Source organism: Poecile atricapillus, chromosome 31 (genome assembly GCF_030490865.1).
Source record: "Poecile atricapillus isolate bPoeAtr1 chromosome 31, bPoeAtr1.hap1, whole genome shotgun sequence".
Classification (NCBI taxonomy): Eukaryota; Metazoa; Chordata; class Aves; order Passeriformes; family Paridae; genus Poecile; species Poecile atricapillus.
In genome coordinates, this window is record NC_081279.1 from 3679131 (window position 1) to 4142594 (window position 463464).

General features: G+C 55.1%; 23 protein-coding genes and 6 long non-coding RNA genes across 76 annotated transcripts in view; 17 read left to right on the forward strand and 12 right to left on the reverse strand.

Moving 5' to 3' along the window:
- The window catches only part of RYR1 (ryanodine receptor 1), a 159959-nt gene extending 92911 nt beyond the window's left edge, over positions 1-67048 (reverse strand). The window contains 41 exon segments of the mRNA XM_058859886.1: positions 498-641; positions 2249-2360; positions 4399-4599; positions 5373-6381; positions 7858-8084; positions 9525-9611; positions 9704-9869; positions 11718-11878; positions 14590-14716; positions 15698-15905; positions 15908-15970; positions 15973-16050; positions 16053-16077; positions 18943-19151; positions 20359-20533; positions 24076-24287; positions 26193-26340; positions 27843-28002; positions 29431-29514; positions 30326-30429; positions 31907-32011; positions 33704-33923; positions 37295-37487; positions 38440-38681; positions 39845-39978; positions 41133-41251; positions 42322-42417; positions 43164-43299; positions 44638-44824; positions 46344-46465; positions 47913-48077; positions 51079-51235; positions 52625-52702; positions 53734-53827; positions 53923-54016; positions 54906-55018; positions 55683-55761; positions 56843-56917; positions 58758-58862; positions 60923-61042; positions 66569-67048. Of these exon segments, the coding sequence (XP_058715869.1) occupies positions 498-641; positions 2249-2360; positions 4399-4599; positions 5373-6381; positions 7858-8084; positions 9525-9611; positions 9704-9869; positions 11718-11878; positions 14590-14716; positions 15698-15905; positions 15908-15970; positions 15973-16050; positions 16053-16077; positions 18943-19151; positions 20359-20533; positions 24076-24287; positions 26193-26340; positions 27843-28002; positions 29431-29514; positions 30326-30429; positions 31907-32011; positions 33704-33923; positions 37295-37487; positions 38440-38681; positions 39845-39978; positions 41133-41251; positions 42322-42417; positions 43164-43299; positions 44638-44824; positions 46344-46465; positions 47913-48077; positions 51079-51235; positions 52625-52702; positions 53734-53827; positions 53923-54016; positions 54906-55018; positions 55683-55761; positions 56843-56917; positions 58758-58862; positions 60923-61042; positions 66569-66613 (6379 nt within the window). The 5' untranslated portion in view covers positions 66614-67048.
- A 16817-nt stretch (positions 67049-83865) lies between these two features.
- On the reverse strand, positions 83866-104515 carry PLD3 (phospholipase D family member 3). Of its 2 annotated transcripts, XM_058859952.1 has the most exons (11): positions 104371-104464; positions 102001-102039; positions 100072-100110; positions 98390-98523; positions 96243-96420; positions 94855-94975; positions 93056-93183; positions 91474-91674; positions 88751-89056; positions 86970-87069; positions 83866-84077 (listed from the first exon to the last, which is right to left on the reverse strand). In XM_058859952.1, exons 2-11 carry the CDS (start codon positions 102025-102027, stop codon positions 83893-83895), a joined length of 1419 nt encoding a protein of 472 aa, XP_058715935.1. In that variant the 5' UTR covers positions 102028-102039; positions 104371-104464; the 3' UTR covers positions 83866-83892. The 2 variants fall into 2 exon arrangements, with proteins under 2 accessions (XP_058715935.1, XP_058715936.1); XM_058859953.1 differs by lacking the exon at positions 100072-100110 and having other exon boundaries at positions 104371-104515.
- On the forward strand, positions 104473-116230 carry C31H19orf47 (chromosome 31 C19orf47 homolog). Of its 5 annotated transcripts, none has more exons than XM_058859947.1 (9): positions 104473-104557; positions 105632-105679; positions 110189-110276; positions 111811-111928; positions 112022-112274; positions 113290-113442; positions 114528-114598; positions 115387-116000; positions 116037-116230. In XM_058859947.1, exons 2-9 carry the CDS (start codon positions 105676-105678, stop codon positions 116134-116136), a joined length of 1401 nt encoding a protein of 466 aa, XP_058715930.1. In that variant the 5' UTR covers positions 104473-104557; positions 105632-105675; the 3' UTR covers positions 116137-116230. The 5 variants fall into 5 exon arrangements, with proteins under 5 accessions (XP_058715930.1, XP_058715931.1, XP_058715927.1 ...); XM_058859948.1 differs by having other exon boundaries at positions 115387-115954; positions 115997-116230; XM_058859944.1 differs by having other exon boundaries at positions 115387-116230.
- A 2532-nt stretch (positions 116231-118762) lies between these two features.
- AKT2 (AKT serine/threonine kinase 2) lies at positions 118763-146485 on the forward strand. Of its 3 annotated transcripts, XM_058859950.1 has the most exons (15): positions 118764-118960; positions 120573-120620; positions 121468-121549; positions 123557-123685; positions 125355-125466; positions 126453-126579; positions 129466-129597; positions 130893-130958; positions 132351-132419; positions 134031-134153; positions 135884-136012; positions 139774-139988; positions 144734-144821; positions 144902-145004; positions 146349-146485. In XM_058859950.1, the coding sequence occupies exons 3-15, from the start codon at positions 121504-121506 to the stop codon at positions 146426-146428; spliced, it is 1419 nt and encodes a 472-aa protein (XP_058715933.1). In that variant the 5' UTR covers positions 118764-118960; positions 120573-120620; positions 121468-121503; the 3' UTR covers positions 146429-146485. The 3 variants fall into 3 exon arrangements, with proteins under 3 accessions (XP_058715934.1, XP_058715933.1, XP_058715932.1); XM_058859951.1 differs by lacking the exon at positions 120573-120620 and having other exon boundaries at positions 118763-118960; positions 144926-145004; XM_058859949.1 differs by lacking the exon at positions 120573-120620.
- LOC131590079 (putative protein CRIPAK) lies at positions 140104-206595 on the reverse strand. 16 transcript variants are annotated; one of them, XM_058859954.1, is made up of 16 exons: positions 205800-206595; positions 205224-205398; positions 204871-205014; positions 204779-204818; positions 147030-147090; positions 146885-146925; positions 146771-146832; positions 146656-146708; positions 146451-146480; positions 143876-143895; positions 142241-142290; positions 141894-141990; positions 141049-141102; positions 140475-140637; positions 140319-140400; positions 140104-140133 (listed from the first exon to the last, which is right to left on the reverse strand). In XM_058859954.1, exons 2-14 carry the CDS (start codon positions 205332-205334, stop codon positions 140489-140491), a joined length of 912 nt encoding a protein of 303 aa, XP_058715937.1. In that variant the 5' UTR covers positions 205335-205398; positions 205800-206595; the 3' UTR covers positions 140104-140133; positions 140319-140400; positions 140475-140488. The 16 variants fall into 16 exon arrangements, 1 of the variants encoding a protein (XP_058715937.1); XR_009279955.1 differs by lacking the exons at positions 140104-140133; positions 140319-140400; positions 140475-140637; ... (8 more) ...; positions 205224-205398; positions 205800-206595 and adding an exon at positions 146956-146986 and having other exon boundaries at positions 146633-146718; positions 146885-146905; positions 147030-147273; XR_009279961.1 differs by lacking the exons at positions 140104-140133; positions 140319-140400; positions 140475-140637; ... (9 more) ...; positions 205224-205398; positions 205800-206595 and adding an exon at positions 146520-146592 and having other exon boundaries at positions 146885-146915; positions 147071-147273.
- ERCC2 (ERCC excision repair 2, TFIIH core complex helicase subunit) lies at positions 148390-187971 on the forward strand. 2 transcript variants are annotated; one of them, XM_058859937.1, is made up of 24 exons: positions 148390-148431; positions 150472-150571; positions 150670-150747; positions 152141-152203; positions 152303-152416; positions 153461-153571; positions 154654-154770; positions 157094-157217; positions 157328-157424; positions 159319-159452; positions 162246-162414; positions 164406-164524; positions 166540-166609; positions 166965-167034; positions 168819-168920; positions 171293-171356; positions 172962-173083; positions 176528-176620; positions 178136-178208; positions 180054-180124; positions 182338-182481; positions 185934-186077; positions 187291-187383; positions 187437-187968. In XM_058859937.1, the coding sequence occupies exons 1-23, from the start codon at positions 148427-148429 to the stop codon at positions 187381-187383; spliced, it is 2277 nt and encodes a 758-aa protein (XP_058715920.1). In that variant the 5' UTR covers positions 148390-148426; the 3' UTR covers positions 187437-187968. The 2 variants fall into 2 exon arrangements, with proteins under 2 accessions (XP_058715920.1, XP_058715918.1); XM_058859935.1 differs by having other exon boundaries at positions 187291-187971.
- CKM (creatine kinase, M-type) lies at positions 189373-209336 on the forward strand. Of its 6 annotated transcripts, none has more exons than XM_058859940.1 (9): positions 190932-191036; positions 194057-194259; positions 196441-196595; positions 199997-200129; positions 203129-203324; positions 203471-203786; positions 204104-204227; positions 206602-206791; positions 208504-208555. In XM_058859940.1, the coding sequence occupies exons 2-9, from the start codon at positions 194067-194069 to the stop codon at positions 208538-208540; spliced, it is 1344 nt and encodes a 447-aa protein (XP_058715923.1). In that variant the 5' UTR covers positions 190932-191036; positions 194057-194066; the 3' UTR covers positions 208541-208555. The 6 variants fall into 6 exon arrangements, with proteins under 6 accessions (XP_058715925.1, XP_058715923.1, XP_058715922.1 ...); XM_058859939.1 differs by lacking the exon at positions 208504-208555 and adding an exon at positions 207834-207927; XM_058859938.1 differs by lacking the exon at positions 208504-208555 and adding an exon at positions 209080-209336 and having other exon boundaries at positions 190933-191036.
- On the reverse strand, positions 193612-194232 carry LOC131590080 (uncharacterized). Its single transcript, XR_009279963.1, has 3 exons — positions 194133-194232; positions 193662-193779; positions 193612-193629 (listed from the first exon to the last, which is right to left on the reverse strand). It is a non-coding gene; the product is annotated as an uncharacterized LOC131590080 (long non-coding RNA).
- LOC131590081 (uncharacterized) lies at positions 196602-198510 on the reverse strand. Its single transcript, XR_009279964.1, has 3 exons — positions 198068-198510; positions 197452-197524; positions 196602-197411 (listed from the first exon to the last, which is right to left on the reverse strand). It is a non-coding gene; the product is annotated as an uncharacterized LOC131590081 (long non-coding RNA).
- Positions 208165-209073, reverse strand: LOC131590082 (uncharacterized). The gene is made up of 3 exons (XR_009279965.1): positions 208617-209073; positions 208299-208491; positions 208165-208246 (listed from the first exon to the last, which is right to left on the reverse strand). It is a non-coding gene; the product is annotated as an uncharacterized LOC131590082 (long non-coding RNA).
- A 7420-nt stretch (positions 209337-216756) lies between the features above and the next one.
- Positions 216757-230338, reverse strand: LOC131590068 (BPTI/Kunitz domain-containing protein-like). 3 transcript variants are annotated; one of them, XM_058859929.1, is made up of 6 exons: positions 230182-230338; positions 228011-228178; positions 225192-225230; positions 221471-221641; positions 218360-218401; positions 216757-216945 (listed from the first exon to the last, which is right to left on the reverse strand). In XM_058859929.1, exons 1-6 carry the CDS (start codon positions 230276-230278, stop codon positions 216794-216796), a joined length of 669 nt encoding a protein of 222 aa, XP_058715912.1. In that variant the 5' UTR covers positions 230279-230338; the 3' UTR covers positions 216757-216793. The 3 variants fall into 3 exon arrangements, with proteins under 3 accessions (XP_058715912.1, XP_058715913.1, XP_058715914.1); XM_058859931.1 differs by lacking the exon at positions 216757-216945 and adding an exon at positions 217199-217305; XM_058859930.1 differs by lacking the exon at positions 225192-225230.
- A 2926-nt stretch (positions 230339-233264) lies between these two features.
- PPP1R14A (protein phosphatase 1 regulatory inhibitor subunit 14A) lies at positions 233265-240482 on the forward strand. Of its 2 annotated transcripts, none has more exons than XM_058860019.1 (4): positions 233265-233564; positions 237381-237455; positions 238246-238278; positions 240377-240482. In XM_058860019.1, exons 1-4 carry the CDS (start codon positions 233307-233309, stop codon positions 240455-240457), a joined length of 447 nt encoding a protein of 148 aa, XP_058716002.1. In that variant the 5' UTR covers positions 233265-233306; the 3' UTR covers positions 240458-240482. The 2 variants fall into 2 exon arrangements, with proteins under 2 accessions (XP_058716002.1, XP_058716001.1); XM_058860018.1 differs by having other exon boundaries at positions 233277-233564; positions 237375-237455.
- Positions 240483-242258: 1776 nt separating this feature from the next.
- Positions 242259-247330, forward strand: LOC131590115 (uncharacterized). Of its 2 annotated transcripts, XR_009279974.1 has the most exons (4): positions 242259-242710; positions 242755-242820; positions 242865-243043; positions 243089-247330. It is a non-coding gene; the product is annotated as an uncharacterized LOC131590115 (long non-coding RNA). The 2 variants fall into 2 exon arrangements; XR_009279973.1 differs by having other exon boundaries at positions 242266-242710; positions 242865-247330.
- Positions 247331-247402: 72 nt separating this feature from the next.
- Positions 247403-285655, reverse strand: ZC3H4 (zinc finger CCCH-type containing 4). Its single transcript, XM_058859975.1, has 14 exons — positions 285279-285655; positions 276510-276753; positions 274802-274909; positions 272055-272232; positions 271039-271163; positions 269704-269797; positions 267411-267547; positions 266243-266347; positions 264415-264526; positions 262720-262829; positions 259451-259776; positions 258469-258767; positions 250375-250602; positions 247403-248753 (listed from the first exon to the last, which is right to left on the reverse strand). Exons 1-14 carry the CDS (start codon positions 285428-285430, stop codon positions 247414-247416), a joined length of 3558 nt encoding a protein of 1185 aa, XP_058715958.1. The 5' UTR covers positions 285431-285655; the 3' UTR covers positions 247403-247413.
- A 1124-nt stretch (positions 285656-286779) lies between these two features.
- SAE1 (SUMO1 activating enzyme subunit 1) lies at positions 286780-300146 on the forward strand. 2 transcript variants are annotated; one of them, XM_058860002.1, is made up of 9 exons: positions 286780-287092; positions 288657-288768; positions 290398-290571; positions 290936-291078; positions 292076-292175; positions 295198-295303; positions 297315-297459; positions 299518-299587; positions 299997-300146. In XM_058860002.1, exons 1-9 carry the CDS (start codon positions 286992-286994, stop codon positions 300090-300092), a joined length of 1047 nt encoding a protein of 348 aa, XP_058715985.1. In that variant the 5' UTR covers positions 286780-286991; the 3' UTR covers positions 300093-300146. The 2 variants fall into 2 exon arrangements, with proteins under 2 accessions (XP_058715985.1, XP_058715986.1); XM_058860003.1 differs by lacking the exons at positions 297315-297459; positions 299518-299587; positions 299997-300146 and adding an exon at positions 296665-296957.
- Positions 300147-300550: 404 nt separating this feature from the next.
- Positions 300551-310303, reverse strand: LOC131590110 (collagen alpha-1(I) chain-like). Its single transcript, XM_058860017.1, has 4 exons — positions 310161-310303; positions 308043-308274; positions 306560-306720; positions 300551-302016 (listed from the first exon to the last, which is right to left on the reverse strand). Exons 2-4 carry the CDS (start codon positions 308254-308256, stop codon positions 301927-301929), a joined length of 465 nt encoding a protein of 154 aa, XP_058716000.1. The 5' UTR covers positions 308257-308274; positions 310161-310303; the 3' UTR covers positions 300551-301926.
- A 5513-nt stretch (positions 310304-315816) lies between these two features.
- On the forward strand, positions 315817-328165 carry LOC131590016 (coiled-coil domain-containing protein 9-like). The gene is made up of 8 exons (XM_058859808.1): positions 315817-316094; positions 317713-317799; positions 319734-319823; positions 322125-322289; positions 324552-324635; positions 325573-325719; positions 327587-327821; positions 328155-328165. Exons 1-8 carry the CDS (start codon positions 316092-316094, stop codon positions 328163-328165), a joined length of 822 nt encoding a protein of 273 aa, XP_058715791.1. The 5' UTR covers positions 315817-316091.
- A 1376-nt stretch (positions 328166-329541) lies between these two features.
- On the forward strand, positions 329542-340881 carry LOC131590109 (coiled-coil domain-containing protein 9-like). Of its 7 annotated transcripts, none has more exons than XM_058860012.1 (7): positions 329542-329799; positions 331177-331305; positions 332455-332503; positions 334293-334416; positions 335854-335943; positions 338149-338193; positions 340766-340881. In XM_058860012.1, exons 1-7 carry the CDS (start codon positions 329627-329629, stop codon positions 340792-340794), a joined length of 639 nt encoding a protein of 212 aa, XP_058715995.1. In that variant the 5' UTR covers positions 329542-329626; the 3' UTR covers positions 340795-340881. The 7 variants fall into 7 exon arrangements, with proteins under 7 accessions (XP_058715995.1, XP_058715996.1, XP_058715994.1 ...); XM_058860013.1 differs by having other exon boundaries at positions 338152-338193; XM_058860011.1 differs by having other exon boundaries at positions 338152-338183; positions 340766-340877.
- Positions 338201-341767, reverse strand: LOC131590100 (pro-resilin-like). Its single transcript, XM_058859996.1, has 13 exons — positions 341752-341767; positions 341336-341686; positions 341128-341274; positions 340901-341068; positions 340819-340860; positions 340618-340679; positions 340464-340577; positions 340196-340266; positions 340039-340164; positions 339802-339891; positions 339490-339509; positions 339168-339281; positions 338201-339135 (listed from the first exon to the last, which is right to left on the reverse strand). The coding sequence occupies exons 2-13, from the start codon at positions 341457-341459 to the stop codon at positions 339122-339124; spliced, it is 1092 nt and encodes a 363-aa protein (XP_058715979.1). The 5' UTR covers positions 341460-341686; positions 341752-341767; the 3' UTR covers positions 338201-339121.
- A 5774-nt stretch (positions 341768-347541) lies between these two features.
- C5AR1 (complement C5a receptor 1) lies at positions 347542-348970 on the forward strand. Its single transcript, XM_058859809.1, has 2 exons — positions 347542-347568; positions 347865-348970. Exon 2 carries the CDS (start codon positions 347882-347884, stop codon positions 348968-348970), a length of 1089 nt encoding a protein of 362 aa, XP_058715792.1. The 5' UTR covers positions 347542-347568; positions 347865-347881.
- A 3136-nt stretch (positions 348971-352106) lies between these two features.
- LOC131590103 (leucine-rich repeat and fibronectin type III domain-containing protein 1-like protein) lies at positions 352107-362799 on the forward strand. The gene is made up of 2 exons (XM_058860001.1): positions 352107-352318; positions 361377-362799. Exon 2 carries the CDS (start codon positions 361396-361398, stop codon positions 362797-362799), a length of 1404 nt encoding a protein of 467 aa, XP_058715984.1. The 5' UTR covers positions 352107-352318; positions 361377-361395.
- Positions 362800-366173: 3374 nt separating this feature from the next.
- LOC131590018 (leucine-rich repeat and fibronectin type-III domain-containing protein 3-like) lies at positions 366174-367750 on the forward strand. The gene is made up of 2 exons (XM_058859810.1): positions 366174-366295; positions 367055-367750. Exon 2 carries the CDS (start codon positions 367172-367174, stop codon positions 367748-367750), a length of 579 nt encoding a protein of 192 aa, XP_058715793.1. The 5' UTR covers positions 366174-366295; positions 367055-367171.
- A 5196-nt stretch (positions 367751-372946) lies between these two features.
- FKRP (fukutin related protein) lies at positions 372947-377796 on the reverse strand. Of its 9 annotated transcripts, XM_058859981.1 has the most exons (5): positions 377656-377794; positions 375596-376157; positions 375461-375490; positions 375400-375427; positions 372947-375327 (listed from the first exon to the last, which is right to left on the reverse strand). In XM_058859981.1, the coding sequence occupies exons 2-5, from the start codon at positions 375852-375854 to the stop codon at positions 372951-372953; spliced, it is 2694 nt and encodes an 897-aa protein (XP_058715964.1). In that variant the 5' UTR covers positions 375855-376157; positions 377656-377794; the 3' UTR covers positions 372947-372950. The 9 variants fall into 9 exon arrangements, with proteins under 9 accessions (XP_058715964.1, XP_058715963.1, XP_058715968.1 ...); XM_058859980.1 differs by having other exon boundaries at positions 372947-375427; positions 375596-376007; positions 377656-377796; XM_058859985.1 differs by lacking the exon at positions 375400-375427 and having other exon boundaries at positions 372947-375280; positions 375428-375462; positions 375652-376157.
- On the forward strand, positions 377500-397536 carry STRN4 (striatin 4). The gene is made up of 17 exons (XM_058859988.1): positions 377500-377755; positions 379341-379444; positions 380384-380448; positions 381997-382057; positions 382803-383030; positions 383854-383980; positions 385265-385415; positions 386480-386566; positions 387854-387945; positions 389820-389998; positions 390095-390142; positions 390722-390900; positions 392462-392641; positions 393614-393745; positions 394585-394686; positions 395869-395955; positions 397361-397536. Exons 1-17 carry the CDS (start codon positions 377561-377563, stop codon positions 397528-397530), a joined length of 2187 nt encoding a protein of 728 aa, XP_058715971.1. The 5' UTR covers positions 377500-377560; the 3' UTR covers positions 397531-397536.
- A 4786-nt stretch (positions 397537-402322) lies between these two features.
- Positions 402323-412749, reverse strand: LOC131590019 (meiosis initiator protein-like). The gene is made up of 7 exons (XM_058859811.1): positions 412709-412749; positions 411574-411658; positions 410530-410605; positions 406777-406808; positions 405014-405072; positions 403402-403491; positions 402323-402473 (listed from the first exon to the last, which is right to left on the reverse strand). Exons 1-7 carry the CDS (start codon positions 412747-412749, stop codon positions 402323-402325), a joined length of 534 nt encoding a protein of 177 aa, XP_058715794.1.
- Positions 412750-415643: 2894 nt separating this feature from the next.
- SYMPK (symplekin scaffold protein) lies at positions 415644-455543 on the forward strand. Its single transcript, XM_058859974.1, has 31 exons — positions 415644-415700; positions 416836-416923; positions 418413-418478; positions 419110-419163; positions 419285-419358; positions 420773-420899; positions 424344-424593; positions 425718-425888; positions 427467-427706; positions 429425-429579; positions 431482-431632; positions 433193-433403; positions 434856-435006; positions 436570-436799; positions 438771-438852; positions 439745-439858; positions 441310-441457; positions 442727-442887; positions 445747-445855; positions 445937-446037; positions 447610-447700; positions 448418-448519; positions 449671-449944; positions 450146-450246; positions 450779-450975; positions 451945-452016; positions 452213-452368; positions 452452-452628; positions 453341-453418; positions 454150-454363; positions 455464-455543. The coding sequence occupies exons 2-30, from the start codon at positions 416843-416845 to the stop codon at positions 454303-454305; spliced, it is 4080 nt and encodes a 1359-aa protein (XP_058715957.1). The 5' UTR covers positions 415644-415700; positions 416836-416842; the 3' UTR covers positions 454306-454363; positions 455464-455543.
- Positions 440439-441315, forward strand: LOC131590122 (uncharacterized). Its single transcript, XR_009279981.1, has 4 exons — positions 440439-440557; positions 440621-440667; positions 441069-441079; positions 441288-441315. It is a non-coding gene; the product is annotated as an uncharacterized LOC131590122 (long non-coding RNA).
- LOC131590118 (uncharacterized) lies at positions 451158-451678 on the forward strand. The gene is made up of 3 exons (XR_009279976.1): positions 451158-451437; positions 451542-451613; positions 451655-451678. It is a non-coding gene; the product is annotated as an uncharacterized LOC131590118 (long non-coding RNA).
- Positions 455544-457407: 1864 nt separating the features above from the next.
- Positions 457408-463227, forward strand: DMWD (DM1 locus, WD repeat containing). Its single transcript, XM_058859812.1, has 4 exons — positions 457408-457817; positions 459897-460082; positions 461478-462684; positions 463211-463227. Exons 1-4 carry the CDS (start codon positions 457485-457487, stop codon positions 463225-463227), a joined length of 1743 nt encoding a protein of 580 aa, XP_058715795.1. The 5' UTR covers positions 457408-457484.
- The last annotated feature ends 237 nt before the right edge of the window (positions 463228-463464 follow it).

Sequence of the window (463464 nt, forward strand, 5' to 3'; positions counted from 1 at the left end):
TAGCCTTGGGGACATCTGGGTTGTCACCTTGGGGACATCTGGGTTGTCACCCTGGGGACATCTGGGTTGCCACCTTGGGGACATCTCGGTTGTCACCCTGGGGACATCTCGGTTGTCACCCTGGGAACATCTGGGTTGTCACCCTGGGGACACCTGGGTTGTCACCCTGGGGACATCTGGGTTGTCACCTTGGGGACAATTTGTCCAGAGCCTTGGTGACATCTGGGTTGTCACCTTGTGGACATCTGGGTTGTCACCTTGGGGACAATTTGTCCAGGGCCTCGGGGTCAGATCAGCTTGGAGACATCTTGGGGACATCTGGGTTGTCACCCTGGGGACATCCGGGTTGCCACCTTGGGGACAATTTGTCCAGAGCCTTGGGGACATCTGGGTTGTCACTTTGGGGACATCTCGGTTGTCACCCTGGGGACACCCTGGCCACGTCCCGTGCGGAGCTGCGTGTCCCCTGTCCCCCACCCCCGCTGTCCCCTCCTTACTGGGCACGGGGGGCTCCTCGGGGGGGGTCTCCTCCTCCTTGGGGGGGCTGCGGACCCCCAGCACCCTCTGAGCCAGCCCCAGCAGCCGCTGCCGCAGCGACGCCTCCTCCTCCTCCTCCTCTTCCTCCTCTGTCAGCTCGATGCCTGGGGGACACGGGGGGACAATGTGGGGACACGGGGGGACAATGTGGGGACATGGGGGGACATGTGGGGACATGTGGGGACATGGGGGACATGTGGGGGACATGTGGGGACATGTGGGGGACATGAAGGGACATGTGGGGACATGTGGGGACATGTGGGGACATGTGGGGGACACGGGGGGGACATGTGGGGGACACGGGGGGGACATGTGGGGGACATGGGGGACACGTGGGGGACACGGGGGGACATGTGGGGGACGTGGGGGACATGTGGGGACATGTGGGGGACACGGGGGGGACATGTGGGGGACATGTGGGGGACATGTGGGGACATGTGGGGGACATGAAGGGACATGTGGGGACATGGGGGGGACATGTGGGGACATGTGGGGGACACCAGGGGACATGGGGGGACATGTGGGGACATGTGGGGACATGTGGGGGACACGGGGGGACACCAGGGGACATGTGGGGACATGTGGGGACACGGGAGGGACATGTGGGGACAGGTGGGGGACATGTGGGGGACATGTGGGGGACACGGGGGGGGTCACAGCCGTGTCCCCAAGCCCAGGGGGTGTCCCCAAGCCCACGGAGGTGTCCCCAAGCCCAGGGGGTGTCCCCAAGCCCAGGGGGTGTCCCCAAGGCCAGGGGGTGTCCCCAAGCCCAGGGGGGTGTCCCCAAGGCCAGGGGGTGTCCCCAAGGCCAGGAGGTGTCCCCAAGCCCAGGGAGGTGTCCCCAAGGCCAGGGGGGTGTCCCCAAGCCCAGGAGGTGTCCCCAAGCCCAGGGGGTGTCCCCAAGGCCAGGGGGGTGTCCCCAAGCCCAGGGAGGTGTCCCCAAGCCCAGGAGGGTGTCCCCAAGCCCAGGGGCTGTCCCCAAGGCCAGGGAGGTGTCCCCAAACCCAGGGGGGTGTCCCCAAGGCCAGGAGGGTGTCCCCAAGCCCAGGGAGGTGTCCCCAAGGCCAGGGGGGTGTCCCCAAGCCCAGGGGGGTGTCCCCAGGGTCAGGAGGTGTCCCCAAGCCCAGGGGGGTGTCCCCAAGGCCAGGGGGGTGTCCCCAAGGCCAGGGGGGTGTCCCCAAGGCCAGGGAGGTGTCCCCAAGCCCAGGGGGGTGTCCCCAAGCCCAGGGGGTGTCCCCAGGGCCCAGGGGGGTGTCCCCAAGGCCAGGGAGGTGTCCCCAAGCCCAGGGAGGTGTCCCCAGGGTCAGGAGGTGTCCCCAAGGCCAGGGAGGTGTCCCCAAGGCCAGGGGGGTGTCCCCAAGCCCAGGGGGGTGTCCCCAAGCCCAGGGAGGTGTCCCCAAGCCCAGGGGGTGTCCCCAAGCCCAGGGGGTGTCCCCAGGGCCCAGGGGGGTGTCCCCAAGGCCAGGGGGCTGTCCCCAAGGCCAGGGAGGTGTCCCCAAACCCAGGAGGGTGTCCCCAAGCCCAGGAGGGTGTCCCCAAGCCCAGGGAGGTGTCCCCAGGGCCCAGGAGGTGTCCCCAAGCCCAGGGGGGTGTCCCCAAGCCCAGGGAGGTGTCCCCAAGGCCAGGGAGGTGTCCCCAAGCCCAGGGAGGTGTCCCCAAACCCAGGGGTTGTCCCCAGGGCCCAGGGGGGTGTCCCCATGTCCCCTCTCACCACAGTGGGCCAGCAGGTCATTGTGGAAGTCCAGCAGCTCGTCCCGGATGTCCCCGGGCACCGGACACTCCTCATCCTCAGCCCCCGCCTTGTACTGCATCAGCATGTTGATCTGGGGACACGGGGACATGTGGGACATGTGGGGACACGTGGGGACATGTGGGACATGTGGGGACATGTGGGGACATGTGGGGACACGTGGGGACACGTGGGGACATGGGGGGACACTTGGGGACACGTGGGGACACGTGGGGACACTCGGGGACATGGGGGGACACAGGGGGACACAAGGAGTGGCACCACCCCCCAGCCATCACCCCCTGTTTGTCCCTCGTGCGTGTCCCTGTGTGCCCCACGTGTCCCCACACTGTCCCCACACGCTGCTCCCGTGTCCCCATGCTGTCCCCATGCTGTCCCTGTGTCCCCACACTGTCCCCACACGCTGCTCCCGTGTCCCCACACTGTCCCCATGCTGTCCCTGTGTCCCCACACTGTCCCCACACGCTGCTCCCGTGTCCCCATGCTGTCCCCATGCTGTCCCTGTGTCCCCACACTGTCCCCATGTCCCCACACTGTCCCATACTGTCACTGCAGTGTCCCCACACTGTCCCCTGTGTGTCCCCATGCTGTCCCCACCCTGTCCCCTGTGTGTCCCCACCCTGTCCTCCGTGTGTCCTCTCTCTGTCCCCTGTCTCCCTGTCTGTCCCCCGTGTGTCCCCTCTCTGTCCCCTGTGTGTCCCCTCCCTGTCCCCCATATGTCCCCATGCTGTCCCCTGTATGTCCCGTGTCCCCCCGTGTGTCCCCTCTGTGTCCCCCATGCTGTCCCCTGTGTGTCCCCTCTCTGTCCCCTGTCTCCTCTCTGTCCCCGTGTCCCCATCCTGTTCCCTGTGTGTCCCCATGTTGTCCCCATGCTGTCCCCTGTGTGTCCCCTGTGTGTCCCCGTGTGTCCCCTGTGTGTCCCCTGTGTGTCCCCTGTGTGTCCCCTCTCTGTCCCCTCTGTGTCCCCTGTGTGTCCCCATGCTGTCCCCATCCTGTTCCCTGTGTGTCCCCCGTGTGTCCCCCGTGTGTCCCCTGTGTGTCCCCTGTGTGTCCCCTCTCTGTCCCCTGTGTGTCCCCATGCTGTCCCCACCCTGTCCCCTGTGTGTCCCCTGTGTGTCCCCTCTCTGTCCCCTGTGTGTCCCCCGTGTGTCCCCCGTGTGTCCCCTGTGTGTCCCCATGCTGTCCCCACCCTGTCCCCTGTGTGTCCCCCGTGTGTCCCCTGTGTGTCCCCATGCTGTCCCCTGTATGTCCCCTGTGTCCCCCCGTGTGTCCCCTCTGTGTCCCCCATGTGTCCCCCGTGCTGTCCCCTCTCTGTCCCCTCTGTGTCCCCTGTGTGTCCCCTGTGTGTCCCCCGTGTGTCCCCTCTCTGTCCCCCGTGTGTCCCCCATGTGTCCCCTCTGTGTCCCCCCATGTGTCCCCTCTGTGTCCCCTCTCTGTCCCCATGCTGTCCCCCGTGTGTCCCCACCCTGTCCCCTGTGTGTCCCCTGTGTGTCCCCTGTGTGTCCCCTGTGTGTCCCCTGTGTGTCCCCTCTCTGTCCCCTCTCTGTCCCCTGTGTGTCCCCCATGCTGTCCCCTGTATGTCCCCTGTGTCCCCCCGTGTGTCCCCTCTGTGTCCCCCATGTGTCCCCTCTCTGTCCCTGTGTGTCCCCTGTGTGTCCCCCATGTGTCCCCTGTGTGTCCCCCGTGTGTCCCCTGTGTGTCCCCCATGTGTCCCCTCTGTGTCCCCCCATGTGTCCCCTCTGTGTCCCCTCTCTGTCCCCCGTGTGTCCCCTGTGTGTCCCCTGTGTGTCCCCTCTCTGTCCCCTCTCTGTCCCCATGCTGTCCCCCGTGTCTCTCCATGCTATCCCCTGTCTGTCCCCTCTCTGTCCCTGTGTGTCCCCTGTGTGTCCCCTGTGTGTCCCTTGTGTGTCCCCTGTGTGTCCCCTGTGTGTCCCTTGTGTGTCCCCTGTGTGTCCCCCGTGTGTCCCCGTGTGTCCCCCGTGTGTCCCCCGTGTGTCCCCCGTGTGTCCCCGTGTGTCCCCCGTGTGTCCCCCGTGTGTCCCCCGTGTGTCCCCCGTGTGTCCCCTGTGTGTCCCCCGTGTGTCCCCCGTGTGTCCCCCGTGTGTCCCCACCTGTTCCTGGGGCGGTGAGCGGAACTCCCGCGTGCGCCGGGCGGTCTCTGCGGCGGACATGGTGAGTGCCCGCATCAGGCGGCCGTAGCGGCGGCGCTGGTCGCGCTGCAGCCGCTGCACGTGGCGCTCCGAGAAGGCCACGATGGCCTCCACGCGGTGCTGCAGCTCCCGCTCGCACAGGTGCTGCAGCAGGTGGCACATCTGCGGGGACACGGGGGTGTTGGGGACGTTGGGGACAGCGGGGACATCGGGGGAGTTGGGGACATTGGGGGTGTTGGGGACATCAGGGGTGTTGGGGACATTGGGGGCATTGGGGACGTTGGGGATGTTGGGGACATTGGGGGCATTGGGGGGATTGGGGACATTGGGGACATTGGGAGCATTGGGGACATTGGGGCATTGGGGACATTGGGGGTGTTGGGGACATCAGGGGTGTTGGGGACATCAGGGGTGTTGGGGACATCAGGGGTGTTGGGGACATTGGGGTCATTGGGGACATTGGGGTTATCGGGGACATTGGGGGTGTTGGGGACATTGGGGACATCAGGGGCACTGGGGACACTGGGGACATCAGGGACATCAGGGACATTGGGGACATTGAGGGGATTGGGGACATTGAGGACATCGGGGGCATCGGGGGAATTGGGGACATTTGGGACATTGGGGACACCATGGGGATGGGAGATGGGGACAGGGACCCCAGGGAGGGGACACAGGGACCTCAGAGAGGGGACACAGGGACCCCAGGGAGGGGACACAGGGGACAGGGACTCCAGGGAGGAGGGGACACAGGGACCCCAAAGAGGGGACACAGGGACCCCAAGGAGGGGACACCAGAGAGGGGACACAGGGACCCCAAGGAGGGGACACAGGGGACACAGGGACTCCAGGGAGGGGACACAGAGAGGGGACACAGGGACCCCAAGGAGGGGACACAAAGCCCCACCCCGATGTCCCCACAGCCCCTCCCTCACCTGCAGCTTGACCGACTCCGGCAGCTTCATCTGCAGCAGCCCCTCCTCCAGCTCTTCCTCCTCCTCCTCCTCCTCCTCCTGCCCCTCCCCAGCCTCAATGGCCTTCGTCCTCTTGGCCTCCTCCTCATCCTCCTCCTCCTCCTGCAGCTCTCCAGCCTCGATGGCCTTCCTCCTCCGCACCTCCTCCTCCTCCTCTTCCTCCTCCTCCTCCTCACCAGCCTCGATGGCCTTTTTCCTCCTCGCCTCCTCCTCCTCCTCCTCACCAGCCTCGATGGCCTTTGTCATTTCTTCCTCTTCTCCTTCTTCTTCTTCTTCTTCTTCTTCCTCCTCTTGTCCGCGCTGCTGCCGCGTCCCGAAGACGCGCGGCTCGATCATGCGCAGCACCCTGCGCACGTCGCGGTCGCCCAGCGCTCCCACGGCCAGCAGCGCCGACACCAACTTGAGCACCGGCACCAGCTGGAACTCCACGCTCCCCCCGACGGGGTCCCGGGCGTGCGGCCCCCCGCCGGCCACCGCCTCCGCCAGCATCCTCATGGCCTTGGCTCCCAACTCCTCCAGCGGGATAGCCGGGCTGAGCGGCGCCCCGCCGCCGGCACCGGCCACACCGGCACGGATAAAACACGGCTCCGAGAAATGGGGCTGGGGTCTCAAACAAGCGCTGGGCCCCACGCCCGGGGGTCCCGGGCAGCGGGAGCCCTCGGGGAAGAGCGCGATGGCGCGGGTGGCCGGGGTGATGGGCACGATGAACTCGGCGCTCATGGAGGAGCGGGCGCGCTGCGCCGCCTCCAGGTGCATGGCTAGCAGCAGGTCGTAGTAGCCGGCCCGCAGCGGGCCCGGCAGCTCGGGGGTCTCGATGGCGAAGAGGAGCTGGGCCTGGTCCACGTGGCTGCACAGGGCGTGGGCCACGCGGTTGTTGCCCAGGGCGCAGACGGCGCAGTAGAGGCGCAGCGTGTGGCACTGGAACTGCAGCAGCTCCTGACGCTCCCACAGCTCCAGGATGTCGATGCACCTGAGGGGAGGGGTCCAGAGGGTCAGGGGAGGGGGTCAGGGGAGGGGGTCAGGGGTGGGACCCCCTCCTTGGGATGGGAGGGTAAGGGTGTACTGGGGATGGGAACCCCAGGATGGGACCCCTGGGACGGGACCCCTGGGATGGGACCCCGGGATGGGACCCCCAGGATGAGACCCCTGGGATGGGCCCCCTGGGATGGGACCCCGGGATGGGACCCCCAGGATGAGACCCCTGGGATGGGACCCCCGGGATGGGACCCCTGGGGTGGGACCCCCGGGATGGGACCCCAAAGTCTCCTGGGGATGGGACCCCTGGGATGAGACTCCCGGGATGGGACCCCCAGGATGAGACCCCTGGGGTGGGACCCCCGGGATGGGACCCCTGGGATGAAGACCCCTGGGATGGGACCCCAAAGTCTCCTGGGGATGGGACCCCTGGGACAGAGACCCCCGGGATGAGACCCCCCAGGATGGGAGGGTTAGGGTGTGCTGGGGATGGGACCCCCGGGATGGGACCCCCAGGATGGGAGACCTGGGATGGGAGGGTTAGGGTGTCCTGGGGATGAGACCCCCAGGATGGGACCCCAAAGTCTCCTGGGATGGGACCCCCGGGATGAGACCCCCAGGATGAGACCCCTGGGGTGGGACCCCTGGGATGGGACCCCTGGGGTGGGACCCCCGGGATGGGACCCCAAAGTCTCCTGGGGATGGGACCCCCGGGATGAGAGCCCAGGGGACAGGACCCCTTGAGGCTGGGGGTGGTGTCCCTGGGGTCCCTGGGGGTGTCCCTGGCTGTCCCCAGGTATCCCCAGGTGTCCCCAAGTGTCCCCAGGTGTCCCCAGCTGTCCCTGGCTGTGTCCCCAGGTATCCCCAGGTATCCCCAGCTGTCCCCAGCTGTCCCCACCTGTACCCTGGCTGTCCCCAGGTGTCCCTGGCTGTGTCCCCAGCTGTCCCCAGGTGTCTCCAGGTATCCCCAGGTATCCCCAGGTGTCCCCAGGTGTCCCCAGCTGTCCCCAGGTGTCCCCACCTGTCCTCCTCGGGGATGTGCAGGGCCATCATCTGCAGGGGCTCGGAGCACTCCACGGCCCAGCCCTGGCTGTCCCCACCTGTCCCCACCTATCCCCAGGTGTCCCCAGGTGTCCCCAGGCGTCCCTGGCTGTGTCCCCAGGTGTCCCCAGGTATTCCCAGGTGCCCCCAGCTGTCCCCAGGTGTCCCCAGCTGTCCCCACCTATCCCCAGGTATTCCCAGGTGCCCCCAGGTGCCCCCAGGTGTCCCCAGGTGTCCCCACCTGTCCTCCTCGGGGATGTGCAGGGCCATCATCTGCAGGGGCTCGGAGCACTCCACGGCCCAGCCCTGGCTGTCCCCAGGTGCCCCCAGGTGTCCCCAGGTGTCCCCAGCTGTCCCCAGGTGTCCCCAGGTGTCCCCAGGTGTCCCCAGCTGTTTCCAGGTGTCCCCAGGTGTCCCCAGGTGTCCCCACCTGTCCTCCTCGGGGATGTGCAGGGCCATCATCTGCAGGGGCTCGGAGCACTCCACGGCCCAGCCCTGGCGCTCGCCCAGCCGGGCGCTCTCCACGCTCAGGTACTGGGTGGGCATTCGGCTCCAGGTGACCGGGGTCAGGTGCTGGATCAGCAGCCGGGGGGGGCACTGGGGGGCCGGGTTCTGCCTCTCGCTGCTGAACATGGCGGCCGAGATGGGCATGATGTTCTGGGGGGACAGAGAGGGGCTGTCACTGCTGGGGAGACACAGGGAGCCCTGGTTTGGGGACCCTCAGGGACAGGGAACATCCTGGGGGTGGGGGGAGCCCTGGTTTGGGGACCCTCAGGGACAGGGAACACCCTGGGGGTGGGGGGAGCCCTGGTTTGGGGACCCTCAGGGACAGGGAACCCTGGTTTGGGGACCCTCAGGGACAGGGAACCCTGGTTTGGGGACCCTCAGGGACAGGGAACCCTGGTTTGGGGACCCTCAGGGACAGGGAACCCTGGTTTGGGGAGCCTCAGGGACAGGGAACACCCTGGGAGTGGGGGGAGCCCTGGTTTGGGGACCCTCAGGGACAGAGAACTCTGGTTTGGGGACCCTCAGGGACAGGGAACCCTGGTTTGGGGACCCTCAGGGACAGAGAACTCTGGTTTGGGGACCCTCAGGGACAGGGAACCCTGGTTTGGGGACCCTCAGGGACAGAGAACTCTGGTTTGGGGACCCTCAGGGACAGGGAACTCTGGTTTGGGGAGCCTCGGGGACAAGGAACACCCTGGGAGTGGGGGGAGTCCTGGTTTGGGGACCCTCAGGGACAGGAAAGCCCCCAGAGATGGGTGTCACCCTCTTTTAGGGACCCTCAGGGACAAGGAACACCCTGGGAGTGGGGGGAGTCCTGGTTTGGGGACCCTCAGGGACAGAGAACTCTGGTTTGGGGACCCCCAGGGACAGGGAACACCCTGAGGGTGGAGGGAGTCCTGGTTTGGGGACCCTCAGGGACAGGGAACCCTCCAGGGATGGGGGGATCCTGGTTTGGGGAGCTCTGGGGACAGAGAACCCCCAGGGATGGGGGGAGCTTTGGTCTGGGGACCCTCAGGGACAGGGAACACCCCCAGGATGGGTGTCCCCCTCTTTTGGGGACCCTCAGGGACAGGGAACACCCCCAGGACGGGTGTCCCCCTCTTTTGGAGACCCTTGGGGACAAGGAACCCCCCAGGATGGGTGTCCCCCTTTTTTGGAGACCCTTGGGGAAAAGGAACCCCCCAGGATGGGTGTCCCCCTCTTTTGGGGACCCTCGGGGACAGGGAACACCCCCAGGATGGGTGTCCCCCTCTTTTGGGGACCCTCAGAGACAGGGAACACCCCCAGGATGGGTGTCCCCCTCTTTTGGGGACCCTCAGGGACATGGAACACCCTGGGGATGGTGGGAACCCCATTTTTGTGGGATTTTTGGGGATGGGAACAGCCCCAGGATGGGTGTCCCCCTCTTTTGGGGACCCTCAGGGACAAGGAACCCCCCAGGATGGGTGTCCCCCTCTTTTGGGGGCCCCACACACCCCTGGGTCACCCCACAGACCCCCGAGCCCTCCTTATTCCATCTCACCACCCCTCCACCCCCTCCCCAGCGCCCCCAGCACCCCCCCAAAATGTGGGTGGGGGTCCCAAGCTCACCTTCAGCTTCCCCAGCTCGAACTGCAGCACATTTTGGGTGGTGGGCTGCACGAAGACCGCCGGGAACAGTTTGGTGTTGGGCTCCACCTGCGGGACAGCGTCACCCTCAGACCCCCGGGGTGGGCTGGGACCCCCCAAAACCTCCCTGGGGAGGGGTCTGGGGCGGGGGTCCGGCTCACCTGGAAGAAGGTGTTGATCTCTTTGCCGTTGGCCGTGAAGGTCATCAGCCCCGTGGCCAGGTCCACCAGGCAGCCGATGACCAGGTCGGTGTGGGACACCCTGGCCTGCTGGGTGGGGGTCGCAAACTCCCCCCCCCACACCATGTAGCAGTTGCTGCGCTTGATGCTGGGGGGGAAAATGGGGGTGAGACCCCTGGGGACCCCAAAAATGGGACCCCCAGAGCAGGGATCCCATCCCTGTTTAACCCCCAGACCATGGACCCCTCCCCTTTTTAACCCCCAGACCATGGTGCTGGGGGGAAAATGGGGGTGAGACCCCCGGGGACCCCAAAAATGGGACCCCCAGAGCAGGGATCCCATCCCTGTTTAACCCCCAGACCATGGACCCCTCCCCTGTTTGACCCCCAGAGCAGGGACCCCTCCCCTGTTTGACCCCCAGACCATGGTGCTGGGAGGAAAATGGGGGTGAGAGCCCCGGGAACCCCAAAAATGGGACCCCCAGAGCAGGGATCCCATCCCTGTTTAACCCCCAGACCATGGACCCCTCCCCTATTCAACCCCCAGAGCAGGGACCCCTCCCCTATTCAACCCCCAGACCATGGTGCTGGGGGGAAAATGGGGGTGAGAGCCCTGGGGACCCCAAAAATGGGACCCCCAGAGCAGAGACCCCTCCCCTATTCAATTCCCAGACCATGGTGCTGGGGGGAAAAGGGGGGTGAGACCCCCAGTGAGCGTTCAGGATCCCATTTGGGGGTCCCATTTGGGGGTCCCATTTGGGGTCCCATTCAGGTTCCCATTGGGGTTCCCATCTGCGGTCCCATTTGGGGTCCCATTCATGTTACTATTTGGGGTCCTATTTGGGGTCCCCTCTGGGGTCCCATTTGGGGTCTCGTTTGGGGTCTCGTTTGGGGTCTCATTTGGGGTCCCATTCATGTTCCCATTTAGGGTCCCATTCAGGATCCCATTCAGGATCCCATTTAGGGTCCCATTCATGTTCCCATTCATGCTCCCATCCAGGATCCCATTTGGGGTCCCCTCTGGGTTCCCATTCATGTTCCCATTCATGTTCCCATTCATGTTCCCATTTAGGTTCCCATCCAGGATCCCATTTGGGGTCCCCTCTGGGGTTCCATTCAGGTTCCCATTCAGGATCCCATTTAGGGTCCCATTTAGGATCCCATTCATGTTCCCATTCAGGTTCCCATTTGTGGTCCCCTCTGGGTTCCCATTCATGTTCCCATTCATGCTCCCATCCAGGATCCCATTTGGGGTCCCCCTGGGGTCCCATTCATGTTCCCATTCATGTTCCCATCCAGGATCCCATTTGGGGTCCCCTCTGGGGTTCCATTCATGTTCCCATTCATGTTCCCATTCATGTTCCCATTTAGGGTCCCATTTAGGACCCCATTCATGTTCCCATTTAGGTTCCCATCCAGGATCCCATTTGGGGTCCCCCTGGGGTCCCATTTGGGTTCCCATTCATGTTCCCATTCAGGATCCCATTCGGGGTCACCTCTGGTGTCCCATTCATGTTCCCATTTAGGATCCCATTTAGGATCCCATTTGGGGTCCCCCCTGGGGTCCCGTTTGGGGTCCCACTAATATTCTCATTTGGGGTCCCATTTGAGCTCCCATTCAGGATCCCATTCATGATCCCATTCATGTTCCCCTTTAGGATCCCATTTAGGATCCCATTCATGTTCCCGTTCAGGTTCCCATTCAGGTTCCCATTCATGTTCCCATTTGGGGTCCCCTCTGGGTTCCCATTCATGTTCCCATTCAGGATCCCATTTGGGGTCCCCCTGGGGTCCTGTTTGGGTTCCCATCCAGGTTCCCATTTGGGGTCCCCTCTGGTGTCCCATTCAGGATCCCATTCATGTTCCCATTTAGGATCCCATTCATGTTCCCATCCAGGTTCCCATTTGGGGTCCCCCTGGGGTCCTGTTTGGGTTCCCATTCATGTTCCCATCCAGGTTCCCATTCGGGGTCCCCCTGGGGTCCCGTTTGGGGGTACCTGTCGTGGACGTTGCCGCGCTCGTCGCCCATGGTGACGGTGACGCTGCGCACTCGCGCCAGCTCAAAGTCGGGGTCGTGCTGGTGGAAATGGGGGGTGACCCAGCCCACCCAGGCACTGCCCGGCTCCTGCCCCGCAAACAGCCGCACCGAGAAGTAGTACTGGGGGGAAAATGGGGGTGACACCGTCAGGGACACCCTCAGGGACATGGGGACACCATCAGGGACATGAGGACATGATCAGGGACATGGGGACACGGGGGTGACCCAGCCCACCCAGGCACTGCCCGGCTCCTGCCCCGCAAACAGCCGCACCGAGAAGTAGTACTGGGAGGGAAAATGAGGGTGACACCGTCAGGGACACCCTCAGGGACATGGGGACACCGTCAGGGACATGGGGACACCATCAGGGACATGAGGACATGATCAGGGACATGGGGACACGGGGGTGACCCAGCCCACCCAGGCACTGCCCGGCTCCTGCCCCGCAAACAGCCGCACCGAGAAGTAGTACTGGGGGAGAAAATGGGGGTGACACCATCAGGGACACCCTCAGGGACATGGGGACACTGTCAGGGACAGGGTCAGGGACATGGGGACACCATCAGGGACATGGGGACACCCTCAGGGACATGGGGACACCGTCAGGGACATGGGGACACAGAGGTGACCCAGCCCACCCAGGCACTGCCCGGCTCCTGCCCCGCAAACAGCCGCACTGAGAAGTAGTACTGGGGGGAAAATGGGGGTGACACCGTCAGGGACACCCTCAGGGACATGGGGACACCATCAGGGACACCGTCAGGGACATGGGGACACCGTCAGGGACATGGGGACACTGTCAGGGACATGGGGACACAGAGGTGACCCAGCCCACCCAGGCACTGCCCGGCTCCTGCCCCGCAAACAGCCGCACCGAGAAGTAGTACTGGGGGGAAATGGGGGTGACACCGTCAGGGACACCATCAGGGACATGGGGACACTGTCAGGGACATGGGGACACCATCAGGGACAGGGTCAGGGACATGGGGACACCCTCAGGGACATGGGGACACCATCAGGGACACGGGGACACCATCAGGGACACCGTCAGGGACATGGGGACACCGTCAGGGACAGGGTCAGGGACATGGGGACACCGTCAGGGACATGGGGACACTGTCAGGGACATGGGGACACCGTCAGGGACATGGGGACATGATCAGGGACATGGGGACACCGTCAGGGACATGGGGACACTGTCAGGGACATGGGGACACCGTCAGGGACATGGGGACATGATCAGGGACATGGGGACACCGTCAGGGACATGGGGACACCGTCAGGGACAGGGTCAGGGACATGGGGACACCATCAGGGACACAGGGACACCGTCAGGGACATGGGGACACGGGGGTGACCCAGCCCACCCAGGCACTGCCCGGCTCCTGCCCCGCAAACAGCCGCACCGAGAAGTAGTACTGGGGGGAAATGGGGGTGACACCGTCAGGGACACCATCAGGGACATGGGGACACCGTCAGGGACATGGGGACACCATCAGGGACATGGGGACACTGTCAGGGACAGGGTCAGGGACATGGGGACACCGTCAGGGACATGGGACACCCTCAGGGACATGGGGACACTGTCAGGGACATGGGGACATGGGGGTCACAAGAATCTGGGGGACAGGGGACAGGGACAGGGATGGGATGGGGATGGGACAGGGGTTTTGGGGGGTCTTAGGGGTCTCAGGGGTTTGGGTTTGGGGGTCTCAGGGGTTTGGGTTTGGGGTCTCAGGGGTTTGGGGGTCTCAGGGGTCTCAGGGGTTTGGGTTTGGGGTCTCAGGGGTTTGGGTTTGGGTTTGGGGGTCCCAGGGGTTTTTGGGGGTCTCAGGGGTCTCAGGGGTTTGGGTTTGGGGGTCTCAGGGGTTTGGGGGTCTCAGGGGTCTCAGGGGTTTGGGTTTGGGGGTCTCAGGGGTTTGGGGTCTCAGGGGTTTGGGTTTGGGGGTCCCAGGGGTTTTTGGGGGTCTCAGGGGTCTCAGGGGTTTGGGTTTGGGGGTCTCAGGAGTTTTTGGGGGTCTCAGGAGTTTTTGGGGGTCTCAGGGGTTCGGGTTTGGGGTCTCAGGGGTTTGGTTTTGGGGGTCTTCGGGGTCTCAGGGGTTTGGTTTGGGGGTCCCAGGGGTTTTTGGGGGTCTCAGGGGTTTGGTTTTGGGGGTCCCAGGGGTTTTTGGGGGTCCCGTACCGTGGTGGTGTTCATGATGACCTCGGGGTTTGGTGAGTTCAGGTTTGGGGGTCTCAGGGGTCTCAGGGGTTTGGGTTTGGGGGTCTCAGGGGTTTGGGTTTGGGGGTCTCAGGGGTTTGGGGGTCTCAGGGGTTTGGGTTTGGGGGTCCCAGGGGTTTTTGGGGGTCCCGTACCGTGGTGGTGTTCATGATGACCTCGGGGTTTGGTGAGTTCAGGTTTGGGGGTCTCAGGGGTTTGGGGGTCTCAGGGGTCTCAGGGGTTCAGGTTTGGGGGTCCCAGGGGTTTCTGGGGGTCCCATACCGTGGTGGTGTTCATGATGACCTCGGGGTCTCAGGGGTTTGGGTTTGGGGTCTCAGGGGTTTGGGTTTGGGGGTCTCAGGGGTTTTTGGGGGTCTCAGGGGTTTTTGGGGGTCTCAGGGGTCTCAGGGGTGTGGGTTTGGGGGTCTCAGGGGTTTTTGGGGGTCTCAGGGGTTTTTGGGGGTCCCATACCGTGGTGGTGTTCATGATGACCTCGGGGTTTGGTGAGTTCAGGTTTGGGGGTCTCAGGAGTTTTTGGGGTCTCAGGGGTTCGGGTTTGAGGTCTCAGGGGTTTTTGGGGGTCTCAGGGGTTTGGGTTTGGGGGTCCCAGGGGTTTTTGGGGGTCCCATACCGTGGTGGTGTTCATGATGACCTCGGGGTCGTCGCGCTCGTCGGGCACCACGTCCTCCTCCAGCCGGGGCACGGGAGGGGGCGCGGGGGGGGGCGTGAACGGCGTCTTCCGGCCCTTGAACAGGAACCTGGGGGGCACCGGGGGGGTCACCCCGCTTTGGGGACCCCCGGGGAACCCCCCAACACCCAGGGAACCCCCGACACCCCTCAGCTGCCAGCCTGGGGTCACTCAGGGACCCTCAGGGACCCCCAGCGATGGCTGTCACCCCTTTTGGGGGTCCCCAGGTACACCAGCAATGACCACCACCCCTTTGGGGACCCCCAACAATGACCACCACCCCTTTTGGGGGTCCCCAGGTACCCCAGCAATGACCACCACCCCTTTTGGGGACCCCCAACAATGACCACCACCCCTTTTTGGGGACCCCCAGGTACCCCAGCAATGACCACCACCCCCCTTTGGGGACCCCAACAATGACCACCACCCCTTTTGGGGGTCCCCAGGTACCCCAGCAAAGACCACCACCCCCTTTTGGGGACCCTCATGGATTGGGGACCCCCAACAATGACCACCACCCCCTTTTGAGGACCCCCAGGCTCCTCAACAATGACCACCACCCCTTTTGGGGACCCCAACACTGACCACCACCCCTTTCAGCCCCCCAACAATGACCACCACCCCTTTGGGACCCCCACCAATGACCACCACCCCACTTCCAGCCCCCCCAAGCCCCCCATCAATGACCACCACCCCCTTTCAGCCCCCCAACAATGACCACCACCCCCTTTTGGGGACCCCCAGGCCCCCCACCAATGACCACCACCCCTTTTTGGGACCCCACCAATGACCACCACCCCCTTTCAGCCCCCCAACAATGACCACCACCCCCTTTTGGGGACCCCCACCAATGACCACCACCCCCTTTTGGGGACCCCCAGGCCCCCCAACAATGACCACCCCCCCTTCCAGCCCCCCCAAGCCCCCCATCAATGACCACCACCCCCTTTTGAGGACCCCCAACCCCCCACCAATGACCACCACCCCCTTCCAGCCCCCCCAACAATGACCACCCCCCCCCAATCCCCCCCCAAGCCCCCTCCCCACTCACCCCCTCCTCGTCTTCCCCTTCTCGGTGGTCGCGTCCTTCTCGTTCTCCCCCCGGGGGGCTGCGCTGGGTGGGGAGGGGGCTGCACCCCCAGCCCCCCCTTTCTCAGCCCCCTCCTCTCCCTCGGCGCTGCGGGGCCCGGCCGATCGCCGCAGCCGCTCGAACTCGGACAGGGGGTCGGGGGTCCCCTCCTCGGGGGGCTCCGGGGGGGGGCGCCTGGGGCAGGGGGGGGTGGTCCGGGGGTGCAGCGGAAGGTGGGGTGGAATTGCACCGGAGGCTCAGGCGCAGGAAATGCAGCTCGGGGGGCGCGGCGGGGGTGCCGGAGCTGCGGTGGGACAGGCGCAGGCACGGGGGGTGTCCACGGTGCCGTCCACGCGCGTCACCTGGGGACAGCAGGGTGACATTGGTGACACTGGGGTGACATGGTGACATTGGGGTGTCCACGGTGCCGTCCACGCGCGTCACCTGGGAGAATGGGGTGACATTGGTGACACTGGGGACATTGGTGACATTGGGGTGACATTAGGGTGACATCGGGGGGGTGTCCACGGTGCCGTCCACGCGCGTCACCTGGGGACAGGGGACAGCAGGGTGACATTGGTGACATTGGGGGGTCCACACGCGTCACCTGGGGACAGGGGACATTGGTGACATTGGTGACACTGGTGACATTGGGGTGACATCAGGGGGTGTCCACGGTGCCGTCCACACGCGTCACCTGGGGACAGGGGACAATGGTGACATTGGGGGGTCCACACGCGTCACCTGGGGACAGGGGACAGCAGGGTGACATTGGGGGTGACATTGGGGGTGACATTGGTGACATTGGGGGGACATCAGGGGGGTGTCCACGGTGCCATCCACGCGGGTCACCTGGGGACAGGGGACATTGGGGGTGACATTGGGGGGACATTGGTGACATTGGGGTGACATCAGGGGGGACACTGGGGGGACATTGGGGGGTCCACAGTGCCGTCCACGCGCGTCACCTGGGGACAGCAGGGTGACATTGGTGACATTGGGGGGACATCAGGGGGGTGTCCACGGTGCCGTCCACGCGCGTCACCTGGGACAGCAGGGTGACATTGGGGACATTGGGGGGACATCAGGGGGACACTGGGGGTGTCCACGGTGCCGTCCACGCGCGTCACCTGGGGACAGGGGACAATGGGGGTGACATTGGTGACATTGGTGACATTGGGGGACATTGGGGTGACATCAGGGGGGTGTCCACGGTGCCGTCCACACGGGTCACCTGGGGACAGCAGGGTGACATTGGGGACATTGGGGGGACATCAGGGGGGACACTGGGGGTGTCCACGGTGCCGTCCACGCGCGTCACCTGGGGACAGGGGACAATGGGGGTGACATTGGTGACATTGGTGACATTGGGGGGACATTGGGTGACATCAGGGGGGTGTCCACGGTGCCGTCCACACGCGTCACCTGGGGACAGGGGACAGCAGGGTGACATTGGTGACACTGGTGACATTGGGGTGACATCGGGGGGTGTCCACGGTGCCGTCCACACGGGTCACCTGGGGACAATGGGGTGACATTGGGGTGACATTGGGGTGACATTGGGGTGACATTGGGGTGACACTGGGGGTGACATCGGGGGGGTGTCCACGGTGCCGTCCACACGGGTCACCTGGGGACAGGGACAGCAGGGTGACATTGGTGACATTGGGGTGACATTGGGGTGACATCAGGGGGGACATTGGGTTGTCCACGGTACCGTCCACACGGGTCACCTGGGGACAGGGGACAGCAGGGTGACATTGGTGACACTGGGGGGACATTGGGGGGTCCACACGGGTCACCTGGGGACAGGGGACAGCAGGGTGACAATGGGGTGACATTGGGGTGACATTAGGGTGACATCGGGGGGGTGTCCACGGTGCCGTCCACGTGGGTCACCTGGGACAGGGGACATTGGGAGTGACATTGGTGACACTGGGGGGTCCACACAGGTCACCTGGGGACAATGGGGTGACATTGGTGACATTGGTGACATTGGGGGGTCCACACGGGTCACCTGGGGACAATGGGGTGACACTGGGGGAACATTGGGGTGACATTGGGGTGTCCACGGTGCCGTCCACGCGGGTCACCTGGGGACAGGGGACAGCAGGGTGACATTGGTGACATTGGGGTGACACTGGGGGGACATTGGGGTGACATCGGGGGGGTGTCCATGGTGCCGTCCACACGGGTCACCTGGGGACAGGGGACATTGGGGTGACACTGGGGTGACAGTGGGGGGACACTGGGGGGACACGGGGAGTGTCCGCGGTGCCATCCATGCAGGTCACCTGGGGAGAGGGACAATGGGGTGACATTGGGGGACACTGGGGTGACACTGGAGGGACACTGGGGGAACACTGGAGGGGGGACACTGGCAGGGACAACAGGGGTGACACTGGAGGGGATACCGCAGGTGGCACTGGGGGTGGCATCGGGGGCGGGCATGGACTGGGGCAGGCTGTGGCTGAACCAGAGCGCAATGGGGACCCCCCAAACCCCCCCAAATCCCCCCAAATCCCCCCAGAGCCCTCACCTCGAGCTGGGGGTGCTCGGGGGGCACTGGGATGAACTGGGGCAGGCTGTGGCTGAACCAGAGCGCGATGGGGACCCCCCAAACCCCCCCAAATCCCCTCAAACCCCCCCAAATCCCCCCCAAACCCCCCAATCCCCCCCAGACCCCCTCCCCAGACCCCCCCAGACCCCTCACCTCGAGCTGGGGGTGCTCGGGGGGCACTGGGATGAACTGGGGCAGGCTGTGGCTGAACCAGAGGGCGATGGGGACCCCCCAAATCCCCCCCAAATCCCCCCAAATCCCCCCCAGACCCCTCACCTCGAGCTGGGGGTGCTCGGGGGGCACTGGGATGAACTGGGGCAGGCTGTGGCTGAACCAGAGCGCGATGGGGACCCCCCAAACCCCCCCAAATCCCCCCCAAATCCCCCCCAGAGCCCTCACCTCGAGCTGGGGGTGCTCGGGGGGCACTGGGATGAACTGGGGCAGGCTGTGGCTGAACCAGAGGGCGATGGGGACCCCCCAAACCCCCCCAAATCCCCCCCAAATCCCCCCCAGACCCCTCCCCAGACCCCCCCAGAGCCCTCACCTCGAGCTGGGGGTGCTCGGGGGGCACTGGGATGAACTGGGGCAGGCTGTGGCTGAACCAGAGCGCGATGGGGACCCCCCAAACCCCCCCAAATCCCCCCCAAATCCCCCCCAGAGCCCTCACCTCGAGCTGGGGGTGCTCGGGGGGCACTGGGATGAACTGGGGCAGGCTGTGGCTGAACCAGAGCGCGATGGGACGTTTCATGTTGATGGCGAAGGGCTCGTAGCCCTCCTGGAGGCCGCAGATGCCGAAGTAGCGCAGGGTCCCCACGTCCTGGCCCAGGTTCAGGTGCCCCTCCTGGCCCAGCCCCAGGCTGCACACCGGGACAAAGCCTGGGGGAACGGGGAGGGGTCAGCATTGAGACCCCAGACCCATCCCAAACCCAGCCCAGAGCCCCCAGACCCACTCCCAGAGCCCCCAGAGCCACCCCAGAGCCCCCAGCCCCACGTCCTGGCCCAGGTTCAGGTGCCCCTCCTGGCCCAGCCCCAGGCTGCACACCGGGACAAAGCCTGGGGGAATGGGGAGGGGTCAGCACTGAGACCCCAGACCCAGCCCAGAGCCCCCAGACCCACCCCAGAGCCCCCAGACCCATCCCCAGAGCCACCCCAGAGCCCCCAGCCCCACGTCCTGGCCCAGGTTCAGGTGCCCCTCCTGGCCCAGCCCCAGGCTGCACACCGGGACAAAGCCTGGGGAAATGGGGAGGGGTCAGCACTGAGACCCCAGACCCACCCCAAACCCAGCCCAGAGCCCCCAGAGCCACCCCAGAGACCCCAGACCCACTCCCAGAGACCCCAGACCCACCCTCAGAGCCCCCAGCCCCACCCCAGGGTACCCAAACCCATCCCCAGAGACCCCAAACCCATCCCCTGAGCCCCCAGACCCACCCCAAGGAGCACAGGGTGCCCCCAAACCCACCCCCAGAGCCCCCAGACCCACCCCAAGGAGCACAAGGTGCCCCCAAACCCACCCCCAGAGCCCCCAGACCCACCCCAAGGAGCACAAGGTGCCCCCAAACCCATCCTCAGAGCCCCCAGACCCACCCAAGGGTACCCAAACCCACCCCCAGCGCCCCCAAACCCACCCCAGGGTACCCAAACCCACCCCCAGAGCCCCCAAACCCACCCCAGGGTACCCAAACCCACCCCCAGAGCCCCCAAACCCACCCCAGAGCCCCCAGACCCATCCCAGAGCCCCCAAACCCACCCCAGAGCCCCCAGACCCATCCCAGAGCCCCAAAACCCACCCCCAGAGCCCCCAGACCCACCCCCAGAGCCCCCAGACCCACCCCAGAGCCCCCAGCCCCACCCCAGGATACCCAAACCCACCCCCAGAGCCCCCAGACCCACCCCCAGAGCCCCCAGACCCACCCCAGAGCCCCAAAACCACCCCCAGAGCCCCCAGACCCACCCCAGAGCCCCTAAACCCACCCCAGCTTCAATCCCCTCCTGCCCCACCCCACCCCCAGGTGACACCGGGGGGGTGTCACCCCCTCCCCCCTCCCCAGAGACCCCCGGAGCGGGGACCCCTCCCCTCTCTCACCGTCCCCCACGTCGAAGTCCCTGAAGGCCACCTCGGAGCCACCGTCCCCGATCAGCACCTCCCCGTTGAGGGTGAAGCTCATGTGGCACTCGCCGAGGTCGATGAGGCAGCCCACGACGTCCCCGGCCTGCCAGGAGCGGCCAAAGGACTCGCCACCCACGTGCCACCGCTGGGCCTGGGGACATCGGGGACATCGGGGACATTGGGGACATTGGGGACACTCAGGGGTCACAGAGCCCCACGACGTCCCCGGCCTGCCAGGAGCAGCCAAAGGACTCGCCACCCACGTGCCACCGCTGGGCCTGGGGACATCGGGGACATTGGGGACATTGGGGTCACACAGGGACATTGGGGACATTGGGGACATTGGGGTCACACAGGGACATTGGGGACATTGGGGACATCGGGGACACACAGGGACATTGGGGACATTGGGGACATCGGGGACACACAGGGACATTGGGGACATCGGGGACACACAGGGACATTGGGGACATCGGGGACATTGGGGACATCGGGGACACACAGGGACATTGGGGACATTGGGGACATCGGGGACATCGGGGACACACAGGGACATTGGGGACATGGGGGACACACAGGGACATTGGGGACATTGGGGACATCGGGGACACACAGGCACATTGGGGACATTGGGGACATTGGGGACATTGGGGACATTGGGGACATTGGGGTCACACAGGGACATTGGGGACATTGGGGACATTGGGGACACTCAGGGGTCACAGAGCCCCACGACGTCCCCGGCCTGCCAGGAGCGGCCAAAGGACTCGCCACCCACGTGCCACCGCTGGGCCTGGGGACATCGGGGACATTGGGGACATTGGGGACATCGGGGACATTGGGGTCACACAGGGACATTGGGGAAATTGGGGTCACACAGGGACATTGGGGACATTGGGGACACACAGGGATTTTGGGGACATTGGGGACATTGGGGACATTGGGGACACTGGGGACATTGAGGACATTGGGGACATGGGGGTCACACGATGTCCCCCCACTGCCAGGGCTGCCCAAACGTCCCCTGAGTGTCCCTGTGTGTCCCTGTGTGTCCCCCCCATGTCCCCCCATATCCCCTCAGTGTCCCCAATGTCCCCTGTGCTCACCCTGTGGCCGTTGAAGACGAAGGCCATGTCCCCTGAGTGTCCCTGAGTGTCCCCAATGTCCCCTGGGTGTCCCCTCATACTCACCCTGTGCCCATTGAAGACGAAGGCCATGTCGTCGGAGTGTCCCCCCCATGTCCCTGAGTGTCCCCAGTGTCCCCTGAGTGTCCCCAATGTCCCCTGAGTGTCTCCCATGCTCACCCTGTGCCCGTTGAAGACGAAGGCCATGTCCCCTGAGTGTCCCCAATGTCCCTTGGGTGTCCCTGAGTGTCCCCAATGTCCCCAATGTCCCCTGAGTGTCCCCCATGCTCACCCTGTGGCCGTTGAAGACGAAGGCCATGTCCCACCATGTCCCTGAGTGTCCCTGAGTGTCCCCAATGTCCCCTGAGTGTCCCCAGTGTCCCCCATGCTCACCCTGTGGCCATTGAAGACGAAGGCCATGTCCCCTGAGTGTCCCCTGAGTGTCCCCTGAGTGTCCCAGAGTGTCCCCAATGTCCCATGAGTGTCCCCAATGTCCCCAGTGTCCCCTGGGTGTCCCCTGTGCTCACCCTGTGGCCATTGAAGACGAAGGCCATGTCCCCCCATGTCCCCTGAGTGTCCCCAATGTCCCCTGAGTGTCCCCAATGTCCCCTGAGTGTCCCCAGTGTCCCCAATGTCCCCTGAGTGTCCCTGTGCTCACCCTGTGCCCGTTGAAGACGAAGGCCATGTCCCCCCATGTCCCCCCATGTGCCCTGAGTGTCCCCAATGTCCCCTGAGTGTCCCCAATGTCCCCCCGTGCTCACCCTGTGGCCGTTGAAGACGAAGGCCATGTCCCCCCATGTCCCCCCATGTGCCCTGAGTGTCCCCAATGTCCCCTGAGTGTCCCCAATGTCCCCCCGTGCTCACCCTGTGGCCGTTGAAGACGAAGGCCATGTCCCCCCATGTCCCCTGAGTGTCCCCAATGTCCCCTGAGTGTCCCCAATGTCCCCCCGTGCTCACCCTGTGGCCGTTGAAGACGAAGGCCATGTCCCCCCATGTCCCCTGAGTGTCCCCTGAGTGTCCCCCATGTCCCCTGAGTGTCCCCAATGTCCCCACATGCTCACCCTGTGCCCGTTGAAGACGAAGGCCATGTCCCCCCATGTCCCCCCATGTCCCCCATGTCCCCTGAGTGTCCCCAGTGTCCCCTGGGTGTCCCCATGCTCACCCTGTGGCCGTTGAAGACGAAGGCCATGTCCCCCCAGTGTCCCCCCAGTGTCCCCAATGTCCCCTGGGTGTCCCCTGTGCTCACCCTGTGGCCGTTGAAGACGAAGGCCATGTCGTCAGAGTGTCCCCCCATGTCCCCTGAGTGTCCCCAATGTCCCCAATGTCCCCTGAGTGTCCCCAATGTCCCCTGGGTGTCCCCAGTGTCCCCCCATGCTCACCCTGTGGCCGTTGAAGACGAAGGCCATGTCCCCCCATGTCCCCAATGTCCCCTGAGTGTCCCCAATGTCCCCTGGGTGTCCCCAATGTCCCCAGTGTCCCCAATGCTCACCCTGTGCCCGTTGAAGACGAAGGCCATGTCCCCTGAGTGTCCCTGAGTGTCCCCAATGTTCCCTGAGTGTCCCTGAGTGTCCCCAATGTCCCCAATGTCCCCAGTGTCCCCCATGCTCACCCTGTGGCCGTTGAAGACGAAGGCCATGTCGTCAGAGTGTCCCCCCCATGTCCCTGAGTGTCCCCAATGTCCCCTGAGTGTCCCCCGTGCTCACCCTGTGGCCGTTGAAGACGAAGGCCATGTCCCACCATGTCCCTGAGTGTCCCCAATGTCCCCTGAGTGTCCCCTGAGTGTCCCCAATGTCCCCAGTGTCCCCAATGTCCCCTGAGTGTCCCCAATGTCCCCTGTGCTCACCCTGTGCCCGTTAAAGAAGAAGGCCATGTCGTCAGAGTGTCCCCCCCATGTCCCTGAGTGTCCCCCCATGTCCCCTGAGTGTCCCCAATGTCCCCTGAGTGTCCCCTGAGTGTCCCCTGAGTGTCCCCAATGTCCCCTGAGTGTCCCCTGAGTGTCCCCAATGTCCCCTGAGTGTCCCCATTGTCCCCAATGTCCCCTGGGTGTCCCCCCATGCTCACCCTGTGGCCATTGAAGACGAAGGCCATGTCCCCCCATGTCCCCTGAGTGTCCCCAATGTCCCCTGAGTGTCCCCAATGTCCCCTGAGTGTCCCCAGTGTCCCCAATGTCCCCTGAGTGTCCCTGTGCTCACCCTGTGCCCGTTGAAGACGAAGGCCATGTCCCCCCATGTCCCCCCATGTCCCCTGAGTGTCCCCAATGTCCCCTGAGTGTCCCCAGTGTCCCCAATGTCCCCCCGTGCTCACCCTGTGGCCGTTGAAGACGAAGGCCATGTCCCCCCATGTCCCCTGAGTGTCCCCAATGTCCCCTGAGTGTCCCCAGTGTCCCCTGTGCTCACCCTGTGGCCGTTGAAGACGAAGGCCACGTCGTCAGAGTGTCCCCCCCATGTCCCTGAGTGTCCCCAATGTCCCCTGGGTGTCCCCTGTGCTCACCCTGTGGCCGTTGAAGACGAAGGCCATGTCCCCCAATGTCCCCAGTGTCCCCAATGTCCCCAATGTCCCCCGTGCTCACCCTGTGGCCGTTGAAGACGAAGGCCATGTCGTCGGAGCCCAGCTCGGTGTCGGGGCGCAGCCCGGGCCGTGCCCACCCCACGCGCATCTCGCCGGGGGTGACGGCCTGGAACTCGAAATACCAACGGCCACTGCGCACGGCCGAGCTGCGCTCTGCACGGAACAGCCGCGGCCGGGGGGCGCGGGGACCCCCGGGGACACAGCCCTGGGAGGCTGGGGGGGAGATGGGGGGTCAGCACCCCAAAAACTGCACCCAGAGAAACCCAAACTGCACCCAGAGAGCCCAAAAACTGCACCCAGAGAGACCCAGGAGCACCCAGAGCTGCGCTCTGCACGGAACAGCCGCGGCCGGGGGGCGCGGGGACCCCCGGGAACTGACCCCTGCGAGGCTGGGGGGGAGACGGGGGGTCAGCACCCCAAAAACTGCACCCAGGGACCCCAAAAACTGCACCCAGAGAGACCCAGAGAGCACCCAGAGAGCACCCAGAGCTGCGCTCTGCACGGAACAGCCGCGGCCGGGGGGCGCGGGGACCCCCGGGAACTGACCCCTGCGAGGCTGGGGGGGAGATGGGGGGTCAGCACCCCGAAAATGAGACATTGAACCCCAAAAATGGGACATTGAACCCCAAAAACTGCACCCAGAGAGACCCAAAACGTCCCCAGAGCACCCCTGAGCCTCCACTCATGCATCTCCTGCTCAGGGGACCTCCCAAACCCTCCCAGAAGGTCCCCAGATGCCCCCAGATGTCCTCAGAAGGTCCCCAGATGCCTCCAGATGTCCCCAGCTGTCCCCAGGTGTCCCCAGCTGTCCCCAGCTGTCCCCAGATGCCCCCAGCTGTCCCCAGGTGTCCCCAGATGTCCCCAGATGTCCCCAGATGTCCCCAGCTGCCCCCCAGCTGTCCCCAGCTGTCCCCAGCTATCCCCAGGTGTCCTCAGAAGGTCCTCAGAAGGTCCCCAGAAGATCCCCAGATGTCCCCAGCTGTCCCCAGGTGTCCCCAGATGTCCCCAGATGCCCCCACATGTCCCCAGATGCCCCCACATGTCCCCAGGTGTCCCCAGGTGTCCCCAGCTGTCCCCAGAAGATCCCCAGGTGTCCCCAGCTGTCCCCAGCTGTCCCCAGATGATCCCCAGAAGATTCCCAGATGTCCCCAGCTGTCCCCCAGCTGTCCCCAGGTGTCCCCAGCTGTCCCCAGGTGTCCTCAGAAGGTCCCCAGATGATCCCCAGAAGATCCCCAGATATCCCCAGCTGTCCCCAGGTGTCCCCAGATGCCCCCATCTGTCCCCAGCTGTCCCCAGAAGATTCCCAGCTGTCCCCAGCTGTCCCCAGCTGTCCTCAGAAGGTCCCCAGATGATCCCCAGAAGATCCCCAGATGTCCCCAGGTGTCCCCAGCTGTCTCCAGATGCCCCCAGAGATTCCCAGCTGTTCCCAGGTGTCCTCAGAAGGTCCCCAGATGATCCCCAGAAGATCCCCAGATGTCCCCAGGTGTCCCCAGGTGCCCCCAGCTGTCCCCAGGTGTCCCCAGCTGTCCCCAGAAGATCCCCAGCTGTCCCCAGCTATCCCCAGGTGTCCTCAGAAGGTCCTCAGAAGGTCCCCAGAAGATCCCCAGATGTCCCCAGATGTCCCCAGGTGTCCCCAGATGTCCCCAGCTGTCCCCAGGTGTCCCCTGGCCCCCACTCACGTGTCTCCTGGTCAGGGGACCTCCCAAACCCTCCCAGAAGCTCCCCAGATGATCCCCAGCTGTCCCCAGGTGTCCCCAGATGTCCCCAGATGCCCCCCACATGTCCCCAGGTGTCCCCAGCTGTCTCCAGCTGTCCTCAGAAGGTCCCCAGATGATCCCCAGAAGATCCCCAGCTGTCCCCAGGTGTCCCCAGCTGTCCCCAGGTGTCCCCAGCTGTCCCCAGCTGTCCCCAGGTGTCCCCAGCTGTCCCCCAGATGTCCCCAGATGCCCCCAGCTGTCCCCAGGTGTCCCCAGCTGTCCCCAGCTGTCCCCCAGATGTCCCCAGATGCCCCCAGCTGTCCCCAGGTGTCCCCAGCTGTCCTCAGAAGGTCCCCAGAAGATCCCCAGGTGTCCCCACATGTCCCCAGGTGTCCCCAGGTGTCCCCTGGCCCCCACTCACGTGTCTCCTGGTCGGGGGGCTCGATGTTGTAGCCGTAGCCCAGGAGGGTCCTCACGGCCTGGCACAGGCTCTCGCGGTTGGTGGCCTTGGTCCCCTCGTCCAGGAGGTTGTAGGGGACCAGCCGAGGGTTCCGCTTGTTCTTGATGTCCTGGGGACACGGGGACAGCGGGGTCAGGGCCTGGGGACACCCTGGGGACACCCTGGGGGTGTGGGGACACCCTGGGGACACCCTGGGGACACGGGGACAGCGGGGTCAGGGCCTGGGGACACCCTGGGGACACCCTGGGGACACCTGGGGACACCCTGGGGACATCCTGGGGACACGGGGACAGCGGGGTCAGGGCCTGGGGACACCCTGGGGACACCCTGGGGACACCCTGGGGACACCCTGGGGACACCCTGGGGACACGGGGACAGCGGGGTCAGGGCCTGGGGACACCCTGGGGACACCCTGGGGACACCCTGGGGGTGTGGGGACACCCTGGGGACACCCTGGGGACACGGGGACAGCGGGGTCAGGGGGTCAGGGCCTGGGGACACCCTGGGGACAGCGGGGTCAGGGCCTGGGGACACCCTGGGGACACCCTGGGGGTGTGGGGACACCCTGGGGACACCCTGGGGACACGGGGACAGCGGGGTCAGGGCCTGGGGACACCCTGGGGACACCCTGGGGACACCTGGGGACACCCTGGGGACATCCTGGGGACACGGGGACAGCGGGGTCAGGGCCTGGGGACACCCTGGGGACACCCTGGGGACACCCTGGGGACACCCTGGGGACACGGGGACAGCGGGGTCAGGGCCTGGGGACACCCTGGGGACACCCTGGGGACACCCTGGGGGTGTGGGGACACCCTGGGGACACCCTGGGGACACGGGGACAGCGGGGTCAGGGGGTCAGGGCCTGGGGACACCCTGGGGACAGCGGGGTCAGGGCCTGGGGACACCCTGGGGACACCCTGGGGACACCCTGGGGACACCCTGGGGACAGCGGGGTCAGGGCCTGGGGACACCCTGGGGACACCCTGGGGACACCCTGGGGACACCCTGGGGACAGCGGGGTCAGGGCCTGGGGACACCCTGGGGACATGGGGACAGCCCTGGGGGTGTGGGGACACCCTGGGGACACCCTGGGGACACCCTGGGGACAATGGGTGGGTTTGGGGAGGTCAGGGGTGGGTGGGGGTCTCTTAGCGGGGTTTTGGGGACTCTGAGGTGGGTGGGGGTCTCTCAGTGGGGTCTGGGGGTCTCTCAGCGGGGTTTTGGGGTCCCCACCTGGGTGGTGCTGTAGGTCCAGCCCTGCTGGGGACACCCTGGGTGGGTTTGGGTGTCCCTGGGAGGGTTTGGGGGGCTCTGGGGTGGGTGGGGGTCTCTTGGCAGGCTCTGGGGTGGGTGGGGGTCTCTTGGCAGGATTTGGGGGTCTCTCAGCAGGGTCTGGGGTCCCCACCTGGGTGGTGCTGTAGGTCCAGCCCTGCTGGGGACACCCTGGGTGGGTTTGGGTGTCCCTGGGAGGGTTTGGCAGGCTCTGGGGTGGGTGGGGGTCTCTTGGCAGGCTCAGGGGTGGGTGGGGGTCTCTTGGCAGGCTCTGGGGTGGGTGGGGGTCTCTTGGCAGGATTTGGGGGGCTCTCAGCGGGGTTTTGGGGTCCCCACCTGGGTGGTGCTGTAGGTCCAGCCCTGCTGGACCCTGTCCCGAGCCCAGACGTTGTGGCCGTTCTCGGCCAGTCGATCCACCAGCGTCAGCTGGGCCGGGGTCAGCCGGACGTGAGACAGGTCCAGCGGTGCTGGCTTGTACCCGTTGGACATGGTGTACCTGGAGAGGGGGGGACACACCTGTGGGACCCCCCAGGGGCACCCTGAGACCCCCCAGGGGCACCCCGAGACCCCCATGGGGCACCCCAGGACCCCCCACCCACAGGGAACCCATCAAACCCTCCCCAAACCCCTCGATGGTCTCCAAACCAGAACATTCCAACCCAAACTTCACCTGTTGGACAGGTGGGGACACACCTGTGGGACCCCCCAGGGGCACCCAGAGACCCCCACAGGCACCTTGGGACCCCCATGGGGCACCCCAGGACCCCCCACCCACAGGGAACCCATCAAACCCTCCCCAAAGCCCCTCGATGGTCTCCAAACCAGAACGTTCCAACCCAAACTTCACCTGTTGGACAGGTGGGGATGGGGGGGACACACCTGAGGGACCCCCCAGGGGCACCCCGAGACCCCCATGGGGCACCCCAGGACCCCCCACCCACAGGGAACCCATCAAACCCTCCCCAAAGCCCCTCGATGGTCTCCAAACTGGGACATCCCAACCCAAACTGGGACATCCCAACCCAACCCTCACCTGTTGGACAGGTGGGGACACACCCTGAGACCCCCAGGGGCACCCTGAGACTCCCACAGACACCTTGGGACCCCCAGAACTCCCCCCACCCATGGGGGACCCCTGGAAGGACCCCCCAAACCCCTCGATGGTCTCCAAACCAGAACATTCCAACGCAAACTGGGACATCCCAACCCAAACTGGGACATCCCAACCCAACCCTCACCTGTTGGACAGGTGGGGACACACCTGAGGGACCCCCAGGGGCACCCTGAGACCCCCACAGACACCTTGGGACCCCCAGAACTTCCCCCACCCATGGGGACCCCAACAAGGATCCCCCAAACCCTCTCGATGGTCTCCAAACTGGGACATCTCAACCCAAACTGGGACATCCCAACCCAAACTGGGACATCCCAACCCATCCCTCACCTGTTGGACAGGTGGGGACACACCTGAGGGACCCCCAGGGGCACCCTGAGACCCCCACAGACACCCTGGGACCCCCAGAACTCCCCCCACCCATGGGGACCCCAACAAAGATCCCCCAAAGCCCCTCGATGGTCTCCAAACTGGGACATCTCAAACCAAACTGGGACATCCCAAACCAACCCTCACCTGTTGGACAGGTGGGGACACACCTGAGGGACCCCCCCAGGGGCACCCTGAGACCCCCATGGGGCACCCCAAGACCCCCAGAACTCCCCCCACCCACGGGGGACCCCTGGAAGGACCCCCCAGAAGCTCCCCCAGGACACCAAAACTGGGATTTCCCAGACTGGGACCCCCAAACTGGAATGGCCCCTACAGAGACCCCCCCAAACTGGGATCCACCCCCCAAATTGGGATCCCCCCAAACCCCCAGACCCCCCCAGACCCCCCCAGACCCCCCCAGAGCCCCCCCAAACTCACGTTTTGGGCAGTTTGATTTTCTTCAGGTTCTCCTCGGCTTTCTCATCCGCCATCCCCACGTGGCAGCCCAGGGCCAGCAGCGTCCTGGGGACACCCCAAAAATCAGCACCCCCAAATCTCCCACCCCCTCAAAGCCCCCCAAAAATCAGCACCCCCAAATCTCCCACCCCCAAATCTCCCACCCCAAGAGACCCCCAAAAATCAGCACCCCCAAATCAGCACCCCCAAATCTCCCACCCCCAAATCTCCCACCCCTCAAAGCCCCCCAAAAATCAGCACCCCCTAAAGCCCCCCAAAAATCAGCACCCCCAAATCAGTACCCCCAAATCTCCCACCCCCAAGAGACCCCCAAAAATCAGCACCCCCAAATCTCCCCCCCCAAATCTCCCACCCCTCAAAGCCCCCCTTGCCCCCCCAAATCCAGCCCCCCCAACTACAGGGAGGACCCCAAACCTCGCCCATCCCTCCCAGCCTGTTTTGGGGACACGAACCCCAAAATCCCCCCCACCCAAAATCTCCCCACCCCAAAAATCCCCCCCAAATCCCCCATCCCAAAAATCCCCCCACCCCAAAAATCCCCCCCAAATCCCCCACCCCAAAAACCCCCCCCAAAATCCCCCACCCCAAAAATCCCCCCCACCCCAAAAATCCCCCCCCAAATCCCCCACCCCAAAAATCCCCCCCACCCCAAAAATCCCCCCCAAATCCCCCAGCCCAAAAATCCCCCCCCCAAAATCCCCCCCAAATCCCCCACCCCAAAAATCCCCCCCAGGCTCAGAGAGGGAACCCCCAAACCCACTCAATTTTGGGGTGATACCCCAAAAACTCCTCCCCAAACCAGGGACACCCCCAAAGAGGGGGGGGACACCCCCAAATTTGCAGGACCCCCCCTCACTTGAGGGTCTCCCCCGACATCTGGAGGTTGTAGCTGCGCTCGGGGTCGGGGAGGCTGTGGAAGCTCAGCAGGCAGGGGTGCAGGCGCTGCACGTCATCCCGCACCTGGGGCACCCCAAAAACACCTCCTGAGCACCCCAAAAACACCTCCTGAACACGGGGACCCCCTCGAGGGACCCCCACCCAAAAAAGGGACCCCCAAAAATGGACACAAACTTTGGGAACCCCCCCAAAAAATGGACCCAAACTTTGGGAAGCCCCAAAAGGAGCCCCCACTGCAGCCAGGAATCAAAGCCTGGGGCACCCCAAAAACACCTCCTGAGCACCCCAAAAACACCTCCTGAGCACCCCAAAAACACCTCCTGAACACGGGGACCCCCTTGAGGAACCCCTCCCCAAAAAAGGGACCCCCAAAAATGGACCCAAATTTTGGGAACCTCTGAAAGGAGCCCCCACTGAAAGCAGGGATCAAAGGAATCAAAACCTGGGGGACCCCAAAAACACCTCCTGAGCACCCCAAAAACACCTCCTGAGCACCCCAAAAACTCCTCCTGAACACGGGGACCCCCTTGAGGGACCCCCACCCAAAAAAGGGACCCCCAAAAATGGACACAAACTTTGGGAACCCCCCCAAAAATGGACACAAATTTTGGGAACCTCTGAAAGGAGCCCCCACTGAAAGCAGGGATCAATGGAAAACCTGGGGGACCCCAAAAACACCTCCTGAGCACCCCAAAAACACCTCCTGAGCACCCCAAAAACACCCCCTGAACACGGGGACCCCCTCGAGGGACCCCCACCCAAAAAAGGGACCCCCAAAAATGGACACAAATTTTGGGAAGCCCCAAAAGGAGCCCCCACTGCAGCCAAGGATGTCCTGAAAGAAATCAAAACCTGGGGCACCCCAAAAACACCTCCTGAGCACCCCAAAAACACCTCCTGAACACGGGGACCCCCTCAAGGGACCCCCACCCAAAAAAGGGACCCCCAAAAATGGACCCAAACTTTGGGAACCCCCCCAAAAATGGACACAAACTTTGGGAACCCCTGAAAGGAGCCCCCACTGAAACCAGGAATCAAAGCCTGGGGGACCCCAAAAACACCTCCTGAGCACCCCAAAAACACCTTTTGGGGCTCCAGGGTGGATTTTGGGGTTCTTGGGGTGAATTTTGGGGTTCCCCAGGGGGTTTTTGGGGTCCCCCACTCACAGGCCCGTAGGTCCAGCCCTGCTCGATGCGGGTCAGGGCCCAGAGCTCAGGGTGGGTTTTGGGGGTTTGGGGTTCCCAGGGGGATTTTGGGGCTCCAGGGTGGATTTTGGGGTTCTCTGGGGGGATTTTGGGGTTCTTGGGGTGAATTTTGGGGTTCCCCAGGGGGATTTTGGGGTCCCCCACTCACAGGCCCGTAGGTCCAGCCCTGCTCGATGCGGGTCAGGGCCCAGAGCTCAGGGTGGGTTTTGGGGGTTTGGGGTTCCCAGGGGGATTTTGGGGCTCCAGGGTGGATTTTGGGGTTCTCTGGGGGGATTTTGGGGTTCTTGGGGTGAATTTTGGGGTTCCCCAGGGGGATTTTGGGGTCCCCCACTCACAGGCCCGTAGGTCCAGCCCTGCTCGATGCGGGTCAGGGCCCAGAGCTCGTGGATGTTCTCCGCCAGCTTCTCCCGGATGCGCTCCAGGTGTGGGGGCAGCACGATCTGGGGGGGAAAAGGGGGCGTTGGACCCCCAAAACCCCCCAAAAAACCCCCCAATTCCCCCAGTCCCAACCCCAATCCCCCCAAACCCCACCCCAATTCCCCCAAACCCCATCTCAAACCCCCCAAACCTCACCCCAATCCCCCCAAACCCCCGGATCCCAACCCCAATCCCCCCAAACCCCATCCCCAACTCCCCCCAAACCCCACCCCAATCCCCCCAATCCCTCCCCAATCCCCCCAAACCCCACTCCAACCCCCTCAATCCCCCCCAAAACCCCCCAAACCCCTCCCCAATCCCCCCAAACCCCATCTCAAACCCCCCAAACCTCACCCCAATCCCCTCAAACCCCTCCCCAATCCCCCCCAAACCTCACCCCAAACCCCCCAAACCCCCCAAACTCCAATCCCCCTCACTCCAATCCCCCCAGTCCCGACCCCAAACCCCCCAAACCCCTCCCCAATCCCCCCAAACCCCTCAAACCCCTCCCCAATCCCCCCAAACCCCTCCCCAATCCCCCCAAACCCCATCCCCAATCCCCCCCAATCCCCCCAAACCCCACCTCAAACCCCCAAACCTCACCCCAATCCCCCCAAACCCCTCCCCAATCCCCCCAAACCCCACTCCAACCCCCTAAATCCCCCCCCAAATCCCACCCCAATCCCCCCAAACCCCATTCCAACCCCCTAAATCCCCGCCCAAACTCCTCCCCTATCCCCCCAAACCCCATCCCCAACTGCCCCCAAACCCCCCAAACCCCACCTCAAACCACCCAAACCCCTCCCCAATCCCCCCAAACCCCCCAAACCCCTCAAATCCCCCCAAACCCCACTCCAACCCCCTCAATCCCCCCCAAACCCCATCTCAAACCCCCCAAACCCCATCTCAAACCTCCCAAACCCCATCCCCAACACCCCCCAACTCCCCCCAACCCCCCCAAACCCCACCTCAAACCCCCCAAACCCCTCTCCAATCCCCCCAATCCCCCCAAACCCCTCAAACCCCCCCAATCCCCACTCCAACCCCCTCAATCCCCCCCAAACCCCCCAAACCCCATCTCAAACCCCCCAAACCCCATCCCCAACTCCCCCCAACTCCCCCAAACCCCACCCCAATTCCCCCAAACCCCATTCCAACCCCCTAAATCCCCCCCCAACCCCCATTCCAACCCCCTCAATCCCCCCCAAACCCCTCCCCAAACCCCCCCAATCCCCCCAAACCCCACCCCAATCCCCCCAAACCCCATCTCAAACCCCCCAAACCCCACTCCGACCCCCTCAATCCCCCCCCCAAACCCCTCCCCAATCCCCCCCAATCCCCCCCAAACCTCACCACAAACCCCCCAAACCCCATCTCAAACCCCCCAAACCCCTCCCCAAACCCCCCCAATCCCCCCAAACCCCATCTCAAACCCCCCAAACCCCACCCCAATCCCCCCAAACCCCATCTCAAACCCCCCAAACCCCATCTCAAACCCCCCAAACCCCTCCCCAATCCCCCCCAATCCCCCCAAACCCCTCCCCAATCCCCCAAACCCCCCGATCCCAGCCCCAAACCCCCCAAACCCCTCCCCAATCCCCCAATCCCCCCCAAACCTCACCCCAAACCCCACTCTAACCCCCTCAATCCCCCCCAAACCCCCCAAACCCCATCTCAAACCCCTCCCCAATCCCCCCCAGCCCCCCGTTCCTGACCTGCTGGGTGTCCACGGGGCAGGGGGTGAATGCGGTGTGGGGCAGGGCGCGGCTGGGCCCCAGGAGGCTGCGGCTGCCGGGGGGCGCAGAGCCCCTGTAGGACGTCAGCGGCTCCAGCCGCAGCCGCTCGCGGGGCAGCAGCGCCTCGGCACACGGCGCGTAACCGGGAGGGGGCACGAAACGGAACTCGCCGTGACGGCCCCCCAGCAGGAAACGCAGCCTGGGGAGGGTGGGAGCCATGGAGACATCTCAGAGACCCATAGAAACCCCATAGAGACCCCATAGAAACCCTATAGACCCCACAGACCCCATAGAGACCCCACAGACCCCATAGAAATCAATAGAGACCCCACAGACCATCCCCAGCAGGAAACGCAGCCTGGGGGACACCGAGACATCAGAGACCCATAGAAACCCCATAGAGACCCCAGAGAGACCCATAGAGACCCCACAGACCCCATAGAGACCCTACAGACCCCATAGAGACCCATAGAGACCCCACAGACCATCCCCAGCAGGAAACGCAGCCTGGGGGACACCGAGAGCCAGGGAGACATCAGAGACCCATAGAAACCCCATAGAAACCCCACAGAAACCCTATAGACCCCACAGACCCCATAGAGACCCCATAGAGACCCATAGAGACCCATAGAGACCCCACAGACCATCCCCAGCAGGAAACGCAGCCTGGGGGGGGTGGGAGCCATGGAAACATCTCAGAGACCCATAGAAACCCCATAGAGACCCCATAGAGACCCATAGAGACCCACAGAGATCCTACAGACCCCATAGAGACCCCATAGACCCCATAGAGACCCCACAGACCCCATAGAAACCAGTAGAAACCCCACAGACCCCACAGAAACCAATAGAGACCCTACAGACCCTACAGAGACCCTACAGACCCCATAGATACCCATAGAGACCCTACAGAGACCCACAGAGCCCCCACAGACCCCACAGAGACCCATAGAGACCCTACAGACCCCACAGAAACCAATAGAGACCCTACAGACCCCACAGACCCCATAGAGACCAATAGAGACCCTACAGACACTACGGACCCTACAGCTCCATAGAGACTCATAGAGACCCTACACAGACCCCATAGAGACCCCCCAGACCCCATAGAGACCCTACACAGACCCCATAGAGACCCTACACAGACCCCACAGAGACCCCCCAGACCCCATAGAGACCCCCCAGCCCCATTCCCGGGGGGCGCAGAGCCCCTGTAGGACGTCAGCGGCTCCAGCCGCAGCCGCTCGCGGGGCAGCAGCGCCTCGGCACACGGCGCGTAACCGGGAGGGGGCACGAAACGGAACTCGCCGTGACGGCCCCCCAGCAGGAAACGCAGCCTGGGGGACACTGAGACGTCAGAGACCCATAGAAACCCCATAGAGACCCATAGAGACCCCATAGAGACCAACAGAGAGCCTACAGACCCTACAGACCCCATAGAGACCCATAGAGACACCACAGACCATCCCCAGCAGGAAACGCAGCCTGGGGGACACCGAGAGCCAGGGAGACATCAGAGACCCATAGAAACCCCATAGAAACCCCATAGAGACCACACAGACCCCATAGAGACCCCATAGAGACCCCATAGAGACCAACAGAGAGCCTAGAGACCCTACAGACCCCATAGAGACCCCACAGACCATCCCCAGCAGGAAACGCAGCCTGGGGGACACCGAGACATCAGAGACCCATAGAAACCCCATAGAGACCCCATAGACCCCAAAGAGACCCCTACAGACCCCATAGAGACCCCACAGACCATCCCCAGCAGGAAACGCAGCCTGGGGGACACCGAGACATCAGAGACCCATAGAAACCCCATAGAGACCCCAGAGAGACCCCAGAGACCCCACAGACCCCATAGAGACCCCATAGACCCCAAAGAGACCCCACAGACCCCATAGAGACCCCACAGACCATCCCCAGCAGGAAACGCAGCCTGGGGGACACCGAGACGTCAGAGACCCCATAGAAACCCCATAGAGACCCCATAGACCCCAAAGAGACCCCTACAGACCCCATAGAGACCCCACAGACCATCCCCAGCAGGAAACGCAGCCTGGGGGACACCGAGACATCAGAGACCCATAGAAACCCCATAGAAACCCTACAGAAACCCTATAGACCCCACAGACCCCATAGAGACCCCACAGACCCCATAGAGACCAATAGAGACCCCACAGACCCCATAGAAACCAGTAGAAACCCCACAGACCCCATAGAGACCAACAGAGAGCCTACAGACCCTACAGACCCCATAGAGACCCTACAGACCCCGTAGAGACCCCACAGACCCCAGAGAAACCAATAGAGACCCTACAGACCCCACAGACCCCACAGAGACCCTACAGACCCCATAGATACCAATAGAGACCCTACAGAGACCCACAGAGACCCCACAGAGACCAATAGAGACCCTACAGACCCTACAGACCCTATAAAGACCAATAGAGACCCTACAGACACTATGGACCCTACAGATCCATAGAGACTCATAGAGACCCTACACAGACCCCATAGAGACCCTACACAGACCCCATAGAGACCCCCAGACCCCATAGAGACCCCCCAGACCCCATAGAGACCCCCCAGCCCCATTCCCGGGGGGCGCAGAGCCCCTGTAGGACGTCAGCGGCTCCAGCCGCAGCCGCTCGCGGGGCAGCAGCGCCTCGGCACACGGCGCGTAACCGGGAGGGGGCACGAAACGGAACTCGCCGTGACGGCCCCCCAGCAGGAAACGCAGCCTGGGGGACACCGAGACATCAGAGACCCATAGAAACCCTACAGAAACCCTATAGACCCCACAGACCCCATAGAGACCCATAGAGACCCATAGAGACCCCACAGACCATCCCCAGCAGGAAACGCAGCCTGGGGGGGGTATGGGAGCCATGGAGACATCAGAGACCCATAGAAACCCCATAGAGACCCATAGAGACCCCACAGACCCCACAGAGACCCCACAGACACCAACAGAGACCCTACAGACCCCACAGAGACCCCACAGACCCCACAGAGACCAACAGAGACCCTACAGATCCATAGAGACCCATAGAGACCCTACAGACCCCCAAGAGACCCCACAGACCCCATAGAGACCCTACAGACCCCATAGAGACCCTACAGACACCACAGAAACCCCACAGAGACCCCACAGAGACCCCATAGAGACCCCAGAGAAACCCCACAGACACCACAGACCACGCCCCCCCAGCAGGACCCCCTTTCAGGGGTCCCAGCCCCATTTCAGAGCCCCCAGACCCCATTTCACAGCCCCCAGCCCCATTTCACAGCCCCCAGCCCCATTTTAGAGCCCCCAGCCCCCATTTCACAGCCCCCAGACCCCATTTCACAGCCCCCAGACCCCATCTCAGAGCCCCCAGCCCCATTTCACAGCCCCCAGCCCCATTTCACAGCCCCAAGCCCCCATTTCACAGCCCCCAGACCCATCTCAGAGCCCCCAGCCTCCATTTCACAGCCCCCAGCCCCCATTTTAGAGTCCCCCAGCCCCCTCCCCACACCCCCCCACGTGCCCCCCTCCCCAATTTCGGGGTGTCCCCCCCTCACCGGACCCCGGCCGAGAAGCTGGCCACGGGGCTGAAGAGCGTGTCCAGGTTGAAGCCCTCGAGGACGCCCTGGACGGGGGCCCCGTTGAGGCGGAAAGAGGCGCTGGGGACCCCCAAATCCAGGCAGCAGCTGACCACGTCCCCCTCGGCCAGAGCCCGGCGTTGGGGGGACGCCACGGCCTTGGGGACACCCCCTGGGGGGACACAGAGGGGTCAGGGGGTCACAGAGGGGTCAGGGGGGGTCACAGGGGTCAGGGGGACCCCCAAATCCAGGCAGCAGCTGACCACGTCCCCCTCGGCCAGAGCCCGGCGCTGGGGGGACGCCACGGCCTTGGGGACACCCCCTGGGGGGACACAGGGGTCACACAGGGGTCAGGGGGTCACAGAGGGGTCAGGGGGTCACAGAGGGGTCAGGGGGACCCCCAAATCCAGGCAGCAGCTGACCACGTCCCCCTCGGCCAGAGCCCGGCGCTGGGGGGACGCCACGGCCTTGGGGACACCCCCTGGGGGGACACAGAGGGGTCAGGGGGTCACAGAGGGGTCAGGGGGTCACACAGGGGTCAGGGGGGTCAGGGGGACCCCCAAATCCAGGCAGCAGCTGACCACGTCCCCCTCGGCCAGAGCCCGGCCTTGGGGACACCCCCTGGGGGGACACAGGGGTCCCAGTGGGGTCCCAGGGGGGTCAGGGGGTCCCAGGCTGTGTCCCACGGGTGGTCCCAGGGGGCTCAGGGCTGAAGAGGGGGTCCCAGGGGGTCCCAGTGGTGTCAGGGGGTCCCAAGGGGGTCCCAGTGGGCTCAGGGCTGAGGAGGGGGTCCCAGGGTGGCCAGGGGGTCCCAGGCTGTGTCCCACAGGTGGTCCCAGGGTGGTCAGGGGGTCCCAGGGTGGACAGGGGGTCCCAGGCTGTGTCCCACGGGTGGTCCCAGGGTGGTCCCAGTGGTCCCAGGGGGTCCCAGGGGGTCCCAGGGGGTCCCAGGGGGTCCCAATGGGGTCCCAGGGTGTCCCATGCTGTGTCCCACGGGTGGTCCCAGGGGGTCCCAGGGTGGTCAGGGGGTCCCAGGCTGTGTCCCATGGGTGGTCCCAGTGGGTCCCAATGGGGTCCCAGGGTGTCCCATGCTGTGTCCCACAGGTGCTGCTCCCCACCCTCACCTGTCCACAGGTGCAATCCATCGAAGGCGAAGGAGTTGAGGTCGTCTCCGGCGCCGTTGCCCCCCCAGCCCGCGCCCCCGCCCGGGGCGGGCCGGAAGCCCCCCGCAGCCCCCCAGCCCACCCGCAGGTGGGTGGGCACGGCGGTGACGAAGGGCAGCGCCCGCTCCACGGCCACCTCGAAGTACCAGCAGCGGAACTGCGTGGAGCCGGGAGCCGTCCCCACAAACAGGTTGGGACGCACGCTGCGACACGTGGGGTGGGGAAATCACACAGTGAGACACCCCCAAATCTGGCAGTGAGACCCCCCAAAACCTGCACTGAGAACCCCAAAACCTGCACTGAGAACCCCAAAACCCATCCTGACACCCCAAATCTGGCAGTGAGACCCCCAAAACCTGCACTGAGAACCCCCAAATCCCATCCTGATACCCTAAATCCCATCCTGACAACCCCAAATCCCATCCTGATACCCTAAAACCCATCCTGAGACCCCCAAAACCTGCACTGAGACCCCAAATCCCATCCTGATACCCCAAAACCTGCACTGATAACCCCAAATCCCATCCTGAGACCCCAAATCTGGCAGTGAGACCCCCAAAACCTGCACTGAGAACCCCAAATCCCATCCTGAGATCCCCAAAACCCATCCTGAGACCCCCAAACCTGCACTGAGACCCCAAATCCTGCACTGAGACCCCCAAATCTGGCAGTGAGACCCCCCCAAAACCTGCACTGAGAACCCCAAATCCCATCCTGAGAACCCCAAATCCCATCCTGACACCCCAAATCCCCCCCTGATAACCCCAAATCCCATCCTGACAACCCCAAAACCCATCCTGACAACCCCAAAACCCATCCTGACAACCCCAAATCCTGCAGTGAGAGCTCCAAATCCTGCCCTGAGAACCCAAATCCTGCACTGATAACCCCAAATCTGGCAGTGAGACCCCCAAATCCCCCTCTGATAACCCCAAATCCCATCCTGACACCCCAAAACCCATCCTGACACCCCAAATCCCATCCTGATAACCCCAAATCCCATCCTGACACCCCCAAATCCTGCACAGAGAGCCCCAAATCCCACAGTGAGACACCAAATCCTGCACTGAGACCCCAAATCCGGCAAACTCCCCACCCCCGGACCCCCCCCAAATTCTTCAGGGACCCCCCAAATGCCTCAGGGACCCCCGGGACCCCCCCCAAATCCCCCGGGGAGACCCCAGACACCACAAGTTCTTCCAGAAACATCTCAAGAACTTCCAGGAGCACCTCAACACCACCTGAAACCTCCCCGAAACCTCAAAACTCCCAACCCCACGACCCCCCAAATGCCTCAGGGACCCCCCAAATGCCCCAGGGACCCCCAGACCCCCCCAAATTCTTCAGGGACCCCCCCAAATCCCACCTGGTGACGTAGTTGACCATGCCGGTCTGCAGCAGGAGGTCGCGGCGGGGCAGGAGGTTCTCGGTGATGAGGTTCTGGTTGGAGCGCACGGCCACGGCGTTACAGACACACAGCGAGCACAGCACGTCCAGCACCTGGGGACACACCTGAGTGTACCTGGGGACACCTGGGGACAGCTGGGGACACCTGGGGACACACCTGAGTGTACCTGGGGACACCTGGGGACACCTGGGGACAGCTGGGGACAGCTGGGGACAGCTGGGGACACACCTGGGGACAGCTGGGGACACACCTGGGGACACCTGGGGACACCTGGGGACACCTGGGGACACACCTGGGGACACCTGGGGACACACCTGAGTGTACCTGGGGACAGCTGGGGACAGCTGGGGACAGCTGGGGACACACCTGAGTGTACCTGGGGACACCTGGGGACAGCTGGGGACAGCTGGGGACACACCTGAGTGTACCTGGGGACACCTGGGGACAGCTGGGGACACACCTGAGTGTACCTGGGGACACCTGGGGACACCTGGGGACACACCTGAGTGTACCTGGGGACACCTGGGGACAGCTGGGGACACCTGGGGACACACCTGGGGACACCTGGGGACACCTGGGGACACCTGGGGACACACCTGAGTGTACCTGCAGAGACCTGGGGACACCTGAGTGTACCTGGGGACACCTGGGGACAGCTGGGGACACCTGGGGACACACCTGAGTGTAGCTGGGGACACCTGGGGACACCTGGAACCTGTCTAGAACCCAGTCTAGAACCCAGTCTAGAACACTCTAGAACCGAGTCTAGAACGATCTAGAACCTGATCTAGAACACTCTAGAACCGAGTCTAGAACGTTCTAGAACCCGATCTAGAACCTAGTCTAGAACCCAATCTAGAACGATCTAGAACCCAGTCTGGAACACACCTGGAACACACCCGGGGACACCTGGGGACACCTGGGGACACACCTGGGGACACCTGGGGACACCTGGAACACACCTGGGGACACCTGGGGACACCTGGAACACACTCGGGGACACCTGGGGACACCTGGGGACACCTGGGGACACCCCTGGACACACCTGGAACACACCTGGGGACACCTGGGGACACCTGGGGACACACCTGGACACACCTGGGGACACCTGGGGACACCTGGAACACACCTGGACACACCTGGGAACACCTGGGAACACCTGGAACACACCTGGGGACACCTGGGGACACCTGGGGACACCTGGGGACACCTGGACACACCTGGGGACACCTGAGCCCCTCCCCACCTTGTGGTTGCGGCCGTGCTTGTCCAGGAGGGAGATGATGGACTTGATGTGATTCTCCTGGATGATGTTGAGCACCTCGGGGCTCTCGATCAGCACACAGTACAGGACCTCCAGGATCCCTGCCGTGTGGGGCAGCCCCATAGCGAGGGTCAGACCCACGGGAGAGACCCCAGACCCACAGCACAGACCCCAGACCCACAGCACACAGTACAGGACCTCCAGGATCCCTGCGGTGTGGGGCAGCCCCATAGCGAGGGTCAGACCCATAGCGAGGGTCAGCCCCATAGCACAGACCCCAGACCCACAGGAGAGACCCCAGACCCACAGCACAGACCCCAGACCCACAGCACACAGTACAGGACCTCCAGGATCCCTGCGGTGTGGGGCAGCCCCATAGCGAGGGTCAGACCCACAGCACAGACCCCAGACCCACAGCACAGACCCCAGACCCACAGCACACAGTACAGGACCTCCAGGATCCCTGCGGTGTGGGGCAGCCCCATAGCGAGGGTCAGACCCACAGCACAGACCCCAGACCCACAGCACACAGTACAGGACCTCCAGGATCCCTGCGGTGTGGGGCAGCCCCATAGCGCGGCTCAGACCCATAGCGAGGGTCAGACCCACAGCACAGACCCCAGACCCACAGCACAGACCCCAGACCCACAGCACACAGTACAGGACCTCCAGGATCCCTGCCGTGTGGGGCAGCCCCATAGCGAGGGTCAGCCCCATAGCGCGGCTCAGACCCATAGCACAGACCCCAGACCCACAGCACAGGGGTCCAGACCCATAGCACAGATCCCAGACCCACGGGAGAGATCCCAGACCCACAGAGATCCCCCCCAGCCCCACAGGAGGGGTGTCAGCCCCACAGAGATCCCCCCCAGCCCCACAGGAGGGGTCTCAGCCCCACAGAAACCCCCCCCCAGCCCTATAGGACGGGTCTCAGCCCCACAGGAGGGGTCTCAGCCCCACAGAAACCCCCCCCCAGCCCCATAGGAGGGGTCTCAGCCCCACAGAGATCCCCCCCAGCCCCACAGGAGGGGTCTCAGCCCCACAGAAACCCCCCCCCAGCCCTATAGGAGGGGTCTCAGCCCCACAGGAAGGGTCTCAGCCCCATAGGAGGGGTCTCAGCCCCACAGATATCCCCCCAGCCCCACAGCTGCCCCACGGCTGCCCCACTGACCCGAGGAGGCCTCCAGCCTGTCCAGTTTGCTGACCAGCCAGTCCAGGTTGGTGGAGAACAGGGCGCAGTTGGCTCGGTTCCCTCGGATCAGCGAGGCTGGGGGGCACACGGGGGGTCAGCGACCCACGGCTGCCCCATAGCACAGCCCTGCCCCATAGCACAGCTCTGACCCACAGAGAGCCCACAGCCCTGCCCCATAGCACAGCCCTGACCCACAGACAGCCCATAGCCCTGCCCCATAGCACAGCTCTGACCCACAGACAGCTCTGACCCCATACAGCTCATGGCCCTGCCCCATAGCACAGCTCTGACCCAGACAGCTCTGACCCACAGACAGCCCTGACCCACAGCACAGCCCATAGCCCTGCCCCATAGCACAGCTCTGACCCACAGACAGCTCTGACCCCATACAGCTCATGGCCCTGCCCCATAGAACAGCCCTGACCCTGTAACACCTCATAGCACCTCACATCTGCCCCACAGACAGCCAATCCTGCCCCATAACCCCCTGTATCTGCCCCATACACCCCATATCTGCCCCACAGCTCCCCATATCTGCCCCATACACCCCACATCTGCCCCACAACACCCCATATCTGCCCCATAACCCCCCATATCTGCCCCACAGCCCCCCATATTTGCCCCACAGCGCCCCATATCTGCCCCATACACCCCATATCTGCCCCACAGCCCCCCGTATCTGCCCCATACACCCCATATCTGCCCCACAGTGCCCCATATCTGCCCCACAGTGCCCCATATCTGCCCCACAGCGCCCCATATCTGCCCCACAGTGCCCCATATCTGCCCCACAGCGCCCCATATCTGCCCCCCAGGCTCACCCAGCAGCTCGTAGAGCAGGTTGACGATCTCCTTCCAGGCGGCCGCCGCCTCCTCCCCCGCGGCCTCCCCGAACTGCGCCGCGGTGCTGTAGGCGCTCAGGCGGTCGATGCAGCTCAGCACCAGGGTCAGCATCCCCTGCGGGAGACCCCCGGATGGGACCCCCAAACTGGAACCCCTGAACCTCCCTGGGACCCCCAAACTGGGACCCCTGAACCCCCCCAGGACCCCTGAACCTCCCCTGGCACCAGGGTCAGCATCCCCTGCGGGAGCCCCCGGATGGGACCCCCAAACCGGGACCCCTGAACTCCCCCAGGACCCTTGAATCCCCCTGGGACCCCCAAACCAGGACCCCTGAACCCCCCTGGGACCCCTGAACCCCCCCAGGACCTCTGAACCCTCCTGGGACCAGGGTCAGCATCCCCTGCGGGAGACCCCCGGATGGGACCCCCAAACTGGGACCCCTGAACCCTCCTGGGACCCCCAAACTGGGACCCCCAAACTGGGACCCCTGAACTCTCCTGGGACCCCCAAACTGGGACCCCCCAAACCGGGACCCCTGAACCCCCCCGGGACCCCTGAACCCTCCCTGGCACCAGAGTCAGCATCCCCTGGGGGAGACTCCCTGATGGGACCCCCAAACTGGGACCCCTGAAACCCCCTGAGACCCCCAAACTGGGACCCCTGAACCCCCAAACTGGGACCCCTGAACCCCCCCAGGACCCCCAGACCGGGACCCCTGAACCCCCACTGCAACCTCCCAAATCTGGGGAGGGGTCCAGGGTACATTTAACACAATCTGGGAGGGAAATGGGGTGGATCAGAATTGGGGAGGGGTCCCAGGTACATTTAACACAATCTGGGGGTGAAAAAGGGTTGGATCAGAATTGGGGAGGGGTCCCGGGGGTCGCACCTCCTGCTGGAACAGGCTCTGAGCCAGCCATGGGGAGGGGAAATGGGGCGGAACAGAACTGGGGAGGGGTCGGATCAGAATTGGGGAGGGGTCCTGGGGGTCTCACCTCCTGCTGGAACAGGCTCTGGCCCCTGCAGGGCTCTGAGCCGGCCATGGGGAGGTGAAATGGGGTCAGATGAGAATTGGGGAGGGGTCCTGGGGATCGCACCTCCTGCTGGAACAGGCTCTGAGCCAGCCATGGGGAGGGGAAATGGGGTCAGATCAGAATTGGGGAGGGGTCCTGGGGGTCTCACCTCCTGCTGGAACAGGCTCTGGCCCCTGCAGGGCTCTGAGCCGGCCATGGGGAGGGGAAAAGGGGTCAGATCAGAATTGGGGAGGGGTCCTGGGGGTCTCACCTCCTGCTGGAACAGGCTCTGAGCCGGCCGTGGGGAGGGGAAATGGGGCGGATCAGAATTGGGGAGGGGTCGGATCAGAATTGGGGAGGGGTCCCGGGTGCATTTACCACTATTTGGGGGTGTAAAAGGGGTCAGATCAGAATTGGGGAGGGGTCCCGGGGGTCTCACCTCCTGCTGGAACAGGCTCTGGCGGGCCCGCAGGGCTCGCAGCCGGCCCTGGCGCTGCTCGTGCCGCAGATCCTGGGGAGGGGGCTCCAGGTACCCGATGAGGTCCTGCAGGCTCAGGATGACGGCGGCGATGGGAAGGGGCGGCGGGGGAGACCCCCGGGGGCGGCCCCGGAGATTGTCCAGGCTCCTGGGGAGGGGGCACAGGGGGGTCTGGGGTCAGTGATGATGGGAGGGGGCTCCTGGGGAGGGGGCACGGGGGGGTCTGGGGTCAGTGAAACTGCCCTGATGGGAGGGGGCTCCTGGGGAGGGGTCCAGGCTCCTGGGGAGGGGGCACGGGGGGGTCTGGGGTCAGTGATGATGGGAGGGGGCTCCTGGGGAGACCCCCGGGGGGGGCCCTGGAGGGGGTCTGGGCTCCTGGGGAGGGGGCACAGGGGGGTCTGGGGCCAGTGATGATGGGAGGGGGCTCCTGGGGAGGGGGTCCAGGCTCCTGGGGAGGGGGGTCTGGGGTCAGTGAAACTGCCCTGATGGGAGGGGGCTCCTGGGGAGGGGGTCCAGGCTCCTGGGGAGGGAGCACAGGGGGGTCTGGGGTCAGTGATGATGGGAGGGGGCTCCTGGGGAGACCCCCGGGGGGGGCCCTGGAGGGGGCTCAGGCTCCTGGGGAGGGGGCACAGGGGGGTCTGGGGTCAGTGAAACTGCCCTGATGGGAGGGGGCTCCTGGGGAGGGGTCCAGGCTCCTGGGGAGGGGACACTTAAAGCCCCCTGAAAACCCCTCAGGACCCCTCAGAACCCCCCCAGGACCCCTGAGGACCCTCCCAGGACCCCTGAGGACCCCCCCAAAGCCCCCAAGACCCCCCAGGACCCCCCCCAAACCTGATGAAGCTCCCGTAGAGCCCCGTGGTGCTGAAGACCATCCCCAGAACACCCTCAGAACCCCCCAAGAACCCCTCAGAACCCCCTGAAAACCCCTCCAGGACCCCCCAGAACCCCCTCAGGACCCCTGAGGACCTCAAAAAGCCCCTCAGGACCCCCCCAGACCTGATGAAGCTCCTGTAGAGCCCCGTGGTGCTGAAGACCATCCCCAGAACCCCTCAGAACACCCTGAAAACCCCTCAAGACCCCTCAGAACCCCCTGAGGACCCCTGAGGACCCCCCCAAAGCCCCCCAAAACCCCCCAGGACCCCCCCAGACCTGATGAAGCTCCCGTAGAGCCCCGTGGTGCTGAAGACCATCCCCAGAACCCCCTCAGAACCCCCTGAAAACCCCTCAGGGACCCCCCAAGAACCCCTCAGAACCCCCCCAGGACCCCTCAAGACCCCCCCAGGACCCCTGAGGACCCCCCCAAAGCCCCCCAGGACCCCCCCAGACCTGATGAAGCTCCCGTAGAGCCCCGTGGTGCTGAAGACCATCCCCAGAACACCCTCAGAACCCCCCAAGAACCCCTCAGAACCCCCTGAAAACCCCTCAGGACCCCCCCAGGACCCCTGAGGACCCCCCCAAAGCCCCCCAGGACCCCCCCAGACCTGATGAAGCTCCCGTAGAGCCCCGTGGTGCTGAAGACCATCCCCAGAACACCCTCAGAACCCCCCAAGAACCCCCCAAGAACCCCCCAAGAACCCCTCAAAACCCCCCCAGGACCCCTGAGGACCCCCCCAGGACCCCTGAGGACCCCCCAGGACCCCCCAAAGCCCCCCAGGACCCCCCCAGACCTGATGAAGCTCCCGTAGAGCCCCGTGGTGCTGAAGACCATCCGAGCCGCCTGCGACTCCTGGCGCTGGGAGCGCGCCAGGGTCAGCGCGTCGTCCATGTGCCCCTCCTGGTGCAGGATGGCCTGGGGAGGGGGCGAGGGGGGCTCAGAGGGGACCCCTGAACCCCCAGAGACCCCCCCCAAAACCCACAGGGACCCCCAGAACTCTCAAACACCCCAGAGCCTCTCCAGAGCCATCCCAGCGCTGCTGAGAGTCCCCAAATCCCCCACAAAAGCCCCAGAATTTCCCCACACACAGGTTTGGAGGACCCCAAAAGACCCCCCAAGACCCTCCTAAACCCCAAAGCCCCCCTCAAATACCCCAAACACCCCCCCAAACCCACCTCAAATACCCTAATCACCCCCAAAATCCACCTCAAATACTCCAAACACCCCCAAAATCCACCTCAAATACTCCAAACACCCCCAAAATCCACCTCAAATACTCCAAACCACCCCAAAGCCCCCCTCAAACACCCCCAAAACACCCCAAATCGCCCCAAAACCCACCTCAAATACCCCAAACACCCCCAAAACCCATTTCAAATACCCCAAACACCCCTCAAATACCCCAAAAGCCCCCAAAACCACCCCAAGGCCCCCCTCAAACACCCCCAAAACACCCCAAAAACACCCCTCAAATACTCCAAACACCCCCAAAGCCCCCCTCAAACACCCCCAAATCGCCCCAACACCCCCCTCAAATACCCCAAACCACCCCAAAGCCTCCCTCAAATACCCCAAACACCCCCAAAACACCACAAAGCCTCCCAAAACACCCCAAAGCCCCCCTCAAATACCCCAAACACCCCCAAAACCCCCCTCAAATACCCCAAACACCCTAGAACACCCCAAAGCCCCCCTCAAACACCCCCAAAACACCCCAAAGCCCACCTCAAATACTCCAAACACCCCAAAACCCACCTCAAATACCCCAAACACCCCCAAAAACACCCCAAAACCCCCCTCAAATACTCCAAACACCCTCAAATACCCCAAAACACCCCAAAACCCACCTCAAATACTGCAAACACCCCAAAACCCCCCTCAAATACCCCAAAACACCCCCAAAGCCCCCCTTCAAATACCCCAAACACCCCCAAAACCCCCCTCAAATACCCCAAACACCCCCAAAACCCTCCTCAAATACCCCAAACACCCCCAAAACCCATTTCAAATACCCCAAACACCCTTCAAATACCCCAAAAACCCCCAAAACCACCCCAAAGCCCCCCTCAAACACCCCCAAAACACCCCAAAACCACCCCTCAAATACTCCTAACACCCCCAAATCACCCCAAATCGCCCCAAAACCCCCCTCAAATACCCCAAACCACCCCAAAGCCCCCCTCAAATACCCCAAACACCCCCAAAACCCCCCTCAAATACCCCAAACACCCCCCCAAACACCCCCCAAAACCCACCTCGTACCTCTCGTGATCTCCCCAAACCCCCCAAAACTCCACCGACCCCCCCCAAAAAGCCTCCTAGGAGCCCCCCCCGGGTGATTTTGGGGTCCCCCCGAGCCCACCTTCCTCTTGAGCAGCCCGAGGCGCAGGGCTTTGGGGTCGGGGGCGGCGTAGGTGACCCAGAGGCCGCTGCTGCCGTGCTGCAGGAAGCACAAGGACTCCCCGTATTTGATCTCGGGGGGCCCCATGCCCTCGATGTCCCTTTTGGGGGCCGTCTCCAGCTTCTCCTGAGGGGTTTGGGGGGCACGGGAGGGGTGAGCGGGAGTGGGGTGGGGGTTTGGGGGGTCTGGGTGGGGTCTGGGTGGGGTTTGGGTGGGGTTTGGGGGGCACGGGAGGGGTCAGCAGGGTCTGGGTGGGGTCTGGGTGGGGGTTTGGGGGGTTTGGGTGGGGTTTGGGGGGCACGGGAGGGGTCAGCAGGAGAGGGGTGGGGATTTGGGGGGTCTGGGTGGGGTCTGGGTGGGGTTTGGGGGGCACAGGAGGGGTCAGGAGGAGCAGGGTGGGGGTTTGGGTGGGGATTTGGGGGGCACGGGAGGGGTCAGCAGGGTCTGGGTGGGGGTTTGGAGGGCACGGGAGGGGTCAGCAGGGTCTGGGTGGGGTCTGGGTGGGGTTTGGGTGGGGTTTGGGGGGCACGGGAGGGGTCAGGAGGAGCAGGGAAAGCAGGAGGGAGGTCTGGGTGGGGTTTGGGTGGGGTTTGGGGGGTCTGGGTGGGGATTTGGGGGGCATGGGAGGGGATTTGGGGGGCACGGGAGGGGTCAGCAGGAGAGGGGTGGGGTTTGGGGGGTCTGGGTGGGGTCTGGGTGGGGTTTGGGGGGCATGGGAGGGGTCAGCAGGGTCTGGGTGGGGTCTGGGTGGGGTTTGGGGGGCACGGGAGGGGTCAGGAGGAGCAGGGAAAGCAGGAGGGAGGTCTGGGTGGGGTTTGGGTGGGGGTTTGGGTGGTGTCTGGGTGGGGTTTTTGGGGCATGGGAGGGGTCAGCAGGGTCTGGGTGGGGCCTGGGTGGGGTCTGGGGGGCACGGGAGGGGTCAGGAGGAGCAGGGAAAGCAGGAGGGGGGTCTGGGTGGGGTTTGGGGGGCACGGGAGGGGTGAGCGGGAGTGGGGTGGGGGTTTGGGGGGTCTGGGGGGGGGTTTGGGTGGTGTCTGGGTGGGGTTTGGGGGGCATGGGAGGGGTCAGCAGGGTCTGGGTGGGGGTTTGGGGGGCACGGGAGGGGTCAGCAGGAGAGGGGTGGGGATTTGGGGGGTCTGGGTGGGGTCTGGGTGGGGTTTGGGGGGCACGGGAGGGGTCAGCAGGAGCAGACTGGAGACAGCTGGGGACAGTTGGGGACATCAGAAACATGGGAGCAGGAAATGGTGAGGACAGGGACCAGGAGCAGGTTGGGGACAGCTGGGGACAGTTGGGGACAGCTGGGGACATCAGAAACATGGGAGCAGGAAACGGTGGGGACAGGGACACAGAAACAGGGACCAGGACAGGGATGGGGACCAGGACAGGGTTGGGGACAGTTGGGGACATCCTGGGGACATTCCCACCTTGGAGGCCCGGAAGCAGAAGGTGGCCACGCAGGTGTTGGGGACAGGAACCAGGACAGGGACACAGAAACAGGGACCAGGACAGGGATGGGGACAGGGTTGGGGACAGCTGGGGACATCCTGGGGACAGTTGGGGACATCCTGGGGACGTTCCCACCTTGGAGGCCCGGAAGCAGAAGGTGGCCACGCGGGTGTTGGGGACAGGGACACAGAAACAGGGACAGGAACCAGGACAGGGACACAGGAACAGGGACCAGGACAGGGTTGGGGACAGTTGGGGACAGTTGGGGACATCCTGGGGACGTTCCCACCTTGGAGGCCCGGAAGCAGAAGGTGGCCACGCGGGTGTTGGGGACAGGGACATGGAAACAGGGACACAGGAACAGGGACACAGGAACAGGGACCAGGACAGGGATGGGGACAGTTGGGGACAGTTGGGGACATCCTGGGGACATTCCCACCTTGGAGGCCCGGAAGCAGAAGGTGGCCACGCAGGTGTTGGGGACAGGGACCAGGACAGGGACACAGAAACAGGGACCAAGACAGGGATGGGGACCAGGACAGGGATGGGGACAGGGTTGGGGACAGCTGGGGACATCCTGGGGACAGTTGGGGACATCCTGGGGACGTTCCCACCTTGGAGGCCCGGAAGCAGAAGGTGGCCACGCGGGTGTTGGGGACAGGGACACAGAAACAGGGACAGGAACCAGGACAGGGACACAGGAACAGGGACCAGGACAGGGATGGGGACCAGGACAGGGTTGGGGACAGTTGGGGACATCCTGGGGACGTTCCCACCTTGGAGGCCCGGAAGCAGAAGGTGGCCACGCGCGTGTTGGGGACAGGGACCAGGACAGGGACACAGGAACAGGGACCAAGACAGGGATGGGGACAGTTGGGGACAGTTGGGGACATCCTGGGGACGTTCCCACCTTGGAGGCCCGGAAGCAGAAGGTGGCCACGCGGGTGTTGGGGACAGGGACACAGAAACAGGGACAGGAACCAGGACAGGGTTGGGGACAGGGACCAGGACAGGGATGGGGACAGGGTTGGGGACAGTTGGGGACATCCTGGGGACATTCCCACCTTGGAGGCCCGGAAGCAGAAGGTGGCCACGCGTGTGTTGGGGACAGGAACCAGGACAGGGACACAGGAACAGGGACCAGGACAGGCTCAGGATGGGGACCAGGACAGGGACCAGGACAGGGATGGGGACAGTTGGGGACAGTTGGGGACATCCTGGGGACAGTTGGGGACATCCTGGGGACATTCCCACCTTGGAGGCCCGGAAATAGAAGGTGGCCACGCAGGTGTTGGGGACAGGAACCAGGACAGGGACACAGGAACAGGGACCAGGACAGGGTTTGGGGACAGTTGGGGACAGTTGGGGACATCCTGGGGACATTCCCACCTTGGAGGCCCGGAAGCAGAAGGTGGCCACGTGCGTGTTGGGGACAGGAACCAGGACAGGGACACAGAAACAGGGACCAGGACAGGGATGGGGACAGGGTTGGGGACAGTTGGGGACAGTTGGGGACATCCTGGGGACATTCCCACCTTGGAGGCCCGGAAGCAGAAGGTGGCCACGCAGGTGTTGGGGACAGGAACCAGGACAGGGACACAGGAACAGGGACCAGGACAGGGATGGGGACAGGGTTGGGGACAGTTGGGGACAGTTGGGGACATCCTGGGGACATTCCCACCTTGGAGGCCCGGAAGCAGAAGGTGGCCACGCGGGTGTTGGCCGCAGCCGCCTCCACCATGGCCAGCCCGGTGGCCTCGGTCAGCGCCAGGTATCGGCCCGTGGTGACGTGGCGCAGGCGGAAGGGCTGTCCCCAACGCAGGTGGCTCCCGCTCCAGCTGGGGGACACAGGGAGGGGACATCGCTGTCACCAGGGGGGGGTTGGGACGTGGGGGTGGGGATATGGGGACATGGGGACACTGGGATGGGTCACAGGGACATGAGAATGGGGATATGGGAACATGGGGACACTGGGATGGGACATGGGGACACAGGGATGGGTCACAGGGACATGGGGATGGGGATATGGGGACATGGGGACACAGGGATGGGTCATGGGGACACTGGGATGGGTCACAGGGACATGGGGACACACCAGATGGGTCACAGGGACATGAGAATGGGGATATGGGGACATGGGGACACAGGGATGGGTCATGGGGACACTGGGATGGGTCACAGGGACATGGGGACACACCAGATGGGTCACAGGGACATGGGGACACAGGGATGGGTCACAGGGACATGGGGACACACCAGATGGGTCACAGGGACATGGGGACACAGGGATGGGTCACAGGGACATGGGGATGGGGATATGGGGACATGGGACACAGGGGTGGGTCATGGGGACATGGGGGTGGGGATATGGGGACATGGGGACACAGGGGTGGGTCACAGGGACACGGGGATGGGTCACAGGGACATGGGGGTGGGGATATGGGGACATGGGGACACAGGGATGGGTCACAGGGACACGGGGATGGGTCACAGGGACATGGGGACACAGGGGTGGGTCATGGGGACACTGGGATGGGTCACAGGGACATGGGGACACAGGGGTGGGTCATGGGGACATGGGGGTGGGGATATGGGGACATGGGGACACAGGGATGGGTCACAGGGACACAGGGATGGGTCACAGGGACATGGGGACACAGGCTGACGACATCAAGACGTGTCACAGGGGCACAGGGACACAGGGATGGGTCACAGGGACATGAGGATGGGGATATGGGGACATGGGGACACACGGAAGGGTCACAGGGACACACCAGATGGGTCACGGGGACACGGGGACACAGGGATGGGTCACAGGGACATGGAGACACAGGGATGGGTCAAGGGGACACAGGAGAACACAGGGATGGGTCACAGGGACATGGGGACACACCAGATGGGTCAAAGGGACATGGGGACACAGGGATGGATCACAGGGACACACCAGATGGGTCACAGGGACACGGGGACACAGGGATGGGTCACAGGGCCATGGGGACACACGGAAGGGTCACAGGGACACACCAGATGGGTCACAGGGACATGGGGACACATCCTGAGGACATCAAGCCCTGTCACAGCAACACCCACACAAGTGACACCAGCACACCACACAGTGACAGAGTGACACAGCCCCACGTTCCAAGGACCCCCCAGGTTCCAGCCGGTGTCCCCAGCTGCTCAGGTGTCCCCAGGTGACCCCTCAGTCCCCCCTGTGTCCCCGGTACCTGATGCGCAGGGGCTCCAGGCGCCACAGGGACCGGGCGTGGGCGCACACGGCGCCGCCCTCGTAGTTGACGACGCTGCTGGGGGTGATGGGGAGGGGTCAGCGAGTTGGGGACCCCCTCCCCTGGCCGTGTGTCCCCCCAAGTTTGGGACAGCCCCCCCCAGCCGTGTGTCCCCCCCAGGGTTTGGGGACCCCCCCCTGGCCGTGTGTCCCCCCAGGTATGGGGACCCCCCCCGGCCATGTGTCCCCCCCCCCCCAGGTTTGGGGACACCCCCCCGGCCATGTGTCCCCCCTGGGGTTTGGGGACCCCCCCCCTGGCCGTGTGTCCCCCCTGGGGTTTGGGGACCCCCCCAGGTTTGGGGACCCCCCCCGGCCATGTGTCCCCCCTTGGGGTTTGGGGACCCCCCCGGCCGTGTGTCCCCCCAAGTTTGGGGACCCCTCCCCCAGCCATGTGTCCCCCCTGGGGTTTGGGGACCCCCTCCCCTGGCCGTGTGTCCCCCCTGGGGTTTGGGGACCCCCCCCGGCCATGTGTCCCCCCTTGGGGTTTGGGGACCCCTCCCCAGCCGTGTGTCCCCCCCTGGGGTTTGGGGACCCCCCCCCAGGTTTGAGGACCCCCTCGGGGTTTGGGGACCCTCCCCGGCCATGTGTCCCCCTGGGGTTTGGGGACACCCCCCTGGCCGTGTCCCCCCCCCCAGGTTTGGGGACCCCTCCCTGGCTGTGTGTCCCCCTCCGGGGTTTGGGGACCCCCCCCGGGGTTTGGGGACCCCCCCAAGTTTGGGGACCCCTCCCAGGTTTGGGGCCCCCCCCCCCCGAAGTTTGGGGACCCCCCCCGGGGTTTGGGGACCCCCCCCAAGTTTGGGGACCCCCCCCAGGTTTGGGGCAGCCCCCCCCCAAGTTTGGGGACCCCCCAGGTTTGGGGACCCCCTCCCCTGGCCGTGTGTCCCCCCTGGGGTTTGGGGACCCCTCCCCCAGGTTTGGGGACCCCCCCCGGGGTTTGGGCCCCCCCCCCCAAGTTTGGGGACCCCCCCCGGGGTTTGGGGACCCCCCCCAAGTTTGGGGACCCCCCCCGGGGTTTGGGGCCCCCCCCCCCCCAAGTTTGGGGACCCCCACCTGCGCTCCTCGCCCTGCTCGGGGGCCGTGGGGGTCAGGCACTCGTCCATGTGGCCGTGGAACAGGCGCATGACGTGGCCGCCGGTGACATAACCTGGGGACAGGGAGGGGACAGCGGCGTGGGGAGGGGGCTCAGGGGGTGGGGGACACCCCCCCAGTGTCACTTTTGGGGTGTCTGGGGTGTCACACCTTCCTCGCAGCCGGAGCAGATGGGGTTCATGTTCCACAGCGTCTGCATGAAGGACGCGTCCACCTGCAGCTCGCCCGAGGCCGTGGACAGGTGCTGGGACATGGGGAGGGGGACACGGGGGGGTCATGGGGGTCTCCCTGGAGGCCAGGGGGGTGTCCCCAGTGTCCCCCCATGTCCCCCAATGTCCCCCCAATGTCCCCAATGTCCCCCAATGTCCCCAATGTCCCCAAGTGTCCCCACATGTCCCCCCAATGTCCCCAATGTCCCCATGTGTCCCCAGTGTCCCCCCAATGTCCCCAAGTGTCCCCCCAGGTCCCCCCATACCAGGTATCTCTTGGAGGACACGCTGACCAGGATCAGATCGGGGGGGATCCCTGTGTCCCCCCGTGTCCCCAATGTCCCCAAGTGTCCCCAGTGTCCCCCCAAGTGTCCCCAATGTCCCCAATGTCCCCCCAAGCCCCCCCAGTGTCCCCCCATACCAGGTATCTCTCGGAGGACACGCTGACCAGGATCAGAACAGGGGGGATCCCTGTGTCCCCCCGTGTCCCCAATGTCCCCCAATGTCCCCAAGTGTCCCCAATGTCCCCTGTGTCCCCAATGTCCCCCCAATGTCCCCACAATGTTCCCAAGTGTCCCCCCAGGTCCCCCCATACCAGGTATCTCTTGGAGGACACGCTGACCAGGATCAGAACAGGGGGGGATCCCTGTGTCCCCCCGTGTCCCCAATGTCCCCCAATGTCCCCCAATGTCCCCAGTGTCCCCAAGTGTCCCCCCATGTCCCCCCAATGTCCCCAGTGTCCCCCCATGTCCCCAAGTGTCCCCCCAGGTCCCCCCATACCAGGTATCTCTCGGAGGACACGCTGACCAGGATCAGATCGGGGGGGATCCCTGTGTCCCCCCGTGTCCCCAATGTCCCCACGTGTCCCCAAGTGTCCCCAATGTCCCCAATGTCCCCCCAAGCCCCCCAAGTGTCCCCCCATACCAGGTATCTCTCGGAGGACACGCTGACCAGGATCAGGTCGTCGCCCACCCGCACCTTCTCTCCCTCCGAGCGCTGCTTGGACGCCGGGTGCATGGTCCACCAGCAGGCCTCGCCTGGGGACACCCCAAATCAGCCCCCCAAAACCTCGGGGGGACCCCCCAGAACAGCCCAGAACACCCCAAATCAGCCCCCCAAAACCTCAGGGGAGCCCCCCAGAACACCCCAAATCAGCCCCCCAAAACCTCGGGGGAGCCCCCCAGGACACCCCAAATCAGCCCCCCAAAACCTCAGGGGAGCCCCCCAGGACACCCCAAATCAGCCCCACAAAACCTCGGGGGGAGCCCCCCAAGAACAGCCCAGGACCCCCAGGGCTCCCAGCCCCCCAAAACCTCGGGGGGACTTCTCCAAGAACAGCCCAGGACACCCCAAATCAGCCCCCAAAAACCTCGGGGGGACCCCTCAAGAACAGCCCAGGACACCCCAAATCAGCCCCCAAAAACCTCGGGGGGACCCCCCAGAACAGCCCAAATCAGACCCCCAAAACCTCGGGGGGACCCCCCCAGAACACCCCAAATCAGCCCCCCAAAACCTCGGGGGGACCCCCCAGAACACCCCAAATCAGCCCCCCAAAACCTCAGGGGAACCCCCCAAGAACAGCCCAGGACACCCCAAATCAGCCCCCCAAAACCTCGGGGGGACCCCCCAGGACCCCCAGGGCTCCCAGCCCCCCAAAACCTCGGGGGGACCCCCAGGACCCCCCAGGACCCCCCCCTTCACCTGCTGCGTCCTTCTGCAGCCCCACGTCGAAGGCCAGCTTGTCGGTCACCGAGCGCGACGTGGTCAGGCAGCTCAGGTACTGGGGAGGGGGGGGGACACACGGATATTGGGGACCCCCAGAGCCCCCCGAGACCCCCACAAACACCCTGAACACCCTCCAGACCCCCCCAGAGCCCCCCGAGACCCCCCAGAACCCCACAAACACCCTGAACACCCTCCAGACCCCCACAAACCCCCCAAAGCCTCCTCCAGACCCCCAAAACCCCCTGAACCCCCTCCAGACCTCCCAAAATCCCCTCCAGACCCCCAATATCCCCTCCAGACCCCCACAAACCCCCCAAAATCCCCTCCAGACCACCCCAAAGCCCCCCAAAAGCCCCTCCAGATCCCCCCAAAGCCCCCCAAAAGCCCCTCCAGATCCCTCCAAAGCCCCCCCGAAGCTCCCTACAAACCCCCTGAACCCCCTCCAGACCCACCAAAATCCCCTCCAAACCCCCCAAAATCCCCTCCAGACTCCCCCAAACCCCCCAAAATCTCCTCTAGACCCCCACATGCCCCCCAAAGCCCCCCCAAAGCCCCCAAAACCCCCTCCAGACACCCCCAAACCCCCCTCTAGACCCCCACATGACCCCCAAACCCCCCAAACCCCCTCCAGACCACCCCAAACACCCCTGAATCCCCTCCAGACCCCCCCAAATCCCCCAAAATCCCCTCCAGACTCCCCCAAGCCCCCTCCAGACCCCCAAAATCCCCTCCAGACCCCCCAAACCCCCCAAAATCCCCTCCAGACCCCCCCAAATCCCCCAAAATCCCCTCCAGACTCCCCCAAGCCCCCTCTAGACCCCCACATGCCCCCCCAAAGCCCCCCAAAATCCCCTCCAGACCCTCCCAAACCCCCCAAAATCCCCTCCAGACCCCCCCAAATCCCCCAAAACCCCCTCCAGACTCCCCCAAGCCCCCTCTAGACCCCCACATGCCCCCCAAGGCCCCCCAATATCCCCTCCAGACCCCCCCAAACCCCCTCCAGACCCCCACAAACCCCCCCAAAATCCCCTCCAGACACCCCAAAACCCCCCAAAATCCCCTCCAGACCCCCCCAAACCCCCCCAAAATCCCCTCCAGACCCCCCCAAAGCCCCCCCGAAGCCCCCCCAAGCTCACCATGCCGCTGTGTGAGTGTCTCAGCAGGATGGCGTGGCCGTAGAGCAGCGTCCGGTGACCCCCACCCTGAGAGGACTTGGGGGGCACAGGGGGGTCAAGGAGGGCACCCCAAAACCCCCCTGACCCCTCCAAAAAACAACCCTGAACCCCAAAAATCTCCTCCCTCCCATCTCAGCCCCTCCTGTGTGGCTGCCCCCCGGTTTTGGGGTCTCTCCGTGTCGGGGTCTCCTCTGCGTTGCAGCCCCCTCCTCGTTTTGGGGTGCACCGTGCCTTGGAGCCCCCCCCTCGTTTTGGGGTCCCCCTCCTGGTGGAGTCCCCCCCATATCGAGGGTTCCTCTGGTGTTGGGGTCCCCAATTCCAGGGTCCCCCCTCGTGTCGGGGTCACCCCAGGTGGAGATCCCCAATTTCGGGGTCACCCCGTGGATGTTCCTGCAAATTTGGGGGGGTCACGGTTTTGGGGTCCCGTTAATGTTGAGGGTCCCCCAGTTTGGGGCCTCCTCCATATTGAGGTTTCCCCCAAATCGGGATCCCAAATTTCGGGGTCACCCCCATGTCTGGGTCCCCGATTTCGGGGTCTCCCATAGTGGGATCCCCCTTTTTGGGGTCCCCCCCATGTCTGGGTCCCCCCTTTCAGGGTCCCTCCATGTCTGGGTCCCCAATTTCGGGGTCCCTCCATGTCTGGGTCCCAGATTTTGGGGTCTCCCCGTGTCTGGATCCCCAATTTTGGGGTCTCCCATGGTGGGATCTCCTCGTTCGGGGTCCCCCTATGTCTGGATCCCTGATTTTGGGGTCCCCGATGGTGGGATCCCCCTTCTTGGGGTCCCCCCATGTCTGGGTCCCCAATTTCGGGGTCCCTCCATGTCTGGGTCCCAGATTTTGGGGTCTCCCCGTGTCTGGATCCCCAATTTTGGGGTCCCCCATATCTGGATCCCCCTTTTCGGGGTCTCCCATGGGGGGATCCCCCTTTTGGGGTCCCCCATGTCTGGATCCCCAATTTCGGGGTCTCCCATGGGGGGGATCCCCTTTTTGGGGTCTCCCATGGGTGGGGTCCCCCTTTTGGGGTCCCCCATATCTGGATCCCCCTTTTGGGGGTCTCCCATGGGTGGGATCCCCCTTTTGGGGTCCCCCATATCTGGATCCCCCTTTTTGGGGTCCCCCATGGGTGGGATCCCCCTTTTTGGGGTCCCCCATGTGTGGGATCCCCCTTTTGGGGGTCCCCCCATGCTCCTCCCCCCCCACGCTCACACTTTGGGGTCCATGCGGATTTTGGGGGGGCTGTGGATGGATGGGATGGGGGGTGGTGGGGGGAGGGGCACACCCGGACACCTGGGTCCATGCGGGGTGGGGGGATGGGCAGAGCCCCCTCCTCCCCCCCCCCCCAGAATTTGGGGGGGGAGGCGGGTGAGGAAGAGGAGGAAGAGGAGGAGGAGGAGGAGGGGCGTGATGAAGGTGAGGATGAGGATTTGGGGGTTCAGGGGGGGGGTCACTGCACCACAGTGGCACCTACCCACTTATCCAGATCGACCCCCTGGGTGGGCGGGGGGAGAGAAGAGGTGGGGGGGTCACGGGGGGCTGAGACCCCCCCCCAAAACCACCAGGGACCACCCACCCCCCCCCCCCTGAAAAACACCCCCCAAAGGACCCCAAAAACTCCACAAGGAACCCCCAAAATCTTCAGGGCTCTGCAGAGACCCCCCCCCAAAATCCAGCATCCCAAACCCCCCCCCAGGACCCCCTCGGACACCCCCAAAATCCCCCCCAAACCTCCCCCAGCACCCCCAAAACCCCTCCTACACCCCCCAATCCCACTCTGGAACACCCCCAAATCCCTTCAGGAGCACCTCAAACGCCCCCCCAAGCGCCGTGGGACCCCCGGGGGGCTCCCCAAATTGCAGGGGGGAGACCCCAGACCCACCTCGCTGCCGATCTCGGAGCTGTTGGCCAACATCTCCTGCAGCGCCCGCACCGACAGCGACTGCTCCAGCACGAAGCAGCACACGGCCAGGTCGGGGGGGACATTCTGGGGGGACACCGGGGGGCTCAGAGATCACGGGAGACCCCCACTCACCCTTGGGACCCCTCCCCAAAACCCAGGGGAGCCCCCTTGGGCCCCCAAATCTTGATGTCCCAGCCCAAACCCCCCTGGCAGACCCCAAACCTCCGGTTATCACAGCAGCTAAACCCCCCCAAAACTCCCCAAATTCTGGGGGGACACCGGGGGGCTCAGAGATCACGGGAGACCCCCACTCAAATTTGGGACCCCCTCCCCAAAACCCAGGGGAGCCCCCTTGCACCCCAAATCTTGATGTCCCAGCCCAAACCCCCCCGGGAGACCCCAAACCTCCGGCTGTTCCAGCACCTAAACCCCCCCAAAACTCCCCAAATTCTGGGGGGACACCAGGGGGGCTCAGAGATCATGGGAGACCCCCACTCACCCTTGGGACCCCCTCCCCAAAACTCAGGGGAGCCCCCTTGGGCCCCCAAATCTTGATGTCCCAGCCCAAATCCCCCCTGGCAGACCCCAAACCTCCGGCTGTCCCAGCACCTAAACCCCCCAAAACTCCCCAAATCCGGGGGGACACCAGGGGGGCTCAGAGATCACAGGAGACCCCCACTCAAATTTGGAACCCCCTCCCCAAAACCCAGGGGAGCCCCCTTGCACCCCAAATCCGGCTGTCCCAGCCCAAACCCCCCTGGGAGACCCCAAACCTCCAACTGTTCCAACACCTAAACCCCCCAAAACTCCCCAAATTCGGGGGGGACACCAGGGGGGCTCAGAGATCACGGGAGACCCCCACTCACCCTTGGGACCCCCTCCCCAAAACCCAGGGGAGCCCCCTTGCACCCCAAATCCGGCTGTCCCAGCCCAAACCCCCCCGGGAGACCCCAAACCTCCGGCTGTTCCAACACCTAAACCCCCCCAAAACTCCCCAAATTCGGGGGGAACACCGGGGGGCTCAGAGATCATGGGAGACCCCCACTCAAATTTGGGACCCCCTCCCCAAAACCCAGGGGAGCCCCCTTGGACCCCAAATCCGGCTGTCCCAGCTCAAACCCCCCCTGGCAGACCCCAAACCTCCGGTTATCACAGCAGCTAAACCCCCCCAAAACTCCCCAAATTCGGGGGGGACACCAGGGGGGCTCAGAGATCACGGGAGACCCCCACTCAAATTTGGGACCCCCTCCCCAAAATCCAGGGGAGCCCCCTTGCACCCCAAATCTTGATGTCCCAGCCCAAATCCCCCCTGGCAGACCCCAAACCTCCGGTTGTCACAGCACCTAAACCCCCCAAAACTCCCCAAATTCTGGGGGGACACCGGGGGGGCTCAGAGATCACGGGAGACCCCCACTCAAATTTGGGACCCCCTCCCCAAAACCCAGGGAATTCCCCTTGCACCCCAAATCTTGATGTCCCAGCTCAAACCCCCCCTACCAGACCCCAAACCTCCAACTGTTCCAACACCTAAACCCCCCCAAAACTCCCCAAATTCGGGGGGGACACCAGGGGGGCTCAGGGATCACGGGAGACCCCCACTCAAATTTGGGACCCCCTCCCCAAAACCCAGGGGAGCCCCCTTGCACCCCAAATCCGGCTGTCCCAGCTCAAACCCCCCCAAAACTCCCCAAATTCGGGGGTCTCCCCAGCCTCTTGGACCCCTCCCCGGATTTGGGGGGGGTCTCCCCAGCCTCCCGGACCCCTCCCCGAATTTGGGGGGTCTCCCCAGCCTCCAGGACCCCTCCCTGAATTTGGGGGGTCTCCCCAGCCTCCAGGACCCCTCCCTGAATTTGGGGGGGTCTCCCCAGCCTCCAGGACCCCTCCCTGAATTTGGGGGGGGTCTTCCCAGCCTCCAGGACCCCTCCCTGAATTTGGGGGGGTCTCCCCAGCCTCCTGGACCCCTCCCTGAATTTGGGGGGGTCTCCCCAGCCTCCAGGACCCCTCCCCGGATTTGGGGGGGTCTCCCCAGCCTCCTGGACCCCTCCCCGAATTTCAGGGGTTTCCCCAGTCTCCAGGACCCCTCCCCGAATCTGGGGGGTCTCCCCGGCCTCCAGGACCCCTCCCCGGATTTGGGGGGCTCTCACCTGTGCGTTGGAGGTGGGCTCCAGGGAGCAGAGGCGGTTCCCGAAGCCCTCGACCGCCAGGCAGAGCTTGAGCTGCTCCTTCAGCAGCGTGGTGGTGCACTGCAGGACCACCTCGTCATCCTGGGGGGCAAAATCGGGGGGTCAGCACCCCAAAATATCCCTCAGCACCCCAAAATATCCCTCAGCACCCCAAAATATACCCCAGGACCCCGAAATCTGCCCCAAAATACCCCTGGAATGGCCCTATGGCACCCCATGGCCCCCACGCTCAGGCCTGGGGTGCACTGCAGGACCACCTCGTCATCCTGGGGGGCAAAATCGGGGGGTCAGCACCCCAAAATATCCCTCAGCACCCCAAAATACCCCACAGGATCCTGAAATACCCCACAGCACCCCGAAATCTGCCCCAAAATACCCCCAGGTACGGCCCTATGGCACCCCATGGCAAACACCCTCAGGCCTGGGGTGCACTGCAGGACCACCTCGTCATCCTGGGGGGCAAAACCGGGGGGTCAGCACCCCAAAATATCCCTCAGCACCCCAAAATATACCCCAGGACCCCAAAATACCCCACAGGATCCTGAAATACCCCACAGCACCCTGAAATCTGCCCCAAAATAGCCCAGGTACGGCCCTATGGCACCCCATGGCCCCCACTCTCAGGCCTGGGGTGCACTGCAGGACCACCTCGTCATCCTGGGGGGCAAAATCGGGGGGGGCAGCACCCCAAAATATCCCTCAGCACCCCAAAATATCCCTCAGCACCCCAAAATATACACCAGGACCCCAAAATACAGCCCAAAACACCCCCCAAAACACCAAAATAGCCCTGGAATGGCCCTATGGCACCCCATGGCAAACACCCTCAGGCCTGGGGTGCACTGCAGGACCACCTCGTCATCCTGGGGGGCAAAACCGGGGGGTCAGCACCCCAAAATATCCCTCAGCACCCCAAAATATCCCTCAGCACCCCAAAATATACACCAGGACCCCAAAATACCCCACAGGACCCCGAAATCTGCCCCAAAATACCCCTGGAATGGCCCTATGGCACCCCATGGCCCCCACGCTCAGGCCTGGGGTGCACTGCGGGACCACCTCGTCATCCTGGGGGGCAAAATCGGGGGTCAGCACCCCAAAATAACCCTCAGCACCCCAAAATATCCCTCAGCACCCCAAAATACCCTGCAGGACCTCAAAATATCCCTCAGCACCCCAAAATATACCCCAGGACTCCAAAATACACCCGAGGATCCTGAAATACCCCACAGGACTCCAAAATACCCCACAGGACCCCCCCATGAGCCCCCCATGGTACCTCCAGACCCCATTAGGGGGGTCAGGACCCCTGGGTGCCCCCAGACCCTTTTTGGGGGGGTCAGGACCCCTGGGTGCCCCCAGACCCTTTTTGGGGGGGTCAGAACCCCTGGGTGACCCCAGACCCTTTTTGGGGGGGTCAGGACCCCTGGGTGACCCCAGACCCTTTTTGGGGGGGTCAGGACCCCTGGGTGCCCCCAGACCCTTTTTGGGGGGTAGGTCAGGACCCCTGGGTGCCCCCAGACCCTTTTTGGGGGGGTCAGGACCCCTGGGTGCCCCCAGACCCTTTTTGGGGGGGTCAGGACCCCTATGGGGTGAAGGTCAGGACCCCTGGGTGCCCCCAGACCCTTTTGGGGGGGGAAGGTCAGGACCCCTGGGTGCCCCCAGACCCTTTTTGGGGGGGTCAGGACCCCTATGGGGTGAAGGTCAGGACCCCTGGGTGCCCCCAGACCCCATTAGAGGAGGAAGGTCAGGACCCCTGGGTGCCCCAGACCCTTTCGGGGAGGGGGTCAGGACCCCTGGGTGCCCCCAGACCCTTTTTGGGGGGGGTCAGGACCCCTGGGTGCCCCCAGACCCTTTTCGGGGGGGTCAGGACCCCTGGGTGCCCCCAGACCCCATTAGAGGGGGAAGGTCAGGACCCCTGGGTGCCCCCAGACCCTTTTGGGGAGGGGATCAGGACCCCTGGGTGCCCCCAGACCCTTTTGGGGGGTGGTTCAGGACCCCTGGGTGCCCCCAGACCCTTTTGGGAAGGGGGTCAGGACCCCTGGGTGCCCCCAGACCCCATTAGGGGGGTCAGGACCCCTGGGTGCCCCCAGACCCCATTAAGGGGCTCAGGACCCCTGGGTGCCCCCAGACCCTTTTGGGGGGGTCAGGACCCCCATGGGGTGAAGGTCAGGATCCCTGGGTGCCCCCAGACCCTTTTGGGGGGGAAGGTCAGGACCCCTGGGTGCCCCCAGACCCTTTTTGGGGGGGGTCAGGACCCCTGGGTGCCCCCAGACCCTTTTTGGGGGGTCAGGACCCCTGGGTGCCCCCAGACCCTTTTTGGGGGGTCAGGACCCCTGGGTGCCCCCAGACCCTTTTTGGGGGGGTCAGGACCCCTGGGTGCCCCCAGACCCTTTTTGGGGGGGTCAGGACCCCTGGGTGACCCCAGACCCCATTAGGGGGGTCAGGACCCCTGGGTGCCCCCAGACCCTTTTGGGAAGGGGGTCAGGACCCCTGGGTGCCCCCAGACCCTTTCTGGGGGGGTCAGGACCCCTGGGTGCCCCCAGACCCTTTTTGGGGGGGAAGGTCAGGACCCCTGGGTGCCCCCAGACCCTTTTGAGAGGGAAGGTCAGGACCCCTGGGTGCCCCCAGACCCTTTTTGGGGGGGTCAGGACCCCTGGGTGCCCCCAGACCCTTTTTGGGGGGGTCAGGACCCCTGGGTGCCCCCAGACCCTTTTTGGGGGGGTCAGGACCCCTGGGTGCCCCCAGACCCTTTTTGGGGGGGTCAGGACCCCTGGGTGCCCCCAGACCCTTTTTGGGGGGGTCAGGACCCCTGGGTGCCCCCAGACCCTTTTTGGGGGGAAGGTCAGGACCCCTGGGTGCCCCCAGACCCTTTTTGGGGGGAAGGTCAGGACCCCTGGGTGCCCCCAGACCCTTTTTGGGGGGAAGGTCAGGACCCTTGGGTGCCCCCAGACCCTTTTTGGGGGGGTCAGGACCCCTGGGTGCCCCCAGACCCTTTTGGGAAGGGGGTCAGGACCCCTGGGTGGCACCAGACCCTTTTAGGGGGGGTCAGGACCCCTGGGTGCCCCCAGACCCTTTTGGGGGGTGGTTCAGGACCCCTGGGTGCCCCCAGACCCTTTTGGGAAGGGGGTCAGGATCCCTGGGTGCCCCCAGACCCCATTAGAGGGGGAAGATCAGGACCCCTGGGTGCCCCCAGACCCCATCAGAGGGGGAAGATCAGGACCCCTGGGTGCCCCCAGACCCTTTTTGGGGGGGTCAGGACCCCTGGGTGCCCCTGTCCCCCCCCCCCATGAGTGCAGCCCCCCCCTTCCCCTCCCCCCCACCTGCTCCCATCACTCGGGGCCCCCCCGAATTGGGGGTGGGGGAGGGGAGGGGGGGGGCAGATTCCACCCGCGGGCCGGGGATGCCATGGGAGGGGGGAGGGGCTGCTCCGTGACTCAGTTTCCCCTCCCCAAAACCCCCTCCCAAAATCTGCTGAGCTCAGCATTTCCCACAAACCACCCCCCCCCCCCCCAACACGAAGGTGACCCCTTGCCCCCTCCCCCCAATTCCCCCGGCCTCATTTTGAGGCCAAACTGGGAGAAACTGGGACAGAGCAACTGGGACGCCCCTCCCCCCCCCACCCTTCCCCCTGGGGGGGGGATCCGGTGTCGCCCCTCCCCCCCCCAGCAGCTGCTCCCCCCCTCCCCCACCCCTCGTGTTGCTTTTTTGGGAGCCCGGGACAGGTGGGGGGAGGGGAGGGGTGGGGTGACCCCCCCCCCCTTTCCCAGTGCTCCTCCCAGTTCATCCCAGTTCATCCCAGTATCTCCCAGTTTCTCTCCCCAGTACCTTCCAGAACTCCCAGTTCTCCCCAGTTTCTTCTCCCAGTTCCCCCCAGTTTCTTCTCCCAGTTTCCCCAGCTTCTTCTCCCAGTTCCCCCAGTTTATTCTCCCAGTTCCCCCGTTTCTTCTCCCAGTCCCCCCAGTTTCATCTCCCAGTCCCCCCAGTTTCATCTCCCAGTCCCCCCCAGTTTCATCTCCCAGTTCCCCCGTTTCTTCTCCCAGTCCCCCCAGTTTCTTCTCCCAGTTCTTCCCAGTTTCTTCTCCCAGTTCCCCCCAGTTTCTTCTCCCAGTCCCCCCCAGTTTCTTCTCCCAGTTCCCCCCAGTTTCTTCTCCCAGTTCCCCCCAGTTTCTTCTCCCAGTTCCCCCCAGTTCATTCTCCTAGTCCCCTCCAGTTTCTTCTCCCAGTCCCCCCAGTTTCTTCTCCCAGTTCCCCCAGTTTCTTCTCCCAGTTCCCCCAGTTTCTTCTCCCAGTCCCCCCAGTTTCATCTCCCAGTTCCCCCCAGTTTCTTCTCCCCGTTCCCCCAGTTTCATCTCCCAGTTCCCCCAGTTTCTTCTCCCAGTTCCCCCCAGTTTCTTCTCCCAGTCCCCCCAGTTTCTTCTCCCAGTCCTCCCAGTTTCTTCTCCCAGTCCCCCCCAGTTTCTTCTCCCAGTTCCCCCCAGTTTCTTCTCCCAGTTCCCCCAGTTTCTTCTCCCAGTTCCCCCCAGTTTCTTCTCCCAGTCCCCCCCAGTTTCTTCTCCCAGTTCCCCCAGTTTCTTCTCCCAGTTCCCCCCAGTTTCTTCTCCCAGTCCCCCCCAGTTTCATCTCCCAGTCCCCCCAGTTTCTTCTCCCAGTTCCCCCAGTTTCTTCTCCCAGTTCCCCCAGTTTCATCTCCCAGTCCCCCCAGTTTCTTCTCCCAGTATCTCCCAGTTTCCATTCCCAGTCCCTGCACAATCCCCACTTCTGCTCCCCCAAACCCCCCCAGCACCCCCTTCCCAGTACCCCCAGTCCCTCTCTCCCAGTTCCCCCAGTCTCTCCCCCTTCCCCTCCCCACTCCTCCCAGTTTCTCACCCGCTACCTCCCAGTATCCCGTCCCAGTTCTCCCAGTTTCCCTCCTAATTCCTCCAGTTCCCCCCAGTATCCCCTCCCAGTCCTCCCAGTTTCCCCTCCCCATCCTCACATCCCCTCCAGTATCCCCCAGTATCCCCCAGTATCTCCCAGTTTCCCCCAGTATCCCCCAGCATCTCCCCAGTATCCCCCTAAAGTATCCCCCAGTATCTCCCCAGTATCTCCCAGTATCCCCCCAGTAACCCCCAGTATCCTCCCGAGTATCCCCCAGTATCTCCCCCAGTACCTCCCCCCAGTACTCCCAGTATCCCCCAGTATAACCCCCATCACCTTCCCACTTCTCCCAGTTCCCCCCCAGTGCTCCCAGTACCCCCCCAGTGCTCCCAGTTCGCCTCCCAGTGCTCCCAGTCCCCCTCCCAGTACTCCCAGTACCCCACCAGTGCTCCCAGTTCGCCTCCCAGTGCTCCCAGTCCCCCTCCCAGTACTCCCAGTACCCCACCAGTACTCCCAGTACCCCACCAGTGCTCCCAGTTCGCCTCCCAGTGCTCCCAGTTCGCCTCCCAGTACTCCCAGTACCCCACCAGTGCTCCCAGTTCGCCTCCCAGTGCTCCCAGTTCCCCTCCCAGTTCACCTCCCAGTGCTCCCAGTTCCCCACCAGTACTCCCAGTTCCCTCCCAGTGCTCCCAGTTCACCTCCCAGTACTCCCAGTTCCCTCCCAGTGCTCCCAGTCCCCGCACTCACCGTGCGCAGGAACTGCACATCGTCCTCGCCTTCACCCTCGGCCATGGCCGCGGGACCCCCGCCGGGGCTTTTGGGGGGTCCCGGGTGGGGTTTGGGGGGTCCCGGGTCCGGTTTGGGGGGTCCCGGGTGCGGTTTGGGGGGGTCCCGGGTGGGGTTTGGGGGGTCCCGGGTGGGTTTTGGGGGGTCCCGGGTCCGGTTTGGGGGGTCCCGGGTGGGGTTTGGGGGGTCCCGGGTGGGTTTTGGGGGGTCCCGGGTGCGGTTTGGGGGGTCCCGGGTCCGGTTTGGGGGGTCCCGGGTGGGGTTTGGGGGGTCCCGGGTCCGGTTTGGGGGGTCCCGGGTGGGTTCCAGGCAGTCCCGAGGGTGGTCAGGGGGGTCCCCGGCGCGGTTTTGGGGGGTCCCGGGTGAGGTTTTTGGGGTGGGGGGTCCCGTTCCCCTCCCCCCCCTCCTCGGCTGCTCCCCCCGCGGGTGTCACCGATCGTGTCCCCCCCGTGTCGCGACAGCTCCCGGTGACACCTGCGGCCCCTCCCCCCCCCCCCCTCCAGTGACGTGAAGGGGGAGGCTCCGGGGGGAGGGGAGGGGAGGGGAGGGGGGGAAACTGAGGCACGGAACCCTCCCCCCTCAGTGTCAGCCGGAGGGTCCTGGAAGGGGAAACTGAGGCACGGACCCCCCCTCAGCTGTCGGCCGGAGGGGGAAACTGAGGCACGAATCCCTCCCCCCTCAGTGTCAGCCGGAGGGTCCTGGAAGGGGAAACTGAGGCACGTAACTCTCCCCTTGTCATGAGGAGGGGAAACTGAGGCACGTAACCCTCCCCTTGTCATGGTGGGGGGAAACTGAGGCACGGAACCCTCCCCCCTCAGTGTCAGCCGGAGGGTCCTGGAAGGGGGAAACTGAGGCACGGAACCCTCCCCTTGCCGTGAAAGGGGGAAACTGAGGCACGTAACTCTCCCCTTGTCATGAGGAGGGGAAACTGAGGCACGGAACCCTCCCCCCTCAGTGTCAGCCGGAGGGTCCTAGAGGGGGAAACTGAGGCACGGAACCCTCCCCTTGTCATGGTGAGGGGAAACTGAGGCACGGACTCCCCTCAATGTCAGCCGGAGGGTCCTGGAGGGGGAAGCTGAGGCACCGAACCCTGACTTTGTCACCCAGAGGGGGGGAACTGAGGCACGGACCCCCCCCCTCAGTGTCAGCCGGAGGGTCCTGGAAGGGGAAACTGAGGCACGGAACCCTCCCCTTGCCGTGAAAGGGGGAAACTGAGGCATGTAACTCTCCCCTTGTCATGAGGAGGGGAAACTGAGGCACCGAACCCTCCCCTTGTCATCCAGAGGGGGAAACTGAGGCACGGACCCCCCCTCAGTGTCAGCCGGAGGGTCCTGGAAGGGGAAACTGAGGCACGGAACCCTGCCCTTGTCATGGTGCGGGGAAACTGAGGCACGGAACCCTCCCCTTGTCTTGGTGAGGGGAAACTGAGGCACGGACCCCCCCCCCTCAGTGTCAGCCGGAGGGTCCTGGAGGGGGAAGCTGAGGCACAGAACCCTCCCCTTGTCATCCAGAGGGGGAAACTGAGGCACGGAACCCTCCCCTTGTCATCCAGAGGGGGAAACTGAGGCACGGACTCCCCTCAATGTCACCCGGAGGGTCCTGGAGGGGGAAACTGAGGCACGGGCCTTTCCAACCCTCCGCCGGGGTCGTCCCCGACATTGTGGGGTGCGAACCCTGGGGGTGCCTCTGGCTCTTTAAGAGGAGGATTCCCCACAGTTCAACCCAGGACAGCCCGGTTTTTTCGGAGCAGGAGGGATTTTAGGAGCGATGCCACCTCCCAGAGCCTCCCCGGGGTGGAATTTGAGGGCCCCTCAGGCTCACCTTGTGACAATGCAGAGGTTGTGGAGAATCTCAGAGCAGCATCCCCGGAGTTCTCCTCAGGCTCTCCCAGCGCCGCCAAAGCTCCTTGGCATGGAGACCGCAAACCCCTCAGAGCACCCCGAACCTTTCAGAGCACCCCTGAATCCCTCAGCATCCCGAGGCCCCTTAGTGACCCTCCAAAACCCCTCAGCCCTCTCCTTTTCCCCCCTCCTGCCCTTTTTCACCTTTTCTGCCCGTTTTCCCCTCACGTTTTCTGCCGCCTTCCCCCTCCCGTTCCCCTCCCTTTCCCCCTCCCGTTCCCCTCCCTCCCCTCCCCTCACGTTTCCCGCCTTTTTCCCCCCTCACGTTTCTCGCCCTTTTCTCTCTCGATTTAAACAATAAAATAGCAGCATTATGAGGTTCTCTCTGAATTTACAGCTCTAAAAGAGAATCTTCCGTCAACCTAAATCCTAGAAGTAGTGAAATAAGAGGGATTTTCCCTCAATCTTGTCAGCAACTTGTGCCCTCACCTCTCTCGCCGTTTTAACTCCCCTCACGCTTCCCGCCATTTTCTCTTCCCCTCATGTTTTTCCGCCGTTTTCTCCTCCCCTCACGTTTTTCCGCCGTTTACGTTTTTCTTCCATTTTTTTCTCCCCTCACGTTTTTCAATTTTCTTCTCCCCTCACGCTTCCCGCCGTTTTCTCCTCCCCTCACGATTTTCCGCCATTTTCTCCTCCCCTCACCATTTTCCGCCGTTTTCTCCTCCCCTCACACTTCCCGCCGTTTTCTCCTCCCCTCACGTTTTTCCGCCGTTTACGTTTTTCCTCCGTTTATCTTCTCCCCTCACGTTTTTCCATTTTCTTCTCTCCTCACTCATCCCACCATTTTCTTCTCCCCTCACGCTTCCCGCCGTTTTCTCCTCCCCTCACGTTTTTCCGCCGTTTACGTTTTTCTTCCGTTTTCTTCTCCCCTCACGTTTTTCCATTTTCTTCTCCCCTCACTCATCCCACCATTTTCTCTTCCCCTCACGCTTCCCGCCGTTTTCTCCTCCCCTCACGTTTTTCCGCCATTTTCTCCTCCCCTCACGATTTTCCGCCGTTGTCTCCTCCCCTCACGTTTTTCCGCCGTTTACGTTTTTCCCCCGTTTATCTTCTCCCCTCACGTTTTTCCATTTTCTTCTCCCCTCACTCTTCCCGCCGTTTTCTCCTCCCCTCACGTTTTTCCGCCATTTTCTCCTCCCCTCACGTTTTTCCGCCGTTTACGTTTTTCCTCCGTTTTCTTCTCCCCTCACGTTTTCCCGTTTTCTTCTCCCCTCACTCTTCCCACCATTTTCTTCTCCCCTCACTCTTCCCACCATTTTCTTCTCCCCTCACGCTTCCCGCCTGTTTCTTCTCCCCTCATGTTTTTCCGCCATTTTCTCCTCCCCTCACGCTTCCCGCCGTTTTCTCCTCCCCTCACGTTTTTCCGCCATTTTCTCCTCCCCTCACACTTCCCGCCGTTTTCTCTTCCCCTCACGATTTTCCGCCGTTTTCTCTTCCCCTCACGATTTTCCGCCGTTTTCTCTTCCCCTCACGATTTTCCGCCATTTTCTCCTCCCCTCACGTTTTTCCGCCGTTTACGTTTTTCCTCCGTTTATCTTCTCCCCTCACGTTTTTCCATTTTCTTCTCCCTTCACTCATCCCACCATTTTCTCTTCCCCTCACGCTTCCCGCTGTTTTCTCCTCCCCTCACGCTTCCCGCCGGTTTCTCCTCCCCTCACGTTTTTCCGCCATTTTCTCCTCCCCTCACGCTTCCCGCCGTTTTCTCCTCCCCTCACGTTTTTCCGCCGTTTACGTTTTTCCTCCGTTTATCTTCTCCCCTCACGTTTTTCCGTTTTCTTCTCCCCTCACGCTTCCCACCATTTTCTCTTCCCCTCACGCTTCCCGCCGTTTTCTCCTCCCCTCACGTTTTTCCGCCATTTTCTCCTCCCCTCACACTTCCCGCCGTTTTCTCCTCCCCTCACGATTTTCCGCCGTTTTCTCTTCCCCTCACGATTTTCCGCCGTTTTCTCTTCCCCTCACGATTTTCCGCCGTTTTCTCTTCCCCTCACGATTTTCCGCCATTTTCTCCTCCCCTCACGATTTTCCGCCGTTTTCTCCTCCCCTCACGTTTTTCCGCCGTTTACGTTTTTCCTCCGTTTATCTTCTCCCCTCACGTTTTTCCATTTTCTTCTCCCTTCACTCATCCCACCATTTTCTCTTCCCCTCACGCTTCCCGCTGTTTTCTCCTCCCCTCACGCTTCCCGCCGGTTTCTCCTCCCCTCACGTTTTTCCGCCATTTTCTCCTCCCCTCACGCTTCCCGCCGTTTTCTCCTCCCCTCACGTTTTTCCGCCATTTTCTCCTCCCCTCACGATTTTCCGCCATTTTCTTCTCCCCTCACGCTTCCCGCTGTTTTCTCCTCCCCTCACGTTTTTCCGCCGTTTACGTTTTTCTTCCGTTTTCTTCTCCCCTCACGTTTTTCCATTTTCTTCTCCCCTCACTCATCCCACCATTTTCTCTTCCCCTCACGTTTTTCCGCCATTTTCTCCTCCCCTCACGTTTTTCCGCCGTTTTCTCCTCCCCTCACGTTTTTCCACCATTTTCTCCTCCCCTCACGCTTCCCGCCGTTTTCTCCTCCCCTCACGTTTTTCCGCCATTTTCTCCTCCCCTCACGTTTTTCCGCCGTTTACGTTTTTCCTCCGTTTACGTTTTTCCTCCGTTTATCTTCTCCCCTCACGATTTTCCACCATTTTCTCCTCCCCTCACGATTTTCCGCCATTTTCTCCTCCCCTCACGTTTTTCTGCCATTTTCTCCTCCCCTCACGTTTTTCCGCCATTTTCTCCTCCCCTCACGTTTTTCCGCCGTTTACGTTTTTCCTCCGTTTTCTTCTCCCCTCACGTTTTTCCATTTTCTTCTCCCCACTCTTCCCACCATTTTCTCTTCCCCTCACGCTTCCCGCTGTTTTCTCCTTCCCTCACGCTTCCCGCCATTTTCTCCTCCCCTCACGTTTTTCTGCCATTTTCTCCTCCCCTCACGATTTTCCACCATTTTCTCCTCCCCTCACGATTTTCCGCCATTTTCTTCTCCCCTCACGTTTTTCCGCCATTTTCTCCTCCCCTTACGCTTCCCGCCGTTTTCTTCTCCCCTCACGTTTTTCCGCCGTTTACGTTTTTCCTCCGTTTTCTTCTCCCCTCACGTTTTTCCATTTTCTTCTCCCCTCACTCATCCCACCATTTTCTCTTCCCCTCACGCTTCCCGCCGTTTTCTCCTCCCCTCACGATTTTCCGCCATTTTCTCCTCCCCTCACGATTTTCCGCCATTTTCTCCTCCCCTCACGATTTTCCGCCGTTTTCTCTTCCCCTCACGTTTTTCCGCCATTTACGTTTTTCCGCCATTTTCTCCTCCCCTCACGATTTTCCGCCATTTTCTCCTCCCCTCACGATTTTCCACCATTTTCTCCTCCCCTCACGATTTTCCACCATTTTCTCCTCCCCTCACGCTTTTCCGCCGTTTTCTCTTCCCCTCACTCTTCCCGCCGTTTTCTCCTCCCCTCACGTTTTTCCGCCATTTTCTCCTCCCCTCACGTTTTTCCGCCATTTTCTCCTCCCCTCACGATTTTCCGCCATTTTCTTCTCCCCTCACGTTTTTCCGCCATTTTCTCCTCCCCTCACGATTTTCCGCCATTTTCTCCTCCCCTCACGCTTCCCGCCGTTTTCTCCTCCCCTCACGTTTTTCCGCCGTTTACGTTTTTCTTCCGTTTTCTTCTCCCCTCACGTTTTTCCATTTTCTTCTCCCTTCACTCATCCCACCATTTTCTCTTCCCCTCACGCTTCCCGCCGGTTTCTTCCCCCCTCATGTTTTTCCGCCATTTTCTCCTCCCCTCAAGCTTCCCGCCATTTTCTCCTCCCCTCACGCTTCCCGCCGTTTTCTCTTCCCCTCACGTTTTTCCGCCGTTTACATTTTTCCTCCGTTTATCTTCTCCCCTCACGTTTTTCCATTTTCTTCTCCCCTCACTCATCCCACCATTTTCTCTTCCTCTCACGCTTCCCGCCGTTTTCTCCTCCCCTCACGTTTTTCCGCCATTTTCTCCTCCCCTCACGCTTCCCGCCGTTTTCTCCTCCCCTCACGTTTTTCCGCCATTTTCTCCTCCCCTCACTCTTCCCGCCTGTTTCTTCCCCCCTCACGTTTTTCCGCCATTTTCTTCTCCCCTCACGATTTTCCGCCATTTTCTCCTCCCCTCACTCTTCCCACCATTTTCTTCTCCCCTCACGCTTCCCTCCGTTTTCTCCTCCCCTCACGATTTTCCGCCATTTTCTCCCCCCCTCACGTTTTTCCGCCATTTTCTCCTCCCCTCACGATTTTCCGCCATTTTCTCCTCCCCTCACGTTTTTCTGCCGTTTACGTTTTTCCTCCGTTTTCTTCTCCCCTCACGTTTTTCCATTTTCTTCTCCCCTCACTCATCCCACCATTTTCTCCTCCCCTCACGTTTTTCCGCCATTTTCTCCTCCCCTCACGTTTTTCCGCCATTTTCTCCTCCCCTCACGCTTCCCGCCGTTTTCTCCTCCCCTCACGTTTTTCCGCCGTTTACGTTTTTCCTCCGTTTATCTTCTCCCCTCACGTTTTCCCGTTTTCTTCTCCCCTCACTCTTCCCACCATTTTCTCCTCCCCTCACGATTTTCCGCCGTTTTCTCTTCCCCTCACACTTCCCGCCGTTTATGTTTTTCCGCCATTTTCTCCTCCCCTCACGTTTTTCCGCCATTTTCTCCTCCCCTCACGTTTTTCCGCCATTTTCTCCTCCCCTCACGTTTTTCCGCCATTTTCTCCTCCCCTCACGATTTTCCGCCATTTTCTCCTCCCCTCACGTTTTTCCGCCGTTTACGTTTTTCCTCCGTTTATCTTCTCCCCTCACGTTTTTCCATTTTCTTCTCCCCTCACTCATCCCACCATTTTCTCTTCCCCTCACGGATCCCAGGGGTGGTTTAGGGGGTCCCAGAGGTGTTATGGGGGTCCAAGGGGTGGTTTAGGGGATCCCAGGGGTGGTTTAGGGGATCCCAGGGGTGGTTTAGGGGGTCCCAGGGGTGGTTTAGGGGGTCCCAGGGGTGGTTTAGGGGGTCCCAGGGGTGGTTTAGGGGGTCCCAGAGGTGTTATGGGGATCCTAATGAGGAATTTAGGGGGTCCCAGGGGTGGTTTAGGGGGTCTCAGAGATGTTATGGGGGCCTCAGAGATGTTATTGGGGTCCCAGGGGTGGTTTAGGGGGTCCCAGAGGTGTTATGGGGATCCTAATGAGGGATTTAGGGGATCCCAGGGGTGATTTAGGGGATCCCAGGGGTGGTTTAGGGGACCTCTGGAGTGTTATGGGGGTCTCAGATGTTATGGGGGTCCCTGGGATGTTTTTGGGGGTCCCAGGGGTGGTTTAGGGGATCCCAGGGGTGATTTTGGGGATCCCAGGGGTGATTTAGGGGACCTCTGGAGTGTTATGTGGGTCTCAGATGTTATGGGGTTCCCAGGGGTGCTTTAGGGGATCCCAGGGGTGGTTTAGGGGATCCCAGAGGTGATTTAGGGGATCCCAGGGGTGATTTAGGGGATCCCAGAGGTGATTTAGGGGATCCCAGGGGTGGTTTAGGGGCTCCCATGGATGATTTAGGGGATCCCAAGGGTGGTTTAGGAGGTCCCAGGGGTGATTTAGGGGATCCCTGGGGTGGTTTTGGGGATCCCAGGGGTGGTTTAGGGGACCTCTGGAGTGTTATGGGGGTCTCAGAGGTGTTATGAGGGTCCCAGGGGTGATTTAGGGGATCCCAGGGGTGATTTAGGGGATCCCAGGGGTGATTTAGGGGGTCCCAGAGGTGATTTAGGGGACCCCAGAGGTGATTTAGGGGATCCCAGGGGTGGTTTAGGGGATCCCAGGGGTGGTTTAGGGGATCCCAGGGGTGGTTTAGGGGATCTCTGGAGTGTTATGGGGTTCCCAGGGGTGATTTAGGGGCTCCCATGGGTGATTTAGGGTTTTTCTGGAATGTTTTGGGACTCACAGGGGGTATTTGGGGGGTCCCAGTCTCCCCCCAAACCCTTCACCCCCCTCTCCCCCCGTCCTGCCCCTCGGGCCCGGCTCCACGGCCGCATCCCACGGGGGATTTTGTGCTGAATCCCCCAAATTCCCGGAATTCCCCAGGAGCAGCAGGGTTGGGGGTCCCAGGGGTGATTTAGGGGGTCCCAGGGGTGATTTAGGGGATCTCTGGAGTGTTATGGGGGTCCCAGGGGTGATTTAGGGGTCCCAGGGGTGATTTAGGGGATCCCTGGGGTGATTTAGGGGATCCCAGGGGTGGTTTAGGGGATCCCAGGGGTGATTTAGGGGCTCCCATGGGTGGTTTAGGGGATCCCAGGGGTGGTTTTGGGGATCCCAGGGGTGATTTAGGGGACCTCTGGAGTGTTATGGGGGTCTCAGATGTTATGGGGATCCCAGAGGTGATTTAGGGGATCCCAGGGGTGGTTTAGGAGGTCCCAGGGGTGTTTCTGGGGATCCCAGGGGTGATTTAGGGGATCCCAGAGGTGATTTAGGGGATCCCAGGGGTGGTTTAGGAGGTCCCAGGGGTGTTTCTGGGGATCCCAGGGGTGATTTAGGGGATCCCAGGGGTGATTTAGGGGGTCCCAGGGGTGATTTAGGGGCTCCCAGGGGTGGTTTAGGGGTTCCCAGGGGTGATTTAGGGGATCTCTGGAGTGTTATGGGGTTCCCAGGGGTGATTTAGGGGTTCCCAGGGGTGGTTTAGGGGCTCCAATGGCTGATTTAGGGTTTTTCTGGAATGTTTTGGGACTCACAGGGGGTATTTGGGGGGTCCCAGTCTCCCCCCAAACCCTTCACCCCCCTCTCCCCCCGTCCTGCCCCTCGGGCCCGGCTCCACGGCCGCATCCCACGGGGGATTTTGTGCTGAATCCCCCAAATTCCCGGAATTCCCCAGGAGCAGCAGGGTTGGGGGTCCCAGGGGTGATTTAGGGGATCCCAGGGGTGATTTAGGGGATCCCAGGGGTGGTTTAGGAGGTCCCAGGGGTGGTTTAGGGGGTCCCAGGGGTGGTTTAGGAGGTCTCAGAGGTGTTATGGGGGTCCCAGAGGTGATTTAGGGGATCCCAGGGGTGATTTAGGGGATCCCAGGGGTGGTTTAGGGGTTCCCAGGGGTGGTTTAGGGGATCTCTGGAGTGTTATGGGGTTCCCAGGGGTGGTTTGGGGTTCCCAGGGGTGGTTTAGGGGATCCCAGGGGTGGTTTAGGGGTGCCCAGGGGTGATTTAGGGGATCCTAGGGGTGGTTTAGGAGGTCCCAGGGGTGATTTAGGGGATCCTAGGGGTGGTTTAGGAGGTCCCAGGGGTGATTTAGGGGTTCCCAGGGGTGATTTAGGGGATCCCAGGGGTGATTTAGGGGATCCCATGGGTGATTTAGGGGATCCCAGGGGTGATTTAGGGGATCCCTGGGGTGATTTAGGGGATCCCAGAGGTGATTTAGGGGATCCCATGGATGATTTAGGGGATCCCAGGGGTGGTTTGGGGGTCCCAGGGGTGGTTTTGGGGTTCCCAGGGGTGATTTAGGGAATCTCTGCAGTACTACAGGATTCACAGGGGGTGATTTAGGGGATCCCCGAGGTGATTTAGGGGATCCCAGGGGTGGTTTAGGGGTTCCCAGGGGTGGTTTAGGGGATCCCAGAGGTGATTTAGCGGGTCCCAGAGGTGGTTTAGGGGGTCCCATGGGTGATTTAGGGTTTTTCTGGAATGTTTTGGGACTCACAGGGGGTATTTGGGGGGTCCCAGTCTCCCCCCAAACCCTTCACCCCCCTCTCCCCCCGTCCTGCCCCTCGGGCCCGGCTCCACGGCCGCATCCCACGGGGGATTTTGTGCTGAATCCCCCAAATTCCCGGAATTCCCCAGGAGCAGCAGGGTTGGGGGTCCCAGAGGTGATTTAGGGGATCCCAGAGGTGATTTAGGGGGTCCCAGGGGTGATTTAGGGGATCCCAGAGGTGATTTAGGGGATCCCAGAGGTGATTTAGGGGATCCCTGGGGTGGTTTTGGGGATCCCAGAGGTGATTTAGGGGGTCCCAGGGGTGATTTAGGGGATCCCAGGGGTGATTTAGGGGTTCCCAGGGGTGATTTAGGGGATCCCTGGGGTGATTTAGGGGTTCCCAGGGGTGATTTAGGAGGTCCCAGGGGTGATTTAGGGGATCCCAGGGGTGATTTAGGGGATCCCAGAGGTGGTTTAGGGGATCCCAGAGGTGATTTAGGGGCTCCCACGGGTGATTTAGGGGATCTCTGGAATGTTTTGGGACTCACAGGGGGTATTTGGGGGGTCCCAGTCTCCCCCCAAACCCTTCACCCCCCTCTCCCCCCGTCCTGCCCCTCGGGCCCGGCTCCACGGCCGCATCCCACGGGGGATTTTGTGCTGAATCCCCCAAATTCCCGGAATTCCCCAGGAGCAGCAGGGTTGGGGGTCCCAGAGGTGATTTAGGGGATCCCAGGGGTGATTTAGGGGATCCCAGGGGTGGTTTAGGAGGTCCCAGGGGTGATTTAGGGGATCCCAGAGGTGATTTAGGGGATCCCAGGGGTGGTTTTGGGGTTCCCAGGGGTGATTTAGGGAATCTCTGCAGTATTACAGGATTCACAGGGGGTGTTTAGGGGGTCTCAGGGGTGGTTTTGGGGTTCCCAGGGGTGGTTTAGGGGATCTCTGGAGTGTTATGGGGGTCCCAGGGGTGGTTTTGGGGTCCCAGGGGTGGTTTTGGGGTTCCCAGGGGTGATTTAGGGGCTCCCACGGGTGATTTAGGGGATCTCTGGAATGTTTTGGGACTCACAGGGGGTATTTGGGGGGTCCCAGTCTCCCCCCAAACCCTTCACCCCCCTCTCCCCCCGTCCTGCCCCTCGGGCCCGGCTCCACGGCCGCATCCCACGGGGGATTTTGTGCTGAATCCCCCAAATTCCCGGAATTCCCGGGCAGCGTTGGGCGGGGGGGGCAGGACAAGGACCCCCCTTTGTCCCCGGCTGCGTGGGGGGGGGATTCCTAAAGGGGGGGGGGGTCCCCCCGAGCTGCCAGAGCAGCGGAGCAGAGCGAAGGTGAAGGAGGGGAATTGGGGGTGCGGGTTGGAACAGAAAATGGGGGGGTTTGGAGGGGTCTGGGATGGGGTTTGGGGGATTTGGGGGGTCTGGGATGGGGTTTGGGGGATTTGGGGGGTCTGGGATGGGGTTTGGGGGGATTTGGAGGGGTCTGGGATGGGGTTTGGGGGGATTTGGGGGGTCCGGGATGGGGTTTGGGGGGATTTGGGGGGTCTGGGATGGGGTTTGGGGGGTTTGGAGGGGTCTGGGATGGGGTTTGGGGGGTCTGGGATGGGGTTTGGGGGGATTTGGGGGGTCTGGGATGGGGTTTGGGGGGGTTGGAGGGGTCTGGGATGGGGTTTGAGGGGATTTGGGGGGTCTGGGATGGGGTTTGAGGGGTCCCAGGGTGGTTTGGGGGTGCAGAGACAGGATTTATGGCGTGTGAGGGGATTTGGGGGGTCTGGGATGGGGTTTGGGGGGATTTGGGGGGTCTGGGATGGGGTTTGAGGGGTCCCAGGGGTGATTTGGGGGGTGCAGAGACAGGATTTATGGGGTGTGAGGGGATTTGGGGGTCTGGGATGGGGTTTGGGGGGTGCAGAGACAGGATTTGGGGGCTGTGAGGGGATTTGGGGGGTCTGGGATGGGGTTTGGGGGGTTTGGAGGGGTCTGGGATGGGGTTTGGGGGGATTTGGGGGGTCTGGGATGGGGTTTGGGGGGTTTGGAGGGGTCTGGGATGGGGTTTGAGGGGTCCCAGGGGTGGTTTGGGGGTGCAGTGAGAGGATTAATGGGGTGTGAGGGGATTTGGGGGGTCGGGGATGGGATTTGGGGGGTCTGGGATGGGGTTTGAGGGGTCCCAGGGGTGGTTTGGGGGGTGCAGTGAGAGGATTTATGGGGTGTGAGGGGATTTGGGGGAGCTGTGATGGGATTTAGGGGGTGCACTGACAGGATTTTGGGGGTGCACTGACAGGATTTTGGGGCTGTGATGGGGTCTGGGATGGTTTTGGGGGGTTCAGTGACAGGATTTGGGGGGCTGTGATGGGATTTGGGGGGGCTGTGATGGGATTTGGGGGGTTTTGGGGGGTCTGTGATGGGATTTGGGGGGGCTGTGATGGGATTTGGGGGGATTTGGGGGGTCTGTAATGGGATTTGAGGGGTTTTGGGGTGACTGGAATCGAGCTTTCCCATCTCTTCATCCCCTTTTCCAGCACCCACAACCAGCGACCACCCCCCCAAAACCTCTCATCCCCCCCCGAGACCCCCCAAAAGAGGGGACCCCCGGCATGGAGGTGAGGAGGGGTCTGCGGGGGGACACTGGGGGGTCCCCGGGGGAGCCCCCCCGCATTGTCCCCGTGTCCCCCTCCCCACGCAGGAGCTGCTGGAGCTGGGCCCGGGCTCTGAGGTGGCCAGGGGGCTCTCACTGGCCCGCGATGGCCACGGAATCTTCGTGGCACGAGCCCCCAAATCCCTGCGGCTGCGCCAAGGTCAGGACAGGGGACTGGGGGGACTGGGGGGCACTGGGGGGACTGGGGGGGACTGGGGGGACTGGGGGGGACTGGGGGGAGATTGGGGGGACACTGGGGGGACTGGGGGTGGCACTGGGGACACTGGGGAGGGCACTGGGGACATTGGGGGGGACTGGGGGGGACTGGGGGGAGACTGGGGGGGACTGGGGGGGACTGGGGGGACATGGAGGGACACTGGGGGGGACACTGGGGGGGACGGGACACTGGGGACACTGGGGGGGACTGGGGGGACTGGGGGGGACTGGGGGGGACACTGGGGACACTGGGGGGACTGGGGGGACTGGGGGGACTGGGGACACTGGGGGACTGGGGGGACTGGGGACACTGGGGACACTGGGGGGACTGGGGGGGACTGGGGGGACTGGGGGGACTGGGGGGACTGGGGACACTGGGGGGACTGGGGGGACTGGGGGGACTGGGGACACTGGGGACACTGGGGACACTGGGGGGACTGGGGGGGACTGGGGGGACTGGGGGGACTGGGGGGACTGGGGACACTGGGGGGACTGGGGGGACTGGGGACACTGGGGACACTGGGGACACTGGGGGGACTGGGGGGGACTGGGGGGACTGGGGGGACTGGGGGGACTGGGGACACTGGGGGGACTGGGGGGGACTGGGGGGACTGGGGGGACTGGGGACACTGGGGGACTGGGGGGCACTGGGGGGGACTGGGGGGACACTGGGGGGAGATTGGGGGAGACTGGGGGGACACTGGGGGAACACTGGGGGGCACTGGGGGGCACTGGGGACACTCAGGGACACTGGGGGGCACTGGGGGGCACTGGGGGGACACTGGGGGTGACACAGGTGTGACAGGTACCCCTCAAGGTGACACAGGTGTGACACAGGTGCCCCTCAGGGTGCCACAGGTGTGACAGGTGCCCCTCAGGGTGCCACAGGTGCCCCTCAGGGTGACACAGGGGTGACACAGGGGTGACACAGGTGCCCCTCAGGGTGCCACAGGTGTGACAGGTGCCCCTCAAGGTGACACAGGGTGACACGGGGGTGACACAGGTGCCCCTCAAGGTGACACAGGTGTGACAGGTACCCCTCAGGGTGACACAGGGGTGCCACAGGGGTGCCACAGGTGCCCCTCAGGGTGACACAGGGTGACGCAGGGTGACACAGGGTGACACAGGGTGCCACAGGTGCCCCTCAGGGTGCCACAGGTGTGACAGGTGCCCTCCCCGGGGGTGTCCCCAGGTGACCGCCTGTTGGGTGCCCGGGTCTCGTTCGAGGGGGTCTCCCCCGAGGCCGTGGGGCGGCTGCTGGAGGGGGCCGGGGGGTGCCGGGTGTCCCTGTACCTGCGGCGCCCCCCGACCCCCGGGACCCCCGGGACCCCCGGGACCCCCGGGACCCCCGAGCGGGACGGCCCCGCCAGGCTGGTGAGAACCGGGACCCCGGGGTGGGGTCTTTGGGGGTCCCTGGGGGGTGTTTGGGGGTCCCTGGGGGGTGTTTGGGGTCTCTGGGGGTGTTTGGGGGTCCCTGGGGGTGTGGGATGGGGAGTTCGGGGTCCCTGGGGGGTGTGTGGGGGTCCCTGGGGGGTGTTTGGGGGTCCCTGGGGGGTGTTTGGGGGTCTCTGGGGGTGTGTGGGGGTCTCTGGGGGTGTTTGGGGGTCCCTGTGGGTGTGGGATGGGGAGTTCGGGGTCCCTGGGGGGTGTTTGGGGTCTCTGGGGGTCTTTGGGGGTCTCTGGGGGGTGTTTGGGGGTCTCTGGGGGTGTTTGGGGGTCCCTGTGGGTGTGGGATGGGGAGTTCGGGGTCCCTGGGGGGTGTTTGGGGGTCCCTATGGGGTGTTTGGGGGTCTCTGGGGGGTGTTTGGGGGTCCCTGTGGGTGTGGGATGGGGTTTTTGGGGTCCCTGGGGGGTTTTGGGGGGTCTCTGGGGGTGTGGGATGGGGAGTTTGGGGGTCCCTGGGGGTGTGGGATGGGGAGTTCGGGGTCCCTGGGGGGTCTTTGGGGGTCTTTGGGGGGGTGGGATGGGCTGGGGGGTGTTTGGGGGTCCCTGAGGATGTGGGATGGGGAGTTTGGGGTCCCTGGGGGGTATTTGGGGGTCCCCGTGGATGTGGAATGGGGTGTTTGGGGGTCCCTGGGGGTGTTTGGGGGTCCCTGGGGGTGTTTGGGGGTCCCTGAGGATGTGGAATGGGGAGTTTGGGGGTCCCTGGGGGTGTTTGGGGGTCCCTGAGGATGTGGAATGGGGAGTTTGGGGTCCCTGGGGGTGTTTGGGGGTCCCTGGGGGTGTTTGGGGGTCCCTGAGGATGTGGGATGGGGAGTTTGGGGGTCCCTGGGGGGTGTTTGGGGGTCCCTGTGGGTGTGGGATGGGGAGTTCGGGGTCCCTGGGGGGTGTTTGGGGGTCCCTGAGGATGTGGAATGGGGAGTTTGGGGTCCCTGGGGGTGTTTGGGGGTCCCTGGGGGGTATTTGGGGGTCCCTGCGGGTGTGGGATGGGGAGTTTGGGGGTCCCTGGGGGTGTTTGGGGGTCCCTGAGGATGTGGAATGGGGTGTTTGGGGTCCCTGAGGATGTGGAATGGGGTCTTTGGGAGTCCCCTGCAGCTCCCACACCCCCTGTCCCCCCGTCCCTTTCCCTCCAGAGCCCCCCGGTACCCCCAAACCATCCTCCAGCATCGCCGGGCGCCTCTCGGGTCTCCGTGGAGCTCTCCCTCCCCAAAGTCCCCAAAAAACCCCCGGGACCCCCCAGCCCAGCGGCGGAGCCCCCCCGAGCCCGGCTCACCGTGCGGGAAGCGGCCGCAGCCCGCTCGGAGCCCCCGGCCGCCCCCCGAATCCCCCCGGCCGCCCCCCAAATCCCCCCGGCCGCCCCCCAAATCCCCCCGGCCGCCCCCCGCCTCATCCCGGCCGTGGAGGTGGCGCCCCCCAAACCCTCCCTGGGGCTCAGCGCCCCCCAAATCCGCCCGGGGAAGGGGGGAACGGAGAGCGGAGAGGATGAGGAGGGGGCTGCCGGCTCCCGGGGGGGGTTCCCGGCTCTGCGGGTCCCCTCGGTGCCCATCGATGCCCCAAAGCCGCCGTGGAGCTCGGGGGGGCCGGCTCGGAGCCCCCCGCTTTTACCGAGGGGTTCCGCAAGCTCAGCCGCCAGCTGGAGGCTCCGGAGGTGGAAATCGCCCCAAAACCCCCCAAATTCCGCCTCCCCCGCCTGGCCCGGGCTCTGGCCAAGCTCCGGGAGGGCGGCGGGACCCCGCCGGGGTCGCCCCCCGGCATCGCCATTCCCAGCGTGGAATTGGGTCTGGGGGATGCGGGGCTCAAGCTGAAGGTGCCCAAAGTGGCGCTGGCAGCGTTTGGGGACATCCAGGAGGGTCCCGGGGGGGCTCCGGGCTCCCCCCGGCTCCGCTCCCCGCGTTTCGGGATCGGAGCTGCGGCTGCGGCGGCGCTGCCGAAATTTGGGGGGTCCAGCCCCGATCTCCGCCCCGGGGGGGTCCCCAAAGCGCCCCCAAAACGGGGGGGCAGCGCCGAGAGCCTGATCCTGGGCTGGACCTCAGCGGAGCCCCCCGGGACCCCCCGGGCCGGGCCGAAACCTCGGGGGGCTCTGGGCCGGATCCCCCTCCCCAGCGTGGGGTTCGCTCTGCCGGGAGCGGCCCCGGAGCCCCCCGGGGGTCGCGGGGTCCCCGAGCTGAAGGTGCCGGTGCTGGAGTTGGTCCCGCCGGGTTTGGACGGAACCTCGGAACCCCCCGGGCGCCGCTTTGGGGTGAAACTCCCCAAATTCGGGGCTGGCACCTCCGGGAGGATGAGGAGGGGCGGCTCCAAGGGTGAGGAAGGAGGAGCCCCCCGGGATGGGAACCCCCGGCGCCGCCGGTGGGTGCCCAGGGTGGGCTTCACCCACCCCGGGGGGGCCTCTCCGGAGCCCCCCAAAGTGGGGAGGATGCGGCTCCCCGAGGTCGAGCTCTGCCCCGGGGGGGACCCCCAAACCCCCGCCATGGGGGGGATCCCCTCCCGCTGCCATCCTGGGGGGCTCCGGCCCGAGGGGACCCCCAAATTCCAGCTGCCGCAGCTGGTGCTGAGCCCCCAAATCTGCGGCGAGCCTTGAGACCCCCACCCCACCCCCTCCCAGCCCGGGGGGGGCTTTGGGGACCCCCCCAAAGCGGTGACTGAGCTCCCCCAGACCCTCTCTAATTTAATCTCCCCTAAATTCCTAATCCAGCCTTTTTTTGGGGGGTGGGCTTTGAGGCTGTTCCGCCTGGTTTGGGGGTGTTTCTATTAACCAGGGAACGGGGGGGGGGCCCCAAGATTGTGCCCCCCAACCCCGACCCCCCCCATGCTTGTCTTGGCCAGAATAAACGTTAATCCCAAAAATCCGAGTGTGGTGGGGTTTGGGGGTCCTGGGAGGGGATTGGGGGGGTTCAGGGAGGGGTTTGGGGGTCCAGGGAGGGGTTTGGGGTTCAAGGGATGAGTTTGGGGGGGTCCAGGGAGGGGTTTTGGGTTCCAGGGAGGGGTTTGGGGGTCCCGGGAGGGGATTGGGGGGGTCCTGGGATGGGTTTGGGGGTTCAGGGAGGGGTTTGGGGGTCCTGGGAGGGGACTGGGGGGGTCCAGGGAGGGGTTTGAGGTTCCAGGGAGGGGTTTGGGGGTCCCGGGAGGGGATTTAGGGTCCAGGGAGGGGTTTGGAGGATTCAGAGATGAGTTTGAGGTTCCAGGGATGAGTTTGGGGGCCCCAGGGATGGGTTTGGGGTTCCAGGGATGAGTTTGGGGGCCCCAGGGATGAATTTGGGGGGGTCCAGGGACAAATTTGGGGCCCCAGGGATGAATTTGGGGTGTCCTGCGAGTAAATCCAGAGCTCCAGCGAGGGCTTTGCAGCTCCACCTCCCCTCCAAGCACCTCAGCCCCGCCACCACAGCATCCAGAAATCCCAATTTATTCCCTTTTCCCCCCAAAACCCCCGCGGCCCTAGCGGGGCCCGCAGCGGCCGGCCCAGCTCTCGGTGTCCCCGATGTCCACGCTGTAGCCAGAGCTCCAATCCCGCTGGAAAACCTCCTGGAGCCGCTCCCGGAATGTTCCAGAACCCGCCTGGGCCACCACCAGCGCCGAGCCCGCCGTGCGCTCAAAGTAATCCCCGGACCAGTTGGAGGTTCCTGGGGGAGAGATTTGGGGAGGGGGCTGCACCCCGAAATCTCCAAAATCTCCAAAATCCCCCTCCCCAAATCCCCAAAATCTCCAAATCCCCCTCCCCAAATCCCAAAAATCCCCTCCCCAAAATCCCCAAAATCCCCCTCCCCAAAACTCCCAAAACTCCAAAATCTCCAAAATCCCCCTCCCCAAATCCCAAAAATCCCCTCCCCAAAGTCCCCAAAATCCCCAAATCCCCCTCCCCAAATCCCCAAATCCCCCTCCCCAAATCCCCAAAATCTCCAAATCCCCGTCCCCAAAACCCCCAAATCCCCCAAATCCCCCTCCCCAAAAACCCTAAAATCCCCAAATCCCCCTCCCCAAAACCCCAAAATCCCCCTCCCCAAACCCCCTCCCCTTGGCCCTGGGTCACCCCCAATGCTGAGAGACCCCCACAGGAGATTTTGGGGTATTTTTGGGGAGGGGTCTGCACCCCAAAACCCCCTCCCCTGGGTCACCCCCAATGCTGAGAGACCCCCTCAGGAGGTTTTGGGGTATTTTTGGGGAGGGGTCTGCACCCCAAACCCCCTCCCCACAGCCCTGGGTCACCCCCAATGCTGAGAGACCCCCACAGGAGATTTGGGGGTATTTTTGGGGAGGGGTCTGCACCCCAAACCCCCTCCCCTTGGCCCTGGGTCACCACCAGCACCGAGAGACCCCCTCAGGAGGTTTTGGGGTATTTTTGGAGACCCCCTCAGGAGGTTTTGGGGGGATTTTTGGGGAGGGGTCTGCACCCCAAACCCCCTCCCCACAACCCTGGGTCACCCCCAGCACCGAGAGACCCCCTCAGGAGATTTTGGGGAGGGGTCTGCACCCCAAACCCCCTCCCCTGGGTCACCCCCAGCACCGAGAGACCCCCTCAGGAGGTTTTTGGGGAGGGGGCTGCACCCCAAAATCCCCAAAACCCCCTCCCCATGGCTCTGGGTCACCCCCAATGCTGAGAGACCCCCTCAGGAGGTTTTTGGGGTATTTTTGGGGAGGGGTCTGCACCCCAAAATCCCCAAAACCCCCTCCCCAAATCCCCCTCCCCATGGCTCTGGGTCACCACCAGCACTGAGAGATCCCTGGGGGAGATTCTGGGGGTATTTTTGGGGAGGGGGCTGCACCCCAAACCCCCTCCCCTGGGTCACCCCCAATGCTGAGAGACCCCCTCAGGAGGTTTTTGGGGTATTTTTGGGGAGGGGTCTGCACCCCAAGCCCCCTCCCCACAGCCCTGGGTCACCCCCAATGCTGAGAGACCCCCTCAGGAGGTTTTTGGGGTGTTTTTGGGGAGGGGTCTGCACCCCAAACCCCCACAGCCCTGGGTCACCACCAGCACCGAGAGACCCCCTCAGGAGGTTTTGGGGTATTTTTGGGGAGGGGTCTGCACCCCAAACCCCCACAGCCCTGGGTCACCACCAGCACCGAGAGACCCCCTCAGGAGGTTTTGGGGGGATTTTTGGGGAGGGGTCTGCACCCGAAGCCCCCTCCCCTGGGTCATCACCAGCACTGAGAGATCCCTGGGGGAGATTCTGGGGGGATTTTTGGGGAGGGGGCTGCACCCCAAACCCCCTCCCCACAGCCCTGGGTCACCCCCAATGCTGAGAGACCCCCACAGGAGATTTTGGGGTATTTTTGGGGAGGGGGCTGCACCCCAAGCCCCCTCCCCACAGCCCTGGGTCACCCCCAATGCTGAGAGACCCCCACAGGAGATTTTTGGGGTATTTTTGGGGAGGGGGCTGCACCCCAAACCCCTCCCCTGGGTCACCCCCAGTGCTGAGAGACCCCCTCAGGAGGTTTTGGGGGTATTTTTGGGGAGGGGTCTGCACCCCAAACCCCCTCCTGTCACCACCAGCACTGAGAGACCCCCTCAGGAGGTTTTGGGGTATTTTTGGGGAGGGGTCTGCACCCCAAGCCCCCTCCCCAGGGTCACCCCCAGTGCTGAGAGACCCCCACAGGAGGTTTTGGGGGTATTTTTGGGGAGGGGTCTGCACCCCGAACCCCCTCCCCACAGCCCTGGGTCACCCCCAATGCTGAGAGACCCCCTCAGGAGGTTTTGGGGGGATTTTTGGGGAGGGGTCTGCACCCCAAACCCCTCCCCTGGGTCATCCCCAATGCTGAGAGACCCCCTCAGGAGATTTTGGGGTATTTTTGGGGAGGGGTCTGCACCCCAAGCCCCCTCCCCGCAGCCCTGGGTCACCCCCAGCACCGAGAGACCCCCTCAGGAGATTTTGGGGGGATTTTTGGGGAGGGGGCTGCACCCCAAGCCCCCTCCCCTGGGTCACCCCCAATGCTGAGAGACCCCCTCAGGAGGTTTTGGGGGGATTTTTGGGGACCCCCTCAGGAGGTTTTGGGGTATTTTTGGGGACCCCCTCAGGAGGTTTTGGGGTATTTTTGGGGACCCCCTCAGGAGGTTTGGGGGTATTTTTGGGGAGGGGTCTGCACCCCAAGCCCCCTCCCCAGGCTCTGGGTCACCCCCAATGCTGAGAGACCCCCTCAGGAGGTTTTGGGGTATTTTTGGGGACCCCCTCAGGAGGTTTTTGGGGTATTTTTGGGGACCCCCTCAGGAGGTTTTTGGGGTGTTTTTGGGGAGGGGTCTGCAGCCCAAGCCCCCTCCTGTCACCACCAGCACCGAGAGACCCCCTCAGGAGGTTTTTGGGGTATTTTTGGGGACCCCCTCAGGAGGTTTTGGGGGTATTTTTGGGGACCCCCTCAGGAGGTTTTGGGGGGATTTTTGGGGACCCCCTCAGGAGGTTTTGGGGGGATTTTTGGGGACCCCCTCAGGAGGTTTTGGGGGTATTTTTGGGGACCCCCTCAGGAGGTTTTGGGGTATTTTTGGGGAGGGGTCTGCACCCCAAGCCCCCTCCCCAGGCTCTCACCCACGTAGGCCGCCTTGTCGGTCACCATGAATTTGTTGTGGCTGACGCGGGCGAAGGGGATCCGGCTCTGGGCCGCGCTCGCCGGCACCAGGAACAGGCGCTGCGGGTGACGGGGTGGTGTCACCCAGGGGTGACACCCCCGAGCATGTGTCACCCCTCAGAGTGACAATCACACCCTGGGGGTGACACCCCCGAGCATGTGTCACCCCTCAGAGTGACTGTCACATCTTGGGGTGACACCTCTGAGGGGCTGACACCACCCAGAGTGACTGTCACACCGAGGGGTGACACCCCCGAGCATGTGTCACCCCTCAGAGTGACTGTCACACCGCGGGGTGACACCCCCGAGGGGCTGACACCACCCAGAGTGACTGTCACATCTTGGGGTGACACCCCCGAGCATGTGTCACCCCTCAGAGTGACAATCACACCCTGGGGGTGACACCTCTGAGGGGCTGACAACACCCAGAGTGACAATCACACCCTGGGGTGACACCCCCGAGGGGCTGACACCACCCAAAGTGACCGAGGTGACACCCCCGAGGGGCTGACACCACCCAAAGTGACTGTCACATCTTGGGGTGACACCTCTGAGGGGCTGACAACACCCAGAGTGACCGAGGTGACACCCCCGAGGGGCTGACACCCCTCAAAGGGACAATCACACCGAGGGGTGACACCCCAGAGGGGCTGACAACACCCAGAGTGACCAGGGTGACCCCACTGTGTGTCCATCACCCCCAAAATGACCAGAGTGACCCCCCTGAGTGTCCATCACCCCCAAAATGACCAGAGTGACCCCTCTGAGTGTCCATCACCCCCAAAATGACCAGAGTGACCCCCCTGACCCCCCCTGTAGCCGGTACCCACCACCTCCACGCGGAACCGCGCGCGGTCATCGTTGACAGCGGCCAGGGATTTGAGTGACCCCCCCTGAGTGTCCCTCACCCCCAAAATGACCAGAGTCACCCCTCTGACCACCCCTCAAAGTGACCAGAGTGACCCCCCTGAGTGCCCAGCACCCCTAAAATGACCAGAGTGACCCCTCTGACCACCCCACAAAGTGACCACAGTGACCCCCCTGAGCGTCCATCACCCCTAAAACGACCGAGGTGACCCCCCTGACCACCTGACACCCCCAAAATGACCAGGAGGACACCCCTGACCACCCCTCACCCCCCAAAATGACCAGAGTGACCCCTCTGAGTGTCCATCACCCCCAAAATGACCAGGAGGACACCCCTGACCACCCCTCACCCCCCAAAATGACCAAGATGACCCCTCTGACCACCCCTCAAAATGACCAGAGTGACCCCCCTGACCACCTGACACCCCCAAAATGACCAAGATGACCCCTCTGACCACCCCTCAAAGTGACCAGAGTGACCCCCCTGAGTGTCCATCACCCCCAAAATGACCAGGAGGACACCCCTGACCACCCCTGACCCCCCAAAATGACCAAAATGACCCGAGTGACCCCCCTGACCCCCCAAAATCCCGGTACCCACCACCTCCACGCGGAGCCGCGCGCAGTCATCGTTGACGGCAGCCAGGGATTTGAGTGACCCCCCTGAGTGTCCATCACCCCCAAAATGACCAGAGTGACCTCCCTGACCACCCCTCAAAGTGACCAGAGTGACCCCCCTGAGTGTCCATCACCCCCAAAATGACCCGAGTGACCTCCCTGAGTGTCCATCACCCCCAAAATGACCAGAGTGACCCCCCTGACCCCCCAAAACCCCCCAAAACCCCCCCTGACCCCCCAAAATCCCGGTACCCACCACCTCCACGCGGAGCCGCGCGCGGTCATCGTTGACAGCGGCCAGGGATTTGAGGAAGGGGAACATGGCCGGGCGGCTGTGCGGCCAGCAGCCGGCCATCACCCTGACCCTCACGCCGCGCTCGAACGCCGCTCGCCGCAGCCGCTCGTCGATGGCCGGCCAGAAGCGCTCCGGCCGCTGGAACTCGGTGCCGGGCAGGTAACTCATCACCGCCACGTCCACCCAGCGGTCAGCGCCGTCGATCACCGAGAGCAGCGCGGAAAGGTCCGGAGTGCGGCCGGAGGCGCAGAGGGGAGGGGGGGAGCTCTGGGGGGGGAGGGAAAGGGGGAGGAAAGGGGGTGACCACCATGGGGACACCAGAGTGACCAGAGTGACCACCATGAGTGTCCATCACCCCCCCAGAGTGAGCAGAGTGACCACCATGAGGACACCAGAGTGAGCAGAGTGACCATCATGAGGACACCAGAGTGACCACCCTGACCCCCCCTGAGCACCTGACACGCCCCAGAGTGAGCAGAGTGACCACCCTGAGGACCCCAGAGTGACCAGAGTGACCACCCTGAGGACCCCAGAGTGACCAGAGTGACCCCCCCTGACACCCCCCAGAGTGAGCAGAGTGACCACCCTGATGCCCCCTGAGCACCCCAGAGTGAGCAGAGTGACCACCATGGGGACACCAGAGTGACCAGAGTGACCAGAGTGACCATCGTGAGGACACCAGAGTGACCAGAGTGACCACCCCTGAGGACCCCTGAGCACCCCAGAGTGACCACCATGAGGACACCAGAGTGAGCAGAGTGACCCCCCTGACCCCCCCTGAGCACCCCAGAGTGAGCAGTGACCACCATGAGGACACCAGAGTGACCAGAGTGACCACCCCTGAACACCCCAGAGTGAGCAGAGTGACCAGAGTGACCACCATGAGGACACCAGAGTGAGCAGAGTGAGCACCAGGAGGACACCAGAGTGAGCAGAGTGACCCCCCTGAGCACCTGACACCCCCCAGAGTGAGCAGTGACCACCCTGGGGACACCAGAGTGACCAGAGTGACCACCATGGGGACACCAGAGTGACCAGAGTGACCCCCCTGACCCCCCCTGAGCACCCCAGAGTGAGCAGAGTGACCACCATGAGTGTCCATCACCCCCCAGAGTGAGCAGAGTGACCACCCTGAGGACACCAGAGTGACCAGAGTGACCACCATGAGTGTCTCTCACCCGCCCAGAGTGACCAGAGTGACCACCATGAGGACACCAGAGTGAGCAGAGTGACCACCCTGACCCCCCCTGAGCACCCCAGAGTGACCAGAGTGACCACCCTGAGCACCTGACACCCCCCAGAGTGAGCAGAGTGACCACCATGGGGACACCAGAGTGAGCAGAGTGACCATCGTGAGGACACCAGAGTGAGCAGAGTGACCACCCCTGAGGACCCCTGAGCACCCCAGAGTGACCACCATGAGGACACCAGAGTGACCAGAGTGACCACCATGAGGACACCAGAGTGAGCAGAGTGACCACCCTGACCCCCCCTGAGCACCCCAGAGTGACCAGAGTGACCACTGTGAGGACACCAGAGTGACCAGAGTGACCACCCCTGAGTGTCCCTCACCCCCCCAGAGTGAGCAGAGTGACCACCCTGAGCACCCCAGAGTGACCAGAGTGACCACCCTGAGCACCCCAGAGTGACCAGAGTGACCACCATGAGTGTCCATCACCCCCCCAGAGCGAGCAGAGTGACCATCATGGGGACCCCAGAGTGAGCAGAGTGACCACCGTGAGGACACCAGAGTGACCAGAGTGACCACCCCTGAGCACCTGACACCCCCCAGAGTGACCACCAGGAGGACACCAGAGTGACCACCCTGACCCCTCTGAGCACCCCAGAGTGAGCAGAGTGACCACCCTGAGGACCTGACAGCCCCCAGAGTGACCACCCTGGGGACACCAGAGTGAGCAGTGACCACCGTGAGGACCTGACACCCCTCAAAGTGACCAGAGTGACCCCCCTGAGTGTCCCTCACCCCCCAGAGTGAGCAGAGTGACCACCATGAGGACACCAGAGTGAGCAGAGTGACCACCCCTGAGTGTCCATCACCCCCCCAGAGTGAGCAGAGTGACCACCATGAGGACACCAGAGTGACCAGAGTGACCACCATGAGTGTCTCTCACCCGCCCAGAGTGACCAGAGTGACCACCATGAGGACACCAGAGTGAGCAGAGTGACCACCCTGACCCCCCCTGAGCACCCCCAGAGTGAGCAGAGTGACCATCGTGAGGGCACCACAGTGAGCAGAGTGACCCCCCTGAGTGTCCCTCACCCCCCAGAGTGAGCAGAGTGACCACCATGAGGACACCAGAGTGAGCAGAGTGACCCCCCTGAGTGTCCATCACCCCCCCAGAGTGAGCAGAGTGACCACCCTGAGCACCCCAGAGTGACCAGAGTGACCACCCTGAGCACCCCAGAGTGACCAGAGTGACCCCCCTGAGTGTCCCTCACCCCCCCAGAGTGAGCAGAGTGACCCCCCTGACCACCCCTCACCCCCCCAAAATGACCAGGAGGACACCCCTGACCTTCCCTGACCCCCAAAATGACCATGGTGACCCCCCTGACCACTCCTCACCCCCCAGAGTGACCAGAGTGACCCCCCTGGAGTGTCCATCACCCCCAAAATGACCCCGGTGACCCCGCTGACCGCGGCAGCCGCCGGGATCGCCGCGTACCGAGAAATAGACGGCGGCGGCGCTGCCGTTGAGCCGCAGCTGCAGCGGGGTGGCGGCGTTGATGGCGGTGGAGAAATTGTCCGGCCACGGCGCCGGGATGGCGGCGTCCGGCACGCCCAGGGCCCAGTAGGCCTCGAAGATTTTGCCCAAATCCTCGGCCAGGCAGCTGCAGTTGAAGATGGCGGCACCGAGCTCCTTCACCTGCGGCAAACGGCGCCGGAGAGTCACCGGATGGCACCGGATGGCACCGGAGAATCACCGGAGAATCACCGGAGAATCACCGGATGGCACCGGATGGCACCGGAGAGTCACCGGATGGCACCGGAGAATCACCGGGGAATCACCAGATGGCACCGGAGAATCACCGGAGAATCACCGGAGAGTCACCGGAGAGTCACCGGAGAATCACCGGAGAATCACCGGGGAATCACCAGATGGCACCGGAGAATCATCTCACTGGGTTTGGGGCCGATCCCGTTGGGTTTGGGATCATCTTTTGGGTTCGGCACCAATCCCACTGGGTTTGGCACTCTCCACATTGGGTCTGGCACAGATCCCGTTGGGTTTGGCACTGATCCCGTTGGGTTTGGGGTCATCCATTGGGTTTGGCACCAATCCCATTGGGTTTGGCACCCTCCACATTGGGTTTGGCACCGATCCCATTGGGTTTGGGATCATCCATTGGATTTGGGATCAACCTCACCGGGTCTGGCACTGATCCCGTTGGGTTTGGCGCCGATCCCGTTGGGTTTGGGATCATCCATTGGGTTCGGCACCAATCCCATTGGGTCTGGCACCCTCCATGTTGGGTTTGGCACTGATCCCATTGGGTTTGGGATCATCCATTGGGTTTGGGATCATCCATTGGGTTTGGGATCATCCATTGGGTTTGGCACCAATCCCATTGGGTTTGGCACCGATCCCGTTGGGTTTGGCGCTGATCCCGTTGACCTTGGCACCAATCCCACTGGGTTTGGGGTCATCCACTGGGTTTGGCACCCTCCACTGGGTCTGGCACCGATCCCGTTGGATCTGGCACCGATCCCATTGAGTTTGGGGTCATCCATTGACCTTGACACCAATCCCGTTGGATCTGGCACCAATCCCATTGGATCTGGCACCGATCCCATTGGATCCGGCACCGATCCCATTGGGTCTGGCACCGATCCCGTTGGGTTTGGCACTGATCCCGTTGGACCTGGCACCGATCCCGTTGGGTTTGGCACCCTCCATTGGGTTTGGCACCCTCCATTGGGTCTGGCACCGATCCCGTTGGATCTGGCACCGATCCCATTGGATCCAGCACCGATCCCATTGGATCTGGCACCGTCCCCAGGTGGTCCCACCCCCACCCCAGGTGGTCCCACACCACCCCAGATGGTCCCACACCATCCCCAGGTGGTCCCACCCCCACCCCAGGTGGTCCCACACCACCCCAGGTGGTCCCAGGTGCTCCACCCCCACCCCAGGTGCTCCATCCCCACCCCAGGTGGTCCCAGGTGCTCCACCCCCACCCCAGGTGTTCCCACCCCCACCCCAGGTGGTCCCAGGTGCTCCATCCCCACCCCTGGTCCCCCCTCACCTGTGTCAAGGCTCTCCAGTCCATGTTGGCGCTGCCCAGGTAGAGATGGACGCCGTCCACCAGCCAGAACTTGGTGTGCAGCACGCCGCCGGTGAGGCGCGGCATGTCCACGGCGCGCACCGCCGCCCCTGCGGCGCCGACGGCGGCTGTCAGACCCCCAGAGACCCCCAGAGACCCCCAGAGACCCCCAGAGAGACCCCAGCCCCAATTCCTGTCACTGTCACCGTCACCGCTCTCACCGCCGCGCTCCAGCGCCCGCAGATCGTCCAGCGGCGCTTTGGCCGAGGGCGCGCTGACCGCCACGCGTACGGCCACGCCGCGACAGCCGTCACCCACCCAGAGAGACCCCAGCCCCAATTCCTGTCACTGTCACTGTCACTGTCACTGTCACTGTCACTGTCACTGTCACTGTCACTGTCACTGTGTCACCGCTCTCACCGCCGCGCTCCAGCGCCCGCAGATCGTCCAGCGGCGCTTTGGCCGAGGGCGCGCTGACCGCCACGCGTACGGCCACGCCGCGACAGCCGTCACCCACCCAGAGAGACCCCAGCCCCAATTCCTGTCACTGTCACTGTCACTGTCACTGTCACTGTCACTGTCACTGTCACTGTCACTGTCACCGTCACCGCTCTCACCGCCGCGCTCCAGCGCCCGCAGATCGTCCAGCGGCGCTTTGGCCGAGGGCGCGCTGACCGCCACGCGTACGGCCACGCCGCGACAGCCGTCACCCACCCAGAGAGACCCCAGCCCCAATTCCTGTCACTGTCACTGTCACTGTCACTGTCACTGTCACTGTCACTGTCACTGTGTCACCGCTCTCACCGCCGCGCTCCAGCGCCCGCAGATCGTCCAGCGGCGCTTTGGCCGAGGGCGCGCTGACCGCCACGCGTACGGCCACGCCGCGACAGCCGTCACCCACCCAGAGAGACCCCAGCCCCAATTCCTGTCACTGTCACTGTCACTGTCACTGTCACTGTCACTGTCACTGTCACTGTCACTGTCACCGTCACCGCTCTCACCGCCGCGCTCCAGCGCCCGCAGATCGTCCAGCGGCGCTTTGGCCGAGGGCGCGCTGACCGCCACGCGTACGGCCACGCCGCGACAGCCGTCACCCACCCAGAGAGACCCCAGCCCCAATTCCTGTCACTGTCACTGTCACTGTCACTGTCACTGTCACTGTCACTGTCACTGTCACTGTCACCGTCACCGCTCTCACCGCCGCGCTCCAGCGCCCGCAGATCGTCCAGCGGCGCTTTGGCCGAGGGCGCGCTGACCGCCACGCGTACGGCCACGCCGCGACAGCCGTCACCCACCCCAGAGAGACCCCAGAGAGACCCCAGCCCCAATTCCTGTCACTGTCACTGTCACTGTCACTGTCACTGTCACTGGCACTGGCACTGTCACCGTCACCGCTCTCACCGCCGCGCTCCAGCGCCCGCAGATCGTCCAGCGGCGCTTTGGCCGAGGGCGCGCTGACCGCCACGCGTACGGCCACGCCGCGACAGCCGTCACCCACCCAGAGAGACCCCAGCCCCAATTCCTGTCACTGTCACTGTCACTGTCACTGTCACTGTCACTGTCACTGTCACTGTCACTGTGTCACCGCTCTCACCGCCGCGCTCCAGCGCCCGCAGATCGTCCAGCGGCGCTTTGGCCGAGGGCGCGCTGACCGCCACGCGTACGGCCACGCCGCGACAGCCGTCACCCACCCAGAGAGACCCCAGCCCCAATTCCTGTCACTGTCACTGTCACTGTCACTGTCACTGTCACTGTCACTGTCACTGTGTCACCGCTCTCACCGCCGCGCTCCAGCGCCCGCAGATCGTCCAGCGGCGCTTTGGCCGAGGGCGCGCTGACCGCCACGCGTACGGCCACGCCGCGCCGCGGCAGCCGCAGCAGCTCCGACAGGATGAGCTCGCCCTGGGAAAAATGGGAGTGAGAGAAGGGGGAAAATGGGGAAAAAATGGGAAAAAATGGGAAAAAATGGGAAAAATGGGGAAAATGGGGGAAAAATGGGGGAATGGGGAAAAATGGGGGAAATGGGGGAAAATGGGGAAAATGGGGAAAAAATGGGAAAAAATGGGGAAAAAGAATGGGAAAAATGGGGGGAAATGGGGAAAAATGGGGAAAATGGGGAAAAAGGGGAAAAAAAATGGGAAAAATGGGGAAAAATGGGGGAAATGGGGAAATGGGGAAAAATGGGGAAAAAATGGGAAAAAAATGGGAAAAAAATGGGAAAAATGGGGAAAATGGGGGAAATGGGGAAAAACGGGAAAAATGGGGAAAAATATGGGAAAAAGGGGGAAAATGGGGAAAATGGGGGAAAAGGGGGAAATGGGGAAAAATGGGGGAAATGGGGAAAAATGGGGGAAATGGGGAAAAATGGGGAAAAATGGGGAAAAATGGGGGAAATGGGGAAAATGGGGAAAAATGGGAAAAATGGGGAAAATGGGGAAAATGGGGAAAAACGGGGAAAAAATGGGAAAAAAATGGAAAAAATGGGGAAAAATGGGGAAAAAGTGGGAAAAACGAGAAAAAAATCGGGAGAAACAGGAAAAAACGGGAAAAACAGGAAAAAACGTGACAAAAACCAGGAAAAAAATGGGAAAAAATGGGGAAAATATGGGAAAAATGGGAAAAAAATGGGAAACAATGGGAAAAAATGGGGAAAAAAGGGGAAAAAATGGGAAAAAACGGGAAAAAAATGGGAAAAAATTGGGAAAAAACCTGGGAAAAATGGGAAAAAAATTGGGAAAAATGGGGAAAAAACTGGGGAAAAATTGGGAAAAATGGGGAAAAAAGGGGAAAAATATGGGAAAAATGGGGAAGAAAATGGGAAAAAACGGGAAAAAAATGGGAAAAATGGGGAAAAAAATGGGAAAAATGGGAAAAAAAATGGGAAAAATGGGGAAAAAACTGGGGAAAAAATTGGGAAAAATGGGGAAAAAAATGGGAAAAAAATGGGAAAAATGGTGAAAAAATGGGAAAAAATGGGGAAAAAACCTGGGAAAAATGGGAAAAAAATGCGAAAAATGGGGAAAAAAATGGGAAAAAAATGGGGAAAAAAATGGGGAAAAAATGGAAAAAAATGGGAAAAAATGGGGAAAAAAAGGGGAAAAATGGGGAAAAAATGGGAAAAATGGGAAAAAAATGGGAAAAATGGGAAAAAAGGCAGGAAAAAGCGTACCTGTGCGGCGCTGGGCTCGTGTGTCCGCGTGTCCTCGTTGGTCAGGGTCCAGTAGAAGGAGGCGATGTCCACGCTGCGCCTGGCCGAGCTCAGCAGCTCCAGCCACGCCTCGAAGGTGGAGGGGTTGGTGGGGCTGGTGATGTTCATTCCCTCGGGGATGCTCTCCACCAGCACGATCCTGACGGGAATGGGGGGTTTTGGGGGGGTCTCAGGGTGGGGAGCACAAAAAAACGGGGATTTCACCCCAAAAATCCAGGGATGGCACCCCAAAACCTGGGGTTTCCTCCCCAAAACCCGGCATCCCATCCTTAAACCCGGGGATCTCACCCCAAAACCCAGGATCCCACCCCAAAAATGGGGATTTCACCCCAAAATCTGGGGTGTCACCCCAAAACCCTGGGGATTTCACCCCAAAACCTGGGGTTCCCACCCCAAAAACCTGGGGATCCCACCTAAAAATCCAGGATCCCACCCCAAAACCCTGGGATTTCACCCCAAAAATGGGGATTTCACCCCAAAACCCAGGGATTTCACCTCAAAATCTGGGATGTCACCCCAAAACCCGGAATCCTGTCCTTAAACCCGAGGATTTCACCCCAAAACCCAGGATCCCACCCCAAAAATGGGGATTTCACCCCAAAATCTGGGGTGTCATCCCAAAACCCTGGGGATTTCACCCCAAAAACAAGGATTTCACCCCAAAACCTGGGGTTCCCACCCCAAAAACCTGGGGATCCCACCTAAAAATCCAGGATCCCACCCCAAAACCTGGGGATTTCACCCCAAAATCCAGGATCCCACCCCAAAAATCCAGGATCCCACCCCAAAAATGGGGATTTCACCCCAAAACCGGGGATTTAACCCCAAAACTGGGGATTTCACCCCAAAACCCAGGGATTTCACCCCAAAACCTGAGGATCCCACCCCAAAACCAGGGATTTCACCCCAAAAATCCAGGATCCCACCCCAAAACCCTGGGATTTCACCCCAAAACTGAGGATATCACCCCAAAACCGGGGATTTCACCCCAAAACCGGGGATTTCACCCCAAAACCCAGGGATTTCACCCCAAAAATCCAGGATCTCACCCCAAAACCCGGGGATTTCACCCCAAAAATGGGGATTTCACCCCAAAACCGGGGATTTAACCCCAAAACTGGGGATTTCACCCCAAAACCCAGGGATTTCACCCCAAAACCTGAGGATCCCACCCCAAAACCAGGGATTTCACCCCAAAAATCCAGGATCCCACCCCAAAACCCTGGGATTTCACCCCAAAACTGAGGATATCACCCCAAAACCGGGGATTTCACCCCAAAACCCGGGGATTTCACCCCAAAACCCTGGGATTTCACCCCAAAACCGGGGATTTCACCCCAAAACCGGGGATTTCACCCCAAAACCAGGGATTTCACCCCAAAACCGGGGATTTCACCCCAAAACCCGGGGATTTCACCCCAAAACTGGGGATTTCACCCCAAAACCAGGGATTTCACCCCAAAACCCGGGGATTTCACCCCAAAATTGGGGATTTCACCCCAAAACTGGGGATTTCACCCCAAAACCGGGGATTTCACCCCAAAACCTGGGGATTTCACCCCAAAACCAGGGGATTTCACCCCAAAACCGGGGATTTCACCCCAAAACCCGGGGATTTCACCCCAAAACCTGGGGTTCCCACCCCAAAAACCTGGGGATCCCACCTAAAAATCCAGGATCCCACCCCAAAACCCTGGGATTTCACCCCAAAACTGAGGATATCACCCCAAAACCGGGGATTTCACCCCAAAACTGAGGATATCACCCCAAAACCGGGGATTTCACCCCAAAACTGAGGATATCACCCCAAAACCGGGGATTTCACCCCAAAACCGGGGATTTCACCCCAAAACCCGGGGATTTCACCCCAAAACCCAGGGATTTCACCCCAAAACCGGGGATTTCACCCCAAAACCCGGGGATTTAACCCCAAAAAAGGGGATTTCACCCCAAACCCGGGGATTTCACCCCAAACCCGGGGATTTCACCCCAAAACCGGGGGATTTCACCCCAAACCCGGGGATTTCACCCCAAAACCGGGGATTTCACCCCAAAACCGGGGATTTCACCCCAAATCTGGGGATTTCACCCCAAAACCCCGTCCTTACCTGCAGGAGTTCCCGCAGGATCCGGCGCTGGCGGCGGCGTCGCCGCGGAGCCGCGGGTGGATGAGGGTGAGGATGAGGAAGGCGAGGAGGAAGAGGACGGACGGGACGGCGAAGAGCGTGGCCCGGTGAGGGCGCTGGGTTTTGGGGGGACACCGAGGGATTTTGGGGTTTTTTTTGTTGATTTTTGGTGTTTTTGTTGAATTTTTGGGGTTTTTCTGTTGATTTTTGGGGGTTTTTTGTTGAATTTTTGGGGGTTTTTTGATGATTTTTTGAGGTTTTTTGTTGATTTTGGGGGATTTTTTTTTATTTTTTGGGGGTTTTTTGTTGATTTTTGGGGTTTTTTTTTGTTGATTTTTGGGGGTTTTTTTTGTTGATTTTTGGGGTTTATTTTGTTTATTTTTTTAGACTTTTTTGTTGATTTTTTTGTTGGTTTTTTTTGCTAATTTTTTGGATTTTTTTTGTTGATTTTTTGGGTTTTTTTCTGATTTTTGGGGAGTTTTTGTTGATTTTTTTGGGTTTTTTTGCTGATTTTTGGGGATTTTTTGGTTGAATTTTTGGGGGTTTTTTTCTGATTTTTTGGGGTTTTTTTGTTGATTTTTTTTGGTTTTTTGTTGATTTTTGGGGTTTTTTTGGTTGATTTTTTGGTTTGGTTTTTTTTGCTGATTTTTTTGGGGTTTTTTGTTGATTTTTGGGGGGTTTTTTGCTGATTTTTGGGGAGTTTTTGTTTATTTTTTTGGGTTCTTTTGTTGATTTTTGGGGGGGGTTATTTGTTGATTTTTTGGGGTTTTTTTTGTTGATTTTTTGGGGTTTTTTTTGTTGATTTTTTGGGGGTTTTTTTGCTGATTTTTTGGGTTTTTTTTTGTTAATTTTTGGGGTTTTTTCGTAGATTTTTGGGTGTTTCTGTTGATTTTTGGGGGGGTTTTGCAGATTTTGGGGGGTTTTGTTGATTTTTGGGGAGTTTCTGTTGATTTTTTGGGTTTTTTTGTTAATTTTGTGGTTTTTTTTGTTGATTTTGGGTTTTTTTTGCTAATTTTTGGGAGGTTCTAATGATTTTGGGGGGGTTTTGTAGATTTTGGGGGGTTTTGTTAATTTTTGGGGGTTTTTTGTTGATTTTTTTGTGTTTTTTTTGTTAATTTTGGGGGTTTTTTTGTTGATTTTGGGGTTTTTTTGTTAATTTTTGGGGGGTTCTATTGATTTTTGGGGGGTTTTGTTGATTTTTGGGGTTTTTTTGTTGATTTTTGGGGTTTTTTTGTTGATTTTTGTGGTTTTTTTGTTGATTTTTGGGGTTCTTTTTGTAGATTTTTGGGGGGTTTCTGTTGATTCTTGGAGTTTTTTTGTTAATTTTTGGGGGTTTTTTGTTAATTTTTGGGGTTTTTTTTTGCTGATTTTTTGGGGAGTTTTTGTTGATTTTTGGGGGTTTTTTTGTTGATTTTTGGGGGGGTTTTGTAGATTTTGGGGGGTTTTGTTGATTTTTGGGGGGTTTCTGTTGAATTTGGGGGGGGTTGTTGATTTTTGGGGTTTTTTTGTAGATTTTGGGGTTTTTTTTGTAGATTTTTGGGGTTTTTTCGTAGATTTTTGGGTGTTTCTGTTGATTTTTGGGTTTTTTTGTAGATTTTGGGGGGTTTCTGTTGATTTTTTGGGGGGTTTGACCCCCCTGTGATGCTCGGGTGGGGGAGGGGTACCTTGGGGGTCGGCGTCTCAGGGGGGTCCAGAGGGTCCAGCTGTGGGGGAGGGGAAAATGAGGGGGGGACCCCGAATTTGGGGGTGGGGGATGGGTTGAAAGCCACCCCAAAATTCCCAGGACCCCCCAGTTTGGATTTTGGGGCCCCCCAGCACCCCCAAATTTGGATTTTGGGGCACAGGGAACCCCAGGACCCCCCAAGTCTGGATTTTGGGCACCCCAGAACCCCCAAGTTTGGGTTTAGGGACACCCCAGGACCCCCCAAATTCGGATTTTGGGGCACAGGGAACCCCAGAACCCCCCAAGTTTGGATTTTGGGGCAGAGGGAACCCCAAATTTGGGGTTTGGGTCACCCCAGGACCCCCCAAATTTGGATTTTGGGGCAGAGGGAACCCCAAATTTGGGGTTTGGGGCACCCCAGGACTCCCCAAATTTGGATTTTGGGCACCCCAGCACCCCCAAGTTCGGGTTTTGGGGAAAGGGGAACCCCAGAACCCCCCAAATTTGGGTTTTGGGGAAAAAGGAACCCCATAACCCCCCCCAGTTTGGATTTTGGGGCACCCCAGGACCCCATAACCCCCCAAATTTGGCTTTTGGGGCCCCCCAGCACCCCCAAATTTGGGTTTTGGGGCCCCCCAGCACCCCCAAATTTGGGTTTTGGGGCACTCCAGCACCCCCAATTTGGATTTTGGGGCCCCCCAGGACCCCATAACCCCCCCAGTTTGGCTTTTGTGGCCCCCCAGCACCCCAAAATTCAGGTTTTGGGGAAAAGGGAACCCCAGGACCCCCCCAAATTTGGATTTTGGGGCAGAGGGAACCCCAATTTTGGATTTTGGGGCAGAAGGACCCCCCAAGTTTGTATTTTGGGGCACCCCAGGACCCCAGAACCCCCCCAGGTTTGGATTTTGGGGCCCCCCAGCACCCCCAAATTCGGGTTTTGGGGAAAAGGGAACCCCAGGACCCCCCAAGTTTGGATTTTGGGGCACCCCAGGACCCCCAAATTTGGATTTTGGGGCACAGGGAACCCCAGGACCCCCCAAGTTTGGGTTTTGGGCACCCCAAGACCCCCCAAGTTTGGGTTTTGGGACACCCCAGGACCCCCAAATTTGGATTTTGGGGCACAGGGAACCCCAGGACCCCCCAAGTTTGGGTTTTGGGACACCCCAGGACCCCCAAATTCGGGTTTTGGGGCAAAAGGAACCCCAGGACCCCCCAAGTTTGGATTTTGGAGCCCCCCAGCACCCCCAAATTTGGGTTTTGGGACACCCCAGGACCCCCCAAATTTGGATTTTAGGGCACAGGGAACCCCAGAACTCCCCAAGTTTGGATTTTGGGGCAGAGGGAACCCCAAATTTGGGGTTTGGGGCACCCCAGGACTCCCCAAATTTGGATTTTGGGCACCCCAGGACCCCCAAATTCGGGTTTTGGGAAAAAGGGAACCCCAGAACCCCCCCAGTTTGGATTTTGGGGAAAAGGGAACCCCAGGACCCCCCCAGTTTGGATTTTGGGGCCCCCCAGCACCCCGAAATTCGGATTTTGGAGCAAAGGGAACCCCAGGACCCCCCCAAATTTGGATTTTGGGGCACCCCAGGACCCCATAACCCCCCCAGTTTTTATTTTGGGGCCCCCCAGCACCCCGAAATTCAGGTTTTGGGGAAAAGGGAACCCCAGAACCCCCCAGTTTGGATTTTGGGGCCACCCAGCACCCCCAAATTCAGGTTTTGGGGAAAAGGGAACCCCAGGACCCCCCCAAATTCGGATTTTGGGGCAGAAGGACCCCCCAAGTTTGTATTTTGGGGCCCCCCAGGACCCCATAACCCCCCCCAGTTTGGATTTTGGGGCACCCCAGGACCCCATAACCCCCCCAGTTTGGCTTTTGGGGCCCCCCAGCACCCCCAAATGGAGGTTTTGGGGTGTCCCCAGCCCGTACCTGCGCGTAGGCTCCGTCCAGCCCCATCCCGGCGCGAGGCTGGAACAGGAAAATCCGGAATTTCCCGCTGGGATTTGGGGGGGCAGGGGAGGAACCCCAAAAATCCTCCAGGGAATTCCCGGGATCCCAAAGCTCCGGAGGGACGGGAAAGGGAAAAGGGGCACCCCAAAAATGGGGCTGGGACCCCTCGGGGGAGGGAGGGGTCCCCAAATTCCGGGGCAGAGACGAGGGAGGAGCGGGGACGGGTTTAGGGACGGGTTTGGGGTTTAGGGACGGGTTTGGGGTCACATTTGGGGTCGGTTTAGGGTCATATTTTGGGTCACATTTGGGGTCAGTTTGGGGTCACATTTGGGGGCAGTTTAGGGACACGTTTGGGGTTGGTTTGGGGTCACTTCTGGGGTCACTTTTGGGGTCACTTTGGGGTCAGTTTAGGGAGACTTTCGGGTCACATTTGGGGTCAGTTTAGGGACACATTTGGGGTTGGTTTGGGGTCACATTTGGGGTCACATTTGGGGCCAGTTTAGGGAGACTTTGGGGTCACATTTGGGGTCACTTTGGGGTCACTTTGGGGCCAGTTTGGGGTCACATTTAGGGTCACTTTGGGGTCACATTTGGGGCCAGTTTGGGGTCACATTTAGGGTCACTTTGGGGTCACATTTGGGGCCGGTTTGGGGTCACATTTGGGGCCGATTTGGGAACACATTTAGGGCCACTTTGGGGTCATATTCAGGGTCAGTTTGGGGTCACATTTGGGGTCACTTTGGGGTCAGTTTAGGGACACTTTGGGGTCACATTTGGGGTCAGTTTGGGGTCACTTTGGGGTTGGTTTAGGGTCACATTTGGGGTCACTTTTGGGTCACATTTGGGGTCACTTTGGGGTCACATTTGGGGTAATTTTTGGGGTCACTTTGGGGTCACATTCAGGGACACTTTGGGGTCACATTTGGGGCCGATGTGGGGTCACATTTGGGGTCAGTTTGGGGTCACATTTGGGGTCACTTTGGGGTCACATTTGGGGTCACATTTGGGACACATTTGGGGTCACATTTGGGGTCACATTTGGGACACATTTGGGGTCACATTTGGGGTCACTTTGGGGTCACATTTGGGGTCAGTTTGGGGTCAGTTTAGGGAGACTTTGGGGTCACATTTGGGGCCACTTTGGGGTCACATTTGGGGTCACTTTGGGGTCACATTTGGGGCCGGTTTGGGGTCACTTTGGGGTCACATTTAGGGACACTTTGGGGACACATTTGGGGTCACATTTGGGGCCGGTTTGGGGTCACTTTTGGGGTCACATTTGGGACACATTTGGGGTCACATTTAGGGTCTCTTTTGGGTCACTTTGGGGTTGCATTTGGGGTCAGTTTGGGGTCACATTTGGGTCCCATTTGGGGTCACATTTGGGGTCACTTTGGGGTTGGTTTAGGGTCACTTTTGGGGTCACTTTTGGGGTCACATTTGGGGTCGGTTTGGGATCACATTTGGGGTCACTTTTGGGGCCACATTTGGGGCCGGTTTGGGGAGACTTTGGGGTCACATTTGGGGTTGGTTTGGGGACACTTTGGGGTCACTTTGGGGTCGCTTTTGGGGTCACATTTGGGGTCACTTTGGGGTTGGTTTAGGGTCCGATTTGGGGTCACTTCTGGGGTCACATTTGGGGACACATTTGGGGCCAGTTTAGGGACACTTTGGGGTCACATTTGGGGCCGGTTTGGGGTCACTTTGGGGTCACATTCAGGGACACTTTGGGGTCACATTTGGGGTCACTTTGGGGACACATTTGGGGCCGATTTGGGGTCACATTTGGGGTCAGTTTGGGGTCGGTTTGGGTCACATTTGGGGTCACATTTGGGGTCACTTTGGGGTCACTTTTGGGGTCGGTTTGGGGTCACATTTAGGGACACTTTGGGGTCACATTTAGGATCACTTTGGGGTCACTTTGGGATCACATTTAGGGACACTTTGGGGTCACATTTAGGGACGGTTTGGGGACACTTTGGGGACAAATTTGGGGTCGGTTTAGGGTCGCATTTAGGATCGGTTTGGGGACGCATTTAGGGCCGGTTTGGGGACACTTTGGGGACAAATTTGGGGTCGGTTTGGGGTCACATTTAGGATCAGTTTGGAGTCACATTCAGGGCCGGTTTGGGGACACATTTAGGGTCAGTTTAGGGACACATTTCGGGCCCACTAAGGGACACATTTGGGGCGGTTTTGATGCCACATTTGGGGCCCGTTTGGGCCCACATTCGGGCCGAGTTTAGGACAGGTTCAGCCCGGTTTTGGGGCGTTTTTGGGGTAATTTTGGGGTGATTTTGGAGCCGTTTCCACGTCGTTCCCCCCCCGTCCCCCCCCCCCATTTGGTACCGTCCAAGCGCCGCCCTCACGCTCCGTCCGCAGGGGGGCGCCCTCCTCCTCCTCCTCTTCCTCCTTCCCGCGCTGTCCCGGCCACGCCCACAGCGCGCGCGGGGATGACGTCACTTCCGGCGCGCTTCACCCTCCTCCCCTCCCCCCCTTCCCTCTCCGTGAGGGCCCCGGGATGGGGCGAGGGGAGGTGAGGAGGGGGAAGGGTGGAAATGAGGGAATGAGGGGGGGTCTGAGGGGTCCGGGGGGTCCGGGAGGGGCTGAGGGGAGAGGGAGAGAGAAATGAGGGGGGGTCTGAGGGGTTTGAGGGATCTGAGAGGTCCGGAGGGGTCCGGGAGGGAGAAATGAGGAGGGGTCTGAGGGGAAAAGGGAGAATGAGGGGGGGTCTGAGGGATCTGAGGGGTCCGGGAGGGGCTGAGGGGAGAGGGAGGAGAGAAATGAGGGGGGGTCTGAGGGGTCCGGGGGGTCCGGGAGGGAGAAATGAGGAGGGGTCTGAGGGGAAAAGAAGAAATGAGGGGGGGTCTGAGGGGAAAAGGAAGAATGAGGAGGGGTCTGAGGGGAAAAGAAGAAATGAGGAGGGGTCTGAGGGGAAAAGGGAGGATGAGGAGGGGTCTGAGGGGAAAAGAAGAAATGAGAGGGGGTCTGAGGGGAAAAGGGAGAATGAGGAGGGGTCTGAGGGGTCTGGAGGGGCTGAGGGGTCCGGGAGGGAGAAATGAGGGGGGGTCTGAGGGGAAAAGGGAGAATGAGGAGGGGTCTGAGGGGTCCGGGGGGTCCGGGAGGGGCTGAGGGGAGCGGGAGGGAGAAATGAGGGGGGTTCTGAGGGGAAAAGAGAGAATGAGGGGGGGTCTGAGGGGAAAAGAAGAAATGAGGAGGGGTCTGAGGGGAAAAGAGAATGAGGAGGGGTCTGAGGGGAAAAGGAAGAATGAGGAGGGGTCTGAGGGGAAAAGGGGGTCCGGGAGGGGCTGAGGGGAGAGGGAGGGGGAAATGAGGGAGGGTCTGAGGGGAAAAGGGAGAATGAGGAGGGGTCTGAGGGGAGAAGAAGAAATGAGGAGGGGTCTGAGGGGAAAAGGGAGAATGAGGAGGGGTCTGAGGGGAAAAGGGAGGATGAGGAGGGGTCTGAGGGGAAAAGGGAGAATGAGGAGGGGTCTGAGGGGAAAAGGGAGAATGAGGAGGGGTCTGAGGGGTCTGGAGGGTTTGGGGGGGTAAGAGGGGGATGGGGGCGATGTGTGGCAGCCCCTCAAACCCAACCCCTGACCCCCCCCAGGCCGCTCCTGACTGATCCGGCTCTGCCAAATCCAGCTCGGCATCATGGGTGAGGGATGGACCCCCAAAATCACCCCCAAATTATCCCCAAATTCCCCCCAAAACCACCCCAAAATTCCACCCAAAATCCCTGTAAAATTCCCGCAAAATCACCCCCAAACTCCTCCCAAAATTCCCCCAAAATCCCTGTAAAATTCCCCCCAAACCTACCCCCAAATTCCCCCCAAAACACTCCAAAATTACCCCCAAATTCCTCCCAAAATCCCTGTAAAATTGCCCCCAAACACCTCCAAATTCCCCCCAAAAGCACCCCCAAACTCCTCCCAGAATTCCCCCGCTAAACACCCCCAAAATTCCCCCAAAATCCCCGTAAAATTCCCCCCAAAATCCCTGTAAAATTCCCCCAAAACCACCCCAAAATTTCCCCCAAAATTCCCCTCAAATTCCTCCCAAAATTCCCCCCAAAACCACTCCAAAATTCTCCCCCAAACCATCCAAAATTCCCCTCAAAATCCCTGTAAAATTCCCCCCAAAACCACCCCCAAATTCCACCCAAAACCACCCCAAAATTCCTCCCAAATTCTTCCCAAAATTCCCCCCCAAAACCACCCCTAAATTCCCGTAAAATTCCCCCCAAACTACCCCCAAATTCCTCCCGAAATTTCTCCCGAAATTTCCCCCAAAACCACCCCCAAATTCTCCCCAAAATCCCTGTAAAATTCCCCCCAAACACCCCCAAATTCCTCCCAAAATTCCTCCCAAAATTTACCCCAAAACCAGCCCCAAACTCCTCCCAAAATTCCCCCCAAAACACCCCCAAAATTCCTCCAAAATCCCACTAAAATTCCTCCCCAAATTCCCCCCAAAATCCCTGTAAAATTCCCCCCAAACACCCCCAAATTCCTCCCAAAATTCCTTCCAAAATTTACCCCAAAACCAGCCCCAAACTCCTCCCAAAATTCCCCCCAAAACACCCCCAAAATTCCTCCAAAATCCCACTAAAATTCCTCCCCAAATTCTCCCCAAAATCCCTGTAAAATTCCCCCCAAACACCCCCAAATTCCTCCCAAAATTCCTCCCAAAATTTACCCCAAAACCAGCCCCAAACTCCTCCCAAAATTCCCCCAAAACACCCCCAAAATTCCTCCAAAATCCCACTAAAATTCCCCCCAAATTCCTCCCAAAATCCCTGTAAAATTCCCCCAAAATACCCCCAAATTCCTCCAAAATTCCTCCCAAAATTTACCCCAAAACCACCCCCAAACTCCTCCCAAAATTCCCCCCAAAACACCCCCAAAATTCCTCCAAAATCCCACTAAAATTCCCCCAAATTCCTCCCTAAATTCCCCCCAAAATCCCTGTAAAATTCCCCCAAAACACCCCCAAATTCCTCCCAAAATTCCCCCCAAACTTTCCTCCAAATCCCCCAAAAAACTCCTCCAAAAATCCCCCAAATTTTTCTAAAACCCCCAAAATTCCTCTGGAACCTCCCAAAGTTTCTCTGAACCCCCCAAAAAAATTCCTTTAAAACCCCCCAGACCCCCAAAATTGCCTAAAAACCCCTCAAAATTCCTCAAAACTCCTCTGGGAAAGAGCTGAACCCCCAAAATTCCTTTAAAACCCCCCCAAAAAATTCCTTAAAAATTCTCTGGGCAAGGCTGGGACCCCCAAAAATTTGGGGAAATTCCCTAAAATCCTTTCCCAATCCTTAAAAAAAAAAAAACAACCAAATTCCCGGCCCCTTTTCCGTGCCCCCGTTGCCGTTCCCGTTAATCCTCGGCGACAGCTGGGAACGCCTGGAATGACCCCCTGGAAAAACCCCTGGAATGACCCCTGGGCTGCCCCTCCCCCCTCCTCCTCTTCTTCCCCTCCCCCCATCCCATTTTTCCACCCTAAATCCCATTTTTCAACCCCAAATCCCATTTTTTTTTCTGCTCCAAACCCCATTTTTTTTGCCCCCCCATTTTTCCCCCATTTTTTCCCATTTTTCCCCCGTTTCTCCCCATTTTTTCCCATTTTCCCCCCATTTTTCCCCATTTCCCCTCCATTTTCCCTCATTTTTTCCCATTTTCCCCTCATTTTTTCCCATTTTCCCCCCATTTTTTCCCATTTTTTTCCCCATTTTTTCCCCATTTTTCCCCCCCTTTTTCCCCATTTTTCCCCATTTTTCCCCATTTTTCCCCATTTTTTCCCATTTTTTCCCATTTTTTCCCCATTTCCCCCCATTTTCCCCCCATTTTTCCCCATTTTTTCCCATTTTCCCCCCTTTTTTCCCATTTCCCCCCATTTTTCCCCATTTCCCCCGTCTTCCCTCGTTTTTTCCCTTTTTCCCCCCATTTTTCCCCATTTCCCCCCCGTTTTCCCCCATTTTTCCCCATTTTTTCCCATTTCCCCCATTTTTTCCCCATTTTTCCCCCGTTTTCCCCCATTTACTCCCATTTTCCTCCGCTTTTTCTCTGTATTTTCCCATTTTTTCCCATTTTCCCCCCGTTTTTCCCCATTTTTCCCCATTTCCCCCCATTTTTTCCCATTTCCCCCCGTTTTTCCCCATTTTCCCCCATTTCCTCCCATTTTTTCTCCATTTTTTCCCATTTTCTCCCATTTTCTCTCCTTTTTCCCCCCATTTTTTCCCCATTTTTTCCCATTTTCCCCCCGTTTTTCCCCCATTTTTTTCCATTTCCCCCCATTTTTCTCCGTTTTTTCCCCATTTTTTCCCATTTCCCCCCATTTTTTCCCCATTTTCCCCATTTTTTCCCATTTTCCCCCCATTTTTCCCCCATTTTTTCTATTTCCCCCCATTTTTTCTCCGTTTTTCCCCCATTTTTTCCCATTTTCCCCTATTTTTTCTCCATTTTTCCACATTTTTTCCCATTTTCCCCCCGTTTTTCCCCATTTTCCCCCATTTTTTCTCCGTTTTTCCCCATTTTTTCCCATTTTCTCTCCATTTTTCCCATTTTTTCCCGTTTTCCCCCCGTTTTTCCCTGTTTTTCCCATTTTTCCCCATTTTTTCCCATTTTCTCTCCTTTTTTTTCCCCGTTTTTCTCCATTTTTTTCCCGTTTTCTCCCCATTTTTTCCCATTTTCCCCCCATTTTTCCCCATTTCCCCTCCATTTTCCCTCATTTTTTCCCATTTTCCCCCCATTTTTCCCATTTTCTCCCCATTTTTTCCCATTTTTTTCCCCATTTCCCCCCATTTTCCCCCCTTTTTCCCAATTTTTTCCCATTTCCCCCCATTTTTCCTCATTTCCCCCCCGTTTTCCCTCATTTTTTCCCTTTTTTCCCCCATTTTTCCCCATTTCCCTCCGATTTTCCCCCATTTTTCCCCATTTTTTCCCTTTTTCCCCATTTTTACCCCACTTCTCCCCATTTCCCCCTGATTTTCCCCCATTTTTTCCCATTTTTCCCCCGTTTTCCCCCATTTACTCCCATTTTCCTCCGCTTTTTCTCTGTTTTTTCCCATTTTTTCCCATTTTCCCCCCATTTTTCCCCATTTTTCCCATTTTCCCCTCGTTTTTCCCTGTTTTTCCCCATTTTTCCCCATTTCCCCCATTTTTTCCCCATTTCCCCCCATTTTTTCCCGTTTTCTCCCCGTTTTTCCCCCATTTTTTCCCATTTCCCCCCATTTTTTCTCCATTTTTTCCCATTTTTTCCCATTTTCTCTCCTTTTTCCCCCCATTTTTCCCATTTTTTCCCATTTCCCCCCCGTTTTTCCCTGTTCTTCCCCATTTTTCCCATTTTCTCTCCTTTTTTCCCCATTTTTTCCCATTTTTTCCCATTCCCCCCATTTTTCCCCCATTTTTCCCATTTCCCCCCATTTTTTCTCCGTTTTTCCCCATTTTTTCCCATTTTCCCTCCTTTTTCCCCCCGTTTTTCCCCATTTTTCCCCCATTTCCCCCATTTTTTCCCATTTTTCCCCATTTTCCCTCCTTTTTCCCCCATTTTTCCCCATTTTTTCCCATTTCCCCCCATTTTTCCCATTTCTCTCCCATTTTTTCCCATTTTCCCCCCGTTTTTCCCTGTTTTTCCCATTTCCCCCCCATTTTTTCTCCGTTTTTCCCCATTTTTTCCAATTTTCTTTCCTTTTTTCCCCGTTTTTCCCATTTTTTCCCACTTTCCCCCATTTTTTCCATTTCCCCCCATTTTTTCTCCGTTTTTCCCCATTTTTTCCCTTCTTCCCTCCTTTTTCCCCCGTTTTTCCCCATTTTTCCCCCATTTCCCCCCATTTTTTCCCATTTTTTCCCGTTTTCCCCCATTTTCCCCCGTTTTCCCCCCATTTTTTCCCATTTCCCCCCATTTTTTCCCATTTTCTCTCCTTTTTTCCTCATTTCCCCCCATTTTTTCCCCATTTCCCCCCATTTTTTCCCATTTTCTCCCCGTTTTTTCCCCCATTTTTTCCCATTTCCCCCCATTTTTTCTCCATTTTTTTTCCATTTCCCCCCATTTTCTCTCCTTTTTCCCCCCATTTTTCCCATTTTTTCCCATTTTCCCCCCGTTTTTCCCTGTTTTTCCCATTTTTCCCATTTTTTCCTGTTTTCCCCCCGTTTTTCCCCGTTTCCAGCCACCTCGGAGTGGCTCCGGTTCTTCGAGGACGCCGGGATCCCGCCCGGCCCCGCCCTGGGCTACGCCGTGGCCTTCGTGGATAACAGGTGGGAAAAGGGGGGAAAGACCCCCGGGACCCCCGGGAATGGGGGAAAAAATCCTGGAATTGGGGAAAAAAATCCTGGAATGGGCAAAAAAACCTTTGGAATGGGGAAAAAACCCCCGGAGACCCCCGGGAATGGGGAAAAAAATCCTGGAATTGGGGAAAAAAATCCTGGAATTGGGAAAAAAATCCCTGGAATTGGGGAAAAAATCCTGGGAATGAGGTCAGGAAAAAACACTGGGAATGGGGGGGGGAAAGACCCCCCGAGACCCCCAGGAATGGGGGAAATAATCCCGGGAATGGGGAAAAAAATCCTGGGAATGGGGAAAAAAATCCTGGGAATGGGGAAAAAAACCCCGGGAATGGGGAAAAAATCCTGGGAATGGGGAAAAAAATCCTGGAATGGGGAAAAAGCCCCCGGAGACCCCCGGGAATGGGGAAAAAAATCCCAGGAATGGGGAAAAAAATCCTGGAATTGGTAAAAAAACCCTGGGAATGGGGATAAAAAACCCCGAGAATGGGGAGAAAATCCCTGGGAATGGGGAAAAAAATCCTGGAATTGGGGAAAAAACCCCGGGAATGGGGATAAAAAACCCTGGGAATGGGGAAAAAATCCTGGAATGGGGAAAAAGCCCCCGGAGACCCCCGGGAATGGGGAAAAAAATCCCAGGAATGGGGAAAAAAATCCTGGAATTGGTAAAAAAACCCTGGGAATGGGGATAAAAAACCCCGAGAATGGGGAGAAAATCCCTGGGAATGGGGAAAAAAATCCTGGAATTGGGGAAAAAAACCCTGGAATTGGGGAAAAAATCCCGGGAATGGGGAAAAAAACCCCGGGAATGGGGAAAAAATCCCTGGGAATGGGGAAAGAAATCCTGGAATTGGGGAAAAATCCCAGGAATGGGGAAAAAAACCCGGGAATGGGGAGGGGGAAAGACCCCCAGACACCCCTGGGGTGGATCCCGTGAGGGTGGATCCCATGGGTGGATCCCGGGGGTTCTGGGGTGGATTTCCCTGGGATCCCGAGGGTGGATCCCGGGGGTTCTGGGGTGGGGTTTGGTGGATCCAGGGGGTGGATCTGGGTGGATCCCAGGGGTTCTGGGGTGGATTTCCTTGGGATCTGGGGATGGGTGGATCCCAGGGGTGGATTCCATGGGTTCTGGGGTGGGTTTTGGTGGATCCCAGGGTGGGGTGGATTCAGTGGGTGGATCCAGGTGGATCCCAGGGGTTCTGGGGTGGGTTTCCCTGGGATCCAGGGGGGTGGGTCCCGTGGGTGGATCCCAGTGGGTGGATCCCGGGGGTTCTGGGGTGGGTTTCCTTGGGATCTGGGGATGGGTGGATCCCAGGGGTGGATTCCATGGGTGGTGGGGTGGGGTTTAGTGGATCCCATGGGTGGACCCAGGTGGATCCCGGGGGTTTTGGGTTGGGTTTCCCTGGGATCGGAGGGGGGGGGTGGGGTGGAAGGTTGCTGTGGGTGGATCCCGTGAGTGGATCCCGTGTGGGTGGATCCCATGAGTGGATCCCGGGCCGTTCCCCAGCAGGATCCACAAGAACATGCTGCTGGACCTGACCCGGGAGCTGATGAAGGAGCTCGGCATCACCGCCGTGGGCGACGTCATCGCCATCCTGCGCCACGCCAAGGTGGTGCACAGGCAGGTGCGGGATCCACCCCCGGGATCCACCCCCGGGATCCACCCCCGGGATCCACTGGGATCCAGGAGAAACCCCCCTGATCCCCGTTCCCCACAGGAAATGTGCCGGGCGGCCTCGGAGTCGCTGCAGCCGGAGGCCGAGCGGGCGCCGGGGGGATCCTGGCGGGATCGGGAGGATCGGGATCAGCGGGATCGGGAGGACCGGGATCCCCGGGATCGGCGGGATCCCCGGGATCGGGCGTGCGCGGCCGCGGGCAGGATGATCAGCCACAGCCTGCAGCGGGAGCCCCGACAGCCCCGCGGGACCCCCGGCACCGGGATCTGCGTCACCGTCCCCAACGGAGCCGACGGTACCCGGAGGGGCCCGGATCCCGCGGGATCCGCTCGGGATCCGCTCGGGATCCGCTCGGGGATGAGGGGGGGCAGGGAGACTCCCGGGGGGAGCAGGGGGTGATCCAGGGGGATCGGGGAGGAGCTGGGATCCATCCAGGGGGATCAGGGATCCATGCAGGGGGATCAGGGAGGAGCTGGGATCCATCCAGGGAGATCGGGGAGGAGCTGGGATCCATCCAGGGGGATCAGGGATCCATCCAGGGGGATCAGGGATCCATCCAGGGGGATCAGGGAGGAGCTGGGATCCATCCAGGGAGATCGGGGAGGAATGAGGATTGATCCAAGGGGATCAGGGATCCATCCAGGGGGATCAGGGATCCATCCAGGGGGAACAGGGAAGAGCTGGGATCCTTCCAGGGGAATCAGGGAGGAGCGAGGATTGATCCAGAGGAATCAGGGATCAACCCAGGGGGCTCAGAGATCAATTCAGGGGGATCAGGGAAGATCATGGATGGATCCAGGGGGATCAGGGAGGATCGGGGACAGATCCAGGGAGTTCAGGGATGGATCCAGGGGGATCAGGGAGTTTGGGAATGGATCCAGAAGAATCAGGGAGTTCAGGGATCAATCGGGGGGGATCAGGGATGGATCCAGGGAGTTCAGGGATGGATCCAAGGGGATTAGGGATGGATCCAGGGGGATCAGGGAGCTCAGGGACGGATCCAGGGAGATCAGGGATGGATCCAGGGAGATCAGGGATGGATCCAAGGGGATCAGGGAGCTCAGGGATGGATCCAGGGGGATCAGGGAGGATCAGGGATGGATCCAGGGGGATCAGGGATGGATCCAGGGGGATCAGGGAGGACCAGGGATGGCTCCAGCGGGATCAGGGAGGATCAGGGATGGATCCAGCGGGATCAGGGAGGATCAGGGAAGATCAGGGACGGCTCCAGGGGGATCAGGGAGGATCAGGGACGGATCCAGCGGGATCAGGGAGGATCAGGAGCTGCTCCAGCCTCTGGGATCCCCCAGGATCCCCGTCCCTCCCCGCAGCCCCCGGGGCGCTGGCGGTGCCGGGCCGGCGGCGCCGCGTCACGGCCGAGATGGAGGGGAAGTACCGGATCTCCCTGCCCAAGGGATCCACCGCCCGCAGCCGCAAGATCCTGCAGCTCCAGGCGGCCTCAGGTACCGGGAACAGCGGCGGGATCCCGGAATCCTGATCCTGGGAAAGGGATCCTGGAATTCTGATCCTGGGAAAGGGAGGATCCCAAATTCCTGATCCTGGGAAAGGGATCCTGGAATTCTGATCCTGGGAAAGGGATCCTGGAATCCTGATCCTGGGAAAGGGATCCCGGAATCCTGATCCTGGGAAAGGGATCCTGGAATCCTGGTCATGGGAAAGGGATCCTGGAATCCCGGTCATGGGAAAGGGATCCCAAATTCCTGATCATGGGAAAGGGGGATCCTGGAATTCTGATCCTGGGAAAGGGATCCCGGAATTCTGATCCTGGGAAAGGGATCCTGGAATCCTGGGAAAGGGATCCTGGAATTCTGATCCTGGGAAAGGGATCCCGGAATCCTGATCCTGGGAAAGAGAGGATCCCAAATTCCTGATCCTGGGAAAGGGATCCCGGAATCCTGATCCTGGGAAAGGGATCCCGGAATTCTGATCCTGGGAAAGGGATCCTGGAATCCCGGTCGTGGGAAAGGGATCCCGGAATTCTGATCCTGGGAAAGGGAGGATCCCAAATTCCTGATCCTGGGAAAGGGATCCTGGAATTCTGATCTTGGGAAAGGGATCCTGGAATTCTGATCCTGGGAAAGGGATCCCAGAATCCTGATCCTGGGAGAGGGATCCTGGAATCCCGGTCATGGGAAAGGGATCCTGGAATTCTGATCCTGGGAAAGGGGGATCCCAAATTCCTGATCGTGGGAAAGGGATCCCGGAATCCTGGAAAAGGGGGGATCGTGGAATTCTGGGAAAGGGGGATCCTGGAATTCTGATCCTGGGAAAGGGATCCCGGAATTCTGATCCTGGGAAGGGAGGATCCCAAAATTCCACTCCTGGGAAAGGGGGGATCGTGGAATTCTGGGAAAGGGGGGGATCACAAATTCCTGATCCTGGGAAAGGGGGGGATCCCAGAATTCCCGGTCCTGGGAAAGGGGGATCCCGGAATCCTGGGAAAGGGGGGGATCCCGGAATTCCCGGTCCTGGGAAAGGGGGGATCCCGAATTCCATGTTGATCCCGGAATTCCCCCGGAATCCGCAGGGCTGGGCCGGCCGTCGGTGTTCCAGCGCCTCGGGGCCGAGCACAAAGCGACCGCAGCCCCCACGGGGAAGGTGAGGGAGGGATCTGGGGGGATCCAGAGGGATCCGGGGGGATCCAGGGGGATCCGGGGGGATTCTGGGGGATTCCATGAAGGATCTGGGGGGATCCAGAGGGGTCCAGAGGGATCTGGGGGGATCCAGGGGGATTCTCAGGGGATCCAGAGGGATCTGGGGGGGGATCCAGAGGGATCGGGGGGGATCCAGGGGGATCTGGGGGGGATCCAGAGGGATCTGGGGGGGATCCAGGGGGTCTGGGGGGATCCAGGGGGATTCTCGGGGGATCCAGAGGGATCTGGGGGGGATCCAGAGGGATGGGGGGGGGATCCAGGGGGATCTGGGGGGGATCCAGAGGGATCTGGGGGGGATCCAGAGGGATCAGGGGGGATCCAGAGGGGGATCTGGGGGGATCCAGGGGGATCTGGGGGGATCCAGAGGGGTCCAGAGGGATCTGGAGGGATTCTGGGGGATTCTGAGAGGGATCAGGGGGGATCCAGAGGGATCTGGGGGGATTCTGAGAGGGATCAGGGAGGATCCAGAGGGATCCAGGGGGGTTGGGAATGAGATCTGGGGCGGGGAAAGGATCCAGGATCTGAAGGAGCAGGATCCAAAGTATCCAGGATCCGGGGGAATGGGATCCAGAGGATCCAGGATCTGAAGGAGCAGGATCCAAAGGATCCCGAGGATCCATGGGAATGGAATCTGGAGGATCCAGAGGATCCATGGGCTCAGGATGCCGGGATCAGAGCAGGAACCCCGGCTGGATCCCGATCCCGATCCCGATCCCTCCCCTCTCCCCGCAGCCCTCGGGAGTTTTCAGCCGCCTGGGGGAGGCTCCGGCCGGCCCCGATCCCGTCGTTGATCCCGGGGGTGATCCGCTGGATCCCGGCGCGGATCCCGCCGGCGACGCCGAGGCTCTGCCCTACGCCGGCGTCCTGAAGCGGCGCCGCGAGCGCGCGGCCGCGAGCGCCGCGGAGCCGCAGGACGGGGCCGTGTCCAGCTCCGCTTCCGCTTCCGCTTCCGGATCCGCTTCCGCTTCCGTGTCCAGTTCAGGTTTTGGTTCCGGTTCCGGTTCCAGATCCGGTTCCAGTTCCGGTTTTTGTTCCGGATCCGGTTCAGGTTCCCGTTCAGGTTTTGGTTCCGGTTCTGGTTCCGGTTCCGGTTTTTGTTCCGGGTCCGGTTCAGGTTTTTGTTCCAGTTCCGGTTCCAGATCCGGTTCCAGTTCCGGTTTTTGTTCCGGATCCGGTTCAGGTTCCCGTTCAGGTTTTGGTTCCGGTTCCGGTTCCGGTTCTGGTTCCGGTTCAGGTTCCCGTTCAGGTTTTGGTTCCGGTTCCAGTTCTGGTTCCGGTTCTGGTTTTGGGTCAGGTTTTGGTTCCGGTTCCGGTTCCGGTTCCGGTTCTGGTTTTGGGTCAGGTTTTGGTTCCGGTTCCGGTTCTGGTTCCGGTTCTGGTTCTGGTTCCGGTTCCGGTTCCGGTTCCCCGCGGCCAGGCCGGGTCAGCAGCTCCTGTGGGAGCCTCAGCGTCTTCCGCAGGCTGGGCCGGAAACCCGACTGATCCCGGGGATCCCGGGGGATCCTGACGGGGGATCCTGCCGGGAATCCTGCTGGGAGATCCCACCTGGGAAGGGAATCCTGCTGAGGGATCCTGGGAATCCTGCTGGGGAATCGTGCTGAGAGATCCTGGGGATCCTGACAGAGAAACTTGCTGGGAGATCCCACCTGGGAAGGGAATCCTGCTGGGGGATCCTGGGAATCCTGCTGGGAGATCCTGCTGGGGAAGGGAATCCTGCTGGGGAAAGGAATCCTGCTGGGAGATCCCACCTGGGAAGGGAATCCTGCTGGGGGATCCTGGGAATCCTGCTGGGGAATCCTGCTGAGAGATCCTGGGAATCCTGCTGGGGGATCCTGGGAATCCTGCTGAGAGATCCCAGGAATCCTGCTGGGGGATCCTGCCGGGGAATCCTGCTGAGGGATCCTGGGAATCCTGCCAGGAGATCCTGCTGGGGAAAGGAATCCTGCTGGGGAATCCTGCTGAGAGATCCTGGGAATCCTGCTGAGATCCCGGAGAATCCTGCTGGGGAATCCTGCTGAGAGATCCTGGGAATCCTGCTGAGAGATCCCGGGGATCCTGCTGGGGAATCCTGCTGAGGGATCCTGGGAATCCTGCTGAGATCCCGGAGAATCCTGCTGGGGAATCCTGGGGAAGGAAATCCTGACGGGGAATCCTGCTGGGAGATCCTGGGGAAGGGAATTCTGCTGAGGGATCCCAGGAATCCTGCCGGGGAATCCAGCTGAGGGATCCTGGGAATCCTGCCAGGGGATCCCAGGGAACCTTGCTGAGATCCCGGGGGATCTTTCTGGGGGATCCTGGGGAAGGGAATCCTGCTGAGGGATCCCGGGGAATCCTGCTGAGGGATCCTGGGGAATCCTGCTGGGAGATCCCAGGGAATCCTGCCAGGGGATCCTGGAGAAGAGAATCCTGATGGGGAATCCTGCTGAGGGATCCCAGGGAATCCTGACAGGAGATCCCAGGGAAAGGAATCCTGCTGGGGGATCCTGGGAATCCTACTGGGGGGATCCCACCGGGGAATCCTGCTGGGAGATCCCGGGAATCCTGCTGGGAGATCCCGGGAATCCTGCCAGGGGATCCCAGGAATCTTGCTGAGGGATCCTGGGAATCCTGCTGGGAGATCCCAGGAATCCTGCCAGGAGATCCCAGGGAAAGGAATCCTGCTGAGGGATCCCAGGAATCCTGCTGGGGGGATCCCACCGGGGAATCCTGCTGGGAGATCCCAGGAATCCTGCCAGGGGATCCCAGGGAATCCTGCTGGGAGATCCCGGGGAATCCTGCTGGGAGATCCTGCTGAGGGATCCTGCTGGGAGATCCCAGGGAATCCTGCCAGGGGATCCCAGGGAATCTTGATGGGAGATCCTAAGAATCCTGCTGGGGAATCCATCAGGAAAAAAACAGAGCTGGGGCCCCTGGGAAAGGGGGAATCCCCTGGAAAAAGGGGGATCCCAAGGGGGAATCCCCTGGAAAAACGGGGAATCCTCTGGAAAATGGGAACCCTGCAGGAATCAGGGATTGATCCTGAAAAAAAAGGAAGATCCCAAGGGAAGATCCCAAGGGAGGATCCCAAGGGAAGATCCCAAGGGAAGATCCCAAGGGAAGATCCCAAGGGAGGATCCCAAGGGAAGAATCAATGCTGAATCCCCTGGAAAAGGGGTGGAAATTCCCAGTAGATCCCAGTGGATCCCAGTGGATCCCGGTGGGAGCAACGAAGCCAAACCAGCACCAAAATTCCCAATTTTTTTTTTTTCCCCTTTCCCGAATTTTTTTCCCCGGGATTTGGGAGCTGCCCCCGGACACGGAGAGCTCCATCCAGAGCTTTTATCATTATTATTAATTATTATTATTATTATTATTATTATTATTCCCATTTTCCTGGGTTTTTTCCCTCGCTCCCTTCCTTTATTTATGCCTTTTATTAGTAACTAATTAATAATTAATTAATCCAGGGATAATTTCAGGAACTTCCCAAAAAAAAACCCTCAAAACCCTTCCCAAAAAAACCACGACGGGTGCTCACAAAACCATCCCAGATTTGCCTTAATTCCCGTGGATTTTTGGCTCCAGCTCATCCCAGAACCCCCAAAATTCCTCAATTTCCCCCCAAAATTCCCCAAATTCCCCCAAAATCTCCTTTTTTTTCCCCCCTGGGATGGAGCTGGGAGAGCCCCCGGGGCTGTTTTTAATTAACACCGAGATAAATTCGGGGCTTTTCCTTTTGTTTTGAGGCTTTTTGGTTTTTTTTCCTTGGATTTGGGGAATTTTTCCCAAAAATTTGCGTTTTCACCGCGCTTGGCGTGGCTCCTCCCCCGCTTTTTTCCGCTTCTCGCGGGATCTTCCTCGAGATTTTGGCAATAAAAAGAGCGAAAGCGGCGTTTGCGCTGTTAAAAAACCGAAAAAAACCGCGGCTTCATTTAAATATATGCAAATGAGCTTTTAATTGGGGCGGGTGGCGCCCCCTGGCGGGCGGGAAAACAGCGTGGCCACGCCCCGTTATGACGTCACGTGACCACGCCCATTTTTCATGACGTAATCACGCCCCCTCAGCCGTGCGTAGCCACGCCCACTCCGACGTTACGTGGCCACGCCCCCTTCCCGCCATTTTCCGTCTCCCCCTCACGGCCCCCCCGCCATTTTCCCTCCCCCTCCCCCCGGTTCCGTTCTCTTCCCGTTTCCTTCCGCCGCCGACGCCGCCGCCGCCGCTTTTTTTTTATTTTGTCCTTCCGGTACCGAGGGGGGGAAATCTCAAAATAAAAAAAAACCCCCCCGAGGTTCCCGGGAGCGGCCGGGCCTGAGGCGTCCATGACAGGTGAGAGCGGGCGCCGCGCTCGATTCGTTCCTTCCTCTCTCTCCCTCTTCCTCCCCCCCCGCGAAGCGTAATGGGCTCGCCCGGCTCCTCTGAGGGTCAACGGAGGCCGCACCACCCGCGAGCCGCCGGCGGGGGGCGCCGCGTTTCCCCCCCCCTTTTAGAGGGAATGGGCTCGTCCGGCTGTTGGGGGGGGGGTGGGGGGGCTGCACCACGCGTGGGGTGAGGGGGGGGGACACGGGGGGGGTGAGGATGGGGGGGGGGCACGGGGATTCCCCCCCCGTGACCTCGAGGTGGTTCCGCCCGCGCGGCTGAGGGGAGCGAACCATTTGTGAATTGGGGGGGGGGGGGCGGGTCTGGGGGTTGATTTGGGGGCGTTGTGTGGGGGGGGGACCCCTCCCCAAAATGCGCAGCGTCTCAGGAGGGGACCCCTCCCCAAATTCCATCTCAGGAGGGGACTCCTCCCCAAATTCCATCCTAAATTCCACAAATTCCATCCCAAATTCCATCTCAGGATGGGACCCCTCCCCAAATTCCATCCTAAATTCCCCCTCAGGATGGGACCCCTCCCCAAATTCCATCCCAAATTCCACAAATTCACCCTCAGGATGGGACCCCTCCCCAAATTCCCCCTCAGGATGGGACCCCTCCCCAAATTCCATCCCAAATTCCACCCCAGGGTTTCCAATTCACCCCTCAGGATGAGACCCCTCCCCAAATTCCATGTCAGGATGAGACCCCTCCCCAAATTCCATCCCAAATTCCCCCCTCAGGATGGGACCCCTCCCCAAATTCCATCCTAAATTCCCCTCAGGATGAGACCCCTCCCCAAATTCCATCCCAAATTCCCCAAATTCCATCCCAAATTCCCCCCTCAGGATGGGACCCCTCCCCAAATTCCATCCCAAATTCCCCAAATTCCATCCCAAATTCCCCTCAGGATGAGACCCCTCCCCAAATTCCATCTCAGGATGAGACCCCTCCCCAAATTCCATCCTAAATTCCACAAATTCCATCCCAAATTCCCCTCTCAGGATGGGACCCTTCCCCAAATTCCATCTCCAATTCCCCAAATTCCATCCCAAATTCCCCCCCTCAGGATGGGACCCCTCCCCAAATTCCCCCTCAGGATGGGACCCCTCCCCAAATTCCCTCTCAGGATGGGACCCCTCCCCAAATTCCATCCCAAATTCCCCAAATTCCATCCCGAATTCACCCTCAGGATGGGACCCCTCCCCAAATTCCATCTCAAATTCCCTCTCAGGATGGGACCCCTCCCCAAATTCCATCCCAAATTCCCCAAATTCCATCCCAAATTCACCCTCAGGATGGGACCCCTCCCCAAATTCCCCCTCAGGATGGGACCCCTCCCCAAATTCCATCCTAAATTCCCCTCAGGATGGGACCCCTCCCCAAATTCCTTCCCCAAATTCCCCTCAGGATGGGACCCCTCCCCAAATTCCTTCCCTAATTTCCCCCCCCAAAAAATTCCCCCCAAACTCCCCCTCCCCAAATTCCCCCCAGAGCAGCTCCTGCTTTCCAAATCCCCCAAAATCTCCATTTTCCTCCCCCAAAATCCCAATTTGGGGCCGTTTTCACCCAATTTGTGCCCCAGGAGGAGCCGGAGCCGGGAGCTTCCCTCGGATCCGGATCCGGCGCTTGGGTACGGACGGGGGGGGGGAGGGGGGAGGGGATTGATCCCAAAATTTAATTGGATCGTTAATGAGGGGGGGAGGAGCCTCAGATCTTCCCTGTCCTCATTTCATCCCAAAATTCCATGGATTGATCCCAAAATTTAATTGGATCGTTAATGAGCGGGGGGAGGAGCCTCAGATCTTCCCTGTTCTTGTTCCATCCCAAAATTCCATGGATTGATCCCAAAATTTAATTGGATCCATCCCAAAATCCCACGGATCCATCCCAAAATCCCATTGATTGGTCCCAAAATCCCATGGATTGATCCCAAAATCTCATGGATCCATCCCAAAATTCCACAGATCCATCCCAAAATCCCATGGATTGATCCCAAAATTTAATTGGATCGTTAATGAGGGGGGGAGGAGCCTCAGATCTTCCCTGTTTTTGTCTCATCCCAAAATTCCATGGATTGATCCCAAAATCCCACGGATCCATCCCAAAATCTCACGGATCCATCCCAAAATCCCATTAATTGGTCCCAAAATCCCATGGATTGATCCCAAAATTTAATTGGATTGTTAATGAGGGGGGGAGGAGCCTCAGATCTTCCCTGTTCTTGTCCCATCCCAAAATTCCACGGATCCATCCCAGGGACGTTCCAGGGAGGGAAACTGAGGCACTCCTGGTATCCCTGGATTCCCAGGGAGGGAAACTGAGGCACTCCCGGTGCTCCAGGGAGGGAAACTGAGGCACTCCCGGGGGTTCTCCAGGGAGGGAAACTGAGGCACTCCCGGTGCTCCAGGGAGGTAAACTGAGGCACTCCCGGGGGTTCTCCAGGGAGGGAAACTGAGGCAGTCCCGCTGTTCCCACAGGTGCTCCCGGGGGGCTCCGGGGGGCTCGGGGCCACCATGAGTGAGGTGCTGGTGGTCAAGGAGGGCTGGCTGCACAAGAGGGGTGAGTGGGGGAGGGGAGGGGAGGGGATGGGATGGGGGGAAACTCTGGGAATGATCCCAGTCCATCCCAGTGTCCATCTGTCCATCTGTCCATCCCAGTGTCCATCCCAGTGTCCATCCCAGTGTCCATCCCAGTGTCCATCCCAGTGTCCATCTGTCCATCCCAGTGTCCATCCCAGTGTCCATCCCAGTGTCCATCCCAGTGTCCATCCCAGTGTCCATCCCAGTGTCCATCTGTCCATCCCAGTGTCCATCCCAGTGTCCATCCCTGTGTCCATCCCTGTGTCCATCTGTCCATCCCAGTGTCCATCTGTCCATCTGTCCATCCCAGTGTCCATCCCAGTGTCCATCCCAGTGTCCATCTGTCCATCTGTCCATCCCAGTGTCCATCTGTCCATCCCAGTGTCCATCCCAGTGTCCATCCCAGTGTCCATCCCAGTGTCCATCCCAGTGTCCATCTGTCCATCCCAGTGTCCATCCCAGTGTCCATCCCAGTGTCCATCCCAGTGTCCATCCCAGTGTCCTTCAGTCCCATCTCTGGCCCTTTGATCCCTGAATTCCCATGGGTTTCCTATTGATCCCACTGATCCCATTGATCCCATTGATCCAAATGATCCCACTGATCCCATTGATCCCATTGATCCAAATGATCCCAATGATCCCATTGATCCCATTGATCCCATTGATCCCATTGATCCCACTGATCCCACTGATCCCACTGATCCCATTGATCCCATTGATCCCATTATTCCCATTAATTCCACTGACCCCATTAACCCGTTAATCTCAATTAAACCCATTGATTTTATTAACCCCACTCACCCATTAACCCCACCAGTTAACTCATTAACTCTATTAACCCAATTAACCCCATTAACCAATTAACCCCACTAACCCCATTAACCCAAATTAACCCAGTTACCTTCATTGATGAACCCATTAACCCAATTTACCCTACTAACCCCATTAGTTCAGCTCACTAATTAATCCATTGACCCATTAACCCCGCTAACCCCATTAATTAACCCTGCTAATTAACCCCGTTAACCCATTAACCCCATTGATCCCATTAACCCCCCCTAATCCAATTAACCCCACTAACTCCCTTAGCCCAATTAACACCATTAACCCCACTAACCCAATTAACCCAATTAACCCCATTAACTCATTTACCCAATTAACCTCATTAACCCCACTAACCCCATTAATTAACCCCATTAACTTTTCTGTTCCCCCTAACCCCATTAACCCCACTAACCCCGTTAATTCACCCCCCAACCCCATTAATTACCCCCACTAACCCCACTAATTAACCCCATTAATTAACCTCCTAATTACCCTACTAATTAACCTCACTAACCCCACTAATTAACCCCATTAATTAATCTCACTAACCCCACTAACCCAATTCATTCTAACCCCACTAATTAACCCCACTAACCCCACTAATTAACCCCATTAATTGACCTCGCTAACCCCACTAGTTTACCCCATTAATCTCACTAGCCCCACTAACCCAATTCATTCTAACCCCACTAATTAACCCCACTAACCCCACTAATTAACCCCATTAATTAACCCCACTAACCGCCCGAACCCCATTAATTAATCCCTCTAACCCCACTAATTAACCTCATTAATGAACCTCACTAACCCCACTAACCCAATTCATTCTAACCCCATTAATTACCCCCACTAACCCCACTAATTAACCCCATTAATTAACCTCGCTAACCGCCCGAACCCCATTAGTTAATCCCACTAACCGCACTAATTAACCCCACTAATTAACCCCATTAATTGACCTCACTAACCCCACTAATTAACCCCATTAATTAACCTCACTAACCCCACTAACCCAATTCATTCTAACCCCATTAATTCACCCCCCTAACCCCAGTAATTAACCCCATTAATTAACCTCATTAACCCCCCTAACCCCACTAATTAACCCCACTAATTACCCCCTAATTACCCCATTAATTAACCCCTTTCTCTCCTCTCCCAGGCGAGTTCATCAAGACGTGGCGGCCGCGTTATTTCCTGCTCAAGAGCGACGGATCCTTCATCGGCTTCAAGGAGCGCCCGGAGCCCTCGGAGCTCTCCCTTCCCCCCCTCAACAACTTCTCTGTGGCCGGTACCGGAATCCTCCGGAAACCTTTCCCGATTTTCCAGCCTTTTTCCCGATTTTCCAGCATTTTTCCTGATTTTTCCCAATTTTTCCTGATTTTTCCCAATTTTTCCCAAATTTTCCCCGATTTTTCTCAATTTTTTCCCAATTTTCCCCGATTTTCCACTCATTTTTCCCCAATTTTTCCCAATTTTCCACCCATTTTTCCCCCATTTTTCCCCAATTTTCCCCCCAATTTTCCCCAATTTTCCTCCATTTTTCTCAATTTTTCCTATTTTTCCCAATTTTTCCCCAATTTCTCTCAATTTTCCACCAATTTTTCCCAAATTTTCCCCCATTTTTCCCAATTTTTTCCCAATTTTTTCCCAATTTTCCCCAATTTTCCACTCATTTTTCCCCAATTTTTCCCAATTTTCCACCAATTTTTCCCCATTTTACCTCCAATTTTTCCTCCATTTTTCCCAATTTTCCCCAATTTTCCCCAATTTTCCCCCCATTTTTCTCAATTTCTCCTCATTTTTCCCAATTTTTCCCATTTTTCCCCCCATTTCTCCCAATTCTCCCCCCACTTTCCCCCCGTTTTCCCCATTTTCCTCCATTTTTCCCAATTTTCCCCGATTTTTCTCAATTTTCCCCAATTTTCCTCCATTTTTCTCAATTTCTCCTCATTTTTCCCAATTTTTCCCATTTTTCCCCCCATTTCTCCCAATTCTCCCCCCACTTTCCCCCCGTTTTCCCCATTTTCCTCCATTTTTCCCAATTTTCCCCGATTTTTCTCAATTTTCCCCAATTTTCCTCCATTTTTCTCAATTTTTCCTATTTTTCCCAATTTTTTTCCATATTTCCCCGATTTTCCATTTTCCCCCATTTTTTCCCATTTTCTCCCCATTTTTTTCCATTTTTCCCCGTTTTCCCCCATTTTCCCCCATTTTTTCCCAATTTCTCTCTGATTTTCCCAATTTCTCCCCGTTTTCCCTCATTTTTCCCATTTTCCCCCCATTTTTTCCCATTTTTCCCCCATTTTCCCCCATTTTCCCCCATTTTCCCCCATTTTCCCCCCATTTTTCCCCATTTTTTCTCATTTTCCCCCCATTTTCCCCCATTTTTCCCCCATTTCCCCCATTTTTCCCCTTTTCCCCCATTTTTCCCCCATTTTCCCCATTTTCCCCCATTCTTCCCCCATTTTCTCCCAATTTCTCTCTGATTTTCCCAATTTCTCCGTTTTCCCCCATTTTTCCCGTTTTTTCCCATTTTCCCCCCATTTTTCCCCATTTCCCCCCATTTTTTCCCATTTTCCCCCATTTTCCCCCATTTTTCCCGATTTTCCCCCAATTTTTTCCCATTTTCCCCCAATTTTTTCTCCCATTTTCCCCCCATTTTCCCCCCATTTTCCCCCCATTTTTTCTCATTTTTCTCCCAATTTTCCCCCATTTTCCCCCATTTTTTCCCAATTTCCCCCCATTTTTTCCCAATTTCTCTCTGATTTTCCTAATTTCTCCCCGTGTTCCCCATTTTTTCCCAATTTCTCTCTGATTTTCCCCCATTTCTCCCCATTTTCCCCCCATTTTCTCCCAATTTCTCTCTGATTTTCCCAATTTCTCCCCGTTTTCCCCCATTTTTTCCCAATTTCTCCCCGTTTTCCCCCATTTTTCCCGTTTTCCCCATTGTTTCCCAGAGTGCCAGCTGATGAGGACGGAGCGGCCGCGCCCCAACACCTTCGTCATTCGCTGCCTGCAGTGGACGACGGTGATCGAGAGGACGTTCCACGTGGACACCCCCCAGGAGCGGTCAGAGATCCCACAGATCCCACAGATCCCACAGATCCCACAGATCCCACAGATCCCCATCCTGATCCCAGAGATCCCACAGATCCCACAGATCCCGGTGATCCCACAGATCCCAGAGATCCCCATCCTGATCCCGGAGATACCAGAGATCCCGCTGATCCAAATCATCCCAATCCTGATCCCAGTGATCCCACAGATCCCCATCCTGATCCCGGTGATCCCAGAGATCCCAGAGATCCAAATCATCCCAATCCTGATCCCAGTGATCCCAATGATCCAAATCATCCCAGTGATCCCAGTGATCCCTGAGATCCCAGTGACCCCAGTGATCCCAGAGATCCTGGTGATCCCAATCCTGATCCCAGAGATCCCACAGATCCCACAGATCCCACAGATCCCCATCCTGATCCCAGAGAACCCAGTGATCCCAATCCTGATCCCAGAGATCCCAGTGATCCCAGTGATCCCAGGGATCCCACTGATCCATATCATCCCAATCCTGATCCCGGTGATCCCAGTGATCCTGGTGGTCCCAGTGATCCCAGAGATCCCAGTGATCCCCCTGATCCCAGTGATCCCGGTGATCCCAGTGGTCCCAACGGTCCCAGTGATCCCAGTGCTGATCCCAGTGATCCCAGAGATCCCAGTGACCCCAGAGATCCCAGAGATCCCCATCCCGATCCCAGTGATCCCAGAGATCCCAGAGATCCCCATCCCGATCCCAGAGATCCCAGAGATCCCAGTGAACCCAGTGATCCCAGTGACCCCAGTGATCCTACTGCTGATCCCAGTGATCCCAGTGATCCCAATAATCCCAATTATGATCCCACTGATCCCAACGCTGATCCCACTGATCCCAATGGTCCCAATGTTGATCCCAGTGATGATCCCAATGATCCCACTGTTAATTCCACTGTGATCCCAATACTGATCCCACTGTGATCCCACTGTTGATCCCTGCCCTGATCCCCATGGTGATCCCGCAGCGAGGAGTGGATCCAGTCGATCCAGGCCGTGGCCAGCAGCCTCCAGAGCCGGGAGCCGCCGGCGCCGCCGGAGCCCAAAGGCAGCGACGCCGAGGACGGAGCCACCGGCAAATCCCGCCCCAAGGCCGTGAGTGGATCACCCCAAAAACACCCAAAAACACCCCAAAAACAGCCCAAACACCCCAAAACACCCAAAAACACCCAAAAACACCCAAAACCACCCCAAAAACAGCCCAAAACCACCCAAAAACACCCAAAAACACCCCAAAAACAGCCCAAACACCCCAAAAACAGCCCAAAAACACCCAAAACACCCCAAAAACACCCAAAACCACCCAAAAACACCCCAAAAACACCCAGAAAACAACCCAAAACCACCCAAAAATACCCCAAAATCACCCCAAAAATACCCCCAAAAACACCCAAAATCACCCAAAAACACCCAAAAACACCCCAAAACACCCCAAAAACACCCAAAACCACCCAAAACACCCAGAAGCACCCTAAAAAACACCCAAAACCACCCCAAAAATACCCCAAAAACACCCAAAATCACCCAAAAATGTCTCCCAAAATCTCGCGCCAAGGCCGTGAGTGGATCACCCCAAAACCACCCAAAACCACCCCAAAAACACCCAAAATCACCCAAAATCACCTAAAACCAACCCAAAAATCACCCAAAATCACCCCAAAAATACCCCCAAAACAACCCAAAATCACTCCAAAAATACCCCAAAACAACCCAAAATCCCGCCCCAAGGCCGTGAGTGGATCACCCCAAAAACACCCAAAAACACCCAAAATCACCCAAAAATACCCCAAAAAATACCCCAAAAACACCCCAAAAACACCCCAAAACACCCCAAAAACACCCAAAATCACCCAAAAATACCCCCAAAAACACCCCAAAAACACCCCAAAAACACTCCAAAAACACCCAAAATACCCCAAAAATACCCCAAAAATACCCCAAAAACAGCCCAAAAACCACCCAAAATCACCCAAAATCACCCCAAAATACCCCAAAAAAATACCCCAAAAATACCCCCAAAACCACCCAAAATCACCCAAAAATACCCCCAAAAAATACCCCAAAAATACCCCCAAAACCACCCAAAATCACCCAAAAATACCCCAAAAAAATACCCCAAAAATACCCCAAAAACACCCAAAATCACCCAAAAATACCCCAAAATCACCCCAAAAAATCACCCCAAAAATCACCCAAAAATTTCCAAAAACAACCCAAAAATTTCCGAAAAATCCCATAAAAAATCCAAAATAATTCTCCAAAAATCCTTAAAAAATCCCAAAAATTCCCCCAAAAAATCCCCCAAAAAATCCCAAAAAACCCCAAAAAATTCCCAAAAAATTCCCAAAAATTCCCCCCAAAAATTCCCTAAAAAGCCCCAAAAAATAAAAAAAAATACCCAAAAATTCCCCCAAAAATTAAAAAAAAATTCCAAAAAATTCCCCCAAAAAATCCAAAAAACCCCCAAAAATCTCAAAGAAATTCCCCTAAAAAAATCACAAAAAATTCCCCAGAATTCCCAAAAAACCCAAGAATTCCCCCCAAAAATCCCCAAAAAATCCCCCAAAAAATCCCAAAAATTCTTTAAAAAATCCCAAAAATTCCCCCCAAAAATCCCCAAAAAATCCCCAAAAAATCCCAAAAATTCCCAAGAAATTCTCCAAAAAATCTCCAAAAAACCAAAAAAAGTCCTTAAAAATTCCCAAAAATTCCCCAAAAAAATCCCAAAAAATTCCCCAAAAAATCCCTAAAAAATAAAAAAAAAAATCCCCAAAAATTCCCAAAAAAATCCTTAAAAAATCCCAAAACTTCCCAAAAAAATCCCCAAAAATTCCCAAAAAATTCACAAAAATTCCCAAAAAACCCAAAAATTCCCCCAAAAAATCCCAAAAAAATCCCAAAAAAATCCCCAAAAAAATCCTTTAAAAATCCCAAAAATTCCCCAAAAAATTCCCTAAAAAATCCCCAAAAATTCCCAAAAAATTCCCAAAAAATCCTTAAAAAAATCCCAAAAATTCCCCAAAAGATTCCCTAAAAAATCCCAAAAAATTCCCAAAAAAATTCCCCAAAAAATCCCAAAAATTCCCCAAAAAATTCCCAAAAATTCCCAAAAATTCCCCAAAAAACCCCCCAAAAATTCTCAAAAAAATTCCCCAAAAAATCCCCAAAAAACCAAAAAAAGTCCTTAAAAATTCCCAAAAATTCCCCAAAAATTCTTAAAAAATCCCCAAAATTAAAAAAAAATCCTTAAAAAATCCCAAAAAAATCCTTAAAAACTCCCAAAAATTCCCTAAAAAAACCCCCAAAAATTCCCAAAAAATTCCCAAAAAATCCAAAAAAATCCCCAAAAATTCCCCAAAAATTCCCAAAAAAATTCCCCAAAAAATCCCCAAAAATCCCAAAAAAATCCCAAAAAATCCCCAAAAAATTCCCCAAAAAATCCGCCAAAAACCAAAAAAGTCCTTAAAAATTCCCAAAAATTCCCCAAAAAATCCCCAAAAATTCCTTAAAAAATCCCCAAAAAATCCTTAAAAAATCCCAAAAAATTCCCCCAAAAATTCCCAAAAAAATCCCAAAAAAATCCAAAAAATTCCCAAAAAAATTCCCTAAAAAATCCCAAAAAATTCCCAAAAAATTCCCAAAAAAATCCCTAAAAAATAAAAAAAAATCCCCAAAAATTCCCAAAAATATGCTTAAAAAATCCCAAAATTTCCCCAAAAAAACCCCCAAAAATTCCCAAAAAATTCCCAAAAATTCCCAAAAAACTCAAAAATTCCCCCCAAAAATCCCCAAAAGATCCCCAAAAAATTCCCCAAAAAATCCCCAAAAATCCCAAAAAAATCCCAAAAAATTCCCCAAAAATTCCCCAAAAAATCCCAAAAAATTCCGAAAAAATTCCCAAAAAATTCCCAAAAAATTCCCCCCAAATTCCCGAGGCTCCCCCATTCCCGGTGTCCGGAATTCCCGGGATTTTGGGCGCAGAGCATGAGCGACTTCGATTACCTGAAGCTGCTGGGGAAGGGAACGTTCGGGAAGGTGATTCTGGTGAGGGAGAAATCCTCAGGACGTTATTACGCCATGAAAATCCTCAGGAAGGAAATCATCATCGCCAAGGCAGGGAAAAACGGGAATTCCGGGTGGAAAAGGGGAATTCTGGGGGGAAAAATGGGAATTTTGGGGGGGAAATGGGAATTTTGGGGAAAAAAAAGGGAGTTTTGGGGGGAAAAAATGGGAATTTTGGGGAAAAAAAATTGAGTTTTGGGGGGAAAAACGGGAATTCTGGGGGGAAAACGGGAATTCTGGGGGGGGAAATGGGAATTTTGGGGAAAAAAAGGGAGTTTTGGGGGGAAAAATGGGAATTCCTGGGGGAAAATGGGAATTTTGGGGGGGGGGAAATGGGAATTTTGGGGGGAAAAATGGGAATTTTGGGGAAAAAAAAGGGAGTTTTGGGGAAAAAAAATTGAGTTTTGGGGGGAAAAAATGGGAATTTTGGGGGGAAAAGTGGGAGTTTGAGGGGAAAAATGGGAATTTTGGGGGGGAAATGGGAATTTTGGGGGAAAAAATGGGAGTTTTGGGGAAAAATGGGAATTTGGGGGAGGGAAAATGGGAATTTTGGGGGGGAAATGGGAATTCTGGGGGGGAATGGGAATTTTGGGGGGAAAAATGGGAATTTTGGGGAAAAAATGGAATTTTGGGGGAAAAATGGGAATTTTGGGGGGAGAAATGGGAATTTTGGTGAAAAAAAAGGGAGTTTTGGGGGGAAAAAATGGGAATTCCTGGGGGAAAAAGGGGAATTTTCCAGGTGGGAATTGGGGAATTTTCCAGGTGGGAATTGGGGAATTTTCCAGGTGGGAATTGGGAATTTTCCAGGTGGGAATTGGGGATTTTTCCAGGTGGGAATTGGGGAATTTTCTGGGTGGGAATTGGGATTTTCCAGGTGGGAATTGGGAATTTTCCAGGTGGGAATTGGGATTTTTCCAGGTGGGAATTGGGGATTTTTCCAGGTGGGAATTGGGGAATTTTCCAGGTGGGAATTGGGGAATTTTTTGGGTGGGAATTGGGGAATTTTTTGGGTGGGAATTGGGAATTTTCCAGGTGGGAATTGGGAATTTTTTGGGTGGAAATTGGGATTTTTCCAGGTGGGAATTGGGGATTTTTTGGGTGGAAATTGGGAATTTTCCAGGTGGGAATTGGGGAATTTTCCAGGTGGGAATTGGGATTTTTCCAGGTGGGAATTGGGGATTTTTTGGGTGGAAATTGGGAATTTTCCAGGTGGGAATTGGGGAATTTTCCAGGTGGGAATTGGGAATTTTTTGGGTGGGAATTGGGGATTTTTCCAGGTGGGAATTGGGGAATTTTTTGGGTGGGAATTCGGATTTTTTGGGTGGAAATTGGGATTTTTCCTGCAGGATGAGGTCGCTCACACGGTGACCGAGAGCCGAGTCCTGCAGAACAGTCGGCACCCCTTCCTCACCGTGAGTGTACCCCCGGAATTCCGGGAAAAAACACCCGGAAAAGGGGGAAATCTGGGAATTCTGGGGGGAAATCTGGGAATTCTGGGGGGAAATCTGGGAATTCCGGGGGGAAATCTGGGAATTCCGGACCCAAAACACCCGGAAAAGGGGGAAATCTGGGAATTCTGGGAGGAAATCTGGGAATTCCGGGGGGAAATTGGGGAATTCTGGGTCAAAATCCCCATTTTCAGGGGGAAATCTGGGAATTCTGGGGGAAATCTGGGAATTCTGGGGTGAAATCTGGGAATTCTGGGGTGAAATCTGGGAATTCCGGGGGGAAATCTGGGAATTCTGGGAGGAAATCTGGGAATTCTGGGGGGAAATCACCGGGAAAAGGGGGAAATCTGGGAATTCTGGAGGGAAATCAGCGGGAAAAGGGGGAAATCTGGGAATTCCAGGGGGAAATCTGGGAATTCTGGCTCAAAATTATCAGGAAAGGGGGGAAATCTGGGAATTCCAGCTCAAAATCCCCATTTTCAGGCGGGAAAACTGGGAATTCTGACCCCAAATCACCATTTTCAGGGAGAAATTCAGGAATTCTCTCCCCAAATCCCATTTTTCCATGGAAAATCCAGGAATTCCCTTCCCAAATCCCGATTTTCAATGAAAAATCCAGGAATTCCCTCCCCAAATCCCGATTTTCCATGGAAAATCCAGGAATTTCCTTGTCCAAATGCCATTTCTCAATGAAAAATCCAGGAATTTCTTCCCCAAATCCCATTTTTCCATGGAAAATCCAGGAATTCCTTTTCCAAATCCCATTTCTCCATGGAAAATCCAGGAATTCCCTCCCCAAATCCCAATTTTCCATGGAAAATCCAGGAATTCCCTTGTCCAAATCCCATTTTTCCATGGAAAATCCAGGAATTCCTTTCCCAAATCCCATTTTTCCATGGAAAATCCAGGAATTCCCTCCCCAAATCCTGATTTTCCATGGAAAATCCAGGAATTCCTTTCCCAAATCCCATTTTTCCATGGAAAATCCAGGAATTCCCTCCCCAAGTCCCAATTTTCCATGGAAAATCCAGGAATTCCCTTCCCAAATCCTGATTTTCCATGGAAAATCCAGGAATTCCCTCCCCAAATCCCGATTTTCCATGGAAAATCCAGGAATTTCCTTGTCCAAATGCCATTTCTCAATGAAAAATCCAGGAATTTCTTCCCCAAATCCCATTTTTCCATGGAAAATCCAGGAATTCCCTCCCCAAATCCCATTTTTCCATGAAAAATCCAGGAATTCCCTTCCCAAATCCCATTTTTCCATGGAAAATCCAGGAATTCCTTTCCCAAATCCCATTTTTCCATGGAAAATCCAGGAATTCCCTCCCCAAATCCCATTTTTCCCTCCCCCAGGCACTGAAATACGCTTTCCAAACCAACGACCGCCTCTGCTTCGTCATGGAATACGCCAACGGCGGCGAGGTGGGAATTCCCATCCCAAATCCCACATTTCCATCCCCAAAAATTCCCTTTTCCCAGGATTTGGGGTGCTTTTATCCCACTTTTCCTTATTTTCCCTTGGATCAGGGCAGCGTTCCCTAAGAATGAGCTCCCATTTTCCCCATTTTTCCCTCATTTCCCCATTTTTTCCCATTTTCCCCTATTTTTCCCAGTTTTTCCAATTTTTTTCCCCATTTTCCCCCCATTTTTCCCATTTTTCCCATTTTTCCCCATTTTTCCCCATTTTCCCCCCATTTTTCCCATTTTTCCCATTTTTCCCCATTTTTCCCCATTTTTCCCATTTTTCCCATTTTTCCCCATTTTTCCCCATTTTCCCCCCATTTTTTCCCCATTTTCCCCATTTTTTCCCCATTTTCTCAACTTTTTCCCCCATTTCTTACCCATTTTTCCCCATTTTTCCCTCATTTTACCCCTTTTCTCCCATTTCCCCCCAATTTCCCCCATTTTCCCCCATTTTTTCCCAATTTCTTCCTGATTTTTTCCCCATTTCTTCCCATTTTTCCCCCCATTTCTCCCCATTTTTTCCTGATTTTTCCCCATTTTTCCCCATTCCCCCCCCATATTTTCCCCCCATTTTTCCCCATTTCCCCCCATTTTTCCCGTTTTCCCCCCATTTTTCCCATTTTTCCCGTTTTCCCCCCATTTTTCCAGGTGTTTTCCCCCCATTTCCCCCATTTCTCCCCATTTTTCCCGTTTTCCCCCCATTTCCCCCCATTTTTCCCATTTTTCCCTCCATTTTTCCCATTTTTTCCCCCATTTTTCCCATTTCCCCCCCATTTTTCCCGTTTTCCCCCCGTTTTCCCAGCTGTTTTTCCCCCCATTTCCCCCCATTTTTCCCGTTTTCCCCCCGTTTTCCCAGCTGTTTTTCCCCCCATTTCCCCCCATTTTTCCCGTTTTTCCCCCCCTTTTTCCAGCTGTTTTTCCACCTTTCCCCCCATTTTTCCCATTTTTCCCCCATTTTTCCCGTTTTCCCCCCATTTTTCCCCATTTTTCCCATTTTTCCCAATTTTCCCCCCATTTTTCCCATTTTTCCCATTTTTCCCCCGTTTTTCCAGCTGTTTTTCCATCTTTCCCCCCATTTCCCCCCATTTTTCCCATTTTCCCCCCATTTTTCCCATTTTCCCATTTCCCCCCATTTTTCACATTTTTCCCCGCATTTTCCCCCCATTTCTCCTCATTTTTCCCATTTTTCCCATTTTTCCCATTTTTCCCCCCATTTTTCCCATTTTTCCCGGTTTTTCCCCATTTTTCCCATTTTTCCCATTTTTCCCGTTTTTCCCCCGTTTTCCCAGCTCTTTTTCCACCTTTCCCCCCATTTTCCCCATTTTCCCCCCATTTTCCCCCCCATTTCTCCCCATTTTCCCCCCATTTTTCCCATTTTTCCCGTTTTTCCCCCCATTTTTCCAGCTCTTTTTCCCCCATTTTTCCCATTTCTCCCCATTTTTCCCCATTTTCCCCATTTTTCCCCATTTTCCCCATTTTTCCCCCCATTTTTCCCATTTTTCCCCCCATTTCTCCCCATTTTTCCCCCCATTTTTCCCATTTTTCCCGTTTTTTCCCCCATTTTCCCAGCTCTTTTTCCACCTTTCCCGGGAGCGCGTTTTCCCGGAGGATCGCGCTCGTTTCTACGGCGCCGAGATCGTCTCTGCCCTCGAGTACCTGCACTCGCGAGACGTCGTCTATCGCGACATCAAGGTGAGTTTTGGGGTCAAATCCTGGCATTTTGGGGTCAAATCCCGGCATTTTGGGCAATTCCAGGATTTTGGGCAATCCCAGGATTTTGGGGTCAAATCCCAGGATTTTGGGGTAAAATCTTGGGGGTTCTGGGGCCAAATCCCGGGATTTTGGAGTCAAGTCCAGGGATTTTGGGGCCAAATCCTGGGAATTTGGGCAATCCCAGGATTTTGGGGTCAAATCCTGGGATTTTAGGGCTGAATCTGGGGGTTCTGGGGCTGAATCCCAGGATTTTGGGGTCAAATCCCGGGATTTTGGGCAATCCCAGGATTTTGGGGTCAAATCCTGGGATTTTAGGGCTGAATTCTGGGATTTTGGGGTCAAATCCCGGGATTTCGGGCAATTCCAGGATTTTGGGGTCAAATCCCGGGATTTTGGGGTCAAATCTTGGGGGTTCTGGGGCCAAATCCTGGGATTTTAGGGTAAAATATTGGGGGTTCTGGGGCTGAATTCCAGGATTTTGGGGTCAAATCCCGGGATTTTGGGGTCAAATCCCGGGATTCTGGGGTAAAATCTTGGGGGTTCTGGGGCCAAATCCTGGGATTTTGGGGTTTAATTCTGGGATTTTGGGGCTGAATCTGGGGATTTTGGGCAATCCCAGGATTTTGGGGTCAAATCCTGGGATTTTAGGGTAAAATATTAGGGGTTCTGGGGCCAAATCCCAGCATTTTGGGGCTGAATCCCGGGAATTTGGGCAATCCTGGGATTTTGGGGTCGAATCCTGGGATTTTGGGGCCAAATCCCAGGATTTTGGGCTATCCCAGGATTTTAGGGCTGAATCCGGGGATTTTGGGGCCAAATCCCAGGATTTTGGGGCTGAATCTGGGGATTTTGGGGGAGAACCCCAGGAATTTGGGCAATCCCGGGGTTCTGGGGCTGAATCCGGGGATTTTGAGGCTAAATCCAGGGATTTTGGGGTCAAATCCAGGAATTTTGGGGCTGAATCCGGGGATTTTGGGGCTGAATCCGGGGATTTTGGGTCTGATTTCTGGGATTTTGGGGTCAAATCCCGGGATTTTGGGCAATTCCAGGATTTTAGGGTAAAATATTGGGGGTTCTGGGGCCGAATCCCAGGATTTTGGGGTCAAATCCCGGGATTTTGGGGTAAAATCTTGGGGATTCTGGAGCCAAATCCCAGCATTTTGGGGCTGAATCCTGGGAATTTGGGCAATCCTGGGATTTTGGGGCCAAATCCCAGGATTTTGGGGCTGAATCTGGGGATTTTGGGGGAGAACCCCAGGAATTTGGGCAATCCCGGGGTTCTGGGGCTGAATCCAGGAATTTTTAGGGCCAAACCCCACGATTTTGGGACCAACTCCTGCGATTTTGGGACCCACAGAATTTTGGTTCCAAACCCCATGATTTTGACGCCAAACCCCAGGATTTTGGTACCAAATCCCGGGATTTTGGGTCCCCCCATGATTTTGATGCCAAACCCCAGAATTTTGGTACCAAACCCCAGGATTTTGGTTCCAATCCCTACAATTTTGGGACCAACTCCTGGGATTTTGGGTCCCCCCATGATTTTGATGCCAAACCCCAGGATTTTGGTACCAAATCCCGGGATTTTGGTTCCAATCCCCACAATTTTGGTACCAAATCCCGGGATTTTGGGTCCCCCCATGATTTTGATGCCAAATCCCGGGATTTTGGGCTCTCCCCATTCCCGTTTTTCCCGTTTTTTCCCCCAGCTGGAGAATCTGATGCTGGACAAGGACGGGCACATCAAGATCACGGATTTTGGGCTGTGCAAGGAGGGCGTCACCGACGGCACCACCATGAGAACCTTCTGCGGCACCCCCGAGTACCTGGCGCCCGAGGTGACCTGGAATTCCTGGAATTCCTGGGAAATTCCGGGATTTTCTGGGAAATTCCGGGATTTTCTGGGAAATTCCATGAATTCCCTGGAAATTGTGTGATTTTTCTGAGGATTTTTGGGGAATTTCCATTAATTTCTATCAATTTTTGGGAATTTTTGGGAATTTTTGGGAATTCCCTGGGAAATTCCATGGATTCCCTGGAAATTCCGGGATTTTCTGGGAAATTCCACAAATTCCCTGGAAATTCTGGGATTTTCTGGGAAATTCCACAAATTCCCTGGAAATTCTGGGATTTTCTGGGAAATTTCTGTGATTTTCTGAGGATTTTTGGGGAATTTTCATTTATTTCCATGAATTTTGGGGAATGTTTGGGAATTTCGTGGGAAATTCCATAAATTCCCTGGAAATTCTGGGATTTTCTGGGAAATTCCACAAATTCCGTGGAAATTCTGGGATTTTCTGGGAAATTCCGGGATTTTCTGGGAAATTCTGGGATTTTCTGGGAAATTCCATTAATTCCTTGGAAATTCCGAGATTTTCTGAGGATTTTTGGGGAATTTCCATTAATTTCCATCAATTTTTGGGAATTCCCTGGGAAATTCCATGGATTCCCTGGAAATTCCGGGATTTTCTGGGAAATTCCGGGATTTTCTGGGAAATTCCACAAATTCCCTGGAAATTCTGTGATTTTTCTGAGGTTTTTTGGGGAATTTCCATTAATTTCCATGAATTTTTGGGAATTTTGGGGAGTTTTTGGGTATTTCCATGAATTTTTGGGAATTCCCTGGGAAATCCCATAAATTCCCTGGAATTTCTGTGATTTTCTGAGAATTTGGGGGGAATTCTCATTTATTTCCATCAATTTTTGGGAATTTTTGGGAATTTTTGGGAATTCCCTGGGAAATTCCATAAATTCCCTGGGAAATTCCGGGATTTTCTGGGAAATTTCTGTGATTTTCTGAGAATTTTTGGGGAATTTCCATTAATTTCCATGAATTTTTGGGAATTTTTGGGAATTTCCATTAATTTCCATGAGGTTTTGGGCATTTTTTGGGGAATTTCCAGGAATTTTTGGGAATTTTTGGGAATTTCCAGTAATTTCCATGAATTTTTGGGAATTTTTATGAATTTCTGGGAATGTTTGGGAATTCCCTGGGAAATTCCATGAATTCCCTGGAAATTCTGTGATTTTCTGAGAATTTTGGGGGAATTTTCATTAATTTCCATGAATTTTTGGGAATTTTTTTGGGAATTTCTAGGTAATTCCGGGATTTTCTGGGACATTTCTGTGATTTTCTGAGAATTTTTGGGGAATTTTCATTTATTTCCATGAATTTTTGGGAATTTTTTTGGGAATTTCCAGGAATTTCCAGGAATTTTTGGGAATTTTTGGGAATTTCCAGTAATTTCCATGAATTTTTGGGGATTTCCATTAATTTCCATGAGGTTTTGGGCATTTCTAGGAATTTCCGGGAATTTCCATGAATTTTTGGGAATTTTTGGGAATTTCCAGGAATTTCTATGAGGTTTTGGGCATTTCTATGAATTTCTGGGAATATTTGGGAATTCCCTGGGAAATTCCACAAATTCCCTGGAAATTCTGGGATTTTCTGGGAAATTTCTGTGATTTTCTGAGGATTTTTGGGGAATTTCCAGTAATTTCCATGAATTTTTGGGAATTTTTTTTTAATTTCTAGGAAATTCCGTGATTTTCTGGGACATTTCTGTGATTTTCTGAGGATTTTTGGGGAATTTCCAGTAATTTCCATGAATTTTTGGGAATTTCTATGAATTTCTGGGAATGTTTGGGAATTCCCTGGGAAATTCCATGAATTCCCTGGAAATTCTGTGATTTTCTGAGAATTTTGGGGGAATTTTCATTAATTTCCATGAATTTTTGGGAATTTTTTTGGGAATTTCTAGGAAATTCCGTGATTTTCTGGGACATTTCTGTGATTTTCTGAGAATTTTTGGGAATTTCCGTTAATTTCCATTATTTTGGGGGAATTTTTGGGGAATTTCCAGTAATTTCCATGAATTTTTGGGAATTCCCATTAATTTCCATGAGGTTTTGGGCATTTTTTGGGGAATTTCCAGGAATTTCCAGGAATTTTTGGGGGAATTTCCATTAATTTCCATGAATTTTTTGGAATTTTTTGGAAATTTTTAGGAAATTCCAGGATTTTCTGGGACATTTCTGTGATTTTTCTGAGGATTTTTGGGGAATTTTCATTTATTTCCATGAACTTTTGGGAATTTTTTTGGGAATTTCCAGGAATTTCCAGGAATTTTTGGGAATTTTTGGGAATTCCCATTAATTTCCATGAATTTTTGGGAATTTCTATGAATTTCTGGGAATTTTTGGGAATTCCCTGGGAAATTCCATAAATTCTCTGGAAATTCCGGGATTTTCTGGGAAATTTCCGGGATTTTCTGAGGAATTTGGGGGAATTTTCATTTATTTCCATGAATTTTTGGGAATTTTTGGGAATTCCCTGGGAAATTCCATAAATTCCCTGGAAATTCTATGATTTTCTGGGACATTTCTGTGATTTTCTGAGAATTTTGGGGGAATTTCCGTGAATTTCCATCAATTTTCTGGGAATTATTGGGGGAATTTTTGGGAATTTCCATTAATTTCCATGAGGTTTTGGGCATTTTTTGGGGAATTTCCAGGAATTTCCAGGAATTTTGGGGAATTTTGGGGGGAATTTCCAGGAATTTCCAGGAATTTTTTGGAATTTTTTGGAAATTTTTAGGAAATTCCGTGATTTTCTGGGACATTTCTGTGATTTTCTGAGAATTTTGGGGAATTTTCATTTATTTCCGTGAATTTTTGGGAATTTTGGGGAATTTCCAGTAATTTCCGTGAATCTTGGGGAATTTCTGGGAATTTCCTTGATTTTCTGGGAATTTCTCCAGGTCCTGACAGGTCCTTGCAGGTGACCCCCAAACCCCACCAGGTCACTCACAGGTCCTGTCAGGTGACCCCAGACCCCTGCAGGTGACCCCAGACCTCAGTAGGTGACCCCTAGACCCCACCAGGTGACCCCCAGGTCCTTGCAGGTGACTCCAAACCCCACCAGGTAACCCCCAGGTCACTCACAGGTCCTGTCAGGTGATCCCAGACCCCTGCAGGTGACCCCAGGTGACCCCAGACCCCACCAGGTGACCCCAGACCCCACCAGGTGACCCCAGGTGACCCCAGGTGACCCCAGGTGACCCCAGGCCCCACCAGGTGACCCCAGGTGACCCCCAGGTCCCAGCAGGTGACCCCAGGTGACCCCAAACCCCACCAGGTGACCCCAGGTGACCGCAGGTGACCCCCAGACCCCACCACGTGACCCCAGGCCCCATCAGGTGACCCCCAGGTCCTTGCAGGTGACCCCAGACCCCTGTAGGTGACCCCAGGTCCTTGCAGGTGACCCCAGGTGACCCCCAGGTCCCAGCAGGTGACCCCAGGTGACCCCAGACCCCACCAGCTGATCCCAGGTCCTGACAGGTCACTCACAGGTCCTGTCAGGTGACCCCAGGCCCCACCAGGTGACCCCAGACCCCACCAGGTGACCCCCAGACCCCACCAGGTGACCCCAGGTGACCCCAGGTGACCCCAGACCCCACCAGGTGACCCCAGGTGACCCCCAGGTGACCCCAGGTGACCCCAGGTGACCCCCAGGTGACCCCAGGTGACCCCGGGTGATTCCAGACCCCACCAGGTGACCCCCAGGTGACCCCAGGTGACCCCGCCGTGCCCCCCGCAGGTCCTGGAAGACAACGACTACGGGCGCGCCGTGGACTGGTGGGGGCTGGGTGTGGTGATGTACGAGATGCTCTGCGGGCGCCTCCCCTTCTACAACCAGGACCACGAGCGGCTCTTCGAGCTCATCCTCCTGGAGGAGATCCGCTTCCCGCGCTCCCTGGGGCCCGAGAGCAGAAACCTCCTCGCTGGACTGCTGAAAAAGGACCCAAAACAGAGGTGAGACACACCTGGGTACACCTGGGGACACCTGGGGACACCTGGGGACACCTGGGGACTGATACACACACACCTGGATACACCTGGACACACCTGGGGACACCTGGATACACCTGGACACTGATACACACACACCTGGATACACCTGGGGACTGATACACACACACCTGGGCACACCTGGTCACTCACACTCACACTCACCTGAGCACGAGCGGCTCTTCGAGCTCATCCTCCTGGAGGAGATCCGCTTCCCGCGCTCCCTGGGGCCCGAGAGCCGCAATCTGCTCGCTGGACTCCTGAAAAAGGACCCAAAACAGAGGTGAGACACACCTGGGTACACCTGGGGACACCTGGGGACACCTGGGGACACCTGGGGACTGATACACACACACCTGGATACACCTGGACACACCTGGGGACACCTGGATACACCTGGACACTGATACACACACACCTGGATACACCTGGGGACTGATACACACACACCTGGGCACACCTGGTCACTCACACTCACACTCACCTGAGCACGAGCGGCTCTTCGAGCTCATCCTCCTGGAGGAGATCCGCTTCCCGCGCTCCCTGGGGCCCGAGAGCAGAAACCTCCTCGCTGGGCTCCTGAAAAAGGACCCAAAACATAGGTGAGACACACCTGGGGACACCTGGGGACTGATACACACACACCTGGGTACACCTGGGGACACCTGGGGACACCTGGACACTCATACACACACACCTGGATACACCTGGGGACACCTGGGTACACCTGGATACACCTGGACACTGATACACACACGTCTGGACACACCTGGTCACACCTGGACACACCTGGACACACCTGGTCACTCACACTCACACTCACCTGAGCACGAGCGGCTCTTCGAGCTCATCCTCCTGGAGGAGATCCGCTTCCCGCGCTCCCTGGGGCCCGAGAGCCGCAATCTGCTCGCTGGGCTCCTGAAAAAGGATCCAAAACAGAGGTGAGACACACCTGGACACACCTGGATACACCTGGGCACACCTGGGCACACCTGGGGACACCTGGACACTCATACACACACACCTGGGGACACCTGGATACACCTGGAGACACCTGGATACACCTGGACACACCTGGACACTCATACACACACACCTGGGTACACCTGGGATACACCTGGGTACACCTGGATACACCTGGACACTCATACACACACACCTGGGTACACCTGGGATACACCTGGGTACACCTGGACACACCTGGACACACCTGGACACACCTGGACACTGATACACACACACCTGGACACACCTGGACACTGATACACACACACCTGGACACACCTGGGCACACCTGGTCACTCACACTCACACTCACCTGAGCACGAGCGGCTCTTCGAGCTCATCCTCCTGGAGGAGATCCGCTTCCCGCGCTCCCTGGGGCCCGAGAGCAGAAACCTCCTCGCTGGACTGCTGAAAAAGGATCCAAAACAGAGGTGAGACACACCTGGGTACACCTGGGGACACCTGGACACTGTTACACACACACCTGGATACACCTGGATACACCTGGGGACACCTGGACACTGATACACACACACCTGGATACACCTGGGGACACCTGGGGACACCTGGGGACACCTGGACACTGATACACACACACCTGAGTACACCTGGACACTCATAGACACACACCTGGATACACCTGGGGACACCTGGATACACCTGGGGTACACCTGGATACACCTGGGCACTCATAGACACACACCTGGATACACCTGGGTACACCTGGATACACCTGGGGTACACCTGGACACTCATAGACACACACCTGGATACACCTGGGTACACCTGGACACTGATACAGACACACCTGGATACACCTGGATACACCTGGATACACCTGGGTACACCTGGGCACTGATACACACACACCTGGATACACCTGGATACACCTGGATACACCTGGACACACCTGGATACACCTGGATACACCTGGATACACCTGGGGTACACCTGGGCACACCTGGGTACACCTGGGCACACCTGGACACTGATACACACACACCTGGATACACCTGGATACACCTGGAGACACCTGGACACTCATACACACACACCTGGATACACCTGGGGACACCTGGACACTCATACACACACACCTGGATACACCTGGATACACCTGGAGACACCTGGCTACACCTGGGGTACACCTGGGTACACCTGGGTACACCTGGGGTACACCTGGGGACACCTGGACACTGATACACACACACCTGGACACACCTGGATACACCTGGGGACACCTGGATACACCTGGATACACCTGGACACTGATACACACACACCTGAGTACACCTGGAGACACCTGGATACACCTGGGGTACACCTGGGGACTGATACAAACACACCTGGATACACCTGGGTACACCTGGATACACCTGGGGTACACCTGGGGACTCATACACACACACCTGGATACACCTGGGTACACCTGGATACACCTGGGGACACCTGGTCACTCATAGACACACACCTGGGGACACCTGGATACACCTGGGGACTGATACACACACACCTGGATACACCTGGGGACACCTGGATACACCTGGGCACACCTGGACACTGATACACACACACCTGGGTACACCTGGATACACCTGGACACTCATAGACACACACCTGGATACACCTGGATACACCTGGATACACCTGGGGACACCTGGACACTCATACACACACACCTGGATACACCTGGGTACACCTGGGTACACCTGGAGGCACCTGGTCACACCTGGATACACCTGGACACTCATAGACACACACCTGGATACACCTGGATACACCTGGATACACCTGGGGACACCTGGGTACACCTGGATACACCTGGACACTGATACACACACACCTGGATACACCTGGACACACCTGGGCACACCTGGTCACTCACACTCACACTCACCTGAGCACGAGCGGCTCTTGGAGCTCATCCTCCTGGAGGAGATCCGCTTCCCGCGCTCCCTGGGGCCCGAGAGCAGAAACCTCCTCGCTGGACTGCTGAAAAAGGATCCAAAACAGAGGTGAGACACACCTGGGGACACCTGGGGACACCTGGGGTACACCTGGGGACACCTGGACACTCATAGACACACACCTGGATACACCTGGGTACACCTGGACACTGATACACCCACACCTGGATACACCTGGACACACCTGGGCACACCTGGTCACTCACACTCACACTCACCTGAGCACGAGCGGCTCTTCGAGCTCATCCTCCTGGAGGAGATCCGCTTCCCGCGCTCCCTGGGGCCCGAGAGCCGCAATCTGCTCGCTGGGCTGCTGAAAAAGGACCCAAAACAGAGGTGAGACACACCTGGATACACCTGGACACACCTGGGTACACCTGGGGACACCTGGGGACTGATACACACACACCTGGGGACACCTGGATACACCTGGGGACACCTGGATACACCTGGACACACCTGGGTACACCTGGGGACACCTGGATACACCTGGGTACACCTGGGGACACCTGGGGACACCTGGGGACACCTGGACACTGATACACACACACCTGGGGACACCTGGATACACCTGGGGACACCTGGATACACCTGGATACACCTGGGTACACCTGGACGCTGATACACACACACCTGGATACATCTGGGTACACCTGGATACACCTGGATACACCTGGGGACACCTGGGCACTGATACATACACACCTGGACACACCTGGGTACACCTGGGGACACCTGGATACACCTGGACACACCTGGGGATACCTGGGTACACCTGGAGACACCTGGACACTGATACACACACACCTGGATACACCTGGGTACACCTGGGTACACCTGGACACTGATACACACACACCTGGATACACCTGGGTACACCTGGGGACACCTGGATACACCTGGGGACACCTGGACACTGATACACACACACCTGAGTACACCTGGACACACCTGGGGACACCGGGATACACCTGGATACACCTGGGGACACCTGGGTACACCTGGACACTCATACACACACACCTGGAGACACCTGGAGACACCTGGACACTGATACACACACACCTGGATACACCTGGATACACCTGGTCACTGATACACACACACCTGGATACACCTGAGTACACCTGGGGACACCTGGGATACACCTGGGGACACCTGGGCACACCTGGGATACACCTGGATACACCTGGGCACACCTGGACACTGATACACACACACCTGTACACACCTGTCTCACCTGGTGACACACCTGTACACACCTGTCACACATGTACACACCTGTACACACCTGTACACACCTGTACACACCTGTACACACCTGTCTCACCGGGTGACACACCTGTACACACCTGTCACACCTGTACACACCTGTGCACACCTGTACACACCTGTACACACCTATTCCCACCTGTACACACCTATTCCCACCTGTACACACCTGTCACACCTGTACACACCTGTCACACCTGTCACACCTGTACACACCTGTACACACCTGTCACACCTGTACACACCTGTACACACCTGTACACACCTGTACACACCTGTCACACCTGAACACACCTGTCTCACCTGGTGACACACCTGTACACACCTGTACACACCTGTCACACCTGTCTCACCTGTCTCACCTGTCTCACCTGTCTCACCCGCAGGCTGGGCGGGGGTCCGGGTGACACACCTGTACACACCTGTACACACCTGTCACACCTGTCTCACCTGTCTCACCTGCAGGCTGGGCGGGGGTCCGGGTGACGCCCGTGAGGTGATGGAACACCGTTTCTTCGCGGGCATCGATTGGCAGGACGTGGTGCAGAGGAAGGTGAGGCCCCGCCCCCCTCAGGTGACCCCGCCCCTCCCCCCCCTCACCTGGCACACCTGGAGCCGCCCCTCCCCCCCCAGCTGGTGCCGCCCTTCCGGCCGCAGGTGACGTCAGAGGTGGACACGCGGTACTTCGACGAGGAGTTCACGGCGCAGAGCATCACCGTCACCCCACCTGAGAGATGTGAGTGTACCTGGGTTACCTGTACCTGTCACCTGTACTGTCACCTGTACTCACCTGTACTCACCTGTACTGTCACCTGTACTCACCTGTGTTCTCACCTGAACCCCCCATCCATCACCGTCACCCCACCTGAGAGATGTGAGTGTACCTGTGTACACCTGTACACACCTGTACACACCTGTACCTGTCACCTGTACTCACCTGTCACCTGTACCTGTCACCTGTACCTGTCCCCTGTCCATCACCGTCACCCCACCTGAGAGATGTGAGTGCACCTGTGCACACCTGTGCACACCTGTACACACCTGTGTACGCCTGTACCTGTCACCTGTACTCACCTGTCACCTGTACTCACCTGTACCTGTCCCCTGTCCATCACCGTCACCCCACCTGAGAGATGTGAGTGTACCTGTGCACACCTGTACACACCTGTACTCACCTGTACCTGTCCCCTGTCCATCACCGTCACCCCACCTGAAAGATGTGAGTGCACCTGGGTTACCTGTACACACCTGTGCACACCTGTGTACACCTGTACTCACCTGTACTCACCTGTACTGTCACCTGTGCTCACCTGAACCCCCCCATCCATCACCGTCACCCCACCTGAGAGATGTGAGTGCACCTGTGCACACCTGTACACACCTGTACCTGTCACCTGTACCTGTCACCTGTACTTGCCTGTACCTGTCCCCTGTCCATCACCGTCACCCCACCTGAGAGATGTGCGTGCACCTGGGTTACCTGTACACACCTGTACCTGTCACCTGTACTCACCTGTACTCACCTGTATACACCTGTACTCACCTGTACCTGTCCCCTGTCCATCACCGTCACCCCACCTGAGAGATGTGAGTGTACCTGGGTTACCTGTGCACACCTGTACCTGTCCCCATCCATCACCGTCACCCCACCTGAGAGATGTGAGTGTACCTGGGTTACCTGTACCTGTCACCTGTACCTGTCACCTGTACCTGTCACCTGTACTCACCTGTCACCCGTACCTGTCACCTGTACCTGTCACCTGTACCTGTCCCCCATCCATCACCGTCACCCCACCTGAGAGATGTGAGTGCACCTGGGTTACCTGTACCTGTGTACACCTGTACTCACCTGTTCTGTCACCTGTACTCATCTGTGTTCTCACCTGAACCCCCCATCCATCACCATCACCCCATCTGAGAGATGTGAGTGTACCTGGGTTACCTGTACACGCCTGTGCACACCTGTCCCTGTCATCTGTCCCTCACCTGTCCCTGTCACCTGTCCCTGTCTCTCACCTGTCCCTGTCACCTGTCCCTCACCTGTCCCTGTCCCTCACCTGTCCCTGTCACCTGTCCCCAGGTGAGCAGTTGGACTCTCTGGAGCGCGACCATCGGACGCATTTCCCGCAGTTCTCGTACTCAGCGAGCATCCGGGAGTGAGAGCCCGCACACCTGGACACACCTGGGGACACCTGGACACACCTGGGGACACCTGGGGACACCTGGACACACCTGGGGACACCTGAGGACACCTGGGGACACCTGGGACACGTCTCTGTGTGTCTGTGTCACACCTGGGGACACCTGGACACACCTGGGGACACCTGGACACACCTGAGGACACCTCTGGGTGTGTCTGTTGCACACCTGGACACACCTGGACACACCTGGGGACGCCTCTGGGTGTGCCTGTGTCACACCTGGACACACCTGGGGACACCTGGGGACACCTGGGTATAGCCCAAACCACACCTGTGCCTTTCAAACTTCACCTGGGCTCACCTGAGACACCCCTGGGTGTGTCTGTGTCACATCTGGACACACCTGGACACACCTGGGGACACCTGGACACACCTGAGGACACCTGGACACACCTGGGGACACAGCTGGGGACACCTGTGGGTGTGTCTGTCACACCTGGGGACACCTGGACACACCTGGGGCACCTCTGTGTGTGTCTGTGTCACACCTGGGGACACCTGGGGACACCTGGGACACCTTTGGGTGTGTCTGTGTCACAGCTGGACACAGCTGGGGACACCTGTGGGTGTGTCTGTCACACCTGGGGACACCTGGACACACCTGGACACACCTGGACACGCCTGTGCCTTCCTAAACCTCACCTGGGGACACCTGGACACACCTGTTCAATCCCAGTTCAATCCCAGTTCATCCCAGTCCATCCCAGTTGGGTGCAGAGGGGGCTGGGGGGGGGGCACAACCTCCCCAAATCCATCACTGGGACCCCCCAGACCCACCTGGGGCCCCCCAAAACCCCCCCAGGACCCCCCAACCCCTCCCCAAAACCCCCCCAGGACCCCCTTGAGACCCCCCCAAACGCCCCCCAGGACCCACCTGGGACCCCCAAAATCCCCCCAGGACCCCCCAAATCCCCCCCAGGACCCACCTGGGACCCCCAAAACCCCCCCAGGACCCACCTGGGACCCCCCAAAATTCCCCAGGACCCCCCAAAACCGCCCTGGGACCCCCTTGAGACCCCCCCCAAACCCCCCCAGACCCACCTGGGACCCCCAAAATCCCCCCAAGACCCCCCAGGACCCCCCAAATCCCCCCCAGACCCCCCCAGGACCCCCAAAATCCCCCCAGGACCCCCCAAATCCCCCCAGACCCACCTGGGACCCCCCCAGGACCCCCCAAAAACCCCCCCAGGACCCACCTGGGACCCCCAAAATCCCCCCAGGACCCCCCAAATCCCCCCCAGACCCCCCTGGGACCCCTCCCCCACCACCAGCGTTGCCTTTGAGCCCCCCCCCAGCCCCTCCCCCCCCCTCCCCTCCCCCTCCCCTTTATTTTTTATGGCGGGAATTTGGAATTTCCTCTGGAATTGCCCCAAAATCCCGCGGAATTCATGGAAAAAAACGCGGGGGGGGGGAGGGGGGAACCCCCCCGGGGGCGGTGCGGTACTGAAGAAATAAATAAAAAAATCAAAATCGCTTTTGGGGGAATTTTCGCTTTTTTTGGGATTTTTCTCTTTTTTTTTTTTTGGAATTTTCGCTCTTTTTTTTTGGGAATTTTCTTCGTTTTTGGGGGAATTTTTGGCCTTTTTCGAGGGGAAGTTTTCTCCCTTTTTCCGGAATTCCGGAGGGGAACTTTGGTCCCCTTTCCCAAATCTTTGACGCCCCAAAAGGTCCCAAATTTTCCCAAATTTTCCCAAATTTTCCCAAAAATATCCCCAAAAAACCTCGCCCCCCCCACCCCCCCCGATCCATCACTCTGCGCTCGAGTGCTCCTCCCCGGCACCTCTCGATCCATCACTCTGCGCTCGATTGCTCCTCCCCGGCACCTCTCTCATTGCGAATGATTGACAGCTCTCTCAGCCAATGGGAGCACAGAGCGTTGTCAGCGCTGACCAATCGGAGCGCGCGGGGGCGGGAGGGGGCGTGGCCGCGGCGGCGGCGCGAGACAGCGGCGGGAGCCATGAAGTGAGCGGGGGAGGGGCGGGAATTTGAGGGAATTTTGGGGGAATTTGAGGGAATTTTGGGGAAATTTGTGGAGATTTGAGGGAATTTGGGGTGTCCGGGATAGGGTTGGGGCAGTTGGGAGGTGCCAGGAAGGGTTTGGGGGTGCGGGGCTGGGCTTTGGTGCTGTCCCAGCTCCGGCAAACTCCAAAATTTCTCTCAAATCCCCTCAAACCTCCCTGAATCCCCAAAAATTCTTCCCAAATCCCTCCAAATCCACCCTGGGATCCCCTCAGGCTGAACATGGAGAGGTTTTGGTGCCATCCCAAACCCCAAAATCCCCAAATTCCTCCTAAATCCCCCGGGATCCGCTCCCGGGATCCACTTGATCCCCAGGGATCCCCTCAGGTTGAACATGGAGGGTTCCTGGTGCCATTCCAAGTCACAAAAATTCCCCCAAAACCCCTCAAATCCCCCTGAATTCCCCCCCAGAATCCCCCAAATCCCCCCCAAACCCCCCGGGATCCGCTCCCAGAATCCACTCGATCCCCGGGGATCCCCCCAGGCTGAACGTGGAGGGTTCCTGGTGCCATTCCAAGTCCCAAAAATCCCCCCCAAACCCCTCAAATCCTCCTGAATCCTCCCAAAATCCCCAAAATCCTCCCCAACCCCCCCGGGATCCGCTCCTGGGATCCACTCGATCCCCGGGGATCTCCCCAGGCTCAGCTCGGATGGGTTCCTGGTGCTGTCTGAGGCCCCCAACCCCCAAAATCCCCCTGAATTCCCCCAAAACCCCTCAAATCCCCCTGAATCCTCCCAAAATCCCCCCAAACCCCCCGGGATCCGCTCTGGGATCCACTCGATCCCCGGGGATCCCCCCAGGCTGAACGTGGACGGGCTCCTGGTGCTGTTCACCCCCTCCCAAACCCCAAAATCCCCCCCCCAATCCCCCTGAATTCCCCCAAAACCCCTCAAATCCCCCTGAATCCTCCCAAAATCCTCCCAAAATCCTCCCCAAATCCCCCGGGATCCGCTCCCGGGATCCACTCGATCCCCGGGGATCCCCCCAGGCTGAACATGGATGGGCTCCTGGTGCCATTCCAAGTCCCAAAAATCCCCCCAAAACTCCTCAAATCCCCCTCAATCCCCCCAAAATCCCTGAAATCCTCCCCCCAAAATCCCCCCAAACCCCCCGGGATCCGCTCCTGGGATCCACTCGATCCCCGGGGATTCCCCCAGGCTGAACATGGACGGTTCCTGGTGCCATTCCAAGCTCCCAGAATCCCCCCAAAACTCCTCAAATCCCCCTGAATTCCCCCAAAACCCCTCAAATCCCCCTGAATCCTCCCAAAATCCCCCCAAACCCCCCGGGATCCGCTCTGGGATCCACTCGATCCCCGGGGATCCCCCCAGGCTGAACGTGGACGGGCTCCTGGTGCTGTTCACCCCCTCCCAAACCCCAAAATCCCCCCCCCAATCCCCCTGAATTCCCCCAAAACCCCTCAAATCCCCCTGAATCCTCCCAAAATCCCCCCAAACCCCCCGGGATCCGCTCCTGGGATCCACTCGATCCCCGGGGATCCCCCTAGGCTGAACGTGGTTGAGCTCCTGGTGCCATTCCAAGCCCCCCAAACCCCAAAACCCCCCTGAATCCCCCCCAAAATCCCCCCAAAACCCTTCAAATCCCCCCAAATCCCCCCAAAATCCCCCGGGATCCACTCTGGGATCCACTCGATCCCCGGGGATCCCCCCAGGCTGAACATGGACGGGCTCCTGGTGCCATTCCAAGCCCCCCAAACCCCCAAATCCCCCCCCAAATCCCCCTGAATCCCCCCAAAATCCCCCCAAAACCCTTCAAATCCCCCCCAAACCCCCCGGGATCCGCTCCTGGGATCCACTCGATCCCCGGGGATCCCCCCAGGTTCAGCTCAGATGGGTTCCTGGTGCTGTCTGAAGCCCCCAACCCCCAAATCCCCCTGAATCCCCCCCAAAATCCCTCAAATCCTCCCCAAACCCCCCCGGGATCCGCTCTGGGATCCACTCGATCCCCGGGGATCCCCCCAGGCTGAACGTGGACGGGCTCCTGGTGCTCTTCCCCTACGAGTTCATCTACCCCGAGCAGTTCTCCTACATGCTGGAGCTCAAGCGCACGCTGGACGCCAAGGTGGGATCCGGGGGGTGGATCCCGGGGGATCCCGAGGGATCCTGAGGGATCCTGAGGGATCTGGGACCCCCCCGGTGATGATCCCACCTCCCCCCCAGGGTCACGGGGTGCTGGAGATGCCGTCGGGGACGGGCAAGACGGTGTCGCTGCTCGCCCTGATCGTGGCGTACCAGAGGGTGAGGGGGGGATCCCGGGGGATCCTGAGGGGATCTCAGGGGATCCTGAGGGGTTTGGGGGGATCCTGGGGGGATCTCACAGGATCTGAGGGGATATTGGGGGGTCCTGGGGGGTTTGGGGGGGATCTGGGGGGATCTTGAGGGGTTTGGGGGGGTCCTGGGGGGATCTCGGGGGGTCCTGAGGGGTCCTGGGGGGATCTTGGGGGGTCCTGAGGGGTTTGGGGGGGATCTGGGGGGATCTCACGGGATCTGAGGGGATCTTGGGGGGTCCTGGGGGGATCTTGGGGGATCCTGAGGAGGTTGGGGGGGTCCTGGAGGGATCCCGGGGGATCCGGGGGGGATTCCGGGGGATCCTGAGGGGTTTGGGGGGGTCCTGGGGGATCCTGGGGGGTTTGGGGGGGATCTGGGGGGATCTCACGGGATCTGAGGGGATCTTGAGGGGTTTGGGGGGGTCCTGGAGGGATCCTGGGGGATCCTGAGGGGTCCTGGGGGGATCTTGGGGGGATCTCAGGGGGTCCTGGGGGATCCTGAGGGGATCTCGGGGGATACTCAGGGGATCCTGAGGGGTTTGGGGGGATCCCGGGGGATCCTGAGGGGATCTCGGGGGGTCCTGGGGGATCCTGAGGGTTTGAGGGGGTCCTGGGGGGATCTTGGGGGGTCCTGGGGGATCCTGAGGGGATCTCAGGGGGTTCTGGGGGGATCTTGGGGGATCCTGAGGGGATCTCGGGGGGTCCTGAGGGGTTTGGGGGGATCTGGGGGGATCCTGAGGGGTTTGGAGGGGTCCTGGGGGGATCTCGGGGGGATCCTGAGGGGTTTGGGGGGATCTTGGGGGATCCCGAGGGCTTTGGGGGGATCTCAGGGGATCTTGAGGGGGGATCCTGAGGGGATCTCAGGGGGTCCTGAGGGGTCTGGGGGTTCTTGGGGGATGCCGGGGGATCCTGAGGGATTGGGGGGGGGTCTTGGAGGGTCCTGGAAGGAACCCAATGGATCCCACGGAGATCCCACGGGGATCCTGAGGAGTTTGGGGGGGTCCTGGGGGGATCCCAGAGGATCCTGGGGAATCCTGAGGGGTTTGGGAGGGTCCGGGAGGGGTTGGGGAGATCCCAGGGGGATCTCAGGGGATCCCAGAGGGTGCTGGTAGGATACCAATGGATCCCAGGGAGATCTTGGGGGGATCTCAGGGGATCCTGGTGGGTCCCAGTGGGATCCCAGTGGGTTCTGAGGGATCCCAGATCCCCTTGGTGGATCCCATCAAGAGGCTCCCGATAGATCGGGGGGTGGGGGGTGGGGGGTGGTGTCCCATGGCTTCCCCTGAGATCCCAGCGGATCCCAGCGGGTCCCAGTGGGTCCCAGCGGATCCCAGTGGATCCCAGTGGATCCCTTTCCCCCCCAGGCTCACCCCCTGGACGTCTCCAAGCTGATCTACTGCTCCCGCACCGTGCCCGAGATCGAGAAGGTGGGGGAGGGGATCCCGGTGGGGGGAGGGGAGCGGATCCCTGTGGGTGGATCCCCTCAGATCCCCCGGGATCCCTCCCCTCCCTCCCCCCTCCCGCAGGTGGTGGAGGAGCTGCGGAAGCTTCTGGAATGTTACGAGCGGGACCTGGGGGAGCCCCTGCCCTTCCTGGGGCTGGCGCTGAGCTCCCGAAAGAATCTCTGCATCCACCCCCAGGTGGGATCTGAGGGGATCTGGGGGGATCTGAGGGGATCTGGGGGGGATCCTGAGGGGGATCTGGGGGTCACAGGGATTGGGGGAGATCCCAGGTGGGATCTGAGGGGGATTCTGGGGGGATCTGGGGGGGATCCTGAGGGGGATCTGGGGGTCAGAGGGATCAGGGGGGTTCCCTGAGGGGGATCTGGGGGGGATCCTGAGGGGATCTGGGGGGATCTGAGGGGATCCTGAGAGGGATCTGGGGGTCAGAGGGATCAGGGGGGTTCCCAGGTGGGATCTGGGGGGATCTGAGGGGATCCGAGGGGATCTGGGGGGATCTGAGGGGGATTCTGAGGGGATCTGGGGGAATCTGAGGGGATCCAGGGGGATCTGAGGGGATCTGGGGGGGATCTGAGGGGATCCTGAGGGGATCTGGGGGTCACAGGGAGGGCAGAGGGGTCCCAGGGATTGGGGGGGGTTCCCAGGTGGGATCGGGGGGGGATCCGGGGGGGGTCACGGGGATCTGGGGGGATCCCAGGGGATCCGGGGGGTCCCAGGGATCTGGTGCCGTGGTTTGGGAAGGATCGGGATCTCAGAAGATCCTGTGGGGATGGGGGTGTGTGTGTGTGTCACAGGGGTCCCTGGGGGTCTGTGGGTGGATCCCAGTGGATCCCAGCGGATCCCAGTTGATCCCAATGGATCCCCATCCAGGTGTCAGTGCTGAGGTTCGGGAAGGAGGGGGCAGGGCTGGCAGAGGTCCCAGGGTGGGGTGGTCCTGTGGGTGGATCCCAGAGGATCCCAGTGGATCCCAGTGGATCCCTCCCCGTCCAGGTGTCGGTGCTGAGGTTTGGGAAGGAGGGAGCAGGGATGGGGGGAGGTGTCCTGGGGTGGGGGGTCCGTGGGTGGATCCCAGTGGATTCCAGCAGATCCCAGTGGATCCCCATTCAGGTGTCGGCGCTGAGGTTCGGGAAGGAGGGAGCAGGGATGGGGGGAGGTGTCCCAGGGCGGGGGGTCCGTGGGTGGATCCCAGTGGATCCCAGCAGATCCCAGTGGATCCCTGTCCAGGTGTCGGCGCTGAGGTTCGGGAAGGAGATCGACAGCCGCTGCCTGGCCCTGACGGCCTCGTACCTGAGGGATCCCCCCGAGGGATCCCGGCCCAGCTGCTCCTTCTTCCAGGTGAGCCCTGGGGATCCACTGGGATCCACTGGGATCCACTGGGGTCGGGGGGGGATCCTGGGGGGGTCCCAAAGGGTCTGGGGAGGTCCCAGAGGGTTTGGGGGGGATCTGGGGGGTCCCAGGGGGATCCTGGGGGGATCTGGGGGGGTCCCAGAGGGATCTGGGGGGTCCAAGGGGGATCTGGGGGGGTCCCAAAGGGTTCCAGAGGGTTTGGGGGGGATCTGGGGGGTCCCAGAGGGATCTGGGGGGGTCCCAGGGGGATCTGGGGAGTCCCAGGGGGATCTGGGGGGGTCCCAGGAGGATCTGGGGGATCCTGAAGGGTTCCAGAGGGTTTGGGGGGGATCTGGGGGGTCCCAGAGGGATCTGGGGGGTCCCAGGGGGATCTGGGGGGATCTGAGGGGTCCCAAAGGGTCTGGGGGGGGGTCCCAAAGGGTTTGGGGGGGATCTGGGGGGATCCTGGGGGATCTGGGGGGATCCTGAAGGGTTCCAGAAGGTTTGGGGGGGGATCTGGGGGGTCCCAGGGGGATCTGGGGGGGTCCCAAAGGGTTCCAGAGGGTTTGGGGGGATCTGGGGGATCTGGGGGGGGGTCCCTGTTCCCCAGTGGATCCCCTGGGATCCTCTCATTGGGCCCCTTGCTTGTTCTGGGGACCCTCAGAGACCCCAGCCCCATTTTGGAGCCCCCAGCCCCATTTTGGAGCCCCCCAGAGCCCCCAGCCCCATTTTGGGGACCCCCAGCCCCATTTCAGGCCCCCCCAGAGCCCCCAGCCCCATTTCAGGCACCCCCAGCCCCATTTCAGGCACCCCCAGCCCCATTTTGGAGCCCCCCAGAGCCCCCAGCCCCATTTCAGGCCCCCCCAGAGCCCCCAGCCCCATTTCAGGCACCCCCAGCCCCATTTTGGAGCCCCTCAGAGCCCCCAGCCCCATTTTGGAGCCCCCCAGAGCCCCCAGCCCCATTTCAGGGTCCCCCCCCAGAGACCCCAGCCCCATTTCAGGCCCCATTTTGGAGCCCCCCAGAGCCCCCAGCCCCATTTCAGGCACCCCCAGCCCCATTTTGGAGCCCCCAGCCCCATTTTCTCCCCCAGGAATTCGAGGCTCGGGGCCGGCAGAGCCCCCTCCCCTTTGGGGTTCACAACCTGGACGATCTCCGGACCCTCGGCCGCCAGCGCGGCTGCTGCCCCTATTTCCTGGCCCGCTCCTCGGTAAGCCCAAAAACACCCCAAAAACACCCCAAAACACCCCAAAATCACCTCAGAACACCCCAAAATCACCTCAGAACACCCCAAAATACCCCCAAAACACCCTAAAATCACCTAAAACCACCCCAAAATGGCCCAAAAACACCCCAGAACACCCCAAAACACTCCAAAAACACCTCAAAAACACCTGAAAACACCCCAAAATCACCCCAAAATACCCGAAAAACACACCAAAACACCCCAAAATCACCCCAAAATACCCCAAAATACCCCAAAAACACCTCAGAACACCCCAAAATACCCCCAAAACACCCCAAAAACACCCCAAAAACACCCCGAAAACACCTCAGAACACCCCAAAATACCCCCAAAACACCCTAAAATCACCTAAAAACACCCCAAAATGGCCCAAAAACACCCCAGAACACCCCAAAACACCCCAAAAACACCCCAAAATCACCTCAAAACACCCCAAAAACACCTGAAAACACCCCAAAACCACCTCAAAATCACCTAAAAACACCCAAAAATACCCCAAAACACCCCAAAACCACCCCAAAGTACCCCAAAAACACCCCAAAATCACCCAAAATCACCTCAGAACACCCCAAAATACCCTCAAAATACTCCAAAACACCCCAAAATTGCTTAAAAACAGCCCAAAATGGCCTAAAACCACCTCAAAATCACCTCAGGACACCCCAAAATCACCCCAAATCTCCTGGGGACCCCCAAACCCCTCTGGGGACCCCAAAACCCCCCTGGGGACCCCAAACCCCCCTGGGGAACCCCAAACCCCCCTGGGGACCCCAAACCCCCCTGGGGACCCCAAAATTCTCCCTGGGGACCCCAAAACCCTCTCAGGTGACCCCAAAACCCTCTCAGGTGACCCCAAAACCTCCTCAGGTGACCCCAAAACCCCCCTGGGGACCCCAAAACCTCCCTGGGGACCCCAAAACCCCTCCCAAAAGCCTCTTTCTCCCAACTCCCTCCACCCACTCGTCCCATTTCCTCTTCAAAAGTGACTTCAGGACACTCCCAAAACCCCCTTAAATGACCCCAAAACCCCCCAAATTCACCCCAAAACCCCCTGGGGACCCCAAAATTCTCCCTGGGGACCCCAAAACTTCCCCCAAACCCCTCCCAGAAACCTCCCTTTGCCAACTCTCTCCACCCACTCGTCCCATTCCCTCTTCAAAAGGGACTTCAGGACCCCCCCAAAACCCCCTTAAATGACCCCAAAACCCCCCAAAATCACCCCAAAACTCCCTGGGGACCCCCAAAACCCCCCTGGGGACCCCAAAACCCTCTCAGGTGACCCCAAAACCCCCCTGGGGACCCCAAAACTTCCCCCAAACCCCTCCCAAAAGCTTCTCTCTCCCAGCTCCCTACGCTTGCTCCTCTTATTTTGTCCTAAAAAATGACTTCAGGACCCTCCTAAAACCCCCTTAAATGACCCCAAAAAACCCCAAATTCACCCCAAAACCCCCTGGGGACCCCCAAAACCCCTCTGGGGGACCCCCAAAACCCCCCTGAAACCCCCCCAAAACTTCCCCCAAACCCCTCCCAAAAACCTCCCTGTGCCAACTCTCTCCACCCACTCCTCCCATTCCCTCTTCAAAAGGGACTTCAGGAGCCCCCCAAAACCCCTCTGGGGACCCCAAAAAACCCCAAATTCACCCCAAAACCCCCTGGGGACCCCAAAACCTCCCTGGGGAACCCCAAAACCCCCCAAAACTTCCCCCAAAACTTCCCCCAAACCCCTCCCAAAAACCTCCCTGTGCCATCTCTCTCCACTCACTCGTCCCATTCTCTCTTAAAAAATTACTTTAGTACCCCCCCCAAAATCCCCTTAAACGACCCCAAAACCCCCCAAAATCACCCCAAAACCCCCTGGGGACCCCCAAAACCCCCTGGGGACCCCAAAACCCTCCTAAATCCCCCCAAAATCCCCAGCTGGCCCACGCCAACGTGGTGGTGTACAGCTACCACTACCTGCTGGACCCCAAAATCAACTGAGAACACCCCCAAAAAACACCCCAAAAAACACCCCAAAAACACCCCTGGGGACCCCCAAAACCCCTCTGGGGGACCCCAAACCCCCCTGGGGACCCCAAAACCTCCCTGGGGACCCCCAAACCCCCCTGGGAACCCCCAAACCCTTCCTAAAAGCCTTTCTCTCCCACTTGCTCCTCCCATTCTCTCTTAAAAAATGACTTCAGGACCCCCCCTAAAACCCCCTTAAACGACCCCAAAAATCCCCAAATTCACCCCAAAACCCCCTGGGGACCCCCAAACCCCCCTAAATCCCCCCAAAATCCCTCAGCTGGCCCACGCCAACGTGGTGGTGTACAGCTACCACTACCTGCTGGACCCCAAAATCGCCGGGCTGGTGTCGGCCGAGCTCGCCCGTTCCTCGGTCGTGGTGTTCGATGAAGCTCACAACATCGGTGAGACCCCAGACCCAAATCCCCTCAAAAGGGTTTTTCACCCCAAAATTTTAATTTTTTAACCCAATTTGGGGTTTTTTTGGGGTTTTTTGGGGTTTTTTGGGGGTTAGATAACGTTTGTATCGAGGCCATGGGAGTGACCATCACACGCCGGACGCTCGATCGGTGCCAGGGCAACGTGGGGACGCTGCAGAGCGCGGTGCAGAGGTGGGGAGGGGGATTTTGGGGGGGTTTTGGGGGGGTTTGGGGGGGCTTTGGGGGGGTTTGAGGGGGTTTGGGGTCATTTGGGGGGGTTTGAGGGGGTTTGGGGTCATTTGGGGGAGTGGGGAGGGGGATTTTGGGGGGGGTTTGAGGGGGTTTGGGGTCATTTGGGGGGGTTTGGGGTCATTTGGGGGGATTTGGGGGGGTTTTGGGGGGGTTTGGGGTCATTTGGGGGGGTTTGAGGGGGTTTGGGGTCATTTGGGGGGATTTGGGGGAATTTGGGGGGGGATTTGGGGGGGTTTGGGGGAATTTGGGGAGGGGGTTTGGGGGGGTTTGAGGGGGGTTTGGGGTCTTTGGGGGGGTTTGGGGGGGTTTGGGGGGCGGTTGGGGGGATTTGGGGTCTTTGGAGGGAATTTGGGGGAATTTGGGGGGGGGTTTGGGGGGGGTTTGGGGTCATTTGGGGGGGTTTGGGGTCATTTGGGGGAATTTGGGGTCATTTGGGGGAATTTGGGTTATCTGGGGGGGGTTTGGGGGATTCCTGGGGGGATTTGGGGGGGATTTTGGGGGGGGTTTGGGGTCATTTGGGGGGGTTTGGGGGGCGGTTGGGGGAATTTGGGGAGGGGGTTTGGGGGAATTTTGGGGGGATTTAGGGGGGTTTGAGGGGGTTTGGGGTCATTTGGGGGGGATTTGGGGGAATTTGGGGAGGGGGTTTGGGGCGTTGGGGGAGAATTGGGAACATCTGGGGGGGATTTGGGGGGGGTTGGGGGGATTTGAGGAGGGGGTTTGGGGTCATTTGGGGGAGTGGGGATCTCAGGATGGATTTTGGGTGGATTTTGGATGGATTTGGGATCCCAGGGGTGGATTCTGGGTGGATTTTGGGATCCCATGGATAGATTTGGGATCCCAGGATGGATTTTGGGTGGATTCTGGGTGGATTTTGGGATCCAGGATGGATTTTGGATGGATTTTGGCATCTGAGGCTGGGATTTGGGATGGATTTGGGATCCCAGGATGGATTCTGGGTGGATTTTGGGATCCCATGGATGGATTTGGGATCCCAGGATGGATCCCAGATGGATTTTGGGTGGATTTTTTGGGCTCCCAGGATGAAGGAGACGGATTCCCGGCGCCTGGCTGAGGAGTGCCGGTGCTGGGTGGATCCTGGGTGGATTCTGGGTGGATTCTGGATGGATTTTGGGATCCCAGGATGGATCCCAGATGGATTTTTTGGGATCCCAGGATGAAGGAGACGGATTCCCGGTGCCTGGCTGAGGAGTGCCGGTTCTGGGTGGATTCTGGGTGGATTCTGGGTGGATTTTGGATGGATTTGGGGATCCCAGGATGGATTTGGGGATCCCAGGATGGATTTGGGATCCCAGGATGGATCCCAGATGGATTTTGGGTGGATTTTGTGATCCCAGGATGGATCCCAGATGGATTTTTTGGGATCCCAGGGGTGGATTCTGGGTGGATTTTGGGATCCCATGGATAGATTTGGGATCCCAGGGTGGATTTTGGGTGGATTCTGGGTGGATTTTGGGATCCAGGATGGATTTTGGGTGGATTTTGGCATCTGAGGCTGGGATTTGGGATGGATTTGGGATCCCAGGATGGATTCTGGGTGGATTTGTGATCCCAGGATGGATCCCAGATGGATTTTTTGGGATCCCAGGATGGATTTGGGGATCCCAGGATGGATTTTGGGATGGATTTGGGATCCCAGGGGTGGATTCTGGGTGGATTTTGGGATCCCATGGATAGATTTGGGATCCCAGGGTGGATTCTGGGTGGATTTTGGGATCCAGGATGGATTTTGGATGGATTTTGGCATCTGAGGCTGGGATTTTGGGTGGATTTGGGATCCCAGGATGGATCCCAGATGGATTTTTTGGGATCCCAGGATGAAGGAGACGGATTCCCGGCGCCTGGCTGACGAGTACCGGCGCCTGGTTCAGGGGCTGCGCGAGGCCGGCGCCGCCCGCGACTCCGACCTGCTCCTGGCCAACCCCGTCCTGCCCGACGAGATCCTGCAGGGTACGGGATCCACCGGGATCTGTTGGGATCTGCTGGGATCCGCTGGGGTCCCCTGGGGTCCCCTGGGACTGTGGGAGCCCCCAAACCCCGCGGGATCCACCCCAAATCTTCAGAGCCCCCTCCCCAAAATCCAGCCTTGGGAAACCTCTTGGGGTTTGGGATCCACTGGGATCCACCAGGATCCGCTGGGATCTGCTGGGGTCCCCTGGGACTGTGGGAGCCCCCAAACCCCTCGGGATCCACCCCAAATCCTCCGGGTTCCTCCCCCCCTAAAATCCCCTGGGATCCCCTGGGATCTGTTGGGATCCACCGTGACCGTGGGAACCCCCAAACCCCGGGGGATTCACCCCAAATCCTCCAGGCTCCTCCCCCTCCTAAAACCCCCCGGGATCCACTGGGATCCCCTGGGATCTGTTGGGATCTGCTGGGGCCGTGGGAACCCCCAAATCCTGAGGGATCCACCCCAAATCCTCTGGGTTCCTCCCCCCTAAAATCCCCTGGGATCTTCTGGGATCTGTTGGGATCCACTGAGAACCCCCAAACCCCGTGGGATCCACCCCAAATCCTCCGGGTTCCTTCCCCTCCTGGGATCCCCTGGGATCCACTGGGGTCCCCTGGGACTGTGGGAGCCCCCAAACCCCGCGGGATCCACCCCAAATCTTCAGAGCCCCCTCCCCAAAATCCAGCCTTGGGAAACCTCTTGGGGTTTGGGATCCACCGGGATCCACTGGGATCTGCTGGGATCTGCTGGGGTCCCCTGGGGCTGTGGGAACCCCCAAACCCCGCGGGATCCACCTCAAGTTCTCTGGGTTTCTTCTCCTCATAAAATCCCCTGGGATCCGCTGGGATCTGTTGGGATCCACCGTGATCGTGGGAACCCCCAAACCCCGGGGGATTCACCCCAAATCCTCCAGGCTCTTCCCCCTCCTAAAACCCCCCAGGATCCACTGGGATCCCCTGGGATCTGTTGGGATCTGCTGGGATCCACTGAGAACCCCCAAACCCCGGGGGATTCACCCCAAATCCTCCAGGCTCCTTCTCCTCCTAAAACCCCCCGGGGATCCCCTGGGATCCCCCGGGATCTGTTGGGATCTGCTGGGACAGTGGGAACCCCCAAACCCATCAGGGATCCACCCCAAGTTCTCTGGGTTCCTCCTCCTCATAAAATCCCCTGGGATCCCCTGGGATCTGTTGGGATCTGCTGGGAGTGTGGGAACCCCCAAACCCTGCGGGATCCACCCCAAATCTTCAGAGCCCCCTCCCCAAAATTCAGCCTTGGGAAACCTCTTGGGGTTTGGGATCCACTGGGATCCACCAGGATCCACTGGGAACCCCCAAACCCTGCGGGATCCACCCCAAAATCCAGCCCAGGGAGACCTTTTGGGGTTTGGGATCCCCTGGGATCTGTTGGGATCCCCCAAACCCCTCGGGAAAATCATTTCCCGGTGAATTTTGGGGGGGATTTTTGGGGTGAATTTTGGGGTTTTTTGGGTGAATTTTGGGGATTTTTGGGGTGAATTTTGGGGTTTTTGAGGTGAATTTTGGGGTTTTTGGGGTGAATTTCGAGGTTTTGGGGGTGAATTTTGGGGTTTTGGGGTGAATTTTGGGGTTTGTGGGGTGGATTTTGGGGTTTTTGGGGTGAATTTTGGGGTTTTTGAGGTGAATTTTGGGGTTTTTGAGGTGAATTTCGGGGATTTTGGGGTGAATTTTGGGGTTTTTGGGGTGAATTTTGGGGTTCCTGGGGTGGATTTGGGGATTTTTGGGTGGATTTTGGGGTGGATTTTGATGTTTTCAGGGTGAATTTTGGGGTTCCTGGGGTGGATTTTGGGGTGAATTTTGGGGTTTTTGGAGTTTTCAGGGTGGTTTTGGGGGGTTTTTGGGGTGAATTTTGGGGTTTCTGAGTGTCCCTGACCCCGTTTTCCCCCTCCCAGAGGCCATTCCGGGCAGCATCCGCACTGCTGAGCACTTTGTGGGGTTCCTGGGGTGGATTTTGGGGTTCCTGGGGTGGATTTTGGGGTGAATTTTGGGGTTTTTGGGGTGGTTTTGGGGGTTTTGGGGTTTCCTAGGGGTTTTGAGGTGAATTTTGGTGTTTTCAAGGTGTTTTTTGGGGTTTTCAGGGTGGATTTTGGGGTTCCTGGGGTGGATTTTGGGGTGAATTTTGGGGTTTTTCGGGTGGTTTTGGGGGGTTTTTGGGGTGAATTTTGGGGTTTTTGGGGTGGTTTTGGGGGTTTTTTGGGGTTTTTGGGTGTCCCTGACCCCGTTTTCCCCCTCCCAGAGGCCATTCCGGGCAGCATCCGCACTGCTGAGCACTTTGTGGGGTTCCTGGGGTGGATTTTGGGGTTCCTGGGGTGGATTTTGGGGTGAATTTTGGGGTTTTTGGGGTGGTTTTGGGGGCTTTTGGGGCTTTTGGGGTTTTTGGGGTTTCCTAGGGGTTTTGAGGTGAATTTTGGTGTTTTCAAGGTGTTTTTTGGGGTTTTCAGGGTGAATTTTGGGGTTCTTGGGGTGTTTTTTGGGGTTTCCTAGGGGTTCCCGAGATGGATTTTACTGGTTTTGGGGTGTTTTTTGGGGTTTTTGGGGTGGTTTTGGGGTGAATTTTGGGGTTTTTGGGTGTCCCTGACCCCGTTTTCCCCCTCCCAGAGGCCATTCCGGGCAGCATCCGCACTGCTGAGCACTTTGTGGGGTTCCTGGGGTGGATTTTGGGGTGAATTTTGGGGTTTTTGGGGTGGTTTTGGGGGGTTTTTGGGGTGAATTTTGTGGTTTTTGGTGTCCCTGACCCCGTTTTCCCCCTCCCAGAGGCCATTCCGGGCAGCATCCGCACTGCTGAGCACTTTGTGGGGTTCCTGCGGCGTTTGGTCGAGCACCTGCGGGCGCAGCTGAGGGGACCCCGCGTGCAGCAGCTCAGCCCCCCGGCCTTCCTGAGGGAGCTGAGGGACAGGGTCTGCATCGACCGCAAACCCCTCAGGTCTGGGGACCCCAAAAACGGCATCAGGACCCCAAAAAATGGGATCAGGACCCCAAAAAACAGGATCAGGACCCCAAAAAATGGGATCAGGACCCCAAAAAATGGGATTAAGAGCCCTAAAATGGGATCAGGACCCCAAAAAACCCCATTGGGACCCCAAAGAACAGGATCAGGACCCCAAAAAACGGGATCAGGACCCCAAAAAACCCCATTGGGAGCCCAAAAAATGGGATTGGGACCCCCAAAAACGGGATTTGGACCCAAAAAACGGGATTTGGACCCAAAAAATGGGATTGGGACCCCTAAAAACGGGATTGGGACCCCAAAAATTGGGATTGGGACCCCAAAAAATGGGATCAGAACCCCAAAAACGGGATCAGGACCCCAAAAAACCCCATTGGGAGCCCAAAAAACGGGATCAGGACCCCATAAAACCCCATTGGGAGCCCAAAAAATGGGATCAGGACCCCAAAAAATGGGATCAGGACCCCATAAAACCTCATTGGGACCCCAAAAAACCCCATTGGGACCCCAAAGAACAGGATCAGGACCCCAAATAAACCCATTGGGAGCCCTAAAAATGGGATCAGGACCCCAAAAAACCCCATTGGGACCCCAATAAATGGGATCAGGACCCCAAAAATGGGATTGGGACCCAAAAAACGGGATCAGGACCCCAAAAAATGGGATTGGGACCCCAAAAATCCCCCTAAAGAGCCCCCCGGCCTTCCTGAGGGAGCTGAGGGACAGGGTCTGCATCGACCGCAAACCCCTCAGGTCTGGGGACCCCAAAAACGGCATCAGGACCCCAAAAAATGGGATCAGGACCCCAAAAAATGGGATCAGGACCCCAAAAAACCCCATTGGGACCCCAAAAAATGGGATCAGGACCCCAAAAAATGGAATCAGGACCCCAAAAAATGGGATCAGGACCCCATAAAACCCCATTGGGAGCCCTAAAAATGGGATCGGGACCCCAAAAAATGGGATCAGGACCCCAAAAAATGGGATCAGGACCCCAGAAAACCCCATTGGGACCCCAAAGAACAGGATCAGGACCCCAAAAAACGGGATCAGGACCCCAAAAAATGGGATCAGGACCCCATAAAACCCCATTGGGACCCTAAAAAACCCCATTGGGAGCCCAAAAAATGGGACTGGAACCTCAAAAAATGGGATCAGGACCCCAAAAAATGGGATCAGGACCCGAGAAAACCCCATTGGGAGCCCTAAAAATGGGATCAGGACCCCAAAAAATGGGATCAGGACCCCAAAAAAACCCCATTGGGAGCCCTAAAATGAGACTGGAACCCCAAAAAAGGGGATCAGGACCCCATAAAACCCCATTGGGACCCCAAAAATTGGGATTGGGACCCCAAAAAATCCCCTAAAAACGGGATTTGGAGTCCCATAAATGGATTTTTTGGGGTCCCTGGGATGGTTTTTGGGGTTTTTTGGGGTCCTTGGAGTGGTTTTTTGGGGGTTTTTGGGGTCCCTGTGGTGGTTTTGGGGGTTTTTTTGGGGTTCCTGGGATGGTTTTGGGGTTTTTTGGAGTCCCTGGGGTGGTTTTTGGGGTCCCTGGATTTTTTTGGGGGGTTCCTGTGGTGGTTTTGGGGGGGTTTTGGGGGTTTTTGGGGGTTCCTGGGGTGGTTTTTGGAAATTTTAGGGTTTTTTGGGGGTTCCTGGGATGGTTTTGGGGGTTTTTGGGGTTCCTGGGGTGGTTTTTGGGGTGTTTTTTTGGTGTTTTTGGGGTCCCTGGGGGTTTTTTTTGGGGTCCCTGTGGTGTTTTTGGGGTTTTTTTGGGGTCCCTGGAGTGGTTTTTGGGGTTCCTGGGGTGGTTTTGGGGTTTTTTGGGGTTCTTGGGATGGTTTTTGGGAGTTTTTGGGGTTCCTGGGGTGTTTTTTTGGGGTTTTTAGGGTGTTTTTTTTGGGGTTTTTGGGGTCCCTGAGGTTGTTTTTGGGGTCCCTGACCCCCAAATTCTCCGTTTCCAGGTTCTGTGCCGAGCGCCTGCACTCCCTGCTCCGAACCCTCGCCCTCCCCGACGTCGCCGACTTCTCCCCCATCACCCTCGTGGCCAACTTTGCCACCCTGGTCAGCACCTACAGCAAAGGTGAGCCCCAAAAACCCCAAAATTCACCCCAAAATCCAACCCAAAACCCTCCTGAATCCCTGTCAGCACCTACAGCAAAGGTGAGCCCCAAAAACCCCAAAATTCACCCCAAAATCCACCCCAAAAAACCCCAAAATTCACCCCAAAACTCTCCTGAATCATGGTCAGCACCTACAGCAAAGGTGAGCCCCAAAAACCCCCGAATTCACCCCAAAATCCACCCCAAGAACCCCAAAATCCCACCCAAAAATCCACCCCAAAATCCACCCCAAAAAACCCCAAAAATCCACCCCAAATCCAACCCAAATCCACCCCAAAAACCAAAAAAATCCATCCCAAAAACCCCAAAAATCCACCCAAAAATCCACCCCAAAACTCTCCTGAATCATGGTCAGCACCTACAGCAAAGGTGAGCCCCAAAAAGCCCCAAATTCACCCCAAAATTCACCCCAAAAACCAAAAAAATCTATCCCAAAATCCACCCCAAAAAAACCCAAAAATCCACCCCAAAAACCCCAAAATCCACCCAAAAATCCACCCAAAAATCCACCCCAAAAACTCCAAAATTCACCTCAAAATTCACCCCAAAATCCACCCCAAAACCCTCCTGAATCCCTGTCAGCACCTACAGCAAAGGTGAGCCCCAAAAACCCCCAAATTCACCCCAAAATTCACCCCAAAAAACCCCAAAATTCACCCCAAGACTCTCCTGAATCATGGTCAGCAACTCCAGCAAAGGTGAGCCCCAAAAACCCCCAAATCCACCCCAAAATCCACCCCAAAATCCACCCCAAAAACCAAAAAAATCTATCCCAAAATCCACCCCAAAAAAACCCAAAAACCCACCCCAAAATCCACCCCAAAAACCCCAAAATCCACCCCAAAACCCTTTTGAATCCCTGTCAGCACCTACAGCAAAGGTGAGCCCCAAAAACCCCAAAATCCACCCCAAAAAACCCCAAAATCCACCCCAAAACTCTCCTGAATCATGGTCAGCACCTACAGCAAAGGTGAGCCCCAAAAACCCCAAAATCCACCCCAAAATCCACCCCAAAAAACCCCAAAAATCCACCCCAAATCCAACCCAAATCCACCCCAAAAACCAAAAAAATCCATCCCAAAAACCCCAAAAATCCACCCAAAAATCCACCCCAAAATTCCCCCCAAAACCCTCCTGAATCCCTGTCAGCAACTACAGCAAAGGTGAGCCCCAAAAACCCCAAAATTCACCCCAAAATTCACCCCAAAAACCGAAAAAATCTATCCCAAAATCCACCCGAAAATTCACCCCAAAATCCACCCCAAAATTCACCCCAAATCCACCCCAAAAACCCCAAAACCCCTCCAAAAAAACCCCCAAAAATCCAAAAAAACCCAAAAGACCCCAAAAACCCCCAAATTCCCCCCAAAAAGTCCCCAAAAAACCCCAAATCCCACCAAAATCCCCCCAAAAACCTGCCCAGAAAAACACCAAAATTCCCCCTAAAATCACCAAAGAAACCCCAAAAACCCCTAAAAAAAAACCCCAAAAAACCCAAAAAAATCCCAAATCCTCCAAAAAACCCCAAAATCCCCAAAATCCCCCCAAAAAAACCTCAAAAGACCCCAAAAAAACCCCAAATCCACCCAAAAAAACCCCAAAATCTACCCCAAATTCACCCCAAATCCACACAAAATCCACCCCAAAATCCCCCCAAAAAAACCCCAAAATCCCCCCAAAAAACCCCAAAAAATCCAAAAAAACCCAAAAGACCCCAAAAACCCCAAAATTCCCCCCAAAAAACTCCAAAAGTCCCCAAAAACCCCAAATTCCACCAAAATCCCCCCAAAAACCTGCCCAGAAAAACCCCAAAATCCCCCCTAAAATCACCAAAAAAACCCCAAAACCCCTAAAAAAAAACCCCAAAAAACCCAAAAAAATCCCAAATCCTCCAAAAAAACCCCAAAAACCCCAAAAACCCAAAAAAACCCCAAAATTCCCCCAAAAGACCCCAAAAACCCCCAAATCCCCCCAGGTTTCACCATCATCATCGAGCCCTTCGATGACCGCACCCCGAGCATCTCCAACCCCGTGCTGCACTTCAGGTGGGGATTTTGGGGGGAATTTGGGGGAATTTGGGGTTTTTTGGGGTTTTTTGGGATTTTTTGGGGGTTTTTGGGATTTTTGGGGTTTTTTTGGGGGTTTTTTTGGGTGGTTTTGGGGTTTTTTTGGGATTTTTTGGGGTTTTTTAGGGGATTTTGGGGGGGATTTTGGGGTTTTTCTGGGCAGGTTTTGGGTTTTTTGGGGGGAATTTGGGGGAATTTGGGTTTTTTGGGGGTTTTTTGGGGTTTTTGGGATTTTTTGGGGTTTTTTGGATTTTTTTGGGGTTTTTTTTGGGTGGTTTTGGGGGTATTTTGGGGTTGTTTTTGGGTGCTGAGCCCCCCCGGGACCCCTCCCCAGCTGCCTGGACGCCTCCATCGCCATCAGACCCGTGTTCGAGCGCTTCCAGTCCGTCATCGTCACCTCGGGGGTGAGAGACCCCCAAAAACACCCCAAAACACCCCAAAATAACCTTGGGACCCCCAAAAACACCCCAAAACACCCCAAAATACCCCAAAATAACCCTGGGACCCCCCAAAATAACCCTGGGACCCCCCAGAATGCCCCAAAATACCCCCAAAATACTCCCAAAACCACCCAAAAAACCCCCAAGAACTCTTAAAAAACCCCAAAATCCCCTAAAATATCTCTGGGACCCCCCAAAAACACCCCAAAATACCCCTGGGACCCCCAAAATACCCCTGGGACCCCCAAAATACCCCTGGGACCCCCAAAATACCCCAAAACAACCCTGGAACATTCCATCATCACCTCGGGGGTGAGAGACCCCCAAAAATACCTCAAAATACCCCAAAATCACCCTGGGACCCCCAAAAACACCCCAAAATACCCCAAAATATCCCCAAAATAACCCTGGGACCCCCAAAATACCCCAAAATACTCCTGAGACCCCCCAAAAAATCCCCAAAATAACCCTGGGACCCCCCAGGACACCCCAAAAATCCCTGGGACCCCCCAGAATATCCTCAAAAATCCCTGGGACCCCCCAAAAAATCCTCAAAAATCCCTGGGACCCCCCAGGACCCCCCAAAAATTCCTGGGACCCCCCAAAAACACCCCAAAAATCCCTGGGACCCCCCAAAATATCCCCAAAATAACCCTGGGACCCCCCAAAAACACCCCAAAAATCCCTGGGACCCCCAAAATATCCCCAAATTACTCCTGGGACCCCCCAGGACCCCCCAAATTAATCTTGGGACCCCCCAGGAACCCCCAAAAATCCCTGGGACCCCCAAAAAATCCCTGGGACCCCCCAAAAAATCCTCAAAAATCCCTGGGACCCCCAAAAAAATCCCTAAAAATCCCTGGGACCCCCCAAAATATCCCCAAGATACCCCTGGGACCCCCAAAATACCCCTGGGATCCCCCAGGACCCCCCCAAAAATCCCTGGGACCCCCCAGGACCCCCCCAAAAATCCCTGGGACCCCCCAGGACCCCCTCAAAAGTCCCTGGGACCCCCCAGGACCCCCCCCAAAAATCCCTGGGACCCCCCAAAAAAATCCCCAAAAATCCGTGGGACCCCCCAAAAAATCCGCAAAAATTCCTGGGACCCCCCAAAAAAATCCCCAGAAGTCCCTGGGACCCCCCAAAAAAATCCTCAAAAATTCCTGGGACCCCCCAAAAAATCCTCAAAAATTATTGGGGCCCCCCAAAAAATCCCCAGAAGTCCCTGGGACCCCCCAAATTAGTCCTGGGACCCCCCAAAAACACCCCAAAAATCCCTGGGACCCCCCAAAATATCCCCAAAATAACCCTGGGACCCCCCAAAAACACCCCAAAAATCCCTGGGACCCCCAAAATATCCCCAAATTACTCCTGGGACCCCCCAGGACCCCCCAAAAATCCCTGGGACCCCCAAAAAAATCCTCAAAATAACCCTGGGACCCCCCAAAATACCCCTGGGACCCCCCAGAATGCCCCAAATTTCTCCTGGGACCCCCCAAAAAAATCCCCAAAAATCCCTGGGGCCCCCCAGGACCCCCCCAAAAATCCCTGGGACCCCCCAGAATATCCCCAAAAATCCCTGGGACCCCCCAAAAAATCCTCAAAAATCCCTGGGACCCCCCCAAAAAATCCCCAAAAATCCCTGGGACCCCCTTGAACCTCCCCAAATCCCCCCAAGACCCCCCCAAATCCCCTCAGGACCCCTCCCCTGACCCCCCCCCATTTATTTTTCCTCCTCCTCCTCCCAGACTTTGTCCCCCCTGGAATTTTATCCCAAAATCCTGGGATTCCGCCCCGTTACCATGGCAACCTTCAGCATGACCCTGGCACGGGACTGCCTCTGCCCCATGGTGGGTCCTGGGGGGTCCTGGGGGGATTTGGGGGGTCCTGGGGGGTCTCAAGGGGGTCTTGGGGGGTCCTGGGGGGGTTTGGGGGGGTCTCAAGGGGATCTGGGGGGGTCCTGGGGGGTCTTAAGGGGGTCTTGGGGGGATTTTGGGGGTCTCAAGGGGGTCTTGGGGGGGTCTCAAGGGGGTCCCAGGGGGTATTTGGGGGGTCCTGGGGGGATTTGGGGCATCCTGGGGGGGTCCTGGGGGGATTTGGGGGGTCTCAAGGGGCTCCCAGGTGGATTTGGGGGGTCCTGGGGGGATTTGGGGGGTCCTGGGGGGGGTCTCAAGGGGGTCCCAGGGGGATTTGGGGGCTCCTGGGGGGATTTGGGGCATCCTGGGGGGTCTTGGGGGGATTTGGGGGGTCTTGGGGGGATTTGGGGGGTTCTGGGGGGTCTCAAGGGGGTTCTGGGGGGATTTTGGGGGGTCTCAAGGGGGTCCTGGGGGGGCTTGGGGGGCTCCCAGGTGGATTTGGGGGGGTCCTGGGGGGTCTCAAGGGTGTCTTGGGGGGATTTGGGGGCTCCTGGGGGGGATTTGGGGGGGTCCTGGGGGGTCCTGGGGGGTCTCAAGGGGGTCCTGGAGGGATTTGGGGGGGTCCTGGGGGGTCTCAAGGGTGTCCTGGGGGGATTTGTGGGGTCCTGGGGGGATTTTGGGGGGGTTTGGGGGGTCCTGGGGGGATTTGGGGGGTCCTGGGGGGTCTTGGGGGGTCCTGGGTGGATTTGGGGGGGTCCTGGGGGGTCTCAAGGCGGTCCTGGGGGGGTTTGGGGGAGTCTTCGGGGATTTGGGTGGTCCTGGGGGGTCTCAAGGGGGATTTGGGGGGGTCCTGGGGGGTCTCAAGGGGGTCCTGGGGGGTCTCAAGGGGGTCCTGGGGGGATTTGGGGGGCTCCTGGGGGGTCTCAAGGGGGTCCTGGGGGGGTCTCAAGGGGGTCCTGGAGGGATTTGGGGGGTCCCAGGGGGATCTGGGGGGGTCCTGGGGGGTCTCAAGGGGATCTGGGGGGGTCCTGGGGGGTCCTGGGGGGTCTCAAGGGGGTCTTGGGGGGCTCCCAGGTGGATTTGGGGGGGTCCTGGGGGTTCTCAAGAGGGTCCTGGGGGGATTTTGGGGGGTCCTGGGGGGTCTCAAGGGGGTCCTGGGGGGATTTGGGGGGTCCTGGGGGGTCTCAAGGGAGTCCTGGGGGGTCTCAAGGGGAATTTGGGGGGTCCTGGGGGGGCTTGGGGGGCTCCCAGGTGGATTTGGGGGGGTCCTGGGGGGTCTCAAGAGGGTCCTGGGTGGATTTTGGGGGGTCCTGGGGGGTCTCAAGGGGGTCCTGGGGGGATTTGGGGGGTCCTGGGGGGTCTCAAGGGGGTCCTGGGGGGATTTGGGGGGTCCTGGGGGGTCTTGGGGGCTCCCAGGTGGATTTGGGGGGGTCCTGGGGGGGTCTCAATGGGGTCCTGGGGGGATTTGGGGGGGTCCTGGGGGGATTTGGGGGGGTCCTGGGGGGTCCTGGGAGGGCTTGGGGGGCTCCCAGGTGGATTTGGGGGCATCCTGGGGGGTCTCAAGGGGGTCTTGGGGGGATTTGGGGGGTCTCAAGGGGGTCCTGGGGTGATTTGAGGGGTCCTGGGGGGTCTCAAGGGGGTCCCAGGGGGTATTTGGGGGGTCCTGGGGGAGTCCTGGGGGGATTTAGGGGGTCTCAAGGGGGTCTTGGGGGGATTTGGGGGGGTCCCAGGGGGGATTTGGGGTGTCCTGGGGGGTCCTGGGGGAATTTGGGGAGTCCCAGGGGGGTCCCAGGGGTATTTGGGGGGTCTCAAGGGGGTCCTGGGTGGATTTGGGGGGGTCCTGGGGGGTCTCAAGGCGGTCCTGGGGGGGTTTGGAGGAGTCTTCAGGGATTTGGGTGGTCCTGGGGGGTCTCAAGGGGGTCCTGGGGGGTCCTGGGGGGTCTCAAGGGGGTCCTGGGGGGGTTTGGGGGGGTCCTGGAGGGATTTGGGGGGGTCTTGGGGGGATTTGGGGGGTCCTGGGGGGTCTCAAGGGGGTCTTGGGGGGTTCTGGGTGGATTTGGGGGGGTCCTGGGGGGTCTCAAGGGGTCCTGGGGGGATTTTGGGGGGTCTCAGGGGTATTTGGGGGGGGTCTCAGGGGTATTTGGGGGGTCTGGGGGAGTCTCAAGGGGGTCTCAGGGGTCCTGGGGGGGGTCCCAGAGGTATTTGGGGAGTCCCAGGGGGGTCTCAGGGGTATTTGGGGGGTCCTGGGGGGGTCCCAGGGGTATTTGGGGGGGGTCCCAGGGGTATTTGGGGGGATTTGGGGGGGTCTCAGGGGTATTTGGGGGGTCCCAGGGGGTCTCAGAGACCCCTCCCCGCCCCCTCCCCAGATCGTGGGCCGAGGCAATGACCAGGTGGCCATGAGCTCCAAATTCGAAACCCGAGAGGACATCGGTGGGTCTGGGGGCTTCAGGGGGGGTTTGGGGTCTGGGGAGGGGTCTCAGGGGGATTTGGGGGGATTTGGGGATGTTTTGGGATTTTTGGGGATTTTTTTGGGATTTTTTGGGGGATTTTTTGGATTTTTTTGGGATTTTTTTTGGGTTTTTTTGGGGGGGTTTTGGGGTGGCCATGAGCTCCAAATCCGAGTCCCATGAGGACATTGGTGGGTCTGGGGGCTTCAGGGGGGGATCTTTGGGGTTTTTTGGGTCTGGGGGATTTTGGGGAGGGGTCTCGGGGGGATTTGGGATTTTTTTGGGATTTTTTTGGGATTTTTTGGGGATTTTTTTGGGGATTTTTTGGGGTTTTTTTGGGGGGGTTTTGGGGTGGCCATGAGCTCCAAATCTGAGTCCCATGAGGACATTGGTGGGTCTGGGGGCTTCAGGGGGGGTTTGGGGTCTGGGGAGGGGTCTCAGGGGGATTTGGGGGGATTTGGGGATTTTTTGGGATTTTTTGGGATTTTTTGGGGGTTTTTTGGGATTTTTTTGGGGTTTTTTGGGGGTTTTTTTGGGTGGCCACGAGCTCCAAATCCGAGTCCCATGAGGACATTGGTGGGTCTGGGGGCTTCAGGGGGGGATCTTTGGGGTTTTTTGGGTCTGGGGGATTCTGGGGAGGGGTCTCGGGGGGATTTGGGATTTTTTGGGGATTTTTTTGTATTTTTTGGGATTTTTTGGGGGTTTTTTGGGGGGGATTTTGGGGTTTTTTTGGGTTTTTTGGGGGTTTTTTTGGGGTTTTTTGGGGGTTTTTTGGGTTTTTTGGGGGTCTCTGGGGTGAATTTTGGGGGAATTTTGGGGGTTTTTGGGGTCTCAGGATCTCAGGGGGATTTGGGAATTTTTTTGGGATTTTTTTGGGGATTTTTTTGGGGTTTTTTGGGGATTTTTTGGGTTTTTTTGGGTTTTTTGGGGTTTTTTGGGGGTCTCTGGGGTGAATTTTGGGGGGATTTTGGGGGATTTTGGGGTCTCAGCATCTCAGGGGGATTTGGGGATTTTTTTGTGATTTTTTGGGGGTTTTTTGGGGGGTATTTTGGGGTTTTTTGGGATTTTTTGGGGTTTTTTGGGGTTTTTTTTTGGGTTTTTTGGGGTTTTTTTGGGTTTTTTGGGGTTTTTTTGGGGTCTCTGGGGTGAATTTTGGGGGGATTTTGAGGGATTTTGGGGTCTCAGGATCTCAGGGGGATTTTGGGGATTTTTTGGGGGTCTCAATAATCCCAAAATCCCCCCAAAATTCCAGCTGTGATCAGGAATTGGGGGCAGCTGCTCCTGGAGCTCTGGGGGGATTTTGGGGTGAATTTTGGGTGAATTTTGGGGGGATTTTGGGGGAATTTTGGGGGTTTTTGGGCTCTCAGGATCTCAGGGGGATTTGGGGATTTTTTGGGATTTTTTTGGGGTTTTTTTGGGGTTTTTTTGAGTCTTTTTGGGGTTTTTTGGGGGTTTTTTGGGGGGATTTTGGGGTTTTTGGGGTTTTTTTGGGGGGGATTTTGGGGGATTTTGGGGTCTCAGGATCTCAGGGGGATTTTGGGGATATTTTGGGGGTCCCAATAATCCCAAAATCCCCCCAAAATTCCAGCTGTGATCAGGAATTATGGGCAGCTGCTCCTGGAACTCTCGGCCGTGGTCCCCGATGGTCTCGTGGCGTTTTTCACCAGCTACGTTTACCTGGAGACCACCGTGGCCTCGTGGTACGAGCAGGTGAGACCCCCAAAACCCACCTGGGACCCCCAAAAAACTCCCCAAAATAATCCCAGGACCCAAAAAAAACCCAAAAAACCCCCCCAAAATACCCCCAAAACCCCAAAAATACCCACAAAATCCCCACAAATAACCTTAAAAATACCCCAAAATCACCTGGGATTTGCTGGAATCTCCCCAAAATCTCACCCCAATCCTCACCTGTACCTGGAGACCCCCAAAACCCACCTGGGACCCCCGAAAACCTCCCCAAAATAATCCCAGGACCCCAAAAAAACCCAAAAAACCCCCCCAAAATACCCCCAAAATCCCCAAAAACCCCCCAAAATATTCTCCAAATACCCCAAGAACTCCTGGGATTTGCTGGAATCTCCCCAAAATCTCACCCCAATCCTCACCTGTACCTGGAGACCCCCAAAACACACCTGGGACCCCCGAAAACCTCCCCAAAATAATCGCAGGACCCCAAAAAAACCCAAAACCCCCCCCAAAATACCCCCAAAACCCCAAAAATAGCCTTAAAAATACCCCAAAATCACCTGGGATTTGCTGGAATCTCCCCAAAATCTCATCCCAATCCTCACCTGTACCTGGAGACCCCCAAAACCCACCTGGGACCCCCGAAAAACCTCCCCAAAATAATCCCAGGACCCAAAAAAAACCCAAAAAAACCCCCAAAAAAACCCCAAAATACCCCCAAAACTCTTCCAGGACCCCCAAAATTCCCCCAAAACCCGCCCAGGACCCCCAAAACTCCCCCAAAACCCACCCAGGACCCCCAAAACCTGCCCAGGACCCCCAAAACTCCATCTAGGACCCCCAGAATTCCCCCAAAACCCACCCAGGACCCCCAAAACTCCCCCAAAACTCCACCCAGGACCCCCAAAATTCCCCCAAAACCCACTCAGGACCCCCAAAACCTGCCCAGGACCCCCAAAACTCCCCCCAAAACCTGCCCAGGACCCCCAAAACCCAGCCAGGACCCCCAAAACTCAGCCAGGACCCCCAAAACTCAGCCAGGACCCCTCCCCAGGGCATCCTGGAGAACATCCAGAGGAACAAACGAGACCCAAAATCCCTCAAACACCCCCAAAACCCCTCCTGAGACCCCCAAAACTCCTCCTGAGACCCCCAAAACTCCCCCCAAAACCTGCCCAGGACCCCCAAAACCTGCCCAGGACCCCCAAAACCCACCCAGGACCCCCAAAACTCAGCCAGGACCCCTCCCCAGGGCATCCTGGAGAACATCCAGAGGAACAAATGAGACCCAAAACCCCTCAAACACCCCCAAAACCCCTCCTGAGACCCCCAAAACTCCCCCAAAACCCGCCCAGGACCCCCAAAACCTTCCCAGGACCCCCAAAACCTGCCCAGGACCCCCAAAACTCAGCCAGGACCCCTCCCCAGGGCATCCTGGAGAACATCCAGAGGAACAAACGAGACCCAGAACCCCTCAAACACCCCCAAAACCCCTCCTGAGACCCCCAAAACTCCCCCCAAAACCTGCCCAGGACCCCCAAAACCCGCCCAGGACCCCCAAAACCTTCCCAGGACCCCCAAAACCCACCCAGGACCCCCAAAACTCAGCCAGGACCCCTCCCCAGGGCATCCTGGAGAACATCCAGAGGAACAAACGAGACCCAGAACCCCTCAAACACCCCCGAAACCTCTCCTGAGACCCCCAAAACTCCCCCCAAAACCTTCCCAGGACCCCCAAAACTCCCCCCAAAACCTTCCCAGGACCCCCAAAACTCCCCCAAAACTCACTCAGGACCCCCAAAACCTGCCCAGGACCCCCAAAACTCCCCCAAAACCCACCCAGGACCCCCAAAACTCCCCCAAAACCCACCCAGGACCCCCAAAACCTGCCCAGGACCCCCAAAACTCACCCAGGACCCCCAAAACTCAGCCAGGACCCCTCCCCAGGGCATCCTGGAGAACATCCAGAGGAACAAACGAGACCCAAAACCCCTCAAACACCCCCAAAACCCCTCCTGAGACCCCCAAAACCTTCCCAGGACCCCCAAAACCCACCCAGGACCCCCAAAACTCAGCCAGGACCCCCAAAACTCCACCCAGGACCCCCAAAACTCAGCCAGGACCCCTCCCCAGGGCATCCTGGAGAACATCCAGAGGAACAAACGAGACCCAAAACCCCTCAAACACCCCCAAAACCCCTCCTGAGACCCCCAAAACCTGCCCAGGACCCCCAAAACTCCACCCAGGACCCCCAAAACCTGCCCAGGACCCCCAAAACTCCCCCCAAAACCTGCCCAGGACCCCCAAAACTCACCCAGGACCCCCAAAACCCACCCAGGACCCCTCCCCAGGGCATCCTGGAGAACATCCAGAGGAACAAACGAGACCCAGAACCCCTCAAACACCCCCAAAACCCCTCCTGAGACCCCCAAAACTCCCCCCAAAACCTTCCCAGGACCCCCAAAACCCACCCAGGACCCCCAAATCCCACCCAGGACCCCCAAAACCTGCCCAGGACCCCCAAAACTCAGCCAGGACCCCTCCCCAGGGCATCCTGGAGAACATCCAGAGGAACAAATGAGACCCAGAACCCCTCAAACACCCCCAAAACCCACCCAGGACCCCCAAAACTCCCCCCAAAACCCGCCCAGGACCCCCAAAACTCACCCAGGACCCCCAAAACCCACCCAGGACCCCTCCCCAGGGCATCCTGGAGAACATCTGGAGGAACAAATGAGACCCAAAACCCCTCAAACACCCCCAAAACCCCTCCTGAGACCCCCAAAACTCCCCCCAAAACCCACCCAGGACCCCCAAAACCTGCCCAGGACCCCCAAAACTCCCCCAAAACTCACCCAGGACCCCCAAAACTCAGCCAGGACCCCTCCCCAGGGCATCCTGGAGAACATCCAGAGGAACAAACGAGACCCAAAACCCCTCAAACACCCCCAAAACCCCTCCTGAGACCCCCAAAACTCCCCCCAAAACCTTCCCAGGACCCCCAAAACTCCACCCAGGACCCCCAAAACTCACCCAGGACCCCCAAAACTCAGCCAGGACCCCCAAAACTCAGCCAGGACCCCTCCCCAGGGCATCCTGGAGAACATCCAGAGGAACAAACGAGACCCAAAACCCCTCAAACACCCCCAAAACCCCTCCTGAGACCCCCAAAACCTGCCCAGGACCCCCAAAACTCCACCCAAAACCTTCCCAGGACCCCCAAAACTCAGCCAGGACCCCCAAAACTCAGCCAGGACCCCTCCCCAGGGCATCCTGGAGAACATCCAGAGGAACAAACGAGACCCAAAACCCCTCAAACACCCCCAAAACCCCTCCTGAGACCCCCAAAACTCCCCCCAAAACCTGCCCAGGACCCCCAAAACCTTCCCAGGACCCCCAAAACCCACCCAGGACCCCCAAAACTCCACCCAGGACCCCCAAAACTCAGCCAGGACCCCTCCCCAGGGCATCCTGGAGAACATCCAGAGGAACAAACTCCTCTTCATCGAGACCCAGGACGGGGCTGAGACCAGCGTGGCCCTGGAGAAGTACCAGGAGGTGCTGGGGAGGGGTCCTGGGGGGTCCTGAGGGGGTTTTGGGGGGTCCTGGGGGAGTTTTGGGGGGTCCTGGGGGGTCCTGGGGAAGTTTTGGGGGGTCCTGGCAAAGTTTTGGGGGGTCCTGGGGGTCTTTTGGGGGGTCCCAGGGGAGTTTTGGGGGGTCCTGGGGGGTTCTGGGGGGTCCAGGGGGGTTTTGGGAGGTCCTGGGGGCTTTTGAGGGGTCCTGGGGGCTTTTTGGGGGGTCCTGGGGGGGTCCTGGGGGCTTTTGGGGGGTCCTGGGGAAGTTTTGGGGGGTCCTGGGGGGGTCCTGGGGAAGTTTTGGGGGGTCCAGGGGGGTTTTGGGGGGTCCTGGGGGCTTTTGGGGGGTCCTGGGGGGCTTTTGGGGGGTCCTGGGGCCTTTTTGGGGGGTCCTGGGGGGCTTTTGGGGGGTCCTGGGGAAGTTTTGGGGGGTCCCAGGGGAGTTTTGGGGGGTCCTGGGGGGGTCCTGGGGAAGTTTTGGGGGGTCCCAGGGGAGTTTTGGGGGGTCCTGGGGGGTTCTGGGGGGTCCAGGGGGGTTTTGGGGGGTCCTGGGGGCTTTTGGGGGGTCTGGGGGGATCCTGGGGAAGTTTTGGGGGGTCCTGGGGAAGTTTTAGGGGGTCCTCGGGGCGTCCTGGGGGGTTCTGGGGGGTCCAGGGGGCTTTTGGGGGGTCCTGGGGGCTTTTGGGGGGTCCTGGGGAGGTCCTGGGGGGCTTTTGGGGGGTCCCAGGGGAGTTTTGGGGGGTCCTGGGGAAGTTTTGTGGGGTCCTGGGGGGTCCTGCGGGCTTTTGGGGGGTCCTGGGGGGGTCCTGGGGAAGTTTTGGGGGCTTTTGGGGGGTCCTGGGGGCTTTTGGGGGGTCCTGGGGGGTCCTGGGGAAGTTTTGGGGGGTCCTGGGGAGGTCCTGGAGAAGTTTTGGGGGGTCCTGGGGGGTCCTGGGGAAGTTTTGGGGGGTCCTGGGGGGCTTTTGGGGGGTCCTGGAGAAGTTTTGGGGGGTCCTGGGGGGGTCCTGGGGGGTCCTGGGGAAGTTTTGGGGGGTCCCAGGGGAGTTTTGGGGGGTCCTGGGGAAGTTTTGGGGGGTCCCAGGGGAGTTTTGGGGGGGTCCTGGGTGGAGTTTTGGGGTGAGTTTTGGGGGTCCTGAACAGGTTTTGGGGGTCCTGGGTGGGTTTTGGGGGAAGTTTTGGGGGTCCTGGGTGAGTTTGGGGGTGAGTTTTGGGGGTCCTGGGCAAGTTTGGGGTGAGTTTTGGGGGTCCTGGGAAGGTTTTGGGGGAAGTTTTGGGGGTCCTGGATGGAGTTTTGGGGGTCCTGGGCGCGTTCGGGGTGAGTTTTGGGGGTCCTGGATGGGTTTTGGGGTGAGTTTTGAGGGTCCTGGATGGTTTTGGGGTGAATTTTGGGGGTCCTGGATGAAGTTTGGGGATCCCAGACAATTTTGGGGGTCCCAGGGGGGTCTCCCAGCACAGGGGGGGTCCCATTTTTGGGGGTCTCCCCACATTTCCCCCCCAGGCCTGCGAGAACGGCCGTGGGGCCGTGCTGCTCTCGGTGGCGCGGGGAAAAGTGTCCGAGGGCATCGATTTCGGTGAGATTTGGGGGGAATATGGGGCTTTTGGGGGCTTTTTGGGGCTTTTTGGGGTTTTTTGGATTTTTTGGAATTTTTTTTTTTATTTTTTGGGGTTTTTTTGAGGGGTTTTTGGGGGTTTTTTGAGCTTTTTTGGGGTTTTTTGGGGGTTTTTTGGGGCTTTTTTTGGGGCTTTTTTGAGGTTTTTTTGGGGCTTTTTTTGGGGCTTTTGGGGGTTTTTGGGGGGGTTTTTTTGAGCTTTTTTTGGGTTTTTTTTGAAGTTTTTAGGGGGTTTTTTTGGAATTTTTTTTGGATTTTTTGGGGTTTTTTTGAGGGTTTTTTGGGGGTTTTTTGAGCTTTCTTTGGGTTTTTTGGGGGTTTTTTTTGGAATTTTTTTTTGATTTTTTGGGTTTTTTTGAGGGTTTTTTGGGGGTTTTTTTTTAATTTTTTTTTATTTTTTTTTGGTTTTTTGAGGGTTTTTTGGGGGATTTTTTGACCTTTTTTTTGTTTTTTGGGGTTTTTTGGGGGGCTTTTTTGGAATTTTTTTTTATTTTTTGGGGGTTTTTTTGGGTTTTTTGGGGGGTTTTTTGGGGGGGTTTGGTGGTTTTTTTTTTTTTTTAATTTTTGGGGGTTTTTTTAAAGGGTTTTTTTGGGGTTTTTTGAGCTTTTTTTGAGGTTTTTGGGGGCTTTTTGGGGTTTTTTTGGGGCATTTTTTGGCCTTTTTTGGGATTTTTGGGGGGGTTTTTTTGGGGGGTTTTTTGAGCTTTTTTGGGGTTTTTTTGGGGTTTTTTTGGGGCAGTTTTGGGGTTTTTTAGTGAAAATTTTGGCATTTTAGGGGCAGTTTTGGGATTTTTTATTGAAAATTTTTGGGGTTTTGGGGCGGTTTTGAGGTTTTTTATCGGAAATTTTGGGGTTTTGGGGCAGTTTTGGGGTTTTTTATTGGAAATTTTGGGGTTTTAGGGGCAGTTCGAGGTATTTTAGGGACATTTTAGGGGCAATTTGGACAATTTTATTGGAAATTTTGGGCTTTTGGGGCAGTTTTGGGTTTTTTTATTGGAAATTTTGGGGTTTTGGGGCAGTTTTGGGGTTTTTTAGTGAAAATTTTGGCATTTTAGGGACATTTTAGGGGCGATTTGGACAATTTTATTGGAAATTTTTGGGGTTTTGGGGCAGTTCTGGGGTTTTTTATTGGAAATTTTTGGGTTTTGGGGTTTTTTATTGGAAATTTTTGGGTTTTGGGGCAGTTTTGGGGTTTTTTAGTGAAAATTTTTGGGTTTTGGGGCAGTTTTGGGGTTTTTTATTGGAAATTTTGGGGTTTTGGGGCAGTTTTGGGGTTTTTTATTGGAAATTTTGGGGTTTTAGGGGCAGTTCGAGGGATTTTAGGGACATTTTAGGGGCAATTTGGACAATTTTATTGGAAATTTTGGGCTTTTGGGGCAGTTTTGGGTTTTTTTATTGGAAATTTTGGGGTTTTGGGGCAGTTTTGGGGTTTTTTAGTGAAAATTTTGGCATTTTAGGGACATTTTAGGGGCGATTTGGACAATTTTATTGGAAATTTTTGGGGTTTTGGGGCAGTTTTGGGGTTTTTTAATCGGAAATTTTGGGGTTTTGGGGTTTTTTATTGGAAATTTTGGGTTTTGGGGCAGTTTTGGGGGTTTTTATTGGAAATTTTGGGGTTTTGGGGCAGTTTTGGGGGTTTTTATTGGAAATTTTGGGGTTTTGGGGTTTTTTATCGGAAATTTTTGGGTTTTGGGGCAGTTTTGGGGTTTTTTATTGGAAATTTTGGGGTTTTGGGGTTTTCTATTGGAAATTTTTGGGTTTTGGGGCAGTTTTGGGGTCTCTGAACCCCAAATTTTTGCCCCCCAGTCCATCACTACGGCCGGGCCGTGATCATGTTCGGGGTCCCCTACGTTTACACCCAGAGCAGAATCCTCAAGGTGAGGAGGGGGCCCCAAAAATCCCAATTTCACCCCAAAATGTGTGGGGAGAACAAGTGGGGGACACCTGGGGGGGTCTGGGGGGTCTGGGGGGGTCTGGGGGGTCTGGGGGGTCTCTGGGGGGGTTTTTTGGGGTCTGGGGGTGTCTGGGGGGATTTGGGGGTCTCTGGGGGGGTCTGGGGGGTACCTGGGGGGTTCTGGGGGGATTTGGGGGTACCTGGGGGGTTCTGGGGGGTCTCTGGGGGTTCTGGGGGACACCTGGGGGGGGTCTGGGGGGATTTGGGGGTACCTGGGGGGGTCTGGGGGTTCTGGGGGACACCTGGGGGGGGTCTGGGGGGATTTGGGGGTACCTGGGGGGGTCTGGGGGGTCTCTGGGGGGGTCTGGGGGGTCTCTGGGGGTACCTGGGGGGGTCTGCGGGGGTTTGGGGGGTACCTGGGGGACACCTGGGGGGTCTCTGGGGGGGTCTGGAGGGGTCTGGGGGACACCTGGGTGGGTCTGGGGGGTACCTGGGGGGTCTCTGGGGGTCTGGGGGTACCTGGATGGGTCTGGGGGGGTCTAGGGATACCTGGGGGGGGGTCTGGGGGTACCTGGGTGGTCTCTGGGGTACCTGGGTGGTCTCTGGAGGTCTCTGGTGGTCTCTGGGTGATCTCTGGGGGTCTCTGGGTGCTCTCTGGGGGTCTCTGGGGGTCTCTGGGTGATCTCTGGGTGATCTCTGGGTGATCTCTGGGTGATCTCTGGGGGTCTCTGGTGGTCTCTGGTGGTCTCTGGGGGTCTCTGGTGATCTCTGGGGGTCTCTGGGTGATCTCTGGGGGTCTCTGGGTGATCTCTGGGGGTCTCTAGGTGATCTCCAGGGGTCTCTGGGTGCTCTCTGGTGATCTCTGGTGATCTCTGGTGATCTCTGGGTGATCTCTGGGTGATCTCTGGGTGCTCTCTGGTGATCTCTGGGGGTCTCTGGGTGGTCTCCAGGGGTCTCTGGGGGTCTCTGGGTGATCTCTGGGTGCTCTCTGGTGATCTCTGGTGATCTCTGGGTGATCTCTGGGGGTCTCTGGGGGTCTCTGGGGGTCTCTGGGGGTCTCTGGGGGTCTCTGGGTGATCTCTGGGGGTCTCTGGGGGTCTCTGGGTGATCTCTGGTGATCTCTGGTGATCTCTGGGTGATCTCTGGTGATCTCTGGGTGATCTCTGGGTGATCTCTGGGTGATCTCTGGGTGCTCTCTGGTGATCTCTGGGGGTCTCTGGGTGGTCTCCAGGGGTCTCTGGGTGATCTCTGGTGATCTCTGGGTGCTCTCTGGTGATCTCTGGGTGATCTCTGGGTGATCTCTGGGTGCTCTCTGGTGATCTCTGGATGATCTCTGGGTGATCTCTGGTGATCTCTGGTGGTCTCTGGGTGCTCTCTGGTGATCTCTGGGTGCTCTCTGGGTGCTCTCTGGGGGTCTCTGAGGGTCTCTGGGTGATCTCTGGTGATCTCTGGGTGATCTCTGGTGATCTCTGGGGGTCTCTGGGTGATCTCTGGGTGATCTCTGGTGATCTCTGGTGATCTCTGGTGATCTCTGGTGATCTCTGGGTGATCTCTGGTGGTCCCTGGGGGTCTCATCCCGTTTTTCCCGTCCAGGCCCGTCTGGAATTCCTTCGGGAGCAGCTCCAGGGGTGGGGGAGATCACCTGGGGCTCACCTGTCCTGCAGACCTGGGGGGTCTGGGGGTCTCTGGGGGTCTCTGGGTGATCTCTGGGTGATCTCTGGGTGCTCTCTGGTGGTCCCTGGGGGTCTCTGGGTGATCTCTGGTGATCTCTGGGTGATCTCTGGTGGTCTCCAGGGGTCTCTGGTGATCTCTGGGGGTCTCTGGGTGATCTCTGGGGGTCTCCAGGGGTCTCTGGTGATCTCTGGGGGTCTCTGGGTGATCTCTGGGGGTCTCTGGGTGATCTCTGGTGATCTCTGGGTGATCTCTGGGTGATCTCTGGTGATCTCTGGGTGATCTCTGGTGATCTCTGGGGGTCTCTGGGTGCTCTCTGGGTGATCTCTGGGTGATCTCTGGGTGGTCTCTGGTGATCTCTGGGGGTCTCTGGGTGATCTCTGGGGGTCTCTGGGTGATCTCTGGTGGTCTCTGAGGGTCTCTGGGTGATCTCTGGTGATCTCTGGGTGATCTCTGGTGATCTCTGGTGATCTCTGGGTGATCTCTGGTGGTCCCTGGGGGTCTCATCCCGTTTTTCCCATCCAGGCCCGTCTGGAATTCCTTCGGGAGCAGCTCCAGGTGCGCGAGGGTGAATTCCTGACCTTCGACGCCATGAGACACGCGGCGCAGTGCGTGGGGAGAGCCCTGAGGGGCAAGAGCGACTACGGCCTCATGGTGTTCGCTGACAAGGTGGGGAGGGGTCCTGGGGGGCCCTGGGGGGGTTTGGGGGGGTCCTGGGGGGGATTTGGGATCACTCTGGGGGGATTTGGGGTCACTTTGGGGGGGGTTTGGGGTCACCCTGGGGGGTTCTGGAGTCACTCTGGGGGGATTTGGGGAGGTTTGGGGTCACTTTGGGGGGATTTGGGGGGGTTTGGGGGGTCCTGGGGGGGATTTGGGGTCATTTTGGGGGGATTTGAGGGGATTTGGGGTCACTCTGGGGGGATTTGGGATCACTCTGGGGGGATTTGGGGTCACTTTGGGGGGATTTGGGGTCATTCTGGGGGTGTTCTGGAGTCACTCTGGGGGGATTTGAGGGGATTTGGGGTCAGTTTGGGGAGGTTTGGGGGGTCCTGGGGGGGATTTGGGATCATTCTGGGGGGATTTGAGGGGATTTGGGGTCACTTTGGGGGGATTTGGGGGCTCCTGGGGGGGTTTGGGGCAGTGCGTGGGGAGAGCCCTGAGGGGCAAGAGCGACTACGGCCTCATGGTGTTCGCTGACAAGGTGGGGAGGGGTCCTGGGGGGCCCTGGGGGGGTTTGGGGGGTCCTGGGGGGGATTTGGGATCACTCTGGGGGGATTTGGGGTCACTTTGGGGGGGTTTGGGGTCACCCTGGGGGGTTCTGGAGTCACTCTGGGGGGATTTGGGGAGGTTTGGGTTCACTTTGGGGGTGTTCTGGAGTCACTCTGGGGGGATTTATGGGGATTTGGGGTCACTTTGGGGGGATTTGAGGGGATTTGGGGTCACTTTGGGGGGGTTTGGGGGGATTTGGGGGGTCCTGGGGGGGTTTGGGGCAGTGCGTGGGGAGAGCCCTGAGGGGCAAGAGCGACTACGGCCTCATGGTGTTCGCTGACAAGGTGGGGAGGGGTCCTGGGGGGATTTGGGGTCACTTTGGGGGGATTTGAGGGGATTTGGGGTCACTTTGGGGGGATTTGGGGTCACTTTAGGGGGGTTTGGGGTCACCCTGGGGGGTTCTGGAGTCACTCTGGGGGGATTTGGGGAGGTTTGGGGTCACTTTGGGGAGGTTTGGGGTCACTTTGGGGGGTCCTGGGGAGGTTTGGGGTCACTTTGGGGGCATTTGGGGGGTCCTGGGGGGGATTTGGGATCATTCTGGGGGGATTTGAGGGGATTTGGGGTCACTTTGGGGGGATTTGGGGTCATTCTGGGGGGGTCCTGGAGTCACTCTGGGGGGATTTGGGGAGGTTTGGGGGGATTTGGGATCATTCTGGGGGATTTGGGGTCACTTTGGGGGGATTTGGGGGATTTGGGGAGGTTTGGGGTCAGTTTGGGGGGATTTGGGGGGTCCTGGGGGGGTTTGGGGCAGTGCGTGGGGAGAGCCCTGAGGGGCAAGAGCGACTACGGCCTCATGGTGTTCGCTGACAAGGTGGGGAGGGGTCCTGGGGGGATTTGGGGTCACTTTGGGGGGATTTGAGGGGATTTGGGGTCACTTTGGGGGGATTTGGGGTCACTTTAGGGGGGTTTGGGGTCACCCTGGGGGGTTCTGGAGTCACTCTGGGGGGATTTGGGGAGGTTTGGGGGGATTTGGGATCATTCTGGGGGATTTGGGGTCACTTTGGGGGGATTTGGGGAGGTTTGGGGAGGTTTGGGGTCACTTTGGGGGGATTTGGGGGGTCCTGGGGGGGTTTGGGGCAGTGCGTGGGGAGAGCCCTGGGGGGCAAGAGCGACTACGGCCTCATGGTGTTCGCTGACAAGGTGGGGAGGGGTCCTGGGGGGATTTGGGGGGTCCTGGAGGGGATTTGGGGTCACTTTGGTGGGGTTTGGGGTCACTTTGGGGGGGTTTGGGGTCACTTTAGGGGGGTTTGGTGTCACTTTGGGGGGTTTTGGGGTCACTTTGGGGGGTCCTGGGGAGGTTTGGGGTCACTTGGGGGGGATTTGGGGGGTCCTGGGGGGATTTGGGATCATTCTGGGGGGATTTGAGGGGATTTGGGGTTACTTTGGGGGGATTTGGGGTCAGTTTGGGGGGATTTGGGGTCACTTTGGGGGGATTTGGGGGGTCCTGGGGGGGTTTGGGGCAGTGCGTGGGGAGAGCCCTGAGGGGCAAGAGCGACTACGGCCTCATGGTGTTCGCTGACAAGGTGGGGAGGGGTCCTGGGGGGGATTTGGGATCATTCTGGGGGGATTTGAGGGGATTTGGGGTCACTTTGGGGGGATTTGGGGTCACTTTGGGGGGGTTTGGGGTCACCTTGGGGGATCCTGGAGTCACTTTGGGGGGATTTGGGGAGGTTTGGGGGGATTTGGGGAGGTTTGGGGGGATTTGGGGTCACTTTGGGGGGTCCTGGAGTCACTTTGGGGGGATTTGGGGTCACTTTGGGGGGGTTTGGGGTCGGTTTGGGGGGGTTTGGGGTCGGTTTGGGGGGATTTGGGGTCACTTTGGGGGGGTTTGGGGTCACTTTAGGAGGGTTTGGGGTCACCCTGGGGGGTCCTGGAGTCACTTTGAGGGGATTTGGGGTCACTTTGGGGGGTCCTGGAGTCACTTTGAGGGGATTTGGGGTCACTTTGGTGGGGTTTGGGGTCACTTTGGGGGGATTTGGGGTCATTCTGGGGGGGTCCTGGAGTCACTCTGGGGGAATTTGGAGAGGTTTGGGGTCATTTTGGGGGCGTCCTGGAGTCATTTTGAGGGAATTTGGGGAGGTTTGGGTCACTTGGGGGATTTGAGGGGGTTTGGGGTCATTTTGGGGGGATTTGGGGTCACTTTGGGGTCGTTTGGGGTCAGCTTGGGGTGTCCTGGAGTCACTTTGGGGGGATTTGGGGAGGTTTGGGGGGGTTTGGGGTCACTTTGGGGGGGTTTGGGGTCACTTTGGGGGTTCCCGAGGGTATTTTGGAGGTCCTGAGGTGTTTTTGGGATCCCAAACCCCCATTTTTTTCCCTTTTTCCCCCAATTCTTCCCCATTTTCCCCCTATTCCCCCCCTTTTCCCCCCGTTTTTTCCCATTTCTCCCCATTTTTCCCCCATTTCCCCCCGTTTTTCCCATTTTCCCCCATTTCTCCCCATTTTCCTCCATTTTTTCCCCATTTCCCCCCATTTCTCCCCCATTTTTCCCCATTTTCCCCCCCTTTTTTCCCATTATTTCCCATTTTCCCCCCATATCTCCCCATTTCCCCCCGTTATTCCCCCATTTTCTCCCCATTTTTTCCCATTTTCTCCCCATTTTCTCCCATTTTCCCCCATTTTCCCCCATTTTTTCCCATTTTCTCCCCGTTTTCCCCCATTTTTTCCCATTTTCTCCCCGTTTTTCCCCATTTCCCCCATTTCTCCCCCGTTTTTTCCCATTTTCCCCCATTTTTCCCCCATTTCTCCCCCATTATTTCCCATTTTCCCCCATTTTTCCCCCATTTTCCCCCATTTTTCCCCCATTTTTTCCCATTTTCCCCCGTTTTCTCCCCGTTTCCCTGCCCCTCCCTCAGCGTTTTTCCCGCTGGGACAAGCGTGGGAAGCTCCCGCGCTGGATCCAGGAGCGGCTCCCGGACTCTCAGCTCAACCTCACCGTGGACGAGGCCGTGCAGGCGGCCAAGAGATTCCTGCGGGAGATGGCCCAGCCCTTCCGCCAGGTCAGGGATCCGCTGGATCCGCCCGATCCCGCACGGATCCCGCACGGATCCACCCCTGGATCCCACCCAAACCCACCCGGATCCACCCCTGGATCCCACCCGGATCCCTCCTGATCCACCCAATCCCACCCGGATCCCTCCTGATCCACCCAATCCCACCCAGATCCCTCCTGATCCCACCCAGATCCACCCCTGGATCCCACCCGGATCCACCCCAGATCCACCCCTGGATCCCACCCAGATCCACCCCAGATCCCACCCGGATCCCTCCTGATCCCACTCAGATCCACCCCTGGATCCCACCCAAACCCACCCGGATCCCTCCTGATCCCACCCGGATCCCACCTCGGATCCCTCCCGATCCCGCACGGATCCCACACGGATCCACCCAATCCCACGTGGATCCCTCCTGATCCCACCCAGATCCACCCCAGATCCACCCCTGGATCCCACCCGGATCCCTCCTGATCCCACCCAGATCCACCCCAGATCTACCTGGATCCCGCACTGATCCACTCCTGGATCCCACCCAGATCCACCCCAGATCCACCCCAGATCCACCCCTGGATCCCACCCAGATCCACCCCAGATCCACCCCAGATCCACCCAATCCCACCCGGATCCCTCCTGGTCCACCTGGATCCCACACGGATCCACCCCTGGATCCCACCCGGATCCCTCCTGATCCCACCCGGATCCCTCCAGATCCCACCCAGATCCACCCCAGATCCACCCCTGGATCCCACCCGGATCCCTCCTGATCCACCCAATCCCACCTGGATCCCTCCTGATCCACCTGGATCCCACCTGGATCCACCCCTGGATCCCAGAGAGCCCCAAAATCCCCCCCTGGATCCACCCGATCCCCCCCAGATCCCCCCCAAATCCCCCCAGACCCCTCAGATCCCCCCAGATCCCCCCCAGATCCCCTCAGATCCCCCCAAATCCCCCCCAGATTTTCCCCAGATCCCCCAAATCCCCCCAGACCCCTCAGATCCCTCCCAGATCCCTCCAGATCACACCCAGATCCCCCAGGTCCCTCCCAGACCCCCCAGATCCCCCTCAGATCCCCTCAGATCCCCCCAAATCCCTCCCAGACCCCTCAGATCCCCCCCAAATCCCCCAGACCCCCCCAGATCCCCTCAGATCCCTCCGAGATCCCCCCCAGACCCCCCAGATCCCCCCAGATCCCGACAGTGGATCCCTTTCCCAGGAGGACCAGCTGGGGCTGTCGCTGCTGACGTGGGATCAGCTCCAGGCCGGGGAGGTTCTGCAGCGGATCCAGGGGATCGCCCAGCAGCTCTGAGGGGATCCACCCCCGGGATCCACCCCCGGGATCCACCCCCGGGATCCACCCCCGGGATCCACCCCCGGGATCCACCCCCGGGATCCACCCCCGGGATCCACCCCCGGGATCCATCCCCGGGATCCACTGCAGGAGGAACTGGAGCCCTGAGGGAGCGCCGGGGGGAGACTGGATCCCTCTGGGGGGGATCTGGAGCCGCAAAAAGCACCAGGGCGGGACTGGATCCCTTTGGGGTGGGGATCTGGAGCCCCCCAGGTGGGATCTGGAGCCCCAAAGTTCTGGAGTGGGACTGGATCCCTTTGGGGAGGGGATCTGGATCCCTCTGGGGGGGATCTGGAGCCCCAAAAAGCACCAGGGAGGGACTGGATCCCTTTGGGGGGTGGGGATCTGGGTCCCTCTGGGTGGGATCTGGATCCACTCAGGTGGGATCTGGACCCCCCCAGAACAGCAGAGCGGGACTGGATCCCTTTGGGGGGGGGATCTGGGCCCCCCTGGGTGGGATCTGGAGCCCCCCAAAGTCTTGGAGCGGGACTGGATCCCTTTGGGGAGGGATCTGGGCCCCTCTGGGGGGGATCTGGATCCACTCAGGTGCTCAAAAAGCCCTGGGGTGGGACTGGATCCCTTTTGGGGGGGGGGATCTGGACCCCTCTGGGTGCTCCAGGTGGGATCTGGATCCCTTCAGGTGGGATCTGGATCCCTCTGGGTGGGATTTGGATCCACCCAGGTGCTCCAGGTGGGATCTGGAGCCCCCCAGAGCATCAGAGCGGGACTGGATCCCTTTGGGGGGGGGATCTGGATCCCTTTGGGGGGGATCTGGATCCCTTTGGGGGGGGATCTTGGATCCCTTTGGGGTGGGATCTGGATCCCTTTGGGGGGGGATCTGGATCCCTTTGGGGGGGGGATCTGGATCCCTTTGGGGGGGGGATCTGGATCCCTTTGGGGGGGGATCTGGATCCCTTTGGGGGGGGATCTGGATCCCTTTGGGGTGGGATCTGGATCCCTTTGGGGGGGGATCTGGATCCCTTTGGGGGGGGGATCTGGATCCCTTTGGGGGGGGGATCTGGATCCCTTTGGGGGGGGATCTGGGCCCCTCTGGGTGGGATCTGGGCCCCCCCAAATCCCCTTCTTGTAAATCCCCTCCCCCCCCCCAATAAAGCCGGGTCCACCCCCCCCCAGGGACCCCCCCCCTCATTCTCCTGTGCCTCAGTTTCCCCGGGGGGGGGGTTGGGGGTCCTCCCCTCCTTGCGTGCCTCAGTTTCCCCCTGGGGGATTTTGGGGGGTTGGGTTGGGTGTCCGCATTTCCCGTGCCTCAGTTTCCCCCTGGGGGGGGTTTGTGGGTGTCCCCCCCCCCTCCCCCCTTCTTGTGTGCCTCAGTTTCCCCCAAAGTCTTGGGGGGGAGGGTTGGGTGTCCCCATTTCCAGTGCCTCAGTTTCCCCCGAGGTGTTGGGGGGGGGGGGATTTTTTGGGTGTCCCCACCTCCCGTGCCTCAGTTTCCCCCTGGGGGGGGGGTTTGAGGGTCCTCCCCCCCCCCTCATTTCCCGTGCCTCAGTTTCCCCCCGGGAGATTTCGGGTGGGATTTTTTTGGGTGTCCCCACCTCCCGTGCCTCAGTTTCCCCCCAGCTGTTTTTTTGGGACCCCTCCCCCCTCCCCCCCCCCCCCCCCTTTTTTGACACCGGATCCCCCCCCGGGAAATCGGAGCCGACCTAAAAATACCCGGGGGGGGGGGGGGGAGGGGGGGGTGGGGGGGGGTGGGGGGCGGGGCTGGGGCCTCCCCTCCCCTCCCCCCCCCTCGGCTTGAATTGCCCTGAGCCAGCGGGGGGGGTCACCCCGCCCCCCCCCCCCGGGATTTGGGGGTCACCCGTGGGAATTTAGGGGTCTCAGGACCCCCCCCGTGGGAATTTGGGGGTCCCAAGACCCCCCCCTTGAGAATTTGGGGGTCTCAGGACCCCCCCCCAGTGAGGATTTGGGGTCACCCGTGGGGATTTAGGGGGTCCCAGGACCCCCCCCTTGGGAATTTGGGGGTCTCAGGACCCCCCCCAGTGAGGATTTGGGGTCACCCGTGGGAATTTGGGGGTCTCAGAACCCCCCCCCGTGGGAATTTGGGGGGTCCCGGGACCCCCCCCGTGGGAATTTGGGGGTCTCGGGACCCCCCCCGTGGGAATTTGGGGGTCCCCCGTGGGAATTTGGGGGTCCCAAGACCCCCCCATGGGGATTTGGGGTGGGGGCGTCCCCCCCAAGCCCCCCCTGCAGGGCTCCCCGGGGGGGTCCCTGAATTTGGGGGGTGGTCCCGGTGCTCCAGAGGGTCCCGTTATTTTGGGGGTGGTCCCGTTATTTTTGGGGGTGGTCCCGTTATTTTCGGGGTGGTCCCGTTATTTTCGGGGGTGGTCCCGCTATTTTCGGGGTGGTCCCGTTATTTTCGGGGGTGGTCCCGGTATTTGGGGGGTGGTCCCGTTATTTTCGGGGTGGTCCCGTTATTTCTGGGGGTGGTCCCGTTATTTTTGGGGGTGGTCCCGTTATTTTCGGGGTGGTCCCGTTATTTTCAGGGTGGTCCCGCTATTTTGGGGGGTGGTCCCGGTGCCCCAGAGGGTCCCGTTATTTTGGGGGGTGGTCCCGCTATTTCTGGGGGTGGTCCCTGAATTTGGGGGGTGGTCCCGTTATTTTTGGGGGTGGTCCCGTTATTTTTGGGGGTGGTCCCGTTATTTTCGGGGTGGTCCCGCTATTTTTGGGGGTGGTCCCGGTGCCCCAGAGGGTCCCGCTATTTCTGGGGGTGGTCCCGCTATTTCCGGGGGTGGTGCCGGTATTTGGGGGGTGGTCCCGCTATTTGGGGGTGGTCCCGGTGCTCCAGAGAGTCCCTCTATTTTTGGGGGGTGGTCCCGTTATTTCTGGGGGTGGTCCCGCTATTTTTGGGGGTGGTTCCTGAATTTGGGGGTGGTCCCGGTATTTCTGGGGGTGGTCCCGTTATTTTTGGGGGTGGTCCCGTTATTTTTGGGGGTGGTCCCGCTATTTTTGGGGGTGGTCCCGGTATTTGGGGGGTGGTCCCGTTATTTTTGGGGGTGGTCCCGCTATTTCTGGGGGTGGTCCCGCTATTTTTGGGGTGGTCCCGGTGCCCCAGAGGGTCCCGTTATTTTCGGGGGTGGTCCCGCTATTTTTGGGGAGGAGTTCCCGGTATTTGGGGGGTGGTCCCGCTATTTTCGGGGGTGGTCCCGTTATTTTCGGGGGTGGTCCCGTTATTTTCGGGGGTGGTCCCGGTATTTGGGGGGTGGTCCCGCTATTTCTGGGGGTGGTCCCGGTATTTGGGGGGTGGTCCCGTTATTTCTGGGGGTGGTCCCGTTATTTTCGGGGTGGTCCCGCTATTTTTGGGGGTGGTCCCGGCCCCTCCCCGCTCTCCCGGGGGGCGCCAGGTGCCGCCCGTTCCCCCCCCCCCGGGACACCGGACACCGGGGGGCGGCTCCGGGGGTCCCCGAGGGTCTCCCGCGGGCCGGGGGCGGCTCGGGCCGGGCCCGGTCCCGCCCGGTTCGGAGCCCCCCCGGAGCCCCCCCAGCCCCGAGGGGGTCTCGGGGGGGATAAAAGCGCCCGTGGGGGTCCCGCTCCCACCGCTCCCCCCGCGCCCGGTACCGGCCCGACCCCGACCCGACCCCGCCGAGAGAGACAAGGTAACGCCGGGACCCCCCCGGGACCCCCGGGACCCCCCCCGGGACCCCCGGGATCCACCCGGGACCCCCCCGGGACCACCGGGAAACACCCGGGACCCCCCCGGGACCACCGGGACCACCCCGGGACCACCCCGGGATCACCGGGAAACCCTCGGGACCCCCCCCGGGACCCCCGGGATCCACCCGGGACCCCCGGGACCCCCCCGGGACCACCGGGAAACCCCCGGGACCACCCCGGGACCACCGGGACCACCCTCGGGACCACCGGGATCCCCCCGGGACCACCGGGACCCCCCCGGGACCACCGGGAAACCCCCGGGACCCCACCGGGACCCCCGGGAACCTCCGGGAAATCCCCGGGAAATCCCCGGGACCCCACCGGGACCCCCGGGATCCCCCCGGGACCACCGGGAAACCCCCGGGACCCCCCCGGGACCTCCCCGGGACCCCCCCAGGACACTCCCCCAGACCCAAATCGGTACCGGGACCCCTCCCCGGGACCCAGATCGGTACCGGGACGTCCTTCGGGACGCCCCAAGGACCCCTTGGGGACCGGCACCGCCCCCCCCGGGATGGGTCCAGTCGGGACCGGGACCGGGATTCGGGACAGGGATCGGGACCGGGATTTGGGACCGGGATCGGGATCGGGATCCGGACCGGGATTTGGGACCGGGACCGAGACAGGGACCCGGATTCGGGACCGGGATCGGGATTTGGAACCGGGACCGGGATTCGGGACCGGGACAGGGACCCGCGCCCCCCGCCCGGTGTCACCGGGACCGGGATTTAGGATCGGGACCGGGATTCGGGACCCGGATTTGGGACCGGGACCGGGATCGGGATCCGGAACCGGGATCGGGATTCGGGATCGGGATCCGGACCGAGATTTGGGACCGGGACAGGGACCCGCGCCCAGCCCGGTGTCACCGGGACCGGGATTTTAGACCGGGATCGGGATTTGGAACCGGGACCGGGATTCGGGATCGGGACAGGGACAGGGGCCAGGATTCGGGACCGGGATCGGGATTTGGAACCGGGACCGGGATCCGGACCGGGATCGGGACAGGGACAGGGATCCCGACCGGGATTTGGGACCGGGACCAGGACAGGACCGGGATTCGGGATCGGGATCGGGACAGGGACCCGCGCCCAGCCCGGTGCCACCGGGACCGGGATTTGGGACCGGGACCGGGATCCGGGACCGGGATCGGGATTTGGAACCGGGAGCAGGATCCGGGATCGGGATCCGGACCGGGATTTGGGACCGGGATCGGGATTCGGGACTGGGACAGGGACCCGCGCCCCCCGCCCGGTGTCACCGGGACCGGGATTTGGGACCGGGACAGGGATCGGGATTTGGAACCGGGATCGGGACTCGGGATCGGGACCGAGACACGGGCCCGGATTCGGGACCGGGATCGGGATTTGGAACCGGGATTCGGGACCGGGACAGGGATAGGGATCCGGACCGGGACCGGGACAGGACCGGGATCCCGACCGGGATTCGGGACCGGGATTCGGGACCGGGCCCCGCCCCCTCCCGGTGTCCCCGGGACCCCCGAGGCCCCCCCGCCCCGCCCCCCCCCGGGCTATGAATAACCCCGGCCCCAACAAGGAGCGGAGCGGGGCGGCCACGCCCACGGGGACACCACGCCCCCCGTGTCACCTGCTGTGACCCCCCCCGTGTCCCCTCCCCCCGTGTCCCCTCCCCCCGTGTCCCCTCCCTCCGTGTCCCCTCCCCCAGTGTCCCCTCCCCCCGTGTCCCTTCCCCCAGTGTCCCCTCCCCCCGTGTCCCCTCCCCCAGTGTCCCCTCCCCCCCAGTGTCCCCTCCCCCAGTGTCCCCCCAGTGTCCCCCCCGTGTCCCTCCGGTGTCCCCTCCCCCGTGTCCCCCCTGGTGTCCCCGGTGTCCCCTGGCTGTCCCGGTGTCCCCCCAGTGCCACCACCCCCTGTCCTTGTCCCCGCAGTGCCCCTCTGACCCCCCCGTGTCCCCTCCCCCGTGTCCTCCCGGTGTCCCCCCGGTGTCACCATGTCCCCCAATGTCACCACGGTGTCACCATGTCCCCACAGTGTCCCCCCGTGTCCCCTCCCCCCGTGTCCCCTCCCCGTGTCCCCCAGTGTCCCCTGACCCTGTCACTGTCCCCCCAGTGCCACCATCCCCTGTCCTTGTCCCCGCAGTGTCCCTCTGACCCCCCCGTGTCCCCCCCGTGTCCCCTCCCCCGTGTCCCCCCCGGTGTCCTCTGGCTGTCCCGGTGTCCCTGTAGTGTCCCCCCGTGTCCCCACAATGTCACCATGTCCCCACAGTGTCCCCACAGTGTCCCCATGGTGTCCCCACGGTGTCACCATGTCCCTCAATGTCCCCACAGTGTCCCCAAGATGCCGTTCAGCAACACCCACAACAAGTACAAGCAGAAGTTCTCAGCCGAGGAGGAGTTCCCTGATCCCTGTCCCGGTGTCCCCACAGTGTCCCCACAGTGTCACCATGTCCCCCAATGTCCCCAATGTCCCCACAGTGTCCCCAAGATGCCGTTCAGCAACACCCACAACAAGTACAAGCAGAAGTTCTCTGCCGAGGAGGAGTTCCCTGATCCCTGTCCTGGTGTCCCCACGGTGTCCCCACGGTGTCACCCCGTGTCCCCTGACCCTGTCCCTGTCCCCACAGTGTCCTGGTGTCCCCAAGATGCCGTTCAGCAACACCCACAACAAGTACAAGCTCAAGTTCTCGGCCGAGGAGGAGTTCCCGGACCTGTCCCCCTGTGTCACCCCGTGTCCCCACAGTGTCCCCTGACCCTGTCACTGTCCCCACGGTGTCACCATGTCCCCCAATGTCCCCAGTGTCCCCACAGTGTCCCCAAGATGCCGTTCAGCAACACCCACAACAAGTACAAGCAGAAGTTCTCAGCCGAGGAGGAGTTCCCTGATCCCTGTCCCGGTGTCCCCACAGTGTCACCGTGTCCCTACAGTGTCACCACGGTGTCCCCTGACCCTGTCACTGTCCCCACGGTGTCCTGGTGTCCCCACAGTGTCCCCAAGATGCCGTTCAGCAACACCCACAACAAGTACAAGCAGAAGTTCTCGGCCGAGGAGGAGTTCCCGGACCTGTCCAAGCACAACAATCACATGGCCAAGGTCCTGACCCCCGCCCTGTACCAGAAACTCCGCGACAAAGAGACCCCCAGCGGCTTCACCCTCGATGACGTCATCCAGACCGGCGTGGACAACCCCGGTGAGACCCCCGAGAGACCCCCGAGCACCCAAGGGACCCCCTGAGCATCCAAGGGACCCCCGAGAGACCCCCGAGAGACCCCCGAGAGACCCCCGAGAGACCCCCGAGCACCCCAGGGACACCCGAGAGACCCCCGAGAGACCCCCGAGCACCCCAGGGACCCCCGAGCACCCCAGGGACCCCCGAGAGACCCCCGAGAGACCCCTGGAGACCCCCGAGAGACCCCCGAGCACCCCAGGGACCCCCAGAGCACCCAAGAGACCCCCAAGCACCCCAGGGACCCATGAGAGACCCCCGAGAGACCCCCGGGACCCCCGGAGCACCCCAGGGACACCCGAGAGACCCCCAGGACCCCCGAGAGACCCCCGAGAGATCCCCGGGACCCCCGAGCACCCCCTGAGCACCCCGGGGACACCCGAGAGACCCCCGAGCACCCAAGGGACCCCCGAGAGACCCCCAAGAGACCCCCGGGACCCCCGAGAGACCCCCGGGGACACCCGAGAGACCCCTGGGAGACCCCCGAGAGACCCCCAAGAGACCCCCGGGACCCCCGAGAGACCCCCGGGGACACCCGAGAGACCCCCGAGAGACCCCCGGGACCCCCGAGAGACCCCCGGGACCCCCGGAGCACCCCAGGGACCCCCAGAGCACCCGAGAGACCCCCCGAGCACCCCAGGGACCTCCAGAGCACCCCAGGGACCCCTGAGAGACCCCCGGGACTCCCGACCACCCAAGGGACACCCGAGAGACCCCTGGAGCACTCCAGGGACCCCTGAGAGACCCCCGAGCACCCCAGGGACACCCAGAGCACCCGAGAGACCCCCGAGCACCCCGGGGACCCCTGGAGCACCCAAGGGACCCCCGAGCACCCCAGGGACACCCGAGAGACCCCCGAGAGACCCCCGGGACCCCCGGGGACCCCCAGAGCACCCAAGAGACCCCCGGGGACACCCGAGAGACCCCCGAGCACCCCAGGGACACCCGAGAGACCCCCGAGAGACCCCCAGGACCCCCGGAGCACCCCAGGGACACCCGAGAGACCCCCGAGCACCCAAGGGACCCCCGAGAGACCCCCGAGCACCCCGGGGACCCCCGGAGCACCCCAGGGACACCCGAGAGACCCCCGAGAGACCCCAGGGACCCCCGGAGCACCCCAGGGACCCCTGAGAGACCCCCGAGCACCCAAGGGACCCCCAGGGCACCCCAGGGGGTTCCCAGCTCATCCATGGGGTCTGCAGCCCACCCCAGTGACTGTACTGGTCCCAGTGCCCCATACTGGTCTCATACTGGTCCCAGTGCCCCATACTGGTCTCATACTGGTCCCAGTGACCCATCCCAGTCCCATCCCAGTCCCGTACTGGTCCCAGTCCCATCCCAGTGACCCCAGTGACCATACTGGTCTCATACTGGTCCCAGTGACCCATCCCAGTCCCGTACTGGTCCCAGTCCCATCCCAGTAACCCCAGTGACCCATACTGGTCCCCAGGCCACCCGTTCATCATGACCGTGGGTCACTCCCCAGTGCCCCATACTGGTCTCATACTGGTCCCAGTGACCCATCCCAGTCCCATCCCACTCCCGTACTGGTCCCAGTCCCATCCCAGTAACCCCAGTGCCATACTGGTCCCCAGGCCACCCGTTCATCATGACCGTGGGTCACTCCCCAGTGCCCCATACTGGTCCCAGTGCCCCATACTGGTCCCATACCCAATCCCAGTGCCCCATACTGGTCTCATACTGGTCCCAGTGACCGATCCCAATCCCGTACTGGCCCCAGTGACCCATCCCAGTCCCATCCCAGTGCCATACTGGTCCCAGTGACCCATACTGGTCCCCAGGCCACCCGTTCATCATGACCGTGGGTCACTCCCCAGTGCCCCATACTGGTCTCATACTGGTCCCAGTGCCCCATACTGGTCTCATACTGGTCCCAGTGCCCCATACTGGTCTCATACTGGTCCCAGTGACCCATCCCAGTGATCCCAGTAACCCCAGTGACCCATACTGGTCCCCAGGCCACCCGTTCATCATGACCGTGGGTCACTCCCCAGTGCCCCATACTGGTCCCAGTGCCAATCCCAGTGCCCCATACTGGTCTCATACTGGTCCCAGTGACCCATCCCAGTCCCATCCCAGTGCCATACTGGTCCCAGTAACCCCAGTGACCGTACTGGTCCCCAGGCCACCCGTTCATCATGACCGTGGGCTGCGTGGCCGGTGATGAAGAATCCTACGAGGTTTTCAAGGAACTTTTCGACCCCGTGATCCAGGACCGGCACGGGGGCTACAAACCCACGGACAAACACCGCACCGACCTCAACCACGAGAACCTCAAGGTCAGGGGGTCCCCAAAACCTGGGGGGGGTCCCCGAAATCTGGGAGGGGTCCCCAAAATCTGGGAGGGGTCCCCGAAATCTGGGAGGGGTCCCCAGAATTTGGGTGGGGTCTCAGGAGGGTCAGGAAGGGGTGACAGGGACACCCTGGGGGTCACCGACCTCAACCACGAGAACCTCAAGGTCAGGGGGTCCCCAAAATCTGGGAGGGGTCCCCGAAATCTGGGGGGGTCCCCAAAATCTGGGAGGGGTCCCCAGAACCTTCAGGGGGTCCCCGGAATTTGGGGAGGTCCCCAAAGGTCTCAGGAGGGTCAGGAAGGGGTGACAGGGACACCCTGGGGGTCACCAAGCACTGGACACACCTCAATCACGAGAACCTCAGGGTCAGGGGGTCCCCAAAACCTGGGGGGGTCCCCACAATCTGGGAGGGGTCCCCGAAATCTGGGAGGGGTCCCAGGAATTTGGGTGGGGTCTCAGGAGGGTCAGGAAGGGGTGACAGGGACACCCTGGGGGTCACCAACCTCAACCACGAGAACCTCAAGGTCAGGGGGTCCCCAAAATCTGGGGGGGGTCCCCGAAATCTGGGAGGGGTCCCCAAAATCTGGGAGGGGTCCCCGGAACCTTCAGGGGGTCCCCGGAATTTGGGTGGGGTCTCAGGAATTTGGGTGGGGTCTCAGGAGGGTCAGGAAGGGGTGACAGGGACACCCTGAGGCCACCGACCTCAACCATGAGAACCTCAAGGTCAGGGGGTCCCCAAAATCTGGGGGGGTCCCCGAAATCTGGGAGGGGTCCCCGAAATCTGGGAGGGGTCCCCAAAATCTGGGAGGGGTCCCCGGAATTTGGGAGGGGTCCCCGAAACCTTCAGGGGGTCCCAGGAATTTGGGGAGGTCCCCAAAGGTCTCAGGAGGGTCAGGAAGGGGTGACAGGGACACCTTGAGGGGTCACCAAGCACTGGACACACCTCAACCACGAGAACCTCAAGGTCAGGGGGTTCCCGAAACCTTCAGGGGGTCCCCGAAATCTGGGAGGGGTCCCCGAAATCTGGGAGGGGTCCCCGAAATCTGGGAGGGGTCCCCGGAATTTGGGTGGGGTCTCAGGAGGGTCAGGAAGGGGTGACAGGGACACCCTGAGGCCACCAACCTCAACCATGAGAACCTCAAGGTCAGGGGGTCCCCGAAACCTTCAGGGGGTCCCCAAAATCTGGGAGGGGTCCCCAGAATCTGGGGGGGTCCCCGGAATTTGGGTGGGGTCTCAGGAAGGTCAGGAAAGGGTGACAGGGACACCTTGGGGGTCACCAAGCACCGCACCGACCTCAACCACGAGAACCTCAAGGTCAGGGGGTCCCCGAAATCTTCAGGGGGTCCCCGAAACCTTCAGGGGGTCCCCGAAATCTGGGTGGGGTCCCCAAAATCTGGGAGGGGTCCCAGGAATTTGGGTGGGGTCTCAGGAGGGTCAGGAAGGGGTGACAGGGACACCCTGGGGGTCACCGACCTCAACCACGAGAACCTCAAGGTCAGGGGGTCCCCGAAACCTTCAGGGGGTCCCCGAAATCTGGGAGGGGTCCCCAAAATCTGGGAGGGGTCCCCGGAATCTGGGAGGGGTCCCCGAAATCTGGGAGGGGTCCCTGAAATTTGGGTGGGGTCCCCAAAACTTGGGCAGGTTCCCAGGGGTCTCAGGAGGGCAGGGAAGCAGCCACAGGAACCTCAAGGTCCCTGAAATTTGGGGGGTCCCCGAAACCTTCAGGGGGTCCCCGAAATCTGGGAGGGGTCCCTGAAATCTGGGAGGGGTCCCCAAAATCTGGGAGGGGTCCCCAAAATCTGGGAGGGGTCCCCAGAATTTGGGTGGGGTCTCAGGAGGGTCAGGAAGGGGTGACAGGGACACCCTGGGGGTCACCGACCTCAACCACGAGAACCTCAAGGTCAGGGGGTCCCCGAAATCTGGGGGGGGTCCCCAAAATCTGTGAGGGGTCCCCAGAACCTTCAGGGGGGTCCCCGAAATCTGGGAGGGGTCCCCGAAATCTGGGGGGGGTCCCTAAAATTTGGGTGGGGTCTCAGGAGGGTCAGGAAGGGGTGACAGGGACACCCTGAGGCCACCGACCTCAACCATGAGAACCTCAAGGTCAGGGGGTCCCCAAAACCTTCAGGGGGTCCCCAAAATCTGGGAGGGGTCCCCAAAATCTGGGGGGGGTCCCCGAAATCTTCAGGGGGTCCCCGAAATTTTGGGGATCCCTGAATTTTGGGGGGTCCCCGGAATTTGGGGAGGTTCCCAGGGGTCTCAGGGGGGGATTTTGGGGGAGATTTTGAGGAGGATTTGGGGGAGATTTTGGGGGTTTTGGGGTGTCCCAACCCTCGAGGTTTCTCGGGGATTTTGGGGCGATTTTGGGGGGATTTTGGGGATGATTTCGAGGGGGATTTTGAGGGGAATTTTGGGATGATTTTGGGATGATTTTGGGGGAATTTCAGGGAGATTTTGGGATGATTTCGAGCTGGATTTTGGGGGGATTTGGGGATGATTTTGAGGGGGATTTTGGGATGATTTTGGGGGGATTCTGGGGTGATTTTGGGATGATTTTGGGATGATTTCAAGAGGGATTTCGAGGGGGATTTTGGGATGATTTTGGGATGAATTTGAGGGGAATTTTAGGATTATTTTGGGGTGATTTTGGGATGATTTTGGGATGATTTCAAGAGGGATTTTGGGGTGATTTTGGGGTGATTTTGAGGGAAATTTTGGGATGATTTTGGGGGGAATTTCAGGGAGATTTTGGGATGATTTCGAGCTGGGTTTCTCAGGGATTTTGGGGGGATTTGGGGATGATTTTGAGAGGGATTTCAGATGGATTTGAGAGGGATTTTGAGCTGGATTTTGGGATGATTTTGAGAGGGATTTCAGATGGATTTGAGGGGGGTTTCGAGGGGGATTTTGGGATGATTTTGGGATGATTTTGGGGTGATTTGGGGATAATTTCAAGAGGGATTTTAGGATGACTTTGGGATGATTTTGGGATGATTTCGGGATGATTTTGGGGTGATTTCGAGGGGGATTTTGGGGTGATTTTGAGGTGATTTTGGGATGATTTTGAGGGGGATTTTTGGATGATTTTGGGATGATTTTGGGGTGATTTCGAGGGGGATTTTGGGATGATTTTGGGGTGATTTCGGGATGATTTTGGGATAATTTTGAGGGGGATTTTAGGATGATTTTAGGATGATTTTGGGATGATTTTGGGATGATTTTGGGGTGATTTCGAGGGGGATTTTGGGATGATTTTGGGGTGATTTCGGGATGATTTCGAGGGGGATTTTAGGATGATTTCAGGATGATTTTGGGATCATTTCCTGCTGGATTTGGGATCTTTTTGGGGTGGCCGTGGCAGCCCCTGAGTGGAATTTTTGGGGGCGCAGGGGGGCGAGGACCTGGACCCCAAATACGTCCTGAGCAGCCGCGTCCGCACCGGCCGCAGCATCAAGGGCTACTCCCTGCCCCCGCACTGCAGCCGCGGCGAGCGCCGCGCCATCGAGAAGCTCTCCGTCACCGGTACGGGATCCACTCGGGATCTGGGATCCATTTGGGATTGGTTTGGGGGGTTTGGGATCGATTTGGGATCGGTTTGGGGGATTTGGGATCGATTTGGGGGGTTTGGGGTGGGTTTGGGGCGAGCGCCGCGCCATCGAGAAGCTCTCCGTCACCGGTACGGGATCCACTCGGGATCTGGGATCGATCTGGGGGGTTTGGGATCCATTTGGGATCGATTTGGGGGATTTGGGATCGATTTGGGGGGTTTGGGGCGGGTTTGGGGTGAGCGCCGCGCCATCGAGAAGCTCTCCGTCACCGGTACGGGATCCACTCGGGATCTGGGATCCATTTGGGATCTGTCTGGGGGGTTGGGGATCTATTTGGGATCCATTTGGGGGGTTTGGGATCGATTTGGGATCGATTTGGGGGGTTTGGGGTGGGTTTGGGGCGAGCGCCGCGCCATCGAGAAGCTCTCCGTCACCGGTACGGGATCCACTCGGGATCTGGGATCCATCTGGGATCGGTTTGGGGGGGTTGGGATCTATTTGGGATCGGTTTGGGGGATTTGGGATCAATTTGGGGGGTTTGGGGTGGGTTTGGGGCGAGCGCCGCGCCATCGAGAAGCTCTCCGTCACCGGTACGGGATCCACTCGGGATCTGGGATCCATCTGGGGGGGTTGGGATCCATTTGGGATCCATTTGGGATGGATTTGGTGTCCAGCCGTGTCCAGCTGTGTCCGGCTGTGTCCGGCTGTGTCCGGCTGTGTCCGGTTGTGTCCAGCTGTGTCCATGTGTCCGGCTGTGTCCGGCTGTGTCCGTGTGTCCGTGTGTCCGGCTGTGTCCGGTCACTGCCCGTTGTCCCCCCAGCCCTGAACAGCCTGGACGGGGAGAGTGTCCATGTCCGTGTGTGTGTCCATGTCAGTGTCTGTGTGTCCGGCTGTGTCCGGCTGTGTCCAGCTGTGTCCAGCTGTGTCCGGCTGTGTCCGGCTGTGTCCGGCTGTGTCCGGCTGTGTCCGTGTCCATGTCCAGCCGTGTCCAGCTGTGTCCAGCCGTGTCTGGCTGTGTCCAGCTGTGTCCAGCTGTGTCTGGCTGTGTCCAGCCATGTCCATGTCAGTGTCCGTGTGTCCGGCTGTGTCCAGCTGTGTCTGTGTCCATGTCCGTGTGTCCGGCTGTGTCTGTGTCCATGTCCAGCTGTGTCCGGCTGTGTCCGGCTGTGTCCGGTCACTGCCCATTGTCCCCCCAGCCCTGAACAGCCTGGACGGGGAGAGTGTCCATGTCCGTGTGTCCATGTCAGTGTCCGTGTGTCCGGCTGTGTCCGGCTGTGTCCAGCTGTGTCTGGTTGTGTCCGGCTGTGTCCGGCTGTGTCCAGCTGTGTCCAGCTGTGTCCGGCTGTGTCCATGTCCGGTTGTGTCCGGCTGTGTCCAGCTGTGTCCAGCTGTGTCCGGCTGTGTCCGGCTGTCTCCCATCACTGACCGATGTCCCCTCAGCCCTGAACAGCCTGGACGGGGAGAGTGTCCATGTCCGTGTGTGTGTCCGGCTGTGTCTGTGTCCATGTCCGGCTGTGTCCAGCTGTGTCCAGCTGTGTCCGGCTGTGTCTGTGTCCAGCTGTGTCCAGCTGTGTCCGGCTGTGTCCAGCTGTGTCCGGTTGTGTCCAGCTGTGTCCGGCTGTGTCCAGCCGAGTCCAGCCGTGTCCAGCTGTGTCCGGCTGTCTCCCATCACTGCCCGTTGTCCCCTCAGCCCCGAACAGCCTGGACGGGGAGAGTGTCCATGTCCGTGTGTCCATGTCAGTGTCCGTGTGTCCAGCTGTGTCCGGCTGTGTCCAGCTGTGTCCGTGTGTCCAGCTGTGTCCGGCTGTGTCCGGCTGTGTCCGGCTGTGTCCGGCTGTGTCTGGCTGTGTCCGGCTGTGTCCAGCTGTGTCCGGCTGTGTCCGGCTGTGTCCGGTTGTGTCCGGCTGTGTCCGGCTGTGTCTGTGTCAATGTCCGTGTGTCCAGCTGTGTCCAGCTGTGTCCGGCTGTGTCCGGCTGTGTCCGTGTGTCCGGCTGTGTCCGGCTGTGTCCAGCTGTGTCCATGTGTCCGGCTGTGTCCATGTGTCCGGCTGTGTCCGGTCACTGCCCGTTGTCCCCCCAGCCCTGAACAGCCTGGACGGGGAGAGTGTCCATGTCAAGTGTCCGTGTGTCCAGCTGTGTCTGTGTCAATGTCCATGTGTCCGGCTGTGTCCGGCTGTGTCCGGTTGTGTCCAGCTGTGTCCAGCTGTGTCCGGCTGTGTCCGGCTGTGTCCGGCTGTGTCCGGCTGTGTCCAGCTGTGTCCAGCTGTGTCCGGCTGTGTCCGGCTGTGTCCGGCTGTCTCCCATCCCTGCCCGTTGTCCCCTCAGCCCTGAACAGCCTGGACGGGGAGAGTGTCCATGTCCGTGTGTCCATGTCTGTGTGTCCGGCTGTGTCCGTGTCCATGTCCGTGTCCAGCTGTGTCCGTGTGTCCAGCTGTGTCCGGCTGTGTCCGGCTGTGTCCGGCTGTGTCCGGTCACTGCCCGTTGTCCCCCCAGCCCTGAACAGCCTGGACGGGGAGAGTGTCCATGTCCGTGTCCGTGTGTCCAGCTGTGTCCGGCTGTGTCCGTGTGTCCGGCTGTGTCCGGCTGTGTCCAGCTGTGTCCGGTTGTGTCCGGCTGTGTCCCATCCCTGCCCGTTGTCCCCTCAGCCCTGAACAGCCTGGACGGGGAGAGTGTCCATGTCCGTGTGTCCATGTCAGTGTCCGTGTGTCCAGCTGTGTCCAGCCGTGTCCATGTCCATGTTCGTGTGTCCAGCTGTGTCCGGCTGTGTCCGGCTGTGTCTGTGTCCAGCTGTGTCCGGCTCTGTCCGGCTGTCTCCCATCACTGCCTGTTGTCCCCCCAGCCCTGAACAGCCTGGACGGGGAGAGTGTCCATGTCAGTGTCCGTGTGTCCAGCTGTGTCTGTGTCAATGTCCGTGTGTCCAGCTGTGTCCGGCTGTGTCCGGCTGTCTCCCATCACTGCCCGTTGTCCCCCCAGCCCTGAACAGCCTGGACGGGGAGTTCAAGGGTCGTTATTACCCCCTGAAGGCGATGACGGAGCAGGAGCAGCAGCAGCTCATCGATGACCATTTCCTGTTCGACAAACCGGTGTCACCGCTGCTGCTGGCCTCGGGCATGGCCCGCGACTGGCCCGACGCCCGTGGCATCTGGTGGGTGTCCCCAAATGTCACCAGGTGTCACCCAAATGTCACCAAATGTCACCAGGTGTCACCAGGTGTCACCCAGATATCCTCAATGTCCCCAGTGTCACCCCTGCTGCTGGCCTCGGGCATGGCCCGCGACTGGCCCGACGCGCGGGGCATCTGGTGGGTGTCCCCAGTGTCCCCAAATGTCACCAGGTGTCACCAGGTGTCACCAGGTGTCACCCAGATATCCCCAGTGTCACCCAAATATCCTCAATGTCCCCAGTGTCACCCCTGCTGCTGGCCTCAGGCATGGCCCGCGACTGGCCCGACGCCCATGGCATCTGGTGGGTGTCCCCAAATGTCACCAAATGTCACCTGGTGTCACCCAAATGTCACCCAGATATCCCCAGTGTCACCCAATGTCACCCAAATATCCTCAATGTCCCTGGTGTCACCGCTGCTGCTGGCCTCGGGCATGGCCCGCGACTGGCCCGACGCGCGTGGCATCTGGTGGGTGTCCCCAATGTCCCCAAATGTCACCTGGTGTCACCCAAATCTCACCCAATATCCCCAGTGTCACCCAATGTCACCCAAGTGTCCCCAGTGTCACCCCTGCTGCTGGCCTCGGGCATGGCCCGCGACTGGCCCGACGCACGTGGCATCTGGTGGGTGTCCCCAAATGTCACCAGGTGTCCCCAGTGTCCCCAAATGTCACCAGGTGTCACCAGGTGTCACCCAAATGTCACCCAAATGTCCCCAAATGTCCCCAAATGTCCCCAAATGTCCCCAAATGTCCCCAAATGTCCCGAGTGTCCCCGTGTCCCCAGGCACAACGACAACAAGACGTTCCTGGTGTGGGTGAACGAGGAGGATCACCTGCGCGTCATCTCCATGGAGAAGGGAGGGAACATGAAGGAGGTGTTCAGGCGCTTCTGTGTGGGGCTCAAAAAGGTGAGCAGGGACACCTGGGGACACCTGAACACACCTGGGGACACCTGGGGACACCAAAACACACCTGGGGTCACACCTGGGGACACACCTGGGGTCACACCTGCGCGTCATCTCCATGGAGAAGGGAGGGAACATGAAGGAGGTGTTCAGGCGCTTCTGCGTGGGGCTGAAAAAGGTGAGCAGGGACACCTGGGGACACCTGAACACACCTGGGAACACCTGGGGACACCTGGGGACACCTGGGGTCACACCTGGGGTCACACCTGAGGTCACACCTGGGGTCACACCTGCGCGTCATCTCCATGGAGAAGGGAGGGAACATGAAGGAGGTGTTCAGGCGCTTCTGCGTGGGGCTGAAAAAGGTGAGCAGGGACACCTGGGGACACCTGGGGACACCTGGGGACACCTGGGGACACACCTGGGGACACCAAAACACACCTGGGGACACACCTGGGGTCACACCTGCGCGTCATCTCCATGGAGAAGGGAGGGAACATGAAGGAGGTGTTCAGGCGCTTCTGTGTGGGGCTGAAAAAGGTGAGCAGGGACACCTGGACACACCTGGGGACACCTGGGGACACCTGGGGACACCTGAACACACCTGGGGACACCTGGGGACACCTGGACACACCTGGGGTCACACCTGAACACACCTGGGGACACACCTGGGGTCACACCTGCGCGTCATCTCCATGGAGAAGGGAGGGAACATGAAGGAGGTGTTCAGGCGCTTCTGCGTGGGGCTCAAAAAGGTACCTGAGACACACCTGGGGACACCTGGGGACACCTGGGGTCACCTGGGGACACACCTGGGGTCACACCTGGGGTCACACCTGGACACACCTGGGGTCACACCTGCGCGTCATCTCCATGGAGAAGGGAGGGAACATGAAGGAGGTGTTCAGGCGCTTCTGCGTGGGGCTGAAAAAGGTGAGCAGGGACACCTGGGGACACCTGGGGACACCTGGGGACACCTGGGGACACCTGGGGACACACCTGGGGACACCTGGGGACACCTGGGGACACCAAAACACACCTGGGGACACACCTGGGGTCACACCTGGGGTCACACCTGCGCGTCATCTCCATGGAGAAGGGAGGGAACATGAAGGAGGTGTTCAGGCGCTTCTGTGTGGGGCTGAAAAAGGTGAGCAGGGACACCTGGGGACACCTGGGGACACCTGGGGACACCAAAACACACCTGGGGACACCTGGGGACACCTGAACACACCTGGGGACACCAAAACACACCTGGGGACACCTGGGGACACCTGAACACACCTGGGGACACCTGGGGACACCTGGGGACACACCTGAGGACACCTGGGGACACCTGAACACACCTGGACACACCTGGGGATATCTGGGGACAGCTGGGGGTACCTGGGGACACCTGGAACCCATCTAGAACCCAGTCTGGAACCGCTCTAGAACCCGATCTAGAACCGAGTCTAGAACAATCTAGAACCGCTCTAGAACAATCTAGAACCTGCTCTAGAATCGATCTAGAACCGCTCTAGAACAATCTAGAACCTGGTCTAGAACCGATCTAGAACCCAGTCTGGAACACACCTGGGGACACCTGGGGACACCTGGGGACACCTGGGGACACCTGGGGACACACCTGGGGTCCCATCTCCCCAATTCTGGAGTCCCCAATTAATTAATCCCAGAACCACCCAATTAACCCCATTCCCCCCCAATTTCGGGACATCCCCAATTAATTAATCCCCCAATTAACCCAAATTTCGGGGCATCCCCAGTTAATAAATCCCCCAATTAACCCAAATTAACCCCCAATTTCGGGGCTCCCCAATTCCAATGTCCCCAATTAATTAATTCCCCAATTAACCCGATTAACCCCCAATTTTGGGGCATCCCCAATTAATTAATTCCCCGATTAACCCCCGATTTCGGGGCTCCCCAATTCCAATGTCCCCAATTAATTAATCCCCCAATTAACCCCCGATTTTGGGGCTCCCCAATTCCAATGTCCCCAATTAATTAATCCCCCAATTAACCCCAATTAACCCCCGATTTTGGGGCATCCCCAATTAATTAATTCCCCGATTATCCCCAATTTCGGGGCTCCCCAATTCCAATGTCCCCAATTAATTAATCCCCCAAATAACCCCAATAACCCCCTATTTTGGGGCATCCCCAATTAATTAATTCCCCAATTAACCTGATTACCCCCCAATTTTGGTGTCCCCAAATTTCATTTTCCCCAATTCCAGTGTCCCAAATTTTGGGGCATCCCCAATTAATTAATTCCCCAATTTTCCCCAATTTCGGGGCTCCCCAATTCCAATGTCCCCAATTAATTAATCCCCCAATTAACCCCAATTAACCCCCGATTTCGGGGCTCCCCCAGATCGAGGAGATCTTCAAGAAGGCGGGGCACCCCTTCATGTGGACGGAGCACCTGGGCTACATCCTCACCTGCCCGTCCAACCTGGGCACGGGGCTGCGCGGGGGCGTCCACGTGCGGCTGCAGCACCTGAGCCAGCACCCCAAATTCGAGGAGATCCTCAAACGCCTGCGCCTGCAGAAACGGGGGACAGGTGACACCGGGGGGACCCCAAAATCCGCCTGGGGAGGGGGGTCCGGGTCTGGGGTCACACCTGGGGACAGCTGGGGTTACACCTGGACACACCTTGGGTTGGGGAGGGGGTCCCGAAATCGGGGTGGGGAGGGGGCTCCGGATCTGGGGTCACACCTGGGGTCACATCTGGAGATGCCTTGGGGTGGGGAGGGGACCCCAAAATCAGCCTGGGGAGGGGGCTTCGGATCTGCCTTGGGGTGGGGAGGGGGTCCTGAAATCGGGGTGGGGAGGGGACCCCAAAATCGGGGTGGGGAGGGGGCTCCGGATCGGCCTTGGGGTGGGGAGGGGGCTCCGAAATTGGGGTGAGGTGGGGGCTCCGAAATTGGGGTGGGGAGGGGGCTTCGGATCTGCCTTGGGGTGGGGAGGGGGCTCCGAAATCGGGGTGGGGAGGGGGCTCCAAAATCGGCCTTGGGGTGGGGAGGGGACCCCAAAATCCGCCTGGGGAGGGGGCTCCGGATCGGCCTTGGGGTGGGGAGGGGGCTCCGAAATTGGGGTGGGGAGGGGGCTCCGAAATTGGGGTGGGGAGGGGGCTCCGAAATCGGCCTTGGGGTGGGGAGGGGGCTCCGGATCGGCCTTGGGGTGGGGAGGGGGCTCCGAATCTGGGGACACACCTGGGGTCACACCTGGGGTCACACCTGGGGTCACATCTGGACACACCTTGGGGTGGGGAGGGGGCCCCAAATCTGGGTTGGTCAGGGATGGTCAGTGATGGTCAGTGATGATGAGGGATGATCAGGGGTGATCAGTGATGGTCAGGGGATGGTCAGTGAGTGGTCAGTGATGGTCAGGGATGGTCAGGGATGGTCAGGGATGGTCAGTGATGGTCAGTGATGATCAGTGATGGTCAGGGGATGGTCAGTGATGATCAGTGATGGTCAGGGGATGGTCAGTGATGGTCAGTGATGGTCAGGGATGGTCAGGGATGGTCAGTGATGGTCAGTGATGGTCCCTGGCTGGTCACTGGGTGGTCAGTGATGGTCAGTGTCCATCTGTCCATCCAGGTGGGGTGGACACGGCCGCGGTGGGCGCGGTGTTCGACATCTCCAACGCCGACCATGGGTGATCAGGGATGGTCAGTGATGGTCAGTGATGACCAGGGGTGATCAGTGATGGTCAGTGATGGTCAGGGATGGTCAGTGATGGTCAGGGGTGATCAATGATGATCAATGATGACCAGGGGATGGTCAGTGATGGTCAGTGTCCATCTGTCCATCCAGGTGGGGTGGACACGGCCGCGGTGGGCGCGGTGTTCGACATCTCCAACGCCGACCATGGGTGATCAGGGATGGTCAGGGGATGGTCAGTGATGGTCAGGGATGGTCACTGAGTGGTCAGGGATGGTCAGTGATGGTCAGGGATGGTCAGGGATGGTCAGTGATGGTCAGTGATGGTCAGGGGTGATCAGGGATGGTCACTGGGTGGTCAGAGATGGTCAGTGATGACCAGGGGTGGTCAGTGATGGTCACTGACTGGTCACTGAGTGGTCAGGGATGGTCAGTGTCCATCTGTCCATCCAGGTGGGGTGGACACAGTGGAACCCTGGGTGATCAATGATGGTCAGTGATGGTCAGGGATGGTCAGTGATGGTCAGGGATGGTCAGTGATGGTCAGTGATGGTCACTGAGTGGTCAGGGATGGTCAGGGATGGTCAGTGTCCATCTGTCCATCCAGGTGGGGTGGACACGGCCGTGGTGGGCGCGGTGTTTGACATCTCCAACGCCGACCAGGGGTGATCAGGGATGGTCAGGGATGGTCAGTGATGACCAGGGGTGATCAATGATGACCAGGGGTGACCAGGGGTGGTCAGTGATGGTCAGTGTCCATCTGTCCATCCGGGTGGGGTGGACACGGCCGCGGTGGGCGCGGTGTTCGACATCTCCAACGCCGACCATGGGTGATCAGGGATGGTCAGTGATGGTCAGTGATGGTCAGGGATGGTCAGTGATGGTCAGTGATGATCAGGGATGATCAGGGATGATCAATGATGACCAGGGGTGATCAGGGATGGTCAGTGATGGTCAGGGATGGTCAGTGATGGTCAGGGATGGTCAGTGATGGTCAGTGTCCATCTGTCCATCCAGGTGGGGTGGACACGGCCGCGGTGGGCGCGGTGTTCGACATCTCCAACGCCGACCATGGGTGATCAGGGATGGTCAGTGATGGTCAATGATGACCAGGGGTGATCAATGATGATCAATGATGACCAGGGGATGGTCAGGGATGGTCAGTGTCCATCTGTCCATCCAGGTGGGGTGGACACGGCCGCGGTGGGCGCGGTGTTCGACATCTCCAACGCCGACCGCCTGGGCTTCTCGGAGGTGGAGCAGGTGCAGATGGTGGTGGACGGCGTCAAGCTCATGGTGGAGATGGAGAAGAAGCTGGAGCAGAAGCAGCCCATCGACGACATGATCCCCGCCCAGAAATAGGGGAGGGGGCTTCACCGGGACCCCCCGAGACCCCCCGAGACCCCCCCGGGACCCCCCAATAAACGCTGCCGGTCCCCACCGTGGTCTGGTGTTGGAATTTGGGGAGGGGGCGCAGGAATTTGGGGGTCCTTGAGTCCTCCAAACCCCCCTGAGAACTTCCAGAACCTTCCTGAGACCCCTCCCCACCTCTGGGGACCCCCAAAAATCTCCCCTGAGACCCCCGGGACGCCCCCGAGACCCCCAGACCCCCCCCAATAAACGATGCTGAGGTCCCATGTTGGGATTTGGGGAGGGGGCGCAGGAATTTGGGGGTCCTTATGTCCTTCAAACCCCCCTGAGAACCTTCAGGAACTTCCAGAACCTTCCTGAGACCCCTCCCCACCTCTGGGGACCCCCAAAAATCTCCCCTGAGACCCCGGGACCCCCCAATAAACGATGCCGAGATCCATTGTTGGAATTTGGGGAGGGGGTGAAGGAATTTGGGGGTCTCTGAGTCCTCCAAACCCCCCTGAGAACCTTCAGGAACTTCCAGAACCTTCCTGAGACCCCTCCCCACCTCCAGGGATCCCTCTGGGACCCCCCGAGACCCCCAGACCCCCCCAAGAAACGATGCCGAGGTCCCGTGTTGGAATTTGGGGAGGGGGCGCAGGAATTTGGGGGTCTCTGAGTCCTCCAAACCCCCCTGAGAACCTTCAGGAACTTCCAGAACCTTCCTGAGACCCCTCCCCACCTCCGGGGATCCCCCTGAGACCCCCCGAGACCCCCGGGACCCCCCCAATAAACGCTGCCGGTCCCCACCGTGGTCTGGTGTTGGAATTTGGGGAGGGGGCGCAGGAATTTGGGGGTCTCTGGACCTTCTAAACCCCCCTGAGAACCTCCAGGAACCCTCAGGAACTTCCAGAACCTTCCTGAGACCCCTCCCCACCCCTGGGGACCCCCAAAAATCTCCCCAGAGACCCCCGGGACCCCCCCCAATAAACGATGCTGAGGTCCTGTGTTGGAATTTGGGGAGGGGGCGAAGGAATTTGGGGCTCCCTGAGTCCTCCAAACCCCCCTGAGAACCTCCAGGAACCTTCAGGAACTTCCAGAACCTTCCTGAGACCCCTCCCCACCTCTGGAGACCCCCAAAAATCTCCCCTGAGACCCCCGGGACCCCCCCCAATAAACAATGCTGAGGTCCCGTGTTGGAATTTGGGGAGGGGGCGCAGGAATTTGGGGGTCTCTGAGTCCTCCAAACCCCCCTGAGAACCTCCAGGAACCCTCAGGAACTTCCAGAACCTTCCTGAGACCCCTCCCCACCTCCAGGGATCCCTCCGGGACCCCCCGAGACCCCCCCGGGACCCCCCAATAAACGCTGCCGGTCCCCACCATGGTCTGGTGTTGGGATTTGGGGAGGGGGCGCAGGAATTTGGGGATCTCTGGACCTTCTAAACCCCCCTGAGAACCTTCAGGAACCTCCAGAACCTTCCTGAGACCCCTCCCCACCTCTGGAGACCCCCAAAAATCTCCCCTGAGACCCCCGGGACCCCCCCGAGACCCCCAGACCCCCCCCAATAAACGATGCTGAGGTCCTGTGTTGGAATTTGGGGAGGGGGCGAAGGAATTTGGGGGTCTCTGGACCTTTCAAACCCCCTTGAGAACCTTCAGGAACTTCCAGAACCTTCCTGAGACCCCTCCCCACCCCTGGAGACCCCCAAAAATCTCCCCAAGACCCCCGGGACCCCCCCAAGAAACGATGCCGAGGTCCCGTGTTGGGATTTGGGGAGGGGGTGAAGGAATTTGGGGGTCTCTGAGTCCTTCAAACCCCCCTGAGAACCTTCAGGAACTTCCAGAACCTTCCTGAGACCCCTCCCCACCTCCAGGGATCCCTCTGGGACCCCCCGAGACCCCCCCGGGACCCCCCCAATAAACGATGCTGAGGTCCTGTGTTGGAATTTGGGGAGGGGGCGCAAGAATTTGGGGGTCTCTGAGTCCTCCAAACCCCCCTGAGAACCTTCAGGAACTTCCAGAACCTTCCTGAGACCCCTCCCCACCCCTGGGACCCCCCCAATAAACGATGCTGAGGTCCCGTGTTGGGATTTGGGGAGGGGGCGCAGGAATTTGGGGGTCCTTGAGTCCTCCAAACCCCCCTGAGAACCTTCAGGAACTTCCAGAACCTTCCTGAGACCCCTCCCCACCCCTGGAGACCCCCGAGACCCCCCCCAAAATCCAATTTTTTCCCCAAAAAAATCAAATTTTCCCCCAAAAACCCCACTCAGCCACCCCAAATCCCATTTTTTTCCCCCAAATCCCATTTTTTCCCCCAAAAATCCAATTTTTTCCCCCAAAAATCCATTTTTTCCCCCAAAAACCCCACTCAGCCACCCCAAATCCCATTTTTTCCCCCAAAAATCCATTTTTTCCCCTAAAAATCCAATTTTTCCCCCAAAAACCCCACTCAGCCACCCCAAATCCCATTTTTTCTCCCCAAAATCCAATTTTTTCCCCCAAAAATCCAATTTTTCCCCCCAAAATCCAATTTTTCCCCCCAAAATCCAATTTTTTCCCCAAAAACCTCACTCAGCTTCCCCAAATCCCATTTTTTCTCCCCAAAATCCAAATTTTTCCCCCAAAAATCCATTTTTTTCCCCCAAAAATCCAAATTTTTCCCCAAAAACCCCACTCAGCTTCCCCAAATCCCGTTTTTTTTCCCCAAAATCCAATTTTTTCCCCCAAAAATCCAATTTTTCCCCCCAAAATCCATTTTTCCCCCCAAAATCCATTTTTTCCCCCAAAAACCCCACTCAGCCACCCCAAATCCCATTTTTTCTCCCCAAAATCCAATTGTTTTCCCAAAAAATCCTTTTTCCCCCAAAAAATCCTTTTTTTCCCCAAAAACCTCACTCAGCTTCCCCAAATCCCATTTTTTCTCCCCAAAATCCAATTTTTTCCCCCAAAAATCCAATTTTTCCCCCCAAAATCCTATTTTTCCCCCAAAAATCCATTTTTTCCCCCAAAAACCCGACTCAGCTTCCCCAAATCCCATTTTTTTCTCCCCAAAATCCAATTTTTTCCCCCCAAAATCCAAATTTTTCCCCCAAAAATCCATTTTTTCCCCCAAAAATCCAAATTTTTCCCCAAAAACCTCACTCAGCTTCCCCAAATCCCGTTTTTTTTTCCCCAAATCCCATTTTTTTCCCCAAAAAAATCCCATTTTTTCCCCACTTGGGGATCCCCAGAGCAAGGAGAGGGGGATTTAGAGATTTTTGGGTGGAATTTTGCGATTTTTTGGAGGGAATTTGGGATTTTTTGAACGATTTTGGGATTTTTTGATGAATTTTGAGATTTTTTGATGGATTTTTGGGGTTTTTTTGATGGATTTTGGGATTTTTTTGGAGAAATTTGGGATTTTTTGGTAGAAATTTAGGATTTTTTTGGAGGAATTTTGGGATTTTTTTGGAGAAATTTAGGATTTTTTGGAGAAATTCGGGATTTTTTTTGGAGAAATTTGGGATTTTTTTATGGATTTTGGGATTTTTTGGAGACATTTTGGGATTTTTTTGAGGGATTTGGGATTTTTTTGTAGAAATTTAGGATTTTTTGATGGATTTTGGGATTTTTTGATGGATTTTGGGATTTTTTTGGAGAAATTTGGGAATTTTTGGAGGAATTTGGGATTTTTTTATGGATTTGGGGATTTTTTGGATGGATTTAAGATTTTTTTTTGGGGATGGGGTCTCCTGACATCCATGATCCATTCCAACCTCCCTTTATTCCATCAAAAATACAAAAACTCCCTCCCCAAATTCCCCCCCCAGCCCCAAAACCCCCCAAATTCCACCCAAAAAACCCCAAATTCCTCCCCAAAATCCCCCGGGACCCCTCCCCAAATTCCAGCCTGAGACTCCAAACCCAGCTGGGATAAAAAATGGGGAGGGGGGAACCCCAAGATTTGGGGAGGGGGATTTTGAATTTTATTTGGGGGCAAATTTTTAATTTTTGGGGTGATTTGAGACGATTTTTTTGGGTTTTTTCAGGATTTTTTGGGGTTTTTTTGGGGGGATTTTTTTGGGGTTTTTTCGGATTTTTTTGGGGTTTTTTCGGGATTTTTTGGGAGGTTTTTTCTGGATTTTTTTGGGGTTTTTTTCTGGATTTTTTGGGGGATTTTTGGGGTTTCTTGGGATTTTTTGGGGATTTTTTGGGGGATTTTTTTGGGATTTTTTTGGGATCTTTTTGGGGTTTTTTTCGGGATTTTTTGGAGTTTCTTTTCGGGATTTTTTGGGGGTTTTTTTCGGGATTTTTGGGGGTGTTTTTTGGGATTTTTTGGGTTTTTTTGGGGATTTTTTTGTTTTTTTTCTGGATTTTTTGGTTTTTTTTTTTCTGGATTTTTTTGGGTCTTTTTGGGGGGTTTTTTTGGGATTTTTTATGGTTTTTTTCCTGGAATTTTTGGGGTTTTTTTCTGGATTTTTTGGGGGATTTTTTGGGTTTTTTTTTTCTGGATTTTTTTGGGGGCTTTTTCGGGATTTTTGGGGGGTTTTTTGGGATTTTTGGGGGGTTTTTTCCTGGATTTTTTTGGGGTTTTTTGGGATTTTTTTCGGGTTTTTTTCTGGATTTTTTGGGGTCTTTTTGGGATTTTTTTGGTTTCTTTTCGGGATTTTTTGGGTGTTTTTTCGGGATTTTTTGGGGGGTTTTTTTGGGGGATTTTTTTTTTTTTTTTTGGGGGGGGGTTTTTTTGGGGATTTTTTGGGGTTTTTTTTCTGGATTTTTTGGGGGGTTTTTTCTGGATTTTTTTGGGTTTTTTCCAGGATTTTTTTTGTTTTTTTCAGATTTTTTTTTGGTTTTTTTCAGATTTTTTTGGGTTTCTTTGGGATATTTTTTATTTTTTTCAGGATTTTTTGATTTTTTTTGTTTTTTTTGGGGGGTGTAATTTTTTTATTGTGAGGAGGGGTCTTCCCCACCCCTCCCCCTCCCCAAACCCCCTCCCCTTTTCTATTTCATTTTTTTTTAACCCATTTTCACCCATTTTTTTCCTATAAAAAAATCAACAAAAAATCAGCGGGGGGGGAGGGGCAGAGAACAGATTTGTGGGGGAGGGGCTCCTTGTTTTTTGGGGGGTTTTTTGGGGGATTTTTTGGGGGTTTTTTCAGATTTTTTTGGGGTTTTTTTTCTGGATTTTTTGGGGGTTTTTTGGGATTTTTTTGGGGTTTTTTTGGGGATTTTTTTGGTTTTTTTTGGGATTTTTTTAGGGTTTTTTCGGGGATTTTTTTGGGGTTTTTTCAGATTTTTTTTGGTTTTTTTCAGATTTTTTTTTTGGTTTTTTTTCAGATTTTTTTGGGGTTTTTTTTGGCGGATTTTTTGGTTTTTTTTTCTGGATTTTTTGGGGTTTTTTGGGATTTTTTGGGGTTTTTTTCTGGATTTTTTTGGGTTTTTTTCTGGATTTTTTGGGGGCTTTTCGGGATTTTTTGGGGACTTTTTTGGGATTTTTTGGGGTTTTTTGGGGGATTTTTTCAGATTTTTTTGGGGTTTTTTTTTTATTTTTTTTTGGTTTTTTCAGATTTTTTTTTATTTTTTTCAGGATTTTTTAAATTTTTTTTTATTTTTTTTTGGGGGGTGGAATTTTTTTATTGTGAGGAGGGGTCTTCCCCACCCCTCCCCCTCCCCAAACCCCCTCCCCTTTTCTATTTCATTTTTTTTTAACCCATTTTCACCCATTTTTTCCTATAAAAAAATCAACAAAAAAATCAGCGGGGGGGGAGGGGCAGAGAACAGATTTGTGGGGGAGGGGCTCCTTGTTTTTTGGGGGTTTTTTTGGGGATTTTTTGGGGTTTTTTTCAGATTTTTTTTGGGTTTTTTTTCTGGATTTTTGGGGGTTTTTTGGGATTTTTTTGGGCTTTTTTGGGGATTTTTTTGGGGTTTTTTCGGGGATTTTTTGGGGTTTTTTTCAGATTTTTTTTGGTTTTTTTCAGATTTTTTTTTGGTTTTTTTTCAGATTTTTTTGGGTTTTTTTTGGCGGATTTTTTGGGTTTTTTTTCTGGATTTTTTGGGGTTTTTTTGGGGGGATTTTTTTGGGTTTTTTTCGGGACTTTTTGGGGGTTTTTTTGGGGATTTTTTGGGGTTTTTTTGGGATTTTTTAGGGTTTTTTTCTGGATTTTTTGGGGGTTTTTTTTCGGGATTTTTTTTGGGGTTTTTTCAGGATTTTTTTGGGGTTTTTTTGGGATTTTTGGGAGGTTTTTCGGGGTTTTTTTGGTTTTTTTCTTAATTTTTTGGGTTTTTTTTTGGGGACTTTTTGGGGGTTTTTTCAGATTTTTTTTTTGTTTTTTTTTCTGGATTTTTTGGGGGTTTTTTGGGATTTTTTTGGGGTTTTTTTGGGGGATTTTTTTTGGGTTTTTTCGGGGATTTTTTTGGGGTTTTTTCGGGGATTTTTTTGGGGTTTTTTCAGATTTTTTTTGGTTTTTTTCAGATTTTTTTTGGGTTTTTTTCAGATTTTTTTGGTTTTATTTGGGATATTTTTTGTGTTTTTTCAGGATTTTTAAATTTTTTTTTATTTTTTTTTGGGGGGTGGAATTTTTTTATTATGAGGAGGGGTCTTCCCCACCCCTCCCCCTCCCCAAACCCCCTCCCCTTTTCTATTTCATTTTTTTTTAACCCATTTTCACCCATTTTTTTCCTATAAAAAAATCAACAAAAAATCAGCGGGGGGGGAGGGGCAGAGAACAGATTTGTGGGGGAGGGGCTCCTTGTTTTTTGGGGGGTTTTTTGGGGATTTTTTTGGGGTTTTTTCGGGGATTTTTTGGGGGTTTTTTCGGGGATTTTTTTGGGGTTTTTTCAGATTTTTTTTGGTTTTTTTCAGATTTTTTTTTTGGTTTTTTTTCAGATTTTTTTGGGTTTTTTTGGCGGATTTTTTGGGGTTTTTTTCTGGATTTTTTGGGGTTTTTTTCTGGATTTTTTGGGGTTTTTTTTTCTGGATTTTTTTGGGGTTTTTTCGGGATTTTTTTTTTGGTTTTTTTTGGGATTTTCTTGGGGTTTTTAGGGGGATTTTTTTGGGGTTTTTTTGGGATTTTTTTGGGTTTTTTTTCTGGATTTTTTGGGGTCTTTTTGGGATTTTTTGGGGTTTTTTTCTGGATTTTGGGGGGTTTTTTTTGGGAATTTTTTTTTGGTTTTTTGGGATTTTTTGGGATTTTTTTGGGATTTTTTTGGGGGGGGTTTTTCAGATTTTTTTGGGGGGTTTTTTTGGAATTTTTTTTTGGTTTTTTCAGATTTTTTTTTTGTTTTTTTCAGGATTTTTAAATTTTTTTTATTTTTTTTTGGGGGGGGTGGAATTTTTTTATTGTGAGGAGGGGTCTTCCCCACCCCTCCCCCTCCCCAAACCCCCTCCCCTTTTCTATTTCATTTTTTTTTAACCCATTTTCACCCATTTTTTCCTATAAAAAAATCAACAAAAAATCAGCGAGGGGGGAGGGGCAGAGAACAGATTTGTGGGGGAGGGGCTCCTTGGTTTTTTGGGGGTTTTTTGGGGGGGTTTTGGGGGTTTTTGGGGGATTTTGGGGAGGGGTCTCTCAGGCTGGGTAGGGGTCTTTCATCAGGCACTCGCGATCCTCGCGGCTCCCGGCTCCCGGCGCTCGCGGCTTCGTCCGGAACCGGCGCCGAGCCAGAGCCAGCCCCGCGGCCAGCGAGACCCCCAGGGCCACCAGACCCCCGAAAACGGCACCTGGAGGGGAGAAATGGGGTTAGAGACCCCCGAAATGGGGTTAGAGACCCCAAAATGGGGTCAGGGACCCCCAAAATGGGGTTAGAGACCCCCAAAATGGGGTTAGAGACCCCCAAATGGGGTTAGAGACCCCCGAAATGGGGTCAGGGACCCCCAAAATGGGGTTAGAGACCCCCGAAATGGGGTTAGAGACCCCAAAATGGGGTTAGGGACCCCCAAAATGGGGTTAGAGACCCCCGAAATGGGGTTGGGGACCCCCGAAATGGGGTCAGGGACCCCCGAAATGGGGTTTGGGACCCCCCAGGCCCAGCCCCGCGGCCAGCGAGACCCCCAGGGCCACCAGACCCCCGAAAACGGCACCTGGAGGGGGGGAAATGGGGTCAGGGACCCCCAAAATGGGTTCAGGGGGGTCAGAAATGGGGTCAGGGACCCCAAAAATGGGGTTAGGGACCCCCGAAATGGGGTTAGAGACCCCCGAAATGGGGTCAGGGACCCCCGAAATGGGGTTAGAGACCCCCAAAATGGGGTTAGAGACCCCCGAAATGGGGTCAGAGACCCCCAAAATGGGGTTAGAGACCCCCGAAATGGGGTTGGGGACCCCTGAAATGGGGTTAGAGACCCCCAAAATGGGGTTGGGGACCCCCGAAATGGGGTTTGAGACCCCCAGGGCCAACCCCGCGGCCAGCGAGACCCCCAGGGCCACCAGACCCCCGAAAACGGCACCTGGAGGGGGGAAATGGGGTCAGGGACCCCCGAAATGGGGTCAGGGACCCCCAAAATGGGGTTGGGGGGGTCAGAAATGGGTCAGGGACCCCCAAAATGTGGTTAGAGACCCCCGAAATGGGGTCAGGGACCCCCAAAATGGGGTTAGAGACCCCCAAAATGGGGCTGGGGACCCCCGAAATGGGGTCAGGGACCCCCGAAATTGGGGGATTTTGGGGGGATTTTGGGGGGATTTTGGGAAGGATTTGGGGAGGAATTTTGGGGGGATTTGGGGGAGGATTTTGGGGGATTTTGGGGGGATTTTGGGAGGAATTTTGGGAGGAATTTTGGGGGAATTTTGGGGGAATTTTGGGGGGATTTTGGGGAGGATTTTGGGGGGATTTTGGGGAAGATTTTGTGGAATTTTTGGGGAGGAATTTGGGGGGATTTTGGGGGATTTTGGGGAGGATTTTGGGGGGATTTTGGGGGGATTTTGTGGAATTTTTGGGGAGGAATTTGGGGGGATTTTGGGGGGATTTGGGGGATTTTGGGGGGATTTTGGGGGATTTTGGGGAGATTTTGGGGGGAATTTGTGGAATTTTTGGGGAGGAATTTGGGGGGATTTTGGGGGGATTTGGGGGAGGATTTTGCGGAATTTTTGGGGAAGATTTTGGGGTAAATTTTGGGGATTTTGGGGGCTCTGGAATTTCACCTTTGGAAGAGAAGAATCTCCGGAATTCGGCGCCGAAGTCACCTGGGGGGGGAAACAGAGAAAATTTGGGAATTTTGGGAGGAAATTTGGGAATTTTGAGAGGGAATTTTTGGGAATTTTGGGGGGAATTTTTGGGAATTTTGGGAGGGAATTTTTGGGAATTTTGGGGGGAATTTTTGGGAATTTTGGGGGGGAATTTTTGGGAATTTTGTGAGGAAATTTTTGGGAATTTTGGGAGGGAATTTTTGGGGAATTTTGGGGAGATTTTTTTGGATTTTGGGGGGAATATTTGGGAACTTTTGGTGGGAATTTTCAGGGCAGGATTTTCCACCATTTAATTTAAATTTTGGGTTAAATTTGGGCGATTTTGGTGCAGAATCCCAAGAATAATTTAATTTTTTCATAATTAATTCAAATTTTGGGTTAAATTTGGTCATTTTTGACGCAGAACCCCCCAGAATAATTTCATTTTTTCCCAATTAATTCAAATTTTGGGGTTAAATTTGCTCATTTTTGACGCAGAACCCCCCGAATAATGAAATTTTTTCCCGATAAATTCAAATTTTGGGTTAAATTTGTGGGATTTTGGGTCAGAATCCCTCACCCTGGGGCAGAATAGAGGGAATTTTTTTGGAATTTTAGGGGAGATTTTTGAGGAATTTTGGGGGGGAATTTTTGGGATTTTTTGGGGAGATTTTTGGGATTTTTAGGGTGAATTTTTGGGAATTTTGGGGGAATTTTTGGGGGGAATTTTTGGGAATTTTTTGAGGATTTTGAGGGAATTTTAGGGGGAATTTTTTTGGATTTTGGGGGATTTTAGGGGGAATTTTTTGGGAGTTTTTTGGGAATTTTTTGGGATTTTTTTGGGAATTTTTTTGGGAATTTTGGGGGAATTTTCAGGGCAGGATTTCCCATATTTTATTTTAAATTTTGGGTTAAATTTGTGCGATTTTGGGTCAGAATCCCCAGAATAATTTCATTTTTCCATAATTTAATTTAAATTTAATTCAAATTTTGGGGTTAAATTTGCTCATTTTTGATGCAGAACCCCCCGAACAATGAAATTTTTTCCCGATAAATTCAAATTTTGGGTTAAATTTGTGAGATTTTGGGTCAGAATCCCTCACCCTGGGGCAGAATAGAGGGAATTTTTTTGGAATTTTAGGGGAGATTTTTGGGGGAATTTTTGGGGGAATTTTTTTGATTTTTGGGGAGATTTTTTAGGGATTTTAGGGGAGATTTTTGGGGATTTTGGGGTGAATTTTTGGGAATTTGGGAGGGAATTTTTGGGAGATTTTGGGGGGGAATTTTTGGGAATTTTTTGAGGATTTTGGGGGATTTTAGGGGAGATTTTTTGGGATTTTTGGGGAGATTTTTTGGGGATTTTTTTGGAATTTTGGGGGAATTTTCAGGGCACGATTTCCCACCATTTAATTTAAATTTTGGGTTAAATTTGTGCGATTTTGGGTCAGAATCCCCAGAATAATTTCATTTTTCTATGATTTAATTTAAATTTAATTCAAATTTTGGGTTAAAATTGGTCATTTTTGATGCAGAACCCCCCGAATAATTTAATTTTTTGATAATTTAATTTAAATTTAATTCAAATTTTGGGTTAAATTTGCTCATTTTTGATGCAGAACCCCCCGAATAATGAAATTTTTTCCCGATAAATTCAAATTTTGGGTTAAATTTGGTTGATTTTGGGTCAGAATCCCTCACCCTGGGGCAGAATAATTTCATTTTTCCACTATTTAATTTCATTTTAATTCAAATTTTGGGGTTAAATTTGGTCGTTTTTGATGCAGAACCCCCCGAATAATGAATTTTTTTCCCGATAAATTCAAATTTTGGGTTAAATTTGTGGGATTTTGGGTCAGAATCCCTCACCCTGGGGCAGAATAGAGGGAATTTTTTTGGAATTTTAGGGGAGATTTTTGAGGAATTTTGGGGGGGAATTTTTGGGATTTTTTGGGGAGATTTTTGGGATTTTTAGGGTGAATTTTTGGGAATTTTGGGGGAATTTTTGGGGGGAATTTTTGGGAATTTTTTGAGGATTTTGAGGGAATTTTAGGGGGAATTTTTTTGGATTTTGGGGGATTTTAGGGGGAATTTTTTGGGAGTTTTTTGGGAATTTTTTGGGAATTTTTTGGGAATTTTTTTGGGAATTTTGGGGGAATTTTTAGGGCAGGATTTCCCATGTTTTAATTTAAATTTTGGGTTAAATTTGGTCATTTTTGATGCAGAACCCCCCAAATAATTAAATTTTTTGCAGATTAATTCAAATTTTGGGTTAAATTTGTGCGATTTTGATGCAGAATCCCCAGAATAATTTCATTTTCTCATTATTTAATTTCAATTTAATTCACATTTTGGGTTAAATTTGGTCATTTTTGATGCAGAACCCCCCGAATAATGAAATTTTTTCCCGATAAATTCAAATTTTGGGTTAAATTTGTGGGATTTTGGGTCAGAATCGCTCACCCTGGGGCACAATAATTTCATTTCCCACCATTTAATTTTAATTTTGGGTTAAATAGGGGAGGGATTTTTTTGGGATTTTTGGGGGAATTTTTGGGGAAATTTTTGGGGATTTTAGGGGAGATTTTTGGGATTTTTAGGGTGAATTTTTGGGAATTTTGGGGGGGAATTTTGGGGAATTTTGGGGGAATTTTTGGGAATTTTGGGGGGGAATTTTTGGGAATTTTGTGAGGAAATTTTTGGGAATTTTGGGAGGAATTTTTGGGAATTTTGGGAGGGAATTTTGGGAGGGAATTTTTGGGATTTTTTGGGGAGATTTTTGGGGGAGATTTTAGGGGAGATTTTTGGGAATTTTGGGGGGAATTTTTGGGAATTTTGGGTGAATTTTTGGGAATTTTGGGAGGAAATTTTTGGGAATTTTGGGAGGAATTTTTGGGGAAATTTTTTAGGGATTTTAGGGGGATTTTTTAGGGAATTTTGGGAGAAATTTTTGGGAATTTTGGGAGGAATTTTTGGGAATTTTGGGAGGAATTTTTTGGGCATTTTGGGGGAATTTTTAGGGCAGGATTTCCCATGTTTTAATTGAAATTTTGGGTTAAATTTGTGGGATTTTGGGTCGGAATCCCTCACCCTGGTGCCTCTGGCAGCGCCTCAGACATTCCCTCTGGTCCCGGTGGTTGTTGGCGTTGCCCCTGCAGCCTCCGTAGGTGAATTCCCGGCAGGAATTTTCCTCGGGAATGAAAAACCAGCGCGGGAACGACGCCCGGCACGGCCCCGGAGCCGGCGGAGCCGAGCACAGCTCTGGGAAAAAAGGGGGAAAATGGGATTGTTTTGGGGGGAAATGGTGGGAAAATGGGAAAAAATCCTGGGAAAATGGGGGTTTTCTGGGAAAAAATTGAATTTTTCCAGGAAAAAATGGGAATTTTTGGGGTGAAAATGGGAATTTTCTGGGTAAAAATTGAATTTTTCCGGAAAAAATTGGGATTTTTCTGGTCAAAAATGGGAATTTTCCAGAGAAAATGGGATTATTTTGGGGGGAAATGGTGGGAAAATGGGGAAAAATTGAATTTTTCTGGAAAAAATTGTGATTTTTCTGGTCAAAAATGGGGATTTTTCTGGGTAAAAATTGAATTTTTCCGGAAAAAATTGGGATTTTCTGGTCAAAAATGGGAATTTTCTGGGTAAAAATGGAAGTTTTCCTGAAAAAATGGGATTATTTTGGGGGGAAATGGTGGGAAAATGGGAAAAATTGAATTTTTCTGGGAAAAAATTGAATTTTTCTTGAGAAAATTGAGATTTTCTGGTCAAAAATGGGAATTTTTGGGGTAGAAATGGGGATTTTCTGGGTAAAAAATTGAATTTTTCCAGAAAAAATTGAGATTTTGGGGTCGAAAATGGGAATTTTCTGGGTAAAAATGGAATTTTTCCTGAGAAAATTGAGATTTTCTGGTCAAAAATGGGAATTTTCTGGGTAAAAATGAGAATTTTCCTGAGAAAATTGAATTTTTCTGGTAAAAAATGGGAATTTTTGGGGTAAAAATGGGGATTTTCTGGGTAAAAATTGAATTTTTCCTGAGAAAATTGAATTTTTCTGTGTGAAAATGGGAATTTTCTGGGTGAAAATGGGCATTTCCTGGGAAAAAAATTGAATTTTTCTGGAAAAAATTGAGATTTTCTGGTCAAAAAAGGGAATTTTCCAGAAAAAATGGGAATTTTGTGGTGAAAAATGGGAATTTTCTGGGTAAAGATGAGTATTTTCTGGGAAAAAATTGAATTTTTCCTGAGAAAATGGAGATTTTGTGGTCAAAAATTGGAAAATTCTGGGAAAAATGGGAATTTTCTGGGTGAAAATGGGAATTTTTGGGGTAAAAATGGGAATTTTGTGGTCAAAACTTGAAGTTTTCCTGAGAAAATTTGAATTTTCTGGTCAAAAATGGGAATTTTCTGGGAAAAATGGGGATTTTCTGTGAAAAAATTGGAATTTTTTATGAGAAAATTGGGATTTTTGTGGTCAAAAATGGGAATTTTCTTGGAAAAAATTGAATTTTTCCGGAAAAAATTGAGATTTTGTGGTCGGAAATGAGAATTTTGTGGTCAAAAATGGAAGTTTTCCAGTCAAAAATGGGAATTTTCTGGGAAAAAATTGAATTTTTCCTGAGAAAATGGAGATTTTGTGGTCGAAAAGGGGGATTTTCTGTGAAAAATGGGAATTTTCTGGGTAAAAATGGGAATTTTCTGGGAAAAATGGGAATTTTCTGGGTAAAATGGGGATTTTCTGGGTAAAATGGGGATTTTCTGGGAAAAAATGGGATTTTTGTGGTCAAAAATGGGAATTTTCTGAGTAAAAATGAGAATTTTTGGGGTGAAAATGGGAATTTTGTGGCCAAAAATGGAAGTTTTCCTGAGAAAATCTGAATTTTCTGGTCAAAAATGGAAGTTTTCCTAAGAAAATGGGAATTTTCTGGGTAAAAATTGAATTTTTCCTGAGAAAATTGGGATTTTCTGGTCAAAAATGGGAATTTTCTGGGTAAAAATTAAATTTTTCCGGAAAAAATTAGGATTTTCTGGTCAAAAATGGGAATTTTCCAGAGAAAATGGGAATTTTCTGGGTAAAAATCTAATTTTTCCGGAGAAAATTGAGATTTTGTGGTCGAAAATGGGAATTTTCTGGGAAAAATGGGAATTTTCCAGAGAAAATGGGAATTTTGTGGTGAAAAACGGGAATTTTCTGGTCAAAAATGGGAATTTTCCCCCAAAAACCAAAAATTTCCCCTCTAAAATTAGAATTTCCCAGACAAAATTATAATTTTCCAGCTAAAAAAGGAAATTTTCTGGTCAAAAATCAAAATTCCCCCCCAAAACCCAAAATTTCCCCCCCAAAATTAAAATTTCCCGGCCAAAAATTGAAATTTTTCGGTCAAAAATTGAAATTTTTTGTCAAAAATGGAAATTTCTCCTCCAAAATTCAAAATTTCTGTTGGAAAATCGCTTCAAAAATCGGAATTTTGGGTTAAAATGGCAGAAAATCCCCTTAAAATTCAATATTTTTGGTTAAAACAATAAAAAAAATGCTTCAAAAATTGGAATTTTGGTAAAAATGCCAGAAAATCCCTTTAAAATTCAATATTTTTGGTTAAAGTGATAAAAAACGGCTTCAAAAATTGGAATTTTTGGGTTAAAATGGCAGAAAATCCCTTTAAAATTCAATATTTTTGGTTAAAGTGCTAAAAAAATGCTTCAAAAATCGGAATTTTGGTAAAAATGGCAGAAAATCCCTTTAAAATTCAATATTTTTGGTTAAAACGATAAAAAAAATGCTTCAAAAATCTGAATTTTTGGTAAAAATGGCAGAAAATCCCTTTAAAATTCAATATTTTTGGTTAAAGTGATTAAAAATTGCTTCAAAAATCGGAATTTTTGGTAAAAATGGCAGAAAATCCCTTTAAAATTCAATATTTTTGGTTAAAGTGCTAAAAAAATGCTTCAAAAATCGGAATTTTTGGTAAAAATGGCAGAAAATCCCTTTAAAATTCAATATTTTTGGTTAAAGTGATAAAAAAAGGCTTCAAAAATCGGAATTTTGGGTTAAAATGGCAGAAAATCCCTTTAAAATTCAATATTTTTGGTTAAAACAATAAAAAAAATGCTTTAAAAATCGGAATTTTGGGTTAAAATGGCAGAAAATCCCTTTAAAATTCAATATTTTTGGTTAAAACAATAAAAAAAATGCTTCAAAAATTGGAATTTTGGTAAAAATGCCAGAAAATCCCTTTAAAATTCAATATTTTTGGTTAAAGTGATAAAAAAATGCTTCAAAAATCGGAATTTTGGGTTAAAATGGCAGAAAATCCCTTTAAAATTCAATATTTTTGGTTAAAGTGATAAAAAAATGCTTCAAAAATTGGAATTTTGGGTAAAAATGGCAGAAAATCCCTTTAAAATTCAATATTTTTGGTTAAAGTGATAAAAAAATGCTTCAAAAATCGGAATTTTGGGTTAAAATGGCAGAAAATCCCTTTAAAATTCAATATTTTTGGTTAAAACGATAAAAAAATGCTTCAAAAATTGGAATTTTGGGTTAAAATGGCAGAAAATCCCTTTAAAATTCAATATTTTTGGTTAAAGTGATGAAAAAATGCTTCAAAAATTGGAATTTTGGGTTAAAATGGCAGAAAATCCCTTTAAAATTCAATATTTTTGGTTAAATTTGCACCAAATCCCTGCAAAATTCAGCCCAAAAATCCCAAATTTCTGTGAAATGTGTCCAGAATTCCTTCAGAATTCCCAAATTCCTTCGGAATTCCCAAATTTCCGTGAAATCCACCCCAAACCCCCCCAAATCCGGGGTTACCTGGCAAGGTGGAATTGGTGCTCACGGGGCTGGAGGGAGCTGGGGAAAAATGGGAATAAAATGGGAATAAAAATGGGAATAAAATGGGAATAAAATGGGAATAAATGGGAATAAAATGGGAATAAATGGGAATAAAATGGGAATAAAATGGGAATAAAAATGGGAATAAAATGGGAATAAATGGGAATAAAAATGGGAATAAAATGGGAATAAATGGGAATAAAAATGGGAATAAATGGGAATAAAATGGGAATAAAATGGGAATAAAATGGGAATAAAATGGGAATAAAAATGGGAATAAAATGGGAATAAAATGGGAATAAAATGGGAATAAAAATGGGAATAAAATGGGAATAAAATGGGAATAAAATGGGAATAAAATGGGAATTATGGGGGGGAAATGGGGAAAAATGGGGGGAAATTGGGAAAAATGGGGAAAAATGGGAATAAAAATGGGAATAAAATGGGAATTATGGGAATAAAATGGTAATAAAATGGGAATTACGGGGGAAAATGGGGGGAAATGGGGGGAAATTGGGAAAAAACGGGAATAAAATGGGAATAAAATGGGAATAATGGGGAGAAATGGGGAAGAAATGGGGAAAAATGGGGGGAAAAGGGGGGAAAATGGGAATAAAATGGGAATTATGGGGGGAAATGGGGAAAAATGGGAAAAATGGGAATAAAAATGGGAATTATGGGGGAAAATGGGAAAAATGGGGGGGAAATTGGGAATAAAATGGGAATAATGGGGGTAATGGGGGGAAATGGGGAAAAATAGAGGGAAAATGGGAATAATGGGGAGAAATGGGGGAAAATTGGGAATAAAATGGGAATAAAATGGGAATAATGGGGAGAAATGGGGAAGAAATGGGGAAAAATGGGGGGAAAAGGGTGAAATACGGGGGAAAATTGTGCCCTGGTCCCTTCCCGATCCTCCCTGCAGCGTTCCCGGCACTCCCGGTCCCATTCCCGCTGTTCCCCGGTGTGTCCCGGTCCATTCCCGGTCCGTCCCGGTTCTCACCGGTGTCCCCGCACCGTTCCCGGCACTCCCGTTCACTCCCGAAGTTGTTCCCGGTCCCATTCCCGGTGTTCCCCGGTGCCATTCCCGGTGTTTCCCGGTGTTCCCCGGTGTGTCCCGGTCCATTCCCGGTCCCCCCCGCTCTGTCCCGGTTCTCACCGGTGTCCCCGCACCGTTCCCGGCACTCCCGTTCGCTCCCGAAGTTGTTCCCGCTCCCATTCCCGGTGTTCCCCGGTGTGTCCCGCTCCCATTCCCGGTCTGTCCCCGTCCCTTCCGGCGCTCCCCGCTCCCTCCCGGTCCCATTCCCGGTGTCCCCGGTGCCATTCCCGGTGTGTCCCGCTCTCTCCCAGCGCTCCCCGGTTCCATTCCCGGTGTTCCCCGGTGTTCCCCGCTCCCTCCCGCTCCCATTCCCGGTCTGTCCCGCTCTCTCCCGGCGCTCCCCGCTCCCTCCCGGTCCCATTCCCGGTGTCCCCGCTCCCATGCCCGGTGTTCCCCGCTCCCTCCCGGCGCTCCCCGGTCCCATTCCCGGTGTTCCCCGCTGTTCCCCGGTCCCTCCCGGTGCCATTCCCGGTTCTCACCGGTGTCCCCGCACCGTTCCCGGCACTCCCGTTCGCTCCCGAAGTTGTTCCCGCTCCCATTCCCGGTGTCTCCCTGTCCCTCCCGCTCCCATTCCCGGTGTTCCCCGGTGCCATTCCCGGTCTGTCCCGCTCTCTCCCGGCGCTCCCCGGTCCCATTCCCGGTGTTCCCCGCTCCCTCCCGCTGTTCCCCGGTCTGTCCCGGTCCCTCCCGGCACTCCCCGCTCCCTCCCGCTCCCATTCCCGGTGTCCCCGGTCCCATTCCCGGTGTTCCCCGGTGTTCCCCGCTCCCTCCCGGTGTTCACCGGTGTGTCCCGGTCCCTCCCGCTCCCATTCCCGGTCTGTCCCGGTCCCTCCCGGCGCTCCCCGCTCCCTCCCGCTCCCATTCCCGGTGTGTCCCGCTCCCTCCCGGTGTTCCCCGGTGTGTCCCGGTCCCTCCCGCTCCCTCCCGGTGCCATTCCCGGTTCTCACCGGTGTCCCCGCAGCGTTCCCGGCACTCCCGTTCGCTCCCGAAGTTGTTCCCGCTCCCATTCCCGGTGTCTCCCTGTCCCTCCCGCTCCCTCCCGGTGTTCCCCGCTCCCATTCCCGGTGTGTCCCGGTTCCATTCCCGGTCCCCCCCGGTCCGTCCCGGTTCTCACCGGTGTCCCCGCAGCGTTCCCGGCACTCCCGCTCGCTCCCGAAGTTGTCCCCGCTCCCATTCCCGGTCTGTCCCGGTCCCTCCCGGCGCTCCCCGCTCCCTCCCGGTCCCTACCGGTTCCTTTCCCGGTGTTCCCCGCTCCCTCCCGCTGTTCCCCGGTGTGTCCCGGTCCCTCCCGCTCCCTCCCGGTGCCATTCCCGGTTCTCACCGGTGTCCCCGCACCGTTCCCGGCACTCCCGTTCGCTCCCGAAGTTGTTCCCGCTCCCATTCCCGGTGTTCCCCGGTGTTCCCCGCTCCCATTCCCGCTCCCATTCCCGGTCTGTCCCGGTTCTCACCGGTGTCCCCGCACCGTTCCCGGCACTCCCGTTCGCTCCCGAAGTTGTTCCCCGCTCCCATTCCCGGTGTTCCCCGCTCTCTCCCGGCGCTCCCCGCTCCCATTCCCGGTCCCCCCCGGTCCGTCCCGGTTCTCACCGGTGTCCCCGCAGCGTTCCCGGCACTCCCGTTCGCTCCCGAAGTTGTTCCCGCTCCCATTCCCGGTGTTCCCCGGTGTTCCCCGCTCCCATTCCCGGTCCGTCCCGGTTCTCACCGGTGTCCCCGCAGCGTTCCCGGCACTCCCGTTCGCTCCCGAAGTTGTTCCCGTTGCCGCCGCAGCCGCCGAACACGAAACTCTCGCAGCTCCCGGAGGAGGCGTTGAAAAACCAGCGCGGGATGGAGGCGCGGCAGCGGCCGGTGAGCGCCGGTAACCGGCACCGGGCTGGGAAACCGGGCAAAAATCACCCAAAATCACCCAAAATCACCGGAAATCCATCCCAAAACCACCGGAAATCACCCCAAAATCACCGGTAACCAGCACCGGGCTGGGAAACCGGGCAAAAATCACCCAAAATCACCTCAAATTACCCCAAAATCACCGAAAATCCATCCTAAAATCACCGGTAACCGGCACCGGGCTGGGAAACCGGGCAAAAATCACCCAAAATCACCTCAAATCACCCCAAAATCACCGGAAATCCATCCCAAAATCACCGGTAACCGGCACCGGGCTGGGAAACCGGGCAAAAATCAACCAAAATCACCGGAAATCACCCCAAAATCACCGGAAATCACCCCAAAATTACCGGTAACCGGCACCGGGCTGGGGAACCGGCCCAAAAATCACCCCAAAATCACCTCAAAATCCATCCCGAATCACCCCAAAATCCCCGGTAACCGGCACCAGGCTGGGAAACCGGCCCAAAATCACCCCAAATCACCCCAAATCACCCCAAAATCACCGGAAATCACCCCAAAATCACCGGTAACCGGCACCGGGCTGGGAAACCGGGCAAAAATCACCCAAAATCACCCCAAAATCACCCAAAATCACCCCAAAATCACCCCAAAATCACCGGAAATCCATCCCAAAATCCCCGGTAACCGGCACCGGGCTGGAAAACCGGCCCAAAATCAACCAAAATCACCCCAAAATCAACTCAAATCACCCCAAAATCCATCCCGAATCACCCCAAAATCACCGGTAACCGGCACCGGGCTGGGAAACCGGGCAAAAATCACCCAAAATCACCCCAAAATCACCCAAAATCACCCCAAAATCACCTCAAATCACCCCAAAATCCATCCCAGCCCCGGTAACCGGCACCGGGCTGGGGGCAGGACCCGGTACCGACCCCAAATCCCCCCCAAATCCTTCCTGGGACCCCCAAAATCCTCCCCGGGACCCCCCAAATTTTTCCAGACCCCCCCAAAACCCTCCTGGGACCCTTCAGGATTTTTCAGACCCCCCAAAACTCCAATGGGACCCCCCAAAACTGCCCCAGGATCCCCCCAGATCCTTCCTGGGACCCCCCAAAAACTCCCCAGGACCCCCAAAAGTGACCCAGGACCCCCCAGAACTCCCCCAGGACCCCCCAAATCCTTCTTGGGACCCCCAGAACTGCCCCAGGACCCCCTAAATCCTCCCCAGGACCCCCCAAAAGTGCCCCAGGACCCCCCAAATCCTCCCTGAGACCCCCAGAACTCCCCCAGGACCCCTCAATCCTTCTTGGGACCCCCAGAACTGCCCCAGGACCCCCCAATCCTTCTTGGGACCCCCAGAACTCCCCTGGGACCCCCCAGAACTGCCCCAGGACCCCCTAAATCCTCCCCAGGACCCCCCAAAACTCCCCAGGACCCCCCAAATCCTCTCCAGGACCCCCCAAAACTCCCCAGGACCCCCCAAAAGTGCCCCAGGACCCCCTAAATCCTCCCCAGGACCCCCCAGATCTTCCTGGGACCCCCCAAAAAATCCCCAGGACCCCCCAAATCCTCCCCAGAACCCCCCAAATCCTTCTTGGGACCCCCAAAAATTCCCCTGGGACCCCCCAAAACTGCCCCAGGACCCCCCAGAACTGCCCCAGGACCCCCTAAAACTGCCCCAGGACCCCCCAAATCCTCCCCAGGACCCCCCAAAAGTGCCCCAGGACCCCCTAAAACAGCCCCAGGACCCCCCAGATCTTCCTGGGACCCCCCAAAAAATCCCCAGGACCCCCCAAAACCGCCCCAGGACCCCCCAAATCCTCCCCAGGATCCCCCAAAAGTGCCCCAGGATCCCCTAAAACTGCCCCAGGACCCCCCAGATCCTTCTTGGGACCCCCAAACCCTCCCCTGGGACCCCCCAAAACCGCCCCAGGACCCCCCAAAACTCCCCCAGGCCCCCTCCCCTCCCCGTAGCCCCTCCCCCCTCCGCGCCCCCCGTTCCCCCCGGAGCCCCCCCGGTACCGGCGAGGGCGGCGGGGCCGCTCTGGGGGTCCCGTCCGGAGCCCCCCGGGACCCCCAGGATCAGCAGCAGCACCGGGAGGAGCCGCCCCGCCGCCATCGCCAGGTGCGCGCCCGTGACGTCACCCAGGTGCGCCCAGGCCACGCCCACCGGGGGGGGGAACGGACGGGCCGCGAGAGCGCATGCGCGGGAGGGGGGTTGGCCACGCCCATCTCGCGGTAAGCCACGCCCACCTCGTGTTAAGCCACGCCCCCTCCTGTGGTAACGGCCCCGTGGGGTTGGGGTGAGGCTCCGCCCCTTCATTTGCATACGGGGCGGGAAATCGCGCGGCTTTGGGGGGGGTTTTGGGGGGGATTTTGGAATTTGGGGGACTTTGGGGGGGTTTGAGGGGGTTTTGGGGGTGTTTTGGGGTGGATTTTGGAATTTGGGGGATTTTGGGGGGGTTTGAGGGGGTTTTGGGGGGGATTTGGGGGTCAGGGGGGGTTTTGAGGGGGGGATTTGGGGTTTGGGGGGTTTTGGGGGGGTTTTGAGGGGATTTTGGGGGGTTTTTGGGGGTCTGGGGGGATTTCGAGGGGGGAATTTGGGGTTTGGGGTGGATTTTGGAATTTGGGGGATTTTGGGGGGGAATTTTGGGGTTTGGGGGGGTTTTGGGGGGGATTTGGGGTGGATTTTTGGAATTTGGGGGGTTTTGGGGGGGTTTTGGGGGAATTTTGAGGGGGATTTGGGGATCTGGCGGGGTTTTGAGGGGGGGTTTTGGGGTCTGGGGGGTTTTGGGGGATTTTGGGGGGGCTTTGAGGGGGTTTTGGGGGGGATTTGGGGGACTTTGGGGGGTTTTGAGGGGATTTTGGGGGGGATTTGGGGGGTTTTGAGGGGATTTGGGGTGGATTTTGGAATTTGGGGGATTTTGGGGGGGTTTTGGGGGGGTTTTGGGGGGGATTTGGGGTGGATTTTGGAATTTGGGGGGTTTTGGGGGGGGTTGAGGGGGTTTTGGGGGGGTTTTTGGGGGGGTTGGGGTGGATTTTGGAATTTGGGGGATTTTGGGGGGTTTTGGGGGGGGTTTGGGGGGGACTTGGGGTGGATTTTGGAATTTGGAGGATTTTGGGGGGGTTTGAGGGGGTTTTGGGGAGGATTTGGGGGTCTGGGGGGGTTTTGAGGGGGGGTTTTGGGGTTTGGGGGGTTTTGGGGGGGTTTTGAAGGGATTTTGGGGGGGATTTGGGGGTCTGGGGGGTTTTGAAGGGGGGTTTTGGGGTCTGGGGGGTTTGGGGGTTTTGGGGTTTGGGGGGATTTTGGAATTTGGAGGGTTTTGGGGGGGTTTTGGCGTTGGGGGGGGTTTTGGGGTCTGGGGGGGTTTTGGGGTGATTTTGGGTGGATTTGGGGGTTTGGAAGTGTTTGGGTGGGGTTTGGGGGGGTTTTGGGGGGGGGTCTGGAGGGCTCTTGTGGGGGCTCCGGGTGTTTATGGGGGGGGGGTTCGGGGAGTTACCGATTTAAACCACGCCCCTTTAAGCCCCGCCCCCTCTCCCCCCACCCCGGGGGTCTTTAGGGGTCTTTAGGGACATTCCCGGGTTAGGCCACGCCCCTGCCACGCCCTTTTAAGCCCCGCCCCCCTCATTACCCATCCCGGGGGTCTTTAGGGGTCTTTAGGGTCGTTCCAGAGTTAGGCCACGCCCCTGCCACGCCCCTTTAAGCCCCGCCCCCCTCATCACCCACCCCGGGGGTCTTTAGGGACATTCCAGGGTTAAGCCACGCCCCTGCCACGCCCTTTTAAGCACCGCCCCTTCTCCCCCTACCCCCGGGGGTCTTTAGGGACATTCCATGGTTAAGCCACGCCCCTGTCACGCCCCTGCCACGCCCTTTTAAGCCCCGCCCCCTCATTACCCACCCCGGGGGTCTTCAGGGGTCTTTAGGGATGTTCCAGGGTTAAGCCACGCCCCTGCCCCGCCTCTGCCACGCCCCTTTAGGCCCCGCCCCCCTCATTACCCACCCCGGGGGTCTTTAGGGGTCTTTAGGGAAATTCCAGGGTTAGGCCACGCCCCTGCCACGCCCTTTTAAGCCCCGCCCCCCTCATTACCCACCCCGGGGGGCTTCAGGGACATTCCAGGGTTAAGCCACGCCCCCCTGCCACGCCCTTTTAAGCCACGCCCTCTCTCCCCCTACTCCGGGGGTCTTTGGGGACGTTCCATGGTTAAGCCACGCCCCTGCCACGCCCTTTTAGGCCACGCCCCCTCTCCCCCTACCCCGGGGACAATTTGGGGGGACTTTGGGGGTCTTTAGGGACGTTCCAGGGTTAGACCACGCCCCTGCCACGCCCTTTTAAGCCCCGCCCCTTCTCCCCCTATTCCCAGTGACAATTTGGGGGGACTTTAGGGAATTCCAGGGTTAGGCCACGCCCCTTTAAGCCCCGCCCCCTCATTACCCACCCCGGGGGTCTTTAGGGGTCTTTAGGGACATTCCAGGGTTAGGCCACGCCCCTGCCACGCCCTTTTAAGCCCCGCCCCCCTCTCCCCTACCCCAGGGGTCTTTGGGGACGTTCCAGGGTCAAACCACCACGCCCCTGCCACGCCCCTTTAAGCCCCGCCCCCTCATTACCCACCCCGGGGGTCTTTAGGGGTCTTTAGGGACATTCAATGGTTAAGCCACGCCCCTGCCACGCCCTTTTAAGCCCCGCCCCTTCACCCCCTACCCCGGGGGTCTTTAGGGGTCTTCAGGGACATTCCAGGGTTAGACCACGCCCCTTTGGGCCACGCCCCTTTAGGCCCCGCCCCTTTAGGCCCCGCCCCCTCATTACCCACCCCAGGGGTCTTTAGGGGTCTTTAGGGACGTTCCAGGGTTAAGCCACGCCCCTGCCACGCCCTTTTAGGCCACGCCCCCTCTCCCCCTACCCCGGGGACAATTTGGGGGGACTTTGGGGGTCTCGAGGGGACGTTCCAGGGTTAGACCACGCCCCTGCCACGCCCTTTTAAGCCCCGCCCCCTCTCCCCCTATTCCCAGTGACAATTTGGGGGGACTTTAGGGAATTCCAGGGTTAGGCCACGCCCCTTTAGGCCACGCCCCTTTGGGCCACGCCCCTTTAGGCCACGCCCCCTCGCCCCCTACCCCCGGCGGCCGCCCCGGCTCCGCGTCCCGAGCGATGGCGGCGAACCGGGCGGGGCGGCGGCGGGGCCGGGGGGGCTCGGCCGGCCCGGGGGGGCTCGCGGAGGGTCGGGGGTCCCCGGGGGGGCTCTCGCCGGACCCCCGGGGGGGTTCCGGGGGGTCCCCGGGCCGCAGCCCCGGGGTGCAGCGGAGATCGGCGCGGGTCACGGTGCGCTACAACCGGCAGGAGCTGCAGCGGCGGCTGGACACGGAGCGCTGGATGGACGGGAGGATCGGGGAGCTCTACCGGGGACAGGTACCGGGACCGGGACCGGGAACCCGAACCGGGACCGGGAACCCGAACCGGAACCGGGGACGGAGCGGGAACCGGGCAGGGGAACCGGGGATGGGGCACCGGGATTGGGAACTGGGACCGACACGGAGCAGGGGATGGACGGGAGGATCGGGGAGCTCTACCGGGGACAGGTACCGGAACCGGAACCGGGAACCAGAACCGGGCAGGGGAACCGGGGATGGACCGGGAACCGGGCAGGGGAACCGGGGATGGGGCACCGGGATTGGGAACTGGGACCGACACGGAGCGCTGGATGGACGGGAGGATCGGGGAGCTCTACCGGGGACAGGTAACCGAACCGGGACCGGGAACCCGAACCGGAACCGGGACCGGGATTGGGAACCGGGGATGGGGCACTGGGAATGGGGCACCGGGACTGACACGGAGCGCTGGATGGACGGGAGGATCGGGGAGCTCTACCGGGGACGGGTACCTGAACCGGGACCGGGAACCCGAACCGGGACCGGGAACCCGAACCGGGACCGGGAACCAGAACCGGGACCGGGGATCAGAACCGGGATTGGAAACCGGGGATGGGAACCGGGATTGGGAACTGGGGATGGAGCGGGAACTGGGACCGGCACTGAGCAGAGGATGGACGGGAGGATCGGGGATGGGAATCGGGGACAGGAACCGGGAACCAGAACCGGGCAGGGGAACCGGGGATGGAGCGGGAACCCGAACCGGGACCGGGATTGGGAACCGGGGATGGAGCGGGAAGCGGGAATGGGGCACCGGGACTGACACGGAGCAGGGGATGGACGGGAGGATCGGGGATGGGAACCGGGGACAGGTACCCGAACCGGAACTGGGAACCCGAACCGGAACCGGGACCGGGAACCAGAACCGGGCAGGGGAACGGGGCATGGACCGGAACCGGGCAGGGGAACGGGGCATGGACCGGAACCGGGGATGGACCGGGATTGGGGAGCCGGGAGCGGGATGGAGATGGAGACTCGGGAAGTTGTACCGGGGTGGGGCACCGGGACCGGGGATGGGCACCGGGACCGGGAAATGGACCGGGACCGGGACCAGGGAACGGGACCAGGGAACGGGACCGGGAACTGAACTGGGACCGGGAACTGAACTGGGACCGGGAGCGGGAAATGGAGCGGGAATTAAACCAGGAACGGGACTGGGGAGCGGGAAAGGACCGGGAGATGGAGCCGGGACCGGGATCAGGACCGGGACCGGGACTGGGGAATGGACCGGGATCAGGACCGGGAGATGGAGCCGGGACCGGTACCGGTACCGGGAGCGGGATCAGGACCGGGACCGGGACCGGGACCGGGGAATGGACCGGGATCAGGACCTGGAGATGGAGCCGGGACCGGCACCGGGATCAGGACCCGGAGATGGAGCCGGGACCGGGACCGGGACCGGGATGGGAATAAGGATCGGGATCAGGACCGGGACCGGGATCGGGATCGGGAATCAGGACCGGGAGATGGAGCAGGGACCGGTACCGGGACTGGGGACCGGGACCGGGATCAGGATCGGGACCGGGACTGAGAAATGGACCGGGAGTTAAACCAGGAACGGGACTGGGGAGTGGGAAAGGACCGGGAGATGGAGCGGGGACCGGAACCGGGACCGGCATCAGGATCGGGACTGGGGAATGGACCGGGATCAGGACCGGGAGATGGAGCGGGGACCGGGACCGGGACCGGGATCGGAACCGGGACCGGGCTCCAAAAGGGACCGGGAATGGACCTGGGACCGGGACCGGGACCGGGGACAATAAACGGGAACTGGACCGGGGACGGGACCGGGAGATGGAGCAGGGACCGGGAAAAGGACCGGGACCGGGAACTGGACCGGGAGAAGGATCGGGAATGGGGCTGAGAACGGAACCGGGACCGGGAACTGGACCGGGAGAAGGATCGGGAATGGGGCTGAGAACGGAACCGGGATCAGGACCGGGAACTGGACCGGGAGAAGGATCGGGAATGGGGCTGAGAACGGAACCGGGACCGGGATCAGGACCGGGAGAAGGATCGGGAATGGGGCTGAGAAGGGAACCGGGACCGGGACCGGGATCAGGACCGGGAATGGGGCTGAGAACGGAACCGGGATCAGGACCGGGATCAGGACCGGGAATGGGGCTGAGAACGGGAACGGAACCGGGACCGGGACTGGGGAAAATAAACGGAACCGGGACGGGGACCGGGACCGGGATCAGGACCGGGAATGTGCCAGGTCCCGGTGCCGGTGCCGGTCCCGGGGGGTCCCGGGCCGGATCTCCCCCTCCCCCCACCGTGGGAACGGGCGGCTGGAGCGGGGGGAGGGGCGGATGTTCCGCGGGAACCGGGCACGGGGGGGGGAGGGGACATTCCGGGGGGGTTTGGGGAGATTTGGGGACATTTTGGGACATTTTGGGGACATTTTGGGACATTTTGGGACATTTTGGGACATTTTGGGGACATTTTGGGGACATTTTGGGAGGGAATTTGGACATTTTGGGGAGGTTTTGGGACATTTTGAGGAGGTCTGGGGACATTTCGGGGGGTTTTGGCGACATTTTAGGGACATTTTGGGACATTTGGGGACATTTTGGGACATTTTGGGACATTTTGGGGACATTTTGGGGGGGATTTGGGACATTTTGAGGAGGTCTGGGGACATTTCGGGGGGTTTTGGCGACATTTTAGGGACATTTTGGGACATTTGGGGACATTTTGGGACATTTTGGGACATTTTGGGGACATTTTGGGGGGGATTTGGGACATTTTGAGGAGGTTTGGGGACATTTCTGGGGGTTTTGGGGACATTTGGGGACATTTTCGGGGGGTTTGGGGACATTTCGGGGGGATTTGGGGACACCCGAGGGGGTTTTGGGGACATTTTGGGACATTCTGGGGGGGTTTGGGGACATTTGGGGGGATTTGGGACATTTTGGGGACATTTTTGGGAGGGTTTTGGGACATTTGGGGACATTTCGGGGGGGTTTGGGACATTCTGGGGACGTTTGGGACATTTTGGGAGGTTTTGGGACATTTGGGGACGTTTTGGGACATTCCGGGGGGAGTTTGGGGACATTTTGGGACATTTCGGGGGGAATTTGGACATTTTTGGGAGGGTTTTGGGACATTTTGGGACATTTCAGGGGAAGTTTGGGGACATTTTGGGACATTTCGGGGGGGTTTTGGGACCATTTTGGGGGTTTTGGGACCATTTTCGGGGTTTTGGGTCCATTTTCGGGGTTTTGGAGCCATTTTTGGGGTTTTAGGACCATTTTTGGGGCTTTGGGGCCATTTTTGGAGTTTTAGGACCATTTTGGGGGGATTTGGGTCCATTTCGGGAGTTTTGGGGCCATTTTTGGGGGGTTTGGGACCATTTTTTGGGGTTTTGGAGCCATTTTTGGGGTTTGGGGCCATTTCAGGGGGTTTTGGGGACATTTTTGGGGGTTTGGGACCATATTTTGGGGGTTTGGGGCCATTTTTGGGGTTTGGGGCCATTTCAGGGGGATTTGGGGACATTTTTGGGGGTTTGGAGCCATTTTTGGGGGGGTTTGGGGCCATTTTTGGGGTTTTAGGACCATTTTTGGGGGTTTGGAGCCATTTTTGGGGTTTGGGGACATTTTTGGAGTTTTAGGACCATTTTTGGGGGTTTTGGGGCCATTTTTTGGGGTTTGGGACCATTTTTGGAGTTTTAGGACCATTTTTGGGGGTTTTGGGGCCATTTTTGGGCCATTTTGGGGGTTTTGGGGCCATTTTTGGGGGTTTTGGGCCATTTTTGGGGGTCCCCAAACCCCCCCGGGCCCCTCCCCAGGAGCAGGAGATGCCGGAGGAGCTGAACATCGATGAACTCCTGGAGCTCGACACGGACGAGGAGCGAGCCCGGAAAATCCAGGTGGGAATTCCGGGATTTCGGGGAATTTCGGGGAATTTTGGGGTGGGAATTTTGGGGAATTTTGGGGAATTTTAGGGGATTTTTTGGGGAATTTTTGGGGAATTTTAGGGGATTTTGGGGGGGGAATTTTGGGGAATTTTAGGGGATTTTGGGATGGGAATTTGGGTTAATTTTTGGGAATTTTGGGGCGGGAATTTTGGGGAACTTTGGGGAATTTTAAGGGATTTTGGGATGGGAATTTTGGGGAATTTTAGGGTGGGAATTTGGGTTAATTTTTTGTGAAATTTGGGGTGGGAATTTTGGGATATTTTGGGGGGAAATTTTTGGGGAATTTTAGGGGATTTTGGGGTGGGAATTTTGGGGAATTTTGGGGTGGGAATTTTGGGGAATTTTAGGGGATTTTGGGATGGGAATTTTGGGGGGAATTTTTGGGGAATTTCAGGGGATTTTGGGATGGGAATTTGGGTTAATTTTTGGGAATTTTGGGGTGGGAATTTTGGGGAACTTTGGGGAATTTTAAGGGATTTTGGGATGGGAATTTTAGGGGATTTGGGGGGGGGAATTTTGGGGATTTTTTTTAAATTTTGGGGTGGGAATTTGGGTTAATTTTTGGGAATTTTGGGATGGGAATTTCGGGGAATTTTTGGGAATTTTGGGATGGGAATTTTGGGGAATTTCAGGGAATTTTGGGGAATTTTGAGGCGGGAATTTTTGTGGGGGGGTGGGGGAGGGGAAAAGGTCACCAAGGTGACCCCGCCCCCACCCCTAAATCAACCCCTCCCCCACCCAGACCATGCTCAGCTCCTGCGCCGCCGACACCCGGGTGAGGGGGGAGGGGAAAATGGGGGGGGAGGGGAAAATTTGGGGTGGGGGAGGGGAAAATTGGGGTAAAATTGGGGGTAAATTTGGGGGGAGGGGTAAATTTTGGGGGATAAATTGGGGGGAGGGGAAAATTCGGGTGGGGGAGGGGAAAATTTGGGGGGAGCGGTGAATTTGGGGGGATAAATTTGGGGGGGAGGGGAAAATTTGGGTGGGGGAGGGGAAAATTTGGGTAAATTTTGGGGGGTAAATTTGGGGGAGGGGTAAATTTGGGGGGGATTGGGGGAGGGGAAAATTGGGGGGGGAGGGGAAAATTTGGGGTGGGGGAGGGGAAAATTGGGGTAAATTTGGGGGGGGTGAAATGGGGGGAGGGGCAAATTTGGGGGGTAAATGGGGGGGGAGGGGCAAACCGGGTGGGGGAGGGGCAAATTTAGGAGGTAAATTTGGGGGGGAGGGGTAAAATGGGGGGAGGGGCACATTTGGGGGGATAAATCGAGGGGGGGGAGGGGCAAATCGGGTGGGGGAGGGGAAATTGGGGGGAGGGGCAAATTTGGGGGGGTAAATCGAGGGGGGGAGGGGCAAATTTGGAGGGATAAATTGGGGGGAGGGGCAAATCGGGTGGGGGAGGGGTAAATTTGGGGGGTAAATCGAGTGGGGGAGGGGCAAACCGGGTGGGGGAGGGGATGAATTGAGGGGGGGAGGGGTAAAATGGGGGGAGGGGCAAATTTGGGGGGGTAAATTTGGGGGGGAGGGGCAAATCGGGTGGGGGGAGGGGTAAATTGGGGGATAAATTGGGGGGGAGGGGCAAATTTGGGGGGTAAATCGGGTGGGGGAGGGGCAAACCGGGTGGGGGAGGGGCTCGTTTCCCATCCCGGGCCCCTCCCCCACCCCTCCCCCGCCCCCGCCCCTCCCCCACCCCGGGCTCGGGCCGGGCTTTAAAAGGAGAAAAAATCCCGGGAGCGCTCGAGGCTCCTCCCGCCCCTCCCCCACCCCCCGAGATCGGCGGGGAGGGGCCAATTAACGGGATAATTAATGGGTTAATTAATGGGTTAATTAACGGGCTAACGGGCTAATTAACGGGTTAATTAATGAGCCAATTAATGGGTTAATTAACAGGCTAATTAACGGGTCAATTAACGGGCCAATTAACGGGCTAATTAATGGGTTAATTAACGGGCCAATTAACGGGTTAATTAATGGGCCAATTAATGGGTTAATTAACGGGTTAATTAATGAGTTAACGGGCTAATTAACGGGCCGATTAACGGGTTAATTAACGGGCTAATTAACGGGTTAACGGGCTAATTAACGGGCCAATTAGCGGGCTAATTAACGGGTTAATGGGTTAATAAATGAGTTAATTAACGGGTTATTTAACGGGCTAATTAACGGGCTAATTAACGGGCCAATTAGCGGGCTAATTAACGGGTTAATGGGTTAATTAATGAGTTAATTAACGGGTTATTTAACGGGCTAATTAACGGGCCAATTAACGGGCTAACTAACGGGCTAATTAACGGGTTAACGGTTAAATTAATGGGTTAATTAACGGGTTAATTAACGGGTTAATTAATGGGTTAATTAACGGGCTAATTAACGGGTAAACGGGTTAATTAACGGGCCAATTAACGGGTTAATTAACGGGTTAATTGAGGAATTTTCGGGAATTTTGGGTTGGGAATTCTTGGGATGGGAATTTAATTTGGGGGAATTTTGGGGAATTTTGGGGAATTTTGGGGAATTTTGGGGTGGGAATTTTTGGAATTTTGGGGAATTTTGGGGTGGGAATTTTGGGGAATTTCCGGGTGGGAATTTTGGGGGTGGGAATTTAATTTGGGGGAATTTTCGGGAATTTTTGGGATGGGAATTTGATTTTTTGGGAATTCTTGGGATGGGAATTGAATTTGGGGGAATTTTGGGGAATTTTTTGGGAATTCTGGGGATGGGAATTTGATTTTTTTTGGGGAATTTTTTGGGATGGGAATTTCGGGGAATTTTGGGATGGGGATTTCGGGAAGCCCCTAATGAGTTAATTATTAAGGAGTTAATTAAGGAGTTAATTAAGGAGTTAATTAAGGTGTTAATTAAGGGATTTCCCGCAGGAATTCGTGGCGCAGCTCCTGGAGCAGCTCCGGGGGCTCCCGAGGCAGCGGCTCCTGCAGGGGCCCCTCCCCCACCCCTGACCCCTCCCCCACCCCGACCCCTCCCCCACCCCCCAAAAATGGGGAGGGGGCTCCAGGGGTGGGGGAGGGGAGGGGTTGGGGGGGGTCTCGTTGTTGTCGTTGTTGCCACCGACCCCCAAAAAGGAATAAAATCGGTGAGGAGAGAGAAAAATTTGGGGGATTTTGGGATTTTTTGGGATTTTTGGGGGATTTTGGGATTTTTGGGGGATTTTCGGGGGATTTTTGGGGGAATTTTGGGAATTTTTGGGGATTTTTTGGGGGGATTTTTGGGGAATTTTTGTGGGGATTTTTGGGGAATTTTTGGGGATTTTTTTGGGATTTTGGGGGATTTTGGGATTTTTGGGGGATTTTTTGGGGGATTTTGGGATTTTTTTGGGAATTTTGGGGAATTTTTGGGATTTTTTTTTTGGGATTTTGGGGGATTTTGGGATTTTTTGGGGGATTTTTTTGGGGGAATTTTGGGAATTTTTGGGGATTTTTTGGGGTGATTTTTGGGGAATTTTTGTGGGGTTTTTGGGGGATTTTTTGGGGGGATTTTGGGATTTTTTGGGATTTTTTGGGGAATTTTTGGGATTTTTTGGGGGGATTTTGGGATTTTTTGGGGGGGATATTGGGAATTTTTGGGGATTTTTTTTTTTTTATTTTTTGGGGGATTTTCGGGGAATTATTGGGGGAATTTTGGGAATTTTTGGGGATTTTTTTGGGATTTTTTTGGGGATTTTGGGATTTTTTGGGGAATTTTGGGGGGATTTTCGGGGAATTTTTGGGGGAATTTTGGGGGGATTTTTTGGGGGGATTTTGGGGGGAATTTTTGGATTTTTTGGGAGGTTTTGGGGGGGTTTTGGGTATTTTTGGGGGATTTTGGGGGGATTTTGGGGGGGAGATCCCAGAAAAAAATTGGGGAGGGAGAGCTCAAAAATGGGCAAAAAAAACCCAACAACGCCGGGACCCCCAAAATCCTCTCTGGGACCCCAAAAACTCCCCCAAGACCCCCAAAATCTCCCAAATTCCCCCCAAATCCTCCCGGGACCCCCCAAAATTCCCTCTGGGACCCCCCAAAATTCATTTAAACCCCCCCCAAAATCCCCCCAGGACCCCCCAAAATCTCCCCAGGACCCCCCAAAATCCCCTCTGGGACCCCAGATCCCAAATTTCCCCCCAAAATCCCCCCGGGACCCCCCAAAATCCCCCCAGGACCCCCCAAATTCCCCCGGGACCCCCAAAATACCCTCTGGGACCCCAAAAATCCCCCAGGACCCCCCAAAACTCCCCCAAAATCCCCCCAGGACCCCCCAAATTCCCCCCAAAATTCCCCCAGGACCCTCAAAATCCCCCCAGGACCCCCCAAATTCCCCCGGGACCCCCAAAATCCCCCTGGGACCCCCCAAAATCCCCCCAGGACCCCAAATTTTCCCCCAAAATCCCCCCAGGACCCCCCAAAACTCCCCCAAAATCCCCCCAGGACCCCCCAAAATCTCCCCCAGGACCCCAAATTTTCCCTAAAAATCCCCCCAGGACCCCCCAAATTCCCCCCAAGACCCCCAAAATCCCCCCAAATCCCTCCAGGACCCCCCAGAATTCCCTCTGGGACCCCCCAAATCCCCCCAGGACCCCCCAAAATTCCCCAGGACCCCCCAAATTCCCTCTGGGACCCCCCAAAATTCCCCAGGACCCCCCAAAACTCCCCCAAAATCCCCCCAGGACCCCTCAAAATTCCTTTAAACCCCCCCAGGACCCCCCAAAATTCATCTCCAGCCCGGCTCATTTGCATATATTTACATATTTATTACATCAGCCCCGCCCCTCCCCCCCCCGGGGTCCCCCGAGGGGCCCAAAAAATTCCAAAAAAATTCCCAAAAAAATTCAAAATAACAAAAAAAACCCAAAATAACAAAAAATTCCCGATCCCGAGAAATTCTTTAACAAACAAACAAACAAAAAAAATTCCCGGTTTTTTTTTTCCTTCCCCCCCATCCCCAAAATTCCAAGGAAAAAAATGGGAATAAAACAGAAAAAAACCCGATTTTTGGGTGGGAAAATTCCCGATTTTTGGGTGGGAAAATCCCGATTTTTGGGTGGGAAAATCCCGATTTTTGAGTAGAAAAATTTCGATTTTTAGGTGGAAAAATCCCGATTTTTTTGTGGGAAAAATTCCGATTTTTAAGTGGGAAAATCCCGATTTTTGGGTGGGAAAATTCCCGATTTTTGGGTGGGAAAATCCCGATTTTTGGGTGGGAAAATCCCGATTTTTGAGTAGAAAAATTTCGATTTTTGAGTAGAAAAATTTCGATTTTTAGGTGGAAAAATCCCGATTTTTGAGCAGGAAAATCCCGATTTTTAGATGGAAAAATCCCGATTTTTAGGTGGGAAAATCCCGGTTTTTGAGCAGGAAAATCCCAGCTTTTAGGTGGAAAAATCCCGATTTTTAGGTGGGAAAAATCGCAATTTTCGGGTGGGAAAATCCCGATTTTTGGGTGGGAAAATCCCGATTTTTGGGTGGGAAAATTCCCATTTTTGGATAGAAAAAATCCCGATTCTTGTACGAAAAAATCCCCATTTTTGGGTGGGAAAAATTCTGATTTTTAAGTCGGAAAATCCCAATTTTTGAGTGGGAAAAATCCCGATTTTTAGGTGGGAAAATCCTGATTTCTGAGCAGGAAAATCCCGATTTTTAGGTGGAAAAATCACGATTTTTAGATGGAAAAATCCCAATTTTTACGTGGAAAAATCCCGATTTTTGACTGGAAAAATCCCAATTTTTAGATGGAAAAATCCCAATTTTTAGGTGGAAAAATTCCGATTTTTAAGTGGAAAAATCCCGATTTTTTCCTTGGATTTCCTCCTTTTTTCCCAACAATTTTTCGGAATTTTTGGACGATTCCTTCCACGATTTTGTGAATTTTTCACCCAAATTTTTCATTTTTTTCCCCATTTTAATTTTTATTTCATTATTCTAATTAACTTTAAACCACTTTTAATTAATTTTAATGAAATTTTTCACATTTTTTCCCCATTCTCAACACATTTTAATTTTTATTTCACTTTATTTTCATTTTTCCCCTATTTTTTTTTTATTTTTAAGGGAAATTTGGGATATTTTTAATTTTTCCCTGGATTTTAAATGGAATTTTGGGCGTTTTCTCCACGATTTTTATCCATTTTTAGGTGAATTTTGATGATTTTCTCCCATGATTTTGGGAATTTTAATTATTTTCCCATTTTTTTACAGTTTCCTGATTTTTTTAACATTTTTTAGAGAATTCTGGACATAATTTCGCTTTTTTCCCCCCATTTTTATGTTTTTTTTTCACATTTTAATTTTTTCCCACCTTTTTTCCCCATTTTTCCCATTTTTTATCCATTTTTTCCCATTTTTTCCCATTTTTTCCCATTTTCCTCCCCTTTCCCACAAAAAAATTGGAGCGAGAGCCTCAAATCCCAAAAAAATCTGATTTAATCCATCGGAAAAAACGGAATTTTGGGGTAAAAAAACCCAAATTTTGGGGCTTTTTGCTGCTCAAAAACCTCAAAATTTCATTTTTTTCCCTAAAATTGGGATTTTTTTGGGGGGAAAAACGGGAATTTCGATCCCAAATCGCCACAGGGGGGAAAAATCCTCGGGAATTTGGGGAAAATTTGGGATTTATTTACATTTTTTATGGGAAAAAGACCCAAAAAAGAAGAAAATTCCCCCAAAATTTCCCCCCAAATCCATCCCGAGGTTCTGGAAAATTCCAGGGATTTTTGGGGGATTTTTTTTGGGAATTTTTTGGGGTGGAATTGGGGAATTTTGGGTTTTTTTGGAATATTTGGGGATGAATTTGTTGGGTTTGGGTTTGGGTTTTGGGGTTTTTGGGGTCGGATTTGGGATTTTTGGGATCGAATTTGGGGTTTTTGGGGTTGAATTTGGGGTTTTTTGGGATTTTTGGGATCAAATTTGGGATTTTTGGGATCGAATTTGGGATTTTTGGGATAAAATTTGGGTTTTTTGGGGACTTTTGGGATCAAATTTGGGATTTTTGGGATCAAATTTGGGATTTTTGGGGTCAGATTTGGGATTTTTGGGATCAAATTTGGGATTTTTGGGATCAAATTTGGGTTTTTTGGGGGTTTTTGGGATCAAATTTGGGATTTTTGGGCTCAAATTTGGTTTTTTTGGGATTGAATTTGGGATTTTTGTGGTTGGATTTGGGATTTTTGGGGTCGGATTTGGGAATGTTGGGCTCAAATTTGGGTTTTTGGGGGATTTTTGGGATCAAATTTGGGATTTTTGGGATCAAATTTGGATTTTTTGGGGAATTTTGGGGTCGGATTTGGGATTTTTGGGCTCAAATTTGGGATTTTTGGGATCGAATTTGGGATTTTTGGGATAAAATTTGGGTTTTTTGGGGACTTTTGGGATCAAATTTGGGATTTTTGGGATCGAATTTGGGATTTTTGGGATCAAATTTGGGATTTTTGGGATCAAATTTGGGTTTTTTGGGGATTTTTGGGATCAAATTTGGTTTTTTTGGGATTGAATTTGGGGTTTTTGGGGATGTTTGGGATCAAATTTGGGATTTTTGGGGTTGAATTTGGGTTTTTTTGGGATTTTTGGGATCAAATTTGGGATTTTTGGGATCAAATTTGGGTTTTTTTGTGTCAAATTTGGGATTTTTGGGCTCAAATTTGGGATTTTTGGGGTCGGATTTGGGATTTTGGGATCAAATTTGGGATTTTTGGGCTCAACTTTGGGATTTTTGGGATGGAATTTGGGATTTTTGGGATTTTTGGTTCAGATTTGGGGATTTTTGGGGTTGGATTTGGGGGATTTTGGGTGAATTTTGGGGAGTTTTGAACAACCCAGCCCAGATTTTGAGTGGATTTGAGCAGCCCAGACCCAATTTTGGGTGGATTTGGGTGAATTTGGGAGGATTTGGGTGGATTTTGAGTGAATTTTGGGCTGATTTAACTCCCCCACCCCACATTTCACCCCAACCCAACCCAGATCACATTTTAACCAATTTTAACCAAATTTTAACCCAATTTTAACCCAATTTTAACCCAATTTTAACCCAATTCTGACCCAATTTTAACCCAATTTTAACTGAATTTTAACCCAATTTCAACCCAAGTCTGACCCAATTCAACCCAATTTTAAACCAATTTTAAACAAAATTTTAACCCTTTTTTAATCCAATTTTGACCCAATTTTAACCCAATTCAGACCCAAATTTAACCCAAATTTAACCCAATTTTAATCCAAATTTAACCCAGTTTTAACCCAATTCCAACCCAATTTTAACCCAATTTTAACCCCATTTTAATCCAAATTTAACCCAATTTTAACCGAATTCCAACCCAATTTTAACCCAAATTTAACCCAATTTTAACCCAAATTTAACCCAATTTTAACCCAATTCCGACCCAATTTAAACCAAATTTAAACCAAATTTTAACCCAATTCTGACCCCACTTTAACCCAAATTTAACCCACTTTTAACCCAATTCCAACCCAATTTTAACCCAATTTAAACCCAATTTTAACCCAATTCCGACCCAATTTCAACCCAAATTTAACCCAATTCTGACCCAAATTTAACTGAATTCTGACCCAATTTTAACCCAAATTTAACCCAATTTTAACCCAATTTTGACCCCACTTTAACCCAATTTTAACCCAAATTTAACCCAATTTTAACCCAATTCCCACCCAATTTTAACCCAATTCCAACCCAAATTTAACCCAAATTTTAACCCAATTTTAACCCAATTCCGACCCCAATTTAAACCAAATTTCAACCCAATTCTGACCAAACTTTAATCCAATTTTAACCCAATTCTGACCCAACTTGAATCCAATTTTAACCCAATTCCAACCCCATTTTAACCCAAATCTGACCCAATTTTAACCCAAATTTAACCCAATTTTTAACCCAATTCCACCCAATTTTAACCCAATTCCAACCCAAATTTAACCCAAATTTTAACCCAATTCCAACCCAATTTTAACCAAATTCTGACCCAATTCCAACCCAATTTTAGCCAAATTCTGACCCAAATGTAACCCAAATTTAACCCAATTTTAACCCAATTCCAACCCAACTTTAACCCAAATCTGACCCAAATTTAACCCAATTTTAACCCAAATTTAACCCAAATTTTAACCCAATTTTAACTCAATTCCGACCCAAATTTAACCCAAATTTTAACCCAGTTTTAACCCAATTCCAACCCCACTTTAACCCAATTTAAACCCAAATTTAACCCAATTCCTACCCAAATTTAACCCAAATTTAACCCAAGTTTAACCCAATTTTAACCAAATTCCGACCCAATTCCACCCAATTTTAACCCAATTTTAAACCCAATTTTAACCCTTTTTTAAACCCAAATTTAACCCAATTTTAACCCAATTCCAACCCCACTTTAACCCAATTTAAACCCAAATTTTAACCCAATTCCGACCCAATTTTAACCCAATTCCAACCCCATTTTAACCCAAATTTTAACCCAATTCCAACCCAATTTTTAACCAAATTCTGACCCAAATTTAACTGAATTCTGACACAATTTTAACCCAATTTAACCCAAATTTTAACCCAATTTTAACCCAATTCCTACCCAAATTTAACCCAAATTTTAACCCAATTCCAACCCAATTTTAACCAAATTCTGACCCAATTTTAACTGAATTCCGACCCAATTTAACCCAATTTAAACCCAAATTTTAACCCAATTTCAACCCAATTCCTACCCAAATTTAACCCAATTTCAACCCAATTCCACCCCATTTCAACCCAATTCCAACCCAAATTTAACCCAATTTTAACCCAATTTTAACCCAATTCCAACCCAAATTTAACCCAAATTTAACCCAAATTTAACCCAATCCCACCCCCCACCCCAAACCCCCTCCCCAAACCCCCCAATCCCCCCCACCCTCCTCCTCCTCCTCCTCCTCCTCCTCCTCCTCCTCACTGGCAGAACGGCGACGCCGTGGGATCGAAGCCTTTGAACACATCCTTGAGCGATTTATCCCCGTCCTCCTCCCTGCTGGGGCTCACCCCAAACACGGGGGGGCTGTGAGAGACCCCCGAGGGGACCCCCAAAACCCCCGAGGGGACCCCCGAGACCCCCGAGGGGACCCCCAAAACCCCCTCCCCGATTTTGGCTGCCCGTGGTCGGTTGTAGCTGTTGTACCTGTCCGAGCTCTCGGCTTCCTCCTCCTCCTCCTCCTCCGCCTGCTCCAGCGCCGAGCGCTGCCGCGCCGCCGAGGGGGGAGGATCCCGGGGGAATCTTTTCCCCCCTTCCCCGGGGTTTTTTTGGGATGAATTCCCATCGTTTTGGGGTTCTTTGGATGAGCTGCAAGTCCGAGGGTCGTAGAGGCTGATGGCGCTCAGGACGCTGCTCGGGCCGGAGCCTCCCCCCCAGCTCAGCCGAGGGTCGTAGGGAGCGATGGGCTCGGATTCCAGCCGGGAATCGCCGCATTCCAGCCGGGAATCGCCGCATTCCAGCCGGGAATCTCCGCATTCCAAGGATTTCTGCAGCCGGGAATCTCCACATTCCGAGGGTTTCTGCAGCCGGGGGTCGCTGGGGGTTTTCCTCACCCGGGGGTCGCTGGGTTTGTCCCCGGGCGAGGAGGACGCGACGCTTTTGAGGATGCGGGAGAGGAGCTCGAAGTCGGGAAGAGCCGAGGATGAGGAGGATGAGGAGGATGACGAAGATGAGGATTCGGACAAAGCCGGGCGAGGCGTCCGAGGGTCCGAGGGCGGCCGGAGAATCCGCGGGTCGGGAGGAGGAGGAGGAAGAGGAAGAGGAAGAGGAAGAGGATCCTGCTTGGGGATGGGGAGCGGGATGAGATCCTCGGGGCTCCAGAGCACGGAGCGAGCGAAGGGAGGCCGGATCAGCAGCACGTCCTTGCGGATGTGGGAAAACTGCTGGAGCTGGGAGCGCGGATCCCGCTGGGAATATCCGGGAACGGCCTCCAGGGGGATGCTCAGGGCTTTATCCCGCAGGATCCGCTCTCCATCCTCATCCTCCGCTGATTTTTGGGGAGGGGGAGCGGCTCCGTGCCGAGCCAGCCGAGGATCCGAGGGATGATCCGAAGGGGGAGGCTCGGAATTCCGGGCCAGCCGGGGGTCCCGGAGCCGGGGGTCGCAGGGACGGGGGGGTCTCTGGAGCCGGGGGTCGCTGGGGGGGTCTCCGGAGGGGTTTTGGGAGCGGTTGGAGCTCTGCTGGCGCAGGGATTTGAGGATGGAGGTGACGCTGCTGCCGCCGTCGTCTTCGTCGCTCGAGTACCAATTGCCGGGGTCGCCTGGGAAAGGAGGGGAAAAAACACAGGAAAATGGGGAAATTCGGGAAGTTTTATCCCAAAAATTCTCAGAAAATCCTGGAGAAGGATTGGGATCAGGATTGGGATCAGGACCAGGATTGGGATCAGGATTGGGATCAGGATCAGGATTAGGATCAGGATCAGAACCAATTGCCGGGGTCGCCTGAGAAAGGAGGGGAAAAAACAGGAAAATGGGGAAATTCGGGAAGTTTTGGGGGATTTGGGGAGTTGGGAATGGGGGAGGGAACATTGGGGGTGGTGGTAAAAAAAAATTGGGAGTTTTATCCCCAAAATTCTGAAAGTTTTTGTTTGAATGTTTTGGGTTGTGCTAAAAATCCGGGGAATTTCATCCCAAAAAATCCAAAAAATGATGGTTGGAATGTTGTGGGTTGTGATAAAAATTTGGGAGTTTTATCCCAAGAATTCCCAGAAAATCCTGGAGCAGGATTGGGATCAGGACCAGGACCAGAACCAGGATCAGGACCAGAACCAGAACTGGGATCAGGATCAGGACCAGAACCAGGACCAGAACTGGGATCAGGATTAGGACCAGAACCAGGACCAGGATTGGGATCAGGATCAGAACCAGAACCAGGATCAGGACCAGAACCAGAACTAGGATTGCGATCAGGACCAGAACCAGGATCAGGACCAGGATCAGGACCAGAACCAGGACCAGGATTGGGATTAGGACCAGAACCAGAACCAGAACCAGGATCAGGATCAGGACCAGACCCAGAACTGGGACCAGCATCAGGACCAGAACCAGAACTGGGACCAGGATCAGGACCAGGACCAGAACCAGGACCAGGACCAGAACCAGAACCAGGACCAGGATCAGGACCAGACCCAGAACTGGGACCAGCATCAGGACCAGGACCAGAACCAGGACCAGGATTAGGACCAGGATCAGGGCCAGAACCAGGACCAGGATTGAGATTGGGATTAGAACCAGCATCAGGACCAGAACCAGGACCAGGATCAGGACCAGGATCAGGACCAGAACCAGAACTGGGATCAGGATTACGACCAGAACCAGGACCAGAACCAGGATCAGGATCAGGATCAGGACCAGACCCAGAACTGGGACCAGCATCAGGACCAGAACCAGGATTAGGACCAGAACCAGGACCAGGATCAGAACCAGGATCAGGACCAGAACTGGGATTGGGACCAGGACCAGGATCAGGATCAGGATCAGGACCAGGATTGGGATCAGGCTCAGGACCAGGATTGGGATCAGGATCAGGACCAGAACCAGAACCAGAACCAGGACCAGGATTGGGATTGGGATTAGGACCAGGATCAGGATCAGAACCAGAACCAGGACCAGAACCAGAACCAGGACCAGGACTGGGATCAGGATCAGGATCAGAACCAGAACCAGGATTGGGATCAGGATCAGGATTAGGACCAGGATTAGGACCAGGATTGGGATCAGAATCAGGATCAGGATTAGGACCAGGATTGGGATCCGGATCAGGATTAGGACCAGGATCAGGACCAGGATTGGGATCAGGCTCAGGACCAGGATTGGGATTGGGATTAGGACCAGGACCAGGACCAGAACCAGAACCAGAACCCCTTTCCCATCCCCTCTCACCCTCCTCGTGCTCTCTGTCGCTCCGGCCGCCCTCGGCCGCTCTCCGGCCGCGCTCGTCCTGCGCCCGCTGCTTGTGCCGGATGCGCAGGAACAGCGCCCGCTGCGCCGAGGGCAGGAATTCCGGGATCATCCCTCCCCTCCCCGCCGCGCCCTCGGAATCCAGGGAATCCTCCGGGAACAGGGGATCCCCCCCCGGGCCCTCGCCCGCCTCGTAGGAGCCGTAATCCTCTGGAGTTGGGGGGAAAAAATGGGAATTTGGGGGTCAGGGGGGGGGAAAAAATGGGAATTTGGGGGTCAGGGGGGGAAAAATTGGGATTGGGGTGGGGATTTTGGGATGGGGAGGGGGAATGGGGTGAAAAACTCTGATTTCCTGGGATTTTGGGGTTCTCCTTCCCTGATTTCCTGGGATTTGGGGCTCCCACCCTGATTTCCTGGGATTTCGGGCTCCCACCCTGATTTCCTGGGATTTTGGGGCTCTCCCACCTCGATTTCCCGGGATTTGGGGCTCCCACCCTGATTTCCCAGGATTTTGGGGCTCCCACCCCTGATTTCCCAGGATTTTGGGGCTAATCTGGCTTCCTCCAGATTTCCCAGGATTTTGGGGTTCTCCCACCTCGATTTCCTGGGATTTTGGGGTTCCCACCCCCAATTTCCTGGGATTTGGGGCTCCCACCCCGATTCCCTGGCATTTTGGGTCTCTCCCACCCCATTTTCCCAGGATTTTGGGGTCCCCTCCCCCAGGATTTTGGGGTTCTCTCTCCCAGGATTTCGGGGTCCTCTCCCCCCCATTTTCCCAGGATTTTGGGGTTCCCTCCCCCAGGATTTTGGGGTTCTTTCTCCCAGGATTTTGGGGTCTCTCCCAGGATTTTGGGTCTCTCCCCCCCATTTTTCCAGGATTTTGGGGTTCCCTCCCCCAGGATTTCGGGGTTCCCTCCCCCAGAATTTCGGGGTCCTCTCCCCCAGGATATTTTTGGGATATTTTTGGGGTGTCTCACCCGTGTCCCCCCTGTGATTCCCCAGGATTTTGGGGTTCTTTCTCCCAGGATTTTGGGGTTCTTTCTCCCAGGATTTTGAGGTTCTTTCTCCCAGGATTTTGGGTCTCTCCCCCCCATTTTTCCAGGATTTTGGGGTTCCCTCCCCCAGGATTTCGGGGTCTCTCCCAGGATATTTTTTGGGGTTCCCTCCCCCAGAATATTTTTGGGATATTTTTGGGGTGTCTCAACCGTGTCCCCCCTGTGATTCCCCAGGATTTTGGGGTCTCTCCCCCCCATTTTCCCAGGATTTTGGGGTTCTTTCTCCCAGGATTTCGGGGTTCCCTCCCCCAGGATTTTGGGTCTCTCCCACCCCATGTTCCCAGGATTTTGGGGTTCTTTCTCCCAGAATTTTTGGGGTCCTCTCCCCCAGGATTTTGGGATATTTTTGGGGTGTCTCACCCGTGTCCCCCCTGTGATTCCCCAGGATTTTGGGGTCTCTCCCCCAGGATTTTGGGGTCCTCTCCCCCCCATTTTCCCAGGATTTCGGGGTTCCCTCCCCCAGGATATTTTTGGGATATTTTTGGGGTGTCTCACCCGTGTCCCCCCTGTGATTCCCCAGGATTTTGGGGTTCCCTCCCCCAGGATTTTGGGGTTCTTTCTCCCAGGATTTTGAGGTTCTTTCTCCCAGGATTTTGGGGTTCCCTCCCCCAGGATTTTGGGGTCTCTCCCAGAATTTTCAGGGTCCTCTCCCCCAGGATTTCAGGGTTCCCTCCCCCAGGATTTTGGGGTTCTCCCCCCCATTTTCCCAGGATTTTGGAGTTCCCTCCCCCAGGATATTTTTGGGGTGTCTCACCCGTGTCCCCCCTGTGATTCCCCAGGATTTTGGGGTTCTTTCTCCCAGGATTTTGGGGTCTCTCCCAGAATTTTTGGGGTTCTCTCTCCCAGGATTTTGGGTCTCTCCCCACCATTTTTCCAGGATTTTGGGGTTCCCTCCCCCAGGATATTTTTGGGATATTTTTGGGGTGTCTCACCCATGTCCCCCCTGTGATTCCCCAGGATTTTGGGGTTCTTTCTCCCAGGATTTTGGGGTTCTCTCTCCCAGGATTTTCTTTGGGGTCTCTCCCAGAATTTTTGGGGTCCTCTCCCCCAGGATTTTGGGATATTTTTGGGGTGTCTCACCCGTGTCCCCCCCGTGATTCCCCAGGATTTTGGGGTTCTTTCTCCCAGGATTTTGGGGTTCCCTCCCCCAGGATTTTGGGGTTCTCCCCCCCATTTTCCCAGGATTTCGGGGTTCCCTCCCCCAGGATTTTGGGGTTCCCTCTCCCAGGATTTTGGGGTTCTTTCTCCCAGGATTTCGGGGTTCCCTCCCCCAGGATTTTGGGGTCCTCTCTCCCAGGATTTTGGGGTTCTTTCTCCCAGGATTTTGGGGTCTCTCCCAGGATTTTGGGGTTCTCCCCCCCATTTTCCCAGGATTTTGGGGTTCCCTCCCCCAGGATTTTGGGGTTCCCTCCCCCAGGATTTTGGGGTTCCCTCCCCCAGGATTTTGGGGTTCTCCCCCCCATTTTCCCAGGATTTCGGGGTTCCCTCCCCCAGGATTTTGGGGTCCTCTCTCCCAGGATTTTGGGGTTCTTTCTCCCAGGATTTTGGGGTCTCTCCCAGGATTTTGGGTCTCTCCCACCCCATTTTCCCAGGATTTTGGGGTTCCCTCCCCCAGGATTTCGGGGTTCCCTCCCCCAGGATATTTTTGGGATATTTTTGGGGTGCCTCACCCGTGTCTCCCCTGTGATTCCCCAGGATTCTGGGTCTCTCCCCCCCATTTTCCCAGGATTTTGGATCTCTCCCAGGATTTTGGGGTTCCCTCCCCCAGGATTTTGGGGTCCTCTCTCCCAGGATTTTGGGGTCCTCTCTCCCAGGATTTTGGGGTTCCCTCCCCCAGGATTTTGGATCTCTCCCAGGATTTTGGGGTTCCCACCCCTGATTTCCTGGGATTTTGGGGTTCTCCCACCTCAATTTCCCAGGATTTGGGGCTCCCACCCTGATTTCCCAGGATTTTGGGGTTATCCTCCCCTGATTTCCCGGGATTTTGGGGCTAATCTGGCTTCCTCCCGATTTCCCAGGATTTTGGGGTTCTCCCACCTCGATTTCCTGGGATTTTGGGGCTCCCACCTCGATTCCCTGGCATTTTGGGTCTCTCCCACCCCATTTTCCCAGGATTTCGGGGTTCCCTCTCCCAGGATTTTGGGGTTATTTCTCCCAGGATTTTGGAGTTCTTTCTCCCAGGATTTTGGGGTTCCCTCCCCCAGGATTTTGGGGTCCTCTCCCCCAGGATTTTGGGATATTTTCGGGGTGTCTCACCCGTGTCCCCCCTGTGATTCCCCAGGATTTTGGGGTTCTTTCTCCCAGGATATTTTTTGGGGTTCCCTCCCCCAGGATTTTGGGATATTTTTGGGGTGTCTCACCCGTGTCCCCCCTGTGATTTCCCAGGATTTTGGGGTCTCTCCCCCCCATTTTCCCAGGATTTTGGGGTTCTTTCTCCCAGGATTTCGGGGTTCCCTCCCCCAGGATTTTGGGTCTCTCCCACCCCATGTTCCCAGGATTTTGGGGTTCTTTCTCCCAGAATTTTTGGGGTCCTCTCCCCCAGGATTTTGGGATATTTTTGGGGTGTCTCACCCGTGTCCCCCCTGTGATTCCCCAGGATTTTGGGGTCTCTCCCCCAGGATTTTGGGGTCCTCTCCCCCCCATTTTCCCAGGATTTCGGGGTTCCCTCCCCCAGGATATTTTTGGGATATTTTTGGGGTGTCTCACCCGTGTCCCCCCTGTGATTCCCCAGGATTTTGGGGTTCCCTCCCCCAGGATTTTGGGGTTCTTTCTCCCAGGATTTTGAGGTTCTTTCTCCCAGGATTTTGGGGTTCCCTCCCCCAGGATTTTGGGGTCTCTCCCAGAATTTTCAGGGTCCTCTCCCCCAGGATTTCAGGGTTCCCTCCCCCAGGATTTTGGGGTTCTCCCCCCCATTTTCCCAGGATTTTGGAGTTCCCTCCCCCAGGATATTTTTGGGGTGTCTCACCCGTGTCCCCCCTGTGATTCCCCAGGATTTTGGGGTTCTTTCTCCCAGGATTTTGGGGTCTCTCCCAGAATTTTTGGGGTTCTCTCTCCCAGGATTTTGGGTCTCTCCCCACCATTTTTCCAGGATTTTGGGGTTCCCTCCCCCAGGATATTTTTGGGATATTTTTGGGGTGTCTCACCCATGTCCCCCTTGTGATTCCCCAGGATTTTGGGGTTCTTTCTCCCAGGATTTTGGGGTTCTCTCTCCCAGGATTTTTTTTGGGGTCTCTCCCAGAATTTTTGGGGTCCTCTCCCCCAGGATTTTGGGATATTTTTGGGGTGTCTCACCCGTGTCCCCCCCGTGATTCCCCAGGATTTTGGGGTTCTTTCTCCCAGGATTTTGGGGTTCCCTCCCCCAGGATTTTGGGGTTCTCCCCCCCATTTTCCCAGGATTTCGGGGTTCCCTCCCCCAGGATTTTGGGGTCCTCTCTCCCAGGATTTTGGGGTTCTTTCTCCCAGGATTTTGGGGTCTCTCCCAGGATTTTGGGTCTCTCCCACCCCATTTTCCCAGGATTTTGGGGTTCCCTCCCCCAGGATTTCGGGGTTCCCTCCCCCAGGATATTTTTGGGATATTTTTGGGGTGCCTCACCCGTGTCCCCCCTGTGATTCCCCAGGATTCTGGGTCTCTCCCCCCCATTTTCCCAGGATTTTGGATCTCTCCCAGGATTTTGGGGTTCCCTCCCCCAGGATTTTGGGGTCCTCTCTCCCAGGATTTTGGGGTCCTCTCTCCCAGGATTTTGGGGTTCCCTCCCCCAGGATTTTGGATCTCTCCCAGGATTTTGGGGTTCCCACCCCTGATTTCCTGGGATTTTGGGGTTCTCCCACCTCAATTTCCCAGGATTTGGGGCTCCCACCCTGATTTCCCAGGATTTTGGGGTTATCCTCCCCTGATTTCCCGGGATTTTGGGGCTAATCTGGCTTCCTCCCGATTTCCCAGGATTTTGGGGTTCTCCCACCTCGATTTCCTGGGATTTTGGGGCTCCCACCTCGATTCCCTGGCATTTTGGGTCTCTCCCACCCCATTTTCCCAGGATTTCGGGGTTCCCTCTCCCAGGATTTTGGGGTTATTTCTCCCAGGATTTTGGAGTTCTTTCTCCCAGGATTTTGGGGTTCCCTCCCCCAGGATTTTGGGGTCCTCTCCCCCAGGATTTTGGGATATTTTCGGGGTGTCTCACCCGTGTCCCCCCTGTGATTCCCCAGGATTTTGGGGTTCTTTCTCCCAGGATATTTTTTGGGGTTCCCTCCCCCAGGATTTTGGGATATTTTTGGGGTGTCTCACCCGTGTCCCCCCTGTGATTTCCCAGGATTTTGGGGTCTCTCCCCCCCATTTTCCCAGGATTTTGGGGTTCTTTCTCCCAGGATTTCGGGGTTCCCTCCCCCAGGATTTTGGGTCTCTCCCACCCCATGTTCCCAGGATTTTGGGGTTCTTTCTCCCAGAATTTTTGGGGTCCTCTCCCCCAGGATTTTGGGATATTTTTGGGGTGTCTCACCCGTGTCCCCCCTGTGATTCCCCAGGATTTTGGGGTCTCTCCCCCAGGATTTTGGGGTCCTCTCCCCCCCATTTTCCCAGGATTTCGGGGTTCCCTCCCCCAGGATATTTTTGGGATATTTTTGGGGTGTCTCACCCGTGTCCCCCCTGTGATTCCCCAGGATTTTGGGGTTCCCTCCCCCAGGATTTTGGGGTTCTTTCTCCCAGGATTTTGAGGTTCTTTCTCCCAGGATTTTGGGGTTCCCTCCCCCAGGATTTTGGGGTCTCTCCCAGAATTTTCAGGGTCCTCTCCCCCAGGATTTCAGGGTTCCCTCCCCCAGGATTTTGGGGTTCTCCCCCCCATTTTCCCAGGATTTTGGAGTTCCCTCCCCCAGGATATTTTTGGGGTGTCTCACCCGTGTCCCCCCTGTGATTCCCCAGGATTTTGGGGTTCTTTCTCCCAGGATTTTGGGGTCTCTCCCAGAATTTTTGGGGTTCTCTCTCCCAGGATTTTGGGTCTCTCCCCACCATTTTTCCAGGATTTTGGGGTTCCCTCCCCCAGGATATTTTTGGGATATTTTTGGGGTGTCTCACCCATGTCCCCCTTGTGATTCCCCAGGATTTTGGGGTTCTTTCTCCCAGGATTTTGGGGTTCTCTCTCCCAGGATTTTTTTTGGGGTCTCTCCCAGAATTTTTGGGGTCCTCTCCCCCAGGATTTTGGGATATTTTTGGGGTGTCTCACCCGTGTCCCCCCCGTGATTCCCCAGGATTTTGGGGTTCTTTCTCCCAGGATTTTGGGGTTCCCTCCCCCAGGATTTTGGGGTTCTCCCCCCCATTTTCCCAGGATTTCGGGGTTCCCTCCCCCAGGATTTTGGGGTCCTCTCTCCCAGGATTTTGGGGTTCTTTCTCCCAGGATTTTGGGGTCTCTCCCAGGATTTTGGGTCTCTCCCACCCCATTTTCCCAGGATTTTGGGGTTCCCTCCCCCAGGATTTCGGGGTTCCCTCCCCCAGGATATTTTTGGGATATTTTTGGGGTGCCTCACCCGTGTCCCCCCTGTGATTCCCCAGGATTCTGGGTCTCTCCCCCCCATTTTCCCAGGATTTTGGATCTCTCCCAGGATTTTGGGGTTCCCTCCCCCAGGATTTTGGGGTCCTCTCTCCCAGGATTTTGGGGTCCTCTCTCCCAGGATTTTGGGGTTCCCTCCCCCAGGATTTTGGATCTCTCCCAGGATTTTGGGGTTCCCACCCCTGATTTCCTGGGATTTTGGGGTTCTCCCACCTCAATTTCCCAGGATTTGGGGCTCCCACCCTGATTTCCCAGGATTTTGGGGTTATCCTCCCCTGATTTCCCGGGATTTTGGGGCTAATCTGGCTTCCTCCCGATTTCCCAGGATTTTGGGGTTCTCCCACCTCGATTTCCCGGGATTTGGGGCTCCCACCCTGATTTCCTGGGATTTGGGGCTCCCACCCTGATTTCCTGGGATTTTGGGGCTAATCTGGCTTCCTCCCGATTTCCCAGGATTTTGGGGTTCTCCCACCCCAATTTCCTGGGATTTTGGGGTTCCCACCCCTGATTTCCCGGGATTTTGGGGCTCTCCCACCCCTGATTTCCCGGGATTTGGGGCTCCTCTCTGTGATTTCCCAGGATTTTGGGGTTCTTTCTCCCAGGATTTTGGGGTTCCCTCTCCCAGGATTTTCGGGTTCTTTCTCCCAGGATATTTTTTGGGGTTCCCTCCCCCAGGATTTTGGGATATTTTTGGGGTGTCTCACCCGTGTCCCCCCTGTGATTCCCCAGGATTTTGGGGTTCCCTCCCCCAGGATTTCGGGGTCCTCTCCCCCCCATTTTCCCAGGATTTTGGGGTTCTCCCCCCCATTTTCCCAGGATTTCGGGGTTCTCTCCCCCAGGATTTTGGGGTTCCCTCCCCCAGGATTTTGGGGTTCCCTCCCCCAGGATTTTGGGGCTCTTTCTCCCAGGATTTTGGGGTTCTCCCCCCCATTTTCCCAGGATTTTGGGGTTCCCTCCCCCAGGATTTTGGGGTCCTCTCCCCCAGGATTTTGGGGTCCTCTCTCCCAGGATTTTGGGGTTCTTTCTCCCAGGATTTTGGGGTCTCTCCCCCCCATTTTCCCAGGATTTTGGGGTTCCCTCTCCCAGGATATTTTTGGGATATTTTTGGGGTGTCTCACCCGTGTCCCCCCTGTGATTCCCCAGGATTTTGGGGTCTCTCCCCCCCATTTTCCAGGATTTTGGGGTTCTTTCTCCCAGGATTTTGGGGTTCTTTCTCCCAGGATTTTGGGGTCTCTCCCCCCCATTTTCCCAGGATTTTGGGGTTCCCTCCCCCAGGATTTTGGGGTTCCCTCTCCCAGGATTTTGGGGTTATTTCTCCCAGGATTTCGGGGTTCCCTCTCCCAGGATTTTGGGGTTCTCCCCCCCATTTTCCCAGGATTTTGGGGTTCCCTCCCCCAGGATGATTTCAGGATATTTTTGGGGTGTCTCACCCATGTCCCCCCTGTGATTCCCCAGGATTTTGGGATATTTTTGGCGTGTCTCACCCGTGTCCCCCATGGCTCCGGGCTCCATCTCCAGCCCCTCCTGGGGGTAGAACCCCTCGTAGAATCCTCCGGAAGATCCGGGCAGGGGGGCTCCGGCCGATCCCGGCGATCCCGAGGATCCCGAGGATCCCGGGTGGGGGAGGGGCAGCATTCCCGGGTGGGGGAGGGGCGGCTCCTCGAAGGGCAGCAGGGGGGGCCCGGGGCCCATCCCGGGGCCCATCCCCGGCTCCAGATCCGGGGGGAGCGGCCCGGGGGGACCCCCCGGAGCCGGGAAACGCCCGGGGGGAGGCCCCGGGTGCCTGGGAAAAGAGAGAGGAGGAACGGGAAAAATTGGGGAATTGGGAATTGAGAGGGGGAATTGGGGATTGGAGAGGGGGAAAATTGGGGAATTTAGAATTGAGAGGGGGGATTGGGGATTGGAGAGGGGGGAAATTGGGGAATTGGGAAAATTCAGGAATTGGGAAGAGGAGAATTGGGATTGGAGAGGGGGAAAATTGGGGAATTGGGAATTGAGAAGGGGAATTTGGGATTGGGAGAATTTGGGAATTGGGAAGAGGAAATTTGGGTGCCCAGGTGCGTTTCCCTGTCCCCCAGGTGTCCCCAGGTGTGTTTTGGGTGTCCCCAGGTGCTGTCCAGGTGTCCCCAGGTGTGTTTTGGGTGTCCCCAGGTGTCCCCAGGTGTGTTTTGGGTGTCCCCAGGTGTCCCCAGGTGTATTTTGGGTGTCCCCAGGTGTGTTTTGGTGCCCCCCAGGTGATTTTTCCTCCTCACCTGACCCCCAGTTTCTCGGCCAGCTGCCCCGTGGGTCTCATGACACCCCCAGGTGTCCCCAGGTGTGTTTTGGTGTCCCCAGGTGTGTTCTGGGTGTCCCCAGGTGTGTTTTGGGTGTCCCCAGGTGTCCCCAGGTGTATTTTGGGTGTCCCCAGGTGTGTTTTGGGTGTCCCCAGGTGTCCCCAGGTGTCCCCAGGTGATTTTTCCTCCTCACCTGACCCCCAGTTTCTCGGCCAGCTGCCCCGTGGGCCTCACCACGATCTCGAAGAGCGACGGAATCTTCTTGAAGGGGTCGGGGTGCGGGGGGGGGAGGGGGAGGGCGTCGGGGGGCTCGAGGGGCGGGGGGAGGGGCAGGGGGGGAGGGCAGGGGGGCGGGGGGAGGGGCAGCCCCCGCGGGGGGGGAGGGGAGGGGGGCCGGGGGGGGGTGGGGAGGAGCCCCACGCCCGGGGGGGGTTTGGGGAGGGGGTCGATGCCCTGCTTCTTCAGCTCCTGCAGCTCCTTCTCGTCCTCCGCCCCGGCCTCCGCGTCCTCCTGCAGCATCTGCGGGGGGGAAAAATGGGGTGAAATCGGGCGGGATTGGGAAAAATTAAATGGGGGGAATTGGGGAAAAATGGGGTGAAATTGGGGGGGATTGGGAAAAATGAGAAATTGGGGTGAAACCCGGGGGGATTGGGAAAATTAAATGGGGTGAAAAATGGGGAAATTGGGGGGAATTGGGGTGAAATCCGGGGGAATCGGGAAAATTAAATGGGGGGAGAAACAGGGGAATTGGGAAAAAAATGGGGGGAATTGGGAAAATTGGGGGGAATTGGGGGGAAATTGGGGGGAAATCGGGGTGAAATCCGGGGGAATTGGGAAAAAAATGGGGGGAATTGGGAAAAATGGGGGGAAATCGGGGTGAAATCCGGGGGAATTGGGAAAATTGGGGTGAAACCCGGGGGGATTGGGAAAAAAATGGGGTGAAATCGGGGGGATTGGGAAAATCGGGGGGAAATCCGGCGGAATCGGGAAAATCGGGGTGAAAATGGGGAAAAAATGGGGTGAAACCGGGGGGAATTGGGAAAATTGGGGGGAATTGGGGTGAAATCGGGGGGAATTGGGAAAAGTGGGGAAATTGGGGTGAAATCAGGGTGAAATCAGGGTGAAATCAGGGTGAAATCGGGGGGAATTGGGAAAAATGGGAAAATTGGGGAAATTGGGGGGAAATCAGGGGGAATTGGGAAAAATGGGGGGAAATCGGGGTGAAATCGGGGGGAATTGGGGTGAAATCGGGGGGAATTGGGAAAAATGGGGGGGAATCCGGGGGGATTGGGAAAATCGGGGGGAAATCGGGGGGAATTGGGAAAAATGGGGAAATTGGGGGGAATTGGGAGGAAATTGGGGGGAATTGGGGGGAAATTGGGGAAAAATTGGGGGATAACTGGGGGGAAATTGGGGAAAAATTGGGGGAAATTGGGGGGAAATTGGGGAAAATTGGAGAAAAATTGGGGGAAAATTGGGGGGAAATTGGGGAAAAATTGGAGGGAAAATTGGGAAAAAATTGGGGAAAAATTGGGGGGAAATTGGGGAAAAATTGCGAATTGGGAATATGGGGGAATTGAAGGAAATAGAGGAAAATAGAGAAAAATTTGGGGAAAATTGGGGGGAAATTGGGGAAAATTGGGGAAAAATTGGGAATTGGGAATGGGGGAATGAGGGTGGGGGAATTGGGATTCATCTGTGCCCAAATGTCCCCAGGTACCCCCAGGTACCCCCCCAGGTACCCCCAGGTGTGTCCCCAGGTACCCCCAGGTGTCCCCAGGTGTGTTCCAGGTGTGTTCCAGGTGTGTTCTAGATTGGGTTCTAGACTCGGTTCTAGAACGTTCTAGGCTCGGTTCTAGAGCGGTTCTAGAGTGTTCTAGACTCGGTCCTAGACTGGGTTCTAGACTGTTCTAGATTTGGTTCTAGACTCGGTTCTAGACGGGGTTCTGGACGTGTCCCAGGTGTGTTTTGGGTGTTCCCAGGTGTGTTTTGGGTGTCCCCAGGTGTCCCCAGGTGTGTTCTGGGTGTGTTTTGGGTGTCCCCAGGTGTGTTTTGGGTGTCCCCAGGTGTGTTCTGGGTGTCCCCAGGTGTGTTTTGGGTGTCCCCAGGTGTGTTCTGGGTGTCCCCAGGTGTGTTTTGGGTGTCCCCAGGTGTGTTCTGGGTGTCCCCAGGTGTGTTTTGGGTGTCCCCAGGTGTCCCCAAGTGTGTTCTGGGTGTCCCCAGGTGTGTTCTGGGTGTCCCCAGGTGTATCTCCAGGTGTCCCATGTGTCCCCAGGGGTGTTTTGGGTGTCCCCAGGTGTATCCAGGTGTCCCCAGGTGTGTTCTGGGTGTGTTTTGGGTGTCCCCAGGTGTGTTTTGGGTGTCCCCTGGTGTGTTCTGGGTGTCCCCAGGTGTGTTCTGGGTGTGTCCCAGGTGTCCCCAGGTGTGTTTTGGGTGTCCCCAGGTGTGTTTTGGGTGTGTTTTGGGTGTCCCCAGGTGTGTTTTGGGTGTCCCCAGGTGTCCCCAGCTGTATTCTGGGTGTCCCCAGGTGTGTTTTGGGTGTCCCCAGGTGTGTTTTGGGTGTCCCCAGGTGAGTTTTGGGTGTCCCCAGGTGTGTTTTGGGTGTCCCCAGGTGTCCCCAAGTGTCCCCAGGTGTGTTTTGGGTGTCCCCAGGTGTGTTTTGGGTGTCCCCAGGGGTGTTTTGGGTGTCCCCAGGTGTATCCAGGTGTCCCCAGGTGTGTTTTGGGTGTGTTTTGGGTGTCCCCTGGTGTGTTCTGGGTATCCCCAGGTGTCCCCAGGTGTGTTCTGGGTGTCCCCAGGTGTGCTCTGGGTGTGTTTTGGGTGTGTCCCAGGTGTCCCCAGGTGTGTTTTGATGTCCCCAGGTGTGTTTTGGGTGTCCCCAGGTGCGTCCCCAACTGTCCCCAGGTGTCCCCAGGTGTGTTTTGGGTGTCCCCAGGTGTGTTCTGGGTGTCCCCAGGTGTGTTCTGGGTGTCCCCAGGTGTCCCCGGTGTCCCCAGGTGTGTTTTGGGTGTCCCCAGGTGTCCCCAGGTGTGTTTTGGGTGTCCCCAGGTGTGTTTTGGGTGTGTTTTGGGTGTTCCCAGCTGTCCCCAGGTGTGTTCTGGGTGTCCCCAGGTATGTTTTGGGTGTCCCCAGGTGTCCCCAGGTGTGTTTTGGGTGTGTTTTGGGTGTCCCCAGGTGTCTCCCCAGGTGTCCCCAGGTGTGTTTTGGGTGTCCCCAGGTGTGTTTTGGGTGTGTTTTGGGTGCCCCCAGGTGTGTTTTGGGTGTCCCCAGGTGTGTTTTGGGTGTTCCCAGCTGTCCCCAGGTGTCCCCAGGTGTATCCAGGTGTCCCCAGGTGTGTTTTGGGTGTCCCCAGGTGTGTTTTGGGTGTCCCCAGGTGTGTTTTGGGTGTGTTTTAGGTGTCCCAGGTGTCCCCAGGTGTGTTCGGGTGTCCCCAGGTGTCCCAGGTGTCCCCAGGGGTGTCACCTTGTCGAGCAGCTGCCGGCTCTCGTCGGTCAGGGGCGCGTGGGAGAACATGCAGTCGTCGCCGTTGATGCAGAGCCCGGTGGTGTGGAACAGCTTGCACGGGAAATCCCGTGGGAATGTCAAGGGAAACACACGGAAAAAAAACGGGAAAAACACGGGAATGACCCGGGAAAAACCCGGGAATGACCCGGGAAAAACCCGGGAAATGACCTGGGAAAAACCTGGGAATAGACCTGAGAAATGACCTGGGAAAAACTTGGGAATAACCTGGGAAAAACACGGGAATAACCTGGGAAAAACACGGGAAATGACCTGGGAAAAACCCGGGAATGACTGAGAAACGACCTGGGAAAAACTTGGGAATGACCTGGGAAAAACACGGGAAATAACCTGGGAATAACACAGGAAATGATCCAGGAATGATCCCGGAAATAACCTGGGAATGACCCGGGAAAAACCCGGGAAATGACCCGGGAATAACCCATGAAAAACCTGGGAATGACCTGAAAAATGACCTGGGAATAACCTGGGAAAAACCTGGGAATAACCTGAAAATAATCCCAGAATGACCCGGAAAGAACCTGGGAAAAAACCCTGAAAATGACCTGGGAAAAACCCAGGAAATGATCCAGGAAATGACCTGGGAAAAACCTGGGAAATGACCTGGAAATGACCCGGGAAATAACCTGGGAATGACCCGGGAAAAACCTGGGAAATAATCTGGGAATGACCTGAGAAATGACCTGGAAATAACCTGGGAAAAACCCAGGAAATGACCCGGGAAAAACCTGGGAATGACCTGGGAAATAACCCAGGAAAAACCCGGGAAAAACCCGGGAATAACCTGGGAAAAACTCGGGAATAACCTGGGAATAACCCAGGACCCCAAAATCCCTTTCCAGGCTGAACTCAGGGCAGTTTTAGGTGGATTTAGAGAGGTTTTAGGGTGGGTTTAGGGCACTTTAGGCTGGGTTAAGGTGGGTTCAGGTGGGTTTAGGCTGGGTTCAGGTGTGTTTCAGGTGTGTTCAGGTGTGTTCAGGTGTGTTTAAGCCAGGTTTAGCAGGATATCGTGCATGTAGGGGCAGCTGTCAGGTTTGGGTGGGTTTTGGGGAGGTTTCAGGTGTGTTCAGGTGTGTTCAGGTGTGTTTAAGCCAGGTTTAAGAGGATATGGTGCATGTAGGGGCAGCTGTTGGGTTCAGGTGGGTACAGGGGAGGGTTCAGGCCGCGTTCAGGTGGGTTCAGGCTGGGTTTAGGTGGGTTTGGGTGGATTTTGGGGAGGTTTCAGGTGTGTCCAGGTGTGTTCAGGTGTGTTTAAGCCAGGTTTAGCAGGATATCGTGCATGTAGGGACAGCTGTCGGGTTCAGGAGAGGTTTCAGGTGGATTTAGGCTGGGTTTGGGTGGGTTCAGGTGGGTTCAGGCTGGGTTTAGGTGGGTTTGGGTGGATTTTGGGGAGGTTTCAGGTGTGTTCAGGTGTGTTCAGGTGTGTTCAGGTGTGTTTAAGCCAGGTTTAGCAGGATATCGTGCATGTAGGGGCAGCTGTCGGGTTCAGGGGAGGTTTCAGGTGGGTTCAGGTGGATTTAGGCTGGGTTTGGGTGGGTTCAGGTGGGTTTGGGTGGATTTTGGGGAGGTTTCAGGTGTGTTTCAGGTGTGTTCAGGTGTGTTTAAGCCAGGTTTAAGCCAGGTTTAGCAGGATATCGTGCATGTAGGGACAGCTGTCGGCGCGGGCGCAGTAACCTGTGATGTAGAACTTGCACAGCTCGCGCTTCTTGGGCAGCTCAATGTCGTGACTGAAGTTACAGTGATCGCCCTGCACAGGTGAGACACACACAGGTGAGACACAGGTGAGGGACAGGTGAGACACAGCTGAGAAACAGGTGAGAAACAGGTGAGAAACAGGTGAGAGACAGGTGAGAGACAGGTGAGAAACAGGTGAGGGACAGGTGAGAGACAGGGGAGAGACAGGGGAGGCACACACAGGTGAGAAACAGGTGAGAAACAGGTGAGAGACAGGGGAGAGACAGGGGAGACACAGGTGAGACACAGGTGAGACACAGGTGAGACACAGGTGACAGACAGGTGAGAGACAGGCGAGAAACAGGTGAGAGACAGGTGAGAGACAGGTGAAAAACAGGTGACGGACAGGTGAGAGACAGGTGAGAAACAGGTGAGAGACAGGTGACACAGGTGACACAGGTGAGACAACAGGAACAGCTGGGACAGGTGAGAGGAGAGAGGGGACAGGTGAGAGGGGACAAGTGACAGGGAATAGCTGACAGGGAACAGGTGACACAGAACAGGTGATGTAGAACAGGTAACATAGAACAGGTGAGGGACACAGGTGACACAGAACAGGTGACACAGAACAGGTGACATGGAACAGATAACACAGAACAGGTGATGTAGAACAGGTAACATAGAACAGATAAGGGACACAGGTGACAGGGAACAGGTGATGTAGAACAGGTGACACAGAACAGGTGACATGGAACAGGTGACATAGAACAGGTAACATAGAACAGGTGACAGAACAGGTAACACAGAACAGGTGAGGGACACAGGTGACAGGGAACAGGTGACACAGAACAGGTGAGAGGGGACAGGTAAGAAAAACGGGATCCAGGTGTGACACAGGTGAGCTCCAGGTGGAATTTGGGCAAAAAAAGTCAAGAATTGGGTGAAAAAAGGCGGGAATTGGGCAAAAAAAGGCAGGATTTGGGTGAAAAAAGGCAAGATTTGGATGAAAAAAGGCAGAAATTGGGTGAAAAAGGCAGGATTTGCGGTGAAAAAGGCAGGATTTGGGGTGAAGAAGGTGGGAATTTGGTGAAAAAAAGGTGGGAATTTGGTGATAAAAGTGGGATTTGGGTGAAAAGCAGAAATTGGGTGAAAAAGGCAGGATTTGGATGAAAAAAGGCAGAAATTGAGTGAAAAAGGTGGGAATTGGGGTGAAAAAGGCAGAAATTGAGTGAAAAAAGGCAGGATTTGGGTGAAAAAAGCAGGAATTGGGTAAAAAAGGTGAGATTTAGGTGAAAAAGGCGGGATTTGGGTGAAAAAGGCAGAAATTGAGTGAAAAAAGCAGGATTTGGGTGAAAAAATGCGGGAATTGGGGTGAAAAAGGCAGGATTTGGGTGAAAAAGGCAGGATTTGGATGAAAAAAGGCAGAAATTGAGTGAAAAAGGCAGGAATTCGGTAAAAAAAGATGGGATTTGGGTGAAAAAGGGCGGGAATTGGACAAAAAAAGGCAGGATTTGGGTGAAAAAGGCAGGAATTGGGTGAAAAAAGCGGGATTTGGATGAAAAAAAGCAGAAATTGGGTGAAAAAAGCGGGATTTGGATGAAAAAAGGCAGAAATTGGGTGAAAAAAGGCGGGATTTGGATGAAAAAGGCAGGATTTGGGTGAAAAAAGGCAGGATTTGGGTTAAAAAAAGCGGGAATTGAGCAGCACACACCTGACCCACCCCTCCCCCAACCCCCGGGCCGCCTTTCCCGGCCGGAATTCCGGGAATTTTCCCTCTGGAATTCCTTACCCAGGTGCACCTGCCCTCCACGAAGTACTTGCAGATGACCTTGCCCTTCTTGTCGGCCGGCAGGTGAAGCTTCTCGTGCTCCCCACGCCGGTATCCGCCCCCCTCCTGCCGGAAAGAGCCGGAAAATTCCGGAATTCCCACGGAAATTCGGGATGGGAAGGGCGGGAAACGGGAAATGGGCGGTGCAGGGGGGACTGGGGGGGGGTGGGAGAGGAGAATTTTGGGGTTTGGAAGGGGAAAAATGGGATTTTGGGGGGGAAAATGGGATTTTGGGGGGGAAAAATGGGATTTTGGGGGGTTGGAAGGCGAAAATTCCCAGAGTTTTGGGGGGGAAAGGGGAATTTGGGGTTTCTTGAGACCAAAATCCTGGGAATTTGGGGGGAAAAGGGGGAATTCGGAATGTTTCAAGTGCAAAATCCCGAGAATTTTGGGGAGAAAAAGAGGAATTTGGGGGTGAAAAAGGAAGATTTGGGTCATTCCAAGGGGAAAATCCCAGGATTTGGTGTTAAGGAGCAGGGAAAAGCCGCACGGCAGGGTGGAAATTTTTTGGGAATTTTGGGAATTTTTGGGGAATTTTGGGAGGAATTTTGGGGAATTTTTGGGGAATTTTTTGGCAATTTCTGGGGGGAATTTTTGGGGAATTTTTTTGGGGAATTTTTTTTGGGAATTTTTTGGGAATTTTGGGAACTTTTTGGGGGGAATCTTGGGGGAATTTTTGGGAAATTTTTGGGGGGAATTTTTGTAATTTTTGGGGAATTTCTGGGGAATTTTTTTGGGGAATTTTTTGGGAAATTTGGTAACTTTTTGGGGGGAATTTTTGAGGAATTTTTGGGGGAATTTTTGGGAGGAATTTTTGGGAGAATTTTTGGGAGGAATTTTTGGGGAATTTTTTTGGGGAATTTTTTTGAAATTTTGGTAACTTTTTTGGGGGGAATTTTGGGGGGGAATTTTTAGGGAATTCTGGGAAATTTTTTTGGGAATTTGGGGGGAATTTGGGGGGAATTTCGGGAATTTTCAGAATTTTTGGGGGAATTTTTTGGGAACTTTGGGGGAATTTTGAGAATTTTGGGGCAGAATTTTGGGAATTTTGGGGCAGAATTTTTGGGAATTTTTTTGGGGGAATTTCTGGGGAATTTTTTGGGAATTCTGGGCAGGAGGAGCCGCTCACCCCCAGGTCCTCGTCGTAGAAGTCGTCGTCGTCGTTGATCCCAGATTTTCCCATCCCGCTCCGGCCTCTCCCGCGGCCCCGGCCGGGCCCTTTGCTGCCCCGGCCCCGCGGAGCCCGGCCACGGCCACGGCTCAGACCTGGAAATTCCGGGAATTCCGGGATTGGGAATTGGGAATTGGGGATTCGGGGATTGGGAATTGGGGATTGGGGATTCGGGGATTGGGAATTGGGGATTTGGGGATTGGGAATTGGGGATTTGGGGATTGGGAATTGGGGATTTGGGGATTGGGAATTGGGGATTGGGAATTGGGGATTGGGAATTGGGGATTTGGGGATTGGGGAATTTGGGGATTGGGAATTGGGGATTGGGAATTTGGGGATAGGGAATGGGGATTTGGGGATAGGGAATGGGGATTTGGGGATTGGGAATGGGGATTTGGGGATTGGGAATTTGGGGATTGGGAATTGGGGATTTGGGGATTGGGAATTGGGGATTGGGGATTTGGGGATTGGGGATTGGGGATTTGGGGATTGGGAATTGGGGATTTGGGGATTGGGAATTTGGGGATTGGGAATGGGGATTTGGGGATTTGGGAATTGGGGATTTGGGGATTGGGAATTCGGGGATTGGGAATCGGGGATTTGGGAATTGGGGATTTGGGGATTGGGAATTGGGGATTCGGGGATTGGGAATTTGGGGATTGGGGATTGGGAATTTGGGGATTGGGAATTGGGGATTTGGGGATTGGGAATTGGGGATTTGGGGATTGGGAATGGGGATTGGGAATTTGGGGATTGGGAATTGGGGATTTGAGGATTTGGGAATTGGGAATTGGGGATTGGGGATTGGGGAATTGGGGAATGGGAATTGGGGATTTGGGGATTGGGAATTGGGGATTTGGGGATTGGGAATGGGGATTGGGAATTTGGGGATTGGGAATTGGGGATTTGAGGATGGGAATTGGGGATTCGGGGATTGGGGATTGGGGATTTGGGGATTGGGAATCTGGGGATTGGGAATGGGGATTGGGGATTTGGGGATTGGGGATTTGGGGATTGGGAATTGGGGATTCGGGGATTGGGGATTGGGGATTTGGGGATTGGGAATTGGGAATGGGGATTTGGGAATTTGGGGATTGGGAATTTGGGGATTGGGAATTGGGGATTGGGAATTTGGGGATTGGGAATTTGGGGATTGGATTGGGGATTTGGGGATTTGGGAATGGGGATTTGGGGATTGGGAATCTGGGGATTGGGAATTGGGGATTTGGGAATTGGGAATTGGGGATTTGGGGATTGGGAATTGGGGATTCGGGGATTGGGAATTGGGGATTCGGGGATTGGGGATTCGGGGATTGGGAATTGGGGATTCGGGGATTGGGAATTGGGGATTGGGGATTGGGAATGGAGATTTGGGGATTGGGAATGGGAATTCGGGAATGGGGAATGGGGATTGGGGATTTGGGAATGGGGAATTGGGAATGGGAATTGGGAATTGGGGATTTGGGAATGGGGATTGGGGTGGGAATGGGAATTGGGAATTGGAATTGGGAATTGGGAATGGGGATCTGGGATTGGGAATTTGGGAATGGCGATTTGGGAATTGGGAATTGGGGATTGGGAATGGGGATTTGGGGTGGGAATGGGAATTGGGAATTGGGAATTGGAATTGGGGATTGGGAATGGGAATTTGGGGATTGGGAATGGGAATTTGGGAATGGGAATTGGGAATGGGAATTGGGATTGGGAATTTGGGGATTGGGGATTGGGAATTTGGGAATGGGAATTGGGATTTGGGGTGAGAATGGGATTTGGGGTGTGAATGGGAATTCGGGATTGGGAATGGGAATTGGGAATTGGGAATTGGGAATTGGGGTGGTAATTCCCAGATCCAGGCTTGGAACAAAGAACCGGGAATGGGCATTGGGGATTTGGAATGGATTGGGAATTTGGGAGGGATTTGGGACAGGATTTGGGCTGGGATTGGGGATGGGATTCAGGAGGAATTCGGGAGGGATTTGGGCTGGGATTTGGGCTGGGATTTGGGCTGGGATTTGTGAGGGATTTGGGCTGGGATTCCCGGGAATTCCCGGCTCACCCCGGCCCCTCTCCAGGCCTGGAATGAGGATTTGGGACAGGATTTGTGAGGGATTTGGGACAGGATTGGGGACAGGATTTGTGAGGGATTTGGGACAGGATTTGGGCTGGGATTTGGGCTGGGATTTGGGGATGGGATTTGGGACAGGATTTGGGCTGGGATTTGGGCTGGGATTCCCGGGAATTCCCGGCTCACCCCGGCCCCTCTCCTTGCTGCGCCGGTACTGAGACAATTCCTTGGCGTAGTCGTCGAAGTCGTCGTCGCCCAGCGGCTCCTCGGGATCGCAGTACTGGGAAAAACGGGAATAACGCGGGAATGGGGTCGGGTGGAAACCGGGATGGGCTGGAATCCCCTCAGGAACCCCTCAGGAATCCCAGGAAAGGCCTGGATTCCCCTCAGGAACCCGGGAAACCTCAGGAATCCCCTCAGAAACCCAGGAAAGGCCCAGAATCCCCTTAGGATCCCCTCAGGAACCCTGGAAAGGCCCAGAATCCTGAGAAAGGCCCAGGATCCCCTCAGGAATCCCCTCAGGAATCCCTGGAAAGGCCCCAAACCCTGGGCAAGGCCCAGGATCCCCTCAGGAATCCCTGGAAAAACCCAGAATCCCGGGAAAGGCCCAGAATCCCCTCAGGAATCCCCTCAGGAATCCCTGGAAAGGCTCGGGATCCCCTCAGGATCCCCTCAGGAATCCCAGGAAAGGCCCAGAATCCTGGGCAAGGCCCAGAATCCCCTCAGGAATCCCTGGAAAAACCCAGAATCCTGGGAAAGGCCCAGAATCCCCTCAGGATCCCCTCAGGAACCCTGGAAAGGCCCAGAATCCCCTCAGGAATCGCAGGAAAGGCCCCAAACCCTGGGAAAGGCCCAGGATCCCCTCAGGAATCCCTGGAAAGGCCCAGGATCTCCTCAGGAATCCCTGGAAAAACCCAAAATCCCTGGAAAGGCCCAGAATCCCCTCAGGAATCCCCTCAGGAATCCCAGGAAAGGCCCCAAACCCTGGGAAAGGCCCAGAATCCCCTCAGGAATCCCTGGAAAAACCCAAAATCCCGGGAAAGGCCCAGAATCCCCTCAGGAATCCCCTCAGGAATCCCTGGAAAGGCCCAGAATCCTGGGAAAGGCCCACAATCCCCTCAGGAACCCTGTAAAGGCCCAGAATCCCCTCAGGATCCCCTCAGGAACCCTGGAAAGGCCCGGGATCCCCTCAGGAATCCCAGGAAAGGCCCCAAACCCTGGGAAAGGCCCAGGATCCCCTCAGGAATCCCCTCAGGAATCCCAGGAAAGGCCTGGATTCCCCTCAGGAACCCGGGATCCCCTCAGGATCCCCTCAGGAATCCCAGGAAACGCCCAGAATCCTGGGAAAGGCCCAGAATCCCCTCAGGATCCCCTCAGGAATCCCTGGAAAGGCCCCAAACCCGGGGAAAGGCCCAGGATCCCCTCAGGATCCCCTCAGGAATCCCTGGAAAGGCCCAGAATCCCAGGAAAGGCCCAGGATCCCCTCAGGAATGCCGGGAAACCCCCGGAATCTCCGCTCACCTCCATCTCCTCCTCGAAGGGCTCCTCCTCATCCTCGGGGTCGCTTCGGGCCCGGCCCCGGCCCCGGCCCAGCCCCCGGCCCCGACCCCGGCCCCGAGCGCGGAACCCGCGGGCCCGGCCCCGGCCTGCGGAAAACCGGGAATAAAAGATGGGAAAACCGGGAATGAGAGGCAGGAAAACCGGGAATGAACGGCAGGAATTGGGAATGGGCAGTGGGAAACGGGAATGGGGGCTCCCTGCCCGTTTTATCCCCATTTTTCCCCCATTTATCCCGTTTTTCCCCGTCCATTCCCAGTTTTTCCCACTTTTCCCGTACCCCTGGCTCTCTGTGTGTGCTCCCTGCCCGTTTTATCCCCATTTTTCCCCCATTTATCCCGTTTTTCCCCGTCCATTCCCAGTTTTTCCCGCTTTTCCTGTACCCCTGGCTCTCTGGCTGTGCTCCCTGCCCGTTTTCCCCCCGTTTATCCCATTTTTCCCCCATTTATCCCGTTTTTCCCCGTTTATTCCCGGTTTTCCGTACCCCTGCCCCTCTGGCCGTGCTCCCTGCCCGTTTTATCCCAGATTTTCCCCGTTTTATCCCGTTTTTTCCCTCTCATTCCCGGTTTTTCCGTACCCCTGCCCCTCTGGCCGTGCTCCCTGCCCGTTTTATCCCATTTTTTCCCCATTTTATCCCATTTTTTCCCCGTTTATTCCCGGTTTTTCTGTCCCTTTGCCCCTCTGGCCGTGCTCCCTGCCCGTTTTATCCCATTTTTTCCCGTTTATTCCCGGTTTTTCCGTACCCCTGCCCCTCTGGCCGTGCTCCCTGCCCGTTTTATCCCGTTTTTTCCCCGTTTATTCCCGGTTTTTCCGTACCCCTGCCCCTCTGGCCGTGCTCCCTGCCTGTTTTATCCCATTTTTTCCCCGTTTTATCCCGTTTTTTCCCTCTCATTCCCGGTTTTCCGTACCCCTGCCCCTCTGGCCGTGCTCCCTGCCCGTTTTATCCCGTTTTTTCCCTCTCATTCCCGGTTTTTCCGTACCCCTGCCCCTCTGGCCGTGCTCCCTGCCGCGCCGGAAGGGGCTCAGCTCCGCTCCGAAGTCTCCGTAGCCGTCCTTGGCCTCCTCCTCCTCCTCGTTGGGGCCGAAGGCCTCGGGATCCTCGAAGCCGTAACCGCGGGAATCCGGCCTGGAGCGGCTCTGCCGAGGAGCCTGGGAATGCTGGGAATGACAAAACAACGGGAATGACAACAGTGGGAATGAGAAAACAACGGGAATGACAACAGTGGGAATGACAACAATGGGAATGACAATAGAAATAACAACAATGGGAACGACAACAGCGGGAATGACAATGGGAACGATAACAATGGGAATGACAAAACAACGGGAATGACAACAGTGGGAACGACAATGGGAATGACAACAATGGGAATGACAAGAATGGGAATGACAACAATGGGAATGACAATGGGAATGACAATGGGAATGACAATGGAAACGACAATAATGGGAATGGCAACAGGAATGACAACAATGGGAATGACAATGGGAATGACAATGGGAATGACAACGGGAATGACAACGGTGGGAATGACAAAACAACGGGAATGACAACAGTGGGAATTATAACAACGGGAATGACAATGGGAATGACAAAACAACGAGAATGACAACAATGGGAATGACAACAATGGGAATAACAATGGGAATGACAACAATGGGAATGACAACAATGGGAATGATAACAATGGGAATAACAATGGGAATGACAACAATGGGAATGACAATGGGAATGACAACAATGGGAATGATAACAATGGGAATGACAATGGGAATGACAATGGGAATGACAATGGGAATGACAACAATGGGAATGACAACAATGGGAATGACAACAATGGGAATGACAATGGGAATGACAACAATGGGAATGACAACAATGGGAATGACAACAATGGGAATGACAATGGGAATGACAACAATGGGAATGACAATGGGAATGACAACAATGGGAATGACAATGGGAATGACAACAGTGGGAATGACAATGGAAATAACAATGGGAATGACAACAGTGGGAATGACAACAATGGGAATGACAAAACAACGGGAATGACAACAGTGGGAATGACAAAGGTGGGAATGACAACAATGGGAATGACAACGGGAATGGCAATGGGAATGACAACAGTGGGAATGACAATGGGAATGACAGTGGGAATGATAACAATAGGAATGACAACAATGGGAATGACAACAGCCGGAATGACAACAATGGGAATGATAACAACGGGAATGATAACAACGCAAATGACAATGGGAATGATAACAATGGGAATGACAATGGGAACGACAATGGGAATGACAATGTGAATGACAACAGTGGGAATGACAGTGGGAATGACAATGGGAATGACAACAGTGGGAATGACAATGGGAATGACAACAATGGGAACGACAACAGTGGGAATGACAACAATGCGAATGACAATGGGAATAATAACGATGGGAATGACAATGGCAATGACAATGGGAATAACAATGGGAATAACAATGGGAACGACAACAGCCGGAATGATAACAATGGGAATGACAACAATGGGAATGACAACAATGGGAACCACAATGGGAATGATAACAATGGGAATGACAATGGGAATGACAATGGGAATGACAACAGCAGGAATGACAACAATGGGAATGATGAAAGTAATAGGAACGATAATGGGAACAATAACGGGAATGACAACGGGAACGATAGCGGGAATAATAATGGGAATAATAACCAGAATAATAATGGGAATGATGGTGGGAATGATGATGGGAATGACAGCAGGAATGACGGTGGGAATGATAAGAATGATGGGAATAATGGGAATAATGGGAATGATGATGGGAATGATGGGAATAACGGGAATGATGATGGGAATGATGAGGGGAATGATGAGGGGAATGATAGGAATGATAACAGGAACGGTAACAATGGCAATGATAACAGGAATGACGATGCAAGTGACAGGAATAATGGGAATGATGGGAATGATGATGGGAATGATCGGAATAAAGGGAAAAAAGGGAATGACAGGAATGATGGCAATGATGGGAATGATGGGAATAATGATGGGTATTTTCAGTAATTCCCAGATTTTATTCCTGGATTTTATTCCCAGTGTTCCCAGTTGAACTCACGGGATAAACTGGGCTGTATTCCCGGTATTTATTCCCAGTAATTCCCAGTATTCCCAGTTGAACTCACAGGATAAGCTGGGCTGCATTCCCGGTATTTATTCCCAGTAATTCCCAGTATTCCCAGTTGAACTCACGGGATAAGCTGGGCTGCATTCCCGGTATTTATTCCCAGTAATTCCCAGTTTTTATTCCCAGTATTCCCAGTTGAACTCATGGGATAAGCTGGGCTGTATTCCCGGTTTTTATTCCCAGTAATTCCCGGTATTTATTCTCAGTAATTCCCAGTTTTTATTCCCAGTAATTCCCGATATTTATTCCCAGTATTCCCAGTTGAACTCATGGGATAAACTGGGCTGTATTCCCGGTATTTATTCCCAGTATTCCCAGTTGAACTCACGGGATAAACTGGGCTGTATTCCCGGTATTTCCAGTATTTATTCCCAGTAATTCCCAGTTTTTATTCCCAGTTTTTATTCCCAGTAATTCCCAGTATTCCCAGTTTAACTCACAGGATAAGCTGGGCTGTATTCCCGGTATTCCCGGTATTTATTCCCAGTAATTCCCGGTTTTTATTCCCAGTATTCCCAGTTTCACTCACGGGATAAACTGGGCTGTATTCCCGGTATTTCCGGTGTCCCTTCTCCCCGGGGCTGAACTCGGAGTCGTCGCTGAAATCCGAGAATTCCTCGCTGGACGAAGCGTGCCGCTGGAAAATCCCGGGAAAAATCAGCCCCCAGCCCTTCCCGGCCTCCGGAATTCCCGGCCCCGCCTCCCGCAATTCCCGGTTTTCCTGGGAATTCCCGGTTTTCCTGGGAAAATCCTTGGGAAAAGTCACTCCTGACCCCTGGAATTCCCAATTTTCCTCGGGAAACCCTTGGGAAAAGTCACTCCTGACCACTGGAATTCCCAGTTTTCCTGGAAAATCCTTGGGAAAAGTCACTCCTGACCCCAAAAACCCAGAAAAAAGCTGAAAAAATAGAAAAAAACCCGAAAGAAACGGAAAAAAATCAGGAAAAAACGTGGAAAAACCTGGAAAAACGTGGAAAAAAATCCAGGAAAAAAACTGGAAAAAAAATGGAAAAAACTGGTAAAAAACCCAAAAGAAACCCCAGAAAAAAATAGGAAAAAAAAGGGAAAAACACAGGAAAAAGCCTGGAAAAAACTGGGAAAAAAAATCCAGAAAAAAAACCTGGAAAAAAGTGGAAAAAATAAAAAAAAAATTTGGGAAAAAGCCTGGAAAAAACTGGGAAAAGAACCAGAAAAAAACATGAAAAAAAACCAGAAAAAAATAGAAAAAAAAAGGGAAAAAACCCAGAAAAATCCCAGGAAAAAACCAGAAAAAACCAGAAAAGAAAACGGGAAAAAAATGGAAAAAAATCCAGAAAAAAACCTGGGAAAAAAAATGGAAAAAACCGGGAAAAACCCAGAAAAAACCATGAAAAAAACCAGAAAAAAATAAAAAAAAAAAAGGGAAAAAACCCGGAAAAAAACCAGGAAAAAACCCCAAAAAACCCCAGAAAAAAAACCCATTAAAAAAAAAAGGAAAAAAATCCGGAAAAAATGGGAAAAAACCTGGAAAAAAGTGGGGAAAACCCCACAAAAAAAAACATGAAAAAAAATAGAAAAAACCCCACAAAAATCCAGAAAAAAAATCAGAAAAAAAATCAGAAAGAAATCGGAAAAAATCAGAAAAAAATCGGAAAAAATCAGAAAAAAATCGGAAAAAATTGGAAAAAAATCGGAAAAAAATCGGAAAAAATGAGAAAAAATCGGAAAAAATGAGAAAAAAATCAGAAAAAATCAGAAAAAAACCAGAAAAAATCGGAAAAAAATCAGAAAAAATTGGAAAAAATCAGAAAAAAATCAGAAAAAATCGGAAAAAAAATCAGAAAAAAATCGGAAAAAAATCAGAAAAAATCAGAAAAAAATCAGAAAAAAAATCAGAAAAATCCAGAAAAAATCGGAAAAAATCAGAAAAAACCCCAGAAAAATCCAGAAAAAAATCGGAAAAAATCAGAAATCAGAAAAAAATCGGAAAAAAATCGGAAAAAATCGGAAAAATGAGAAAAAAATCAGAAAAAAATCGGAAAAATCGGAAAAAGTCAGAAAAAAAATCAGAAAAAAATCAGAAAAAAAGGGAAAAAAATTGGAAAAAATCAGAAAAAAATCAGAAAAAAATCGGAAAAAATCGGAAAAAAATCAGAAAAAATCGGAAAAAATCAGAAAAAAATCAGAAAAAATTGGAAAATCCTGGAAAAACCTGGAAAAATCCATAAAAACCCCGTCAAATCCTTGGATTTTCCCACCTTGTGCTTGGATTTCCTCTTTTTCTTGGCCCTGCGCTTGTCCTTGTCGCGCTCCTTGCGGCGTTTGCGCTTCAGGCGCCGCTGCCCCTTCTCGTCCTCGGAGCCGCTGCGGCGCCGCTCCCGCCGGGATTGGGAGCGGGATTGGGAGCGGGATTGGGAGCGGGAGCGGGAACGGGAGCGCTCCGGAGCCTCCTCGGCGCCGTCATCTTCCTCCAGCTCGCCCTCCTCCAGCTCGCCATCCTCCCTGGAGAAACACAGGGAAAATGGGAATTATTGGGGAATTATTTGGGAATTATGGCTCCTCCAGCTCGCCATCCTCCCTGGAGAAACACAGGGAATCTGGGAATTATTGGGGAATTTGGGAATTTGGGAATTATGGCTCCTCCAGCTCGCCCTCCTCCCTGGAGAAACACAGGGAATTTGGGAATTATTGGGGAATTATTTGGGAATTTGGGAATGATGGCTCATCCAGCTCCTCATCCTCCCTGGAGAATCACAGGGAAAATGGGAATTATTGGGGAATTTGGGAATTTGGGAATTATGGCTCCTCCAGCTCGCCCTCCTCTCTGGAGAAACACAGGGAAAATGGGAATTATTGGGGAATTTGGGAATGGCAGAGCCTCCTCCAGCTCCTCATCCTCCCTGGAGAAACAGCGGGAATTTGGGAATTATTTGGGAATGGGAATTTGGGAATGGCAGAGCCTCATCCAGCTCCTCATCCTCCCTGGAGAAACACAGGGAAAATGGGAATTATTGGGGAATTTGGGAATTATTGGGGAATTTGGGAATGGGAATTTGGGAATGGGAGAGCCTCATCCAGCTCCTCATCCTCCCTGGAGAAACACAGGGAAAATGGGAATTATTGGGGAATTATTTGGGAATTATGGCTCCTCCTCCAGCTCGCCATCCTCCCTGGAGAAACACAGGGAAAATGGGAATTATTGGGGAATTTGGGAATTATGGCTCCTTCTCCAGCTCGCCATCCTCCCTGGAGAAACACAGGGAAAATGGGAATTATTGGGGAATTTGGGAATGATGGCCCCTGCAGCTCCTCATCCTCCCTGGAGAAACAGGGAATTTGGGAATTATTGGGGAATTTGGGAATGGGAATTTGGGAATGGGAATTTGGGAATGGGAAAATGGGAATTTGGGAATGGGAGAGCCTCATCCAGCTCCTCATCCTCCCTGGAGAAACACAGGGAATTTGGGAATGGGAATTTGGGAATGGGAATTTGGGAATGATGGCTCCTCCTCCAGCTCGCCCTCCTCCCTGGAGAAACACAGGGAATTTGGGAATTACTGGGGAATTTGGGAATTTGGGAATTTGGGAATGATGGCTCCTCCTCCAGCTCGCCATCCTCCCTGGAGAAACACAGGGAATCTGGGAATTATTTGGGAATTTGGGAATTATGGCTCCTGCAGCTCGCCACCCTCCCTGGAGAAACACAGGGAATTTGGGAATTATTGGGGAATTTGGGAATGGGAATTTGGGAATTTGGGAATGGGAATTTGGGAATGGGAGAGGCTCATCCAGCTCCTCATCCTCCCTGGAGAAACACAGGGAATCTGGGAATTATTGGGGAATAATTTGGGAATTATGGCTCCTCCTCCAGCTCGCCATCCTCCCTGGAGAAACACAGGGAATTTGGGAATTATTGGGGAATTTGGGAATGGGAAAATGGGAATTTGGGAATGGGAGAGCCTCATCCAGCTCCTCATCCTCCCTGGAGAAACACAGGGAATTTGGGAATTATTGGGGAATTTGGGAATTATTGGGGAATTTGGGAATTATTGGGGAATTTGGGAATGGGAATTTGGGAATGGGAATTTGGGAATGGGAGAGCCTCATCCAGCTCCTCATCCTCCCTGGAGAAACACAGGGAATCTGGGAATTATTGGGGAATTTGGGAATGGGAATTTGGGAATGGGAGAGGCTCCTCCTCCAGCTCGCCTTCCTCCCTGGAGAAACACAGGGAAAATGGGAATTATTGGGGAATTTAGGAATTATGGCTCATCCAGCTCCTCATCCTCCCTGGAGAAACAGGGAATTTGCGAATTATTTGGGAATTTGGGAATGGGAATTTGGGAATGGCAGAGCCTCCTCCAGCTCGCCATCCTCCCTGGAGAAACACAGGGAATTTGGGAATTATTTGGGAATTTGGGAATTTGGGAATTATTGGGGAATTTGGGAATTTGGGAATGATGGCTCCTCCAGCTCGCCCTCCTCCAGCTCGCCCTCCTCCCTGGAGAAACACAGGGAATTTGGGAATTATTTGGGAATTTGGGAATGGGAGAGGCTCATCCAGCTCCTCATCCTCCCTGGAGAAACACAGGGAATTTGGGAATTATTTGGGAATTTGGGAATTTGGGAATGGGAATTTGGGAATTGGAATTTGGGAATGGGAGAGCCTCATCCAGCTCCTCATCCTCCCTGGAGAAACAGCGGGAATTTGGGAATTTGGGAATGGGAATTTGGGAATTTGGGAATGGGAATTTGGGAATGGGAATTTGGGAATTTGAGAATGGGAATTTGGGAATTTGGGAATGGGAATTTGGGAATGATGGCTCATCCAGCTCCTCATCCTCCCTGGAAAATACCAGGAATTTGGGAATGGGAAATTGGGAATGGGAATTTGGGAATTTGGGAATGGGAATTTGGGAATGGGAATTTGGGAATGGGAGAGGCTCCTCCAGCTCCTCATCCTCCCTGGAAAACACTGGGAAAACAGCGGGAATTTGGGAATGGGAATTTGGGAATTTGGGAATGGGAATTTGGGAATGGGAATTTGGGAATTTGAGAATGGGAATTTGGGAATTTGGGAATGGGAATTTGGGAATGATGGCTCATCCAGCTCCTCATCCTCCCTGGAAAATACCAGGAATTTGGGAATGGGAAATTGGGAATGGGAATTTGGGAATTTGGGAATGGGAATTTGGGAATGGGAATTTGGGAATGGGAGAGGCTCCTCCAGCTCCTCATCCTCCCTGGAAAACACTGGGAAAACAGCGGGAATTTGGGAATGGGAATTTGGGAATTTGGGAATGGGAATTTGGGAATGGGAATTTGGGAATTTGAGAATGGGAATTTGGGAATTTGGGAATGGGAATTTGGGAATGATGGCTCATCCAGCTCCTCATCCTCCCTGGAAAATACCAGGAATTTGGGAATGGGAAATTGGTAATGGGAGAGGCTCCTCCTCCAGCTCGCCATCCTCCCTGGAAAACACAGGGAATTTGGGAATGGGAATTTGGGAATTTGGGAATGGGAATTTGGGAATTTGGGAATGGGAATTTGGGAATGGGAGAGCCTCATCCAGCTCCTCATCCTCCCTGGAAAAACACCGGGAATTTGGGGGAAAATGGGAATTTCGGAGCCTGGTGCAGCTCAGAGCTCAGCCCTGAATTCCTGAGGGATTCCCAAATTCTCTGGGGATTCCCAAATTCCTGAGAGATTCCCAAATTCCTGAGGGATTCCCAAATTCCTGAAGATTCCCAAATTCCTGAGGGATTCCCAAATTCCTGAAGATTCCCAAATTCCTGAAGATTCCCAAATTCCTGAAGATTCCCAAATTCCTGAGGGATTCCCAAATTCCTGAAGATTCCCAAATTCTCTGGGGATTCCCAAATTCTCAAGGAAATTCCCAAAATTCTCTGGAGATTCCCAAATTTCTGGGGGATCCCAATATTCCCAAAAAAACCCCAAATTCCCCAAAATCCCGACCCAGCTCCACCTGGAAAAATAACGGGAATTTCTGGGGGTTTTTGGGTGGGAAAAATGTCCCAAATCCCAAAATCCGGGGGGGAATTTGGGGCAGAAATGGAAAATTTTGGGAAAAGGAACAAAATGAATTCCTGAATCCAACAATTCCAGCTGGAATTCCGGGTTGGAATCGACGCTGGGACCCCAAATCCCAAATATTTGGGATAATCCCGGGAATCTGGGAGCTCTGCTGGTGAAATTTCCATGAAAAAAAGGGGGAAAATCCCATTTTTTTTAGAAGGAATTTTCCTCAGATGATCAAATTTCCATTAAAAAAGGGGAAAAATCCCATTTTTTTAAAGGAATTTTCCCTGGATAATGAAGTTTTCCTAAAAAAAAGGGAATAAAATCCTGGGGTTTTTTATGGATTTTCCTCTATTGATCAAATTTCCACTAAAAAAAGAGAATAAAATCCCATTTTTTTTAGGGATTTTCTTTGGATAATAAAACTCCCATTAAAAAAATGGGCGAAAATCACATTTTTTTTAGGAATTTTCTTTGGATAATGGAATTTCCCTTAAACAAGAAAATAAAATTCCATTTTTTTTTTAAGGATTTTCCTCTATTAATACAATTCCCATTAAAAAAATGGGGGAAAATCACATTTTTTTTAGGAATTTTCCTCTATTAATAAAATTTCCCATTAAAAAAAGAACATAAAATCCAATTTTTTTAGGGATTTTCCTCTATTAACAAAATTCCCATTAAAAAAAAGGGGGGAAATCCCATTTTTTTTAGGAATTTTCCTTAGATAATAAAATTCCCATTAAAAAAGAAATATAAAATCCCATTTTTTCTTAGGAATTTTCCTCTATCCATAAAATTTCCATTAAAAAAACGGGGGAAAATCCCATTTTTTTTAGGAATTTTCCTTAGATAATAAAATTCCCATTAAAAAAAAGGATAAAATCCCATTTTTTAAAGGATTTTCCTCTATTAATAAAATTCCCATTAAAAAAATGGGGGAAAGTCACATTTTTTTAGGAATTTTCCTTGGATAATGAAATTTCCATTAAAAAAAGGAAGAAAAAATCAGATTTTTTAAAGGATTTTCCTCAGTTAATAAATTCCTATTAAAAAAAAAGGATAAAATCCCATTTTTTCTTAGGAATTTTCCTCTATCCATAAAATTTCCATTAAAAAAATGAGGGAAAATCCCATTTTTTTAGGAATTTTCCTTGGATAATAAAATTTCCATTAAAAAAAAAATATAAAATCCCATTTTTTAAAGGATTTTCCTCTATTAACGAAATTCCCATTAAAAAAATAGGGGAAAGTCACATTTTTTTTAGGAATTTTCCTTGGATAATGAAACTTCTGCTACATAAGGAAATAAAATCCCATTTTTTTTTTAAGGATTTTCCTCTATCCATAAAATTTCCTTTAAAAAAACGGGGGAAAATCCCATTTTTTAGGGACTTTCCCCAGATAATAAAATTCCCATTAAAAAAAAAGAGGAAAAAAATCCAATTTTTGGAGATTTTTGGGATACACCAACCCCAAAAACCGGGAAAAAAACCAAAAAATTCCCTTTTGGAATAAACCAAGCCCTTCCTAAACCTCCCAAAATCCCGGGATTTTCCTTTTCCCGCTTTATTTTTCTCGGGAATAACCAAAAAAAAATGGACCTGACCCAACTTGTGCTTCCAGAGAGGGGAAAAAACCAGGGAAAAGTGTGGGGGGAGGGGGAAAAATCCCCCCAAATTCCAATTTTTTCCTGGAATTTTGGGGCTGGAGGGGGGAGGGGAAGTGTGAGGTGCTTTTTACCACCTTTTTTTTTTATGATTTTTATGATTTTTATGATTTTTATGATTTTCACACTTTTTGGCTTTTTTTTTTCCAGCGATTTCCACCGACTTTGTGACTTTTTTTTTGTGGAAAATCCCGTTCCAGGTCGGAATTCCGGGGTTGTTTCACTCAGAAATTTCTTTTTTTGGGTTTTTTTTTTTTTTTTTGGGAATTGTGTGCTTTTGTGACTTTTTTTTTGGGAATTCTGCTTGGTTTGGGGACACACTGGGGGAACTTCCAAGGATTTGACGCTCGGGAATCGTGGGGGGATCGAGGGAAGAGGGGGAAAAGGCACCAAAAAATCGTAAAATTCCACATTTTCCACTCATTTCCCACCCTGAGCCCGCGTGGAAAAGAACCCCAGCTCCCCAAAATTCCCTTTTTTTTCCAGTAAAACCTCCCAAAATCCCTGGATTTACCCTTTTTTCCTAAGGAATATTCCCAAACCTCTCTTAATCTCCTTTCTTTTCCTAAAAATATCCCAAAATTCCCTGGATTTACCTTTTTTCCCCTAAAAATACCAAAAAAATTTCCCTTTTTCCCCTAAAAAGTCCCTGGATTTACCTTTTTTCCCCTAAAAATACCAAAAAATTCCCTTTTTCCCCTAAAAATTCCCTGGATTTACCTTTTTTCCCCTAAAAATACCAAAAAATTCCCTTTTTTTCCCTAAAAATTCCCTGGATTTACCTTTTTTCCCCTAAAAATACCAAAAAAAATTCCCTTTTTCCCCTAAAAATTCCCTGGATTTACCTTTTTTCCCTAAAAATATCCCAAAATTCCCTGGATTTACCTTTTTTTCCCTAAAAATATCCCAAAATTCCCTGGATTTACCTTTTCCCCATAAAAATACCCAAAAAATTCTCTTTTTTCCCCCCAAAATTCCCAGGATTTACCTTTTTTCTCCTAAAAATATCCCAAATTTCCCTGGATTTACCTTTTTTCCACTAAAAATATCCCCAAATTCCCTGGATTTACCTTTTTTTTCCTAAAAATCCCCTTATTTCACCCTTTTTCCCCCTAAAAATACCCCAAGACTTCCTGGATTTACCTTTTCCCCCTAAAAATACCCAAAAAATTCTCTTTTTTCCCCTAAAAATTCTCAGGATTTACCTTTTTTCCCTAAAAATTCCCTGAATTTACCTTTTTTTTCCCCCTAAAAACACCCCAAACACCCCCAATTTCACTTTTTTCCCCCATTTTTCTCACATTATTTAAATTGAAATACTAAAAAAAAAACGGGAATAGAGAAAATGGCTCCGAGAGGGGCCACAAAAAGAGGGAAAAGAGGATTTTGGGGGCAGATTCGGAGATTTTGGAACATTTGAAACCCTGCAGATGAAACTTTTGGCTATGGGAAAAAGGGGGGAAAAATCCCAACCAAACATCCTGATCCCAATTTGGGGGGATTTAAGGGAATAAAGAGAATTTTAAGGAGCGAATAAAGAACTTATTAAGGACCAGAACCTCTAAAAAATGAGGTTAAACCCCCCCAAAATGAGCTAAATCCTCCCAAAATTGGAGCTAAACCTTCCCAGCACCTAAATATCCCTAAAAAAAAGGTTCAATCCTTTCCCAAAAATACCTAATTCCCAAAAAAACCCAACTAGATCCTCCCCCTCTGGAAGGAAAAATCTCCCAAAAGAGCTGAGCCCACTCCAGTATCTAAAATCCCCCAAAAATGAGGATTTTAACTCCCCCAAAATGGGCTTAAACTCCCCCAAAAAAGGGTCTAAAGCCCCCCCAAACCTCGAGACCCTCCCCAAAAAAGGAGTTTTAGTCTTCCCTAAAGAGGATTAATCCCCTTCCCCCAAATAAATCCCCTAAAAAAGGGGTTGGAGCCCCTCAGGGAGGACTCAAAGCCCCCCAAAATTGGGGTTAATCCCCCCCGGCACCCCCAGAAAGGACCTAAATCCTCCCCCAGGGATCATCCTCCATCCCAAATATTCCCAAATATTCCCAAATCCACTCACAGCCCTCCCCCCAAAGCCTGCACTGCCTTCAGCCCCTCTTCCTCCTCCTCCTCCTCCTCAGGACCCCTGAGCCCCCTCCCCACATTGGGCCCCCTCCTCTTCTTCCTACTTCTTAAATTCCTCTCTGGCCTTCCTCACCCTCCTCCTCCTCCTCAAATTCCCCTCTGGCCCTTCCTCACCCTCCTCCTCCTCCTCAAATTCCCCTCAGGTCCTTCCTCACCCTCCTCAAATCCCCCTCTGGCCTTCCTCACCCTCCTCAAACCCTTCCTCACCCTCCTCCTCCTCAAATCCCTCTCAGGTCCTTCCTGAAATCCCTCTCAGGCCTTTCTTCCTCCTCAGAACTCCCCCAAATCCCCCTCAAACCCTTCCTCACCCTCCTCCTCCTCCTCAAATCCCCCTCAGGCCCTTCCTCACCCTCCTCAAACCCTTCCTCACCCTTCTCCTCCTCAAATCCCTCTCAGGTCCTTCCTGAAATCCCTCTCAGGCCTTTCTTCCTCCTCAGAACTCCCCCAAATCCCCCTCAAACCCTTCCTCACCCTCCTCCTCCTCCTCAAATCCCCCTCAGGTCCTTCCTCACCCTCCTCAAATCCCCCTCAGGCCCTTCCTCACCCTCCTCGAATCCTCCTCATGTCTTTCCTCCTCAGAACCCCCCCAAAACCCCCCTCAGGTCCTTCCTCACTCTCCTCCTCAAATCCCCCTCAGGCCCTTCCTCACCCTCCTCGAATCCTCCTCATGTCTTTCCTCCTCAGAACCCCCCCAAAACCCCCCTCAGGCCCTTCCTCACCCTCTTCCTCAGGACCCCCCTCAGGTCCTTCCTCAAATCCCCCTCAAGTCCTTCTTCAAATCTCCCTCGGGCCCTTTCTCCTCCTCCTCAGAACCCCCCCCCCCGAATCCCCCTCAGGCCCTTCCTCAAATCCCCCTCACGTCCTTCCTCCTCAGTACCCCCTCCCCAAATCCCCCTCAAGCCCTTCCTCCTCCTCCTCCTCCTCACAACCCCCCCCCCTCAATCCCCCTCAGGCCTTTCCTCACCCTCCTCCTCCTCACATCCTCCCGGGCCTCCCCCGATTCCCCCTCTGGCCCTTCCTCACCCTCCTCCTCCTCCTCCTCCTCAGAGTCCCCCCCGAGCCCCCTCCCCACATCCTCCCTCCCCTCCCCGTTCCCTCCCGCCGCCCCCTCCCCAAACCTGGTCCGGCGCGCCGGACCGACCCCCGGGCACACAGAGAAGGCGCTCGGGAGAGGCGGTTACTGGACCTTTCGTCCGGGCCGTGATGGTGCCCTTGGAGCGGCGGCGGCGGCCGGGGGAGGCTGCAGCTGCCATGGCAGGACGGAGAAGGGGGGGTGCAGTGCGGGCTGGGGGGGGAAGCGGCGGCGGCGGGGGGGACACTCGGGCTCTCCACGGCCATGGACAACGGGCAGGGCGTGGAGAACGTGGGGGCACAAATCACTGAACGGCGCGGGGGGCTCGGCCCGGCGGCTCCTCCGCCCGCGCCCCGCGCTCCGCGCTCCGCGGGCGGACACACAAAATGGCGCCCGCCCTGAGGCAGCGCCCCGACGGCCGCCGGAAACACCCGAGAGCCGCCGGAAACACCCGAACGCCGCCGCTTCGGAGAGTTTCGAGAGGCGGCGAGGACTCACGAAGAGCTCCTCGGGTTTTTCCGCTTTCCGAGCGCCTCCGGATTCTCTCCGAATGTTGCCGAAGTTTTCCGAATGGTTCCGAAACTCTCCGCCTGAGGGGATTTCCGGGTGAAGTTTCTCCCAGCAAAATTTCGCAGAAAGAAAATTTTATGAGGAGATTTTGAGTCTTTTTCCCTCACGGGTTTCTTTTTCCCTACTCAAAACCCCTCCCAAACGGTGCTCGTTGATGGTCGGATGTTTCCCAAAAATCCTCTTCCCACCCGGAATTTCCACGAGTCACGGGGGTGTTTCTCCACATCCAAATGTCGCACAGCAAAAAAAAAACAAAAACCAAACCCCCCAAAATATCCCGAATTTCCTGAATTTATAGGAAAATATAGAAAGGTGGGAGGAGCGGGCGGGGAGTTCGGGATCTTGCCGTGACTTGGAAAAAAAACCAACATGGATTTTATAACACCAGGAGAAAACAACTCCCAAACCCCCCGATTTTTCTAATTATTGACGGGATTTTTGCACCGCTTGGGCCACTTTATTTCTTTGGGATCGTTCGTTTTGGAAATCATGGAATTTCCGCGAAGTTCTCCCAAACTCTCCGAACGTTTCCGAAGTTCTCCGACGCTTTCCGAATATTTCCGAAGGCGCGCTCGGAACGCTTCCGAAAGTCTCCCAACGAGGCTGACGGAGATTGACGAAGCCGAGAGGGGAATGGCGGGAACGCCCGCGATGGGAGGAGGACGAGTCCATCTCAGTGTGGAAAGCGGGGGGGGAAACAACACGGCTTGTACCACACGGCTCGCGGAAAAGCCCGCAAAACCCGCGGCCGCGGCCTCACGCCGTTACACCGGGATGAAACGGCGACAGAAGAAACCTCTGAGCGTTCTTTTCTCCTGAGGGACCGCGGGCACCGGGAGCGGATTCGGTGCGTCCTCCCCCCCGCGGCTCGGCGGGAAGTGGAGCGGCGGCGGGCGGGAGTTTGCGCGGGCCGCTAGGGGGCGCCGCGAGTTCCGTGAGGGGCTTTGAGGAACCGTGAGGGGTCTCGGGGGTCGTGAGGGGCTTTGAGGAACCGTGAGGGGTCTCGGGGGTCGTGAGGGGCTTTGAGGGACCGTGAGTGGTCTCGGGGGTCGTGAGGGGCTTTGAGGGGTCGTAAGGGGCTTTGAGGAATCGTGAGGGGCTTTGAGGGAACGTGAGGGGCTTTGAGGGGTCTTGAGGGCCCCTGAGGAGCTGCGAGGTGTCGAGAGCGGCCTGAAAGGTCCGAGAGGCTTTGAAGGGTTTTTGAGGGGCTTTGAGGGGTCGTGAGGGACCCTGAGGGGGGTCTCGGGGGCCGCCGCGATGGTGGAGAAGGACGAGTCCGGCCCCGGCGGCATCAGCGAGGAAGAGGCGGCTCAGTACGACCGGCAGATCCGGCTCTGGGGGCTCGAGGCCCAAAAACGGTCGGTGGGGCCTGGGGGATAACCTGGAGGGGCTCTATAGGGGCTTGGGGAGCTCCTATGGGAGCCGGGAGGGTCCCACACCAGCTTGGAGGGGTCCCTGCAGGAGCCTGAGGGGGTCCTGTAGGGATTTTTGGGGTCCTGGAAGGATCTGGGGGGGCTGTGTAGGGGTTTGGGGGTTCCCTATGGGTGCCAGGCGGGTTTAAAGGAGCTGGGGGGGTCTCTATATGGGCTTTGGGGGGCCCTATAGGTGGTGTAAGAGCCCCATAGGAGTTACAGGAGCTTTAAGGGGGCTTTATAGGGGCTCTTGGGGGTCCCTATAGGGGTCAGGGAGGTCCTTGTAGGAGCTTGGGGGTCCTTATAGGGGTCTAGGAGGTCCCTATAGGAGCTTGGGGGTCCTTATAGGGGTCGGGGGCTGGCTCTATAGGGGTCTGGCGGTGCCTGTATGGTCCTGGGGTGTCGCCATGGGGCTGGGGGTGGTTCTATAGGGGTCAGGGGTGGCTCTATAGGGGTCAGGGGTGGCTCTACAGGGGTCTGAGGATCCCCATAGGGGTCAGGGGTGGCCCTGTAGGGGTCAGGGGTGGCCCCATAGGGGTCTGAGGATCCCCATGGGGGTCAGGGGTGGCTCTATAGGGGTCAGGGGTGGCCCTATAGGGGTCTAAGGATCCCCATAGGGATCAGGGGTGGCTCTACAGGGGTCTGAGGATCCCCACAGGAGTCAGGGGTGGCCCTGTAGGGGTCAGGGGTGGCCCCATAGGGGTCTGAGGATCCCCATAGGGGTCAGGGGTGGCTCTACAGGGGTCTGAGGATCCCCATAGGGGTCAGGGGTGGCTCTACAGGGGTCTGAGGGGTCCCCATAGGGGTCAGGGTTGGCTCTATAGGGGTCTGAGGTTGCCCATAGGGGTCAGGGGTGGCTCTATAGGGGTCTGAGGGGTCCCCCATAGGGGTTTGAGGGGTCCCCCATAGGGGTCAGGAGTGGCTCTCTAGGGGTCAGGGGTGGCTCTATAGGGGTCTGAAGGGTCCCCCATAGGGGTGAGGGGTCCCCATAGGCGTCTGAGGGTCCCCCATAGGGGTCAGGGGTCCCCATAGGGGTCAGGGGTGGCCCTATGGGGGTGAGGGGTCCCCATAGGGGTGAGGGGTCCCCCATAGGGGTGAGGGGTCCCCATAGGGGTGAGGGGTCCCCCATAGGGGTGAGGGGTCCCCCATAGGGGTGAGGGGTCCCCATAGGGGTTTGAGGGTCCCCCATAGGGGTGAGGGGTCCCCATAGGGGTTTGAGGGTCCCCCATAGGGGTTTGAGGGTCCCCCATAGGGGTCAGGGATCCCCCATAGGGGTTTGAGGGTCCCCCATAGGGGTGAGGGGTCCCCATAGGGGTGAGGGGTCCCCATAGGGGTGAGGGGTCCCCCATAGGGGTGAGGGGTCCCCATAGGGGTCAGGGGTGGCTCTCTAGGGGTCAGGGGTGGCCCTATGGGGGTGAGGGGTCCCCCATAGGGGTTTGAGGGTCCCCCATAGGGGTGAGGGGTCCCGGTTGCCACAGCTGAGGTGTTCCCTTTCCCGGGGGTCCCACAGCTTGCGCGCCTCGCGGGTGCTGCTGGTGGGGCTGCGCGGGCTCGGAGCCGAGGTGGCCAAAAACCTCATCCTGGCCGGGGTCAGGGGTCTCACCCTGCTGGACCACCAACAGGTGAGGGGGGGAAACACCTGGGGAACACCTGGAACACACCTAGACACACCTGGGGGACACCTGGACACACCTGGGGGACAGGGGACACACCCAGACCTGGCCACAGCCTCATCCTGGCCGGGGTCAGGGGTCTCACCCTGCTGGACTACCAACAGGTGAGGGGGGGGACACCTGGGGACACACCTAGACACACCTGGGGGACACCTGGGGAACAGCTGGGACACACCTGGGGGACACCTGGGGAACACCTGGACACACCTGGGGAACACCTGGGGGACAGGGGACACACCTGGGGGACACCTGGGAACACCTGGGGACACCTGGGGAACACCTGGACACACCTGGGGATGCCTGGGGACACCTGGGACACACCTGGGGACACACCTGGGGGACAGGGGACACACCCACACCTGGCCACAGCCTCATCCTGGCCGGGGTCAGGGGTCTCACCCTGCTGGACCACCAACAGGTGAGGGGGGGGACACCTGGGAACACCTGGGGGGAGGGGACACACCTGGGGAACACCTGGACACACCTGGGGGACAGGGGACACACCCACACCTGGCCACAGCCTCATCCTGGCCGGGGTCAGGGGTCTCACCCCGCTGGACCACCAACAGGTGAGGGGGGGGACACACCTGGGGACACCTGGGGGGAGGGGACACACCTGGGGACACACCTGGGGGACAGGGGACACACCTGGGGGACAGGGGACACACCCACACCTGGCCACAGCCTCATCCTGGCCGGGGTCAGGGGTCTCACCCTGCTGGACCACCAACAGGTGAGGGGGGGGACACCTGGGGACACCTGGACACACCTGGGGCACACCTGGGGGGAGGGGACACACCTGGGGACACCTGGGGACACACCTGGGGACACCTGGACACACCTGGGGACACACCTGGGGAACACCTGGGGGGAGGGGACACACCTGGGGCACACCTGGGGGGAGGGGACACACCTGGGCACAACCTTGTCCTGGCCAGGGCTCCCAATCCCAAGTTTTTTCCCTGTTGCTGAGTTCTGTTCCTCTCAGGAACATCCCCAAAATCTGGGAATTCCATCCCTGAGGGTTTTCCCCTTCAGGAACACCCCCAAAATCTGGGAATTCCATCCCTGAGGTTTTCCCCTTCAGAAACATCCCCAAAATCTGGAAATTTTAGCACCTCCATCCCTGAAGTTTTTCACTTCAGAAACACCCAAAAATCTGGGAATTCCACCTCCTCCATCCTTGGGATTTTTTCCTCTGTTCCTCTTGGGAACATCCCTAAAACTTGGGAATTCCATCCCTGAGGTTTTTCCCCTTCAGAAACATCCCCAAAATATGGGAATTCCATCCCTGAGGGTTTTCCCCTTCACGAACATCCCCAAAATCTGGGAATTCCATCCCTGAGGTTTTCTCCCTTGAGGAACACCCCCAAAATCTGGGAATTCCATCCCTGAGGGTTTTTCTCCCTTCAGAAACATCCCCAAAATCTGGGAATTCCATCCCTGAGGGTTTTCCCCTTGAGGAACACCCCAAAATCTGGGAATTCCATCCCTGAGTGTTTTCCCCTTCAGGAACACCCCCAAACCCTGGGAATTTGATGATTCCCACCCCGGGGGTTCCTCTCCGGCTGTTCCCAGGTGTCTCCCGAGGACAGCCGGGCCCAGTTCCTGATCCCGGTGGGATCCCAGGGTCGGAACCGCGCCGAGGCCTCGCTGGAGCGGGCGCAGAGCCTCAACCCCATGGTGGACGTCAAGGCCGACCCCGAGAGCGTGGAGAGCAAACCCCACGAGTTCTTCACCCAGTTCGACGCGGTAAAGACCGAGATTCCCGGAATTCCGGGATGGGGGGGGGAATTCCCGGGTTTGGTGGGGTTTGGGGGGAAAATTCCTGGGTTTGGGGCAGAAATTCCTGAGTTTGGGGGGGAAATTCACAGTTTTAGGGCAGGATTATCCCATTTTTGGGCAGGATTATCTCATTCCAGAGTGGCATTGCCCCATTTTGGTTTGAAATCTCCCCATTTCGAGTTGAAATCTCCCAATCTAGAGTTAAAATCTCATTTTGAGTCGAAACCTCCCCATTTTAAGTTAAAATCTCCCCATTTCAAGTTAAAATCTCCCCATTTTGAGTCCAAATCTCCCCATTTTGGGTTGAAACCTCCCCAAATTTCCCTCCCAGGTGTGCCTCACCTGCTGCTCCCGTGAGTCCATGGTGAGGATCAACCAGATCTGCCACAAGAACGGCGTCAAATTCTTCACCGGCGACGTTTTCGGCTACCACGGCTACATGTTCGCTGACCTGGGCAACCACGAGTTCGTGGAGTGAGTCTGGGGCAAAAACCCCCAAAATCCCGGGATTTGGGGCGTTCCCGAGGGAATTCCTGAGGGATTTGGGGATTTCCTGAGGGAATTCCCGGGATTTGGAAGGGAATTCCCAGGATTTGGGGAGTTCCTGAGGGATTTGGGGATTTCCTGAGGGAATTCCCGGGATTTTGGGATTTCCTGAGGGAATTCCTGGGATTTGGGGATTTCCTGAGGGATTTGGGGGCGTTCCTGAGGGAATTCCCGGGATTTGGGGATTTCCTGAGGGAATTCCCAGGATTTGGGGATTTCCTGAGGGAATTCCCAGGATTTGGAGATTTCCTGAGGGAATTCCCGGGATTTGGGGCGTTCCCGAGGGAATTCCTGGGATTTCCTGAGGGAATTCCTGGGATTTGGGGATTTCCTGAGGGATTTGGGGATTTCCTGAGGGAATTCCCGGGATTTGGGGATTTCCTGAGGGAATTCCCGGGATTTGGGGATTTCCTGAGGGAATTCCCGGGATTTGGGGGCGTTCCTGAGGGAATTCCCGGGATTTTTTGGCGTTCCTGAGGGAATTCCCGGGATTTGGGGGCGTTCCTGAGGGAATTTCCGGTATTTCCTGAGGGAATTCCGGGGATTTTTTGGCGTTCCTGAGGGAATTCCCGGGATTTGGAGGGGAATTCCCGGGATTTTTTGGCGTTCCTGAGGGAATTCCCGGGATTTGGAGGGGAATTCCCGGGATTTTTTGGCGTTCCTGAGGGAATTCCCGGGATTTGGGGATTTCCTGAGGGAATTCCCGGGATTTTTTGGCGTTCCTGAGGGAATTCCCGGGATTTGGGGATTTCCTGAGGGAATTCCCGGGATTTGGGGCGTTCCTGAGGGAATTCCCGGGATTTGGGGATTTCCTGAGGGAATTCCCGGGATTTGGGGCGTTCCTGAGGGAATTCCCGGGATTTGGAGGGGAATTCCCGGGATTTTTTGGCGTTCCTGAGGGAATTCCCGGGATTTCCTGGCTCAGGGAGAAGCCCAAGGTGGCCAAAGCCAGCGCGGGGCTCGAGGATGGACCCGAGGCCAAACGGGCGCGGCTGGAGCCGGCCGAGACCACCCTGGTGAAAAAGGTGAGTGGGGAGGGGGAGTGAGACCAAAAACATCGGGATGGAGACCGAAAACCTGGGATAGACCCCAAAAACCTCGGGATGGAGACCGAAAACATGGGATAGAGACCAAAAACATAGGATAGACCCCAAAAATGCCAGGATAAACCCCAAAAACATGAGATAGACCCCAAAAACGTGGGATAGAGACCAAGAACATCGGGATGGAGACCAAAAACATGGGATAGACCCCAAAAATGCCAGGATAGAGACCAAAAACCTCGGGATGGAGACCAAAAATGCCAGGACAGACCCCAAAAACCCTGAGATAAACCCCAAAAACGTGGGATAGACCCCAAAAACCTCGGGATGCAGACCAAAAACATGGGATAGACCCCAAAACCTCGGGATAGAGACCAAAAACCTCGGGATAGAGACGAAAAACATGGGATAGACCCTAAAAATCCTGGGATAGAGCCCAAAAATGTGGGATAGACCCCGAAAACCTCAGGATAGAGCCCAAAAACATGGGATAGACCCCAAAAACCTCAGGATAGACCCCAAAAACCTCGGGATAGAGACCAAAAACCTCGGGATGGAGACCAAAAACCCTGAGATAAACCCCAAAAATGCCAGGATAGACCCCAAAAATGCCAGGATAAACCCCAAAAACCTCGGGATAGACCCCAAAAACCTCAGGATAGAGACCAAAACCCTCAGGACAGAGACCAAAAACCTCGGGATGAAGACCAAAAACCTTGGGATGGAGACCAAAAATGCCAGGACAGACCCCAAAAACCCTGAGACAAACCCCAAAAATGTGGGATAGACCCCAAAAACCTCGGGATACAGCCCAGAAATGTGGGATAGACCCTAAAAATCCTGGGATAGAGCCCAAAAATGCCAGGATAGACCCCAAAAATCTCTGGATAGAGACCAAAAACATGGGATAGACCCCAAAAACCTCGGGATAGAGACCAAAAACCCTGAGATAAACCCCAAAAACATGGGATAGACCCCAAAAATCCTGAGATAAACCCCAAAAATGTGGGATAGACCCCAAAAACCTCGGGATGGAGACCAAAAACCCTGAGATAAACCCCAAAATCCTCGGGATAGACCCCAAAAACCTCGGGATAGAGCCCAAAAACGCTGAGATAAACCCAAAAAACGTGAGATAAACCCCAAAAACCTCGGGATAGACCCCAAAAACCTCAGGATAGAGACCAAAAACCTCGGGATGGAGACCAAAAACATGGGATAGACCCCAAAACCTCGGGATAGACCCCAAATACCCTGAGATAAACCCCAAAAACATGGGATAGACCCCAAAAATCTCTGGATAGAGACCAAAAACGTGGGATAGACCCTAAAAATCCTGGGATAGAGACCAAAAATCCTGGGATAGACCCCAAAAACCTCAGGATAGACCCCAAAAACCTCAGGATAGAAGTTTTTCCCAAATTTCCATTTTTCCCCCCGCCCTCCCCAATGGAATTTTTCCACCTGAAGGAATTTTTAATTCATTTCCCAATCCCAAAATCCCATTTTTTTCCCCCCCAATGGAATTTTTCCACCTTTAATTCATTTCCCAATCCCAAAATCCCATTTTTTCCACCTTTAATTCATTTCCCAATCCCAAATTCCCATTTTTTCCCCTCCCAATGGAATTTTTCCACCTGAGGGAATTTTTAATTCATTTCCCGATCCCAAATTCCCATTTTTTTCCACCTGAAGGAATTTTTAATTCATTTCCCAATCCCAAAATCCCATTTTTTCCGCCCCCTGGAATTTTTAATCCATTTCCCAATCCCAAATTCCCATTTTTTCCCCTTTTAATTCATTTCCCAATCCCAAAATCCCATTTTTTTCCCCCTCCTGGAATTTTTAATTCATTTCCCAATCCCAAAATCCCATTTTTTTTCCCTCCCCCTGGAATTTTTCCACCTTTAATTCATTTCCCAATCCCAAAATCCCATTTTTCCCCCCCCCTGGAATTTTTAATTCATTTCCCAATCCCAAAATCCCATTTTTTCCACCTTTAATTCATTTCCCAATCCCAAAATCCCATTTTTTTCCCCCTCCTGGAATTTTTAATTCATTTCCCAATCCCAAATTCCCATTTTTTCCCCTTTTAATTCATTTCCCAATCCCAAATTCCCATTTTTTCCCCTTTTAATTCATTTCCTAATCCCAAAATCCCATTTTTTTCCCCCCTCCTGGAATTTTTCCCCCTTTAATCCATTTCCCAATCCCAAATTCCCATTTTTTTCCCCCCCAATGGAATTTTTCCACCTTTAATTCATTTCCCAATCCCAAAATCCCATTTTTTTTCCCTCCCCCTGGAATTTCCCCCCCCCCTGGAATTTTTAATTCATTTCCCAATCCCAAAATCCCATTTTTTTCCACCTTTAATTCATTTCCCAATCCCAAATTCCCATTTTTTTTCCCTCCCCCTGGAATTTTTCCACCTGAGGGAATTTTTAATCCATTTCCCAATCCCAAATTCCCATTTTTTTCCCTTTTAATTCATTTCCCAATCCCAAAATCCCATTTTCCCCCCCCCTGGAATTTTTAATTCATTTCCCAATCCCAAAATCCCATTTTTTTCCCCCTCCTGGAAGTTTTCCACCTGAGGGAATTTTTAATTCATTTCCCAATCCCAAAATCCCATTTTTTTTCCCTCCCAATGGAATTTTTCCACCTTTAATTCATTTCCCAATCCCAAAATCCCATTTTTTTTCCCTCCCCCTGGAATTTTTCCACCTGAGGGAATTTTTAATCCATTTCCCAATCCCAAATTTCCATTTTTTTCCCCCTTTAATCCATTTCCCAATCCCAAAATCCCATTTTTTTCCCCTCCCCCTGGAATTTTTCCACCTTTAATTCATTTCCCAACCCCAAAATCCCATTTTTTTCCCCCTTTAATTCATTTCCCAATCTCAAAATCCCATTTTTTTCCCTCCCCCTGGAATTTTTCCACCTGAAGGAATTTTTAATTCATTTCCCGATCCCAAATTCCCGTTTTTTTCCCCCGGAATGGCAGCGCCTGGAATTCTGTCACCTCCGGGACGCTCTGGCCGTGGAGTGGAGAGGGGAGAAAGCGACGGCGGCGCTGAAACGAACGGCTCCCGATTATTTCCTGCTCCAGGGTGAGTTCCAGAACCTTCTCCCAAAAAAAATCACAGTTTTTGGGGAGGAAAAATTGAAAATTAGGTTTTTGGGGAAAAAAACTAAAAAAAATCCACATTTTGGGGAAAAAATCCACATTTCTGGGAAAAAAAAGACAAAAATTCTGCGTTTCTGGGGGAAAGAAAAATGAAATTCCCTATTTTTGGGGAAAAAACAAAAAAAATTCCATGTTTTTGGGAAAGAAAGCAAAAAAAATTCTGTAATTTTGGGGGAAAATGGGAAAAAATCCTGTTTTGGGGGAAAAAAGTGGGAAAAATTCGCGTTTTGGGGGAAAAAACCAAAAAAATCCACATTTCTGGGAAGAAAAATTTCCGTTCTTGGGAAAAAAAATAAATTTTACATTTCTGGGGGAAAGAGCAAAAAAAAATCCATGTTTTGGGTGGAAAAAAGCAAAAAAAAAATCCACATTCCAGAGGGAAAAAAAGCAAAAAAAATACATATTCCTGGGGAAAAAAAAAAAAAAGCAAAAACTTTGCATTTCTAGGAAAAAAGAAAATCCACATTTTTGGGGAAAAAAAAATAAAAAAAAAAAATCAGCCCCTTCCTAGGGAAGAAAAACTAAAAACAAAATTTCTGGGGAAAAATAACAAAAAAAAATTCTATGCTTTTTGGGGGAAAAAGCAAAAAAAAATTCTCATTTCTGGGAGAAAAAAAGCCAAAAAAAAATGCATGTTTTTGGGGAAAAAAAAGCCCAAAAAAATGAATGTTTTTGGGGAAAAAAAAGCCAAAAAAAAAGGCATGTTTTTGGGGAAAAAAAAGCCCAAAAAAATGCATGTTTTTGGAGAAAAAAAAAGCCAAAAAAATGCATGTTTTTGGGGAAAAAAAAGCCCAAAAAATGCATGTTTTTGGTGAAAAAAAAGCCAAAAAAATGCATGTTTTTGGGGAAAAAAAAGCCCAAAAAATGCATGTTTTTGGGGAAAAAAAGCCAAAAAAATGCATGTTTTTGGGGAAAAAAAAGCCCAAAAAATGCATGTTTTTGGGGAAAAAAAAGCCCAAAAAATGCTTTTTTTTGGGGAAAAAAAAGCTCAAAAAAATGCATGTTTTTGGGGAAAAAAAAAAAACAAACCCCAAACATTCCCAGGGAAACAAAACCCCATTCCCACATCCCTGTCCGTGTGTCTGTCTGTCTGTCTGTCTGTCTGTGTGTGTCTGTCGGTCTCTGTCTGTCTGTCTGTGTCTGTCTGTCTCTGTCTGTCTGTCTGTCTGTCTGTCTGTCTGTCCCTGTGTCTGTCTGTCCCCATGTCTGTCTGTCCCTGTGTCTGTCTGTCTGTCCCTGTGTCTGTCTGTCTGTCCCTGACCCTGATGTCCCCTCTGTCCCCAGTCCTGCTGCGGTTCCGATCCGAGCTGGGCCGGGATCCCTCCCCCCGGAGCGGTTCCGAGGACTCGGATCGGCTCCTCCGGGTGTTCCTGTGTCTGTCTGTCTGTCTGTCTGTCCCTGTCTGTCTGTCTGTGTGTCTGTCTGTCTGTCTGTCTGTCTGTGTGTCTGTCTGTCCCTGACCCTGTCCCCCTGTCCCTCTGTCCCCAGTCCTGCTGCGGTTCCGATCCGAGCTGGGCCGGGATCCTTCACCCCGGAGCGGTTCCGAGGACTCGGATCGGCTCCTCCGGGTGTTCCTGTGTGTGTCTGTCTGTCTGTCTGTGTCTGTCTGTCTGTCTGTCCCTGTGTCCGTGTGTCTGTCTGTCTGTCTGTCCCTGACCCTGTCCCTGTCCCCAGTTCTGCTGCGGTTCCGATCCGAGCTGGGTCGGGATCCCTCACCCCGGAGCGGTTCCGAGGACTCGGATCGGCTCCTCCGGGTGTTCCTGTGTGTCTGTCTGTCTGTCTGTCCCTGTGTCTGTCTGTCTGTCTGTGTGTCTGTCTGTCTGTCTGTCTGTCTGTGTGTCTGTCTGTCTGTCCCTGTGTCTGTCTGTCTGTCTGTCTGTCCCTGTGTCTGTCTGTCTGTCTGTCCCTGACCCTGATGTCCCCAATGTCCCCAGTTCTGCTGCGGTTCCGATCCGAGCTGGGCCGGGATCCCTCCCCCCGGAGCGGTTCCGAGGACTCGGATCGGCTCCTCCGGATCCGCCGGGAGCTGCTGGAGGCGCTGGGGGCGGGGCCACAGCTGCTTCCAGAACAGTTCCACAGGTGAGGGGACACCTGGGGACACACCTGGGGACACCTGGGGACACCTGGGGACACTCAAAACACACCTGGGGACACCTGGGGACACCTTGGGGACACCTGGGGACATCCTGGGGACATCCTGGGGACACCTGGGGACATCCTGGCGGGGATCTGGGGACATCTGGGGACATCCTGGGGACATCTGGGGACACCTGGGGATACCTGGGGACACACCTGGGGACATCCTGGGGACATCTGAGGACACCTGGGGACATCTGAGGACACCTGGGGACACCTGGGGATACCTGGGGGGACACTTGGGGACATCCAGGGGACACCTGGGGACACCTGGGGACATCCTGGGGACACCTGGGGACACCTGGGGACATCTGGGGACACCTGGGGACATCCTGGGGACATCCTGGGGACACCTTGGGTACATCTGGGGACACCTGGGGACACCTGGGGACATCCTGGGGACACCTTGGGTACATCTGGGGACAGCTGGGGACACACCTGGGGACACACCTGGGGACATCTGGGGACATCCTGGGGGGGATCTGGGGACACCTGGGGACATCCTGGGGATATCTGGGGACACCTGGGGACACCTGGGGGACACCTGGGGACACCTGGGGACAGCTGGAGGGGTCTGGGGACACCTGGGGACATCCTGGGGACACCTGGGGACACCTGAGGACACCTGGGGACACACCTGGGGACATCTGGGGACATCCTGGGGACACCTGGGGACATCCAGGGGACACCTGGGGACATCCTGGGGACACCTGGGGGGGTGAGGGGACACCTGGGGACACCTGGGGACACCTGGGGGGGTCTGGGGACATCCTGGGGACACCTGGGGACATCCAGGGGACACCTGGGGACATCCTGGGGACACCTGGGGGGGTGAGGGGACACCTGGGGACACACCTGGGGACACCTGGGGACACCTGGGGGGGTGTGGGGACATCCAGGGGGGGTCTGGGGACACCTGGGGACATCTGGGGACACCTGGGGACACACCTGGGGACACCTTGGGACATCTGGGGACACCTGGGGGGGATCTGGGGACACCTGGGGACACCTGGGGATGTCTGGGGACACCTGGGGGGGTGTGGGGACATCCAGGGGACACCTGGGGACATCCTGGGGACACCTGGGGACACACCTGGAGACACCTTGGGGACACACCTGGGGGGGTCTGGGGACATCCAGGGGGGTTTTGTGTCCCTCAGGATTTTCCAAAACCTTTTTAGGCTGAAACTTTGGAATTTTAAGCAACTTTTTGGGCTAAAACTTGGGGATTTTAAGGACCTTTTTTGGGGTAAAACTTCAGGATTTTAAGAACCTTTTTTGGGGTGAAACTTTGGGATTTTAAGGGGTTTTTTTGGGCTAAAACTTTAGAATTTTAAGAACCTTTTTTGGGGTGAAATTTTGGGATTTTAAGAAACTTTTTTGGGCTAAAACTTCAGGATTTTAAGAACCTTTTTTGGGGTAAAACTTCAGGATTTTAAGAACCTTTTTTGGGGTAAAACTTCAGGATTTTAAGAACCTTTTTTGGGGTAAAACTTGGGGATTTTAAGAACCTTTTTTGGGGTAAAACTTCAGGATTTTAAGAACCTTTTTTGGGGTGGAACCTCAGGGTTTTAAGGGGCTTTTTTGGGGTAAAACTTTGGAATTTTAAGAACCTTTTTTGGGGTGAAACTTCAGGATTTTAAGGACCTTTTTTGGGGTGAAACTTCAGGATTTTAAGAAACTTTTTTGGGGTGAAACCTCGGGGTTTTAAGAACCTTTTTTGGGGTGAAACTTCAGGATTTTAAGGACCTTTTTTGGGGTAAAACTTCAGGATTTTAAGAACCTTTTTTGGGGTGAAATTTTAGGATTTTAAGAACTTTTTTTGGGGTAAAACTTTAGGATTTTAAGAACCTTTTTTGGGGTGAAACCTCAGGATTTTCCATCAGCGTTTTCTGGGGGTTTTCACCCCTCCCACCCTCATTTTTTGGGGTGAAACCTCCCAATTTTGGGGGGATTTTTTTCCTCTTTCTTTTTAATTAATTTCATTTTTTCTCTCTGCAGTTTCTGTTTCTCGGAGATGGCCCCGGTGTGCGCCGTGGTCGGGGGGGTGCTGGGCCAGGAGGTGGTGAAGGTGAGATTTTGGGGGATTTTGGGGGATTTTGGGGGAATTTTGGGGGGGATTTTGGGGGGATTTGGGGGGGGATTTTGGGGGATTTTGGGGGGATTTGGGGGGGATTTTGGGGGGATTTGGGAGGGATTTTGGGGATTTTGGGGGGATTTGGGGGATTTTGGGGGGATTTTGGGGATTTGGGGGGGATTTGGGGGGATTTTGGGGATTTGGGGGGGATTTTGGGGGGATTTGGGGGGATTTTGGGGATTTGGGGGGATTTGGGGGGATTTTGGGGGGATTTGGGGGGATTTTGGGGGGATTTTGGGAATTTGGGGGGATTTGGGGGGGATTTTGGGGGGGATTTTGGGGGGTTTTGGGGATTTTGGGGGTCCCCAAATCCCCCCTGGTGACCCCCCCGTGTCCCCTCCAGGCTCTGTCCCAGCGGGACCCCCCCCACAACAATTTCTTCTTCTTCGACGGCGTCCGGGGCCAGGGGATGGTGGAGTGCCTGGGACCCCCCCTCTGAGGGACCCCCCAATTTGGGGAGGGGGTTTGGGGGGTCCTGGACCTCTCAGGGTGAAGATTTGGGGGGTCCTGCACTCTTTGGGGAGGGGTTTTGGGGGTCCTGAGCCCCTTTTTGAGGGACCCCAAAATTTGGGGAGGGGGTCTGGGGGGGTCCTGAACCCCTCAGGATGAAGATTTGGGGGGTCCTGAACTCTTTGGGGAGGGGGTCTGGGGGATCCTGGACCTCTTTGGGGAGGGAGTTTGGGGGTCCTGAGCCCCTTTTTGAGAGACCCCCCAATTTGGGGAGGGGGTTTGGGGGGTCCTGGACCCCTCAGGGTGAAGATTTGGGGGGTCCTGAACTCTTTGGGGAGGGGGTTTTGGGGGTCCTGAGGCCCCTCTGAGGGACCCCCCAATTTGGGGAGGGGGTTTGGGGGGTCCTGAACCCCTCAGGGTGAAGATTTGGGGGGTCCTGAGCCCCTCTGAGAGACCCCAGAATTTGGGGAGGGGGTCTGGGGGGTCCTGAGCCCCTTTCTGAGGGACCCCAAAATTTGGGGAGGGGGTTTGGGGGGTCCTGGACCCCTCAGGGTGAAGATTTGGGGGGTCCTGAACTCTTTGGGGAGGGGTTTTGGGGGGTCCTGAGCCCCTTTTTGAGGGACCCCCTAATTTGGGGAGGGGTCTTTGGGCTGAATAAAATCATTTCCTATAAAAACACGACCGAGTTTGGGGTTGAAATTGGGGAAGGGGATTTGCCAAGCTGAGACCCCCACCCTCAAAAAAAAAAAGGGAAAAAAAATGGGTTGAACCCCCAAAATCTGGAGACCCCTCCCCAAAATCTGGAGACCCCCTCCCCAAAAAAAAAAAATCCTTTTTTCATAAATCGGATTTTATTTAAACAAAAGTACAAAAAAACGGCACCGACCGTGTTGGGACCACCCCCCAAAATTTCCTGTACCCCCCCCTCCCCTCCCCCCCAAAAATTCATGTACAGACCCCCCAAAAAAATGTACAGACCCCTCCCCAAAATGTACAGACCCCTCCCCAAATTAAAATCTGTACAGACCCCTCCCCACCACCCCCAAAAAATTCAATGTACAAACCTATATACAATGTACAGCCCATATACAGCATGTACAGATTTTGGGGAGAGGGGTTTCCCCCCAAAATTTTTGGGTGGGGGGGTCCCCAAAAATTTCCCCGATTTTTTTTTACAGCCCCCTCCCCAAATTAAAAACAGCCCCCTCCTCAAATTCACCCCATTTACATCCCATTATACAGAATTTACACATCCCCAAAACCAGGGGAGGGGGCGAAATTTGGGGAAATTTGGGGGTTCTCCCCCCTCTAAAAAGAATTTGGGGGGTGGTCCTGACCCCTCCCCAGCATTAATTTGGGGAGGGGTCTCACCTCAAACCCCCCCCCCTTAATTTACAGCATTTACAGACATTTTTTTGGAGGTTTTTTTTCCCCCTTTTCTGCCCCAATTTTGGGCTGATTCAACCCAATTTTGGGGACCCCCCTCCTCTAATTTTAAGCCCCTCCCTCTAATTAATTTTAAGCCCCTCCCACTAATTAATTTTAAGCCCCTCCCCCTAATTAATTTAAGCCCCTCCCCCATTTAAAGCCCCCTCCCCAAATAAATAAATAAATAAATAAATCCCAGACTGGACTAAACCAACTCAAAAAAAAAAAGGGGGGGGGGGGGGGATTTTGTGCTTCATCCTCATTTTGACCCCCCACTTTCCCCCCAATCCTTTTGCTCATCCCAGGGGGTGTTTCCGGATGTTTCCAGAAGTTTCTGGGATCTTCCAGGTGTTTTCCAGGTGTTTTCCAGGTGTTTTCCAGGTGTTTTTTTGGGATCAGTTCCCCCCTCTGGCCGTGAGGGGCGCCGCAGGCCCCGCCCCCAACCAGCGGAAGAGCGGCCCCCAGAACAGGCCCCGGGCTCGGCGCTGAGGGAAGAGCGTTCATTAATTAATTCCTTAATTAACAACGGGTAATTAACGCCGGCGACAGCCATTACCGCCACCTCCCACACCCCAACAGTCAGCTCTGGGAATTTCGGGGGGAAAAATGGGGTTTTGGGGGGCTTTTTTTGGGTGGAAAAAGGAGGGGTTTGGTTCATTTGGGGGATTTTTTGTGGATTTTTGGGAGTTTTTGAGGGATTTTTGAGGGGTTTTTCCTTAAATTTGGGGTTTTTAGTGAATTTTTGGGGTCTTATTTAAGTTTTTGGAGGTTTTTCCTTAAATTTTGGGAGTTTTTTGTAATTTTTTTGGGATTTCCTCTGGATTTTGGGGTTTTTCCTTAAATTTTGGGGGTTTTTAGTGAATTTTTGGGAGTTTTTTCTGGATTTTTGAGGGGTTTTTCCTTAAATTTTGGGTTTTTAGTGAATTTTTGGGGTCTTATTTAAGTTTTTAGAGGTTTTTCCTTAAATGTTGGGGGTTTTTAGTGAATTTTTTGGAAATTTTTTCTGGATTTTGGGGATTTTTCCTTAAATTTTGGGGTTTTTTTTGGGAATTTCTTCTGGATTTTGGGTGGTTTTAGTGAATTTTTGGGAGTTTTTTCTGGATTTTTGGAGGTTTTTCCTTAAATTTTGGGGGTTTTTAGTGAATTTTTTGGGGAATTTCTTCTGGATTTTGGGTGGTTTTAGTGAATTTTTGTGAGTTTTTTCTGGATTTTGGGGGTTTTTCCTTAAATTTTGGATGTTTTTAGTCAACTTTTTGGGAATTTCTTACGGATTTTGGGATTTATCCGTAAATTTCGGGGTTTTTTGTGGATTTTTGGGAGTTTTTTCTGGATTTTTGAGGGGTTTTTCCTTAAATTTTGTGTTTTTAGTGAATTGTTGGGGTCTTATTTAAGTTTTTGGAGGTTTTTCCTTAAATTTTGGGGGTTTTTAATGAATTTGTGGGAGTTTCCTCTGGGTTTTGGGTGTTTTAATGACTTATTTGGGAATTTTTTCTGGATTTTGGGGTTTTTTCCTTAAATTTTGGATGTTTTTAGTCAACTTTTTGGGAATTTCTTATGGATTTTGGGATTTATCCTTAAATTTTGGGTTTTTTTGTGGATTTTTGGGAGTTTTTTCTGGATTTTTGGAGGTTTTTCCTTAAATTTGGGGTTTTTAGTGATTTTTTGACGGAACTTTTTCTGGATTTTGGGGATTTTTCCTTAAATTTTGGGGGTTTTTAGTGAATTTTTGGGAGTTTTTTCTGGATTTTTGGGGATTTTTCCTTAAATTCCAGGCCTGGTAGTGGGAGATTGGAAAAATGAGGGAAAAAATGGGATTTTGGGGATTATTCCAGGTAAAAAATTGGGTGTTTTGGGAAATTTTGAGGTTTTTTGGGAATTTTTTGGGAATTTCCTCTGGATTTTGGGTGGTTTTAGGGAATTTTTGGGAGTTTTTTCTGGATTTTGGGGATTTTTCCTTAAATTTGGGGCATTTTTAGGGAATTTTTGGGAGATTTTCTGGATTTTGGGGGTTTTTCCTTAAATTTTGGATGTTTTTAGTGATTTTTTGGGTTTTTCCTTAAATTTGGGGGATTTTTAGTCAATTTTTGGGAGTTTTTCCTTAAATTTTGGGAGTTTTTAGTGAATTTTTGGGAGTTTTTTCTGGATTTTGGGGATTTTTCCTTAAATTTTGGGGATTTTTCCTTAAATTCCAGGCCTGGTAGTGGGGGATTGGAAAAATGAGGGAAAAAATGGGATTTTGGGGATTATTCCAGGTAAAAAATCGGGTGTTTTGGGAAATTTTGGGGGTTTTTTATGAAATTTTTTTTTTATTATTTAAATTTTTGGGGTTTTTTACTGGATTTTGGGGTTTTTTCCTTAAATTTTGGGGTTTTTTGTAATTTTTTTGGGGAATTTCCTCTGGATTTTGGGATTTATCCTTAAATTTTGGGTTTTTTTTGTGATTTTTTGGGATCTTATTTAAGATTTTGGGGTTTTTTCCTTAAATTTTGGGAGTTTTTAGGGAATTTTTGGGAGTTTTTTTCTGGATTTTGGGGGTTTTTTCCTTAAATTTTGGGTGTTTTTAGTGAATTTTGGGTTTTTCCTGTCAATTTTGGGAGCCCCCAACCCCCAAAAAAATCTGGAGAACACCTGGAGCAACACCTGGAATGGGCTGGGGGTGGGAATTTGGGGAAAAAACCCTCAAATTCCAACTTTTCCCCCAAAAATTCCACTTTTTTCCCCAAAAATTCCACTTTTCCCGCCAAAATTCAACTTTTCCCCCCCAAAATTCAACTTTTCCCTTCCGAAATTCCAACTTTTTCCCCAAAAATTCCAATATTCTCCCAAAAATCCACTTTTCCCTCTCAAAATTCCACTTTTCCCCCCCAAAAATTCACTTTTTCCCCAAAATTCCAATTTTCCCCCCCAAAATTCCAATTTTCCCCTTCAAATTCCAACTTTTCCACCCCAAAATTCCCCCTTTTTCCCCCAAAATTCAACTTTTCCCCCCCAAAATTCAACTTTTCCCCCCAAAATTCCAACTTTCCCCCCAAAATTTCACTTTTCCCTCTCAAAATTCCAACTTTTCCCCCCAAAATTCCCCCTTTTTTCCCCAAAAATTCCCCCTTTTTTCCCAAAATTCCGCTTTTTCTTCCCAAAATTCCACTTTTTGCCCCCAAAATTCTAGTTTTTTCCCTCAAAATTCCCCCTTTTTCCCCCAAAATTCAACTTTTCCACCCTAAAATTCCAACTTTCCCCCCAAAATTTCACTTTTCCCTCTCAAAATTCCAACTTTTCCCCCCAAAATTCCCCCTTTTTTCCCCAAAAATTCCCCCTTTTTTCCCCAAAAATTCCGCTTTTTCTTCCCAAAATTTCACTTTTTGCCCCCAAATTCCAACTTTTTCCCCCCAAAAAAATTCCACTTGAATTCCGGGATCTTTCTCAAGCCCCCTCCCCAAATTTTTCCCTGCTTAATTTTGGGATATTTTCCAGCCCCCTCCCCAAATTTTCCCAGGTTATTTCCCAAGCCCCCTCCCCAAATTTTTCCCCTGGAATTCCAGGATATTCCCGAAGCCCCCTCCCCAAATTTCCCACTTTAATTCCAGGATATTTCCCAAGCCCCCTCCCCAAATTTTCCCACTGGAATTTTGGGATATTCCCAAGCCCCCTCCCCAAATTTTCCCAGGATCTTTCCCAAGCCCCCTCCCCAGATTTCCCACTTTAATTCCAGGATCTTTTCCCAAGCCCCCTCCCCAAATTTCCCAGTTGAATTTTGGGATCTTCCCCAAGCCCCCTCCCCAAATTCCCCTGTTTAATTCCAGGATCTTTTCCCATCCCCCTCCCCAAATTTTCCCAGTTGAATTCCAGGCTGTTCCCGAAGCCCCCTCCCCAAATTTTCCCAGTTGAATTTCAGGATATTCCCGAAGCCCCCTCCCCAAATTTCCTGGTTTAATTCCAGGATCTTTTCCCATCCCCCTCCCCAAATTCCCCAGTTTAACTTTGAGACATTCCCCGAGCCCCCTCCCCAAATTCCCCAGTTTAATTTTGGGATATTCCCAAGCCCCCTCCCCAAATTTTCCTAGGATATTTCCCAAGCCCCCTCCCCAAATTTCCCACTTTAATTCCAGGATATTTCCCAAGCCCCCTCCCCAAATTTTTCCACTGGAATTTTGGGATATTCCCAAGCCCCCTCCCCAAATTTCCCACTTTAATTCCAGGATATTTCCCAAGCCCCCTCCCCAAATTTTCCCAGTTTAATTCTGGGATCTTCCCCAAGCCCCCTCCCCAAATTTCCCAGTTTAATTCTGGGATCTTCCCCAAGCCCCCTCCCCAAATTTTCCCAGGTTATTTCCCAAGCCCCCTCCCCAAATTCTTCCCTGCTTAATTTTGGGATATTTTCCAGCCCCTCCCCAAATTTCCCAGTTTAATTTTGGGATATTCCCAAGCCCCCTCCCCAAATTTTCCTGGTTTAATTCCAGGATCTTTTCCCAACCCCCTCCCCAAATTTTCCTGGTTGAATTTCAGGATGTTCCCGAAGCCCCCTCCCCAAATTTTCCTGGTTTGAGATATTTCCCAAGCCCCCTCCCCAAATTCTTCCCTGCTTAATTTTGGGATATTTTCTAGCCCCCTCCCCAAATTTCCTGGTTTAATTCCAGGATCTTTTCCCAAGCCCCCTCCCCAAATTTTTCCACTGGAATTTTGGGATATTCCCGAAGCCCCCTCCCCAAATTTCCCACTTTAATTCCAGGATCTTTTCCCATCCCCCTCCCCAAATTTTCCCAGTTTAATTCCAGGCTGTTCCCGAAGCCCCCTCCCCAAATTTTCCCAGTTTAATTCTGGGATATTCCCAAGCCCCCTCCCCAAATTTTACCAGGTTATTTCCCAAGCCCCCTCCCCAAATTTTTCCCCTGGAATTCCAGGCTGTTCCCGAAGCCCCCTCCCCAAATTTCCTGGTTTAATTCCAGGATCTTTTCCCGAGCCCCCTCCCCAAATTTCCCAGTTGAATTCCAGGCTGTTCCCGAAGCCCCCTCCCCAAATTCCAGGGCTCACCTGTCTCTCGTGGCTGTTTTGGAAGGCGTCCCCCAGGACCCTCAAACGCGCCCCCAAAATCTGCTCGGGGCCAGGGGGGGGCAGGTGCCCGTTGGGGGCAGCCCCCTCCCCAAATTGGGGGGTCCCCTCCTCTCCTGCGTCCTCTGAGGGGCCAAAGTCACCTGGAGGGGGGAATTTGGGGAGGGGGCGTTAAATTGGGGAGGGGGTTTCAAAGGAATGGTGGGGTTGGAGACCCCTCCCCAAATTTGGATCCCTCCCCACAGGAATTGGGGACCCCTCCCCAAATTGGGGGGTCCCCTCCTCTCCTGCATCCTCTGAGGGGCCGAAATCACCTGGAGGGGGGGAATTTGGGGAGGGGGCGTTAAATTGGGGAGGGGGCGTTAAATTGGGGAGGGGGCTTCAAAGGAATGGTGGGGTTGGAGCCCCCTCCCCAAATTGGGGGGTCCCCTCCTCTCCCACATCCTCAGAGGGGCCGAAATCACCTGGAGGGGGAAAGGAATTTGGGGAGGGGGCGTTAAATTGGGGAGGGGTCTGGGGTGGGGGGGTCATGGCCACGCTCCCCCCCCAAAGGAATGGTGGGGTTGGAGACCCCTCCCCAAATTGGGGGGTCCCCTCCTCTCCCGCGTCCTCTGAGGGGCCGAAATCACCTGGAGGGGGGAATTTGGGGAGGGGGCGTTAAATTGGGGAGGGGGTTTCAAAGGAATGGTGGGGTTGGAGACCCCTCCCCAAATTTGGGATTCCCCCCCCTACAGGAATTGGGGACCCCTCCCCAAATTTGGGGTTCGTGATGGGGTTGGGAACCCCCCCATGGGAATGGAGACCCCTCCCCAATAAACTGAGACCCCTCCCCAATAAACTGAGACCCTTCCCATAAACTGAGACCCCTCCCCATAAACTGAGACCCCTCCCCCTAATCTGAGACCCCTCCCCATTAATTCCTCCCCCTCACAGACTGAGCCCCCTCCCCAATAAACTGAGACCCCTCTCCACAAACTGAGACCCCTCCCCATAAACTGAGACCCCTCCCCCTAAACTGAGACCCCTCCCCTAAACTGAGACCCCTCCCCCTAAACTGAGACCCCTCGCCATAAACTGAGACCCCTCATAAGACCCCTCCCCATAGACTGAGACCCCTCCCCATAAATTCCTCCCCCTCCCCATAAACTGAGACCCCTCCCCACACACAGACCCCTCCCCAATAAACTGAGACCCCTCCTCAATAAACTGAGACCCCACAAACTGAGACCCCTCCTCATAAGCTGAGACCCCTCCCCATAGACTGAGACCCCTCCCCATAAACTCCACCCCAATAAACTGAGACCCCTCCCCAATAAACTGAGACCCCTCCCCACAAACTGAGACCCCTCCCCATGCACCGAGACCCCTCCCCATAAACTCCGCCCCCATAAACTGAGACCCCTCCCCAATAAACCGAGACCCCTCCCCATAAACTCTGCCCCCCCTCCCCCAGCCCAGCACTCACCTTGCTGCCCCCACCCATAAACCCCCAAATTGGGGGGGGTCCCGGGGGTCTCCCCGGCTCTGCCGCAGCTCAGCCTCGTTCTGGGGGGGTCCGTCCCTCTTTGGGGGGGGGTCCCGTGCGTGGCCGCGCCCCCCCCGCCCCCCCCGCAGGCGGGGTGTGAGGGGAGGGGGGCTGGGGGCTCCCCGAGGGTCCCTTCCCGCAGCGGTCTGGCCATCGCTCACCCGGGGGGGCTCTGGGGAGGGGGAATTTGGGTGGGTGGGCTTCAGTTTGGAGATGGGGGAGGGGTCTGGGGGGGGGGTCTGTGTGAGAGCCCCCCGCCCCCCCCCAAAATGCAACAGCGCTGGCGGCCGCCAGGGGGCGCGCTGGGAGCGGGCGGTGTTTGTAAACAAACCGGGCTGCGACCCCCGCCCCCTCCCCAAAAACCCCCCCGAGACCCCCCCAAAAACCCCCCCTGAGACCCCCGGACCTGCCCCCAATTCGGGGAGGGGGGGGGAGATCAGCCTGGACCGACCCCCCCCCAAAAAATCCCCCCCCTCCCTCCTCTTCTTCCTCCTCCCCCTCCCCCCCCCCCGGCCATGTGTCGCTGTCACCCCCTCCCCTCCCCCCCCCCAAGGTCGCCCCCTCCCCAAAATCTGTCCCCGAGAGGGGTTGAGACCCCCACGGGTGTCCCCCTCACCCACCCCGGGGTGTGAAGCCCCCTCCCCAATTTAGGTGACACCTCCACCCCCCCCCCCCAAAACCCTGCGTGTTCCCCCTCCCCAAAATCCCCCTCCCCAAAATCCCCCTCCCCAAAATCCCAAAGCGCTCCCCGCGACCCCATCCCCATTTTAAAGGTGGGGGGGGTCTCTCCTTCCTCTCACCCCCTCCCCAAACCCGGGCCCCCTCCTCAAATCTGAGACCCCCTCCTCAAATCTGGGACCCCCTTCCTGAACCCGGGACCCCTCCTCAAACCCGGGACCCCTCCCCAAACCCGGGACCCCTCCTCAAATGCGGGACCCCCTCCTCAAATCCGGGACCCCCTCCCTAAACCCTGGACCCCTCATCAAGCCCAGGACCCCTCCTCAAATCCGGGACCCCTCCTCGAACCCGGGACCCCTCCTCAAATCTGGGACCCCCTCCCCAAATGTGGGACCTTCTCTTCAAACCCTGGACCCCTCCTCAAATGCGGGACCTTCTCCCCAAATCCGGGACCCCCTCCCTAAACCCGGGACCCCTCCTCAAACCCGGGACCCCCTCCCTAAATCTGAGCCCCGTCTCTAAACCCTGGACCCCTCCTCGAGCCCGGGACCCCTCCTCAAATCCAGGACCCCTCCCGAAACCCGGGACCCCTCCCGAAATGCGGGACCCCCTCCCCAAATCCGGGACGTGTCCTCAAACCCTGGACCCTCTCCCTAAACCCGGGACCCCTCCCCAAATCCAGGACCCCCTCCCTACATCTGAGCCCCCTCTTCAAACCCTGGACCCCTCCTCGAAGCCGGGACCCCCTCCCCAAATGCGGGACCCCCCCTCAAACCCTGGACCCCTCCTCAAATCTGGGACCCCCTCCCCTAAATGGGGGACCACTCCTCGAGCCCGGGACCCCCTCCCTAAATCCGGACCCCCTCCCGAAATGCGGGACCCCCTCCCCAAATCCGGGACGTCTCCTCAAACCCGGGACCCCTCCCCAAATCCAGGACCCCTCCCTAAACCCTGGACCCCTCCCGAAATGTGGGATCCCCTCCCTAAACCCGGGACCTCTCCTCAAACCCTGGACCCTCTCCCTAAACCCGGGACCCCTCCCCAAATCCGGGACCCCCTCCCTAAATCTGAGCCCCCTCTTCAAACCCTGGACCCCTCCTCGAACCCGGGACCCCCTCCCCAAATGGGGGACCCCTCCTCAAACCCGGGACCCCCTCCCTAAATCTGAGCCCCGTCTCTAAACCCTGGACCCCTCCCCGAACCCTGGACCCCCTCCCCAAATGCGAGACCCCCCTTCAAACCCTGGACCCCTCCTCAAACCCGGGAGCCCTCCCTAAACCCGGGACCCCTCCCGAAATCCAGGACCCCTCCTCGAACCCTGGACCCCTCCTGGAGCCCGGGACCCCCTCCCCAGGTGCGGGACGCCCCCTCCCCACTCACGGCAGCCGCATGAACCGCTCGGGACGGGCGCGTTCGGCACCGGCGGCACCGGCTCGGGCTGGCCACGCCCACGCGTGACGTCACCGCCCGCGCGTGACGTCACCGCCCCCCGCCCCGCCCCGGACAAGTTCGGGCTTGTGCGGCCGCCGAAAAAAAAAATAATAAAAATAAATAAAAAATAAATTTAAATATTTTTTTTTAAATAAAGGCGTTTTAATTGAGGAGGGGGTTTAATTGGGGTGGGGGTTTAATTGGGGTGGGGGTTTAATTAAGGAGGGGGTTAAATTGAGGGGGGGTCCCCCCACTTCCCACTCCCCAAATTGCGATGTCCCGCCTGAAAAATAAATTGGGAGACCCCCCCTCTTAAAAAAAATAATTGTGGAGACCCCAAGATTTTTGCCCGAATTGGGGGCTCCTCACTCCTTTAATTAAGGTGCGACCCCACCCCAAAATTGAGTCGCTCTCTCTCCAACTGGGACCCCCTCCCCAAAATCCCGCTCCAAACCGCGACCCCCCCACCCCAATAATAACCAAAGTGCGATCCCCCTCCCCAAAAATAAACAAAATTGTGGCCCCCCACCCCAAAAATAACCAAAGTGCGACCCCCTCCCCAAAAATAACCAAAATTGGGACCCCCCACCCCAAAAATAACCAAAGTGAGACCCCCCCCACCCCAAAAATAACCAAAATTGGGACCCCTCCCCAAAAATAACCAAAATTGGGACCCCCCCTCCCCAAGAATAACCAAAATTGTGGCCCCCTCCCCAAAAATAACCAGAGTGCGACCCCCTCCCCAAAAATAACCAAAATTGGGACCCCCCCACCCCAAAAATAACCAAAATTGGGACCCCCAACCCCAAAAATAACCAAAGTCGTGGCCCCCTCCCCAAATTCCGGGGTGCTCCGGGCTCCACGTGGGTCCCCCCCTCCCCCTCCTCCTCCTCCTCCTCGGGGGGTCCCGCGTGCCTCTCCCCGCCCCCCACCCGGGGGTTTTCCCACATCTCCCCCCCCCCCTCCTCCATTGGAGTGGGGAGGGGGTCCCGGGGCGGTCCCGGGGTCGCCGCAGCCACTCAGCCGCCGCCCCCTCCCCCGTTTCCAGGCGAAGCTGCGGCCGCCGCCGCCCCGGTAACAGCGGGAAGGGGCCAACCAGGCACCGCCACCTCCCCCCAGCCCCCGCCCGCGACCCCCGCGACCCCCGCGGGACCCCCCAAAATCCCGGGGAAGCTCCGTGGGGAGGGGGCGCCCCGTGACCTTTGACCTCTGACCCCAGCGGGGGGCGGGGGGGGGGAGGGGGGAGGGGAGCGGGGCTGGCGCCCCCTCCCCTCAGAGCTGGCCACGCCCACCCGGCCCGCGCGCTGAGCGCTGATTGGTTGGCGCCGCAGGGGAAGCGGCCAATGGGAGAGAGCGGCGGTCGCTGTCTCCAGCGGAGCGCGGGAGAGAGAGCGCGGGAAAAAAGGGGGGGGGTGGGGACAGGTGAGAGGGGAGACAGGGGACAGGTGAGGGGACAGAGGGGACAGAGGGGACAGGGGACAGGTGAGAGGGGACAGGGACAGGTGAGGGGACAGAGGGGACAGGGACAGGTGAGACAGGACAGAGGGGACAGGGACAGGTGAGACAGGACAGGGACAGGTGAGAGGGGACAGAGGGGACAGGGACAGGTGAGACAGGACAGGGACAGGTGAGAGGGGACAGAGGGGACAGGGACAGGTGAGGGGACAGAGGGGACAGGTGAGAGGGGACAGGTGAGGGGACAGAGGGGACAGGGACAGGTGAGAGGGGACAGGTGAGAGGGGACAGAGGGGACAGAGGGGACAGGGACAGATGAGAGGGGACAGAGGGGACAGGTGAGAGGGGAGAGAGGGGACAGAGGGGACAGGGACAGGTGAGACAGGACAGGGACAGGTGAGGGGACAGAGGGGACAGAGGGGACAGGGACAGGTGAGGGGGGACAGGGACAGGTGAGACAGGACAGAGGGGACAGGGACAGGTGAGAGGGGACAGAGGGGACAGGTGAGGGGACAGAGGGGACAGGGACAGGGACAGGTGAGACAGGACAGGGACAGGTGAGGGGACAGAGGGGACAGGGACAGGTGAGAGGGGACAGGGACAGGTGAGAGGGGACAGAGGGGACAGGGACAGGTGAGACAGGACAGGGACAGGTGAGAGGGGACAGGGACAGGTGAGGGGACAGGGACAGGTGAGACAGGACAGGGACAGAGGGGACAGGGACAGGTGAGAGGGGACAGGTAACACAGGACAGGTAACACAGGACAGGTAACACAGGACAGGTAACACAGGTGACACAGAACAGGTAACAGAGGACAGGTAACACAGGACAGGTGACACAGAACAGGTGACACAGGACAGGTAACACAGGTGACACAGGGACGGGTGAGGGGACAGCAACAGCTCCGGGACAGGCGCCAGCTACAGGCAGAGGTTACAGGTGAGAACACAGGTCCCATCTATAGGTACAGGTGAAACTACAGGTTACAGGTACAGGTTACAGGTGAGAACACAGGGTACAGGCACAGGTGAAACCACAGGTTACAGGTACAGGTGAAACTACAGGTTACAGGCACAGGTTACAGGTACAGGTTACAGGTGAGAACACAGGTTACAGGCACAGGTACAGGTGAAACCACAGGTTACAGGTACAGGTGAGAACACAGGGTACAGGTACAGGTTACAGGTGAGAACACAGGTCCCATCTATAGGTTACAGGCACAGGTGAGCCCATAGGTCCCATCTATAGGTTACAGGCACAAGTACAGGTGAGAACACAGGTCCCATCTATAGGTTACAGGTTACAGGTGAGAACACAGGTTACAGGTACAGGTTACAGGCACAGGTTACAGGTGAGCCCATAGGTCCCATCTATAGGTTACAGGTACAGGTGAGCCCATAGGTCCCATCTATAGGTTACAGGTACAGGTGAGCCCATAGGTCCCATCTATAGGTTACAGGTCCAGGTGAGCCCATAGGTCCCATCTATAGGTTACAGGTCCAGGTGAGCCCATAGGTCCCATCTATAGGTTACAGGTACAGGTGAGTCCATAGGTCCCATCTATAGGTTATAGGTACAGGTGAGAGCACAGCTCTGCCCACAGGTACCGGCCATAGGTGCCCCTATAGGTGCCAGGTGTGAGCAGCACCCACAGGTGTCAGCACAGGTACAGCGTGAACACAAACACAGGCACCCTATAGGTGCTCTATAGGTGCTCTATAGGTGCTCTATAGGCACCTGCACAGGTGTCAGCACAGGTACAGCGTGAACACAAACACAGGCACCCTATAGGTGCTCTATAGGCTCCCTATAGGCACCTGCACAGGTGTCAGCACAGGTACAGCGTGAACACACACACAGGCACCCTATAGGTGCTCTATAGGTGCTCTATAGGCACCTGCACAGGTGCAAGGTGAACACAACCACAGGCACCCTATAGGTGTTCTATAGGTGCTCTATAGGTGCTCTATAGGCACCTGCACAGGTGCCCCGAGAGCCCCTGAGGTGCCCCTATAGGTCATTCTATAGGTCCCTCTATAGGTTCCTCTATAGGTGCCCCCCAGGTGCCCCCCCAGGTGTTCCCGGGGGGGGATCCAAGGATGCACCTCCATAGGTGCTGCTGCAGGTGAGCCCGGGGTCTTCTATAGGTGCCTCAGTTTCCCCTGTAGGTGCCTCAGTTTCCCCCCCAGTTCCTCCCCAGTTTCCTCCTGGTTTCCCCCATAGATCCCCCCCATTTCCCCCCAGTTTCCCCCCCAGTTTCCCCTATAAATTCCCCCAGTTTCCCCCCAGTTTCCCCTATAAATCCCCCCCATTTCCCCCCAGTTCCCCCCCATTTTCCCCCCAGTTTCCCCTATAAATCCCCCCCATTTCCCCCCAGTTCCCCCCCATTTTCCCCCCAGTTTCCCCTATAAATCCCCCCCATTTCCCCCCCAGTTCCCCTCCAGTTTCCCCTATAGATCCCCCCCATTTCCCCTATAGATTCCCCCCAGTTTCCCCCCCATTTCCCCCCCAGTCCCCCCCAGTTTCCCCTATAAATCCCCCCAGTTTCCCCCCAGTTTCCCCTATAAATCCCCCCAGTTTCCCCCCAGTTTCCCCTATAGATTCCCCCCCATTTCCCCCCAGTTTCCCCCCCATTTCCCCTATAGATTCCCCCCCAGTCCCCCCCAGTTTCCCCCCAGTTCCCCCCCAGTTTCCCCCCAGTTCCCCCCCATTTCCCCCCCAGTTCCCCCCGTCCCCTCTCCCGCCCCCCCCATCCCCTCCTGGCCCCGCCCCCTGCTCCGCGCGCGCTCGGGCTCAGCCAATCAGCGCCCGCGGCCCCGGCCAGAGCCGCAGCTGCCATGGAGACAGCCGGGGGGCGGGGCCAACGAGGCCACGCCCATCGCGCACGCGCGGACACGCCCAGAGGGGCGGGGCCAATGAGGCCACGCCCATCGCATGTGCAGCGTCACGCCCAAAGGGGCGGGGCCATCGCTGGCCACGCCCATCGCGTGCGTGAGGACGCGCCCAAAGGGGCGGGGCCAATGTTGGCCACGCCCACAGAGGGGAGGGGGGACACGGGGGGGCTTTGGGGACATTGGGGGGACACTGGGGGGGCTTTGGGGGGGTTTTGGGGGGCTTTGGGGACATTGGGGGGGCTTTGGGGACACTGGGGGGGCTTTGGGGGGACATTGGGGACACTGGGGGGACACTGAGGGACATTGGGGGGGGCTTTGAGGGGGCTTTGAGGACATTGGGGGGACATTGAGGGACATTGGGGGGGTTTGGGGGGGCTTTGGGGGAGCTTTGGGGGGGCTTTGGGGACATTGGGGGGACATTGGGGGGCTTTGGGGGATATTTGGGGACTTTGGGGGGGCTTTGGGGACTTTTGGGGGGACATTGGGGGGGCTTGGGGGGGGTTTGGGGACATTGGGGGGACATTGAGGGACATTGGGGGGGTTTGGGGGGACTTTGGGGGATATTTGGGGGGGTTTGGGGGATATTTGGGGACTTTTGGGGGGGTTTGGGGACATTGGGGGGGCTTTGGGGGGGTTTGGGGGACATTGGGGGGTTTGGGGGGGCTTTGGGGGGGTTTGGGGGATATTTGGGGACATTGGGGGGGCTTTGGGGACATTGGGGGGGCTTTGGGGGGGCTTTGGGGACATTGGGGACATTGGGGGGACTTTGGGGACACTGGGGGGACATTGGGGGGGCTTTGGGGACACTGGGGGGGCTTTGGGGGGGCTTTGGGGACATTGGGGACATTGGGGGGACTTTGGGGACACTGGGGGGACATTGGGGGGGCTTTGGGGACACTGGGGGGGCTTTGGGGGAGTTTGGGGAATATTTGGGGACTTTGGGGGGACATTGGGGGGCTTTGGGGACACTGGGGGGACATTGGGGGGGCTTTGGGGGTCTCTGGAGGGGCTTTGGGGACATTTGGGGACACTGAGGGGACATTGGGGGGACATTGGGGACATTGAGGGGACACTGGGGTGACATTGGGAGGTTTTGGGGGGGCTTTGGGGACACTGAGGGGACATTGGGGGGGCTTTGGGGACATTTGGGGACATTGAGGGGACACTGAGGGGACATTGGGGGGATATTTGGGACATTTGGGGACATTTGGGGACACTGAGGGGACATTGGGGGGGCATTTGGGGGGCATTTGGGGACACTTTGGGTACACTCGGTGACATTTTGGTGACAGGCGGACACTGAGGGGACACTGAGGCACAGAGGGGGGGGTGACAGAGGTGCCACCCGCCCCACGTGACCCCACCCTGGGGGGTCCCGCGCCCCCCAAAATCCCTCCCCATTGCCCTTTTAATTCTCGGCCCGCGGGCCCCACCGCGGTGCCATCGCCCCTTTAAGCACCGCCCTGCTGCTGCCGGAAGAGGAAGTGACGTCAGGGTGTGGGCGGGGATTGTGCCGGTCCCGGAGCCGCCATGGTGGGTCTGGGGGTCCCGGGGGGTCCTGGGGGGTCCCGGGGGGGTCCCGGGAGGGTCTCGGGGGTCCTGGGGGGCTCTGGAGGGGTCTGGGTGGTCCTGGGGAGTCCTGGGGGGGCTCTGGAGGGTCCTGTGAGGGTCCCGGGGGGTTTTGGGGGGTCTCGGGGGGCTCTGGGGGGGTCCTGGGGGGGCTCTGGAGGGGTCTCGGGGGGGTCTCGGGGGTCCTGGGGGCTCTGGAGGGGTCCCGGGGGGTCCTGGGGGGGTCCTGGGGGGTTTTGGGGGGGTCTGGGGGCTCTGGGGGGGGTCCTGGAGGGGTCTGGGGGATTCTCGGGGGGTCCTGGGGGGGCTCTGGAGGGTCCTGTGAGGGTCCCGGGGGGTTCTGGGGGGTCCTGGGGGGGTCTGGGGGGGTCTCGGGAGGGTCCCGGGGGGCTCTGGGAGGGTCTGGGGGGGTCCTGGGTGGGTCTGGGGGGGTCCCGAGGGGTCCTGGGAGGGTCTGGGGGGGTCTCAGGGGGCTCTAGAGGGCTCTGGGGGGGTCCCTGGGGTGTTTTTGGGGTGTTTTTTGGTGTTTTTGGGTGTTTTTGGGGTGTTTTTGAGGTGTTTTTTGGTGTTTTTTGGTGTTTTTTGGTGTTTTTTGGTGTTTTGGGGTGTTTTTGGGGTGTTTTTGGGGGTCCCGGGGGTGTTTTTGGTGTTTTTGGGTGTTTTTGGGTGGTTTTTGGGTGTTTTTGGGGGTCCCGGTGATGTTTTCCCCCGTTCCAGGCGGCGGCTCTGGAGGGGTCTGGGGGGGTCCCTGGGGTGTTTTTGGGGTGTTTTTTGGTGGTTTTGGTGTTTTTGGGGTGTTTTTGGGGGTCCCGGGGGTCCCTGGGGTGGTTTTGGGGTGTTTTTTGGGGTGTTTTTGGTGTTTTTGGGGTGTTTTTGGGGGTCCCGGGGGTCTCAGGGGGTCCCTGGGGTGTTTTTGGGGTGTTTTTGGGGTGTTTTTGGGGTGTTTTTGGGTGTTTTTGGGTGTTTTTGGGGTGTTTTTGGGGTGTTTTTGGGAGTTTTTGGGTGTTTTTGGGGTGTTTTTGGGGTGTTTTTGGGGTGTTTTTGGGGGTCCCGGTGATGTTTCCCCCCCGTTTCAGGCGGCGGCTCTGGAGGGGTCTCGGGGGGTCCCTGGGGGTCCCGGGGGTCCCTGGGGTGTTTTTGGGGTGTTTTTGGGGTGTTTTTGGGGTGTTTTTGGGGTGTTTTTGGGGGTCCTGGTGATGTTTCCCCCCCGTTTCAGGCGGCGGCTCTGGAGGGGTCTGGGGGGTCCCGGGGGTCTCAGGGATCCCTGGGGGGTCCCTGAGGTGTTTTGGGGTGTTTTTTGGTGTTTTTGGGGTGTTTTTGGGGTATTTTTGGGTGTTTTTTGGTGTTTTTGGGGTGTTTTTGGGGTGTTTTTTGGTGTTTTTGGGGTGTTTTTTGGTGTTTTTTGGGTGGTTTTTGGGAGTTTTTGGGTGTTTTTGGGGTGTTTTGGGGTGTTTTTGGGGTGTTTTTTGGTGTTTTTGGGGTGTTTTTGGGAGTTTTTTGGTGTTTTTGGGGTGTTTTTGGGGTATTTTTTGGTGTTTTTGGGTGTTTTTGGGGGTCCCAGTGACGTTTCCCCCTGTTCCAGGCGGCGGCTCTGGAGAAGGACGCGGAGCTGGACCGGAGAATCGCTGCCCTGCGCAGGAAGAACGAGGCGCTGGTGCGGCGCTACCAGGTGAGCCAGGGGAGCCCAAAATACCTGAGACCCCTCCCCAAAATACACCAGACCCCCCAAAATACCCCTGAGACCCCTCCCCAAAATACCCTGAGACCCCTCCCCAAATACCCCCAGACCCCTCCCCAAAATACCCCCAGAGCCCTCCCCAAAATACACTGGAACCCCAAAATACACAGAGACTCCTCCCCAAAATACTTGAGACCCCTCCTCAAATATCCCTGAGACCCCTCCCCAAAATACCCCCAGAGCCTTCTCAAAATCCCCCCCAGGATTCCCCCCAAAAACCCCCCAGACCCCTCCCCAAAATACCTGAGACCCCTCCCCAAAACCCCCTGAGACCCCTCCCCAAAATACCCCCAGACCCCTCCTCAAAACCCCCTGAGACCCCTCCCCAAAAACCCCCTGAGACCCCTCCCCAAATCCCACCGAGACCCCTCCCCAAAATACCCCTGGGATCTCCCCCAAAATCCACTGAGACCCCTCCCCAAAATCCCACCCAGATTCCTCCTCAAAATACCCCCAGACCCCTCCCCAAAATACCCCAGAGCCTCCCCAAAACCCCCCTGGGATCTCCCCAAAATACCCCCAGACCCCTCCCCAAATACCCCCAGAGCCCCCCCAAAATACCCCTGAGACCCCTCCCCAAATACCCCCAGAGCCTCCCCAAAATACCCCTGGGATCTCCCCCAAAAATACCTGAGACCCCTCCCCAAAATACCCCCAGAGCCCTCCCCAAAACCCCCAGAGACCCCTCCCCAAAATCCCACCCAGACCCCTCCTCAAAATACCCCCAGACCCCTCCCCAAAATACCCCCAGAGCCTCCCCAAAATACCCTGGAACCCCAAAATACCCCAGACGCTCCCCAAAAACTCCTGAGACCCCTCCCCAAAATACACCAGAGCCCCCCCAAAATACCCCCAGAGCCTCCCCAAAAATCCCTGAGACCCCTCCTCAAATATCCCTGAGACCCCTCCCCAAAATACCCCCCAGGATTCCCCTCAAAAACCCCCAGAGCCTCCCCAAAACCCCCCAGACCCCTCCCCAAAATACACTGGAACCCCAAAATACAGAGACCCCTCCCCAAAATCCACAGACACCCCAAAGCCCCCAGACCCCTCCCCAAAACCCCCCAGACCCCTCCCCAAAATACCCCAGAGCCTCCCCAAATCCCACCGAGACCCCTCCCCAAATACCCCCAGACCCCTCCCCAAAATCCACCAGAGACCCCTCCCCAAAATCCCCCCTGAGACCCCTTCAAATCCCTCCCCAAAACCCAAATCCCCCCAAAACCCCAAATTTTGCTCCAAACTCCCCAAATTTCTTCCAAAAACCTCGAATTTCACTCAAATCCCCCCAAATCCCTTCCCAAAACCCCCAAATTTTCCCCCCTAAAATCCCAAATTTCCCCCAAAAAATCCCAATTTTCCCTTAAATCCCCTCAAATTTCACTCAAAAAAACCCAAATTTCTCTCCCAAAGCCCCAAAATTTCCCCCAAAAAACCCCAATTTCCCCCAAATTCCCCCCAAAAAATCCGAATTTCTTCCAAAAAACCCCAAATTTCCCCCAAAAAATCCAATTTTCTTTCCAAAAATCCCCAAATTTCACCCCAAAAACCCCCAAAATTTCTCCCAAAATCCCAAAATTCCCCCCAAAAACCCCAAATTCCCCCAAAAAACCCCAAAATTTCTCCCGAAAAATCCAAATTTTGCCCCAAAAACCCCAAATTCCCCCCAAAATCCCAAAATTTCTCCCAAAAAACCCCAAATTTCCCCCAAAAAATCCAATTTTCTTCCCAAAAAATCCGATTTTCTTTCCAAAAAACCCCAAATTTTGCCCCAAAACCCCCGAATTTTTCCCCCAAAATCCCCAAATTCCTCCTGTAATTCCCGAATTTCCCCCGGAATTCCGGAACGTTCCGGTCATTCCCAGGAAATCGAGGCAGACCGGCGCGCGGCCGAGCTCCAGGGGGGGGCAGTGACCGCCCGACCCCCCCGGGGGGGGCAGCGACACCCCCAGAGCGTGAGCGGGGGAGGGGCGGGGAGGGGAAACTGAGGAACATTCCGGAAATTTGGGGATTTTGGGGAAAATCCGGGGATTTTTGGGGGAAAATTTGGGGAAAAATTGGGTTTTTTTGGGGGGGAAACTGAGGAAAACCGGAGGTTTTGGGGGGAAACTGAGGAACATTCCGGGGATTTGGGGAAAATTTGGGGAAATTTGGGGTTTTGGGGGGGAAACTGAGGAAAATTCGGGAAATTTGGGGGAAAATTTGGGGAAATTTGGGGTTTTTGGGGGGGAAACTGAGGAAAATTCGGAATATTTGGGGGAAAAAATGGGGAAAAATTGGGTTTTTTGGGGGGAAACTGAGGAAAATTCCGGGGATTTGGGGAAAATTTGGGGAAATTTGGGGGTTTGGGGGGGAAACTGAGGAAAGTTCCGGAAATTTGGGGAAAATTTGGGGATTTTGGGGGATTTTTGGGGAAAATTCAGGGATTTTGGGGGAAAAAATGGGGAAAATTCAGGGATTTTGGGGGGAAAATTTGGGGAAAAATTGGGATTTTTTGGGGGGGAAACTGAGGAAAATTTGGGGGAAATTTGGGATTTTGGGGAAAATTTGGGGTTTTTTGGGGGGTTTTGGGGATTTTGGGGGAAACTGAGGAAAATTGGGGGATTTTGGGGAAAATTCAGGGTTTTTTTGGGGGGGTTTGGGGGGGAAACTGAGGAAAGTTCCGGAAATTCGGGGGGAAATTTGGGGATTTTGGGGAAAATTTGGGGATTTTTGGGGGAAAATTTGGGGAAAAACTGGGTTTTTTGGGGGGGAAACTGAGGAAAATTTGGGGATTTTGGGGGGGGATTTGGGGTTTTGGGGGGAAATTTGGGGATTTTTGGGGGGAAACTGAGGAAAATTTGGGGAAAATTTGGGGATTTTGGGGAAAATTCGGGGATTTGGGGGGAAAATTTGGGGAAAAATTGGGTTTTTTTGGGGGGAAACTGAGGAAAATTCTGGGAATTAGGAGAAAAATTTGGGGATTTGGGGGAAAATTTGGGAATTTTTGGGGGAAATTTGGGGATTTTTGGGAAAATTCGGGGATTTGGGGGAAATTCAGGTGTTTTGGGGGGGAAACTGAGGAAAATTCGGGGATTTTGGGGGGCATTTGGGGAAAATTTGGGGATTTTTGGGGGGAAATTTGGGGATTTTGGGGGAAAAATTGGGGATTTTGGGGAAAATTTGGGGATTTTGGGGGGAAACTGAGGAAAATTTGGGAATTTGGGGGGGGTTGGGGATTTTGGGGGAAACTGAGGAAAAATCCAGGAATTGGGGGAAAATTCGGGGATTTTTGGGGGAAAAATTGGGGATTTTGGGGGAAATTTGGGGATTTTGGGGGGAAACTGAGGAAAATTCTGGGTTGATTTTGGGTGGGTTTGGGCTGGTTTTTATTGATTTTGGGTTGATTTTGGGTGATTTTGGGTTGATTTGAGGTTGATTTGGGATAATTTTCGGTTGTTTTTGTCTATTTTTGTGTATTTTATGTATTTTTGGGGTGTTTTGGTGTATTTTGGGTGATTTTGGGTTGATTTGGGGTGATTTTGGGTGATTTTGGGTTGATTTCGGGTGATTTTGTGTTGATTTTGGGTGGTTTTGGGATGATTTCGGGTGATTTTGGGTTGATTTTGGGTGGTTTTGGGCTGTTTTTTGTTGATTTGGGGTTGATTTGGGGTGGTTTTGGGTTGATTTTGGGTTGATTTCGCGTGTTTTTGGTAGTTTTTTGTCTATTTTGGTGTATTTTGGGTTGATTTTGGGTGGTTTTGGGTTGATTTTGGGTGATTTTGGGTTGATTTGGGTTGATTTGGGGTGATTTTGGTTGTTTTTGTCTGTTTTTGTTGATTTTGGGTTGATTTTGGGTGATTTTGGGTTGTTTTTGTCTATTTTTGTTGATTTTGGGTTGATTTGGGGTTGATTTGGGGTGATTTTGGGTTGTTTTTGTCTATTTTTGTTGATTTTGGGTTGATTTGGGTGATTTTGGGTTGGTTTTGTCTATTTTTGTGTATTTTGTCTGTTTTTGTTGATTTTGGGTTGATTTTGGGTGGTTTTGGGCTGTTTTTTATTGATTTTGGGTTGATTTTGGGGTGATTTTGGGATGATTTTGTCTATTTTTGTTGATTTTGGGTTGATTTTGGGTGATTTTGGGTTGATTTTGGGTGGTTTTGGGCTGTTTTTTATTGATTTTTTATTGATTTTGGGTTGATTTTGGGTGATTTCAGGTGATTTTGTGTTGTTTTTATCCATTTTTGTCCATTTTTGTCTATTTTTGTCCCCCCCAGGAGCCCAAGCCCCCCCCGAGGGACCCAAAGCCCCCCCAGGGCCCCCCCAGGACCCCCGGGCGCCCCCAGGGTGGGGGAGGGGCGGGGGGGGGGTCCCGGCCCCGGCGGCCCCGGGGGAGGGGGGGAGGGGCGGGGGGGGGCGACGGCAGCGACAGAAAATCCCAGGTGAGGATTTGGGGCAAAATTCGGGGATTTTGGGAAAATCTGGGGGGGAATTTGAGGGAATTTTGGGGCAAAATTTGGGGGAAAATTTGGGGAATTTTGGGTGGAATTTTGGGTGGAATTTGGGGGAATTTGGGTGGAATTTTGGGGGGATTTTTGGGAATTTTGGGGGAATTTGGGTGGAATCTTGGGGGGAAATTTTGGGGGGATTTTGGGTGGAATTTTGGGAAATTTGGGGGGATTTTGGGGCAATTTTGGGTGGAATTTGGGGGAATTTTGGGGAGGATTTTGGGGGGATTTTGGGTGGAATTTTTTGGGCAATTTTGGGGGAAATTTGGGTGGAATTTGGGGGATTTTGGGTGGAATTTTTGGGCAATTTTGGGGGAATTTTGGGGGATTTTGGGTGGATTTTGGGAGGAGTTTGGGGGAATTTTGGGGCAATTTGGGGGGAAAATTTGGGGGATTTTGGGTGGAATTTTTGGGCAATTTTGGGGGAATTTGGGGGAATTTTGGGGGAATTTGGGGGAATTTTGGGGGGATTTTGGGGGATTTTGGGTGGATTTTGGGAGGAATTTGGGGGAATTTTGGGGCAATTTTGGGGGAAAATTTGGGGGATTTTGGGTGGAATTTTTGGGCAATTTTGGGTGGAATTTGTGGGAATTTTGGGGGAATTTAGGGAAATTTGGGGGGATTTTGGGTGGAATTTTGGGGGCATTTTGGGGGAATTTTGGGTGGAATTTGGGGGATTTTGGGTGGAATTTTTGGGCAATTTTGGGGGAATTTTGGGGGAATTTTGGGGGATTTTGGGGGGATTTTAGGGGGAATTTTAGGGGAAATTTGGAGGAATTTAGGGAAATTTGGGGAGATTTTGGGGGGATTTGGGGTGGATTTTGGGGGATTTTGGAGGGAAATTTTGGGGGGATTTTGGAGGGAAATTTGGGGAATTTTGGGGGAAATTTGAGGGAATTTTGGGGCAAAATTTGGAGGAAAATTTGGGGGATTTTGGGTGGAATTTTGGGGGAATTTTGGGGGAAATTTGGGTGGAATTTTGGGGAATTTTGGGGGGGATTTTGGGGGAATTTGGGTGGAATTTGGGGGAATTTTGGGGGGATTTTGGGGGATTTTTGGGGAATTTGAGGGGGATTTTGGGGGGAAATTTGGAGGGAAATTTTGGGAGGATTTTGTGGGAATTTTCTGAGGAATTTTGGGTGATTTTGGGAGGAAATTTGGGGGGATTTGGGGGAATTTTGGGGCAATTTGGGGGGAATTTAGGAAAATTTGGGGGATTTTGGAGGGAAATTTTGGGAGGATTTTGTGGGAATTTTGGGGCAATTTTGGGTGGAATTTTGGGGGGATTTTGGGGGATAATTTGGGGGATTGGGGGAGCGATTTTGGGTGGAATTTTTTATCAATTTTGTGGGAATTTTGTGGGGGAATTTGGGCGGAATTTGGAGAGAATTTTTGGGTGGAATTGGAGGGATTTGGGGAGGAATTTTGGGAGGAATTTTGTGGGAAAATTTGGGTGGAATTTGGGGGATTTTGTGGCGTTTTTGACCAATTTTTGACCAATTTTGGGGTGTTTCTGGGTGTTTTTTTGTGATTTTTGCCCATTTTTGGGTGTTTTTGCCCATTTTTGGGTGATTTTTGCCCATTTTTGGGTGTTTTTGGGTGTTTTTGGGTGTTTTTGGGTGTTTCTGGGTGATTTTGGATGTTTTTGGGGTGTTTTTGGGTGTTTCTGGGTGATTTTTGGGTGTTTTTGGGTGATTTTGGGTGATTTTGGGGTGTTTTTGCCCATTTTTGGGTGTTTTTGCCCATTTTTGGGTGATTTTTGCCCATTTTTGGGTGTTTTTGGGGCAGGAATGGGAGCAGCGGCGGCTGCAGAACATCGAGCAGATGAACGAGGAGATTTTGGGTGTTTTTTGGGTGGTTTTGGGTGTTTTTGGGTGTTTTTGGGGTGTTTTGGGGTGTTTCTGGGTGATTTTTGGGTGTTTTTGCCCATTTTTGGGTGATTTTTGCCCATTTTTGGGTGTTTTTGGTGATTTTTGGGTGATTTTTGCCCATTTTTGGGTGTTTTTGGCAGGAATGGGAGCAGCGGCGGCTGCAGAACATCGAGCAGATGAACGAGGAGATTTTGGGTGTTTTTGGGGTGTTTTTGGGTGTTTCTGGGTGATTTTTGGGGTGTTTCTGGTGATTTTTGGGTGTTTCTGGGTGATTTTTGGGTGTTTTTGCCCATTTTTGGGTGATTTTTGCCCATTTTTGGGTCAGGAATGGGAGCAGCGGCGGCTGCAGAACATTGAGCAGATGAACGAGGAGATGCAGAAAATCGCTGAGTACGAGCGGAACTGCAGGGTGAGCCCCCAGTACGGACCAGTATAAACCAGTATAAACCAGTCCCCCCCCCAGTGTCCCCCCAGTTTGTTCTCAGTGCTCCCAGTTCACTCCCAGTCCCCTCCCAGTTCTCTCCCAGTGCTCCCAGTTCACTTCCAGTTCACTCTCAGTGCTCCCAGTTCACTCCCAGTCCTTTCCTGTCTCCCCCAGTTCACTCCCAGTCACTCCCAGTTGCTCCCAGTCCCACTTTAACCCCTCCCAGTCCTCCCCAGTTCACTCCCAGTTCATTCCCAGTCTCCCCCAGTTCATTCCCAGTGCTCCCAGTTCACTCCAGTTTGTTTCTGTGCCATTCCAGGACGGATTCCCGGACCCCAGCCCGAATCCCTGTTCACTCCCAGTGCTCCCAGTTCACTCCCAGTTCACTCCAGTTTGTTTCTGTGCTGTTCCAGGACGGATTCCCAGTGCTCCCAGTCCATTCCCAGTCCATTCCCAGTGCTCCCAGTTCACTCCAGTTTGTTTCTCCATTGTTCCAGGACGGATTCCCGGACCCCAGCCCGAATCCCAGTGCTCCCAGTCCATTCCCAGTGCTCCCAGTTCACTCCCAGTTTGTTTCTGTGCCGTTCCAGGACGGATTCCCGGATCCCAGCCCGAATCCCAGTTCACTCCCAGTTCATTCCCAGTTTGTTTCTGTGCCATTCCAGGACGGATTCCCGGATCCCAGCCCCATTCCCAGTCCATTCCCAGTGCTCCCAGTTCATTCCAGTTTGTTTCTCCATTGTTCCAGGACGGATTCCCGGATCCCAGCCCGAATCCCAGTGCTCCCAGTCCATTCCCAGTCCATTCCCAGTGCTCCCAGTTCGTTCCCAGTCCATTCCCAGTGCTCCCAGTCCATTCCCAGTGCTCCCAGTTCACTCCCAGTGCTCCCAGTTCACTCCAGTTTGTTTCTCCATTGTTCCAGGACGGATTCCCGGATCCCAGCCCGAATCCCGTTCGGAACTTTCTGGACGATCCCCGGCGCCGCGGCCCCGAGCGGGGGAGGGGCCCCGGGGGGGGCTCCCGGAGGCGCGGCCGGAGCTGGGGGGGAGCCGAGCTGGGCAAAAACACGGTGGGAACACGGAATTCCCGGAATTCCCAACATTCCTGAAATCCCAATTCCCAAATTTCCTGAATTCCCAAATCCTGAATTCCCAATTCCTGAATTCCCTGAATTCCCAAATCCCCAAATCCTGAAATCCCAATTCCTGAATTCCCAAAATTCCCTGAATTCCCAATTCCTGAATTCCCGGAATTCCCAACATTCCTGAATCCCCAATTCCTGAATTCCCAATTCCTGAATTCCCGGAATTCCCAACATTCCCAACTTTCCTGAATCCCCAATTCCTGAAATCCCAGAATTCCCTGAATTCCCAAATTCCCGGAATTCCCAATTCCTGAATTCCTGAATTCCCAATTCCTGAATTCCTGAAATCCCAGAATTTTCGGGATTTTTTGGGAATCTCATCCCGAATTTCCCCCCAATTTTTTCCTGGGAATTTCAGGAATCTCATCCCGATTTTCCCCCCGATTTTTGGGAATTTTGGGGGGGAATTTTTTTTTTGGAATTTTTTGGGGGGAATTTTTTTTGGGGGGAATTTTTTTGGGGGGAATTTTTTTTGGGAATTTCCGGGATTTTTCAGGAATCCCATCCCAATTTTCCCCCCGATTTTTGGGAATTTTTGGGGGGAATTTTTTTTGGGAATTTCCGGGATTTTTCTGGAATCTCATCCCGATTTTCCCCCCAATTTTTTTCCCGGGAATTTCAGGAATCATCCCAATTTTCCCCCCAATTTTTGGGAATATTTTTTGGGGAATTTTTTTTGGGAATTTTTTTGGGGGAGAATTCTTTTGGGGGGAATTTTTTTGGGGAATTTTTTTGGGGGAATTTCCAGGAATTCCGGGATTTCTTTGGGAATCTCATCCTGATTTTCCCCCCGATTTTTGGGAATTTTTGGGGATTTTTTTGGGGGGAATTTCTGGGATTTTTCTGGAATCTCATCCCGATTTTTTGGGAATTTTGGGGGATTTTTTGGGGGGAATTTCTGGGAATTTGTGGGAATCCCATCCCGAATTTCCCCCCAATTTTTTCCTGGGAATTCCGGGAATCTGATCCCGATTTTCCCCCCAATTTTTGGGGGGGAATTCCCAATTTTTCCCCATTTTTGGGGGGAATTTTTGGGAATTTTTTTGGGGAATTTTTTTGGGGGAATTTTTTTGGGGGAATTTTTTTGGGGGGAATTTCCGGGAATTTCGGGATTTTTCCGGGAATCTGATCCCAATTTTCCCCCCAATTTTTGGGAATATTTTTTGGGGAATTTTTTTGGGAATTTTTGGGGGGGGGAATTTTTTTGGGGGGAATTTTTTTGAGGGGGAATTTTTTGGGGGGAATTTCTGGGAATTCCAGGAATCTCATCCTGATTTTTGGGAATTTTTGGGGGGAATTTTTTGGGGAATTTTTTGGGGGGAATTTTTTTGGGGAATTTCCGGGATTTTTTGGGAATCTGATCCCGATTTTCCCCCCAATTTTTTTGGGGGAATTCCCAATTTTTCCCCAATTTTTTGGGGGGGAATTTTTAGGAATTTTTGGGGGGAATTTTTTTGGGGGAATTTCCGTGATTTTCTGGGAATCTGATCCCGATTTTCCCCCCGATTTTTTGGGGAATTTTTTTGGGGGAATTTTTTTGGGAATTTTTGTGAATTCCCTCCCGAATTTCCCCCCAATTTTTGGGGGGAATTTTGGGATTCCCATCCCGATTTTCCCCCCGATTTTTTCCCGGGAATTCCGGGAATCTGATCCCGATTTTCCCCCCGATTTTTGGGAATTTTTGGGGATTTTTTGGGGGGAATTTCTGGGAATTTGTGGGAATCCCATCCCGAATTTCTCCCCAATTTTTTCCCGGGAATTCCGGGAATCTGATCCCGATTTTCCTCTCCAGTCTCGCCGGGGGGGGATCCCGGCCCCCCTGGATCCGACGCTCTGGATGACGGGAAGGGAACGGGCGGAATACGAGCGCTGGAAACGGGAACGGGATCGGATCGACCGCGAGCGCCTGGAGCGACACCGAGACCCCAAAGGAGCCTGGAGGAGGGAGTGGGACGCACAGAAACCCGAGGGGATGTCAGTTTGGGGAGAAAAAAGGGGATTTTGGGAAAAAAATTTGGGATTTGGGGAAAAAATTTGGGGAAAAAATGGGATTTTTGGGAAAAAAAATGGGATTTTTTGGGGAAAAAATGAGATTTTTTGGGGAAAAAATGGGATTTTTTGGGGGAAAAATGGGAATTTTAGGGATAAAAATGGGATTTTTGGGGAAAAAATTGAATTTTTAGGGAAAAAAATTGAATTTTTGGGGAAAAAAATTGAATTTTTAGGGGAAAAAATGAGATTTTTGGGGGTAAAAATGGGATTTTGGGGGGAAAAATGGGATTTTTTGGGAAAAAAAATGAATTTTTGGGGAAAAAAATGGGATTTTTAGAGGGAAAGATGGGATTTTTTGGAAAAAAAAGGGGATTTTTAGAGGGGAAAGATGGGATTTTTGGGATTAAAAATGGGATTTTAGGGAAAAACCCCCAAGATTTTGGGAGGAGAAATGGGAAATTGGGGAAAAGTTGGAATTTTGGGCTGGGATTTGGGGGAATTCCTGGGATTTTGGGGGGTTTGGGAACGGGAACGGGATCGGATCGACCGCGAGCGCCTGGAGCGACACCGAGACCCCAAAGGAGCCTGGAGGAGGGAGTGGGACGCACAGAAACCCGAGGGGATGTCAGTTTGGGGAGAAAAAAGGGGATTTTGGGAAAAAATCCGGGGATTTGGGGGGAAAAAATTGAATTTACGGGGAAAAAAATTGAATTTTTTTGGGAAAAAATGGGATTTTTTGGGAAAAAAATTGAATTTTTGGCGGGAAAAAATGGGATTTTTGGGGAAAAATTGAATTTTTGGGGAAAAAATTTGAATTTTTAGGGGAAAAAAATTTAATTTTTTGAGGGTAAAAATGGGATTTTGGGGGAAAAATGGGATTTTTTGGGAAAAAAAATGGAATTTTTGGGGAAAAAAATGGGATTTTTAGAGGGAAAGATGGGATTTTTTGGAAAAAAAAGGGGATTTTTAGAGGGGAAAATGGGATTTTTGGGATTAAAAATGGGATTTTAGGGAAAAACCCCCAAGATTTTGGGAGGAGAAATGGGAAATTGGGGAAAAGTTGGAATTTTGGGCTGGGATTTGGGGGAATTCCTGGGATTTTGGGGGGTTTGGGAACGGGAACGGGATCGGATCGACCGCGAGCGCCTGGAGCGACACCGAGACCCCAAAGGAGCCTGGAGGAGGGAGTGGGACGCACAGAAACCCGAGGGGATGTCAGTTTGGGGAGAAAAAACGGCGTTTTGGGAAAAAATTGGGATTTTTGGGGGAAAAATGGGATTTTTGGGAAAAAAAATGGGATTTTTTGGGGAAAAAATTGGGATTTTTAGAGATAAAAATTGGATTTTTAGAGGGAAAAATGAGATTTTTGGAGATAAAAATTTGATTTTGAGGGGAAAAATGGGATTTTTTGGGGAAAAAATGGGATTTTGGGAAAAATTCGGGAAAAAACGGGATTTTTTTGGGAAAAAAGGGGTTTTTTGGGAAAAAAAAGGTATTTTTTGGGGAAAAAATGGGGTTTTTGGGGAGAAAAATGGGACTTTGGGGGAAAAATGGGATTTGGGGAGAATTCCTGGGGTTTTGGGAAAAAATTTGGGAAAAAAATGGGATTTTTTGGGGAAAAAATGGAGTTTTTTGGGGAAAAAATGGGGTTTTTATGGGAAAAATGGGATTTTTAGAGGGAAAAATGGGATTTGGGGAAAAATTTGGGAAAAAATGGGATTTTTAGGAAAAAAAAATGGGATTTTTAGGGGAAAAAATGGGATTTTTAGAGGGGAAAATGGGATTTTTGGGATTAAAAATGGGATTTTAGGGAAAAACCCCCAAGATTTTGGGAGGAGAAATGGGAAATTGGGGAAAAGTTGGAATTTTGGGCTGGGATTTGGGGGAATTCCTGGGATTTTGGGGGGTTTGGGAACGGGAACGGGATCGGATCGACCGCGAGCGCCTGGAGCGACACCGAGACCCCAAAGGAGCCTGGAGGAGGGAGTGGGACGCACAGAAACCCGAGGGGATGTCAGTTTGGGGAGAAAAAACGGCGTTTCGGGAAAAAATCCGGGGATTTTTGGAAAAAAACCTGAATTTTTGGGGAAAAAAATTGAATTTTTAGGGGAAAAAATTGAGTTTTTGGGGAAAAAATGGGGTTTTTAGAGGGAAAAATTGGGATTTTTTGGGGAAAAAAATTGTATTTTTTAGGAAAAAATTGAATTTTTTGGGGAAAAAAATGGGATTTTTTGGGAAAAAAATTGTATTTTTTAGGAAAAAATCGAATTTTTAGGGGAAAAAATGGGATTTTTGGGGGTAAAAATGGGATTTTGGGGGGAAAAAATGGGATTTTGGGGAAAAAATGGGATTTTGGGGGGAAAAAGGGATTTTGAGGGATAAAAATGGGACTTGGGAAAAAAATGAGAATTTTGGGGAAAAAAAACGGAACTTGGGGAAAAAAATTGAATTTTTTAGGGAAAAAATAGGATTTTTTGGGAAAAAATGGGGTTTATATGGGAAAAAATGGGATTTTTTTGGGAAAAAATGGGATTTTGGGGGGGGAAATGGGATTTGGGGAAAAATCCCGGGGTTTTGGGAAAAAATTTGGGAAAAAAATGGGAATTTTGGGGGAAAAAAATGGGATTTTTATGGGAAAAATGGGGTTTTTAGAGGGAAAAATGGGATTTGGGGGGAAAAAATGGGATTTGGGGAAAAAAACCCCAGAATTTTGGGGGGAAAATGGAATTTGGGGATGGATTTGGGAATTTTGGGGTTCCCGGATGAATTTGGGGATGAAATTTGGGATTTTGGGCTGAATTTTGGGATTTTGGGCTGAATTTTGGGATTTTGGGCTGAGTTCTGGGGCGGATTTTGGGATTCTGGGATGAATTTCGGGATTTTGGGATGAAATTCGGGATTTTTGGGATTAAATTTGGGAATTTTGGGATAAATTTTGGGATCCTGGGATGAACTTTGGGATTAAATTTGGGAATTTTGGGATGAATTTTGGGAATTTTGGGGCTGGAATTTTGGGGCTGAATTTTGGGGCTGAATTTGGGGAATTTTTGGGGCTGAATTTTGGGAATTTTGGGGCTGAATTTTGGGAATTTTTGGGCTGAATTTTGGGATGAATTTGGGGCTGAATTTTTGGGAATTTTGGGGCTGAATTTTGGAATTTTGGGAATTTTTGGGGCTGAATTTTGGGAATTTTGGGGCTGAATTTTTGGGAATTTTGGGGCTGGAATTTTGGGAATTTTTGGGAATTTTGGGGCTGAATTTTGGGAATTTGGGGCTGAATTTTGGGAATTTGGGGCTGAATTTTGGGAATTTTGGGTTGGAATTTTGGGAATTTTGGGGCTGAATTTTTGGGAATTTCGGGGTCCCAGCTCTGCCCCTCCCCCCCCTCAGGTTTTTGGGGCTCCCGGAGGATCCCGAGGGGGGGGGAGGGGCCCCCCCCATCCCCCCCCGGGGGCAGCTCCGGCCCCTCCCCCACCCCCAGCGCAGGAGGGGCCGCGCCGGGGGGGGAGGGGCCTACAGGTGAGGGGGGAGGGGCGGGGACCGGAATTTCCGGAATTTCGGGAATTTTTGGGAATTTTGGGGGGTCCTGGGAAGGAATTTCGGGAATTTTTGGGGAAAATTTGGGGAATTTTGGGGTCCTGGGAGGGATTTTTGGGAATTTTGGGGGGTCCTGGGAGGATTTTTTGGGAATTTGGGAATTCTGGGGGGAATTTTGTGGGAATTTTTGGGAATTTTGGGGGGTCCTGGGAAGGATTTTGGGGAATTTTTTGGGAATTTTTGGGAATTTGGGGGGTCCTGGGAGGATTTTGGGGTGAATTTGGGGAATTTTTGGGAATTTTGGGGGGTCCTGGGAGGGATTTTGAGGATTTTTGGGGGGAATTTTTGGGATTTTGGGGGGTCCTGGGAAGGATTTTTGGGAATTTTGGGGAATTTTTTGGGAATTTCCGGGAATTTTGGGGGGTCCTGGGAGGATTTTGGGGGGAATTTGGGGAATTTTTGGGATTTTGGGGGGTCCTGGGAGGGAATTTTGGGAATTTTGGGGGAATTTTGGGAAATATTTTGGGAATTTTGGGGAATTTTGGGGGGTCCTGGGGGGAAATTTGGGGAAAATCTTGGGAATTTTGGGGTCCTGGGATGGATTTTGAGGATTTTTGGGAATTTTGTGGGAATTTTGTGGAATTTGGGGGGTCCTGGGAGGGATTTTGGGGAAAAATTTGGGGAATTTTGGGATTTTGGGGGGAATTTTTGGGAATTTGGGGGGGTCCTGGGAGGGATTTTGGGAATTTTTGGGGATTTTGGGAGGAAATTTTGGGAATTTGGGGGTCCTGGGAAGGAATTTTGGGAATTTTGGGGTTCCTGGAGGCGTTTGGGGCTGGAATTTTCCTCCTCCTCCCTTTTCCAGTGGAATTTTGGGATAAATTCCCATTTTCCCTGGATTTTCTTGGGAATTCTCCCCCATTCCCAGGAATTTCGGGATAAATTCCCATTTTTCCGTGGATTTTGGGGCTCAATCCCTGATTTTCTCCTGGATTTTGGGGTGAAATCTCCTTTTCCAGGGGATTTTTTTTTGGGAATTCCCATTTTCCCGGGAATTTTGGGCCGAATTCCTCAAATTCCCGGGAATTTGGGGCTGAATTCCCGATTTTTTTCCATGGATTTCATTCCCAGTTTCCACGACGATCGCTGGGAGCCGCAGCCGGAGCCCCAGAGCCCCGAGGTGAGCCCGGAATTCCGGGAATTCCAGGAATTCCGGGAATTTTGGGAATTTTGGGGAATTTTCCTGGGATTTGGAGAATTCCCCGGGAATTTTGGGATTTTCTCGGAGTTTTTGGGGAGGATTTTTTGGGAATTCCCTGGGAATTTTGGGAATACTCCCGGGGTTGTTTTGGGAATCTCCCCAGGAATTTTGGGAATTTTTCCAGGATTTTTTTGGGAATTTTCCTGGGTTTTTTTGGGAATTCCCCCAAGAATTTTGGGGAATTTTCCTGGGACTTTTTGGGGAATTTTCCTGTGATTTTTTTGGGAATTTTCCCAGGATTTTTTTGGGAATTCTCCTGGGATTTTTTTGGGAATTTTCTTGGGAATTCCCTTGGGAATTTTAGGGAATTTTCTTGGGACTTTTTGGGGAATTTTCCTGTGATTTTTTTGGGAATTTTCCCAGGATTTTTTTGGGAATTCTCCTGGGATTTTTTTGGGAATTTTCTTGGGAATTTTCTTGGGGGTTTTTTGGGAATTTTCCCCTTGGGAATTTTGGGAATTCTCTGGGAATTTTTGGGATTTTTCCCAGGATTTTTTTGGGAATTCTCTGGGACTTTTTGGGGAATTTTCCCGGGATTTTTTGGGGAATTCTCCCAGGAATTTTTTGGGAATTTTCCCAGGGGTTTTTTGGGAATTCCCTTGGGAATTTTTGGGAATTTTCTTGGGAATTTTCTTGGGCTTTTTTTGGGAATTTTCCCCTTGGGAATTTTGGGAATTCTCTGGGAATTTTTGGGGAATTTTCCCAGGATTTTTTTGGGAATTCTCTGGGATTTTTTGGGAATTCTCTGGGAATTTTTTTTGGGAATTCTCCCAGGGTTTTTTGGGGAATTTTCCTGGGACTTTTTGGGGAATTTTCCCGGGATTTTTTGGGGAATTCTCCCAGGAATTTTTTGGGAATTTTCCCAGGATTTTTTTGGGAATTCTCCCAGGAATTTTGGGAATTCTCCCGGGTTTTTTTGGGAATTCTCTGGGATTTTTTTTGGATTTTTCCCAGGATTTTTTTGGGAATTCTCTGGGATTTTTGGGGATTTTCCCAGGGATTTTTTTGGGAATTCTCCCAGGAATTTTGGGAATTCTCCCGGGATTTTTTGGGGAATTTTCTTGGGAATTTTCTTGGGAATTTTCCCCTTGGGAATTTTGGGAATTCTCTGGGAATTTTTGGGGAATTTTCCCAGGATTTTTTTGGGAATTCTCTGGGATTTTTTGGGAATTCTCTGGGAATTTTTTTGGGAATTCTCCCAGAGTTTTTTGGGGAATTTTCCTGGGAATTTTGGGAATTTTCCCAGGGATTTTTTTGGGAATTCTCTGGGATTTTTTGGGAATTCCCTTGGGAATTTTTGGGAATTCTCTGGGATTTTTTGGGAATTTTCCCAGGATTTTTTTGGGAATTCTCTGGGATTTTTTTTTTATTTTTCTCAGGATTTTTTTGGGAAATTTTTGGGAATTCTTTGGGATTTTTTGGGGATTTTTCCCGGGATTTTTTTGGGAATTCTCTGGGACTTTTTGGGAATTTTCCCAGGATTTTTTTGGGAATTCTCTGGGATTTTTTTTGGAATTTTCCCGGGGTTTTTTTGGGAATTCTCTGGGAATTTTTGGGAATTCTCTGGGATTTTTTTGGGGAATTTTCCCGGGGTTTTTTTGGGAATTTTCCCAGGATTTTTTTGGGAATTCTCTGGGAATTTTTGGGAATTTTCCCCTGAGGAATTTTGTGTCCCCTCCCCCTCCCCCTCCCCTCCCCTCCCCCGCAGGTTCCAGGGAAGGTTCCGGAAGCGGCTCCGGGGGCTCCGGGCTCTCCGGGGGATTCGGATCAATGGGAGGACGTCAGCGAGGAAGAGGAGGAGGAGGAGGAGGAGGAGCCCCAGGACCCCCCCAGTGCGTCCCAGTTCAAACCAGTTCAAACCAGTAACCCCCAGGGACCCCCCCAGTGCCTCCCAGTTCAAACCAGTTCAAACCAGTAACCCCCAGGGACCCCCCCAGTGCCTCCCAGTTCAAACCAGTTCAAACCAGTAACCCCCAGGGACCCCCCCAGTGCCTCCCAGTTCAAACCAGTTCAAACCAGTAACCCCCCGGGACCCCCCCAGTGCGTCCCAGTTCAAACCAGTTCAAACCAGTAACCCCCAGGGACCCCCCCAGTGCCTCCCAGTTCAAACCAGTTCAAACCAGTAACCCTCAGGGACCCCCCCAGTGCGTCCCAGTTCAAACCAGTTCAAACCAGTAACCCCCTGGGACCCCCCTGGTTCAAACCAGTAACCCCCAGTAACCGCCAGGGACCCCCCCAGTGCCTCCCAGTTCAAACCAGTTCAAACCAGTAACCCCCAGGGACCCCCCCCCCAGTGCCTCCCAGTTCAAACCAGTTCAAACCAGTAACCCTCAGGGACCCCCCCAGTGCGTCCCAGTTCAAACCAGTAACACCCAGGGACCCCCCCAGTGCGTCCCAGTTCAAACCAGTTCAAACCAGTAACCCCCTGGGACCCCCCCAGTGCGTCCCAGTTCAAACCAGTTCAAACGAGTAACCCCCCGGGACCCCCCCAGTTCAAACCAGTTCAAACCAGTTCAAACCAGTAACCCCCCGGGACCCCCCCAGTTCAAACCAGTTCAAACCAGTTCAAACCAGTAACCCCCCGGGACCCCCCCAGTTCAAACCAGTTCAAACCAGTAACCCCCCGGGACCCCCCCAGTGCCTCCCAGTTCAAACCAGTTCAAACCAGTAACACCCAGGGACCCCCCCAGTGCGTCCCAGTTCAAACCAGTTCAAACCAGTAACCCCCCGTTCAAAGCAGTAACCCCCAGTAACTCCCAGTAACCCCCAGGGACCCCCCCAGTGCGTCCCAGTTCAAACCAGTAACCCCCAGTAACCCCCAGGGACCACCCCAGTTCAAACCAGTAACCCCCAGTAACTCCCAGTGACCCCCAGGGACCCCCCCAGTGCGTCCCAGTTCAAACCAGTTCAAACCAGTAACCCCCAGGGACCCCCCCAGTGCCTCCCAGTTCAAACCAGTAACTCCCAGTAACCCCCCGGGACCCCCCCAGTGCGTCCCAGTTCAAACCAGTAACTCCCAGTAACCCCCAGGGACCCCCCCAGTGCATCCCAGTTCAAACCAGTTCAAACCAGTAACCCCCCAGGACCCCCCCAGTGCGTCCCAGTTCAAACCAGTTCAAACCAGTAACCCCCAGTAACTCCCAGTGACCCCCAGGGACCCCCCCAGTGCTCCCCAGTTCAAACCAGTGCTCCCAGTTCACCCCAGTCTCTCCCCCCGGTGCTCCCCAGTTCAAACCAGTGCTCCCAGTTCATCCCAGTTTCTCCCCCAGGACCGCCCCCCCCCGCCCCTCCCCCGCCTGAGGGGGGGGTCCCGGAGCCGCCCCTCCCCCCCCCGGAGCCCAGCGGGAGCCCCCCCGACGGTACTGGGGGGACTGGGAGGGACTGGGAGGGACTGGGATGGACTGGGAGGGACTGGGAGGGGACTGGGATTAACTGGGATGAACTGGGAGGGACTGGGAGGGGATTGGGGGGGACTGGGAGGGACTGGGATGAACTGGGAGGGCACTGGGAGGGACTGGGAGGAACTGGGAGGGACTGGGAGGGATTTGGGGGTTACTGGGATTAACTGGGATGAACTGGGAGGGCACTGGGATGAACTGGGAGGGGATTTGGGGTTACTGGGATGAACTGGGAGGAGGTTTCGGGTTACTGGGATGAACTGGGAGGGACTGGGAGGGCACTGGGATGAACTGGGACAAACTGGGAGGGACTGGGAGGGGACTGGGATTAACTGGGAGGAACTGGGAGGGACTGGGAGGGACTGGGAGGGATTTTGGGGTTACTGGGATGAACTGGGATGGACTGGGAGGGACTGGGAGGAACTGGGAGGAATTGGGAGGGATTTTGGGGTTACTGGGACAAACTGGGATGAACTGGGAGGAGGTTTCGGGTTACTGGGACAAACTGGGAGGGACTGGGAGGGCACTGGGATGAACTGGGAGGGGACTGGGATGAACTGGGAGGAACTGGGAGGGACTGGGAGGGATTTTGGGGCTACTGGGACAAACTGGGATGAACTGGGACAAACTGGGATGAACTGGGAGGAGGTTTCGGGTTACTGGGACAAACTGGGAGGGACTGGGATGGACTGGGACAAACTGGGAGGGACTGGGAGGGGATTTGGCGTTACTGGGAGGGCACTGGGACAAACTGGGAGGAACTGGAAGGAACTGGGATGGACTGGGAGGGGATTTGGGGTTACTGGGATGAACTGGGAGGAGGTTTCGGGTTACTGGGATGAACTGGGAGGGACTGGGAGGGCACTGGGATGAACTGGGACAAAGTGGGAGGGACTAGGATGGACTGGGAGGGGACTGGGATTAACTGGGATGAACTGGGAGGGACTGGGAGGGGTCTGGGGGGGACTGGGATGAACTGGGAGGAACTGGGAGGGATTTGGGGGTTACTGGGACAAACTGGGATGAACTGGGAGGAGGTTTCGGGTTACTGGGACAAACTGGGAGGGACTGGGATGGACTGGGACAAAGTGGGAGGGACTGGGAGGGGACTGGGATGAACTGGGAGGGACTGGGAGGGGACTGGGATGAACTGGGAGGGACTGGGAGGGGACTGGGATGAACTGGGAGGGACTGGGAGGGGATTTGGCGTTACTGGGATGAACTGGGAGGGCACTGGGACAAAGTGGGAGGAACTGGAAGGAACTGGGATGGACTGGGAGGGGATTTGGGGTTACTGGGATGAACTGGGAGGAGGTTTCGGGTTACTGGGATGAACTGGGAGGGACTGGGATGGACTGGGAGGGGGTTGGGGGGTCACTGGTGGTTACTGGTCTGTACTGGGAGGCAGCGGAGAAGATCTCTGGGTGGGGTTTAAACTGGTTTAGACTGGTTTAAACTGGTCTGTACCGGTGCATACTGGCTTCTAAACTGGTTTAAGCTGGTTTAAACTGGTTTAGGCTGATTTATACAAGTTTAAACTGGTTTATACTGGTTCAAACTGGTTTAAACTGGTTTAAACTGGTCCAAACTGTTTTGAACTGGTTCAAACTGGTCTAAACTGGTCTGTACTGGTGCACACTGGTTTCTAAACTGGTTTCTAAACTGGTTTAAGCTGGTTTAAACTGGTTTAGGCTGATTTATACGGGTTTAAACTGGTTTATACTGGTTCAAACTGGTTTAAACTGGTTTAAACTGGTTTAAGCTGGTTCAAACTATTTTGAACTGGTTTAAACTGGTCTAAACTGGTCTGTACCGGTGCATACTGGCTTCTAAACTGGTTTCTAAACTGGTTTAAGCTGGTTTAAACTGGTTTAAGCTGATTTATACGGGTTTAAACTGGTTCAAACTGGTTCAAACTGGTTCAAACTGGTTTAAACTGGTTCAAACTGGTTCAAACTTGTTCAAACTTGTCTAAACTGGTCTGTACCGGTGCATACTGGTTTCTAAACTGGTTTCTAAACTGGTTTAAGCTGGTTTAAACTGGTTTAGGCTGATTTATATGGGTTTAAACTGGTTTAAACTGGTTCAAACTGGTTTATACTGGTTCAAACTGGTCCAAACTGGTTCAAACTGGTCCAAACTGGTCCAAACTGGTGCCATTCCCAGCAGTGCCGGGGGTGGAGATCTCGGATTTCCAGAGGGTTCGTTTCCGTAAGAGCTCCCCTCCCCCACCCTGAGCCCAAACGCCCCAAAAACCCCAAAATTCCCCCCAAAATTCCCCCAAAAAAACCCAAAATTCCCCCCAAAAATCCCAAAATTCCCTGAAATTCCCCCAAATCCCCAAAAACCCCCAAATTCCCCCCAAAAAATCCCAAAATCCCCCCAAAAAATCCCCAAAAACCCCAAAATCCCTAAAAAAATCCCCCCAAAATAAAAAAAAAATCCCCCAAAATTCCCAAAATCTGCCCAAAATTCTCCCCAAAATCCCCCCCAAAACAGCCCCAGGAACCCCAAAAATCCCCCAAAATCCCCCAAAAATCCCCAAAACACCAAAAATCCCCCTAAAAGCAGCCCCAGGACCCCCAGAAAACCCCAAAACACCCCCAGGAGCCCCAAAATCCCCCCAAAATCTCCCTGGGACCCCCAAAATCCCCCCCAAAATTCCCCCAAAAAACCCCAAAATTCCCTGAAATTCCCCCAAATCCCCAAAAACCCCAAAATTCCCCCCAAAAAATCCCAAAATTCCCCCCAAAAACCCCAAAATTTCCCCCAAAATTCCCCCCAAAAAATCCCAAAATTCCCCCAAAAATCCCAAAATTCCCAAAAATTTGCAAAATTCCCCAAAAAATCCCCGAAATTCCTAAAAAATCCCCAAAATCCCCCCCAAAATCCCCAGAATCTCCCCAAAAATCCCCCCTAAAGCAGCCCTGGGACCCCCAAAAACCCCAAAACACCCCCAGGATGCCCAAAATCCCCAAAAATCCCCAAAAATCCCCCAAAACCAGCCCTGGGACCCCCAAAAACTCCAAAAAAATCCCCAAATTCCCTCCAAAAACGTCCAAAAACCCCAAAATTTGGCCCAAAACGCCTCCCCCATCCCCCACTGCTGCTGCTGGGCACATCTGGGGCACATCTGGACTCACCTGAGCTCACCTGGGGCACATCTGGGGCACATCTGGACTCACCTGGGCACATCTGGGCACATCTGGACGCTGCTTTTGGGGCTTTTTTGGGGCTTTTTTGGGGTCTCTGAGGGATTTTCGGGGCTTTCGCTGCCTGGAGCTGCTGCACTGACTCACCTGGGCACATCTGGGGCACATCTGGACTCACCTGGGGCACATCTGGACTCACCTGAGCTCACCTGGGGCACATCTGGACTCACCTGAGCACATCTGGGCGCTGCTTTTTGGCTCTGGGAAGGGCTTTTGGGGGAACTTTCGGGGTCTTTTTGGGGTTTTTTGGGGTCTCTGGGGGATTTTCGGGGCTGTGGCTGCTGGACTGACTCACCTGAGCTCACCTGGGCACATCTGGGGCACATCTGGACTCACCTGAGCACATCTGGACTCACCTGGGCGCTGCTTTTTGGCTCTGGGAGGGGTTTTTGGGGGAACTTTCGGGGTCTTTTGGGGGTTTTTTGGGGTCTCTGGGGGAGCTTTTGGGGCTGTGGCTGCTGCACTGACTCACCTGAGCTCACCTGAATTCACCTGGGCACATCTGGGCACATCTGCACTCACCTGGGCGCTGCTTTTTGGGGCTTTTTTGGGGCTTTTTTGGGGTCTCTGGGGGATTTTCGGGGCTGTCGCTGCTGCACTGACTCACCTGAGCTCACCTGGGCACATCTGGGCACATCTGGACTCACCTGGGCACATCTGGGCACATCTGGACTCACCTGGACTCACCTGGACGCTGCTTTTTGGGGGAACTTTCGGGATCTTTTTGGGGTCTCTGGGGGATTTTCGGGGCTGTCGCTGCTGCACTGACTCACCTGAGCACATCTGGGCACATCTGGACTCACCTGAGCTCACCTGGGCACATCTGGGGCACATCTGGACTCACCTGGGGCACATCAGGACACATCTGGACTCACCTGGGCGTTGCTTTTTGGGGCTTTTTTGGGGTCTCTGGGGGAGTTTTTGGGGCTGTCGCTGCTGCACTGACTCACCTGAGCTCACCTGGGCACATCTGGGGCACATCTGGACTCACCTGAGCTCACCTGGGCACATCTGGGCACATCTGGGGCACATCTGGACTCACCTGGGCACATCTGGACTCACCTGAGCTCACCTGGGCACATCTGGGGCACATCTGGACTCACTTGGAGCTCATCTGAGCTCACCTGGACACATCTGGACTCACCTGGGCGCTGCTTTTTGGGCTCTTTTTGGGGTCTTTGAGGGATTTTCGGGGCTGTCGCTGCTGCACTGACTCACCTGGGGCACATCTGGGCACATCTGGACTCTCCTGAGCACATCTGGACTCACCTGCATTAAACTCCTCCCGCCCCCGACCGACCCCGGGCGTGGTTTGGGGGTTTTGGGGGGTCCTGGGGGCACCTGAGGGACCCCAAAATTCACCTGGGGGATCCCAAAATTCACCTGGGGGACCCCAAATTCACCTGAGGGACCCCAAATTCACCTGGGGGACCCCAAATTCACCTGAGGGACCCCAAAATTCACCTGAGGGACCCCAGAACTCACCTGGGGGGGACCCCAGACTCACCTGAAGGATTTTGGGGATTTTTTGGGGTCTTCAGCCCCTTTTTTCTCTCTCTCTCCCCCCACAGGAGGAGCCAGCGACCCCCCCCAGGTGTGACGGGGGCGGGACCCTGAATCCCACCTGAGGGACCCCAAAATCCACCTGACGGACCCCAAAATCCACCTGGGGACCCCAAATCCCACCTGAGAGACCCGAAATCCACCTGGGGGACCCCAAAAATCACCTGAGGGACCCCAAAAATCCACCTGAGGGACCCCAAAAACCACCTGAGGGACCCCAAAAATCACCTGAGGGACCCCAAATCCCACCTGAAACCACCCAAAATCCACCTGGGGACCCCAAAATCCACCTGGGGGACCCCAAAATCCACCTGGGACCCCCAAAATTCACCTGGGGACCCCAAATCCACCTGGGGACCCCAAAATCCACCTGAGGGACCCCAAATCCCACCTGAGGGACCCCAAAATCCACCTGAGGGACCCCAAAATTCACCTGAGGGACCCCAAATCCCACCTGGGGGACCCCAAAAATCACCTGGGGACCCCAAAAATCCACCTGAGGGACCCCAAATCCCACCTGAGGGACCCCAAAATCCCACCTGGGACCCCCAAAATTCACCTGGGGACCCCAAATCCACCTGAGGGACCCCAAAATCCACCTGAGACCACCCAGAATTCACCTGGGGGACCCCAAAAATCACCTGAGACCCCCCCAGGTGTGACCAGGACCAGGTGGGACCCCAAAAATCCCCCAAAATCCATCTGGGGACCCCCAAAATCCCCCCAAAATCCACCTGGGGACCCCCAAAAATCCCCCAAATACACCTGGGGACCCCAAAATCCACCTGGGGACCCCCAAAATCCACCTGGGGAACCCAAAATCCACCTGGGGACCCCAAAAATCCCCCAAAATCCACCTGGGGACCCCCAAAATCCACCTGGGGACCCCCAAAAATCCCCCAAATCCACCTGGGGACCCCAAAATCCACCTGAGGGACCCTCAAAATCCACCTGGGGACCCCCAAAATCCACCTGGGGACCCCCCAAAATTCACCTGGGGACCCCCAAAATCCCCCTCCCCAATTTTGTCTTTTCCAAATAAAAATTCCAGAAAAATCTTCCGGATTCCTCTTTAATTTTGGGGTTCTCCCCTCCCCCTTTCACTCCCCCCCCCAAAAAAAACCCAAATTTTGAGATTTTTACCCCCCAAAAAAACCCCAAATTTTGAAGTTTTTTACCCCAAATTTTGAGATTTTTACCCCCAAAAAAACCCAAATTTTGAGGGTTTTTACCCCAAATTTTGAGATTTTTCCCTCTAAAAAAAAACCAAATTTTGAGGATTTTTTTCCTCTTAAAAAACCCCGAATTTTGAGGTTTTTTTTACCCCAAATTTTGAGGTTTTTCCCTCTAAAAAAAAAAAACCAAATTTTGAGGTTTTTGTTTCTAAAAAAAAACCCGAATTTTGAGGGTTTTTTACCCCAAATTTTGAGCTTTTTCCCTCTTAAAAAAACCCGAATTTTGAGCGTTTTTACCCCCAAAAAAAAACCCGAATTTTGAGGATTTTTACCCCAAATTTTGATGGTTTTCCCTCTAAAAAAAGCCAAATTTGGGGGTTTTTACCCCAAAAAAAACCCCGAATTTTGAGGTTTTGCCCTCTAAAAAAAACCCGAATTTTGAGGGGTTTTGCCCCAAATTTTGAGATTTTTCCCTCTAAAAAAACCCCAAATTCTTGAGGTTTTTTACCCCAAATTTTGAGGTTTTTCTCTCTAAAAAAAACCCCGAATTTTGAGATTTTTTTACCCCAAATTTTGAGATTTTTTTCCTCTAAAAAAACCCCAAATTTTGAGGTTATTTTACCCCAAATATTTGAGGTTTTTTGCCCCAAATTTTGAGGTTTTTCCCTCTAAAAAAACCCCAAATTCTTGAGGTTTTTTACCCCAAATTTTGAGGTTTTTCCCTCAAAAAAAACCCAAATTTTGAAGTTTTTTACCCCAAATTTTGAGGTTTTTTACCCCAAAAAAACCCCAATTTTTGAGGTTTTTTCCCTCTTAAAAAAACCCCGAATTTTGAGGGTTTTTTACCCCAAATTTTGAGATTTTTACCCCCAAAAAAACCCAAATTTTAATTTTTTTTCCCTCTTAAAAAAACCAAATTTTGAGGTTTTTTTACCCCAAATTTTGAGGATTTTTAACCCAAATTTTGAGGTTTTTTACCCCAAATTTTGAGATTTTTACCCCCAAAGAACCCAAATTTTGAGGGTTTTTTACCCCAAATTTTGAAGTTTTTCCCTCTTAAAAAACCCAAATTTTGAGGATTTTTAACCCAAAAAAAACCCAAATTGGGGTTTTTTTACCCCAAATTTTCAGCTGGGGGTGTCCCCAACCCCCCCCCCACCCAAATTTTGGGGTTCCCCGCCCCCCAAGCCCCTCCCAGCCCCCCTTTTTTGGGATTTCCTGCCCCCCCCGGGTTTATTTCCCTTTTTCATCTTCCTCCAAAACCGCGGCCACCGCTCCAGGTAAGGGGGGGGAGGGGCGGAATTTGGGGGGTCCCGAGGGGGTCTTGGGGACCCCTCCCCCTCCAACCCAATTTTGGGGGGTCCCAGCCCCATTTTTGGGGGGTTTTAACCCAAATTTTGGGGGTTTTTGGGTCGTTTTTGGGTTTTTCATTCCCATTTTCCTCCTCTTCATTCCCATTTTCCGCCTCTTTATTCCCATTTTTTGGGGGGTCCCGCTCGTTTTTGGGGGGTTTTTTCTCCCTGGGGGGTCTTGGGGACCCCTCCCAGCCCAGCCCGATTTGGGGGGGGGTCTCCAGATCGATTTTTGGGGGGTCTCAGCCTCGTTTTTGGGGGTCTTCAGCTTCGTTTTTGGGGTTTTTTTTGGCGTTTTTAGACCCGTTTTTGGGGTCTCATCCTCATTTTTGGGGGTCTCAGCCTCGTTTTGGGGTCTCAGCCTCGTTTTGGGGTCTCAGGTCCATTTTTGGGGTCTCAGCCCCGTTTTGGGGGTCTCAGCCCCATTTTTTGGGGTCTCATGCTCATTTTTTGGGGGTCTCAGGTCCATTTTTGGGGGTCTCAGGTCCATTTTTGGGGGTCTCATCCTCATTTTTGGGGTCTCCACCCCATTTTTTGGGGGTCTCAGGTCCATTTTGGGGGTCTCAGGTCCATTTTTGGGGTCTCCAGCCCCATTTTTTCGTGTCTCCAGACTCATTTTTGGGGTCTCAAACCTCATTTTGGGGGTCTCAACCCCATTTTTGGGGGTCTCCACCCCATTTTTTGGGGGTCTCATCCTCATTTTTGGGGTCTCATCCTCATTTTTGGGCGTCTCAGCCCCATTTTGGGGGTCTCAGGTCCATTTTTGGGGTCTCCACCCCATTTTTGGGGGTCTCATCCTCATTTTTGGGGGTCTTCAGCCCCATTTTGGGGTCTCCACCTCATTTTTGGGGGGTCTCAGTTCCATTTTTTGGGGGTCTCATCCTCATTTTTGGGGGTCTTATCCCCATTTTTGGGGGTCTCAGCCTCGTTTTGGGTTCTCAGGTCCATTTTTGGGGGTCTCATCCTCATTTTTGGGGTCTCCAACCTCATTTTGGGGGTGTCCAGCCCCATTTTTGGGTTTTTCAGCCCCATTTTGGGGTCTCAGGTCCGTTTTTGGGGGTCTCATCCTCATTTTTGGGGGTCTCAGCCCCATTTTGGGGTCTCATCCTCATTTTTGGGGGTCTCCACCCCGTTTTTGGGGTCTCAGCCCCATTTTTGGGGGTCTCAGGTCCATTTTTGGGATCTCCACCCCATTTTTGGGGGTCTTCAGCCCCATTTTGGGGGTCTCATCCTCATTTTTGGGGGTCTCCACCCCATTTTTGGGTTCTCAGCCCCATTTTTGGGGGCCCCACCCCATTTTTGGGGTCTCCACCCCATTTTGGGGTCTCCTGACTCATTTTTGGGGTCTCCACCCTATTTTGGGGTCTCAGCCCCATTTTTTGGGGTCTCCACCCCGTTTTTTGGGGTCTCCACCCCATTTTTGGGGTCTCAGCCCCATTTCTGGGGTCCCCACCCTTCTGTGTCCCTCCCCTCCCCCCCCCCGATGTGGAATTTCCTCATCCTCCCCTCCCCCACCCCCGATGGCGCAAGAATTTGGGAGAGGAACTGGGGGGGGGGAGGGGAGGGGCAGCTCCACCCTCGCTCTGTGGGGTGGGGCCCCCAAAAATGAGTCTGGAGACCCCAAAAATGGGGCTGAGACCCCCAAAATGGGGCTGAAAAACCCAAAAATGGGGTGGAGACCCCCAAAAATGAGGCTGAGACCCCAAAAATGGACCTGAGACCCCCAAAAATGGGGTGGAGACCCCAAAAATGGGGCTGGAGACCCCAAAATGGGGTGGAGACCCCAAAAATGGGGTGGAGACCCCAAAAAATGAGGTTGGAGACCCCAAAATGGGGTTGAGACCCCCAAAAATGAGTCTGGAGACCCCAAAAATGAGGATGAGACCCCCAAAAATGGGGTGGAGACCCCAAAAATGGGGCTGGAGACCCCAAAAATGAGTCTGGAGACCCCAAAAATGGGGTGGAGACCCCCAAAAATGAGGATGAGACCCCCAAAAATGGGGCTGGAGACCCCAAAAATGGGGTGGAGACCCCAAAAATGGACCTGAGACCCCCAAAAATGAGTCTGGAGACCCCAAAATGGGGCTGAGAACCCCAAAATGGGGTGGAGACCCCAAAAATGAGGATGAGACCCCCAAAAATGAGTCTGGAGACCCAAAAAATGGGGTGGAGACCCCCAAAATGGGGCTGAGACCCCCAAAAATGAGGTTGGAGACCCCAAAAATGGGGCCAAGACCCCAAAAATGGGGTGGAGACCCCAAAAATGGGGTGGAGACCCCCAAAATGAGGTCGGAGACCCCAAAAATGAGGCTGGAGACCCCAAAAATGGGGATGAGACCCCCAAAAATGGGGCCAAGACCCCAAAAATGGGGTGGAGACCCCAAAAATGGGGTGGAGACCCCAAAAATGAGGTTGAAGACCCCCAAAAATGGGGCCAAGACCCCAAAAATGGAGTGGAGACCCCAAAAATGGGGTGGAGACCCCAAAAATGAGTCTGGAGACCCCAAAAAATGAGGTTGGAGACCCCAAAAATGGGGTGGAGACCCCAAAATGGGGCTGAGACCCCCAAAAATGAGTCTGGAGACCCCCAAAAATGGGGTTGGAGACCACAAAAATGGGGTGGAGACCCCAAAAATGGGGATGAGACCCCCAAAAATGGGGTGGAGACCCCAAAAATGGGGTTGAGACCCCCAAAAATGAGGTTGGAGACCCCAAAAATGGGGCCAAGACCCCAAAAATGGGGTGGAGACCCCAAAAATGAGGCTGAAGGCCACAAAAAATGGAGCTGGAGACCCCAAAACACCTTGGTCACCTGGTGGGGTGGGGTTGAGGGTCTTTTAGAAAGTTCTGGACCACCTGAGCAGGTGCAGAACCCACCTTGGGCTGGGTTTGGTGACCTTTGAGAAGGTCTTGGACCACCTGGACAGGTGCAGAACCCACCTTGGGGTCTCCTAGACCACCTGGACAGGTGCAGAACCTCCCATGACCAATCCCTGGTTGGATTTGGTGACCTTTGGGATCTTCTGGACCACCTGGACAGGTGCAGAACCCACCTTGGGAAGTTCTGGATCACCTGGAGAGGTGCAGAACCCACTTTGGGCTGGATCAGGGGGTCTTTGGGAAGGTCCTGGACCACCTGAGCAGGTGCAGAACCCACCTTGGGATCTTCTGGACCACCTGGAGAGGTGCAGAACCCACCTTGGGCTGGGTTTGGTGACCTTTGGGAAGGTCCTGGACCACCTGAGCAGGTGCAGAACCCACCTTGGGATCTTCTGGATCACCTGGAGAGGTGCAGAACCCACCTTGGGAAGTTCTGGATCACCTGGAGAGGTGAAGGACCCACCTTGGGCTGGATCAGGGGGTCTTTGGGAAGGTCTTGGACCACCTGGAGAGGTGCAGAACCCACCTTGGGGTCTTCTGGACCACCTTGACAGGTGTAGAACCCACCTTGGGATCTTTGGGACCACCTGGAGAGGTGCAGAACCCACCTTGGGGTCTTCTGGACCACCTGGAGAGGTGCAGAACCCACCTTGGGCTGGACCAGGGGGTCTTTGGGAAGGTCCTGGACCACCTGGAGAGGTGAAGAACCCACCTTGGGCTGGGTTTGGTGACCTTTGGGAAGGTTCTGGACCACCTGAGCAGGTGCAGAACCCACCTTGGGATCTTCTGGACCACCTGGAGAGGTGCAGAACCAACCTTGGGAAGTTCTGGATCACCTGGAGAGGTGCAGAACCCACCTTGGGCTGGGTTTGGTGACCTCTGGGAAGGTCCTGGACCACCTGGAGAGGTGCAGAACCTCCCCTGACCAATCCCTGGTTGGATTTGGTGACCTTTGGGATATTCTGGACCACCTGGACAGGTGAAGAACCCACCTTGGGATCTTCTGGACCACCTGGAGAGGTGCAGAACCAACCTTGGGAAGTTCTGGACCACCTGGAGAGGTGCTGAACCCACCTTGAGCTGGGTTTGGTGACCTCTGGGAAGGTTCTTGACCACCTTGACAGGTGCAGAACCCACCTTGGGAAGTTCTGGACCACCTGGACAGGTGCAGAACCCACCTTGAGCTGGGTTTGGTGACCTCTGGGAAGGTCCTGGACCACCTGGAGAGGTGAAGAACCAACCTTGGGCTGGGTTTGGTGACCTCTGGGAAGGTTCTGGACCACCTGAGCAGGTGCAGAACCTCCCCTGACCAATCCCTGGTTGGATTTGGTGACCTTTGGGATATTCTGGACCACCTTGACAGGTGCAGAACCCACCTTGGGATCTTCTGGACCACCTTGACAGGTGCAGAACCCACCTTGGGGTCTTCTGGACCACCTGGAGAGGTGCAGAACCAACCTTGGGAAGTTCTGGATCACCTGGAGAGGTGAAGAACCCACCTTGGGCTGGGTTTGGTGACCTTTGGGAAGTTCTGGATCACCTGAACCGGTGCAGAACCCACCTTGGGGTCTTCTGGATCACCTGAACAGGTGCAGAACCCACCTTGGGCTGGGTTTGGTGACCTCTGGGAAGGTTCTGGACCACCTGAACAGGTGCAGAACCTCCCCTGACCCACCCCTGACCACCTTCACCCACCCCAGGTATTGGTGACCTCACCATGGACCCCTCCCCCCTTTGGGACCTCACCTGGAGCGACACCTGGAGTGACAACAACACCTGGAACAACACCTGGAACAACACCTGGAACAACACCTGGAACGACCTCGACGACCTCTCCGACCTTGACTCCACCCAAATCCCCGTCGGCCACCGTTGGGTCCTGGTCCTTTACGCCGCCATTTTCCTCCTGGGCGTCCCCGGCAACGCCGCCGTCCTTTGGGTGACGGCGTCCGAGCTCCGCTCCGCCGTCAACGGCGTCTGGTTCTCCAACCTGGCCCTGGCCGATCTTCTCAGCTGCTTGGCCTTGCCCTTCCTGGCCTTGCCCTTGGCCACCGACCACCACTGGCCCTTGGGCCGCGTCGCCTGCAAGGCGCTGCCGTCCCTCACCGTTCTCGCCATGTTCTCCAGCGTCCTCCTCCTCACGGCCATCAGCGCCGATCGTTGGGCTCTGGTGGCCCGGCCCGTTTGGTGTCACAACCACCGGACGCCTCTTTTGGCGGCGGCCGTTTGCGCCGGCGCCTGGGCGGCGGCGGCGGCGTTGACGGCGCCGTCGTTCGCGTTCCGTCATCTGAGGACGGATCCGTTCTCGACCAAAACCACCTGCGTGTTGTCCTACGGCCACCGGCGCGGCGCCGAGGTGGGGACGGCGGTTCTTCGGTTCCTCTGCGGTTTCTTGGGGCCGTTCGCGGTCATCTCCGGTTGTTACGGCCGACTGTTGCTGCGCGTGCGGGAGCGAGGCTTGGGGAGGTCGCAGAAAGCCACCAGGACGGTGTTGGTGGTCATCATCAGCTTCTTCGCGTGTTGGTTGCCGTACCACGCGGTGGGTTTGGTGCTGGCGGCGGCGGCGCCGGGCGCGGCGGCGTTCCGCGGGGCGCAGGCGGCCGATCCGGCGGTGGCGGGGTTGGCGTACGTCAACGGCTGCGTGAATCCCATCATCTACCTCGTGATGGGGCGGGGACTGGGACGGGTGAGGAGATCGTGGAGGGCGATGATGAGGGCGGTGATGAGCGATGAAGGTGGGGCCACCACGGAGAGCCGGGGGCGGAGCGGTGGGACCACGGTGGAGAGCGAAGGGACGGTGGTGTGAGGGGGGTGAGGGGGGTGGGGGTGGTGGGGGGTGTTGTTGTGGTTGTCTTCATCATCTTCATCGTGGTCATCATCACCATTATAATCATCGTCATGGGCATCTTCATCATCGTCGTGGGCGTGGTTGTCTTCATTATCTTCATCGTGGTCATCATCACCATTATCATCATCGTCATCGTCATGGGCATCTTCATCATCGTCATGGACGTGGTTGTCTTCATTGTCTTCGTCATTATCATCATCATCATTGTCATATGGTCATGGTCATCTTCATCATCGTCGTGGGTGTGGTTGTCTTCATTATCTTCATCGTGGTCATCGTCATCATCGTTATTGTCATTGTCATCATGGTCATGGTCATCTTCATCATCATCACCATCACTGTCATCATGGTCATCATCATCATCATCATCATTGTCATTGTCATATGGTAATGGTCATCATCATCATCATCATCATCATCATTGTCATTGTCATATGGTAATGGTCATCATCATCATCATCATTGTCGTCATCATCATCATCATCGTCATCATGGTCATCGTCATTGTCGTATGGTAATGGTCATCTTCATCATCATCATCATCATTGTCGTCATCATCATCTTCATCATCGTCATCATGGTCATGGTCATCATCATCATCATCATCATCGTCGTGGACGTCGTTGTCTTCATTTTCTTCATCATTGTCATCATCATCATCATTGTCATATGGTCATGGTCATCTTCACAGTCATCTTCATCATCATCACCATCATTGTCATCATGGTCATGGGCACCTTCATCATCATCATCATCATCATTGTGGGCATGGTCATCTTCATGGTCGTCTTCATCATCGTCATTGTCGTCATCATCATCATCATCATCATCATCATCATCATCATCATTGTCATTGTAATATGGTCATGGTCATCATCATCATCATGGTCACCTTCATCACCATCGTGGGCGTGGTTGTCTTCATTGTCTTCATCGTAGTCATCGTCATCATCGTTATTGTCATTGTCATCATGGTCATGGTCATCTTCATCATCATCATCATCATTGTCATCATCATCATCTTCATCATCATCATCATCATCATTGTCATTGTCATATGGTAATGGTCATCTTCATCATCATCATCATCATTGTCGTCATCATCATCATCATCGTCATCATGGTCATGGTCATCATCATCATCATCATCGTGCACGTCGTTGTCTTCATTTTCTTCATCTTCATCATCATCACCATCATTGTCATCATGGTCATGGGCACCTTCATCATCATCATCATCATTGTGGGCATCGTCATCTTCATGGTCGTCTTCATCATCGTCATTGTCGTCATCATCACCATCATCATCATCATGATTGTCATTGTCATATGGTCATGGTCATCATCATCATCATGGGCATCTTCATCATCGTCGTGGGCGTGGTTGTCTTCATTATCTTCATCACGGTCATCATCATCATCATCGTCACCATCATTGTCGTTGTCGTCGTGGTCATGGTCATCTTCATGGTCACCTTCATCATCATCATCATCATTTGGGGCCATTTTGGGATCATTTGGGGCCATTTTGGGGCCATTTTGGGACATTTTGGGCCATTTTGGGGCCATTTTGGAACATTCTGGAACATTTCGGGTCATTTGGGGGCAATTTTGGGACATTTGGGGCCATTTGAGGCCATTTTGGGATCATTTGGGAACATTTTGGACCATTTTGGGTCCATTTTGGGCCATTTTGGGACATTTTGGGGCCATTTTGGGCCATTTTGGGTCATTTTGGGGCCATTTTGGGCCATTTTGGGTCATTTTGGGGCCATTTTGGGCCATTTTGAGTCATTTTGGGGCTATTTGAGACCATTTTGGGTTCATTTGGGAACATTTTGGGACATTTTGAGGCCATTTTGAGGCCATTTTGGGCCATTTTGGGCCATTTGGGGACATTTTTGGGGCCATTTTGAGACAATTTTCGCCATTTGGGGCCATTTGGGAACATTTTGGAGCCGTTTGAGGCCATTTTGGGTTCATTTGAGAACATTTTGGGTCATTTTGGGTCCATTTTGGGACATTTTGGGACCTTTAGGGACATTTAGGGAACATTTTGGGTCATTTGGGGCCATTTTGGCTCCATTTTGGGCCATTTTGGGCCATTTTGGGACCATTTTGGAACATTTTGGGGCACTTTGGGGCCATTTGGGTCCATTTTGAGGCCATTTTGGGCCATTTTGGGGTCATTTTGGGACATTTTGGGACCATTTTGGAACATTTTGGGCCATTTTGGGGTCATTTTGGGACATTTTGGGGCATTTTGGGCCATTTTGGGGCCATTTAGGGCCATTTTGGGGCCATTTTGGGCCATTTTGGGGTCATTTTGGGACATTTTGGGACCATTTTGGAACATTTTGGGACATTTTGGGCCATTTTGGGGCAATTTTGGGCCATTTTGGGGTCATTTTGGGACATTTTGGGGTCATTTAGGGCCATTTTGGGACATTTTGGGGAAATTTTGGGACATTTGGGGCCATTTTGGGCCATTTTGGGTCCATTTTGGGCCTTTTTGGGTTCATTTTGAGCCATTTTGGGGTCATTTGGGTCCATTTTGGGCCATTTTGGGTCATTTTGGGGCCATTTTGGGCCATTTTGAGCCATTTGGGGACATTTTGGGGCAATTTTGGGACATTTTGGGGCCATTTGGGTCCATTTTGGGCCATTTTGGGTCCATTTTGGGCCATTTTGGGGTCATTTTGGGACATTTTGGGGTCATTTAGGGCCATTTTGGGATATTTTGGGGAAATTTTGGGACATTTTGGGCCATTTTGGGTCCATTTTGGGCCATTTTGGGGTGATTTTGGGCCATTTTGGGACCATTTAGGGACGGGGTGTGTGGGCAGTGCTGGGTCTGGAATTTGTGGGATCCAGGAATTCCAGGATCCAGGAAAAATCTGGGATTTAGGGCAGAGATTTTTTTCTTAGGGATAAAAAACCCGAGGAATTTTCCCAAATCATCCCCAATTCACCCAAAAAATTCCAAAAAAAAAAATTCCCGCCTTAATCCTCTAAAAAAAACCCCAAAAAATTCCCAAAATTCCCCTCCCCCCGCCCCTCCCCCTTTTTTTCCCGCCCCTCCCCGCGGCCGCAGGAGGGGGGGGAGGGGCGGGGGCTCCTCCTCCTCTTCCTCCTCTTCCTCCTCCTCCTCCTTTTCCTTCTTTTTTTTAATTTTTTTTCCCCCTTTTTCCCTCTTTTTTTCCCTCTTTTCCTGCTCCTCCCGGGATCCCTCCCGGCCATGGAAGGCTCGGGACCCCCGGGAGGGGCGCGGGGGTCGCCGCCCCCCTGAAACCTCGGCGGGAAAAGGTGAGTTTGGAATATCGGGAAAAAAAAAAAAAATTCCAGGATAAAATAAAAAAAAAATCGGGATAATTCCTTAAAAAAACCCGGCGAGAAACGGCAAAAAAATCGGGATAAAACGGGAAAAAAACCGGGATAAAATCCGCATTTCCCCTCCCCCCCCCCCCCTTTTCCAACCGCGACCCCTCCCAAATTTATTTATTTTTTTTCCAGCTTTTTTTTTAAGCTTTCCATGGAAAAATCCCGAGGTTTTCCCAAATATTTGGGATTTTTGGGGGGGTTTTTAGAGGATTCTGAGCATCCCATAAATCCGCCGTGTCATCCAGGTGCGGTTTTTTTTTTTTTCCAGGTGTGGCTTTTTCCAGGTGTTCCCGGTTTTCCTTTTCCCTCCTCCAAAATCCTCGGGATTTTCCCAAATTTTCCTTCATCTTCCTCAAAACCACCTCGGATTTTATTTTTATTTTTTTTTTCCTTGATTTATTTATTTTTTCTGGTTTTTTTCCCGGGTTTTTTCCCGATTTTTTCCCGGTTTTTCCAGGTTTTTCCCGGTTTTCCAGCACCTGCAATTCCCGATTTTTTCACTCCGAGCAGGGCGCGTCCTTCCCGCGTTGCGGCGGCGCCTTTGGAATTCTCATCCCTAAAAAAAAAAAAAAAACCCCAAATCCCCCCAAAAATTCCCATTTTTCCCACCCCCCCCCGGGGTGGAAACATCAAAAATTCCCACCGGGAATTTTCCCTGGGGAAAAAACCGGGATAAAAACGCGGATTTTCCATAAAAAAAATAAAGATTTTTCACCCTAAACCCCCCCAAAATTCCAATATTTTCATTTTTTTGGGAATTCTGCAGCCCCGAGGGGAAATTCCTTGCTGGGGTTGCCGGGTAGAGCTTGGAAAAATCGCTTTTTTCCCATGGAAAATCCCAATTTTTTTATGGAATAAAGGGGTTTTTGGAGGAGTTTTGACCTTTAAAGTGAAGCATTCCAGGGATTCTCCATCTTTTTTCCTGGAAAATCGGGATTTGCCGGCACCTGGATGAGAATTCCCTCCCTCACCCCCCTTTTCCTTATATAATTTAAACCGGAATTCCATATTTTTTTTTTTATCCTGGGAATGATTTTCCAAGTGGGAAAAAATCCAAGTTTTTTGGGGTTTTTTGGGGTTTTTTTTGGGGTTTTTTTTGGTTTTTTTTTAACTCCCGAATTCCCAAATTCCCAAGGAATTTTTTTTATTTGGGATTTGGGAATTTGGGAATTTGCACCTGGAACTGGGAAAAATGGGAAAAAAATCCCTTTTTTTTTTTATTTTCCAAATCCATGGATCCCTTTGGGCCTGGAATTTCTGGGATTTCTGGAATTTTGGGATGGAAAAAAAATGGGATTTGGGGATGGAAAATGAAGGAATTTTATTGCTTTGAACCGGGAAAATGCCAAATTCCCGAGGATTTGGGGAAAAGTTGGAATAAAGGGGGGGGTTGGGGGAATTTTTCACTTAAATTTTGGGATTTGGGCCTTGGCACTTCCCTCTTTTCCCACTTTTCCCTCAGAAATCTTGGAATTCTGACCTTGGCCTACTCAAAATTCTCCTTTTCTCTCTAAAATCTTGGAATTTTGGGCCCTTTTCCCTCAGAAATCTTGGAATTTTGGGCCTAGACCTGCCCAGTTCCCAACTTTTCCCTCAGAAATGTTGGAATTTTGGGGCCTGGAACATCCCAAATCTCACTTTTCCCTCCCAAACCCTGGAATTCTGTGCTCAGCACTTCCCTCTTTTCCCACTTTTCCCTCAGAAATCTTGGAATTTTAGCTCGGCCTACTCCAAATTCTCCTTTTTCCCCTCAAATCCCGGGAATTTTGGGGCCTTTTCCCTCAGAAATTGTGGAATTTTGTGCTCAGCACTTCCCACTTTTCCCACTTTTCCCTCAGAAATCTTGGAATTCTGAGCTTGGCCTACCCCAATTCCCACTTTTCCCTCCAAAACTTTGGAATTTTACCCTCAGCACTTCCCTCTTTTCCCACTTTTCCCTCAGAAATCTTGGAATTCTGAGCTTGGCCTACTCCAATTTCTCCTTTTTCCCCTCAAATCCCGGGAATTTTGATCTCTTTTCCCTCAGAAATCTTGGAATTTTTGCCTTGGCCTACTCCAAATTCTCCTTTTCCCTCAGAAATCCTGGAATTCTGAGCTCAGCACTTCCCTCTTTTCCCACTTTTTCCTCAGAAAATCTTGGAATTCTGACCTTGGCCTACTCCAAATTCTCCTTTTCTCTCTAAAATCTTGGAATTTTGGGCCTGGAACATCCCAAATCCCACTTTTCCCTCAGAAATCTTGGAATTCTGATCTAGGCCTACTCCAATTTCTCCTTTTTCCCCTCAAGTCCCGGGAATTTTGGGGCCTGGACCTGCCCAGTTCCTGCTTTTCCCTCAGAATTCTTGGAATTCTGACCTTGGCCTACTCCAAATCCTCCTTTTCCCTCAGAAATCCTGGGAATTTTGATCTCTTTTCCCTCAGAAATCTTGGAATTTTGACCTTGGCCTACCCCAAATCCCACTTTTCCCCCTCAGAAATCTTGGAATTCTGTGCTCAGCACTTACCTTTTTTCCGACTTTTCCCTCAGAAATCTCGGAATTTTTGGCCTGGCCCTGCCCAATTCCCACTTTTCCCCCTCAGATCCTGGGAATTCTGTGCCAGGCCCAAATTCCATTTTCTTCCCCTCAAATCCTGGGAATTTTGGGCCCTTTTCCCTCCAAAACTTTGGAATTTTGTGCTCAGCACTTCCCTCTTTTCCACTTTTCCCACTTTTCCCTCAGAAATCCTGGAATTCTGAGCTTGGCCTACTCAAAATTCTCCTTTTCTCTCTAAAATCTTGGAATTTTGGGCCCTTTTCCCTCAGAAATCTTGGAATTCTGAGCTTGGCCTACCCCAATTCCCACTTTTCCCTCCAAAACTTTGGAATTTTACCCTCAGCACTTCCCTCTTTTCCCACTTTTTCCCTCAGAAATCTTGGAATTCTGAGCTTGGCCTACTCTAAATCCTCCTTTTCTCTCTAAAATCTTGGAATTTTGGGCCCTTTTCCCTCAGAAATCTTGGAATTTTGGGCCTGGCCTACCCCAATTCCCAACTTTTCCCTCAGAAATATTGGAATTTTGGGGCCTGGAACATCCCAAATGCCACTTTTCCCTCCAAAACCCTGGAATTTTGTGCTCAGCACTTCCCTCTTTTCCCACTTTTCCCTCAGAAATCCTGGAATTTTTACCTTGGCCTACTCCAAATTCTCCTTTTTCTGCTCAAATCCTGGGAATTTTGATCTCTTTTCCCTCAGAAATGTTGGAATTCTGAGCTCGGCCTACCCCAATTCCCACTTTTCCCTCCAAAACTTTGGAATTTTACCCTCAGCACTTCCCTCTTTTCCCACTTTTCCCTCAGAAATCTTGGAATTTTGGGCTTGGCCTACTCCAATTTCTCCTTTTCCCTCAGAAATCCTGGAATTCTGAGCTCAGCACTTCCCTCTTTTCCCACTTTTCCCTCAGAAATCTTGGAATTCTGACCTTGGCCTACCCCAAATTCTCCTTTTTCTGCTCAAATCCTGGGAATTTTGATCTCTTTTCCCTCAGAAATCTTGGAATTTTGGGCCTGGCCTACTCCAAATTCTCCTTTTCTCTCTAAAATCTTGGAATTTTGGGCCCTTTTCCCTCAGAAATCTTGGAATTTTGGGGCCTGGCCCTGCCCAATTCCCACTTTTCCCCCTCAGATCCCAGGAATTCTGTGCCAGGCCCAAATTCCATTTTCCTCCCCTCAAATCCTGGGAATTTTGGGCCCTTTTCCCTCCAAAACTTTGGAATTTTGTGCTCAGCACTTCCCTCTTTTCCCCCTTTTCCCACTTTTCCCTCAGAAATCTTGGAATTCTGAGCTCGGCCTACTCCAAATCCTCCTTTTTCCACTCAAATCCCGGGAATTTTGATCTCTTTTCCCTCAGAAATGTTGGAATTTTGGGCCTGGCCCTGCCCAATTCCCACTTTTCCCTCCAAAACTTTGGAATTTTACCCTCAGTACTTCCCTCTTTTCCCACTTTTCCCTCAGAAATCTTGGAATTCTGAGCTTGGCCTACTCAAAATTCTCCTTTTCTCTCTAAAATCTTGGAATTTTGGGCCCTTTTCCCTCAGAAATGTTGGAATTTTGGGCCTGGACCTGCCCAGTTCCCACTTTTCCCTCAGAAATCTTGGAATTTTGGGCCTGGCCTACCCCAATTCCCAACTTTTCCCTCAGAAATGTTGGAATTCTGAGCTCGGCCTACTCCAATTTCTCCTTTTTCCCCTCAAATCCTGGGAATTTTGGGCCCTTTTCCCTCAGAAATCTTGGAATTCTGAGCTTGGCCTACTCCAAATTCTCCTTTTCCCTCAGAAATTGTGGAATTTTGTGCTCAGCACTTCCCTCTTTTCCCACTTTTCCCTCAGAAATCTCGGAATTTTGGGCCTGGAACATCCCAAATCCCACTTTTCCCTCAGAAATCTTGGAATTTTGAGTTCAGCCTGCTCCAAATCCCACTTTTCCCTCCAAAACCTTGGAATTTTACCCTCAGCACTTCCCTCTTTCCCACTTTTCCCTCAGAAATCTTGGAATTCTGACCTTAGCCTACTCCAAATCCTCCTTTTCTCTCTAAAATCTTGGAATTTTGGGCCTTTTTCCCTCAGAAATCTTGGAATTTTGGGCCTGGCCCTGCCCATTTCCCAACTTTTCCCTCAGAAATGTTGGAATTTTGGGGCCTGGAACATCCCAAATCTCACTTTTCCCTCCCAAACCCTGGAATTCTGTGCTCAGCACTTCCCTCTTTTCCCACTTTTCCCTCAGAAATCTTGGAATTTTACCCTCAGCACTTCCCTCTTTTCCCACTTTTCCCTCAGAAATCTTGGAATTTTGAGCTTGGCCTACTCCAAATCCTCCTTTTTCCCCTCAAATCCCGGGAATTTTGATCTCTTTTCCCTCAGAAATGTTGGAATTTTTACCTTGGCCTACTCCAAATTCTCCTTTTCCCTCAGAAATCCTGGAATTCTGAGCTCAGCACTTCCCTCTTTTCCCACTTTTCCCTCAGAAATCTCGGAATTCTGAGCTTGGCCTACTCCAATTTCTCCTTTTTCCCCTCAAGTCCCGGGAATTTTGGGGCCTTTTCCCTCAGAAATTGTGGAATTTTGTGCTCAGCACTTCCCACTTTTCCCACTTTTCCCACTTTTCCCTCAGAAATCTTGGAATTCTCAGCTCGGCCTACTCCAATTTCTCCTTTTTCCACTCAAATCCCGGGAATTTTGGGGCCTTTTCCCTCCAAAACTTTGGAATTTTGTGCTCAGCACTTCCCTCTTTTCCCACTTTTCCCTCAGAAATCTTGGAATTTTGAGTTCAGCCTACCCCAATTCCCACTTTTCCCTCCAAAACTTTGGAATTTTACCCTCAGCACTTCCCACTTTTCCACTTTTCCCACTTTTCCCTCAGAAATCTTGGAATTTTGAGCTCGGCCTACTCCAATTTCTCCTTTTTCCACTCAAATCCTGGGAATTTTGATCTCTTTTCCCTCAGAAATCCTGGAATTTTTACCTTGGCCTACTCCAAATCCTCCTTTTCCCTCAGAAATTGTGGAATTTTGTGCTCAGCACTTCCCTCTTTTCCCACTTTTCCCTCAGAAATCTTGGAATTCTGAGCTTGGCCTACTCCAATTTCTCCTTTTCTCTCTAAAATCTTGGAATTTTGGGGCCTGGACTTGCCCAGTTCCCACTTTTCCCTCAGAAATCCTGGAATTTTGAGTTTCGCCTGCTCCAAATTCTCCTTTTTCCCCTCAAATCCCTGGAATTTTGGACCTGGCACATCCCAATTCCCACTTTTCCCTCCAAAACCTTGGAATTTTACCCTCAGCACTTCCCTCTTTTCCCACTTTTCCCTCAGAAATCTTGGAATTCTGAGCTCGGCCTACTCCAAATTCTCCTTTTTCCCCTCAAATCCCGGGAATTTTGATCTCTTTTCCCTCAAAAACCTTGGAATTCTGACCTTGGCCTACTCAAAATTCTCCTTTTCTCTCTAAAATCTTGGAATTTTGGGCCCTTTTCCCTCAGAAATCTTGGAATTTTGGGCCTGGCCCTGCCCAATTCCCAACTTTTTTCCTTGGAATTCTCTGGGAAAAGCGGGAGAAGCCTCTTTTTCCTCAGCCCAGGGGATTTTTTGGGATAAAAAAGGGAAATTCCTGAGGATTTCCAGGAGTTTTGGGATTTTTTTTATTCCCGAGGGATGAATGGGATGAATGAGTTTGTATTAATTAATTAATTGAATCCAATTAACGGGATTTATTTAATTATCGGGTTAATTTTGGTTATTTCGGGGTTATTTGAATTCAAAATCCTTTTTATTCCTTTATTTTAATTCTGGTTAATTGGAATTTGAATTAATTTTCGTTTATTGTCGGTTTTAATCCATTTATTTTTTTAATTCCTTATAAAGATCCTTTATAAAGAATGATATTAATGGTAATTTAATCAATAAATTAATATTAATAAAAATAAATTTAAAATGGAATTCATTTGTATGTTATTCTTATTTAAATTAAGATAATAAATATATTTATTTAACAAATGTTCATTAATTAATTAAATTATTAATTTAAATTCATTTTTATTTTGATCAATCATTTTCTATTTAAAATTATTTTATTTTCAATTTTTTATCTCGATTCCTTTACTTCTTAATATTTAATTTTTATTCTTTTTATTTGATTTTAATCTTATTTCTTTTAATTTATTTTTATTCCCATTTCTTAATTTTATTACTTAATTCCCATTCTTACTATTTTAATTTCATTCTTTTTATTAATTAAGAATTAATTTTATTAATTAATAATTGATTTTATTTTCTTTTGATGATCATTTCTACTCTTATTTTTCATTTCTTTTTAATTCCTCCCAACTTTGAACTGCCATCAATTTTTAATTAATTTTAATTAATTTCATTTTAATGAACTCTTTTCATTCTTCATTATCCCTGTTATTAATGATTAATATTTGGATTTATTCTTTCAATTAAAATTCAAAATTTGATTTCATTTGATTTAAATATATTCAAATTTTATTCACTTTTTTTTTTCTCCACTCAATCCATGGGAAAACCATCCCAAAAAAATACAATTTTTTATTTTATTAAAAATAAATAAATAAATAATAATAATAATAATAATGGAATAATAAAACACCCAAATTCCCTTTTTTTAGGGATTTTAAACTTGAATTTCCCTGGAATTCGGGGGGGATTTTCCCTCCTTGGATGGAATTTCAGGAATAATTTGGATTTGGAACAAATCCCGAGGGTTTTCCCGCTTTTTTTCCGGCTTTTTATGGAGATTTCTTGGCCGTGGCCCAGATTTTGATGAAAATTCGGGATGTCGGGAACCAGCTTGGAAAAATTCCAGGGGTAATGGAGAGGAAATAATGGGAATTACTGCAGATTTCAGGAATTTTACATGGAATTCTCCCAGCTTTTCCCAAATTATTCCGCATTTTCCTGAATTCCTCCCATTTTTTCCCAAATTAATCCAAATTTCCATGGATTTCTCCCATTTTTCCCTCTGAAATTCAGGATTTTCCTCACAACTGGGGATTTTTTTCGACATTTTAGAATTAAAACCCGACCTTAAACTTGGTTTTCTCCCCAATTCCACGGATTTATCCCCATTTTTCCCAAATTCCGCCGTATTTGCATGGAATTATCCCATTTTTTTCCAGAATTCCACCACATTCCCATGGATTTTTCCCGTTTTCCCTTCTCAAGTTTGGGATTTCTCTCTCTCAGCCGAATCTCCTGAACCTCCTGGAATTAAAACTTGGATTTTAACCCCAAAACTCAATGGATTCACCAAAATTCCTCCTTTTTTTTCCCAAATTCCATCACATTTCCATGGATTTCTCCCATTTTTCCCTCCCAGATTCCCGTTTTTCCTTCTCAGCTTTGGGATTTCTCTCTCAGCTGAATCTCCTCAACCTCCTGGAATTAAAACTTGGATTTTAACCCCAAAACTCAATGGATTCACCAAAATTCCTCCTTTTTTTTCCCAAATTCCATCACATTTCCATGGATTTCTCCCATTTTCTCTCCCAGATTCCCGTTTTTTCCTTCTCAGCTTTGGGATTTCTCTCTCAGCCGAATCTCCTGAACCTCCTGGAATTAAAACTTGGATTTTAATCCCAAAACTCAATGGATTCACCAAAATTCCTCCTTTTTTTTTGCTAATTCCACCATTTTCTTCCACTTTCCGCCATTTTCTTCGCTAATTCCGCCATTTTGTTCCATTTTCCGCCATTTTCTTCCATTTTCCGCCATTTTGTTCCATTTTCCGCCATTTTCTTCGCTAATTCCACCATTTTCCCTCCCAGATTCCCGTTTTTCCTTCTCAGCTTTGGGATTTCTCTCTCAGCTGAATCTCCTGAACCTCCTGGAATTAAAACTTGGATTTTAACCCCAAAACTCAACGGATTCACCAAAATTCCTCCATTTTTTTTGCTAATTCCGCCATTTTCTTCAGTTTTCCGCCATTTTCTTCGCTAATTCCGCCATTTTGTTCCATTTTCCGCCATTTTGTTCCATTTTCCACCATTTTCTTTGCTAATTCCGCCATTTTGTTCCATTTTCCGCCATTTTCTTCCATTTTCCGCCATTTTCTTCGCTAATTCCACCATTTTCCCTCCCAGATTCCCGTTTTTCCTTCTCAAGTTTGGGATTTCTCTCTCAGCCGAATCTCCTGAACCTCCTGGAATTAAAACTTGGATTTTTAACCCCAAAACTCAACGGATTCACCAAAATTCCTCCATTTCTTTTGCAAATTCCGCCATTTTCTTCCACTTTCCGCCATTTTGTTCCATTTTCCGCCATTTTCTTCCATTTTCCGCCATTTTCTTCGCTAATTCCGCCATTTTCTTCCATTTTCCGCCATTTTCTTCCATTTTCCGCCATTTTCTTCCATTTTCCGCCATTTTCTTCCATTTTCCGCCATTTTCTTTGCTAATTCCGCCATTTTCTTCGCTAATTCCACCATTTCTCCTCCCAGATTCCCGTTTTTCCCGACGATGGAAAACCTCCTGCTCCCTCTCCTCTTCTTCTTCACCACGACCGCCTCCAACTCCCCTCCGTGCCCCAAGCGCTGCTCCTGCCAGAACCTCTCCCCTTCCTTCACCATCCTCTGCACCAAAACCGGCCTCCTCTTCGTGCCGTCCGGCATCGACCGGCGCACGGCCGAGCTCCGCCTGATGGACAACTTCATCACCGTCCTCCGCAAGCGGGATTTCGCCAACATGACCCAACTGATCCACCTGACGCTGTCGCGCAACACCATCAGCCAGATCATGCCTTACGCCTTCGCCGACCTCAGGGGTCTCCACGCCCTCCACCTCGACAGCAACCGCCTGACGTCCATTAACGAGGATCACTTCAAGGGGTTAATTAATTTGCGCCATTTAATCCTCAGCAACAACCAGCTGAGCTTCATCTCGCCCAAATCCTTGGATGATTTCTTGGAGACCATCGAGGATTTGGATTTGTCCTACAATAATTTGGTGGACGTGCCGTGGGCGACGGTGGCCAAGTTGTCCAACGTCAACACGGTGAGTTTGGATCACAACCTCATCGAGTTCGTGCCCGAGGGGATTTTTTCCAACCTCCACAAGTTGGCCAGGTTGGACATGACCTCCAACAAGTTGAAGAAAATCCCGCCGGATCCGTTGTTCTCCCGCATCCCCGTTTACGCCAAATCCAAAGGTTCTCCCTTGAGCTCCTTGGTGTTGAGTTTCGGTGGGAATCCTCTCCACTGTAACTGCGAGCTGGTTTGGTTGCGGCGCCTGACGCGCGAGGACGACCTGGAAACCTGCGCCTCGCCGCCGGAATTGATGGGAAAATACTTCTGGAGCATCCGGGAGGAGGAATTCGTGTGCGAACCTCCCATGATCACCCACAGGACGCCCAAACTGGCCACGGCCGTGGGTCAAAGCGCGTCCTTGAAGTGCAAAGCCGTGGGAGATCCCGATCCTTACGTGCGCTGGATCGCTCCCGACGGGAAGTTGGTGGCCAACACCTCCAGGACGGTTTCCTACCAAAACGGGACTTTGGATATCCTGGAAGCGGCGTTGGGGGATCAAGGGACCTTCACCTGCATCGCCTCCAACGCCGCCGGGGAGTCGACGGCGCCGGTGGAGTTCCGGGTGACGGCGGAAGGGAACGGGACGGAATGCGAGGATGAGGAGGGGAAAAAAGCGGGAACGGCCGGGCCGGAGCCGTCGGATATCCTGATTTCCGCCAAATCCAGCTTTTCCAACGATTCCAAGCTGGAGAAGGGGGACAGAGGGGGGGTGGTGGTGGCCGAGGTGACGGCGACGTCGGCGTTGGTGCGGTGGCCGCCGCAGGAGGAGCTGGAAGGGTTGAGGATGTACCAGATCCAGTACAACAGCTCGGCCGATGAGATCCTGGTTTATCGGTGATTGATTCCCGGGAAAAATCCCCCAAAAAAACGGGAATTTGGGATGGGGTGGGGGGCGGGGGATGGGGGGAAGGGCGGGAAATGTGGGAAAGGGGATGGGAAATACGGGAAAGGGATGGAAAAAGGTGGGAAAAGGATGGAAAATGTGGAAAAGGGGATGGGAAATGTGGGAAAGGGATGGGAAAAGGATGGAAAATGTGGAAAAGGGAATGGAAAATGTGGGAAAAGGATGGGAAATGTGGGAAAAGGATGGAAAAAGGTGGAAAAAGAGATGGAAAATGTGGAAAAGGGGATGGAAAGTGTGGAAAAGGGGATGGGAAATGTGAGAAAAGGATGGGAAATGTGGGAAAGGGGATGGGAAATGTGGGAAAGGGATGGGAAATGTGGGAAAAGGATGGGAAATGTTGAAAAAGTTGGAAAATGTGGAAAAGGGGATGGAAAAGGGGACAGGAAATGTGGGAAAGGGGCTGGAAAAGGGGTGGAAAATGGGAAAAAGGGATGGGAAATGTGGGAAAAGGATGGAAAATGTGGAAAAAGTTGGAAAATGTGGAAAAGGGGATGGGAAAGGGGATGGGAAATGTGGATTAGGGTGGAAAATGTGGAAAAAGTTGGAAAATGTGGAAAAGGGGATGGAAAAGGGGACGAGAAATGTGAAAAATGATGGGAAAGGTGGGAAAGGGGATGGGAAATGTGGGAAAAGGATGGGAAATGTGGAAAAAGTTGGAAAATGTGGAAAAGGGGATGGGAAATGTGGGAAAGGGATGGAAAATGTGGGGAAAAGGATGGAAAAAGGTGGAAAAAGATGGAAAAGGTGGAAAAGGGGATGGGAAATGTGGAAAAGGGATGGAAAATGTGGGGAAAAGGATGGAAAATGTGGAAAAGGGGATGGGAAATGTGGGGAAAAGGATGGAAAAAGGTGGAAAAAGGATGGGAAAAGGATGGAAAATGTGGAAAAGGGGATGGGAAATGTGGGAAAGGGATGGGAAATGTGGGAAAAGGATGGAAAAAGGTGGAAAAAGAGATGGAAAATGTGGAAAAGGGGATGGGAAATGTAAAAAAATTTGGAAAATGTGGAAAAGGGGATGGGAAAGATGGAAAAGGGATGGAAAAGGGGATGGGAAATGTGAAAAAATTTGGAAAATGTGGAAAAGGGGATGGAAAAGGGAGTGGAAAAGGGGATGGGAAATGTGGGAAAAGGATGGAAAATGTGGAAAAAGTTGGAAAATGTGGAAAAGGGGATGGAAAAGGGGATGGGAAATGTGAGAAAAGGATGGAAAATGTGGAAAAAGTTGGAAAACGTGGAAAGAAGGATGGAAAAGGGGACGAGAAATGTGAAAAAGGATGGGAAAGGTGGAAAAGGGGATGGGAAATGTGGAATAGGGTGGGAAATTTGGGGAAAAGGATGGAAAATGTGGAAAAGGGGATGGGAAATGCGGGAAAGGGATGGAAAAAGGTGAAAAAAGGATGGAAAAAGGATGGAAAATGTGGAAAAGGGGATGAGAAATGTGGGAAAAGGGATGGGAAATGTGGAAAAGGGATGGAAAATGTGGGAAAAAGGATGGAAAAAGGATGGAAAATGTGGAAAAGGGGATGGGAAATGTGGAAAAAGGATGGAAAATGTGGAAAAAGTTGGAAAATGTGGAAAAGGGGATGGGAAAGGGGACAGGAAATGTGGAATAGGGTGGGAAATGTGGGGAAAACGATGGAAAATGTGGAAAAAAGGATGGAAAAGGGGACGGGAAATGTGGAAAAGGGGCTGGAAAAGGGACTGGGAAATGTGGAAAAGGGGGTGAAGAACATGGAAAAGGGGCTGGAAAACTGGGCTGGAGAAAGGTCTGAAAAATGGGGAAAAAAGGGGAAAAAACATGGGAAAAAATGGAGAAAAATGCCAAAAAAATGGGAAAAAAAATCAGAAAATCTGGGAAAAAAGGCAGAAAAAAATGGGAAAAGGGCTGGAAAACTGGGAAAACTGGGCTGGAGAAAGGTCTGAAAAATGGGGGGAAAAGGAGGGCGAAAAAAGGTGGAAAAAATGGGGGAAAAGGGCAAAAAAATGGGGAAAAAGGGCGAAAAAACATGGAAAAAAATGGGAAAAAACCAGGAAAAAACGGGGAAAAAATCAGAAAATGTGGGAAAAAAGGCAGAAAAAAATGGGAAAAGGGGCTGGAAAACTGGGCTGGAGAAAGGTCTGAAAAATGGGGAAAAAAGGTGAAAAAAGGTGGAAAAAATGGGGAAAAAGGGCAATAAAATGGGAAAAAAGGGTGAAAAAATGGGGAAAAAACAGGAAAAAACGGGGAAAAAATCAGAAAATGTGGGAAAAAAGGCAGAAAAAATGGGAAAAGGGCTGGAAAACTGGGAAAACTGGGCTGGAGAAAGGTCTGAAAAATAGGGAAAAAGAGGGCAAAAAAAAGGTGGAAAAAATGGGGAAAAAGGGCGAAAAAACATGGGAAAAAATGGGAAAAAAGCCAAAAAAATGGGGAAAAACCCAGAAAATGCGGGAAAAAAGGCAGAAAAAATGGGAAAAGGGCTGGAAAACTGGGAAAACTCGAATGGAGAAAGGTCTGAAAATGGGGGGAAAAGGGTGAATAAACATGGAAAAAATGGGGAAAAAGGGCAAAAAAATGGGAAAAAAGGGCAAAAAAACACGGAAAAAATGGGGAAAAAACGGGAAAATGTGGGGAAAAAATCAGAAGATGTGGGAAAAAAGGCAGAAAAAATGGGAAAAGGGCTGGAAAACTGGGCTGGAGAAAGGTCTGAAAAATGGGGAAAAAAGGTGAAAAAACATGGGAAAAATGGGAAAAAAGGGCAAAAAAATGGGAAAAAAGCCAAAAAATGGGGAAAAATCAGAAGATGTGGGAAAAAAGGCAGAAAAAATGGGAAAAGGGCTGGAAAAGTGGGCTGGAGAAAAAACTGAAAAATAGGGAAAAAAGGTGAAAAAACATGGGAAAAATGGGAAAAAAGGGCAAAAAAATGGGAAAAAAGGGCAAAAAAACACGGAAAAAATGGGAAAAAAGCCAAAAAAACGGGAAAAAATTCAGAAAATGTGGGAAAAAAGGCAGAAATCCCTGGAAAAAGGGTTGGAAAACTGGGATAAAAACCATGGAAACGGGGCTGGAAAACTGGGAAAACTGGGCTGGAGAAAGGTCTGAAAAATGGGGAAAAAATGTGAAAAAACATGGAAAAAAATGGGAAAAAAGGGTGAAAAAATTGGAAAAAAACTCCAGAAAATCTGGGAAAAAGGCAGAAAAAATGGGAAAAGGGCTGGAAACTGGGAAAACTGGGCTGGAGAAAGGTCTGAAAAATAGGGAAAAAGAGGGTGAAAAAAGGTGGAAAAAATGGGAAAAAAAGCCAAAAAAATGGGGGAAAAGGGTGAAAAAATGGGGAAAAACCAGGAAAAAATGGGGAAAAAATCAGGAAATGTGGGAAAAAAGGCAGAAAAAAATGGGAAAAGGGCTGGAAAACTGGGCTGGAGAAAGGTCTGAAAAATAGGGAAAAAGAGGGTGAAAAAAGGTGGAAAAAATGGGGAAAAAGGGCAATAAAATGGGAAAAAAGGTTGAAAAAATGGGGAAAAACCAGGAAAAAATGAGAAAAAAACAGAAAATGTGGGAAAAAAGTGAGAAAAAATGGGAAAAGGGCTGGAAAACTGGGCTGGAGAAAGGTCTGAAAAATCGGGAAAAAAGGTGAAAAAACATGGGAAAACTGGGGAAAAAACAGGAAAATATGGGGAAAAAAATCAGAAAATCTGGGAAAAAAGGCAGAAAAAAATGGGAAAAGGGCTGGAAAACTGGGAAAACTGGGCTGGAGAAAGGTCTGAAAAATAGGGAAAAAGAGGGTGAAAAAAGGTGGAAAAAATGGGAAAAAAAAGCCAAAAAAATGGGGAAAAAGGGCGAAAAAATGGGGAAAAAACAGGAAAAAATGGGGAAAAAATCAGGAAATGTGGGAAAAAAGGCAGAAATCCCTGGAAAAAAGGCTGGAAAACTGGGATAATAAACATGGAAACGGGGCTGGAAAACTGGGAAAACTGGGCTGGAGAAAGGTCTGAAAAATAAGGAAAAAAGGTGAAAAAACATGGAAAAAGTGGGAAAAAACATGGAAAAAAATGGGAAAAAGCCAAAAAAAATGGGGAAAAACCCAGAAAATGTGGGGAAAAAAGGCAGAAAAAATGGGAAAAGGGCTGGAAAACTGGGAAAACTGGGCTGGAGAAAGGACTGAAAAATAGGGAAAAAAGGTGAAAAAACATGGGAAAAATGGGAAAAAAGGGCAAAAAAACACGGAAAAAATGGGAAAAAAGGGGAAAAAAATGGGAAAAAAGGGCGAAAAAACACGGAAAAAATGGGGAAAAAACAGGAAAAAATGGGAAAAAAGGGCGAAAAAACATGGAAAAAATGGGAAAAAAGCCAAAAAATGGGGAAAAAACCAGAAAATGTGGGAAAAAAGTGCGAATTCCCTGGAAAAAGGCGGATTCCCGTTGCCGTTTCAGGATGATCCCGGCCCCCAGCGCCTCCTTCTCGCTGTCGGACCTGGCTCCGGGCCGCGATTACGAGCTCTGCGTCCTGGCCGTGTTCTCGGACTCGCGCAGTTCCCTGCCGGCCACGCGGCCTCTGGGATGTTCCCGCTTTTCCACGCGGCCGGAATTCCGGCCCTGCCGCTCGCTGCAGGCGCAGTTCCTGGGCGGGACCATGATCATCGTCATCGGCGGCATCATCGTGGCCTCGGTGCTGGTCTTCATCTTCATCCTCCTGATGAAGTACAAGATCCACAACAACCACCCCAAATCCAAGGGCAAATCCAACGTCTGCTCCCAGACCAACGGATCCCAGAGCGGATCCATGGGCAGATCCAGCTCCAAGCTGGGGGGGAGCTGGCAGCAGCTGGAATGTTCCGGAAGCGGCGGCAAAGGGAGGGGAGGGGAGTGGGAAGGGGAGAAAGGGGAAGGGGCCGAGGTGGGGTCGTGATGGAAGGGGGTGGGGGTCTGGAGGTGGGAGGTCCGGGATGGATCCGGGGTGGATCCGGGATGGATCCGGGAGATCTGGGATGGATCCAGGAGATCCAGGATGGACCCAGGAGATCTGGGAATGCTCCAGGAGATCTGGGATTGCTCCAATGGATCTGGGGTTGATCCGGGAGATCTGGGATGGATCCAGGAGATCTGGGAATGCTCCAGGAGATCTGGGATTGATCCAGGAGATCCGGGATGGATCCGGGATGGATCCAGGAGATCCGGGATTGATCCAGGAGATCCAGGATGGACCCAGGAGATCTGGGGTGGATCCAGGAGATCTGGGAATGCTCCAGGAGATCTGGGATGGACCCAGGAGATCCGGGATGGATCCAGGAGATCTGGGATGGACCCAGGAGATCTGGGAATGGTCCAATGGATCTGGGGTTGATCCAGGAGATCCGGGATGGATCCAGGATTGATCCAGGAAATCTGGGATGGATCCGGGAATGCTCCGGGAGATCTGGGGTTGATCCAGGAGATCTGGGATGGACCCCAGGGGATCTGGGATGGATCCAGGAGATCTGGGAATGCTCCAGGAGATCTGGGATGGCTCCAGGAGATCCAGGATGCAGCTCCAAGAGATCTGGGATTGATCCAGGGGATCTGGGAATGCTCCAGGAGATCTGGGATGGACCCAGGAGATCTGGGATGGAGCTGGGGAATCCAGGATTGATCCAAGGACTCCTCTGGGATTGATCCAAGGGATCCGGGATTGATCCAGGAGATCCAGGATTGCTTGAGAGACACCTCTGGAACTGATCCAGGAGATCTGGGAATGCTCCAGGAGTTCTGGGATTGATCCAGAAAATCTGGAATGGAGATCCAGGGGATCTGGGAATGCTCCAGGAGATCTGGGGTGGATCCAGGAGATCCAGGATGGACCCAGGGGATCCGGGATGGATCCAGGAGATCCGGGAATGCTCCAGGAGATCTGGGGTGGACCCAGGAGATCCAGGGTTGCTCCCAGGCGTTCTGGGATTGCTCCAAGGACTCCTCTGGAACCGCTCCCAGAGTTCTGGGATGGATCCAAGAGATCTGGGATTGACCCAGGAGCTCCGGGATTGCTCCAGGAGATCCGGGATCGCTCCAGGAGATCCAGGATTGATCCAGGAGATCCGGGATTGCTCCAGGAGATCCGGAATGGCTCCAGGAGTTCTGGAATCGCTCCAAGGACCCCTCTGGGATCGCTCTGGGAGATCCAGGATCGCTCCAGGAGTTCTGGGATTGCTCCAGGAGCTCGAGAATCGCTCCAAGGACCCCTCTGGAATCATCCCAAGGCTTCCAGAACCATCCAGAACCTCCAAAACTTCTCCAGAACCTCTGGAACAGATTCAAGGACCCTCCTGGAATCATCCCAAGGCTTCCAGAACCATCTGGAACCGCTCCCAGGACCCCTCTGGATCCATCCCAAGGCTTCCAGAACCATCCAGAACCTCCGGAACCACTCCCAGGACCCCTCTGGATCCATCCCAAGGCTTCCAGAACCATCCAGAACCATCCAGAACCATCCAGAACCATCCAGAACCATCAGGAACCTCCGGAGCCGCTCCCAGGACCCCTCTGGATCCATCCCAAGGCTTCCAGAACCATCCAGAACCATCCAGAACCTCCAGAACTGCTCCCAGGACCCCTCTGGATCCATCCCAAGGCTTCCAGAACCATCCAGAACCATCCGGAACCATCCAGAACCATCAGGAACCTCCGGAACCATCCAGAACCATCAGGAGCCGCTCCCAGGACCCCTCTGGATCCATCCCAAGGCTTCCAGAACCATCCAGAACCATCAGGAACCTCCGGAACCATCCAGAACCATCTGGAACCGCTCCCAGGACCCCTCTGGATCCATCCCAAGGCTTCCAGAACCTTCCACAACCATCCAGAACCATCCAGAACCATCCAGAACCTTCCAGAACCATCCAGAACCTCCGGGGCCGCTCCAGGGACTCGTCCGGGGCTCTCCCGGCGTCTCCGGGTGGGATTTTAAGCTTCACTCGCGTCTATTTTTAAGCTCAGATGGTTTCAAAGATATTTTTTTAAAATCCTTGTCCACGGAAAAACCTTCGGGAATTTTTTCCTTTTTGGGAATTTTTTTCCTTTTTGGGAAATTTTTTTTTTTTTTTTTTTGGGATTTTTTTTTTTCCATTGGGAATTTTTTTTTTTTTTTCCTTTGGGAATTTTTTTTTCTTTGGGAATTTTGGATTTTCCTCCCCTTCCCCTGGAGTTTGTGAATCCCAAAATGGGATTTTTATTTTTATTTTTATTTTTATTTTGGTTTTGATTTTAATTTTTATTCTTATTTTTATTTTTATTTTAATTTTTATTTTTATTTATATTTTTATTCTTATTTTTATTTTTATTGTTATTTTTATTTCTATTTCTATTTTTATTTTAATTTTTATTTTAATTTTAATTTTTATTCTTATTTTTATTCTTATTTTTATTTCTATTTTTATTTCTATTTTTATTTCTATTTTTATTTTTAATTATTTTTAATTATTTTTAATTTTTTATTTGAGGTTTTAAAAAAATATTTATTGAAAGATTTATTTATTTATTTATTTATTGGTTATTTCTTGATTCATTTAATTTAATTTAATTAATTTTTAAATTTAATTTATTAAATTTTTAAATAAACTTATTTTTTAAATAAAATTTGGGTTTTTTTTTTATTTAGTCTTTATGGGAGCTTTATAATTTTTTTTTATTTCATTTTTATCTGAATTTTTAAAAGATTCTCTTCTTTTTCTTTTTTAATTAATTTCTTATAATTTTTTTAATTTTTATTTGAATTTTTTTAAAGATTTCTTTCTATTATTTATTTATTTATAATATTTAATTTCTTATAAAATTTATTTTTTAATTTTTATTTGAACATTTAAAAGATTTCTTTTCATTTCTTATTTCTATTTCATTTTTATAAAATTTATTTATTAAATTAATTTTTATTTTAATTTTTAAAAGGTTTTTTTATTTTCATTCTTTTTTATTTAATTTTTAATAAAATTTATTTCTTAAATTTAATTTTTACTTGAACTTTTAAAAGTTTTACTTAATTAATTATTAATTATTTATTATTATTTATTCCCTCCTTATTCTATTTATTCTTTTCATTCTTTTTTATTTTTTGAAACTTTTAAATTAATTTTTTTTTATTTTTTGAAACTTTTAAATTAATTTATTTTAAATTTTTTTTTGGGGATCATTTGGAATTTTTTTGGGGGAGGATTTTTCCAAGAATTTTGGGATTTTTTTTTCCTTCTTTTTTTTGTTTTCCCGGCGTTGGATCCGAAACTTTTTTTGGTAAAAAAAAAGAAAAAAAAGGACAAAATAACAACAAAAAAAAAAAATAAAGAAAATCCCGGGAATTTTCTTTTTTTTTTCGGAATCCAGCTGGGAATTCTCTCAGGATCCTGAGATTCCCAAAAGAAACCAAAAACAAAAAAAAAAACACAAAAAAAAGCTGGAATTCTTCATCTCTCCGAGGATTTGTTATAAAAATTCTTAATTTCGCAATTCTGAGTGGATTTTTTGGGGAGAATTTGGGGGAATTTGGGGTGGGGAATTGCAAGAGATCCTTAAAAAAATAATAGGGATGGGGAAAATGGGGGGAAAAGGGGGGAAATTGGGGAAAATTGAGGGAAAATTGGGAAAAATTGAGGGAAAATTGGGAAAAATTGAGGGAAAATTGGGAAAAATTGAGGGAAAAATGAGGAGAAATTGGGAAAATTGAGGAAAAAATGGGGAAAATTGGGGAAAATTGGGAAAAATTGGGGAAAATTGGGAAAAATTGAGGAAATGCGGGGGGAAAAGGGTGGCACAGAGACCCCAAAGGTGGCAGAAGGACCCCAAAAGTGACTCCAGGGACCCCAAAAGTGACTCCAGGGACCCAAAATCGACTCCAGGGACCTCAAAAGTGACTCCAGACACCCCAAAGGTGACTCCAGACACCCCAGAAGTGACTCCAGACACCCCCAAAATGACTCCAGGGACCCCAAATGTGACACAGGGACCCCAAAAGTGACTCCAGACACCCCAAAAGTGACTCCAGACACCCCAAAAGTGACTCCAGACACCCCAAAAGTGACTCCAAACACCCCAAAAGTGACACAGGGACCCCAAAAGCGACTCCAGAGACCCTGGGGGTGGCACAGGGACCCCAAAAGCGACCCCAGACACCCCAAAAGTGACCCCAAACACCCCAAAAGTGACCCCAAATACCCCAAAAGCGACTCCAGACACCCCAAAAGTGACTCCAGACACTCCAAAAGTGACTCCAGACACCCCAAAAGTGACCCGACACCCCAAAAGTGACTCCAGACACCCCAAAAGTGACCCCAGACACCCCAAAAGTGACTCCAGACACCCCAAAGGTGACAGAAAGACCCCAAAAGTGACTCCAGACACCCCAAAAGTGACTCCAAACACCCCAAAAGTGACTCCAGGGACCCCAAAGGTGACTCCAGGGACCCCAAAAGCGACTCCAGACACCCCAAAGGTGACCCCAAACACCCCAAAAGTGACTCCAGACACCCCAAAAGTGACTCCAGACACCCCAAAAGCGACTCCAGACACCCCAAAAGTGACTCCAGCCACCCCAAAAGCGACTCCAGACACCCCAAAAGTGACCCCAAACACCCCAAAAGTGACTCCAGCCACCCCAAAAGTGACTTCAGACACCCCAAAAGCGACTCCAGGGACCCCCAAAGGTGACTCCAAACACCCCAAAAGTGACTCCAGGGACCCCAAAAGCGACTCCAGACACCCCAAAGGTGACAGAAAGACCCCAAAAGTGACTCCAAACACCCCAAAAGTGACACAGGGACCCCAAACACCCCAAAAGCGACTCCAGACACCCCAAAAGCGACCCCAAACACCTCAAAGGTGACTCCAGACACCCCAAAGGTGACACCAGGGATCCTAAAGATCACACTGGGGACCCCAAAAGTGACTCCAGCCACCCCAAAGGTGACTCCAGCCACCCCAAAAGTGACTCCAAACACCCCAAAGGTGACACAGGGACCCCAAAAGTGACTCCACCCACCCCAAAAGTGACTCCAGGGACCCCAAAAGTGACTCCAGACACCTCAAAAGCGACTCCAGACACCCCAAAAGTGACTCCAGCCACCCCAAAAGCGACTCCAGCCACAGCTCCATCACCCAGAGCTTTTATTTCCCACATCCTGTGCCAACCTGCGAACCTCGGGGTTGGGGTACTCGGGGTTCTCGATCACCCCGGGCCCGAATTTGAACTCCAGGAACGCCCGGGGGTCGTTGGGGGCTTTGGCCACGGCTCCGGCGAAAGCCACGGTGCCCAAGGGCACCAAAAACCTCTCGGGGAACTCCACGTCCTGCCCGTGACCCAACCAGGTGTCCTTGGTCATCACCCCGCCCTGCCGGGGGTAGAAGGGCCACAGATCCACGTGGAGCCGGTTGGTTCGGCTGAAATGGACGCGGAAAAATTCCCCCTCGGCCGCTTTCTCCCAAAAAAAGCCCTGGGGGTCCTCCAGGGCTTGGCCGGTGGCCGCCACGGCCGCCAGCCAGCGGCACTTGGGCAGGTCCTGGCGGTAAAAGCCGACGTCGACGTCGTAGTCCCAGGGGATGATGTCGCCCGAGCGGACGGCGCCGAGGAGGGAACCTCCCTCCAGCCAGTGCCGGACTCCGGCCGCGTCCAGCTGGGCCAGGACGTGGCGAGCGGTCAAGCGGAGAGCGCGGAGGCAGCAGGGAGGGGTCCAGCGGCCGGCCAGGAGGTAGGAGGGGGTTTGGGAGCGGATGGTGCCGAAACACCGCGGGGTGTCCTTGGTGCAGCCGTGCCAGCGCTGGCGGCCGTCCGGCAGCACCTCCAGCTTGAGGCCGAACTGGTCCAGGAGGTCGCGGTGCTGCTTTTCCAGGGATTTTTGGGTTTTCCAGAGGGAGTGAGGGGAGGGAGGGGGGAGAGAGGCCGAGGGGAAAGCGTCCGGCAGCAGGAGGAAGCGCCAGCCACGGAGGGAGGCCTGGAGGGACAGAGAAGTGACCACGGGACGGGTGAGAGGGAAGGGGAGGGAGAAAAGGTCGCGGGTGCGGAGGAGGAGGACGAGAGGGGCTCCGTCCAGGGCACCGCAGAGGGAACCGTGGTGGGCAGGGTGGTGGGCAGTCCTGTGGTCAGTCCTCTGGTCATTCTGGTGGTTATTCTGGTGGTCAGTCCTCTGGTCAGTCCTGTGGTCATTCTGGTGGTCATTCTGGTGGTCAGTCCTCTGGTCAGTCCTCTGGTCAGTCCTCTGGTCATTCTGGTGGTCATTCTGGTGGTCAGTCCTCTGGTCAGTCCTGTGGTCATTCTGGTGGTCATTCTGGTGGTCAGTCCTCTGGTCAGTCCTCTGGTCATTCTGGTGGTCAGTCCTCTGGTCACTTCTGTGGTCATTCTGGTGGTTATTCTGGTGGTCAGTCCTCTGGTCAGTCCTCTGGTCATTCTGGTGGTCAGTCCTCTGGTCAGTCCTGTGGTCATTCTGATGGTCATTCTGGTGGTCAGTCCTCTGGTCATTCTGGTGGTCATTCTGGTGGTCATTCCCATGGTCATTCCTGTGGTCACTCCATTGTCCATTCCATTGTTCATCCCTCGGGTCGTTCCTGTGGTCATTCTGGTGGTCATTCCACTGGTTGTTCTGATGGTCATTCTGGTGGTCATTCCCGTGGTCACTCTGATAATTCCATTGCTCATTCCCGTGGTCACTCCTCTGATAATTCCATTGTTCATCCTTGTGGTCATTCCTGTGGTCACTCCGGTGGTCACTCCATTGTCCATTCCCATGGTCATTCCCGTGGTCACTCCATTGTCCATTCCCATGGTCATTCCCGTGGTCACTCCATTGTCCATTCCCGTGGTCATTCCCGTGGTCACTCCATTGTCCATTCCCGTGGTCATTCCCGTGGTCACTCCATTGTCCATTCCCGTGGTCACTCCCGCGGTCACTCCCCCCCTGGCCGTACCCGTACCGCACCGTCCACGCCTTGATGTCCACCTCGGCCTCCAAACACCGCGGCCGCCGCCGCCGCCCCACGGCCGCCGCCACCACCTTGACGGCGCCGTCCGAGGCGGCTTCCAGAAGGTTCCTCATGCGCCGCAGCAGCGCCGGCGCGGCTCGGGCGCCGTCCGGCACCAAGGCCACGTGGCGGGTCCTGACGGCCAGCTCCGGCCGCGGCGGTGGCCGGTGAGGCTCCGGCCGCAGGGACAGCACGGTGACGCCGGCCGTGGGTGGCACGGGGGGGTCCGGGGACACCTCGGTGGCCACCAGGACGGGGACGCCGGCCACGCCGGCGAAGGAGCGGGAGGTGGCGGCGACGTCGTGGTCGGGACCGTCGAAGTCGCGGAGGATGACGGTGATGTCGGGGACGGGGTCGGGGACGTTGGGGACATCATCGGGGATGTTGGGGACATCATCGGGGACACCCCCAGGGACATCAGGGACACCCTCGAGGACACTGGGGACACCTCTGGGGACATTGGGGACACCTCTGGGGACATTGGGGACACCAGGGACACCCCTGGGGAGACCCTCAGGGACATTGGGGACACCCCTGGGGACATTGGGGACACCAGGGACGCCCCTGGGGACATCCTCAAGGACATTGGGGACACCCCTGGGGACATTGGGGACACCAGGGACACCCCATGGGACACCCCCAGGGACATCAGGGACACCCCTGGGGACATTGGGGACACCAGGGACGCCCCTGGGGACATCCTCAGGGACATTGGGGACACCTCTGGGGACATTGGGGACACCGGGGACGCCCCTGGGGAGACCCTCAGGGACATTGGGGACATCAGGGACACCCCCAGGGACATTGGGGACACCCCATGGGACACCCCCAGGGACATTGGGGACACCCCTGGGGACATTGGGGACACCCCTGGGGACACCCCTGGGGACATTGGGGACACCCCTGGGGACACCCCTGGGGACACCCCTGGGGACACCCCGGGGGTGGTGGCGGCAGGGAGGGGCCAGGAGGGAGCAGAGGAGGAGGAGGATGTTGAAGGCGATGGCGACGGCCAGAGCGGCCTGGCAAGGGGTGACTCTCATGGTTAATTAACTAATTAACCCGTTAATTAATTAATTAAGCCATTAATTAATTAATTAAGCCGTTAATGAGCTCGTTAACTCGGCGTTGTTCATTGGTTTGATGGGGGTTAATGGAAGGGGGTGGCGCTGGCGGAGCTTCTCCACGAGGTGGCGCTGTTAATGAGATAATTATTAATTAATTAATAGTGATTAATAAGGGAATTAAGCGATGCCCTCAGGGGTTGTGGGGTTCTCTGGATCCCAAAAATCTTCTGGGGATGAGCCAGAAGTTTTTCCAAATCCTGAAGGGGCCTCAAAAATCTCCTGTGAACACCCCAAAAAATCCCTTTAAAATTTGCTGTAAACAGCCAAAAAAATCCCCTTTAAAATCCTCAATAAGTGCCCAAAAATCCCCTTTAAAATCCCCAATAAACACCCAAAAAATCCCCTTTAAAATCCTCAATAAACAGGCAAAAAATCCCCTTTAAAATCCTCAATAAACACCCAAAAAATCCCCTTTAAAATCCTCAATAAACACCCGAAAAATCCCCTTAAAAATCTCCTATAAACACTCCAAAAATCCCCTTTAAAATCCCCTATAAACACCCAAAAAATCCCTTCAAAATCTGCTATAAACACCCAAAAAATCTCCTGTAAAAACCCGAAAAATCCCCCCCCCAAATCTTCTATAAACATCCAAAAAATCGCCTTTAAAATCCTCAATAAACACCCAAAAAATCTCCTATAAACCCTCAAAAAATCCCTCCCAGAATCTCCTATAAACACCCGAAAAATCCCCTTTAAAATCCTCAATAAACACCCAAAAAATCCCTTCAAAATTTCATATAAACACCCAAAAAATCCCCTTAAAAATCCTCAATAAACAGCCAAAAAATCCCTTCAAAATTTCTTATAAACACCCGAAAAATCCCCTTTAAAACCCTCCATAAACACCCAAAAAATCCCCTTAAAAATCTCCTGTAAACACCCGAAAAATCCCCTTTAAAATCCTCCATAAACACCCAAAAAATCCCTTTAAAATCCTCAATAAACACCCAAAAAATTCCCCATAAACATCCAAAAATTCCCCTTAAAAATCTCCTGTAAACACCAAAAAAATCCCTCACAAAATCTGCTACAAACACCTCAAAAATCCGCCCAAAAATTCCCTAAAACCCCCCCAAAAATCCCCCAAAAATCCCTAAAACCCCCCAAAAATCCCCCAAAAATTCCCTAAAAACCCCCCAAAAATCCCTAAAAATTCCCTAAACCCCGCCAAGTCCCCGAAAATCCCCAAAATTCCCGAAAATCCCCCAAAATTCCCTAAAATCCCCCCAAAAGTTCCCTAAAATCCAAAAATCCCCTCAAAAATTCCCAAAAAACCCCAAAAAATCCCCCAAAAAATCCCCTAAAACCCCCCAAAAAATCCCTAAAAATTCCCTAACCCCCCCAAGTCCCCGAAAATCCCCAAAATTCCCGAAAATCCCCCAAAATTCCCTAAAATCCCCCCCCAAAAATTCCCTAAAATCCAAAAATCCCCCCCACCCTCCCGTTGCCACGGCAACAGCGCCTCCTTTGACCACGCCCCCTTCCCCTCCAGGCCACGCCCACTTCCCCTCCAGGCCACGCCCCCTTCCCCTCAGGCCCCGCCCCTCGCCCCGCCCACTTCCGGCTCCGTTTGTGGCAGGAAGCCTTGGCCGCCATTGGCTCCCTTTGTGGCAGCCGCCATGGCGGCCGAGCGGGCTCCGCCGCTCCGGGCCCCGGCTCCACCGGCTCCCCCCTCCTCCTCTTCCTCCGCCGCTCCCGAAGCCCCGGCACGAACCGGGCTGAGCCTGCCGGGCATCCTGCACTTCATCCAGCACGAGTGGGCGCGGTTCGAGGCGGAGAAAGGGCGCTGGGAAGCGGAGAGGGCAGAGCTGCAGGTAATGGCGGCCGGGCCGCCCTCATGAGGGGGAGGCGGCGGCGGGGGGGGGGCGGCGGCACCGGGGAGCGGCACCGGGGAGCGGCACCGGCGCCATCTTGGCAGGAAATGGCGGCCGGGGCGGCGGGAGAGGGGGTGGGGACACCGGGAGGGGGCGGGGGAGCGGGAGACGGCGGGAGAGGGACTGGGGGCACTGGGAGGGGACTGGGAGAGGGACTGGGGACACTGGGAGGGGACTGGGGGGCACTGGGAGGGGACTGGGGATACTGGGAGGGGACTGGGAGGGGACTGGGGGCACTGGGATGGGTATTGGGGATACTGGGAGGGGACTGGGGATACTGGGAGGACACTGGGAGGGGACTGGGGATACTGGGGGGACACTGGGAGGGGACTGGGAGGGGACTGGGGGCACTGGGAGGGGACTGGGGGCACTGGGAGGGGACTGGGGGCACTGGGAGGGGACTGGGATGGGTATTGGGGGCACTGGGAGAGGGACTGGGGGCACTGGGAGGGGACTGGGGGGCACTGGGAGGGGACTGGGATGGGTATTGGGGGTACTGGGAGAGGGACTGGGGGCACTGGGAGGGGACTGGGGGGGACTGGGAGGGGATTTCGGATACTGGGATGGGTATTGGGGGCACTGGGAGGGGACTGGGAGGGGACTGGGGATACTGGGGGGACACTGGGAGGGGACTGGAATGGGTATTGGGGTCACTGGGAGGGGACTGGGGGCACTGGGATGGGTATTGGGGGTACTGGGAGGGGACTGGGGATACTGGGAGGACACTGGGAGGGGACTGGGGATACTGGGGGGACACTGGGAGGGGACTGGGGGGACTGGGATGGGTATTGGGGATACTGGGAGGGGACTGGGGGCACTGGGAGGGTTGTTGGGGGGACTGGGAGGGGACTGGGGATACTGGGGGGACACTGGGAGGGGACTGGGGGGACTGGGATGGGTATTGGGGATACTGGGAGGGGACTGGGGGCACTGGGAGGGTTGTTGGGGGGACTGGGGAGGGGACTGGGGATACTGGGGGGGACACTGGGAGGGACTGGGGGGACTGGAGGGGATTTCGGGTACTGGGATGGGTTATGGGGGTACTGGGAGGGGACTGGGGATACTGGGGGGACACTGGGAGGGGACTGGGGGCACTGGGAGGGGATTTTGGATACTGGGATGGGTATTGGGGGGCACTGGGAGGGGATTGGGGATACTGGGAGGGGACTGGGGATACTGGGGGGGACACTGGGAGGGGGACTGGGAACACTGGGAAGGTTACACTGCCTGTCACCGATGTCACCCCCTGGGTGTCCCTGAGGGTCTCTGAGTGTCCCCAAATGTCCCCAGGAGTCCCTGAGTGTCCCCAAATGGCCCTGAGGGTCCCCCAAATGTCCCCGAGGGTCCCCAAATGTCCCCAAGGCGCAGGTGGCGTTCCTGCACGGCGAGCACAAGGGGCAGGAGAACCTCAAGGACCTGGGGGTCCCCAAATGTCCCTGAGGGTCCCCAAATGTCCCCAAATGTCCCCAAGGGTCTCTGAGTGTCCCCAAATGTCCCCAAATGTCCCCAAATGTCCCCAAGGCAGGCGCAGGTGGCGTTCCTGCAGGGCGAGCGCAGGGGGCAGGAGAACCTGAAGCTGGACCTGGTGAGGAGGATCCGGATGTTGGAATTTGCTCTCAAACAGGAGAGGTGAGGAGGAAAAAAAATCCTTAAAAAATTCTAAATATCCTTAAAAAAAAACCCCAAAATGGTAAAAAATATCAGGGAAAAAAAGGTGTCAAAGTTTGGGGGGAAAAAGCCAAAATTTGGTTGAAAAAGGGTTGAGGGAAGGCAAAGAATCGGTAAGAAATAGCCCAAAAATCGGATTAAAAAAGGTCAGGGAAGGGTCTCAAAAATTGCACAAAAATCACTAAAAATTGCCTTAAAATCATTCTGGAATTTGTCAAAATCTCACCCCAAAATCATCTGAAATCATCATAAAAATCCACCCCAAAAAAGCCCAAAATCCAAGAAATATCACCCAAAAAAACCATCAAAAGCAGTAAAAAAATTGTAATTAAATTTATTAATTTAGTTAATTAATTAATCACGCTAAAATTCCCCTTAAAAAGCCCCAAAATCACCCAAAAAAACCCCAAAAAATCCCAAAAATCAACCAAAAAATTCCAAAAAAATCCCCCCCAAAAATCCCAAAAATTCCCAAAAAAATCCCAAAGAAACCCCCAAAAAATCCCCCAAAATCCCAAAAATCAACCAAAAAACCCCCAAAAAATCCCCAAAAACCCCCCCAAAAAACCCCAAAAATTCCCCCAAAAATCCCAAAAAAATCCCAAAGAAACCCCCCAAAAAATCCCAAAAAACCCCCAAAAATCAACCAAAAAAACCCCAAAAAATCCCCAAACCCCCCCCAAAAAAACCCCAAAAATCCCAAAAAATTCCCCCAAAAATCCCAAAAAATCCCAAAGAAACCCCCCAAAAAATCCCAAAAAACCCCCAAAAATCAACCAAAAAATTCCAAAAAAATCCCCAAAACCCTCAAAAAAATCCCTAAAAATTCCAAATTTTCTCCCAAGACCCCAAATCCCAAAGAAAAAAGCCCCAAATTCCATAAATTTTTGGGATTTTCAGGTCCAAGTACCACAAACTGAAGTTTGGGACGGAGGCGCCGGGGGAGAAGCGGCCGGAGGAGCCGGGTGAGACCCCAAAATTTTGGGATTTTTGGGAAAGTTTTGGGAATTTTTGGGTTGATTTGGGGTTTTTTTTATGGATTTGGGATTTTTTGGGGGGATTTGGACTTTTTGGGTTGTTTTGGGGGTTTTTTCCAGGTTTTTGGGGGTGATTTTTGGGGTAATTTGGGGTTATTTTTGTGTTGATTTTGGGTTATTTTTGGGTCATTTCTGGGCTGGTTTTGGGGTTATTTTTGGGCTGCTTTGGGATTATTTTTGGGTGATTTTAGGGTTATTTTGGGGTTGATTTGGGGGTAATTTTGAGTTATTTTGGGGTAATTTTTGGGTTGATTTTGGGTCATTTTTGGGCTGGTTCTGGGGTTATTTTAGGGTTGGTTTGGGGTTTATTTTTGAGGTAATTTTGGGTTATTTTTGGGTGTTTTTAGGGTTATTTTTGGGTGGTTTTAAGGTTATTTTTGGGTCATTTCTGGGCTGGTTTTGGGGGTTATTTTTGGGTAGGTTTGAATTATTTTTGGGATTATTTTTGGGTTGATTTTGGGTTATTTTTGAGTTAATTTTGAGTTATTTTTGAATTGATTTTGGGTCATTTCTGGGCTGATTTTGGGGTTGGTTTTGGGTTTATTTTTGGGTTTATTTTTGGGTTATTTTGGGGTTGGTTTTGGATTATTTTTGATTTAATTTTGAGTTATTTTTGGGTTGATTTTGGGTCATTTCTGGGCTGGTTTTGGGGTTATTTTTGGGCTGCTTTTGGGATTATTTTTGGGTGATTTTAGGGTTATTTTGGGGTTGATTTTGGGGGTAATTTTGAGTTATTTTGGGGTAATTTTTGGGTTGATTTTGGGTCATTTCTGGGCTGGTTTTGGGGTTATTTTAGGGTTGGTTTGGGGTTTATTTTTGAGGTAATTTTGGGTTATTTTTGGGTGTTTTTAGGGTTATTTTTGGGTTGATTTTGGGCCATTTCTGGGCTGGTTTTGGGGGTTATTTTTGGGTAGGTTTTGAATTATTTTTGGGATTATTTTTGGGTTGATTTTGAGTCATTTCTGGGCTGATTTTGGGTTTATTTTTGGGATTATTTTTGGGTTGATTTTGGGTTATTTTTGAGTTAATTTTGAGTTATTTTTGAATTGATTTTGGGTCATTTCTGGGCTGATTTTGGGGTTGGTTTTGGGTTGATTTTTGGGTTGATTTTAGGGTTATTTTGGGGTTGGTTTTGGATTATTTTTGATTTAATTTTGAGTTATTTTTGGTTTGATTTTGGGTCATTTCTGTGCTGGTTTTGGGGGTTATTTTTGGGTGGGTTTTGAATTATTTTGGGGATTATTTTTGGGTTGATTTTGAGTCATTTCTGGGCTGATTTTGGGTTTATTTTTGGGATTATTTTGGGGTTGATTTTGGGTCATTTCTGGGCTGATTTTAGGAGTGTTTTGAGGTTATTTTTGGGTTGATTTTGAATTATTTTCGGGATTATTTTTTGGGTTGATTTGGGTCATTTTTGGGTCATTTCTGGATGTTTTTGGGGTGATTTTTGGCATTTCTGACTCTTTTTCCCCCCAGTATCCAACGGCCCCGTGGAGCTGGAGGGAGCCTGGAAGGAGGGGAGGCAGCTCCTACGCCAGTGAGTGCTGGAATTTTGGGAATTTTGGGGAAATTTGGGGTGAATTTTAGATTTTTTAATAAATTTGGAATTTTTGGGGGGGTTGGGCTGAAAGATTTTAAATTTTTCAGTGATTTTTTGGCAGATTTTGGGCATTTTTTAGGCTTTTTTTATATTTTTTCTTTATTTTCCAGAGGTTTCCAAAGGTGAATTTTGGGATTTTTGGAGGTTTGGGGTTTTTTGGGCAGATTTTGGGTGATTTTTGAACAATTTTGGTTGAATTTTATATCAAGATTTTCATGGAATTCTTGCAGGATATTTTGCAATCTTCATGAAGGATTTTTTGGGGCATTTTACCAAAATTTTGGGGCCATTTTAATGTGATTTTTTTTGAAGATTTCCATGGAATTTTTGCAGTATTTTGGGGGAAATTTGGGAATTTTTGGGGGTTGAGATTTTTTGGAGGCATTTTAGCAGAATTTTGGCATTTTTGAGGCCACTTTGGTGGGATTTTTTGGGAATTTTTCTGGGATTATGGATATTTTTGGGCAACCTTTGTGAAGATTTTTTTGAGCAGTGATTTTAACAAAATTTCAGCATTTTTTAACCATTTATACAGAATTTTTAGGGGCGATTTTAACCAAATTTCACTATTTTTTCCTCGTTTTTCACAGGATTTTTGGGGATTTCCTCTCCCAGGATTTAATTTTGGAATTCCCAACTTTTCCAAATCCCAATTTTTCCATTTTTTTCCCCAAAAAATCAGGTACCTGGAGGAGGTTGGATACAGTGACACCATCCTGGACATGAGATCCCGGCGCGTCCGTTCCCTGCTGGGCCGGAATCCCCCGGGAATTCCGGGAATTCCGGGAATTCCGGGAATTCCGGGAATTTCGGGAATTCCGGCGGCTCCCCCCAGCCCTGGGAGCCCCCCCTCCCCTCCCCCACCCACAGAGTCGCTGCTGCTCCGGAGAATCGAGGAGCAAATCCAGAGGTTTGGGGGGAAATTCGGGAATTTTGGGGTTTTTTTGGGATTTGAGGGTTTTTAGGGAATTTTTTGGGAATTTTGGGGGATTTGGGGTTTTTTTTAGGGAATTTTTGGGGTTTTTTTTGTGGGATTTGAGGGGTTTTTTGGGAATTTTTTGGGAATTTTGGGGGGGGGTTGTGGGATTTGAGGGTTTTTTTTGGGAATTTTTTTTAATTTTGGGGGGGTTGTGGGATTTGGGATTTTTTTGGGGAATTTTTGGGGGAATTTTGGGGTTTTTTTGTGGGATTTGGGGGTTTTTTGAGGAATTTTTTGGGAATTTTGGGGGGATTTTGTGGGATTTGAGGGTTTTTTTGGGAATTTTTGGGGAATTTTGGGGTTTTTTTGGGATTTGAGGGTTTTTTGGGAATTTTTTGGGAATTTTGGGGGGGTTTTGTGGGATTTGAGGGTTTTTTTGGGAATTTGGGGGGGGGTTTTGTGGGATTTGGGGGTTTTTTTGGGAATTTTTTGGGAATTTTGGGGTTTTTTTGGGATTTGGGATTTTTTTGGGGAATTTTTTTGGGAATTTTGGGGTTTTTTTGTGGGATTTGGGGGATTTTTTTGGGGAATTTGGGTTTTTTTTTGTGGATTTGGGGTTTTCTTCAGGAATTTTTGGGGGTTTTTGAGGAGGAATTTGGAGTTTGAGGGGAAATTTGGGAATTTTGGGGGTTTTTATGGGATTCAGGGTTTTTTTTGGGAATTTTGGGGTCTTTTTTCCTTTTTTTTTCCCTTTTTTATTTTTTGGGGGATTTTTTTTTTAACTTTTACCTCAAAATTCCCAAATTTTTTCCAGGAATGCCGGGAAGGAGCCGGACCCGGGGCTGAGCCCCTCCCCCCCTGAGGAAGACAGCGATGAGGAAGAGGAGCCCGAGGGCCCCTCCCCCACCCCAGGACCCCCCCAAATCCACAGGAGGGGAAAGGTCAGAATTCCCAAAATTTGGGGGAATTTTTAAAGATTTTTTTTTGGATTTGTCTTTTTTTGTTCTTTTCTGTCTCTTTTTTGTCCCCTTTTGACCCTTTTTTCTTATTTTTTGTCCCTTTTTTCCCTCTTTTTTCTCATTTTTCTCCCTTTTTCTCTTTTTTCTCCCTTTTTTTCTCCATTTTTTCCCCTTTTTTCTCATTTTTTTTCTCTTTTCCCCCCCTTTTTTCCCATTTTTTTCCCTTTTTTCCCATTTTTTCTCTCATTTTTTCCCATTTTTTTCTCTTTTTTCTCCCTTTTTTCTCCCATTTTTCCCCATTTTTTTCTCATTTTTTTCCTTTTCCGCCCCTTTTTTACCATTTTTTTTCTCTTTTTTCCCCATTTTTTCTCCCATTTTTTTCACATTTTTTTCTCCCTTTTTTCTCCCATTTTTTCCCATTTTTTCCCATTTCTTTCCCATTTTTTCTCCCTATTTTTCCATTTTTTCTCCCTTTTCCCCATTTTTTCCCCATTTTTTCTCCCATTTTTTTCCCATTTTTTTCCCTTTTTTTCCCATTTTTTCTCCCCTTTTTTTCCAATTTTTTCCCCATTTTCCCATTTTTTCTCCCATTTTTTTCTCCCATTATTTCCTTTTTTCCCTTTTTTTCTCCCATTTTTCCCCATTTTTTTCTCTTTTTTTCCATTTTTTCTCCCATTTTTTCCCATTTTTTTCCCTTTTTTTCCCATTTTTTCTCTTTTTTCCCTTTTTCCCTTTTTTCCCATTATTTTTTCCTTTTTTTCCTATTTTTTCTCCCATTTTTCTCCTGTTTTTTTCTCCTTTTTCCCCTGTTTTCAATTTTTTCCCCCCTTTTTTCCCACTTTCCCATTTTTTTCCCATTTTCCCCTAATTTTCCCATTTTTTCTCCCTTTTTCCCCCTTTTTCCCGCTTTTTCCCCCTTTTTCCCCATTTTTTTCCCATTTTTTTCCCATTTTTTCTCCCCTTTTTTTCCAATTTTTTTTCCCTTTTTCCCTTTTTTTCCCATTTTTTCTCCCATTTTTTTCCCTTTTTTCCCCATTTTTTCTCCCATTTTTTTTCCCCTTTTTCCCCTTTTTTCAATTTTTTCCCCCATTTTTTCCCATTTTCCCCTATTTTTCCCATTTTCCCCTAATTTTCCCATTTTTTCCCATTTTTCCCCCCTTTTTCCCCATTTTTTCCCATTTTTTTCCCATTTTTCCCATTTTTCCCCCTTTTCCCCCCATTTTTCCCCTCCCCCGGTGCCACCTCGCTGTCCCCTGCTGTCCCCAGGGTGTCCCCAAGGTCCCCGAGGAGGAGGAGGAGGAGGAGGAGGAAGATGAGGACGAGGACGAGGACGAGGAAGACTCCGAGGACGCCCTGGGGGAGTTCGACTTCCTGGGGACACCTGGGGACACCTTGGGGACACCTGGGGACATCAGAGGTGAGCTTGGGGACACCTTGGGGACACCTGGGGACACCTGGGGACACCTGGGGACACCTGGGGACACCTGGGGACATCAGAGGTGAATCTGGGGACACCTGGGGACACCTTGGGGACACCTGGGGACACCTGGGGACATCAGAGGTGAGCTTGGGGACACCTGGGGACACCTTGGGGACACCTGGGGACACCTGGGGACACCTGGGGACATCAGAGGTGAGCTTGGGGACACCTTGGGGACACCTGGGAACACCTGGGGACACCTGGGGACATCAGAGGTGAGCTTGGGGACACCTGGGGACACCTGGGGACACCTGGGGACACCTTGGGGACACCTGGGGACATCAGAGGTGAGCTTGGGGACACCTGGGGACACCTGGGGACACCTTGGGGACACCTGGGGACACCTGGGGACACCTGGGGACATCTGGGGACACCTGGGGACATCAGAGGTGAGCTTGGGGACACCTGGGGACACCTGGGGACACTTGGGGACACCTTGGGGACACCTGGGGACACCTGGGGACATCAGAGGTGAGCTTGGGACACCTGGGGACACCTTGGGGACACCTGGGGACACCTTGGGGACACCTTGGGGACACCTGGGGACATCAGAGGTGAGCTTGGGGACACTTGGGGACACCTGGGGACACCTTGGGGACATCAGAGGTGAGCTTGGGGACACCTGGGGACACCTTGGGGACACCTTGGGGACACCTGGGGACACCTTGGGGACACCTTGGGGACACCTGGGGACACCTTGGGGACACCTGGGGACACCTGGGGACATCAGAGGTGAGCTTGGGGACACCTGGGGACACCTGGGGACACTTGGGGACACCTGGGGACACCTTGGGGACACCTGGGGACATCAGAGGTGAGCTTGGGGACACCTGGGGACACCTGGGGACACCTTGGGGACACCTGGGGACACCTTGGGGACACCTTGGGGACACCTGGGGACACCTGGGGACATCAGAGGTGAGTTTGGGGACACCTGGGGACACCTGAGAACACCTTGGGGACATTTGGGGACATTGCTGACCCTCGTGTCATTGTCACAGAGAGCCACCGGTGCCACCTGCGGGACGGGGACCTCGGGCCACCGCGGCCACCGCGGCCACCTGAAGGTAGGGACACGCCTGTCACCTGTGTGTCACCTGTGTGTCACCTGTGTGTCACCTGTGTCACCTGTGTGTCACCTGTGTGTCACCTGTGTGTCACCTGTGTCACCTGGGTGTCACCTGGGTGTCACCTGTGTCATCTGTGTGTGTCATCTGTGTGTGTCATCTGTGTGTCACCTGTGTGTCACCTGTGTGTCACCTGTGTCATCTGTGTGTCACCTGTGTGTCACCTGTGTCATCTGTGTGTCACCTGGGGGGTCCCCAGTGTCCCCAATGTCCCCTGTGTGTCCCCAGTGTCCCCAAGGCCACCCCAGTGTCCCCAGTGTCCCCTGTGTGTCCCCAGTGTCCTCAGTGTCCCCAATGTCCCCTCAGTGTCCCCAATGTCCCCTCTGTGTGTCCCCAGTGTCCCCAATGTCCCCAATGTCCCCTCTTTGTGTCCCCAGTGTCCCCAATGTCCCCAATGTCCCCTGTGTGTCCCCTCAGTGTCCCCAGTGTCCCCAATGTCCCCTCTGTGTGTCCCCAGTGTCCCCTCGGTGTCCCCAATGTCCCCTCTTTGTGTCCCCAGTGTCCCCAATGTCCCCAATGTCCCCTGTGTGTCCCCTCAGTGTCCCCAGTGTCCCCAATGTCCCCTCTGTGTGTCCCCAGTGTCCCCTCTGTGTGTCCCCAGTGTCCCCAGTGTCCCCAATGTCCCCAATGTCCCCTGTGTGTCCCCAGTGTCCCCAATGTCCCCTCTGTGTGTCCCCAGTGTCCCCAATGTCCCCTGTGTGTGTCCCCAGTGTCCCCAATGTCCCCAGTGTCCTCTGTGTGTCCCCAGTGTCCCCAATGTCCCCTGTGTGTCCCCAGTGTCCCCAGTGTCCCCAAGGCCACCCCAGTGTCCCCAGTGTCCCCAATGTCCCCTCTTTGTGTCCCCAGTGTCCCCAGTGTCCCCAATGTCCCCTCTGTGTGTCCCCAGTGTCCCCTCTGTGTGTCCCCAGTGTCCCCAAGGCCACCCCAGTGTCCCCAGTGTCCCCAATGTCCCCAGTGTCCCCAATGTTCCCTCTATGTGTCCCCAGTGTCCCCAATGTCCCCTGTGTGTCCCCAGTGTCCCCAATGTGTCCCCAATGTGTCCCCAATGTCCCCAATGTGTCCCCAATGTCCCCAATGTCCCCTCTGTGTGTCCCCAGTGTCCCCAGTGTCCCCAATGTCCCCTCTGTGTGTCCCCAGTGTCCCCAATGTCCCCTCTGTGTGTCCCCAGTGTCCCCAATGTCCCCTGTGTGTCCCCAGTGTCCCCAGTGTCCCCTCTGTGTCCCCAATGTCCCCTCTGTGTCCCCTCAGTGTCCCCAGGGCTCCCGGCCGAGGCGCTGGCCCTGGACGGCCTCGGGGACCTGGCGGAGCTGACGGTGACAAACGACAACGACGGCGGTGACGTGAGTGACACCTGTCCCTCAGTGTCCCCAGAGTGTCCCCAAGTGCCACCTGTCCCTCAGTGTCCCCAGGGTGTCCCCAAGTGCCACCTGTCCCTCAGTGTCCCCAGGGTGTCCCCAGAGTGTCCCCAGGTGCCACCTGTCCCTCAGTGTCCCCAGGGTGTCCCCAGGGTGTCCCCAGGTGCCACCTGTCCCTCAGTGTCCCCAGGGTGTCCCCAGGGTGTCCCCAGGTGCCACCTGTCCCTCAGTGTCCCCAGGGTGTCCCCAGGGTGTCCCCAGGTGCCACCTGTCCCTCAGTGTCCCCAGGGTGTCCCCAGGTGCCACCACGGCCCCAGAGTGTCCCCAGAGTGTCCCCAGGTGCCACCTGTCCCTCAGTATCCCCAGGGTGTCCCCAGGGTGTCCCCAGGCTGTCCCCAGGCTGTCCCCAGAGTGTCCCCAGAGTGTCCCCAAGGCTGTCCCCAAGTGCCACCATGTCCCCAGGTGTCGTGTGGCCGGCCGCTGTCCCCGAAGCGCAGCTGGAGCCCCTGCCTGTCCCTCAATGTCCCCAAGTGCCACCATGTCCCAATGTCCCAGTGTCCCCAGAGTGTCCCCAGGCTGTCCCCAGGCTGTCCCCAAGTGCCACCACGTCCCCAGAGTGTCCCCAAGTGCCACCATGTCCCCAGGTGTCGTGTGGCCGGCCGCTGTCCCCGAAGCGCAGCTGGAGCCCCTGCCTGTCCCTCAATGTCCCCAAGTGCCACCATGACCCCAGACCATCCCCAGGGTGTCCCAGAGTGTCCCCAAGTGCCACCATGTCCCCAGAGTGTCCCCAAGTGCCACCACGTCCCCAGAGTGTCCCCAAGCTGTCCCCAAACTGTCCCCAAGTGCCACCGTGTCCCCAGGTGTCGTGTGGCCGGCCGCTGTCCCTGAAGCGCAGCTGGAGCCCGCGCCTGTCCCTCAATGTCCCCAAGTGCCACCATGTCCCAATGTCCCCAGACCATCCCCAGACTGTCCCCAAGTGCCACCATGTCCCCAGAGTGTCCCCAAGTGCCACCGTGTCCCCAGGTGTCGTGTGGCCGGCCGCTGTCCCCGAAGCGCAGCTGGAGCCCGCGCCTGTCCCTCAATGTCCCCAAGGTGTCCCCAAGTGTCACCACATCCCCAGGCTGTCCCCAGGCTGTCCCCAAGGTGTCCCCAGAGTGTCCCCAAGTGCCACCGTGTCCCCAGGTGTCGTGTGGCCGGCCGCTGTCCCCGAAGCGCAGCTGGAGCCCGCACCTGTCCCTCAATGTCCCCAAGTGCCACCATGTCCCAATGTCCCCAGGGTGTCCCCAAGTGCCACCACGTCCCCAGAGTGTCCCCAAGTCCCACCATGACCCCAGGCTGTCCCCAGAGTGTCCCCAGAGTGTCCCCAAGTGCCACCGTGTCCCCAGGTGTCGTGTGGCCGGCCACTGTCCCCGAAGCGCAGCTGGAGCCCCTGCCTGTCCCTCAATGTCCCCAAGTGCCACCATGTCCCAGTGTCCCCAGGGTGTCCCAGAGTGTCCCCAAGGTGTCCCCAAGGTGTCCCCAAGTGCCACCGTGTCCCCAGGTGTCGTGTGGCCGGCCGCTGTCCCCGAAGCGCAGCTGGAGCCCCTGCCTGTCCCTCAATGTCCCCAAGTGCCACCATGTCCCAATGTCCCCAGGGTGTCCCCAGGGTGTCCCCAGAGTGTCCCCAAGCTGTCCCCAAGTGCCACCGTGTCCCCAGGTGTCGTGTGGCCGGCCGCTGTCCCCGAAGCGCAGCTGGAGCCCGCGCCTGTCCCTCAATGTCCCCAAATGCCACCATGTCCCAGTGTCCCCAGGGTGTCCCCAAGGTGTCCCCAAGTGCCACCACGTCCCCAGAGTGTCCCCAAGTGCCACCGTGTCCCCAGGTGTCGTGTGGCCGGCCGCTGTCCCCGAAGCGCAGCTGGAGCCCGCGCCTGACGCTGCGCAGCCACTACGACGCCGTGCGGGCGCTGGCCTTTGTCCCTTGTCACCCGGCGCTGGTGACAGCCTCCGAGGACGCCACCCTGAAGCTCTGGAACCTTCAGAAGCCGCTGGTCCCCAAGAGGTGACAGGAGGGTGACAAAGGGGGGGGGGCAGGGGGGTGGTGGCACCGCGCTCGGGGCGCCGGCGTCACCGGGGTTTGCGGTTGTTGTCACCTCAGGAGCGCGGCGCTGGACGTGGAGCCGGTGTACGCCTTCCGTGGGCACAGGTGTGTCACCTGAGTGTCACCTGTGTCACCTTCTGTCACCCCTGTGTCACCCCTGTGTGTCACCTGTGTCACCTGTCACCTGTGTCACCTCTGTGTGTCACCTGTGTCACCTCTGTGTGTCACCTGTGTCATCTGTCACCCCCTGTGTCACCTTCTGTCACCCCTGTGTCACCCCTGTGTGTCACCTGTGTCACCTGTGTCATCTGTGTCACCTTCTGTTATTGCTGTGTCACCCCATGTGTCACCTCTGTGTCATCTTTGTGTCCCCTCCCTGTCCCCTCTCTGTCCCCTGTGTGTCCCCCCTTTGTCCCCTCCCTGTCCCCTCTCTGTCCCCTCTGTGTCCCCTGTGTGTCCCCTCTCTGTCCCCTCCCTGTCCCCTCCCTGTGTCCCCCCTTTGTCCCCTCCCTGTCCCCTCCCTGTGTCCCCCCTTTGTCCCCTCCCTGTCCCCTGTGTGTCTTCTCCCTGTCCCCTCCCTGTGTCCCCTCCCTGTCCCCTCCCTGTGTCCCCTCCCTGTCCCCTGTGTGTCCCCCCTTTGTCCCCTCGCTGTCCCCTGAGGTGGCAGTGCCATTGTCACGGCAGGGGCGCGGTGCTGGCGGTGGCGGTGGCAGCAGGTGGCAGCGCAGGTGACAGCGCAGGTGACAGCGCAGGTGACACAGGTGACACAGGTGACATCGGGCTGTGCTGCAGCGCTGGCCTGGACGCTCGGATCCGCTGCTGGCGGCTGCCGGCGCTGGACAGCAACCCCTACGATGGCTACGGTGGGTGGCACTTGGGGACATTGGGGACACCTGGGGACATGGGGGGGATCGGGGACATTGGGGACATTGGGGGACATTGGGGGATTGGGGACATTGGGGACATTGGGGGGATTGGGGACATTGGGGGGATTGGGGACATTGGGGACATTGGGGGGATTGGGGACATTGGGGACATCAGGGGACACCTGGGGACATTGGGGGGGATTGGGGACATTGGGGCACTGGGGACATCGGGGACATGGGGGGGATTGGGGACATTGGGGGGATTGGGGACATTGGAGACATTGGGGGATTGGGGACATGGGGGGGATTGGGGACATTGGAGACATCGGGGGATTGGGGACATCGGGGGATTGGGGACATTGGGGACATCGGGGCACTTGGGGACATTGGGGACATTGGGGACATTGGGGACATTGGGGGGATTGGGGACATTGGGGACATTGGGGACATTGGGGACATTGGGGGGATTGGGGGGATTGGGGACATCGGGGACATCGGGGACATTGGGGACATTGGGGGGATTGGGGACATTGGGGACATTGGAGTGTGGTGGGACTTGGGGACATTGGGGCACCTGGGGACATTGGGGACATCGGGGACATTGGGGACATCGGGGGATTGGGGACATTGGGGGGATTGGGGACATTGGGGACATTGGGGGGGATTGGGGACATTGGGGACATCGGGGACATGGGGGGTATTGGGGACATTGGGGACATCAGGGCACTTGGGAACATTGGAGACATTGGGGACATTTGGGGGATTGGGGGACATTGGGGACATTGGGGTGTGGTGGGACTTGGGGACACCTGGGGACATCGGGGACATTGGGGACATTGGGGACATCAGGGACATGGGGGACATCAGGGACATGGGGGGGATTGGGCACATTGGGGACATCAGGGACATGGGGGGATTGGGGACATTGGGGACATCGGGGACATTGGAGGGGATTTGGGGCATTGGGGACATCGGGGGCATTGGGGACATCAGGGACATTGGGGACATTGGGGACATCAGGGACATGGGGGGATTGGGGACATTGGGGACATTGGGGTGTGGTGGGACTTGGGGACATTGGGGCACCTGGGGACATCGGGGACATTGGGGACATTGGAGGCATGGGGACATCAGGGTGTGGTGGTACCTGGGGACATGGGGACACTTGGGAACATTGGGGACACCTGGGGACATCGGGGATGCTTGGGGGACATTGGGGACGTCGGGGACATTGGGGACATTGAGGACATCAGGGATGCGGGGACATCAGGGACATGGGGGACAGGTGGCACTTGGGGACACCTGGGGACATTGTGGACATGGGTGGACATGGGGACATTGGGACACCTGGGGACATGGTGGCACCTGGCAACGTGGTGGCACCTGGGGACATTGGGGACATCGGGACACCTGGGGCCACGGTGGCACTTGGGGACATCGGGGCTTTGGTGGCACTTGGGGGCTACTGGAACGGGACCGGAGGCCACCAGAGGCACAGCGGGGGTGGCACCGCCGATGTCCCCAAGATGTCCCCAGGATGTCCCCACGATGTCCCCAGACCCGGGGGTGCTGCGGGGGGTCCTGGAGGGACACGAGGACGCCGTGTGGGGCCTGGCCTTCGATGTCACCGGGCGTCACCTGGCCTCGTGCTCGGCCGATGGCACCGTGCGCCTCTGGGACCCCCGGGGGGACGGCAACGGCGGTGGCACCTGCCTGAGCGTCCTGGACGGGCACAAAGGTGAGAGGGGACACCTGGGGACAGCTGGGGACACACCTGGGGACACCTGGGGACACCTGGGGACACACCTGGGGACAGCTGGGGACACTTGGGGACAGCTGGGGACACACCTGGGGACACCTGGGGACAGCTGGGGACACACCTGGGGACACCTGGGGACACCTGGGGACAGCTGGGGACACCTGGGGACACCTGGGGACACACCTGGGGACACCTGGGGACAGCTGGGGACACTTGGGGACAGCTGGGGACACTTGGGGACACAGCTGGGGACAGCTGGGGACACACCTGGGGACACCTGGGGACACCTGGGGACACACCTGGGGACACACCTGGGGACACCTGGGGACACCTGGGGACACACCTGGGGACAGCTGGGGACACCTGGGGACAGCTGGGGACACACCTGGGGACACAGCTGGGGACACCTGGACACATTGGGGGGCATCTGGGGACATCTGGACACGTTGGGGACACACCTGGGGACACCTGGGGACACACCTGGGGACAGCTGGGGACACCTGGGGACACACCTGGGGACAGCTGGGGACACCTGGGGGTACCTGGGGACACCTAGACACATTGGGGACACCTGGGACACACCTGGGGACACCTGGACACATTGGGGGGCATCTGGGGACATCTGGACACGTTGGGGACACACCTGGGGACACCTGGGTACATTGGGGACACACCTGGGGACAGCTGGGTACATTGGGGACACACCTGGACACCTTGGGGGGCATCTGGGGACATCTGGACATATTGGGGGGACACCTGGGGACACCTGGGGACACCTGTACACACTGGGGGGACACTTGGGACACACCTGGGGACACCTGGACACATTGGGGGGACACCTGGACACACCTGGGCACACCCCTGTCCTGTTGGGTGACACACCTGTCCTATTGGGTGACACACCTGTCCTGTTGGGTGACACACCTGTCCCCTCACCTGTTGTCCCCTCAGATCACGGTGTCCCCACCTCGGTGACGTTCGTGGCCACCCAGCCGGCCCAGCTGGTGGCCGGGTTCCGCTCAGGTGCCACCGTCCTCTACGACCTGGAGGCCACCAAGGCCACCCTGGTGTCCCCAAACGGCGGTGAGTGACCCCCCCTTGCTGTCCCCAGTGTCACCTGGGGTCACCTGAGGACACCTGAACCCCCCCCAATGTCACCTGGGGTCACCTGGGAACACCTGGGGACACCTGAACCTTCCCCCAGTGTCACCTGGGGACACCTGGGGACACCTGAACCTTCCCTCAGTGTCACCTGGGGTCACCTGAGGACACCTGAACCTCCCCCAATGTCACCTGGGGACACCTGGGGTCACCTGGGGTCACCTGAACCTTCCCCAATGTCACCTGGGGACACCTGAACCCCCCTGGGGACACCTGAACCTTCCCCCAGTGTCACCTGGAGACACCTGAGGACACCTGAACCTCCCCCAATGTCACCTGGGGACACCTGGGAACACCTAGGGTCACCTGAACCTTCCCCCAGTGTCACTTGGGGTCACCTGGGGCCACCTGAACCCCCCCCCAGTGTCACCTGGGGACACCTGGGGACATCTGAAACCCCCTGGGGACACCTGAACCTTCCCCAGTGTCACCTGGGGTCACCTGAGAACACCTCAATGTCACCTGGGGACACCTGGGAACACCTGAACCCCCCTACAAAATGTCCCCAAGGGTCCCTGAATATCCCAGAGTGTCCCCAAATGTCCCCAAGTGTCCCCAGATGTCCCCAGATGTCCCCTGGTGTCCCCACAGGTGGCAGTGGCCAGGTGATCCAGGTGGTCGCCCACCCCTGGCAGCCGCTGACCCCTGATGTCCCCAAGTGTCCCCAAATGTCCCCAGGTGTCCCCAAGTGTCCCCAAGTGTCCCCAGATGTCCCCAAGTGTCCCCTGATGTCCCCAAGGTGTCCCCTGGTGTCCCCACAGGTGGCAGTGGCCAGGTGAACCAGGTGGTCGCCCACCCCTGGCAGCCGCTGACCATCACGGCCAGCGACGACCGCGCCATCCGTTACCTGGACAACCGCACCGGTGGGTCCTTAATTAGCCTTAATTAGCTTAATTGGGGCAGAAATCGAGTTTGGGGGCTTTATCAGGGGTAATTAAGGGGTTATTAGGGGTTAATTAGCTTAATTGGGGCGGAAATCGACAGTTTGGGGGCTTTATCGGGGGTAATTAAGGGGTAATTAGGGGTTAATTAGCTTAATTGGGGTGGAAATTGGGCGTTTGGTGGCTTTATCGGGGTAATTAAGGGGTTATTAGGGGCTAATTAGCTTAATTGGGGTGGGAATCGGGGTTTGGTGGCTTTATTGGGGGTAATTAAGGGGTTATTAGGGGCTAATTAGCTTAATTGGGGTGGAAATCAGGACTTGGTGACTTTACAGGGGGTAATTAGGGGGTTATTAGGGATTAATTAGCTTAATTGGGGTAATTAGGTGGTAATTACGAGCTTATTAGCTTTTTGGGGGTAATTAATTAGGGCTAATTAGGCCGTAATTAGGGGTTTATTTGCTTAATTTGGGGTAATTAGGAGGCAACCCATCATTGACCACGCCCCTTTTGCCGTCCACACAATCACGTGGCCCCTCCCCCAGTGTGGCCACGCCCCTTTAGGCCACGCCCATTTCCTGAGCACACCCTTTAGGCCACGCCCATTTCTTGACCACACCCTTTAGACCACGCCCAATTCTTGGCCATGCCCATTTAGGCCACGCCCATTTCCTGATCACACCCTTTAGGCCACGCCCCTTTAGGCCACGCCCATTTCTTGACCACGCCCCTTTAGGCCATGCCCATTTCTTGACCACACCCCTTTAGGCCACGCCCATTTCTTGACCACACCCCTTTGGGTCACACCCTTTTTGGACCACACCCCTTTAGGCCACGCCCATTTCTTGCCCTCACTCCTCTAGGCCACGCCCATTTCTTGACCACACCCTTTAGGCCACACCCATTTCTTGACCACGCCCCTTTGGGCCACGCCCATTTCTTGACCAAGCCCCTTTAGGCCACGCCCACTTGACCACACCCCTTTAGGCCACGCCCATTTCTTGACCACACCCCTTTAGGCCACGCCCCTTTAGGCCATGCCCAGTTATTGACCACGCCCATTTAGGCCACACCCCTTTAGGACATGCCCGTTGATGACCACGCCCATTTAGGCCACGCCCCTTCAGGCCACGCCCCTTTCTGACCCCGCCCCTTCCCCCCCAGGTAAGGTCGTGCACTCGATGGTCGCACACCTGGACGCCGTCACCTGCCTGGCCCTGGACCCCAGCGGCGCCTTCCTGCTGTCCGGCAGTGAGTGACCAATGAGTGACCACTGAGTGACCAATGAGTGACCAATGAGTGACCCCTGAGTGACCCCTGAGTGACAGCGGAGTGACCCCTGAGTGACCACTGAGTGACCGCTGAGTGACCAATGAGTGACCCTGAGTGACCACTGAGTGTGGAGTGACCACTGAGTGACCACTGAGTGACCACTGAGTGACCGCTGAGTGACCCCTGAGTGACCGCGGAGTGACCACTGAGTGACCGCTGAGTGACCACTGAGTGACCGTGGAGTGACCGTGGAGTGACCGCTGAGTGACCCCTGAGTGACCCCTGAGTGACCGCTGAGTGACCGCTGAGTGACCGCTGAGTGACCACTCAGTCCTGAGTGACCCCTGAGTGACCGCTGAGTGACCCCTGAGTGACCGCTGAGTGACCGCTGAGTGACCCCTGAGTGACCCCTGAGTGACCGTGGAGTGACCCGAGTGACCACTCACTGTCCTGAGTGGCCACTGAGTGACCCTGAGTGACCACTGAGTGACCACTGAGTGACCGCTGACCGCTGAGTGACCCCTGAGTGACCACTGAGTGACCGCTGACTGCTGAGTGACCACTGAGTGACCATGGAGTGACCGCTGAGTGACCCCTGAGTGACCCCTGAGTGACCACTCACTGTCCTGAGTGACCCTGAGTGACCTTTCCTGTGTCACCTGTGTCACACCTGTTCCCTCACCTGTCCCCACAGGTCACGACTGTTCTCTCCGCCTGTGGCACCTGTGTGACCTCACCTGTCTGTCACCTGTGTCACCTGTGTCACACCTGTGTCACCTGTGTCACCTGTGTCACCTCACCTGTGTCACCTGTGTCACCTCTCACCTGTGTCACCTGTCTCACCTGTGTCACACCTGTTCTGTCACCTGTCACACCTGTCTCACCTGTCTCACCTGTGTCACCTGTGTCACCTGTGTCACACCTGTCTCTCCCCAGGTCATGACTGTTCTCTCTGCCTGTGTCACACCTGTTCTCTCACCTGTCTCTCCCCAGGTCACGACTGTTCTCTCCGCCTGTGGCACCTGTGTGAGCGCACCTGTGTGCAGGAGTTGCCGGCTCACCTGTGTCACCTGTGTCACCTGTCTCACCTGTGTCACCTGTGTCACACCTGTCCCCACAGGTCACGACTGTTCCCTGCGCCTGTGGCACCTGTGTGAGCGCACCTGTGTGCAGGAGTTTCCCGCTCACCTGTGTCACCTGTCTCACCTGTGTCACCTGTGTCACCTGTGTCACCTGTGTCACACCTGTGTCACCTGTCTCTCCCCAGGTCACGACTGTTCTCTCCGCCTGTGGCACCTGTGTGAGCGCACCTGTGTGCAGGAGTTTCCCGCTCACCTGTGTCACCTCACCTGTGTCACCTGTTCTCTCACCTGTCTCTCCCCAGGTCACGACTGTTCCCTGCGCCTGTGGCACCTGTGTGAGCGCACCTGTGTGCAGGAGTTTCCCGCTCACCGCCGGAAGCACCACGAGGCCGTTCTGGCCGTGGCCTTTCACCCCCGGCGTCACCTGAGCGCCAGCGCCGGCGCCGATGGGCTGGCCAAGGTGTTCGTGTGACACCTGGACACACCTGGGGACAGCTGGGGACACCTGGGGACACCTGGAGACAGCTGGAGACACCTGGGGACACCTGGGGACACACCTGGAGACACCTGGAGACACCTGGAGCTCATCTGGAGACACCTGGAGCTCACTTGGGGACACCTGGAGCTCACCTGGGGACACCTGAGGTGGCATCTGAGCTCACCTGGGGACACCTGGAGACACCTGGAGCTCACCTGGGGACATCTGGAGACACCTGGGGACACCTGGAGACACCTGAGGTGGCATCTGAGCTCACCTGGACACATCTGGGAACACCTGGAGCTCACCTGGGGACACCTGGAGCTCACCTGGGGACACCTGGAGCTCACCTGGACACACCTGGAGCTCACCTGGAGCTCACCTGGATTTCACCTGGGAACACCTGGAGCTCACCTGGAGCTCACCTGGGAACACCTGGAGCTCACCTGGACACACCTGGAGCTCACCTGGGAACACCTGGACACACCTGGGAACACCTGGAGCTCACCTGTGGACGGTGCTGGAGGTGGCACCGTTCGTTTCTCTGGGTGTTGGTGGCACCTGGTGGCTTTTGTCACCTCCTCATGCCCAGGAACCAGGTGAGGACACACCTGGGGACACCTGAGCTCACACCTGGACACACCTGGGGACACCTGGACACACCTGGGGACACCTGAGCTCACACCTGGACACACCTGGGGATTTTTTCCCCCAAATTTTGGGATTTTTTTTCCCCCAAATTTTGGGATTTTTTTCCCCCAAATTTTGGGATTTTCCCCCAAATTTTAGGATTTTTTCCCCCCCAAATTTTGGAATTCTTCCCCCAAATTTTTTGGGATTTCCCCTCCCAAATTTTGGGATTTTTTCACCCAAATTTTGACTTTTCCCTCCAATTTTTTGGGAGTTTCCCGCCAAATTCTGGGATTTTCCCGCCAAATTTTTGGGATTTTCCCCCCCAGATTTTGGGATTTTTTCCCCCAAATTTTAGGATTTTTTTTTTCCCCCAAATTTTGTGACTTTTCCCCCAAATTTTTTGGGAGTTTCCTGCCAAATTTTGGAATTCTTCCCTCAATTTTTGGGCTTTTCCCCCCCCCCCAATTTTTGGAATTTTCCCCCCCAAATTTTGGGATTCCCCCCCCAAATTTTGGAATTTTTTCCCCCCAATTTTTTGGGATTTCCCCTCCCAATTTCTGGGATTTTTCCCCCAAATTTTAGGGATTTTTTTCCCCAAACTTTGGAATTTTTCCCTCCCAATTTTGGGATTTTTCCCCCCAAATTTTGGGATTTTTCCCCCCAAATTTTTGTGCTTTTTTCCCCAATTTTTGTGACTTTTCCCCCCAAATTTTGGGATTTTCCCGCCAAATTCTGGAATCTTTCCTCCCAATTTTTTGGGATTTCCCCTCCCAAATTTTTGTGCTTTTTCCCCCCCCAATTTTTGTGATTTTTTTTCCCCAAATTTTGTGCTTTTTCCCCAAAAAATTTTGGGATTTTTCCCCCTCTTTGTAAATTTGTACAGCCGAAAACTGCCCCCAAATCCCCTCCAAAATTCCCCAAAATCCCCCAAAATCCCCCCAAAATCCGCCCCCTCCCGGGGGTGTCACCGCTGCCTTATCACCGTGTGATAATCGGGGACCCCGAAATTCCCCAAAATCCCCGGAATTCCCCCCAAAATTCCCCAAATTCCCCCTTTTTAACGGGATTTTCTCGGATATTTATTTGGGATTTTTTTGGGATTTTTTTGGGGTGGGGGAGGGGGGGTTTGGGGTGGGGGAGGGGCGCCAATAAAAGGAATTTTTTGGCAAAAGCGGCGACGTCACCTGGGGTGACAAAAAGGGACAAAAACGGGAAAGTTTGGGGGGAAAAGGGAGAAAAATGGGAAAAAGGGGAGAAAAACGGGAAAAAAATGGGAAAAAGGGGAGAAAAAACGGGGAAAATGGGAAAAAAAGGGGAAAAATTGGGGGGAAAAGGGACAAAAATGGGACTTTTCCAGGGTCACCACCCCCCCAGTGTCCCCAAATGTCCCCAAATCCCCCTCAATGTCCCCAAATGTCCCCTCAATGTCCCCAAATCCCCCCAAATGTCCCCAAATTCCCTCCCAATGTCCCCAAATCCCCCCAATGTTCCCAAATTCCCTCCCAATGTACCCAAATGTCCCCAGATCCCCCTCAATGTCCCCAAATCCCCCCAAATGTCCCCAAATTCCCCCTTAATGTCCCCAAATGTCCCCAAATTCCCTCCCAATGTCCCCAAATCCCCCCAATGTTCCCAAATTCCCTCCCAATGTACCCAAATTCCCTCCCAATGTCCCCAAATCTTCCTCAATGTCCCCAAATCACCCCTCAATGTCCCCAAATCCCCCCAAATGTCCCCAAGTCCCCCCCGTTGTCACCTTCTGCCACCGCTGGGACCCCCCCTGTGGGTTGGGGACACTTGGGGACATCGGGGGGACACGAACGGGGACAGGGGACAGGAATGGGGACACCATGGGGACATCATGGGGACACAAACGGGGATGGGGACATCGGGGGGACACAAACGGGGATGGGGACACTGTGGGGACACCGGGAGGACACAAACTGGGATGGGGACAGAGACTGGGACATCATGGGGACATCATAGGGACATGAATGGGGACAGGGACACCGTGGGGACACAAACTGGGATGGGGACACGATGGGGACATGAACTGGGATGGGGACAGGGACTGGGACACCGTGGGGACATCGGGGGGACACGAACTGGGATGGGGACACCGTGGGGACATGAACTGGGATGGGGACACGATGGGGACATGAACTGGGATGGGGACAGAGACTGGGACACCGTGGGGACATCGGGGGGACACGAACTGGGACAGGGACACCCTGGGGACACGAATGGGGATGGGGACAGAGACTGGGACATCATGGGGACATCATGGGGACATGGGATGGGGACAAGGACCTCAAGTAGAACTGGGGACACGAACTGGGATGGGGACACCGTGGGGACAGGGACAGGGACACAGCATGGACACCATGGGGACACGATGGGGACACGAACTGGGATGGGGACAGGGACTGGGACACTGTGGGGACACGAACTGGGACAGGGACACCCTGGGGACACCATGGGGACATCATGGGGACAGGAACTGGGACAGGGACACTGTGGGGACATCATGGGGACAGGAACTTCAGCTGGGACAGGGACACAGTGGGGACAGGGACACCCTGGGGACACCATGGGGACACGAACGGGGACAGGGACACCGTGGGGACACGAACTGGGACAGGGACACAGTGGGGACAGGGACATGATGGGGACACGAACTGGGATGGGGACAGGGACTTCAACAGGGACTGGGGACACCGTGGGGACACCATGGGGACACTGTGGGGACAAAGAGCTGAACTGGGATTGGGGACAAACGGGGACAGGGACACGATGGGGACAGGGACACAAACTGGGATGGGGACACGATGGGGACAGGGACACGATGGGGACACTGTGGGGACACGAACTGGGATGGCGACAACAAGGAGGGGACCCTGGGCTGTCCCCAACTGTCCCCAACTGTCCCCAAAGTGTCCCCAAAGTGTTCCCAAACTGTCCCAAAGTGTCCCCAGCTGTCCCCAAACTGTCCCCAACTGTCCCAAACTGTCCCCAACTGTCCCCAAACTGTCCCCAAACTGTCCCCAAACTGTCCCAAACTGTCCCCAAACTGTCCCCAAACTGTCCCCAAACTGTCCCCAAGTGTCCCCAAACTGTCCCCAAACTGTCCCCAAACTGTCCCAAACTGTCCCCAAACTGTCCCCAAACTGTCCCCAAACTGTCCCCAAGTGTCCCCAAACTGTCCCCAAACTGTCCCCAAACTGTCCCAAACTGTCCCAAACTGTCCCCAAACTGTCCCAAACTGTCCCCAACTGTCCCCAAACTGTCCCCAAACTGTCCCAAACTCCCTGAAGTGTCCCCGGGGTGTCCCCGGGGTGTCCCCAAACTGTCCCCAACTGTCCCAAACTGTCCCCAACTGTCCCCAAACTGTCCCCAAAGTGTCCCAAACTGTCCCCAAACTGTCCCCAACTGTCCCAAACTGTCCCCAAAGTGTCCCAAACTGTCCCAAACTGTCCCCAAAGTGTCCCAAACTGTCCCCAAACTGTCCCCAAACTGTCCCAAACTGTCCCCAAACTGTCCCCAAGGTGTCCCCATCTGTCCCCAACTGCCCCAAACTGTCCCAAACTGTCCCCAAACTGTCCCCAAACTGTCCCAAACTGTCCCCAAACTGTCCCCAAACTGTCCCAAACTGTCCCCAAACTGTCCCCAAACTGTCCCAAACTGTCCCCAAACTGTCCCCAACTGTCCCAAACTGTCCCCAAAGTGTCCCAAACTGTCCCCAAACTGTCCCCAAACTGTCCCCAAACTGTCCCAAACTGTCCCCAAACTGTCCCCAAGGTGTCCCCATCTGTCCCCAAACTGTCCCCAAACTGTCCCCAAGGTGTCCCCAACTGTCCCAAACTGTCCCCAAACTGTCCCAAACTGTCCCCAAACTGTCCCCAACTGTCCCAAACTGTCCCCAACTGCCCCAAACTGTCCCCCAACTGTCCCCAAAGTGTCCCCAACTGTCCCCAAACTGTCCCCAACTGTCCCCAAACTGTCCCAAACTGTCCCAAACTGTCCCAAACTGTCCCAAACTGTCCCCAACTGTCCCCAAACTGTCCCGAACTGTCCCCAAACTGTCCCAAACTGTCCCCAACTGTCCCCAAAGTGTCCCCAAGTGTCCCTGGGGTGTCCCCGAGGGGTGGCGGTGTCACGGGCCGGCCGCGGGCCGCGCGTGCGCCGCGAGCAGCAGCCGCAGGGGGGTGGTGGCACCGTCGCTGTCGCCGTCGCCGTCGCTGTCGCTGTCGCGCTCCGGCCGCACCATCCGATCGTGCTGCCGGCTGAAGCGCCGCGCGCGCCGCCTGCCCGACCAGTATAAACCAGTATGGACCGGTATAAACCGGTATGGAGCGGTATAAACCGGTATGGAGCGGTATGGAGCGGTATAAACCGGTATGGACCGGTATAAACCAGTATGGAGCGGTATAAACCGGTATGGAGCGGTATAAACCGGTATGGACCAGTATAAACCAGTACGGACCAGTATAAACCAGTATAAACCGGTATGGACCAGTATAAACCAGTATGGACTGGTATAAACCAGTATAAACCAGTATGGACCGTATAAACCAGTATAAACCGGTGTGGACCAGTATGGACAGGTATAAACTGGTATGCACCAGTATAAACCAGCATAAACCAGTACGGATCGGTATGGACCAGTATAAATCGGTATAAACCAGTATGGACCAGCATAAACTGGTACGGACTGGTATGGACTGGTATGGACCAGTATAAACTGGTATAAACCAGTACGAACCAGTATGGACCAGCATAAACCAGTACAAATCAGTATAAACCAGTAGAAACCAGTCCAAACCCGTCCAAACCACTCCAAACCAGTCCAAACCAGCACAAACCAGTCCAAACCAGCACAAACCAGTCCAAACCAGTATAAACCCATCCAAACCAGTATAAACCAGTATAAACCAGCACAAACCAGTACAAACCAGTCCAAACCAGCACAAACCAGTCCAAACCAGTCCAAACCAGTACAAACCAGTACAAACCAGTACAAACCAGTACAAACCAGCACAAACCAGTACAAACCAGTCCAAACCAGTCCAAACCAGCACAAACCAGTCCAAACCAGTATAAACCAGCACAAACCAGTCCAAACCAGTATAAACCAGTACAAACCAGTCCAAACCAGTATAAACCAGTATAAACCAGTATAAACCAGTCCAAACCAGCACAAACCAGTATAAACCAGTACAAACCAGTACGAACCGGTAGGGGCGGCGCTCGTCGGGGCCGAGGCTGCGCCAGAGCTGGGCCAGGTCCCGCGTGGCGGCCGTGGAGGTGAGGCCGGGGACGGTGCTGTGACCTCAGGGTCACCCCAATGTCACCCGAGTGTCACCCAAATGTCACCCGAGTGTCACCCGAATGTCACCCGAGTGTCACCCGAATGTCACCCAAATGTCACCCAAATGTCACCCCAGTGTCACCCAAATGTCACCCGAATGTCACCCAAATGTCACCCCAGTGTCACCCGAGTGTCACCCAAATGTCACCCGAGTGTCACCCGAGTGTCACCCGAGTGTCACCCAAATGTCACCCGAGTGTCACCCGAGTGTCACCCGAATGTCACCCCAATGTCATCTCAGGGTCACCTCAGTGTCACCCCAAATGTCACCCGAGTGTCACCCGAAATGTCACCCGAGTGTCACCCCAATGTCATCTCAGGGTCACCCAAATGTCATCTCAGGGTCACCTCAGGGTCACCCGAGTGGCACTCAAATGTCACCCAAATGTCACCCGAAATGTCACCCCAATGTCATCTCAGGGTCACCCGAGTGTCACCCCAATGTCACCCCAGTGTCACCCCAGTGTCATCCCAGTGTCACCCCAGTGTCACCCGAATGTCACCCAAATGTCACCCCAATGTCACCCAAATGTCACCCAAAATGTCACCCGAATGTCACCCGAAATGTCACCCAAAATGTCACCCGGGTGTCACCCGAGTGTCACCCGAAATGTCACCCCAATGTCACCTCAATGTCATCTCAGGGTCACCTCAGGGTCACCCAAATGTCACCCGAGTGTCACCCGAAATGTCACCCGAAATGTCACCCAAATGTCACCCCAATGTCACCCCAATGTCACCCCAATGTCATCTCAGGGTCACCTCAGTGTCACCCAAATGTCACCCAAATGTCACCCAAATGTCACCCCAATGTCACCCAAGTGTCACCCCAGTGTCAGCTCAATGTCACCTCAGTGTCACCCAAATGTCACCCGAGTGTCACCCCAGTGTCACCCCAATGTCAGCTCAATGTCAGCTCAATGTCACCCGAGTGTCACCCCAATGTCACCTCAACGTCACCACACCCTCCCCGTGTCCCTCCCCAGCTGTCCCCAGGTGTCCCCAATGTCCCCAATGTCCCCAGTGTCCCCAGTGTCCCCAATGTCCCCAATGTCCCCAATGTCCCCAGTGTCCCCAATGTCCCCAATGTCCCCAATGTCCCCAGTGTCCCCAGTGTCCCCAATGTCCCCAGTGTCCCCAGTGTCCCCAGTGTCCCCAATGTCCCCAATGTCCCCAGTGTCCCCAATGTCCCCCCAGTGTCCCCAGTGTCCCCAATGTCCCCAATGTCCCCAGTGTCCCCAATGTCCCCCCAGTGTCCCCAGTGTCCCCAGTGTCCCCAGTGTCCCCAGTGTCCCCAATGTCCCCAATGTCCCCAGTGTCCCCAGGTGTCCCCAGTGTCCCCAATGTCCCCAATGTCCCCAATGTCCCCAGTGTCCCCAGTGTCCCCAGTGTCCCCAGTGTCCCCAATGTCCCCAATGTCCCCAGTGTCCCCAGTGTCCCCAATGCCCCCAGTGTCCCCAGTGTCCCCAGTGTCACCTCATGTACTCTCTCCGGTTCACTCGACAGAACATGATGAAGCCGTTGACGCATTTGCGCTTCCGGGGACGTCCCTGTCCCTGTCCCTGTCCCTGTCCCTGTCCCTGTCCCTGTCCCTGTCCCTGTCCCTGGACACGGCCTCGCGTCCCCTCGGGGCCACCGGAGCCCGACGGGTCCTGTGGGGACATTGGGGACACTGGGGGGGACACTGGGGACACTGGGGACATTGGGGGGACACTGGGGGACACTGGGGGTGGCATTGGGGACATTGGGGGACACTGGGGGTGGCACTGGGAGTGGCATTGGGGACATTGAGGGACACAGTGAGTGGCACTGGGGGGACACTGGGAGTGGCATTGATGGCATTGGGGGACACTGGGGGTGGCACTGGGGGACATTGGGGGACACTGGGGGGACATTAGGGGACATTGGGGGACACTGGGGGACACTGGGAGTGGCTTTAAGGACATTGGGGACACTGGGGGGACACTGGGGGACACTGGGAGTGGCATTGGGGACACTGGGGTGACACTGGGGGACACTGGGAGTGACACTGGGGACATTGGGGACATTGGGAGTGGCACTGGGGGGACACTGGGGACATTGGGGACATTGAGGGACACAGGGAGTGGCACTGGGGGTGGCACTGAGGACACTGGGGGGACACTGGGGGACACTGGGGGTGACATTGGGGACACTGGGGGTGGCACTGGTGACACTGGGGGGACACTGGGGGACACTGGGAGTGGCATTGGGGTGGCACTGGGGGACACTGGGGACATTGGGGGACACTGGGGGACACTGGAGGTGGCATTGGGGACATTGGGGGTGACATTGGGGACACTGGGGGGACACTGGGGGACACTGGGAGTGGCTTTAAGGACATTGGGGACACTGGGAGTGGCACTGGGGGACACTGGGAGTGGCATTGGGGACACTGGGGGTGACATTGGGGACATTGGGGGGGACACTGGGGGTGACATTGGGGACACTGGGAGTGGCACTGGGGACATTGGGGACGCTGGGGTGACACTGGGGAACACTGGGGGACACTGGGAGTGGCTTTAAGGACATTGGGGACACTGGGGGGACACTGGGGGACACTGGGGGTGGCATTGATGGCATTGGGGGACAATGGGGTGGCATTTGGAGTGGCACTGGGGACATTGGGGACATTGGGAGTGGCACTGGGGGGACACTGGGGGACATTGGGACTGGCATTGGGGACATTGAGGGACACTGGGGGTGGCACTGGGGGACACTGGGGACACTGGGGGACACTGGGAGGACATTGGGGGTGGCACTGGGGGTGGCCCTGGTGACATTTGGGACACTGGGGTGACACTGGGGTGACACTGGGGGGACACTGGGGACACTGGGGGACACTGGGGACACTGGGGGGACACTGGGGTGGCACTGGGGACATTTGGGACACCGGGGGGACACTGGGGTGACACTGGGGGGACACTGGAGTGGCACAGGTGACACTGGGGACACTGGGGGACATTGGGAGTGGCATTGGGGACATTGAGGGACACTGGGGGGACACTGGGGTGGCACTGGTGACACTGGGGACACTGGGGGGACACTGGGGTGGCACTGGGAGGACATTGGGGGTGACACTGGGGTGGCACAGGTGACATTTGGGACACTGGGGTGGCACTGGTGACACTGGGGACACCGGGGGGACACTGGGGTGACACTGGGGTGACACTGGGGGTGGCACTGGTGACATTGGGGACACTGGGGGGGAGGGGACTCACCTGGGGGCTGAGCTGAGCGTCCGGGAACAGCTCTGGGGGGGGAGGGGACACAAAGTGACACCGGGGGAGGGGAGGTGACACCCCCAGACCCCCGAAAAAACCAAAAAAACACAAAAAAACCCAAAAAAAAACCCCCAAAAAAACCCAGAAAACCCCAAAAAAACCCACAAAAAACCAAAAAAACCCCAAAAAACCAAAAAAAACCCAACCGCCCCAAAAAACCCCCAAAAAACCCAAAATCCCCCCCAAAACCCCCAAAAAACAAAAAAAACCCAAAAAAATCCCGCAAAAAACCCCAAAAAACCCCCCAAAAAAACCCAAAAAAATCCCAAAAAAATCCCCCCAAAAAACCCCAAAGAAACCCCAAAAAACCCAAAAAAAAAAAAACCAAAAAAACCCCAAAACCCAAAAAAAACCCCCCAAAAAACCCAAAAAGCCCCCAAAAAAAACCCAAAAAAACCCCCCAAAAACCCAAAAAAATCCCAAAAAAATCCCCCCAAAAAACCCCAAAGAAACCCAAAAAAATCCCAAAAAAACCCAAAAAAATCCCCCCAAAAAACCCCAAAGAAACCCAAAAAAACAAAAAAAAAAACCCCAAAAAACCCCCCAAAAAACCCCAAAGAAACCCAAAAAAACCCCAAAAAACCCCCAAAAAACAAACAAAAAAAAAACCCAAAAAACCCCAAAACCCCAAAACAAACCCCAAAAAAATCCCCCAAAAAATCCCCAAATTTCACCGAAATCCCCTCAAAAAAACCAAAAAAAATTGAAAAAAATTTAAGAACCCCAAATTTCACCAAAATCCCCCAAAAAAACCCCCAAAAAACCTGGAAAAAAAAACCAAAAAAATCCGAATTTCACCAAAATCCCCTCAAAAAAAAAAAAAAACCAAAAATTGGGAAAAAACACCAAAAAAATCCAAATTTCACCAAAATCCCCCCAAAAATCCCGAATTTCACCAAAATCCCCTCAAAAAAAAACCCAAAAATTTGGAAAAAATCCCAAAAAAATCCGAATTTCATCAAAATCCCCTCAAAAAAAAGCCAAAAAATTAATAAAAAAAAACTCCCAAAAAATTCTGAATTTCACCGAAATCCCCTCAAAAAAAACCCCAAAAAATTGGAAAAAAAACCCAAAAAAATCTGAATTTCACCGAAATCCCCTCAAAAAAAAAATCCCAAAAATTGGGAAAAAACACCAAAAAAAATCTGAATTTCACCAAAATTTCCTCAATAAAAAAAACCCAAAAATTGAAAAAAAACCCCAAAAAATCCGAATTTCACCAAAATTCCTTCAAGAAAACACCAAAAAATTGGAAAAAAAACCCCAAAAAAATCCAAATTTCACCAAAATCCCCTCAAGAAAACACCAAAAAATTGGAAAAAAAACCCCAAAAAATCTGAATTTCACCAAAATCCCCTCAAAAAAAAATCACAAAAAAAAAAGAAAAAAAACCCCAAAAAATCCAAATTTCACCAAAATCCCCTCAATAAAAAAAACCCAAAAATTGAAAAAAAAACCCAAAAAATCCAAATTTCACCAAAATCCCCTCCAAAAAACCCAATAAAAATTAAAAAAAACAAAAAAAATTTACGAATTTCACTGAAACCCTTCAAAAAAAACACCCAAAAAATCCAAATTTCACCAAAATCCCCCCAAAAAAAACCTAAAAAAAATTTAAAAAACCAAAAAAAATCTGAATTTCCCCCAAATCCCCCCCAAAAATCCCGAATTTCCCCTCCCCCACCTCTGACCACGCCCTCGGGGGGCTCGGGGGGCTCGGGGGGGGCGAGGAGGGAGGGGCTGAGCCCCAGGACCCCCCCCCGGAATTTGGGGGGGCTCAGGGACCCCCCCCCAGCAGCTCCCAGTGGCTCCCAGTCCGGCCCAGTTTGGCACAGCCAGGGACTGGTGTCGCTTTCTTCATCATCATCATCGTCATCGTCGTCGTCTTCGTCCCTGGGGGAGAATGGGGGAATTAAAGAGAAAATGGACCCCAGAAAAAAGCCAAAAAAATTTAAAAAATACCTAAAATAATACAAAAAAATCCAAAATAAAACCAGAAGAAAGAAAAAATAAAATAAGCTAACAAAAAACCGAAAAAAGGCTCAAAAACACCCCAAAAAACCCCAAAAAAACCCCCAAAATCCCCAAAAAAAACCCAAAAAACAAAAAAAAAACCCCAAAATAACACAAAAAAATCCAAAATAAAACCTAAAGAAAGAAAAAATCAAATAAAAAACAAAAAAAAACTAAAAAAGGCTCAAAAACACCCAAAAAACCCCCAAAAACCCCCAAAAAACAAAAAATAAAACAAAAAAACCTAAAAAAGGCTCAAAAACACCCAAAAAAAACCCCCCAAAAAAACCCCAAAAATCCCCCAAAAAACCCCCAAAAACCAAAAAATAAAACAAACAAAAAAATCTAAAAAAGGCTCAAACCCCCCCCCAAAAAAACCCAAAAAAACCCCCCAAAAATCCCCAAAAAACCCCCAAAAAACAAAAAAAAAACCGCCCAAAATAACACAAAAAAATCCAAAATAAAACCTAAAGAAAGAAAAAATCAAATAAAAACCAAAAAAAACCTAAAAAAGGCTCAAAAACCCCCCAAAAACCGAAAAAAATCCCCCTAAAAAAAACCCCAAAATAACACAAAAAAACCCAAAAAAAACCCTAATAAACAAAAAATAAAAAAAGCACTAAAAAAGCCTCAAAAAACACCCAAAAAACCCCAGAAAATCCCCCCAAAACCCCAAAAAACCCCCAAAGAAACAAAAAATAAAATAAACAAAAAACCCCTAAAAAGCCTCAAAAAACACCCAAAAAATCCCCCCCAAAAACCCCAAAAATCCCCAAAAATTCCCTTTCAAAACCACCAAAATTTAACCCCAAAAACCCCAAATTTCCCCCAAATCCCCCCTAAAAAAAAAACCCCAAATGTCCCCAAATCCCCCCAAAAATGTCCCCAAATCCCCCCAAAATGTCCCCAAATGTCCCCAAAAATGTCCCCAAAAATGTCCCCAAATGTCCCCAAAATGTCCCCAAATGTCCCCAAAAATGTCCCCAAATGTCCCAAAAAATGTCCCCAAATGTCCCAAAAATGTCCCCAAATGTCCCCAAAAGTCCCCAAAATGTTCCCAAATCCCCCCAAAAATGTCCCCAAATGTCCCCAAAAATGTCCCCAAATCCCCCCAAAAAATGTCCCCAAATCCCCCCAAAAATGTCCCCAAATGTCCCCAAAAATGTCCCCAAATCCCCCCAAAAATGTCCCCAAATCCCCCCAAAACTGTCCCCAAATGTCCCCAAAAATGTCCCCAAATCCCCCCAAAAATGTCCCCAAATCCCCCCAAAAATGTCCCCAAATGTCCCCAAAAATGTCCCCAAATCCCCCCAAAAATGTCCCCAAATGTCCCCAAAAATGTCCCCAAATGTCCCGACCTGAGCTCGGTGACCCCAAAATTGGGGGGGGGCGACTCCGAGGGGTCCCCAAAATTGGGGGGGAGCCCTGGGGGGGTTAAAATGAGAATTTTGGGGGATTTTGGGGGGTTTTGGATAATTTGGGGAGGGGTCTGGGGGGTTTAAAGGGGATTTTGGGGGGTTAAAATGAGATTTTTGGGGATTTTGGATAATTTGGGGAGGGGTCCGGGGGTTTTAAAGGGGATTTTGGGGGGTTAAAATGAGATTTTTGGGATTTTTTGGGAGGTTTTGGATAATTTGGGGAGGGGTCCCCGAATTTGGGGGGGGGTCTGGCGGTTACCGGCGGCGGCGCGCGCGGCGCGCACGCGCTCCTGGAGGAACTCCAGGTAACCCAGAACGTTCTGGAGCACCTGAACCTGCGGGGGGGGGACAGGGGGGTGTCACCTTCAAACCCCCCCCTCCCCCGAACTCGGTGGTATCTCCCAGGTGTCCCCTCAATGTCCCCTCAATGTCCCCTCCGTGTCCCCCCCTCGAACTCGGTGGTATCTCCCAGGTGTCCCCTCAATGTCCCCTCAATGTCCCCGATGTCCCTTCAATGTCCCCCCCCCCGAACTCGGTGGTATCTCCCAGATGTCCCCTCAATGTCCCCTCAATGTCCCCCCCGTGTCCCCCCCCCGAACTCGGTGGTACCTCCCAGGTGTCCCCTCAATGTCCCCTCAATGTCCCCGATGTCCCCTCAATGTCCCCCCCCCCCGAACTCGGTGGTATCTTCCAGGTGTCCCCTCAATGTCCCCTCAATGTCCCCCCCGTGTCCCCCCGCCCCGAACTCGGTGGTATCTCCCAGATGTCCCCCCGATGTCACCTCCAAACCCCCCCCCCGAACTCGGTGGTATCTCCCAGGTGTCCCCCCCCGATGTCCCCCCCCGTGTCCCCGTGAACTCTCAATGTCCCCGTGTCCCCCCGATGTCGCTTCAATGTCCCCGGTGTCCCCAGTGTCCCCTCAATGTCCCCCGGTGTCCCCTCAGTGTCCCCAATGTCCCCAAAGGTCCCCCCGGTACCTCGGAGTGTCGCCCCCCCCGATGTCCCCAATGTCCCCAATGTCCCCCCGGTGTCCCCAATGTCCCCCCGGTGTCCCCTCAGTGTCCCCAATGTCCCCCCGTGTCCCCAATGTCCCCAATGTCCCCAATGTCCCCAATGTCCCCAATGTCTCCAATGTCCCCCCGTGTCCCCAATGTCCCCAGTGTCCCCAATGTCCCCAATGTCCCCCCGTGTCCCCAATGTCCCCAATGTCCCCGATGTCCCCGATGTCCCCAATGTCCCCAATGTCCCCAATGTCCCCGATGTCCCCCCAATGTCCCCAATGTCCCCAGTGTCCCCCCGGTACCTCGGAGTGTCGCCCCCCCCCGCCGCGGGGCCACGGCACCAGCTGGGCCAGCTCGGGCAGCAGCGACCGCCAGTCCCGGGGGGACCTGGGGACACCGGGGGACATTGAGGGGACACTGGAGACACCGGGGGACATTGGGGACATCGGGGACACCGGGGACATCGGGGACAGCGGGGACATCGGGGACATTGGGGACATTGGGGACATTGGGGACATCGGGGGGATTGGGGAGATCGGGGAGATCGGGGGCGTCGGGGACATTGGAGGGATTTGGGACATCGGGGGGACATCGGGGGACATTGGGGACATTGGGGACATCGGGGGGACATTGGGGACATTGGGGGGATCGGGGACATTGGGGACATCGGGGTGATTTGGGACACCGGGGGGACATCAGGGGGATGGAGGGGATTGGCGACACCGGGGGGACACTGGGGATATGGGGGGGATTGGGGACATTGGGGACACGGGGGGGACATCGGGGGAACATTTGGGGACATCGGGGGGGAAACTTTGGGACATTGGGGGGGATTTGGGGGGATATTTGGGGGGACATTTGGGGACACTGGGGGGAAAATTTGGGACATCGGGGGGGATTTGGGGACATCGGGGGGACATTGTGGACATTGGGGTGACATCGGGGGATATTTGGGGGGATATTTGGGACAATGGGGGGGCTTTGGGGACATCGAGGGGACATCGGGGGGACATTTGGGGACACTCGGGGGACATTGGGAGGGCTTTGGGGGGGCTTTGGGGACATCGGGGGGACATTGGGGGGAAAATTTGGGGACATCGGGGGGGATTTGGGACATTGGGGGGACATTGGGGACACCGGGGGGGCTTTGGGGACACTCGGGGGACATTGGGGGACATCGGGGGGACATTTGGGGACACTCGGGGGACATCGGGGGGGCTTTGGGGGGAAAATTTGGGGACATTGGGGGGGCTTTGGGGACATTGGGGACACCGAGGGGACCTCGAGGGGACACCGAGGGGACATTGGGTGGACACCGAGGGGACATTGGGGACATCGAGGGGACATTGGGGACACCGAGGGGACATTGGGGACACCGGGGGGACATTGGGGACACCGAGGGGACATTGGGGACACCGGGGGGGGGGGGTCCCTCACCGGTGCCACTCTCCGGGGCTGCCGCAGGTGGGGGGCTCCATGGCGGTGGGGGAGGGGAGGGTCCCCACCCCCCCTTTTTTGGGGGGTCCCGACCCCTTTTGGGGGGTCCCGAACCTGGAATTCACCCCAAGAAGCGGCAGATCCCGACCCCAGGAGGGTCCTGCGGGGCTGGGGGTCCCCAAATTTGGGGAGGGGGTCTCGGTTTTAGGGGGTCCCCAATTTTGGGGAGGGGTCCCGAATTTGGGGTCCCCAATTTTGGGGAGGGGTCCCGGTTTTGGGGCCATTCCCAAGGCCCGGAATTGGGGTTACCCCAGGCCCTGAGGGGATTTTTGGGGGTCCCAATTTTGGGGTGGGGTCCCCAAATTTTGGGTGGGGTCCCAAACTTGGGGAGGGGTCCCGGTTTTGGGGTGGGGTCCCCAATTTTGGGGAGGGGTCCCGGTTTTGGGGCCATTCCCAAGGCCTGGAATTGGGGTGGTCCCAGGCCCTGAGGGGATTTTGAGGGTCCCAATTTTGGGGTTGGGGTCCCCAAATTTGGGGTTTTTGGGGGGTCACAATTTTGGGGAGGGGTCCCGAATTTGGGGTCCCCAATTTTGGGGAGGGGTCCCGGTTTTGGGGCCATTCCCAAGGCCTGGAATTGGGGTTCCCCCAGGCCCTGAGGGGTTTTTTGGGGGTCCCAATTTTGGGATTTTTGGGGGGTCCCAATTTTGGGGTGGGGTCCCCAATTTTGGGGTGGGGGGTCCCGAATTTGGGGTCCCCAATTTTGGGGAGGGGTCCCGATTTTGGGGTCCCAATTTTGGGGAGGGGTCCCGGTTTTGGGGCCATTCCCAAGGCCTGGAATTGGGGTTTTCCCAGGCCCTGAGGGGATTTTTGGGGGTCCCAATTTTGGGATTTTTGGGGGTCCCAATTTTGGGGTGGGGTCCCCAATTTTGGGGTGGGGGGTCCCGAATTTGGGGTCCCCAAATTTGGGGAGGGGTCCCGGTTTTGGGGCCATTCCCAAGGCCTGGAATTGGGGTTCCCCCAGGCCCTGAGGGGATTTTTGGGGGTCCCAATTTGGGGGTTGGGGTCCCCAATTTGGGGTTTTTGGGGGGTCACAATTTTGGGGTGAGGGTCCCGATTTTGGGGTCTCAATTTTGGGGTGGGGGGTCCCCAATTTTGGGGAGGGGGTCCCGGTTTTGGGGCCATTCCCAAGGCCTGGAATTGGGGTTCCCCCAGGCCCTGAGGGGATTTTTGGGGGTCCCAATTTTGGGGTTGGGGTCCCCAGTTTTGGGTTTTTTTGGGGGGTCACAATTTTGGGGTGGGGGGTCCCGATTTTGGGGTCTCAATTTTGGGGAGGGGTCCCGGTTTTGGGGCCATTCCCAAGGCCTGGAATTGGGGTGGTCCCAGGCCCTGAGGGGATTTTTGGGGGTCCCAATTTTGGGGTGGAAATCCCAAATTTGGGGTTTTTGGGGGGTCACAATTTTGGGGTGGGGGGTCCCGATTTTGGGGTCCCCAAATTTGGGGAGGGGTCCCGACTTTGGGGCCATTCCCAAGGCCTGGAATTGGGGTTTTCCCAGGCCCTGAGGGGATTTTTGGGGGTCCCAATTTTGGGGTTGGGGTCCCCAATTTTGGGGTTTTTTTGGGGGGTCCCAATTTTAGTTTGGAATGTCCCAATTTTGGGTTTGGGGGGGGGGTCCCGGTTTTGGGGAGGGGTCCCGGGGCTCCCCCCCCCCCCCCTTCGCACCTCACTGCCCGTGGCTCGCGCGGGGGGGCGTGGCCATGCGGCAGAGGCGGCGCTGATTGGACGAGGCTCCAAAAGGGGCGTGGCTTGGACCGTACCATGTCCGGGGAGCGGGGGGGGGGGTCAAAGGACCCCGGGATTTTGGGGTTTTTGGGGTGTGGTCCCGATATTTTGGGGGGTTTTTGGGGGGGTGGTCCCGATATTTGGGGTTTTTTTGGGGGGTGTTCCCGATATTTTGGGGTTTTTTGGGGTATTTTGGGGGGTGGTCCCGATATTTTGGGTTTTTTTTGGGGGGTAGTCCCGATATTTTGGGGTTTTTTGGGGGCTGTTCCCGATATTTTGGGGTTTTTTGGGGGGTGATCCCGATATTTTGGGGGTTTTTGGGGTTTTTTGGGGGGTGATCCCGATATTTTGGGGTTTTTTTGGGGGTGTTCCCGATATTTTGGTGTTTTTGGGGGGTGGTCCCGATATTTTGGGGTTTTTTGGGGGGTAGTCCCGACATTTTGGGGTTTTTTGGGGTATTTTGGGGTTTTTGAGGGGTGGTCCCGATATTTTGGGGGTTTTTTGGGGTATTTTGGGGTTTTTGGGGGGTGGTCCCGATATTTTTGGGGTATTTTGGGGTTTTTTGGGGGGTAGTCCCGACATTTTGGGTTTTTTTGGGAGATGTTCCCGATATTTTGGGGTTTTTTTGGGTATTTTGGGGTTTTTGGGGGGTGGTCCCGATATTTTGGGGTTTTTTTGGGGTATTTTGGGGTTTTTTGAGGGGTAGTCCCGACATTTTGGGGTTTTTTGAGGGGTGGTCCCGATATTTTGGGGTTTTTGGGGGGTGGTTCCGGTATTTTGGGGATTTTTGGGGTATTTTGGGGTTTTTTGGGGTATTTTGGGGTTTTTGGGGGGTGCTCCCGATATTTTGGGGGTTTTTGGGGTATTTTGGGGTTTTTTGGGGGTTTTTGGGGTATTTTTGGGGTATTTTGGGGGTTTTTTTGGGGTTTTTGGGGTATTTTGGGGGTTTTTGGGGTATTTTGGGGTTTTTGGGGGCTGGTCCCGATATTTTGGGGGTTTTTGGGGTATTTTGGGGGTTTTTTTGGGGGGGGGGAATTTTCCCCTTCTCGCGATCCCGCGCGCGCTCCCCCCCCCCGCGTGACGTCATAAGGGGGGGCGTGGCCTCCCTGAGGGGGGAAGCCACGCCCCCCCTCATTTTCCCGCCCTCCCGCCCGTGAGCGGCGCGCGCTGGTGACGTCACTGCCGGCGCGCGGGGGGAGAGCGCGGGAGGCGGTGAGAGGGTGGGGGGGGCTATAGGGGATCTATAGGGGATCTATAGGGGTTTTGGGGGGTCTGGGGGGGTCTGGGGGCTCTGTGGGGGGTGGGGAGGGGGCTCTGGAGCCGGGGAGGGCTCGGGGGGGGGCTGGGAGAGAGCGCGGCGTGGGGGAGGGGGGGGTCTATAGGGGATCTATAGGGGGTCTCTGGGGGTCTGGGGTCTCTATAGGTTCCCTTTAGGGTCTCTGTAGGGTCCCTATAGGGGTCTGGGGTCTCTATGGGATTTCTGTGGGGTTTTTGTGGGGTCTGGGGTCTCCACACGGTCTCTATAGGGTCTGGGGTTTCTATAGGGTCTCTATAGGGGTCTCTATGGGTCCCTGTAGGATTTCTGTGGGGTCCCTATGGGGTCTGGGGTCCCTATAGGGTTTCTATAGGGTCTCTATGGGGTCTGGGGTCCCTATAGGGTCTCTATGGGGTCTCTATAGGGTCTCTATAGGGTCTCTATTGAGTTTGGGGTCCTTATAGGGTCTCTATAGGGTCTGGGGTCTCTATGGGGTCTCTATAGGGTCTCTGTGGGGTTTCTATGTGGTCTCTATAGGGTCCCTATAGGGGTCTGGGGTCCCTCTAGGGTCTCTATAGGGTCCCTGTAGGGTCTGGGGTCTCTATAGGGTCCCTATAGGGTCTCTATAGGGGTCTGGGGTTTCTATAGGGTCCCTATAGGGTCTCTATGGGGTCTGGGGTCTCTATGGGGTCTCTATAGGGTCTCTATGGGGTTTCTATGTGGTCTCTATAGGGTCTGGGGTCTCCATAGGGTCTCTATAGGGTCTCTATGGGGTTTCTATGGGGTCTCTATGGGGTCTCTATAGGGGCCTGGGGTCTCTATAGGGGTCTGGGGTCTCTATAGGGTCTCTATAGGGTCTCTATAGGGGTCTGGGGTCTCCATAGGGTCTCCATAGGGGTCCCTATAGGGGTCTGGGGTCTCCGTAGGGTCTCTATAGGGTCCCTATAGGGGTCTGGGGTCTCTATAGGGTCTCTATAAGGTCTCTATAGGGTCTCTATGGGGTTTCTATAGGGTCTCTATAGGTTCCCTATAGGGTCTCTATAGGGTCTCCATAGGGTCTGGGGTCTCTATAGGGGTCTGGGGTCTCCATAGGGTCACCATGGCCGGGGGTCAGGAGGGGCCCAGCCCCCGCCCCAGCGAGGAGGAGCCCGGGAGCGACGGGAGGAGCACCTCGGAAAGGGTGAGGAAAAAACGGGGTAAAAACAGGGGAAAACGGGAAAAAACGGGATAAAAACCTATAAAAACGGGAATGGGGACGGGAGGAGCACCTCGGAAAGGGTGAGGAGAAATGGGGAAAAAACACGGGAAAACGGGAAAAAATGGGATAAAAACATGGAAAAACGGGAAAAACGGGATAAAAACCTATAAAAACGGGAATGGGGATGGGAGGAGCACCTCGGAACGGGTGAGAAACAGGGGAAAATGGGAAAAAACGGGATAAAAACATGGAAAAACGGGAAAACGGGAATGGGGACGGGAGGAGCACCTCGGAAAGGGTGAGAAAATGGGGGAAAAACAGGGAAAAACGGGAAAAAACGGGATAAAAACCTATAAAAACGGGAATGGGAATGGGAGGAGCACCTCGGAACGGGTGAGAAAATGGGGTAAAAACACGGGAAAACGGGAAAAACGGGATAAAAACCTATAAAAACGGGAATGGGAATGGGAGGAGCACCTCGGAACGGGTGAGGAAATGGGGTAAAAACACGGGAAAACGGGAAAAAATGGGTTAAAAACCTATAAAAACAGGAATGGGGACGGGAGCGACGGGAGGAGCACCTCGGAAAGGGTGAGAAAATGGGGTAAAAACAGGGGAAAACGGGATAAAAACGGGAATGGGGACGGGAGGAGCACCTCGGAAAGGGTGAGGAAATGGGGTAAAAACAGGGGAAAATGGGAAAAAACGGGATAAAAACCTATAAAAACGGGAATGGGGACGGGAGGAGCACCTCGGAAAGGGTGAGAAAATGGGGGAAAAAACGGGAAAAACGGGATAAAAACATGGAAAAACGGGAAAAACGGGAATGGGGACGGGAGGAGCACCTCGGAATGGGTGAGGAAAAACGGGATAAAAATGGGATAAAAACGGGAAAAAATGGGATAAAAACATGGAAAAATGGGAAAAATGAGAGAAAAACGGGAATGGGGACGGGAGGAGCACCTTGGAAAGGGTGAGGAAAAAACCCCGGGAAAAACACCAGGAAAAACAGGAAAAAATGGGAAAAAACCCTGGAAAAACGGGAAAAAACCAGGAAAAATGGGAATGGGAGGGATGGGGGGAGCACCTTGGAACGGGTGAAAAACCCGGAAAAACAGGAAAAAACCAGGAAAAACCAGGAAAAAATGGGAAAAAACCAGGAAAACTGGGAAAAAGTGGGGAAAAAACAGGAAAAAATGGGAAAAAAATGGGGAAAAAACAGGAAAAAAAATGGGAAAAACTGGGAAAAAGTGGGGAAAAAAATAAGGAAAAAATGGAAAAAAGTGGGGAAAAAACAGGAAAAAAATGGGAAAAAATGGGAAAAAGCTGGGAAAAAGTGGGGAAAAAACAGGAAAAAAATGGGAAAAAAACGGGAAAAAGTGGAAAAAAGTGGGGAAAAAAATAAGGAAAAATGGGAAAAGCTGGGAAAAAGTGGGAAAAGTGGGAAAAGTGGGAATAATTGCACGTGCAGGTGGTGGATTTGCTGAACCAGGCGGCGCTGATCGGGAACGAGGGGAAAATCACCATCCTGAAACAGGTGAGAGTGGGAAAAATGGGAATTTTGGGGGAAAAAATGGGATTTTGGGGGAAAAAATGGGATTTTGGGGTGGAAAAAATGGGAATTTGGGGGGGAAATTGGGATTTGGTGTCGAAAAATGGGATTTTGGGGGGGGCAAAATGGGATTTTGGGCTCAAAAATTGGGATTTTGGGGTGGAAAATTCAGATTTGGGCTGGGAAATTGGGAATTTGGGTTGGAAAATTGGGAGTTTGGGGTGAAAACTGGGATTTTGGGGTGAAAAATTGGGATTTTGGGGTGGAAAATTGGGATTTTGTGCTGGAAAATTGGGATTTTTTTGTGGAAAATTGGGATTTTAGGGTGGAAAATTGGGATTTTAGGGTGGAAAATTGGGATTTGAGGTGGGAAATTGGGATTTGGGGTGGGATTTTGGGGTGGAAAATGGGGAATTTGGGGTGGAAAATGGGGAATTTGAGGTGAAAAATTGGGATTTTGGGCTGGAAAATTGGGATTTTTTTGTGGAAAATGGGGATTTTGAGGTGGAAAATGGGGATTTTGTGCTGGAAAATTGGGATTTTTTTGTGGAAAATGGGGATTTTGGGCTGGAAAATTGGGATTTTGGGAACATTCCCCATAATTTTCCATCCCCAGGTGCAGGAACTGATCATCAACAAGGACCCCACGCTCCTGGACAATTTCCTGGATGTGAGCAGGGAATTCCGGGAATTCCGGGAATTCCGGGGCTGGAATTTTGGGGGGAATTTGGGGGAATTTGGGCCATTCCCAGGGTGGGTTCTGAGCATTCCCAAATCCCGATTTTTCCCAGGAAATCATCGCGTTCCAGGCCGATAAATCCATCGAGGTGAGGAAATTCGTGGTGGGATTCATCGAGGAGGCCTGGTGAGATCCCGGGGGAAAAATGGGAATTCGGGGGAATTTGGGGAATTTTGGGAGGAATTTTGGAGCTGATTTATTGGGAATTTTGGGGGAATTTTGGAGCTGATTTATTGGGAATTTTTGGGCTGTTTTGAAGGAATTTTGGAGCTGATTTATTGGGAATTTTGGGGGAATTTTGGGGCTGATTTATTGGGAATTTTTGGGCTGTTTTGAAGGAATTTTGGAGCTGATTTATTGGGAATTTTTGGGCTGTTTTGAAGGAATTTTGGAGCTGATTTATTGGGAATTTTGGGGGAATTTTGGAGCTGATTTATTGGGAATTTTGGGGCTGTTTTGGTGGAATTTTTAAGTTGATTTATTGGGAATTTTGGAGCTGATTTATTGGGAATTTTGGTGGGAATTTTGGGCCATTTTGGGACCAGTTTTTGGTGTGAATTTTGGGCTGTTTTGGGACCATTTTGGGACCAGTTTTTGCTGGGAATTTTGGGCCATTTTGGGGCCATTTTGGGGTCAGTTTTTGCTGGGAATTTTGGGCCATTTTGGGCCATTTTGGGGCCGTTTTTGCTGGGAATTTTGGGCCATTTTGGGACCATTTTGGGACAGTTTTTGTTGGGAATTTTGATCCATTTTGGGGCCATTTTGGAGCCGTTTTTGCTGGGAATTGTGAACCGTTTTTGGGCCATTTCGGACCAGTTTTTGTTGTGAATTTTGGGCCATTTTGGGTCAGGTTTTGGTGGGAATTTTGGGGCCATTTTGGGGCCAATTTTGGTGGAAATTGAGCCATTTTGGTGGGAATTTTGGGACCATTTTTGGTGGGAATTTTGGGCCATTTTGAGGCCATTTTGGGCCATTTTGGGGCCATTTTGGGCCAGTTTTTGGTGGGAATTTTGATTCATTTTGGGGCCATTTTGGGGCCGTTTTTGGTGGGAATTTTGGGCCATTTTGGGGCCATTTTGGGGCCGTTTTTGCTGGGAATTGTGAACCATTTTTGGGCCATTTCGGACCAGTTTTTGTTGTGAATTTTGGGCCATTTTGGGTCAGTTTTTGGTGGGAATTTTGGGCCGTTTTGGGGCCATTTTGGGACTGTTTTTGGTGGGAATTTTGGGCCATTTTGAGGCCATTTTGGGCCATTTTGGGACCATTTTGGGACTGGTTTTGGTGGTAATTTTGGGCCGTTTTGGGGCCATTTTGGGACCAGTTTTTGGTGGAAATTTTGATCCATTTTGGGCCATTTTTGGACCGTTTTTGGTGGGAATTTTGGGCCATTTTGGGGCCGTTTTTGCTGGGAATTTTGAGCCATTTTGGTGGGAATTTTGGGCCATTTTGGGACCAGTTTTTGCTGGGAATTTTGGGCCGTTTTGGGCCATTTTGGGGCCATTTTGTTGTTAATTTGTGGGTGACCCCGCGCTGTCCCCAGCAAAAGGGACATCGAGCTGCTGCTGAAGCTGGTGGCCAACCTGAACATGCTCCTCAAGGACGAGAACGTCAACGTGGTGAAAAAAGCCATCCTGACCATGACCCAGCTCTACAAGGTGGCCCTGCAGGTGAGGACACACCTGGGGACACCCAAAACACACCTGGGGACACCCAAAACACACCTGGGGACACCCAAAGCACACCTGGGGACACCCAAAACACACCTGAGGACAGCTGGGGACACCCAAAACACACCTGGGGACACCCTGGGGACACTTGGGAACACCTGGAGACACCCAAAATACACCTGGGGACACCCAAAACACACCTGGGGGGACATGGGGACACCCAAAACACACCTGAGGACACCCAAAACGCACCTGGAGACACCCAAAATACACCTGGGGACACCCAAAACATACCTGAGGACACCTGGGGACACCCAAAACACACCTGGGGACACCTGGAGACACCTGGGGACACCCAAAACACACCTGGGGACACCTGGGGACACACCTGGAACACATCCAGAACCCAGTCTAGAACCAGATCTAGAACCGAGTCTAGAACCAATCTAGAACCGCTCTAGAACCGAGTCTAGAACCGCTCTAGAACAGTCTAGAACAATCTAGAACCGAGTCTAGAACCAGTCTAGAACCGAGTCTAGAACGATCTAGAACCCGGTCTAGAACCGAGTCTAGAACGGTTCTAGAGCAGTCTGGAACCGGGTCTAGGACCCAGTCTGGAACACACCTGGGGCCACCTGGGGACACCTGGAACACACCTGGGGACACACCTGGGGACACCTGGATACACCTGAGGACACCTGGGGCCACCTGGGGACACCTGGAACACACCTGGGGCCACCTGGGGACACCTGGGGACACCTGGAGACACCTGGGGACACCTGGAACACACCTGGGGACACCTGGGGACACCTGGGGACACACCTGGGGACACCTGGGGACACACCTGGGGACACCTGGGGACACCTGGGGCTACCTGGGGACACCTGGGGACATCTGGAACACACCTGGGGACACCTGGAACACACCTGGGGACACCTGGGGACACCCAAAACACACCTGGGGACACCTGGAACACACCTGAGGACACCAAAAACGATATCTCATTAATGTATTAATATATATTATACAATGATTTATGTTTGATGAAAATATTTTTTGCTGATAATTATAATTAGACATTAAAAGAATTATTTTAATGAACGATAAAATTATCTTAATTATGCAGAAAAATGGTTTTTTGATTTAAATCCCAAATTTCGGATTTTTTCATGGAATTTTTTCCCCAGTGGATGGTGAAGACGAAGGTGATCAGCGAGCTGCAGGAGGCGTGCTGGGAGATGATGTTCTTTATCATTAATATCTAATATTATTGACTAATTACCCATTAATAATTCCATAAAAAATGCCATTAAAAATCCCTTTTTTTTTTGTTTTTATCCCAAATTTTGGGAATTTTTTCCCCAGTGGATGGTGAAGACGAAGGTGATCAGCGAGCTGCAGGAGGCGTGCTGGGAGATGATGTCCTTTATCATTAACATCTAATATTTAATAATAATTACACATAAAAAATTCCATTAAAAATCCCATTTTTTTTTTTTTTTCCCCAAATTTTGGGATTTTTTTCCTGAATTTTTTCCCCAGTGGATGGTGAAGACGAAGGTGATCAGCGAGCTGCAGGAGGCGTGCTGGGAGATGATGTCCTTTATCATTAATATATAATATTAATGACTAATTTTACATTAAAAATTCCATTAAAAATCCCATTTTTTTTTGTTTTAATCCCAAATTTTGGAATTTTTTTTCCGGATTTTTTTCCCAGTGGATGGTGAAGACGAAGGTGATCAGCGAGCTGCAGGAGGCGTGCTGGGAGATGATGTCCTTTATCATTAATATATAGCATTAATGACTAATCATACATTAAAAATTCCATTAAAAATTGATTTTTTTTTGTTTTTTCCCCAAATTTTGGAATTTTTTCCCCGGAATTTTTCCCCAGTGGATGGTGAAGACGAAGGTGATCAGCGAGCTGCAGGAGGCCTGCTGGGAGATGATGTCCTCCATGACCATGATTAATATTTAATATTAATGATTAATTATATGTTAGCAAATCGATTTTTTTTTGTTTTTTTCCCAAATTTTGGAATTTTTTTCCCAGAATTTTTCCCCAGTGGATGGTGAAGACGAAGGTGATCAGCGAGCTGCAGGAGGCCTGCTGGGAGATGATGTCCTCCATGGCCATGATTAATACTAATTATTTTTACATTAAAAATTCCATTAAAAATTCCATTAAAAATCCCATTTTTTTTTGTTTTTATCCCAAATTTTGGGAATTTTTTTCCCAGTGGATGGTGAAGACGAAGGTGATCAGCGAGCTGCAGGAGGCGTGCTGGGAGATGATGTCCTTTATCATTAATATATAATATTAATGACTAATTTTACATTAAAAATTCCATTAAAAATTCCATTTTTTTTTGTTTTTTTCCCAAATTTTGGGATTTTTTCCCTGGAATTTTTCCCCAGTGGATGGTGAAGACGAAGGTGATCAGCGAGCTGCAGGAGGCCTGCTGGGAGATGATGTCCTCCATCATTAACATTTAATATTTAACAATAATTACCATTAAAAATTCCATTAAAAATTGATTTTTTTTTGTTTTTATCCCAAACTCTGGAATTTTTTCCCCGGAATTTTTCCCCAGTGGATGGTGAAGACGAAGGTGATCAGCGAGCTGCAGGAGGCGTGCTGGGAGATGATGTCCATTAATATTAATATTTAATATCAATTAATTACACATAAAAAATTCCATTAAAAATCCCATTTTTTTTGTTTTTATCCCAAATTTTGGGAATTTTTCCCAGTGGATGGTGAAGACGAAGGTGATCAGCGAGCTGCAGGAGGCGTGCTGGGAGATGATGTCCTTTATCATTAACATTTAATATTAATTAATTACACATAAAAAATTCCATAAAAAATCCCATTAAAAATTCAATTTTTTTTGTTTTTCTCCCAAATTTTGGGACTTTTTCCCCGGAATTTTTCTCCAGTGGATGGTGAAGATGAAGGTGATCAGCGAGCTGCAGGAGGCGTGCTGGGAGATGATGTCCATTAATATTAATATTTAATATTAATTAATTACACATTAAAAATTCCATTAAAAATCCCATTTTTTTTTGTTTTAATCCCAAATTTTGGGATTTTTTTCCCAGTGGATGGTGAAGACGAAGGTGATCAGCGAGCTGCAGGAGGCCTGCTGGGAGATGATGTCTTCCATCATTAACATTTAATATTTAACAATAATTACCATTAAAAATTCCATTAAAAATTGATATTTTTTTTGTTTTTATCCCAAATTTTGGAATTTTTTTCCTGAATTTTTTCCCCAGTGGATGGTGAAGACGAAGGTGATCAGCGAGCTGCAGGAGGCCTGCTGGGAGATGATGTCCTTTATCATTAACATCTAATATTTGATAATAATTACTATTAAAAATTCCATTAAAAATCCCATTTTTTTTGTTTTATCCCAAATTTTGGGATTTTTTTCCCAGTGGATGGTGAAGACGAAGGTGATCAGCGAGCTGCAGGAGGCGTGCTGGGAGATGATGTCCTCCATGGCCAGTGACATCATCCTGCTGCTGGACTCGGATAACGACGGCGTGCGCACTCACGCCATCAAGTTCGTGGAGGGGCTGATCGTGACCCTGTCCCCGCGCAGCGGCGACTCCGACGTCCCCAAACGCAGCGAGAACGACGTCAGCCTGGAGAGGATCCCGCGGGATCACCCCGTCATCAAGTACAGTGAGTCTGGGATTGGGATTGGGATTTTATGGGATTGGGATTGGGGTTTATTGGGATTGGGATTGGGATCACCCCGTCATCAAGTACAGTGAGTCTGGGATTGGGATTGGGATCTAATGGGATTGGGATTGGGATTGGGGTTTAATGGGATTGGGATTGGGGTTTAATGGGATTGGGATTGGGATCACCCCGTCATCAAGTACAGTGAGTGTGGGAATGTGGGATTGGGATTGGGATTGGGATTGGGGTTGGGAATGGGATTGGGATTGGGGTTTAATGGGATTGGGATTGGGATCGGGATCACCCCGTCATCAAGTACAGTGAGTTTGGGAATGTGGGAATGGGATTGGGATTGGGATTGGGATTGGGGTTTAATGGGATCGGGATCACCCCGTCATCAAGTACAGTGAGTGTGGGATTGGGGTTTAATGGAATTTTATGGGATTGGGATTGGGATTGGGGTTTAATGGGATCGGGGTTTAATGGGATTGGGATTGGGATTTAATGGGATTGGGATCACCCCGTCATCAAGTACAGTGAGTCTGGGAATGGGATTGGGATTGGGATTGGGATTTAATGGGATTGGGATTGGGATTTAATGGGATTGGGATTGGGGTTTAATGGGATTGGGAATGGGATTGGGGTCACCCCGTCATCAAGTACAGTGAGTCTGGGATTGGGATTGGGATTGGGATTGGGGTTTATTGGGATTGAGATCACCCGGTCATCAAGTACAGTGAGTCTGGGATCGGGATCAGGAATGGGAATGGGAAGCAATTTTGGGTTCTCCAAGGCAGTTTTGGGTTCTCCAAGGTGGTTTTGGGTTCTCCAAGATGGTTTTCAATTCTCCAAGGTGTTTTTGGGTTCTTCAAGGAAGTTTTGGGTTCTCCAAAGACAATTTTGGGTTCTTCAAGGCAATTTTGTGTTCTCCAAGATGTTTTTGGGTTCTCCAAGGTGTTTTTGGGTTCTCCAAGGAAGTTTTGGGTTCTCCAAGTTGGTTTTTGGTGACCCCCTGACCTCCCCATGGTTCGGTGACCCCGCTGACCCCCCAGTTGTGACCCTGGTGACCTCCCCATGGTTCGGTGACCCCGCTGACCCCCCAATTGTGACCCTGCTGTCCCCAGACGTGCTGTGGGAGGAGGGCAAGGCGGCGCTGGAGCAGCTGCTCAAGTTCATGGTGCACCCGGCCATCTCCAGCATCAACCTGACGGCCGCGCTGGGCTCGCTGGCCACCATCGCCCGCCAGCGGCCAATGTTCATGGCCGAGGTCATCCAGGCCTACGAGACCCTCCATGGTAACGTCCCCGAGGAGTTTGGGGTCTCCTGATGTCCCCTGGTGTCCCCTGGTGTCCCCAAGTGTCCCTTGGTGTCCCCTGGTGTCCCCTTGGTGTCCCCTTGGTGTCCCCCTGGTGTCCTCTTGGTGTCCCCATGTTCATGGCCGAGGTCATCCAGGCCTACGAGACCCTCCATGGTAACGTCCCCCAGGGGTTTGGGGTCCCCTTGGTGTCCCCAAGTGTCCCCCAGGTGTCCCTTGGTGTCCCCATGTTCATGGCCGAGGTCATCCAGGCCTACGAGACCCTCCATGGTAACGTCCCCGAGGGGTTTGGGGTCTCCTGGTGTCCCCTGGTGTCCCCTGGTGTCCCCTGGTGTCCCCTTGGTGTCCCCTGGTGTCCCCTTGGTGTCCCCAAGTGTCCCCTGGTGTCCCCATGTTCATGGCCGAGGTCATCCAGGCCTACGAGACCCTCCATGGTAACGTCCCCCAGGGGTTTGGGGTCTCCTGATGTCCCCTGGTGTCCCCTGGTGTCCCCTTGGTGTCCCTTGGTGTCCCCTGGTGTCCCCTGGTGTCCTCTGGTGTCCCCTTGGTGTCCCCAAGTGTCCCTTGGTGTCCCCTTGGTGTCCCCTTGGTGTCCCCTGGTGTCCCCTGGTGTCCCCTTGGTGTCCTCTTGGTGTCCCTTGGTGTCCCCTTGGTGTCCCCAAGTGTCCCTTGGTGTCCCCTTGGTGTCCCCTTGGTGTCCTCTTGGTGTCCCTTGGTGTCCCCTTGGTGTCCCCAAGTGTCCCTTGGTGTCCCCTTGGTGTCCCCTTGGTGTCCCCTGGTGTCCCTTGGTGTCCCCTGGTGTCCCCTGGTGTCCCCTGGTGTCCCTTGGTGTCCTCTGATGTCCCTTGGTGTCCCCTTGGTGTCCCCAAGTGTCCCCTTGGTGTCCCCTGGTGTCCCCTTGGTGTCCCCTGGTGTACCTTGGTGTCCCCCTGGTGTCCCCTTGGTGTCCCCATGTTCATGGCCGAGGTCATCCAGGCCTACGAGACCCTCCATGGTAACGTCCCCCAGGGGTTTGGGGTCTCTTGGTGTCCCCTGGTGTCCCCTGGTGTCCCTTGGTGTCCCCTGGTGTCCCCTGGTGTCCTTTGGTGTCCCCTGGTGTCCTTTGGTCTTCCTTGGTGTTCCTTGGTGTCCTCAGATGTCCCCAAGTGTCCTCTTGGTGTCCCCAGGTGTCCTTCACTGTCCCCAGATGTCCCCAGATGTCCCTTTGTGTCCCCTGATGTCCCCAGATGTCCCCAGGTGTCCTCAGATGTCCCCTGATGTCCCCAGGTGTCCTCAGATGTCCCCAGATGTCCCCAGATGTCCCCAGGTGTCCTCAGATGTCCCCAGGTGTCCTCAGATGTCCCCAGATGTCCCTTTGTGTCCCCTGATGTCCTCAGATGTCCCCAGGCATCCTCAGATGTCCCCAGCTGTCCCCAGCTGTCCCCTGATGTCCCCAGATGTCCCCAGCTGTCCCCAGCTGTCCCCAGATGTCCCCAGGCATCCCCAAGTGTCCCCAGCTGTCCCCAGATGTCCCCAGCTGTCCCCAGATGTCCCCAACCCCTCCCGGTTGTCCCCGCAGCCAACCTCCCGCCCACCCTGGCCAAGTCCCAGGTGAGCAGCGTGCGGAAGAACCTGAAGCTTCACCTGCTGAGCGTCCTGCGCCACCCGTCCTCGGGGGACTTCCAGCCGCAGATCACCACGCTGCTGGTGGACCTGGGGACACCGCAGGCCGAGATCGCCCGCAGCATGCCCAGCCCCCGCGACGCCCGCAAGAGGCCCCGCGACGAGCCCGACGCCGCCCTCAAGAAGATGAAGATCGGTGAGGAGGTCTGGTGGTGTCGTTGTCACCTTCTTGTGTGGTGGCATCACCGTCATCTTCTGTGTGGTGACACGGTTGTCACTTCTCCTGTGGTGGTATCACCATCATCTTCCATTTGGTGGTATCACCATCACCTTCTGCGTGGTGGTATCACCATCACCTTCTATTTGGTGACACCGTTGTCACTTCTCCTGTGGTGGTATCACCGTCGTCTTCCATTTGGTGGTATCACCATCATCTTCCATTGGGTGGTATCACCATCACCTTCTGTGTGGTGACATCATTGTCACTTCTCCTGTGGTGGCATCACCATCATCTTCCATTGGGTGGTATCACCATCATCTTCTGTGTGGTGGTATCACCATCATCTTCCATTTGGTGGTATCACCGTCACTTTCTATTTGGTGGTATCACCATCATCTCCTGTGTGGTGGTATCACCATCATCTTCTGTGTGGTGGTATCACCTCCATCTCCTGTGTGGTGGTATCATTGTCACCTTCCATTTGGTGGCATCACCGTCACCTTCTGTGTGATGGTATCATCATCATCTTCTGTGTGGTGGTATCACTGTCACCTTCTGTGTGGTGGTATCACCATCATCTGTGTGGTGGTATCACCTCCATCCTCTGTGTGATGGTATCACCATCATCTTCTGTGTGGTGGTATCACCGTCGTCTTCCATTTGGTGGTATCACCATCACCTTCTGTGTGATGGTGTCACCATCATCTTCCATTTGGTGGTATCACCGTCATCTTCCATGTGGTGGCATCAGCATCGCCTTCTGTGTGGTGGCATCACCATCATCTCCTGTGTGGTGGTATCACCATCATCTTCTGTGTGGTGGTATCATTGTCACCTTCCATTTGGTGGTATCACCATCATCTTCTGTGTGATGGTATCACCATCATCTTCCATTTGGTGGTATCACCGTCACTTTCTATTTGGTGGTATCACCGTCATCTTCTGTGTGATGGTATCACCGTCACCTTCCATTTGGTGGTATCACCATCACCTTCTATTTGGTGACACCGTTGTCACTTCTCCTGTGGTGGTATCACCGTCATCTTCCATTTGATGGTATCACCGTCATCTTCCATTTGGTGGTATCACCATCATCTTCTGTGTGGTGGTATCACCATCACCTTCCATTTGGTGGTATCACCGTCACCTTCTGTGTGGTGGTGTCACTGTCACCTTTCATGTGGTGGCATCACCGTCACCTTCTGTGTGGTGGTATCGTCACGTTCCATGTGGTGGTATCACTGTCACCTTCCATTTGGTGGTGTCACCATCACCTTCTATGTGGTGGCATCGTTGTCACGTTCCATGTGGTGGCATCACCATCATCTTCTGTGTGATGGCATCACCATCATCTTCCATTTGGTGGTATCACCATCACCTTCTGTGTGGTGGTATCACCATCACCTTCTGTGTGGTGGTATCACCGTCATCTTCCATTTGGTGGCATCACTGTCACCTTCTGTGTGGTGGCATCATTGTCACCTCCCCTGTGGTGACATCACCATCACCTTCCATGTGGTGACATCATTGTCACCTCCCCCATGGTGCTGGTGGCCATCGGGTGGCCCCGGTGTCCTCATGGAGACGCTGGTGACAGGCGTTGACACTCAGACCCCTCCTGATGTCACCTCAGCGTCCCCAACACCTGATGGTGGCCCTGGGGACACTCAGGGACCTTCCCCGTGTCCCCACAGAGCCACCCCTGGGCGAGGATGACGAGGACAAGGACCTGGAGACGCCGGCGGTGGCCGTGGCCAAAGCGGCCGGAGCTGCCACCGTCCCCTCGGACACCGACATCACGGCCGAGTTCCTGCAGCCGCTGCTGACCCCCGAGAACGTGGCCAACCTGGTCAGAGGAGAGGACATCGGCCTTGGGGACACTTCGGGGGGGCTTTAAGGGGGTGTTGGGGACCTTCTGGGGGTCTCCAAGGTGGTTTTGGGGTCTTCAAGGTGGTTTTGGGTTCTCCAAGGTGGTTTTGGGGTCTTCAGGGTGGTTTTGGGTTCTCCAAGGTGGTTTTGGGTTCTCCAAGGTGGTTTTGGGGTCTCCAAGGTGGTTTTGGGTTCTCCAAGGTGGTTTTGGGTTCTCCAAGGTGGTTTTGGGGTCTTCAAGGTGGTTTTGGGTTCTCCAAGGTGGTTTTGGGGTCTTCAAGGTGGTTTTGGGGTCTTCAGGGTGGTTTTGGGGTCTTTAGGGTGGTTTTGGGTTCTCCAAGGTGGTTTTGGGGTCTTCCAAGGTGGTTTTGGGTTCTCCAAGGTGGTTTTGGGTTCTCCAAGGTGGTTTTGGGTTCTCCAAGGTGGTTTTGGGTTCTCCAAGGTGGTTTTGGGGTCTCCAAGGTGGTTTTGGGTTCTCCAAGGTGGTTTTGGGGTCTCCAAGGTGGTTTTGGGGTCTTCAGGGTGGTTTTGGGTTCTCCAAGGTGGTTTTGGGTTCTCCAAGGTGGTTTTGGGGGTCTTTAGGGTGGTTTTGGGGTCTTCAAGGTGGTTTTGGGTTCTCCAAGGTGGTTTTGGGTTCTCCAAGGTGGTTTTGGGTTCTCCAAGGTGGTTTTGGGGTCTTCAAGGTGGTTTTGGGGTCTCCAAGGTGGTTTTGGGTTCTTCAAGGTGGTTTTGGGTTCTCCAAGGTGGTTTTGGGTTTTCCAAGGTGGTTTTGGGGGTCTTCAAGGTGGTTTTGGGGTCTTTAGGGTGGTTTTGGGGTCTTTAGGGTGGTTTTGGGGGTCTTCAAGGTGGTTTTCGGGTCTTCAAGGTGGTTTTGGGGTGTTCAGGGTGGTTTTGGGTTCTCCAAGGTGGTTTTGGGGTCTTCAAGGTGGTTTTGGGGTCTTCAAGGTGGTTTTGGGTTCTCCAAGGTGGTTTTGGGGGTCTTCAAGGTGGTTTTGGGGTCTTCAGGGTGGTTTTGGGTTCTCCAAGGTGGTTTTGGGTTCTCCAAGGTGGTTTTGGGGTCTTTAGGGTGGTTTTGGGTTCTCCAAGGTGGTTTTGGGGTCTTCAGGGTGGTTTTGGGTTCTCCAGGGTGGTTTTGGGTTCTCCAAGGTGGTTTTGGGTTCTCCAAGGTGGTTTTGGGGTCTTCAAGGTGGTTTTGGGTTCTCCAAGGTGGTTTTGGGGGTCTCCAAGGTGGTTTTGGGGTCTTCAAGGTGGTTTTGGGTTCTCCAAGGTGGTTTTGGGGTCTTCAAGGTGGTTTTGGGTTCTCCAAGGTGGTTTTGGGGTCTTCCAAGGTGGTTTTGGGTTCTCCAAGGTGGTTTTGGGGTCTTTAGGGTGGTTTTGGGGGTCTTCAAGGTGGTTTTGGGGTCTTCAAGGTGGTTTTGGGTTCTCCAAGGTGGTTTTGGGGTCTTCCAAGGTGGTTTTGGGTTCTCCAAGGTGGTTTTGGGTTCTTCAAGGTGGTTTTGGGGGTCTTCAAGGTGGTTTTGGGGTCTTCAAGGTGGTTTTGGGGTCTCCAAGGTGGTTTTGGGGTCTTTAGGGTGGTTTTGGGGGTCTTCAAGGTGGTTTTGGGGTGTTCAGGGTGGTTTTGGGTTCTCCAAGGTGGTTTTGGGGGCCTTCAAGGTGGTTTTGGGGTTTTCAAGATGGTTTTGGGTTCTCCAAGGTGGTTTTGGTGTCTTCAAGGCAGTTCTGGGTTCTCCAAGTCGGTTTTGAGTTCTCCAAGGCAGTGTTGGGTTCTCCAAGGCAGTTTTTGGCTTCTCCAAGTCGGATTTGGGTTCTCCAAGGTGGTTTTGGGTTCTCCAAGTCAGTTTTGATGTCCCTAAGGTGTTTTTGGGGCCACATCTCCTCACAGGTGCTGATCAGCATGGTGTACCTGCCCGAGGCCATGCCCGCCTCCTTCCAGGCCACCTACACGCCCGTGGAGTCGGCCGGCACCGAGGCGCAGATCAAGCACCTGGCCCGACTCATGGCCACCCAGATGACCGCGGCCGGGCTGGGGCCAGGTCAGGGGACACCTCTGGGCCACCAGGAACAGCGGGAATTGGGGCGGATTCCGGAGAAATTGGGATTTGGGTGGGAATTTTGGGCCGGGGTCGGTCGGGTTTTGGGGTTCACCGGGGTTTTGGGGTTCACCGGGGAGGGGCAGGAGTTGGGGTGGGATGAGGATTTGGGAGTCCACCAAGGGTGGACGAAGCTCCTTGGATTTCACCTGACCCTCGTGAGGTTATTGGTGGCCAAACTGTTGTCCTGGTGGCCCCCCCACAATCCCTGGAGCCCCAACCCCACCATCTCCACCATCCCCACCCCATCTTCACCATCCCCACCATCTCCACCATCTCCACCATCTCCATCCCATCCCCACCATCCCCACCATCTCCACCATCCCCTCCCCATTCCTGTCCCACTCCCACCATCTCCACCATCTCCACCATCCCCACCATACCCACCATCTCCACCATCCCCTCCCCATTCCTGTCCCATCTCCACCATCCCCACCATCTCCACCATCCCCACCATCCCCACCATCTCCACCATCCCCACCATCTCCACCATCCCCACCATCCCCACCATCTCCACCATCCCCACCATCCCCACCATCTCCACCATCCCCACCATCTCCACTGTTCCTGTCCCATCCCATCTCCACCATCTCCACCATCTCCACCATCCCCACCATCTCCACCATCCCCACCATCCCCACCATCTCCACTGTTCCTGTCCCATCTCCACCATCCCCACCATCCCCACCATCCCCACCATCTCCACTGTTCCTGTCCCATCCCATCTCCACCATCTCCACCATCCCCACCATCTCCACCATCTCCACCATCCCCACCATCTCCACCATCCCCACCATCCCCACCATCTCCACCATCTCCACCATCCCCACCATCTCCACACCATCTCCACCATCTCCACCATCCCCACCATCCCCACCATCCCCACCATCTCCACCATCCCCACCATCTCCACCATCTCCACCATCCCCACCATCTCCACCATCTCCACCATCCCCACCATCTCCACCATCTCCACCATCTCCACCATCTCCACTGTTCCTGTCCCATCTCCACCATCTCCACCATCCCCACCATCCCCACCATCTCCACCATTCCCACCATCTCCACCATCCCCACCATCTCCACTGTTCCTGTCCCATCTCCACCATCCCCACCATCTCCACACCATCCCCACCATCCCCACCATCCCCACCATCTCCACCATCCCCACCATCCCCACCATCCCCACCATCCCCACCATCCCCACCATCCCCACCATCTCCACTGTTCCTGTCCCATCCCATCCCCACCATCCCCACCATCTCCACCATCTCCACCATCCCCACCATCTCCACCATCTCCACCATCCCCACCATCCCCACCATCCCCACCATCCCCACCATCTCCACCATCTCCACCATCTCCACCATCCCCACCATCTCCACCATCCCCTCCCCATCCCTGTCCCACTCCCACCATCTCCACCATCTCCACCGTCCCCACCCCATTCCTGTCCCATTCCCACTCCATCCCCACCATCCCCACCATCTCCACCATCTCCAGGCGTGGAGCAGACCAAGCTGCTGCGTGAGGAGCCCAAGGAGGAGAAGGTGGCCAAGCCGGACGCGGTGCTGATCAAGCGGCGCCTGTCGGCGCTGGGCCAGGGCCAGGCCATCGCCGTGCTGGGCGCGCACGGCTCGGCCACCGCGCTGCTGGACGAGACCCCCCAGGCCAAGCGCCGGCCCGAGCCCATCCTGCCGGCCACCCAGGCACGGTCAGTGCTCCTGGTGGGGTCTCCATGGGGTTTGAGATGGTCCTGGTGGGGTCTCCATGGGGTTTGAGATGGCCCTGGTGGGGTTTGAGATGGTCCTGGTGGGGATTGGGGTGGTCCTGGTGGGGTCTCCATGGGGTTTGGGGTGGTCCTGGCTGCTGGACGAGACCCCCCAGGCCAAGCGCCGGCCCGAGCCCATCCTGCCGGCCACCCAGGCACGGTCAGTGCTCCTGGTGGGGTCTCCATGGGGTTTGAGATGGTCCTGGTGGGGTTTGAGATGGTCCTGGTGGGGTCTCCATGGGGTTTGAGATGGTCCTGGTGGGGTTTGAGATGGTCCTGGTGAGGTCTCCATGGGGTTTGGGGTGCTCCTGGTGGGGTTTGAGGTGCTCCTGGTGGGGTCTCCATAGGGTTTGAGATGGTCCTGGTGGGGATTGAGATGGTCCTGGTGGGGTTTGAGATGGTCCTGGTGGGGTCTCCATGGGGTTTGAGGTGGTCCTGGTGGGGTCTCCATGGGGTTTGAGATGGTCCTGGTGGGGTCTCCATAGGGTTTGAGATGGTCCTGGTGGGGTTTGAGATGGTCCTGGTGGGGTCTCCATAGGGTTTGAGATGGTCCTGGTGGGGTCTCCATGGGGTTTGAGATGGTCCTGGTGGGGTTTGGGGTGGGATCAATGCTGCCCAATCCCATTCCCTGTGCTCCCATTGATCCCATTGATCCCAATCCCATTGATCCCATTGATCCCAATCCCATTGATCCCATTGATCCCAATGATCCCAATGTTGATCCCATTGATCCCATCAATCCCATCGATCCCAGTGTTGATCCCATTGATCCCATTGATCCCGATGTTGATCCCATTGATCCCATTGATCCCGATGTTGATCCCATTGATCCCATTGATCCCGATATTGATCCCATTGATCCCGATGTTGATCCCGTTGATCCCGATGTTGATCCCATTGATCCCATTGATCCCGATGTTGATCCCATTGATCCCGATGTTGATCCCATTGATCCCATTGATCCCGATGTTGATCCCATTGATCCCATTGATCCCGATGTTGATCCCATTGATCCCATTGATCCCGATGTTGATCCCATTGATCCCATTGATCCCATTGATCCCATTGATCCCATTGATCCCGATGTTGATCCCATTGATCCCGATGTTGATCCCATTGATCCCATTGATCCCATTGATCCCGATGTTGATCCCATTGATCCCATTGATCCCGATGTTGATCCCGTTGATCCCATTGATCCCATTGATCCCATTGATCCCGATGTTGATCCCACTGATCCCGATGTTGATCCCGTTGATCCCGTTGATCCCAATCCCGATCCCATTGATCCCGATCCGGTTGATCCTGATGTTGATCCCGTTGATCCCGATGTTGATCCCGTTGATCCCAATCCCATTGATCCCGCTGATCCCGATCCGGTTGATCCGTTGCCAGGCTGGCGGGGGCGGGCGGTCGGAAGAAGGTTTTCCGGCTGAGCGATGTCCTGAAGCCGCTGAGCGAGGTGCAGGTGGAGAAGCTGAAGCTCGGAGCCGTCCGGCGCATCCTGCGCTCCGAGAGAGCCGTGGCCGCCAGCGGGGCCGCGCAGGTACGCGGGACACACCTGGGGACACCTGGGGACACCTGGGGACACCTGGGGACACCTGGGATACACCTGGGGACACCTGGGATACACCTGGGGACACCTGGGGACACCTGGGATACACCTGGGGACACCTGGGGACACCTGGGGACACCTGGGGACACCTGGGGACACCTGGGATACACCTGGATAGACCTGAGATACACCTGGGGACACCTGGGTACACCTGGGGACACCTGGGATACACCTGGGGACACCTGGGGACACACCTGGGGACACCTGGGGACACCTGGGGACACCTGGGATACACCTGGGATACACCTGGGGACACCTGGGGACACCTGGGTACACCTGGGGACACCTGGGGACACCTGGGGACACCTGGGGACACCTGGACACTGATACACACACATCTGGATACACCTGGGTACATTTGAGATACACCTGGGGACACCTGAGATACACCTGGACACACCTGGACACTGATACACACACCTGGATACACCTGGGGACACCTGGATAGACCTGGGGACACCTGGGATACACCTGGATAGACCTGAGATACACCTGGACACAGCTGGGAACACCTGGGGTATACCTGGGGACACCTGGGGACACCTGGATACACCTGGGATACACCTGGATAGACCTGAGATACACCTGGACACAGCTGGGGACACCTGGGACACACCTGGACACACCTGGATACACCTGGACACCCCCAGAATCTCTCTGGAAATACCCCCAGGGAATCCTTGAGTGACCATTGAGTGACCACTCAATGACCACTGAGTGACCACTCATTTACCACTCAATGACCATTCAATGACCATTCATTGACCACTCAATGACCACTCAATGACCACTTAATGACCACTCAATGCCCACTCAATGACCAATGCCCACTCAATGCCCACTCAATGACCACTCAATGACCCCTGAGTGACCCCTGAGTGACCCCTGAGTGACCCCCATGTGTCCCCCAGGCCCGTGTGAAGATCCTGGTGGCTCTGGTGACAGTTCCAATAACCCTTGAGTGTCCACTCAATGACCACTCATTGACCACTCAATGACCAATGACCCCTGAGTGACCACTCAATGACCACTCATTGACCACTCAGTGACCAATGACCACTCAATGACCAATGACCACTCAATGCCCACTCAATGACCAGTGACCACTCAATGACCACTCAATGACCCCTGAGTGACCCCTGAGTGACCCCCACGTGTCCCCCAGGCCCGTGTGAAGATCCTGGCCGCCCTGGTGACGCAGTTCCAATAACCCTTGAGTGTCCAGTCAATGCCCACTCAATGACCAGTGACCACTCAATGACCACTCAATGACCAATGACCCCTGAGTGACCACTCAATGACCCCTGAGTGACCCCTGAGTGACCCCTGAGTGACCCCCACGTGTCCCCCAGGCCCGTGTGAAGATCCTGGCCGCCCTGGTGACAGTTCCAATAACCCATGATTGAGTAACCCTTGAGTAACTCTTGAGTGTCCACTCAATGACCACTCAATGACCCCTGAGTGACCCCTGAGTGACCCCCACGTGTCCCCCAGGCCCGAGTGAAGATCCTGGCCGCCCTGGTGACGCAGCTGGAGGTGCCCCTCAAGGGCGAGGTGCTGTCCTTCATCCTGGACGACGTCCGTGGCCGGCTGGACCTGGCCTTCGCGTGGCTCTTCCAGGAGTACAACGCCCACCTGGCCGGAGGTGGTGGCCTGGAGCGCTACGACGAGTGCCTGATCGGGCTCCTGGCCGGCCTGCAGGAGAAACCCGACCAGAAGGACGGGTGCGGGACAGCGGGGACACCGGGGGACATCGGGGGACATCGGGGACACCATGGATGGGATGGGGAACCAGGGATGGGTTGGGGACACCATGGTTGGGTTGGTGACACCAGGGATGGGATGGGTTGGTGACATCAGGGATGGGCTGGGGACATCAAGGATAAGATGAGACCAGCAGGGTTGGGATGGTGACATCAGGGGTGGGATGGGGACACCAGGGTTGGGTTGGTGACACCAGGGATGGGATGGGTTGGTGACATCAGGGATGGGCTGGGGACATCAAGGATAAGATGAGACCAGCAGGGTTGGGATGGTGACATCAGGGGTGGGATGGGGACATCAGGGTTGGGATGGGGACATCAGGGGTGGGATGGGGACATCAGGGTTGGGTTGGGGACACCAGGGATGGGATGGGATGGGTTGGGTTGGGGACATCACAGATGGGATGGGGACACCATGGTTGGGTTGGGGACATCACAGATGGGATGGGGACATCAGGGATGGGGACACCATGGTTGGGTGGGGACATCAGGGGTGGGATGGGGACATCAGGGGTGGGTTGGTGACACCAGAGATGGGATGGGTTGGGATGGGGACACCAGGAAAGTGATGGGGACATCAGGGGTGGGATGGTGACACCAGGGGTGGGTTGGGGACATCAGGGATGGGTTGGTGACATCAGGGGTGGGTTGGGGACATCAGGGGTGGGTTGGTGATATCAGGGGTGGGTTGGGGACATCAGGGGTGGGTTGGTGACACCAGAGATGGGATGGGGACACCAGGAAAGTGATGGGGACATCAGGGGTGGGTTGGGGACATCAGGGATGGGTTGGTGACATCAGGGGTGGGATGGGATGGGTTGGGGACACCAGGGATGGATTGGGGACACCAGGGATGGGTTGGGGACACCAGGGATGGATTGGGGACATCAGGGTTGGGTTGGGGACATCAGGGGTGGGTTGGGGACATCAGGGGTGGGTTGGGGACACCAGGGTTGGGTTGGGGACATCAGGGGTGGGTTGGGGACATCAGGGGTGGGTTGGTGACATCAGGGATGGGTTGGGGACATCAAGGATAAGATGAGACCACCAGGGTTGGGATGGTGACATCAGGGGTGGGATGGGGACATCAGGGATGGGTTGGGGACACCAGGGATGGGTTGGTGACATCAGGGATGGGTTGGGGACATCAGGGATAAGTTGAGACCACCAGGGCTGGGATGGTGACATCAGGGGTGGGATGGGGACACCAGGGTTGGGTGGGGACACCAGGGATGGGATGGGGACATCAAGGGTAAGATGAGACCACCAGGGTTGGGATGGTGACATCAGGGGTGGGATGGGGACATCAGGGGTGGGATGGAGACATCAGGGATGGGTTGGGGACACCAGGGATGGGATGGGTTGGGGACATCAGGGATGGGTTGGGGACATCAAGGATAAGATGAGACCACCAGGGTTGGGATGGTGACATCAGGGATGGGTTGGGGACATCAGGGATGGGATGGGGACATCAGGGATGGGATGGGGACATCAGAGATCAGGACATCATGGTTGGGTGGGGACATCAGGGATGGGTTGGGGACACCAGGGATGGGTTGGGGACACCATGGAACAGAATGGGGACACCCCAGGGATGGGATGGGTTGGGGACACCATGGTTGGGTTGGGGACATCAGGGGTGGGATGGGGACACCAGGGTTGGGTTGGGGACACCAAGGATAGGATGAGACCGTCAGGTCTAGGACAGGGCCACCAGGTCTGGGATGGTGCCACCAGGTCTGGGATGGTGCCACCAGGTCTGGGACAGGGCCACCAGGACAGGGCCACCAGGACGGTGTCCCCAGGGGTGGCTCGGAGCCGTTAGGGCCGAGCTGGTGCCACCAGCGCCATCCCGGCAGCTCTGGGGACAGGAGGGGGACACCGAGGCCACCCCTGGTGTCCCCACCCCGGTGACACCGGTGGTCCCGGCAGGATCTTCACCAAGGTGGTGCTGGAGGCGCCGCTGATCACCGAGAGCGCCCTCGAGGTCATCCGCAAGTACTGCGAGGACGAGGTGGGGACACACGGAGGGGACACGGGTGGGGAGGGGACACCTGGAGGGGACACCTGGAGGTGACATGGGGAGGTGACACAAAGAACAGGGAGGTGACACCTGGAGGTGACATCTGAAGGTGACATGGGGAGGTGACACCTGGAGGTGACATGGGGAGGTGACATGGGGAGGTGACACAAAGAACAGGGAGGTGACACCTGGAGGTGACATGGGGAGGTGACATAAAGAACAGGGAGGTGACACCTGGAGGGGACACCTGGACGGGACACCTGGAGGTGACATGGGGAGGTGACACAAAGAACAGGGAGATGACACCTGGAGGTGACACCTGGAGGTGACACAAAGAACAGGGAGGTGACATCTGGAGGTGACACCTGGAGGTGACATGGGGAGGTGACACAAAGAGACACATGGAGGTGGCATAGGGAGGTGACGTGGGGAGGTGACACCTAGAGATGACACGAGGAGATTCATGGAGGTGACACGGGGAGGTGACACCCGAAGGTGACACCCAAGGGTGACACCTGGAGATGGCATGTGGAGGTGACACGAGGAGGTGACACAAGGAGGTGACCCCTGAAGGTGACACAGGAAGGTGACATGGGGAGGTGACATGAGGAGGTGACACAGGGAGGTGACACAAGGAGGTGACTCCTCCAGGTGACCTCCCCAGGTGACCCCTGGAGGTGACACAGGGAGGTGACACAAGGAGGTGACTCCTGAAGGTGACACAGGGAGGTGACACAAGGAGGTGACACGCGGAGGTGACATGGGGAGGTGACCTCTCCAGGTGTCCCCTGGAGGTGACACAGGGAGGTGACACAGGGAGGTGACATGAGAAGGTGACTCCTCCAGGTGACCTCTCCAGGTGTCCCTGTCCCCTCCCCTCCAGAGCCGCACCTACCTGGGCATGTCCACCTTGCGGGACCTGATCTTCAAGCGGCCGTCGCGGCAGTTCCAGTACCTGCATGTGCTGCTGGACCTCAGCTCCCACGAGAAGGACAAGGTGCCACCACCTGGGGGTCCTGGGGGGTCCTGGGGGTCCTGGGGGGGTTCTGAGAAGGTTTTGGGGGGTCCTGAGGGGATCTGGGGGGGTTCGGCAGTTCCAGTACCTGCACGTGCTGCTGGACCTCAGCTCCCACGAGAAGGACAAGGTGCCACCAGCCGGGGGTCCTGGGGGGATCTGTGGGGATCTGGGGGGGTCCTGAGGGGATTTTGGGGGGTTCTGAGGGGATCTGGGGGGGTCCTGAGGGGATCTGGGGGGGTTCGGCAGTTCCAGTACCTGCACGTGCTGCTGGACCTCAGCTCCCACGAGAAGGACAAGGTGCCACCACCTGGGAGTCCTGGGGGGATCTGGGGGGTCCTGGGGGGATCTGGGGGGGTCTGGGGGGGTCCTGAGGGGTTCTGAGGAGGTTTGGGGGGGTTCTGAGGGGATTTTGGGGGGTTCTGAGGAGGTTTTGGGGGGTTCTGAGCAGGTTTTGGTGGGTCCTGAGGAGGTTTTGGGAGGTTCTGAGAAGGTTTTGTGGGGTTCTGAGGAGGTTTTGGGGGGTCCTGAGGAGGTTTTGGGGGGTTCTGAGGAGGTTTTTGGGGTTCTGAGAAGGTTTTGGGAGGTTCTGAGGGGTTCTGGGGGGGTTCTGAGAAGGTTTTGGGAGGTTCTGAGAAGGTTTTGGGGGGTTCTGAGAAGGTTTTGTGGGGATCTGAGGAGGTTTTCGAGGGTCCTGAGGAGGTTTTCGAGGGTCACAAGGGATTTTGGGGGGGTTCTGACAAGGTTTGGGCAGATTTTGGGACATCCCGAGGGTGACACAGATGATGCAGGTGGCCCAGGTGTCCCCAAGGTGACCCCCAGGTGTCCCCCAGGTGTCCCCAGACCCCCCAGGTGTCCCCCAGGTAACTCAGGTGTCCCCAAGGTGTCCCCAAACCCCCCAGGTGACCCCCAGGTGTCCCTCAGGTAACTCAGGTGACCTCCAGGTGACCCTCAGGTGACCCCCAGGTGTCCCCAGGTGTCCCCAAGGTGTCCCCAAACCCCCCAGGTGACCCCCAGGTAACTCAGGTGTCCCCAAGGTGTCCCCAAACCCCCCAGGTGACCCCCAGGTGTCCCTCAGGTAACTCAGGTGACCCCCAGGTGACCCTCAGGTGACCCCCAGGTGACCCCAAGGTGTCCCCAAACCCCCCAGGTGACCCCCAGGTGTCCCTCAGGTAACTCAGGTGACCTCCAGGTGACCCTCAGGTGACCCCCAGGTGTCCCCAAAGTGTCCCCAAACCCCCCAGGTGACCTCCAGGTGTCCCTCAGGTAACTCAGGTGATCTCCAGGTGACCCCCAGGTATCCCCAGGTGTCCCCAAAGTGTCCCCAAACCCCCCAGGTGACCCCCAGGTGTCCCTCAGGTAACTCAGGTGATCTCCAGGTGACCCTCAGGTGACCCCCAGGTGTCCCCAGGTGACCCCCAGGTGTCCCCCAGGTGCGGCAGCAGGCCCTCCTCTTCATCAAGCGCATGTACGAGAAGGAGCAGCTCCGTGAGTACGTGGAGAAATTCGCCCTCAATTACCTGCAGCTCCTGGTGCACCCAAACCCGCCCTCGGTGCTCTTCGGGGCCGACAAGGACACAGGTGAGGGGCAAAAAGTGTCACAGGTGGGAAATGGGGAATGGGAATCACAAATATTCCGTGGGAATGGGAAATCCTCCGTGGGAATCACAAATATTCCGTGGGAAATGGAAAATCCTCCGTGGGAATCACAAATATTCAGTGGGAAATGGGAAATCCTCCATGGGAATCACAAATATTCCGTGGGAAATGGGAAATGGTCACTGGGAATGGGAAATGGGAAATGGGAAATGGGAAATGGTCACTGGGAATGGGAAATGGGAAATGGGAAATGGTCACTGGGAAATGGGAAATGTTCCCTGGGAAATGGAAATGGTCACTGGGAATGGGAAATGGTCACTGGAAATGGGAAATGGGAAATGTTCACTGGGAATGGGAAATGGTCACTGGGAATGGGAAATGGTCACTGGGAATGGGAAATGGGAATGGAAAATGGTCACTGGGAATGGGAAATGGTCACTGGGAATGGGAAATATTCCATGGGAATCACAAATATTCCATGGGAAATGGAAAATGTTCCGTGGGAATCACAAATATTCAGTGGGAAATGGAAAATATTCCCTGGGAATGGGAAATGGAGAATGGAAATGGAAAATCCTCCATGGGAATCACAAATATTCCATGGCAAATGGAAAATGTTCCGTGGGAATCACAAATATTCCGTGGGAAATGGGAAATGGTCACTGGGAATGGGAAATGTTCCCTGGGAATAGAAAATATTCCATGGGAATCACAAAAGTTTTGTGGAAAATACCAAATATTTTGTAGGAAATCTCAGGTATTTTGTGGGAAATACCATTAATGTGAAATGGGTCATTTGCACCCCAGTTTTTCTCATTTTCACCCCATTTTTGGTCATTCTGACCCCGTTTTTTCTCGTTTTCACCCCGTTTTTTCTCATTTTCACCCCATTTTTTCTCGTTTTCACCCCATTTTGGTGTCCCCAGAGGTGGCAGCTCCCTGGACCGAGGAGCCCATCAAGCAGTGCCTGTACCTGGCCATGTTTGGTCATTGTCACCCCATTTTTGCTCATTCTGACCCCATTTTTGCTCATTCTGACCCCGTTTTTCTCATTTTCACCCCGTTTTTTCTCGTTTTCACCCCATTTTGGTGTCCCCAGAGGTGGCAGCTCCCTGGACCGAGGAGACCATCAAGCAGTGCCTGTACCTGGCCACGTTTGGTCATTGTCACCTCACATTTTTGGTCATTAACCCATTTTTGGTCATTCTGACCCCGTTTTTTCTCGTTTTCACCCCATTTTGGTGTCCCCAGAGGTGGCAGCTCCCTGGACCGAGGAGACCATCAAGCAGTGCCTGTACCTGTACCTGGCCCTGCTGCCCCACAACCACAAACTGATCCACGAGCTCGCCTCCGTCTACACCGAGGCCATCGCCGACATCAAGCGCACGGTGCTGCGCGTCATCGAGCAGCCGGTCAGGGACACTGGGGACATCATCTGGGGACATTGGGGACTTTGGGGACATTGGGGAGCTTGGGGACATTGGGGACACTGGGGACATTGGGGACATTGGGGACATTGAGGACATTGAGGACATTGGGGACATTGGGGACACTGGGGACATTGGGGACATTTGGGGGCCATCGCCGACATCAAGTGCACGGTGCTGTGCGTCATCGAGCAGCCGGTCAGGGACACTGGGGACATTGGGGACATTGGGGACATTGGGGACACTGGGGACTTTGGGGACATCTGGGACATCTGGGACATTGGGGACATTGGGGAGCTTGGGGACATTGGGGACATCAAGCGCACGGTGCTGCGCGTCATCGAGCAGCCGGTCAGGGACACTGGGGACATCATCTGGGGACATCCTGGGGACATTGGGGACATCTGGGACATTGGGGACACTGGGGACATTGGGGACATTGGGGAGCTTGGGGACACTGGGGACATTGGGGACATTTGGGGGCCATCGCCGACATCAAGTGCACGGTGCTGCGCGTCATCGAGCAGCCGGTCAGGGACACTGGGGACATCATCTGGGGACATCCTGGGGACATTGGGGACATTGGGGACATTGGAGAGCTTGGGGACATTGGGGACACTGGGGACTTTGGGGACCTTGGGGACATCTGGGGACATTGGGGAGCTTGGGGACATTGGGGACATTGGGGAGCTTGGGGACACTGGGGACATTGGGGACATTGGGGACATTTGGGGGCCATCGCCGACATCAAGCGCACGGTGCTGCGCGTCATCGAGCAGCCGGTCAGGGACACTGGGGACATCATCTGGGGACATCCTGGGGACATTGGGGACATCTGGAGACATTGGGGACACTGGGGACATTGGGGACATTGGGGACATCTGGGGACATTGGGGACATTGAGGACATTGGGGACATCTGGGACATTGGGGACATTGAGGACATTGAGGACATTGGGGACATCTGGGACATTGGGGACATTGGGGACATTGGGGAGCTTGGGGACATTGGGGACCTTGGGGACATTGGGGACATCCTGGGGACATTGGGGACATCAAGCGCACGGTGCTGCGCGTCATCGAGCAGCCGGTCAGGGACATTGGGGACATTGGGGACATCTTGGGGACATTGGGGACATTGGGGACATCAGGGACACTGGGGACATTGGGGACATTGGGGACACTGGGGACATTGGGGACATCTGGGACATTGGGGACATTGGGGACATTGGGGACATTGGGGACATTGGGGACATTGAGGACATTGAGGACATTGGGGACATTGGGGACATTGAGGACATTGAGGACATTGGGGACACTGGGGACATTGGGGACATTGGGGACATTGGGGACATCTGGGGACATCTTGGGGACATCTGGGACATTGGGGACATCTGGGACATTGGGGACATTGGGGACATTGGGGACATCTGGGACATTGGGGACATTGAGGACATTGAGGACATTGGGGACATCTGGGACATTGGGGACATTGGGGACATTGGGGACATTGGGGAGCTTGGGGACATTGGGGACCTTGGGGACATTGGGGACATCCTGGGGACATTGGGGACATCAAGCGCACGGTGCTGCGCGTCATCGAGCAGCTGGTCAGGGACACTGGGGACATCTGGGGACATCTTGGGGACATCAGGGATATTGGGGACATTGGGGACATTGGGGACATTGGGGACCTTGGGGACATTGGGGACATTGAGGACATTGAGGACATTGGGGACATTGGGGACTTTGAGGACATTGGGGACATTGGGGACATTGGGGACATTGGGGACATTGAGGACATTGGGTCCCCCCCACCCTGAGGTCAAAGTGACGCCTCGTTTAGCTCTAAAAACCCCAAAATTTCAATTAAAAAACACCAAAAAATATAAAAAAAATTTTAAAATCCCAAAATTTCAATAAAAACCCCAAAAACCTCAGAATTTCCCCCATTTTTCCCCCTCTCCCAGATCCGTGGGATGGGAATGAACTCCCCGGAATAAAAACCCCAAAAATTTCAATAAAAAACCCCAAAATTTCAATAAAAAAACCAGAAAAAAATCTCAAAAATTTAAAAAAACCCCAAATTTCAATAAAACCCCAAAATTTCAGGATTTCTCCCCATTTTTCCCTCTCCCAGATCCGTGGGATGGGAATGAACTCCCCGGAATAAAAAACCCCAAAAATTTCAATAAAAAACCCCAAAATTTCAATTAAAAAAAACAGAAAAAAATCTCAAAAATTTAAAAAAACCCCCAAATTTCAATAAAACCCCAAAATTTCAGGATTTCTCCCCATTTTCCCCCTCTCCCAGATCCGTGGGATGGGAATGAACTCCCCGGAATAAAAAACCCCCCAAAAATCTCAGAAATTAAGAAAAAACCCCAAAATTTCAATTAAAAAAACCCCCAAAAATATCAAAAATAGAAAAATTCCCAAATTTCAATAAAAACCCCAAAATTTCAATAAAAACTCCAAATTTCAATTAAAAAAACCTCAGAAAAAAATCTCATAAATAGAAAAAAAAACCCCAAAAAATCTCAGAAATTAAAAAAAAACCCCAAAATTTCAATTAAAAAAACCAGAAAAAAATCTCAAAAATTTAAAAAAACCCCAAATTTCAATAAAAACCCCAAAAACCTCAGATTTTCCCCCATTTTCCCCCTCTCCCAGATCCGTGGGATGGGAATGAACTCCCCGGAATAAAAACCCAAAAAATTTCAATAAAAAACCCTAAAATTTCAATAAAAAAAACAGAAAAAAATCTCAAAAATTTAAAAAAACCCCAAATTTCAATAAAAACCCCAAAAACCTCAGAATTTCCCCCATTTTCCCCCTCTCCCAGATCCGTGGGATGGGAATGAACTCCCCGGAGCTGCTGCTGCTGGTGGAGAACTGCCCCAAGGGCGCCGAGACCTTGGTGACGCGCTGCCTGCACAGCCTGACGGACAAAGGTGACACCGGGTGACGCCCTGGGTGACGTCCAGGTGACACCCAGGTGACATCCAGGTGACGTCCCCGTCCCCTCCCGGCAGTGCCACCCTCGCCGGAGCTGGTCAAGCGCGTCAGGGACCTTTACCACAAGCGGCTGCCGGACGTCCGGTTCCTCATCCCCGTCCTCAACGGCCTGGAGAAGGTCAGGGGTGGCTTTTGTCACCTTTGGGGACGCCTCGGGGGCACCTTGGTGGCACCTGGGCTCACCTGATGTCACTCAGTGTCACGCTGATGTCACTCAGTGGCACCTTGGTGGCACCTGGGGTGGTTGGGTGTTGCTCGGTGTCACCCTGGTGGCACCCTGGTGGCACCTGATGTCACTCAATGTCACCCTGATGTCACTCAGTGGCACTTTGGTGGCACCTTGGTGGCACCTGGGGTGGTTGAGTGTCACCCTTGTGTCATCCTGGTGTCACTCAGTGGCACTTTGGTGGCACCTTGGTGGCATCTGGGGTGGTTGGGTGTCACTCTGATGTCACCTGGTGTCACTCAGTGGCACTCAGTGGCACTTTGGTGGCACCTCGGTGGCACCTGGGGTGGTTGGGTGTTGCTCGGTGTCACCCTGATGTCACTCAGTGGCACTTTGGTGGCACCTCGGTGGCACCTGGGGTGGTTGAGTGTCACCCTCATGTCATCCTGGTGTCACTTGGTGTCACTCAGTGGCACCTTGGTGGCACCTTGGTGGCATCTGGGGTGGTTGGGTGTTGCTCAGTGTCACCCTGGTGTCACTTGGTGTCACTCTGGTGTCACTCGGTGTCACTCAGTGGCACCTTGGTGGCACCTGGGGTGGTTGGGTGTTGCTCGGTGGCACCCTGGTGGCACCCTGGTGGCACCTGGGGTCACCTGATGTCACCCTGATGTCACTCAGTGGCACTTTGGTGGCACCTTGGTGGCACCTGGGGTGGTTGAGTGTCACCCTCATGTCATCCTGGTGTCACTTGGTGTCACCTGATGTCACTCAGTGTCACCCTGATGTCACTCAGTGGCACCTTGGTGGCACCTGGGGTGGTTGGGTGTTGCTTGGTGTCACCCTGATGTCACTCAGTGGCACTCAGTGGCACTTTGGTGGCACCTTGGTGGCATCTGGGGTGGTTGGGTGTTGCTCAGTGTCACCCTGGTGTCACTTGGTGTCACTCTGGTGTCACTCGGTGTCACTCAGTGGCACCTTGGTGGCACCTGGGGTGGTTGGGTGTTGCTCAGTGTCACTCAGTGGCACTTTGGTGGCACCTTGGTGGCACCTGGGGTGGTTGGGTGTCGCTTGGTGTCACCCTGGTGTCACTTGGTGTCACCTGATGTCACCTGGGGTCACCTCATGTCACCCTGGTGGCACTCAGTGGCACTCAGTGGCACCTTGGTGGCATCTGGGGTGGTTGGGTGTTGCTCGGTGTCATCCTGGTGGCACTCAGTGGTACCTTGGTGGCACCTTGGTGGCATCTGGGGTGGTTGGGTGTTGCTCTGATGTCACCCTGATGTCACTCAGTGTCACTCAATGTCACCTGGTGTCACTCTGATGTCACTCAGTGTCACCCGGTGTCACCCTGGTGTCATTGGGTGTTGCCCGGTGTCACTGTGGTGTCACTGTGGTGTCACTGTGGTGTCACTCAGTGTCACTCAGTGTCACCCGGTGTCACCCCAGTGTCACTCAGTGTCACCCCGGTGTCACTCTGGTGTCACCCGGTGTCACCCGTTGCTGACGGTGACATTTTGGGTGCAGAAAGAGGTGATTCAGGCGCTGCCCAAACTCATCAAACTCAACCCCATCGTGGTCAAGGAGGTTTTCAATCGTCTGCTGGGGACACAGCACGGTGAGGGACACCTGGGGGGACATGGGGGGACATGGGGACACCTGGGGGGACATGGGGACACACCTGGGGACACACCTGGGGACACCTGGGGACACCTGGGGACACCTGGGGGGACATGGGGACACCTGGGGGGACATGGGGACACCTGGGGACACCTGGGGATACACCTGGGGACACCTGGGGACACACCTGGGGACACCTGGGGGGACATGGGGACACACCTGGGGACACCTGGGGACACCTGGGGGGACATGGGGACAGCTGGGGACACCTGGGGACACCTGGGGACACACCTGGATACACCTGGGGACACCTGGGGATACACCTGGGGACACCTGGGGACAGCTGGGGGGACATGGGGACACCTGGGGACACCTGGGGGGACATGGGGACACACCTGGGGACATGTGGGGACACCTGGGGACACCTGGGGGGACATGGGGATACACCTGGATACACCTGGGACACCTGGGGACAGCTGGGGACAGTTTGGGATGGCTTGGGGACAGTTTGGGGACACCTGGGGGCAGTTTGGGATGGCTTGGGGACAGTTTGGGGACACCTGGGGACAGTTTGGGATGGCTGGGGACAGCTTGGGGACAGTTTGGGGACACCTGGGGACAGTTTGGGATGGCTGGGGACAGTTTGGGGACACCTGGGGAGAGTTTGGGGACACCTGGGGACAGTTTGGGATGTCACCCCCCGGTGTCCCCGCAGGTGACGGCGCCTCGGCCGTGTCCCCCCTGAACCCCGGGGAGCTCCTGATCGCCCTCCACAACATCGACTCCTCCAAGTGTGACATGAAATCCATCATCAAAGGTGGGGACAGGGGACACCTGGGGACACCTGGGGACACCTGGGAGGGTGACAGGGACATGGGGACACCCATGGGTGACACAGGACAGGGGGACATGGGGACACGGGACCCCTCCACAACATCGACTCCTCCAAGTGTGACATGAAATCCATCATCAAAGGTGGGGACAGGGGACACCTGGGGACACCTGGGGACACCTGGGGACACCTGGGGGTGACAGGGACACCCAGGGGTGACACAGGACAGGGGACACCCATGGGGACACCGGGGGGTGACACAGGACATGGGGACATGGGGACACGGGACCCCTCCACAACATCGACTGCTCCAAGTGTGACATGAAATCCATCATCAAAGGTGGGGACATGGGGGGGACATGTCCCAGTTTGTCCCAGTTTGTCCCAGTTTGTCCCAGTTTGTCCCGGTGTCCTCTCAGTTTGTCCCAGTGTCTCCCAGTCCCTCCCAGTCCCCTCCCAGTCCCTCCCAGTCCCCTCCCAGTGCCTCCCAGTCCCTCCCAGTGCCTCCCAGTCCCTCCCAGTCCCCTCCCAGTCCCTCCCAGTGCCTCCCAGTCCCTCCCAGTGCCTCCCAGTCCCTCCCAGTCCCCTCCCAGTCCCTCCCAGTGCCTCCCAGTCCCTCCCAGTCCCCTCCCAGTCCCTCCCAGTGCCTCCCAGTCCCTCCCACTCCCCCCGAATCCCCTCCCAGTCCCTCCCAGTCCCCTCCCAGTGTCCCCCAGTCCCTCCCAATCCCCTCCCAATCCCTTCCCAGTCCCTCTCACTCCCCCCGAATCCCCTCCCAGTGTCCCCCACTCCCCTCCCAGTGCCCCCGAATCCCCTCCCAGTCCCCTCCAGTGCCCCCCAGTCCCTCCCAGTCCCTCTCACTCCCCCCGAATCCCCTCCCACTCCCTCCCAGTCCCTCCCAGTCCCTCTCACTCCCCCCAAATTCCTTCCCAGTCCCTCCCACTCACTCCCAGTCCCCTCCCACTCACTCCCGGTCCCTCCCAGTCCCTCCCAGTCACTCCCACTCCCCCCGAATCCCCTCCCAATCCCCTCCCAGTCCCTCCCAGTCCCTCTTACTCCCCCCGAATCCCCTCCCAGTCCCTCCCAGTGCCCCCCAGTCCCTCCCAGTGTCCCCACTGTCCCCCGTGTCCCCGCAGCCACCAACCTGTGCTTTGCCGAGCGCAACGTTTACACCTCGGAGGTTCTGGCGGTGGTGATGCAGCAGCTGATGGAGCAGAGCCCGCTGCCGATGCTGCTGATGCGCACGGTGATCCAGGCCCTGACCATGTACCCCCGGCTGGGCGGCTTCGTCATGAACATCCTGTCCCGCCTCATCATGAAACAGGTCAGGGCACCCCAAAATCACCCCAAAATCACCCAAAATCACCCCAAAATCCCGCTGGAATTACCCCAAAATTCACCCAAAAACCGGTCCTGGAATTCCTGATGTGTGCCATGATCCGGGCACTGCCTGGGCGGCTTTGAAGTGAACGTCTTGTCCAAGGTCGTGATGGAACTGGTACCAAAATCCCTCAGAATTACCAAAAAAATTCCTGTAAAAATCCCCCAGAATTGACCCAAAAATCCTGCAAAAATCCTGATGGAATTACCCCAAAATCACCCCAAAATCAGTCCTGGAATTCCTGATGTGTGCCGTGATCCGGGTCCTGACCATGTACCCCCGGCTGGGCGGCTTCGTCATGAACATCCTGTCCCGCCTCATCATGAAACAGGTCAGGGCACCCCAAAATCACCCAAAATCACCCCAAAATCCTGCAAAAATCCTGCAAAAATCCCGCTGGAATTACCCCAAAAAACGACCCCAAAACTGGTCCTGGAATTCCCGATGTGTGCCGTGATCCGGGGGCTTCGTCATGAACATCCTGTCCCGCCTCATCATGAAACAGGTCAGGGCACCCCAAAATCACCCAAAATCACCCCAAAATCCTGCAAAAATCCCGCTGGAATTACCCCCAAATCACCCAAAATCCCGATGGAATTACCCCAAAATTCACCCCAAAATTCATCCGAAAACTGGCTCCAAAATTCCCGATGTGTGCGGTGATCCGGGGGCTTCGTTATGAACAACCTGTCCCGCCTCATCATGAAACAGGTCAGGGCACCCCAAAATCACCCCAAAATCACCCAAAATCCCGCTGGAATTACCCCAAAAAACGACCCCAAAACTGGTCTTGGAATTCCGGATGTGTGCCGTGATCCGGGGGCTTCGTCATGAACATCCTGTCCTGCCTCATCATGAAACAGGTCAGGGGACCCCAAAATCACCCCAAAATCACCCAGAATTACCCCAAAATCACCCGGAATCACCCCAAAATCCCACTGGAATTACCCCAAAATTCACCCCAAAATTCCTGATGTGTGCCGTGACCCGGGCACTGACCATGTACCCCCGGCTGGGCGGCTTCGTCATGAACATCCTGTCCCGCCTCATCATGAAACAGGTCAGGGCACCCCAAAATCACCCCAAATCACCCCAAAATCACCCAAAATCCCGCTGGAGTTACCCCAAAATTCACCCCAAAACCGACCCCAAAACTGGTCCTGGAATTCCCGATGTGTGCCGTGATCCGGGGGCTTCGTCATGAACATCCTGTCCGGCCTCATCATGAAACAGGTCAGGGCACCCCAAAATCACCCAAAATCACCCCAAAAATTCCTGTAAAAATCCCCCAGAATTGACCCAAAATCGCCCAGAATTGCCCCAGAAATTCCTGTAAAAATCCCCCAGAATTGACCCAAAATTCCTGCAAAAATCCCGCTGGAATTACCCCAAAATTCCCCTGGAATTGCCCCAAAATTCACCCCAAAATCGGTCCCGGAATTCCGGATGTGCGCCGTGATCCAGGTGGGATCAGTCAAGGTATGGAAAGGCTTCGTCCCAGGTGACCCTCAGGTGATTCCAGGTGACTCCCAGGTGTCCCCAGGTGTCCCTCAGGTGTCCCCAGATGTGCTCAGGTGTCCCCAGATGTCCCTCAGGTGACTCCAGGTGTCCCTCAGGTGACTCCAGGTGTCCCCAGGTGTCCCTCAGGTGTTCCCAGGTGACTCCAGGTGTCCCCAGATGTGCTCAGGTGTCCCTCAGGTGTCCCCAGATGTCCCTCAGGTGACTCCAGGTGTCCCCAGGTGCCCCTCAGGTGTCCCCAGGTGATTCCAGGTGTGCTCAGGTGACTCCAGGTGTATCTCCAGGTGTCCCCAGGTGACTCCAGGTGTCCCCAGGTGACTCCAGGTGTATCTCCAGGTGACCCCAGGTTTCCCCAGGTGACTCCAGGTGTCCCCAGGTGATTCCAGGTGTGCTCAGGTGCCCCTCAGGTGTCCCCAGGTGATTCCAGGTGTCCCCAGGTGTCCCCAGGTGTCCCCAGGTGTGCTCAGGTGACTCCAGGTGTATCTCCAGGTGACCCCAGGTGTCTCTCCAGGTGTGGAAGTACCCCAAGGTGTGGGAGGGGTTCATCAAGTGCTGCCAGAGGACCAAGCCCCAGTCCCTGCAGGTGTCCCCAGGTGTCCCCAGATGTCCCCAGGTGTATCTCCAGGTGACCTCAGGTGTCTCCCCAGGTGTGGAAGTACCCCAAGGTGTGGGAGGGGTTCATCAAGTGCTGCCAGAGGACCAAGCCCCAGTCCCTGCAGGTGTCCCCAGGTGTCCCCAGGTGACTCCAGGTGACCCCAGGTGTCCTCAGGTGTCCCCAGGTGTCCCCAGGTGACTCCAGGTGTGCTCAGGTGACTCCAGGTGTATCTCCAGGTGACCCCAGGTGTCTCCCCAGGTGTGGAAGTACCCCAAGGTGTGGGAGGGGTTCATCAAGTGCTGCCAGAGGACCAAGCCCCAGTCCCTGCAGGTGTCCCCAGGTGTCCCTCAGGTGTCCCCAGGTGTCCCCAGGTGACTCCAGGTGTCCCCAGGTGTCCCCAGGTGACTCCAGGTGTCTCTCCAGGTGTGGAAGTACCCCAAGGTGTGGGAGGGGTTCATCAAGTGCTGCCAGAGGACCAAGCCCCAGTCCTTCCAGGTGGTTCTGCAGCTGCCCCCGCCCCAGCTCGCCGCCGTCTTCGAGAAGTGCCCGGAGCTGCGCGAGCCCCTCCTGAGCCACGTGAGGGCCCTCACACCCCACCAGGTGAGACCTCCTGGGGACAGGTGAGACCTCCTGGGCATGGGGGACATCCCCTGGGGACAGGTGAGACCACCCTTGGGGACAGGTGAGGTACACCTGGGTGTGGGGGACATTCCCTGGGGACAGGTGAGACCACCCTTGGGGACAGGTGAGGTACACCTGCCCACAGGTGAGACCCCCTGGGCATGGGGGACATGTCCTGGGGGACAGGTGAGACCTCCTGGGCATGGGGGACATGTCTTGGGCATGGGGGACATCCCTTGGGGGACAGGTGACGTCGTTTGGGGACAGGTGAGACCTCCTGGGTATTGGGGACCTCCCTTGGGGGACAGGTGAGATGTCCCTGGGTATGGGGGACATCTCCTGGGAACAGGTGACACACCTGAGGACAGGTGACACATCTGGGGACAGGTGACACACCTGAGGACAGGTGACACATCTGGGGACAGGTGACACACCTGAGGACAGGTGACACACACCTGAGGACAGGTGACACACCTGAGGACAGGTGACACACACCTGAGGACAGGTGACACACCTGAGGACAGGTGACACACACCTGAGGACAGGTGACACACACCTGAGGACAGGTGTGACACACCTGAGGACAGGTGACACACACCTGAGGACAGGTGACACACCTGGGGACAGGTGACACACACCTGAGGACAGGTGTGACACACCTGAAGTGTCACCTGTCGCGTCTCTGTCCCAGCAAGCGCACATCCCGCTGTCCACCATGGCCATCCTGGAGGCCACCACGCGCCACGAGCCCGAGGGGACACCTGGAGAGGTGAGCAGGGACACCTGGACAGGTGAGGATGGGGGGGTTCAGGGGGTTCAGGTGACCCCAGACCCACCTGGACAGGTGAGGATGAGGGGTTCAGGTGACCCCAGACCCACCTGCACAGGTGAGGATGAGGGGTTCAGGTGACCCCAGACCCACCTGGGGACACCTGGACAGGTGAGGATGGGGGGGTTCAGGTGACCCCAGACCCACCTGGGGACACCTGGACAGGTGAGGATGGGGGGGTTCAGGTGACCCCAGACCCACCTGGACAGGTGAGGATGGGGGGGTTCAGGGGGTTCAGGTGACCCCAGGCCCACCTGGACAGGTGAGGACGGGGGGTTCAGGTGACCCCAGACCCACCTGGGGACACCTGGACAGGTGAGGATGGGGGATTCAGGGGGTTCAGGTGACCCCAGACCCACCTGGACAGGTGAGGATGAGGGGTTCAGGTGACCCCAGACCCACCTGGACAGGTGAGGATGGGGGGGTTCAGGGGGTTCAGGTGACCCCAGACCCACCTGGGGACACCTGGACAGGTGAGGATGGGGGGGTTCAGGGGGTTCAGGTGACCCCAGACCCACCTGCACAGGTGAGGATGGGGGGGTCCAGGTGACCCCAGACCCACCTGCACAGGTGAATCCCGAGGTGCCCCCCCCCGAGAACACCTGAAGTTTTTTGGGGGGGGTCCCACCTGGGGGGGGGTTCCACCCTCACCTCCCCCCCCCAATCCCCAGGAGAAGCCCCCCAAGCGCGAGGAGGACCCCAAATCCAAGGGGGTCCCGGGGGGGGGTCCCGGCTCGGGCTCCTCCCCCCCCGAAGCCCCCCCCGAGCTGGGGGGGGGGTCCCGACCTGGAGCCCCCCTCGATCTTCATCAGCGTCCCCGAGGATGAGGAGAGCTCGGGGGGGGGCGACGCCTCCCCCCCCGACAGCGCCCTGGAGACCCCCAAGGTGAGACCACCCCCCCTTCCCCCCCCGGGGCGGATTTTGGGGAGGGGGGTTCATTTCTGACCCTCCCTGGGTCAGATTTGGGGAGGGGGGTTCATTTCTAACCCCCCCAGGGCGGATTTTGGGGAGGGGGGTTCATTTCTAACCCCCCCATACCCAATTTTGGGGAGGGGGATTCATTTCTGACCCCCCCCCGGGGCAGATTTTGGGGAGGGGGGTTCATTTCTAACCCCCCCGGGGTGGATTTTGGGGAGGGGGGTTCATTCCTGACCCCCCCCCTGGGGCGGATTTTGGGGAGGGGGATTCATTTCTAACCCCCCCATACCCAATTTTGGGGAGGGGGATTCATTTCTGACCCCCCCTGGGTCAGATTTGGGGAGGGGGATTCATTTCTGACCCCCCCATACCCAATTTTGGGGAGGGGTCCCTCCATTCCCCAATTTTGGGGAGGGGGATTCATTTCTGACCCCCCCTGGGTGGATTTTGGGGAGGGGGGATCATTTCTAACCCCCCCATACCCAATTTTGGGGAGGGGGATTCATTTCTAACCCCCCCCGGGGCAGATTTTGGGGAGGGGGATCATTCCTAAGACCCCCACCCAATTTTGGGGAGGGGGTCCCTCCCACCCAATTTTGGGGTGGGGGTCCCTCCCACCCAATTTTGGGGTGGGGGTCCCTCCCACCCAATTTTGGGGAGGGGTCCCTCCCACCCAATTTTGGGGAGGGGTCCCTCCATACCCGGATTTTGGGGAGGGGTCCCTCCACACCCCAGTTTTGGGGAGGGGGCGGGACCATTTCTAAACCCCCCCACCCAATTTTGGGGAGGGGGTCCCTCCATTCCCCAATTATGGGGAGGGGTCCCTCCCACCCAATTTTGGGGTGGGGGTCCCTCCATACCCGGATTTTGGGGAGGGGTCTCTCCATACCCGAATTTTGGGGAGGGGTCCCTCCATTCCCAATTTAGGGGTGGGGGTCCCTCCACACCCCAATTTCGGGGAGGGGTCCCTCCCACCCAATTTTGGGGAGGGGGTCCCTCCATTCCCCAATTTCGGGGAGGGGGCTGGGACCCCCCCCTAACGCCCCCTCCCCAATTTCCCCCCCCAGGACCCCCCGGTGGTCTCGGAGCCCCCCCAGAGCGAAGCCCCTCCCCCCTGCAGCCCCCCCTCGTCGGAGCCGCCCCCCCCCGGCACCCAGAGCCCCGAGGCGCCCCCTCCCCCCCCCGACGGCCCCGCCCACCCCTGAGACCCCTCCCCTCGCCCCTCCCCCCCCGACGGCCCCGCCCACCCCTGAGACCCCTCCCCTCGCCCCTCCCCCACCGTGGGCGGGGCTTAATAAAAAATGTGGGCGGAGTTTCGGGGGTCCCGCCTCTTTTATTTGGGGGGGGTCGCTGAGATTGGGGGCGTGGCCTCGTGTTTTTGGGGGGTGGGGTCTTTGCCTGGTGGGGGTGGGGTCTGGGTATGCAAATTAAGGGGTGGAGCCGATTTTGGGGTGTTTTTGTGGGTGTGGCTTGGGTGGGACACGCCTTTGGGTGGGGCTTGGCACGGTGGTGGGCGTGGCCTTAATTTTGGGGTGGGGTTTGCACAAATTGGGGGGGGTGGTCTCATTTGGGGTGTAATTAATTGGGGGCGTGGTCTCATTTAGGGGTGTGGTCTCATTTGGGGTGTAAATTGTGGGCGTGGTCTCATTTGGGGTGTAATTAATTTGGGGCGTGGTCTCATTTGGGGTGTAATTAATTTGGGGCGTGGTCTCATTTGGGGTGTAATTAATTGGGGGCGTGGTCTCATTTAAGGTGTAATTGGGGGCGTGGTCTCATTTGGGGTGTAATTAATTTGGGGCCTGGTCTCATTTAGGGGTGTGGTCTCATTTGGGGTTTAATTAATTGGGGGCGTGGTCTCATTTGGGTGTAATTAATTGGGGGCGTGGTCTCATTTAGGGGTGTGGTCTCATTTGGGGTGTAATTAATTTGGGGCGTGGTCTCATTTAGGGGTGTGGTCTCATTTGGGGTGTAATTAATTTGGGGCGTGGCCTCATTTTGGGGACGTGGTCCCATTTTGGGGTGCTCATTTGGGGGCGTGGTCCCATTTTGGGTGCTCATTTGGGGGCGTGGCCTCATTTTGGGTGCTCATTGGGGGCGTGGTCTCATTTTGGGTGCTCATTGGGGGCGTGGCCTCATTTTGGGTGCTCATTTGGGGGCGTGGCCTCATTTTGGGTGCTCATTTGGGGGTGCTCATTTGGGGCGTGGCCTCATTTGGGGTGCTCTGTTCAGGGGCGTGGCCTCATTTTGGGGTGCTCATTGGGGGCGTGGCCTCATTTTGGGGTGCTCATTTGGGGGCGTGGCCTCTTGGGGTGCTCATTTGGAGGTGTGGCCTCTTTTGGGGTGCTCATTTGGGGGCGTGGCCTCATTTTGGGGTGCTCTGTTGAGGGTGTGGCCTCATTTAGGGGGCGTGGTCCCATTTTGGGTGCTCATTTGGGGGCATGGCCTCATTTTGGGGGTGTGGCCTCATTTTGGGGTGATCTCATTTGGGGGTGTGACATCAATTGGGGCGTGGCCTCATTTTGGGGCGTGGCCTCATTTAGAGGTGATCTCATTTGGGGCGTGGCCTCATTGGGGGTGTGGCCTCATTTTGGGGGCGTGGCCTCATTTTGGGTGCTCGTTTGGGGGCGTGGCCTCATTTTGGGTGCTCATTTGGGGGCGTGGTCTCATTTGGGGGTGCTCATTTGGGGGCGTGGCCTCATCTGGGGGCGTGGCATCATCTCGGGGTGCTCGTTGGGGGCGTGGTCTCATTTGGAGGCGTGTCCTCATGGGGGCGTGGTCTCATTTTGGGGGCGTGGCCTATTTTCGGGGTGCTCTGTTGGGGCGTGGCCTCATTTGGAGGCGTGGCCTCATTTGGAGGCGTGGCCTCATTTTGGGGGCGTGGCCTCATTATGGGGGCGTGGCCTAATTTCGGGGTGCTCTGTTGAGGGCGTGGCCTCATTATGGGGGCGTGGCCTCATCATGGGGGCGTGGCCTCCCTCCCTCCTCGCCCTCTGATTGGCCCTTCCCCCTCGCTGGGCGTGTCCCCGCTGTCTCAGCCCCATCATGGCGGCGGCCTCTCCCTCACGGCCCTGACGCGGTTCCGGCGGCCATGGCGGCGGCGGCGGCGGCGGCTCCGGGCCCGGCCGAGGCTCCCGCGGCTCCTCCGGAGCTCAAGAGCCGCTTCCGCACCCGCGAGGGCTCCTACCGCCTGCTGGGCCCCGCCACCGCCGCCGCCGCCGCCGCCGCCAGCGGGGCCGAGCCCGCCGGGCCCGCCCCGCCGGGCCCCGGGGCGCTGCCGCCGGTTCGGCTCTCGGTGGTGAGGCTGGCGAGGAACCGGAGCCCGCCCGGAGGAGCCGCCGAGAGGAGCCGGGTGTGCTGTAACCTCGGCAGGGAGTTGCATTTCTATGGAGGGGCAGGAGCTGGAGGACGCGGCAGCCGGAGGGTAACGGGGGAAACCGGGGGGGAAACGGGGGGAGAAACGGGGGGAAAATGGGGGGGGAAACGGGGGGGAAACGGGGGGGAGAAATGGGCGGAAAACGGGGGAAAACCAGGGAGAAACGGAGGGGAAAACGGGGGGAGAAATGGGGGGGAAATGGGGGGAAAGCCGGGGGGATAAATGGGGGGAAAACCGGGGAGAAACGGGGGGGAAAACGGGGAGAAACGGGGGAGAACCGGGGGGAGAAATGGGGGGAAAACCGGGGAGAAAACTGGGGGGAAAATGGGGGAGAAACCGGGGAAAAAACCGGGGAGAAACGGGGGGAAAACGGGGGAGAAACCGGGGGAAAACGGGGGAAAACCGGGGGGGAAAACGGGGGAGGAAACGGGGGAGAAACGGGGGAAAACGGGGGGGAAACTGGGGGGGAAACAGGGGGAAAACCGGGGGGAAATGGGGAGAGAAACCGGGGGGAAATGGGGGAGAAAATGGGGAAAATGGGGGGGAAATGGGGGAGAAACTGAGGGATTTGGGGGCTGGGGGTCTGGGGTGTTGGGAGGGGAATAACGGGGAAATGGCGGGAAAAGGTGACCCCAGAATTGGTGACAGTGACCCCAGGGGTGGTGACAGTGACCCCAGGGGTGGTGACAATGACCCCAGGGGTGGTGACAGTGACCCCAGGGGTGGTGACAGTGACCCCAGGGGTGGTGACAATGACCCCAGGGGTGGTGACAATGCCCTGAGGTTGGTGACAATGACCCCAGGGGTGGTGACAGTGACCCCAGGGGTGGTGACAATGACCCAGGGGTGGTGACAATGACCCTGAGGTTGGTGACAATGACCCCAGGTTGGTGACAGGGGTGGTGACAGTGACCCAGGGGTGGTGACAATGACCCCAGGGGTGGTGACAATGACCCAGGGGTGGTGACAATGACCCCAGGGGTGGTGACAGTGACCCCAGGGGTGGTGACAGTGACCCCAGGGGTGGTGACAATGACCCCAAGGGTGGTGACAATGACCTTGAGGTCAGTGACAATGACCCTGAGGTTGGTGACAGTGACCCAGGGGTGGTGACAATGACCCAGGGGTGGTGACAATGACTCCAGGGGTGGTGACAGTGACCCCAGGGGTGGTGACAATGACCCCAGAATTGATGACAATGACCCCAGGGGTGGTGACAATGACCCCAGGTTGGTGACAGGGGTGGTGACAGTGACCCCAGGGGTGGTGACAATGACCCTGAGGTTGGTGACAGTGACCCCGAGGTTGGTGACAATGACCCCAGGGGTGGTGACAATGACCTCGAGATGGATGACAATGACCCCAGGGGTGGTGACAGTGACCCCAGGGGTGGTGACAATGACCCCAGGGGTGGTGACAGTGACCCCAGGGGTGGTGACAATGACCCCAGGGTTGGTGACAATGACCCCAGGGGTGGTGACAATGACTCCAGGGGTGGTGACAATGACCCCGGGGGTGGTGACAATGACCCCAGGGGTGGTGACAGTAACCCAGGGGTGGTGACAGTGACCCCAGGGGTGGTGACAATGACCCCAGGGGTGGTGACAATGACTCCAGGGGTGGTGACAATGACCCCAGAGGTGGTGACAATGACCCCAGGGTGGGTGACAGTGACCCAGGGGTGGTGACAATGACCTTGAGGTCAGTGACAATGACCCAGGGGTGGTGACAATGACCCCAGGGGTGGTGACAATGACCCCAGGTTGGTGACAGGGGTGATGACAATGACCCCAGGTTGGTGACAGGGTTGGTGACAGTGACCCCAGGGGTGGTGACAATGACCCAGGGTTGATGACAGTGACCCTGAGGTTGGTGACAATGACTCCAGGGGTGGTGACAGTGACCCCAGGGGTGGTGACAGTGACCCAGGGGTGGTGACAATGACCCCAGGGGTGGTGACAATGACCCCAGGTTGGTGACAGGGGTGATGACAATGACCCCAGGTTGGTGACAGGGGTGGTGACAGTGACCCCAGGGTTGGTGACAGTGACCCCAGGGTGGTGACAATGACCTCGAGGTCAGTGACAATGACCCCGAGGTTGGTGACAGTGCCCGGTGTCCCCGCAGTCCCTGGACCTGCACCGGCCCATCGACAAACGCGTCTACAAGGGCACCCAGCCCACCTGCCACGACTTCAACCAGTTCACGGCGGGCGCCGAGACGCTGGCGCTGCTGGTCGGCTTCTCGGCCGGGCAGGTGCAGTACCTGGACCTGGCCAAGAAGGACAGCGCCGGGCGGCTCTTCAACGAGGAGGTGAGGGGACATTGGGGCCACCTGGGGCCACCAGGAACCCCTTGAGATCCCCCTTGGGGCCACCAGGAACCCCTTGGGATCCCCCTTGAGACCCCCAGAACCTCCCCAGTTCCACCAGGAACCCCTTGAGATCCTCCTTGGGACCACCAGGATCTCATCAGGGCCACCAGGGACCCCTGTGGGACACTGGGGACACCTTGGGAGCCCTCCTGGGGCCACCAGGAACCCCTTGAGATCCTCCTTGGGACCACCGGGATCTCATCAGGGCCACCAGGAACCCTTTGAGATCCTCCTTGGGACCACCAGGAACCCCTTGAGATCCTCCTTGGGACCACCAGGAACCCCTTGGGACCACCAGGAACCCCTTGAGATCCTCCTTGGGACCACCAGGATCTCATCAGGGCCACCAGGAACCCCTTGAGATCCCCCTTGGGGCCACCAGGAGCCCCTTGGGATCCCCCTTGGGACCACCAGGATCTCATCAGGGCCACCAGGAACCCCTGTGGGACACCGGGAACCCCTTGGGATCCCCTGTGGGACACCAGGGTCACCAGGAACCCCTTGAGATCACCCTTGGGACCACCAGAACCTCCCCAGTTCCACCAGAAACCGCTTGAGATCCCCCCTGGCAGCACCAAGACCCAATCAGGACCACCAAGAACCCCTTGAGATCCCCCTTGGGACCACCAGGAACCTTTTGGGCCCTCCAAGAATTCGCAGGGCCACCAGGAACCCCTTGAGATCCCACTTGGGACCACCAAGAACCCCTTGAGATCCCCCTTGGGACCCTCAGAACCTCCCCAGGACCACCAGGAACCCCTTGGGCCCACCAAGAATTGCCAGGGCCACCAGGAACCCCTCGAGATCCCCCTTGGGACCCCCAAAACCCCTTGAGATCCCACATGGGACCCCCAAAACCCCACCAGAACCACCAAGAACCCCTTGAGATCCCCCTTGGGACCACCAAGAACCCCTTGAGATCCCCCTTGGGACCACCAGAACCACCAGGAACCCCTTGAGATCCCCCTTGAGACCCCCAGAACCTCCCCAGTTCCACCAGAAACCCCTTGAGATCCCACATGAGACCCCCAGAACCTCCCCAGGACCACCAAGGAACCTCTTGGGCCCACTAAGAATTGCCAGGACCACCAGGAACCCCTTGAGATCCCCAAAACCCCACCAGAACCACCAAGAACCCCTTGAGATCCCCCTTGAGACCCCCAAAACCCCACCAGAACCACCAGGAACCCCTTGAGATCCCACATGAGACCCCCAGAACCTCCCCAGGACCACCAGGAACCCCTTGGGCCCACCAAGAATTCCCAGTTCCACCAGGAACCCCTGGAGATGCCTCCACCACCCCCATTTTTAACCCTTTCCCCTCTCCCCTCCCAGCGCCTCATCGACAAATCCAAGGTCACCTTGGTCAGGTGGCTGCCGGACACCGAGCGCCTGTTCCTGGCCTCCCACGCCAGCGGCCACCTGTACCTGTACGACTCGGAACAACCCTGCACCTCCAGCACCCCCCAGTACACCCTCCTGACGCAAGGAGAAGGCTTCAGGGTCTTCTCCAGCAAGAGCAAGACCCCCAGGAACCCCCTGCTGAAGTGGGCGGTGGGCTCGGGGCCGCTGAACGAGTTCGCCTTCTCGCCGGACGGGCGGTGGCTGGCGTGCGTCAGCCAGGACGGCGTCCTCAGGGTGTTCCACTTCTCCTCCATGCTCCTCCAGGGGATGATGAGGAGTTATTTCGGGGGTCTCCTCTGCGTGTGTTGGAGCCCCGACGGTCGTTATGTTGTCACTGGTGGTGAAGATGACCTGGTGACGGTGTGGTCGCTGGCCGAGGGCCGGGTGGTGGCGCGAGGACACGGCCACAAGTCGTGGGTGAACGCGGTGGCCTTCGATCCCTTCATGGGTGGGCGAGGGGAGAGCCCCGAGACCCCCCAGGACCCCTCGGGGGTGGCGTATCGCTTCGGCTCGGCCGGCCAGGACACCCAGTTCTGCCTCTGGGACCTCACCCAGGACGTTCTGGAATCTCGGGGGTCCCTCCCTCGGCTTCGCCCGGCGCCCGGAGACCCCCAGCTCAACCTCTCGGCTTTGCCTCGTTCTTTATCCCGCTCCAACAGCCTCCCCCAAACCGGGGCGGGGGGTCCCCAAATCTCACCCCGAGCCCCCCCGGCGTTGAGCGCGGGGCGTTTCGCCACCCTGACGCTGCGGGACCCCCGAGGAGGAGGAGGAGGAGGAGGAGGAGGAGGAGGAGGAGGAGGAGGAGGAGGAGGAGGAGGAGGCCAGCCCGAAAAGGAGCAGCACAAACGTTACCACAGCTTGGGCAACATCAGCAGGGGAGGGGGAAACGCCGAGAAAACCCCCCCGGGGGGTGGTCCCGGGGGGTCTCGGGGGTCTCTGGACATGGCCAAGGTGTTGGGGACGGCGCTGTGCCCCCGGCTGAACGAGGTGCCGCTGCTGGAGCCGCTGGTGTGCAAGAAAATCGCGCAGGAGAGGCTGACGGTGCTGCTGTTCCTGGAGGATTGTATCGTGACAGCGTGCCAGGAGGGGCTGATCTGCACCTGGGCACGGCCTGGGGTCTCTGTGAGTCTGGGGAGGGGTCTCAGGGGGGATTTGGGGGGTCTCAGGTGGGATTTGGGGGGATTTGGGTGGATTTGGGGTGATTTTGGGATGGTTTAGGGGGTGTTTCAGGAGGGATTTGGGGGTGTCAGGAGCTCCAGGTGTATCGTGACAGCGTGCCAGGAGGGGCTGATCTGCACCTGGGCACGGCCTGGGGTCTCTGTGAGTCTGGGGAGGGGTCTCAGGGGGGATTTGGGGGGTCTCAGGTGGGATTTGGGGGGATTTGAGGAGGTTTTGGGGGGATTTGGGATGGTTTAGGGGGATTTGGGGGGGTTTTGGGGGCAGTTTGGGGTGTCAGGAGCTCCAGGTGTATCGTGACAGCGTGCCAGGAGGGGCTGATCTGCACCTGGGCACGGCCTGGGGTCTCTGTGAGTCTGGGGAGGGGGATTTGGGGAGGTTTTGGGGGGATTTGGGATGGTTTAGGGGGATTTGGGGTGATTTTGAGGTGATTTGGGGAGGTTCAGGAGGGATTTGGGGTGTCAGGAGCTCCAGGTGTATCGTGACAGGTGCCAGGAGGGGCTGATCTGCACCTGGGCACGGCCTGGGGTCTCTGTGAGTGTGGGGAGGGGTCTCAGGTGGGATTTGGGGTGATTTTGGGGGATTTGGGGAGGTTTTGGGTGATTTTGGGTGGTTATCAGGGGGTTTTGGGGGCAGTTTGGGGTGTCAGGAGCTGCAGGTGTATCGTGACAGGTGCCAGGAGGGGCTGATCTGCACCTGGGCACGGCCTGGGGTCTCTGTGTGTGGGGAGGGGTCCTGGGTA

Excerpts from the sequence above, each read along its gene's own strand:
- PLD3 (XM_058859952.1), bottom strand. The coding sequence starts at position 102,027 with ATGGGGCTGGACGGAGCCTACGCGCAG. Across the intron at positions 100,111-102,000 it reads TGGACGGAGCCTACGCGCAG|CTGGACCCTCTGGACCCCCC; the intron begins GTACGGGCTGGG and ends CCTCCCCCACAG. Across the intron at positions 94,976-96,242 it reads ACGAGCCCAGCGCCGCACAG|GGCGAGCTCATCCTGTCGGA; the intron begins GTACGCTTTTTC and ends CATTTTTCCCAG.
- C31H19orf47 (XM_058859944.1), top strand. Across the intron at positions 110,277-111,810 it reads GTGGCCTTCGTGGATAACAG|CAGGATCCACAAGAACATGC; the intron begins GTGGGAAAAGGG and ends GCCGTTCCCCAG. Across the intron at positions 113,443-114,527 it reads GCAGCTCCAGGCGGCCTCAG|GGCTGGGCCGGCCGTCGGTG; the intron begins GTACCGGGAACA and ends CGGAATCCGCAG.
- AKT2 (XM_058859950.1), top strand. The coding sequence starts at position 121,504 with ATGAGTGAGGTGCTGGTGGTCAAGGAGGGCTGGCTGCACAAGAGGG. Across the intron at positions 134,154-135,883 it reads TCGTCTATCGCGACATCAAG|CTGGAGAATCTGATGCTGGA; the intron begins GTGAGTTTTGGG and ends TTTTTCCCCCAG. Across the intron at positions 139,989-144,733 it reads AAAAAGGACCCAAAACAGAG|GCTGGGCGGGGGTCCGGGTG; the intron begins GTGAGACACACC and ends TCTCACCTGCAG.
- ERCC2 (XM_058859935.1), top strand. Across the intron at positions 157,218-157,327 it reads CGATGAAGCTCACAACATCG|ATAACGTTTGTATCGAGGCC; the intron begins GTGAGACCCCAG and ends TTTGGGGGTTAG. Across the intron at positions 186,078-187,290 it reads TGGCCCAGCCCTTCCGCCAG|GAGGACCAGCTGGGGCTGTC; the intron begins GTCAGGGATCCG and ends TCCCTTTCCCAG.
- CKM (XM_058859938.1), top strand. The coding sequence starts at position 194,067 with ATGCCGTTCAGCAACACCCACAACAAGTACAAGCAGAAGTTCTCGGCC. Across the intron at positions 194,260-196,440 it reads GACCGGCGTGGACAACCCCG|GCCACCCGTTCATCATGACC; the intron begins GTGAGACCCCCG and ends ACTGGTCCCCAG. Across the intron at positions 200,130-203,128 it reads CGAGAAGCTCTCCGTCACCG|CCCTGAACAGCCTGGACGGG; the intron begins GTACGGGATCCA and ends TTGTCCCCCCAG.
- LOC131590079 (XM_058859954.1), bottom strand. The coding sequence starts at position 205,334 with ATGTTCCCTCCCTTCTCCATGGAGATGACGCGCAGGTGTGACCCCAGG. Across the intron at positions 146,833-146,884 it reads TGTGACAGACACACCCACAG|GTGTCCCCAGGTGTGTCCAG; the intron begins GTGTCCCCAGCT and ends AGGTGTGTCCAG. Across the intron at positions 143,896-146,450 it reads GTGTGTCCAGGTGTCCCCAG|GTGTATCCAGGTGTCCCCAG; the intron begins GTGTGTCCAGGT and ends AGGTGTCCCCAG.
- LOC131590068 (XM_058859929.1), bottom strand. The coding sequence starts at position 230,278 with ATGGCGGCGGGGCGGCTCCTCCCGGTGCTGCTGCTGATCCTGGGGGTC. Across the intron at positions 218,402-221,470 it reads GCGCTGCCAGAGGCACCAGG|GTGACTTCGGCGCCGAATTC; the intron begins GTGAGGGATTCC and ends TTCCCCCCCCAG. Across the intron at positions 216,946-218,359 it reads GAGATTCTTCTCTTCCAAAG|GTGCCGTTTTCGGGGGTCTG; the intron begins GTGAAATTCCAG and ends TCTCCCCTCCAG.
- PPP1R14A (XM_058860018.1), top strand. The coding sequence starts at position 233,307 with ATGGCGGCGAACCGGGCGGGGCGGCGGCGGGGCCGGGGGGGCTCGGCC. Across the intron at positions 233,565-237,374 it reads GGGAGCTCTACCGGGGACAG|GAGCAGGAGATGCCGGAGGA; the intron begins GTACCGGGACCG and ends GCCCCTCCCCAG. Across the intron at positions 238,279-240,376 it reads CCTGCGCCGCCGACACCCGG|GAATTCGTGGCGCAGCTCCT; the intron begins GTGAGGGGGGAG and ends GATTTCCCGCAG.
- ZC3H4 (XM_058859975.1), bottom strand. The coding sequence starts at position 285,430 with ATGGCCGTGGAGAGCCCGAGTGTCCCCCCCGCCGCCGCCGCTTCCCCC. Across the intron at positions 274,910-276,509 it reads AGAGGAAATCCAAGCACAAG|CGGCACGCTTCGTCCAGCGA; the intron begins GTGGGAAAATCC and ends GGGATTTTCCAG. Across the intron at positions 264,527-266,242 it reads TGGAGGGCAGGTGCACCTGG|GGCGATCACTGTAACTTCAG; the intron begins GTAAGGAATTCC and ends TCACCTGTGCAG.
- SAE1 (XM_058860002.1), top strand. The coding sequence starts at position 286,992 with ATGGTGGAGAAGGACGAGTCCGGCCCCGGCGGCATCAGCGAGGAAGAG. Across the intron at positions 290,572-290,935 it reads TCTTCACCCAGTTCGACGCG|GTGTGCCTCACCTGCTGCTC; the intron begins GTAAAGACCGAG and ends TTTCCCTCCCAG. Across the intron at positions 292,176-295,197 it reads AGACCACCCTGGTGAAAAAG|CGCCTGGAATTCTGTCACCT; the intron begins GTGAGTGGGGAG and ends CCGGAATGGCAG.
- LOC131590110 (XM_058860017.1), bottom strand. The coding sequence starts at position 308,256 with ATGGCCAGACCGCTGCGGGAAGGGACCCTCGGGGAGCCCCCAGCCCCC. Across the intron at positions 306,721-308,042 it reads TTATGGGTGGGGGCAGCAAG|GTGACTTTGGCCCCTCAGAG; the intron begins GTGAGTGCTGGG and ends TCCCCCCTCCAG. Across the intron at positions 302,017-306,559 it reads AAAACAGCCACGAGAGACAG|CGCCGAGCCCGGGGCCTGTT; the intron begins GTGAGCCCTGGA and ends CTCTTCCCTCAG.
- LOC131590016 (XM_058859808.1), top strand. Across the intron at positions 319,824-322,124 it reads GGCAGCGACACCCCCAGAGC|GAGCCCAAGCCCCCCCCGAG; the intron begins GTGAGCGGGGGA and ends TGTCCCCCCCAG. Across the intron at positions 324,636-325,572 it reads AGTACGAGCGGAACTGCAGG|GACGGATTCCCGGATCCCAG; the intron begins GTGAGCCCCCAG and ends CCATTGTTCCAG.
- LOC131590109 (XM_058860010.1), top strand. The coding sequence starts at position 329,627 with ATGGGAAATTGGGGAAAAGTTGGAATTTTGGGCTGGGATTTGGGGGAA. Across the intron at positions 334,417-335,853 it reads GGAGCCCCAGGACCCCCCCA|GACCGCCCCCCCCCGCCCCT; the intron begins GTGCGTCCCAGT and ends TTTCTCCCCCAG. Across the intron at positions 338,184-340,765 it reads AGATCTCGGATTTCCAGAGG|GAGGAGCCAGCGACCCCCCC; the intron begins GTTCGTTTCCGT and ends CTCCCCCCACAG.
- LOC131590100 (XM_058859996.1), bottom strand. The coding sequence starts at position 341,459 with ATGGATTTTGGGGGATTTTTGGGGTCCCACCTGGTCCTGGTCACACCT. Across the intron at positions 339,892-340,038 it reads TGTGTCCTGATGTGCCCCAG|CAGCGTCCAGGTGAGTCCAG; the intron begins GTGAGTCCAGAT and ends TCCCCCAAAAAG. Across the intron at positions 339,282-339,489 it reads ATGTGCCCAGGTGAGCTCAG|GTGAGTCAGTGCAGCAGCTC; the intron begins GTGAGTCAGTCC and ends AGATGTGCCCAG.
- C5AR1 (XM_058859809.1), top strand. The coding sequence starts at position 347,882 with ATGGACCCCTCCCCCCTTTGGGACCTCACCTGGAGCGACACCTGGAGT.
- LOC131590103 (XM_058860001.1), top strand. The coding sequence starts at position 361,396 with ATGGAAAACCTCCTGCTCCCTCTCCTCTTCTTCTTCACCACGACCGCC.
- LOC131590018 (XM_058859810.1), top strand. The coding sequence starts at position 367,172 with ATGGAAAAAATGGGAAAAAAGCCAAAAAATGGGGAAAAAACCAGAAAA.
- FKRP (XM_058859980.1), bottom strand. The coding sequence starts at position 375,854 with ATGAGAGTCACCCCTTGCCAGGCCGCTCTGGCCGTCGCCATCGCCTTC. Across the intron at positions 375,491-375,595 it reads TGTCCCTGGGGGTGTCCCTG|GTGTCCCCAATGTCCCCAGG; the intron begins ATGTCCCCAATG and ends GGGGCGTCCCTG. Across the intron at positions 375,428-375,460 it reads TGTCCCCAGGGGTGTCCCTG|GTGTCCCCAATGTCCCCAGG; the intron begins ATGTCCCTGGGG and ends GGGGTGTCCCTG.
- STRN4 (XM_058859988.1), top strand. The coding sequence starts at position 377,561 with ATGGCGGCCGAGCGGGCTCCGCCGCTCCGGGCCCCGGCTCCACCGGCT. Across the intron at positions 390,901-392,461 it reads CAACCCCTACGATGGCTACG|ACCCGGGGGTGCTGCGGGGG; the intron begins GTGGGTGGCACT and ends CGATGTCCCCAG. Across the intron at positions 392,642-393,613 it reads CGTCCTGGACGGGCACAAAG|ATCACGGTGTCCCCACCTCG; the intron begins GTGAGAGGGGAC and ends TTGTCCCCTCAG.
- LOC131590019 (XM_058859811.1), bottom strand. The coding sequence starts at position 412,749 with ATGGAGCCCCCCACCTGCGGCAGCCCCGGAGAGTGGCACCG. Across the intron at positions 410,606-411,573 it reads GGGGGGGGCGACACTCCGAG|GTTCAGGTGCTCCAGAACGT; the intron begins GTACCGGGGGGA and ends CCCCCCCCGCAG. Across the intron at positions 402,474-403,401 it reads GACGAGCGCCGCCCCTACCG|GCGGCGCGCGCGGCGCTTCA; the intron begins GTTCGTACTGGT and ends CTGGTCGGGCAG.
- SYMPK (XM_058859974.1), top strand. The coding sequence starts at position 416,843 with ATGGCCGGGGGTCAGGAGGGGCCCAGCCCCCGCCCCAGCGAGGAGGAG. Across the intron at positions 447,701-448,417 it reads TCTGCTGGGGACACAGCACG|GTGACGGCGCCTCGGCCGTG; the intron begins GTGAGGGACACC and ends GTGTCCCCGCAG. Across the intron at positions 452,369-452,451 it reads GTCCCTGCAGGTGTCCCCAG|GTGTGGAAGTACCCCAAGGT; the intron begins GTGTCCCTCAGG and ends GTGTCTCTCCAG.
- DMWD (XM_058859812.1), top strand. The coding sequence starts at position 457,485 with ATGGCGGCGGCGGCGGCGGCGGCTCCGGGCCCGGCCGAGGCTCCCGCG. Across the intron at positions 457,818-459,896 it reads GAGGACGCGGCAGCCGGAGG|TCCCTGGACCTGCACCGGCC; the intron begins GTAACGGGGGAA and ends GTGTCCCCGCAG. Across the intron at positions 460,083-461,477 it reads GGCGGCTCTTCAACGAGGAG|CGCCTCATCGACAAATCCAA; the intron begins GTGAGGGGACAT and ends CTCCCCTCCCAG.